This window comes from Cervus elaphus, chromosome 9, assembly GCF_910594005.1.
Source record: "Cervus elaphus chromosome 9, mCerEla1.1, whole genome shotgun sequence".
In the NCBI taxonomy this organism is placed as follows: domain Eukaryota; kingdom Metazoa; phylum Chordata; class Mammalia; order Artiodactyla; family Cervidae; genus Cervus; species Cervus elaphus.
In genome coordinates this window covers 52,186,571-52,763,286 of record NC_057823.1, presented here as the reverse complement: position 1 = coordinate 52,763,286, position 576,716 = coordinate 52,186,571, and the positions used below count along the sequence as shown (strand labels likewise).

At 47.9% G+C, this 576,716-nt stretch overlaps 6 protein-coding genes, 1 long non-coding RNA gene, 1 other non-coding gene and 2 pseudogenes across 19 annotated transcripts; 2 read left to right on the top strand and 8 right to left on the bottom strand.

The window, feature by feature from the left end:
• Positions 1-3,584: 3,584 nt before the first annotated feature.
• CYSTM1 (cysteine rich transmembrane module containing 1) lies at positions 3,585-59,398 on the bottom strand. The gene is made up of 3 exons (XM_043912950.1): positions 59,307-59,398; positions 34,604-34,828; positions 3,585-3,766 (listed from the first exon to the last, which is right to left on the bottom strand). Exons 2-3 carry the CDS (start codon positions 34,806-34,808, stop codon positions 3,657-3,659), a joined length of 315 nt encoding a protein of 104 aa, XP_043768885.1. The 5' UTR covers positions 34,809-34,828; positions 59,307-59,398; the 3' UTR covers positions 3,585-3,656.
• Positions 59,399-105,815: 46,417 nt separating this feature from the next.
• Positions 105,816-108,693, bottom strand: LOC122700226 (IgA inducing protein). The gene has a single exon (XM_043912951.1). It carries the CDS (start codon positions 106,153-106,155, stop codon positions 105,994-105,996), a length of 162 nt encoding a protein of 53 aa, XP_043768886.1. The 5' UTR covers positions 106,156-108,693; the 3' UTR covers positions 105,816-105,993.
• Positions 108,694-115,253: 6,560 nt separating this feature from the next.
• PURA (purine rich element binding protein A) lies at positions 115,254-127,358 on the bottom strand. 5 transcript variants are annotated; one of them, XM_043912949.1, is made up of 2 exons: positions 127,341-127,358; positions 115,254-120,662 (listed from the first exon to the last, which is right to left on the bottom strand). In XM_043912949.1, the coding sequence occupies exon 2, from the start codon at positions 120,516-120,518 to the stop codon at positions 119,550-119,552; it is 969 nt and encodes a 322-aa protein (XP_043768884.1). In that variant the 5' UTR covers positions 120,519-120,662; positions 127,341-127,358; the 3' UTR covers positions 115,254-119,549. The 5 variants fall into 5 exon arrangements, with proteins under 5 accessions (XP_043768884.1, XP_043768880.1, XP_043768881.1 ...); XM_043912945.1 differs by lacking the exon at positions 127,341-127,358 and adding an exon at positions 126,381-126,834; XM_043912946.1 differs by lacking the exon at positions 127,341-127,358 and adding an exon at positions 126,511-126,834.
• Positions 126,011-382,792, top strand: NRG2 (neuregulin 2). Of its 3 annotated transcripts, XM_043912941.1 has the most exons (12): positions 126,011-126,125; positions 194,263-195,045; positions 340,664-340,835; positions 348,242-348,360; positions 355,682-355,802; positions 362,284-362,342; positions 368,072-368,095; positions 371,968-372,070; positions 374,543-374,666; positions 375,015-375,142; positions 375,963-376,190; positions 380,841-382,792. In XM_043912941.1, the coding sequence occupies exons 2-12, from the start codon at positions 194,337-194,339 to the stop codon at positions 381,598-381,600; spliced, it is 2,547 nt and encodes an 848-aa protein (XP_043768876.1). In that variant the 5' UTR covers positions 126,011-126,125; positions 194,263-194,336; the 3' UTR covers positions 381,601-382,792. The 3 variants fall into 3 exon arrangements, with proteins under 3 accessions (XP_043768876.1, XP_043768878.1, XP_043768877.1); XM_043912943.1 differs by lacking the exon at positions 368,072-368,095; XM_043912942.1 differs by lacking the exons at positions 362,284-362,342; positions 368,072-368,095 and adding an exon at positions 361,843-361,919.
• LOC122700223 lies at positions 165,793-166,506 on the bottom strand (annotated as a pseudogene).
• Positions 167,260-167,364, bottom strand: LOC122701119. Its single transcript, XR_006342966.1, has one exon. It is a non-coding gene; the product is annotated as a U6 spliceosomal RNA (small nuclear RNA).
• Positions 345,243-346,382, bottom strand: LOC122699149 (annotated as a pseudogene).
• A 3,065-nt stretch (positions 382,793-385,857) lies between the features above and the next one.
• Positions 385,858-501,608, bottom strand: PSD2 (pleckstrin and Sec7 domain containing 2). Its single transcript, XM_043912944.1, has 17 exons — positions 501,305-501,608; positions 495,036-495,150; positions 436,908-437,046; positions 422,828-423,251; positions 418,997-419,467; positions 418,431-418,625; positions 415,554-415,634; positions 411,905-412,017; positions 410,933-410,991; positions 399,348-399,437; positions 398,197-398,240; positions 396,943-397,133; positions 396,700-396,770; positions 396,121-396,278; positions 394,941-395,085; positions 393,443-393,586; positions 385,858-388,025 (listed from the first exon to the last, which is right to left on the bottom strand). Exons 4-17 carry the CDS (start codon positions 423,199-423,201, stop codon positions 387,816-387,818), a joined length of 2,346 nt encoding a protein of 781 aa, XP_043768879.1. The 5' UTR covers positions 423,202-423,251; positions 436,908-437,046; positions 495,036-495,150; positions 501,305-501,608; the 3' UTR covers positions 385,858-387,815.
• LOC122700227 lies at positions 488,448-495,172 on the top strand. Its single transcript, XR_006342739.1, has 3 exons — positions 488,448-488,701; positions 492,601-492,724; positions 495,049-495,172. It is a non-coding gene; the product is annotated as an uncharacterized LOC122700227 (long non-coding RNA).
• A 23,562-nt stretch (positions 501,609-525,170) lies between the features above and the next one.
• CXXC5 (CXXC finger protein 5) lies at positions 525,171-560,098 on the bottom strand. Of its 6 annotated transcripts, none has more exons than XM_043912932.1 (3): positions 559,566-560,098; positions 527,769-528,838; positions 525,171-526,210 (listed from the first exon to the last, which is right to left on the bottom strand). In XM_043912932.1, the coding sequence occupies exons 2-3, from the start codon at positions 528,675-528,677 to the stop codon at positions 526,166-526,168; spliced, it is 954 nt and encodes a 317-aa protein (XP_043768867.1). In that variant the 5' UTR covers positions 528,678-528,838; positions 559,566-560,098; the 3' UTR covers positions 525,171-526,165. The 6 variants fall into 6 exon arrangements, with proteins under 6 accessions (XP_043768867.1, XP_043768868.1, XP_043768873.1 ...); XM_043912933.1 differs by lacking the exon at positions 559,566-560,098 and adding an exon at positions 559,403-559,521; XM_043912938.1 differs by lacking the exon at positions 559,566-560,098 and adding an exon at positions 558,419-558,437.
• Positions 560,099-576,716: the final 16,618 nt, after the last annotated feature.

The following is a 576,716-nucleotide window of genomic DNA, read 5'->3' as shown; positions in this document are numbered from 1 at the left end:
CTGAAAAAACAGTAGCAGCTTCTTAAAGTTAATACACACTTAATCATTTAAGCCAGAGATCATACTTCTTAGAGAAATGAGAACTTATGTTCACACAAAAACCTGCACATAAACTTATAATCACCTAAAAGTGGCAGCAACCCAAATGTCCTTCAATAGGTAAATGAATATAAACTGTTACCTCCAGACAATGGAATACTACACCCAGATCTTCAGAAAACCAGCAGTTACACACTGATTAATTCTGCTTACAAGGCAGTATCTTGGAAGGACATTCTAGGGCAGAGAACCCATTCAGCCCAAATCTCCCTTGGCCAAATGTGCTGGAAAATCCAGAACAACTAAGGTTCTCAGATGTATTCCTCAGGTCCCTGGGATTCTAGACAGAGGCAGGGGACGGCCCCTCCTTGCCTCAACTGCAGTTCCATAGTATCTATTCCACAGTGCAGTTACAGGGAGAGTTTCTTTTTTTTTTTTTTTGGAGAGTTTCTTATAAAACAGTTTATACTAGAAAAATCTGAACACTATCAGGCTGAAATGGTGGTTATGAAGGATCTATACTTGCTGCTGTTCAGAAGGACCTCCCCAGCATGGACAGTCACATGCTTGACAGTCTACGTGCTGGACCCTCGAACAGAGTCCATTTGGAGAGCAGGGTCTTCTCTGTCCAGAGGCTCAAAACCTGAGTGACATTAACTGACTCCCTTACTTGGTGTCTGACCCTTCTGGAACTTCTTGTTTTGTATGGTTCTCTCCAGTTTAGCAGAGTCTTTGAGCTTTCATGGCCCAGCTGGTTCTTTGCACTATGAGCTCATCTCTTACACACACACACATACACATGCACCCATGCACACTTGCCTTCCTTTGGACCTGTATTTTCGGTCCTAGCAATCTTGTCTCCTCCTCTGTTGATGTCCTTCACAGAACAGAAGCTGGAGGGAAGTCCGCCCACCCTCGGTGACAATAGTGTGGCCAAATCCAGTGCACATTTTGAGTTCGTACCTGACTTCCCAGCAATATTTGATGCTACTGATCATTCCCCTCTAATACAAATTTTCTCTGCTTTCAGGGCATCCCATTCTCTTGGTTTTCCATCTTTGATTCCTTTGCAGGCTCATCATCTACAGGTACAAGTCAGGTTTCCTTAAAGCTCAGCCCTACATTGCCACCTTCTCTTTTCCCTCCATATTTCTACCTGATGTGATCTCATTCACTCCCACAGTTCTAATTACTACCAATATGCCAGTACCTCTCACATTTCATCTCCAGCCCACCCTCTCCTCCAAGCTCCAGGTGTATTCACAGCTGCTTACCTGCCATCTCTACTTGAATGTCTGATAAGCACCTTAACACCTCAGTCTAACCCAACACATTCAGAGCCCAACATGATTTTCCTCCTCCTGACCAAATACAGTTCCTTTCCTTTGTTTCCAACCTCCACAAATATCATCACCAGGCAGTTAGTTCCAGTCAGAATCTCAGGAGTCATCCCCATTTCCTGTTTCTTCAGTCCCCATAGCCAGTCCCTCACCAAGTCTTGTTAATTTTACTTCCAAATATCTCAAGTACATTGATGTCACTCCATCATCACCATGTGAGTTTGTGCCTCAAGCCATTCTCTACATGGAAACCAAACGGAACTCTTAAAAATGCAAAGTTGATCATGTCATTCCTTAGCTTACAATCCTTTGATGGCTTCCCACTGCTCACAGGACAAAACCCCCAAATCCCTAAGTGGACTGTGGGCTCCTTGTTATGCTTCTGCCTGTTTTTTGTTTTTTAAATCTGTTCCCATCATTCCACTCTTCTCTGTCACACCAATTTCCTTTTCTAGTTTCTCAAATGATGCATGTTCTCTCCTGCCACTGGGCCTTTGCACCTGCTTTTCCTACTGTTTTGCTTATTAGCAGCTTTTCATCTTTCAGCACCTTCCCAGACTGTCCCATGTTTATATGTTTTCATGGCAACACATATCTTCATAATAAAGTAGAATGCCAATAATGCCTGTGGGATTATTTAATGTCTGCCTCCCTCCCTAGAGTGTAAGCCCCATGGGGGCAGGGATGGGGTCCAATCTATGTGGCTCATCACCTGACACACTGCAGACATTCGGCATCTACTGAACGTCAGTCCTTGTGGACAGAGGGTGGTTCCCTGGGAGTGTACTTGGGGCAGACTGAAGAACTGCGCCTCCCAGTTTAAAGTGCCCCCAAGGTGATGTGACAAAACTGGATTGAAAATCCAATCTGACCCCACTAGAGTGAAGAAATTATTTTCACCAAAAAAAGTAATATTAAAAAAAAAAAAAAGAGTCCATATATAATAGCAATTAAAACTGCAGTGCACCTGAGAAGACATCCAATTTTAAAACCAGCAAAAGATATAGGAAAGCTGTGTGAAGAAAATTACACAATTTTATCTAAGGACATAAAAGATGACCAAAAAAAAAAAAAAAAAGATTAAGAGGGGCTTCCCTGGTGGTATGGGGGATAAGAATCTGCAGTCCCTGGTCCGGGAGGATTCTGCATGCTGCAGGGCAGCTAGGCTGGACACCGCAACTGCTGAAGCCCGAGTGCCCTAAGCCTGTGCTCTGCAGCAGGAGAGGCTGCTGCGACGAGAAGCCTGCGCAGCAACCAGAGAGCAGCCCCCACCCGCCTCAACGAGAGCGAGCCCGAGCACAGCAACGAGACCCAGCTCAGCCATAAATAAATAATTTTTTAAAAATTTAGAGAAATCATGTTCCTGAAAGGAAGGCAGCACTCTAAATATGTCAACTCTCCCCCCAATTACACTAAGTCAAAGTCAAACATGGTAGTTTTCCATGACAGTGTGTGATTTTAGGATGACACACACTCATCCTAAAATCCTGATTAAACGAGTAAAAGGCCAAGAATATCCAAGAAAGTTCTAAAGAAGAAAAAGGGTATGTGTGTATACATGTCTCAGGAGGCAGGGAAGATGCTTATCACACCAGACTCCCCATTCTAGCCCATCTGTATGTGGGAACTTGGTATATGACAAATCTCATTTTAAATCAATGGGGAAAGGGTAACCTAATCAATGAATGGTGTTGGAACTATCAAAATAGAAAATCAGAACCCTATCCTACACCGTGATCAAAAACCAATTTAGGTAGACTAAAGACTATGTTAAAAAAAAGTTTTAGAAGAAAATATAGGCTTATCTTTGCATTGAAGCTTAAAACACACAAAGCATGAGGGAAAGATCGATAAACAACATTTAGGAACTGTCATACTAGAAAATACTATAAAAATACTATAAAAAGGTTAAGAGATGGGCAGAAAATATTTCCAAGCCTATAAAAGTGACAAATATTAGTGTGTGGAATTTTTAAAGTTTCCCTACTAATCAGTAAGAGAAGACAAACCAGTAGAAAAAATGGGCTAAGACTCTAACAAGCAATTCACAAGATTTGTAAAGACAAGTCAAAAACATATTTATGTTCAAGGTCACTAGTAAGCAGGGAAGGTAAAATAGCGAGATACCATTTCACACCTATCATAGATGCTAAAAGGTTGAAGTCTGTAGATGAGGAAATTTTTAATGAAAGAAAAACTGTCAACTGTGCAGCACTAGTTTTTTATTCCAGTAACAGAAGGTAGAGGGCCTGCAGGGGGCACTCGGGGCTCCGCTGCTCAGTCCAGGCTTTCCAGGAGGCAGCAGCAGCAGAGAGCAGCCCAGCAGGCGGCCAGAGCCGCCTGACACCCGCTGTCTTCCGTCTTCCTTTCCCGCTCCACCACGTACACTGGGGGCAGGGGAGGGGCGGGGAGAGAGAGACCCAGTCAGAGGCGACTGTGAGCCGCAGAGGCCTGTGCAGCTCAAGCACTTAGCACACTCGAGGAGCCGATTCGAGTCTCCCTCCCTCTCCAGGCCCGCAGCTCTGGGAAGGGAGAGCCACGCCCCACCCCGGTGTCACCACCTGCACATCAGGTAGTTTCCTGGATGTGTGAGTGGAGGTGACAGCTGCTTAGCAGCTGTCAGATCGCTGTTTCCTGCCACCGCCCCTTCCCCAAGCTGACCACGAAACACCACGCAGCACCTGCCTTGACAAGGTGATACAGTTTGTGGTGAGGCCCGCCCTGCAGCCAGATGTGGCAGGCACTGGCTGAAAGCTTTACACATTGTCTCATTTAATCCTCACAACAGCTCTGTTACTGTCATTGTAACTCTCAAACACTGTCTGCAGGAGTGTGAATAGAAGTCCTTGGAAAGAGAATGGGGGTGGGGGGAGAATGGGTGCTACATAGAATTTTGAACCAGAAAATCTGTATCTAGGGTTTTTCTATAGAAACAATTGTCTCATTGTTCAAAAATGTGTGTACATTGTGATTGCTGCTGTATCAAAATAACCCCAAGCTAGCAACAACCTTGATGTCTGTCACCTGGAGACTGACTAGGTAAGCTAATACATTCCATAGACTAGAGTACTAAACAGCCATTAAGAAGGAGATGGTTCTTCCATCCAGCCAATAAATAAAGCAAAGGACAAAAGCAAGGTATACAGCAGTGCGCTTGTTATGTTTGTACAATGAAAAGGATACACATACACAGACATACAGATATCTGAAAGAATATAAGAAACAAAGGTCAGAATGTGGAGGGGTAGGGGCTTTTACTCTGCTTTTGCATTTTATGTTTTTCTCAAATCCAGGCTTGTCCAGTTCTAAAGTCACACTCAAAGCTGCTGCTCCTCCATGCCACTGCTGGGGTCCCGTGGGCAGGAGGGAGGGCTGCCCAGGTTCAACTCAGCTTAGACCTCCTCTCGCTGCTGCCACTGTGCTAGCTCTGGGCTTTCTCTGGGGGCAGCTGGCATCAACTGATCGGGGTTCCCTGGTGGCGCTGGCCTCAGTCCCGGATGTCTTCCCCAGTGTCACGATTACCTACAGACCACCCTCGGCCCAGCTCCCCTAACGCGGTCCCAGTGATGTTGCTCCCTTCACAGCCCGGCCTGGTGGCCCCTACGTCCTGGAGTTTGACCCATCAGATTTGCCTTCAGTGCAATTCTGACTTCCCTCAGGCCTTGCTGACTCAGCCCCAGGCACACGCTTGGGTTTCTGCTGGGCCAACCTGGCAAGCAGCAGCTGGATCAGATCACCACCCCTCCCCGCAAGGAGCCTGGAGACCAGAGGGTCCTCACGCTGGTGCAATTCCTAAGGCTGAGCCCCATGAGCCAGAAACACCCACCCCCAAGCCAGGTCCCCAACAGCCCCACTTCCAGGTTCCTTTTGCACTCCTCTCTCCAGTGACAGGAGCTGGTGGCATTTCCCAAACCAACCCCAGCCTCTTCTCTTCCGCTCCTTCAGGTTTGGGCAGGAGGTAGTCAGGAGCCCACCTGAGCCCGGTCTGGCACAAAGGGCACTGAGGAGCAGGTACAGTCAGTCTAGCCTTGCAAGCCCCTGGGGAGCCCCTGATCTGCCAGGGGCCACCTTCAGGTCCCTCACCACCCCTCCTGGCTCCCCTCTCATTCACTGCTTTGAGTGCCAACATCAAGATCTTCTGCTCCCAGCACCTCAGCAGAGTCCCCATACAGACCCAGTCCCCCCACCAGCACAGACCTGCCCCCCCAGCACAGACCCAGCCCCCCCAGCACAGACCCCTGTCCCTCCAAAGCGGCCCCAGAAGTTCCAGTGTCTCTTCCTAGGAACCCGAGGTTCAACAGGAGTAGGGGGTGGGATAAGTAGGCAGTGGTTTCTCATCAGATTCTGGAGATGGGGAAGTTCAGAGAGGCGGGGAAGAAACTTCCCTATCAGATACGGGCTGCCCCAGTCCAGTCTCAATTCCCACACACACTGCTCCAATTTAGTGAGACCACAATTAGAATTTCAGAACAGAGATTTTTAATAAGATGTATCAAATTGGATTTAAATATAGGCTTATCTACTTGGCCATGTAACCTTGAGCAGGTGACAACCTCTCTTAGCCTCAGCTTCCTGTGCTGTAAAATAAGAGTGACATCAGTAATCTATACCCCACAGGGTTGCAGGGAAAATGAAGAGATTAGACATGCAAAACAGCACAGTGCCCAGCACATTGTCACTGTTCAATAAATGCTCATTGGTGTTATTACCGTATTAAAATGACTCTCAGGGAGACCCCTCCCTGGACTGACTGAAGGGGTGGCCTACACACAGGTACAGAGAAGGGGTTGGGGGCTCACCCCGACTCAGGGGAGAAGAAGCCTCAGAAGTAAGCCAGCGGCCAGGAGGCAGTTACAGGCTGTTCTGGGAGCCAAGGGCCTACAAGGTCAGCCAGTCCTTCACGGTGCAGAGCGTAATAGGTCCAGGCCGAGGGAGGGTGTGCCCAAAGCCCCAAGGAGGGGAGTGGCTGGACAGAGCCAGGCCCCCACCTCCGGTAGCCCCACAGCAGGACGGAAGACTGCCGGAGGGAGAGCTGCCAGCAATTCCAGGTCCTGCTCTCACCCCAACTTAGGTCCAAGTGTGCACACACACAAACACACTCTCTCTTACTCATTCCCTGTCACTTTTCCTTCGGCCTCAACCAACCACATGGCGTCAGAGCCCAAGTTCAGGGTTGGGGAGGTGTGACTCTGGGAAGTTTAGAGAGAGTGCAGGACAGGGAGCCTGGGACAGAAGAGGGACCTGGTTAGCAGGGGAATAAACAGGACAGCAGCACAAGGGCTGTGACCCAACGACCAGAGACAGACCTGCATCCTGACTGCCAGACCCGGGCACCCTGGGCTCTGTGGCACCGACCCAGCAGGAGAGCCCACAGTGGGTGTCCCAGGACCTCCCAGACCACCTGCCAGTCGTCCACCTTCCCATCCAGCCTGTGACGCCTGCGCAGAGATGCCAGCACCCCTCCCGGGTCCGGCTGTGCACCCCGTGAACAGCTTCCTCTCCTCCTCTCTCTGCCAGAGAACTGCTTGCCTGCCCCAGGGCAGAGAAGTGCCCCTGTCCTCCACATCAGCACCAGGAATAGCTGCCTGATCCATTTGCAGGCTCCTCCCAGGGTCAGGCCAGAGATCATGCTCAAGGTTGGGTTACTATGTGAAAGGCTCTCCCCTTCCACTCAACACACAGATCTTTCAGACCCTCTGAGAAGCATCTTATCTGCTGTTTGTTTGAAGGCAAACTCCTCCCTTCTTCCTCCAGCATCTAAGTGAAGTCGCTCAGTCATGTCCGACTCTGCGACCCCGTGGACTGTAGCCTACCAGGCTTCTCCGTCCATGGGATTTTCCAGGCAAGGATACTGGAGTGGGTTACCATTTCCTTCTCCAGGAGATCTTCCCAACCCAAGGATTGAATCCAGTCTCCCACCAGGGAAGTCCAGCACCTAAAACCAGAGCCAAATAAGGCAACCCTCAGGGGACTAGAATGGCCGCCTGGTACTCAGTGCATACCAAGGCCACCTGCTGGAGCAGGAGAATCGACGTCAGCCCTCCTCCTCCTCCTCCCCAAGGCTGACAGGACAGCACCCTGACCTGGGGCTCCGTGCCTCTCTGAGAAGCCTTCCCGACCTGATCCAGCCCAACCCAGATCTTTCTAACTCTGATCTGCTGCTATCACCCATCAGTAAATTCAGAAACCTTGGTCTGAGAAATACCAAGCAGAGACAGAGACAGGCCTGAGGGCAGTCCTCAGGTGAAAAGGGGAGGCTGTGTGTACAGCAGTCAGCCAGTGTCCAGAACAAAGCCCGGGGCTAAGAGCGAGGGCCTTTCCCTTTGTGGGCCAGCAGTGCGTTCTATTTACTTGAAGCACTGGAATAGATAAGAAAACAGGACCCTCAGAAACGGCTGGTTTATCCTCAGGGTTTCTAAGTGCGTAACTATTAAGAGACCATAAAGGTCCTCAAGTGCAGGGAGCAGGTCTTCTCCCAGTGCTCCCATGTCCACTTCCTAACTGGTCTGGCAAATACAGATGGGCACTGGCCAAATAAGTCTCTAGAGGTAGAGGGACCCACAACAGGACAGGTGAGTCCACTGAAAGCCTGTCATCCTGAGATGTGTCCACCTCACCAACACCGCGGGCCCTCAGGCTGGTCTAAGCTGGTATGGGGGAGACCACTTCCTGTGGCAACTCCAAATGCCAAGCTGTTTCAGAAAAGTATTTTATTTTCCTGGGGAAAAAAATGACATATAATTCAAATAATGCTAAATGTTGTGTAAGGAAACTGGATGAAATAAAAACAAGATGATGAGAACCAGCAGACCTGGGGGATAACACCATGCTGCTGGGAGTTGAAGACAAGTGACTTCAATACTCTCAGCTGCTGGGGGCTCAGGGTTTTGGGTCCCAAGACGGAGCCAGGGGTAGGGACAAGGCCAGAAGACCAGCCCAACTCGGGTGAGGAGGGGCGAAGTCAACAAGAGCCTGCACCCTTGGAACAAGCCAGCTGTGAGGAAGTGCACTGCCAAGGGCCAGTCACCGCAACTGAGTGACAAGGGGCCTCCACAATCACAAGAGAGGTGCCAGCCAAGTGTCGTCAATAAAAGGTAATACACAAAACTGAAATTTTAACACGTTGTGAAACCCTATCAAATATCAAAAGGAAGCCTGATGTTACGACTGACCAGTGGTGGTTGCATTAGAGTCTAAAATTAGACCATGAGTAAAGCTTCCTTTTGGCCTGTGAGCCCAGCCCTCAGTGGAGAAGGGTGAGTCATCAGAAACTGACCTTCAAAGACATCCTGCTCCTGTGCTTTACAACCCTTACTCAGAAGAACTGAAAGCAGGCGCTTGGACAGGTATTTGCACACCCATGTCCACAGCAGCATGTTTGCATTACCAAAAGGTGGAAGCCACCCAAGTATCCACTGGTGGACGAAAGGATAAACAAAACACAGTTTACACATACAATGGAATATTCTTCAGTCCAAGAAAGGAATTTTGACATATGACACAACATGTATTAAAGACATTTTGCTAAGTGAAATAAGCCAGTCACAGAAGGACAAATATTGTATGACTCCTGTTACATGAGGTACCTAGAGGAGTCAAATTCGTAGAAGACAGGAAGTAGGATGGTGGTTGCCAGCGGCTAGAGAGGGGATTTACTGTTTAGTAAGTAAGGAGTTCTAGTCTGGGATGATGAACCAAGTTTCGGAGACAGATGGTGGTAACGGTTGCACAACAATGTCAACAGGCTTACTGCCACCCAAACTGTACACTTAAGAGTGGTTCAAATGAGAAACCCTATAATCTTTCATTCCTCTGCTTATTTGGGAGGGTTCCAAGCATATCAACACCTGGGGAAAGGGATATGGATCAGAGCTTCCCTTCCCAGCAGGCAAAGCTCTGTGGGCTGGTGCCTCAGGGCTGTTCTGTCCCAGCAGCTGTGTTCACTCTCCTGGGCTCGTGGTGGATCCTGCCACCCCGCAAAGGAGGTCTGCTCTGCCAGCCAGGTGCCTGCCTGCCCTCTGGCCCGAAGACCCCTCCAGAACACTCCAGCCGGACCTCACAGACAGAGGATGTGCCAGAGGAGACAAAGACAGTCTGCTCAGGGTCCCTCCCAGCCCACACGCTCACTTCTCATTTCCCTGACATGGCCAACTTTGCAGGGGAGTCCGGGAATAAAGGACACCGGCCCTGACTCAGGCGGCTCACAGACAGCCCATGAACTAGCTGAGGAAGTGCAGGCTGGCAAGGCACTCTGGGGGCGGGGGGACACCACTAATCAACACAGAACCAGGACAAGGCCTTTCAGTGAGCCGAGGAGAGAGGAATGCCAACCCCACTCCTGCCCTGTCCTCGTTTTCCTTCCTTCACAAGAAAATTTAAAGAAACGCTGGCTTTGAGCGGCTCACTTACAAACAGGCGGCGTTGTAGACTGGCCCAGGTGTGTTTCAGCCCTGACCTCTCTTGACTGATAAGATCATCACAGCCTGAACTTCTAAGGAGGGAGTGGTGGTGATGGGGACTGACCGCAGGATCTGTTACTTCATACCCTGCTGAGCAGCAGGAAAGACGCTTAGAACCAGGCAATCAGGGGAACAAGCAATGAGAGAAAAGCTAAGAGGAGAACAGAAATAGACTCAGAACCCACAAACTCCCAACGTCACTGGCCCCTGAATATAAGAAAACAATTGCCATAATTTTGGATGCTAAACAGAAACTAGGAAAATTTTTTTTTTTTTTGGTTTCAGGCGCTAGGTCACAGGAAAAAATGGCAAGGTCTATCAGAGGCAAACTGGCACTTTGGACTCTTTTGTTGACTATGAGGGCTACTCCATTTCTTCTAAGGAATTCTTGCCCACAGTAGTAGATATTAATGGTCATCTGACTTAAATTCACCCATTCCAGTCCATTTTAGTTCACTGATTCCTAACATGTCAATGTTCAGTCTTGCCATCTCCTGTTTGCCCACTTCCAATTAACTTTGATTCATGGACCTAACATTCCAGGTTCCTATGCAATATTGCTCTTTACAGCATCAGACTTTACTTCTATCACCAGTCACATCCACAACTTGGCATTGTTTTTCCTTTGGCTCCGTCTCTTCATTCTTTCTGGAGTTATTTCTCCACTCCTCCAGAAGCATATTGGGCCTGGTGAGTTCATCTTTCAGTGTCGTATCTTTTTGCCTTTTCATACTGTTCATGGGGTTCTCAAGGCAAGAATAATGAAGTGGTTTGCCATTCCCTTCTCTAGTGGACCACGTTTTGTCAGAACTCTCCACCATGACCCATCCGTCTTGGGTGGCCCTATACAGCATGGCTCATAGTTTCATTGAGTTAGACAAGGCTGTGGTCCATGTGACCAGTTTGGTTAGTTTTCTGTGATTGTGGTTTTCATTCTGTCTGCCCTCTGATGGATAAGGATAAGAGGCTTATGGAAGCTTCCTGATGCGAGAGACTGACTGTGGGGGAAACTGGGTCTTGTTCTGATGGGTGGGACCATGTTCAGTAAGTCTTTAATGCAATTTTCTGTTGAAGGGCGGGGCTGTGTTCCCTCCCTATTTTTGACCTGAGACCAAACTATGGTGGAGGTAATGAAGATAATGGCGACCTCCTTCAAAAGGCCCCATGCAGGGACTGCTGCATTCAGTGTCCCGGACCTTGCAGCAGGCCACCTCCAACCCATGCATCTGCCAGAGACTCCTGGACACTTACAGGCAAGTCTAGGTCAGTCTCTTGTGGGGTCATTGCTCCTTTCTCCTGGGTCGGTACTTGGGTACAATCTCAAAAATGACAGAATGATCTCTGTTTGTTTCTAAGGCAAACCATTCAATATCACAGTAATCCAAGTCTATGCCCCGAACAGTAATGCTGAAGAAGCTGAAGTTGAATGGTTCTATGAAGACCCACAAGACCTTCTAGAACTAACACCCAAAAAAGATGTCCTTTTCATCATAGGGGACGGGAATGCAAAAGTAGGAAGTCAAGAGATACCTGGAGTAACAGGAAAATTTTACCTTGTAGTACAAAATGAAGCAGGGCAAAGGCTACTAGAATTTTGCCAAGAGAATGCACTGGTCATAGCAAACACCCTCTTCCAACAGGACAAAAGAAGACTCTACACATGGACATCACCAGATGGTCAACATTGAAATCAGATTGATTATACTCTTTGCAGCCAAAGATGGAGAAACTCTAAAAAGTCAGCAAAAATAAGACTGGGAGCTGACTATGGCTCAGATCATGAACTCCTTATTGCCAAATTCAGACTTAAATTGAAGAAGGTAGGGAAAACCACTAGACCATTTAAGCATGACCTAATAATCCTTTACGATTATAGAGTGGAAGTGATATATAGATTCATGGGATTAGATCTGATAGACAGAGTGCCTGAAGAATTATGGACAGAGGTTTGTGACACTGTACAGGAGGCAATGATCAAGACCATCCCCAAGAAAAAGAAATGCAAAAAGGAAAAATGGTTGTCTGAGGAGGCCTTACAAATAGCCAAGAAAAGTGAAGCGAAAGGCAAAGGAGAAAAGGAAAGATATAAGCATCTGAATGCAGAGTTCCAAAGAATAGTAAGGAGAGATAAGAAAGCTTTCCTCAGTGATCAATGCAAAAAAATAGAGGAAAACAACAGAATGGGAAAGACTAGAGATCTCTTCAAGAAAATTAGAGATACCAAGGGAACATTCTATGCAAAGATGGGCACAATAAAGGACAGAAATGGTATGGACCTAACAAAAGCAAAAGATATTAAGAAAAGGTGACAAGAAGAGATATACAAAAAAGATCTTCATGACCCAGATAACCATGATAGTGTGATGACTGGACTAGAGCCAGACATCCTGGAATGCGAAGTCAAGTGGGCCTTAGGAAGCATCACCATGAACAAAGCTAGTGGAGGTGATGGAATTCCAGTTGAGCTATTTCAAATCCTAAAAGATGATGCTGTGAAAGTGCTGCACTCAATATGCCAGCAAATTTGGAAAACTCAGCAGTGGCCACGGGACTGAAAAAGGTCAGTTTTCATTCCAATCCCAAAGAAAGGCAATGCCAAAGAATGCTCAAACTGCCACACAATTGCACTCATCTCACACACTAGTAAAGTAATGCTCAAAATTCTCCAAGCCAGGCTTCAACAGTACGTGAACTGAGAACTTCCAGATGTTTAAGCTGGATTTAGAAAAGGCAGAGGAACCAGAGATCAAATTGCCAACATCCGCTGGATCATTGAAAAAGCAAGAGAGTTCCAGAAAAACATCAACTCCTGCTTTATTGACTACGCCAAAGCTTTTGACTGTGTGGATCACAACAAACTGTGGAAAATTCTTAAAGAGATGGGAATACCAGACCACCTTACCTGCCTCCTGAGAAATCTGTATGCAGGTCAAGAAGCAACAGTTAGAACTGGACATGGAACAACAGACGGTTCCAAGTCGGGAAAGGAGTATGTCAAGGCTGTATACTGTCACCCTGCTTATGTAACTTATATGCAGAGTACATCATGCGAAATGCCAGGCTGGATGAAGCACAAGCTGAAATCAAGACTGGTGGGAGAAATATCAATAACCTCAGATATGCAGATGACACCACCCTTATGGCAGAAAGTGAAGAACTTAAGGGGCTCTTGATGAAAGTGAAAGAGGAGAGTGGAAAAGTTGGCTTAAAACTCAACATTCAGAAAACTAAGATCATGGCATCTGGTCCCATCACTTCATGGCAAATAGATGGGGAAACAGTGGAAACAGTGGTTGACTTTATTTTTGGGGGCTCCAAAACCACTGCAGATGGTGACTTTGGTCATGAAATTAAAAGACGCTTGCTCCTTGGAAGAAAAGCTATGATCAACCTAGACAGCATATTAAAAAGCAGAGTCATTACTTTGGCAACAAAGGTCCGTCTAGTCAAAGCTATGGTTTTTCCAGTGGTCATGTATGGATGTGAGAGTTGGAATATAAAGAAAGCTGAGCGCCAAAGAGTCTATGTTTTTGAACTGTCATGTTGGAGAAGACTCTTGAAAGTCCCCTGGACTGCAAGAAGATCAAACCAGTCCATCCTAAGGGAAATCAGTCCTTAGTGTTCATTGAAAGGACTGATGCTGAAGCTGAAACTCCAATACTTTGGCCACCTGATGCGAAGAACTGACTCTCTGGAAAAGATCCTGATGCTGTGAAAGATTGAAGGCAGAATAAGAAGGGGACAACAGAGGATGAGATGGTTGGATGGCATCACTGACTTGATGAACATGAGTTTGAGCAAGCTCCAGGAGTTGCTGATGGACAGGGAAGCCTGGTGTGCTGCAGTCCATGGGGTCGCAAAAAGTCGGACACAACTGAGTGACTGAACTGAACTGGCTCTTTGGAACAGGCCCAGATAGACAGAGATCAGCACAGAGGTCCTGCTGGGCCCTTCCCATTAGTGTCCAGGCACAGACGGGCACAGGCCCCTCTGCTATCGGCAATGTAAGTCTGACTCACATTGAGTACCGGCCTCAGGAGTCTCATTCAAATAGGTCTTGCTGCATTTTCTAACAAGGCAAACAGCACCCTATTGTTTTTTATCGAACACCAAGTGTGTCTTTATCTTATGTATACAGACCACAACTGGCTTCTGCAGGTACCAGGTTCCTACGTTATTGATTAACAGTCCTAGCAGATATATTTATGCAAAATGCCCCAGGTTGATTTCTTCCTCCTTGGTCAAGCTTAATTTGGCGACAGTAAAAATAGCTGTGTTTTCACCTGATGGCACCCCAGTGCAGAGGCCTGGTACACAGTGACCTCTAGGGCAGGGCGGGACAGGATGACCCCTCTCAGTGAGCACAGTGAGAAGGTGATTTCAGCAATGCAAACCTCACTTGTAACGACTGTCTCCTCAACAACCCTCTACTCCCTGAAGCACACCGCCACCCATTTCCCAGCAACAAAGGTCATCCTTGTAGATTTGGAAAGAACTGTGGGGGTGCCTGGGCCCCACTGAGTAATCCCCAACAGTTCCTCCCCAACAGCTCTGGAACTGCCACAACCCAGCACCCACCCAAAAGTCAACCAGGAAGGGTCCCGAAAACCGCCACCCCACCTGCTGAGATGCGCCATTCAGCCAGTGTGAGGCCAGAGGCGTCCCTGGTGGAGAAAGGGGGACGGGGGGAACCTGGCCTGTAGACAAGCTGCTTTCCATGGTCAACTCTACTATCAATATTAATAGTTCTAGCCAGCTTGTCATTGAAGCTAGATCCAAAAAGTCTCCAACATCGTGACCAACCACCTTTCCAGTGAAAAAGAAATAGGCTAATCCTTGCCATGAAAGGCTGAGGTGGGAAGCTAGGTGAGGTTAGCCCTGGTGAAGGAGCGGATACAAAGGGAGCCCCAATGTGTCAAGAGTGACGGAGGCAGCTGACTGCTCCCCATCTGCTGAGCGGGGTTCAGTTGCCCAAAGTGGTGGGTTTATTCACAGCCCTGCTGGTCTGGAGAACGCAAGGCCTCTCAGCAAACTCAGAAAGCCCAGCCCCCTCGGCCGAGGGACCCCTCCTGCTGCCCAGCTGTCGTCCTGAGTCAGGAGCACCCCTGAGGTCACCACACAAACAGACCCTGGCCTCCTAACAGCTCACCAAGGAACCCTGTGGAGATGAGGAAAGGCAGTTGTAGAGTTGGGTACCCCAGGATCCACTCTAAGTGCCACTTTGAAGGGTGACCACCTCTCCCAGCTTTGGTTTTCTCACTTGTGAGATGGGAATAATAACAGCACCTTGTCCCTCACTGGGTTCTTTGGGGGCTTAGTTAAGCCACACTAACTGCCTTGTATACAGCAGGCTCGAAGATTTTGTCAGCTGCTATCCTGAGACAGAGACCTGAAGGACAGAAGGTGCTGAGACAGTTGGAAGCGACACTGGCATTATGTAAAGCTGCTAGGAGAGCCTATAGACAGCTTCTCCTTCTACTTGATGAACTGAAGTTTTTGAAGAACAACCAAGTGATGTGGAAATCGGGTAAAAGAGGTGTCTATTTCCGTTAAGTATTCCCTAGACCCCCTCCTTGTGGATGCCAGGCTGCTGGGCAATGACCCAGGAAGGCAGGCGGCACAGCCGCCTAATGAGGCACAACCACTAGGGGTCCCTATGACCCTCCCACCCGCCACAGCAGCAGCTGGAGCTGGCCACCCCCAAGGATCCTCCTACCAGCCCCTCACCCTCCTGCCCCTTCTACTAGGCCCACAAAGTGGAAAGGTCCAGTCTAGGAATTCCTTTAGGTCTCCCAAGATGAAGTCTGGTGACCCTTAGCTCCCGATTCTACCTGGATAAAAATGCTGCACACGCCAACGTTACTAACCATGCCCCTAGTCTACTCCACAGACCTGAGGTACAGGAGACATGGAATGAATGAGTGAATGAATGGAGGAGCGAGTGAACAAAAGGTGTCTTGCATCGTTTACCTCAGTTGGAAAAGCTGTTTGCAGCCGGCCTCGCAAGTAAGCTCAGATACGGGCTCAGCTGGCTCCTCTCTGAGGCAATGGCAGAGTGCGACTAAGAAAAGATATGAAGATCCTGGCAGTTTGAAGTTCTGAGGGAAGGTGTCACTTTCACTTTGGTCAATTTAAGTCCTTCAAGAGATCCTGGCTCATCCTGAACTTCCCTGAAATGGTTGAGGGTATAGGGCCATCACTCTATCCCAGAAGGAATCCATGTGACTAGGAGGATATCTTGGGAATGAGTAAAGCAAGCACAGGCAGCTCAGGATCCCAGGCCTGGCTGGGCTGGGAAGAGTGGGCTCCACAGCCCCAGGATTCACCTTCTCCAGAGGGGGGACCCTCCTGAGAGCCTTTCCTTCAGATCCGTAGGCCTAGGGCACTGCGCCCATAGCTGTGAGGAATTCATGTTTACCCACGGCTGCCCGGGGTCCTGGATAGGGATTGGGGTGGAGGGGGGAATACCGATCCTTTATAAACTACCCATGATACACCTACTTTCAGAAGCAAAAATCCATTTTTACTCAAAAACAATCTCACCTGCTCTAAAATCCTCTAGGCTGTCAAGGTGTTCCAGGCTACCAAATGGACTTATTTCAGGGGTAAATGGAAAAGCTCAGAGGGAATCAAGACACTACCAAAAACAAAGTCTAATGGAAATTTTTTTTTCCCCCTAAGGAAAATGCAATTGAAAGGCACTAAAATCTTTCCTGGACCATTTCTGATTTGCAGTCTTGAATCAGGTATGTCCCTGAGAAAAAGAGTCTGATGCCTGGGATCCCAAGAACAAAGTTCTCCATGTCACCACACACACACAGGTATAACCTGTAGAGGAAAAGTGTGTGCATGTGCATGCACTTGTACGTGTGTTGGGGGCGAGGTTGGGGTGGGGTTGCCCTTCTCCAGCATCAGAAAACCTCTAGAGTCTAAAGACTGAGAAGGTGTAAGGGCAGTGGAGGGGGTGAGCCACCTTTTCCATCGCACCACAGATCTGGTGAGGAAAAAGCCACTGAGCCCAGCACTGGGACAAGGAGACAAGCGGTATTGGCGTCTCAAAACTAAAAGGGTTGGCGTCTACAGCCATACCACCCTGAACGCTCCTGATCTTCTCTACAAGGGTGGGCACCCTTGACAGCACACAGCAGCAAGCTTCCTGGTTGCAAGCTGATAAGGCTTCCCAGAAGAGTGGATAGGGAAGTGTGCATTTCCTGGAGGAGGAAGCCACTCCCTCAGGGAGCCAAGGCCAAGTGTGGAACAGCAGAAGGCCAGGGCAGGCTACTAATACTGCCACGATCCACTCGCCGAACGTTCTCGGTGGGTTTGAGACCAGCTCTCAGGGCAGGAGCTGGGCCCGCCTCATCCCTGTAGTGCCCCACCCCCAGCCCAATCCAGCCACTGCAGATCCGGGTTTACTGGCTCTGGGGCTAAGCCTAGCACACCGGAAATAGCCCATTTCAATAAAATGCACTTATTTCCCTTCACTTCTCTGTGGCTCGGTTTTCTCACCTGAAAAGTGGAGGCAATACCACCACCCACCTCTTGTTATAAAGATTAGATGACTAACTTGAAAAGCGGCACAGTGCCAGGCACGAAATAAGTGGATAATATATCGTGAGTATTACTGTTGCTGTAAAAAGATGAATGGCTAGAAGGAAAAGCACTTTGAGAGACTGGGTAGGGGCCAGGCATGAAGTCAGCATGGTGAGACTGACATCTGCATGGAGACCTCACTGAGAACCACTGCTCACAAGACTCCCACATTGTATGGGGCCAAGGTGCAGCTGAGGAGACACAGACTTGATGACTTTAAGAAGAAGGAAAAAAACCCAGAACACCCAACCACACTTTTATGCAGCGTTTACATCAGCTACACACAGATCTCCTGGACAGAGATGAACATAGTCAAATTTCAAAAGGGCTGCATCGTGAAGAACTAAACACAGACCAAAAAATTTATATGAAAATGTTAACTATTGTCTCTGGATAGCAAAAGTATGGATATATTACTTTTTATAATGAAAAGCTATTTCTGTAAATTAAAAATTTCTTTAAAAAACAAAGCTGTGTTTTTCTGTGTGAGAACCTAGTTGTACCCCAGGAGCAGTGGCCTGGGGTCTGGATAAGTGGCACCAGGGTTTGGAGAAAGTCACTCTTCTGGCCCCTGACCACACTGGGCTTGGTCCCCATACTCGTGTCAGTGTCTGCTGGGCTAAGCCCTCACCCACTAATGAGGATGCCAGTCCTTACCATCTTCAATGCCAGCATTTTAGTTATAACCATCCCATGCTGCATCTCACCTTTTAGAGAGTTTAAACTCTGGGGAGCCACAATATAAACAAAATATAGATTTTTCCCCTGTGGCTAACCACATTGACCGCGGGGAAGCAGGTGCCGGTGGGCACAGGGCCACGGCAGCATGGGTACAGCCAGAGCCTCAGGGCCTGTGCTTGGGCCTGGGCCGCCTCTCAGCAAGGCTAGTCTTACTTCTGTTTGGAAGGGTTCATCCTAAGGAAAGACCCCCGCCACTCTAGTGGCCTCACACTCATAGGGCGGTCCCAACACCCTGGTGCTGGCTCCAAACCCACCTGCACCTCCCAGTTTCCCTGGACACCTTTTACCCAAAGCAGCCTTCTTTTCCTTGCCCACCAAACCAATTTCCTCATTGCTTATACCAACCTAACTTAAAAGGCTTATGTGAGATGTGAAGGAAAGGCGTCTGTCAAGTTTCAAGACTGGATGAAAGCAGTATTAGAGCCAAGAATCCCGGCTGCACCTGGAGGGTGGGGGAGGCTGAGGAAACAGTGCAGCAGAGTTGTCTGGGGGTGGGCAGGACTTCAAACATCCGTCTCCTGGGCCAGCCGGGTCTGGCCAACCCAGCCACATGCACCTGACCAGCTGAGCAAACTGGATCTGCAAAGAGCAGCCGCCCTTTTATACTCCATTACCCCTGAGTGCTGGGTGGGCCAAGGCTTTTGAAAAAGCCAAAGTGTTTTGCATTAAGCACTTGACCAAAACAGACTGTGTCTCTATATCCAAAAAGAATTAAAAACCCAAGGCCATCTTTAGGAGTCTGTGGTCCCCCAGTGTCCTTGTGACCAGGCTGTCTTCATGTGACGCCAGGTCCCAGACCTTGGGCAGTCACTAGGGAGTGGGGGGACAGGTCATGGGACTTCATTTAGGCGTAGGCCTACCTAAGCAGATCTGTCAAGTTAAAGCCTGAGGTCACAAACAGGGGGACTGAGAATCAAAACTGGTGCCAAGAGCCCACTCACTAAAGACTAGTCTCATCTGCTTTTGTGAAGAGTTGCAACTGAATGTCCCAGACAGAAGAGGTGAGCCTGCCTCTTCATTGCTGTTAACAATGTATGTTATTGTTATGAACAATATACATTTTATATTTAAACTATTATATATATTAATATTTTCAAGTATTTCAAGGGCATTTTCTAATATAATGTAAATAAGCATGCAAGTTAAGAATACAATTTGAAACCAGACAGACCTGGGTTCTGGAGAAGGCAATGGCACCCCACTCCAGTACTCTTGCCTGGAAAACCCCATGGACGGAGGAGCCTGGTAGGTTGCAGTCCATGGGGTCGCTACAAGTGGGACATGACTGAGCGACTTCACTTTCACTTTTCACTTTCACACATTGGAGAAGGAAATGGCACCCACTCCAGTGTTCTTGCCTTGAGAATCCCAGCGACGGGGGAGCCTGGTGGGCTGCCATCTATGGGGTCACATAGGGTCGGACACGACTGAAGTGACTTAGCAGCAGCAGCAGACCTGGGTTCAGCTCAAGGCTCAGGCAGTTACTCTCTGACTTTAGGCCAGTTAAATTCACCTCTCTGAACCTATGTCCTCATCTCTGAAACAGGAAACTACCAGCACAGGACTGCTGTATGGATTAAATAAGACAATGTACACAAAACACCTAAACAAGACCTAATTAGAAACATTTACTTAGCGTTTGGCACTAACTTACACAAGGCATTTAACAACTGTTGGAGTGAGAGGTGAGATTCCAAGGAAAAGTGAAAGACAAAGTTATTAAAAAAAAATCCCAAAACTTTTACTCATTCATGGGAGGCTGAATGATACATGGAAGCATGTCAGGCTTTGGGTCAGATTCCCGGGGAACCATGGTCAAGACGTTATAGCCTCTCTAAGACTCAGGTTCCCCGAGTGTAAGGTCTGGGATAACTTACCCAGAAGGACTATAGAAAGAATCAAAGCCATGTCCATAAAGCTTCCAGCCCAGCATGGGGCGCCTCTCTAGGTGCTCAGTAGTCACCGAGGAGCACAGGCCTTGGGGTTAGACTGGTGGGTCTGAATCTCAGCTCTACAACCTCCTAGTTGCAGGACCACGAACAAGTTTCATGCTTTCTCTGCTTCAGTTCCTTCATCTATACCAGTGGTCCCCAGCTTTTAGGCACTGGGGACCAGTTCTGTGGAAGACAATTATTTTTCATGGATGGGGTGAGGAGGATGGTTTTGGGATGATTCTCATATTCTCATAAGCAGCCCAAAACCCTGATCCCCTGCAGGTTCAGTTCACAGTAGGGCCTGAACTCGAGAATCTAATGCTGCTGATCTGACAGGAGGTGGAGCTCAGGCAGTAACGTGAACAATGGGGAGTGGCTTTAAATACAGATGAAGCTTCACTCACTCACCCATTGCTCACCACCTACCGTGTGGCCCAGTTCCTAACAGACCACAGACTGGCACCAGTCTGTGGCCTGGGGGTTGGGGACCTCTGATCTGTATGATGGGGACGGTAAAAAACCTATTTCACAGGGTTGTTACAAGGACTAAAAGAGCTGACTCATTAAAAATGCCTGATATACCATAACCACTTGATAACTATTCATTCTTTTATTTAGCTTTTATTAATTATTCAACAATAATGAATATTAAATGTTCAAAAACTTAGACCACTGGCCTCAAACTCTTCTTGTCCTGCTAGTTTTAATCTAGGAATTGCTTTCACACACCCAGATTCTCCAGGCCCACCTGCAGAGAGGCTCAGAAACAAAGCTTGTCATGAGTGAATTCTTTATTTTTTTGGTCAGAATTGTTGTTGCTGTTATTCAGTCACCCAGTCATGTCTGACTCTTCGCAACCCCATGAATTGCAGCACACTAGGCCTCCCTGTCCCTTACCATCACCCAGAGTTTGCCCAAGTTCTCATTCATTGCATCAGGGATGCCGTCCAGCCATCTCATCCTCTGATGCCCTCTTCTTCTGCCCTCGATCTTTCCCAGCATCAGGGACTTTTCCAATGAGTCATCTGTATGCATCAGATGATGAGTGAATTCTTTAAAGCTCCAGGTTCCTGGAGGCTTTCTCCTGACCTGGCCACCAAAAAAAAAAGTCATGAATTTTTTAGCTGCTGATAAAGCTTATTAGGAAGGCCTTTTCCTCCACTGGACTCAAAAGCCCAACTTACAGTTTTCATATGAAGACTCTATAGAAGTGGTTCTCAAAGGCAAGTGATCTGAGCCCCTAAAGAACATCTGGTAATGTCTGGACAACACCGCTGACTGCCATAACTGAGCAGATACTACTGGCATACCGTGAGTAGAGGCCAGGGATGCTGCTAAACATACAATGCAGAGGACAGCTCTGTATTCCCCCCACCAAAATCATCCAACCCAAATACCAAGGTGCCAAGGGTGAGAAACCTGCCCTACAGGGAATCTGCTTATGAAAGTGGGGTGGAGGAGGGGGACAGGACACACAATGGAATCTATACTACAGTGGCTGCCAGCTGCAAACAACACGTGCATCTAAGCAAGAACTGCTGGGGAAATAAGAACACAAAAATGATTTGAGATAATGGGGTATCTGGACTATGAGTGGAAAAAAATTTTTTTCTATGAGAGTTGTTACTATGTTCAGGGACCAGACCACTCAGTGGGGGCAAAAATGACCCAAAGCTGCATCTCTCAGTTTTGACAGTTCACACACCCGTGACTCAGTACTCCAACAATGCTCCACAGTGAATATCCTGCTCAGAGCCCAGACCAACAAATGAATTACATGAGGGAGGGAAAAGTGGTGTAAATGATCTTTTCTGCAAATTCAAGTTCAAAGTTTAAGAACTTGACAAAGCTTACTCCAGAAACTCACCCTGTCCTCTCTCCTGCATATCTTCAAACTCCTCTTCATGTTTAATCACTCAACAAGTACTCACTGGGGAATCAAGGGGTCAATCAAATTATTCAAGGTCTCTGAAATCAGGACACTTTTGGACAGTGGTGGAGACCTTAATTCTCTAACTAGAGCCAAGGCTGTAAAATTACAAGCCTAGAGTGCACTATGAAGGGCAGAAAGCTGACCCAGGCTGCGCTGGGGAGTGAGGGTGAGGTTCCACTCAGTGTCACTGATGTGACACAAGAGTGAGATGGGAAGGGTTAGTAAGAGTTACTTGTGCTGTGTCAAGAGAGGTATGATTTTGCAAGCCATACAGAGGAAGGAAACACTATTTGCAAAAGCCATACGGGAGGAGAGGCCTAGGGAGGTTGAAAAAGTGAAAAAGAATCTGCTAGCAAGGCTAGAACACGAAGGACCTCTCAAAGGCCTTGGAAATGTTGGTCTTTATTCTAATAATAGGAAGGGAAAAGAAATGTTTAAACCCTTAACTTATATAGGTTCTACTCTGGCATGCTCAAGAGTTAGGTGAGGAATAGTTCTCCCCAAAACCTCTTTATCCTCAGGTAAATCAAAACCTCTGGACTATCACACAGAAACCCAGGCCAGCAGCAAAGCCTCAAACTAAATGGAAGCCAAGAGACCATGGCCAAAAGTAAGGAGCAGTTTTCTCTCCAAAGTAAGGATGAGCAAGCTGAAAGCCCAATGGGCCACGGTCCTGGCCCTCCCTGGATCAGGGAGAGGGGAGGTCTGCGGTGCTGAGAGAAATAGCTGGTGCCACAGCCCTTGTCAAGAGCCACAAATCCCCAGAGGACTCCATAAGCAGCCTACCTCCTCCTGGTTGAGGAGGTAAACATGTTCAGGCTGGATCAGACCACAGGCAACTGTCCCTTTTGCCCCATTTCTGTGCCTCTGTCTGGATAGGCCCTAGGGATTGATGCTTTCTGTAGCTCTTTCTGGAAGCCCTACTAACTACCAGCTACTGTGCTAGCTCTGGGAACCTTACTGTCTCCATCTCATACCCCTTCCTTGCTCCTCTTCCTCCTCCTCCTCCCTTTCTAGAGACCTTCCTCCTTGTGGTCACTGGGTCTGTCTCAGGTCACACACAGTGTTAGAATGATTGCTTGCCACTTACTAGCTCTGACCTTGGGCAAACTCTTCTTTAATAAGACCCACCTCATGGAACTGTCCCCCTAATTAAAAGCTGAAGGATATATAGTGTTCAGCACCAGGTCTGACCCACAGCAAAAACTCAGAGCCACTCCCAGGATTCTATACAGAGAAGATGAGAAGGGAGAGGAACCCAAGGTAAGGTCACAAGGAGGGTGCTGCAGAGACACCTGTACCGACAGAGGACATGGGGAGGGGACAGCTTGCCAGTCAACACATCCTTGGAATAAGTAGTGAACATGATGTACAGAAGTCCCTGCCTTCAAGCAACTTAAGTTCCAGCAGGAAGACAAGGCAGCCAAGGAACCTGTGAGCAATGTGCTGGGAAGGGAAAAGAGGTGGGCAGAGTGGGGAGAGAGTGCAGGCTAGGGTGTTACATTTGATGGGGTGGGGAGAGGGAAGGTCGTTGGAAGGCCTCTCTGACTAGGTGACAGCTGAGCAAGAATCAAGAGAACACAGGCCGGGTCGATTTCGGCAGAAAGAGAAAGGCAGAGGGGATGGCAATGGCAAATACCACAAATACCAAGGAGCGCTGGAGTGGTGCACAGTGGCAACCTGCCCACAGAGGGCCTGGCTCGTCACCTAAGGACTGGTTTTTACTCTGAGTGACAAAGGAAGCTTCTAGAGGGTCTGGGGCAGAAAGCAGACAGCAGGGGCAAGAGCAGGAGGAGGGAGACCAGTTATAAGGCAGATGACGTGACTCTGGAGTTGTGGGTCCCATGGCTGCCTCAGGCCAGTAAGGATTCTGAGGGGGAGATCAGGAATGACTCTCAGCAACTGGGATCCCCACCTTTCCCCTGAGGGCTTCCTGTCTTCAGCAGTCCCATCCACCCACAAGCAAAAATTCAGAAAAGTGGTGTGGGCCAAGGGAGGGTGCTGAGTCCTCCCTGCCTGTACACTGTATGGTATATGACTTTGTTTATGCTTCGCCTCAGTCCTGCAATCCTAGTATTACAGATAAGGAAGCAGAAACTCAGGGAACTGGAGAGACTCCACCTAGATTCCTGAGCCACTGTGGCTTTTGGTGGCTCCACGCAGAGTCCTTGCTGGGACATTCTGTCATCTGACACCTGGTGAAGAAAGAAGGTACTGAGCTGGACTTTATCTACACTGGAAAGGCTTCCTGGGGCAGTGAAAAATGCCTCATCAGAGTTTCTGATTAAAAAAAAAAAAAAGCATAAACGGCGCAAACAAGCCAGCTGTAATTTCTTAGCAGAGATTCTGGATCGTTCAACTCTTTCCCTGTTGTTTACCCCTGTGCTGAGTGAGAGAGCAGTGTCCGACACGAAGGGAGTGTGCAGGCAACCCAGGCCGCGCCACCAGCCTGCGCCGACTGAGGACTGGGGAAAGGCCGCTGAGGACTGGGGAAAGGCCAGCTGGTTGGCCAGTGACCCAGGTAGGGCTCTCCTGCCATAGGCACTCACCTTTTGCGTCTTCAAATCACAAAGAGCAAAAACTGGCACACTTTACAGGCTCAGATACCCCATGTAAAGGCCAATCAGCCTTCTGAACTCCATGGGGACATCCTAGGGACTCTGTTGAAGCAGAATGCATTTCATTTTACATCCATACATTGCCAAATGTCAGTCCTAACCCAGAAGAATATGAATAAAACCCCAGTATCTGGACCTACAAGAGTTAAACAGCAAGGAAAGAATCTCAAAGGAAAGGGGACCAGAAACAGAACATGAATTCACAAACATCTTTCAGACTGATGTTATTTCCATCCATTCAGCAGACATTTACTGAGCATATACCACGTGTCAGCACTGTTCTAGGTTCTGTGGAAACGGAGGCTGAGAGAAAAAGATCACCTTCATGAAGCTTACAAGGGGAAGCAGGCACACTAAAAGACCAGAGAGGGTAAGCAATCTATCCAGGTCCTGGCATTAATAAGGTGACTGGAATCCAGCTTTTATCACACTTGCCACCTCTCTACTAGGAAAGTGGTGCCTGTTATAACTACCAGGTTTCTGTGTGTGTCTCTGTGGCTGGGGGGCGAGGGGGAGGGAGGAGGCAGGGGGAGACAGGGGGAGAAATGGGCTGAGAAGAAGGTACTTTCCTCGGGTGTCTGAGGACTGCTGTGGAATTGGTGCTGCATTGCAGCAGCATGCAGTAAAGAGGAAATGCATTTAGCTTGGATTCAGGACTTATGTCCTCATCAAAACACAAGCATCCCAGCAAGTCACTAAACCTCTCTGTATTTCAGTATCTCTAAGGAAGAGGGCCTAGAGCCAGACATCCTGAAATGTGAAGTCAAGTAGGCCTTAGGAAGCTTCACTACAAACAAAGCTAGTGGAGGTGATGGAATTCCAGCTGAGCTATTTCAAATCCGAAAAGATGATGCTGTCAAAGTTCTGCACTCAATAAGTCAGCAAATTTGGAAAACTCAGCAGTGGCCACAGGCCTGGAAAAGGTCCATTTTCATTCCAATCCCAAAGAAAGGCAATGCCAAAGAATGCTCAAGCTACTGCACAATTGCACTCATCTCACACGCTAGTAATGTTCAAAACTCTCCAAGCAAGGCTTCAGCAATATGTGAACCGTGAACTTCCAGATGTTCAAGCTGGTTTTGGAAAAGGCAGAGGAACCAGAGATCAAATTGCCAACATTCACTGGATCACTGAAAAAGCAAGAGAGTTCCAGAAAAACATCTACTTCTGCTTTATTGACTATGCCAAAGCCTTTGACTGTGTGGATCACCACAAACTGTGGAAAATTCTGAAAAAGATGAGAATACCAGACTACCTGACCTGCCTCTTGAGAAATCTGTATGCAGGTCAAGAAGCAAGTTAGAACTGGACATGGAACAACAGACTGGTTCCAAATTGGGAAAGGAGTACGTTAAGGCTGTATATTGTTACCCTGCTTATTTAACTTATATGCAGAGTACATCACGAGAAATGCTGCATTGGATGAAGCACAAGCTGGAATCAAGATTTCTGGGAGAAATATCAATAACCTCAGATATGCAGATGACACCACCTTTATGGCAGAAAGTGAAGAAGAACTAAAGAGCCTCTTGATGAAAGTGAAAGAGGAGAGTGAAAAAGCTGGCTTAAAGCTCAACATTCAGAAAACTAAGATCATGGCATCCAGTCCCTCACTTCATGGCAAACAGACGGGGAAACAGTGGAAACAGTGGCTGACTTTATTTTGGGTGGCTCCAAAATCATTGCAGATAGTAACTGCAGCCATGAAATTAAAAGACACTTACTCCTTGGAAGGAAAGTTATGACCAACCTAGACAGCACATTAAAAAGCAGAGACATTACTTTGCCAACAAAGGTCCGTCTAGTTAAGGCTATGGTTTTTCCAGTAGTCATGTATGGATGTGAGAGTTGGACTATAAAGAAAGCTGAGCGCCGAAGAATTGATGCTTTTGACATGTTGGAGAAGACTCTTGAAGGTCCCTTGTACTGCAAGGAGATCCAACCAGTCCATCCTAAAGGAGATCAGTCCTGGGTGTTCATTGGTGGGACTGATGTTGAAGCTGAAACTCCAATACTTTGGCCACCTGATGCGAAGAGCTGACTCATTTGAAAAGACCTTGATGCTGGGAAAGATTGAGGGCAGGAGGAGAAGGGGATGAGAGAGGATGAGATGGTTGGATGGTATCACCGACTCAATGGACATGAGTTTGGGTAAACTCTGGGAGTTGGTGATGGACAGGGAGGCCTGATGTGCTGCAGTTAAAGGGGTCACAAAGAGTTTGACATGACTGAGTAACTGAACTGAACTGAACTGAAAAAAGAGGGCATTGACCGAACAAGGAATGGCAAATGGCCACATCCTACCTAACAAACAATTTAAGCCTTGTTCATAGCTGCTGCCTAGGACCCTTTGGTAAGGAGGCTCCTGAAGCCACATTTGGGCTGAGCAGATAGAGCTGGAATTGGTGAGTGACATCTCCCATGAGCTTGGGAGGGTGATCAGCTGGGCAACCCAACACTTACGATGATTTGAGGTATCCGAGTGGGAGCCATTTCAATTTTGGTGACAGAATTTAAAAACCTCTGACTTCATGACTTTCTAACCAATTCACAGAATTTTCCTTAAAAATCCATATGGCCTATTTTCTGACATAAGACTGGAGATGCTGCTGTGTTTAACTACCACCTTAAATAGTTTTGTTACTATGGCATAGTACCAAGAACCTAGAAAGACTTTTGTTATTTAGAATGCTTCACTGAACAAGAGCTCACCCAGCACCAGGACTTGGGGGTGGAGTTTCCTAAGATCTTCCCACTCATTTTGCATGTGGCTTTGTCACCCATCCATCAAGAGTAAAGTCTACCCACTCCCCCCCGCCACACACACACACATCGAAGTTTTTCTGCATAGGCCTGTGGCTTCTCTGACTGAGAGAGTGTGATGGAAGTGACGTGCTGAGACTTGTGAGCCCGGGGAAGTGAAAAAGCCAGGCTGATCGTTACTCTGAAGTTATATAAAGTTTGGGGAAATCTTAGTGAAAGGTACACAGAATTGCTTGTACTATTTCTGCAAAGCTTTTATAAAGTCCAGAATTTTTTCAAAATTAGAAGTTAAATGAAAAATTTTTTGTTTCTTTTTTTCTTTTTTTTAAAGGAAGGCCTTTTTGCACTCTGATGCCGAAGGAGCCCAGACCTCCTGAGGCTGTCACACTGTGGGGCCCCAGTCAGCCTCACTGAGAGGCCATGTGGAGGGAGCTGGAGGGGGAAAGGACACCAGATGCATTTGGGTTTTTTTGTTTGTTTCCTTTTTGCATTTGAAAGAACAGTTTCTTGTTATAATGAAGCAGAAGTATAACATTTCACTGAAACTGAAACAATTGACAGAATACTACAAAACTTAAAACTTTCATGGGAAATTAAAAAAAAAAACTTTCATGGGAAATAAAAGGGTCAGATCAAGCCAGGAGGAGTGGAAAAGCCCAAACCTGAACTGCATACAGATGAAAAGAGTAACTTCTCAGCACGTGCATCACCTGACCCCTCCCAGCAGTGAGACAGCCACAGTCATGCTCCCACCCGCCTCTCCCTTCCAAAGAATCTGCCAAACCAAATAGCTTCTTCCTCTGTGATGCAGGTGTAAGCCAAACCAACAGTATCCCTTTCAGTTTTAGTTCAGTTGCTCAGTCGTTTCCGACTCTTTGCAACCCCATGAATTGCAGCACGCCAGGCCTCCCTGTCCATCACCAACTCCCAGAGTTTACTCAAACTCATGTCCATTGAGTCAGTGATGCCATCCAGCCATCTCATCCTCTGTCGTCCCCTTCTCCTGCCCCTAATCCCTCCCAGCATCAGCGTCTTTTCCAATGAGTCAACTCTTCGCATGAATATCCCTTTGGACAGCTATAAATATGAAAGCCAAGAAGGAAAGTTTGTAAATCCCATTCAAGGGTAGAAAGTACACAGACTCAACCCAGCACCCTCTAGGTTATCCTCTATGTTCTAGCCGCAGTGAGCAGAAACAAATCTTTCTGGCCAAGTTCTGCCCAAATTATATAATTTTTAATGGCAAGATTTAGGGTAATTTACTACATAGTAATGTGTATTACTGCAGGGAGATCCAACCAGTCCATCCTAAAGGAAATCAGTCCTGAATATTCATTGGAAGGACTGATGCTGAAGCTGAAACTCCAATACTTTGGCCACCTGATGCAGAGAGCTGACTCACTGGAAAAGACCCTGATGCTGGGAAAGATTGAAGGCAGGAGGAGAAGGGGATGACAGATGATGAGATGGTTGGATGGCATCACCAATGCGAATGGACATGATTTTGAGTAGGCTCTGGGAGTTGGTAATAGACAGGGAAGCCTGGCGTGCTGCAGTCCGTGGGGTTGCAAAGAGTCAGACGAGACTGAGCAACTGAACTGACTGACTACGTAGTAATAGACATTCAAAACATATGTCAAACTTCCACCTGAGGGAAAAAGCCTTAAATTCTGGTTTGGTAAGACCTGGCTTTCCAAATGGGTCTTTGAACCCAATCCTTGGGCTGATACAGCTCCTTGCCTAAGTGCTTTTGTCTACTGAGGTGCTTTTTATACAGCATCCCTACTCTTATTTCAATAAGAAATCTCCTTGCATATCTAAGAATATTATAAGATTCTTCTCCTCCCTTTCTTTTTGTAGCAAGGTTTTTGCTCCCTGTGTTGCCTCTGTTCCCTCAGTGACCCTTTTTCCTGTCTGTCTGGTCACCATCTATCATTTGGGGCCTTTACTCAGGTCTCTGAAGATCCTCTGTTGTTCGTTAATATTTAAGGCTGAGATTCTATTACTTGCAGTCTTATGAGTTTTGACTAACACAAATGGTGGAAATCTAAACTAAAACAGTAAGAGCAAGGTTGACTGCAGTCAGTCATTTAAGAGGTTCTTTAGAGAACATGAAACCTAACTGAATTTGCTGAGAGGAAGTGCTTTGAAAGAAGTCTGATTGGAGTGCAGCTGAAGCACCTAGGAGTGGTAAGTTCTACGGAAGGTGTGGGATTCAGGAGGGAAAGTTTCATGGAGATGCTGATATTCTGTTTGATCTCTCTGTAGGTTTGGGCAGAATGAGAATGAGGAGCAGGGAGTGAAGGGAGCAACATGGCTGGTTAGAGGCCATCCTCAGTGGTGACATCCTTAACTCCAAGCCAAGGTAGTTACTGGATGAGACATCTGATAGTCTAATAAGGGGGTGGGTGTATTTTTCACATGGGAGGGATGTGAAAAGCAAAGATTGGAGTGTGGTGGACCAACTGCCAAGAAGGCCACCAACAGTTCCTCTCACCCTGTATTCACATGCTGTTTCTCATAGTGTGTGCCAGCTTAGTCGCTCAGTCACATTCAACTCTGAAATCCTATGGACTGTGGCCCGCCAGGTTCCTCTGTCCATGGGATTCTCCAGGCAAGAATAATGGAGTGGGTTGCCGTTCCCCTCCTCCAGGGGATCTTCCTGACCCAGGGATCGAACCCCTGTCTCGTGCGTCTCCTGCACTGCAGACCGATTCCTTACCACACTGAGCCACCTAGGAAGCCCCTGTTCCTTCTAGTGAGATGAAGTCTGTTTTACACCAATGTTTGTAACAGCCATTTATTTATTATTCATAATAGTTCAAAAGCAAACATCCATCAACTTACGAAAGGATGAACAAAATATGGAATACCCATACAATATTATTTGGCAAAGGAGCACTGATACTTGCTACAACGTGGATGAACCTTGAAAACATTACACTCAGTAAAAGAAGCCAGTCATAAAAGACTACATATTACATGATTCAAAGTTCAGCACAGACAAATCTACAGAGACAGAAAATAAATTAATGGAGGAGGAGATTTAAGGATATGGGAAGTAATTGCTAAAGGATCTCTCTTCAGGGCAATGAAAATGTTCTGGAATTAGTGGTGATGGTCACACAACTCTGTGACTACACCAAAACCCAGGGACTGTACACTTGAAGTAGGATAACTGTATGATATGCGAATTGTATCTAAACAAAAAAGCAGAAGTGGGGGGAGATGGCATCTATTTCCCCTCCTACTGAACCTGGCCAGCCTTTGAGCAACAGGATACAGGGGGAGGCAGTGCCAGTTCTGGGCCTCACTATTAAAAGCCTGGCAGCTGCTACTTTCACACTCTTGAAGGACAGGGAGATGTGCAGAGAGAGGCCTCATGGAGGTAAGCAAGGTCTTAGTCATGTGAGTGAGGTCGTCTTGGACATTTCAGTTCCAGCCAGGCTGACAGCTGAATTAAGTCATGCAAGTGACCCCAGGAGATATCCCCTAAAGCCAACTCACTGAACCATGAGAAATAAAAAATCACTGTTGTTTTAAGCCACTGAGTTTCAGAGTGATATGTTATACAATAGTAACTGAAACACAACTTCTCTGAGCCTCATTTTCCACTGTAACATGGGACTAATGCCAGAGGGTCATTGTGACAATCACGTGAAGCTAACGCCAATGCAAGAAATATTAACTATTATTATTATTATTACAAATCATTCCTGGATACCCTTGACATACTGCAGGTGTGCTCCCCAGGAAAGCCTCATTCTCACAAACACCTGCTCCTTCTAATCATGTGGTTTCCAAAAAGCTGGTTTGCTGAGGAAAACAAAGGCTTAAAAAAAAACATTATCTGAGGAAATGAAATTTCAACTATAAACAGAGTACCAAAGAAGGGTCTGCTTAGATCAGTCATCTACCCACCTTCTTGTACATTCAACACATCTTTATTCAATCCTTACTAATTACCAAACATCAATTAATAATAGCTAAGACCCCCTCCAGCTCAGCTGGTAAAGAATCTGCCTGCAATGCAGGAGACCTGGGTTCGATCCCTGGGTTGGGAAGATACCCTGGAGAAGGGAAAGGCTGCCCACCCCAATATTCTGGCCTGGAGACTCCCATGGACTATCCATGGGATCGCAAAGAGTTAGTCACTCACGACTGAGCGACCCTAGAATAATTTCCACCTAGGTGGCTGTTAACAGAATAGACTACACACTAGAACTTCAGCTGAAAGATGGCATATGCAGCAGTAGATACATCTAAAATCATCCTGCCAGAGAAAAAAAAAAAAACCCTTTAAATTTCTGCAGAGCGCTCAAATTCTCGTGCTTAGAATATAGGCCCAAAGAATGATTCTGACTGAGGATCCCAGGAGTAACAGAGAAATAAATGAAACGGGTTCCCTAAAGGTGCGTCCCTTAGTGAGGGGGGTCAGAGGGTCCCATTCACAGAATCTGGAACCCCCAGAACCCAGGCTGAGAGAAGGACTTCACCATCTGACATTGCCTGCCAAGTCTGGTGCAGAATGGGTATAGACAATTAACAATACCCAGGCTGATGTCAGTGAGAAACCCTGTAGAGAAGGATGTTCAACAGCTTTCAACTGCATTTATGAAATCATGACAAATTGATAACACTGAACTAAAAGAACCTTTTAATCCTAAGAACAATTAAGATCCTATTTTTCCCTCAAAAATGCTGACATAATATTAACACTTAAATGACACCAAAGGTAAGAAAGAGGGCCAAACCTATGAATATTTTCTGCATGAGGGAACAAGGTCCACCGAGCCCAGGAAGCACTTATTCTAGACAAGCTCTGGAACGTTCCAATCCGCTGAATGCTACTTAAAATCAGTACAAACAATACAGGCCCGGAAATACTTGGAAGGGCCTGTATTGCTTCACAAATCTTTCAGCCGTAGGCCAGAAGGGCTCTGGTGACAGATACAACCTGGGGAGGCACTGGACTGAGTCTACTGTATAATACAAATGCTGGGCTGACTTTTTTTTTTATTGACATATATACTAAAGTGCACAGATATTGTGAGGCTTGAAAAATGTTTATACCCAGATTAAGATAAAAAAATACTCCTAATACCCAGAAGGTTCCCTGTGCCCTTCCCAGTCAATAACAACCCCCACCCTAGCCCCCAACTCCAGAACCACAGGTTAGTTTGGCTTAGTCTTGAATTGCACATAAACAGGTCTTTTCAGACTGCCTTCTTTCATTCATCACAGGGTTACCTTATTTTGAAACAGAAACCAAGAAACTGAGCTTTATTTTAGGAAATCCCCCTCTGATGTCACAGACCTGGAGGCCAACTATTCTGATTATACTGGTTGTACTTCCTGACCTCCTCCAAGCACATGTTGTAACACTTCAAAACAGAAACAGTACCTTGTATTGTAAAAATTTTCCTTCAAAATAAACTAAATCTTTTAAAGGTATTCAAATCTATTCAACCTTAATATAGCCTCTGACTTAATACCATAAAAGTGTAATCTTTCCCATACTGAGCCCACAACTCTTAAACCTATTTTTCTTCCTTGGTATCTATCCATTCTAAAGAACCCTCAAATTCTGAAATAAAAAGAACTTTCAAATCTGTTACCACTTTCTATTAGTAAGGGGTTAAACTATAAAATTTAATCTTAGAGGTTAAACTATTAAACCTTCGGGGTTAAACTATAAATTAACCTCAGAAAATCTCTGAGGCACCTTAAGGTTCTAAAATTCAGACGAATGTGGCAGTTCAGAAAAGACAGGAGAGGGACAACAGCAATAAGATACAGACAGGTACAGAGTCCACAGTTAACCTGTCAGGATTCAGATCTGGGCTCTGCCATTTCTAGCTGGGTGGCCTTGGGCAAGTCATTACTACACTCTGTGCCTCAATCACTTCACTGTAAAATGGGAATAACCTCGTAAGACTGTTGTAAGGATTAAATGTGAATGTATATAAAGCTCTTAGGAAAGCACTTGGCACATAATAAGCACTCAGTAAAAATGAGCTATATTCAAAAGCTGAAAGCTCTAACAGAGCAACTATTCTGCAAACCAAAAGGTTACAGAACAGTCACAGTAGTCACCCAGACATGTAGCACAGTGCTTCTCAAGATGTTTCCTTCCTAACCCTTCACAGACTGCTACTTTTTGTAAAATGCAAGATTACAGGCTTGAATGTCACAGCAATGTCAAACTGTTTTCAAGGTTTTTAGATGTTTACTCTCACTTTCTGTATTTACCTCATGGCAGCCTGATAGCTGCTCACAGACTGGCCCTTGTCTCCAGAGTAAACTTTGAGAAGCACTGTTCTAGCACACAAGAAGGACTACAAGCCTGCTGACAACTCAGCTAGCAGGTTACACAGAATTATGAAACCATATTAGTGAAGAAAACCAACCCCAATAGCAGGGGCAAGAGGATGACTTGAGGGTCAACAAGTTGAGAGATAAAATAATCCCAACAGGCTAAACTTGGAAAACAAAATTGGCTGCCAGAGCAAGAATCCAACTGCTACTTTGCCCCCAACTCACTGCTTGAGGAGGTGCCCTCAGAAAACATGTCGGCCAGGAAGTCATCTGCCCCACAAGGGGTCAACAGATGTGAAGGAAGGAAGCAGAAATGATTCAACTCTCCTGAGTTAGAAGCCAACCTATGTCACCAAGCTTTGGGAATGTTAACCACAGCACGCAAAGGCCAGAGTTTCTCCTCTGCCAAAGAAAACACGCAAACATTTCCTTTGGTGACGTGGGACTGCACACATGTGCACCCAGGGACACACATACAGTCGTCCCTCAGTGTCTGTGAGGACTTACTTGTTCTAGGACCCACATAATACCAAAACCTGTGGTGCCTTGAGTGCATTATATATAAATACTTTATATGAAAGGTATTTACATATAACCTACACATGTCCTTCTATATACTTTAAATCATTTATAGATTATTTATAACACCCAACACAATGTAAATGTTGTTTAAATAGTTGTAAATACAACATGAATGTTATGGAAGTAGTTTCTAGAGTGCAGCAAACTCAAGTTCTACTTTTTGGAAATTTCCAGAATTTCTTTCCCCAAATATTTTCAATCTGGTGGTTGGCTGAATTCATGGGTGCGGAACCCACAGATACGGAGGGCCGACTGTACACCCACCCCACTCACATCACAGTACCTGTGGTTTTAGGAGGCTCCTGAGGTCCGCCCTGCCAGCCGTACTGTGGGTATCCTTGGTAGGGATACCCGCCCTGAGGAGGTGGGTAGGGTCCCCCTGGAGGTCCTGGAGGGTAGACTCCAGGCCCCATCGGTTGTGATGGATAAGGGGGATACGGGGCCGTCGGACCAGGGCCCGGATACGGCGGAGGGTTCCCTTGGTTCATCAGGGACCTGCAGAGTACACCTAGGAGACAAACAGTGAAAGTTATTTGTTTTTAACCTGAGGAAATCATTAGAAAAAAACTGTAATCATGAGACAATTTACAAATTGCCTTAGAGATATCCTAAACCTCTTGCACATTTTCAGCTCTGCCCACTTTGTTTTCTTCTCACCACTGGCAAACGTCTTATGTATCTGATTGCTTTTTGTCTGCCTGCCTCACTAGACGACAGGCTGTGACAGCAGCAATCAAGCCAAGCAGCCATGCCAGCAGTGAGTGACCAGGGATGGGGTAAGGGTTGCTCCTGCCTGGGCACGGGTGGCCTGGTTGCTCTCCCCAGGCCCCAAGCTCTGCGCAGCTGAGCAGTGTGCTCGGCTGTCACTGTGCCAAGGGTAGAGCTATTTACAGAGGATGCCAAGCATCTTCTCTAACCATCCAGGCTCCCAGGACTCTGGAGGGCTCACCAGGAACCCCCACTGTTTTATAGTTCCTGTTCTGGGTGTTTTGCTTCTGTGAGGGAGGCCATTTCCTCCCAGCCCCCAGAGCCTTTTATCCATTTTCTTGGTTAGGCCTGAAGTCTGGAGGAGGTCAGCATCTCCTTTCTATCACCTCTGTAGCCCCTGAAGTGCATGATCAAGGACTTCCTGATTAAAAGCATTACTGAGGAATGCAAAGTCCGTACACTCTGGATGAATCTGATACTGTCATCTTGCTGCCTTGCACTGTCACCCCTCTCCTGTGCTGATATGTAACGTTTTACCTATCTAAGTTAATAAAGGAAACAGTCTCATGCTCAAAATTTAATAATTTCACCATTAATTCTTCATAATATGCAATCAATAAATTCATAAATGACTCTATAAAAGAGAACAGCTTCTTATAAAGTAATAAATACTTATTACTTTAAGTAATAAATTACTTTTCTTACTTATACATAAAGTAAGGCTCCCTAAAAAATATGGATTAAAAGAGTGGACTTTGTTGTCTGCCCACACAACAACCATACCCCCCTTCATAATAAGTCAGATTTCCAGTTACTGATCCATTCTTTCCTCCTGCAGTTCATGTGCTTCATAGGAAGCTCATTCCTTACCAGCTCCAGGGTAAACCCAGTCTAACCTAAGCCAATTCAGGTCACCCTTTCCTCTTTTCCATCAAGACTGATTCAAGGAATTTAGGACTAAGCCAATCACAAATGGCAACCCTTGGCCACTCAGATTATTTCTAAAGTGGTTTGATCAGTTAAAATCTTAGGGCTCTCCAAACACGCTCCCAAAAACTTCCTTTTGCCCTAACATAAGCAAACACATAGTCCAGCAAGGACATGGGCTACAAATTGCTGACAGCCAATCTTCAGCCCTGAGGGGGTCACCAGCCTTAAGATGAAGCAGGTACTTCAGAAAGGTATAGCAGAAAGAAGGAAAGAAATGGAATTCCGGATGACTTTATAATAGCTCATAAATCAGACTGAAACCCAACCTAACCTAAGCTACCTCTGTAGAATTTCCAGTGCTAGGAGCCAATAGTAAGGTAAGCTAAGGAACCCCTGAGTGACGTTCAAGCAAGCAGACATTTATGTAGTGCTGACTATGCCTGGCACTGGTCTAAGTAGTGGGGTATATAAATGAACATGGTTCAAATCCTTCCCTGGACAATGGGTTAAAAAGAGAAACATAAGGACGGTGTTTTTTAGAAAAGGTGGTAAATAGACTATTGGGCTGGAGTAGGGGCTTAAACCCAGTGGGACAAGGTGCAAGTGAGGAGACTGTCATTTGAAGGAGCTGATAATAAACTTAAACTTTGTAATAAGGAGTCAGAATGGCTGGAAGCTCTCTCCTTTGACCACATCTGCCTTCTGTCTCCCATTCTTCTTTTTCCAGGGGCCTAACAGGGATTCAGAAAAGAACGGGAGTTCTTTCCCCTCTTTGCTCTCTGGCCTACACCAACATGGCATCATACTCTGACCTGGGAATGACTTTCCCTTTAACCTAAGGCAATGGCTGGTGGTGACTAACACTGCAAACATCATGTGAATCTGAGCATACTTTACTGCTGACTACTTATGCATTTCCTCTCTCCTACCTGGAAGGCTGTGGTAAACCTAGTGAGCCCTGGTTAATACAGAAATCAGTCTTATTAATCCCCTATGGTTATTCCATTAGTTATTTTTTAAGTCACAGATGTAGAACACAGTCATCATAACTATTCTTTCCTAAAATTCAGTGTGTGTGTGTATGGGGGGTGGGGTCAGTGGGTATCCTCTGAATTGACTTAATTCCATCAAAACTGTAGTTTAATAAGTTCTTTAATCCAACAAGACCCTGTAATAATGATTGTTCTTTCTCTGAAGACACTGCCCTTCTAAAAACAATGAGCAGTGAAAAGGAAAAGAGAACAAAGTATTTAGAAATATCACAACCCCTCACACCTCAATGTTTCATGACTTTTCTTGATTGATTTCTGTGTATGTATTCCTCACTATTCCTGGGACCCTCAAAACTCTCAAACAAATGTTGTCTTCCCCTTTCTCCCTCAATCATGTTTCCCCCTCGTTTTTAGTACACATCTTTCTCCTTCTGCCTGAGAAATTGCTTGATGTCTGGGGTTGGGGGGAACCTCATGTGCTACTCAGAGGCACTTATAAAGAGGATAAACCAAACAATGCTCTACTGTCATGACCCAGCCCTTCCGCACACTCCGTCCCTGTGTTCCCAGAACACAATCATCTTAGGGCAATACGATCTGGATTTTCAGTGTCCTCCAGGCAGGAAAAAAATTCCAGTAAGAGAACAGCAAAAATCACAGAAACTCCATCTATATTGAGAGCAAAGATTCCAGAGCTGGCATCTGAAAAGCGAGAGTTCACCCAGTGGGAATCAATTGTTCCCAAGCTTGCACAGAAGCAAACCCAAGAAAGATTCCCTCACATTAACACAGTCTAGTACAAACCATTTAACATAACCAAAATATAAATGAGCTTTAAATTTAAGGTATGATACAAAACTTTAAAACATGAATTTTTCCCTTATAAATTTGGTCGGGTGAAATGTAAGCACTGCTATAGAAGACTGTGTTATACTGAAGATCAAATGTAAACAGTGGAAACTGTAGCATTAAGGACAATTCACAGCTCCAAAAGAAGACAGCTCATATCAAGCAGCAGCCAGGATCAATTAAGACTGCATTGGGGACCTCCCTGGTGGTCCAGTGGTTAAGACTCTGTGCCTCCAACACAGAGGACATGGGTTCAATTCCTGGTCAGGGAACTAAGATCCCACATGCCTGCAGGGCCAAAAAAAAAAAAAAAAAAGACTGCATTGAATCCATCTGAAAAAGAATTCAGAGTAATGACAGTAAATATGATCCAAGGTCTTGGAAAAAGAATGGAGGCACAGATCAAGAAGATATAAGAACTGTTTAACAAAGAGGTAGAAAATCTAAAGAATAAACAGAGATGAACAATAACTGAAATGAAAAACACACTAGAAAAAATCAATAGCAGAATAAATGAGGCAGAAGGATTGGCAAGTGAGCTGGAAGATAGAACAGTGTACAGTATTGCCATGGAGTTGAATAAAGAAAAAATAATGGAAAAAAACAGAGGATGGTCTCAGAGACCTCTGGGACAACCCTAAACACAATTTGCATTACAGGGGTCCCAGAAGGAAAAAGAAAGGACCTGAAAAAAGCATTTGAAGAGATAATAGCTGAAAACTACCCTATTATGGGAAACGAAACAGTCACACCCAAGTCCATGAAGCATAGAGAGTCCCAGGCAGAATAAACCCAAGGAAGAACATGCTGAGAGACACAGTAATCAAACTGACAGAAAATATTAATATATTATTGACTGGGAGACTTCTGCAGAAACTAATGCCTGTGGCTGGCAATTTCTTATGTAAGTGAATACTGAAATGTTTCCAGTCAATAATGCTTGGATAACAAAAGATATATTAATATGTCTTCAGTCATTAAGTTGTTAAAAGCAACAAGGGGAAAGCAAGGGGGGAATACAAGGGGGAAGTTCTCTGTTGGTCCAGTGGTTAGGATATGGCACTTTCACTGCCATATCCCAAAGTTCAAAGTTCAATCCCCAAAGTAAAATCCCATAAGCTGCACAGTTGAGAAACAAAACCAAAAAAAGAAACCATATGGAAGAATTCCCCTAAGGTCATCAGCTGATTTTTCACACAAACTCTGCAGGCCAGAAGGGAGTGGCACACTATATTTAAAGTGATGAAAGGGAAAAACCTACAACCAAGAATACTCCACCCAGCTGGACTCTCATTCAAATTTGATGCAGAAATCAAAAGTTTTACAGTCAAGCAAGAGCTAAGAGAACTCAGCATGAGCAGACCAACTTTCCAACAAACGCTAAAGGAACTTCTCTAGGTGGAAAAGAAAAGGCCAAACTAGAAACAGGAAAATTATGAATGGAAAAGCTCACCAGCAAAGCAAACATATAGTAAAGGTAGGAAATCATACACATACAAATATGATATCAAAACCTGCAATCATAAGAAGAGGAAAGCACAATGCAGGATATTGAAAATGCATTTGAAATTAAAAGACCAGCAACTTAAAACAGTTTATATATAGACCACTGTATCAAAACTTCATGGAAACCACAAACCCAAAATCCACAATAGATGGAAAAAAAAAAAAAAAAACCCCACAAAGAAAAGAAATCCAAAACAACACTAAAGTTAGTTATCAAATCACAAGAGACAAGAACAAAAGAGGAAAAAAGACTTACAAAAACAAATCTAAAGCAATTAACAAAATGGCAATAAGAACATACATACTGATAATTACCTTAAATATAAATGGATTAAATGTTCCAACAGAAGACAGAGACTGTCTGTCTTAAAAAAGACAAGACCTATTTTTCTCTCCCTACAGAGAGACCCAATTCAGATCTAGGGATGCATACAGACTGAAAGTGAGGGAACGGAAATCTCCATGCAAATGGAAATCAAAAGAAATGTGGTGTGTCAATACCCAGAGCAGACAAAATAGACTTTAAAATGAAGACTGTTAAAGAGACAAAGAAGAACACTACATAATGATCAAGGGTTCAATTCAAGAACAAGATATAACAACTGTAAATATATATGCACCCAACATAGGAGCATCTCAACATTTAAGATAAATACTAACCACCATAAAAGGAGGAAATAACAGTAACACAATAATAGTGAGGGACTTAAAGACCCCATTTTCATCAAAGGACAGATCATACAGACAGAAAATTAAAAAGGAAACACAGGTCTTAAATGACACATTAGACTACAAGGACTTAACTGATATTTATAGAACATTCCATCCCCAAAACAGGTGGATACACATTCTTTTCAAGTGCACATGGTACATACTCCAGGAATGATCACATGTTGGGCCACAAAGCAAGTCTCAGTAAATTTAAGAAAATTTAAAATCATATTAAACATCTTATCCATGAGATTAGAAATGCTACGAGATTAGAAATCAATTACAGGGAAAAAACTGTAAAAAACACAGACACGTGGAAGCTAAACACTGTTACTAAACCCATGGATCACCAATGAAATCAAGGAGGAAATTAAAAAAAAAAATCTGTAGACAAACAACAGTGAAAACACAACAACCTAAAACCTATGGGATGCAACAAAGTAGTTCTAGAAGTAGAGAGAAGTTTGTAGCAATACAATCTTACCTCAGGAAACAAGAAAAATATCAACCAACCTAACCTGACATCTAAAGCAACTAGAGAAAGAACAACAAACAAAACCCAAAGTTAATAAAAGGAAAGAAATCATAAAGATTAGAGCAGAAATAAATGAAATAGACAGGGGAAAAAAAAACAATGTGAAACAATCAATGAAACTAAAATCTGGTTCTCTGAAAAGATAAAATTGATAAACCTTTAGTAAGATTCATCAGGAAAAAAGGGAGAGTGCTCAAAACAATAAAATTAGAAATGAAAAAGATGTTACAACTGACACCACAAAAATACAAACGCTCATAAGAGACTACTACATGCCAATGAAACTATATGCCAATAAAATGGACAACCTAGAAGAAATGGACAAATTCTTAGAAAGGTACAACCTTGCAGAACTGAACCAAGAAGAAACAGAAAGTATGAAAAGATCAACCACAAGTACTGAAACTATGATTTAAAACTTGCAACAAACAAAAGTCTAGGACCAGATGGCTTCACAGGCAAATTCTATCAAACATTTAGAGAAAATTGTACATCTATCCTTATGAAACCATTCCAAAAAAATTTCAGAGAAAGGAACACTCCTTAATTCATCCTATGAGGCCACCATCACCCTGCTACTAAAACCTGACAAAGATACTACAAAAATAGAAAATTAGAGGCCAGTATCACTGACGAACATAAATGCAAAAATACTCAACAAAATACTAGCAAATCAAATTCAACAATATATTAAAAAGCTCATACATCATAATCAAGTGGAATTTATCCTATGGATGCAAAGATTCTTTAATATACACAAACCAATCAATGTGATACACCATCAACAAACTGAAGAATAAATATCATATGATCATATCAATAGATGCAGAACAACTTTATGACAAAATTCAACATCCATTTATGATAAAACTCTCCAGAAAGTGGGCATAGAGGGAACTTACCTCAACATAATAAAGGCCATATATGACAAACCCACAGCTAACATCACACTCAATGGTGAAAAGCTGAAAGCATTTTCTCTAAGATCAGGAACAACAGAAGGATGTCCACTCTTGTCACTGTTACTCAACACAGTGTTGGAAGTCCTAGCCATGGCAATCAGAGGAGAAAAAGAAATAAAAGGAATTTAAACTGCAGAAGAAGTAAAATTTTCACTGTTTACAGATGGCATGATACTATACATAAAAAATCCTAAAGATGCTACTGGATAACTACTAGAGTTCATCAATGAACTTGGTAACATTGTAGGATACAAAATTAACACACAGCAATCTGTTGCATTTCTCTACACTAACAATGAAAGAGAAATTAAAGAAACAACCCCATTTTCCATTTCATCAAAAGAATGAAATACCTAGTAATAAACCTGCCTAAGGAGACAAAAGACCTATACCCTGAAAACCGTAAGACACTGATGAAAGAAATCGAAGATAACACAAACAGATGGAAAGAAATACCACATTCTTAGATTAGAAGAATCAATATTGTCAAAATGACTATAATATTCAAAGCAATCTACAGATTCAATGCAATCCCTATTAAATTACCAGCGGCATTTTTCACATAACTAGAACAAAACATTTAAAAATTTTTATGGAGACACAAAAGACTCTGAATAGTCAAAGCAATCTTGAGGAAGAAAAATGAAGTTGAAGGAGTTAGGTTTCCTGACTTCAGACTATACTACAAAGCTAGAGTCATAAAAACAATATGGTACTTGCACAAAAACAGAAATATAGACCAATGGAACAGGATAGAGAGCCCAGAAATAAATCTAAGCTACTATGGTCAATTAATCTATGACAAAGGAAACAAAAATATACAATGGAGGAAACAGAGCCTCTTCAATAAGTGGTCCTGGGAAAACTGGACAGCTACTTGTAAAACAATGAAATAAATTTTTTTAAACACCATACACAGAAATAAACTCAAAATAGATTAAAGACCTAAACATAAGACCAGATACTATAAACCTTAGAGGAAAACAGTCAGAATGCTCTATGACATAAAACACAGCAATGTCTTTTGCATCTGACTCTGAAAGTAATGGAAATAAAAACAAAAATAAACAAATAGGGCCTAATTAAACTCAAAAGCTTTTGCACAGAAAAGCAAACCATAAACAAAGTGAAAAGACAGCCCACAGAATGGGAGAAAATATTTGCCAATGATGTGACCAACAGGGATTAATCTCCAAAATATACAAACAACTCATGTACCTCAACATCAAAGAAACAAACAACCTAATCAAAAAACAGGCAGAAGACCTAAATAGACATTTTTCCAAAGAAGACATACAGATGGCCAACAGGCACATGAAAAGATGCTCAACACTGCTACTTATCAAAGAATGCAAATCAAAACTATATATCACCTCACATCAGTCAGCATGGTCATCATCTAAAAATCTATGAACAACAGATCCTGGAGAGGGTGTGGAGAAAAGGGAAGCTCCCCTACACTGTTGGTGGGAACGTACACTGGTGCGGCCACTATGGAGAACAGTACAAAGGTTCCTTAAAAAACTAAAAACAGAGCTACTATATGATTCAGCAATTCCACTCCTGGGCACATATCTGGAGAAAACCATGGTTTGAAAGGATTTGTTGTTGTTTAGTTACTAAGTCATGTCTGACTCTTGCAATCCCATGTCTTAATACATGCACCCATATGTTCACTGCAGCACTGTTTACAACAGCCAAGACATGGAAGCAACTTCAATGTCCATCAACAAATGAATAGATAAAGAAGATGTGGTACATACGTACAATGGAATATTACTCAACCATAAAAACAATAATGTCATTTGCAGCAACAAAGATGGACCCGGAGATTATCATAACTAAGTGAAGTAAGTCAGACAGACAAAGACAAATATCATATGATAATGCTTATATGCAGAATCTTAAAAAAAGATGATACAAATGAACTTATTTATAAAACAGAAACAGACTTACAGACTTAGAGAACAAATTTATGGTAACTGAAGGGGAAACATGAGTTTGGGATTGACATATACACACTATATTTAAAATAGATAACCAACAAGGGCCTACTGTATAGCACAGGGAACGCCACTCAACCTAAATGGGAAAAAAATCTGAAAAAGAACAGATACCTGTATATGAGTAACTGAATCACTTTGCTATACAACTGAAACTAACACAACAGTATAAATCAACTATAATCCAATTTAAAATAAAAACTTTTTAAAAAGACTGCGTTGAATAGTATCTGATGATCCCACTCAAGACATGCTCAAAGTCACAGGATTTTCACACATTCAACCATAAAATGAGAAGAGTAGAAACTATTCTTTCAGAAAGTGGCCCATGGAGATAACAAAGACCTCAGCAAAGTAGAGATGAAGGAAAGAACAGTTTTTCAAAGTTGTTATTTTTTAAATGACAAGATACCTGTCACTGACCTTGCAGGCAGTAGGGCGGAGAATGTTCCTCTGGAAAAACCGAGCAGCCCCAAGGGGAAAAATATATTGATAATGATACTCAAGAGTCCAAAGAAATGACTCACCCAGTCATTCCACAATAAAGTCCATGCACAGAGAACTTGCTAATCGACTTTTTATTGCCTCATAAATAAATGAATGAACAAGGATTATCAAGACATTTGCAGAAAGCCTGCAACATAAAAGAGCATAACAAAACAGAAAAAAGAAAAAGAAAGCAAACCCAAATGTCCAAAAAAACCAAAACAATAAATTATGGTGTATCTATATAATAGTTTCTTTGCACTTATTTTCAATTTGCTTTCTAAGCATGATATAATATTAAGTGTAAGAAAAATGCAATAGCACGATCCTGATTTTCTTTAAAATAAATATTAATAAATGGATCAATGTTACAGAATGACGTATTCTACAAGAGACCCACACAGTAGTCGCCTAATTTAATAGAAAGGTACCACTGCAACTCAGAAAGTAAAAATTAGTCTTTTCAATAAATAGTGCCAACTATTCTTATGGGAGAAAAAAAATGATCTCCATCCTTATAAACCATGAATAATTCACACTACACCATGGACTTTTATATAAAAGCTAAAGCAATCATACCTTTAGAACAAAGTTTATAATATATTCATGACTCAGGCAGTATTTACCTTATGACCTAGCAACTCTTCTCTTAGAAATATACTGAAGTAAAATGAGTGCATAAGCACACCAAAGATATATGCAAGAATCGTCAGTGACTTCCCTGGTAGTCCAGTGGTTAAGATTCTGCACCTCCAATACCTGGGTGCGGGTGCTATCTCTGGTCAGGGAACTAAAGATCCCCTATGCTGTGTGATACAGACAAAAAAATAAAAAAGGTCAAAGCAGCTTGATTTATTATAGCCCCAAACTGGAAACTATCCAAATGTTCATCAACAGCAGAACAGAAAGATTACAATATAGTCTATCAAATAGAAACTGCCCAGCAATAAGGGAAGAATGATAACTATCTGCAGCAACATGGATGAGTCAAACAGACAATGATCAATGAGAGAACCCAGACTTCATATTGCTAAGATTCCATTTATATGAGGTTGAAGAACAGCCAAAACGTATCTACAGATATTGACTGGAGGAGGCACAGGAGGTGACTTCTGGGATAATGGAGATGTTCCCCATCTTAAGCTGAGTCATGATTACATGGAATACTCCTGGAGTTGTACATAAGATTTTCATGCTTTAAGTGTACAGCAACAGTAGACATAAAATTTGGCTAGATGAAAAAAAAAAAACACACATTTATAGTGGTTTTCCCTGGGTGCTAGAATTACAGGCAATTGTTATTTATTCTGTATTTTAAAAAAATCCCACAGTCAGAAAAAAAATTGTTTTCTTAGTGCTTTTTGGTCTTTTCATGCTACCCACCTATTTCTTTTTTTTTTTTTAATAGCTAGAATGCCTCTGTAGACCTTCTGTCTCCTTCTAGTACTCTAATTTCCCTTCCTATTACTAAAAATTCTCCTTTATGGATAAACTACTTTATATCTGCTCATCACTGCTTTTTACAGTGATTTTTGTAATTGTGATTTTTTTTTTGGGCGGGGCAGTGGGGGTGGGGCGCGCTTCCCTGGTAGCTCAGTCGGTAAAGCATCTGCCTACAATGCAGGAGACCTGGGTTCAATCCCTGGGTCGGGAAGATCCTCTGGAGAAGGAAATGGCACCCCACTCCAGTGTTCTTGCCTGGAAAATACCATGGACTGAGGAGTCTGGTAGGCTACAGTCCATGGGGTCGCAAAGAGTCAGACACGACTGAGCAACTTCACTTTCACTTTTATACCACGAGGTATACAGGATCTTAGTTCCCAACCAGGGATCAAATCTGTGCCGCCTGCAGTATAAGCTCAGAGTCTTAACCACTGAACAGCCAGGGAAGTCCCATGATTCTTTTCTTCACAAGACACCACAGTTCCTTAAGCTGTTTAAATGTTTTCTTCTGCTTCAAACTGAGAAGTCACTTGGCTAAGTAACAAACTTGGGGATAAAAAAAATTTTTCTAGGTTACATAGAGACTTTCCCCACCTTGGAACTATTCTTATATTCAAAACCAGAAGTTATGCTTATCCCTCTCTCTTTATATATCCTTTTTGGGAATTTACAAAATTGCAAAGTTTGAAAACATGAAAGCTGATCTTATTCTAAAGACCTCCCCTGTGTCTTTTTTGAACTCCCTAATTAGCTGGCCTTTTAATAGGATCTTTGTGAATAGATTATTTTGTATTCTAGGTTCCTCAGGTTTTTTTTGATTCTCATACCCATAATTTTGGGTATGACTGTGCTAAAAAAAAAGCTTTAGAATTACTAGTTCTGTGCTGCTCTACCATCTCAGGTTTATAGTTTTCGTTAAATTTCAGTGTTGACATTTCAGTTGTTTATCCCATTCACAGTCATCTGGCCATTCTAAAAAAAGTAGAGGCAACGGGTCAGGGGAGTCAGATAAGGTTTCTAAGAAGAAGTGACGATCACACTGAGAATTAGGCAGAAAGAGGAATTCAGATTACTCAAACCTCACATTCTTGTCAGAGGTAACACTGGCAGAAAGAGGAATTCAGATTACTCAAAGCTCACATTCTTGTCAGAGGTAACACTCAAAAACAACCTTGCTAAGAGTAAACTTTCAGGATCATTGCAGCTTCTTTTTCTATTATTTTTATAACTTTTTCTAGTTATTCTTTATATCTTTTAATAGGATTCATGTAATTTTGTTTGCTTGGCAGATAACTATTGGCAAAACCGATCATTTGTTTATTCAACATTAAGTACTTACTACCTGAGAGGCCCAGTAATAAGGATATCAGAGGACGAATTCTAGCTGGCTTGCTCTTCCTCTTCAGTACCTCTGATAATAAAATTCTTTTCCTTTTGTTGGTTACTGCCTCAGACAGAAAAATCTGGAAGTTCACTAAATTTCAAGGGTATGGTGTGGGTGGTTTGGCTAAACAGACCAGACACTTTGCCTGGTTCAGAGGGCAGTTATCTCAAAGAGTTACTCCAGTTTACTGAAACTCAGGTACAAGTAGAGAATGACCCTGCCAACAGAGGAAGTGGGCCACATAGTGTGAACCTGCTGTGGGCCAAGAAAAGAAGCAACAACATCAAATCTGAACCCCAAAGCCACAAGAACAGGCATTCCATAGCCACATGCCTTCATCTAGGAAGAACCTACTCCTGACATGCAAGCTTCACACTGGGGCCCTGGGGAACAGCAACAGCAAGGGTTCAGGTCTACTAAATTTTTTTTTTTTGGCCTGCTGCATGGTTTGTGGGATCTTAGTTCCTGGACCAGGGATTGAACCTGTGGCCTCCTCAGTGAAAGCACAGAGTATTAATTAACCACTGGACCACCAGGGAATTCCCAGGATTCACTTCTAAAAGGTGGCAGTGACATTTACAATAACAGAGCAACACCAGGAGACTCTGACAGTTGATACTATGACATAGACAAGATCTTTGTTTTTATGACTTCCTCACTATGGGTAACACATTTGGCTGTGTTACCATTTCCTAAGTTGCTTTCTTTGGGGAACAGGGCGGGAAGGAGACAACCTGCTGTTTTATTCATTACTGTCTAAATACTGATTCTGGTATCAATCTCCAAATATTATTAACCACCCCTACTTCATTCACAATCTTTTGTTTGCCAGAGAGTTAACCAGGCCTGGAGCTGTCCTCACATAATCAATGAATGAATAAACCAGAGCATGCTTTTTGTATCAGCATTTTGGCTTGTGGCTTTAGAGTAGTAGCCTCTCAGTGGAATGCACAATGACACAGAGCTCAGAAATGGGCTCTTCACTGAACAAGGGCCTCAAAATGCACAAGGGAGGCAAAAAAATAATAGTGGATCATCCACCCCTGGAGGCCCTGTTCTGAAGTAATGAAGAATTTCACAGACTATCTTGTTTTCCCTTCTTACAAAGGCTATAAAAACTATTTATTGCTTATATAACTGAGTTACACATGAAACCAAAAAAATCTACAAACTATTTAGTAACATGGCTTGCTAAAGCCACTCAGGTAATTGCTTTAAACCACTATCCCCAACATTAAACTAACACAAAGATGTAAGCATTCTCCATTTGTCCTGATATATTAGATGAAGAACAATGAAGTCTGAAAAGTCATACACATGTTAATAATTCACAGTAGTTCAATATTATTTGAAAACATGGCCATAGCCAATCTCATCTCCCTCCAACAATAAACTTGCAGCCTTGGAGACTGTGAGAATCCAGAGAAGTTCCCCTAAACACAGGAAAACACATCATCTGCTAAAATCTCATTGCATAAAGCTTTCTATACAGAATCTCTGGCTGGATCCTAGGCCTGTCACTCTCTAAGGAATAAGATATATAACCTTTATTAAACAGTCCTCAAAAAAAAAAAAAAAAGCTTCCTGAATTATTCAACCATCAAAAAGAATGAAACAATGCTATTTGCAGCAACATGGATGGACCTAGAGATTACCATACTAAGTGAAGCAAATCAGAAGAGAAAGACAAATACCATATGCTATCACTTACATGTGGAATATAAAAGACAACACAAGTCAACATATCTACGAAACATAAACAGACTCACAGATACAGAGAACTGACTTGTGGTTGCCAATGAGGAGGGGGAGTAGGGGAGGAAAGGACTGGAAGTCTGGGATTAGCAGAGGCAAACTTTTATGTATGTGATGGATGAACAACAAGGTCCTACTAAACAGCACAGGGAACTATATTCAATATCCTGTGACAAATTATGAGGGAAAAGAATAGGAATAGAATACATATGTATGACCGAGTCAGTCTGCTGAACAGCAGAAATTGACACAGCATTGTAAATCAACTATACCTCAATAAAATTTAAAAAGAGAAATGCAAATGCAAAAACAACAAAAATTGCTATCTGAAAATATCTACCAACAGCTAAAATAGTGTATCCTGAACCATCCAGGCATCAGAATCCCATTCCTCTCTAATGTTTGGAGGAAACACCCTTTCTTTTACAGAGAATTCATTCTTTTTCCTTATAAATTCTTCAATAAAGACTGATTTTTAAGTGCAACTTCAAATAATAAAGTCTATTTTATGAACCAGAAGTTCCACCTTTAGGATTTATCCTACAGGTATAGACTAGTGCCAGTATGCCAAAAAAAAAAAAAAAGCCCACACAATTTTATACCACAAACACAAATATTTACTATAACATTTGTTTACAACTATATAACATATGATAGATAAAAGACATACAAATACATATACGATATTTGTTTGTTGTTGTTTAGTCACTAAGTCGTGTCCAACTCTTCTTCTGTCCATGATATTTCCCAGGCAAGAATACTGGAGTGGGTTGCCATTTCCTTCTCCAGGGGATCTTCTCCACCCAGGGACTGAACCTGCATCTCCTGCATTGGCAGGCAGATTCTTTGCCACCACAAACACAAATATTTATTATAACATTTACTTATAATAACTATATAACATATATATAAAATACATACACAGACATAAATGATATGTAACATCCTAAAGGTCCACCAATATGGGGACAGTTAAGCCATGGAATTTCCAAACCACAGAACTGCTATTTGACCCTTAAGAAGAATGAGGTAGAATTACATGCACTGATAATGGAAAAGTGCCAACACAGTGAAAAAAGCAAATTACAATACAAAGCATTCTTACTATCCCATTTGGGCTTAAAAATAAAGCTCTATTTCTAGACCTGAATAGGTTACAGTTATATTAGTGAATATAATTATTCATTAAACTGTACCTTTTTTGTCATACACACTTTTCTACACAGTTGGCCCTCTGTATCTGCAGGTTTCACAACCTTGGATTCAACCAACAGCAAATTAAAAATATTCAGAAAAAAAAAAATCTCAGAGAGTTCCAGAAAGGAAAACTTGAATGGCAACCATTTATAAAGCATTTACAATGTGTTAGGTATTACAAATAATCCAGAGATGATTTAAAGCATTCAGAGGATATGCATGCTGCTGCTGCTGCTGCTAAGTCGCTTCAGTCATGTCTGATTCTGTGTGACCCCCATAGACAGCAGTCCACCAGGCTCCCCCGTCCCTGGAATTCTCCAGGCAAGAATACTGGAGTGGGTTGCCATTTCCCCCTCCAATGCATGAAAGTGAAAAGTGAAAGTGAAGTCGCCCAGTCGTGTCCAACTCTTTCTCGACCCCATGGACTGCAGCCTACCAGGCTCCTCCGTCCATGGGATCTTCCAGGCAGAGTACTGGAGTGGGGTGCCATTGCCTTCTCTGGAGGATATGCATAGATTATATGCAAATACTATGTCATTTTATCTAAGAGATTTGAACATCCATATAATTTTGGTGAGAAGGTCTTGGAACTAGAGAGGTGACTATACATGCTAAAAAATGGAAATTATCTTTAGGTAAAGTCTATTTCATAGCTTTTAGGAGAACCCAGGTGGTGCAGTAGTAAAGAATCCTCCTGCCAATGCAGGAGACATAAGAGACTCAGGTTCAATCCCTGGGCCAGGAAAATCCCCTGGAAGAGGGAATCGCTACCCACTCCAGTATTCTTGTCTGGACAGTTCCATGGACAGAGGAACCTGGCAGGCTATAGCTCAGAAGGTAGCGAAGAGTCAGACACGACTGAGCAGGCACACAACCTATTTCTTAACTTATTGAGCAGGAAAGCCACGCTTCTTGGTGCTTCCAACAACTATCCAACTACTACTCAGAATATGTTTTGTTCCAGCTTCAGGGCAGGATCCACAGCTGCGAACAGACCCATAGATTCCAGGGGAACCTCACCAAGGGCTCCTTCTCCAGCCTTTATTAATCATGGATGGCTCTCTGCAGAAACCACAGGACACCTGAATGCAGGACAGACTACTGCCTTCAGCTTCTGGAAGGACTCCTCAAAGGTGGATCTCACTCAGCCCCTTGTCTGACAGCCCCCAAAACGTCAGCAATTCCCCCCACCTCTCACTATCCCCTTGGGAACGCCAATGTCCAGCTTCATCCGACCACAAGTTCAGGGACTCTGGTCAGTACCCAACTAATGCAGCTATCTGAAAGCCATGGGGAAGTGAAGACTGGCTCCTCCTCAGACAGTCTGGGATCTCTGAATTACATCTAGTCACTGGGATGTATAGGACGGCATTGTCACTCTGCAACTTCAAACAGCCAGTCCTCAAAGTGACAATGGACAGAAAATGAGTTCAGCAAGAGGGAGGGTAGAAGCGAAAGCAGCAGTGAACAGAAGGAAAAGTAAAAGGGAAGAAAGCCGTTAACAGAGAAAGTGAGTTGAGGAGATGAAAAGACAGGTTAGAGCAGGCAGAGAGAAAAAAGGGAGGAACCCTGCCCCCCGCCAACCTGAGAGGACACACCAGAAAGGCACAGGTCCATCCCTCCCAACAAGCTGACAAGGCCACTTCCCAGGCCAGGTCCCCCACCAGCACAGCCCCTGAAAGATGGCTCTGCCTTCCCCCCTCCCAGAGCATTAGACTAGGCTTTGTGGGAAAGTTGAAATCTTGATAGCTTAGAAAGAGGCCCCTACAGCTTCATGTGTTGGTAATTTAACTAAGCACTCCTGGTTCCTGCCGGCTACCAGGCTGGCCCTGGCTTGCTTCATCATTAAAGCAAGCTCTCCTGACCCTCTGCAGGAGCCGCAGCTCTGTCAGCACCGTAGGGCAGCCTCAAAGGACAAAAGTGAATTTCACTGCACACCAGCAAGTACCAGTCACACCTGCCACGTGGTCACCCCAAGGACCAGACAACCCAGGGCAGTGCACTCCTTCCTCCTTTCTTTTCTTCATTTTCATAGAATTTTTAAAATAGGCATTACAGACAAAAAAGGTTACACAAAACAGAGGCTAGATGCTAACTTCAGAGTTCTGTCATTAGTTACATCCACCAAGAGCAACTGTATGTTAATATATAGAAGCCAAGGAGACCAAAGGAGTATGAGGCAGTGACTGATTAATTAAAACCAAAACAAGAAAACCAAACTGCATCCACCCTGAGCAAAATTTTGAGTTTTCCAAGTGCACACTTGCACAGAAAGAGCAATAGAACACAGCATCAATAAAGTTACATCCTTGGCAGAGGGCCTAGAATTTACTGATGATATAGCATACAGGTTCACCACCACCCAGGCCTCCTTTTGGCAAACCTCCTGTCAAAACACCAGTGGTTTCAACTGACTGCATGCATTTCTCTTTAGTTCCTAGACCCTTCATTCTGCTGTCTTCCTGGTATCACAGAGCCACTTGGAGTTTCAGGAGGTGGGATTCAAGGGGCCCTCTCTGAAACTTGGCTACCCTCAAACCACCCCTATTACCTGTCTACTGCCACCTGAAAAAATTCACAGTGAGTCATATCTTTGGATGAAGGCAGTATTTTTCCAAGTGGGATATGTGGCACAGTTTGGGGAATGTGGACAATTTTAACAGTTATGCTTTTTAATATTTGCCTTCTATTTGTGTCAGATGATAGCTGTTTCCAATTTAAGTCAATCATAGTTTCCCCTTTAAATAACTTCTGGAGTCTTTTTTTAAATGGCACGCTTTAAAGAAAAAATGTTAACAGTACTGATGGCAAAGAGATAAGACAAAAATCACGCAGGTGGAATACAAATAAACTGTCCCACTCCAGTATTCTTGCCTGGAAAATCCCATGAACAGAGGAGCCTGGCAGGCTACAGGCCATGGGGTTGCAAAAGAGTCAGACTCGACAGAGTGACTAAACAGCAATAACAGCCATCACTGGTGTTTCTACTGCCACCATCACATATCAAGATTTGCCAAGGTTTAGTTCCACTAAGTCAGCAGAACCAGAAGGATGCAAAAACTGCATCAGGGATTGAAGAATCACAATCTTAGTGAGAGTGTTGCAGAAGAAAGGCTGGGGGTGGGGGAAGGAGGGACACGGGGTCTGGGGTCTATGGGAAGCTAGCAAGCATCAGGAAAGCAGTAAAAACAGGCTTAAAGATAAGGACTCATGAGCTAGGCACTTTCCTACAGAAGTCCAGTACCACATCTTGTACCCACATGATCCTACCCAAGGTCCCAAAGCTGAAAGCTCACAGGTGAAGTACTGAGGTCAGAAGCCAGGTACCATTTCCCAGGTCTTTTTCATCCCAAAGAACGTTGCAACTCAACAGCCCCCAGCCCTACTTTTTCGTGAACACTGGCCACGGGGTCAGATGGGTTTCAGTCGTGATCTACACTATTTTCCGGGCCAATTCTCTTGACACTAATGACTCTTTAGCACAAATCAGAGAAGTAATAAAGGGCATCTGTGAATAAGGCATTACTCTCTAATGAGTAAATTCAGGTAAATCAAACCCTCTTCTCACCATGATTACTAAGACTCCCTTATATCATTTACTTGCATCATCACAATAAACTGAATATCACAATAAAGCAGCTCAAACAAGTTTTTTGGCTTCCCAGTGCAGATAAAAGTTATGTATTCACTACACTATAGTCTGAGGGTGCAAAAGCATTACATCTAAAAAAACAATGTACACACCTTAATGTACCTCTGATGTTGGGAAAGACTGAAGGCAGGAGAAGGGGACAACAGAGGATGAGATGGTTGGATGGCATCATTGACTCATTGAACATGAGTTTGAGAAAGTTCTGAGAGTTGGTGATGGACAGGGAGGCTTGGCGTGCTGCAGTCCACGGGGTCACAAAGAGTTGGACACAACTGAGTGACTGAACTGAACGCACCCAATTTAAAAATATTTTAATGCTGAAAAATGCTAACAAACACCCAAGCATTCAGCAAACTGTAATCTCTTTGCTGGTGAAGGTTTGAAGTATTGTGAGAATTACTAAAATGTGACACAGACAAAGTGAACAACTGCTGTTGAAAAACGACATCGATAGATATAGGGTTGCCACAAACCTTCAATCTGTAATAATCGCAGTATATGCAAAGCACAACAGAGCAAAGTACAATAAAGTGAGCGAGGCCTATTGAGAAATGGAGTGCTTCCTGCCCCATTAGTAAACAGGGCTATCACCATCATTAACAATTCGATTGTAGCCCTCTACCGTGAGCCTGAGCCGGGCAGCCCCAAGGGAACTCAGGAAGGCGAATGCCTGCCATCCAGCCTCCCTCACACTACAGCCTCTTCCTACTGTGAGAGTAAGCCCTGACGAACTGAGGATATTCATTCACGTGACACTGGCCTGATAGCTGAGGTGTATATCAAAGGAATGATTTCAGTTAGCCCAGCTTCTCACATCTTCCACATACAGAAAATAGATAAATTCCTTAACTTGGGTTATCTGGTTTTCTTTAAATAACAATAACCTTTTGATGTTCAGACTACCTGCCTTTTGTTGCAAAATTTCTATATAACCTGGCTCCCCTTCTTATCTCCTTGGAGCAATTTTCTCAGGATTACTTCCGAAGCTGTCTTCTGGGCTTAAAAGTCCTCAAAATTCCCACAGAATAACACTCAACTTTAAGTTGTGAATGTTTTTTAAGTCGACACTATAATTGAAAGGTTCAGAAAAATAGACACTATCCCTTATTCTGGCAAAGATGTAAAGACTTGCTGCCCACAGAGACTGGATTCAAAGCATTTATCTCTCTTGCTTTAGAAGGGAGGGCCCATTCAGTTTCCCAGCTCTGATTCTGAGGCCCAAATAAGTACTAATATTCCACACACCACAGTGAAAGTCGCTCAGTCGTGTCCAACTCCTTGCAACCCCATGGACCTCACAGTCCATGGAATTCTCCAGGCCAGAATACTGTAGTGGGTAGCTGTTCCCTTCTCCAGGGGATCTTCCCAACCCAGGGATCGAACCCAGGTCTCCCACATTGCAGGCGGATTCTGCAATAATATTCCACATGTGCCTCTGAAAAACTACAAAAGTAGTCATTCTAAGTTCCCAAGATGGTGTGAACCTTTTTGGTCGGAGCCTGGAGGGTGAACTCATGCCCGATCCCCTTGCTTCTAAACTGCTGGGTTTTAATTGCTGACTCCCATTTTACAGGCAAGTCAATAAGTAGCCTTGGTCAAGTGTGAGGAGGTTGGAGGCCTAGAACACAGCTTTCGATTCAGCATGAGAAAAACCGGAAGCCTCTCCAGTCAGCAACTTCCCTCATGTGATAACTATGCCACAAGTCTAAGAGATGGATGTTGTAATTCTGTAGGGTCCCTAGATGCTTCTGCAAGCATCTGAATCCCTACCTGACCAAGGACTGGCAGAGAGACATAGTAGGAGAGGGGAATTTTAAAAGGTGACTATTTCACTCCTCATTCAATTTAGTGAGCATTATTGCTCTCTTCAGTCTCTGAAGAGCTTAATAACTAACTCCTTCTGGGTTGAAAGGATACTGGATCAAAAGCCCAAGAGGCTCCTAGGTTTACTCCAGGCACTCTAAACCAGCTGGATAAAATGTAAAACAGTCTGAACTTATTTACATATGAAATGCAAACATGAACTTACCCTTAGGCCTCCAGATAACACTATTGGTTTACTGGTGACCAAACCCAAATATACCAGGAAACAAATAAAAAAGCCTTAGGGTGCTCAATGAAGCTTTTATAAAAATTCAGAATGTCCACCTCTTTTTTTTATTTCATGGTATCTGAAAAAAAATACCATTCATCCAACAATTAAAATATTTGCTTTAGAGGAGCTCAAATTTCAATAAATGTCCTATGAATACTCCTTCAGAATCTCTGTGAAGAGAGCACTGCCCATTACCCCCATTTCAAGGGCGAGGAATGTTTCCAGCCAGGAAAGAAGGGCCTGCTGTTGAGTGACAAAGGCACAAGCCTAGAAGGTTCCATGGGGGTCTCTGGCTCATACCCTAGCCCTGCCTCTCATGTGGGCCCAGTTTCCCTTAAAGGAGGTTATTTCTGTTCTTCAACAGAACAACCAGCCCTGGTGTTTATCATAGCCTATGTTTAGGGAAACACTATTTTTTCTTCCTATCGAAGTCTTAAATTCTCTACCAGTGGGAAACTTGTGGAGGTAGCAAGGGTGAATGAAAGCGGAAAATTTCCCAAAACTCTTGGCCTACTTAATTGTCCTGACAACACATAGTTATGAAACCGTTGGGTGTCGTCCCAGGGGCCTCCAAAGAGCTCCCAGTCTTTTATGCCTCAGCACAGAAAAGAATTCAGCAAGAGGCAAAGTGACAAATGAGATTTACTAGAACAAGATGCTTGTAAGGTTTACAAGCAGGTAGGCAAGTGTTGCACTGCCCTGAGTACTCAGTGGATTACATTTTTATAATCAGAGAAAGAGAGGGGTGGGGGAGAAGATCTTTGTCTTTCTTGAGTAGTGTCACACTTCCATGATCAGTTCTTCCCTCAGGTAGAGCAGGCATGTTTCCTTGTCCCTGTTTGATCAGGCCAGGACTGTCAGAGCACTTTGGAAAAGTTATTCAGGTCTCAGTACAATGCGGGTGGGTCTTTCATTTTGAAAAGCCACCTTCCCATAAATGATTGTTTTTGTGTACACAGAGCACATCCTGAGGGTCATTAACTTGATGACACCACTGGGTAGGTTGTAGGCCTTATTCTCTACTATTGTTTTATTGCTTGGGGGGCACTGTGCAGTGAACATGTCTTAGGGGCCAAAGAGTATGTTTTAGGGATCATTAACTCACTGAGCTCACTGGGTAGGAGGTAGGTCTCACGCCACCACTGCTTTATTGTCTGGGGGCATGTCTTGTGCTTCTGTCGCATGGTTTTGTTGCTAAGCAGGTTAGATTTGATTTTATTGTTAAGCCAACCAATCTGGCTTTGATGCTAAGCGACTTGTTTTGCTTTATGAGTCAAGCAAGCGCACATGGTCTCAGAATCTTCCCATTATTTTCTTCAGTGATCATTAGTCTTACTGTAGTTTCCCAAAGCCCCCTGAAGTTCCCTATCTATAATTCCCTAACCAGGTTTCTAAGCTAACTATTTGCTTATCCTCGTGCTTGCTTGTGTGTGTGCTCAGTCCGACTCTTTTCGATCCCATGGATTGCGGCCACCAGGCTCCTCTGTCCATGGAATTTTCCAGGCAGGAATACCGAAGTGAGTTGCCATTTCCTACTCCAGGGGATTATCCTACTCTATCCCTATTAATTATCGTGTTTGGAGGGTGGGGGGACCGTTTACAAAGAAAGCATGATTATCTCGCCATTTCAAATATTTCCAAAGAGATTTACAAAGTTGATAACAATTTTTTAAAAATGTGGCCCAGAAATCTAGATTCTTAATATTATGGAGCTCCTGGAGAGCCCAATAAAAAACACTAACAAATCCTACCAATGAAAAAGCACACAAGGGGAAAAACTCTTCGGGTTAGTAGAAATATGCTGTAAACACACATTGCTCAATGCTCAAATGGCCTGTCTTAAGATGTCATTTACAGAGAATGTTGCTGCTGATCTGACTGGAAGTTCGCTTTCCCCAGGTGCCACCACTCTGGATTTGTCCTCCCTTGGGTGCTGTGCTGGTTTCTCCATTTATGCACAAAGCTTGCCAAGTTCTTGGCAATTCCCTCAACTGCCTTTTACTGTACAGGATCCCTGGAGGTTCAATTCTGTTTTCTGGAGTCAAACAAATACAAAACAAGTTGGTGAGAAGTTTCAGATATTTCACTTCCTCCAGAAAAAAGAAGTGTGTGGAAGATTCAATATAAAAGGGACAGCTGTTTGTTGTTGTTTTTTTTTTTAATTTTTTTCCCCACAGGATCAATAAATTTCAGAGTTGGAAAAAATTGTACATCACTCAATCATTCCTCTTCAATAATCAAAATGTCTTCTTCTCATTTCTCAAGAATTTAAGACAAAAATGGCCAATTAACACTTATGCAGCATTACCTGGAAAGCCCACAAACTCAAAGTAGTAGGTAGGAAGGGGGTAATCTGTTCTACAATTAACAAAGAGCATGGAACTCCTTTCAGCTTCCCCAATGCCCCCATATTCATGTTTTGGGCACTAATAATCCTTCAAGAACTTCTGTGCCATTAAATCTCCTATCAATCACTCAGACCTTGGGTTTCACCCTAGGTATAAGAGGTATTGTAGAACACTCTGAAACCTCTAAAGGGTAAGCGCTGTGGTCAATACAACCTCAATGCATATGGAGGAAGGCAAACCCCGTAAACAGTCATAACTGACCGGGTCAAATGAGATAAGAGAAGGCAGCTGGGTGCTTCTTTTCCCTAAGAAGGAATTTTTTTAAAAATCTAGGATAATTGGCACCTGGCTGCCTACGCCCCTATCCCTGTCTCCTACAAACATTTCCGAAGCAAGGTTTCCAGAATCCCAACAGATTATAGTTCCAGGCGTTGTCATCTCTTTTTTCAGGCTGTCACAACAGCCTCCTCAGTCTCCCCATACCAGTGTTCCCGCTACCGCAATCCAGCCGACGCTTCAACGGCTCCCACCCACAAACCCTCAGCTGAGTACTCAAAAGAGTTTTTCCAAATGGGCCCTAACTTAACTTTCCAAACTTCTCCTCCGCCCCCCAAACCGCCCTAGGACTCAATCCAGTAAAGTCTTTCCTTTATTTCCAGCTCAAGGTCTCTTTCCCAGAGGTCCCTTTTACCTCCCCCTACTCTTCCAACCCCCACAGCTGCCGGAGATTAGCCCCGTCCCTTGGGGCTCCGCTCAGATTTCACTCCCCCCAGCAGGTCTATTCACATTTCTATCAACCGCACTCAACAGGATTGAAACATCTTTTCTGAACACCTCTGGTCCCAGCTCCCGCCCGGCCTCGCTCCCCCAGCAGGCTCGGTTCTGATCACGGAGTGGGTCGCCCGCAGCGCTCTAGAAATCGCAGCTCAAGGCGGAGACGCGGACGCCTCCCGCAGACGTCCCTCGAGACCGGGTGTGGCGAGCCTAGCTCTCAGTCAGCCGACTCCTCTCTACGCGGAGCCCCTTAGTCCTCCGCCCAGAGGCCCCAGCAGGCAGTGCGGGATCTTCCCAGCCTCAGCCAGCCGCGCTGCGACCGGACCCGGAGGAGCAGCCGCGAAGCGCCGGGGTGTGTATCAGGCCGGCTGCAACCGCTCCGCCGGCTCCCGGCCTCTCCCCCAGCTCTGCGCGTTTCCCGGCCCGAGTCCGCCCGTCGCGCCCGGGAGCCCGTCGCTCTCCCAGCGCCCTCTGGGGAGCTCGGGGGTGCGCAAAAGCCCAGAAGGGCTCTGCCCGTGCCTAACCCCCTCCCTGGTCCCAGCTTGGCTGGGCCCGGGTCCACCGCGGGCCTCACCTCTCCTCTTTACGAACCCGCTGAGCACTGGTTCGGCCGGGACCCGCTGGAACCTGACGAGACCGCACAAGTGGCGCCGCACCTGCCAAGGAGCGAGTGAGGAGACTGGGCTCGCCTGACGTCACGACCTCCCCGAGAGCCGCGAATGCGGAGTCACCTGATCACCCTGGCAACGCGCGCGGGGCGGGGCGAGGCGGGGGGCGGCGTCACAGCGCGAGCCCCGCCCCCAGCAGCGAGGCCTGGAGGCGCCACCCGGAGCGCTCCCGAGCGGCTGGTGGAAACTTGAGGTCCGGCTCCGGCCGTCCGCCTCTGGCCTTCAAGTAGGCGTGGATAAGTGGCCATGGATCCCCGAGACTCCAAAAGGCAGCCACCTCAGGCTGGATCGGTGCTCCGAGACTCCAGATGTTACCCCCTCGCCGTCAAGGCAAGTGCCTGGCGTCAGGGCCTGTGTCCTCACCGAACCCGTAAGGGATTCAGTGCAAGGCGTGCTGCAGGCTTCGCTTGTGGGCTGCTTCTCTCCGCGTCTTCTCCTTCTAGAGCCAACTAGGTTCGAGGGTTTGCTTCGAGAACTGTACATGAGAGGACTAGGGCTGAGGCTGATAACTGGATTGCTCTCTGGCAACTTTACCCATAAGCCTCACAACAAGTAGTGCAGCCTTTGCTGGAGAATATAATAAGACTTCATTCACTCAGGATGAAGAACAGGCTGTAGCCCAGCCCAGTCCTCCTGTCCTGCAGCCCTCCTCTGCCAACAGAAAGAGAAAGCATTGAATCACTCCGAGAGCAAAGTTTAGCAGAAGCCTGAAAGTCCTAGTTGAAGTCCGATTTGTTTTCAGTTTAGAAATTGATTTTCCCTTCAGTTTCCTCCCCTAGCTCACTATGATGGTATGCCTACATCTCTGTGACTTTCCAGTCACTAGACATAGACCATCAGTTTTAAAATGAAAATGTAAGATCCTGTGGAGGTCCTGGTTTGAGATCCATTGCTTATTCTATCCCTTTACTTCTTTCTGAGTTCCATCTAAGTTTTACTCTCCTACTCCCTGCACCACTATGGAAGTTTTATGTATGTTGTCCTTCCTTCTTAGAGTATGGGATTTTAAACCAAAAAGTTATTTTATAAATAACTTCTAGTGAGCATCTTTGCCTGGCAATAGGTGCTTAAGGCACAATCCTTGAAGATTAAAAGTTTATGAGTGGTGCATCTCATATCCAAGTACCACCTGTACTGTTTACTTAATAGTTTTGTTTCAAGTGACACTTGTTTATTTTTATACATTTAAAAAAGAAACTAGCATATCAATGGGGGTGGGGGGTGGGAAGACAGCTGTGAAAGAGAAGAATCATGGCTCCAGACAGAATTGTACTAAAAGGAGAGAGATTTAAAACATGAGCCCAGGTTCCAAAGGGCAGAAATTAGGAGGCAGGAAGATGGTGGGAGCAGGGCAGGGGCAGCCAGACCTGGGGTGGCTGGTTGGTCTGAGGAGCGGAGCTCCAAGTGCAGGTTAGGGATGTGTGGGGGAAGAGCTGGGTTGGAATGAGGTTTGAGGGATGCAGTAGAGGGGAGAAGTCTGGGAGCGGAGAGAATGGAGAAGGAATCTAGAGAAAGGAGAAGGAGCAGTGGTTTCGGGAGGGACTACTGAAAGGAAGGGTGTGCTAACAGCATTAAGGAAAGGGAGATTACAAAAATGAGGACTGCAAGGAAGGAGGAGGAGTGAGAAGAACCGGATGGAGGCCCTACGGGAAAGCTCAGAGCCTCTGAGGCTGTAATGTGGGCAGAACAAGGTGAGATGAGGGTGGGGGCAGGACTAACTGCCTTGGAAGACAGGGCAGCTGGACATATAGGGCCATGCCGTGGGAGAAGAATGGTGTTTTCAGTAAGGTCCTTGGCCACTCCCATTTTACTGAGTTGTTTGGGGGTGATGGCAATAAGGAGTTCATGATCTGAGCCACAGTCAGCTCCCGGTCTTGTTTTTGCTGACTCTAGAGCTTCTCCATCTTTGGCTACAAATAATATAATCAATCTGATTCCGGTATTGACCATCTGGTGATGTCCATGTATAGAGTCTTCTCTTGTGTTGTTGGAAGAGGGTGTTTGCTATAACCAGTTCGTTCTCTTGGCAAAGCTCTGTTAGCATTTGCCTTGCTTCATTCTATACTCAAAGGCCAAATTTGCCTGTTACTCCAGGTATTTCTTGACTTCTGACTTTTGCATTCCAGTCCCCTATAATGAAAAGGACACCTTTTTTTGGGTGTTAGTTCTAGAAGGTCTTGTAGGTCTTCATAGAATCGTTCAACTTCAGCTTCTTCAGCATTACTGGTCAAGGCATAGACTTGGATTACTGTGATATTGAATGGTTTGCCTTGAAAACGAACAGAGATCATTTTGTCATTTTTGAGATTGCATCCAAGTACTGCATTTGTTGTACTTGACTCTTTTGTTGACTATGATGGTTATTCCATTTCTTCTAAGGGATTCTTGCCCACAGTAGTAGATATAATGGTCATCTTAGTTAAATTTACCCATTTCAGTCCATTTTAGTTTGCAGATTCCTAAAATGTTGATATTCACTCTTGCCATCTCCATACAGTCAGCAAAAACAAGACCAGGAGCTGACTGTGGCTTGGATCATAAACTCCTTATTGCCAAATTCAGACTTAAATTGAAGAAAGTAGGGAAAACCACTAGACCATTCAGGTATGACCTAAACCAAATCCCTTATGATTATACAGTGGAAGTGACAAATAGATTCAAGGGATTAGATCTGATAGACAGAGTGCCTGAAGAACTATGGACAGAGGTTCATGACACTGTACAGGAGGCAATGATCAAGACCATCCCCAAGAAAAAGAAACGCAAAAAGGAAAAATGGTTGTCTGAGAGGCCTTAAAATAGCTGTGAATAGAAGAGAAGCAAAAGGCAAAGGAGAAAAGAAAAGATATAACCATTTGAATGCAGAGTTCCGAAGAATAGCAAGGAGAGATAAGAAAGCCTTCCTCAGTGATCAGTGCAAAGAAATAGAGGAAAACAACAGAATGGGAAAGACTAGAGATCTCTTCAAGAATATTAGAGCTACCAAGGGAACATTTCATGCAAAGATGGGCACAATAAAGGACAGAAACGGTATGGACCTAACAGAAGTAGATGACATTAAGGAGAGGTGGCAAGAATACACAGAAGAACTATTAAAAAAAGATCTTTATGACCCAGATAATCACAGTGGTGTGATCACTCACCTAGAGCCAGACATCCTGGAATGAGAAGGCAAGTGGGCCTTAGGAAGCATCACTATGAACAAAGCTAGTGGAGGTGATGGAATTCCAGTTGAGCTATTTCAAATCCTAAAAGATGATGCTGTGAAAGTGCTACACCTCAATATGTCAGCAAATTTGGAAAACTCAGCAGTGGCCACAGGACTGCAAAAGGTCAGTTTTCATTTCAATCCCAAAGAAAGGCAAAGCCAAAGAACATTCAGAACTTTGCTCACATGCTAGCAAAGTAATGCTCAAAATTTTCCAAGCTAGGCTTCAACAGTACATGAACTGAGAATTTCCAGATGTTCAAGCTGGATTTAGAAAAGGCAGAGGAACCAGAGATCAAATTGCCAACATTCACTGGATCATAGAAAAAGCAAGAGAGTTCCAGAAAAACATCTACTCCTGCTTTATTGACTATGCCAAAGCCTTTGACTGTGTGGATCACCACAAACTGTGGAATATTCTTAAAGAGATGGGAATACCAGACCACCTGACCTGCCTCCTGAGAAATCTGTATGCAGGTCAAGAAGCAACAGTTAGAACTGGACATGGAACAACAGACTGGTTCTAAATTGGGAAAGGAATATATCAAGGCTGTATATTGTCACCCTGCTTATTTAACTTATATGCAGAGTACATCATGAGAAATGCTGGGCTGGAGGAAGCACAAGCTGGAATCAAGATTTCTGGGAGAAATTCAATAACCTCAGATATGCAGATGACACCACCCTTATGGCAGAAAGTGAAGAAGAACTAAAGAGCCTCTTGATGAAAGTGAAAGAGGAGAGTGGAAAAGTTGGCTTAAAACTCAACATTCAGAAAACTAAGATCATAGCATCTGGTCCCATCATCACATGGCAAATAGATGGGCAAACAGTGGAAACAGTGACAGACTATTTTGGGGGGCTCCAAAATCACTGCAGATGGTTGCCTGAAGCCATGAAATTAAAAGATGCTTGCCTCTTGGAAGAAAAGTTATGACCAACCTAGACAGCACATTAAAAAGCAGAGACATTACTTTGCCGACAAAGGTCTGTCTAGCCAAAGCTATGGTTTTTCCAGTAGTCATGTATAGATGTGAGAGTTGGACTATAAAGAAAGCTGAGCGCAGAAGAATTGATGCTTTTGAACTGTGGTGTTGGAGAAGACTCTTGAGAGTCCCTTGGACTGCAAGGAGATCCAACCAGTCCATCCTAAAGGAAATCAGTCCTGAATATTCATTGGAAGGACTGATGCTGAAGCGGAAACTCCAATCCTTTGGCCACCTGATGCAAAGAACTAACTCATTTGTAAAGGCTCTGATGCTGGGAAAGATTGAAGGCAGGAGGAGAAGGGGACGACAGAGGATGAGATGGTTGGATGGCATCACTGACTCAGTGGACATGAGTTTGGGTAAACTCTGGGAGTTGGTGATGGACAGGGAGGCCTGGTGTGCTGCAGTCCATGGGGTGGCAAAGAGTCGGACATGACTGAGTGAAATGAACTGAACTGAAGTGTTCCTAACTGTTCACTTTTCTTTATTATTGGTATTGGTTTTATTAAGGCATGAGAAGAAGAGTGTGGATTCACTACAAAAACTGTAGGAATCTACTGAAGCTCCTCAGAATGGAAAATGGGAATGGGAGGCAATATTATGTTTTTTTTTTTAGAATAGATTTTTATTTATTTTTAAATTTCTATTGGAGTGTAGTTGCTTTACAATGTTGTATCAGTTTCTACTGTATAGCAAAGTGGATCAGATATATGTACATATATCCCCTCCTTTTGGAGGATGTAGTGTTTTGTAAAGAATTGTTTGGAAGCAGCATCCAACATGGTCAGAAGGGAGAGTAGGGGCAAAAGTGCAGCCCCAAGAGCTAAGGAAGGGCTGACCAAGGACTAGAAACCACCCCTTCTGGAGAGGAGAAGGGCTGTCTTTTGCTCACTTGTGTGTGGCGATTGGAGTCTGGCAGGTAGAGGTGCACAGAAACCCTATTAAAATGAACATCTCTATACGCTGCACAGGTCAAATAATGTCTTTTTGGAGCTCACAGGCTCAGTGGCAAACACTGTGGAACTCCCCTCAGAACAGAGTTTTAAAGCACTGGGAAATCCACTAAGAGTTGGCCTCTGGCTTTTCTCCCATGGAAACAGACAAATGAACACAAGTGAAAGGAAAGCCAGTGAATGTGGCCAGCACATACACAAAAACCAGAAAAAAAACAAATCAGATTGTTTTCATGTTTGAGGATATTAAAGAAAGGGTAAAAAGCTTCACTTCTGTCTGCTAGCTCATTGGTCTGCCTGATTGTCACGGAATTTGAGGTCCATGTGAAGGAGGAAGGTGTCAGTTTGCTTTCGGTCATGCTTCAAGGTTTGGGGTTTCACCTGAGCAATGAGTTTCAGTTTTATGAATCTTTTTCCTGATTTACATTTTCAGATTCCAATTTGCTAGTCAGGATTGTCTCCATTGCAAGGAACTAAAATGCTCTTCAAGTCAGTTTAAGAGAGAGAGAGAATTTATTGGCTCTTGAAACGAGGAGTCTAGAGGCAAATCTGAACTTCAGGCATAGCCGGATCCAGGCACTCAGGCAGTATCACCAAGAACCTCCTCTCTTGCTCTATCCCTCGGCTCTCCTTTCTGTGCATTCTCTGAGAGTGCAGCCCCTCTGAGAGTGTTAGAAGCACATTCTCAAAACAGACAAAAGGCTTTCTCTTTCCCAGAGAACTTTTTACTAAGAAAAGTTCCAGGTTGGAGTCTTAACTGTTTACATCGGCTTGGGGTAAATTGCTTCTCTCTGAATGAGTGGTTGTGGCCAGGGGATGTAGCATCTTGGCTAGTTCGTGCTGTCATCTGGAACTGGGAGTAAGGCTAGCCATCTCTCAAATCCCACATTTGAAAGTGTGGAAAGAACAGCTTCCCCAGGAAAATGGAAGTTTAGTTACCAGAACTAGGAAGAACAGATGCCTAGCAAACAAAAAACACAGCTGACCCCTACAGGCCACTGATACCAAAACCACAAGCTTATTGAAAAGTTCTGTAGGCACATGTATTCAATAATATGAAATTCTAGTATTATTCCAGAAGGATAGCTTTGACTCTACTTGGGAGCCAACTTACCTTCTCCAGTATTTCCAGGAAAATTGCATCCACTGGGGGGCAAACTCCAGCGCTGAGAGGTTAAGCCTTGTTGAGATTATGGTATAGAACCCACCACTGGTTTTACCTAAGTGCACTCTCTTCTCTGGAAGGATTACTTCTGAGGAAAGTGCTTCAGAGAGTACTTCATGCTTTAAATCTGTTTGTACAGCACCTTGAGTTCTCAAGAAGCACCACATAAAGGCATGCAATTTTAATTGTGACTTTTCGAAGCACTGATTCCTAAAGTGGCCTGGCATTTAGATAATAATCTTAGAAACCCAGCCCTGGAGGAAAACACATTTTTCTCATAGGCTGTGACTCAATTGAGTATGAAGTTTTCATCAACTCTTAAGAATCTCCTTGATTTCTGATATTTTGAAAATAAGGGGGAAAAAAATCAGCACCTATAAATTTGAGATACTCAGCCTGTATGTCTATTTGCATTTATATTTATACAATGAACCAATGATTCATGAAGAAGGGAGCCACAGAGGATGAGATGGTTTGATGGCATCACTGAATCAGTGGACATGAGTTTGAGCAAACTCCAAGAGAGACAGTGAAGGACAGGGAAGCCTGGCATGCTGCAGTCCATGGGGTCGCCAAGAGTTGGATACGACTTAGCAACTAAACAATAACAAATGATGATTTAGCACTTGACATATGAAGAATATGAACTCAGGGAAAACATTAAATCCACATATTCATTCAGCACATGTATTAAGTACCAACCACGTGCCAGGGGCTGTTCTAAGCTCTGGAGATGTAGGAATATGCAAAACAAAATTTTCAAAATCCTTGCTTATATCAAACTTACGTTTTAGTAGGTGTGTCCATTCATATACAGCTTTGGATCTCCTCTGTGTCACTGACAGGAATTGTCATAATCACCAGTAAACATGCAGGACAAATTTTTTGTGAGTGCTTCCTCTAAGGCAAGGCTTTTGGCCAGTGCTCTGCGTATGTTTTCTCATTATTCTCTTCTTCCTAGGGATTAAAAACAGAATTCAGAGAGATGCACACACCTGTTTAAGAGGCCTTAGAAAGTAAGGGGTGGAGCCAAGATTGAAACTCATTTCTCCATTTCTGCCTTTTCTAAAATTATTTTATTTTTTACAGTTATATAATTTATTTATTTATTTTTGACCATGCCACAAGGTATGTGAGATCTTAGTTCCCCTACCAGGGATTGAACCTGAGCCCTTTGCATTAGAAGCACAGAGTCTTAACCACTGGACCACAGGAAAGTCCCTTCATATCTGCCTTTTAATTTGTACCCTTTCTTCGAGTGTGGAAAGCAGATGATGCGAAGTGGTGGGATTATGGCAAACTGGAGAACAAGCTCTGTGCAAAGGGAGCCACTATCTAGCCACTTGGCACAGGGGAGCTGGCCCAGTGTGGCCAAGTCTTGTGATTTTTTTCAAGAGAAGCTAGCAAACAGAATTTTGACATGAAAACCAGTTTTTAAAGAATGGTGAAAGCGAAACAAAATCTGAGCATTATTCAGGCCACAGGTCTGCCCCTTTATGAGAAAGCACCCCAAAATGAAAAGTGAGTAGAAAAATACAGCTCTCGGGGCTTGCACAAAGTAGTTGTCAGGTTGATTTGATAAGGCTAAGGTAAACAGGTGCCCCTGTTTACCAGTAAAGCAAAGTCCTTAATGAAAGTTAACAATGAAGGAGCAGCTAGAGTGTTCCTACCCACTAGCATGGAGGAGGTTGCAGTGAGCCATCTTAGGCTGGGTTGACAGGCCATGCTTATCTGAAAAGGAAAATTTAACTTCAGGGCGGGCTCCATGTTACATCTGAGGCCCTAATAATGATGATTATGCTGTCAGTGCACAAGACGCAGTTCAAAATAATTCTCCTCTGAAAAATTACATTCTGCTTGCTTCCTGGTACTTCCTTGTCTCCCCCTGCCCCAGGACTCCCGCGCTCAGCAAGCTTTTCCTTTTACCCACCCCTTTTGCCAGCGACTGGCAGTCACAGGACAGATGGTGGTCTCACCACTGGGGTGGTCTGAGACCAGAACAAGGCTGGTCACCTGTTGGTGGCAGCGCCTCTTCCTGTCCTGGCCTTTGGAGGGAGGGAGAGGAGAGCTTCCACATTTTAAAAAAACATTTGCACCACCAATAGGCTGAGACTCTCCAAGACAATAGTTTTGCTTAAAATGAGTAAAGGAATTCTCATCTGCTGGATCTTCACAAGATCAGAAAACCTCTGTTTACTACAAGGATTGTTTCAAAAAGGAAAGTAAGATCTGGCACATGAAAAATCCCCTTTCTATCCGTTCTCAAGATAGTAACTCTGCAGACATATGCCATCATAGCACAACAGTGCTGTCGTGCACTGGGGACAGATTCGCTGCTGCTGCTGAGGCTGCTGCTGCCACCGCCGCCTCCACCGCCTCCTTCTGTTGCCTGGATAAAGCCGAGGCATGTGGCACTGCTGTGAGATTCTTAGAAGATCAGGCAATTGTTCCTGGCTGGGGCCCTACAACTCACTTTGTGCTGCAAGTCTCTAAATCCTAGCTCTCCTGGGCCCTGGAAGCCTTGATTTTGGTTTTGGAAAACACACATAGTAAGTACTTAGACACTTTCTGAAAGGGATAGGAGAAGGAAAACTCCCCCCTTCCTTACTTGAAAGATCATTTAAGAGAAGTGACTTCTCCCACTCAGGGAGGCAGGGCAGTGCTATGAGTGTCCAAAGACCTGCATTCTAGCCCTGGTTCCCCTATATCCTTGTTTCAGAACCATTTATTAAATCTTTTCGGGCCTCAATTTCCTCATCTGTGGAGTGGAAATAATAATAGGCCCAGACACACAGGGCTGTCGCAAGGGTTAAATGGTGTGTGCAGTAGAAGCTGCTCTCTGCACAGAACACGTTCTCCGGGTCACGGGAGCCTCCATGTATCCCCACCATTGGCCCCCAGCATCCACACCCTAGGAGAGGGTACAAATTAAAAGGCATCTGCTTCACCTTGTCCCCACCACTAATTTTTCTGTGACTCCTTGGTCAGGTGATTAGGAGTTATACATGATGACCAGTGTCATTCTAGTGCAGTTCTTTTTTAAAAAAAAATTTATTGAAGTATAGTTAATTTGGGTTTTCCAGGAGGCATGAGTGGTAAAGAACTCACTTGCCAATGCAGGAGATGTGAGACAGGGGTTCGATCCCTGGGTTGGGAAGATCCCCTGGAGGAGGGCATGGCAACCCACTCCAGAATCCCATGGACAAAGGAGTCTGGCGGGTTACAGTCCATAGGGTTGCAAAGAGTCAGACACAACTGATGCACCTTAGCATAGTATACATAGCACACGTAGCACATAGTTACACAGTTTACAATGTTATGTTTAATTTCTTCTATATAGCAAACTGACCCATTATATATTCTTTTTTCACATTCTTTTTCATTATAGTTTATCACAGGATATTGAATCCCTGTGCTGTAGAGTAGGACCTTGTGGTTTACCTCTAGTGCAATTCTTTAGCTGCTGCAGGGGAGACCTTGGTACCAACTACACCCGGAGCCTTAGTTTAGTGTCACCTTTACCTGAATTTCTGGGCTGCTTTGGCCACAGGCCAGAGGAGAGTAAGCCTGTCTACCTCCTGCTCCAGGCCCCTCCCTGGAGAGGCCAAACTCGCAGTTCCGTGGGTGTGGAGTCCACCTGCATCAGAGGGAGGGGCACTGTGGCCACATGCAGCTTCCTCCGCTCCAGGCTAGACCCATTGCTTTTTTTTTTTTTTCCATATTTTAATTTTAAAAAAATATTTTAGTTTTTATTGACGATATGAACATAATATTTGGACATAGGTGAAAAATATATTGTTGAAATTCATTTCACCTGAGCTTTTTACTTTTAATTAAAATTGCATGTGTGATTTTCATTATATTTCTATTGGAGAGCACTATCCTAAAGTGTGGTGGATGAGCCTGTTCTGGGATTCCCTGGTGGCTCAGTAGTAGAGAATCAGCCTGCCAAGCAGGAGATGCAGGTTCGATCCCTGGGTCAGGAAGATCCCCTGGAGAAGGAAACAGCAACTCACTTCATTATTCTTGCCTGGGAAATCCCATGGACAGAGCAGCCCGGCATGCTACAGTCCATGGAAGACCCACTGCTTCTGAATCACTGGGGCCAGGGCCTAGGAATCTTCAAGTAACAAACCCTCTGAGGGAGCAGAGCCTATAAAAGTTAGCATTTATGGCCCTCTGGTCCCTCAAACTCTGCAGATGTTTTCCTCAACCTGTCTCTCCTCATGTGTCCTTAACTGGGCCATCGTCCTGCAGGGAAGCCAGGCCTTGAAGCTACAAACCTGAAGTCCCCAGAGTCTGGGATCGTCCCCATCACCTCATAGCAGAGTTTGGCCCTTCTCCCCTCCCCCTAGTCTCACTCCCCAGACCTGTTCAGGCCTTCCCCTTGATTTCACACCAGAACCAGTGGTCTTGCTCCCCACCTGTCTAATCTGGAGGTCTTGATCTGGAATGGACACCTGGCTCTAATATTCCCATATTTAAAATTCTCCAGGGGTTTCCCATCCTGTAGGATCCAGTCTATGAGGCAGTTAAAAGCCTTTCTCCTCAGCCTCATCTCTCTGGCCACTTCCCTAGGAGGAAAACTCCAGCTGGACTTATCTGATGCCCAGATCTTTGAATTTTCCATGGAGCTGCTTGCCTCTGGGCTACTACAGACACAGTACCCTTCACTGGAACACTCTTCTTTGCTACTCTTTCTTCAAGTCTGAGCTGAAATGTCACCTCCTCTGGTGAGAGGTTGCAAATAGAACATCTGTCACCTTCCCAGATGTTCTCAGGTAGTACTGACTACTCCCTCCTCTTCCCTATACATGCCCTCAAAATATCACCCATGATTCTGTATTGCCTTTATTTGCTTGTGTGTTTCTGCCCCTCTAGACCCATGAGGGATCTCCATTTTATTAATTTCAAATTCCAAACCTTTATCAGGGTTGATAAGTCCAGTATGATCTGGCTCACACCCACGTCTTCACCCTGACTCCTATCACTCTGCCCTAACCACTTCACCCTGTCACTCTGGCCTTTGAACTGTTTCCAAGATTACCAGACTGCTTCCTGTTCTGGGTCATTGTTCTTAAAGTGACCATTTTCTGGAATGGCCTCCCCTAGATCTTTCACGGCTGTCTCTCTTGAGTGCTCAGTCACTTTAGTCATGTCCAGCTCTTTGCGACCCCATGGACTGTTACCCAGCAGGCTCCTCTCTCCATGGGGATTCTCCAGGCAAGAATACTAGAGTGGATTGCCATGCCCTCCTCCAGGGGATCTTCCCAACTGAGGGATCGAACCCACGTCTCTTATGTCTCCTGCATCGGCAGGCAGGTTCTTTACCACTGGTGCCACCTGGGAAGCCCCATGACATCCAGATCTCCTTTCAAATGTCACCTCCTCAAGAATCACTTGAAAAAAAAAAATCACTTGGCCAACCAATCAAAGGTAACCTTCCCTCCCTCCATTGTCTCTTACACACTATAGTTTCTTTCCTTCATAGCACTTACCATAAGCTGTAGTTAATTCATTTTAAAAATCAGCCCTATTGGAGTACAATTTGCATATGATAAAATGCACATGTTCAAGGTATACAGTTATGTGAGTTTTGACAAATACCCAAATATTTACCACTCTACTCAAGATGTAGAATATTTCCATAATCTGTATAATTTTCCTGATTCCCCCTTCCAGTCAGTACGCCCCCTCCCCAGGGCCAGCCCCAGTCAATCTCTGCTCTGCTTTCTGTTCCCATAGCTTCATGTTGCTTGTTCTAGAACTGCATTTAAATGTAATCATCCAGGGGGTTCTCTGGTGGTCTAGTGGTTAGAATTCAGCACTTTCACTCCTGTGGCCCGGGTTCAATCCCTGGTCAGGGAACTGAGATCCCATAAGCCGGGCAGAGGTGACACCCCCTAGAAAGAGCAGTGTAAATGTTGTTATCCACCAGCATGTACTCTCCTGCCTGGCTTCTTTCACTTAGCATAATGTTCTGGAGGTCCATTCGTGTTGTAGCAGTTATCAGCATGTTTCTTTTTATTACTGAGTAGTAAGCTATTGTATAAATATATCTATTTGCTTGTTGATGGACACCTGGGCCATTTCCAGTTTTGGGCTATTACGAATAATGCTGCTTTGCCTTATAGACACAGGAAACAAACTTATGGTTACTGAAGGGGAAAGGAGTGGGGGAGGGAAAAATAAGGAGTTTAGGATTAGCAAATACAAACTATTACATATGAAACAGATAAACAACAAGGTCCTACTGTATAGCACAGGGAACTATAGTCAATATCTTGTAATAAAATATAATGGAAAAGAATCTGAAAAAGAATATATCTACATCTATCTGAATCCCTTTGCTGTATACCAGAAACTAAAATAACATTATAAATCAAGTTTATCTCAATTTTTAATTATCTAAATAAATAAATAAAGCTGCTTGGACAATTTGTGACAAGTCTTTGTGTAGACATACATTTCATTTTTTTCAGGTAAATACCTGTATTAGAGATTGCTGGGCATATGGTAAGTGTATATTTTACTTTATAAGATACTGCCACATTTCTTTCCAAAGTGATTTTCCATTTCACACTCCTGCCATGTTATGAGTTTCAGATGTTCTACATCTTTGACAACACTTGTCACTGGTCTTTTAAATTTTAGCCATCCTAATAGATGTATGGTGTTATCTCATTTGTATTTCCCTATCAGCTAATGACATTCGACAGCTTTTCATGTGTTTATGCAATTTGTGTCACTTCTTTTTAAAGTATTTGTTAAAATCTTTTGCCCATATTTTATTTTGGTCATCTTCTTAATATTGAGTTTTATTTCTTTATATGTTTTAGATATAAATTATTTGTCAAAAATATGATCACATAACTTTCTTCTAGTTGGCAACTTACCTTTTCATGTTCTTAATGCTGTCTTCCAACTCACTCCCCCTTTTATAATTAGTTCTTTCCATGATCTGAGAAATCTCTGCCTATCCCAAGGTCATGTAAATATGCTTTCTTCTACAAGTTTTAAAGTTTTCTTTTTAAAAAATTTGGTTCTTCGATCCATCTCAAGTATGTTGTGAAGTAGAGACTGAGAGTCACTCATTTCCATATGGATATTCAATTATTCCAGCACCATCTGCTGGAAAGTCTATCTCTTCACCTGTAGTTACTTAAATTTTAATTACTGAAATTTTCATTTAATTATTTGTCTCTCCCACTAGACTGTAAACTCCATATATTTGTTCTAACTGAATCTGGGCTCTTTACCATCACTGCTACCTCCTTGCAGGGAGAGGAAACAGAGTAAGGGTTTATTCGGCAGTTAATTTTAGACGTGATCCTGGGAACAGGAGTAGGGTGTGGGACAGGAAGGAAGGAAAGCAAGACATGTGCTATGGAGTTGGTGGCCACTGTGGGGCTCAATTCAGCAGGGACCTTCTGCAGAGGAGCACAGAGGGCACCTCAGAACTGTCTACTGAGCATCAGAGCAGTGAGCATACATCCACCAATACCAGTCCTATGGGTCCAGGGTTACCCCAGCAGAGCTAACTCGCCCACACTTCCAGACCATCATGCTTGAGTCCAGATACAAGCAAGAAGGCACAAGTTGTGGGGAGCAGCTAAGCCAACCTGCTCAAAGCTGGTTGCCATGGCTGAGTAAAAGGTGGGCCAGAAGGATGGGAGAAGCATCACAAGAGGTCTCCAATACACATTCATTCAACAAATATTTATTGTCTCTTCTGTGCCAAGCCCTGTGTTAAGCACTGGAGACAGTCATCAAAAAGCCAACAGGAGACAGACAGTAAACAGTTTGGTGACTGATACAACATTTTATCAAGTAAAGTACTATGAAGACAAATAAAACAGGGTAGGAGAACTGTGAGGCTGAGTGGCAGGATGAGGTTCCTTTGGACCATCAGGGAAGGCCTCTGAGAAGCTGATTTTAGACGGAGGGTAAATGGGGTGAGAAACAGAGCCACCTGATTATGGAGAGCAAGAACATTCCAGGCAGAAGAAGCTTAGGGTGTTAGAGAAACAACAGGGAAGTCACTGCGACTGGAGCTCAAGGCACAAAGGCCAGGAGAGAGGGTCTGGCAGGCCTCAGAAGTGAATCTGAACTTTATTTTGAGTGTGGTGTGAAGCCACTGGGGGTTTTAAGAAGGGTCATGGCATAGTCTTATTTACAGTTTAAAAGTTGTGTGGGCTACCAGGACACATGTATTAGAATGGCTGAAATTAAAACAAAACTGATAATGCCCAGTGGTGGCAGGAATGCAGGGTGACTGTAGCTCTCATACACTGCTGGTGGGAATGCAAAGTGGCAGAGCCAGTTGGCAAAAGAGTTCAGTCATTTCACATAAAGATAAACAAAGATAAACTTACAATTATCATGCAACCCAACAATCCTATTCTTAGGGATTTACTGGAGTGGAGTGAAGCTTATATTCACAAACCTGTTACACAGATGTTCACAGTAACTTGACTCATAATCACCAAAAAACTGGAAACAATTCAAATCCCCTTCAACTGGTAAAAGGCTAAAAGGTAGGAAGTCCATGTAAAAATACTACCTAGTAACAAAAAAGAATGAACTACTAATCATACATCCAACAACCTGGAAGAACCTCAAGAGCCTTATGCTTAGTGAAAAAACTCAATCTCAAAAGGTTACATATTGTATGATTTCATTTATACAACATTCTTAAAATAACAAAACTATAGAAATGGAGATCAGATTACTGGTTGCCAGGGGTCAGGGAGAAGGACCAGGGAGGCATGAGGTGGGAGTGTCACTACCAAGAGGGAGCCTGAGAGAGTTCTTCTATGATGATATAACAGTTATCCATCTCAAAGGGCTGTGGTAGTTACAGGAATCTCTACTCTGGATTTAAGTGCACAGAACTACACACACAGCTCCCCCAAACACAAATGAATGCGGGTTAAAAACTGGTTAAAACTGGGGAATTCCCTAGTCACCCAGTGGTTAGTACTTTTTGCTGCTTTCATTGCAAGAGTGAGGGTTCAATCCCTGATTGGGGAACTAAGATCCCATAAGCCATGTGGTGTAAGGTCTGTTGTCTAGTTAACAGTAATGTACCAATGCAAATGTCCTAGTTTTGACATTTTACTGCAGCACAATATAAGATGTCTGAGACTCTATTATTTTTACAGTGTCCTGTGAGTGTATATCTATTTCAAAACTAAAAGTTTAGAAATAAAAATCTAGCAAGTGCATAAAAAGACTATAAAAGGCTTTCTCTGAGATAGGGGAGATTTGCAAATGATGGAGAGTAGATGACATTTGGGAATGTATTGTCAACCTTCTTAGGTAAGATAATGTATGGTCAGTACTCATTCTTTTATGGGGGGAGTGGTTTGGCCACACCTTGGGGCTTGCAGGGATCTCAGTTCCCTGGCAAGGGATTGAACCCACAACCCCTGTAGTGGAAATGCAGAGTCTTAGCCACTGAACCACCAGGTAAGTCCCTCATCACTCATTCTTGGGTGATATATGTTGAAGTTTTAGAAATGAACTATTGGTGTCTACAACTTACTTTCAAATGGTTCAACAAATACATACCTATTACAGATGTCACTTTAAAATACAGCAAAATGCAAACAATTATTGAACTAGGTGGTACGTTTATAGGTATTCACTCTATTATTCTTTTAAATTTGTATTGAAAACATTTTATGATGAAAAGTTGAAAGAAGGAGAAAAGGGATGAATTGCTGATATGTGCAACAATATGGATGACTCTCAAAAGCATTGCAGTAAGTGAAAGAGGCACAAGGCTGCAAATTGCAAGATTCCATTCTGCAACTGGAAAAAAAGGCAAAACTATAAGGACAAAATCAGATCACTGGTTTCCAGTGGCTGGGCTTGGGGGAGAGGTCTTATCACTAAAGAACAGAAGAAAAATTTGGTGTGGGGGGGGCATATTCTATATTTTGATTGTGATGGTGATTATATGATTGTGTTTGTTGAAATTCGCAGATCTATACACTCAAAAAGGCAAAAATTAATGTGTGTAAATTATACCCTTCCAAAAGGGAAGTATCATGTGTAGAAGAACCATTAAAACACAAGCTACTGAAGATATAAATATAAGATATAACACCATAAAAATCCCAGAAGAGAACATAGGCAAAATATCCTCTGACATAAATCATACCAATGTTTTCTTAGGTCAGTCTCCCAAGGCAATAGCAAAAAAAATCAAATAGGACCTAATCAAACCATAAACAAAAAGACAACCTACAGACTGGGGGAAAATATTTGCAAATGATGTGACTGACAAGGGCTTAGTTTCCAAAATATACAAACAGCTTACACAGCTCAATATCAAAATAACAAACAACCCAATCAAAAAAGGGCAGAGGACCTAAATAGACATTTCTGCAAAGAAGACATATAGATGGCCAACAGGCACATGAAAAAATGTTCAACACTGCTAATTATCAGAGAAACGCAAATCAAAACTATCAGTCAGAATGGCCATCATTAAAAAGTCTACAGATAATAAATGCTGGTGAGGGTGTGGAGAAAAGGGAGCCCTCCTACACTGTTGATGGGAATGTAAACTGGTGCAGCCACTATGGAAAACAGTCCGGAGGTTACCCAAAAAACTAAAAATAGAGTTGCTATATGATCTAGCAATCCCACTCCTGGGCATACACCCAGACAAGACTATAATTAAAAAAGTTACATGCACCCCAATGTTCATAGCAGCACTACTTACAGTAGCCAAGACATGGAAACAGTCTAAATGTCCATTGATGATGAATGGATAGAGGAGATGGACTATTACTAAGCCATCAAAAAGAATGAGATAATGCCAGGTGCAGCAACATGGATGGACCTAAGGATTATTATACTAAGGAAAGTAAGTAAGAAAGAGAAAGTCAAATACCATATGGTATCACTTATATGTGGAGTCTAAAGTACACAAATCAACATGTCTACAAAACAAAAACAGACTCACAGGGAGAACAGACATGTGATTGCCTGTGGGCATGGGAAAGGAATGGACTGGGAGTTGAGGCTTAGGAGATGCAAACTATTACATATAGGGTGGATAAACAATAAGGTCCCATTGTATCACACAGGAAACCGTATTTAATATCCTGTGACAAACCATAATGGAAAAGAATATATATATAAATATGTGTGTGTGTGTATACACATATAACTGAGTTACTTTGCAGTACAGAATAAATTAACACAACATTTTAAACCAACAATACTTCAGTAAAATTATAAAAAATAAAATTACAATAAAACACAGGCTGTACTGTGCTTAGGCGCTCAGTCATGTCTGACTCTTTGCGACCACATGGACTGTAGGCTGCCAGGCCCGTCTGTCCATGGGAATTCTCCAGGCAAGATTAATGGAGTGGGTTGCCATGCCCTCCTCCAGGGGAACTTCCCAACCCAGGGATCAAACCCAGGTCTCCAGCATTGCAGGTGGATTCTCTACTGTCTGAGCCACCAGGGAAGCCCAAGAATACTGGAATGGGTAGCCTATCCCTTCTCCAGGGTATCTTCCCAACCCAGGAATTGAACTGGGGTCTCCTGCATCGCAGGCAGATTCTTTACCAGCTGAGCTACCAGGGAAGCCCAAAACACAACCTACTGGGGGGCAAAGATCTTATCTAAGTCTTGTTTGTTTTCCTGATAACACACCTGGCATCTAATAAGCACTGAATAAACATTAGTTCATATGTGCAGTAAGGTTTTTCCCCCAATAAAACCCCTATAGTCTGGGGACCCTCAGCTGTGTAGGCTCTGCTCTATGGCTCTATGAGTGATGTGGCCTTGTCTTACTCACATAGGTTTGATGTATTCCCTGCTGTATTCTTGGGAACAGTGAGGTCCTTCGGTCTCATGTATCCTGATGCTCTCTGGGGCCATCTGAGGGGCCAGCGACAGCCCCAGGAAGTGGCACTGCTTCAACAGAGACTCAGGAAAAGGTGTTTACCTTTCTCCTGAGACTTGTAAATCCAAACCAAGCTTCCTTCTCCATGTAGCAAAGACTAGCTCATTTTACATAGAAAAAAGAAGTTAGAAATTCTCCTTGCAAACATCAAATGCTAAGTAAACATGACACTTAGTCTTCCAACATAATAACATTGATAACTACTATCTGGCTTTCTCAGTGCCAAGTTCCTTCACAGGCTCTGTGTTATCCTCATAGGGCTTGAACGTGGTGGCTATTGTTAGCAGCCCCATTGCACAAGTGGGATAACTGAGACTCAGAGGTGAAATGAGTTGCCCTTGGCCACACCCTGGGGTGCTCTGACAACCAACTCTGTGCCTACTTACCTGCTTTACTACGTGGTCTTTCACGGAGCATTCCCACCCCCACCCCCTTTCAGCCACTAGCCCTACCCCTACCCAGGGAACAGCCTTTATGCACAAGCACTGTGGATCCAACAACACTGCATGGGACCTTGGGACTCTTCTCCTGACACAGAATGGAATGTTCTCTCTGCAGTGGGTGAGTGGTGGCATTTAGGTCAAATATGGAAGGCAAGGGGCGGGTGGGGGTGAAGGGAGGGGAAGGGAGGGGAGAACATGCAGAAAACACCAGATGCTCTCTCTAGGTTTAAAAAAACACAGGCATTAGGGAACACAGATTTTTATCAGGCTGTTGGGAGGGAGAGGGGGAGGGGAAGAGCAGGCTGTAGAGGAAGTCAGGGCTTCCATCCAGACCTTAGAACTGGGTCTGGGGCCCAGTGATAATAAGGATGGTGAATGATGACAATAGTCACAGATGCTGTGTGCCAGGTGCTAAGCTAAGCGCTCCACACGGGTGACCTCAGGTAACATTCTCAGTAACTCTTCAGACTTAACTACTATTATTTTCATTCCCATTTTTTCAGATTAGGAAACTGAGGCCTAGAAATCACACGAAATCACATATTTTCATACGTCAGGCTCACGTACATTCATTAAATCAGGTCAGGAAGGACACACATCACTCTAACAGTAGCAGTTACCTAAGGGGGGGCGCGGGGTAAGGGGGTGAGCATGACAACGGTGCGGAGCTTTAGCTTTTTAATTGTATCGTTTCATATTTTTTACAAGGGAATGTGTATCCCTGCGTGTGTGCTGAAAGAAAAAAAAAAAAAAGAAAGGAAGGAAGGAAAAAAGAAAGAGAAAAAGGTGGGCGGTATTAAAGACTGTGCCCAGGGATCCCGCCGCTCGTTCGAAGCCGGTTCTCCCAGACTGCAGATCGTAGCCCTTAACCGCTAGGCAGCACTGGTTTTCAAAGAAAGTCCCGAGTTCTTGCCCCCAAACTCCTGACAGGGAGTAGCGAGGAGGACTCGACTTCCGAGAGACGTCGGTCCCTTGGCCCACCCGCCCTCGCTGGGATTCCCCGCGGGACAGGACCAGTCGTGCGCCTCAGCCCCCGCGGGAGCCCAGCGCTCACCGTCCAGCCCCGGGGCCCGCCCACTGTCACCGAGCGGACTCCGGGCCAATCAGCCCCGGGTGATGCCACGCCGGGAGACGACAGCGGCAGGAAATCAAGGTCAAGGCCCCGGACACAATGGGGCCATTGTCGGTCTCTAGTCAGTTGACTTTCAAGCAGCAGTTCCCCATCCACCCTCGCTCCTTCCCCCGATCCCCGCCCCTTGCCAGGAAGTCACCCAAATCCACTGCCTCCTTTTCAGCCTCCGCCCGAAGGAAGCCGCATTCCGGATCCTACCCTAGACCCGGGAGGCCGGGCGGCCCCGTGCGGAGGCCTGCTATGCCCACCAGGTGGCGACAGAGCACCGCACTTCTGAGGGCGGGCAGCGAGGCCAGGGGCCGGCGCTCAAATCACCCATCAGGGAGAGGGGGCACCCAGCACTTCCTGTTTTAACCAAAAAACCCAGTCGCATTATGCTTTCCCTCACCTTTACTCTGAGGTCACCGGACCTGAAATTTCAAGGCCTCTTCTCTCAGCAAACGGCAAAATGGCCCGCAGACTACAGCACTTTTCCTTGATGGAGAGGAAAACCAAGTGGGAACCTCTTTACTCTGCACGTCACAGCAGGTGAAGCCTTTCCGATCTGGGTTATCAACTGGCTGATTGATTGATTGTTGTTGCTGTTTAGTTGCAAAGTCGTGTCCATACTTTGCGACCGCATGGACTGTAGCCCACCAGCCTTTTCTGTCCATGGGATTCTCCAGGTAAGATTACTGGAGTGGGTTGCCATTTCCGTGCCGTAATAGTAACCATCATCTCCAAAAGGCCTTGCTGCTCCGCACCGCAACCCGCCCCCCCCCATGTAAATTATGTCCCCCCTGTTGTTGTGCCTTAGAATTCGCTGTCGTTTTGCTTCTTGTCATGTTATCATAACTAGTAAAATTGGACACGTTTGTTTGATTCTTTTCCACGTGGGTATATGCTCCAGGAGAGCAGGTACCAGGTCCACTTTTGTTCACCAATGCATCCTTAGTGCCTAGTACAGGATCTGGCACACAGTGTCGCTCAGTCGTGTCCAACTCTTTGTGACCCCATGAACTGCAGCATGCCAGGCTTCCCTGTCCTTCGCCATCTCCCAGAGTTTGCTTAAACTCTGTCCATTGAGTCAGTGATGCCATCCAACCATCTCATCATCTGTCGTCCCCTTCTTGTCCTGCCTTCAATCTTTCCCAGCATCTGGGTCTTTTCCAGTGAGTCAGTTCTTTGCATCAGGTGGCCAAAGGATTGGAGTTTCAGCTTCAGCATGAGTCCTTCCAATGAATATTCAGGATTGATTTCCTTTAGGATTGACTGGTTTGATCTCCTTGCAGTCTGAGGGATTCTCAAGAATCTTCTCCAATACCACAGTTTGAAAGCATTTGTTCTCTGCACATAGTAGGTGTTCAATAAATATCTACCAACATAGGGCCTTTCCTGGTGACTCAGTAGTAAAGAATCTGCCTGCCAATGCAGGAGACATGGGCTCAATCCCTGGTTGGGGAAGATCTCGCATGCCAAGGAGCAAGTAAGCCCCCGTGCCACAACTACTGAGCCCGTGCGCTACAGCCCACCAGCTGCAACTACTGAGTCCACATGGGGCAACTCCTGTAGCCTGGAGTTGTATTCCAACAGGCTCCAATACACCCGGAGCCTGTATTCCGCAACAAGAGGAGCCACCTCAGTGAGAAGCCTGAGCACCACAACTAGAGAGCAGCCCCCAACTGCAGCAACTAGAGAAAAGCCTATGCAGCAACGTTAGGTCCTTTATGACAAGGTTCCACCAGTTTGGAGATAAGGAACCTGAGACCCAGAGAGGTAAAGTAACTTGCTCAGGGTTCCAGGATTCAAACCCAGATTTGATCTCAGAGCCTGTGCTCTTGGCAGGTGGGGGAAGTGGTCCCAGGTGCCCGAGGCATGATGGGGTCAGAGCAGGCAGAAAAGGAGAGGAGGGAAAGAATCCCCCAGGGCAGGTAGGTGCTGAGGCCTGAGGCCACCTACAGGGCCTGGCAGGCCAGCCTGAACCACAAATCTCCTCTCACAGCACCCCCAGGAGTTTGTGGCCCCCACTCACCCACATTGTCCCGTTGGGCTTGGGCCCCTCCTTCTCTCCTCTTCTCTCCAGAATTCAGTCATCTTGACTAACAAAAGTGACCATGGCTACCCTGACACGTGTGTGACGCCTGCTGGTCAGGCCAGGCCAGTCAGTGTGCTAAGTTGAGCTCAGGCCCCCTCCCATGTGCCAGGGTGCACAGGCTCTTCCACCCCAGCAGTAGAGCCATCCTGCTTCCTCCCCTGCTCTGCAAAGGTGGGCCAGGAGCTGTGGCAGAACTGAGCTTGAGGAAGAAGAGGTGAGAAGGGCTGCGGAGTGTAGAAGATGCTGCCCTGTGAGGCCTTGGGTTTAGGAGTGAGTGGGCATGGTGGGGAAGGGAAGAGGCAGTCCAGTTTTGCCCACCCTCCAGAGTCAATGACACCAAGTTTGAGTCCAGACACTGTCACTTATAAACTATATGACTTTGGAAAGCCATAACTTCTCTGAGCCTCAGTTGTCTCATCTGTAAAATGGGGTTATTAAGCTCACCTGAGGTTTATGGGGACTTCAAAAACTAATGCATGAAAAATGTGGGAGCACAGGGCAGACACCTAATCAGCTCTCCATACATGATCTCCTTTGCTGCTGCTGCCGTAGTTGCTGCTACTGTTATTGATGACAGCTTGGGGACAAGGCCACGCAAAGAGTTTGGCCAACCTCTGGAAGAGGGTCAGCCAGGTTGGCTGGGGGAAGCTTCCTCCTTGCCTGGTCCCGCTGATAATGACACCAGGTCCTCGGACCTGAAGGAGGAAGCTCAGAGGTCCTGGAAGGGAGAGTCCCCCTCCCCTTCCGCACCCCCTCCTCCCATCAAGTGGTGTCCTGCCAGCCTGTGAGATGGGATGGGGACCTCTTATCCTGAGGCAGCCTGGTGTCTCTTCCTTTCTTCTCACTGTTTCTCAAACTGTTGCCAGTGCCAGAGACCTACTTCCCTGTGCAGTGGGTGGTGGGACGGGGTAAGGTTGGGGTGGGGGGAGGGACAGGGGTCGAGTTCGTAGAAGGCTGAAGGAGCTGGGGGTGTGGATAGAGAAGATTCTCCAGTGTATAAAGAGGACGGGGCTGCTTCTACCTCAGGCTGAAATGAGGTAATTGTCCCCATACCCTTCCATCCCCTTAGCTCCTTTCCTAAGCATGATGCTGTTGGCAAAGTAAAAGAATGGAAGCTTTAATGAAGAAGTAAAAATGACTTTTTTCCAACAACAGAACCTCCAGTCCAGGTGGCCATCTGACACCCCATTTCCAGGGCTGGGGGCTGCTGCTCCCATACCCTAGCCTGTATCCTCACTCAACCTGAGACCAGGCGGGGCTTGGCCTTGCGAAGGCAGCTGTGCAGGCTTGGGCTCAGGCTGGGACTGAAATCCTGCCCTTCAGCCCGTTTCCTAAACACTGGCCTGAGTAGGGCCCATCGAGAGCCAGGATGGCTCTGGAGTCCCAATCCTCAGGCAGGGTCTTTCGGCCCCTCCAGCAGATGGGCCCCACCGGCTCTATTTCCATTCTCCTAACCTCCATCCCTACCCAGATCCCCCAGAATCTGGGGAGGGAAAACTCTGGGCCTCCTGGCTTCTGAGGGTCTGAATCCCTGAGGACCCGTCAGCACCCCTGGGAACTGGCCTGAGAGGACAGGTGAGCTCCCTAGGGAGACCGGCCCCCATGTGTGGAGCCTCTGGAGTTCATGATCTGATCTTTGATTAGGCTGGAATGTTCCCAGTCCGGTTCGCAGCAATGTCTAATGTCCAACAGGAGAGACTGTGGGAGGGTGTCTCTGGTTCCTCAGCTTGGAAACCCACAGTCCTGTTTTCAGGGTCTGTGACTTCTGGCCTGCCCACCCACCCTCTCCTCCTGCCTCTGCTCACCTCCCCCCATCCCCCTCCCCCCCATTTCTCAGCAGCCCTCAAAGGGCTTAGGCCTCCCTGGGCGTTGCTCTTGTGGTCCCCTCTGCCCCTACCTCCAGTCATCCCTCTGTCTCACTGATTTAACTTTTACTATTTCATTAGGACTCCCCTCCAGGAAGCCTTGCTGACACCTCCCCTCCCTGCTGACCCAGGCTGGGCTGGCTATCCCTCCACTCTGCCATATGCCTTGGAGTACTTGCCTTGGAAAGCGTCTGTCTCCTCTCACCTGCCCCAGGACAGGGACGCTGCCATTGCTGGACCTACATGTGGAAGGCCTCAACTGGAATTGACTAATGAGTGGCGGTCACCTTTAGGCCAAACACCTTATGTACAGAGAGAATGCCTCTCCCTTCTCTAACTCCTGGGGTTCAGGACCCCTTTCTCTTCTGCTAAACCCTCCCGACTGGCCCCCACTCCCATCACCACCTGATAAAGGCCATGGAGATGATGCGGCCGAGGAAATGACATGGGGCTACAGGGCAGCTGAAGGCCCCAGGTTTCCCAGCTGGAAAAGCCCTTGACCCTAGTCCCCTCTTCTGTAAAATGGATAATAGGATGGCTTTAAGGACTGAATGTGATAATCCCCATAAGAAGCCCCTTTCCCCTAACTGACTCTCTTTCCTGGAGGCCTTGATCTCCTCTGGAGAGGGGAGGGCGGATCTGCATTCTGGCACCCATCCTGTTTGCCGAAGTTGTACACCCCTCACCCCTGCCCTGTTCCCTCCCCAGGGCCACACTTTCCCAGACCACAGAAGCCAGGGCTGCTCCGGGACACGGAGAAAACTCCGGGGAGGGGCTTCAGTGGCAGGTTTCTGCCCACATATCTGTGTCTGGCTTTGGGTTCGGGGGGTACCTCTGGCTTCACAGGTGCATCCTTATTCCTAAGCCCACCTGCCTGCCAGGTGCCTGACTCTGGGAAGTCACCACCTAAGCATATCAGGGAGCACAGGCATCTGGGGAGCTCAGCCCTCAGGAACATGTGAGCTGCCACCTTCCTGCCCTGGCATGTAGAGCCCTCACTGCCCATCCTCAGGCCACCGTCCCCAAATCTGTGCAGGGGCAGGATGAACTTGACCGGGGTGGAGGCCAGCACGGCACCCACCCCTTCTCTCCAGTGCTTCTCCTTCCCCTAGCTCTGGGCTCTGGGGGATGGTCTGTAGAGGGGAAAGAAGGTGTCAACCCTGGAGGCACAGAGACCTCAGTTTTAATCCTAATTGGTTGTGTGTGAATTTGGCCAAAGACTTCATTTCTCTGGGCCTCAGTTTCCTAAGCTATAAAATGGGGGTGACAGTAGCAGTTCTTTCTGAAAAAGTCATAAAGATGAAATAATATAACCCACGTGGTTTGTCCAGCTCAAGAGTGCCCGTATCAAGTGAACAATACATAGTAATGTTACTCTTATTTTTACCTGTCCCTTGCTGTGTTCCCAGCTCTCCTCAGGATACCTTAATGCTGTCCAAACTAATGGAGTTGGAATTCACTCAACATTTATAATGCCTAAGGGACTTGCCTGGTGGTCTAGTGGCTAAGACTCCACGCTACAAATGCAGGGAGCCTGGTTTCGATCCCTGGTCGGGAACTAGACTGCTCATGTGGCAACTGAAGATTTCACATGCCTCGACTGAGACCCAGCACAGCCAAATAGATAAATATTTATAATACCTTAAAGAGGAGTTCAGTCAACTGAATGAGAGGAGAAAGGGGCCCACCAGCTTCTAAGGCCGGGGTGCTCTCCTTTTCTGCCCCAACTCCTGCCTGGAGCCCCAGTGACCCTGCTTCTGGCCTTAGCTCTTTCATGTCTAAAAGCTTTAGGAGCTCTTGCCTCACCTTCCTGATGTGAAAACTCAGGCAGGAGGGCAGCCGTGCAACTCGAGGCCCAAGTGCCCTGGCTGGGATGCGTGCCTGGCCAGGAAGCACTAACAAGGATCATACCTCTGTTTAATGCCTGCTTCCGGCTTTCCAGTGAGGACTCTAGGACTTTCCTCTCCACAGACACGACTCATGGGCAACGATACCAGCAGGGGAAGTGGCCTTTCTGTGCTGGGGTCTCAGGGGCGACCAAATCCAGCTATGGAGTTTTGTAGCCGCTGAGAAAGTGGAGTGGCCAGCAGATGGGAGGGAGGAGGCCGACAGCCCCACATCCCCAAAGACCTAGGCCACAGAGGGCAGCAGGTGTGTAGAGCACTCCCCTGGGTCCCAGGTTCTGGCCTCACCCTGTGGAGCACGCAGGGGCTAATATCCAGCACATCTGTAAAGACACAAGGAAGCAAATGCAGAGGCCACAGCTGCCTGTGGGTATAGGCCACCTCATCCACCCCAGGCTGCTGCCCGCTAACCCGTGGCAGCGGCATAGGTACTTGTGTGTCAGCTGAGGGAGCCTGGCACTCCCAGCAGGCCACCCTGGAGGTCTCTCTTGGTGACACCAAGAGGCCCGAGAGAGAGACTCTGCCCAAGGACTGAGGCTAGTTGGTGGAGCTCGGGAGGCTGGGACACAGCAGCTCTATAGCCTGAAACTCCGCCCTGCCACTGGCCTGGAAACTTCAGTCAGTGGCCACAAGGGGCACTGTGGCCTCCTGCCACCAACTGGCGGCAAAGGAAAAGTGCGTGGCATCCTCAGGGAGAGAGGCTGGCAGAATTCCTGGGTGTTGGGGGTGAGGGATAGGGTACAGGGAGGGGCCTTCTCCAAGCTATGGGGTCATGTTTCAGGAGGAAGATAAGCACCATACCAGGTTCTGCCGGGGTCTGTGTCCCGGTCAGTCCCCGCCCACTGCCCCTCCCCCTCAGATTGTATCCCTTCCCCCCACCCCTTCACAAGCATCCTGTGATTCTCTTTATCATGGCTTATAATTCTCTATTTGCCAGATGGCTTGATTAATGTCTGTATCCCTTATGGACTGTGGATCTACAAGGTGGCACTATTGGGATGGCCAGCTCTGTGCTTGTCTTCTTTGCTGTCTCCCTAGCAGTTGGCACAGGGCCTCATTCATTTGGTGAAAGAACGAGAATAACTCCTTCATCAGACATGGTGAGCTCTCTAAGGGCAGGAACGACTTCATTTATTTCTGTACCCCCAACCTCCGCCATGGTGCCTGGCACAAAGCAGGTACCCACTAAACTGTGGGATGGAAGACCCTCTGTGACTAAAGGTAGGCCAAGGGGAGCTTTGGCAGGTGTATTCCTGTCTACCTCTTCCCACTTGTGAGGTAGTGAGGACATGGCCTTCTCCTCTGGGTAGGTCTCCTGGGAACACAGGGCTCCCTGGCAGAGCTGGGCAGGGGGAAGGGTAGTGCTGACTTGAGAAGAAGACAGGATTTGAGGCCTTGGGCGGGCTGAACTAGGGGTGCTCTTCCAGCAGGTTGCTGCCTTCAGGCGAATGGGGAAACTGTGGGAGGCATACGTGGCAAGCACTCACCTCTGAGGAAGCTCAGAGAAGACAGAGTGGCAGCAGGGTAGGTGTCTGGGCCAAGGTCAGAGGCTGTGGTCAGGCAGATGGTTCACCTGACCCCATCCATCTCCAGCGCTTCTTGAGGTGGGGATGGGGCCAGGGCTCCCATAAATGCTGCTCTTCAGATGTGAGGCTCTGGACTGTAGGCCCCTCCTTGTCTCCACAGAGCAAGGAAGTCTCAGACACTGAATGACTAGGGGACCAGGGCTGGGATCTCACCTCGGGCATAGGGTGGCTCAGGGAGCCTTAGTGCTATGTCCTGGGAAGGTGTGGGGTCAGGGGACAGCGGGGCAGGGGAGGCTCCCTCAGGGCTGCAGAATCACCCAGGCTCTCTGACCATGGCTTGATTTCTGGACCACCTTTCATGTCCAGATGAACTGAGGAGGAGGCAGAGGGTCTCTTGGGACCCAGGTCCCAGATGCTAAGCAGATTTAGAGTCTGGAGTTTGCAGCCCAACCCCACATCCCAGAGCCTGAAAGCCACTTAAGACTACAGAGCTGGTCCCTCTTTGCCGACACACCGGTCAGGCCCTGTGAATTCCCAACTCCGGAGGGGAAGAGGCACGCACTCGCTCCAGATCCCCTCCCCCAGCGGTTTGTTTGAGCGTCCATCAAACCAGCACGAATACAGCCGGACGCAGATTTGAAAACAGAGCTCATGTGCAGCTTGAGACATAATTTAACCTTTAATTCTGATTTTCAGGGTCGCAAAACCCCCGAAACTGACCAAATCAAAGCAAAATTAAGTGTGTGTGATTGACTAGCGGCGAGTAGAGAGATACTGTTTCCAAGACTCTCGTTGAAACGAAACATAAATTTGACTTCCTTTTATTCAGTGGTAGAAATACTTACCTAGAATGGATGCAGGCTAGTGTGTGGGCACAAAGAGGATTTAAACACACACGTGTTTATCACCAACTCTGTCAGGCCCGACATGTTTTGATAAAGGCTGATTTGGCTTCCAAAGAACAGACTGTTTTTCTACGGAAACAGCATCTCATCGAGTTGGAAGATCCTCAGCAAAGCCAAGGCCAGGGCGCAGGTCCTGAGCCGTCGGGGTCTCCGCCGGCAGGCCTAGACTGACCGAAATGTGGTCCTAACCGGCTGATCCAGGAAGGAGCAGACATACGTAATTGTGAACCCACTATTTCGTTTTGTTTTCCTGAAGCCAACTGTGGCCCCTCAGTACACGCCCGGGCAGCGTGTACCGCGGGCCGGCTCGGGTCCGAGCGGGTGGAGGCCGGCTCCAACAGGTGCGGCACGGGTGCGCCCGGCCAACCTCCCGCGGAGCCTCTCCCTAGCACCCGCACCAGTACCGGCCCGGGCAGGACAGGAGCCCCAGGGCTTAGAGACCGGCCTGCGTACCGCCCGCGGCCGCTTCGCAGGGGTGGGGAGAAGGCGGGAGACCGAGATGCGTCCTCCCTCGCCCCCCTCCTTAAATTCTAGTGTCCTCCATTTGCTGCGCCCGGGGTGCGGCCTATTCAGTCGCCGGCCCCAAAATCGGGGCGGCTGCGAGCGCAGAGCCAGGGCTGCCAAGAGGGCGGAGGAGGGGCGGGAAGGGAGTGCGGCGAGTCTGCGGGGCAGTGCCCTGTGCGCATGGAGCTGAGCGCGCTGGCGACCCCGCCACCCATGCGGGCGCGCGGCGGCTGCGCCCCCGCCCAGGCCTGGGGCGCCCAGAAAGACCGAGCCAGCCCGAAGGCGCGGCTGGAAGTAGCGGCACGGCCCAGCCCGGCTGCGGCGGCAGGAAGCTGGGAGGTTCTGGTGGGCGCGAGTTCTCTGACCCGGCCTCTCCCGAGCGCTGCGTCGGCGCCCCGGGCGTCCCGAGAGCCGGCGGGCACCCTATTCGCCCCCTGGCGGCGCCGGGGACACGGCGGGCGCCGCCGCCGCTGCCACCGCCACCGCCGCGGAATGAGCTGTCCACAGTAGCACTGGGCGCCGCCCGAAGTCACGCAAGAATCTGTCGCAGGGCTGCGAGCCGGGAAGCAGGTAGCCCTTGGGAGGGATGGAGGGGTGGTGGAGGGATGGAGGCAACTATGAGGTCTGGGGTTTTTCCTGGGATCCACGTCCTCTACAACCCGCGTGCGCTTCTCCACCAGAGTGGTGGCTGACACCCAGGGACCTGACTTCCGATTGGTCCTCCCTCCTTTCACCCTTGAAATAAAAGCCTCCCTCTCATCCTCACCCGTTTTGGGAAAAGTTCCTCTGTCTTCCCTCCCGGAGTGAGCTGACAATGGGCGCCTCGGAGGCCCAACCACACCCAGACCTGCCATTCCTCCGACCTTGTGCGGAGAGCCCTGAAGCAGCGCTAGGTTCCAAGAGGATCAGCGTTCAGCGCAGTTGCGAGCGCTGGCCTAAGCTTTGTAGGAGGTAGAATTCCTTGCCTTCTGGGTGCTTCCAATCTCAGAGGACAAACACACTTGGGAGACTTTTGCCACAGCAAGTGACCTGGCAGCAGGAGCTTCAGGAGTGCACATCGTGGAGATGGGCTAGAGTGTGAACACTAGAGCCAGCAGAACTTGCCAAGTGGACAGAGTTTGGAAGAGCAGAGGGAGAGGGAGGGAAAGAGAGAAAGATGTTCCGAGTCCAGTGGAGTTGTGTGGAGGGCTGGTCTGGGAGCGCTGGGGAGCCGGGAGAAGCTCTGTCAGGGTGGGCTTCTGCTGGAAGCGTCAGCTTCTGCAGTGGGACACACAGGAGAAGGCAGCGCTGAGGCTAAGTGCCCTCTGGGGAGCAGCAGAGGAGCCTGCTCCGAGGTTCTGGCTGGGAAGACTGCCACCTGCACAGTTCTGAGTGGCTTCTTCAAGAGGCTGGGTCATACATTACAAAAATGAAGTCCTGGGTTGCACTCAGAGGTTTCTGTCCAGAAGGAGGAAGTCCAGGTTATGGACGGAAGAGGGAGCAGCTGTAGGCTAGGTCCAAAGGTGAAAAGAGTAAGAGAGTGAGGACGCAGGGGATGATGAAATAGCTCTGGGATAGGAAGGAAGCATCAGGCTGCGTCCTGGGAAGGAGGAAGCTGAAGGGTAGAAGCCCCTATGAGGGGCCAGCAGGGGGCGCAGGGACCCCAGAACCTCAGGCCCACCAGAGCCAAAGGGTAGTTGACAGTCTGGTTTTGTCAGTTTCTGCCCCATTGCACATTTCATTTTCCTTACCAACTGTCATCTCAGGTAATTCAGAAGAAGGCTTCCCACTCAGCTTCTGGCTTTGCACTGAAGATGTGGCAAACCCAGGATGAAACTTCTAAGCCTCACAGTGCCCTCCTTCCCAAATCTGTCTAGGTCTTCGAGCTGCTGGTATCTTGCCTCCGTCTCTGACTTAGAAAAGCTATCTTTCTGGCAGTGGAGACAGTCACTGGGTCATGTCTCAGTAATGTGGTCTTCCCACTTGGCCTCAGCATCCAGGAAGGCCAGCCTGGGGTTGGATTGCTTCATGGTAACCTCTCATCCTCACTCTGGGGCAGGCTCCGATACAGTCAGAGAGTCAAGCCTGGCAGACAGAGAGTGAAGAGCCCACAGACCCAGGCACTGGCTGTACCAGCACTTCCACAAGGCGGACTGAGACTGCCCAGATGTTGAACTGAGAGAGTTAGGAGCACGATGCCCCGGCCACCAGCTGCAAAGAGGGCTTTGGGAATGGGCTCCCCTGCAACCCCGTAGTCAGACAAGGGCAGCCCTCGAGGAGGGATAGGGAGAGGGCAACCGCTGTCACCAAATTCTGCCCTTGTGATCAGGGCACTCCACCAGCGAGGGCCCAAGGAAGCACCATTTGAAACAAAAGCCAGGGTCAAAAGTCTTCTGGTGGGACTTCCCTGGTGGTCCAGTGGTTAAGACTCTGTGCTTCCAATACAGGAGGCACAGGTTTGATACCTGGTTGGGGGACTAAGCTCCCACATGTCACTCAGCCAAAAAAAAAAAAAGTCTTCTGGATTAAGAGTGGAGTGGGGTTCTGGTGTGTGCAGAGATGGGGCAGGGCGGGCAGTGGGGACAGAAGGAGGGGAAGGGTCCTGACCCAGCAAGAACTGAAGAACTGCAAAGGCCAGTACTGCTCTTTTGCCCAGGACAGATTTCCTTCCCTTTGCTAATAAATCACAATTAAAGGAGCGCCTCCATTTATAAGTGCTCTGCTTGAATTCATCCAGGGTCAACCACTTGCAGTTTCCCCATATTCTAAAGAGGCCTGGTGAAAACAGGGAGAAGCCTGCACATTTCTTCATGGGCAGTATGGGGGTGGGGATGGGGGGTATGCCTGACGGTCTGTGTCCCAGGCTACTGTTACCCTCCTCTCCCTTGGAACATGCCCCGGAGGGGAACATGGTCCCCCAGCCACCTTTCCTTGCCAACTTGTTTTTAAAATTTACAAACACAGCCATCAATATCTAAGTCCCTACTACGTGCCAGGCACTGTAGCAAACACGTTCGATGCATGGCCTCATCTGCTCCTCACAGTAGCTTGGGGCCCCATCATCCCTACTCTTTCTTCACTGGTTCCGGTTCCCAGTCCCAGCCAGGCACAAGGGGTTGAAGTCTGTTCCCTATGCTGATATAGAGGACACAGTCCAGTCTTGGCGTCACTCACTGTGTGGTGGCTCAGTAAATATTAATTAACTTTGAGGACAAGCTGCACTTTGACTTACCTTTGGCTAATTAAATAAACCTGCCATGTAAATCAGCAGAGGGGACAGAGAGACAATAGGGTATTTTGAAGAGAAATTGGGCTGAGGGAAAGTAAGACTGTTGGCCTTCAAGTAGAAATTGATCTTGGTCTGCTCTGGCTCCCTTTGTCTTCTTTGAAGCTTGAGCCAGAGTGGTGGGATAAGGAATTACCCTTCTTAGCGAAAGCCTCCCCTCTGAAGTCCTGGAGAACTAGGAGGAATGAGGCAGGACGCACATGCACACTGGGCCCCCCATGCCTGCAACTTCAGGAGAGTTCTGTAAGGAACAAGGCAGAACCACCCAGCTCTCCCTCTCCCCTCCCATTCATCCTCATCTTGAGTTGTCATTCCCTGAGGTCCTGGGTTGGCTGCAGGTGACCTGGGGCTCAGGAAAGACAGGCTCTGAAAGCCCCTTCCAACTGTTCCTGGCAGTTTTAGATTGTTGGGGCTGGCAGGCGCCTTGCTGGGCTCTGCTTCCTTCTGCTTCTTCCTGAAGATAATGAGCCATGGCAATGACCCAGGCCCTCTGGAGGCCCAGATCCTCCTCTGACCAACTGGAAGACCTGGGGCAGGCCATTCAACCTCACCAGGCCTGGCCCTACTCCATTAAATAGGGAAATAGTCATGTCAGGCTCACAGGGGTCTGTGCACAAAGTAAGGGTTCAGTAAGTCGTAACTGCTTGATGATGATGATGACTGTCTCTGGTTCATAACAACCAACTGTATCCCTAATAATGCTGGTCTGTCTCGAGATGTAGTTGGAGTAGCTACTGCATTTGAGCCCTAAGCTGTCACTTTGAAGATGGATATTTTCTATGTGGAAAAAGAAAGAACAGCATCTCAAAATAATGTCATGAAGTTCACATGTAAGAATAGACAGAGATAAGGTAAGGGTGAGGGCAAGGGCAGAGTGAGTACAGAGACTGCTGAGAATGAATGTGGCAGTGTGGCAGGACACCCATGATTCTTCCCGTCCCATGTAAGCCGCTTCCTGCAGCCACGTTGGAGCCTTTGCCCCTCAGAGCCCTCACCCCTCCTTTCTCCCTGGGATAGTGTTGCCAACTCTTGAGGCCTGTGGCTCATAGCAGGCAGTCCCCCACACTGTCCTCTCCTAGAGAAAGCCACATGGGTCACCATGGTGGGCCACAGGAGCCCAGCAGAGTCCCCCAGAACTGCCAAGCAGGCACAAGACAAACATTTACATTCAACACACTGGAACGGGTCAGATGTGGTTCTCAAAAAGCTCAGACTTGCAAGCTTTGGAGAAGGCCCAGGTTTGGCTTCTTTTAACTCCTAAACAAATTCTTGTGGGATGTTGCAATTACTTGTGACAATCCTCTCCCTGCCTGGGACTTTGATTTCAGATTTAGACATGTAAAACTGGGTGGCTGGCTGGGCCTTGAGCAACTTGGGGGGTGTGGTGGGAGATGGCTACGGAAAATTCTTTGTAGCATCTTGTGTTTGGAAGCGAGATCTCTAGGAATCAGATACTGCACTTATGTTTGTGTTATAGAACTTTTCAGCCCCTGTGGCAGCTTTCCTGTCCCTGAAATCAGTTCACTCTGCTGTAGTGGCTCCTTCTGTCCCTTGGAATACAAATATCTAGAAATAATTTTCTCTAAGAGTCTTACGTGGGAGTGACTTTCCAACCACTGTGACAAATTCTGCAGTCCTTACGCTGAAGTCTTATCCCCTGGATAAGCGGCAGGTGAAGATGTGTCAAGGGGATATTTTAGTGCTAACTGGTGCTGACCTGGCCCAATGGCACCTGGAAGCAGGAGGAGGTGATGCAGAGACAGCCAAGTGGATGCAGAAATACAAGAGGAACATGGCTGGGCAAAGCGTGTCTGACAGTCGGGACTCTGTGGCCTTTCTTGGTGACCAGGTGCACATGCAAACTCTGGGCAAACTGCCTAGGTCTTTGTGTTGCCATTGTACCTGCCCTTAAAGCACATTCAGCTATTCTGGGGAATGAAGTGGGGCCCTAGACCCCAGTCAGGCTCCTGTTTTCCTACTTCCTGGCTATCACACCTGCTGTGAGAGCCCACAGAACTTTAGTTCTGGCCCTTTAGGCTTTCACACCGGCAACAAGACAGCTGGAAAAGGCTATTCCTGAAAGAGTTTTGAGCGGAAGGGCTAGGACCTCTTACTTCACCCCTAGGCCTCTGGCAGTCAGTCGAATCTAACAACCTGCCTCTTGAAGCTGTTGCACATGACAGAAATCAGGAGTCGCAAATGGCTGGGAATTCCTAGACCCTTTGTAAAGTTGAAGGTGGTGAGCAAAGTCACAGGCTGATATCTGCTGGCAAATCTGGGGAAACGGGCTCTTGCTTCTCGTGTAGGCAACAGGCACAGAATCACTAACACTGCTATATCCTCAGATACCTGTGAGCTCTCCTGCTAAGTTATCATCTTGTCTGGATGAAGCTTAAAAAGTACATGGAACAATGTGAAAGAGAGGAGGTCAGAATGAGGGGTGGTGTTTCAGGCCACCATGATTCTTGGGGAGATCTGGACTAAAGAAACAATTAATCAGTTCTACTCTAAAGAGTAGACAGCAAGACAAGAGGGGGATTCCAGGAATGGGATATAAAGGCAGAGGGTAAGAGAGATGGGACAATTCCCCTGAGTACTTTTGGGTCTTGAAAAGATAAAACTTGGAATTCCTGAGCAAAATCAAATATTCAACTGTTTCATCCATCTCTGAGTGGAAGAGGGAATGAATAAACTAGAACCATAGTACACTGCAACACAAGGCTCTGGTGGCTCAGGGCACTAGCCAATGGCCACTGAGGGACTGTGGGGGTCAGGAGAAGAGACAGTGTCTCCCCTGGAGGCCCTTAGGAACACATCTGAGACATTCTACTTCTGGATGAGAAGATTCAGTATCGTAAAGATATTGACTCTCTCCCAACTTAATTTGCATAATAAATAAAATCTCAACCAAAATTCCAATAGGACTTGTTAAAAGAAATCTGACAAACTGACAGGGAAGTACATTTGGAAAGAAAACATATGTAAGAATAACAAAAAACAGTGTTTGGAAAAAGAACAAAAGAGAAAAATACATTGTATCAAGACACACTCAAAGCTACAACTATTAAAATGGTGTACAGACTTTGTTATTTTGGGGCTCCAAAATCACTGCAGATGGTGACTGCAGCCATGAAATTAAAAGACGCTTGCTCCTTGGAAGAAAAGTTATGACCAACCTAGACAGCATATTAAAAAGCAGAGACATCACTTTGCCAACAAAGGTCTGTCTAATCAAAGCTGTGGTTTTTCCAGTAGTCACGTATGGATGTGAGAGTTGGACTATAAAGAAAGCTGAGCACCGAAGAACTGATGCCTCTAACTGTGGTATTGGAGAAGACTCTTGAGAGTCCCTTGGACTGCAAGGAGATCCAACCAGTCCATCCTAAAGGAGATCAGTCCTGAATAGTCATTGGAAGGACTGACGCTGAAGCGGAAACTCCAATCCTTTGGCCACCTGATGCGAAGAACTGACTCACTGCAAAAGACCCTGATGCTGGGAAAGATTGAAGGCAAGAGGAGAAGGAGACAACAGAGTAGGAGATGGTTGGATGGCATCACCGACTCAATGGACATGAGTTTGAGTAAACTCCAGGAGTTGGCAATGCACAGGGAGGCCTGGCGTGCTGTAGTCCATGGGGTCGCAAAGAGTTGGACACAACTGAGCGACTGAACTGAACTGAACTGTACAAGGAATATAAAAAGTTCAATGGGACAGAATAGAGAATCCAGACAGTCACATGAAGTCATAGGACATTTGAATATGAGAAGAGTAGTATTTTGAGTCACTGGTGAGAAGATGGCCTACAGGATAGATAATTCTGGGCAGCATGCCAGAATTTCCCTCTGCAAAAAAAAAGTTAGATCCCTAGCTCACACCATATATGAAAATAAATTCCACATAAAGTACTAACAGAGAAATACAACTATAAAAGAAATATAAGAAAATGTGAGAGAATACGTTTACTACCTAGGGATGGAGAAATGTTCTTTAAAAACCACAATATACAAAGCCATAAAGGAAAGGATAGGTAATTTGATCAAAATAAAAAGCTTCTGTAATAACCCAAGAAACTATTATGAGGTTAGAAGGACCAGTTGGCCTGGGCCGAGGGGTAGTTCATTCTGCCTGGGAGCAGACTGTGAGGCCGGATGACCTCGGAGGCCTTTTCTTTCCCTCACAATTCCTTCATGGAGGTCAGGGTTCAGGAGGAAGCAAACATCAGAGGGTAGCTGCTCCCACTGTCATCATCCTTAGAGCCCTACAATCAAGAGGCAACTAAAGTCATAGTTGTTCAGAACCGGTGCAAAACAAGTGGGTGAAGTGCATCAGGGTACAGGAGAGGAGCAGTGAAGCAAGATGGATGGAGAAGAAACACTTTTGCCGGTGCTGGGTGAGGAGGGGGAGGAAGCGCTGACCCTCTGTCAGACGGCATGACCCTCTGTCATACGGCATGGTCTCCAGACTGTAGGCCCACCTTTCAAAGAGGGGAATGTGGCTCAGGCAGCTCCTCCCAGGAACTCATTTTCCCTGCACAGAGAACCTTTTGGAAGAGCTTTTGGAGAAAATGTTGGCCTGTGTGGCCTTTAATACCTCCATCTGAACCCTCAGCTCTGTGGGGATCACAGCAGTCCTGAGGTGATGGCCCTGCCCAGAGCTCCAGTGGCAGTGAGGATGGAAGCACCCATGTTCTTGGGGGAGCTGGAGGACCTTACACAGTCTGATAACTCCAAATCAGAGGCCTATGTCCTGGAGACTTGACTCTTGTTTCATTGTCTGGAGAATATTCCAAAAGCCAAGTTGAGACTTGTCTCATGGAGCTTCTGTCAGTAAATCCACTTTACAGGGATCATGCTGTGCTCTTGGGGGAGTCCAGGGAACCACTGTGTTCAGTTACTTTCAGCTCGTACTTCCTACTTATGAACTGACTCTGAGCTCAGAGCGTGTTTGCCTGATTCAGGTAGGAAGACAGCCACATCTTAGGGAAACCCTTACTGCATTCTGAGGCCATCCAGGGAGCTGGGTTGAGCACATGGACTTGGGGTTGGAGAGGAGGGAGAAAATTCTGAGCAGGGAGAGAGATGCCATTTGTCAACAGGAAAAAGTAGCTGAAACAAGGAATGATGGGTATTGAGAAGAGCAGGAGATAGTACCAGGACTGGCCAGAACTGAAATAGACTCAGTGATGGAATCATAGTCCAAGAAGCAGCAATCTCAAAGGCCCCAAGTTGGCCTTCAGAGCTATTTTTCAGGATTTGTAGGGTAAGGGGTAAGAAGTAAATAAGCACAGCTGGGGATAAGACCGGGGCACTTGGCCTCTCATGAAAGGATGCCACAGGGAGTAAGAAGAAGCCACTGGCCCCAGGGAAATTAAAAAAATGGGACTATGGAACTTAGATTTATTGTCTCCAAAAGGAAGGCTACAAAGACAAAGCAATGTTAAAACTGTGGCTGAGTACCAACTATGTAACAAGCAGCCAAATTAGGGTCATGTAAAGAGACTCTGTAAGGAGACCCTGCTGTTAATACCACCAGCACACACCTAGCACAGTCACTCAATCCTGTTTCTCACCTCTGAGACAACATCAGACTAGTCCCCCCATGTGGCACAAAATACCACAGTTTAGAGTGCTTTGTAATACTGAAACCAAAATTCAGGGAAACAAGGGATATTTACCTAGCTCAAAACCCCCAACTTCCCAAATGGATAGAGCAGGCTCCAACCAGTCACCCCAGGTCCAATAAAGAGAATAACTATCTTTCCTCCAAGCCTCAGCAACCCCACTTGCAGGCCCTTTTCATTAACAGTTCTGCTGATCAGCCAAGCTGAAGGATGCAGCCTCCCAGAGACCCCCTAGAGGACGGTTCTATTTCTACTCTCAGATCAGGACCAGTGATTCTGAACCTATTTGGGCTCTGACTTCCCTTAAGAGTTTTGAAGAAAACTATGGATCCTCTTCTCAGAAAAATGTACCTTGCACATACAGGTATAAACTTGTGTAAAACTTTGGGAGCTTTGGTCTGGTGCTCCATGACAAACTAGAGGGGTGGGACGGAGTGGGAGGTGGGAGGGAGGTTCAAGAAGGAAGGAACATATGTATACCTATAGATGATCCATGTTGATGTATGGCAGAAACCAACACAACACTGTAATTACCCACCAATTAAAAATAAATATATTTTTAAAAACTTCAGGAGCTTTACAGACCCCCCAAAAGCCTCAGCATAAAAATGTCTGCCAAAGGCAAATCTCCTTTCCTTATGCAAGAGCTGTTCCCCAGGGCTGATTAACTGCTATCTTAGATGTCCAACAGGTGAATTAATATTCAGCATTGACCTCTAGTCATCCCATGCCCTTAGCAGATGGCAGATTCTCTGCTGTTGCCTGTAGCCAGAAGGAAGCAGAGCCCCTAGATGGAGACCTCATTTTGTTTTTCAAAAGAGCACTCTGCTCCACCATGGCCAAAAAACCTCAGACACTCCAGGCCTGGAACAGAGATAGTGAGAGGCAAACCAAAATGGAATCTGGTCTGGTACACAACTAGGCCTGTGAAGAGGGCACCAGAGACTGGATCTTTCTTGGGCTAGTAGGAGAAAGGAATGTAGGAAGGACCAAAGCCGAAACAGGAAGGGGTCAGAATGGGTTCCCCTCCTTTTAACTAAATGCAGACTAGCTGATCACCCTAGAAGAGGCGTCTACTCTTTCTCTGGCTCCTCTACCTGGGAACTCAGAGACCGCTGGAGGAAGTGTTCCTATCAACTACACAAGTTCTACATTTCTCTCCCTTTTGACCAGCAACCTCAACGAGGAAAAGGATGATGAAAGGATTTATTGAACACTACTCTGTGCTGTAATTTTTTCACATGAATTATTTCACTTAATCTTCCCGATGATCAGATGAAGCAGGCACTCTTATGCCATCTACAGATGAGGAACCTGAGACTAGGAGAGGCTGGGTAGAATTGCTGAAGCCACAAAGCTAGTGAGTGGCAGAGTCTGCATTTGTATCTAGATCTGATTTCAAAACTAACATTTTTAACCTCCACCTCCATGCTCCTTCCTCAAAGGCCAGAACTCAGACAAAGGCCCTGGAAATCCTCCAGAGTGACGGTCTATCTCCAAGTCTTTGCTTCCACTTCCCTGTCCTCTGCCCACCATGCAAGCAGCCTGGCTCTCATCAAGGACTCACTTTACGGCAAGTTGGTTGAAAACCATCGAACTCTCTCTCTCTTCTCTCTGTATGACTTTGCTATTTGAGTCCATATTCCATAGCCCTAAATTTATCTTGGAGCCTAAATTTATTTTAAACTCAGCTGAGCTCAGGAGCCTCATTTCCTCTTCAGGTTTAGAATGAAGGAGGGAGGTTCTTTTTCACTGCTGCTCTGGAATGCTATTGGGGGAGGGGTTCGTTGTCACAACTCTCATTTTAAAGATTGGGAGGATGGGACTTCCCTTGTGGTCTAGTGGTTAAGAATCTGCTTTCCAATACAGGGGACCTGGGTTTGATCCCTGGTCAGGGAACTAAGATCTCACATGCCTTGGGGCAACTAAGCCTACACTCCACAACTGGAGAGATGCAGGAATGCTGAAACAAAGAGCCCAAGGGCTGCAACTAAGATGTTACGCAGCCAATAATAAATTAATAAATCTTTTAAAAAATAAAGATCAGAGGGAGAGCCAAGGAATAGAGAATAGAAGAGCCAGGATTTGGTGAAATGTTACCAATGATGTTGGTGCTCTATGGAAGCCATAATTCTCTAGACACCTCCCAGCCTGTGGCACTGGGAAATAGGGAATATAACTCCTCAAAGAGCTAGTCTCCTCTACTCCCTCAGCTAGTGGATTCCAGGGAGAGTGAGTTCCCATATCATCAAGAAGCCCAGAAGAATGCTGCCCATCAAAAGCTTGGTGGCCAAGGGCCCCCCTAAGTGCATACTGAATGGCTGGAGCCCCAAACAACAGTGCTTTGAGGGGCAGCTGCGGGCACAGTGGGCATCAAGTGATCTTTTGAGGCCAGGGTTATTGCCCTTTCCCCAGAAGCTTACCTGGAGATGAAATACCTAGGGAGAGGACATGCTGAGGCCCATTCAGAGATGGGAGGTACATGAAGCTAGGGAGAGTTGGCAGTGGGCAGAGAAGAATCATCTCATATTCAGGGTCCCTGTCCTATGCCACCTGTGGGCCAAAGGTAAGATAAAACAAGATGACAGTACTTGCATTTAACATGGATAAGGAAGTCAGCCCCAGAAGCACTCTGGGCATCAGTGAAGTCCAGCTGCTTAGCTAAGGGATGTTTACTGAGTATCTGCTGGGCGCCAGACTTATCCAGGCCCTGGGAATGCCTTAGTTTTGCCCTCACAGCGTTAAGTCAAGTCTCTCAGTCGTGTTCGACTCTTTGCGACCCCGTGGACTGTAGCCCACCAGGCTCCTCCATCCATGGGATTCTCCAGGCAAGAATACTGGAGTGGGTTGCCATTTCCTTCTCCAGGGGATCTTTTCAACCCTAGGGATTGAACCCAGGTCTCCTGCATTGCAGGCAGACGCTTTAACCTCTGAGCCACCAGGAAAGCCCTCACAGTGTTAACTTCCCAGAAAAAGAAAAAACATTTTTGGACAGTGATAAGCACTAGGAAGAAAATGGAAATGGAGCTATGAGGGAGAGGGATTGGAAGGGGGCCTCCTTGAAAGAACATGAAGGCTGATACCTGTTTATGAAAAAGGGCCAATGTGAGAGGATCTGTAGGGAAGCATGTTCTGGGCAGAGGGCAGAGAAAGGCCGAAGACTCTTAGGTGGCAATGGGCTTCATGCATTTAAGGCATGGGAAGATGACCAGCTTGGCTTAAGAGAGATGAACATAGAGGTGAGAGGAAGTAGACAGAACTGGGGAGTCAGGTAGGGCCAGGTCATAAGGGCCTTGTAACCATATTTATGGGTGAGCTGCTGCCTGGAGAATGGACTGCAGGGCGCAAAAATGGCCACAAGGAGACCAGTGACGAAGCTGTTAGGTGAGAAAAGGGGTGACTATATACGATTTGTTGTCTAAACCAAGATACTTGTACAAGCGAACAGGGGTACCACAAACAATCAAACAGGGACAACAGGAATAACCAGGCCTCGGCACTGACAAAGCTCTAGCTGCAGTCATCTTCCCTAGCCGGGACTGTCACAGGAAGTGCCTAAGTTTTTAGCAGTTCTGTTCTGACACAGAGCTCCCAGCTCCAAGAGATGGAATCACTTTTCTGTTTGCCCAGGCCCTGGCCTGATGCCCCATGCCTGAGCATTTGGTTTTTGTCTAGAGGCCACGGGTTACAGTTGCAGCACAAATGAGGCAGGAAGCCCTTTCCCCTGTATTCTCTGGTGCGGGGGCTGCCCACTCTCAGCGACAACCAACAGGACAGGAATGAAAGAGCTAACAGGGAGTACGTGGCCACCTCTTCTTAAGGAGGTATGGAGAGGCTGGAAGCCAGAGAGGCATGGACAAGCTCTCAGTTCCAGAGCAGGGATTCTTAACTCCGACTTGAGGAGGTCTGTGAAGCAGGTGACAGGGTCCTAACCTCTCATCGGATTCTCAAACCAGAAACTCCAAGAGATAAAGAACCTTTGTTTTAGAGAGTAGGGGTTCTCACACTTCAGTGTGCATCAGAGTCTCCTGGAAGGCTTGCTACAACAGGGACTGCTGGTTTCAGGCAGGTTCTGATTCAGTTCTGTCTGAAGTGTGGACCAAGAATTTGCACTTCTAACAATTTCCAATGGGGTGCTAATGCTCTTGGGTGAGGGAACACACCATGAGAATCACTGCTTTAGAGGATACAAGAAACATGAGGGATTATGAGCGTCCCTTTTCAGACAAGAGTTCTAATAGATACCATAGCCCTCTAAACCAGCCCTAAGTCCCAAAGAATTTCATATTTTGTATTTGGAAGAAGCCTCTAGAGAGTGACCCTCAGGACCTTCCCTTAGAGCTCATGAAGCATCTGGGAAATAGCATTTTTAGAGGATGCTAAGTGCCTTCAGAAACGTTACAAGCCCAAGCAAAGCTCTAAGCTGGAAACTACATGGCTGGCCCTGGTGGATCCAATTACTGGGCCAATTATTGGCAAGTAGTGAGGCTTAGGGAATCTGGGCAGACCCAGATCCTCTCCGGGAAGCTGCCTCCTGTTCTCTTTTGAGCCTGTATCTGCAGCCAAATGGGCCCAGATAGGAGGTCAGCCATAAGGAAGACAGAGGGTGTCTGCTGGGGGGTATAACCTGGGGACAAGAAAGGAATCAACAGCTCCACTGGACAGAATGAAGGGCTCATTCACAGGGCTCCCTGATCAGGTCATTGTGATGAGGATGAGAAGAGGCAGGAATAGTACCCAGCTCTGTACTTTAAGCAAGAGCAGTGGAGAAAGGCCTGGAAGGGCCATTCACCATGTTTCCTCAGACCTTGTCTAAGTCACTCCCCCATGAAAGTGGAGGGGGAAATGAAAATGTAGATTCATTCATGAATCAACCTTCAGAACAGGAAGTGTGGCTTGTGAGCTATACAGAGAAATCTTCCTTTACTTCAGGGAACATTGGCTTTGCCCTCCAGCTGAATACATCCTGAGCTAAGGCACTGTCAGAGTCTGGGAGGCCCTAGGAGTTAGGGGAAGAGGAGGCACTAGAGTGACTGAGACCAAGGGTGTCCTTGGGCATCATCTGCCAGGACTTGTGATTTGAATTCTGACTGTGTAACCTGGGCATGTTACTTGATCTCTTTGTGTCTTAGTTTCCTCTTCTGTAAAATGGGGGTAATAATAGTGCCTGTTTCATAGGGTTGTGGTAAGAGTTAATGAAATAACCTAGACAAAACACTTACTTGCATAGTTTAAGCACTCAACATTGAGCTTTTTTTTAAGTGAGGGGCTTGGAAAAATTTAGGATGGTGGCAGTACATACTCACCCTCAGTGTCCCTGCCAGAGGCAGAAAGAGAAGGCCGGCCGAGCCTGGAGCGGCTGCCAGTCTCCCTGGGAGGCTGACAAAGAAATTCCTGCTTCCTGGGGAAGGTCTGAGTTGTGAGCTAAGCAAGCAGGGAGAGCAGGGTTCCTGGGATGGTGGGGTTAACTGGACAACTCTGCTGGCTGTGAGGTGGGGATATCCTGCTCTTTTAAACATTGCAACATTCAGTGAGCCTTTTTGTGACATTTTCTCACTGCCAACCTAAGTGCCAAATGGCCTGATTTGAACAAACCAAAATGAATGAAAATCAAAGCTGGTAGGAAAACGGGAACGACGTTATTGGAAACACTCCAGAGATTTGCGAAATTAAGGTAAAATCCCCATTTTCAGAGGGAAAAATCAGTGGTTCCTTCTCAAGTTCCTCAAGTGTGGGGGACGGTGCTGAAGTGAAATGAAAGCAGTAGTGCCTGTGCTGACCCTGAGGTTAGCTAGCAGACAAAGAGAGATCTCTCATTCCTCTGATCCCATAAGAGCAGAACCTCTTCCAAAACCCAGTACCCCAAATCAGAAAGTCCTGTCTGCTTAGAAAGAAACTCTTACTGGCACTAGGAACAGAGAGAGTTCTAAAAAAATCATGCAAAAGAGCCAAAGTAAATGACATACTACATGGTTAAATAGAAGTTAACATCCATTGGAGGTGGGGGTGGGAAGAGATTGCCAATTTTTTTTTTTTTTGAGATTGCCCATTTTATCGCTTTAGAAGAGAAAAGTGCTAAATAAAAATGGCTAACAGTTCTGTTGACCATGCTGGGCCCCTTTCCTCAGGGGCTCCCATGGGCCCACAAGCCTTGCCCTAGAGTTCAGACCCATCCCAAGTCTGGGATGTTCCCCCTGCAGCCCTGCAAGAGAACCTTAGCTCCACCTCTCCAAAGTTACCTCAGGGCATATTCCCTGAGGTCAGGGATTCCCATTTGGAATCTTTCAAAGATTAAGGCCATGGGACAGTTTGGAAGGGGCCTGGCTTCCGGCTTTTCACTCCCTTTTACCTTTACCACAAATTGTGGCTAGAGTTTCTACCACAATCTCCAATACTAACGAGTCCTCCTCTGGGACTCCCAGGAGTTTGTCTGACTCTCCACTGAGGTGAGGGGGAATCTTTAGGAAGTGCCCACCTGTCCTCTGCGTGCCGCCTAAATCAGAGGCACTGCCACCTGCCCTACCCGCGCAAAACAGAGGCCCCTCCACTTTACGTTTTCATACAGCACAGTGTCTGTGTTATTTTTACAGGAGTTGGTGGTTGTCAGGTGTGGAAGCTGGTGCAACAGCTGGCTAGCTGTGACTAGCTGTCTTCCAATAGCTAGTCTGCTCCTCTCTACAAAGGAGAGCCATTTCAGCAAGAAAAAATCCAAACGACAACAACAAAGCTTTCTTGGAATTTACTCAAGGAAGCCTGAAACTGTGTTACTGTGAACATGAGATATTTCAATGACCATGCATCAGTTTTTAGAATATAACTACTGTTACACATATGTATATATTTATTTATTTGGTTGTCTTTTTTTTTTTTTTGGCCATGCTGCACAGCATGCAGGAACGTATTAGGTTGGTGCAAACGTAACTGCGGTTTTTGCATTGTTGAAATTTGCCATTTCATACTGGAATACATTCTTAAATAAATGTGGTTATGTTGTACATCATTTTAATGTGCATTTCTCACTTCATCTTTTGGTAGTGACTTATTAATTGCTGTTTATTTTATATTTATTTGAGACTATGGAAATGGTAGACAAAAAGCAAATTTGAGTGATTTTCTTATTCGAGTTCAAAATGGGTCGTAAAGCAGCAGAGACAACTCACAGCATCAATGCATTTGGCCCAGGAACTGCTAACAAATGTACGGGGCAGTGGTAGTGCGAGAAGTTTTGCAAAGGAGACGAGAGCCTTGAAGATGAGGAGTGTAGCGGATGGCCTTCAGAAGCTGACAACAACCAACTGAGAGCAATCACTGAAGCTGAACCTTTTACAACTACATGAGAAATTGCCAAAGAACTCAATGTTGACCATTCTATGGTCATTAAGCATTTGAAGCAAATTGGAAAGGTGAAAAAGCCATAAGTGAGTGCCTCATGAGCTGACCGAAAATAAAAAAATCGTCGTTTTGAAGAGCTGTCTTCTCTTATTCTATGCAACAACAACAAGCCATTTCGCTATTGGATTGTGACAAGAAATGAAGAGTGGATTTTATATGACAACGAGCGACAACCAGCTCAGTGGTTGGACCAAGAAGATCCAAAGCACTTACCAAAGCCAAACGTGCACCAAAAAAGGTCAAGTCACTGTTCGGTGGTCTGCTGCCTGTCTGATCCACTAGTTTTCTGAATCCCAGAGAAACCATTATATCTGAGAAGTATGCTCAGCAAATTGATGAGATGCACAGAAAACTGCAACGCCTCCAGCCAGCATTGGTCAACAGAAAGGGCCCAATTCTTCTCAACAATGCCCGACCACATGTTGCACAACCAATGCTTCAAAAGTTGAATGAATTGGGATAAGAAGTTTTGCCTCATTCGCCATATTCACCTGACCTCTCACAAACCGACTACCACTTCTTCAAGAATCTTGACAACTTTTTGCAGGGAAATGCTTCCACAACCAGCAGGAGGCAGAAAATGCTTTCCAGGAGCTTGTCCAATCCCTAAGCATGGATTTTTACACTACACGAATAAGCAAACTTATTTCTCATTGGCAAAAATGTGTTAATTGTAATGGTTCCTATTTCGATTAATAAAGACGTGTTTGAGTCTAGTTATAATGATTTAAAATTCACACCTCAAAACCGCAATTACTTTTTTACTAACCAAAATAGCTCCCTGACCAGGGATTAAACACATGCTCCTTGCATTCGAAGCACAAAGAAAAAAATCTTTTATAGTGTGATTTTTGCAGGAACTTTGTTTCTGCAATCACTGGTTCCAAGCCTTCTCATATCCAGCCTAAAAGTAAATGAAAGCACCAGAAAAGATAAGTTGAGGAGAAAGCAGAAATCCAAACTTCCAACTCCATTTCTAAAGGTTGAAGAAAATACCATACAACTGAAGCCACTGCTGGTTTTTGAGTTAGAGGCCAAAACTGAGATAGCTCTTTTTGGTCAGATAATCTAATCTTCTCTGAAAAGGTCCCATTAAAACTATTCTGAAGGATCACTCCTGTGGCACATTTTTATTGGTAACTTCTTTCACTAGAAAAGCAGTTTCAAAAGGATCTTATTTTCAAGCACAACTGTTATTTTCTGCAGAGGATTCTCTTCATCTTTTGTCATGACTCTTTTGTAACCCAAACCAACTTCAAATTTAAACGACAAAAAACAAAAAACTTCCAGTGGAAAAGGGGCATAGTCTATGGGAAAAATTTTTCCTCCTCTTTATTCGAGATGGCTTGGTTAACCGTCCCACCACCAGAGAATTTTAAAAACTGACTTAAGCAGCAAGATAGGGAAGCCATTCACATAAAATCTAATTTGTTTTAAAATAAAATAGGAAAGCTTTCCAATGTGAGACAGCACACCTAATGCCTGCAGCAAATTAATTATCAGACAAATATACCTGCTACTGAACCCTTAAAATGGTTTTTGTCTATCAAAAAAAAAAAAAAAAACCCAAGAGCGACCATAACCACCCCCACCAAAGGCACTGAAACAAAAGACTGATCTGTTTATACAGTCACATGAAAAATAAACATCTTTATTTTTTTGCCTACTTTATTTCATTTTTTTTCAAATAAAATTTAAATCTGTACAAAGTATACTGTTACAGTATATATTTTTTAAGAATCAATGCCTAAAAGAATCACAATACTTCAATAAGCAGTACAGCAGACCTCGCTAGTTTCAGCTTTGATATTGAACAAACTCAAGCCGGCTGATGCACAACACATTTGCTTGGTTTCCACATGGTGAGTTCCCAGCACTGAGATGGGAGAACATGACAGCAAGTATGGTTATATTACAGCCCGACACACTGCGCTTCTTCATGTGATAATAACTGCACATATTTAATACAGAATGCTCAAATTTAGTTTTTAAATTGCATTTGCTTACTTCTTAGTTGGCAAAATTCAGCATTCTTAATGGGGTCCCCAAACAGTGCAAATTAATGATATTCTACTGTATAATTGGCACATCTCCAATAAGGATTAACTTGTAAACTCAAAGAATATTACAACTTTGTCCTAAATTTTAACTAATATACATCTGGTCCATTTAACCAAAGTCATTTTGGAAAGATATTAAAGAACAATTCTATTTCTGAAAGGATATTGTTTTGACCATTCTTTAGAGAAGATAAATTTTTAAATTGTCATTAAAATGTTTTACTATAAAAATTTTACAAACTTGATTAGAAATTTCAAGATTATGATTCACAGCGGACAAATACAAACTGTTCATATTCCAACAATACCTACTCTTAGGCTTCCAGAGCACAACCATGTCAGCTGTGTTAACTAAAATTTTGAACAGTGTACTAAATTTATAAGTGGTGCTGGGTCTAGCAAGTGTAAATACACAGTATATTTTAATGAAAAGAATTGTCTTCTTTATACTTTATTTGTTTTCCCATAAGGAAACATTAATGTTTACATTCTTTAATAAAGTTAATCTTACATCAGAATATAACTTAATACTGTCAGCAACAGGGACCACACACAGTAAATAAGAAGCACATTTAAAATAAGTCTGAATTCACATAGATTAACATTTGTTGGTTAATAAAATATTGACAGTATTACAATCTTACAATATTTACAGTAAGAAAAATCTAGAGTAATATATACCTTTCACAGCAGGATTCCTTTTTTTTTAAATTATTATTTCTTCCAGTTTGGGATTGTGTATACACAAAAAGCTCAAATAAAGCAACTCTGCAATATAATCTTAAAATAATGGCTACTGAGGGAAATTCTATCACAACCATTGAAAATAATGGTGACTTTTCACGGAGTCTGTGGCATCTGAGAACCTAGTTAATTAACCAAAGTCTTGCTCAAACCAGCCTCAGTTACCCAGATTAAAGCTGCAGAACTCCGGCCTTCCCTGACTGCTAAAAACCCAACAGATTTTCTCAACATGCTATAAGAAAAGAGGGAAAATAGGTTTCAGTTCACACCTCATGGCTGGAAGCCTCTGACCAGTGTACATTCCCAATTTATGCTAAAAAGAGGACCAACTTCATCCCTAAATCATCACAAGAGTTTACCCTCCTACTATAGGGCACTGTGATACCAAGCTCACTCACTCCTCAACCTTCCAGCATTAGGATAAGGCATGAACTTGGCCCATATAATACACACCAGCATCTTAAAGACTTGGGATCAGGGCAAAGAAATATACCAGTGCAGTCTGCACTGAGATCAACAGGGAAAATGGGAAGCGATGCACATTTCCAATTAGAATGGCAAGAAGACCCACATCCCTAAACTGGAATTTGGCCAGGGCATCAGAGTTAGCACCCCCTCTCTGAGTACCACAAGCGATTAGGATGTGTGCTCTGGGCCTCCTCCAAGAGAGAGCATCTACAGGAAGTAACACCATGTGGGACATTAGTTCAGTGATGACTCCCAAGAAAGCAGATACAATTGAATCTGGGGCTGTCCACAGCTCCTGAGGTCACTCATCAGAGCTGTGACCTGTCCCAAGCCTGCTTAACTTTAAGAGATCTGATGGGCACAGAGCACTCAGGGATACGGCTGCTGGCTACTTTGGACTCTAGATCTCACAGGTAATCAACAGGTATCTGAGATTGAATTAGCAAACTGTACCATAGCTCCTTAAACAGACACTGTCAGGTTTGAAATCATGTCAAGCATGAACCTTCACTGTCAGGTCAGAAATCAAAGTGGGAGTTTTCCCACATCAGCCAAGGTTATTTTGTCAAAACCTTAGAGGAGTTGGACAGTTTTTCATGTTGCAAGTGATTAGTTTACTTATTTAGTCCAGCTGGATTGGCAAACCAGACTGATTTATTTAGTTAGCTTTGTTTTTTTGATTCTTATGTATGTGTTAACCCAAAGCTGTTCTATTTGGGCTAAATACACTGACAGAGAAAATTCAAATGACAAAAGTTCTCAGCAAACTTTTGTGGCATTTTGTTTTTGGATGTCAATGCAAGATCTAAAGGTATTTCTACCCAACAAAGTCTGTTTAAGTTGTTTAATGTTATTTCCTTTTTGGTCCTATACAGAATGCTATGACTTCTATATAGGTCTGAATGCTGCTCCATGTAGATTCCTTCTGTATATCTAAAAATATATACTTTTCAGTAGTTCAATACATGGTTAATCTTCCCACAGAGGAAGATTTTTGTAATCACATGTTGCAAAGTAGAAAAACATCTCCTTTCTAAGAAAGGAAATACGTATACTTTCCTATTGTACACTTTTGAATAAGCCCAAAGGCATGCACCAAAAATCATTATTAAAACTAATACATGCACTAAAATGGTATACAGTTAGACTTAAATAAGGTGCTGCTTTTTCAATTTTTCAATTTGAAGAAGACATTTTGTCAGTTTGTTGACTCAAAGATCTCTCCCCACCCACCCCCCCCACTCCACGGCATCAAGAGAGAAAAATAAAAAGTATGCATAAACCTTTAAACTATTCTTTATAGGGGGAAAGGACAGATATATCAACTATCCTATTCATAAACTGGATTCCCAGTTTTAAATAAAACCAATATTTACTGGTAAAAATTGTCAAAGCTAACACATCCAAACAAATGTTACTAGTAAATAATGTTCTACATAGAGAATAATTTACTTTGGTTTTATGTACTTTCTCAAAAACAATACCGGTGTCCCATACGTCACCAAACTGATGTGTTCCAGCAAAGTTGTAAGGCAAATCTTTTTCTTCCCTAGTGACATCTTGTTTCCCAATAGACAAAACTAAAATCTTTTGGTGAGGAAGGGGTTAAGATAATGGCTAACCCCTTGGCATCCTGAGCATTGTGGTTTATCAAACTCTACCCTGCTAGAAGCTGTCAGGCACCCTGACCCCTGCCTTGAACCAGGAGTGGCTCCCATGTCTAGAGATGCCCTAACTCCTTAAAAATAGCTCTCAGAACTTTGCTTCTCTCTTCCTTCTGTCTGGTTGTTAGAATGTCTAACAAAGCTGTCTAGAATGTCACATTTTGCTAGTACGGGCCACCATCTAACAGTAATTCCAATCTGAAGTGTTTCAGGCCAATACTTAGTTCCTAATTTTATCGATTAATTGCATTAAAATTTTCTGTACGGAGTTTAGAGCAGAGATCCTTAACTTGGATTCCAGAAGATATGTGATGCCCCTGAGGTTGTATGCAAAATTAACTGTGTATGTGGTGTTTTCTTTCTGGGGAGAGAGTCTATCACTTTCATCTGATAATCAAAGGTATCTGTGACCCCAAAAAGGTGATACAAGGACTTAAGAGGGCTACCCGTAATTTGTTTGATACTAGGATTGGGAAATGGGGTCAAAAAAACTAAAAATGTCCTCAAAAAGGAGGGGGGCATATTGTTGATCTTTTCCCTTTATTCATATTTGGGAAATAAGTGCTTCAAAATAGAAAAAATAATTAAACTGATTAAACCCTATTTAAAAATAATCAAAGCCACTTTCTAAATTTTTTTTGTTTTCCATATATGATAAATTTAGTCTCCAAGAAAAGGTTTGGAGACTGAATATTTCTCTTTTCCCAAAGAAAATTCATAGATATTCTACTGATCATCATCCACATTTAACCCAAGACAACATAAAGCCTAAGACAACTATAACGATGTAAGCCTTTAAGTTACAGTTTTGAAAAAAGGATTATCTAGAGTCAAATACACATTTGTCAACATTCATTTCCCAAAATTGGTCCATATTTAGATAACTACCGGGCACATTTCCACTAGATAAACCTCAAGTCTGAACAATGGAAGTTTATAACTTTCTACCTCAATTAAAAACAAAGCCACAAAGTTCCACAATAGAGTCCAGCCATACACATTCACACTATGTCATAGAGAACTTTCTCATTTCAAATACACTACTGAATTTTCAACAGAATTTGCAAACTTAAGATCCAGAATAAATAGCAAAACGTGCTGAGAAGAGCATGTCGAGAATTAAAACACCACCCCCTGCCGCACCCCTTCCATCCAGAAACACACTCAGGCATTCCAAAAATAAACCAGCTCTGAAGAGAGGCCTCTAGCTTGTTGGTTTTAAGTATGAAGCTCCTAAAAGGCTATCGGAGAGGGAATATAAAATGAAATAATAATTTACAAAAAATAATTTCAGTCAAAACACATTTCTGTTCTATTGACAAAACTGTCATTTTTTTTTTTTTTTTTGCAATTCCAAACACTGTCACGCAATCTCACTAAGACAAAAAATATGTTCACAGGTACGCTTTTTGTTCTCCTACTCTTTCTAGAGTACATCTTGAGGTTATAAGGATGCCTCCAGTTAAAATAAAGTCTCTTATCCCTTGCCACCCCCCTCCTCAAAAAGTGAGTCAACCTTGAATTCCAAAAAGGAATATTCATCTAATATAGTTATTTCAACACCAGTTATATCACATAGACCATAAGGAAACTCCATGAGTGTTATGGAAAACTACATGAAAGAGGGAGCTGCCACTTGCCACCCACTTCACTTTCAGCTTTTTAAACCAATGCCCAGCTAGACTCAAATCTCATTCACTTCACTGAGAACAAATAAACTCCAAAACCAGGCCGTTTCAGGCTGGAAATTGGATCTCAAAGACATCACTCCATAGATATATATGTATGTATATATATTTTTTCTACCCTAACTTTCACTTTGTCTATTCAAATAGTTTAATAAAACTCACATTTACAAAGGATTTTATTGGCAAATAAAGGCCCATATTAAAAATTTTATCAAAACAAATTTTTGTTCTACATAGCTAACACTACGAAATATTTTCTTGGACTTATAAAGAATATTTAATTGCATATAAGTTTTGCTTTGGGTGGGATATTGAAAACGTAAGAAATTAGAAAAGACTAGAAACAAAAGTGAAAGTGACTAGTCTTAACTTTCAAAAAATCAAGTGCAAAGATAAATAGTGCAAATAATGAAAACTAGAAATTTTATAGGCAACTTTACAGTCTTTCCTGCTTTTGCACTTTTACGTATTGACAACTTTATAAACCCTAACAACTGTATGCAGCATGGAAATGGGCTATCATTTATCTCCATTGACTAGACTCAAGGAAGCCTTTCAAAGACTTGTCTCACAGTCATTTAAATCACTGGTTCTTGACACAGGTTTGGGAATTCACTTCTTTTTAAACAATTCCTAAGGGAGGGGTTATTTAAGAAGGCTCTATACTGACTTAAGTTATAGTATGTAACCATCATAATTTAAAATCTGACATACAATACTACTGGATGAAAATCATACCAACTGCCAACTCTACAAAATAAGTTAAAATAAAAATAATTGTTATTATTAATGTATTTGACATTTGTAAAAAAAATTAATTCCAAATACAAAATCAGAACCTCTTTTTTAAAAGTTATCTTTAAGAGGTCTTATCACTAAAATATACAGATTTGGGTAAAATGAAACATTAATCTGTCAAAATCACTGAGAATAAGTCCATACCAAACTAGAAAACAATTAATTCAAATATACTTGAATTGTGTAACTTTAAAAACAAGTATTATAGCAACTTTTCATCTTATCAAAATGTTACTGGGATACTGAGAACAGAAATCTGAACACAATCAGTTTCACCCTACAAAGGACATAAGAACTTCCAAGATATACCAGATTATATTATTAATATTTGCCACCAATGAACTCTTGGGAATTCTACAATTTTAAAGTAACATAGAAAGTGGAAAAATAAACAGAAACTTGAGTTTGAGGGCGGGTATGTTGCCTAATTTCAGAAATATATATTCTTGAGGGTCTCGTAAGGGCCACAATGTTAAATAGTTGCTAGGACTGCAAACAGAAAACAAATAGAAAAGACACCTAAGATTTCAATTCAGTGTTTTTAACCTGGTTTATTGTACTTCTAGAAATTCATGTGGAACAAAGGCTCAAGGTTCTATAAAGCAAGGCATAATATGGATCTTTGTGGACTGCAAAACTGAATAATTTGATCTAAAGAACATTTTGAAAAGCAAATGTAAACTACATTGTAACATGAGCCCAGGAGAATAGTCTGTATGATAAATATTTCTGATAGTTTAAAAATAAACATGAAAAAGTTTGAAACTTTTAAAATTTCTTCCCCTCTAAATAAGTCTCTAGCACCATCTGCCTTAACCAGAAAAGTTGCCATTCCACAATTGTGCTATTTATATTTGTCCAGAAAAGCAAACATCCTATACCTGAAAACAGATTTATATACTGCATCATCATCATCATCATAACGTAGACCAATAGCTCTCTCATAACCAACAAGGGACCCATTTTCTCTGAAAACTTCCTTAGTGACCATCAGCTTCATTGTCCTTAGCAAACAACTCTCATTTAAACTCTGTGTCTTTTCCTACCTCCAGTAAAAATTTCTCCCACTTTACCTCCAAACCATTCCCTTGTATACCTCTCACACTTCTATTCATAAACACATTTAAACAGCTCTCCCCCTTTCTGCTCTCAAATTTCCAAACCAGTAAGTCTCAGCTCCAAGAACTTACCTAAAATACACATACTTCTTACTTTCTTCAATTCATACATATCTTAACAATGTCAATGCTCTTCAAACTGCCAACTTAAGACTACAGGGAAGACAGCCGTCAGAAGAAACTGCGCAATTACCTCATAATACAGAAATCTTTCTGGGATCAGTTAGCTATGTTCTTTTCTAAGGCAGGAGTCAGCAATTTCTTTACTTCCTTCTTAAGGAGGTAAACTGGAGTGCCACTGGCAGGCCTATGGCAAGAAGTATAAAAGAGAGCAAAACAAGGAAAAAGGAGGATGGGAAAAAGAAAATTCCAGTGTATAGGGTAGGGAGGTAGGTCAAATGTCACCAACAACTACCTGCACTGGAACTGCCAATCCACTCCAGCTCAACGGGAGTTTGACTCATTCCCCAGCACGACTATTAGCTCATCAGCAGATGGCCATCACTGAGCTGGTCAATGTGAATACCTAAGTCACCTGTCCCGTAAGTTTGACTGCTACTTCGTAGTAAGAACATAAGTCCTCTTAGGATTTTTCTGTGTTAATCCAGTTTAGAGCAAAACACATGCTAACAAGAGTATTTCCAGGTTTCCCACAATTCTAGAATATAAAGGTTTGGTCCTTGAACTTGGAGGCTTCTTAAATTATTAAAGTGCACCCTAAATCAAGAAAATTAAACTCTTTAGCTTAAGTTTTTTCTAGGAAGTGTTATAAAAATTTATAAGCAAATTACTAATAACCACCAAAACAAAGTATATATTCATGAAAATGCAAAAATCTTGCAATTCCAAAATGAGTAAAATATTTCTGGTCCATAAGAAATAACTTTGTTTTACACAGAGGATCACCACCATGTTTCTACCTATCAAACAAGACAATTTTCCACAAAAGTAAAGCACATCAGGAAAAAAGAAAATAAATACCAAACACAATATGGGGACAAAATAAAAATGAGTAGCTGTGAAATTCTTTTTAAGAAAAATATTTCTAACAAGTAACCTTTGCCATATTCAACCTTCCTAAAGACATAAATGGCCTAGGACCATCCAACATCAAAACTTGGCAGTCAGTTTAGCAACTGAAAGGTAACAAATTGTTGGCTTGAAACCAATCATATATTTCACTTTTTACCTGGTTCTTGCATTATGAAATTCTGCCTGACTCATGCTAATGCTAATTTAGATGATCACCATAGTAATGAAATTTCTACTCTAAAAGGGCCTATCAAAGGGCCTAGGCCTTAAATTTGGGTTTTATTTTAGGAGCAAATAACTCTTCAAACATTAAAATCAGCTTTTCTTAAAAATTATTGCAAATTCTTTATATTAATGTTGCTGGGTAAAAATAGTGATTTTAATAGCAGTGATCACTTAAGTGTCACATAATTTCATTATGAATAGTCTAAATTTGGTTAACTTTCAATGAAAATAAATATTATGAGATTTAAAAGTAGATAAACTTTAACAAACAACTTTGCACAAATTACTTTAGTGAATTTATTCACTTAAGCAATTCTAATAAATTCTCTTTCCTATTCATTTCACTTTCATGGGGAAGCGTGCATATATAAATATATATTTACAAATCGTTGATATCCAATTTTAGGGATCATCAACTATAAATGTTATACTCAGTTATCACCAACCTTTTTCAAACTTAAGTGGCTAAAGATTCTCTTAGCATCCTTTTATATAGAAAGCAGGATCTCATTCTGATACTGAAAATGAAAAAAGTCATCAGATTTGGTATCTCACTTTTTATGGGGGAAAAAAATCTTAAAAGTACGTTGACATGTAAAATAAGACAAATCAAGGAGCTACGAAAGCCACCAGAACAATTTCAGAAATCTCCACTCTGAAATCATGTGGAAATGTGTGTATGTGTTAACATGAAAAATGAGTGGGAATACTGAAGACAGGGTGAACCATGTGTGGTGGTGGTTTAGTTGGTAAGTCATATCCGACTCTTGCAACCCCATGGACTGCAGCCTGCCAGGCTCCTCTGTCCATGGGATTCTCCAGGCAAGAATACTGGAGTGGGCTGACATTTCCTCCACCATGTGTGCGAGATAAAAATAATCATGCCCATGGTGGGGTCAATCATGGCTGGCAGAAAACCCAAAATATCATAAAAGAAAAAAGTGTTAGTTTAGAAAGTTTCAACATTGCTAAATAAAAAGTGTTAAAAGCACAGAAAAAACTGAATGAGACAACCCCCACAAACATCAAGTTTCATAGGAAAAAAGGTAGGAAAAAAGTGACCTATACACCTTTTTTAATATACCAAATCTTAACTGACTTAAAGATTATATAAAGTAGTTGGGTCATGGTACCCACCCATATTCTCATTATCAATGGACTTATCTTTTCCCCTCCCTTCCACCCAAATTTAGTTGTTTCCTGCAGAAAATGTACAGCATTCCTATAAGTATAAGAAATGAAAACAGTGAGTACAACTGATATAGATCCATTGACTTTTATTACAAATGTACTTGATCACTTGGCTTCAAAAAGTTTAAAATCAATACCCTATTTTCTGTATGCCAGTACAAAGCAAACTGTTTTACAAATTAAATACCTAAAAATTTGACAAAAATATTAAAATTTGATGAAAAACAATTATAAAAATCCTTAATCTCTCTCTTCAAAAAAGGAGGCAGTCTTCCCAGTCCTATTGTACAATATTAATAATATTCACCATTTTTAGAATAGGTAGCTAAATTATATTTTTTCTGTTAGCATACAAAACTCTTAGACTAATAGATTTTATTTGTATATGCTCCAGTTAAGTTTGTGAATGCCATCTGATTGCAATATAATCAACTATCTTTAATTGAGTCCTAATTTACACTTATTTAATAATTTGCATAGTTTAAAAGGGAAAAAGGTTATTCTATAACTAATTATCATAGGCTATTACAGTGCTATTTTTCAAGGCAACAAGTACTTGCTCCCAAATGAAATTATCTGTCTTCTTTAGGCAGGGGTTAAAATTACTAGCAGCTTTCTCCATCACCTGAAAAACCAAATTGGGATAGTTATCCATCTCTAGATGTGAAGACCTATAAAATACATTGATATATTTTTCACTTTGAGTCAAATTTCAACCCCTGCATGGGACAACTAGAAAGTGAGACTTGCAAGGTTTTTTATTTCCCTGTTGGTTTTGGTTTCTACTCTCCATGGCTTTTGAGAAGCTGGAAAAGTCTGTCTTTCTGACTCACATTGTCTTTTTTTCCATTTGGCAAATATTCATCTACCTCCAATCTGTATCTAGTGGAGGAAAAGCCAACATGGCTTTTCTTATGAACTTCCTTTGTTGTCAAAGGCATGTATAATGATTTCTACAGTTCTGGTTAGTTAACTTTAGCTCCCTCTGTGGCTGGATGACTGCTGCTTCCAACATCAGCATGATAAATAGGAGGCACAAATAAAAAGTAGCTTAAAAAAAGATTTGGTGACTTAAAAAAAAAAACCAAAAAAACGAACAATACCAAACACACACACTTATATGGGCATTTAAAATCTGGTGGCTGATCTCTGGATTAAATTACTTGACAATGTCTCTCATTTTAAAGAATGTAATGCATTTCAAGTGTTCTTTTATACTTAGGCAAATAGTATAGTTTAACCAAGCTCTTGGACCTTAATTGTAAGACAAAGCAGATCATTAAAAATAAGGCATACTTGTCATGAATTAACTTTTGTTTACATGTTTTTGGCACATTTGATCATACTGTCTTCTATGAATAACACATATGGTCAAATATACCATTTCCTTTTTTGTTTCAGCACAAACAGGGTTTACCAACTAGTAAAATAAAAACAAGGAAAAACTCCAACATAAAACACTGAGTTATAGAACCTTGGTAAAGTACCGAGCACCTGGGGGGAAGGGTGGAAAAAGGATGAAACAGGAGAAGGGAAAAGGGAAGGTTGGGGGTACTTGGGGAGGTAAAGTGAGATGCAAAAAAAAGAGCATCTTTACAGTCATTAGTCTTTTCTATGATCACGTTTTAAGTCTTAAAAGATCTGAATGTGGATTTCTTTTAAAATCCACTGACCATAAATCAGACACTGGTTTCAAAATCTTAGTAAGATTGTGTTTAACTGTTATAGTGTAAAGATAATTGCACAATACATGTGCTTCTTGATCCGGTAGGATTCCAAGCAGAATCTGAAGTCTATAGCTATGAAAGGCTTCACTTTAGGTAACTCGGACCCTAAAGAAAACCTCATGAAAGAACTCGCATCTCAAAGAAAGGACACTTTGCCTAAGTTTGCTGTGTTTTTGTTGACTTGCACTACTTATTGCTGGCTACTATGAAACACTGATCTAGGAGTACTCCAACAACCTGTAGTACAAGGCTTAACTTTAAGAAGCTATAGTAAACAAGAGACAAAATCAAAGCAATTCTCTTTCCTAACTAATAACAGCACAGAGAATGCAGTCTTTTCCATATCACAGTTAAAGTACAGTGAACAAAACAGCTCAACAAACCTTAAGACAAAAAAGTGCAGGTTATTAATGTTTACATGCAGTTGATAAGCATTCCAAATGTCACATTATGCACTGTAAAAGCTCAACTTTACTATGTGGAAATAAGAAAAATGCACCTTGGGGGAAGGGGAAAAGCAATTTAATCATTTCCAGTGATTTTGTAAGTAAAGAAACTCCTAACTATTGTACGGTCACCTCATATTAAACATTGTATGAATATTAAAAGCAAACAATTTAATGGGAAAATGCACAGTACAATGGAAATAGCTTGTTATTCAACACATACAGTAGATCTCAAAAACAAAGACAACACACTCAACCAGGGAGCTTAAAAATACCAAATCAAAACCCAAAGAACCAGCAGAAAGAAAAATCCTTCAAAAAGACAACTGTTTCACCTTCCTAGGCCAATGCTTTACAATGTGAGAAGCACTGATACCTTCCAGCTCCTACAGGTGGTGTCTTCTACATACAGCAGTTAGATCTACATGGCTGGATTTGCCAAGATAACAATTCTATCCCCAGAACCCTCTATGTCAGACAAGACCCCTTTTTTTTTTTAAAAAACCAAAATACTTTCTACAGAATTCCAAACCAAAATGTACTGTTTAAGGCATCTTTTTTTTTATAACATTTTCTCTTCACTCAAAGATGATAGTCATGCAGCAGTTTAATGATAAAAATATATTAATATTTTACTATACAGCAGCAAGAAGTTAGTTGTCAATTAAAAGCACACAAACATCTTTAAATGAAAACCTGTAAAAGACTATCGTTACAAACAATTTCAGTTTGGAGGACACCAGCTTGGTAAAGTGCTCTCCTAAGCTTTGCATTTTCATACCCTACACCTTGAATATATGAGTTATAGAACATACTTTTGATAGAAGGCTTGTACACTTGGGGAACACAAATACACTTAGCATATAATGTAGCCAGTAATAACTAGCACCACAGCTACATGGAAATCCTTTACATACACCAACTTGGCTTTCACTTTTAAAATGAAGCTCAGAATCCATGGCTCAGTAGGATAACTATAATTGTGTTGCTCTGCTTGTTAACAGGTCTACATAAGTTAATAGCACTGGCAAAAATCAAAGGATAGCTTCAGACCTCTTACAAGTTTAGGAGACAGTGCTAGTGACCACAAATAGACTCACTACCTGATGTCCAAGTACAGGTTCACTGGAAATTGCTGCACGTTAGTTAAGTTTTTAAAATCTTTCTACACATAATAAAAAAAATATATTATGAACGATACAAGTACATCTCATATACACAATAATGACAAAATGCCTACTCAAAGCAAACAGATGCAGAAAAATATTATGGGAGATTTCCTTTTCTTTCTTTCTCTTTTTTCTTTTACTATTTGAATAACTTTGGTTCCAACCGTAAAAATCACAACTTAGCAAATTTCATTTAAATGCCTTTTTTAATAATTTCTTCATGTTCACAGAAGTTTCACTGACCATTTTTATATGTTTAAGGTCCAGATGCAATGCATATTGTATAAAAGAGAGCACTTATTGTTTACCTTGCATGAATTAAACCTACGTACCTTTAACTCTACAAACTTCTGCATAACATTTAGACAAAGCTCAGACACACAGCATGCCTAGCCCTCATATATATACACATCTCTAATCACAGGTATATAGGGTGTCAAATATACTATAATAACCTCCATGTAAGGTTTGAAATTTGGTAACAAAATGAGAAAAACTAAAAATATTATTTTACGTGTTCTAAAATATCTCTTTTTTGTGCTAAAGTCAAATGTTAGCTCAACATGAAAAGGACTTTTATATAATTCAGCAATATTATAATCTTGACCATTTTGCAAACACTTTTAATAATAATAGCTTAAACGTGTACAAAAGTTCTTGGTTAATTAGGGAAATAAACACTCAGTTCTTTATATTTTTTAATCAAGTAGGAAACACAGTTCATATAATGTTATTACTTTTTGTATTTTTTTTTTGTTTTTTGTTTTTAGCAGCTGCTTACTGTTTTATATGGTGGATAAAGTGGACAACATCCAGCGATGGGTGGCAAGTCAAGAAGAGAAACTGTCAGTTGGTGGAGGTTCTGTGGGTGGTGCTCCCTTGGAGTTAACAGGTTTTTTTTTTTTTTTTTAACTTTTTTACTTTTTATTTTCTCTCTTTCTTTACAGTATAGTTTCTCTGTGTGTGGCTGTGTGTGTGTGTGTGTGTATGCATGTGTGTGTGGGTTTTTTCCATTCAGTTTGATCAATCTTCTTCCCCTTCTTCCTCACCCTGCAGCAGCAAGGTGGCAGCGGCTGTCTCCTCCTGCTGCTGCTGCTGCTGCTGGTGAAGCTGCTCACAGGCAGCTCGCTTCTCCCTCTGCTTCTCTTGAATCTTCTTCATCTCCTCCGAGTACTTGCAGAAGGTGTGTCCAAACTTGGCCCACACCTTGTAGGGCACGGTGATGGAGTTGCGGTAGGTGGGCTTCACCTCGCTCACTCGCATAAACACGCCGTACTTGTTGGAGCCCACATCGAAGAAGAAGCGCTTGTTGTCCACAGTCAAGGAGGTGCCCTCAGGCAGCTCAGCCGGCTCCTCCTCCACTCCGTAGTCGTCGATGAGCTTGGCCAGAGCGTCGCGGAACTCGATGAGCCCCTGTGCGGGCAGTGCAATGGTCTGGCCCTGCGTGGAGCCCAGGCCGGGCCCCCGGTTGACCGTCTGGCGGATGCGCAGGAAGCGGCCGCGCTGGTTCTCCTTGAGATCCATGTAGTACTTGCGGTTCTCGCGCACCAGGAACTCGCTCTTGAGCGCCCGGCGCGGCTCGTCCTGCGCCTGGGCCAGGTCGGGCGGCTGGCTGGGGCCCAGCTGCGCGTAGTGCTCGATGAAGTCGCCCAGGTAGTCGCGGAACTCCACGGCCACTGACATGGAGAGAGTAAGGCGGCTCTTGTTGCCGCCCGCGCCCACCTCAGCGATCTTTAGAAAGCGGCCCTTGGCGTTCTGCTTTACGTCCAGGTAGAAGCGCTTATTCTGGATGTCCACCCGCTTGGAGGCCAGCTCCTGCGTCTCGTGCTGCAGCCCCCCCGGGGCCCCGCCGCCGCCGCCGCCGCCACTGCCGCCGCCGCCGCCCCCGCCGCCACCACCGCCCCCGCCGGAGCCCGAGCCTGGGTGCCCCAGGGAGCCGCCCGAGCCCAGCGCCGCACCACCCTGCTCGCTGCCGCTGTCTCGGTCCGCCATGATGCTGCGCTCCGCCGCCGCGCCGCCGCCGCCTGCCGCTCCGCCCGCCGCCGCCTCAGTCGCCTCAGCCGCCGCTGCTTTCCCTCCCCGGCTCCGCCTGCTGCCGCCGCAACCCCCACAGCCAGTCAGCCACTCTCGCGAGATCTGCGGGAGAGACGAGACAGACGAGACCCGGTAACAGGGCACTGACTCCCCAGTACAGTAGCAGGGCGCCCTACTGTACGCGCCCACCCGCCCGCCGGCACGTGACCCGTGCCCCCTCCCTGCTGCCAGTCCCCCATCCGCCCGCCCGCCAGGCGGCGCCCACCCACCGGCCCTCACCCTACACCCCTGGCTGGGGGGTGGGGGGGATCAGGACGCGCCGCGTCGCAGCTGCTGCCGCCACGGCCGCCACCACTGTAGCTGTCGCTGTTGGCCAGACCCTGGGCAGCCTCGGCCCCGGGAGTTGGGGGACTAGGGGTAGGAAGGGGACTGCCATACTAAGCACAGGGAGCGGGCCTGAGCTCTGTTTTCCAGTGACCCCAAAGAGGATGTAGGAGGAGGGGCCTGCGTAACGCAGTCGAACTGCTGCAGAGGGGACACCGAGTCACGGCAACCCCCTCCTCTGCGGGCCCCATCCAGAACCAGATCCAAACCCAGACAGGCCCACCCGTCGTTTGGCTGGGCCGTCTCCTACCGCAGAGCCCTGGCCGCAGGGGCGGCCGAGGAAGAGAAGAGGTGGTGCGGCTTGTAACCCTTAGCTGCAAAAGGGGCTGCCAGGGATGAGGACGGGGCGCCGGCAGCAGTGGCGTGGAGCACCAGACACCTAGCCCGTCCCTCCCCTCTCCCTCCCCTCGCTCCCGCCGCTCCCCCTCCCCGCGCACGACAGCGGCTCTGGCCTCAGATGATCCCGCTCCCCCCTCCCCCCAACCGCAGCCCCGCACAGTCGGGCGGGCGGGCGGGCGCACTCACCGGTAGGGGGGAGCCGAGCAGAGGACGGCAGCCGCACCAGGGCCGGGGTGCCCGCAGTGCCTTTTTCCGTTGGCTCTGCCCTTCTCCCCAACCAACAATCAGAAAGAAACCCCGCACTCACCCCAAAACCTTCAAAGAGCCCCCTTTGGGACCAAGACTGCCTGCCTGCCTCCCCCTCCTCCTCCCGAGATTTGGGGAAGGGGGGCACCCAGTTCAGGGCTGAGCCCAGCCAGGGTTGCCGGCCAGCTCTGCGGATAAACCAGGCCCAGCCGAGCCTTCAGCCCCTAGCCCCACTCTTCCTCTCTGGAAGGACCCAGAATGAAGAAAACCAAGCAGGCTTTAGGAAATTCACGAGCTAAAAATGTCAGGAATTTCCTGGGAAACGCAGTTCCTTAAGGGATTCATTAACGCAGGTTCGCTCGCCCCTTTTACTCATCCTCCCAGAAACTCCTAAGTGTCAAGGAGATCCCCCATCTCTCAAAAAGTAAAACACTAAATGATCGCTGGTTTTTAGGAAGACAGCTAGGTTACCATTACCATTACCAATGACAGCTAAACCAGTGACAGCAAAAAGGGGTCTTCTCTGGTCTCAGGAAGGGGCTCAGAAATAGATTTCTCTCTTCCTAGATCTGAGGCATAATCTAGGGCCTATTTTCCTTCTCCCAGATAGACAGCTAATGCTTATACTCCCTCACTGCAGTCTGCAGTCCTAGCAGCTGTGGGAAAGCCAGGGCCTATCTCCAGGGCATCTCCTACCTGTGCTCCCAGATGCCCCCATCACCTTCTGCAGGGGGCTTACAGACCCCACAGCCCTATTCCTGGTTTTCTCAAGCATGGATTGCTGCCTCCATCCTGAGAAGAGTACGACCATCTCATCTGTAGGCTCCATTCCCATTGAACATCGCCCATCCCCTGCCCCCAAAAGTAAGGAGACTTGCCTCCCTCACTCTTAACCCCCAAGACATCTGAGTACCTGGCTGCCCAAGCTTCCTGGAAAAGAGAGGGGTAAAGAGGGGACTAATGATAAACAAACCCAGACCAGCCCAGGGTATAAGTCTTGTCAACGCCTGAGACGTTAAAGCTCCCTGATACATCCCTTCATCTCCTGGGCAAACCTGCCTGCTAAGTATTCCCAGCTTCCTTTTTCTCTTCCAAGGGCCCCATTCAACCCAGCAGTAGCTACTTCAGCTCTGGGCTGACGTTCACTACTTCCCGCTAAAGAGGAAGAAATAGGCAGAGCACTCGGACTTCGGAAAAGAAAACTGGGATAGTCCTGTGAACCAGTCTCAGAACTACCCACCTGTCCAGTTGTCCCTGAAATGGCTCTCTGAACAGGAGGCCCACTGTGAGAGACGAAATCACAGGTTTTGGGCCCCATAAAGAACTTCCCCCTAGTTTAGGGGCATCCTGTAGCACTGAGTAGTCCCCTTTCATTGCTGATTTTTCTGCGCTCCCGCCCCTGTCCCCAAGTCTGTCGGGAGGAGATATAGGAACAACTGGTGCACTGCCCACCACACAAAAATGCACGTGTGAAGAAGCGGCGGCTCCTCTAGGTTTGCATGGTAGCGATCAGGACCCTGGATAGACCCCGTCCCAAACAGGGTCGCAAAGGCAGCGTGGCATGGTCTCCGCACAGAGCTGGGCGGGGCATTACGCTCCCACCTGTAAGTTGAGACTACTACGACCTGGTTAAGACCGATCTAGAAGAGCCGCTATTCTTTCTCGTGATTTTACCTCGCACTGAACCGAGCGCTTGTCCCCTCTGGAGAGCTCAAAGCAGCAAAGGCCAGTGGGGCTGCGAGGAGAGAGCACGCGGCTGCCAGTGCTTGTCACTCTTCCATACTAAAAAATCGCTTCCCCCAGAACCAAAAAGTAGAGCTTGAAACTGCCCGCCTTCTTGAACCAATTCTGGGGTCTAAATTTCTTTCCCTGTCCCAAATGTTTACGTCCAGGGTTCTGAAGTGGTTTGAATTTGGGAATGCCCTTATTTTCTGGAAAAAAAAAAAAAAAATGATGCTCACCAGGAACTGATGTCTTAGTTTCCTAGTACAGAGGCAACTGATAAAGTTTTTAGACAAAACACAAGTTAAATATCATTTGCACGCATAAACTGGGAATTTTAAGCTCAAATCAGCTAACAACTGAGACCTGGAACTCTCCATATAAATATGTATTTATTTCATGCTTTTTATTATATATGTATAAAATTTTTCCATTATATATTAGCTTCTTGCCTAGTTTGTAAATGTATCTAAAAGCAACCAAGGTTAATAATGCCTTTCCCAAAATAATACAATGATAAATAGGATATTTAACACATTTTCACTACTCAAACAAGAGAGTTTATTTCAGGATAAGCCTGTGAGTGTGGACTTTTGGTCAGAATGGGAGAGGTGGGGAAAGGCGGCTTTCCTTAGGCTATAGAATACAGTACCCTTAAAAGGTTGTCTGAGAGAAAAGTCTTAAAACAAAGAGGTTAGAACCTTAAACAGAATTTCAAAGTTAGATTTGCATACTAACACAGAAAATCCATGAGCAAACTTGTGGATTTAAAAACACATCTAGCCATTTGTTAATTACCAAGACAACATGCTAACTTGGTAAATGAAAAGCCAATTCTAGTGTCTAGATGTTTGCATTGTTATTTTAAAACAAATAGTTGCAGAATTAAAATTATAGTTTCAATACAATGTAAGAAAGACACAGGGAAAACGAAATACATTAATATGCACAAAGTATCTGTGTTAATGAAAAAACCATAAAAAAATTCCCTTTCTCCTCAAAGTTTGCTTACATTTTTAAAACCTGATAAACATCTCTAGATTTAGTGTGCTCTCTTATTAACAATACACACACATTTTGAAGAGAATTGAGATTGCTTTATCTTTAATTACTCTATTTCTACATCTTTAACAAACTCTTAACAACAAAAAATTGTTTGCTAGAGAAATAGATACTAGGCTGAACAAGAAGGAAAAAAAAAACCCCTCATTTTCCTCAGACTGAACTACGGATGAGTCTGAAATAATCTAATTCTAAAAGTAAAAGTTAACACACATTTACAAAATAAACTTGGAGAGAGGGAATCTACCTCTGGGTAATAAACTCTTGATTATGGAGTTTCCAACAGAAACAATACACTCATTAATATTTCACAGAATCACATATTTCCCAAATAAAAAAGCAGCAAAACCATTAGTATTTGTGTTCTCAAGTGCTACTTAGGTTAAATGCCTGTTTTAAACCAGACAACAATTATCTTCAATACTCAAATCATTAAAACTAAACTGGAATGTTGTACTGCAACTGTTCAAAAGTGGAGGAATTACCCATTTCTTCTCATGGCTAGCTATCGGGAAAATTAAGGGAAACTATCAAATAAATCTTAACATTTTAACAACAACGACTAACAGTATTTCAACGATCATTTTTAAAAAGTCTATCCCCTTTCTACAGCTTACTTAATCTTTAAAACTATGCCTCTCCAATGCTATTTAAATGTTTAGGATTAAATATATGAACTAAACATTTAAAATCTGAAGAGAACAATCCATGTGATAGAATCCTCACGTTTCACAAAATGTTATTTTAAGCATTTGCAGAAGAATTAAATAAATGTAGCACACACTCTAAATTCGATAAAAGATTCAGAGAACCCGACATTTTATATACCCAAAAGATCCAAACAGAACCGATGCAAATGTCAATAACTCTCTTTCGTCTGATTCTTAAATAATTTTACTAGTACCCAAAGGAATGAAATCAGCAACTCTTTCCACACTCTAGTCAACACTCCAATTTCCAAAGCCGCAATTCGAAAACGTCAGTTTGGGCGGGGAGCAGTGAGGGTCTTGAAGTAATCAAAAAATTCCTTTTCCTCCTCTGACAGTCTACCAAAAGATGTCAAACCAAATTCAGCCTATTATAAAGCACTGGGGCTTCCCTTCCAAGGACACGGGACTCAAGCACAGACACCGCTGCAAAAAGCTGTCCCCAAACGCCTGGTCCGACCGAAACGTAAGGGGCCCAAACAAGAACGAAATTAGAAGCCTCAAGAGGGTCCCGCAGAGACAACGGAAATTAAAGTAGCATTTATTCAGGGGTAGACAGCAACGAACCAACGTTCTCCCAGCCGGACTCTTAGCCTTTCTCTATCCGAATTCAGGCTCAAGGCAGATATATTTGTGGGGGTCCCTTTCCCCATTGACATCTCAGCCGCTGCCGGGGCCTACCGTCGCTCAAACGGAAGACCCTCCAACTTCACATCCGTCCCTTTTGCCCTCGGACAAAAGCAGAGGAGACTATGGAGCTGACCTAGCTCTGTGGGGCAGCAAAAATGCCTTGTCCGGGCCACCCATCCCTGGGCCTGGCTTCATCTGCGCTGTCAGCACCAATGTATTCTTCTTTATTTTTGCAACGCATACTGGGCGGGTGTATGCATTGCGGGGGTGGGGTGGGGATTGAACAGAGAAAGGAGGGGTTGGTAGTGGAGCCTTGAACCCTCCTTCCTCTCCCCTCCAGCCAGGGGTGCTGTGCAGGGAGTGTCGGCCAGGTTTGGCGCACTGTCCCAGGCCCCAGGCTAAGGTGGCCAGGGGAAATGAGGCTTAGGAATTTCTAAGCAAACGGTACCACTGGTGGTCTCCAGCGCCTGCGGAGGTAGGATTGTTTTCTTTTTTTTAAAGGGGCGTGTGATTTTCTTTTTTTGGAGGTGGGAGTTCGTTCGTTCGTTCGTGCGCTCCGGAGGGAGGGGGGGCGCTTTGCTGCACTGCCAGGGTCCCCGGAGGGAGGGTGAGGGGATGTCTACAACGGTACAGTAATTATTCCTGGGGTATAAGAGGGCAATCAAGGGAACAAGGTGGGCGGCACCTCAAACTGTGGCAGTGGCAGCAGAGAAGGTCGCGAGGGGCTTACCCGGGCGGGCGGGCGCTGTCCTGCCGCAGGTGAGGGAGGGCGCGGGCTGGAGGGAGGGAGGGCGCGCGCGAGGCAGGCGCTAGGCAGGCGCGAGGAAAGGGGGAGGGGAGCAGGGCGCGCGCGCGCACACCTGTCCTGGACAGCGGCGCGAGCCGAGCTGCGCCTCACTCGGGCTCTGCCGGCTGAGGAGGGAGAAGGGCGGGCTGGCAGGCGGGGGCGGGACGCCGAGGGGAGGAGGAGGAGGCGGCTCGGATGGCTGGCTCGGCTCTCGCTCGTTCTCCCTCCCGCTGGCAAGTCCGGCTCACACCCTGCCTCTCCCGCTCACTCACAGCCCCCTTGACTCTCCCTCCTCCTCCTCCTTCCCCTGCGGGATCCGCTCGCTGCCGCCGCCGCCGCCGCCGCAGACGGCAAGTCGTGGCAGCCAGACGTCGGCGCGTAACCCGGCGCTCTGTGCGTGACTCCGGGCGACGTCAGCGCGCGCTCCCCGCTACCCACCATCTCCCCCCCCACCCTCCTCCCGTGGCTCGCGCCCTCCGCCCTCGCGTCCCTCCGTTTCAGTTGCCGCGGCGGCGGCCGCCGAGCGCGTTCCCTCCGCCCTCCATCTCGCGCGTGCGCGCGCCCTCCCAACCGTTGGCACGTCAACAGCCCACGGCCCAGGCCTTAAGGCGCGTCTGAGGAGGGGGCTCCCTGCGGCCTTTTTGCCCGCCCTTCCTCCAGCCACCGTCTGTAGCGCCCCCGGGAGGACTTCTCGGTTGTTGGGCTCTGAGGGCGGAAGCCAGGCTCAGGCGGGGACGGAACCCTGTAGGGCCTGCGTCAGCCCCAACTTAGGGCCCTCAGCGTCGTAGTCAGTGTCGCTACCACCCTGTCACCCGCGCCACCCCCCCCCCCCCCCAACTCTCCACCGTTCCGCCTGCATCTCTTAGGAGGCGACAGGCCTTTCATCTCCCGGGAGGGTCTCACCTTGGCCTTCAGACGCCAGCCGAGAGGGGCTGGAAAGGCAGGATTAGCAGAAAGAAGAAAGGGGCTAGACCAGGTTCAGGCTCTAGCCCCAGGAATCTTTGACAGGAAGCGTGGGGTTGCTGCCCAGCCTCCCACGCAGTGTAGGTGAAACTGGGCCCCTTTGAGGGACTGTGACTAAGGACAAAACCCTGATAAATAATATTTATGCGTCCTTCGGCCGAGAGGGAGAGAGTAAAACGGATGAGTTAATTTTCATAAATTGCTATGCTAGGGCTAAATGCAAAACTACAAAATGTCCTTCTAAAAGTTTTCTTGAAATCTTACCAGCTTTGACAGACTTTTGGTACAAGTTAACTTTTTCCTTCACTTTGTATGCTGTTACATCTCATTCTTGCAACACTGCGTACATAGAAGACGGATCAGTTGAAAATGATTGACTGCAAAAGAAGCAGAAAACAGCCTTACTTACGTCTTTATTATTTAAATAGCTCTCTGAAAAGTCAATCTGTGATTTAAGAAAACTTAGTCAATGTTTTAGCTTATTTGAGTATATTTTATTTTGAGGTAACTTTGCAATACACTGAGATACTCTTTTTATTAGGCAATAGATTTTTTATGTTTTGTTTTTAAGAGTAGGCTTCTAAACTCAGGACTTTTCCAAGAAACTTATCTAGCTCAGTCTTGGAGGCAAGTAGGAGAGAGGTGAAATTAACCCCATTTTATTGATGAGAAAATGGAGCTGCAGAAATATGTCAGTTGTTGAGAGTTGCAAGCAGTCTGTCACAGATGAAGGAAGGGAAGCACCATAGGCCTATTAACACCTGCTTTATCCACTAAACCAGAGATTTCTCAGTAGTTTACTTTTGGGTATCTTGTGATTGCCGCCGCCCGCCCCCCCGCCCCCCACTTATGTATTGTATTGTAGGCAGTACCTCATGTCTGAGAGAAACAAGTTTGGAGATATATTCCTGGAGACCCCAAATTACATATCACTAAAAAGTTTGAATTTGAAAACTTCTGCCATAGAAAATTACAACTCAACAATAATTTATTGTGGAACAAACTTCCATAGTAACAAAATAGCAAAATGTTTATTAATCCCTAGTTAGAAATGAGAAAATTTCTGCGACAGGCTTCAGAATGGTGGGTCATTTCCTTTGAATTGCTTCTTTATTCACCTCATCTTTAGGTGGCAGCACTACTATATAAATATGTTCAAAACTACAGTCTTCTGCAACTTGATATCCTAGAGTGTTTTGTTATAAGTGCTTCCAACTATATTGTGAAGATTAGAAGCTGGTGAAAATATGAAATCATAGCTGAGAATTAGAATACTTAGGAGGCTCCAGAGGAGGAAAAACAGGTTTTCGGAGAAATGAATAAAATATATGGAGTTACTAAAGGAAAAGATTATAAAGGTGTGTGGGGGGTTCTTAACTTATAAATTTATTTTTAGTTTTTAGCTATATGAGGAGAAAGTAGCATCTTTAAAGATCTCATATTGAAACAGCACAAGATAACCTTCCAAAGCAAACCATAGTTTCTTAATACTACATAGTTTTCAAGTATTTAGAAGTTTATAGTTGTGACTGGTATAGTTGCCAGTATTCACTATAATTATTAAATTCAGTTGCAATTTTCCTCACTAATTGCATTGCATCAAACTTACGAAGGTCCTGAATGGGACCTTGTTGTTGACCCTTGTGGAAAAGAATAACTCATCTTGGCCCCTTTTTTTGCTTCCTATATTTTTCATGTAAAAAAAAAAAAATTGCTCAAACTCAAAGTGAAAAGACAAACTAAAACAAGTGTAAAATAATAGTAATTTACAGATACTCTGTATCTTAATTTCTCCCATATTTTTTTGAGGGTAATGAATTGGGCTCTATGGGGGTTATTTGGATCAAGTGTTTCCTAAGTAGAACTTTGTTGTAGTTAATCTTGTATATTTACAATAGTTCTTCCTGTACCCCTATATCCAAGCAACAAAGCAAAATTGACTTTACATGCATTACAAAATTGACTGCATTAGATTTACAATTATAAATACAACCACCAAAAAATATAGAGATATGACCATTAGGAGTGGGAAATCAAATCATTTCTGAGTAGGTGTTGAAGTGTTAATAAAGTCTTTCTTGATGGCAGCTTCCATTTTTCTCAAATCAAACTTGGAGAAGGAGTCTCAAGCAAATTGGTAGAACTCAAACTCAGCAGTATTATGTTAAGATTTTTAAGCTCTCTTGCGCCAGCAAATCATGCAGCCTGGGGGCCTTAGCTCCAAACTTCTGCCAACTCCATTTTGGCAGTAAAGTGTTGTGTGGAACAAAGTTTGCACGTGTTTGGGGTGTGAAGTGGTTCCTCAGGCATTTATTGGTTTTATTCCAGTTTAGGGACTTGAAGACAAGGGTCAGAAGCATGAGGCTTGTATAGTTCATATGTGCCCTGAAACAGACTATGCTAGTGATCTTGAATTTTCATGTAAACAAGACTAGCTTTCTTTGTTGGTGCCTGAGTTATTGAAGTGGACCTTTTATGCCTTAAGTGCTCCCATGATATTCAACCAGTTCTCAGAAGCAGTTCTCAGGATTCTCTCTGTTGAGGGTATAGAACTGTGGAAAAATCACTCCTCATCCTCTTACCCACAATATCACTAAAATGTAGCCCACTAAATAATATGCAACTTGAGAGCAAAAGGGCCAGTAACTATTTAAGCTTGACCTCTTTGTCAAATTATATGTAATTAATCTTTTTTTGTATCAATTGTCTGACTTCGACTTTTTTACCTACCTCCTTCCATCATAGAGTCATTGGTTAACAACACCTGGTCCAGATATGTGTGCTAATTAATCTTATTTCAAAGGTCCCTTGTCCTGTTGGAAATGTATATAAACAATCTCAGTTTCTATTTTTTTTTCCAAGTAATTCTAATAGAAAAATCCTTGTGTAATCTGAGGTAACAGAATTTGAAAGCCTTTAAGAATACTGTTAGCGCTTCCCTGGTGGCTCAGATGTTAAAAGAGTATGGCTTCAATGCAGGAGACCTGGGTTCAGTTCCTGGTTGGGGAACTATGATCCCACGTAGCACAGGGCAACTAAGCCTGTATACCACAGCTAGAAGAGAAGCCTGTGCGGTGCAATGAAGAAACAGTGCAGCTACAAATAAAACAGAAATAATAAAATAGTAATTTTTAAAAAAGTAATTCCCAACTCTAATATATGAATGAAGTTGGAGTTGGAGAAGAAAGCTGGGCCTTTCTAAAGAGTGGATCTACTGGACTAGAATGTACCACTGAACTTTGTTGCACATTTTATGGTGACCCCAAAACTCCTTTGCTTGCTTACTTTAGGTTAGCAACATGTTGCCATTTTATTACATGGAGCAAGGCTGAATACATACATTCATGAGTAGGTATGTACATACGTCTGAGGCCAATTTAGGCCATTTTTACAACCCAGTCCAGTAGCACTTGGCAATTCGATGAAAATCAGTTGTGTTTATTTCTGTGGTGAATAAAATATGTCAAGGGGAAAATCTAAATACATCATGGGAAAAATACAGAGGGAGTTCTTTTAATACTGTGTGTTATATAGAGTTTTTGTCTTTCAAGTAGAACTTTTCTTCGTGTCTGCTTTCAGTTCAGTTCAGTCACTCAGTCGTGTCCGACTCTTTGTGACCCCATGAACCGCAGCACGCCAGGCCTTCCTGTCCATCACCAACTCCCGGAGTCCGCCCAAACCCATGTCCATTGAGTCGGTGATGCCATCCAACCATCTCATCCTCTGTCGTCCCCTTCTCCTGCCCTCAATCTTTCCCAGCATCAGGGTCTTTTCCAATGAATCAGCTCTTCACATCAGGTGGCCAAAGTATTGGAGTTTCAACTTCAACATCAGTCCTTCCAGTGAACACCCAGGACTGAGCTCCTTTAGGGTGGACTGGTTGGATCTCCTTGCAGTCCAAGGGAGTCTTCTTAAACACCACAGTTCAAAAGCATCAATTTTTCGGTGCTCAGCTTTCTTTACAGTCCAGCTCTCACACCCATACATGACCACTGGAAAAACCATAGCCTTGAGTAGACGGATCTTTGTTGGCAAAGTAATGTCTCTGCTTTTTAATATGCTGTCTAGGTCATAACTTTCCTTCCAAGGAGTAAGATCTTTTAATTTCATGGCTGCAATCACCATCTGCAGTGATTTTGGAGCCCAGAAAAATAAAGTCAGCCACTGTTTCCACTGTCTCCCCATCTATTTGCCATGAAGTGATGGGACCAGATGCCATGATCTTAGTTTTCTGAATGTTGAGCTTTAAGCCAACTTTTTCACTGTCCTTTCTTGTCTGCTTACTCAAAATTAATTGCTAACTGTAAATATAGTTGAATGACTAGTTTTTACTTTCTAGATATTGATAAATCAATTTTACTTGATAACTATGTGAATAAAGAAATGTTTTAATTACTATTTTAGAATCTCATTAATATACATATTACATAAGCATATTACAGCTAATGCTTAGTTTAGATGGCTTTTTTTTCCCTTTGAAATTCCTTTTGGAAAATAAATATTAGCTGCTACTTCAGAACTGGTTCTTGGAACCCACCACTATTTATCAATCAGCCTTATTTTCTTGAGTCATTTATTGAACAGTATCAGTGCCTATTTGCCAGACATTGTTTTAGGTGCTTGAACAAAACAAAATCCTTGCTCTCATAGAGTTTCCAGTCTAGCAAGACAAATAATGTAATAAACTCATATATCATATGGTGCTAAATAATAAGTGTTAAAAAGAAAAAAATACAAGTAAGAGGAAAGAGTTTTCTGTGTGATTGTGTATGATGTGTGTGTGCATGTCTTCCACTTGACATTTTAAATGGAGTGATCAAAGAAGTCTCTGAAAAGGTAACATATGATCAGAGATCTGAAGTAGTCATGGGAAGAGCTGGGGAGATGTTCCAGGTGTTATGTTCTAGGTGTTTATTTATGCCACATAAAGTCAGTCACTCAAGTATAATTCAGGTAACGTGTATAATCCAGGTATACTTCATATTAGGTATACATTTTTTTTCTAAAGAGAAAAAAGAAACTCATTAGGTTTTCAGAAAAGTTTTTCATTTAATCCCGGCATTGCTCTAGATTTCCCATGATTATTATTCCATTATTTAATACAATAAAGGCTTATGGCTCTTCAGACAAAGCTTCATAGTCCCTCCTTATCTTCAGTTCCAAAATCAAAAAACTTTTTTCTTAATTCATTTTGTGGCAAAAATGGATCTGAATTGACATGACTGTTTAAAGTCTTCATTAATTCCACTTGGTGTGCCTACTGGTACATTTCGTTATGGAAATATGTGTTTGATTAAGGTATGCTGTCCAGGACAATCTAAGTTAAGTAAAACATAGGTAGCATAATACCTTACATTCCTAAAATATGAAAGAAATTTAAATTCAGAAACACTTCTGGCCCCAAGGATTTGGGATAAAAGATTGTAGACCTGTATCACATTTCTTCTTAGTTCTCTGATTAAATATCAAATTGATGTTAGTCTTTACACATTTTTATTCAAAAGTACAGTGTTTATATAATGCTCTTATTATATGCCTAGCACTGTGTAAATACTCTCTATTATCTCATAAAATCCTCACAACAACCTTATGAGTAAGTTCTGTTATTCTCGTTTTATAGATGAGAAAATTGAGCTACACAGAAATTAAGAAACCTACTAAAAATCACACAGCTACTAAGTGACGCTTCCCTGGTAGCTCAGATGGTACAGAATCTGCCCGCAATGCAGGAAACCTGGATTCAATCCCTGGGTTGGGAAGATCCCCTGGAGGAGGATCTGGCAACCCACTCCAGTTTTCTAGCCTGGAGAATCCCTATGGACAGAGAAGCCTAGGGGTGCAGTCCACGGGGTCACAAAGAGTCGGACACAACTGAGCACCTAAGCACAGCACTAAGTGACAAAGCTAAGAACTGAACATAGACAATTTTCCTTTATAGTTTGCAATCTTTGCCACTAAACTAACTCTCCCTCTTTCTATCCTTTTCACCCTCCCTTCTTCCTTGGAGAAGTTTTGACCATAAGCCCTTTCTAAGAGCGTGGTTTCTCCCTTCTGCTCTAAAGTATCAGACATCACAACTTTACATTTTATTTATAAGCTAATATCTATCAATAACTTTTTTCATTTTATTTGCTCCTGCTATAATTTCAGCCATTTCTATTTTAAGTTGACATTGGAAATTTACTTATTCTCATTCTCATTCTGATAAGTTTCCAGATTAGCATTATCTTTCACCAGCCTTTTCACTTGAATATCTTTGGACAATTATGAGACACCTCCCTTATTATTGTGGTCTTGTCAGATGTCAGATCACATAAAAAGTTTGGATCTAGTTTATTGAGCAGTAGCATGTGCCAAATAAACCTCTGTTACTGCATTGTTAAGTTTCTCTCACTCAATGAATTACATAGCTTACTTCAGATCATTTTATTCTAGGCATTTTTTTTTCATTTATTTTTATTAGTTGGAGGCTAATTACTTTACAATATTGTAGTGGTTTTTGTCATACATTGACATGAATCAGCCATGGATTTACATGTATTCCCCATCCCGATCCCCCCTCCCACCTCCCTCTCCACCCGATTCCTCTGGGTATTCCCAGTGCACAGGCCCAAGCACTTGTCTCATGCATCCAGCCTGGGCTGGTGATCTGTTTCACCCTAGATAATATACGTGTTTCGATGCTGTTCTCTCGAAATGTCCCACCCTCACCTTCTTCCACAGAGTCCAGAATTCTGTTCTGTACATCTGTGTCTCTTTTTCTGTTTTGCATATAGGGTTATTGTTACCATCTTTCTAAATTCCATATATATGCATTAGTATCCTGTATTGGTCTTTATCTTTCTGGCTTACTTCACTCTGTATAATGGGCTCCAGTTTCATCCATCTCATTAGAACTGGTTCAAATGAATTCTTTTTAATGGCTGAGTAATATTCCGTGGTGTATGTGTACCACAGCTTCCTTATCCATTCGTCTGCTAATGGGCATCTAGGTTGCTTCCATGTCCTGGCTATTATAAATAGTGCTGTGATGAACTTTGGGGTGCACGTGTCTCTTTCAGACCTGGTTTCCTCAGTGTGTATGCCTAGAAGTGGGATTGCTGGGTCATATGGCAGTTCTAATTCCAGTTTTTTAAGAAATCTTCACACTGTTCTCCATAGCGGCTGTACTAGTTTGCATTCCAAGATTATGCTTTGGGGTTAGAATTATGTTTTCATTAGTTTGTCTCCAGATAAGTGTTCCTCCATAAGTAATTACAAACTCAATAGTTTCTGCTATTATTTATTTACTTATTATTTGTTGAGTACCTAAAGTCACAAGGTTGATTGAGTATATATCATGAAGTTGGGCAAAGACTCTATTATAGGTAGGGTCAATTTGAGTAAGATATTACATTGAACTTTCCAAGAATCTATTCTTGATTGTTCCAGAGAACCATTGTAAAACATTAAACAAATCACTTTAGTTGTTCTCTGTGAAAATTAATGTGTTGTCCTTAAATACAAAGATGAAGGTTCTGACACACACTATGTAAAGCATTATCTTCTGTGTAATGCTGATAGACATTCTGAGCCAAACACAATTTCTCTGGGGTCACTCAACAACTCATTGTATGCTAAGTTTAGGGGTGCAGTTCATGGCCACTAGATCTAAAAAGGAATTAAACCCATCAATTTTACCTCATTAGCATATTACTGAAGCAAATGAGCCAACAAGTCAGTTATTAAATTGCTGAGAAGGTAGAGAGACTGAATAAATATGTGTGTGTTGTTGAGACTGACTGTAAAGTACATCAGTTTATTATTTGAGAAACTGAGGGCTTTACCAAGGCTTACCTTGTGTAATTTTCTATCTGCTGAGGGATCCAAAAGATGAGATTTTTTTTTTAAGACCATGCCCTGGAGACACAGCTTTTCTCTACTTCAGTTCAGTTCAGTCGCTCAGTCGTGTCCGACTCTTTGCTTCCCCATGGACTGTAGCACGCCAGGCCCCCCTGTCCATCACCAACTCCCAGAGTTTACCCAAACTCATGTCCACTGAGTCAGTGATGCCATCCAACCATCTCATCCTCTGTCGTCCCCTTCTCCTCCTGCCTTCAATCTTTCCCAGCATCAGAGCCTTTACAAATGAGTTAGTTCTTTGCATCAGGTGGCCAAAGTATTGGAGTTTCAGCTTCAGCATCAGTCCTTCCAATGAATATTCAGGACTGATTTCCTTTAGGATGGACTGGTTGGATCTTCTTGCAGTCCAAGGGACTCTCAAGAGTCTTCTCCAACACCACAGTCCAAAAGCATCAATTCTTCTGCGCTCAGCTTTCTTTATAGTCCAACTCTCACATCTATGCATGACTACTGGAAAAACCATAGCTTTGGCTAGACAGACCTTTGTGGGCAAAGTAATGTCTCTGCTTTTTAATATGCTGTCTAGCTTGGTCATAACTTTTCTTCCAAGAGGCAAGCATCTTTTAATTTCATGGCTGCAGGCAACCATCTGCAGTGATTTTGGAGCCCCCCAAAATAGTCTGTCACTGTTTCCACTGTTTGCCCATCTATTTGCCATGTGATGATGGGACCAGATGCCATGATCTTAGTTTTCTGAATGTTGAGTTTTAAGCCAACTTTTTCACTCTCCTCTTTCACTTTCATCAAGAGGCTCTTTAGTTCTTCTTCACTTTCTGCCATAAGGGTCATCTGCATATCTGAGGTTATTGATATTTCTCCTGGCAATCTTGATTCCAGCTTGTGCTTCATCTAGCCCAGCATTTCTCATGATGTACTCTGCATATAAGTTAAATAAGCAGGGTGACAATATACAGCCTTAACATACTCCTTTTCCTATTTGGAACCAGTCTGTTGTTCCATGTCCAGTTCTAACTGTTGCTTCCTGACCTCCATACAGATTTCTCAAGAGGCAGGTCAGGTGGTCTGGTATTCCCATCTCTTTCAGAATTTTCCACAGTTTATTGTGATCCACACAGTCAAAGGCTTTGGCATAGTCAGTAAAGCAGGAATAGATGTTTTTCTGGAACTCGCTTGCTTTTTCTATGATCCAGCTTCTGCTGCTTCTGCTGCTGCTGCTGCTAAGTCGTGTCAGTCATGTCCGACTCTGTGCAACCCCATAGACGGCAGCCCACCAGTCTCCCCTGTCCCTGGGATTCTCCAGGCAAGAACACTGGAGTGGGTTGCCATTTCCTTCTCCAATGCATGAAAGTGAAAAGTGAAAGTGAAGTCGCTCAGTCTTGTCTGACTCTTAGCGACCCCATGGACTGCAGCCTACCAGGCTTCTCCGTCCATGGGTTTTCCAGGCAAGAGTACTGGAGTGGGTCTATGATCCAGCAGATGTTGGCAATTTGATCTCTGGTTCCTCTGCCTTTTCTAAATCCAGCTTCAACATCTAGAAGTTCACGGTTCATTGCTGAAGCCTGGCTTGGAGAATTTTGAACATTACTTTACTAGCGTGTGAGATGGGTGCAATTGTGCGGTAGTTTGAGTATTCTTTGGCATTGCCTTTCTTTGGGATTGGAATGAAAACTGACCTTTTTCAGTCCTGTGGCCACTGCTGAGTTTTCCAAATTTGCTGGCATATTGAGTGCAGCACTTTCACAGCATCATCTTCCAGGATTTGAAATAGCTCAACTGGAATTCCATCACCTCCACTAGCTTTGTTCGTAGTGATGCTTCCTAAGCCACACTTGACTTCACATTCCAGGATGTCTGGCTCTAGGTGAGTGATCACACCATCATGATTATCTGGATCGTGAAGATCTTTTTTGGGCTTCCTGGTGGCTCAGAGGGTAAAGAGTCTGCCTGCAATGTGGAAGACTGGGGTTTGATCCTGGGGTTGGGAAGATCCCCTGGAGACGGAAATGGCAACCCACTCCGGTATTCTTGCCTGGAGAATCCCCATGGACAGAGGAGCCTGGTAGGCTACAGTCCATAGGTCCCAAAGAGTTGGACACAACTGAATAAGTTTCTCCACTAGTTCTGCAATATTCCATATTCCTAGTGCCCAGTACAAAAATTTGAGGCATACCACTAATATTTACCAAGATGTAACAATGTTTTGGGGTAAAGATCTTAATATTTACAATTTATCTCAACTGTATGTAAACAAACTTTAATGAATTCATGTGATGAACTACTTTTTTAGCTCTTCTATTTCCCGTAATTTTTAGTTAGGTAAAACCTCCTCTTATCAGTGTAGTGGTCAAGAATGTCGGCTGAGTAATCATATCTCCTAGATTCAAAACTCTGCTTTCAAATTCCTAACTTTGTGACTGGCCAATTACTTAACCTCTATAGGCCCCAGTTTCCTCATTTATTAAATGAGGGTAATAATACCAACTGTCTCAAAGCTATATTGTATGGGTTAAATTAATTAATTCATAAAAAGCATTTGGAAGAGGATCTGGCGTACAGTAAGTATTCCACAAATGTGAACTCCCACCCACTGTAGCACCAACTCTTCTTGCCCTTCTCTCAAGGTCCAAGCCAAGTTCTCCATTTTTTTTTTTTCCTTCTGATTTCAGGCTCACGGGTGTTGGCCTGAGATTAAGGCTGTCCTCTTTCTCACTGCTACATTAGCCAACTACATTCTTCTTGAAAACCTCCAAGTATTCTTTCCTTTTCTAGGTTTTGGGCCATTTACTCTATCGAAACAACTCTTTACAGGTTCTGTAGAGAAGTATCTCTTCCATTTACACATTGTAAAGTTTTTTCTCTGATTACTAGAATATGAATTCCTTGAGAGTTCGGACTGTGTCTTAATTATCTCTATTATTTCCGTCCCTTCCCCTCCCTGCTACACAGTCTAAGTTAAAGAAAAGTGTCAAAAGAAAAAAAAAGAATTAACCCGTTTAGCTTTTGTATTTTTTTGTTCATTTTATCCTGAGTATTGTATTCTGAACCTCCAGTTTTCCTGCAAAATGCCTTGCTCCTTTTATCTCTGGAAGTTTTAATTTCACCTAGTGATGGTAGATTCCCATCTTGGATCATCATTTCCTGGCAGGTAAGAGATTCAATTTATCACACAATCCATTCATGCATTAAAAAAATTCCCATTTAATTCACTTAGAATTTAATTTCCCTTAAAATTTTTTTGGCTCCAGTTAGATTGATTTTTTAAAATTTAATTAATTAATTTATTTTTGGCTGTGCTAGGTCTTTGTTGTTGCTCATGGATTTTCTCTAACTGTGGTGAGCCAGGGCTACCACTCTTCATTGTGGTACGTGGGATTCTCACTGTAGTGACTTCTCTTGTTGCAGAGCACAGGCTCTGGGGCATTGGGCTTCAGTAGTTGTGGCACATGGGCTTACTTGCCGCGCGACTTGTGGATCCTCCTTGGGTTCATGGCCATCTCACCAGGGATGGAACTTGTGTCTCCTGCGTTAGCAGGCAGATTCTTCACCACCAAGTCATCAGGGAAGCCCTAGACTGATTACTGTCTTTAAAAATCTATCAGTATTTGTGAGGGGGTACTGTTTTGCAGAACTCTGTCTCATTCCTTATTTGAAGATAGGGCCATATCACCCTAAATTTCTTTCTTTTTCTTTTTTTGAATAAACTTGACATGTTACATTGTATAAGTTTAAGGTGTGCAACATGTTACTTTGATACATTTATATATTGTAATAATGATTGCCAAGGTAGCAGTAGTTATAACATTATATCATATAGTGCCTGTGTGGGTGCTAAATCGCTTCAGTCATGTCTGACTCTTTCTGACCCTATGAACTGTAACCCACCAGGCTCCTCTGTCCATGGGATTTTCCAGGCAAGAATACTGGAGCGGGTTGCCATTTCCTCCTCCAGTGGAACTTCCTGACCCAGGGATTGAACCTGTGGCTCCTACATTGCAGGCAGATTCTATCACTGAGCCACCAGGGAAGCCCATATAGTACAATAGTACTGTCTATATTCATTAGACTCTACTGTGCATTAGACTCTGTGGTTTGTTTACTACTCATTCAAGCTTGTACTCTTAAACACCACCACTCTCATCCCCATCCCTACGCCAACCCTGGTAACCGCCATTTTAACGCTCTTTTTTTTTTTTTACAGGTTTAACTTTTTTAGATTCTATGTGTAAGTGATATCATTACTCTCAGTTTCTTTACATGCAGAATATGATTCAGCTCTTACTTGGAAGAGATGAGGATAAATTAGATCATGCTAATAATTTTTTTTCTTTTAAATACATGCCAAAGATATATGTAACACTGGGAATTCCCTTGCCCTCCAGTGGTTAGGACTAGGTGATTTCACTGTGGAGGGCTTGTATTCAATCCCTGGTTGGGGAACTAAGATCCCACAAGCCACGACCATATATTGGCATGGCAATATAGGTACATGTATATAGTATATATATTGATATATATTAATGTATAATAATACATGTAACATATTTTAGGTATGAAGCTTAATCATATAATGAACTACTCAATCCAAGAACTAGAATGAACTGAAGTCGCTCAGTCGTGTCCGACTCTTTGCAAGCCCATGGACTGTAGCCCACCAGGCTCCTCCGTCCATGGAATTTTCCAGGCAAGAATACTGGAGTGGGTTACCATTTCCTTCTCCAGGGGATCTTCCCAATCCAAGGATCGAACCCAGGTCTCCCACATTGCAGGCAGACGCTTTAACCTCTGAGCCACCAGGGAAGCCCAAGAACTAGAATATCTCCCCATAAATTGTATCTACAATTGTGTTTCTCCTCTATCTCTTCCCCTTGCACTCAGAGGTAACCAGTATCCTAAACTTAGTGCTGATCATTCCATTGCTTTTTTTTTTTTTTTTTAGTTTTATCACAAATGTATATGTGCTGAAACAATACATTGGTTTGTATTTTTTGAGCTTTATGAAAGTGCACTCATTCAATATATAGTTTTCTGGGATTTGCCCTTTTAACTTAACATTTTGTTTCCAAGGTTCATTCATGTTGTTGTGTATAATGAATGTTGATTTTCAGTACCATGTAGCATTCTATTGTGTGAATATATCACAATTTATTTTTGTGTTGATACATAGCTGGCTTGTTTCTAGACTTTTAAATAATTATAAACATTGTTGCTATAAAAATTTTTATGTACACCTCATGGTCACACACACAAGTATTTTTCTTGGTCATATATCTAGAAGTAGGGTTGTTGGGCTGTAGAGTATGCAAATATTTACTGTTGTGAGATAATTACTGTCAAACAGTTTTCTACTTTTTCCAACATTTATAAGAATTCTTCAGTTCAGTTCAGTTTAGTTGCTCAGTTGTGTCTGACTCTTTGCGACCCGATGGACTGCAGCACACCAGGCCTCCCTGTCCGTCACCAACTCCTTGAGTTTACCCAAACTCATGTCCACTGAACTGGTGATGCCTTCCAACCATCTCATCCTCTGTCATCCCCTTCTCCTCCTGCCCTCAAACTTTCCCAGCATCAGGGTCTTTTCAAATGAGTCAGCTCTTCACATCAGGTGGCCAAAGTATTGGAGTTTCAGCTTCAACATCAGTCCTTCCAATGAACACCCAGGACTGATCTCCTTTAGGATGGACTGGTTGGATCTCCTTGCAGTCCAAGGGACTCTCAAGAGTCTTCTCCAACACCACAGTTCAAAAGCATCAATTCTTCAGTGCTCAGCCTTCTTTACAGTCCAACTCTCACATCCATACATGACCACTGGAAAAACCATAGCCTTGAGTAGACAGACCTTTGTTGGCAAAGTAATATCTCTGCTTTTCAATATGCTGTCTAGGTTGGTCATGACTTTTCTTCCAAGGAGTAAGTGTCTTTTAATTTCATGGCTGCAATCACCATCTGCAGTGATTTTGGAGCCCAAAAAAATAAAGTCCCTCACTGATTCCACTGTTTTCCCATCTATTTGCATGAAATGAAGGGGTGCCATGATCTTAGTTTTCTGAATGTTGAGCTTTAAGCCAACTTTTTCACTCTCTTCTTTCACTTTCATCATGAGGCTCTACTTACTGTTTAATATTTGGTATTATTACCCTTAATATTTTGCAGGTTTAGTGGCAGTAAAATGGTATATATCTACTTTTTATAGGATGGAAGAAAGTCATCTTTACCTAAAGCTTTTTAAACTTCTTCTTCCTTTTTATATTAAGAGCTTACAGCCTCATTTGACATTACTGTGCCTGGGAGTTCCTTTGAGAGAAAGTCATTTATTTGTGTGATAGTTTTCAAGGGTATAAAAACTGCTAACTGGATAGTTTGAATATTGCTTTTCAGTTGATCTAGTGTAGATACCAAATTATATACAAACTAATATTTCTTGTTAATACTCTGCAGAAATGGAAATATACAAAATTGTATTCTTTACTATTGACTCATCATAAATTAATCTAGTCTTGAATTTATACCTGTCTATAAAACTATTTTAAGTAAAAATCTCTGCAATGTGTTGATCTGGAATGTTTTCACTGAATGAAGTTTAGTGAAGATATCTTTGTATGTTTTCTTGTATTTTCAATTTACCAGAGATTCAATTTGCCCTCTTTTGACAAGGTTACATGATGCAATGCAAATTAATCTCTCAAAGAAATTTCAAAAATTCAAATGTTCATCTTACTACTGTTACCCACTGAATTGACCCACACACAATAACCAGGAAAACAAGTCCAAACAGATGGCACCCTAAAATGTGTTTGTGTTTTTTAATTGAAAAAGTCATCTTGTATATAAATGGTTTTCATCAGTAACTAAAAATACATGGAGATGGAAAAAGAATTCAAAACAAATGGCATATATATATATATATATATATATATATATAAATAAAATTATATATCATATATAATAATATATATATATAAAGAAGAACTTTTTATAGCTCCTCATGTTTATTATCTTTAAAAACAAATATCAAATAAAAATACCAGTTTGTCGTTTGTCTTTTTTTTTTTTGCCTTTGAATGAAAGGTTTTTGAAGGCAGGGACTGTGTGTTTGTTTTATGTTTCTTTATTATATCATTAAATATAGTGTCATATCTCAAAGGGAAACTTAGAAAATATTAATTGAATGCAAAAGTCCCATCTCTAGCTTTAATATTTGTTGACTGACAAAATAACTGAGTGAATATTCATGACCAAACCATGAGAAAGCTGCAGTTACTTTCTTTTTTATTGTACTATAGCTATTTTTGGAAATAATCATTCATCTGAGTGATTGCATTTATGTCAGGTGAGTGTTTTTCAACTTTATAGCTAATATTTTGTTTAGTCAAGTTGCTGTCAGTCATTTGTTTCTTTCAATGTTCTCTTTTAAAACCAAGTGTTAAACCTCCCTTCCCTATTCCCATAAGGCCAGATATTCACTTCCATACTGATCAAGGGACATCAGGTGCTGCTGAAATAAGAATGACTCCTGCCAAAGTTCCCTCTGAGTGGGGGAGAGGGGGTCCTTTATACCAAACCACGTAAGTGAGCCTTATGTTTGTTTTTGTTACCTTGTAAGTGGTGATATACAAGGCAAGGCTAGAGGTTTAAGCTTTTACTTCTAACATGGATTGCAACATGACAACATCCTCACTGCCATAGGCAGCCTTCAAGGAGGCCCTGATTCCTGCCTTCTGGTATTTATACCCTCTTCCCTGTTGTATGGGAGCTTCCCTAGTGGCTCAGATGGTAAAGAATCTGGCAGCAATGCGGGAGACCTGGGTTCAATCCCTGGGTTGAGAAGATCCCCTAGAAAAGGGAAAGGCTACCCACTCCAGTATTCTGCTTGGAGAATTCCATAGACAGAGGAGCCTGGCAGGCTACAATCGATGGGGTCACAAATAGATACAACTGGGTGACTAACACTTTTCTCATTGTATGAGGATTGTTCTGTCTGTAAACAGAATATGGCAGAAATAGTGGCATGTCACTTGCAAGATTAGCTGATAAAAGACTTCAAGGACCCAGGGAACACAGGCCAAGTTAGAATCTCAGCTAGTTCAAGAAGGAACTGAGGTTGGGACTTAGACCCTGAGCCAAGAAGGCCCAGGTCTTTCTTTCTTGGACCTAAAAAAGTGAGAGAGAAAAACCTGGACTTAACATAATTAGAAATAAGTAGGAATTTCACTGAAAGATAGTGAAACAAAGAGAGCATGTAATAAAAAAGAAATGAAATACTGATCCATGCTACAACATTGTTGAACCCTAAAAACAAGCTAAGTGAAAGAAGCCAGTCTCAAAAGACCACATATTGTATGATTCCATTTATATGTAATGTCCAGAATTGGCAAATCTATCAAGAAAAAAGTATTATGATAGTTGCCTAGACTGAAAAGGTTGGGAGTGGGGGAGTTTGGGGTGTGATGGCTTCGTTCGGGGTTTCTGTTAGAAGTGCTGAAAATGTTCTAACATTTATTGTGATGATTGTTGCAAATCTCTGTAAACATACAAGCCATTGGATTGTACACTTTGATTGTGTGAATTGTATGGCATATGATTACAGTTGACCCTTGAACAACACAGCAAGTTGTGGTGCTGACCTCTGCTCCTTCCCCACACTGGCCCCACCGACACAGTCAGAAACTTCTGTGTAACTTCACATGTATCTCAATAAAGTTGTATAGAAGAACTATACAAAAAGATCTTAATGACCTGGATAACCATAATGGTGTGATCACTCACCTAGAGCCAGACATCCTGGAATGTGAAGTCAAGTGGGCCTTAGGAAGCGTCACTATGAACAAAGCTAGTGGAGGTGATGGAATTCCAGTTGAGCCATTTCAAATCCTAAAAGATGATGCTGTGAAAGTGCACTCAGTATACCAGCAAATTTGGAAAACTTAGCAGTGGCCACAGGACTGGAAAAGGTCAGTTTTCATTCCAAGCCCAAAGAAGGGTGATGCCAAAAAATGTTCAAACTACCACATAATTGCACTCATTTCACATACTAGCAAAGAAATGCACAAAATCCTTCAAGCTAGGCTTCTGCAATATGTGAACTGTGAACTTCTAGATGTTGAAGCTGGATTTAGAAAAGGCAGAGGAACCAGAGATCAAATTGCCAACATCCGTTGGAGCATAGAAAAAGCAAGAGAATTCCATAAAAAATATCTATTTCTGCTTCATTGACTATGCTAAAGACTTTGACTGTGTACATCACAACAAACTGTGGAATTCTTAAAAAGATGGGAGTATCAGACTGCCTCACCTGCTTCCCGAGAAACCTGTATGCAGTTAAGAAACAACAGTTAGAACTGGACATGGAACAACAGACTGGTTCAAAATTGGGAAAGGAGTGTGTCAAGGCTGTATATTGTTACTCTGCTTGTTTAACTTACATGCAGAGTACATCATGCAAAATGCTGGGCTGGATGAATCACAAGCTGGAATCAAGACTGCTGGGAGAAATATCAGTAACCTCAGATACGCAGATGACAACACCCTTATGGCAGAAAGTGAACATGAATTAAAAAGCCTCTTGATGAAAGTGAAAGAGGAAAGTGAAAACTTGGCTTAAAACTCAACATTCAAAAAACTAAGATCATGACATCCAGCCCCATCACTTCATGGCAAATAGATGGGGAAACAATGGAAACAGTGACAGACTTTCTTTTCTTGGGCTCCAAAACCACTGCAGATGGTGACTGCAGCCATGAAACTAAAAGATGCTTACTCCTTGGAAGAAAGGCAATGACAAACCTGGATAGAGTATTAAAAAGCAGAGATACTACTTTGCTGACAAATGTCTGTCTAGTCAAAGCTATGGTTTTTCCAGTAGTCATGTATGGTTGTTAGAGCTGGACAATAAAAAAGGCTGAGTGTTGAAGAATTGATGCTTTTGAACTGTGGTGCTAGAGAAGATGCTTGAGAGTCTCTTGGACTGCAAGGAAATTGAAGCAGTCAATCCCAAAGGAAATCAGTCCTGAATATTCATTGGAAGGACTGATGCTTAAGCTGAAACTCCAATACTTTGATTGGTCACCTGATTCGAAGAGCCGACTCATTGGAAAAGACCCTGATGCTGGGAAATATTGAAGGCAGGAGAAGAAGGGGGTGACAGAGGATGAGATGGTTGGAAGGCATTACCGACTCAATGGACATGAATTTGAACAAACTTCAGGAGATGGTGAAAGACAGGGAAGCCTGACCTGCTGCAGTCTATGGGATCACAAAGAGTCAGACACGACTGAGCACCTGAACAATAACAAAAAGTTGTTTTTAAAAAAACCTGCACCTTCTCTCATGGACTTTGTCTCTCTTCTGTCACTTGTTCTGGAGGAAGCCAGTAGCTAAGTCTTGAAGACACTCAGATGCTCTACCTGTGGAAAGGCTTATGAGGTTGGTTTCCAGCCAACAGCCAGTGAGAAACTGAGACCTGCCAATAACTTTGTGAATAATCTTTGCTAATCCTATCGATGAAAAGTGGCATTTTTTTGAAGTTTTAATATGCAGTTTTCTATTATGAGTGATATTCAGTATATTTGTTTCTATATTATCTACCACACTATGAGATAAGTAGAAAGATAGTATAGAATTGCCTGGGTTCAAATCATGGCTAGATTTGGGCTTTGGACAAGAATCATAACTTATGTAAGCCTCAACAAAATGGGGATAATAATAATATTTACCTCATAGGACCCTAAGAGGTAAGGCATAAATTGTTTAATACATGCAAAACATTTAGAATTGTGCCCAGAACATAGTAAGTACTCAATTTTAACTTTTATTATTATTACTATGTATCTTCAAGTATCCAGTGAACATAGATGAAGATAGTCAAGGCCATATTTAAATCTTCTTGTGTTTTAAGTTCAATATTATTATTTTCCTATCTTTTAAGTAGGGTAATTGAGTCATAGAGAAGGAAATGTGATTTACTCAGCCATATAGAACTGTCAAGGAACCATGTGTGCTCAGTCGGTCAGTAGTGTCTGACTCTTTGCAACCCCATGGACTGTAGTATGCCAAGTTCCTCTGTTCATGGAATTTTCCAGGCAAGAATTCTGGAGTGGGTTGCCATTTCCTCCTCCAGGGGAACTCCCAACCCAGGGATCGATCCTGCATCTCCTGTGTCTCTTGTGTTGACATGGGGATTCTTTACTGCTGAGCCACATAGGAAGCCCATACAAAATTGTCAAGGAACCTCAAGTAAGGCTCAAATCTCTTAGTTTCCCCTCACCCCCTTCTTTTTTTACAGATAGGTTATTGGTATTATATTATTATTGATATACATTGGAAGCATGGATTGCATAATCAGGGGAGCGGTTTTAGATGCATCATACATGTGACTCTATATTTCTGCTACATTTCATTGGCTGTTAAGGTAGACAACTTTATCACTACTATATTCATTGAAAGCCCAGGTTATTTTGAACATATTATGAAGATGGACCATACTCTAAGAAATTCACTTGATTGAAGCCTAATTGATTTCTATGTCTAACTTGAACTAAGTAAAAGATAGGATTACACATTTGAGAAGTACTAAGTTCTAGCTACAACAGAAATACTTAGAGGGCAAGCAGTTTGGGTCCATAGTCTAAGAAGTCTGATTGTGATCTCATTTCTACTCCCATATGCTCAAACAAATTATTCTTATTGGTAATTTGCTCCATTGATATGAAAAAAATGACATTCACTAAATTACTTTTATCCTGTCCCACATCTGCTTTAAAAACTATTTTTCCCCAGTGGCCCATCATAGGGAAAATCTTAATTTCTAACCTTGTCACATAGGATCATTAGTAACTGGCCCCAACAGACCTAAATAATATAGGATTCTTTTATTGCATATGACAGAAAACCTAACTTAAAATGGCTCATGTTATGGAAACCTATTGGCCAACGTAACTGCAAAGACTATGGGTCTATTGGTTTCAGTCATGCTTTGATCCAGGACTGGGTAGTATCAATGGGACTTATTCCTTCTCTTCATCTCTCGGTTCTTTCTTCTGCTATATTGAATCATTTCCTGGCACAAAGTGCTCACCTTTCAGCAGCTCCAAGTTCATAGCATTGTTACTATTAGCAATTTCAGAAGAAAAGACCAGACCATGTGGTAAAAGTTTATTGCGTCTTATTTCCTATTCCTTAGTCACCTCTGCCATTTGAGAACTATGACATTCACTTAACACGTGACCAGTTCTAAGCCACATATTCACTCCTGAACTGTGCTGTGCTGATGCGCTCAGCTGTGGCTGACTCTTTGCGACTCCATGGACTGTAGCCCTCCAGGTTCCTCTGTTCATGGAATTTTCCAGGCAAGAATACTGGAGTGGGTTGCTACCCAAAATTCATCTAGACGGAAAAGAGGGAGAGAGTGATTTGCAAGAGGAAATTAGGGTCATAATACCAGAAGAAGTTTAAAAGGATGCAGAGCAGCAAAAACAGTTGTCTTCTCTTAAGACTTCCTAACTTATTTGTTGCTGTACTTCCCTCTATAAATCTCTGCTCATCTAGTTCAGTCTATTTATTTCTCCTGATACATCATGCACATTCTCATCTTTTCCACACAGAGGGTTGTGATCTGCTCCAATTAATCTCTAAGTACTACTCATTTTTTAAATTTCTCATGGAGTCTCTCGTGGATCTGTCGATCTTTCCCTCTTGAGAATTCATAGCTAGACCACTCAAGTAAGTATGCATGTGTGCGTGCTAAATAACTTCAGTTGCGTCTGACTCTTGTGACCCTATGGACCATAGCCTTCCAGGCTCCTCTGTCCATGGGGATTTTCCAGGCAAGAATACTGGAGTGGGTTGCCATTTCCTTCTCCAGGGGATATTCCTGACCCAAGGATCAAACCTGCAACTCTTATGTCTCCTGCATTGACAGGTGGGTTCTTTACCACTAGTGCTACCTGTGAAGCCCAAGTAAGTATATCAGGATGCAAATAAATCAGAATGATGTTGTCATAAGAATAATCTTCAGTTGTGTGTGTGTGTGTGTGTGTGTGTGTGTGTGTGAAATAAGGTGCAAACTCTGATAATGGTTAAGTTATGGAACTTGATTATGTATACACATTAGTCTGACATGCTACACGAGGTATAGTAACACATCACTGTTCTGAGGCATCATAGTTAAGAACTGCTAATTTCTACTACTCACCTGGTTTTTCCTAAGTCAGAGCTTTTGATTCATACTGTATTATTTTTCTAATGTATTCATTTTATATGATTTTAAAACATATCACAAACTGGAAAATATTACTATTACTGAAAACTTCACACCTATATTGCTTTTTAGCTTTTCACATGTCATATCTCAGTCCCAACCAGATTAGAAATTTCTTTGTGCTTTTGTCTGCATTGAATAGGCAGTTAATAAATATTTGTAAATGAATGAATTAAAAGACAAATTCATGATGGGGAATGCTACAAAAAATAGTTCTAGATAATTATAGTGGCAATTTAACAGATCTATTAAGGAAAAAAAGAAATCTTCCTATTATTAAACTTGCTGCACTTTGGTGTTCCCATAATGTTTTATTCACACTTTCATTATTGCACTTACAATGTTAGATTATAATTTATCTTTTTAAATAACTGTCTCCTAAACTCTGAGTAGTCAGAGCACAACATCTGAATCGTCTTCCTTTTTGTAATCTTGAGATGTAATAGGTGTCCAGTTAATACTTATGGAAAGAATAAATGACAAAATTTGAGATAAAAATACTATTTTTACAACCTGCTAAAAAGAATATATCTCCCTACTCCTTCAGTCTTTTAATATATTTTAACTTGATTTTCCTTAAAATCCATTTATAGTAGAAGCAATGGGTAAGTCTGGCTGGTTATTTTAGGCTAAGAGACACAGTTGACTATACTTTGATGAGGTAACTATACTCTGAGGTCTAGTCACCAATTGATATTTAGACAGTAGCAACCTGACCCGTTCTTGAGCAACGAAATAACATGGTAGTAGTAAAGAGATATTGCTCTGTCACTGAGGTTGTATAATTAGAAGACTCTTACATTAATTTGAGTATGAGGGCATAAGACCTGATGAAAGGTAATAGAAGTGATAGAGAAGAAAAGAGGAAACACATTCCATATATACATTTGTATTACTTTGATTTTGTTTTCTGATCTCAAAGCAATACTTTGATTTTAAACAAGAGTTCCAAGACTGTTCAATGGGGAAAAAATAATCCTTTTGGTAAATTGTAATGGAGCAACGGGATATCCACATGCAAAGGAATAAAGTTAGACCCCCTACCTCACAGCATATACAAAAATTAATTCAAAATGAATCAAATATAGGGATCATTATATTTAATAAAAGCTAAAACTATAAAACTTTTTGAGGAAAATATGTCAAACCTTCATGACTTTGGATGTGACAGTTTTTTCTTAATTATGATATCAAAAGCACAAGCAGTATAAGAAAAAATAGATAATTAGGCTTCATAAGAATGAAAATCTTTTGTGCATCAAAGGATATTATCGAAAGAGTGAAAAGACAACCCACAGAATGGAAAAATATTTGTAAATCATATATCTGATAAGGATTAGTATCCAGAATATATAAGGAACTCTTACAAATCAACAATAAAAAGACAGCTCAATTTAAAAATGGACCAAGAATTTGAATAGACATTTCTCCAAAGAACATATTCGAATGGTCAACATGAACCAACAAGATGCTCAGCATCATTAGTCATTCAGTTCTGTTTAATCACTCAGTCATGTCTGACTCTTTGCAACCCCATGGACTGCAGCATGCCAGGCTCCCCTGTCCATCACCAACTCCCAGAGCTTGTTCAAACTCATGTCCATTGAGTCAGTGAAGCCATATTAACAACCTCATCCTCTATCGTCCCTTTCTCCTCCTGCCTTCAATCTTTCCCAGCATCAGGGTCTTTTCCAATGAGTCGGCTCTTTGAATCAGGTGGCCAAAGGATTAGAGCGTCAGCTTCAGCGTCAGTCCTTCCAGTGAATATTCAGGATTGATTTCCTTTAGGGTTGACTGGTTTGATCTTGCAGTCCAAGAGACTCTCAAGAGTCTTCTCCAAACCACAGTTCAGAAGCATCATTTTTTGGTGCTCAGCTTTCTTTATGGCCAAACTCTTACATCCATACATGACTATTGGAAAAACCAAAGCTTTGACTAGACAGACCTTTGTCAGCGAAGTAATGTCTCTGCTTTTTAATATGCTGTCTAGGTTGGTCATTACTTTTTTTCTAAGGAGTGAGCATCTTTTAATTTCATGGCTGCAGTCACCATCTGCAGTGGTTTTGGAGCCCAAGAAAAGAAAGTCTGTCACTGTTTCCATTGTTTCCCCATCTATTTGCCATGAAGTGATGGGACTGGATGTCATGATCTTAGTTTTTTGAATGTTGAGTTTCAATCCAGGTTTTCACTTTCCTCTTTCACTTTCATCAAGAGGCTTTTTAATTCATGTTCACTTTCTGCCATGAGGGTGTTGTCATCTGCGTATCTGAGGTTACTGATATTTCTCCTGGCAATCTTGATTCCAGCTTGTGATTTATCCAGCCCAGCATTTTGTATGATGTGCTCTGCATATAAGTTAAATAAGCAGGGTGACAATATACAGCCTTGACATGCTCTGTGCTGTGCTAAGTCACTTCAGTCATGTCCGGCTCTTTGCGACCCCATGGGCTGTAGCCTCCCAGGCTCCTCTGTCCATGGAACTCTCTAGACAAGAATACTGGAGTGGGTAGCCATTTCATTTTCCAGGGGATCTTCCCAACCCAGGGATCAAACCTGCGTCTCTTACATCTTCTACACTGGCAGGTGGGTTTTTTACCACTAGCGCCACCTGGGAAGCCTTGACATACTCCTTTCCCAATTTTGAACCAGTCCGTTGTTCCACGTCCAGTTCTAACTGTTGCTTTTTAACCTGCATACAGATTTCTCAGGAGGCAGGTAAGGTGGTCTAGTATTCCCATCTCTTGAAGAATTTTCCACAGTTCGTTGTGATCCACACAGTCAAAAGCTTTGGCGTTGTCAATAAAGCAGAAGTAGATGTTTTTCTGGAGCTCTCTTGCTTTTTCTATGATCCAGTGAATGTTCGCAATTTGATCTTTGGTTCCTCTGCCTTTTATAAATCCAACTTGAACATCTGGAAGTTCTCATTCATGTACTGTTGAAGCCTAGCTTGGAAAATTTTGAGCATTTCTTTGCTAGCATGTGAGATGATTGAAATTGTGCGGTAGTCTGAATGTTCTTTGGCATTGCTTTCCTTTGGGATCGGAATGAAAACTGACCTTTTCCAGTCCTGTGGCCACTTTTCCAAATTTGCTGGCATATTGAGTGTAGCACTTTCACAGCATCATCTTTTAGGATTTGAAATGGCTCAACTGGAATTCCATTACCTCCACTAGCTTTGTTCACAGTGAAGCTTCCTAAGGCCCACTTGACTTCTCATTCCAGGATGTCTGGCTCTTAGTGAGTGGTCACACCATCGTGGTTATCTGGGTCATTACAATCTTTTTTGTATGGCACTTCTGTGTATTCTTGCCACCTCTTCTTAATATCTTCTGCTTCTGTTAGGTCCATACCATTTCTGTCCTTTATTGTGCCCATCTTTGTATGAAATGTTCCATTGGTAGCTCTAATTTTCTTGAAGAGATCTCTAATCTTTCCCATTCTATTGTTTTCCTCAATTTCTTTGCACTGATCACTTAGGAAGCCTTTCTTATCTCTCCTTGCTATTCTTTGGAACTCTGAATTCAGATGAATATATCTTTCCTTTTCTCTTTTGCCTTTTGCTTCTCTTCTTTTCTCAGCTATTTGTAAGGCCTCCTCAGGCAACCATTTTGCCTTTTTGCATTTCTTTTTCTTATGGGTGGTCTTGATCACCACCTCCTGTACAATGTCCCTAACCTCCATCCATAGTCCTTCAGGCACTCCGTCTATCAAATCTAATCCCTTGCATCCATTTGTCACTTTCAATCGTAAGGGATGTGATTTATGTCATACTTGAATGGTCTAGTGGTTTTCCCTACTTTCTTCAATTTCAGTCTGAATTTGGCAAAAAGGAATCATTTGGCATTAGTCATTAGGGAAATGAAAGTCAAAAACAAAATGAGATACCACTTCATACGTACTAGAATGGTCATTTTAACAACAATAAGAACAATAGAAAATAACAAGTGTTGATAAGGATGGGGAGAAATTTGAACTCTATACATTGCTGATGGGAATGCAAAATGGTATAGCACACTGTAGAAAACAGTTTGGCATTTCCTCAAAAAGTTAAATACAGAATTGCCACATGATCTGATAATTCCACTCCTGAATATACGGTGGACCTTTGACTAACACAGGGTTAAGCTACCATGGTCAACTTATACATGGATTTTTCCCCCCAATAAATATGTATTACAACATAACAGGAACCAAGATTGGTTGAATTGGGTGTGCAACCATGGATATGGAGGGACTGTAAAGATATATGTGAATCTTCACCTGCCTGTGTTATTCAAGAGTCGATTGTATGTCCAAAAGAATTGAAAACAGATGTTCCAGCAAAAACTTGTACAGAAATGTCCATAGCAGCCTAAAAGTAGAAACAACCCAAATGTGCACCAATGAATGACTTAATTAATTAAATGTGTTGGGGCCTCCCAGGTGGCGCTAGTGATAAAGAACCCTCTTGCCAATGCAGGAGATAGAAGAGACATGGGTTTAATCCCTGGGTTGGGAAGGTCCCCTAGAGAAGGAAATGGCAACCCACTCCAGTATTCTTGCCTGGAAAATCCTATGGACAGAGGAGCCTGGAGGGCTACAGTTCATAGGTTGCAAAGAGTTAGACAGGACTGAGATGACTTAGCATTAGCCATAGAAAGGAATAATATTCAGTCATATAAAAGGATTAAGTAATAATATATACTACAAATAGATGAAGCTTAAGAATGTTATGCTAAATGAAGGAAGCTAAGCACAAAGGGCCAAGTATTTCTATTTATATGAAATATCTAGAACAGGCAAATCTGAATACTGAGATATATCAGTCTGTATGGCCCAATAGAGTTAGAAAGCAGCTTAGTGGTTGCCAGGAACTGAGGGAAGAAGAGACCAGGAAATTACTGCTTAAAGGGGATGAGATTTTTGTTTGGGGTGATGAAAAACTAGATGGTCACGATGTTTGCACAACATTATAAATGTAATTGGTGGCAATAAATTGTAAACTTTAAAAGATTAAAATTGTAAATTGAATGTTGTATGTATTTTACCGCAATAAAAATGTAATGCCTTACTCTTTGGTCCAGAAATTTCAATTTTAGGAATCTACCCAGAAGAAATAATGGGATGGATGTGAAGATACAGTCAAAACAATGCTCATTGGTGAGTTATTTAGAATGTTAAAAAAAAAGTGGGACAGTCCAGAAGTAGAGTGTTGGCTTAGTATATTATAACATATCTTATTATGGAATATTATGCAGTTATAAAAATCATATTGGAGAATACTTTATGGACATGGAGAAATATTCTGGATAATATGTCAAACAAACAAAAACATAGATCACAGAGCAAATACAAGGATCATCTTTTTTGTAAGAAAAACACTGCAAAAGGACCAGAAAGTTATAAACCAAAAGGTTAACAATAGTTACTTTGGATATTGATGTTACAGGTAAATTTTGATAATGTTCTTTTATTTTTTTGTGTATTTTCTAAGTTTTCTACTCTGAAAATGGATAATTTTTGTAACTTGAAAGAATAAACAATGAATGCTATTTATAGCAAGAAAACTATACCAATATCCTTAAAAAAATCTTAAAAAAACTTTTTAAAGAAGAAAATAAAAATCATCTATAATCCCATTACTTAATGAGAAATTTTATATTTAGCATGTTTTCTTTTGCATGTGCTAGTGCTTACTTTCACACTCACTTTGTGTGTACGTGATATATATGAATTAGTAAATCCACATAAGTATAGAGTATGTTATTTACTTCAGTTACTACATATCAATAACTATAAATTAATATTTTATATAAAAGAACTATTCAGTTAAGTTCAGTTCAGTCACTCAGTCGTGTCCCACTCTTTGTGACCCCATGAACTGCAGCACACCAGGCCTCCCTGTCCATCACCAACTCCCGGAGTCCACCCAAACCCATGTCCATCGAGTTGGTGATGCCATCCAACCATCTCATCCTCTATTGTCCCCTTCTCCTCCTGCCTTCAATCTTTCCCAGCATCAGGGTCTTTTCAAATGAGTCAGATCTTCACATCAGGTAGCCAAAGTATTGGAGTTTCAGCTTCAGCATCAGTTCTTCCAATGAACACCCAGGACTGATCTCCTTTAGGATGGACTGGTTGGATCTCCTTGCAGTCCAAGGGACTCTCAAGAGTCTTCTCCAACACCACAGTTCAAAGGCATCAATTCCTTGGCACTTAGCTTTCTTTATAGTCCAACTCTCACATCCATACATGACTACTGGAAAAACCATAGCCTTGACTAGACGGACCTCTGTTGACAAAGTAATGTCTCTGCTTTTTAATATGCTGTCTAGCTTGGTCATAACTTTCCTTCCAAGGAGTAAGCATCTTTTAATTTCATGGCTGCAATCACCATCTGCAGTGATTTTGGAGCCCAAAAAAAATAAAATCTGACACTGTCTCCCCATCTATTTGCCACGAAGTGATGGGACCAGATGCCCTTTGATCTTAGTTTTCTGAATGTTAAGTTTTAAGCCAACTTTTTCACTCTCCTCTTTCACTTTCATCAAGAGGCTCTTTAGTTCTTCACTTTCTGCCATAAGGGTGCTGTCATCTGGATATCTGAGGTTATTGATATTTCTCCCAGCAATCTTGATTCCAGCTTGTGCTTCCTCCAGCCTAGCATTTCTCATGATGTACTCTGCATATAGGTTAAATAAGCAGGGTGACAATATACAGCCTTAACATACTCCTTTTCCTATTTGGAACCAGTCTGTTGTTCCATGTCCAGTTCTAACTGTTGCTTCCTGACCTCTATACAGGTTTCTCAAGAGGCAGGTCAGGTGGTCTGATATGCCCATCTCTTTCAGAATTTTCCACAGTTTATTGTGAAAAGAACTGTATGACCATTGTAAAAATTTAAATGGTTATTGAAGTACTTTATAAAAGTCTACTGTTCCCCTAGTCTTTCTCCAATCCTACGTTAAACAACTACCAATATTGATAGCATTCCATAAAATTTGATCATAAATATTATATATACATTATATATAAATCTATCTTATTCTTTGTAATAGCTGTCAGAGTTCTACACTGTGGGAATTTTTAAAAATTTATTTATTTTTAATTGAAGGATAATTGCTTTACAATATTGTATTGGTTTCTGTCATACAGCAGCATGAATCGGCCATAGGTATATATGTACCCTCCGTCTTGAACCTCCCTCCCACCTCCCACCCCTTCCCACCCCTCTAGGCTGTGAGTGTCCCGGTGTGAATTCCCTGAGTCGTACAGCAAATTCCCACTGGCTGTCTATTTTTACATATGGTAATGTTCCACATTGTATGAATTTACCATACTATGTCTCCTAATGATGGACATTTTTTTACTTTAACCAGTCTTTACTGGTAAAGGAGACTTTAACCAGTCTCCTAATGATGGACATTTGGTTACTTCCAATACTTTTTTTATTGGCTATTAGAACAATGGTAATGGAGCTGCTCTGTTCATATATATCTGCATGCTTATCATAGTATTTCTCCAGATGCATATGACATTTTAAAGGCAGAAATGATAAGACTTGTTGACAGGTTTGTTAAGAAGCCTGATTTTTTCAGTTCAATCAAGAGTTGAATTATGCATTAATTCATACACAACAAAATTTATAAAACTCTGAATTACAAACTAGGATGCCAATTTGGAAAGTTATAGTAAGAGGTATATCTGTTTGAAACTAGAAATCCATTCTCCAAAACACCCCTTCTCTTGATTATGAATCATCCAGTGACCAGAAAGTTGCTCCAAGAACTGAGTATTATACGATGACTGCAAAACTCCGCCCTTTAGCTAGGTACTTTTACTCATAGTGCTGAAAGCTCGTTGACATATTCTTACTTAACAGTTCTAACAGTTGTTAGAACTTAACAGTTCTAACAACAACTCTGTAATGAATTTATCCTTGTTTATCACGTCAGTTTTCATTATTTGGGATTCCCTCTCATTTTGAGACCAGTAGCCCTCTGTTCACTGGTTTGTTTCTTTAGATGAAACTCTGTGCAGTGTTCATATTAGGTGACTTTTTTCTTTTCCCTAGTTCTTTAAGTTCTCAAAGAGGCTGAGGCAAGATGAGGAGCATCACTCCTTCTTCCTTTTCTCCTTTTTAGTTGGTCTTCATGCATTTCATCTCAAATGGGGAAGTTCACTGACTGGAACCATCAGGCTTCCCACCCATTAAGCAGTGACCAGGGGGAGGAAAAGAGGGCAGTCTCAGCTTTTAGGGGCCTTTAGCTCAAATTTCTACAAGAATGGTAGAGGAAGAGGGTAGCCATTTCGGTCATGAATGATTGTATTCTCCTGGGCTAAGCCTATAAATATTAAACCCCAATTTTGTAGTGGTAAATGCCACCAAATTGAATTGCTTTTAAAACTACACATAACCCTGGCAAATATAATTTCAGCCCTTTTCTCACACTGCGGTATCCTTTTACTTACGCCATACTTTGACAGAGAAAGAATGGAACAAGCTTCATTTTGATTCATGAATGTTGTTTTTATTCTAAATGCCCCATGTGAGGGGAATGCAAATGGACACAAGATATATGCAAATTCACTTGCATACCCAGAGAAGGCAAATGAGGCTTAGTTCTTAGATTCCTTGATCAAGCTCCCTGGGTGAGAAGGGCTAAGGAAAGAGGTGTCTGTAAGTGAATTACAGAGAACGTCATGTTTGAGAAGGGAGAGGAGAGATGTTGGCTGCCATACAGCTCCCAGCATTCCAGAACCTGCATATAAAAGTGAGTGCAGCTGCCAAGGCAAGAGAAGGAGCTCAATGAAAGAACGGCCTTCACTGGCGTGAGGGCGCCCAGGGCACAGAATGCACACAGCAGGATAAAATGTAGTCTCCAACTTTTCTGCTTTAAGTCTTGACCCCAAATCCCTGCATATGTCTTTAAACCCCTGACTATCTCTTAATGCCTCATCCCTCTCTCTTTTAAAACCAAAGCCAAGACTAGGGTGCAGTGAGTAAGGCAAAACATATAAGAGGAGTCCCCAAAATCAGTAATCAAAATAAACAATGTTTTAGTATAGCATTTTTTAAAATTCAAAATTAATGCAAAATATCTATGTTGAACAAAATTCCAGATTTTAAATGAAGACAGAATGCTATTGACCACTTTTGTGACCCTGCCTTAATCACCCTGATGGGCATGATAAAGGACAGAAACAGTAAGACCTAACAGAGGCAGACTTAACATCCGGTCCCATCACTTCATGGCAAATAGATGGGGAAACAATGGAAACAGTGACAGACTTTCTTTTCTTGGGCTCCAAAATCACTGCAGATGGTGACTGCAGCCATGAAATTAAAAGGCGATTGCTCCTTGGAAGAAAAACTATGACAAACCTAGGCAGCATATTAAAAAGCAGAGTTATTACTTTGCCGACAAAGGTCTGTCTAGTCAAAGCTATGGTTTCTCCAGTAGTCATGTATGGATGTGAGAGTTGGACCATAAAAGAAAGCTGAATGCAGAAGAATTGATACTTTTGAACTGTGGTTTGGAGAAGACTCTTGAACGTCCCTTGGACTGCAAGGAGATCCAACCAGTCCATCCTAAAGGAAATCAATCCTGCATATTCATTGGAAGGACTGATGCTAAAGCTGACACTCCAATCCTTTGGCCATCTGCTCTTCGCATCAGGTGCGAAAAGCCGACTCATTGGAAAAGATCCTGATGCTGGGAAAGATTGAAGGCGGGAGGAGAAGGAGACAACAGAGGATGAGATGGTTGGATGGCTTCACCAACTCAGTGGACATGAGTTTGAGCAAGCTCTGGGGGTTGGTGATGGACAGGGAAGCCTGGTGTGCTGCAGTCCATGGGGTCTCAAGGAGTTGGACACGACTGAGTGACTGAACTGAACTGAACAGAGGCAGAAGAGATTAAGAAGTGGCAAGAATACACAGAAGAACTATACAAAAAAGGTCTCAATGACTGGGAAAACCATGATGTGTAATCACTTACATAGAGCCAGATATCCTGGAGTGTGAAGTCAAGCAGACCTTAGGAAGCTTTACTGCCTACTAATAAAGCTAGCAGAGGTAATGGGATTCCAGCTGATTTACTTCAAATCCTAAAAAATGATGCTTCGAAAGTGCTGCACTCAATATGTCAGCAAATTTGGGAAACTCAGCAGTGGCCACAGGACTGGAAAAGATCGGTTTTCATTCCAATTCCAAGGAAGGGCAATGCCAAAGAATCCTCAAACTACCAGACAAATGTGCTCATTTTGCATGCTAGTAATGGAGTACATCATGAGAAACGCTGGGCTGGAGGAAGCACAAGCTGGAATCAAGATTGCCAGGAGAAATATCAATAACCTCAGATATGCAGATGACAGCACCCTTATGTCAGAAAGTGAAGAGGAACTAAAAAGCCTCTTGATGAAAGTGAAAGAGGAGAGTGAAAAAGTTGGCTTAAAGCTCAACATTCAGAAAACTAAGATCATGGCATCCAGTCCCATCACTTTGTGGCAAATAGATGGGGAGACAGTGGAAACAGTGTCAGACTTTATTTTTTTGGGCTCCAAAATCACTGCAGATGGTGATTACAGCCATGAAATTAAAAGACACTTGCTCCTTGGAAGGAAAGTTATGACCAAGCTAGACAGCATATTAAAAAGCAGAGACATTACTTTGCCAACAAAGGTCCATCTAGTCAAGGCTATGGTTTTTCCAGTGGTCATGTATGGATGTGAGAGTTGGACTGTGAAGAAAGCTGAGCACCGAAAAATTGATGCTTTTGAACTGTGGTGTTGGAGAAGACTCTTGAGAGTCCCTTGGACTGCACGGAGATTCAGCCAGTCCATCCTAAAGGAGATCAGTCCTGGGTGTTCATTGGAAGGACTGATGCTGAAGCTGAAACTCCAATACTTTGGGCACCTCATGTGAAGAGTTGACTCATTGGAAAAGACCCTGATGCTGGGAGGGATTGGGGGCACGAGGAAAAGGGGACGACAGAGGATGAGATGGCTGTGTGGCATCACCGACTCAATGGACATGGGTTTGAATAAATCCCGGGAGTTGGTGATGGACAGGGAGGCCTGGCGTGCTGCGATTCATGGGGTCGCAAAGAGTCGGACACGACTGAGTGACTGAATTGAACTGAACTGAACGTAATGCTCAAAATCATTCAAGCTAAGTTTCAGCAGTACATGAACTTCCAGACGTTCAAGCTGGATTTAGAAAAGGCAGAGAAACCAGAGGTCAAGTTGTCAACATTCGTTGAATCATAGAGAAAGCAAGGGATTTCCAGAAAAACATCTACTTCTGCTTCATTGACTATGCTAAAGCCTTTGACTATGGATCACAACAAACTAGAAAATTTTTCAAGAGATGGGAACACCAGAGCACCTTACAGGTCTCCTGAGAAACATGTATGCAGGTCAAGAAATAACAGTTAGAATTGGACATGAAACAACAGACTGGTTCAAAATTGGGAAAGGAGTATGTCAAGGCTGTATATTGTTACCCTGTTTATTTAACTTTTATACAGAGTGAAAGTGAAAGTGGAAGTCGCTCAGTCATGTCTGACTCTCTGGTCCATGGAATTCTCTAGGCCAGAATACTGGAGTGGGTAGCCTTTCCCTTCTCCAGGGGATCTTCCCAACCCAGGGATTGAACCCAGGTCTCCAGCACTGCAGGCAGATTCTTTACCAGCTGAGCCACAAGGGAAGCCCAAGAATACTGGAGTGGGTAGCCTATCACTTCTCCAGCAGATCTTCCCGACCCAAGAATCGAACCGGGGTCTCCTGCATTGCAGGTGGATTCTTTACCAACTGAGTTAAGAGTACATCATGCAAAATGCCAGGCTGGATGAATCACAAGCTGGAATCAGGACTGCCAGGAGAAATACCAACAACCTCAGATATGAAGATGATACCACTCTAATGGCAGAAAGTTAATAGGAACTAAAGAGCTCTTCATGAGGGTGAAAAAGGGGAGTAAAAAAGCTGGCTTAAAGCTCAACATTCAAAACTAAGATCATGGCATCTGGTCCCATCACTTCATGGCAAATAGAAGGGGAAAAAAGCTCCAAAATCACTGTGGACTGTGACTGCAGTCATGAAATGAAAAGACGCTTGCTGTTCAGAAGGAAAGCTATGAAAAACCTAGACAGTGTATGAAAAAGCAGAGACATCACTTTGCTGACAAAGGTCCATATAGTCAACACTATGGTTTTTCCAGTAGTCATGTATATATGTGAGAGTTGGATCATAAAGAAGGCTGAGCACCAAAGAATTGATGCTTTTAAATTGTGGTGGTAGAGAAGACCCTTGAGAGTCCCTTGGATGGAAAGGAGGTCAAACCAGTCAATCCTAAAGGAAATTAACCCTGAATATTCATTGGAAGGACTGATGCTGAAGCTGAAAACTCCAATACTTTGGCCACCTTATGTGAAGAACTGACTCAATGGAAAAGACCCTAATTCTGGGAAAGATTGAAGCCAAAAGGAGAAGAGGATGAGATGGTTAGATAGCATCACTGACTCAGTGGACATGAATCTGAGGAAACTCCAGAAGACAGTGAAGGACAAGGAAGCCTGGTGTGCTGTAGTCCATGGGGTTGCAAAGAATCAGACATGGCTGAGTAACTGAATAACATCACCCCGAAACTGACCTTGGTTCCAATAAAACTTTATTGGCAAAGCAGGTGTCTAGTTGTAGTTTGCCAATTTGATTTTTTTAGATTATTGCATTAAAGTATTGTTTATCTCCATGATTGAATTTTCTGGCACCTCTTAAATCTGGTGCTCAAGGTGAGTGTCCCTCAGTCAGTCAGTTCAGTTGTTTAGTCGCGTCTGACTCTTTGCAACCCCATGGACTGCAGCACGCCAGGCCTCCCTGTCCATCACCGGAATTTACTCAAACTCATGTCCACTGAGTCAGTGATGTGATGTCATCCAACCATCTCATCCTCTGTTGTCCCCTTATCCTCCTGCCTTCAATGTTTCCCAGTAACAGGGTTTTTTCAAATGAGTCAGTTCTTCCCATCAGATGGCCAAAGTATTGGAATTTCAGCTTTAGCATGAATGAATGTTCAGGACTGATATCCTTTAGGGTGGACTTCTTGCAGTCCAAGGGACTCTCAAGAGTCTTCTCCAACACCACAGTTCAAAAGCATCAATTCTTCAGCACTCAGCTTTCTTTATGGCCCAACTATCATACCCATACCTGACTACTGGAAAAACCATAGCTTTGACTAGATGGACCTTTATTAGCAAAGTAATGTCTCTGCTTTTTAATATGCTGTCTAGCTTGGTCATAACTTTCCTTCCAAGGAGCAAGCGTCTTTTAATTTCATGGCTGCAGCCACCATCTGCAGTGATTTTGGAGCCCAAGAAAATAAAGTCTGTTACGGTTTCCACTGTTTCCCCATCTATTTGCCACAAAGTGATGGGACCAGATGCCATGATCTTTGTTTTCTGAATGTTAAGTTTTAAGCCAACTTTTTCATTCTCCTCTTTCACTTTCATCAAGAGGCTCTTTAGTTCTTCTTCACTTTCTGCCATTAGGGTGGTGTCATCTGCATATCTGAGGTTATTGATATTTCTCCTGGCAATCTTGATTCCAGCTTGTGCTTCCTCCAGCCCAGCGTTTCTCATGATGTACTCTGCATATAAGTTAAATAAACAGGCTGACAACACACAGCCTTGAGGTACTCCTTTCCCTATTTGGAAACAGTCTATTGTTCCATGTCCAGTTCTAACTGTTGCTTCCTGACCTGCATACAGATTTCTCAAGAGGCAGGTCAGGTGGTCTGGTATTTCCATCTCTTTAAAAATTTTTCACTGTTTGTTGTGATCCACACAATCAAAGGCTTTGGCATAGTCAATAAAGCAGAAGTAGATATTTTTCTGGAACTCCCTTACTTTTTCAGTGATCCGGTGGATGTTGGCAATTTGATCTCTGGTTCCTCTGCCTTTTCTAAATCCAGCTTGAACATCTGGAGGTTCACAGTTCACATACTGTTGAAGCCTGACTTGGATAATTTTGAGAATTACTTTACTAGTGTGTGAGATGAGTGCAATTGTGCGGTAGTTGAAGCATTCTTTGGCATTGCCTTTCTTTGGGATTGGAATGAAAACTGACCTTTTCTGGTCCTGTGGCCACTGCTGAGTTTTCCAAATTTGCTGACTTACTGAGTGCAGCACTTTCACAGCATCATCTTTTAGTGTCACTCACCCTGCTCTAGTTCTAGCCTTGTTTCAATCCCTCCTCTTCTTTTTAAACTTTATGACAGTTGTTTGCGAATAAGCTCTTTTCTGGACTTGGCTCAATATAATGAGACCTGGGAATATGCAGGATATACTGGTTTCTGCAGAGAGCTTTTCCTCACTCCACCTGCCTTCCTTACCTTCTTTCTCTGAAATCAGTTTCCCGGCAGAGCATTCTTGATTGTCCTTCCCTTTCCTCTTGTTTGCTTCATGTTTCTTTTTCTCAGCACCATCTCCTAAATTTCTTGATCTCAGCTTTCCAAGTTCTGTGCAAGTTCCAAGCACCTCAATTCTTGTACTAATTTTAGACAACTAGGATGAAAGAGAAGTTTGCTCTTCTTGTGAGAAATTTGCTTGTGCTTGAATCATGTCCATGCCCAGGGTAGACTAAGATGATTTTCTTAGAAGAATGGACAGTGTGTATATGCCATGACACCGGCATGTCAGACTATCCTTGAGATACTCTGTTTATAAAAGAAAAGTTATTACTTTTCTTTACTTTGGGTGGCCTTCACATTTATATTCCATTCTAGGTTTGTACAATAGACTGATATCATACTTAATTACAATAGAGTAACTGAAGCTAAGTCGCTTCATTTGTGTCCGAATCTTTACAATCCTGTGGACCCTATGTAGCCTGCCGGCCTTCTCTGTCCATGGGATTCTCCAGGCAAGAGTGGGTTGCAATGCCCTCCTCCAGGGGATCTTCCCGACACAGGGATTGAACTCACATCTCTTATGTCTCCTGCATTGACAGATGAGTTCTTTACTACTAGCGCCATCTGGGAAGCCCTGAGTAACATCATACATATTTTTAAATTATGTACATTAAAATACACACAATGAAAGAGAGGAGGAAAGAAGAGAGAGAGAGAAGAGAGAATTTACATTTTGAAGGTAAGGCTCAGCCATTCTTCTAAATGTGGATACATCCCAGAGGGAGCATGAGAAGGGAGAGGTGAATCTATTGTTTCCTTACAAAGCTGTGTCTATCAAAATGTACTTCATGAGGAATTTTAAGGCATTTTGGAGTAATTTGTCTGTGTTTAGTTTTTTCCTTATTGTTGATTTAGGAACTAACCCCCCATTAGAGACTATTCTACCAAAAGCAATGAATGATTGTTATTGTGTTTTGTCAGAGTGTTTTTCAATTGTTTAATGGATTTGCATTCTCTTTACCCAACCAAACTGACTGTCTTTGAAAGAAAATGTGAGGTCATAGTTATCACACAATATTTATTGCACTTAAACTTTTCTCCTTGGGGTTTGCAGCAGGGGTAGGTCAAGGCTGTGGGCTCTGTAGGTTGACTTTCCAGGTTCAAACTCTAACTCTGCCACTTGTTACTGTGTGACTTTGTGTAAGTTACTGCACTCAGTTGTTTTTTTTTTTTTTTCTCATTTGTAAGATGAATATAATGCTAAACCTAACCCCTTAGGGTTATTGGAAGGATTAAATGAAATAATGCAGATAATGTGCTTTGCCCAGCACCTGGTGTTTAGTAGGAATTCAGTAAATCTTAGCTGTGATGATAATAGGCTGGGATTGCATGACTGCATGGTGACCCTGCAGTTTGAGGAGTTGCCACTAAAAACAGTGACTTCTGACTATGGTGGTAAGATCCAGTCAGGCATGTGGTAGCATGTCATTCCAGTAAGTTATCCAGTACGTTATATCCAGTAAGTTATTGAGGTTTTTTCCCCCATAATATTATGTTTACTAAGTTTTCAGACCTGAACAATTTCTAAATCCTAAGGACCATGAAGAAAATACACTTGGAGCAAAATGGTATAAAATAAACTTAAGTAAAGTCTGGGTCCCTTTTTAATTTCCACTAACAGTAACTACATTTTAGTTCCTTGTCCTATTTCCAGGTGTTAATGAAAGATAACCTTCCATCATTAACAAACTTGCTTTGCATGTTTAAAATACTAGCCTTGGCACTGGTGCTCATAGGTCTTAGCTGCTTGGCAAAAAGACCATAAGAGCAGTTTCCTCCTATTTTCAGTTTTCTCATTCTCTTCCCTGGTGGGTGCTCAGTCCTCATTCTAGAATTTCTTAGGGGAAAAAAAAAAAACCTCATCACCCTTCTGATTATTTTATTTCTCTTCTCTTGGCAAAAACTTACAGGGAAAGATAAAAAAAGAATTGTGACCATATTGTGCACATACCCTTTTCTAATCAGGGGTTTCCTTGGTAGTTGGTTTTGCAGCCTCCAGCTGAGAAATTCCCCAGCTTCTACAACTCCTTTCTAATCATTGCTTAATATCATTAAAATTTGATTCTCTAGAGCAGAGGCTGGCAAACTATGGCCCACAACCCTGATGCCTGTGTTTGTAAATAAAGTTTTATTGGAACACAACCATGCACATTTGTTTACCTATTGTGTGTGGCTGCCCTCCTGCTATGACAGCAGAGTGGGGTAGTTGCCATGGAGACCAGATGGCTCAAAAGCCTAAAATATTGACTATCTGGCCCTTCCAGAGAAAGTTTGCAGACCCGCTGCTCTAGAGCATCTATAGCTTTCAGTTTGTATTAGTTATTTATCATCAAATAACAAATTACCCCCAAATTCAGCAGGTTAAGGCAAGAGATATTATTTCCCAGTATCTGTGGGTCAAGAATTCAGGAGTGGTTTTAACGGGGTGGTTCTGAGTCAGGGTTTCTCATTAAGTTTCAGTGAAGACATCAGCCAAGACTCCAGCGATCTGAAGGCTTGACTGGAGCTGAAGTCTCCACTTCCAAGAGGGTTTCCTCAGGTAGCCATTAGTAGAAGGCCCAGTTCCTTGCTAGTCGCTGGCAGGAGGTATCAGTTCCTTGCCATGTGGACCTCTGCACAGGGTTACTTGAGTGTCCTCACAACATAGCAATCGACTTTCTTCCAGCAATCTACTTTCTTCCAGCAAGTGATCTGAGGGCAAGGAGAAGACTGTAACATCTTTTATGATCAGGATTAGATCAGGACATCTTTTAGTGTCAGAATTCACACACCCTTATTTGCACATTATTCTATTTATTAGAAGAAAGTTACTAATTTCAGTCCATACTCAGAGGAGAATTAAGCTTCATCTTTTATTTTTAGTTATTTATTTTTTGGAGCTTTGAGGTATTTTATGATAAAAAGCTGGTACCCACGTACACAAATGAATAAGAACTTAAAATTCATCATACATTTACTTCATTTTCTAGCTTGAGCTTCTAGTAAATCTTTAGCTTCATTGATTTTGACTGCTATCTAAGGAGATCCTGTCTTGTCTGGGTGATTTAAATGCACAATTCATCGATGAGCATCTCTTATTTTTTTCTTTATTGGCAGTAGGACTTAAACCTAATATTAATACTGCTTCCCATTTTGTCACTTTGCATTCAAACCCATCTCTGTAATGGTCACTGGTGAAGGCAGACTTGGATAGACTGTGAAAAATCTGTTTTACCTGAGAGTCCACATGCCTCATGGCTTGCAAAGCATAACGACCTGCACAATGGTCAGTCTAACTGCTACCACTATACTGGCCATAGTTCCAGCTCAGCTCCCCTGCCCCCTCGGAGACTGTGGTTCATTCCAGCCAGAGGCCACAGCCACCAATTCCACACCTCTTTCAGAAAGCAACGCGGCCACCACCAGCAAGCACAAATTGCCCACACATGGGTGTCCCAGGGATTCAGCTTCATCTAGTAAAGGAAAATGTATCGAAGAATTTATGGACATATTTTAAAACCACCATCCTTAATTTCAATCCATTTTTTTCCTGTGAATCTTGGACTTTTTTAAAAATTTATTTTTAATTGGAGGATAATTGCTTTACAGTGTTGCATTGGTTTCTGCCGTACAATAACGTGAATCAACCATTAAGTACACATATGTCCCCTCCCTCTTGAACCTATCTCCCACTACCCCCATCCCTCTGGGTAGTCACAGAGCACCACCAACACCTTTTTTAAGGAGTTTGTTTTGTTTTTTTTTAGGCCTACAAGAGGATTAAACTTTTCCTGCAAAGGACCAGTTAGTAAATAGTTTTGGCTTTGTGGGCTATAAGATCTTTGTTGCAACTATTCAACTCTGTATAAGGAAAGTAACCTAGGACTTTCCCTGGTGGTCCAGTGGCTAAGACTCCACGCTCCCAATGCAGGGGGCCTGGGTTCCATCTCTTGTCAGAGAATTAGATCCCACATGCCACAACCAAGAGTTGGCACTCCACCACTCAAAATCCTGCATGCTGCAACAAAGATTCAAGATCCCCAGTGCTGCAACTAAGACCCGGCACTTCACTGCACCCAGGTAAATAAATAAACATTTTTTTAAAAAGGAAAGTAAACTAGACAATAGATAAATGAATGGGCATGTCTGTGTTCTAATTATATTTTATTTACAAAAATAGGCAAGGAGTTGGATTTGGCTGATGGGCTGTAGTTTGCCATACTCTGGTCCAGAAGATTCTTCTTCAAGAACACAAACCAAAAAGTTGACTCACATAGCAGACATTTTTTTTTTTCAGTTTATTCTTTTATTTTTAAAAAAATACGGAACACTTCATGAATTTGCATGTCATCCTTGCTCAGGGGGCCATGCTAATCTCTGTATCATTTCAATTTCAGTATATATGCTGCTGAAGTGAGCATGAAGACATACAATTTTAAGCTGGGGATCTGTGCATCTTGGACCCTTCTCAACCAAGTGATAAACTCCTCCAGGATAGGAATCATGACATATAGTTCTTTTTATTCTCCTTCAGCATTCAATAAGGTTCTGAGCATGTAGTTGCTATCTGATTAATAATTGTTTATCATTTAATGGATTCATAGTATTCTATTATATGACTATTCTATAATACTGAAGCAATTCTTACTCTTTGTTAGTACAAATACGCTGCAGTACATATGGTTCTGCATGCATGTTTGTACACACATATGAGTATATTCTAGGAGAGATTCCTAGAAGTATAATTAAGTCAAAGATCATGTGTACTCTTAATCTGACAAAAAGAATTTCAAATTAATGTTAGTGTGTAATTTATTTCATATAACAAATGCACAATACTTCAGAACAAAATAAAGATCTATAAGGTGCTTTGAACTTCATAGACTTGTATTTCCTGTGCGATCTTCACAGAAACCTGTTAAGCTCTTTCTATGCCAAGTATAGAATGCTGATGACCAATGAATCTATTGTTAGGTGGTGTTTATAGATGATAGAGCAGGCAGAAATGAAATGTTTCCTATTTTTATGTCTTCAGAGAAGCCTCATAGAACTTTTAGATTTCCCAGAACATAATAGTGAAATTGCCGCTAGCACTGCCCTTGCTACATCAAAATTCCTTTCCTGAAAGTCCTTCTTAAAACACAAATCTATTCAGGAGACAGTATATCCCCTCATCTCCCTATCACGTCAGTGTATCCTATGGAAAGGGCCAAAGGATTGGCCTTGCATCAATGGACCATGAAAGGATGACATTTTAAAAAGTCATTTTCAATTAAAAGAACTTGTTGAAGAGGAAAGGAAGGGACCAAATTGTATTGAGTGCTTACTAAGTATCAGATTATTTACTCATGTTTCCTGTTAAAGTGGATATTATTAATCTCTCTTTCAGAGATGAAGAAATATGTTCCAGAGGATCTATTGACTTTATTTTCCAGTCAAGTTTAATTTGAATTGAGATCTTTCTAACACCAAAGTTGTGTCCACTATATGATACTGCCTCCCACTATGCTCAGAGTGTATTGATATTCTCATGCTACAAACATACAAGACCTCAGACCACTGATTTCCTGAGCCTGGCCTTATGGCACGAATCAGCTTCAGGAAAATTTCAGCCTTTGCTCTGTCCAAGAATAAAGCAGGAGCTGTCCATCTGAAAGCAGACTGTTCAGCAGGTAAAGGGAAACCAGCAGAAAATAGGATAACCAGAAGTAATTACCTTGACCTAGAGTGGAGAGAAATGAATGACTTAATTTAGTCATATTGTCTGGTCATTATGCTAATTAGAGGAAATAAAAAAGAAAGAGAAGGCAAATGGAAAGGAAAAGAGTGGTGGTTAGGGGAATACCTGAGAGAAATAAACTGTTTGCAATTTATGATTCCAATGAGGTAAAACCAAAACCGAAATTTCTTTGCACTGCCTCTTTATGACTTTACTTTAGGGGGAAAATTATTTTACTGTATTTCACCTTCTCTACTCAATAAATATTAGAAACAAACTTTGCAATTTTATAACTACTTCTCTCCCTGTGCTTGGAGATTGTTCCTGGATTGTATTTCTTCCAAATACAGAATATAAATGAACATATATATTATAATACAATAAAATAGCTAGAGTCAAATTTCACTCATGTGGACTCTAAATTCAGAATTTATTTTTAAAAAATCAGTCATGGGTTGCATTGAAATTTGTGTTATTGGGAGTATAGATTTTTAAAAAGAGTGAAGTCATTGAAAAACACAAGTGGTGATAGTCAACTCATTTAAGAGAATTAATTGCCTGCAAATAATGTAACACCTATTGCATAATTACTGCTTCTGTCTGAATTTAGGCCAAAAAAAGTTGAATTTATTCAGTAAAGAAACCCTTGTTTATATGGCATTCCACAACTGAATTAACCCCTAAGGGGATACTATGAAAAGTGATTGTGAAATTTGCTTAGTCATGTCCGACTCTTTGTGACCCCATGGACTATACAGTCCATGGAATTCTCCAGGCCAGAATACTGGAGGGGGTAACCTTTCCCTTCTCCAGGGGATCTTCCCAAGCCAGGGATTGAACTCAGGTCTCCTGTATTGCAGGAAGATTCTTCACCACATGGGAAGCCCTCTACTACACAAACTTAGATTGACTTTTTGGGAATGTTGAAAGTAAGAGGTTAAAAAATACTTTTTGGAAGGAAGGGTTAAGCTAAAAGATTAGAGTCTAGAAATTGGAATCGACACGTAAGAGGTTTTTTGGTGACATCCAGAGGTTAGCTCTGGTAGTGTGGTGTGGATGGAAGCAAATTTTCAGGGATTTTCAGGAATGACTAAGTAGTAAGTAAATGGAGCATTCTATAGAACATACATTCCAAATATTTGGCAGGGGAATGAAGGAGAAAAAGGATAGTGATGATGGGGGATGGACAATAATGGCAAGTGAAGTGAAGTGAAGTCACTCAGTCGTGTCCGACTCTTTGCAACCCCATGTACTGTAGCTTCCCAGGCTCCTCTGTCCATGGGATTTCCCAGGTAAGAATACTGGTGTGGTTTGCCCTTTCCTTCTCCAGGAGATCTTCCCAGCCCAGGGATTGAACCCAGGTCTCCCGCATTGTAGACAGACGCTTTACTGTCTGAGCCACCAGGGAAGTAAATGGAGATTTTTGCAAAAAGTGGGAGATTTCTGCATGATGGTAGGCAGAAAAAGATTGTTCTAGAAAGGGATGGGATTAAAATACTGGGTAGAAATGAGGAAATTAATAAATTAGACTTTATAAGAGAGAAAATTCTGCTCTTTAAAAGACAGTCTAAGAAAACGAGAAGACAAGGCACACAGGAGGAAGAAACATTTGCAAATTGCAGATCTGATAAAGTACTGGTAAACTGAAGTCTTTAAGTAAAAGATTCACTAAACTCAATAACAAGAAAATAATCCAAAAAAGAAAAAAAATGGGTAAAAGATTTAAACAGACACTTTACAGGAGAAGATATACAGATGGCAAACAAGTACATGAAAAGATGCTCGAGACAGTTAGTCATAAGGAAAATGCAAACTAAAATGTCAATGAGACATCACTACAAATCCTAGTAGAATGGCTTAAAAAATAAATAAAATGAAACGAACTGATGTCAAATGCTGGTAGGGATTCAAAATAACTGGAACTCTCATACATTGGTTTTGGGAATGTAAAATGGTACAGCCACTCTGGTAATTTCCTATAAAGATAAACATGCATTTATTCTATGACATAACAGTCCCATTCTGAGGTATTTATTCAAAAGAAATGAAGACTTACATCCACAGAAAAACTCTATGGGAATATGAAATATATCAATATTAAAAAAATATATATATATATATAGCTGAATCACTTTTCTTTATACCTGAAACTAACACAGTATTGTAAACCAATTATACTTCTGTAAAAAAAAAAACCTCTAAGGAGATATTTATAGCAGTTTTGTCCTTATTTTACAAAAGCTGGAAACATGCCAAATGTCCATTAACGTGAAATAGATTGTGGTACACCTGTACAATGGATTCTGTTCAGCAATATAAAGGAACAAACTACTGATACATGCAGCACCATTATTATACTCAGTGAAAGAAGCCAGATTTGAAAGACTACATATTGTATGATTCCATTTATACATTTGGAAAAAGGGAAACTGTAGGGATGGAAATGCAATCAGCAGTGGCAAGGGGGCTGAGGTAGGGGAGGTAAAAAGCAGTGTGACAGAACTTTTCAGGGTGATAGAAATATGACATATCTTGATTGTCATAATTGTTACATGACAGCACAAATTTGCCAAAATTCGTAGAACCTTACATCACAAAAGGATGAATTTTACTATATATAAATTATATCTCAATCAACTTGAAAAACAAATTTAAATGGCTGGGTAGAGAATAGTTTCTGGGCGAAAGTAGCAATACTTGAGCTGCATGGTTTTTCTTGCTTTCAAGATTTGCATACATGTTTCCTTCACATAAGGAGCCTCCCTCTTTCCTTTTTTTCCTGAGTAACTCCTTATTCTCCTTTGCGTTTCAGTAAAGCATCACTTCCCCACCCCCAGAAAACCTTCCCTGACCCCAAGACTAGGTTAACTTTTCCTGTTGTGAGTTCCTAATAACATGCTTATCTAACCCCTGTGGTATGTAGTATATCATACTCTATTGCAATTGCTTATTTAATCGTTTCTCCCCCTTTGTGCTGTAGACTCTGACAGCAGAAATAGCATCCATCTTAGTTAATTATTGTGTCCTTATATTTAGTACAGAGCCAGGAAAAATGTTTATTGAATAATATAAAGCAGAAGGTTTGGAATGGCTCAAGGAGAAATTGAACACTAAATTGATAAGTGATGAAAAATATGTAAGTTACTCCCAAAATTATGTCTCCATTTCTGACCTCATACCTATGTTCTACTACCATAATTCAGATTGTCTATGTGATAGCTTCACAGAGATGACCCACTGTTATTTTAGCCTTAATATATATTTCTAAGCAGAAGTAATTTTCTCCCTCCTCAATTTCATTCAAATTAAATTATTCTCCCAATTATTCTATTTCTGTCAAGTGGTATCTCTATCTTATAGTCTTCCAAAAGGGAAACCTAATTACATTTAACATCTCCTTCTATTTGCCCTCTCATCTAATTTGATCTAAAAAGTGTTCAGTCCTTCTTTTGAAATAATTCTCATTCACATTTACATTTTTTTTTTACTCCCACTGCTGTTCTTATACAGTCAAATATAATCAGAGAGGTAGATACCAAGCAAGAAAACACATATTCAAATATGTAATTATGACCTGAGATAAGTACATAGAGGAAATATAAACAGGGATGTTACAGAGAATTATGGGATGGGGAGGGCCTAATCCATGTAGAGTGGCAAAAGAGCACTTCTTTGAGAAGATAACATTTAAGCCAAGAAGAAGGAGAGAGAGAGCGAGCCAGCAATAGGGAGAATAGAAAGGAGACCTTACTGAACTGAAGGAAAAGAACATAGATAGGATTTGAGGTACGGGAAGAAATTGGAGTTCAATGATAGCATGTTCCAGAAACTGAAATAAGATGATTATAGCTGGAGGGCAGTGAGCAAGGGGGAAGAGTGACGGATAGGAGGTTAGGGAAGCAGGCAGGGACCGATCATGTGAAGTGTTGGCACAGGATTTGGATATTATTCCTTCTAATGTGAAGCTACTGAAGAGTTTTTATCAAGAAGTAATGGTAAGCAAGAAAACTGTTAAACATGTGAGCATATCTATATAAGCACTTATCATAAATGACATTAACAATGATATTAAAGTCTAGATTGAGAGGATGTTAAAACTAAAATACTAGATAGCAACAGTGAGCAGAATAGGAGGAAAAGTCATTGGAGATAAAGTTTTAATAAATTAACTTTAGACTTTCTAATGTTCCTGTTAAAAACAGAATAATTACCAAAAGGATAGAAATATAAAGGCTCTAAATCAATAAAGGTAAAGAAAGAGAAATAAATAAAACTGGAACTATCCAATAAAAGGCATGCAAGGAGGAAAAAAAAGTTAAAATGCATTATAAATAAAAACACACCACAGAATTATAGAAATAAGTCTAAATATGTCAATAATTTAAGTTCAGTTCATATATACATTAATCTTGTCAGTTAAAATCAGAACTACTTATATTAGATAAGAAGGGAAAAAATCTAGCTGTATGTATTTGCCATAGACATAGCTAAAACATAAATGCATAGAAATGTTGAAAGCCAATGAGTGGAAAAAATACATGATGGGCAGATATTTCCCAAAAGAATGCTGCTGCTGCTGCTATTGCAGTGATATTAATGCCAGACAAAACAGACTTTAATGTAGAAAGTATTGTTAAGAATAAACTGATTTAAAAAGTAATAAAAAATAACTTACCAAGGAGATATAGCAATTCTGAATCTATATGTGAACTTACAATTTATCTTCAACAGATATAAAGCAAAAATATCATTGACAGAATTTTAAGAAATAAATTTTAAATTTCAGTGGGAGAGTTGTTTTTTTAAACTACATTTCCTACAGAACAGAAGTAGCAGACAAAATGTTAACAAGGATATAGAGGATATGAACAGCACCTAGCAAGAGTGAGTTCATAGATATAGCCAGAATCCTTTACCTAACAGATATTACATGTTCTTTTTAAGTACACAAGGAAAACTTACAACATTTAACTGCAAAGCCAGTCTTTGCTATTTCTGCAGAGAAATAGCAAAATAACTGACATCATATGGACTATATTCTTTTTTTACTATAACAAAACTAGAAAATCAATAACAAAAAGTCCCACAGCCCACAATAGAGTGACTTTTAGTTTCTGCCTTAAGCACATAGATAGATGGCAATAGTGCCATTACTGAGATGGGAAAGCCTGAAAGAGGAAAATGTTTTTAAGCTGGGTGGAAATGGGTCAGAGGAAAGATGAAATCAGTTCAGAGATGTCTGGCCAACCTAACACCTAGTGAGGTATTGGGACAGATGTACCTCAACTGATTCACCAGCCTTAGACTCAATGTGTTTGCTGTGACCACACTTCTTTTCAAAGAACCTGTTTCTATTTTGGGAATTCATAAATTTGAGTTCGAAATTTACCTAAAAATCTTGTCAATTAATTGGTTATACTGCCATCTAGTGGTATACTTTAGGATTAGCAGATGTGATTTTGTTTATTAGATGAACTCCCTTACACTTTAAAAAAAAGTTAAAGAAAGCAAGGATTGGTTTCCTTGTTCACAATATTGCCATTATCATGTCTATATTATGCATATTTTTCCATATCCCAAAATATCAGTATTACCTTTATATTAAACTATTAATATTGCAAAAGATTTCTCCCCAAACAAAAAAAGCTGAATACACAAAAATTACACAAAAGCTGGTATCTGTTGAGTGCTTACTATGTGTTAGGCACAACTGTAAGTTCTTTACATGAGCATATCATCTAATATTCACAGCCTCTGTAAATACTGTTATGTCTGACTTGAGGGAATTGAGGGATAGAAGGATAAGTAATTTAGTCAAATCTACATGGCTAGTAAAGCACAGAGCTGAGACTTGGATATAGGTAATATGGTTCTACAGCTCTTCAGCTTAACCATTATAAACATGGCTTAAACCAGGAAAAATTGAATATAGTCTAAATGCTTAACAATAAGGAAATAGCCCAGTATACTGTAGAGTGTCAGTTTGATAGAATGTTATGCAGACATTTAAAATGATAGATTAAAAGGTTATATAATAACATGGGAAACTATAATGTGAAAAGTCCAGCCAATGTTATGCATACAGTATGAGTTATACATCTATATGTGACACTCTAATATGTTTTTTATTTTATAAGTTTTAAAAAACTTATTTGGAAATAATTTCAAACTTATAAGAAGTTGCAAAAATTAAAGTAGTACAAGGAACATTCATATACTCTTTACAAAGAGTCACCTATTGTAATTTTATCTCCTTTGCTTTGTCATTTATTCTCTTTCTACACACACACACACACACACACGTTGTTGTTCACTTGCTAAGCTGTGTCTGAATCTTTGCAGTCTTATGGATTGCAGCACGCCAGGCCTCCCTGTCGCTCACCATCTCCGAGAATTTGTCCAAGTTCATTTCTATTGAGTCAGCGATGCTATCCAATCATCTCATCCTCTGCCACCTTCTTCTCCTTTTGCCTTCAACCTTTCCCAGCATCACAGTCTTTTCTAGTGAGTCGGCTGTTCCCATCAGGTGGCCAAAGTACTGAAGCTTCAGCTTCCGCATCAGTCCTTCCAATGAATATTCAAGGTTTGTTTCCTGTAGGATTGACGGGTTTGATCTCCTTGCTATCTAAGGAGGCAATTTTTTTCCTGAGCCATTTGAGGTAAGTTACACACATCATAGTTTTTGCCCTTAAATACTTCAGCATATATTTCTATAAAATAGGGCTTTGCTCTATAGATAATAACTTCATAAATTTACGCTGATGGAATACATTTATCTAATTTATGGTCTATGTTTCACATTTTAAAATTAATCTTATACTGTTCTTTATAGGTTTTTCTCCTCCTAGGACAGGTTCAATTTTAGGGTCAGTTTTTACGCAACAGTATTTAGCTGCCATGTCTCTTCATCTGCCTTAAATCTGGAACATTTCCCAGCTTTTCTTTGTCTTTTTTGACATTGACATTTTTCAAGAATATAACTCCTCCATGGCTCCATTAAAAAAAAAATTGAACGCCTTTTGTTTTCTGTTTGTCTGATGTTTCCTCATTATTATACACTTGGAGTAGGGATCCTGCATAGATGATGTTGTAACCTTCTCGGGATACTACAGCTGGAGGCACATGATGTCCTTCTGTCCCTCACAGGTAATACTCCATTAATTTTGACCAAGAAGTCAAGGTGGCACCCACTTTCTCCACTGTATAATTATCTTTTAAATTTTTTGCCTTGCAACTAATAAAAAGTAGAGGGTGGAGATAATTTAAGACCATGCAAATATCCTATTCTTCACCAAAAATTTCTCTTGGATTTAGCATCTATTGATGAATCTTGCTTGAATCTACCATGAACGTTGCCAGATGATGATTTTCCATCTAGCACCCTGTCCACATTTACCACTTGTCCCCCCAGGGCTGCATTATGACTTTCATGAGCCCTATGCTCTTTTGCCTTCATGGATCCCTCACTCCATAAAGATTTAATTTAATATATTTTACTACTGCGTTGGTATAAAAATATGATCCAAGCTGGATTTGTTGTTATTACTTTTATTTTTCTTTTGGTTTCTATTAAAAGAAACAACAACAACAAAAAAAACGGCCTTTAAAAGTATTATGGGATTTAGACACTTTGTCTAATGGATAAGTTGACTTTGGGCCCTCAGTAGTTTGCTCTAAGCAAGAGATTTCCCTCCTCCCCCATTTATTTATCTATCTATCTCCTAGTTCAATCCCTGGATTAGGAAGATACCCTAGAGTAAGAAATGGCATCTCACTCCAGTATTTTTGCCTGGAAGATCCCATGAACAGAGGAGCCTGGAGGGCTTCAGTCCTTGGGGTTGCAAAGAGTTGGACACGACTGAAGTGACTTAGCACACTCTCCTATCTATCTGTCTGTTGATATCTATCATCTGTCCATGATTGTGGACTCATGGATTGCTATTTTTTTCAGTGGTCTATAGTTCATTATTGTTTTTCTTAATTTGGTGCTCGAATTACCCCAAATTTGGTCCATGGGAACCTCTTCAATTTGGCCACCATGTCCTTGCAAAGTGTTCCCATAACCTTCTAGCACTTACTATCTGGCATAACAAGATGCTCCAATTGTATTAATACCTACATTCCCCCAGCCCTGGAATCAGTCGTTTCTCAAAGGAGTTCAGGTTCCTTTCAGTAGGGAATGGTATTAGAAACCAAAATCTGGGAACAGATTTTGTTCCCAAACATTTCTATCTGGTTGTATTTGTTTCTTTGGCTATTTTTTCCTTTGAACAGCCAGAGCTAGGAAATATAGGCATGTATATATATGTATAGGGCTTCCCAAGTGGCTCAGTGGTAAAGAATCCACCTCCTAATGCAGGGCTTGATCCTGCATTATTGTGTTTACTTAGTTTGGTGCTGAGTGGGTTCGATCCAGTCAGTGGGTTGGATCCCTGGGTCGGGAAGATTCCATGGAGAAAGGCATAGCAACCCACTCAAGTATTCTTCCTGGGAAATCCTGTGAACTTCCTGAGAAATCCTGAGAATTCCCTCCAGAAAAGCCTGGCAGGCTACTGTCCATAGGGTTGCGAAGAATCAGACACAACTGAGCATGTACACATGCACATATACACACCTATGTGTGTGTGTGTGTGTGTATCCAGGGAACAGACATAAACATGTATACACACATATTCATGTTTGTAATAATGAGTTCACACCAGTTTCTCTAATTCTAACATATATCCACAGGATTCTTGCCTTCCCTATTCTATACTTACATATCCCTTCTTCCACAGTGAGAAACTTGGTTCCCAACAATTTGTTTAATCTTAAATTACATCTAAAATAATTTCAGAATTGCTTTGCCTATACCACTATAATTAACAATCCTACTAAAAAGAATTCAAGATTTGTTTGCACTTTTCTCTCTCTTCCCTTCTTTAAAACTTAGGATATACTGTGTCCATAAGTTCCTTGCATTAGTTATTTGTAAAATTTTATTCCCATTTGGTGTGATTGAGGTATTCATTTGAAATAAATTGTGTTCATTTGTTTGACTGGCTTTTGGTTTTAGTTTTTCCTCCCTTCTCATTGATTTATTTTTGAGTATGTAGGATATTAACATGCTTTCAAAAGTCAAAACTATATAAAAATTTACTCTCAGAGAAGGGTGACTCCTTTCTATTTATTTCCCTCACTGTTATTACTTATAGGAAACACACTTTGTTGTTTTTTGGTTTATCTTTCATATGTTTCTTTTTGTGATGGTAATACATATTTTCTTGTTTTTCCCTTTTTTCTTACACAAAACATAGCATATTATATGTGCTCTTTTGCAGTTTGCTTTTTTTCATTTAATATCTCCTGGAAATCATTTCATGGAGATCTTGCTCATTCTTTACAGCTGCATTGTATGGGTACACTATCATTTATTCAAACAAGTTCCTTCACTTAGATATTTAAGGAGTTTCCAATATCTTGAAATTACAAATAATTGTATAATGTATAATCCTGTTCATGTGTGTTTTTATTAGAGGTGTGACTTCAGGATAAATTTCTGCAAATGGGATTGCTATGTTAAAGGGTTAATTTGCATGTAGTTTTGCCATATTCCCTCCAGCAATGTATAAGAGTATCTGTTTTATCGCAGCCAACAGAGTGCACTGTCAAGCTCTTGATTGTTTTGTGACTCAAATGAAAAATGATATCTCAATATGCTTTAATAATTAACTTTGCTCTTATTATGAATGAAATTGGATAGGTTTTTATATGTTTAAAAACTATATATCTCTTTGTGAATTGCCTATTCATGCATTTTGCACATTTATTCTACAGGAAATCTTCTGTGTTTTCATTGTTTAATACAGTAGCCTCTAGTCACGTATGGTACTTGAGCACTTGAAATGTGGCAAGGACAAATGAGGGACAAATTTTTTAATTTATTTGTTAATTTTCATTGCTTACAATGAAAATGCAAACCGCCACATGTGGGTAGTGGCTCCCCTGCTGGATAGCACAGCACAGAAGCTCACCTCCTTTTCTCTAGAAACTGAAAAAATGAAGCTGTAATATCATGATTTGCTAATGATCCTATCATTGACCTATATCTTTCAGTGTTTACTTGTAGTAATTTGATTAGTGTCTGTATCCTTCATCAGATCACAAGCTCCTCAGGGCAAGGGCCTGTGTTTTTTCTCACTTTTATGTTGTGCTTAGCACATAGTCCAATTGTTGTTGTTGTTGTTCAGTTGCTTAGTTGTGTCCGACTCTTGCGACCCTGTGGACTGCAGCACGCCAGGCTTCTCTGTCCATCACCAATTCCCAGAGGTAGATCAAACTCATGTTCATCAAGTTGGAGATGCCATCCAACCATCTCATCTTCTGTCGTTCCCTTCTCCATCTGCCTTCAATCTTTCCCAGCATCAGGGTCTTTTCTAATGAGTCAGTTCTTCGCATCAGGTGGCCAAAGTATTGCAGCTTCAGCTTCAGCATCAGTCCTTTCAATGAACACCCAGGGCTGATCTACTTTAGGATGGACTGGTTTGATCTCCTTGCTAGTCGAGTACCTAGAACATAATAGGTGCTCAGTTAACTGTATGAGCACATGAATGAATTAAAAAGTATGCTAACCTTTTGTATAAATGAGGACTCCACTGTCTACTTACTGTGTGCGTGTGTGTGTGCATGTGTGTGCTTAAAAGAGTGAGACAGAGAGAGAGACAGAGAGGTTTCCAGAGACAAATCTAAAGATATGGAGAGGATACCAAGACCAGGTTATTCAAGAGAAATGAAATTGCAAAATACTCTGTAATCAGAAAATTGACTTTATTAATAATAATATTCTTCAGTATTAGGTTGGTGCAAATGTAACTGCAGTTTTGCATTGTTGAGGTTTGCTATTTGATATGGGAATACATTCTTAAATAATGTGGCTATGTTATACATCATTTTAATGCACATTTCTTGCTTTACGTTTTTTTGCTAATGACATTCCTTGCTGCTTATTTTATAGTTATTTGAGACCATGGAAATGATGTTAGACAAAAAGCAAACTCAAGAGATTTTCTTACTTGAGTTTAAAATGGGTTGTAAAGCAGGGGAGACAACTCACAACATCAACAACGCATTTGGCCCAGGAACTGCTAATAATCACACAGTGCAGTGGTGGTTCAAGAAGTTTTGCAAAGGAGACGAGAGCCTTGAAGATGAGGAGCCTAGTGGCTGGCTTTTGGAAGTTGACAATGACTAACCAAGAGAATCATTGAAGCTAATCCTCTTACAACTACATGAGAAGTTGCTGAATATCTCAACATTGACCATTCTCTGGTCATTCAGCATTTGAAGTAAATTGGAAAGGTGAAAAAGCTCATTAAATGGGTGCCTCATGAGCTGACCAAAAATCAAAAGATCATCGTCTTGAAGTGTAATCTTCTTTTATTCTATACAACAACAACAAACCATTTCTCCATAGAATTGTGATGTGCAATGAAAAGTGGATTTTATACTGGGCAATGATCAGCTCAGTGGTTGACCTGAGAAGAAGTTCCAAAAGAAAGCACCAAGAAAATGATCAAGGTTACTGTTTAGTGGTCTGCTGCCCATCTGATCCACTACAGTTTTCTGAATCCCGGCAAGACCATTACATCTGAGAAGTACACTCAGTAAATGGATGAGATATACCAGAAACCTGCAATGCCTGCAGCTGGCATTGATCAACAGAAAGGGTCCAATTCCTCTCCATGACAACACTCAACTGCATATCACACAACCAATGCTTCAAAAGTTGAACAAATTGGGCTACAAAGTTTTGGCTCATCCGCCATATTCACCTGACCTCTTGCCAACCTACTACTGCTTCTTCAAGCATCTTGACAACTTTTTGCAGGGAAAACACTTCCACAACCAGCAGAAGGCAGAAAATGCTTTTCAAGACTTTGTCAAATCCTAAAGCACAGATTTTTATGCTATAAGAATAAACAAACATTTCTCATTGGCAATAATATGGTGATTTTAACGGTTCCTATTTTGATTAATAGAATGTGTTTGAGCCTAGTTATAATGATTTAAAATTCACAGTCAGAAGCCACAATTACGTTTGCACCAACCTAAAATACTCACTAAATGCCAGACAGTATTCTAAGCGCTTTTGTGAAGTGTTTTATATTATTCTCATAAAATGACTCTGTGGAATAAATACTATTATTATTCCCATTTTACAGATGGCATGGGGGAAAAGAGGAGTACCTTGCTCAAGGCCATACAGCTAGTAAGTAGTAGAGCAAGCATTAAATCTAAGCAATCTGACTTCAGAGCTTACCTTCTTAACCACAATGCTGTATTGCTTTCTGTTTGATTGTGTCCATCTGGTGACAGAAGCTTAATGACCTCAGATGTCTGCATCAGGCTCTTGTCTACATTTAAGCCTCAGTAAGCCACTGTCTCCTGGAGGTTTAGGTCTCTTTCCAGTGGTGCAGGTGGAGAGAGACTGGGATAAGAGGATATGAAAATCTACACAGGATCCCTTTTGTCCAAAAGCCAAATATTTCTGTCTCTAGGATTTTCTGCCTTGTACATAATAAAGGGAAAATAAAGTCTTTTCTTTGATAAAACAAAATACAAAATAATCAATCCTCCCCCCTTCTTCTCCAAACCTCTGGTCTGGTAAGAAAGATTAATGAAAGCGAAAAGTTACTATTGTCTTTTTATGAACTAACTAGTTTTATTCAGTTTTCCCTCTCCCCTCCCTTCATCTCTATCACATATTTAGTGCTCTGTTAGTTCAATTCAGTTCAGTCGCTCAGTGGTGTCTGACTCTTTGCGACCCCATGGACCACAGCATGCCAGGCTTCCCTGTCCATCACCAACTCCTGGAGCTTACTCAAAGTCATGTCCAATGAGTCAGTGATGCCATCCAACCATCTCATCCTCTGTCATCCCCTTCTCCTCCCACCTTCAATCTTTCCCAACATCAGGGTCTTTTCAAATGAATCAGTTCTTCACATCAGGTGGCCAAAGTATTGGAGTTTCAGCATCAGTCCTCCAAGAATATTCAGGACTGATTTCCTTTAGGATGGACTGGTTGGATCTCCTTGCAGTCCAAGGGACTCTCAAGAGTTTCTCCAACACCACAGTTCAGAAGCATTAATTCTTTGGTGTTCAGCTTTCTTTATAATCCAACTCTCACATCCATATATGACTACTGGAAAAGCCATAGCTTTGACTAGATGGACCTTTGTTAGCAAAGTAATGTCTCTGTTTTTTAATATTCTGCCTAGATTGGTCATAACTTTTCTTCCAAGGAGCAACTGTCTTTTAATTTCATGGCTGCAGTCATCATCTGCAGTGATTTTGAAGCCCCCCAAAATAAAGTCTGTCACTGTTTCCATTGTTTCCCCATCTACTTCCCCATCTTAGTGCTCTATACATGGTCCTATTTGGGCCTCCCTGATGGTTCAGTGGTAAAAAAATGCGCCTGCAATGCAGGAGATGTGTGTTTGATCTCTGGGTTGGGAAGATCCCTGGAGAAGGAAATGGCCACCCACTCTGGTATTCTTGCCAGGAAATTTCATGGACAGAGGAGCCCTCCAGGCTCCATTTGGTCTCAAGAATCTTAGTGACTAAACCACCATCTCCAGGTAGTCCTATTTAGTTGATATTCCTAATGTTGATATGTTTTTCTAACAGTTGTTTCTTTAATTGTTTCAGGTAAGGATATCTTATGTTCCTGTGCTAGTTCCACTCTGCTTGCCCCAGACCCATTCCCATTCCTAGATTCATTCTCCATCCTTCCCTATCCTGGCTTGAATGATGTAGCACTGACCTCTATGGGTTACATCACCTGGGTTCCCCTGCCCTCTGGCTTCAAATGGGTTGAGCAGAAGCTTGGCACAGGAGTGGGAAGAAGAGAGGAAGAAAGAGAGATCAGGATATTTCTTCTCCCTTCTTTCTCCCTCCTTTGGTCCTATGGTCTTGCAGTAGCTGCCTGACAGCCTCTTCTACATGGCTCCAGCATTCACTGGGCTCCCAGAACACTTTCTCTACCTTGCCCCTGCTTGTCTAGGCAGGGGAAGATTTTAGCAAATTCTTGTTCATCCCTGGTTGCCTCTACATACTTGCTATGTCCTGAACTGCCCACATCTTTGTAAATAGGCCTTTTAAAAAATTATTTTCAATGAACTCTTTTGAGTAGAATGTTATTTCTTGCTTGGGACCCTGCCTGATACATTTCATCTTTAAAAGTCTTTCAGAACTCTTAGAGGCATGGAAGAGGCCTTGACTTTCAAATAGGGATAAGATTAAATAGGCCTCAGGCAGACTGTCCTGCAAATTGGATCAGGAGATTTTATCCTTTGTTTCCGAGATTATTCTGGATAGAGAGACTCTGAATGTGACAAATGTGTGTAGCTTGTTACATGTTTCAGAGATGGTTCCTCAAACTCTTTTTACAGTTTGAATGAAATGACCTAGGATTATCCATTACCTTTGCCCTGCGACTCTGATCATCAAGAGACCTTGTGATTACTAAACTGGTTTCCCAGATAACTTGATCCAGGGAAAAGGATACCCTGGAGGGTGGACAACCAATAATCCAGACCCTGAAAAAAGTAGAGTCTTCACTTATATTAATCATGAAAAGAAAAAGAATATAGTTACCCACTTTTCCACTTCTACAACACACTATCTTTTTTCTTACTGGCTAGCATTTTGCATATATGTATCTTTTTTTGCTTATGGCTTCAGCTCTGTATTAAAATGAAATTGCCTATTACCCAGATCTATTTTAAAAAATCTACATCTCTACTCTGATATGTTATCCATATTCTATTCTATTGTAATAGCTTTTCTTGTTGTTGCTGTTTAGTTGCTAAGTTGTGTCTGACTCTTTGCAACCCCATGGACTGCAGCATGCCAGGCTTGCCTGTCGTTCATTATCTCCTGGAGTTTGCTCTAACTCATGTCCGTTATAATTGAACAATCACTTTTTCTGTCCAAGAGCAGCCCCTCTTTTTATGCTGTTATGTTCATCCTCTTTTGTCTTATGAAGGGCTTCCCTCTTCAGTTACCCCCTTTTCCCCCACAACAATTTCCTCCTTCTTACTGGAACATTCCTGTTAGTTTACAAGTATGCTCTAGCATCTCCTGGTTTAGAAAAACCCTCCCTCGACTCTACATCCTCCTCCAACTAGTGCTCCATTTTTTCTGCTTGTCTGCACAGCAGAACTTTTTGAAAAAGTTGTTTATACTGGCTGTCACCACTTCCTTACCTTTCACTGACTCCATTCTGGCTTCCTTCCAGGAAGCCATCACTCCACTGAAACAGCTTTAGTCAAGGTCATCAGTGACCTCCATGCTGTTGAATTCTTTGGCTCTTTCTCATCTTACTCAGACTCTTATAAACATTGGATACAGTTAACCAGTCTCTTAAAAAAGAAAAAAACAACTTTCTTCTCTTGACTTCCACGGCACCATTATCTCAGTCTTCTTTCCTGTCTCCTCCTCTGTTCAACCTCTAAATGTTGAGTTGCCCCAGGGCTAAGTTCTAAACTTGCACTATGCACATGTGGCTGTTGAGTACCTGAAATGTGACTACTGTGAAATGAGACATGCTATAAGCATAAAATACCCCCTAAGTTTCAAAGTTTGGCATGAAAATATATGTAAAATATCTAATAATTTTTAAATGAGTGCATGTTGAAATAATATTTTAGATATATTGGACTATTAAAATTAATTTTATCTGTTTCTTTTTACTTTTTTAATGTGGCTACTAGAAAACTCAAAAATTACATACTCGGATCACATATATTTTATTGGGCCATGCTCTTCTAGATCCTCTTCCCCTATCAACTTCCTCTTTTCATCATCTTATCTAGTGCCATAGCTTTAAATTCCATCTGTATGTTGACTCCCAAATTTAGACTTCTAACTCTGACCTCTCATTTGAAGTCCAGACTTACATATCAGCTGATAATTGAATTTCCATTTGACTGTCTAAAGGGATCTCAATATTAATATGTCAAAAATGAAATTTTCTCTTTTCTCCAGCCCTATTATATTCCCTGCTGTTTCGTGTCTCGATCAATGGTGCCACCATCTGTCCAGTTGTTCAAACCAAAAATTGAGTCATCTTTGATCACTCTATTTTGTGTACCCACTTCATCTAATCTTCCAACAAGTCTTTCTGGTTCCACCTTCAAATAAGTTTTGAGTTCCATCCATTTTTCTTCATCTTTACTGCCGCTACCCCAGTGTAAACCACTGTCATCTCCCACCCAGACCACTGCAACAGCTTCATAACTGCTCTAATTTGTTCCACTCTTTCCCCAATACAGTCTCTGCTTCATATCTCAGGATGATCTCTTTTAAATGTAAATCAGATCATGAAATACCTCTACTTAAGTTGTTCATGACTTCTTATTGTACTTAGAATAAAATCCAACCTACCATAGCTGGCAAAGCCCAGTATAAGTCTGATCCTTACTTATCTCTCTAACCTCATTCCATGCTACTCTTTCCCCTTCTTATAGCAATCTCCAACCTCATTGGCCTTCCTTCCAGACTTCGATCATGTCAAGTTGGCTATTGCCTCAGGCCCTTCCTCAAATGCTCTGCTCCCAGAATTTTGTGTGGCTGACTTCTCTCCATCCTAAAGTTCTCAGCTCAAATATTGCCTGCTTGGAGAGACCATCCTTGCAAGTGTATTCTGTCCTAGTCACTTTCAATCTAAGCATACCACAACTCTCTTTCTTCCTTCCTCTTTTTTTTTCTCTTACAGAAATATTTTCTGTATTTGTTTCCTTTCTAGTGTCTCTCTCCCTTGAAGAGTATAAGCTCTTTAAGAGCAGGAACCTCTTGGGTCTTATTTGTATCTGCATTCTCAGCATCTGGTATGAAGCTTGGTCCAGAGTAGACACGAAAAATAGTTTTAAGTGATATATTGCAAAATTAATATTTAATCAAATAGATTTTTGAAAAGAACTAATTAACAAAACTATTTGGGGGAATAAAAAGATTCCTTTTGGGGAGAAAAATATGGAATAATTTAGAAACTAAGGCATAACTTAAGGAGCTATGCCTTGGGTCTTAGTAGGTATTAATCCGTTAGTGTGATTGAGTTTTTCATGTTCAGAATATATCGAAGACCTAGCATTTGCAAAGTCTACTCTCTATGCCCTCAGAACTTGGAGAGCTGAGTGAACAGTGGGACACTGAGCCTGAGAGGCAAAGGGATGACATTAAAGAAGAGAAGTACAGGGGTCTAGGGAAGGCCTAGGTAGGTGCTAGCTCAACAGATAATAGATCCTGATTCTAATATTGCCTAGATCTTAACTCTAGCAGCAACAATGGGTATTATTTCTTTGCATCTAGGTCAGTATGCATAGTCAGTTTTCCATAAATACTTTTTGGTAGAATAAATAAATTTGTGAATTTTAAGGAAAACTCAGGAAAAGTGAAGTCTTAAAATTTCTGACCTTGGATGATATTGGAAGAGTCTGGGAAGCAAATGAAGAATGCACATGAACTAGAAATTATGAGGTAGAAACAAGGTTGAACTGAACACTCAAAGGTACACTAGCCTGAGGATTTGGGAGTAAGAGGCTAATTTCTTCTCATCCTGCTTCACGCCCCCAGAGTTGAATCAACCTGAGTTCCTGTTGACCTCAGGAGAGAGCTCCAAATACACAAATCAGGAAAACAGAGAGGAAAATCTTTGATTGTTAAACAGCAAAAACATTCAGTTTGAAAGACATCTTACTTTTTCTCAATCAAAATTAGAAAGGCTATGATGCAGAAAAGAAAACAAATGCTGGTGTGAATCACGAGCGTATTATCTGATCACAAATATACAGGATAGATATATCTGTGTCCAGATTGTGCTTATGCTGTGGTCTATTTTAGGGAGCTTCTGGATTTGAATCTAAAATTGATATCTGGAAAAGAGATAATAATTTGTGCTCACATAGCGCATTTCATTCAAAGGTCTCAAAGCACTTTGCAAAGAAATAAATATTATTATCCCAGATGGAACAATGCAGACAGAGGGGCTGCTGACCTCTTCAGCAAACTGGAGAGTGTAAACCCTTGGACTCCTGATGCAGTCCTAGGCTATAAATTATTGAATCATGTCCTCTCTTGATTGGGAGCTGGGACTACCAATGATGTGACTTTTAAATAAATAAATAAATAATTGTGGTAGAACATCAGGCTCTATGTTTAAGAATTTTAGCATGCGTTCAAAAATATGAAAATGAGTGGTTTTAAAACTTTTGAATTTGGGGTAAAGTACAGCTACTGAAAGTAAGAAAATGGTTATTCTAGTCTGACTAATACTAGTTAATGTGTGCTAAGCATTATTCTCGGGCTTCCCAGGGAGCGCAAGTGGTAAAGAACCTACCTGGCTAATGCAGGAGAATGTGGGTTCGATCCCTGGTTTGGGCAGATCCTCTGGAGGAAGTCATGGCAACCCCCTCCAATATTCTTCCCTGGAGAAGCCGTGGATGGAGGAGACTGGCGGGCTACAGCCCATAGAGTCAAAAAGAGTTGGACTCAACTGAAGCAACTTAGCATGCAAGCATTATTCTAAGTGTGCTACATATACTCTTTTATTTAATACTTGCAACAATTTCTTAATTGATGTATAATTGACATGTGACATTATATTAGCTTCAGGTGTACACCATAATTCGACATTTGTATACATTGAGAAATGATCACCACAATGTCTAGTTACCATCTGTCACCACACAAAGTTACAAAACATTTTTTCTTATGATGAGAACTGTTCAGATCTACTTTCCTAGCAATGTTTACATTTGCTATATGATTTTTTTGACTATAAGACTCACAGCAATGTTAATGAGGTAGGAACTATTATCACTTTAGGCATTTACCATTGAGACCCAGAGAAGTTAAGTAACTAGATCAACATGTCAGTTAAGTAAGTGGCATGAGATTTCCCTGGTAGTCCAGTGGTTAAAAATCCCCCTGCCAATGTAGGGGACACGGGTTCGATCCCTGGTCTGGGAGCTAAGATCCCAGATACTGTGGAGCAACTAAGCCTGTGCACCACAACTACTGAGCCGCAACTAGAGAAAGCTTGAGTGTGCAGCAGCGAAGACCCAGCACAGGCAAGAATTAATTTAAAAAGAAAGAAAAGTAAGTAGCAGGGTTGGGACTCGAATGTAGGCAGCCTGAGTCCACTGCCCATATAGTTAGCCAGTTACTCTGTGCCAGGTTGTTGTTCAGTCACCAAGTCGTATCCGACTTCTGCGACCCACAGACTGCAGCATGCAAGGCTTCCCTGTCCTTCACTGTTTCCCACAGTTTGCTCAAACTCATATCCATCGAGTCAGTGATGCTATCTATCCATCTCATCCTCTGTTGCCCTCTTCTCCTTTTGCCTTCAATCTTTCCCAGCATCACCGTCTTTTCCAATGTGTCGGCTCTTCGCATCAGGTGGCCAGAGTATTGGAGCTTCAGGTACTGTGCCAGATACTTGAAGCATTTTGCATGCACCATGTCACTGAATCCTCACAAAACCCCTAGAGGTATTATTATCCTGGTTTTATTTGGGGCGGACAGTAAGGAATAGAAAGGTGAAGTGACTTGCCCAAACTCCCAAGTATGGGTGGAGCCAGGATTTTGCAATAGGGTTTTAGGGCTGTTTCTGCCACTAACTGGGCTGTGTGACCTCGAGCAAATCAAAGAGTCCCCATAGTCTCTATGTCTTCCTCTGTGAAAGGGGGCCATCAGGCTACAATGACATTGATTCCTTCTCAATGCTAATATCCTCAGATTTTCAATATCTGTTTTCTATTTAGTCCCTTGTTTAGAAAATCCTTGGAGGAAAAGAAATGAACCACACAGAACCTGAAAGTGACTCTGGAAGCCAAATTTAGAAAACAGATCTCAAAAGGAGAAAAAAAGTTTACAAAATATCTTTATTTAAAAAATGAGACTGTCCTGCAAATTATTTGGCTTGATTTGTGGGCCCCAGTGACCCCAGAAAAGCCATACTCATCACCTTGACGGCCCAGTTCTCCTGGATGTACTAAGTCATGTAAACTGGTTCAGTGGCCCTTTCTGGCCACTGAATTGGCTAAAACTGGAAGAAATCCATCTCGTGTGGGAGGGATCTGGGAGAAGAAGCCAAATTTTTCATGTGGGTGTTCTATCTTGGATTCAGTATGTCTATACCATTCTGTCTACTTCTGTTTTTGTTCTCAGTGATTATTATGTAGTGACACAGCCCACTGCTACCATGAACCAGTTTTTTCACAAGTCTGTGGGGAGCCTGTATAGTGAACAGGTCTGCCTTCCATTTCTCTGTCTGGTTCTATTCAAAAGTATTAATTTGATCCATAGGAAACAAAATCATTCTCTCCAAAAGATACCTGAACTCCCATGTTCATTGCAGCATTATTCACAGTAGCCAAGGTACAGAAACAACTGAAGTGTCCATCAATGGGTGAATGGATAAATGTGATAAATATATATCACAAATATATATAATGGGAATATATATATAATGGAATATATATATATAATGGAATATTATTCAGCCTGAAAAAAGAAAGAAATCCTGCCATTTGTGACAACATGGATGAACATGGAGGGTACTATGCTAAGTAAAATAAGCCAGGCAGAGAAAGACAAATACTGCATGGCATAATTTATGTGTGAAATCTAAAACAAACAAACAAAAAAAACACATAGAAACAGAGAATAAAATGGTGGCTGCCAGGGGCTGAGGAGTGAGGGAAGACGGGGAGAGGTTGGCAGGGAAGAGTATAAACTTTCAGTTATAAAATGAATGTGCTCTTAGGATATAATGTATACCATGGTGACTATAGTTAATAATTATTCTATAGTTGAAATTTGCTAAGACAGTAGAACTTAATGTTCTCATAAAAAAAGGGGGGATATAAAAGGTGATGGAAATGCTAATTAACTAAATTGTAGGAATCCTTTCACAATGTATACATGTATCATAGTATCATATTGTACACTTTAAATATATGACAATTTTGTCAATTATACCAATAAAGAAAAATAGGTACAGAAGAAAAAACAAGAAAACTTCCCCCCCAAAAAAGCCTCAAAATGTGAGCTTGCATTTGTGAGAAACCTTGGCCCTATTGATAGCTTGTGATCCTGGGACAGTCACAGGTTCTCTCAGAGTCTCAGTTTTTCTCATTTTTTTTAAAAATGATGCTTAAACCATCTGCTCTCCAGTGTCATACATTTCAGATAGTCTGACATTGGTAGAAGTATTTTAGAGAGACTGGCAACCTCTCAGATGACAGTGAAAGGGAGGCTATAAGACTCCTTTCCTCAGAGAGACATGGTGGTGTTAAACACAAAGAAAGCCTGAATGGACATCCCAACACTGCTTACCACTTGGGCAAGTTATGAAACCTCTGTAAATCTCTTCAGTTTCTGAAATGCAAAGTCGTTGGGGCATGGCTTTAGGAAACACAAAGTTCCTAACATACAGGGGGCCATTTAAATTAAAAAAAATTTTTATTAAAAGATCATTTATTTGGCTGCACCATTTCTTAGTTGTGGCATATGGAATCTAGTTCCCTGAGCATGGATGGAACCTGGACCCCCTGCATTGGGAGCTCAGGGTCTTAGCCACTGGACCACCAGGGAAGTCCCACAGGGGGCATTTAAATATGGTAGCTATTATTATTTTGACAAGCAATTATTGAATTACACTGAAGAGCTAGCATGTTCAGAATATCAAGCTTTACTTTTGAGACTGTGTACCGATTTACTTTGATCCCTAAGGAAAAGCCAGAAGAGAATCGAGCTGTCCTAGCAAACCAGACACCCTGATCTTCTTTACTAGATGGCTGATGTTAACTCTGAAAGCTCACACACACCACACCTTGGGGAAATCTGGACAAGGACATCTCTTCATTTTAGAAATCTCTGCCTAGGTCTCCACCCTCTGTGGCTACAGGAATTCTAGTGGACTGTTGGGATCTCAGAACATTTTTGTATTCTAAAGAAGATAAGATTATAGTGCAATAATTCCCAATCCCCTTTTTAAAGCACCAGAATCTTATTTTAAAGTTAAAAAATTTTTCAAGAAATTCCATATAATAATAGTTCTATTTTCAGTAGCTTTTGATTGAGAAAATACATGACAAAAAAATCAGCACAACTAAAAAAGATTAGAAGATCCTCTCTCTAACATTTGTTGAAATAGGTGTTATATGAATGTGTTAAAAAATTCACAAGGTACAAAAGGGAACATCATGAAAAGTATTCTTCTTGCACACCATTCCTCCATTGCCCTTCTCCAGAAAAATACTACTGTTTCCATTTCTGCTGTGTCCACTCAAAGGTAATCTAGAACCTACAAATATTTATGTATTTATCTTTTATTAATGTTTTTTCAATTATTTGTCCTTTAAGACCAAATGATAGCATATCTTGCCACTTTTCTTCACCTGTTGCACTCTTCTGCATACTTAACCATGTCATGTTATACTTGAAAATGGATATGTGAAAAAAAAGAGATGAATATGTATTTTTATTCATCACACTGGCATCTAGTATTGCAAAATTTCATTGCACTTTAATATACAGAAAGTCCTAGTGAGCAATAACTAAATACCACATAGAGAGTCTCAGCTCTGAGATTACTTATACACTGGTATAAGTAAAATATCAATAACATTCAGCATTAATTTTGGCCCTTACTCTACACCAGACATTGTTCTAAGCACTTTACACTTATTATCTCACATAATCCACATCCTTCAAATCCTTCTAATCCCAGTTTAAATGTTATCTCCTCAGAGAAACCTTCCCTTATCCAAGTAGACCTATCCTCTCCCCCTATCCATCATTTCCTATCATCTCATCCTATTTTTTTTTTCAATCAGGACAGTTACCTATTCACCTGCTTGTTTAGCGTTGTCTCCCCAGATGGAGTGAGAGCTTTGGGAGTGGGGACAGTGTCAGTTCTGTTCACTGCAGTATTTCCACTGACCAGTCCTAGGCTTTGGTGCCTGGCACAGAAGAGACATTCTGCCAGATATTTATTGAATTAAGTACATAATGAACTAAAAACAATTTGTGAGGCAGACCTCAGTATGATCCCTATGATATGAATAAAGAAGCTAAGCCCTAGAGAGGGAAATAGAGTCAAGCCCAAATTAGTAATGTACAAAATTGGTATGAAACCCAGCACTGCTTGACCCAAGAACGCAAGCTCTTCGCTGGTCTACTCTGACTACTCTGGTCTCAGAAACAGAAGATTGAGTACAATCTTGGCTGTGTGTGATCTTGAGTAATCCCCTTTTCCTCCCTGGGATTCTCTTCCATTGAAAAAAATGAAAGGGTGGAGTTAGTAATCTTCCTTATAGCTATGATGGATGAAAACAGAAAAGGAGACACTGAAGGGGCCAACAAGATGGGCTTGATGCCTTTAAGAGAGCTGAGTTTCCATTCAATAATTCCTACCTTCCTTTCTTCTGAGGATTTGCTGATCTTCATTCTATGCCAGGCACTATGTTGGGGGCCCCTTTGGCATCCAAAGACTAATAGGATATAGTCCCTGCCATTAAGGTGCTCAGCCTGATGGGTCTAAAGCAGACCTATTAATAGCTGCTTGAAGTACAGTACAGGTCTTTGTCATAATAGTAATATGGACATGGCACTTGGTAATGCAGAAGAGGAAGGGATTAACTTCCTCTTTTGTGTGTGTATGGTGGTGGGGATGGTGGTACACACATAGGGAGGGAGGGATGAGGCATACTGCTGAGCTGGGCCTTGGAGCTAGAATAGTTTTCCAGGTGGACAAGGCAGAGGTGTGACTTCTTGGATACAAGAGACATCATGTCCAGAAGCACACCCAGAACCAGCACAATGTGCCGAGGATCGCTAGGGTAGAGGCTTGGCTCCCAGAGGATTGAGCTGACTTGTGTAGAAGGAACCCATGAAGAGCCATGCTGGAGAGTTTGGACTTTACTCCTGAGGGCAGTGGCATGGCCAAATCATATTTATATTTTATTTTTAGAAGATCACTCTGGCAGTGGTAGGACTGGAGGAGGGTGATGAGGTGAAAGGTGTGGAAACCAGTTAGAAGGCTTTGCGGTGGTCAGGTAAGAGATGAGGAACACCTGCACCTCACGTATTCACACAGTTGCAAAGGAACTAGATAAATTGTTTTTTTTTTTTTTAAGTAGGGGCTTTTTAAAAAGTAGGGATTTTTAAAAAGGTAGAGGCAAAGGATTTGAAGGTTGATTGGATGAGGGATAATAAAATGAGACTGAGGGTCTTATTGCGCCAGGTTGGCTGGCCAAGTATAAAATGGTTCCCTTAATAATTACATGGAATTTGGAGCTGAGTGGGAGAAATAATGATGTTGGCTTTGAGTATGTTAAATTTGGGATGTCTCTTAGCCAGGAGGAAAAGCTCTAGCTCCCTCCTCCCTTTCCAGAATAGCATTCCCAGCTCAAGTCAGACGTCCTCCGACCTTCAGCTGGTTTCCTGCAGTCCTCAGTCGAGGATAAGATTCTCCAAGACCTTACTGGAATTCCTGAGCTCCGTATCCTTCAAGGACATAAGCTGGGTATTAAAAACTCTCCGGATCCTTAATGATAGAGTGAGAAAGGATCCTTAACTTGCTTTTTAAAATCAGATGCTGGCCTCAGTGGAGCAAACTCTCCTGCCTCTTGTAAGCATCGATCTTTGAGAAAGAAACCATTTCCTGTGGGGTAGCTCTGGCCCTGACCATCTCTGGCTCTCACGTTGGCTCCCAAGAAGCCCCCACCTCCTTAGGGAGCAGCTTTAAGGAAAAAAAAAAAAAGAAGAAGAAGGTGATGAGCTTGTGTAGCATGCAGCCTGGTTCTGCCTGGCTGCTGGAGAAAGCCCAGAGACTTAGGGGCTGGACCCTCTCTTAACCACCACCTCTGGCTGGGTGGCCCCGACGCCTAGCCAAGACTCCATGTAGCCTCAACTCTTCCCCCAAATGACGGGGCTGGGATCCTCCCCAGCTGACTCGAACCTCCAGCCACTCACCAGGCGGTGGAGGACCAAGCCCGTGGGCTCAATTCGGGACTGGCCCCTAGGGTCCTGCCGGGGCAGGGAATACACAACCCAGTAGGCAGGCCAGTCACCCGGCCGTGGCTTCTCCCTGGCTCCCACAGCCGAAGTCTAAAGGCAGTGCACACCCTGTGTCCCACACCCACCTTCATAGGACGGTACCAAAATCTGCTACCTCTACTCCGCCCTCTGCTCACGCATTGCCCCCACTGTCGTGCCCATAAATCTCCAAAGCACAGGGTAGCACGATTCCTCCCGCTTCCCTGCGGGGCCTGAAGCTGGGCACTAAAGCAGTGCAGTCCCAAGCTTCCCCTGCAGAAGCCGCGCTCCCCACTCGGTTCGGGGGTAGAGGGGGCGCGAGAGAGCAAGTGGGAGGACGTCCCATCCTCCGCATCCTCCTCCCGGTCCCGGCGCGCAGGGTGGGAGCGCTGCGCCGCTCCGCGCTGCGCATCTCGGCCCGCTCGCCGCCTGCCCCCCTGCCCGAGCTGGGCCACCTCCCCGGGCCGCCGGTGGAGGGCTACTGGGCGCTAACGTTACGCTGTTTCCGGTTTTCCAGCGGGCTCTGGTTTCCCCTCCCAAGGCGGCGGCGGCGGCGGCGGAGCGGCGGAGCCCCCCAAATGGCCTGGCCAGATGCGGCAGGTTTGCTGCTTAGCGCTGCCGCCGCCGCCGCCGCCGCCAGTGGAGAAGGCTCGGTGCAGCAGCTACAGCGACAGCAGCAGCAGCGAGAGGAGCAGCAGCAGCAGCGGCAGCGGCAGCGGCGAGAGCGGCAAGAGCAGCAGCCGCCACATCAACAGCAGCAGCATCTCTCGTCCCGCTGCGCCCCCAAAGCCGCGGCCGCCGCAACAGCCGCAGCCCCGCAGCCCCGCAGCCCGGAGAGCCGCCGCCCGCTCGCGAGCCGCAGCCGCCGGAGGCATGAGGCGCGACCCGGCCCCCGGCTTCTCTATGCTGCTCTTCGGTGTGTCGCTTGCCTGCTACTCGCCTAGCCTCAAGTCGGTGCAGGACCAGGCGTACAAGGCGCCCGTGGTGGTGGAGGGCAAGGTACAGGGGCTGGCCCCGGCCGGCGGCGGCTCCAGCTCCAACAGCACCCGCGAGCCGCCCGCCTCGGGTCGGGTGGCGCTGGTGAAGGTGCTGGACAAGTGGCCGCTCCGGAGCGGGGGACTGCAGCGCGAGCAGGTGATCAGCGTGGGCTCCTGTGCGCCGCTCGAAAGGAACCAGCGCTACATCTTTTTCCTGGAGCCCACGGAGCAGCCCTTGGTCTTTAAGACAGCCTTTGCCCCTCTCAACACCAACGGCAAAAACCTCAAGAAAGAGGTGGGCAAGATCCTGTGCACTGACTGCGGTGAGTTGCCCCCTCTCTCGCTGGAGAAAGGGGGGAGGGGCGAGGTGGTGGAAGATGGGGGTGGGGCGGGAGGTATCTGCAGGTGCCCGGGCCTGGCAGCGCCCGGGGCCGCTGGTGAGGGGGAGGGGGGTGGCGGGAGAACGGGTGGTGGGGCCGCCGCTGGGCAGGGCGCTTGGCATGGTGGGTGAGGGGGTTGATGTTGGGGAGAAGGAAGATTAGGCTTGAAGTGTGCCAGGGCTGGGGGGCGGGGGGACGCGCTGGCCTGTGCCAGCAGGGATCTGCGGCTGATGTATGGCATGTGGGGCTGGAAAGCTGCCATCATAGCCCAGTAGCGGCAGGAAAAACGGAGAGGTCCGCGTGTTGCTGGCCCGAAGCTCAGTGAGTCAGGAGTGACCCTCGGAGGCCTTGCCCGCTCTGCTCCCAAGGGCCTGCCTTGCCCAGGCTGGCAGGGTCTGCAGGAGCAGCTGGGCAGACTCCCAGGCTGTGAAGGCCTCCGCTTACAAGTTCTCCTAGGGAATGATGGCCCCCGCCCCCTCCTTCCTCTCCGGGGCTTCGGGCTCAGCTCATCCACACCGCTGGCGCAGGCAGAGTTGGACTTTTTCTGCTACTGTTTTCTGTCCCCCATGTGGTTCAGGGTTTTGTTTTGTTTTGTTTTTTCCTCCATCGTGATTGCTTGTCTTTGCTGAGCTGGTTGCACAGCTCTTAACCTCCAGTACTAGTGAGCAGACAGCTCTTTTGGCCGTTTCTGGGAGATCTTCCTAGGTCTGACGGGTGAAATGGAGTAACTTCTCCTGAATGCTGTGAAGTTCAGCTCTGACATCTTACCACGCAGGATGTGTCGACTGCATATCTCATCTTCCTGATGTTGGGTGCTGCACAGGAATGCAGGTGATGAGAAACACATACTGAAGTCTGTCAATCTGTGCAGCTGGGAATGGAGTCTCCCATTTCAAAAGTCAAAGAAATGTCAGTTTAAAGATCTTTTCCTCCTTGCCCCTGAATCCAGTAATTACTTCTCAGGAAGCTATTTCAAACCAAATTGTCGCTGGAGTGGAGTGTTTGGTGTTAGCCTGTCTTGTGCTTATTCATATTGGGGTTACATTTTGTCCCAACTAAGGCTGAATTTGATGTTTGCAGTGTGTGTCTGAGCTGTGCAGTCACTGAACTGTGATAGATACCCTGGTCTGTCATAGAAGCTGGTATATTTACTAGTCTGCCAGCTGCTTCTGAATAGTGTAAATAATACTCTGAGTAGCAAAGAATGTGTAACAGCTCGGAGGAAGCTTTGCTGCCCTCATCTTTCTAGATCAATGCCTTTGACTTTTGGAAGCTTCCTTTCTACCGCATATCCCCCACCCCCTCCCTGCCCCTGTCCTTCAGGAGACAAATTTTAGTTTGTGGTGGGAGTATATCTAGGTATTATGTTAAACTGTGATCACTTTAATCAGAAGAATCTTGCAGTGTCTTAATAAGGAAGAAAGAAACTTTTGGTGATAACAGCAGTTTATCTCTCTGACATTGTTCTGAGGAATATTGTTGACTACTCTTTAATGTTGGTTTTATGCTCTGAAACATTTTATGATAAGTTGAGACCAGTTAAGAATTTCTAATTTTTTATTCTGTTAAGTGATTATTTTTTTCTGAGATTCCTTGGGGGAGCTGTGGAACTGTATTATGCAGCGAGAAATAGATAGTAAAAACATTTATTGAACCTTGTCCAAGGACAGCTTCTGTTTTGGTTTTCAGTGAGTTGCTCCTGAGTGTGCAGTGTGTGCATCACCACCTAATCCCCAGTCTGGTGCACAAAGCCCCAGCGGTCATCATCCCCTGTCTTGCTCCTCTGTTCCCCCTTCTTCCTTCAGTTATACCTTGTTTGTTTTAGTGAGTATTTAATAGCTTAATAGTTGAATGTGGAGATCATGAAAGACCTAGGGGTCAGAAATATAGCCCACTTTTAGGTTGTGATCATCTCGTAAACATAGCATGTGTAATGTAGTTCTCAGGAAGATAAATTTAGGGCTGCAAGCACTGCTAATGAGAAGGCCCTCACATCACAGATTATCAAGGGGCAGGAACATGTATGGGAGTAAACATATTAGAATACAAAAATTTTTGCTTTGAATTGATGGTAAATAGATACACATCAGTTTGGGGGGGGCTTTATCTAACGGGATTAGAAATTAAAGGACATTTTCTCGAAAAAACTTGTGGAACTGGTGATAATATGCTAGAAGAGTATAAACTGCATTTTCTTATTTTCTACAATGTTTTTAAAGAAAACATGCTAGTAATGGTATATTAAATAAGGAAGCAAATCTTTTTAACTAACCACAACACCTTCCTTGTGTTCAGCAGGAAATAACTAACAAATTCATTTTCTGTTTTCTATGTCTAAAGAAAGCCCTCTGGGCCAAAGGGTCATTGGGAACATTTTCTCCTTGGAGCAGATCTGCCCATTGCAAAATAGGGAAACTGGCACCTGGAAACTGTCCTGATGGCCGTTATATTGAGCAACTGTGGTTGCATTGTTACTCTGTTTAGCCAGTTTCAGCTCTGAACTGTCCGGGTTCTGGGAGGTATGATCCCTAGGGAGATCTTTCAGAAAGCTGTATTTTGGTGGGCCAGGAATTGGGGACAAGATGCCCTATGAAGAGATGAAGGTCTTTGTAAGTGGGTAATTTTACCACAACTATGAATGTTGACTTGAAGCCTGTGAAGTCCTCCTGGAATAGCAGTACTTGCTAGAGGCCTTTTTTATAGATCTAATGTGGATCATTCATCCTAAATTACTACCTCTGGTGGTAAAGAGTGGAGTAAAATCTTTGCATTTCTCAGAAGACTACATACATGGATGTGTTTTCTGTGCCTTCTGAGGGAAGGACAGGAAAAAGATTTGAAAAGGACTCTCATGGATTAGAAATTCTGTACTATGCTATAAAAGCATCCTGTTCTGCAAATAGTCCTGCATTTTTAATGATGGTTGCATGTATCTTGGCTTAATCACACCCTTTCTTGTTGCTCTCCTGTATGTATATGGCTTTTAAATTGTTTCATTATTGAATAGATGCAATAAATATAATTTTTTTTTAAAGAAAGATCATTCTTTGGGACTTTCTGATTTGGCTTTTTCTTCCAATGTATAGTGTACTTCGTTGTTAAAGATAGAAAAGGTGTATTCCTGGGGATCTTTATATTCTTTAGAATACTTTAAATTAATGTGGTACTCAGATTCACATGTTAGAGCAAGGTGGTCCACAAAATTCAGTATAGCAAAAGCAAGTGCATATTTTTAAAATGCTGTGTATTTAAAGAATCTTTTCTTCCCCAGCCAGCAGGAAACCCAGCTGTGCTACAGCTAGAAGATGGGAAAGTGAAAGTAGATTAGAAACTGACCAGTCCTAGTAGTGAGGACAGGCTTGGTTATATATTTAAGGGTAGAATTATCATTATAATGTCATTATTTCTTTCAATGGCTGCGTTTTTTAGCCGGTTGGGATTCTTGGGGCAGGAACCATATCTTATCTTTGAGGTCTTTCTCCTAGCTTTCCTGCCCTTCAGTGTTTGATACTGCCCCTGGTTTACAGAGGGATTCTCATTAAGTGTCTTTTGAATGGATGAAGTCAAGTGAAGTTCAAAAAGCAGTCCTCCAGATTAATACTTTTAAACCAGTCTTATTTCTCCTATCTGTGACGCCAAGTCTGATGCTGGAAAGCTGAGTTTGGTGATAAGCCCTTACCTGTCGCTATGGGAACCTGTTTTTCTGAAGGAGTTGTTATCAACTAGAGTACTTAACCACAATGTGCTTAATCATTATGCTGATTAGTGTTAATGGGATTTGTGGAGAATCTACATCTCGTTGGAGAAGACCCCCCCCCCCTTTTTTTAGAGGGCAGTTTATCACCTCCCGCAACTCCCATGTCTGAACAAAAATAACTATCAGCTTGAATTAACAAAAGATCTGGGAGCTACAGGGGGTGGTATATTAACTAAGTAGGTGACTAACTTCTTCTTGGTCCCACTGCTCTTAACTATCTTTTATTATCTGGGATATTTTAGTTTCATTTTCTAATAGCAAACATGTCATTAACTTTTCCCTTATAAGACTGTATATATATTTTGAATATGTAAAACCTTCATATGGTTCAAAATTTAAAAAGCACACAAGAATATGCAGTGAACAGTTTCCTTCTTACCCCTGTCCTCAGCTACTCAGATCTTAGGCAATTATTACATATTCTTTAAATGTGTATTTCCCTAAAAGCAAAATATTTTTCAAAGTAATCTCGTATTTTTTCTTAACAGATGGAGAATGTTAATTTTTTCATTAAGTCAATATTATGGTAAATTCTTCCCCAGTGGTTTATATATAACTTTTTTTTAAAACCTAATCCAAGATCTCAACCAGTATCCTGCCTTACAAATATAACCCTAGGGTAAGGAATAAAAATACCAACTTATTTTTCAGATACTTTGCCATTAAGAAGTTTTCCATGACGGTGCATTTTGGAGTGAGTCTTAATGGAGATGCCCAAAGGAGGATGCAAAGGTTTGTCACTGGGTTTTAGGGCAGCAGCCCTACTCACACAGCACTTGCTGCTGTTTACACTCTTGGTAGGTCATCTCACAATAGCACCCATGTGGGAAATCACATGATCCCATATATGGGAAGAGAAAACTCCACAGTGCCTGATTGCTTTAATTCTCATTTAGAAGCCAAAGACCTCAGTTGCTGACAAAGAATTTGATTTTGATCATATTCATGTACAGCTGGTAGGAATCCACAGGGAACTGGCCACTTGAATACAATTTTGAAGTATGTTAAAGGTAACTGACTTGAATGTAGTGTTAAATTTTCAGAGGATCAAAGAATTGCCATTTGGATAAGTAGGGTTAAAGCAAAGATGCAAACCTAAACAGTGGGCATTCTTAACCCTCTAAAGCCTATTGGCTTAGTGGCAAATGGCAGTTTTGAACATTGACTTGGAAAAGGAATGATGATCTCAGTATCAGTGAATTTTCCCCTGTGTAGTCGTTGACACTTGTTCTTGGGACTTTCTTTTCAGGATCTGAGGTGCTGTTAGTATAATTTACACCAAAAGTAAAAGGAATTTCCCTTCAAATTTTGAGTTTAGATGGATGTGTGTGAAATGGGGATTTTTGTCTTGTTTCCTGTGAATTAACCCTTCCCACTTACTTATTGGAATATGTACATTGAATTTCAAGAGATGCCATAGGGAACTCTTTAGAAAATTGGGACAGTAGATGAAATGAACATTGACAAGTTTGAAAAAATGACTGTCATGTGAAATTCAAGTAGACTCCTTTAAAAACAACAGTACACATGGATGATCTTAGTGAGCAGCGTTTCAAGCAAGCCTGTAGGAACTGAAGCAAACCTGGAGGATGATTAAAAGGCTTTAGTATGACATGAAAGAGGATGTGCTGTACCCAGACCAAGAGCTGGGTACCAGACCAATAAGCTGGGCAGCTTTTGCCAACCTGGGATCAAAAGACAGAGAGTCACACCGACTGAGAGCTTTTGCTGCTAATCAGCTGTGATGTTCTTGGTGATTATGAAATGGGGTTGAGTTAAGGAGCCTTCTTGCTCTGGCTAGTTGCTGCTGGCAGAATGTGGCATGCAAGCTCCATTCTACAGTAACATTCCCTTCCTGCTTTGTACATGCAGTGAGATCCAAACAGCTTCTCCAGGGACCTTCTCTGGGACAGAGCCTGTAGCTGTTCCCTGTGCCTCAGCTCAGAACCTGATTGTGCTGCTTGCCTCCTGGGGTGGGGCTGGAGGTGGTTAACATCCCATTTGCCCTTGCAGATGTTTCCAGAGTAGCAGAGGCACAGGTATCCTAGAGAGTTTCCTTATTCCACTCGCAACACTGACCCCCAAGATGTGATGTTCAGGTTTCTTTTTATTCTCTTTTCTGAAACAGAATCTTTAATGATTCTCTTTTTCCTTTGTTTCCTGCCTTGTACTTAGGACTTTGGCTTCCCCATCTCCTTCCCTCCCTCGTCTGTTTGTACAGACTGAGGATCTGTCTTTGTCCTTTAGGCTAGTATGTTTTACTTGGTCTTGATCTTGGTCCAACTAACAGAAGCCAAGCTGAACTAACATTACTTAGGATCGAATGAGAGTAAGGTTACCACATGGCTAAATACCTGGTCCAGCCCATGGGAAACTCAGGACATCATTAATTTGTGACAGTGGTGCAATTTGGTATCCTAGAGGTTGTATTATTACTAAACGAGCTTCCTTTCATTTCTATCTTTCAAGTGTTTGCTTCAACAAGTATTGGAATGTGTGCTCTGTGTAAAGAACTAGGTACTTTAGGGGAGCTGCATCAGACACAGTCCCTGTCACCAAGGAGCTTATAATCTAAAAGTACAAAGATGTAACAGTAATTCTATCTAGCATATGATAAATGCCATAAGATATACCAATGTAGTGCTTTTAGAAGGAAGGCAAGAGTCATAAAAGAAAGATCTGATTAGAGGATTAAAGTTTCTTTGAAAAGTAGTTTGAGATGGGATTTTAAGAGTCAAACAGATGAGGTGGAAGTGGTTTATGGATAGAGATGAACTGATTGATTACATCAATTCCTATAAACAGAATAGCATTCTCAGTAGCAGAGGGGCATGTTTGTAGTATACAAAATAACCAGGAAGAAAGGGACAAATGGGCAAAGGATCTAGAGAGGTAAATTAGGATGATATTTCCACCCACCTTGAGTGCTAGACTGATGAGTTTATTTGTAATTATGAAAGTAGTACTTGAAGGCTTAGGTTAAAAGCTCAGTAATATGTTGTAGTTTTCAGTTAATGAGTCTTTTACATATTTTGTTAAATTTATTCCTTAGTGCTTCATGTTTTCTGGATGCTTTTGTAAATAGCATTTTTGTTTGATTTTGTTTTCCACTTATTCATTGCTAGCATATAGAAAAACAATTTTAAAAATATTGACTTTGTATCCTGTGACCTTAATAAATTCACTTATTCATTTGAATAACCCTTTTTTTTAGAGGGGGGGTAGAATTACTAAGGATTTTTTTCTGTGTACGTGACTATATTGTCAGTGAAAAAAATAGACAGTTTTGCTTTTTCCTTTCTAATCTGTTTGCCTTTATTTCTTTTTCTTGCCTTATTCCACTGGCTGGAACTGCCGAGTATAATGTTGAATAAGTGCAATGAAAATGAACATCCTTGTCCTATTCTTTGGGGGGAAAACATTTATAGACTTTCACTATTAAGTATGATGTTAGCTGAAGGTTTTTCATAGATGCCCTTCTTTAAAAAAAGAAAAAGTCTGTTAAATATAGTGTAATGACTAAGAGTTTGTGCTCTACAGCCAAGTGAACCTGAGTTCAGAAACCATCTTCACCATTTTGTGACTGGGTGATGTTGGGCATATTACATTCTGTATCTTAGTTTTCTATAAATAGTGATCGTGATTGCTCATAATAGGATTGCTATGAGTATTAAATGAGATAATGCATGTAAAATAATTAATGCAGCACTTGCTCAATAAGTGTTATTAACAAAATCTTCTTAATTCAGACCAATGTGAGCAACTAGTAAGTGAAAATACTAAGTTCTGGAGGACTGGAGGCAGACAAGGGGAGAAATTTTTAGTGACAACTGTATTATGTCTGTGGTCTCATTGTAGGGAAGCCCATGAGAGTCCAAGATATGAATGCTGGTCCTATGGAGGTCCCAAGTAGGCTACAAATTTTAGTGTGTCCATGGGTCTATGTAGTCAATTTTTTGAGAAACCCATGGATAGAAACTGCTTTTCTCTGTTTCACCAATGGGAGGACTAAGACTCAAACTCCAAAATGACCCTTTCAAAATTTCATCATGCTTGTGGGGTCAACCAAAGGTTCACATTCAGGAGTCCTGCCAGGCTGCTCTTTTACTTCAGCAGGTCATATCTTACATTGTATTGTTGTTAGGAGGAGTTGCTGAAAGTCCCTGGAAAATGGCTGAAAGCGTCCTTTTTTCTTTCAAAGAAAGCAGGTCCCTGATTCATTCTGCTTTGATTTGGGGATTTCCAGAGTTGGGGATGGGTTCACACTGAATCATTCATGCTCTTTCTTTCCTTGTTTCTACACTGGGCTGGGCTGGGTCTGGTGGCTCTCTTGGGTCAGAAGGATACAGGTGTGGGCATGTAACAGGTGGCATTTGGGGAGCTTGTGGGGTTTAATTTTAATTAATTAATTGATATATGGCACCCATTGGAACCCATTGAAAGTATGAAGCTTTGCTCCTTAAATGTTTTAGAACAAAGACTCTGCTTTGGGTTCTTCCTCTAAATATCTGTTGGGTATTATTACCCCTCAGATCCTAGACTGGCCATACATTCTTGACCTCAAGAAGTATTGTTTTTTCTTATTCTTGGACTTTTAGTGTTTATGGCCTCTATCACTTATATGACACATCATTTAATGCTATGGACTGCTAATTATCTTGCTACGGGTCAGTGTCTTAGCTCCTTCTCCTGATAATAAGAACTTTGGGGCCTGAAACTTAAGATATGGTTTTGTAAATATTTGATTACTGGCTAATGCTAAGTAAGGGGGCAGTTAGACCTTTGCTTTAGATCACAAATCACTTTGTCCTTGACAGATTTTGAGATTCCTCAAATGTCAGCTCAGGCTAAGGGACTAGACTAACTATAGAAAACGTCTTCAGACATTTGGATCAAAGGCAGAATTTTGCTGCTCTGTTATGTTTCAGGGTTTTGTTTTGTTTTTCCCTTGATAGTCCATAGTTTCTTCATTTTCTTGTGAGTAATTCTCTGTTCGTGAGTTTTAGAATTATCTCTAGATGGTTTTCCTCATACATGTCAATATTTTTGCTTGTGTTTCATTCCTGTCTTTTAGTTAGTTTGCATTCTGCAAAACTCTTCAGTTTTACTTGCCATGTGAGCTTTTTGGATATTCCCTCTCCTGGTCTGTCACTGGAATGGCCAATTGGATTCTGTTACTCTGACTGGTTCGTGCTTCAGGCTGAACACCTTAAAGAAGTAAGAGGCATCTTACTGTAGTAAATTGAGATCACAAATTGGGAGTGGTTGTACCTCTTTGCCTTTAGGCAGCTTGGGGGCTTTTGGAAGCCAGTGCAAGTTCTTGGATCATTTTTTTTTCCTGAAAGTGTATGGAGTAGAAGCCCAGTGTTTCTTCACATCTCTCTTTTAGCAGGTTCATTCTTTCGCCATTTTCTTAAAATGAGGCATTTTCTGCCACATCTGCTTGGCTAAATTACTGGGTGGGGGTGGGAGGGTCCTGTCTAGAGCAAGTTCTTTTCCAGCTCAGGGCTCCTAAGGGTTCTCAGTCATCACTTTGTCGAAGGCTGTGGCCCTCGGCTTCCTCAAGTCAGAGTCCTTTTCACTAGTGCCTGTGGTCATACACATAATCTCAGTATATAGCTCCTCACCATATTGCTTAAGCCACTAATGAATTTCACAAGCACTACCCAGTTGATGGCTCTTCTCTGGAGTAACTTTATATGGCTTTAGAGAAGAGAGTTTATTTAGCAGTCAGGAGAGAACAAGTGGATTAAGTAGATGATCTGCTGTGTCTGAATTCCTGTTTCTGAGTGAGAAATAAAGTAACAGCAGGGCCACGTCCAGTGCACCTTTCCCGACATTGTCATTGGTTGATTGTATTTCAGAGAAAAATCATAATAATTTGAAAGAGAAGAATGTTTTTAAAAGGAAGAATAGAGTCTCACACCATGACATGACTCATTTATTACAGAGTGAAACCAAGGACCACAAATGAAGAGTTTCCTTCAAAGGACACTGGGGCTTCCAAAGGCAGCCTGTCTGCTCACTCATGAAGGGTTTCCTTTTCAGTCTGTTAGATGGGTTTCACTTCTGAGACCCTCTTACCTGGTGCTCTACCCCTCCCACCATATCCCATCCTTCTGTAGCCTTTCTACTTAGTCCTGTTGTCATACTTGCTATGTCATAAATGAAGTAGCCATCCCTCAGCCAAGAAGCAGAGAAGTTTCCAGAAATCTCTAGTACAAAGTTCCCAGTGTTTCCTTGGACTTTATGTCTGATGGACCTAGTGGGAAAATAGGAACAAGGCAAGAGATGGGTACCTGTGCAGGTGGAACTATACCTAACAACTTGGGCTAAATTTCTCTTAGGTTCAGTTCTTTTAGACAAAATATGGGGCTTTTCCAAGAAAAACTTCTCCCATATTTTTAGGTCTCATTTTCAAAAGAAAATGCTGTCTCCAAAAAGGCTAGTAGCGTTCACTGGCCTCTTAGTAACATTTAGATTAAATTGTCTTGGCCAAGTACTGACAATAAACCCTTTCAGATGGCACTTCTGGGGCTCGGCCCAAGTGATTCTGGTCAATACTGGGAAAATCCTAGGATGTGGAGCCTCGTAAAATACTTTGGACAGAGCAAGATTTAACCACATCTGAGAGACACTCCTTGCTGCTGGGAAAGAATGTAATTTGTCGGGTGAAGGGAGGCACATGGGTGGCCCTCAGGTTGGGAGTTTGCTGTCTTTGTTTCTTAGTAGGTTTCCACTGTTCATGGTTGGTACTCAGCTAACTGAGAGGGCATATGGGAGCTGGAACCGAGTCTGTTTCCCTTGGGAGTACTGTTTTCCCCTTGACCAGTTTTACCCCAGCTTCTACCTTTGCCCACACAGAAGACGGACTTGGTGCTTCTTTTGTGGTGTCACAGCCTCAGGGCCTCTGGTGAAGGGTCTGCACCAGGCCCAGAGCATGTTGTACAGAAGTAAGAATTAAAGCATTTGGTTTTACATTAGTTGTGTGAAGGGATCACTTGAAACTTTGTGCTGTATCTGGAAGAAAACATCAAGCTGATAAAGGGTCCCAGTGGGTTTGGACTTCCCTGGTGATGGATCCACCTGCCAATGTAGGGGATGGGGTAAAATACCCGGGTTGGGAAGATCCCCTGGAGTAGGAAATGGCAACCCACTCAAGTTTCTTCCCTGGAGAATTCCATGGATAGAGGAGCCTGGCAGGGTACAGTCCACGGGGTCGCAAAGAGTCAGACACAACTTAGTGACTTAGCATACATGCACACATGTCCAGTGGGTTTGATGGTCTTCACTGGGCCAAGGTCATGAACCATATTTTTTAAAGAAAGTACAAGAGTTTAATTTTCTCATCTCTGAAGTTAAATAACAGCCTCATAATTCCAGAGTAGGGGTGAGCATTGCCACTGAAAGGGGAAGAGTAGAAAGGGCTAGTAGTGCTGCTCTGTCTACATGAATGTGTGCTCATTTGTGTCTGACTGTTCAACCGGAAGGACTGAAGCTGATTTGTGGATCCTGCTGTGGTTCCTCCAGTATTTTGGAGATTTAATGTTTGGTTCTTTCCTCTCCCACTTCCTTCTCAGATCCTTCCATCACTGACTCTTTTTCTTTTCAGCATTTTGTAAAGGTTACATTTCCTAACAGATTGTCCTTGGTTCTCTTCTCAATTTACATAATCCATTTTGAAGTTTCAGCTCCATATAGTGTAGTGGTTAAGGCTGCATGTTTTGGAGCCAACTGTGAAGAGTGAATCTTGTCTTTATGACTTATTATCTATATATATGTGTTTGTGTGTGCTTACTCACTTAATCGTGTCCTACTCTTTGTGACCCCATGGACTATCGCCTGTGGAACCCCGCCAGGCTTCTCTGTTCATGAGGATTCTCCAGGCAAAAATACTGCAGTGGGTTGCTATGCCCTCCTCCAGGGGATCTTCCCAACCCAGGGATCAAACCTAGGTCTCCCGCATTGCAGGTGGATTCTTTACCATCTGACCCACAAGGGAAGCCCTTTATAACCTTAGGCAAATTGATTGACCATTTTGTGTCTCAGGTTCCTCAACTGTAAAGTGGGGCTAATTTTAACACCTATCTCATAGTATTGTGATAAGGATTCAGTGAGTTACTTTTACTTTAAAGTTTACTTTATGTAAAGTGCTTAGTTTGGTGGCTGCTTAGATTGAAAACATTCAATGCAGACAAGCTGCAATTACTATTATTGTCATGTTTATTGTTAGTTGAGAGAGAATGGCTTTGGATTCAGACTGATATTTCCTTCCCAGCAATGTGAATTTGGGAAAAGTCCCTTAATTTGTCCGTGTTCCAGTTTCCAACTGCCTGTGGCACGTTGTTTCAGTTATCCATTGCAGCATAACAAGCCAACCTAAAATATAGTGGCTTCAAATAACAATCTTTATTTGTTATTGTTACTCATAGTTCTGGGAATTGACTGGGCTCAGCTAGGAGGTTTAGTGTCTTTCATGTAGTTTTTGGTCAGATGGTAGCTGAGCAATCAAACAGTAGGTGAGACTGGGTCATTTCCCATTTTCCACTCTGACGTGTCTAGCAACTGATGCTGGCTGGTTCTCATCTGGGAGCTTAGCTGGGAATGGAGGCTAGGGACCCACCTTGCCTGGGTTTCCTCACAACACAGTGGCAAGGTCCATAAGTGAGCATCCCACGAGATTGCCAGGCAAAAGCTGTATTGTCGTTTATGATCTAGCCTCAGAAGTGACTAGTATCACTTCTACCACATTCTGTTTCTTGGAAGAGACTTTACCAAGGCTTGACCAGATACAAAGGGAGGAGAATTAGACTTTACCTCTTGATGGAAAGATTGTCAAAGAATTTGTGGACATGTTTTGAAACCATTACAGTCTGCCCTCTGGTCACAAATTATTTATATTCCTTGCACATAAAAAATATGCTCATCCTGGCCATTGCATTCACAGTCCATTGTTGTAGTATACTTACTTATTAAAACAAAACAAAACTCATCCTCACTGAGACCCTCCTCCCTCAAAAAGTCTCATCTATTTGGCATCAAGTTCAGGCTCAAGAGCCAGGGTCTCATCATCCAAATTAGATCTGGGTGCAGATGAGACTCCTTTCATGAGGTTCTTTGGGGACAGCAATTCAAATGCTATTCCTCTTGACCTGAAGACTGTCAACTAAAGAGATAAATCATCTGCCCTCCAATACAATGCTGGTATAGACACAGGATAACTGCTACAGATGCCTCCTTTTAAAAACTTGTAATACTTGAATGTTTTTAAATGACTTTATTTTTTACTTAAAATTTTGAAATTGAAAGTAAATTAATCTATAAGAAAATTACAAAAATATAAAGGATCCTCTTTCCTCAACTTCCCCAAATTAGACAGCTATAAAATGATAAAAACCAGAAAATTAGTACTATTGATGTAATATTATTAACTCATCTCTAGATCTTGTTGAAAAATTGCCAGTTGTCTTATTAATGGCCTTTACTTGATACAGGATCCAGTCTAGGATCCCACATCACATTTAGTTGTTATGTCTCCTTAGTCTTCTATCTGGGTAGATGTTCTCATTTAGAAAGAGCAGAACCAGCAGTCGTGGTCCTGAAATCCAGCCTGGCACACAAGTAGGGCTCAGTCCTGTTGCCTAGGGATGAGTGTCCACTGCTCTTGGATTTACCCAATGTGCTCATGGTGTTGCCCTCTAATTAATTATCCGTCCTTTTCCATAAAATGTGGTCTGTGTTTGCAGCTAGGCAGTTTTCTCAGTTCCATATTCTTTTAGGTGATATCTAGTCAAATGTGTCCACAAGAGGAGGAGACTTAGGAGAGGCACACAAAAAAACAAGTTTACTGTACTCATTGCTCCTAGAGATGGGGATCACTGCATGCCACACAGGGTCACAGGGGAAGTACCAAGTTTTGGTCAGGTGGCAGAAGACTGGAAAGAGAGCAAAACATTAGGTTGAAATTTATTGGGAGTTTCCTTGGAGAGTAGAAGTCAGGGCAGGGTGAACAGATTAGCATTGGCTAGTTTGAATGATTTTGTTGGGCTCTAAGTTATAGGGGTGGTCCTTGGTTTCCTGGTACCTGGCCCTGGGATGATTAAAGGGCGGATGAAGGAGGCAGGGCTCTGGGCTGGTTAGTTTACACATCAAAGGCATGCTCCTGGTTGAGTCCTTTGCTGTTTCTAAGAATTGGGTAGCCCTAGAAGGGGCAATCCCTCTCCAGCCGGAAATGGTTTTTTAAGATGTCAAAACATCATAATACATAGAAAATAAAAATTTGAACAGTACACTCAGCTTGATTCCTACTTGTAGATATTTTGGGGCCCAAAAGCTTTTCATTTTGCTCTGTTTGGTCCCTTTTAGTCCAAGCTGGTGGCATTCCTATAGTATACTTCTTTTTAAAAATCTGTGGTTTGCTTATGAATCTTTTCAAGTTTCCTTACATTAGACAAAAGCCATACCTACAAATCTTATCAAGAGAAGTTCTTCTCTACTGTGAGCTTCCTGTAGGCTGCTGCGGGACACTCTTCTTCAGGCTAAAGGAGTCACTGTTCTTTAATGGAAAGGGACTGGTCTCAGAAACAAGTCCCAGAGATTCTTTGAGGCATTGCCTTTGACCTTTCTGAGGTCTTAACAAAGGATACAATTCACATCTCAAATTAAGCTCATTATAGTCTCCTTACAATATCCTGTTCTGTCTAGGACACTCCTGTCTTAGATAACAACAATCCGTCTACTCTTCCAAGTCATTAGAAACTGCAAACTTGGGACTTCCCTGGCAGTCCAGTGGTTAATAGTTCACCTTTCAATGCAGAGGGTGTGGGTTTGGTCCCTGGTCGGGAAGCTAATATCCCATATGCCTCACAGCCAAAAAACCAAAATATAAAACAGAAGCAATATTATAACTAATTCAATAAGGACTTTAAAAATTGTCCTCATTAAAAAAAATCTTAAAAAAAAATGAATCCGCAAAATCATCTTTGGTTCCTTTCTATCCTCTGTGTATAACGCACTGTCAAGTGGTGACAATTTTTACTATTGCAGGTATCGTCAATCTAATTCTTTTCATTCAGGAGGCTCTAGTTGGGTACTTAAATCTCACTTAGGCTGCCACAGTGGCTGCTAAATGGAATTTCCAATTTTTAGAATCTCTGGTCTCTTCCATCTATTGATGGAATTTGTTTTCTAAAACAAAGTAATTCTCACTGTCCAACCCAGAAATCTTCAATAGCTTCCTATTATCTATAGAATAAGGAGAAAACTCCTTCCACAGTTAACCTCTACCTGCCATTAAGCCTTTAGCCCACTTTTCCACACTTACTCTTTGCTATAGCCAGAATGTACTATTTTGAAAATTTTGAACACCTCTTACATTTCTCTTCCTTGGTGCTTTTGCACATTTTGTTTTCTGGTGTGGTATGCTCTTCCTTTCCTTCTCTGTCAGTTGCTAACCTCCTGCTTCTTCAAGGTTGAGCTCAGGTCTCATTTCTGATCCCCTCAGTCCAAATGGACCATGGCATGTTTCTGCAGCAGTTCATACTCCTTCTGTGATCATAATAGCATAGGATAGCATAGGTCTGTCCTACTGCTTAGCGTAATTGGTTGGGGAAAGGGTATGTGTGTAAGGTCCTCTAGACAGTGAGCTTCTTGAGTACAATATGGAACTGTAACAAAGGCTTTATCTCACTTATTTTTTGGTGATTTATATAATTTACTGACTAATAACTGCTTGGTGACTTAAGAGAATGGATCTTACCTTGGGATTAGAACTGGCAATTAGGAATAAACATCTGGTGCATGGAAGGAGATTGGTCTAGGTATATAATATGTTAGTAGAGGTATGAACGTGGTAAACTGAGGCAGCCACTTCAAATGATAATGAGAGGGCTGGTTTAGTTACAAAGTGCTACGTTGGATTCATACACCATCATCGTTGCTGCTGTTTATAACAAAAAATATCAAATTTCTGATGAATGGATTGGAGTCCGGGTTTTATTAATCTCTATGGGAAGTATCTTAGGAAGATTATCCAGGGATAGAAGAATTTGACTGTTTTGTGTATCACTGTATCCTTATTGCCTTCATGGTTCTTGGCATGCTATAGGAGTTCAATAAATATTAATTGAGGGGGAAATGAGTGAAGAAATGATTTCTACTCCTATGTGATTCTAAGTACCTACATGTGCTATACCCAAGGAGCATGGCCAGGAGAGCTGGTTCAAAATTAGCTCAAGTTAAGAGAAGGCAAGTCATTTATCCAGGGTCCTCTTTGTACCCAGAGCTTTCTGCTTTGCCACAGAAAAGAAGGAGCTATTAGGACTTAAGGATGTAGACAGGGTGACTAGGGACAAGTGGGTGGCAGAATTTCAATCTGAAGCAAGCAGTCAAAAGTGACGGGAGCTTCTTTTAGGTGGTCAGGAGGAGAATCTGGGCGGTGTCCCTAGTTAAGGAAGAGGAGACTCTTCAGGCTTTGTCAGGTGTTTTTGTTGTTTTGTTTTCAAATGATGAGCATCGTTCCTGGAAATCAGCCTCCCCAGTTCAGTCTCAGCCCACAGCTTTCTGTATGACCTTGTGCAGGCTGTTCTTATGCCCTGGGCTTTGTTTTGAGCTGACAAATGGGGCTTTCTTCTTCAGCTGTGAGAAGTGGGGTGGAAAGAGTGTTTCAAGCCAACTGGGTAAGTCATGCCCTCAAAATAGAGCCTGTCTGGGTTTATAGTTTTCCTTTGAAAATTTTAGCAAATCCTGGGCTGCGGGACCGTATGGATGCCTGGAGTGTGAAATTGCTTTCTTAAAGCTGGACTTGCCCTATATTCCATTCTGAGTATCAAATGCAAACAGCCTCCCCAAGTCTATGATTGTGGTAATTAGATGGGAGGGGTTAGGGCAATTTAGGAAGATGATGAGGCCTGACCTCTTCCTGCCTTTGAAATCCACAAAGGAGAGAGAATGGGAAAAATGATGAATAGTTGATCAAAAAATGGGGAGTGTCCCTCCTAAATTAAGACAGCTGGCTCAGGGATGAAACTGTCTTACTCTGTTAATGGCCCTCAGGGCCAGATGCTAGGAAAACAGAAATTAAACTACAACTTTGGGCCACTGTCTCTAGACAGTGGGAGCAGGGCCACATCTTCTGTCTGCCCTTGCCCACCTGTGGATTTCTCAAGAGTCTTGAGGGAGGGGGGTTGTTGGGCTCTGGTGGCAGGATTCCAGGCCAGGAATAGATGCAGTTGACAGGGGTCTCAGGAATGCGGGTTTTGCATCTTCTTGAGCTTTGACTTGCCCTGGACACTCTGTGCCTTCCCATTTGTGGTGGGGCTGGCTCAAGGTGACCTCCCTCCATGCCATAGATCAGAGAGCTAGCCTGCTTGGTCTCTTCATATCCCCGAGAAACCGATTTTGCTATAGGGTGAAACATATGGCAGCCTAGATTACAGTGATTGTTGGCGTTTGTCAACAGAGAGAGCAGGCTTTTTGGCTATAGCAAATTCCCCAGGTCGGGTTGCCCACACCATCTGTGAACACAGCACATAGGATCAGCTGGATGGGTAAATGGTCCCACTCTTTTCCTCTCCCTGCCTCCCAAAGAAAGGGAGAGGCAAGTTCATCATCAAATGTTGGCTGATAGATCTGTATTTTTAGCTCCTCCATTGTTCTTTTCTTTGAAGGATGCTGGGGACGTCTAGTAGTCATGTATCTTGTTCTGGAGAGGTTTACAGTCTAGTTGGGAATATCAGATTTACATGAATCAATAACAAGTGATGTAAAGCAAAAGGTATATAATAATTACAAAAGGGGAAATAGATCGTAGAATTCAAAGATGATTCAATCAGATCAATGAGGGCTGAAATTTTCTAGGAATAGTGTTGGATCTAAAGGTTAATTTTTTTAATCAGCATTTTATTTTATTTTATTTATTTTTCACCACTAGGTCTTCCTTGCTTTGTGCAGGCTTTCTTTAGTTGTAGTGAGTGGGGGGCTACTCTGTTGTGGTAGCCACGCTTCTTGTTGCGGTGACTTCCCTTGTTGCAGAGCACAGGCTCTCGGCGTAGGCTTCAGTAGTTGCTGCACGTGAGATGAGTATTTGTGGTGCACAAGCTTGGTTGTTCTGTGGCATGCGGAATCTTCCCAGACCAGGAGCCAAACCCATGTCCCCTGCATTGGCAAGCAGACTCTTATCCACTCTGCCACCAGGGAAGTCCAGGGTTAAAGGTTAGTTTTGAAGAATGAATAGGTTTGGGGGATTTAGGAGGCTAAGGGAAAGGTTTCTAGGCCAAAAGAACAATATGAGCAGAGGCAGAGACAAGAAAGAAGTCTTTCCAGAACCATGAGGAGATTACTGTGATAGAGACATAGGAGAGATAAGATTAGTACAGGAGGGCAGGACTAGATTAAGGAGGGTCTCCAGAGACTGGCTGAGGAGTTTGGACTTGGGTCTGGAGGTGATATGGCGCCATTGTAGGTACTGGTGCAGAGATATGATATGAAGAGAGGAATGTTTGCAAATACTTTGTCTACACAATTCAGAGTGGACTGGATCTGGGGAGAGACACATGCTTGAGAGATCAAGGAGAGAATTATAGAGTCTTTGAAGCATGGAACCTGGGAGAAGAGGCAGGTAAATTATCCTGTTTCCTCCCAGACTCTGTGAGATGTGGTGAGGGACTGGGTAGCAGGCATAAAAGGGGTCAAGGTTTAATCTTGGAAAGCTGGGGAAAATCATAGTGCCATTAGCAAAAATGGAGAACTTGTGAGGAAAAGTAATTTTATGGAGGAAAATGATGAGTCTGGTAGTGATTTTATTTACTTAATGAACACTTATTTGACACTTATGATGTACTTGGCACTGTGCTAACCATTTTATAAATGTTAACTCATTTAGTTCTCATAATAGCCATATGAAATAAATACTGTTATTATCTTCTTTATTACAAAGGGGAAAACGCAAGCATAAAGAGAGCTGAACTAACTTGCCCAAGGTCATGAAGCTATAAATAAATGGCAGAGCCAGGATTTTGAATCCAGACCATTATTCTAGGCTTCCTCCAGTTTATGGGAGACCCAACTAGAAAATACAATAGACAATAGAAAGCCAAACATTTATTGGGTGCTTTCTTAGTGCAGAAGTCTTTGCAGGAAATGTAAAAATGAATGTGACATGGATATACCATCAAAGAGCTTGTAAAGTTCTAGTGAGGGAATGGCAGATGGTCAAATTGTTAAGGATACTAGATTCTGTGCTACAGGAGAGGGCAGCACATAAATAATAGGGAGGATAAATACATGTATCATAAATCCATATTTTTAGAGACATATCTGGTTAGAGACATGAGAAAAGACTCAAAGGAGAAGGAGCTTGGGCGATGGGTTGGACTTTGGTTGTTGGTGGTAGGGGAAGGAAGGTCTTTCCTGGTAGAGACAAAAGCTTGGATAAAGTCGTGGAAGAAAGAAAATTCAAAACATCTTTTGGGATCAGCACATGGCATAGGATGTAGCTCAGTAACTGTTTGACCTGAACTAGGATGGGAAGTGGTTCATTAGGTTGCAAAATAAAGCATGAGTTGGAGAAACAGTAGCAGAGAATGCTGACATTTCCTGGGTGGAGGTCTGGAGCCCAAGTGAGAGGATCAGACTGGAGAGGTTGAATCCCAGGTCCACAGCTGAGGGGTGCATAGCTGATGCTGGAAAAGTAGAGGACTCTTGGATGGAAAACTATAGGAAGGGAGGGGTGGAGGGCTGAGGAGAGAGCCCATTTGTTTTATGTGTACCTACATCTAGGCTATTCTTACTTGGGGATGAACCTAAATATTTCCTAAAATAAGGCCTGTTGGCTTGTGGGCTGTGGTTGTTCTTCTCCTAGATGGGGAGATCATTCTGACTTTGCTCAAGGGTCTCCCAGCCCCACGTCCCCCTGCTACCATGCCCTGGGCAGGGGTAAATAAAGTTGTTATGGTCTTTGTTCTCTAAGTAGATAAAGACAGGAGTCCTGGGACCCTTCTGCCTGGACTAAAGGAGAAATTGACAGGACATGAGACCACACTCATGTTATGGGTGCAGAGACGATTATCTCAGGGAATCCCTTGTGATGGGATACCTGAGTGGTGGAGATTGCTCTCTTAGATCAAGACATCATGGATGGTGACCCCCAGTGGAGAGTCAAAGCATGGTCCATTATAGTATTCCATACCCCTTAGGCCTTTAAAAAATTTTTTTATGTATTTTTGACTGCACTGGGTCTTCATTGCTTTGTGCAGGCTTTCTCTAGTTGAGGTGAACAGGGACTACTTTTTGTTGTGGTGCTCAGGCTTCTCACTGAGGTGACTTTTCATTGCAAAGCATGGGTTCTAGGCATGTGGGCTTAGTAGTTGCAGCTCACAGGCTCTGGAGCCTGGTAGTTTTGGCATATGGCCTTAGTTGCTCTGCAGCATATGAGATCTTCCTGGAACAGGAATTGAACTGGTGTCCCCTGCACTGCAAGGTGGATTCTTACCCACTGGACCACTAGGGAAGCCCCCCCTTAGGCCTTTAAGCATCTTTCTTAAGGCAAGTGTTGAGTAGAGATGGAACTTAAAAATACAGAAGTCAGATATTACTCTTTGACTTTTTCAGTGGACATGCAGGAATGGTCCTAACCTCAGACTTCACCTCATAACACAGAGCACATTCTTAGGAGAGAGATGTCGCTTTAAACTTCAGTTTGCCACTTACTAGATCTGTGACCTTAGGACAACTGAACTTTGGGCATCTGTTTTATTTTTAACTGAAAAAGAAGGTTAGTGATATTTGCTTTTCTTTCCTAGCAGGGATATTGTGAGGCTTAGAGGAAATAATGTCTGTGAAAGTGCTTTGAGGTTGCAAGGTACTATATCAGAGTGTGCTGTTATTATTACAATGACTAACCAGTTTGCTAACTCTTAAAGATTTATGCTCTGAGAGTGCCTTTTGCATAACCTCTTCATGGTCCCTCTGCCAAGGACTTACAGGGCAAGGCCACAAAGTGGGAGTATGATTTGCAACATAGACTATGTCCTCCGGCAGGTATATCCTGTTTCATTGGCTCTCTGATGCACTTCTCCCCACTCCATACATTAACATCTCTGAAATTTGGCAATGCCTTACAACTGATGGCATAGTAGATGTGATGAAACCAGCTAATTCTTTTCTGGGAACTAGGTGGACCACTTATACAATTTTTTTTTTCTGCATAAAAAACTATTTTCTCTCAACCTTTACTAGAGATCTTGCTAAAATACATTGGGACATTTTGCTGCCTCAGTAATTATAGAATGCTGTCTGTCCTTGAATATCTTATCATGTGTCATCATCTTTTCTCATTGCACAGATCTCTGCAAGCAAAAGTTTGGTTTGAATATATATGTCCTGATCTTAGGACCTATCCCGCCTGTTGATTAAAGAGAAAATCTCTAGTGACAATTTTGTTGTCATTTTCTGCTTCTACCTAGAAGTGGAAGGCAAGATGTGTTTTGGTTCATGGATACTTTATATTACCCTGGATTTGACTGTCTTGGACCCTGGGGTGTTAGAAGGTGGGGAGCTGGATCTCCTATCCCTGTCTTATAAACGTCTAACATAAACCCTTTAAGTGATAGGATGACCAGTACACTGTCTGTGAAGCTTCTCTTTAAAATAAATTCTATTCTTGTTTTCTTTTACCTTTTGAAAGCTCTTTGGACTCAATTGCAAATTCTAAGCTTCTTTATTAATACCAGTTCTTACTTCAATATCTTCTTGAGCATCTGAGTGTGGACTTTCCACCTTTTTTTTTCTTGGCTACATGGTGCAGCATGTGGGATCTTAGTTCCCCAACCAGGGGTCGAACCTGCACCTGCTGCAGTGGAAGCTTGAGTCTTAACCACTGGACCACCAGGGAAGTTCCTGGGCTTTCCATCTTTTAAGGTGAATGGCAAAGAGCCTTCTGAGCCACTTCCCCCACCCCCACCCCCCCTCAGCCTTGTCTTCTGCTATAGGTTCAGGGAATGTAGACTGAGAATGTGTGGTTATGAATGTAAATCCTCAGGTAAAGAAGGGTAAGGAAGAGGCATTAACATTTTCCAAGCAGACATGACTTCATCTGACTCTCACAACAACCTACAAAAGTGAACTTTCCCTTCCCTATGCTACATCTAGGAATGAAACACTGAGGTGTGTTCCAAGCTGGCCGCACTGGTTCTAAGTGATGATGCTTGTCTGAACCATGCCTTCTAGGCAGAGCCAGTCTGGAAACAAAGAAGAACGATAAGGGGATTACTTGCTCTTACTGATTACCTGGGCATTTTTTCCTGGCTGATGAGGAGACTCAAGACCTCACTGGATGGAGTTCTTTGAAGAATTCTGTTTTTCGTTTTGTTTTTTTTTTTCCCTGCCAAAACTTGGGAGCTTCCCTGATAGCTCAGTTGGTAAAGAATCTGCCCGCAGTGCAGGAGACCCCAGTTTGATTCCTGGGTTGGGAAGATCCACTGGAGAAGAGATAGGCTACCCACTCCAGTATTCTTGGGCTTCACTTGTGGCTCAGCTGGTGAAGAATCCACCTGCAATGCGGGGAGACCTGAGTTCGATCCCTGGGTTGGGAAAAGGGCTTCACAGGTGGCACAGTGGTAAAGAATCCACCTGCCAATGCAGGAAACTCAGGTTTGATCCTTGGGTTGCGAAGATCCCCTGAAGAAGGAAATGGCAACCCACTCCAGTATTCTTGCCTGGAAAATTCCGCGGACAGAAGAGCCTAGTGGGCTACAGTCCATGGGGTCACAAAGATTCAGACACAACTGAGCACTCATGCACAACCTTGGATGTAGGCTGGTGACCAAGGCCCCTGGCTGGAGCTGTGCTGTATTTCTCAGCCTCTGATTGGCCCTCTGGCCCCTGCTTCCAGAGGCTCCTGATTCAGGTCAGATGCTGCTTGGTGCCCTAGAAATAACCGGGTTTCTAGCCCAGCATGACTCCCCGGAGCCTCTGAACCTGCTAGGGCCATGTTTGCAGCATCTCTCCCCAAAGCTGTGTTTATTTCTATTATGTCATTTGCTTATTATAGACAGTCGGCTAAGTGTCAGTTATCACCTCCCCGTGATTCCCTGCCTTTTCTTCTCCTTCTGTCTTTTTCCCAGTGCTTTGGAGACTCTGGGTGACAGGGACTTAAGAGGCAGCATTCTTAAATAGGTTCCTGCTACAGTTCTTCGTGTGGAATTAAGCTTTTGTGTTGATTTTCCCTGAGGAAAGAGCTTTTGTTAGAAGCACTGGCACCGTAAACAAGTATTCTCTCTACGGTTCATGGAAGGAGTATCCAAAGGTTTGGAAAGACAGCAGATTGGGGGAGCAGGACCTGGATGGCAGGGGGGGGGGGGAGTGTTGGTTTTGATCTGTAGGGGTCAAGTGCTAACCAGGGATTTGGCAGCCTCTGTGTGTTGGATTTCTCCTTCCTGTGACCTTGATAAGCACTGGTCCTCTTAAATCTTTGTGTCCTAGTGCTGTTTCTGCACTTTGGGCTAAAAGATGCTGATTGAATTCTTGTCCTAGAGTCACAGTTATGGTTATGGGACAGTGAGCTGGAGAAACTCCTCTAGATTCCAGGCTTGGGGGAGTGGTAGGTTAGGTGCCTGGGCAGTAACATGGGAGGCAGCTCCCTAAGGACCACAGGGTGCAAAATAAGAGCTTAGTCTGCTAGGCAGCTGGGTAGCATCTGCCCCTTCCAAAGTCACTGCATGAAAGAATGGGGCTGTTTTTCCCTCTTAACACACCCATCTGATTCCTTGTCGACATGACTGGCACTTTGTGACGTCTCTTCTCCTTCACTGCTGTTTTCAGTCATGTCCCCAGGTTTGATGTGGTTATACCTGTGCCTTCTTGCAGAGATCCTATCACATCACCCGTGGACCTCAGGGCTGGAAGCAGCTCCCATTTGGCCTTGTTCTGACTTGTGAGCAGGGCAGAGGAGGCAGTGTGATTTGTATGAGGTGTCAAGACGGGGCCCACAGGGGTTGTTTGCTTCCTGTGATCTACACTGCTCATCGAGAGTATGAGGGCCTATAGACTTTGAGGTTTTCTCTGGAAAACATTAGCAGAGCTGACTTTATGACTGTGTGTTTGGAGGGATTAATATACACTGACCTTCATACTCTCTTTTCCTCTCCCCTTCCCTTCTTCTTCTTTTATTAATTGAATGATTCTTTGAATTCTATAGTGCTTTACACTTTTCAGAAGTTTCACACACATGATTTCATATAATCCTATAATAATTCTTTCCTCCCTATCCTTGTATTGTCCCTCCTCCCCTTCCCTCTCCCCACTGGTAACCAATATTTTGTTCTCTGTATCTGTGAGTCTGATTCTTTTTTGTTTTATTTTTTTAGATTCCACATAAAAAGTGATATAACAGAGTATTTATCTTTCTCTGTCTGACTTATTTCACTTAGCATAATGCCCTTCAAGTCCATCCATGTTGCTACAAATGGCAAAATTTTATTCTTTTTTTAATGCTCGAGTAATAGTCCATTATATGTATCTATATGTCTATATATCTAGTATTCCATTTTATACACACACACACACACACACACACACACACACACACACTCCACATCTTTATCCATTTATCTGCTGATGGACACTTACGTCGCTTCATACCTTGCCAGTTGTAAGTAATGCAGCTATGAACATTGTCCCCTTTCCTTCTGATGTACAGAGGAGCTGTCTTGTCATCTGAGGCCAGTCCTCCAGCTCTGCCCTATAGTCTAGCCCTTGTCACCTCCTCAGGCTCCTGATACTGTTGACTTTTCTTTCTCTTCACTGTCACTCCTCTGTCTTCTTTGCTGACTTTGCTGTCTTCTTTTCTATCCGTTTCTCAACATATTCAAGTACCTCCCCTCTTCAACTACAGCCTTTCATTCTCTCCTCTTTCACAGAGGCAAGAACAGTCTATATATTAATATCTTGTCTCTATTTCATGACCTCTCCTCTCACACCCCCTTTGGCTTCTTCCCCAATTCCCCCTCCATCAAAAATGTTCCAAGTTTATCTCTCAGCACTTTAATAGGATTAACTAATCCTGGCTTCTTGAAATATGTTGTTCCCTTGGCTACTGTGATGTCAAAATCTTAATTTTCCTCCTGTCTCTGGCCATTCCTTTGTAGTCTCTCTCTCTTTTTTTACTTTTATTTTTTATGTTTTAGCTCTTTCTTCTCTATTCAGTTTTTAAATGTGAGGTTTTCTCAAGTCTCCATTCTTGGTTTTCTTTCTTTCCTTTTTTGGGGGTGGGGTGCTGTGCTGGTCTTTGTTGCTTTGTGCTGGCTTTCTCTGATCGGGATGAACAGGGGCTATTCTCTAGCTGTGGAGCACAGGCTCTAGGGTGTAAAGGCTGCAATAGCTGCAGCTCATGGGCTTTAGTGCATGGGCTCAATAGTTGTGGCACACAGGCTTAGTTGCATTGCAGCGTGTGGGATCCTCCTGGACCAGGGATTGAGCCACTGTCCCCTCATTGCAAGGCAGATTCTTAACCACTGGACCACCAGGGAAGCCCTTATTTCTTTATGTCTCTTACACTGTCTCCATATTCTGTTTTTATGGCTTCACTTATTGTGTCTATGAGGACTCTCAAATTCACACCTTCAATTTTGTAGTTGGAGACCTTTGAACTCTAGATTTATATATTTACCTTCTTACTCATCTTCTCTACTTGGTATCTCAGAGCAGTCTTAAACTCAGCATGTCCCAAATTGAACTAATAGTATCACCCCCTTTCCAAACTTCGTCCTCTGATAGTGTTTCCTAACTTAACCACTTAGGTTGCATTTTGGTACTTTCTTCTTTATCACCTGCCCCTCACAGCTCCTCTCATCTTATCATGTTTTCCTCCTAAATCTCTCCTGAATTAAACTGTTTTTTCCACTGATATCCCCCATATCAAATACTGATCGTTTTTCACCTGTTTCACTGCAGTTGCTTCATTACTGGCTTTTTTGTGTTAACTTGTGCCCCTTAGAATTCGTTCTCCACATAGTGAGCTTTTTTTAAAAAAAAAAGAATTCTTTATTTTTAATTGAAGGATAATTGCTTTATAATAATGTGTTGGTTTCTGCTATACATCCACATGAATCAGCCATAGGTATACATATATCCCCTCCCTTGTGACCCTCCCTCCCACCTTCCACCCTATCCCACCCCTCTAGGTTATCACAGAGCTCCCTAAGTCACAGAGCAAATTCCCACTGGCTATCTATTTTATATATGGTGGTGTATGCTTTCATCCTGCTCTCTCCATCTGTCTGATCACATTTCACTCCACTGTTCCTACTCTGCTCCAGCCTGTTTCACTAACTTTAACATATTTTAAGACAACATCTAGGACTTCCCTGGTGATCCAGTGGTTAAGACTCCACACTTTCAATGCAAGGGATGTGGATTTGATCCCTGGTCAGGAACTAAGATCCTGCATGCTGTACCATATGGCAAAAAAACAATGATAATAATGAGTTTTTTAAAAAGTCATTAAAAACCATATTTCTCTTGTAAGGCCTTATGTAGGCTCACTTTTGCCTATATGGCCCATTGTGCTGGGCTTATTCATTCCTTCAACAATATTGAAGCTCCGCCTGTATATCAAGACTTCTTCTAGCCCATTTCTCTGCCCATCTGGTCCTCACTCTGCACTTGGGCCACACTGGCCTTGACAAGATACGACTCCTTCCTCAGGGCACCTGTATGTGCTCTTTTCTGTCTCACAAATGCCCTTTCTTTTCCTCTAGTTCATTCCTGTCTGCCTTGAGCTCAGCTCAGAAGTTACTTCCTTCAGGAAGATTTTCTGAAACCCCAGACTAGACATAACTCTGCTACATCTGCCAGCTCTAGCACCACCACAGTCACTTCCACTCTCTCAAATTTTTTCATGGCAGTGACTGAAACATCGTTGGAGGTCAAATATCTACTCCCTGCTAGACCATAGACTATTGAGGGCAGAGACTGTGTCTGTCATATTCACAGCTGTACACCCAGGTCTAAGCACAATGCCTGGCACATAGTTGGCACCAGGACTGTTTGGTTTTATGAGTAAATGACAGCTGAGCTGAGGATGAGGAGAGTAAGATGAATTTGCTCAGAGGTATATGCAGATAATGTCGTCCTGTCAAATGGTCAAATTAGAGTGGTTATTAATAGTTTAAACTTTTATAACAAGCAAATAGATTATCTGGCTCAAATTTTTAGTTTTAAATATGAGGAAACTAAGGCCCAGAGAGTGAACTCACTCACCCAAGGTCATAGAATGAGGCAGGAGCAGAATCCTCACTCCTCCCGCCTGACTTCCAGGTTGGCATCAGCTCTCCTTCAGCACCACCCCCTTCCTGCCTCCTCTGCCTCTGTGTTCTCCAGAGCAAGCAGGGCTCTGGAAGGTCGATTGCTTCCTTCTTGACTGGAGGGTGTGGCAGGTAGGAGCAGCCGACCCTACGATGGTATATAAGGAGTCATTTCACCCCCCTCCTCCCCGTGTTAGAAATGAATGATGGGTTGCAAAGGTATCTGAAGCTGATGCCAGCCTTCCCTATTGAGATGTGAGCCCTGAAAGGAGGAATACAAGGCATGTGTTTGTTGAAGTAACTTGATTTTCCAGTTTCTAGATTATCAGAATTTGGGACCTGGAAGCCTGACGTCGAAGGAGCCTGGTTTGCATCCATCACTTATGGACTCACAGTGCGCCCAACCTTCGTGAGTGGTCCAATGGTGATGTCTTAGTTAGGACCTACAAGGAAGCCCTTCTTCAGTAAGGTGGCCCTTCCTCTATCACATTTACTTGATCTCTTCATCCTAGTCATTGAGAATTATGTCCTGAAAGATGCAGAAGTGGAACACGCCAACCTGGGAGTGGCCATGGAAGAAATAGGATACTTAGCATATGAACCTCAGCATGCTGGCACCTCACATTTCCAGTCTCACCTCACTCATGTTCAGGTTTTTTTTTTAACCACCACTTATTGAATCTCCATTACTGTCCTGGGTAATGAGGAAACAAAGATGAATAAGTCATTTCTCTGCCCATGGAAAGCTCACAGCTTAGTGATAGATAGACCATTCATTTATTCATTCACTCATTTATTGAATATTTGGTAATCATCTATTATGCTCTAGGTATTATGCTGGGCTTATTCATTTATTCCTTCAACAATATCAGAATTCCCCCTGTATATCAAGACTTCTTCTAGGTGCTTGGAATATTGAACAAACAAAAGTCTGTGCCCTTGTGGAATTAGTTTTCTATTGGTTGAAACTAATAATGTGGAATGTACATAAAAAATAAGTAAATTAAGTAGTGTTTAGAAGTGGTATATACTATGAAAAGGAAAAAAGGATGGAAAGGGGTGAAAGGGGTACAGGGGGGTGTGGTTTACAATTTATACAGGATGGTTTTGACAGACCTAATTTACAAAGTGATGTGAGAGCAGAGACTTGAAGGAGGTGAGGAAGTTAAACATATGGTTAGCCTGGGGAGAGGAATTTCACACAGACGGAATTCCACCTCAGGTGGATGCATGCCTGGTGTGTTTGGGGAACAGCAAAAAGGCCCATATGTCTGAAATGGAATGAACTGAGGTTAGAGAAGCAATGGGTGTCAGATCATGTAGGGCCTCGTAGGCCATTGTGAAGATTTGGCTTTTTCTTTCTGTGAAAAAAAGGATCTACTGAAGTGTTTTGAGTAGAGGAATGTTATTATCTGACTTATATTTGAAAGGGATCACAAATTCTGTTGTGTTGAGAATAGACTTGCAGGAGCAAGGGTGATGAGAGAAATGAACAAGGAGGCCATTACAGACTAGGTAAGAGATGGTGGTGGCTTGAAGTATTGAAGAGGTAAAGGAGGAGGTGAGAAAAGGCTGGATTCTGGATATTTTAAAAAGATAGAGCCCAAAGGATTTCCTGATGGATAGCATATAGGGTGGGAGAGAAAAAGAGGAGTGAAAAATGATTCTAAGCTTTTAACCTGAGCAGTTGGAAATGTGATAATTGCCATTGAGTTGGAGAAGACTGTGGGTGGATCAACCTTTAGGAGGAGATAAGGTTTGGATCTTCTTCATGTGTTGAGTGGAGAGTCAGATTTGGGCAGGAGGTATAACTATGGGAATCATCTAATTATACAGGTAGTATTACTTCAGTTCAGATTAGTTGCTCAGTCATGTCAGACTCTTTGCGACCCCATGGACTGCAGCACGCCAGGCTCCCCTGTCCATCACCAACTCCCAGAGCTTACTCAAACTCATGTCCCTCGAGTCGGTGATGCCATCCAACCATCTCATCCTCTGTTGTCCCCTTCTTCTCCTGCCTTCAATCTTTCCCAGCATTAGGATCTTTCCAGTGAGGCAGTTCTTCACATCAGGTGGCCAAAGTATTGGAGCTTCAGCTTCAGCATCAGTCCTTCCTAAGAATATTCAGGACTGATTTCCTTTAGAATTGGCTGGTTTGATCTCCTTGCAGTCCAAGGGACTCTCAAGGGTCTTCTCCAACACCACAGTTCAAAAGCATCAATTCTTCAGCACTCAGTTTTCTTTATGGTCCAACTCTCACATCCATACATGACTACGGGAAAACCATAGTTTTGACTAGACAGACCTTTGTTGGCAAAGCAATGTCTCTGTTTTTAAATATGTTGTTTAGGTTGGTCATAGCTTTTCTTCCAAGGAGCAAGCATCTTTGAATTTCATGGCTGCAGTCACCATCTGCAGTGATTTTGGAGCCCAAGAAAAGATAGTTTGTCACTGTTTCCATTGTTTCCCCATCTATTTGCCACAAAGTGATGGGACAGGATGCCATGATCTTAGTTTTTTCAATGTTGAATTTTAAGCCAGCTTCTTCACTGTCCTCTTTCACTTTCATCAAGAGGCTCTTTAATTCCTGTTCACTTTCTGCCATAAAGATGGTGTCATCTGTATATCTGAGGTTACTTTTATTTCTCCCAGAAATCTTGATTCCAGCTTGTGCTTTATCCAGTCCAGCATTTTGCATAATGTACTCTGCATATAAGTTCAATAAGCAAGGTGACAGTTTGTAGCCTTGACATACTTCTTTCCTAATTTAGAACCAGTCTGTTGTTCCATGTCCAGTTCTAACTGTTGCTTCTTGTCCTGCATACAGATTTCTCAAGAGGCAGGTAAAGTGGTTTGGTATTTCCATCACTTTAAGAATTTTCCACAGTTTGTTGTAATCCACACAGTCAAAGGCTTTAGCAGAGTCAATAAAGCAGAAGTAAATGTTTTTCTGGAATTCTCTTGCTTTTTCTGTGATCCAACGGATGTTGGCAATTTGATCTCTGGTTCCCCTGCTTTTTCTAAATCCAGCTTGAACATCTGGAAGTTCTCAGTTCATGTACTGTTGAAGCCTAACTTGGAGCATTACTTTGCTAGTGTGTGAGATGAGTGCAATTGTGCATTGTCTTTCTTTGGGATTGGAATGAAAATTGACCTTTTCCAGTCTTGTGGCCACTGCTAAGTTTTCCAAATTTGCTGACATATTGAGTGCAGCACTTTCATAGCATCATCTTTTAGGCTTTGAAACAGCTCAGCTGGAATTCCATCACCTCCCCTAGCTTTGTTCATGGTGATGCTTCCTAAGGCCCACTTGACTTCACATTCCAGGATGTCTGGCTCTAGGTGAGTGATCATACCATCATGGTTATCTGGGTCATTAAGATCTTTTTTGTACAGTTCTGCTGTGTATTCTTTCCACCTCTTCTTAATATCTTCTGCCTCTGTTTTACCACTTCTGTCCTTTATTGTGCCCATCTTTACATGAGATGTTCCCTTAGTATCTCTAATTTTCTTGAAGAGATCTCTAGTCTTTCCCAATGAGATCACAGAGGAGTAAATATGGGTAGAGCAGAAAGGAAGAGCAAGGACCAAGGTGAGTCCTGAACACTACAGTGGTAAGACGTTAGGAGGAGGGGCTTCCCTGGCAGTCCAGTGGTTAAGACTCTGTGCTTCCACTGCAGAGGATGTGAGTTTGATCCCTGGCTGGGAACTAAGATCTCACATACCATGTGGTGTGGCAAAAAAAAAAAAAAAAAAGAAGAAGTGACGGGGAAGGAAGGAGTCAGCAAAGAAGACTGAGAAGTGACCAGTGAGACAGGAAGAAAGCCAAGTGAGTGTGGTGATCTTGAAGCCAAGAGAGGAAAATGCACCATGTTGGTGGGGAGAGACTGATTGCTTCCAATGCTACTGATCAGTCAATGAAGATGAGGAGTGAGAATTCACCATGGGGTTTGGCAATGTGCATGTCAACGAGGATCTTGACTAGCAGTTTTAGTGTAGTGATGGAGGTTAGAGCTTTATTTGAGTGGCTTTAACAGAAAATGAAAGAGAAGGAATTTATTGCAAATTCAGTGCAGGGGGAAACTGTAACAGGGAGGTAGCTGGTAGGGGGAGTGGAATCAGGAGGGTTTTTATTTTCTTATTTTATTGTGCTAAAAGCCACATAAAAATGATCATTTTAACCATTTTTCAGAGTACACTTAGTGGCGTAAATTATATTCACATGTAACCATCACCACCATCCATCTCCAGGACTTCTTCACCTTCTCAAAATGTTATTGTTTTTCTTTATTGTTGTTCTTTAATATGAGAGGAGTAACAGTATGTTTACCTACTTGTGGGAACAATTTGGGTGAGAGAGGAAAAGGAATGCTGTTGGAGTGTGAGATGAGATTGTTGGAATGATTTTCTGGAGTAGAGGAGGGGTAAGATCTGGTTCACAAATAGAAGGTTTGGCTCTAGGACCATGTATAGTTCATCTTTAGTAACAGCAGGAAAGGCAAAGTTAGTGTGGATGGATGATGATAGGTACATAAATGTGGTGGGAGTCTGGAAATCCTCTTCGGATTTTAGTTTTCTCAGTGAAGTAGAAAACAAAGTCATCAGCTGAGAGTGTGGGGGTGGAGTGTGAGAGGTTTAAGAAGAAAGGTGTGAAGCAGTCATCAAGGAGAGTAGGTGAGTGAATAGAATAAACTAGGGAGGGACAGTATTGTCAGGGATCTTCAAGGGCCTATCTCTGGTTCATGGCCATGAATGAAAGTGAGACCAGAGTAGGTGGCTGTGTGCTTTTCTTCAGCTGCCTTCAATTGCATGGGTGCAAGTGTATTTAACTACAAGTTAAGATAGGACTAGCATACACGCATGCATGAATGACAGAAAGGTGTCTTGCCCTCTAAGAGCTTGCAGTCCAGGCCAGGAGATCGAGGCAAAGGCCCTGACAGCACAAAGTGATAAGTGCTCTGAGTAGCAAAGTATAGGGAAAGGCATTGGCACAAATGGAAGATACCCAAACCCAGCCTGGAAAGTTGTTTCTTCCTGGAGGAAAAAGATATGAGCTGGGACTTCAAAGAACAAATGCAAATGAACCAGGTAAAGAGAGAGGGAAGAAGTATTCCAGAAAGTAGGAATAGTATGTGCAAAGTGATAAAGGTGAGACTGGGGTATGTTGGAGCAGTTTAAAGAAGATCAGTTACCCCAGGTGCCATGTGTAGTGATGAAAGATGAGTTTGGCAAGGTGGGTTGAATTCAATCATTATGTAGGGTCTTGAGGGCTATATTAAGAAGTTTGAATCGATCCCATGAGCAATGGGAGAGGTGGAGATGGACTAGGGGGTAGAAGAGAGTGTTAGGAATGCTTAATAAAGGAGTGACATTTGAGTTGGCCCTATATCAGCTGTCTATGACTATGTAACAAATTACTCCAAAATCTAGGCTTAAAACAAGACTTCTATTTCCTCACAACAAGCTTTCTGTTTTTGTGGGTCAGGAATCCAGCTGGGACTTGATGGAGTCCTCAGGGCTACAGACTTTCATCAGGTTACAACTAAGAGTCAGCCAGGGCTGCAGTCCTCTCAAGACTCAACAAGGGACTTTCAAGCTCACTCACATGGTCATTGACAGGCTTCAGGTACTCACTGGCTATTGGCCAGAGACATCCATTCCTGACCACATGGATCTCACCATAGGGGGGTTCATGACATGGTAGCTGACTTATACTCAAGCAAGCAAGGAAGAGAATAAGAGGGAGCAAACAAGATTGAAGACACAATCTTTCTATAACTCAGCCACAGAAGTGACATCTCATCTCTTTTGTTGGATTATATTTATCAGAAGTGAGTCTTTAGGCCCAGTCCATACTCAAAGGGAAGATATTGCTTAGGAGCAGGGAAATTAGGAGGCAAGATCTTTAGGAACCAACTCGGATGCTGCTTGCTTCCTGCAGTCCTGAAGGAGACTAAGGAGTTTGCCAGAAGAAATGAGGAATAACTGACTAGGAGAAGATAGTACAGAAGAACTTTAAGGGCAAGGAAGTAACATGGGCAATGATGTGAAGACCTGCAATGCACTATGTCCAGAGTGGTGGAAGATACTGCTGCTAAGATATAGACAGTGGCCCACCGGAAAGGGTCTTATGTGCTACTCTGAGAAGTTTGGTCTTTGCTCTTTGTCCCAAGAAAAAAGTCCCTTGAAGGATTTTGTATATATAGGAAAGTGACCTGATTGGTTTTTGGTCTCTGATGGCTATGTGTGGGACAAATGGGAATGGAGGGGGGGAGTTGGTGACAGAGAGCACCCTCCACTGGATAGAAGGGCCTGAACCAAGGCACTGTCAGTGGGCCTTGTGAGGTGGGGCCAGATTCCAAGGATATTGAGACAATAATTAACAAGTCTTGGAGAACCTCCTGGGAGAGCACCCATCCATTGGGTGCTTTAGGAGTTCTCCACCTAGAACACTGAGGGTTCTGGCTGCAACTAAGACACTGCCCCTTGTGAATGGGAGAGGGAAACAGCCCTGGCATACTTGGCCTTCACCTGTGAACTTAGGAACACATTCCTGGTTCTGTTTGATAACAGTAAAGGAGTTTTTAGTTCAGAGCATTTTTAAAAGTGCCTCCTGTGCATAGAATCCTATTTAGAGTGTTATGGGAAATCCAGAGTATAGGACTCTACTCTTGAAGAACCTTCAGCCTAGTTCTGGGAAAGAAACCTGGTCTAGATTTAGGCCACTGGCACTCTGAGGACACTTGCATTGTGAGGCAGGGCAGGTAAGGTGCCTCATGTGCCCCCATCCTGCCGCAGCAGCAGCACTCTGAGATATTGATTTCTCCACGGGTCTTTGACGAGTGGCGAATCCTCACAGTATAGCCAGGCTGCTGAGCTTCCACTCGTGTTGGTGAGGCAAAGGTTTTTCTCTTCCTCTTACCACTTTCCAGACCAGCCTCCCGGGACTTGTGGATCAGTCCAGTTTACCCCAAGAAGGTTCTGGGCTCCAAGGTGACATTCAGCTCCTGAAAGGGTGGAGAGACACGGTGGCACTAGTCCACAGGGCAGTGAACCACATGGCCCAGGGAGGTTTGTGGTGCCATCTAAGTTGCTTCTGGATGTGGGAGCTAGTTGCTCCTAAGAACCAGAAATAATGGCTACTGAATAGGTACCAGTGTTGTGTTATAATTTGGCACATTGTTATCTCACTTAGTCCTCACAATAACCCTAGGAAGGTGGTACTATTGCCATATTATCCCATTTTCATATGGGAAAGTGAGACTCAGAGAGGTTAAGTAATATGCTGAAGGAGAAGGAAATGGCAACCCACTCCAGTATTCTTGCCTGGAGAATTCCATGGACAGAGGAGCCTGGTGGGCTGCAGTCCATTGGGTCACAAAGAGTCAGACATGACTGAGTGACTAACACACACACTCACACACACACTCACACACACGCATGGTTAGTTAGAAGTAGAGGCAGGCCTGTCTGACTTCAGAGCCTGTATTCTAACCATATTATCCTCCTTCCCCTGTTTTCATGCTTTATTTATTTATTTTTTGAGCCCATTACTCTTGTCTCAGAACATATTCATTTGTCAGAAGATTGTTTTCCCTCCACTACTGGGGTAAATAGGCTTTTCTTTTTCCTTCTAGGTTTTAAGTTGGCATTTAAGTGCTGACCCATATGGGATTCATTGCAGTATATGTACATTTTGTTTGGTTTTAGTTGTGCTCCTTGGTCACAAGCCAGAGTTAGATTCTCCAAAGCGAATAGTTCAGGTAAAGATGAGCTTACCCTAGGAGAAGTTTGGGATTGCAAAGCAATCCATGAATCCAGGGCCTGACCTGGGCTGGACCTTAGACTCGATCAGACCCAAATGACTTGGTTTCCAGCATAAAATAGGTGCTCAATAAATATTTGTTGAATAGACAAAGCCAACAATTGTGTAGTCAACTATCAAGTGAAAGCAGCCAGAGACAACCCCAGTGGGAACAGAACCCTTTTGTTTTGGCTAAAATCAGGATATTTGAAGGATATGGCAGTAGCAACACTAGAGATTCACACCTGTTATGGGACCTCTCATGTGAAATGCCAGTAGTGAGTGATGCTTCCTCTGACAGGGCTGGTGTCTGTGGTCCTACAGCACTGGACTTCTTGGTGGCTGAGATGCTATTAAAGGAGAGAGAATGGGAGGTCTGGGATCAGCAGTTGACTCTGTCATAGCTGTGTGACTTGGGCTTGATCCTTAGATCCTCTGGGGCTTGTTGCCTGATCTGTAAAGGGATGGGGTGCATTGGCCAACATTTTTTCCAGCTCTTTTTTTTTTTTAATTTTTTATTAGAGTAGATTTACAAAGTTGTATCAGTTTCAGGTGTACAACAAAGTAAATCAGTTATACATATACATATATCCACTCTTTTTAAAAATTCTTTTCCCGTATGGAAAGAGTATTTACAGAGTATAAGTAGAGTTCCCTGTGCTCATTAGTTGTCTATTTTATGTATAGCAGTGTGTATATGTAAACCCCAGTCTCCCAATTTATCCCTCCACTCCTTGACACCCCTAACAGCCGTAAGTTTATTTTTTTATCTGCAGTCTTTCCAGCTCCCGAGTATGGGAATTGTAAGTTGGACCGAAGGGCACAGGAAACGCTGGCATGATGTCCCTGTCCCCTTGAAACCCGTGGAGCAGTCCAAGCGGGTGGCCCCTTTGATAGAGGAGAGAGTTTCCTGAGAGCAGAAAGAACCTCTCTCAGGGTTTGGTTGGGGCTCTTTCCATTTCTCCTTCTCTAAAGATACTTGGAAGGAAGGTAAGCCTGGCATGGTCACCCAGGACTCCTGAGGTCTCAGAAGTGAAAGTGCAGGGGAAGCATATGCAGACAGGCCTCCTGCCCCTCAGTCTGACTGGCGTCATGACATCAGGACGCCTCTCCTCCTCCCCGCAGTGGCCTGACTCTGGTAGTTGAACTCCGTCTGAAACGGTGTTCTCTTTGTGTCTGTTATGGCTCTTGTGTGAAATGAACAATTTATTTTTCTCCAGTTGGAAGAAGAAGGTTGCTTAATGTGAGTAATAAAGTCCTTGGTGCTTACACCCTGGGGCCTGTTAACTGCCAAGTCAGATCCTCTCTGAAACAGAAGGTACCGCAGCTCACACAGGATGTGAAGCAGGTGGAGGTTCCTGATGTACTTTTGAGCCACCTGAGCTCTTCCAAAGTCCAATGTGGGGAGGAGGGGGGCGGCGGGTATACATTTGTGGCTGCCTTCTCATAGAGCAGGGTTTCTACCAGTAGCCCTCTTGGCATTTTGAGCCAAATGTTACCCTGATATCCTTGTGTGAGAGAAGATGCTTAGCAGTGGTAGTGCCCCCTCCCTGAGTTAAAACAAACAAAAATGTCTCTAGACATGCCAACTGTCCCCTAGGGGGCAAAGTCGTCCCAGTTAAGAACCACTGTCCCCAAACTACCGCTGCACACATGCTGACAGCTTGTGAGATGAGCAAGGCTTTTGAGAACCAGAGACTTTATTTTTGGTTTCACTTCTGACTCACTGAAGAACCCAGGGCAAGTTAATGAGGTTCTCTGTAACTCTGTTTATTCACCTGCGAGATAGGGAGGGGCTGTTTTCCTTATTAGAATAGTAATATATGTTTGTTGGATAAAATTTAGAAGCAACAAAAAAGTATAAGGAAGAAAATTTAAAGGTTTGTCAGCATCCTGTACCACCTAGAGATAACTGCTATTAATAAAGGCATATATTCCCCCCTGCATTTTAAATTTGCATACCTGTCCTCTCCCATACCACTTACACACCAAGTCAGGATCATGCCCTAATATACAGCAAACTGTTCTTGAAAAAGTGAAGTCGCTCAGTCATGTTCAACTCTTTGCAACCCTATGTACTGTAGCCCACCAGGCTCCTCTGTCCATGGGGATTTTCCAGGCAAGAATACTGGAGTGGGTTGCCATTTCCTTCTCCAGGGTATCTTCCCCACCCAGGGATCAAACCTGGGTCTCCCACATTGCAGGCAGAATCTTTACCGTCTGAGCCACCAGGGAAGCCCATATACAGCAAATTGTTCTTGAAAAATATGATTTTTTAAAAATGGACAGAGAAGACCATCTTGTGGATGTCCTATATTTTATTTAATCCACTTTGTGCAATGTTTACTATAGCCAGTTTCTGGCTGGAGTTTATACTGGGATGGCAACCTTTGTGTGCAACTTTGATTTCTTTGGGGTAATTTCTAGAAGTGGAATTGCTGGGTCAAAGGGTGGGAACATTTTTAAGACTTTGGATACATGTTATTTAGTTATCTTTCAGAATGGTTGTGCCATTTCATGTCAGCAATGTATGAGACAACCAAATGGGGGCAGTGTTGGCCCTGTTGTGCTACTGCGGTGACTGTGTCTAGGGGAGCACCAGCTTCTAGTCCCTGACCACCTTTCTCTGGCCAGTGGAATTGAGGGTAGAGATCTCTGGTGAACTGCTACCTGGTGCTCATTAATGACAATTTCAGATATGTCGTCAGGTCCTTTGATGTTCACAGGAGGAGTTCTTATACATCAAAGAGAGGTATTTAAAGCTTTGGGGATCTTTCCTTTCAAATCCTTGATTTTGACCCTAGAGAGCACAAGGCCTGATAGATACTTTTTCGGAGAGACCCACTCAGTGATCCATTTCCTAGAGGATAGCAGGTTCATCTTATTTTACAGGTAGAATTGAGGAAAAGGTGACTGGAATTGTGGGGTGATATTTAATCTAGAGACATAATCTTTCTTTTTCAATTTTTAATTTTGAAGTAATTTTAGACTCGGAAAATCTACAAAAATAGGACAGAGTTCCTGCATCCCCCTCACCCAACTTCCTCTAATATTAACATCTTGCATAACCATAGTAAAATCATCAAGACTAGGAAATTAACACTGGCGCAGTACTATTAACTAAACTATAGACCTTATTTGAATTTCAGCAGTTTCCTACTCATGTCCCACCAACTTACCTAGGATCCCACATTGTATTTTGCTGTTATTGCTCTTCCATTCCCTCTATAATCTGTAACAGTTTTTCAGTCTTTCCTTGTCTTTCATGATCTTGACACTTTTGAAGAGTGTTGATCAGTTGTTTTGAAGAGTGAACCACAGTTTGGATTTGTCTAATGTTTTCTCATTACTGAAATGCGATTATGCCTTTTTGACAAAATTTCCACAGAAGTGAGGTTGTCTCCTTCCTACTACATCTTCCTGGTGATAACCTTGATCCCCTGGGTGTCTGCCCAACTGCTCCATTGTCAAGTTACTCTCTCTCTCTTTGTAATTAACAAATATCTTGGAATATATACTTTGAAACTATGTAAGCTTTTTCTCTTCTGACTTTTGAGGACTAGTCCTAGCATCCATTGGCGGATTCTATTTGCAACAATTGTTTGCCATGTATACCTGATGGTTTCTATTTCCTCTGTTCTTTCTGCATTTACTATTTGTAGAATATTATTTTGTATCTAATGTAGGGTAGAGTTACAGACATAATCTTTTTTTAATGTGCTTTTTTATTGTTTAAAAGTCACATAATATAAAGCATGCTATTTTAACCATATTTAACTGTACAGTTCAGTGGTGCTAAGTATATTCACTTGTTACGAAACTCTCACCATCACCCATTTCTCAAGTTTTTCACTTTCCTAAACTGAAACTCTGTCCCCATTGAAGACTATGTCTCTATTCCCCTTCCCCATCCCCTGGCCCCAGGCATCTATTAATACCAATGTACTTTCTGACTCTATGAATTTGACTATTCTAGGTACCTGGAATAAGTAGATTCAAACAGTATCTGACTGTACCTACTGTATATATTGGGGGGCTTTCCAGGTGGCTCAGTGGTGAAAAATCTGCCTGCCAAGCAGGAGACACAGGTTTTATCCCTTGGTTGGCAAGGTCCTCTGGAGGAGGAAATGGCAACCCAATCCAGTATTCTCGCTTGGGAAATCCCATGGACAGAGGAGCCTGGTGGTCTATAGTCCATGGAGTCACAAAAATAGGACACAACTTAGTGACTAAACAACAACTATATATTGGAATGCATTTTTAATGTTAACTTAATATATATATGTCCTACAAACAGACTGTACCATCTTCCCCCCCTGTGCTATACAGTAGGTTCTCACTAGTTATCTGTTTTCCACAAAGTAGTGTATATATGTCAATCCCAATCTCCCAATTTTCCCATCCCCTTAGTGTCCATATGTTTGTTCTCTTCGTCTATGTAGAGACATAATCCTGATGAAATATATTATTCCTTATTTTCTATTATTCTCTTTTTATTTGAGAGCAGTAACTCTTTTCAAAATATGATATATTTATCTTCTTAGGCCTCTATTAGTCCTATTTGTGCTCACAGAAAACTTGCAAAAATAGTACAAAAGGTTTCCATACACCCTTTACCCATCCTCCCCTAATAGTAACATGTTACATAACCATGGTATTATTATCAAAAGTAGGAAATTACCTAGTTTATATGAAGGCTATAAAAATAACTTGGCAAGAGATAATGGTAGCTTGGGTCAAGTGGATAATTGGGGAGGTGATGAGAAGTGGTTGGGTTTTGGATATATTTTGAAAGTAGTGTGTACCGAATTTGTAAAAGGATTGGATGTGGATTGAGAGAGGAGAGGGGGAGTGCAGGATGGCTCCACGATTTTTGACCTGAACAACTGGCCTTGCCATTGTGGAGGTTGGGAATGATTACCAGAGATAGTCAGGCAGTTTTATCCATTAACTAAGAAACTCTTCTTTTCTCATCACCTTCACAATTACCCACTTGATCCAAGCCACCATTATCTCTTGTTTTAATAGCCTTCAGATTGGTCTCTCTGCTTCCACACTCACCCCTCTTCAAACTATTGTAAACACAGCAGCCAGATTAACCCAAAGTAAAAACTAAGTTAGCCCATGTGGTTCTTCTGCACAAAGCCTCATCTGGCTTTCTTCCTCACCCAGTGTGAGATGACTAAAGGCCTCTTTGTACATTCTCTTCTGTTACCTCTCTGACCCCAGCTCTTACCATCTCCCCCCATTTTACCCTTCCTGGTCCTTGCCATCTTCTGAAACTGCCAGCTGTGTTCCTGCCTTTGGACCTTTGTAGGTATTGTTTGTTCTGTTTAATATTTGGGATATGCTTCACCTGTAACTGCACAGCTCGTTCCCTCACTGCCTTCATGTCATCAATGTTCCCTCCTCGGTGTGACCTCAGGGAGGACTTCCTGGGCCATCCTATCTAAAATTGCAACTCTCTTTACTTCTTATTCCCCTTGCCATTTTATTTTTCACCTCACCGCTTATTATTACCTAACAATATATTTGACTGACTTATAAATGTTGTCTGTCTTCTTCCACTAGAATTATGGATTCCAAGAAGACAAGGATTTTTGTCTTTTTTTGTTCTGTCACACATCTTGTATTTAAAATAGTGCCTGGAAATAGCAGATGCTCAAGAAATATTTGTGAAATGAATGAATATGTGCTTTTATCATTGAGCTGTGTATTTATCAATTGCTTGATGAGGTATACAAGGTACTATGTTTAGGCAGATAAAAAGAAATTTAAGATATGGCCTATATTTTTAAGTTGCTTATAATTTGGTTGGTAAAAGACACCCATGTGAGAAGATAACTAATTGTTTCATCACTATACACTGCAAGGTATGTTAAAATTTGTCACATAGAGGGCACAGTGGCAGGTACTAGGGACAAATGAATATGAAAGTACAGTTCCTTCTTTCAAGCTCTTCTAGGCTAATTGTGATGACACAAAGGAAAACAATCTATACCCAACTGGATGAGCGAATGCCCAACAATTGGTACAGATGCTGATGGGAGATCAGGTGGGAGGGGATCATCAGAGGGGCCAGAGGCGGCAGGGTTCACCTTAACACCTGGAGTCTGGGAAACCCAGGGAACTCTGAGAGGTCTGGTGTGGCTAGAACATGGGGTGTGAGGGTAGGGAAGAGGGAAGATGAGGCTGGCAAAGTGGATCACAGAGAGCTGGTGAAGGACCTTCAATCCTATTGAAGAGTTTGAACTGCATTCTGTAGGTGGGGAGGAAGCCCCTGAAAAGCTTCTGAAGAGTGGATTGAAGTGATCATGTGTGATGTTAGCTCAGACCTGATGATAGATCAGGAAGGACTGAAATCATAGAGTGGTTAGGAAGTTCCTATACTAATTCAGGTAAAAGATGACAAAGGCCTGAAGTACAAGAGGAGCTATGAAAAGGGAAAGAAGGTGATGGACTGGCGAGAGTGTGAAGGGAGAGTCAGTGCATCAAGGTGAGTAATTACTCTGAGGGTAGGAGAGGAGGGTTTGGTGAAGATAATGCTGTGGTTTCCAACTTGGGTGACTGGATGGTTCATAGAACAGAGAAAGGAGAATGTGGCCTGAGTTGAGTGGCAGGAGTAGGGAGGGTAGAGGTGACGGCAGAGATAGGTGGTCCCTGTTATTACCCTGGTAGGTCTGCCTTTGACCTCATTGAGTTCCCTGATGTCCACCTATAGAATATGAATAGTGGCAGGGCCAGGAGGGGTTGAGCCTGTCCCCAGGGCTGACTCCCGGAGCTTTAAGTCACAGCTACTCCTCTGCCCACTACCTGCAGCGTCGAGGAGCAGTGCAGATCAGGCCAATCCCGACAGTAGGGAGAAGGAGGTGTGGTGCCTGAGGAGCATCTCCAAGGGCCCAGAGGGGAGCCAACAGGAAGCAGAAAGGAGGCTTGCAGTGCCTGGGAGCCAAGTTCAGCTCAGCTCTATTTTGGGTGACAACATTTACAATGTTCCTTCACCCAGAATCATTCCGCCTGCCTGCCCGCCTTCAGTGTTTCCAGCTGATGGATTCTCACGCCTACTTAACAACTGGCTAGGTTCAGGGGCTCGCAAGCTCACTGAGTGCTGCCTTTCGGTCCCCTCACTGTTCAGCAGAGTGGCCAGGTTGCTAGGCTGGCTCCCTGCATGGCTCTTTAACAGGGGAAGCTGAAAGGGTGGTGCAGAACCTGGAAGCAAAGAGAGGTGGTGACGGGAAGTGTCAGAGTTCGGGCACAGAGGTGTGTAGGCAATTGACTTGTTTCTGTGCTTCACTTCCTCTGAAAGACCAAATTACTGAGGGAGAAAATGCCTGCTAATGATAATATTTTGTGTTTCCACATCTCATCTAAGAACCTCCAGACACAAGTTCTGCTGTTGTCCTAGCTAAATCTGTGGGCATTGATAGGTCATGTTTAAGGCCCTGCAGATATCATGTGGAAGGGACAAGTGTTATTCTTTTAAAATGAAAGACCTGAGTATTATACATTCATTGTAGAACATACACAAGAGTATAATGAAAAGAATAAAATAATCCCATTATTCAAAGGGAACTCTGGCCAATACATTAATATTGGTGTTTTTTTTTTTTTCTGCTCATGTATGTGTGTATTTTTCAGGGTGTGCATAGGCTTGTGTGTGTGTGCATGCATGTCATCTTTGCCCCGGCTCCCTCCCTCTGGGTGGGTTTAGAACAGAGCTGCATACTCCCTCTACTTCAAAGTGTTCTCACTCAGAGTGTATTTCCCATGTACTCTGGGTGGTTTCCCTCCTACGACTCTCCTCCTTTTTCAAAAATGAAATCATACTGCTTGTAAAAGACTGCTAATGTTTTTTTTTTTTAGGACGGGGTGATGTTCGGAGAAGCTCAGCATGGGACAGTGTGCAGTGGGGAAGGAGAAATTGCAGTGCTATAATAATCTTGCCCCCTGAACAATTCGATTCCAGAGAGCCACAGGGTACCAGGAGAGAACTTTCAGTCCCTTCTCTTTTTCCATGAGCCTTCCTGGATGGGGCAATGACAAGCTAGACTTGCCCTTGAGCTGAGTACCTGGCCGTGGTAGATGAGCAGAGAGCCATGGGCATTACCAAGAGAGCTTTTCAGAGTAATGGGGCATCTCTTGAAGAAAGATACCAAGTCACCATAGGCCTCTCTAACCAGCTTGTAAGCTGCAGATTCTCTGCTGATGTTTTTGGTTTGGGTTCACCTGAAAGCAGAATCTGATATGAGGACATGGGTACAGTTTATTCGAGAAGAAATCCCAGGAGGCAGGAATGAGGAGACAGCGTGCATGGGAATGAGGCAGGGGATGAGGGGGAGCTGATACGAGGGGGTAGCATTAAGGTGCCTTCTGTGGACAGTGGGGACTCATTTCTACCAGACTTCCTGAGAATTGCACAGAGTGCCCTGTGGAATTGTCTGCTGGCAAGATGCGAGCCTGGAGCTTTTATCCACTTGCTCCCACTCCCCATTGACTAAGCAGCATCCTCACGTGTCAGAAATGGCCCCATGGGGCTTTGTGCTTGAGGTGTGATCCTGTCTGCAGGGATGGGCCTGAACTCACACAGAACAGCTGTCCAATAATATCAGGTGGGCCAGGGAAAGTGATATGGGGCATCAGATAGAGGTTATGCTAGGACCTGCACATTTTAGAACCCTTCTTGGTATTGCTGATTTGAGCAAACTCATTCCCCTGTCTTAACTCCTCCTCATCTCTTCCTCTATTCCTACAATTCTCTGCTCTTATCCCATATTTCGAGTGGAAGTATGTTTCTTTGACTCTGGATGGTAGGTGTTTGTTTTCAGCCAACTCCCCAGTTCTGAAATCTTTAGCTCAAAATTGTGATTTAAGCCTGCTCAGGAGCAAGCATCGGGCCTCTTGAGAAGCAAGATTGTCTACCTCATGTGATTTTGAGTTCTGCACTTCTTGCTGCTTCACCGGTCGAGATAGACTCAAAGATGACAGGGTTGAGAAGAGGAGAGGCAGGTTTTCTTGAGCTGCAACCCCCTGACTGGGTAGGGTTCTGATTCGGATGTAGAGGTGATCTGGTGTGTCACTGGTCTGGGCTTGGTCTGCCAGGAGACCCCAGCACAGGCTTACCTGTGTGTGCCTGGGATGGAGCCATAGGTGGTCCGCCAGGGGTTTCTGGGCTTCTGGTTTGGTCTCAATATGTAAGTATTGACCACGCTAAAGGCTTTTCTGCGACCTCTGTGGTTTTTTTCAGAACAGTATTCTGATGTGTAAATTTTGGGGGGCTACATTAGGATTGGTCTCTCATTTTTCTAGTGTAGAAATTAGAGGCCTAGAGAGGTTAAATGACTCACTCAAAGCTGTGTCACTTGTCACTGGTGGCAGAGGGTGCTAAAGCCAGGCCTCCTGACTCCTGACTTCCAGTTCCTGACATTCCACCTCCCATCCCCACCCATCAGCCAAGGACACAGAAACAATATCCGCCTCCCACCCTGCCCCCTCACCTGTTTTGTTTTATCTCTAACTTCAGACCTCTGGCCAGGTTGTAGCATTATACAGAGAGGGCCCAGGCTTTCTTCCCAACATCCCTCACCACTCTTAGCTCAGGTCTAGGCAGAGAAGATGTTCAGCAAAAGTGTCCTGGTTTCCCTGGAGGGACAATGCTCAGAGTAGCTCAGTGCCAGGAAGGATTAACTTTAGCCTCTCCCCAGGTGGGACCCTGGCCCCTTCAGAGCAGACCTGTGTTTCTGTGTGGCAGACCTTGACTTGCAGGCAGCAGGCTTGGCAGTTCTTCATAAGCAAAGTTTATCTGCTTACTTTTCCTGGAAATTTGCTCCATCCTAGGGTGGTTTCTGGCTGAGGGAGGGCATCTTCTTTAGGACCACTAAGCCCGTGCTCTGGAGGCTGCCTTCATCTGTTTCTGCTCTGTGGCAGACACCACCCCGTATGGCCGAGTAGCTCTGCTGTGTCTGTCCTTCACCAGGGATTAGGGAGTGAGTGGTACCTTCCCTTAACTTCTGCAGGGGTCTGTTTTGTTGACCTTTGCTCACCCATTTCCTTCACCAAAGAGCCTGGGAAGTGCTGTTTGGAGACTGAGTCAGCTCACTGCACAACCCTTCAGGGCAGTGTTGCTAGACCATGTGTCTGATGGTCTTTAGAAGATCATTCCATTTATTCCCTCTGTTCTTTGAGTTGTCAGAAATTTGACTGTTTAGGGATAGGGAGTTGAAACAAGTCAAAGGCAGGGACTGAGCTCTAGCAGTGCCTTTGGAGGGGCAAAGGAAAGCTGCGGAGGTGGGGGGGATGCTTTTATGTTTTAGTTCTTCATTCCTCAAATTAATATTTGAGGGTTTTCCTACAGTTTCCCCTTGGGCTTTTAAATGAGAAAATTTAGCAAATATTTATTGGGTGCTAATCACATGTGACATTATTTTGGGACTTCAAAGTAGTCTCAGAGTGATCTCTGTCTTCAGGCAGCTTCTGGTATAATTGGAGAGACAGGGCACATGTGGTAGAGGCCAGGCCAGGCAGGTTTTTAGTTCCAAAGGAAGGGCATGCCTGCTAAGCAGATCAGAGTTCTCAGGAGGGAGAGAAAGCACTATGGATAGATCTGGTCAAGAGAAGCCTTCATGGAAGAAATTAGATTTGAGTCAGGTCCCTGAAGGGCATGAGATTTTCTTACAGTAGTTGTTATAGCAGTCTCCCTTCAAAATAGGTCTTTACTGCACATTATTTAACACGTTCCTCATCACCAATGTCAGAATCCTAAGGATGAGGTTGTTTAGTTCCTAGATGTTCATCAGAGCATTGTTTATAATGCCAAAGCTTTGAGACAACCTAAATATCCATCAATGGGACATGAGTTCACTAGCCTATGGCCTCCCATAGTCACCATATTGTGGAACAACCATGCAACCATCACACATCATTTTTGCAGAAATTCACTAATTGACATTAAAAAATATTCACAATAGATTGGTCAGTGACAAAAAATATATTAGGTTTCAAAATAGTATGTCCAGTAGGACAACTACAGATTTGTATTTGTTAACATAGTAACATGTTAGAACATGATGGTTTTGTTAGTATTTTGGCTTATCCATTTTCTGATTTTTGCTGCATATCCATTGACTATTCAGTAAAATAATTCCTGATGTTTTCCCTCTTGTTTCAATAAAAGAATTGGAAAGTTCTGTAACAATTTTGGGTGGACTGGTCCAGTGGAGTCACCTATCCTTTATTCTGTGGGGAAGATTGCCCTTAGTTCACTCTGGTCTTTGGTTCCTGGAAAGGTAAGTTATCTGGCAGAGATGGGAGGTACTGGGTAGCCTGCTCATTTCTGGACCAGACAGCAGTGCCTGAGAGAAAGCCTCTAAGTGCTCCTTCTAGTTGTGGGAACCTGCATATTCCCTCGGCATGCGGCAGCTAGAGCTAAACGGCTCCTGTTGGCATATGTGGGAGCCCTGTGTTTTCAACCCAGTCTTCTTCATACTTTGTATTCGAGTCAGGGCATCAGTGCTGCCCACTGTCTAGCTAATTACAGAGCTGGGAAGAAAAAGGTGTTTTTGAGATTCCAAACCTCTGAGCTTACAAGACCAGAGGGGATAGAATCCATCTTTTGCCAGTAGAGGTGGGAGATAGCATGTCTGTTCCCTGAAAAGCTCATTCTGATAACCTGTTTGGTCTGGATGCTGTGTCTGCAGTGGCTGTCATGTGAATGTCACATTCGGAGATTTGGGTGCTTGCATTTTCTTCCCTTCCAACAGGTTCAAGATTAATGTGTACAGTATTCTAATTTGAATGCTAATTAGTATTTTTAAAATACCCTTTTTATCACATCATTTCCCAAATCTAAAACCTTCCGTCTCTCCTCATTGCCTCTAGGCTCGAGTCCAGACTCCCCAGCCTGGCATCTAAGGCTTCCACATTCTAACCTACCCTTGCTCCACACCCTTATTCTCACTACTGGCCTCCTGTAACCCTTCACAGTTCATCAGAGCCCTTTCGTTTATTTTCTGGCCCCCAGTACCTTTGCGTGCAGACTCCTGTGTGTCCCCCTTCTCTGAATTGCCCTCTTCTTGTCACTTTTACTCTTCTTTCCCAGGCCAGCTCAGCTCTTTCCTACAGTGATCCCTCCTGGGCTAAATGCTTTACTGTCTGTACCACTGTATCTGGCATTTTTAAAAACTGGGGTAAAAACCATATAATAGAAAAATTACCACCTTAACCATTTTTTAAAAGGTGTTTTTGCTTCTATCTTATGTTTTGTTTTTTTGTCCACGAGACATGTGGGATCTTAGCTCCCCAACCAGGGATAGAACCTGCATCTCCTGTGTTAGAAGGTGAAGTCTTAATCACTGGACCACCAGGGAAGTTCCACCGTCTTAACCATTTTTAAGTGTGCAGCTCAGGAGCGTTAAGTCCACTCACATTGTTGTGTCACAGATCTCTAGAGTTTTTCATCTTGCAAAACTGAAACTCTATACACCATTTCGCTTTATTTGGCATTTTATCAAGGATCCTGTTGTGATATCATAAATGCTGAACCATTTGTTTCAAGTAACATTCAGTGATCTCCGGTGTTCCGGGTAAGTCCTCAGTAGGTTCTAGGGGAATCCGAAGCTAGAAGAGACACAGCTATCAAACACGAAGTGTTCACAGTTGTTGTGGAAGAAGAGTTTGCTGTGTCATTTTTGTATATCTCATCTCCTTAAATAGATGATCTGGGAGGCCTCTTCCTATGAACCACAACAATTTCTGTTTGGAGCAAGGCAGAATACTAAATAAATACTAAATAAATTTAGTCCCTGGCCTCCCTATGACACTCAGGATAAAGCTAGGCATCCATTTACCATGTGTTATTTGGTAATTGCATGTGCTGATGTAAATGTGTTCTTGAGCTATTTGAGGGGCCTGTATGTGCTCATAACTAGACTGTGAATTTTTTAAAAGAAAGAACCTTGTCTGTTCTTTCTTCATAACAAGGTTACTCTTATTATTGTGTTTTATAATAAACACAGTGTGTGCTTGTCAAAGAAATAAGAAAGCAGAGCAGAAAATACAGACAAGCAAAGGAACATGAGTACCAGTAATTGATGTAGTCTCACTCACCCAGACAGTAACTGCTGTTCACTCTGTGCTCTGTCCTTCCAGATATTTGACTCTTCAGACTCGGACACATATACGGATGCATTTTTAAACAAAAGTAAAATCCTGTCGTGGATACATACTCATTTTATTAGTGTAGTATGGTTTGAATATCTTTACCTGTCAACAGACAAATTTCTATAATATATTTTGATACAGCAAATGTTTATTAAAGACCTACACTGTGGCAAGTGCTTCCCTGGTGGCTCAGTGGTAAAGAATCTGCCTTCCAATGCAGGAGATGTGGATTCAATCCCTGGGTCAGGGAGATTCCCTAGAGAAGGAAGTGCATCCCGCTCCAGTATTCTTGCCTGGGAAATCCCATGGACAGAGGAGCCTGGTGGGTTATAGTCCATGGAATCATAAAAGAGTCAAACACGACATAGCAACTAAACAATAACAACACTGTGGCAGGCACCAATTTAGATGTTAGGAATAAAACAATGAGGAAAGCTTTCTTGAAGTTTACATTATGGGTTGGGATTAGAGGAGATGCTAATAAAATGAATGAATGAACAGAATAATTCCAGATGCTGACAAGGGTTATTAAGAACAAGTGATGTGAGGCTGTCTGGGGCACTACTTTAGATCAGATGGTCCAGGAAAGTCTCTTTGAAGAAGGAAGTGTTGGACTGAGATCTTAATGATGCTGAGAAGCTACCATGTAGAGATCATGAGGAAGAACATTTCAGAAAAAAAGAGCAGCTATAAAGGACCAAAGCTTGGGAATAAGCTTGGCATGTTTGAGAAACTATGAGAAGGTCACTGTGGCTAAAAGAGAGGGAAGAAGAGGGGAAAATTGTGTATTAAGTCAGAGGTGGGTATCAGTCAGTTCAGTTCAGTTCAGTCACTCAGTCGTGCCTGACTCTTTGCGACCCCATGAATCGCAGCACGCCAGGCCTCCCTGTCCATCACAAACTCCTGGAGTTTACTCAAACTCATGCCCATCGAGTCAGTGATACCATCCAGCCATCTCATCCTCTGTCGTCCCCTTCTCCTCCTGCCCCCAATCCCTCCAAGCATCAGGGTCTTTTCCAATGAGTCAACTCTTCGCATGAGGTGGCCAATAGATGAGACTTTTTATAGGGCCTTGTAAGACCTGGTCAAGACTTTGGATTTTATTCTAAGGTCAGTGAGAAGCTGTTGGAGGAAACTGGGATGATTAGATTTGTTTCAGGAAGATTGCGCTCCGTAAATGCAATTCACCTCATTAACAGATTGAAGAGAGATGAAATCCCCACCTCATTATCTCATTAGATTCAGAGAAAACTTTGATGAAAATCAACACCCAAAAGAGGAAAACATTATACAACAATCTAGTGTCTTCACCAAGTAGATTACAAGAGGGGAAAAAAGGAGATTCAAAAGGCATATTTAAGAATTAGGTAAATGCTTATCACTAAGTGAGAGAAGTCAATCTGAAAAGCCTCCATATTGCACAAATCCAACTATATGACATTCTGGAAAAAGCAAAACAATGGAAACAGTAGAAAGATCATTGTTTGCTAGGGGATGGAGCAGAGAAAAGAATGAATGGGGAGAGCATGGAGGATTTCTAGGGCAATTAAAGTTCTCTGTATGACACCACAGCAATGGATACTGTCGTTATTTTGGTATATTTGTTCAAATCCATAGAATGTACAACACCAAGAGTCAGCTATAATGTAAACTGTGGACTTCGGGTGATTATGATGTGTCAAAATATTATGATATGGCAACATATCCACCAGTTGTAACAAATGTACCACTCTTGTGGGGGTTGATAATATTGGGGGATGTCATACATGTATGGGGGCAGGGTATATGGGAAATCTCTGTACCTTCCCCTCAATTTTGCTGTGAACCGAAAAAGCTCTAAAAGAAAAAAAAAAGGTTTAAAAAAATACTTCTATTACTTTAAACTTAAAAAAAATTATTTTATCTATTGGAGTATAGTTGATGAACAATGTTGTATTAGTTTCAGATATACAGCAAAGTGATTCAGTTATACATATACATGTATCTATTCTTTTTCAAACTCTTTTCCCATTTAGGTTGTTATAAAAATATTGAGCAGAGCTTCCTATGCTATACAGTAGGTCTCTGCTGGTTATCTATTTTAAATACAGCAGTAAAATAAATAAATAAATAAATAAATACAGCAGTGTGTACGTGTCAATCCCAAACTCCCAAACTATCCCTCCTCCCCACCCTTCCCCACTGGCAACCACAAGTTTGTTTTCTAAATCTCTGAGTCTATTATGTAAATAAGTTCATTTGTATAATTTTTTAAAAGGAGTCTTAATTATATATATATATATAAAAGACAAACTAGGCAATACTAAACCATAGTGTTTAGAGATTCATTTTTGGGTGATAAAACTACCTCCCAAAATAAAGAGGTGATTACCAAAAAGTCAACAGAACAGTTACTGTTAGGTAGGATGAGAAAGGGGCTTATAAGGGAATGGACCCAAGTGAGGCTTCTGGGGTGGCTGGCTTTGTCTTCTTTCATGGATGTTGTTTAGAGAGCTGTTAGTGTCTTGCTCGCTCTCTCTGTTTCAGAACCAAGGAAAGACTTTGCTGAAGTGCTAGTCTTATAATAATTAAACTGTATATTTGTTTTGTACTGTTTTCTACATTTGTGTTATCTGTTAAAAAAAGTTCTAAAAATTCAATAACCATTCTTAATAAAATAGAATGAAAGGGAATTTCCTCACCAGATAAGAGTGACTATAAAAATACTAGAGCAAACAGTTTCTTTTTTCTTTTAATAGTAGGGGTTTGCAGTTTTATTTAGTTAGTTAGTTATTTGTGGCTGTGCTGGGTCCTCATTGCTGCATGGGCTTTTCTCTAGATGTGATGAGCAGGGGCTGCTCTTTAGTTATGTGAGCAGGTTTCTCACTGTGGTGGCTTCTCTTGCTGTGGAACATGAACTCTAGGGCTCAAGAGCTTCAGTAGCTGTAGCACATGGGCTCTAGAGCACAGGCTCAGTAGTTGTGACACACAGGCTTAGTGGCATGTGGGATCTTCCTGGATCAGGGATTGAACCTGTGTCTTATGCATTGGCAGGCAGATTTTTTACCACTGAGCCACCAGGAAAGCCTTAACAATTTAAGTGGGGAAGTGTTAGAAGTATTCACTTTAAAATCAGGATAGAAACAAAGGTTCCCTTTATCAGTAGTGCACAAATATAGGAAAAAGAAGTGAGAAGCATACAAATTAGAAAGGGAGAAACGAAATAGTCATTATGTGCATTATGTGTCATTTGTACAGAAAATCCCAAACAGTATACAAATTACTAGAAATAATAGAATTTAGCCAGTTAGCTTGATATAAGATTAACATGGAAAACTAATTTGTTTCATACACTAACAACAAGCTACAAAAGAGAGAAGAATTAAAAATGTGATTAGACAAAATGAAATACATAATAATTAATCTAACAAAAGGTGTACAAGTCTTCTACAGGAAAAAAAAAGTTGCAGTTTCATTAAGAGGGATTAAAAGGAGAACTAAATAAGTAGAGGGAGATATCATACTTATAGATAGGAAATTTTAATATCATAAAAATGTCAATCTTCCAGTTCTTCCCTATTTGATCTGCAGATTCAAATTAAAACCCCAACAGGGTTTTTCATGTTACTTTATAGGGTTTCTGAAATCCCCAAAAAAGAAAAGTGGGAGGGAAGATTTGCCTTGCCAGATATCAGGGCTTATTATGAAAATAAGATAACTAAGACAGTATGTGGTATTGGCACAAGGATACACAAATTGACCAAAACAACAGAGCTCAGAAGCAGGCTCAAATAGATATGGAACTTTGGTAGATGGTAGAAGTAGAGTGCCAAATCAGCAGGGAAATAAAGAAATATATAATAAATGGAGGTTGAAAATAATCATATGCTAAAAGGTAAAATTGAATCCCTTCCTCACACTATATAAAAACTGTTAACTCCAGATGGTTTAAGGATTGAAATGTAAAAAAAAAAACAAAAAAAACACAAAAAAAACCCTCCAACTTTAAAACTATTAGTAGAAAATATAGGTGATTGTCTTTTAGAATTTGAGAAGGGAAAGATTTTTAAATAAAACACAAAAATGTCAACTACAAAAGAAAAATAGATACATGTGACCATATTACTATTAAGAATTTTTATATATCAAAAAATATTTTAAAGAACGTGAAAAGATAATTTACAGACTGGGAATAGATTTTTGCAACACACACAATCATAAAAGGGTTAGTGTTAGAAATACATAAAAACAGAGACTTCCATGATGGTCCAGTGGCTAAAATACCATACTCCCGATGCAGGGAGTCTGGATTTGATCTCTGATCAGGGAACTAGATCCCACATGCTGCAACTAAGACCCGGCACAGCCAAATAATGAATAAGAAGTACATAAAAACAACTCCTAGAAAGTACGAAAAGCACTAACAACCCAAATGAAAAAAAGAGAAAAAAATGGATGAATGATGTAAAGCATTTCACAGAACAGGAAACACTTAAGATCCATAAAAATATGAAGAGATGTTCGACATCATCAGTCATCAGAGAAGTGCAAATTAAGACTGCAATTAGATCATTTTTAGCACCCATTTGATTGGTAAAATTTTTTAAGTTTTGTGATATTAAGTGTCAGAAAGGAGGCAGATCCACAGTCTCTTCAAAACTGCTGATGGGAGTGTAAACTAGTGAACAATTTGGAAAACAAAGTTTAACATTCACATATGCTAAAATGCCAACATTCTGCTCCTAGATACATATCTAAGAGAAACTCTTGCATGTATACAATAAGTGGACCAGAATGTTCAAGGCAGCATTATTTACAATAATAATAATTTAGGAAAAACCCCTAAATGCCCATTAATGAGAGACTAGGTCTATAAACACAATGGAATATTAGGCAGCAGTTTAAATTAATGAACTATCAGTTCAGTTTGGTTCAGTCGCTCAGCCGGGTCCGACTCTTAGTGACCCCGTGAATCGCAGCACGCCAGGCCTCCCTGTCCATCACCAACTCCTGGAGTCTACTCAAACCCATGTCCATCAAGTCAGTGATGCCATCCAACCATCTCATCCTCTGTCATCCCCTTCTTCTCCTGCCCCCAATCCCTCCCAGCATCAGGGTCTTTTCCAATGAGTCAACTCTTTGCATGAGGTGGCCAAAGTACTGGAGTTTCAGCTTCAGCATCAGTCTTTCCAATGAACACCCATAGTGACATTCAAAAGATAATGCATGTCACATGTTTTTTACGTTAAATTAAAAATAACTTTAATAAAATACACATATTTAGGAATTTTATAGATGCAATAACAATATATACAAAATTTTAAAAGGGAATGAAGATTCAGGATGACAGCTGTCTGGTATGGGAGAAGGAGATAGGATGGGTGGGAGCCAAATGGTTAGATGCAGGTGGTTGTCAAGATCCTAGCTTTTACATTAGGTGGTGGGTTTATGAGTGCTTATTATATTAAAACAAAAACAGTTACCTAGGTAGCCAATCATCAAGCTAGCCAGTCCTGGCTGCTGTGTGGTTGAAGGGGGTAAAAGTAGAAGCAAGGTGATCAGTTAGGAGGCTACAGAGTAGTCTGGAGGAAGGGGGTGCTTTGAACTCAGATAGTGGCAGGTGTGTTTGAAAATAATGGACAGAATCAGAACACATTTGGGAGGTAAGGGAGGACTTGCTGTACTGGCTTAGATGTGGGAAGTAAGGCTTAATCTATTCCATGAAGCTCCATCATTTATTTAACAATCTGCTCATGTAGTCTAGATTGTTTACAACTTTTTTTTGCCCCCAAACATGTCTAAAATGAACATCCTTGTAACTCAATCTTCATACATCTTGAATTAATTTCTTTTTTCATCTTGAATTAATTTCTTAAATTCAACTTCCAGAAGTGAAATTGTTATACCAAAGGATATGTGCATTTAATAAGGCTTTTGATACCTGTTGCCGAATTGCCTTCCTGAAAGGTTGTGCTGTTGTAGCTCCTGCTAGCAGTATGAAGTGCTACCCACCAGGGAGGGTTGTTCCATCCTTTCCTCCTTCAAGAGCTCTGTGTTCAGAAGGTCTCACTGCAGCTAAAGGCATGTGTATCTTCCTAGTAATTTCCCCAGGGATAATTTTTGTGTGTTTGTTTGGTCTCCCTTTGGCCAGGATCCTTACCATTCAGAGAGCATTACCTGCTTCCTGCAGTGGACATCCTTAGAGCTTTGGACTCCTGCAAGGGGTCCTTCTCTGGAGCATGCAGTCCAGGACGTGAGATGACTTCATCTCCCTCTCCTTGGGAAAGGCTCACAACATGTGGCTCAGAGAGATCCCTTCCCTTCTTTTCTGCAAGAGTCTTCCACTCAGACTCTGCCCATCCCCAACCCTTCAATACCCTTGAGGATTTCTAACAAATCTGGGAGTTTTTCTGACTCACTCAGGTAAAGCTTAAGCAGGGATGTAAAATAAATAATCAATTAATGACTAAAATTCATGTCCCCCCAGAGCCTCTGGAGCTGTGCTGTCCGATGCAGTAGCCATTGGATGCAATTTAAATTGGAATTTTAAATACTTAAAAATAAATGAAACTTTACCATTCAGAGTCTCAGTTACACTAATCACATTTCAGTCGCTCAGTAGCCACATGTGGCTATGACCACCATACTGGACAACACAAACATGGAACGTTTCCATAGCCACAGTAAGTTCTATTGGTTGGCACTGCTGAAGTTGGGTACTCAGGAAATGTTCCCAGCGGTCCTTTTAGGTGCAGGGTTGGGATGGTCAGTGAGAGTGGGTGAAAGTTATTGGTATCAACCAATATGAACTTGCTAGGTTTCTCTTTGCTGATCCAGAAATAGGTTCTTATCACATCTAGGTTCTTTTTACCTTTTCCTCACTGGCCCTGAACAAAGGACTCCAGTTCTCCTACCGTTATGCCTTAAGACCTGTGTTATGTGTATTTTATAAGAAAAACCTTGATGACCAGTTCATGACATTGACCAAACCAAGCCAAAGCCTTTTTCCTCCAGTGCAAAGTCCTAGAAGGGAAATCCCATGAGGGCTGTGCCTGATGTGCAAACAGCCTGAGGTTTCTCCAAGGTTTGCAGTGGTCCTAAGGAAGAATGTTGGACTGGAGCCAGAAATTCCTTCCTTTCTGTTACCTCAGTTTCTTCCTGTGCAGGATGGGGATGAAGCTGCACCCTAAGATGCAAGAAAGGAGTGCGTAGGGGTGATGAAGCTCCAGGTTCTATCTTTTTACTGCCCTAGAGCTGTGCACAACCTCTGCCCATGTCCATACCCTGCGTATGTCCAAACTCCGCTATAAGAAGCAGCCCTTCCTGATGGCCTAAATATAGGCCTGAGAGCCCCGAGTGCCACATTTGAGTCTTGGCTTGTGCACTGACTCATGATGTGACTCTATGTAAGTCACTTCCCCTCTCCTCCTAATGGGTCATCAGGAGTTGGGGGAGGATCATGGCCCTGAGTCACCTCCCAGAGAGGAGATAATTGGGGCTTGCTGAGGCAGAGAGGTGGCAGGCCGAAAGGAAAACAGAAGGAGCGAATCTAGCGAGAGCTCAGAGGAGGGCCCCAGTGTTCACATTGCCCAGGAGAGCTCTCTGCTGAGATCCAGAAGCCTGGGATCTGTTAGCTTCAGAAGGTCTGTACACTTCCTTGAATTATGAACGAGAGCATGTGGGTACAAGTCTGCATGCATTTTTCTGTGAGGGTCCATATTTTCATCATATTCTCAGAGTTAAGTTAATTGTCAAGAGGTTCTAAATCACAGCCTTCAGAGGTCTGACTGCTTGGCCCTATTGGGTGCTGAGGGGAGGAGCTGCCCTTCCTGCGTGGGGAGGAACAGTGAGGACCAGGCTTCCCCAGAGCTCAGGGGGCAGCTCTGCTGAGTGAAGCTCTTAGAACAACCCATGCAGAAGGGCCTGGCCAACAAGTAATTAATGAGCCTGTACCAATGACCCGGCACCGTCAGGCCCCTGGGGTGGAGTTGAAATGCTTTTTGGCTTATTTTCATCTCCATCTCCTACCCCTAAGGTCTGATCCTCCCAGATGTTTGTCCCCATATGAGGATTTTATCTATGTGTGCACACCCGAGAAGACAAGGCAGGAGTGCATGCACCCATGAAAACAGTCATCCGAGGAAGCCATCTGGGGAAGCAGAAAGGCTGTTAGGCTGTCTGAGGGCACCTGGGTCCTAATTCTGATATCGACCTTAAATCAGTCACTTTGTGACATTGGTTGTCAGTTGGCTTCTCTGTGCTTATTATGCCGTCTATAAAATGGGCTAACCTGGGGACTTCCCTGGCAGTCCAGCAGTTAAGATGCTGTACCTCCAGTGGGGCACGGGTTCCATCCCTGGTCAGGGAATTTAGATCCCACATGCCCCATAGCCAAAAAAAAGGAAAGGCTAACTTCCTCTGCCCTGACACTGACAGTGGCTGTTTTGAAAAATGAAAAGGGATTTAATATAAATTAGCATTTGTTGTGTTTTCTCATTTTAAAGCTAATATATGCTCATGGTAGGAAATATGGAAAACTCAGAAATATGTCATGAAAAAAAGAAAAATCATTCACAATTTCACTATGCTGAAATACATCCTCTTATGAAGTCTTAGTAATTTTCCTTCCAAGTCATTTTTCTATGTATGTATTTTTTCTTCCTTATTAGATCTTAATGTTCATATACTTTTATATACTGCTTTTCTCCCCCATTATCACAATGTGCTTATTTACCCAAGTCATTAATTATTCTTCAGAAACCTGATTTTTTAAAGGCTGATGTTTCATCATCTGAAAGAGCCAAACTTTATTTAACAAATCCCCAAGTATAGGCCACTTATAAACTGCTTCTAAATATTTCATTATTATAAAGAATACCATGTTGGGAGTTCCCTGGTGGCCTAGTGGTTATGATTCTGGGCTTTTGCTGCTGTGGTTTGGGTTCAACTCCTGGTCAGGGAACTGAGACCCTACAAGATGCATGGTGTAGCCAAAAAAATGAAAACGAACAAACAACAACAAAATGCTGTGTTGAACAATCTTAGTTAAATCATTGATTAAATTCTTAGATATTATATGTATATATTTATATATATAATGATACAACTGCAAGTCATTGATGAGAATGGATGAATACATTCATCATGAATGTATATCCTTATACACCCATTGCATTAGGCATTTCTGTATATATGAGGTGAATATTTCCATGATCATGGTGGGGAGATAGGGGTAGGGGTAGAATTTTGCAACAGAACTAGTGCCTACTTCTCTCTGTCTTTTAGAATTGTCTTATGCCAGAAAAACAAATCATTTATGGTAAGAAACTTTTCAGTATGAGAGGGCAGGGAGTTTAGGCAAACCATCATTTAAAAAGGAACAAACAAACAGGCTTTCGCCTAAGTGTTTGAAACTGTGGGTTCCAGTCCACGCCCTACATAAATTGTTAATAACACGAGCAGGTCACATTATTTCTGGGGCTTGGGGAGACAAAACCTATCTGATATGAAGGAATGTTGTGAAGATGTCATGAAATTGTGTGAACTCACTGAAGGCGTAACAGTGTAGGAAAGGTTATTTTACTGTCTTTTATAATGAGATGACGGGCTGGTGGGAGGAGGAAAAACAACAGAGAAAGAGAGGCAAAGAAGGCCAGTTCCTGAGGGACTGAGGGAAAAGTGAGGCTGGAAAGCTCACAGGGAGCATGTTCGAGGCCCGGCATAGGATCGCCCTGAGAAGGAGCAGCACTAGGATGGGCCAGGACCCCCTTTAGGCTGGGCCTTGCCCTGGGTCAGCTGAAAGCACTGATGCATCGCAAGAAACACGGACCCTCCTCATTTGTCCCTCGGTGCCTTGGGGTTCCACCCTCTGGAAGGCAGTTTTAGTGGCTTGTCTGGTGAAACTCACAGCCACCTTCTCTTTCAAATCTTAAGATAGGCTGGGTCCTGGGCTGTGGGAATGGGGCAGAGAGGACACTCTAATCTATCTGCTTACCTCAAGCACAGAATCTGGGAGAATCATCCTAGAATATCTTGGGTGAGATGGTTCCTCCCTGTCCGCAGGAATGTGCAACACTCCCCACCCTCATCAGCCAGATACCGAGTGTCATAAACAGAGGCGGTGGTCCTGAGCAGTTGGGCCAGTTAATCCCCCAGACGTCAGGGCCTGGCCTGGCAGAGATGGGAATGGGGCTGATAAAGCCTGATGAAGGGGAACCATGGGAGGACATGGATGCAGAGTGGATGGTATACACCCCTGTTAAGGCAGCTCATAAAAGTCACCCCTGGGTGTGGCTGCTTCTTAGCCAGCTGAGAATCTGTAGACAGAAGGACTGGTCTTTAAAGGCTGTCCTCCTAGCTCTCTGTCCTGGGGGAAAGCAGGCACCTTGTAGGGAGGTGGGAGGAAGGTAGAACCTCTGAACTGGAAAGAATTACCGGCATTCACTGAGCCCATCCTGAGCTGGGAGAGACACAGAAGCACATGATCCCAGCCCTCAAAGCGCTTTGACCCGGCTCTCCAGTGTTGGTCATCTGCCGGTCGTGGTGCCACTCGTCTGTGCTGGCTGACGACAATTTCTGGAAAGGCATCTAATGAGCAACTGGAGACGCTATGAACGCGCTCGGTCATGTGGTGCAGGCTAGGAGTGCTGTAGGAGTTCAGAAAAGGCAAAGATCTGCGTGGGCTGAAGGGATCAGAACAGGCTTCAGAGAGAGCAGGGCCAGGGCCCAGTGCTTGAAGGTTCAGATCTGTTGTAAAGAGGGAGGGAGGGAGGAAGAAGGGAGCAGTGTTAGTGGAGATGGGAGCGTGCCCGGATAGCGATGAAGCTGATGAGGCCGGTCTGCCTGGTACCCAGGCTTGTGTGGGGACACTTGGGGTTGGGGAGCAGTGGGAGGGTGGGGGAGGCAGCCAGATTGTAGATTGCTTGGAATTCTAGGCAGAGGAGTTTAGTCTTCGCTTTATAGCAAATAGAGAGTAGGAAGTACCCCGATTGTGAGGAAGTGTAAAAAGCCATGCCTTGCTGATTACTCCCACAGAAGTAATTCGTTTTGCCCTCATCAAGGCTTCCCAGCTCCCCCAAGCCATGGAAGCATCTTCTGAGAGCCGAGGTGTACTGGGCCTGCATGGCCTTGGGGGTGGCTGCAAGCCCCTCCTTCTCTAGCAGCACCTCTACAGATGGCTCCCTAAACTCTCTCCTGAACTCCTGGCTCAAGGTTGGCAGGCTAAGGTTTGTCAACATGGGGGGCAGAAGGGAGGGCAGACGTATTGGGTGCTTGCTTGGAGCTCAACTCTGTGCTGAGCAGATGGGAACTGGACCCATCCTCATGCAGAGCTTGACGAGTGGTTCCCTTTGGGCTTCCTGAAGCCTTTGGAGCTATAAGGAAGGCAGCATCCTGGGACCAGGACATCCTAGGTGAAGTTCTGGAAGTTCTGGGACCTGCCCCTTTACTACTTCCTTATTCTTTTGTTTTTAAACTTTTTGGCCCCACCGTGCCAAATGTGAGATCTTAGTGCCCTGACCAGGGATCGAACCTGTGCCCCCTGCAATGGAAACAGAGAAGTAGTGGACAATTAGGGACGTTCCACTACTTCCTTATTCTTTTTTAGATTTTTTTTAACCACCTTATTCTTTTTTTTAATTAATTAATTTATTTTAATTGGAGGCTAATTACTTTACAATATTGTAGTGGTTTTTGCCATACACTGACGTGAATCAGCCATGGGTGTACATGTGTTCCCCATCCTGAACCCCCCTCCCACCTCCCTCCCCATCCCATCCCTCTGGGTCATCCCAGTGCACCAGCCCTGAGCACCCTGTCTCATGCATCAAACCTGGACTGGCAATCAGTTTCATATATGATAACATACATGTTTCAATGCTATTCTCGCAGATCATCCCACCCTCACCTTCTCCCACCGAGTCCAAGAGACTGTTCTATACATCTGTGTCTCTTTTGCTGTCTCACATATAGGGTCATCGTTACCATCTTTCTAAATTCCATATATATGCGTTAGTATACTGTATTGGTATTTTTCTTTCTGACTTACTTCACTCTGTATAATAGGCTCCAGTTTCATCCACCTCATTAGAACTGATTCAAATGCATTCTTTTTAATGGCTGAGTAATATTCCATTGTGTATGTGTACCACAGCTTTCTTATCCATTCGTCTGCTGATGGACATCTAGGTTGCTTCCATGTCCTGACTATTATAAACAGTGCTGCGATGAACATTGGGGCACACGTGTCTTTTTCAGTTCTTAATCTCCTTATTCTTGAGGGACATGGTTTAGAAGCAGAACTTCAGTCAGGCTCTATCAGCTCCTGGACTCTCTGGATTGGTCCCCCTGTGTTCAGGGAAGGGGAAGGCCTCAGAGGCATGGCCGCAGGCATGCTGACCCTGGCCGGGTGGTGTGTGCTACAGCTCACGCAAGGGAGACGCTGAGCAGGGAGGGAAGCGGCTGCTGGAAACGCTGGCCCCCTCCTCCGTGGCTCTGTAGGTGGGTCGGCTACAGTTACCTGCCTTGAACTCTAGCTCTTGATGTGGGAAAAATGACTCAGGCCCCCTTCTGGGAAAGGGGGTTGTTGGAGGAACAGGACAGTTGGGGGTGGGGCCCAGGCCCCGTTCAGGCAGGGGCCAAGTTCGGACTGGCCCCATGGGTAGCACGCTCTCTCAGGCCACAGCGCCGGCGGGGAGCCCCGCCTGAACCCTGCTGCTTCTATTCCGGGCTCTCATTTCTAGATCAGTCACACCACAGGAAGCCCTTCTGTGCCCCACGGTGGGGAGCTGCTGCCACTGTTGATGCTCTTGCCAGCTCTTTGCAGCCACAGCTGCACCCGGGGAGCTGCGACTTAGTCTCCGTGCCACTCCTGCGCCCACGGAGAAGCCTCTGCAGAAGCCTCTCTGCACAACCAGGCTCCTCATAGTGGGTAATCAAGTAAGAGACGCATAGATTTCAGCCACTTGGGAAAAAAAAAATAGGGAGATTCCCTAGGGAAAAAGAGATGCCTGGTTTGGGATTGGGGCTGGATTTGGAGTGGTAGAGGGAAGGGACAGACAAAGAGACTGGGGGTGGATTCTGTATTGGAGCCAAATGATTATGGAGAGTGGTGTTGGTGTCAGGTGGAGTCCATCACATCTGAACAGATGGGTCTCTCCAAAGAGCTCCCCATCCTTTCCAGGCTATTCTTCCCCCGAGCTCAGTGGAGTTGGAGCACTAAAGAGCCTCTGGAGGGCTTGGACTCTCCTTGGAAGGCAGATGATCTGCCTGTTCCTCATCTTTTAAGGACATCTGCCTGGGAAGCGTGGGCATAGGAGTAGGGTGTCTGTCCCAGAGAAGACACCCTGAAACAGATGTGTACTGGGAGCGGATTTGAGCTCCTTCACCTAGACATTCTTGCGTGTCTAAGGGTTGGGCTCTTTATCCTAAGGACAGCCTCAAAGGGTGCAAAAAAGAGGTAGAAGGAAGGGAGAATTTGGGTATTTTGGTGATGCACTGAATATCCTGTGAATTAACAAGAGGAATCCCCCGGAAGAGTGGGGCTGAATAACTTTGGGACAATCGTTTGTCTTGATCTGAGGTGGAGCACCTGCCTGGAGTCAGGGGAAAGCTGGGCTGCCTCACCTGAGGTTCCTGGCCTGCAGAATGGCTGAGAGAATCTCATGGGCTGTCATCACCAAATTGATCTGCCTCCAGATGTTCGGGGAGGGAGGGGAACAAAGAGACAGTGATCCTCAGAAATGCCTTGAATGTGACCATATGGAGGGAATGTCCTCAGAATCTGATGGGCCTTAGGGTTTTGTTTTGTTTCTGGCTTTATCAAATTTCTTAGTTTCCACCAAAGTATTTTCAGATAGTCCCTCTGTTAGTTATCTATATCTCCATTAAAAAAAAAATGGCCTTAAAACTCAGTGGTTTAAAACAACAAACATTTGTTATCTCTCAGTTTCTGTGTTTTGAGAATCCAGGTGTGACTTAGTTGCGTGCTTCTGGCTCAAGGCATCTCCGGAGATTGCAGCGCAGCTGTCATCCAGTACTGCTTTCATCTCGAGGTCCAACTGGGACCAAAGGATCTTCTCAGCTCATTCACGTGTTACTGGCAGCTTTCAGAGGACCTGCTTCTTAGCTCCCTCATAGGAGCCTCTTCTCGGGGCTCCCTTACAGCGTGGCAGCCCGCTTTCCCCAGGACACACGATCCAAGAGGGAAGCCACAGTGTTTTCATACTCTCATCTCAGATACAACATCCTGTCATTTACCAATGCCTGTTTGTTAGAGGCGAGTCAGTAAATCTAGCCCACACCCAAGGAGAGAATATCACACAAGGGCATGAATACCAGGAGGTGGGGATTAGTAGAAACTGGCTGCCTCATCTCTCATTTCAGCCTTACAACCACTCCATGCTCTCAACAAGGAAAAATAGCCCCCAAGTGAGCAGGAAAAGGAGCTCTAGAGAGGGAGGGCATCTGCCCAGGATCACAGAGCTACCGAGTGGTAGATTAGAATTTGAATCTCGGTGTTTGTCTGACTTTGGATCTAGTGTGTTTCTCTGTTGCCTAGATGCCTGTCAGACCCACTGCCCACAGTTACGAGCTGGAGCAGACTTGAGTTGACTGGGTATTAGGGGCTTTGATGCTGGTAGATTTCCTGCTTGATTCTTTCTGAGCATTTGCAGATTCTCAGGGACATAGCTCACCATCATTCTCTTCTATAACAAGCACAACTTCTACTGTACTCCTTTTTATTTTTTTAAGTAAATCTTTAGAAGTTTTAGGTTTATAGAAAAGTTGTGAAGATAATGCCAGTGTACTTAGTTGCTCAGTCATGTCCGACTCTTTGTGACCCCATGGACTGGAGCCCACCAGGCATCTCTGTCCGTGGGGATTCTCCAGGCCAGAATACTGGAGTGAGTTGCCATTTCCTTCTCCAGGGGATCTTCCCGACCCAGGGATCAAACCCAGGTCTCCTGCATTGCAGGCAAATTCTTTACCAACTTAGCTAGGAGGGAAGCCCTAAGATAGGCCAGAGAGTTTCCATATATCCTAACCCAGTTTTTCCTTTTATTAAGTTCTTATATTAGTATGGTACATTCGTTAGAATTAATGAACCAATATTGACACATTATCATTAACTGAAGTCTATCTTTTATTCAGAATTCCTTAATACTCCTGTTCAATTGAGTCAGGCACTGGACTATGCATTATTTTAATTAATTCTCAAACCAATGCTATGAGGTTGGCACTATTATTATCTCTCTTTCCTTTTTTTTTTTTTTTTTTGGGACAGAAGAGGAAAGTGAGTCACAGAGATTAAGTAACTTGACAAGATCACAGAGCTGTACAGAAGCCAAGTAAACGTTTGAACTGTGGTCTCCCTCACCCCTATGTCATGCCCTCAACTATTTATGTATCTCTTCCTCTCTCTCATCCTCTGACTCCTGCTTCTAGGAAGGGAATTATACACATAAGCATGAACATCTGGCCTTGTTTGTAGGGCTTAAGTTTATGGGGAAGATAAGAGGATACCAGGAGACTGTGTTTTAGTAACTCTTCCTTTAGTCTCAGCTTTCTCATCTGTGGGCTGATAGGGGTTAGATTAATGACCCTGTGTCTTTGACTTTTAGTAACCCTGTGAATCTATCCAAAAGCTCTTGTCCAGAGGATCTGAAGGCTGCTGGTGGGAAAGCTGGAAAGGAGATGGGTTCTACTTCCCAAGCATGGAGTGCCACTGACATCAGTAGGTGTGATAGATCCATCACTGTATAAGACCCAGCCACCTGGCTATCCATGAAGTGAAGAGCCCAAGGCTCTGTGTTTGAGGTCATTGCCCTTAAATGGTCCAGGACCTTCAGGAATAAGGCCTCTAGGGAAGTCACTCTGAGTAATATTTTTTTCTGAAACATAAAAGTCATCTATTCTTTGAGGAGGACAAGCACTGCACTACACCAAGAATTTGTTCATAGACATGGTGGCTTGTCAGGACCCCAGAGGCAGTGTCTCCAAGTGGGGAAGAACATGGGCTTGACTGTCACATAGACCTGACCTGCCTCTTATGAGCTGGTGACCTTGGACAGGTCTCTCAATCTCTCTGTGTCTCCATTTCCATGTTTGTAACATGGGGAAAATAGAAGGATAGCTACCTCATGGTTGTTCTGAGGATGAAATGTAATAATTTATGTAAACATTAAACCCAAAATAAATACTTAGCAAATGGTAGTTATTTTTAGGATTTGTTTGAATAGTAGACCAACTTCAATTCCAGCTCTAAAAATGATTCTTTGACTCAGGTATGTTGCCCTATTGGAGTTCCAAGTAGCTTGAAGGTACCCATTACTGAGAAGCAGGGCAGCCCTAGGAGATGGAGGACTTTGCTCTAACATGTTGAGGTTGAGGTGGGAGTGTGTTGAGCTTCTCCATCTAGTTCCTTCTCCACCAGCTGCAAAGGAATCCTGTAGCTTTGGCAGGACAAACCTAGCCCAGTCCTGACTGCTCGAGCCCCAGATGGCCCTTGGGCTCTGGAGGGGCCCCTCCCCTGTGTAGTGAGATAAGGAGGACCTCCTACAGGGCTGCCCTGCAGGGCATCTCCTAGACCTGGCACCTGGCTCTGCGTGGGCCTCTTTGGCTCTTTGGGTGATTGACAGCAGGCCCTCCATGAGAGTAGGAGCAGGGCAGAAGGAGAGGCCTAGCTGTGCCACACAGATGGGTCAGCTCCTCTGGCAGGAGGCTCCTATCTGGGCCTCTCCCTAGCAGAATAGAGACAGAGGGGGCTCAGTGTGAGTTCTTGCAGTGCTAGGGAAGGTGTTTAGACTTTCCCAAAGGTCCTTTGTTTCTTTTCCCCTTACTTTTTTCCCCCCCCTTACTGGAAGGCATTGCATCAGAGAAGCTGGACTTGATTCGGATTCCAAGTCCACTGTTGCCTGGGGTTAGAATTGGCTGAGTGATGCCAAGAGATTTAAGAATGGGGAGGTTCAGGAACGTTACTGACATACAGGGTGGCCGGGACGTCCATACCTAGATGGTGCACATGATAAATACACATGTGTAACACACGTGTGAGGTGCTGGTGTATCCACGATCAAGAAACCTCTTTTCCAGAGGTGAGTTGGCTGCCAGCCCACTTAGGAGGCCCTTAGCCCACCTATAGACCAGGAAATGGGTTTTCCACATCCAGGGAACACTAACCACATCTGAGGAGTCTTCCGTGGGCCTGCCCCCTCTGGCTTTAGGCAGGAAGAGGCCTGGACTTGTGGCCTGGCAGCCCAGGCCCTCTAAGGGGAGGAGCACTCAGCTAGGGCTCATTCAGAGAGCCGCTGTCCCCAGCCGTGGTGCTGAGAGTAGATGGTCCTGAGGTCCGGACCAAGGATTAGGCCATTTCTGAGACTGGTGTGGAGAAGAGAAGTCGGGGGTGGTGACAGTTGGGGAAGAGGAGGAGGCTAGATTGTGAAATGTTTAATTTAGGCTCTTACTGACAGCAAAAAGTTATTGGTAAATTACTCTATGAAAAATGTATAATTATGACCCAGCTGAGTGTGGGGTTGCCTTGCTTCTGTCCCCAGCCCTTAGGGAGCCCTGATCTCTGCTCCCTCCCCACTTGCTGTTTTATGGTCAAGGTGGCTGTTCATGACCCTCAGATTTGTGTGCTACCAACCAAACCCAGAGCCCTTCTTTGCTGGCCCAGGGTCTGCTCCCCATCCTCTGGTGTGGAATAACCCATGTGGTTCATGCCTTTCAGAGGACCCAAAGATGAGCATGTCCTTACTTTGGGAATTCAGGGGAGGGGCAGAGGTAAAGGGGAAAGGCTGAGTCCTTGTGTTATAACCTTTGCAGCAGTTCTTTTGATGTGAAGGAACCCAAGTGAGGAATTGGTATGAAACGATTCGGGATGGGAGGTATATATTTCTGAGCCATGGCATCTTTCTCCTTAATGAAGCCTTTTTATCTCCCAGAGTGCTGAATATCTAGGAATTGCCAGGGGCTCCTGATTTTTCTCTTTTTTTTTTAATTAAAAATTACGCAGAAAGTGACAAAAAGAAGAAAATAAAAAGAAATACTCAAAATCTCACCAATATCAACAAAACTAAACATTTTGGAGTCAATTTCTCCAGACCTTATGCTATGTATAAAAAATTGTTCTAAAAATGGGATCATACGCTACCTGTTCATAATTTTCCTGTTTTTTTAATTTAAAAGTATATTAGACACATCTTTCCATGGCAATAGTTGTATTTTTGTGCCATTTTAAGAGGTCATATCATGTTTTGTTTTATAAATACAACTGTAATTTATTTTATTAGTTATTTATAATTAGAAATTAACTTTGCTTTCAGTTTTTTAATTTACATTTGTGCTTCTTGACAAAGTTTGAACTTCAAAGTTTTAGGATGAAACTGTAGTTATGTACATTTTAAGGCTTTTGATACCTCTTACTAAATTATAATTCAAAAAGATGATACCAGTTTACCTTTACCACCAGTATTTGAGTGCCCATTTCTGCATGCCCTCACCAATGTGCTTTTTCCATATTGATACTTAGAATTTTTGTTTTGTTTTAACTTCTTATTTTATGTTGGAGTACAGCCAATTAACAATGTTGTGATAGTTTCAGGTGCATGGCAGGGTGATTCAGCCATACATTTACGTGTATCCATTCTCCTCCAAACTCGCCTCCCATCCGGGTTGCCACGTATGCAGAGTTCCCCGTTGGCTATCCACTTTAAATAAATAGCAGTGTGCACACGTTGATCCCAAAGTCCCTGACTATTCCTTTCCCCTGGTAAACACAAACTCTTCCTCTAAGTCAGTGAGTCTGTTTCTGTTTTGTAAATAAGTTCTTTTGTATCATTTCTTGTTAAGTTCCACATATAAGGGATGTCATACAATGGAAGAATGTTATTTTACTTCTCTTCCTAAAGGCTGAACACTTTAATATGTTTATTAGCATTTTGTGTTTCATTTATGTCTTTGCCCAGTCTTCTGTTGAGGTATTTATCTTTTTACAAAATTCCTTTTATATCAAGAATATTACTTTTATTTTATTTGATAAACATTGCATATAGTTTTCCACTTTATTTGCCTTTAGTTTTGTGACATCTTTGATACAGAAGATTTACACTTTTTAAATATAGTAAGCATATCAGTATTTATTTTTGGACTGCCTTTTGATGAAGTTTAGAAAGACTTTTCTACTCCTATGTTACATAAACATCCACGTAAATGTTCTAGTGTTTTATTTAACATTTAAATCTTTTAACCATCCACAACTTATTTTTATGTATTATAAGCATGGTATTTTAAAAATTTAGTTAACTTGCTATCCCAGCAGAGTTACTAGACAATATAAAATGTCACTTTCATCCTTCATGTATTTATAATATTACTTTTTATATAAGCACTGGCACCCTTCATGAAGCTTTTGTTAGACATTGCAATTGTTTCTCACCTTTATAATATGTTCTATGGATCAATCTATTTTGATGCCTGATCCACAGCTTTTAAATTATTGTAGCTTTATAGTACATTTTAATATCTAACAATGCAATTTCCTTTTTTGTTCTTTTTTCTGTATTGACATTTTTCTTGTCTATACTTGTATGTTTATTCTTTCAGATGAATTTAAGAATCAGCTATGTTCTTGAGATTTTGATTGGAATGGTATTAAATTTAGAGATTAACTTGGGAAGATTTATATTGTAAAGTACTGCACTTTTCTATAAATTTGTATCTTTTGGTTTATTTCTTTCTTTTAGTATAATTAGAGTATAGCTTTCTATTGGTAGATCTTGTATGTTTTTACTGACTTTATTCCTATCATTTTATGTTTTCATGGACATTATTAATGGGATTTTTTTGTTGCTGTATTTTCTAGTCATGTTTTGTTCATATACAGGAAAGCACTTGATTTTTATACTTTGGTTTTATAACTAGAAGGGAAACATGCTATCTTCCAGTTTTTCCTTTGGTGCCAAAAGCATGTTTGACCTAATTTGAAGCTATTTAATTTCCTTCTGGATTGGGGCCATAGCTCCTCCCTGCCATCCCCGGTGGCGGTAGCATGGGGCTTGGGGAAAGAATGGCAGGCACAGTCTGCTCCCTGTCAGCTGCCTCCTAAGGATGGACGTGTTGTGGAACAGATGCCTGCCTAGCTCTTTTCCTACTCCAGGCCCAGTGATTTGGATGCTGGGAAACTTACCATCCAGGGAGGCAGGCGGAGAGATCACGGGGGATGTAGCGTGTTTAGATTAAATTAGGTGCCACCCCTGGGAGCTCTCAGGAAGCTGTATACGTGCCATACGCTTGGTGTCTGGGGTGGCTGAGACATCTGGGGATGTCCTTACTGTGGCCCCAAGACCGGGCTGGATCAACTTCTTTTCTCCCCATGTTAGAGAAACTGCAGTCAGGCAAATCTCAGGATGGTGGTGTTGTGGCTGTGTGCTCCTTCTAAGGAGGACAGAGATACAATAACCTTCAAAACTCCGGGGCCAAAAAATAAAAACTGGTTATGGAGACTGGGCTCACTGTTTAAGGCTGAAGCAAACACATTTGGAAAGATGTCAGGAGAGTAGGAGTCCCATGGAGACGAAGGAGTCAAATCAGGTTTTGCTCATTCTACTTTGGTTGAATGAACAGATTCACTCTGCAGTTTCTCTTTGCATTTTAGCACTTAGGGTTGCTTCCCAGTGATGCACAACCTCCCAACCTTTCCACCTTTCCACCAATCCCTGCCATCCCATCCCCACTTTTCCTTGCTCCTGCTGGGGTTGAAAGCTGGAGAAGAAGATGGCCCTGGAAGTATGCCAGAAAAGATTAGCCTAGCAGAGGGTAACAGGACTGGAAGAGTCAGGGAGAGACACGGATGGAGGGGGAGCAGGGGGCCCATGGACATGGATGTGAACATGGCGGGCTGGAATGGGATGTGGAACTTAGGACTCGGTGGTTGGTCTTATTCAGGGCAGGACCCAAATAAGCCTTGCCTGCGTTGTCTGGTGCCTCACTCTGAGTGTCCTTCCAGTCAACGTGGGGACATTGCTCTAGATTTGGTGGTCCTATGAAGGCCACCTCCCTATTATGTAGACTTTTATCAACCAAGTCCTAAAGGTTTGGCCATGTGCTCAGACCTTATCCAAACCAGGTCATTCCCTCTATTCCTATCCTTTTACCACTAGAACTAGATGGAAATCCATGTACTTTTACAAGTCTCCCAAAGAAGGAAACACCGCTGCCTTGGTTGGTATTTTATTCCAGTGTTTTGGGCTATCTTGTTCCCAGAATGTTCTATTTTACTGCTAGACCAGCCTTGCAATATAAAACCATTATCCCTTCAAATAACTTAAAGAATGTGGAAAACAGGCAGACACTCTTTTTTGGTAGAGCCCTTTAGGATATTGAAGGATTATTAAGTTTTCCTTTGAACTTTAGCCAGCACAGCTAAGTAAAAAGGATACTTCTTAAGGGAGGTGTGTACTGCCTTGTACGCAGTAAAATGATGTCAGTTGTTTTTAATGTTATTATTTATATCACTATTCTTAGGTCATGATAGCATACCTGATTTTTAGTATTATTTAATTTCACGTGTTAACTGAAGGTATACAGTTGTCCCAAAAAGGATAGAAAGGACACGTATGTCCCTCTCCCTTCCTGTTAGAGAGGTAAATGTGGGAAGCTAAAGGTCCTCATATGTCATTTGGGATGGGTCTAGAGGCTCATTAGACTAAACTCTAAAATTTTTGAAGGCAAGTGTGTGTCACCTCTGAAATCTCCATTGTCTAGCATAGGGTTGAATCAATGCATGCTTATAAAGAAAGAGAGAGAGAGGGAGAAGCCAGCGTGACACCTCAGCATTGGAAGCGACACTAACATCCCCTTCTAGCATCTCCACCATCTAGTGATCCTGCCATGCCTGTTCCCCTTAACCTCCACCCTCTAGTCTTATGTCTGTCCCTTTGAAGATAGCTCTCATTCCTTACTTCCTCTGCCAGATCCAGAACTAACTGCAGAACAGCTGTAGGAGGCTGTGTCAGAGTCTTCACAGGTCATTAAAAGTCAAGCATGTTAGTCCTGATCTTGGAGGGTTAAATCAGAATGATCCTTTCCCAGCATGGCCTCAGAGCCAGAGTCTGCTGGCGTCAGAGGCCTGTGACACAGCCTTTGAGCTCTGGCGAGTTCCCCTCCTCCTCCCCCGGTCAGTCCAGCAGCATGGGCTGATCATTTGCAACCATCACCGTGAGGCTGTATAGCACAATGGTCAGGGTGCAGGCTCTGCAGCCAGAATGCCTGGGTTTGCCCCTTGGCCTCAGTTAGTTATTTAACCTTTCTCTCTGTCAGCTTCCTCACTTGCCAAGTAGGATTAATACCCCCTGCCCCAACTCACAGGGGCTTAAATGAGTTACTTCATATAAAGCAGTGACCACAGTGGCTCACATATACTGATCACTAAGTAAATGTTAGCTGTTATTATCCTTATTAAAACTGTTAACTTTTGTTGCTCATGCTGTAGAGAGAATTCTGTATTAAATTCTGTTTTAGCCTTGCCCAAACCCTGTGACTATTTCTTAGTGTCTTTTGTTGTCATTCACCAGACTGTGAGTACCACTGGAGGAAGGGTCATTCCTCAACCATTTTTGTTGTCACAGTGCCTGCCATATATCAGGCACTGGAGGGATGTTTGTTTAAAAAATGAAAAACCCTGAGTTTCTATTTAGGCTCTGCCACCTAACAGTTGTGAAACTTTGAACAAATCCTTTAATTCCTTGGAACTTGAGTGTTTTCATGTGTAAGATGGGAATAAAAAAATATATCTCTCTGGGTTTTGTAAAGATTAAGGGAGATGATATATGTGAAAGTCTTTGGGTAAAAAGTCCTAGAGAGAAAAAAAAAATGCCTTGTTTGGATAAGGATAACAGAGCTTAAGCTCCCTGAGGGCCAGAATCAAGTCTGGTAATTTATTTCCCTGCATAATCGCCACAGTACCTTACATCTAGTAGGAGGAGATTCTAAAGTATTTGACGGACTAGATAGATGAATGGGCAGTTAGATGGGCGAATGAGCTAAACTGAATGATTGAGCGTATATAATTGTACTGTCTAATCTTTCACGTAAATGAGCTCTGCCTATTCTCAAATGACGTAAGGGCCAGGGTAACGCCCCAGAAGGCTGCGTCCTTCCTCCTCTAGCCTGGCACCGCAGGTTTCTACAGGGCTGAGTGATTCGAGGTGGTCAGCCCCATTTTGGGAGCCCCAGAACCCTCCCAGCTTTCCACCAGGTGGCAGGGCACTACCTGTCTGAGCACCGTCTCCAGCACCTTCCTCTTCTCTCCACCAGGTGGCGGGGCAGGCTGTGTCTCAGATGCCGCACTGCCCTCTGGAGGGGGCCCCTCCTCCTGGGCCAAGGCTACCTGGAGAGCCTAACCTGGCTGTCGGTGCTCCTGGAGGTCTCCGGCTTCCCTCCCGGTCTAGGGCTGGCGATGTTTCTGCTGCCACGTGGCGGTGGTGGAACCCAGCCCTTGGTGGCCCTGCTGTCTGAGTCCTGCAGGGACTTGCCCAGCAGGGAAGTTACCTTGTGGCTTACCGGAGTGGTGTCTAGGATGCGGCCTGCCAGGGTCAGGCCCTCAGTGCACTTAGTGGGATGGAGAGTCCCAGGTAGATGGTTGATGGTCGTTCCAGCTCAGGAGCCCCTCTCCTGCCCTTTGCAGCCTTCCTTCCTCCCTTCCAAGTCCCTGCAGGTCTTGGGACGAAGCTGCTCTTGTCTCGCTGCCCCTCCTCCCCCATCTCTGTTGATCTACCATGTTCCTCCTTTCACACAACTAGGAGAACAGCCAGGCCTGGGGATGGCTTGCAGAACTGGCTAAGGTATGTGTTCTGTGACCTCTTCTCTGTGGGTAGGTTGTTCAAATCTTGATGCCTGCGTGCTCAGTCGTGTCCAACTCTTTGTGACCCCATGGACTGTAGCCTGCCAGGCTTCTTTGTCCATGGGGTTTTCCAGGCAAGAATACTGGAGTGGGTTACCATTTCCTCCTCCAAGAGATCTTCCCCACTCAGGAATGGAGTATGTGTCTTCTGTGTCTCCTGCATTGGCAGGCAGATTCCTTTACCACTGAACCACTTGGGAAACCCTGTTCAAATCCTGGGCCTGCTCCTCTACTATTGAGGCTCCAGACCCCAACTCCCACTCACCCAGCACCTCTCAGCTGAGCCCAAGCCAGTAAAGTCCCTTTCTTTTTGTGTTCTGTCAACAGCTGCTTCTTGCTTTCATATCCTCCATTCTAACCCCTTCTCACACAGTCTAATAGACATGATCATTGGGGGCCCCACCTTGATGTTTTGTCGAGGTGGAAAGACCTGACAGGAGGCTGCCCCTACCCACTAGGAAACCACAAGGCATTTCCCTCAGCCTTGGGGATCCACATGGCCTCTTCTCCCCTCAATCAAGGTACTAGAAGGACTTCAGGGATCACGTGATCCAGTTCTCCTTTTATTGATAAGAAAATTGAGGCTCAACGTTGAAAAAATTTCCAGAGTTACACGACAGGTTGGTGTCTGGTCTCTGACTAGAGTCAGGCCTTCTACATCTCTGATGAGGCCTTGAGTTACCAGTCTCTCGTTATATGTGTTTCTGCTTCTCTCCACACTGGGTTACCAACTGTCTTCTTCCAGGCCCACCTCATACATGGCAGCGACATCTTCATCAGCTTTTGCTCTGACCTGTGGGAGGGCACATTTGGCCACCTGTGGCCTTTGTGGGCTGTGGGAGGTGGAAGGAAGGGCAGGGGCTGGTTCTTTAGGAGGGGACTCTCAGGGGAGGGGAGTGATGTATTCTGAGAATGCCTGAGTGGGTTTTCTCTTCCTCTGCCCACAAGAAACACTTTGCAGGCCTCTGCTTCAAGCCTGGGGCTGAGCAGATTGTGAGATTGGTGGCACTGGTCTCTGAAGGTACATGGGATCTAGGGAGGAGTGTGATTCTCAATAGCTCATGTGACTGCCATGGTACATGGCCCCAACATCACTCCGTGACCCTTCTTCCTCTCCAGGCTCTTCCTTTCACCCTGCTCCCATGGGCCATACAGCAGGCCATACAACCCCTCACACATGGTTCCCATGTGCCTGGCATTTCAGGTCTCCTGACGTCCCCCAGGGGTTACCTCTCAAAGCAAGGTGCAAGGGAGAATCTACTGACTGAGCCGCTGGGGAAGGCTGGGCACCCTGCACGACCTTGACTCCTCCAAAGCCTCTTTTTGAGCAGCTCTCATACTTTCCTGCCCAACCATTAGGGTTGGAGGGAGGACCACCCCCTATTTGCCTGGCCAACATGCTCTGTGCTTCCCTTTCTGAGGACTTAGGGAATTATCTACATTGCAAGCTTAGACTCTTTTCCTTTCCTGCTTACAGTCCTTCAGCAGCTTCCCCATCATTTTCCAGACCCTCCAGGATCTTGTCAGCCTGCTCTCCTGGCATTTCCTCACCATCACTAGCCACATGGAACTCCCTTCTCTCTCTGTTTAAACCACACTCTCTGTCCCTTCTGGACTCTCACACATACCAATCACTTTTTATGAATTCCTCTTCCTCGCCAACCCCAAGTGTTGCTGGCTAATTCATACCACTCCTTAGAGCTCATCTGAGATGTCTCTCCTCCAGGAAACCTTCCAGCTCCCAAAGATGGGGCTAGGGTCTCTGTTCTTACCTCTCTGATGGCCCCTGTCAGACTGAGTTGTTTCTTCCTGATCAGCCTTCCTTACCAAGGTAGCATTGTCTCCTTAAGGGGAGGGGCCAGGCTTCTTGAGGTGTTGTTTCTATTTTTTAATTCCATCAAGTATCGTCAGCTCCCACTGAGGTGCTTGGGATAGATCAGGTCCTGCCAAATTTGGAGGCTAAGCTGATGGGGTGGATGGAGGGAGCAGGAGGGCCTTTCTTGAAGCACTTCCTGCCATTTCTGATCTGGATTCTCTGAGTTTTTATATACTTCACTCCTGTGTTTCTGGGTGATGGAGCTCAATGGGCAGAGATTCTGTGGGCAGAGACCACTTATTCATTCAGTAAATATTCCTGAGTCCCTCCTGTGTGCCCAGCACTGGGCCGACACTGGAATGCAACAGTGAATAAGGCAGACAACATGGTCCCTAACCTCATGGAGCTTATATCCTAGTGGAAGAAACCAACAGTAAGGAAGCAAATATGAAAATAACACCATTACATAGTGTGATCTGTCCTAGAAAGGAAGCAAATGGGTTGATGTTGGTACTGTGACAGAATGAAAGGAGCGGCTGTGCCCACACCATCCTCTCTCCTGCTGGGGTAGCACGTGCTTTCTCTGCAGAGACCTTAAGCCCCACATTCTCACCTCTGCTGGATTTACTTCAGAGTCACATTCTCAGTAAAAGTCATCCTGATAAGCGCTCCTGGGAGCTTTCCGTTCTAGTGCTGACTACATCTGGAATGGAGGGATCTCCAGGGTGGGAAAGAGATGTGTCTGGGCAGAAAGGGCAGCCTCTGGCTTTCTGCAGCTGGGGAGGCCTTCAGGAGGACCCAGATTCCTCAACAGGAGTGGCAGGCTCCTTCTATCTGAGGTCTGGTGGCAGGAAATATTTACTTCCTGGTGATGCACTGGCACATCAGTGGGACTTGTGTGGGTGGCGTGGAAGCCATCTCCTCCCGTGGCAGGCGCCCGTGCTGCCCATGAAGACTGTATCACTCTGCTCCTTGACCTGGTCTGGACAGTACAGTGCCTCCAGCTCTCTTGGCAGCTGCGCTGGCCTGGGCTGCTTTCTCCTCTGAATAGCTATTTGCCATCTTGGAAGGCCATGTTCTGGGTGACCTCGTGTTGAAAGAGTTGGGGTGTCCCTCTGGGGTACCCTCCCCTGACCCAACCTGGAACACAGGAAGCTGTCTATATGTTCCCGTCTCCCCCACCCAGCTCCCCTCTGGGTCACTCATATTGGCTCCTGGAGGTCCTAGAGGGAAATGTTGGCAACTGGTATCCAGAGCAAGAGGGAATGGCTTTGGGGAGCTGGGTGGGGAGGCTGGAGGGCCCACCTGGCTCTGCGGGGTTAACAGGGTGCTGGCAGCTTCCTGCCCCAGGCGGTGCTGATTTGTGGTGTCTAGTGTCATATCACCTTGCATCAAGGCACCTTTGTTTCTCCTTCAGCTGGGAGTGTGGATTCCAGCTGCAGGTTAGAGGCTCCTGGTGGCCGGAGGCCAGAAGCTCTGCTCTCCCAGGGAGACACAGTGGTATCTCTTGACATTCAGCCACAAGCAATCCCTCCTAGTAGAAGTCTGGCCTCTATTAGCTCAGGGTAGACGGGCCATGCTTTGCGGTGGGGGCCACGGGGAGAGTTGGACAAGACCCTCCTCCCTCCCTGGGTTGGATGAGACCCAGCCAATCCATGAACTTCAGAGATGAATGGAGTTGGGAGGTGGGCTGAGAAAGAGAGGCCCGTGAACTTTGGGAAACCCTCTGATTCAAGGGTCTAGCTCCAGCCTCCTGTGTTCTCTGGGCCCGTCCACAAAGGCCTGTGCCGAGCGATCTGGTCCACACTCCCTGAGCGTGCATGTGACAATGTTTGTACTTAAGAGAAAGGCCATGTTTATGGCAGTGCTGGAAACATGTGACTGGGAGTGCATGTGCTCACGATTATGTGTCTTAGCCTCAGGGGGACTTGGGTCTCTTGAGGCTCTGAGTGCCTCTGTGAATAAGACCAGGCTGGGATGTGTGTTTATAATAGTCTGCCATTCTGGTGTGGGCATCCACGTGTGTGCGTGCATGTGTGTGTGTGACTAATCACACATCCTCTCCAGAGCTACTTCTCTAGGCCAGGAAGGGGGTATAGAGTAGAGCTCCAAGAGAGTAGGATACACGTCAAAAGGCCCAGCTGGGAGCTAGAACGTCTTACTTTCCAGTCCCTTTCCTTGGTCTCCTTCCTGTTCTCTCACCCTAGTCCTGTCCTGGAGGTTTCTGGAGGAAGAGAAGACCCTAAAAAGGCTTTTTGACCAATGGTCCTGCCAGACTTGGGGGCCAGGCATGGCTGGGCTTGTCCAAGAGTCAGAGAAGTGAGAACCTGGGCAGAGCACAGACAGAGATGTTACAGTTCCTGGAACAGAGGTCCCTTTTTTTCCCCTTGTTCTTTTTTCCTGGCTTGGAAATAATAGGTCTTCAATCTGAGATTAGGAGAAAAGGAAACAACCAGAAAAGGAACCAGTTTGAACAAAGACAAGTGACTGGACGTGAATAACTTCCCCCACCTCCCCCCGCCCCTGTTGCGATGCAGTGTTCTTACCTAGATGTGGTCTGTGTGCCGGGGTGGGGATAGGGCAGGGTGCAACGGGAGACATCCAAGTGCCCCTTCACCACCAGGCCTGGGTGGGGGCAGGACAGCAAATGTGGTATGAGAGGGCTCTGGCATCAGGCAGACCAGAGTCCAAGCCTGCCTCTGTTATTTACTATTCAAACTTCACCTCTCTGGGTCTCCATTTCCTCTTCCATAATCTATATGGTGGTTTGGGAACCAAGCGAGAAAATATATACACAGTGCTGGGCACAATGCCTGGCAATGATGAGCATAAATGGCACTTAAAGGCATAGGACTTGGTTTTTTCCATGTATCAGCATTCTGAGGGCGAAGATAAGGGATACAGGTCTAGCATCTGTGCTCAGTCGTGTCCAACTCTTTGTTGACCCCGTGGACTACAGTCTGCCAGGCTTTTCTATCTGTGGAGTTTTCTAGGCAAGAGCTCTGGACTGTCATTTCCTCCTCCAGAGGGTCTTCCCAGCCTAGGGATCGAACCCACATCTCTTGCATTGGCAGGTGGGTTCTTTACCACTGAACCACCTTGGAAGCCCACATAGGTCTTAGCTGTCTGCAGAGGTAACCCTCTGTATCAAAAGACCCCCAGCAGAGATGCCAACCTAGTTAAAATGAGGATGGATTTGCCCACAGGGGCGATGTCTATGCTTTATTCATACACGCAAGCACTTGTGTATGTATGTGCGTGTGTGTGTGTGTGTCTATGTGTGCATGTGTTGTGGGGCTTAGAAGGCAATGAGAATATGTGTTGCCCCAGCCCAGCAAAGGCTCTGAAGGCGGAAAAAGCACTATGGTAGATAAGGAGAGAAGGGACCCATGTTTTTATTTAACTTAGTTTAAAAATTTTTTAATCAAAGTATAATTAATTTACAATATTGTGTTAGTTTCTGGTGTAGAGCAAAGTGATTCAGTTATATATTTACACACACATATGCATATATATACAGTTATACAACTTGTACAGGTTATACAAGATATTGGGTAGAATTCCCTGTGCTAAAGAGTAGGTTCTTATTGTTTGCCTGTGTTATAGATAGTAGTGTGTATCTGTTAATCCCAAATTCCTAATTTATCCCCCCTGCTATGTTTTTAAGGTAAGAATATGCCCTAAGAATATCTCCAGACTACCCTGGGAGTGGCTCTACATGTACAGTGTCAGGTTGTGAAGTGAATTTAGGGGTGTTAGGAGATCTATTTCATGGAGGTCCTTGTGCTTGTCTGGAAATTATTGGTTCATTTGTTCATTTACTCACCATCCAATTATTTGATAGTTACTGAGCATGTAGCGTGTATGTCACATCACTTATGGGAGGCTTGGGCCCAGAGAGAAAAAAACGTTGAGATTGACTCTGAGCAAGAGAAACTGAGGTGAAGCCCAAATATAACCTTCAAGTTCAGAGAGCGCTCCATCTTGCCTGAACCAGAGAAGGTGTACATTGAAAACCTCAGCAGGAAGGATTCAGGCTAGATTTGAATTCAACAAATACTTGGCACTGATGTTAAAAAAAAAAAATTAAAAAGGCTTCCTGACATGGTTAAGCATGGTCAGAAGCCCCATTTGTTGGGATCCGGCCTGCCTGGGGAGAGTAGTGGAGTAGGTGACCTCTTGAGGACCCATCCACGCCCAGGCGTCTAGAATATTCCACTGGCTTGGTTGCTGACTTACTCTAAGACCTTGGGCAGATGACTCAGCACTAATGAACCTCAGTTTCCCTCTCTGTTAAACTGTGACAGGAGTGTTTCTTTATGGCTCCTCCCTGCCTTCCAAGGCTTGGGCAGGGAGAGGAGCCGACTTCCTTAACACTCCTTTGATTTCCGAAGAAGAGATCCCTATCTTTTAATTCCAGGGAGTTCCTGTGGAGACAGTCTGAGCTGACTTCCCTGGCTACACCCCTACCCTACCCCCCAGTCCATGCGCTTCCTTCACTGCCCAGGATCCCCAAAGCATAATCCGAGGGTCCCTCTCCCTCCCCCCCCAAACTGTGTGCCTTCTAGGAGCTGATTCTCCTGGAGATCCCAAGTGATTTCCCCCCCACCCACCCAATTTCTTGCTGGTGCCATTACCCCTGCCTAGAATCCTCTCTCTAGTTTTCTCCCAGTGGATCCCATTCTGTCCTGACTATTTCAAGCCTGCTGGTTTCTAATCCGCCCTTCTCCCATTGGAAGTTCAGTTTCCTCCCTTCTCCATCCTCCAGAACTTGCCTCCAGCATGATGTTCCTCTTTCGATGCTGGATTTGGCATAGCCCCAACTCGTGTCTGCCACATATGGTCTGCCACTGGGGCTTAGCAGCATAGGTAGAAGGGAGGACTATCAGGGGCTAGTCTTGGGAGTAACAGGAGCCTGAGGGAGCATGGTGAAGGGGAAAGGATGCTGGGGGTTCAAGGATTAATTCTTGGGGCCAGAGAGAGAGCTCGATTGGAAGAGGCATGCTGGTGGCCCTTGCTGCCTGTGCCTCCTGCCATTTGGCCATCCGTCTGTCCAGTGACATGTTGCTTTTTTGGATTCGTCAGGAAAGCAAGAGTTTTGATGAGGAGCACACACTTTGGGCAGCCAAGGGACATTTGTTCAGGGCTGCCTTGACCCCCCGTTACCCTGGGGTCCCCGTGGGCTGAGTTTTCATGTCCTCAGAGCAGTGCTCAGTTTAGGACAGAGGCAATTATACAGGCTTCCTGGACTGTGCTGGGCTGCTGCTCTTCTTTTAAGGGGCTGGAGATGGCCTGGTATCTGCTCTCTATGGCTTTCCCAAGCCCCCCTTTCAGTTCCAGTTCTCAGAAGGTACCAGGGGGCATCTGCCATTCTAGAAACTGAACTGGTGATGTGTAACAGGAGTGCTCGGCAGGGCCTTCTGGAGGGGGTCTTATTTACAAAAACCTCCCTTCCCTGGTCAGCCTCCCATTAGAAGCTTCCCAGGGGAGGGAGGGACCTGCAAAATCTGACCAGATGTGGAGGTCACAGAGAGAGTCCAGCTCTATGCTGAGCATCCCCTTCTGGGTCACTCACTGTCCCTGGGCTGGTGGGAGAGGGAGGGCCTGGCCTTGGGGAATGTCTTATTCTTCTGGCTCCAACAGCCTAAGACCACAGCTTCCACATGTTTCTAAACAGGCTTGACTGTCCTTTGGAGAGATGTGTCACACGCAGGGCAGGAGCCTGAGTCCTGGCAGGAGGGGAGGGGACGGGCGATGGGGTGAGGACTGCTGGGATTCTCAGGGAGACTAGACAGGAGGGGTTCAACCAGGGAGAGGAAGCCTGCAGGAAGCTAGATCACAGCAGATGCTCTAATACAGTAGGGCCTGTGAGGGCACCAGCCAGGGCCCCCCAACCCTATCACCCCAACCACAGACCCACTTGGCTCCCCCACAGGCAAGACCCAGAACCGTAAACAGCCTGAGTCAGAGCTGGGCAGCAGCTTATGAGCGTGTTGGTTCTGTCATTAGCTGTAATAGCAGCATCTCACCCCGATGCAAATGCCTTTTATCCAAGCCTCTCAAAGAACTTGAGAGAACAGCAAAGGGCTCTATTATCCCCAAATTACTAATGGAGAAACCAAGGCCCAGACGAGCCTAGCAACTTTTTCCAGGTTTGTGGAGGAGCTGGGAAGGGGCAGGTTCTATCCCTCTAGGAAGTGGGCTCTGGGTTCTTAAGGATCCACTTGTTTATTCTGTCTCCCATATGTGGCCAGTACTGAGCAGAGGACAACAATAATACTAGCTACAACTTACCTACCCTGTACTGGGAACCAGAGGATGGAGGAGCTAGAATTATTTTCCTTTACAGATGAGGAAACTGAATCATGGAGAAGTTGGGCAGCTTTCAGGTTCAGACAGTGGGAAAGTGACAGTGTCAGGATTTAAACCCCAGTAGTCTGGTGCCAGAGTTTCAATCTCAAAATCTGATTACCATTTTGGATCCTACTAAGGGCAGACCCTTCATGCCAAGTCAGAACTCCAGACTCAGCCCTGAGGAGAGGAGAAGGCAAAGAGGAGGAAATAGGTCTGGGGAATGACAGAGCTTTGGCCTGGACCTTGGTGAGAGGGGGGCTGTGGAAAGATTTCTGATTTGGAATAATTTATAGTGAATCAGAGCCTGGGATCCAGGGAAAGGGGTGCCACATCACCAACCCCTCCTCACTGTTTCCTCTATGCCAATTGTCCCCAGGAGCTTGGGAGCGAGTGGGGTCGGGGATCTGGAGCTACCTGGGACAGTGGCTAGCACAATCAGTGTATTCTTCATGACAGCCTCCCATCCCCATTTCTAAGACAGGAAAGAAGTCTCTGTCCCCACGCTCTCTCCTCTATAGTGCCCACCTTACTCTCAGTGACGTGTGGGGCCCAAGCAGAACCACAGATGGCTCCTTGTCCTGGCTTTCCCAAGGACCGGAGACCCTGCCCTGGTCTGCCCTGCAACATGGCTGGGGTGACAGCTAGGGAAAAGTTACCCTGGCTATCTGGTTCTGCTGTAGCTTGCTGTGGGGCCTAAATCAAGTCACTTCTGTCCTTTGATGGGCTTCAGTTTCCTCGCCTGTGAAATGGGAAAGTTAACCCAGTGCTGAGATCTTCCCCAGCACTCAGTTATGCGCCTGGCTTCTTGGTTCTTGGATGCCTAGAAGGGAAAGTCTCTTGAGAGATGCCTGGGTACTTCTCAGACCTGAGAGGCGGGTGAGTGGGTGAGGATAAGAGGGTGGCCAGGAAAAACTGGGAAATTGTGCTAGGCAAAGCCATTGGCCTTTTCTATTACATGCATCTCTTCAGCTATTTGTAACTTTCTGAAAAGTTCATGGTTTGGGGATTTTTTTTTTTTTTTTTGGTCATTTTTCCATATTTGGTCATGGCCTGGAGCAAGGATTTTTGGAAAGATAGAGTAAAAACCCCTTCAGCTGTTTGTAAGCATTGCAAACACCCACAAAAAAAAAAAAAAATATTCTTTTTCCATTTAGAAGAAACAACAACATAGTTATGTTTTCTTTTTCAGCTCAAATAACTCCCAAACAACTCCAAAGACTTCAAACTTGGCTAGTAATTAATCCTTAATGAAGGGGACTGTACAGTATGTGCTCTGCAAACTTTGGAAAAAAGTTTCAAATTCAGAAAGTCATTGATGCTTGGAAAAGCTCTGCATTCTTTTCCTGCTTGCTGGCCCCTTACCTCTCCACAGCAGCCCCCTCCCAAGAAAGCCAGGGTAGACCCCTCGTCTCAAACTGTAGCTCACGTTGGGTGATTCAGGAGTGAGGTGGCCATGCCTCCTACCTAAAAATGCAGTTTCCTTTCCCACCCTGGGTGGTCTTTGCCTAGTTCGCAGCCTGAGAGGCTGAGCCTGAGCAAAGTTGGAGTCAGGCCTTAGACTGCTTTGTAAGGTGAAATGATCCCATCTTTGGAAAGCTTATGTTTGAGGTCCTTGTCCCAGGAAACTTCCAGGAGACACTTTATAGTCCACAGCAATCACTGTCTCTGGAGTCCCAGGACCCACCAGGGGTCTGCATAGAAGTGGTGAAGCATCTAGAAGAGACGAGGGTCTCTCCCTTGGCTGAACAAGGGAACCCTCCCCTCTCAGGCTGCAGTCCCTGAGCTTCATCCAAGGGCTCTCTTCTGTCATCTGCCCCCTCTCCCAAATCCATCTTGGCTTCTTTCAAGCTCTTTTTAATCCCACTTGTTTCAACCTGGCAGAGGACATTTCATCCTTCCATTGCTCCTTCTCCCTCTGACATTTGCACATCAACACTGGCAGCTGTTGGCAGTGAGAGCCTCAACTCCAGGAAACAGGCCCTCTTCACTCTGCAGATCAAGACAGCGATTGGAGCTGAACCTGTTTAGGGGGTGGATTGCGGGTCGGTGGGGGGGCGGGGGGTGGGTAGGTGCCAGTGCCTAGAGACTTGAGGAAGCTGATGCCTGAGCTCTAAATCTACTAGATCCACTCCCTCTTCCTACGTGGCAGACCTCCCTTCTTTTTGACTTCCTTACCTGAATAACAAGGGCATGGGCTACATCTTCTCCCATGCCCCTTTCACAGCCAGGGATCTGACTTGACCTTGTGTTCTCAGGATTCTTTATGTGAATGTGCACACACATACGTATTTACATGTGCACATATGTGCACACACACACACACACACCATGTTTTTGACTGGGGGATGGTGACCAGCTAGTTCTCATCTCCACAGAACCAGAGAATAAACTGATTATGGGCAGACCAAAGCCAGACATGAGGAGCCACTCGGACAACCATGAGACTCTTGCAGCCCGGGCGATATGAGACCAAAGGAGGTGTGCAGGCAGGGGCATGGACGGAAAGACCTGGAGAAGGCCCTGCCAGCGGAGTGTGGAGGACAGACCCTGAGCTTCCCTACCAGTCAGTGCCAGGGTGTCGTTTTCTCCATCTGGCTCCACATCTGGAACCAGCCAGATGCTCATTGCAAAGAGCTGATGAGGCCTGCCCGGTTGCCTCAGGGAGAAGGCCTTTTGGTGACACTGTCTTCCAGACCCTGTCATCTTCTCCAGATGGCAGCCCACTTTTCAGCTGTGCTTCCCTGGACATACCCACTGGACTATGAAGCCGGGGAGGGGTTGGGGGCAGCTGCCTGGAGGGCCTTGCCTTAGACCCATGGTCCCCCACTGAGCTCACAGTGCATTTAAATTTCTTGCTGGGCAGCTGTTGCCCACCCGCCCCCGCGCCTTGCCCCATCACCATGTCTTCTGGAACTTTCACATCCTGCCGATTAGGATTTCAACACTTGTTGCCCAGCTGCTTGAGCTTTTCCATCTGACAGTTACATGACTGTTGCTCCCTGCTGATGGCCCTCGCCTGGTGAAAGCAGAGGGGATGTACATCAGGAGAGGCCACTTTTCTCCCCTTCTCCATCCCTGGGACCCAGCTCTGGACCATCCGGACCCTCAGATCCTTTTCCTCTGCTTCAGAGAGGAAGGAGCAGGAACCAGCAACCTGACATCTTTGGGAAGCCCATGCTGAGGACCATGGAGATGCTGGAGAGGCAGCAGCCAGATCCTGCCCTCAAGGAGCTTAGAATCTTGAGGGTGGGAGGAGCCGGTGAGGTCTGATAACCCTTAGAAGGAATTCTCAGTCACGAACTTTATGAATAGTGCTGCCTGGAAGTAAACCCATGGCTGATTCATGTCAATGTATAGCAAAAACCACTATAATATTGTAAAGTAATTAGCCTCCAACTAATAAAAATAATTGGGAAAAAAGAAAAAGAGAAAGAGAAGGGAGGGAGTACTTTGAGTTGGGAGTCAGGGAAGGCTTCCTGGAGGTGGTACTAAGTGGTCAGGACAGGGACAGCCCAGAACTGGCTAACCTGCTTCAGGTCCCCAAGTACTGCACCATGTATTGGGGGAAGGGCAGCTAGGCAGCTTCCAGGTCAACAGTGATTCCCACAAGCTGGAGAGAGAGAGAGAAGTGGACAGGGAGAGCACCATGGATGGAGTGGGAAAGTTGCTGAGAGGCACACATTTGTTTCTTGTTCTTGATTCTTCCCTGGTGGCTCAGTTGGTAAAGAATCTGCCTGCAATGCAGGAGACCTGGGTTCGATCCCTGGGTTGGGAAGATCCCCTGGAGAAGGGAATGGCTACTCACTCCAGTATTCTTGCCTGGAGAATTCCAAAAAAGGCCTGTGCAAAGGTGCCAGGTTGTAACCTCCTGGGAGACAATTCTGACAGACATGAAACAGTTAAAATAGTTGCAGGCACATATGGTAAGGGCCAAAGTGAGCAGCACAGCCCCTCCCATGATTCCCCGTTGCCCACAGGCCTCGGCCCCAGCGTCCTAGTTCAGCTTACACAGCCTTTCCAGATCTCACTCCTGCCAAACTTCTCTAGCCTCAGCTTTCACCGTTCCTCCTCACGGTCCATGCTTAACCCTACTGAGCTCACTGCACTTTCCAAACTCATCACCCTCTTCCTCCTCTCACCTCTTCCTCCCTCTCCCCTGCTAACTCCTATTCGGCTTACAGATGCCCATTTGTTTGTCACCTCCTCTGAGAAGCCTTCCCTGGTCTTCAGTGCTAGTCTTGCCTCTGGCCTCCCATAGTGCTGTGTGAGTAGGTAGTCCACCACTTGCAAATACATGCCTCTTTTAACAGCCTTTTGCTTATTTGGTTCCCTCCAGGCTGAAAACTCTTTGAGGGCAGGACAATAACTATCTTTGTCCCCATTTCTTCCCTGCTGCCTACCATGGGGTAGGATGCCCAACACATTCTTTGAACAGAAGTGAGTTGAGCTGGTAAATGCAAGGAGGGTGATAACAATCACAGGTGGGCAGGTCAGGGAGATGGTGCTCAGTAGAGAAGATTGATCTTGGAGTTTGGACTGGAAGGGGAATGAATAGAACAATATGAGTAGCAAACGTTTACTTTGCGCCAGGCTCTGTTCCAAACACTTTCTAATTTTATCCTTACAAAAACCCTGTGAGGTGGGCATTATTACTCTCCCAATTTTACAGATGAGTGGAATGTAAAAGGAGAATAATAATGAGTTGGTACAAACAAAAAGGCATTTGCTGCTAAGAAAACTGCGAGAGTAAAGATACAGAGGACTTGGCAGGAGACACGAGGGGACCTTTTCGAAGAGTAGCCGGTGTGGAGAGCTTGGTTCAGGAGCATGGGGGTGAGGATTGATGAGGTCCAGGGGAGCCAAATCTGAGAATTTTTATATCTGGGCTCAGAAGTTTGTCTTGATTTAGGCATTGGGAAGCCATTGCCACTTTCTCAGCGAGAGATTGGTGGGGTCAGATTTGGCCATGATGTTGATGAATGAATTAGGAGGAAGAAAACATGCAAGACGGCCAGGAGGGTGTTGGCATAACTCCCCTCCCTCCCTGCTCCTCCAGCCATTTTATTCTTCCCTCTCATCACTGCCCACAACAGCACTGACATGGTGGCCTGGGGACCCCAGGGCTGGACAGCAGCTGCAGGTTCCCTGGGCCCCTGCCTGTTCCACTCTGGCTTGACTGAAGCTGGCTGCTCAGGGCTGTGACCGTGACCTGGGATGGGCTGGACTTCTCCTCCACGGTCACTTTTGCTAATGAGAAGCAGTTGTGCTTGCCTCAAACACGTAGGAGGTAGAGAGAGAGAACCCAGGGCGGCCCCTCACTAGCTCTTGAGTGACTCCCACCCTCCCTGAGTCTTCTTCCTCATCAGCTTCCAGGTACCACCTCCCCTAACAGCCTATTGGACCACTGTCCAGGTAGACTTACCTGCCCTCAACTCTGCCCATTGTTTCTGTCTCTCTTGGGGTTTCCAGGCCAGGAAAGTTGCCTAGGGTGAAAGTTCCCCAAGTGCCTGCAAGCCCATGGCTAAAGACCCCTCTCACAGCCTACTCCTACTCTCTATGCCTTTTCCTTCTTTTTCTCGCTGTTGTCAGGTAAAGGGCTGGAGTCACAGGAGCACTGAGTTCCTCCTGGTTCTCACATGATTTTTCTCTTGCACTCTTCTTTTCTCCGTGTTTCCATCTCCACCTCAGCTTTTCAGGGCCCTGAGGCACTCCTTAGCTGCACAGGACAGGTTCTGTCCTCATCTCATCATCTAGCCAAATCCCTCTTATCTTTTGAAACACTGCATCCTCCAGGAAGCCTGCTGTGACCACCCCACCTTGTCATTGTTCCAGAACAGGCTGGCTGGGCCCAGGCCCAATGCCCCCAGGTGGCCAGGCAGCCTGGCCTGATATCCTGGCTTGTGTCTTTTGTGGCTTGTCTGGCTGGTTCACTCAGGGTGGGGGGTGGGGGGTGAGGGGGCGGAGTGCAGATGGGAGTGGGGACCATGGAGAGGGGAGGAGTAGACATTCATTCTAGTGCTTTCCCTGCTGGAAGCATCCAGAATACCTAGTTTCAGGAAGGCCAGGGAAAGAGGCCCAGAGCTGTTCTCTGGCTCGCTTCTTCCAGCACTTCCCAGACTCAGGCGCCCCCTTCCCCCAGATCCATTAACCCTTAAACCTCAGTTGCAAAGGCTCTTTGTGGCCTTGAGCCTTCAGTAGCTCTCACTGCAGGGTGGGAGATACACCTCCTGGCTCAACCCTCCACTCCTCCCCAGCTCCTGCATTGCTGGGGCCCAGGAGTAAGTGCGGTCCAGACTCTCTCTGCACTGGTCCCCTCCCCCAGAAAGTGTGTCAGAGGCCGCTGGGACTCTTAAGGCCTTGTTCTTTCTTCTTCTCTCTTTATTGAGGCCTTTTTTTTTTTTTTTTTTTTATGGCGATACCGTTGATGGTGCACATATTCCAGAGTAATATGTTCAGGATTAGGCCGCACAATGAGGTTATGACTCCCTCCTGTGCAGCCCCCACCCAGGGGAGCTTGCCCTACATCTGGCCGGCGTGCATCTGGCTCAGGCTCACAGCTGGCCAGATGTTGCATCCCTGTGAACCCCGGCCTGCAGTCTCGTCTGCTAGGGGCTGGAGCTGCACTCACACACACAGACACACGCATGCACACCCCAGCCCACCCCCTCTGTTCGGAGCACTGAAGCACTGAGGTCATCCAGGCTCTCTGCGGGGAGCTTAGAGCTCTGGGCCTTGGTGGATCATTTCTGCTGCTCCGTGGTAGGGCAGGCAGGCTGTTGGGACACATCTGCAGAGGTATGTAAATATCAGGTTCCCCGCTTCCAGCCCAGACAGGCTGGTGGGAAGGACCCACTAGAAACCAGGCTCTGAGTTTGGAGCTGACCCCCACCCTCCCCAGGGGCCAGCTGCTCTTAATGAGTTTCTTGTGCACTTACTTTGAGATGCCCCAGGTCTTAAACTCTCCCATCTCATGCAGAGACTTCCCTCTGCACCCACTCTTCGGCCACTCACACACCCACCCATCTCCTTCCCACCTTGTCTCATCTTCCTCTTTCCTGCCTTTGGTAATCCACAGCTTGTGGAGTGTGAAAGGTGCAGAGGCTGAGCTCCAGACCCTCAAATAATTGAGAGGTGACCTGCTAACTTTGTTTGCCCATTGGTATTGGCAGAGACCAAGCAGGGGGATCGGGGAGGGAAAGGAAACTGGCATTTATTGGGTGCCAAGTATGTGTCAGGCACTGAGCTAGGTGCTTTGAATATATTATCTTGGTTAATCCTTGCAACCACCCTGCAAGGTAGCTATTATTATCTTTGTTTTACACATGAGGAAAGCATGGCTCAGAAAGGTTAAATCTCTTGCCCAAGGTCACATGGCCTGGAAGAGGCAGAGCCAGAATTCTAAACCTTGTCTGTTTGACTACAAATTGTATGCCCTTATGCCGTGCTGTTTCCCTGGCAACTTAGCTGGTGAGTGCCTGTACGCATCCGCAGGTCCTCCTTCCTGGCCACTGTATTCTCTGGATCTTCCAGAGCCGAGACCCGGAGGCTGTGAGCTTTGGCCTCCCTGCCAGGCCAGGCAGGACTGATGGGGTAAGCCAGGGAGGGGTAGGGGGCACAGAGAGCGGGGTGCTGAGTTGAAGTTGCAGTGTTGTAACCAGTGACTTTTCTGCATGGTTGGTCAAGGGCACAGCCACCAAGGCCTCAGAAACAGAATTAGAAGTTGGGAAAACTGGGTGGCATAGGATGAAAGGCAGGCAGATGGGCCAAGGAGGCATCTGGGGAGAACTTGGGAGCTTTCCATGGCTACAGGGCAGAAGGAACCTCATCAGAGGGAGAGAAGGGAGCCGTGGAGCCCAGGCTGCTATTGTCACCTTATCATCCATCAACTCTCCAAGGACTCCCAGCAGATGGCACATTCCAGTGGCACTCCTGGAACCCCTCTTCCTGACCACAGGGTGTGGCATCCTTGAGAAGCAGCAGGGGGGTGAACAGGCACCCTCCAGCCTGGTCATGACCGACTAGGTCCCCATGGCAGTGCTAGTACTTACTTGGCCTCCCTGGGCTTAAAGAGCAGGAACAATGACCTCAACCTCACCTCACCTGATCCCAGTACATAGCCATAGACACACACAACCAGTTCCTTTTCTACCCACAGACACTCACAAACACTGTTCCGTATCTATGCCCCCATACAAAACTGTCACTGCGGAGATGAAACTAAAGCACCAAGAGGGTAAGTGACCAGTCCAAAATCACATAGCTGGCACATGTGTGTGTTTTCCTTCTCAGTGTGCATCCAGAGCTTGGCCCACCATAGTGAGGCAGCATGGGGCAGTAGGAATAGTACCTGTTGGGGGAATCATCCAGACTAGATTGAAAGTCCAGCAGTGCTTCTTCTCTGTGCTGTGACTCAACCTCTTGAAGCCACAATTTCCTCTTCAGTGAACTTCTAAGTTCACAGTGAGTATTAAAGACAGTGTAGCAGGTGTTCAACAAATGGGAGCTGCTACTGGCAGCAAAGGGCTTCCTTCATGGCTCAGTGGTAAAGAATCCACTTGCCAATGCAGGAGACATGGGTTTGATCCTTGGGTCAGGAAGATCCCCTGGGATAAGAAATGGCAACGCACTCCAGTATTCTTGGCTTGGCAATCCCATGGACAGAAGAGACTGGCAGGCTACAGTCCATTATATCACAAAAGAGTCAGACACAACTGAGTAACTAAACAACAAAAACAACTGGCATCAGTGGCTAGGATACTGTCTATGCTAGTAGGTAGAATGCAGCTAGGATGCTGGCTGGCATAGGGGCTGAAATGCTGGGCTGGAATGGTGGCAATGATCATCAAAGCGATGGTAACAATGATTTGAGAAGGGAACCTCTGTTTGGGGGACAAAAGTGGTCCATTCAGGTTAAGTCTCTCAGGAAGTCCAGAGAGGAGCTTCTTTACCTGCGTTGGAAAAAAAGGACTCTATATGTGAGAGCCCTGGGGTTGGATGTGATATGATAAGATGTCAGGTGCAGTGAGACTGTATAGACCCTGGTTCAGTTCTGGCTGTGGAGAGCTTTTCCCCAGGGAAGAAGTCAGCGTGAGTCTAGGCCTCTGCAGAAAGAATGGTCAGCCTGGGGATGGCCTAAACCACCTCTTCCCTGGATCCCTGGGAAAGAGCAGGTCACCACACAGCCTTAGGACTAGCACCTTTTCAAAGAGGTGGGACTGGAAAGGTGCTCTTAGGTTTCAGTGCAAGGACAGACTTCAGCTCTCTCAGCATCAGGAGAGGTCTACTTTGGAAGAAGCTAAATGTTCTCCAGATGGCACATTATACCCCAGAGTGTGGGGCAAGTCTTAGAACTTCTAGTGCTGCATTGCAGGTCCCCAGGGACGGGCAGACCCTTCAGCTCTCCCCTGGGGTGGGTCAGGAAGGTCCAACCAGTTGGGGATGAGCTGGTGTGGACCATCTGTGTCCCTGGCATTGGGAGTCTTTTCTCTGCTGTGTGGCTCACTCCAGCTGACCTTTGGAGGGGCAAGTTAGAAGTGTTGAAACAGCTTGACTCAAAGCAGCTTTACCCTGGGGAGCCAGAAATTCTTTTTCTACTAATAATCCTTTGAAATAATCCTTTTAATCAGGTTTTCTCTAGGAAGAGTCTGTGACACCACTCTCTTAACACATTTTCACTGGTCTCTTTGTTATAGACAGGCCTGTTCTAGCAGCAATTTGCCATTTAGACAGGGACAGGAGCCATGCAGAGAATGTAGCAATTCCAGCTGCCCTCTGGGAGACCTCACCCCCTAACCTGCCTTTGAAGGTATCTCTTACTTCCCTTTCCTGAATCTCCAAAATCAAGGTGGACAGGGCTTATATAGAGGAAGCTGGTGAATATGAACACCTACCCTGGCAAGAATACACAGAAGAACTGTACAAAAAATATCTTAATGATCCAGATAACCATGATGGTGTGATCACTCACCTAGAGCCAGACATCCTGGAGTGCAAAGTCAAGTGGGCCTTAGGAAGCATCAGTACAAACAAAGCTAGTGGAGTTTGATGGAATTCCCATTGAGCTATTTCAAATCCTAAAAAATGGTACTGTTAAAGGGTTGCACTCACTATGCCAGCAAATTTGGAAAACTCACCAGTGACCACAAGACTGGAAAAGGTAGTTTTCATTCCAATCCCATAGAAAGGCAATGCCAAAGAATGTTCAGACTACCACACAATTGCACTCATCACACACTAGCAAAGTAGCGCTCAAAATTCTCTAAGCTAGGCTACAACAGTACATGAACTGAGCACTTCAGATGTTCAAGCTAGATTTAGAAAAGGCAGAGGGACCAGAGATCAAATTGTCAACATTCACTGGATCATAGAAAAAACAAAGACTTTAGAAAAACATCTACTTCTGTTTCATTGACTTGGCTAAAGCCTTTGACTGTGTGGATCACAACAAACTGTGAAAATTCTTCAAGAGATGGAAATACCAGACCACCTTACTTGCCTCCTGAGAAATCTGTATGCAGGTCAAGAAGCAACAGTTAAAACCAGACATGGAACAATGGACTGGTTCCAAATTGAGAAAGGAGTGTATCAAGGCTGTATATTGTCAACTTGCTTATTTAACTTATATGCAGAGTGCATCATGCAAAATGCCAGACTAGATGAAGCACAAGCTGGAATAAAGATTGCAAGGAAAAATATCTATAAATTCAGATATACAGATGACACCACCCTTATGGCAGAAAGTGAAGAGGAACTAAAGAGCTTCTTGATGAAAGTGAAAGAGGAGAATGAAAAAGCTGGCTTAAAACTCAACATTCAAAAAACTAAAATCATGGCATCTGGTCCGATCACTTCATGGCAAATAGATGGGGAAACAATGGAAACAGTGACATACTTTATTTTCTTGGGCTCCAAAATCACTGCAGATGGTGACTGCAACCATGAAATTAAAAGATGCTTGCTCCTTGGGAGAAAAGCTGTGACAAACTGAGACAGCATATTAAAAAGCAGAGACATTACTGACAAAGGTCTGTATAGTCAAAGTTATGGTTTTTCCAGTAGTCATGTATGGATGTGAGAGTTGGACCATAAAGAAAGCTGAACACCAAGGAATTGATGCTTTTGAGCTGTGATGTTGGAGGACTCTTGAGAGTCCCTTGGACTGCAAGGAGATCGAACCAGTCCATCCTAAAAGAAATCAGTCCTGAATATTCATTGGAAGGACTGATGCTAAAGCTGAAGCTCCTCTACTTTGGCCACCTGATGCAAAAAACTGACTCATTTGAAAAGCCCCTGATGCTGGGAAAGATTGAAGGCCAGAGGAGAAGGGAACAACAGAGGATGAGATAGTTGGATGGCATCACCAACTCAATGGACATGAGTTTGAGCAAGCTCTGGGAGTTGGTGATGGATGGGGAAACCTGGCATGCTGCAGTTCACGGGGTCGCAAAGAGTCAGACATGACTGAGCAACTGAACTGAACTGACCCCTGGCAAGATACCCAGCAGGGTCTCACACGGAAGCAACCACCAATGTTAAAACCTGAGAGATGTGACCTTTGAGGCCTTGAGGAAAGTTCTTTGCCCCATATAGCAGCTATATGGGGGTCAATCCTTAGCCTAAAACATCCTTCTTATGTAAAACGTCAATTCCCTAGTTAAGATAAAACAGAGAAAAAAGAGATACCTTAAGACCCTAGTAAGACATAGGCTAACATGTTTGTAATATCTTTGTTGTTGTGTTGTTCAGTTGCTAAGTCATGTCCAGCTCTTTGGGAACCCTGTTGATAGAGACTTGACTGGTCTTGGGAGCCTCAGGGTGGTTGAGACTCAAAGACTTTGACAGTTAATGGGAAATGGCTACCCTTGATTGCTGAGCTTACCTGTCCTCAGGGAATCTTGACTCTAGCCTCTGTCTTATCCCTCTTGTCTAACCTGCAATTACATTCTAGAAATTCTCTCTCCTAAGAATCTCTCAATCCTACCAGTTCTCTTCATCCTCACAGTCACTATCCTTTCTCACCTGGAATTACTACAACAGCCTGCTACCTGGTCTAACATCCAGTCTTTCATCTATTCTTCAGGCTTTGGCCAGAGTAAATGGCCATTTAACATGCAAATATGACCTTATTATTATACTGTTGAAAACCATCCAGTAGCTTCCCACAGCACTCAGGATAAAGTCCAAAATCTTGGTATGCAGGTTTGCAATGAGGATTAGGGACAACATACAAGGTACCCAATAAATGGGAGCTCCTACTGGCAGCAATGGCCAGGATACTAGCTATGCTAGTAGCTAGAATGCAACTATGATGCTGGCTGCATAGGGGCTGAGATGATGGACCATAATGGTGGCAGTGAAAATCAAAGTGATGATAACAATGGTTTGTGAAGTGGACCTGTTTTGGAGACAAATATAGTACATTTAGGTTAGTTCTCTTAGGAAGTCCACAGCTGAACCTCTCTCCCACCATTGGAATGAAAGGGCTCTGTAGGTGGGAGCCCTGCGGTTGGGTGTGAGCAGCTGTCACGTGAAATGAGATTGTGTGGGCCCTGGTTCAATTCAGGTTGTTCAATTCCCCCAGGAAAGGAGCCTGCTGCCTGTTTTGGTATGGTCCAGTAAGCTAGATTTTGTACATTGGGTGGAGTGAGAGGGTAGGTAACAGTTTTACTGAGATGTAATTTACATACCACACAATTCACTCATGTAGAGTATACAGTTCAATTTTTTTTTTAAGTAAAAAAAATGTATCTGACTGTGTCGAGTCTTAGGTGCAGTACACAGGATCTTCCATTGTGGTACACAGACTCTAGGCGTGGAGCGGGCTTAGTTGCTCCACAGCATGTGGGATCTTAGTTCCCTGATCAGGGATCAAACCTGTGACCCTGCATTGCAAGATTCTTAACCACTAGACCACCAAGGAAGTCCCTCAATGATTTTTAATATATTCATGGAGTTGTACAACCATCACTGCTGTCAATTTTAGAGCATTTTTATCACTCTGAAAAAAAGTCCCCATACTCTTTAGCCACTTACCACCCCCTGCTGCTGCTAAGTCACTTCAGTCGTGTCCGACTCTATGTGACCCCATAGACGGCAGCCCACCAGGCTCCCCCGTCCCTGGGATTCTCCAGGCCAGAACACTGGAGTGGGTTGCCTTCTCCAATTTCCTTCTCCAATGCATGAAAGTGAAAAATGAAAGTGAAGTCGCTCAGTCATGTCCAACTCTTAGTGACCCCATGAACTGCAGCCTACCAGGCTCCTCCGTCCATGGGATTTTCCAGGCAAGAGTACTGGAGTGGGGTGCCATTGCCTTCTCTGACCCCCTAGCCATAGTCAATTATAAATCAGCCTTCTGTCACTATAGATTTGCCTTTCCTGGACATTTCATACACATGGTATATATGGAAGCACACATTATGCGGTCTTTTATGAACTTTTTTTCACTTAGCTTAATGTTCTCAAAGTTGATCCATGTTGTAACTATATCAATAGTTCATTACATTTTATTACCTAATAGTATTCCATTGTGTGTAAATTCTTTGTGACCCCATGGACTATAGTAGCTTGCCAGGCTCCTCTGTCCATGGAATTATCCAGGCAAGAATACTAGAGTGGGCAGCCATTCCCTTCTCCAGAGGAACTTCCCAACCCAGGGATCGAACTCAGGTCTCCTGCATTGCAGGCAGATTCTTTACCATCTGAGCCACCAAGGAAGCCCATATGTATATATATACCACATTATATTTATCCATTAATCAGTTGAAGGATATTTGGGTTATTTCTACTTTTGGTTGTTACGAACAATACTTCAATGAACATTTGTGTATAAGTTTTGTATGGACAGATGTTTTTATTTCTCTTGAGTGTATATTTATACACCTGGGAGAGGCATTGCTGGGCCATATGGTAACTCTGATTTTAACCTTTTGAGGAACTGCCGTACTGTTTTCTAAAGCAGTTGTACCATTTTACTTTCCCAGCAGCAGTATGAGAATTCCAATTTCTCTATATCTTCACCAACATTCGTTATTACCTGTCTTCTATTCTAACCATCCTAATGGATGTGAAGTAGTGTCTTATGTTTGTTTGCTTTTTAATGTAGAGCTCTTTATTAGATTAACTTGACACAAGTATTAACATAAATTATAACTCATTACATTTAAATTTGTGATCTGTAATAATGCAGGATTTCAAGAAATAAACACTTGGATACACGGCATCAATTCTTGACTGCTATCAATCGCTGCTAAATTTAAACTTTAACATTGAGCCTCTTAGCATCAAAGCTGCTCCCTAGAACATACACATGGACTTTGTTACTTCAGGACTTTAGTCTTAGGCCTCAGAAGTCCACAAGGACAGCAGAGGCTGCCACATGTAAATAAAGGATTGGTATTGATATTCCAAAAGTCTCCTTAACTTTCCCTGATGTACCTGTAGTTGGATTCTGCTTCTTTGAAACTCAAATTCAATTCATCCTTCCCCATTTTAAGCTGTCTTGTCACTTGTCAGTGATGACTTTTTCTAAAAAAATTGTGACTAAAAGCATACAACAAAACTTAACCATCTTAACCATTTTTAAGTGTATGGTTCAACTATAAATAGATTTACACAGGTCTGTTGTGAAACAGAACATTTTTATCTTGCAGATCTGAAACTCTATACATATTAAACAAGTTTCATTCCCCACCTCCCCCCAGCGCCTGGTAACCACTGTTCCACTTTATTTCTATGAATTTGGCTACTCTAGGTACCAATAAGTAGAATCATACAATATTGGTTTTGTTGTGACTGGCTCATTTTGCTTAGCAGAATGTCCTCAAGGTATCTATGTTATAGCATGTATCAGAATTTCCTTCCTTTTTAAGGCTGAATAATATTCCATTGTATGTATATACCACATTTTTATTTATCCATTAACCCATTGATGGATATTTGGGCTGCTTCCACCTCTTGATTATTATGAAAAGTGCTGCTCTGAACACGGGTATGCAAATACCACCAGAAGTAAGATTGTTGGATCAAATGGTAGTTCTACTTTCAATTTTTTGAGGAACCATCATACTGTTTTCCATGGTGGTTGCACCATTTTACCAACACTTGTTATCTTCTGTGTTGTTTTCTTGAATCGTAGTCATTGTAATGGTGTGAGGTGACATGTCATTGTGATTTTGATTTGCCTTTCTCTGATTATTAGTGATGCTGGGCATCTTTTCATATGCTTGTTGGCCAACATGTATATCATCTTTGGAGAAATGCTCATTCAATTTCTTTGTCCATTTTTTAATCAGGTTATTTGATTTTTTTTTTTTTTTTTTTTTTTTTGCTGTTGGGTTGTAAGGGCGCTCTGAATATTCTGGGTATTAATTCTTTAGAGTATATGATTTGCAAGTATTTTCTCCCATTCCATAGCTTGCCTTTTTATTTTATTAACTATGTCCTTAGATGCTCAGAAGTTTTAAAGTTTGGTGTAGTCCTGTTTGTCTCTTTTTGCTTTTGTTGCCTATGTCATACCAGGCATCTCATGATTCTGATTTGTATTGCCTTAATGGCTAAGGATTTGCATTTCCATAAGGGCTTCCCTGGAGAAGGCAATGGCAACCCACTCCAGTGGGTTTTCTTGCCTGGAAAATCCCATGGATGGAAGAGCCTGGTAGGCTGTAGTCCATGAGGTCACGAAGAGTCAGACATGACTGAGTGACTTCTCTTTCACTTTTCACTTTCATGCATTGGAGAAGGAAATGGCAACCCACTCCAGTGCTCTTGCCTGGAGAATCCCAGGGACCGGAGAGCCTGGTGGGCTGCAATCTATGGGGTCACACAGAGTCGGACACAACTGAAGTGACTTAGCAAGGGCTTCCCTGGTGGCTTGGATAGTAAAGAATCCGCCTGCAATGCAGGAAACTCAGGTTTGATCCCTGGGTTGGGAAGATCTCCTGGAGGAGGAAATGGCAACCCACTCCAGTATTCTTGCTGGAATAATCCCTTGACAGAGCAGCCTGACGGGCTACGTATAGTACATTGTGTTGCAAAGAGTTGGACACAACTGAGCAATTCACAATGGCTAATGATGTTGACCATCTCTTCACTTGCTTACTGGCAATTTGTATATCTTCTTTGGCAAAATGGCTATTCAAATCTTTTGCCCATTTAAAAAAATTCTAATTGGTTTTGCCTATTTTTTAATTAGGTTGTTTTTTGTTGTTGTTGAGTTGTCCTTTTGCCCATTTTAAAATAGTTTTTTTTTTAATTATTGAATTTTAAGCATTCTTTATGTATTTGGGGAGTATTGTCATCTTGACAATATTAAGCCTTCTGATTTATGAGCATAAGATGTATTTTGTTTTATTTAGATCTTCCTTACTTTATTTCAACAAAGTATTTTGTAATTTTGAGAGTTTGTTTTACACTTCATTTATTAAATTTTCCTTACATATTTTTTTGATGTTATTATAAATGAAATTGTTTTCTTAATTTCATTTTTTTATCATTCATTCAAATGTCTAGAAATACTATATATTTTATAATATATAACATAGAATGTTGATTACAATATGATATATATTTCATTATTCTTGCAAATATAAAGTGTATATTTCTTGTATAGTTTAACTTTGCTAAACTTGTTTATTCTAATAGTTTTGGATTTTTTTAGTGGATTCCTTAGGATTTTCTACATGTAGGATAATGTCATCTATAAATATAGTTTACTACTTCCTTTCCAATCTGGATACCTTTTATTTAATTTTCTTATCTACATATTTGCTGAAAAAATAAAAGAACAGTATTTGTGACATGTGAAAATTTTATGAAATTCAAATTTTAATACCCATGAAGTTTCTTTAGAATATATGGCCATGCCCACTTGTTACGTATAGCTGTTATTACACTTCAATGGCAGAGTTGAGTAACTGCAGTAAAGACCGTATATGATGCTGCCATCACTTTGCTCCATTATAAATCATAATTCACTTTTAACTTGTCAGTGTTTCAAGTGACATGTGTATCACTGTCCTGTGACATGTTACTTTTTATTACCAGTGCACATTCAGGTCAAAAAGAGAAAAGAACAGAAAAGTGAACTTTGAGTGTCATACTTCTGAGCCCACAGTAGACTGTGGATTATTTTGTTATCAGATTAAATAACAAATTATTTATTGTGCAATATTATAGCCAGGCTAAAAAGTATACAATATACATCAACATTACCAAACAACTTTTCATCGCAGTGTTTTCAATTCACAGGAGAGCAATGGTTAGAAAATTTAGAAAATTTAAAATGGAATATCTCATTACAGAATTCTTCACAAAAATAAAAAATGAAAATCAACCAAAGTATGTTTCCAAGTGGTTCATTTGTTAGCAAAGCAAGGAAAGCTGTTTACAAATGGTGAGTTAATTAAATTGGATTTGATTATAGCAACTGAAGGATGTGTCCGGAGAAAATAAACTCACTCAAAAACTATTAGCCTTTTGGCAAAAACAGTCATTCAGAGAGCTGAGGACATTAGGAGCAATGTAAATCGTAAACTAAAAGACAAGGCAAATGATTTCAAGTGGTTTTCCTTGGCTCTGGATGAGTTGACAGATGTTAATGATACTGGCCAGTTATTGTTTATTCAAGGAATGGATGCCAAGTTTGAAGTGACTGAAAATTAGCCTCTAAGTATAGTCTGCATAGAGCAACTATAGGTGAGAATAGTTGAGAAAACACTAATTTAGTACAATCTAAAGTGGAATCTGCTAAGATGTGTTATGAATATAACTAATGATGGCAAAAATATATGTAAAACAGAAATAACCTTACTTGGACAAACTTACAAAACTTTTAAAAATGTATAAGGTGTTTAAAGCATATCATTTTTCTTTGCATTATTTGTTGGCAGATACTTTGAGAAAAATATTTTAATCTATCATGTGTTGTTCAACCAGTAGTTGAACAACAATAAACTTTATAAACTTTATAGTTCTATTTATGTAGCTATAGATCTAGATATGATACATACATTCTTGGAAACTTAACTATTGATATTTCTGTAACTTTTTGTCAGATCTAAGAGCTGAATATATTAACTTCTCCTACTATATAGCACTTTGATGGCTTAACTGTAGTAAAGTTTTATTGTGATTTTTTTGAGCTCAGAGCTGAGACAGAAATTTTTCTGAATAAGAAAAATTGTTCTCTACTACTCAAACCCTGGATAGCTTTAGAATTTAACTTTTGCTGCAGACTTGATTTTTATTAATGAATTAAACCTAAGATTATAAGGCAAAAATAATGCCTATTTTTGAAATTTACATTGTGGTAAAATAATCTCAACTACAACTTATGTTGTTTGAATCACAAGTAATGTCAAGCTGCTTTATATACTTCCCACACTGTCAGAAGTTGAAATAAGAAATCAGGATCTCCATTCCCACAGACATTTGCAGTGAAGTATTTTCTGAGCTCAAACTATAGTTCCATCATGTTTTTTCCAACACTGATGCAAGTGCAAAGGAAATTTCCATATTTCAAAATTAATTTAAATGTGCAGTTGAGGAGCTTCCACCTAACTTTCAGTTGGAAGTGATTAATCTGCAATGTAATGACAGTCTAAAAGGCAAATATCAAGAGAAGAATCTGATAGAATTCTATAAATACCTTCCAAGTGATGAATATACTCAATTAAAATCACGTGCTCATGAACTGCTGGAGTATTTGTTAGTACTTACACTTGTGAAAAGACATTTTCAAAGATGAAATACATATAATCTCATTACAAATCAGTATTAATAGGTGAACATTTGCATTCAATTTCCATGATAGGGAACACTAACTTTGCATCCCAATTAAGCGAAATGTTATTCCGCCCCGCATTGAAAAATTTCCATTACTTTCATTAGTAGACCTGTTTTACAAAATGTTGTCCTCAATTATTATATTTTGTGATATTATTTTTTTCCATTCTCATATAAGTACCTACCATATATCCTGGATTTTGCCTCTTGGTTCACAAAGTCTAAAATATTTACTATATGGCTGTCTATGGAAAAAGTTTCCTGACCTCTAGGTTATATGATAAAAACCTGGCTGCTATCTGTTTACCTAATTCACATTCTTTCTTTTCTTGGGACCTTTGCACATGCTATTCCTTCTGCATGGAATGCTTTTCCTCTTCTTCCCCACTTCCATTGACTGACTCCTCATTGTACTTCAGTCTTAGCTTAGGTATAACTATTTTTTTTTAGGTATAACTTTTTAAAGAAAGTATTTTCCAACACTCCTCACCAATGTAAGTTAGCTATCCCTTCTGTGAAATTCCACAACATCCTATACCTCTCCTATATCAGTAATCTTTTTAAAAATGTACATGGCAGAAAGTCCAGGAATGCATGATAGATAATGACATCTGCCAATTCTTCTTTCAAGAGGCTATCGCTATTACATTTTCTTGTGTATCTTCTAGAGATATTTTTTGCCTATATGAGATATACATATATGTTCCTCCCTCCCACAAATGATAGCATACTATATACATATTTCTGCACCTAGTTTTGTTTTGTTTTTTTTCCCCACCTTCATTGAAGTGGAAACTTTAGAATTTATTCCATATGTATAGGGTAGAGTTGCCTCATGCTTTTTTAAAACTTGGGATAGAATTTACATACTAATAAACTACAGAATTTGCATACTAATAAAATTCCTAATTTTAAAGGTACAAGTCTATGAGTTTTGACAAATGTATATAGCCATGTAAAACACTGACACACTCAGAATATTTCCATTACCTCAAAAAGTTTCCTCATGCCCCTGGTAATCACTGATTTGCTTTCTTTTACTTCAGGGATTTTTTTTTTTTTTTTTTTTTGGTTTTTTTTTTTTTTTTTTTTTTTTTGGATTTTTTTCTTATAATTGATTTCTAGTCTCATACTGTTGTGGTCAGAAAAGATGCTTGATACAATTTCAATGTTCTTAAATTTATTTAGACTTGTTTTGTGGCCTAGCATGTGATCAGTTGTTGTTCACTGGAGTGTTCCATGAATGTTAATTAGGATTATTTTGGTTTTGTTCTAGTGGATAGTTATTTCCAGTGTTTTGCTGTTAAAATATTATTAATTCCTATAAATGAAAATTGCTTCATCAAAGTTTGAGTGTGTGTGCTAAGTTGCTTCAGTCATGTCCAACTCTTTGTGATCCTATGGACTGTAGCCCACCAAGCTGCTTTGTCCGTGGGATTCTCCAGGCAAGAATACTGGAGTGAGTTGCCATGCCCTCTTCCAGGGTATCTTCCTGACCCAGGGATTGAACCCATGTCTCCTGTGTCTCCTGCATTGGCAAGAAGGTTCTTTACCACTAGCACCACGTGGGAAGCCCTCATCAAAGGTTATGTGTATTTACATTTTTGGTTGAACCAAATGTCCCTCTATATAGGTTGCTTCCCTGGTGGCTCAGCAGTAAAGAATCTGCTTTGCCAATGCCTGCAATACAGGAGGCCTGGGTTTGATCCCTGGGTCAGGAAGATACCCTGGAGAAAAGAATGGCAACCTACTCCAGTATTCTTGCCTGGAAAATCCCAGGGACAGAGGAGCCTGGTGGGCTAGAATCCATGGGGTCACAAGAGTCAGACATGGCTTAGCAATCAAGCAACAACGACAATTTACATTCCACCAGCAATTTATGAAAGTTATCATAGCACCTATGACATGGCTTGCTTCATGCACAAGAATCATCATTCATAACTGTACTCCCAGCACCTGACACAAGGCCACAGACATTGTCTTCCCCTACCTTGTCAACCTTCACAATGACTTACTCACACTTGGCTCTTTGGACCAAGTTTAAACTTGGCTCCAGTATTTCCCCTATGGCATGGGAGTAGGGGAAGGCCATTTCTCTACTTCTTTCCTTCGTACCCTGTTCTCTAGGACCTACTCTCATCCCTCCTTCTCCAGATTGACTTCCCTGTTGACTGTGACCCTCAGAGATCTTATTAATCTCTGAACAGCTACATTAACATATATAACATTACATAGTTATACCCCACAATCTAATGCTTGGTTTGTTTGCTAATGTTCATGTAATTTATATTACTAACTAGATTAAAAACTCCTTCAGGTTTAGGATTATCTTTTCCCCCTCTATAATATCAGCAAATTGAGTTCCTTCTGCATATCAAGTCTTATCTTGGGTATTTTATATTATCATTTCATCTCATCTTTACAACAGCCTTATAAGGGTAAGTATTATTTTCCTCATTTTACCTATGAGGAAACAAGGCTCAGCAAGGTTAGATGGTGAATCCAAAGGTCTCAGCTAATGAGACTGAATCACTAGGCTGGCATTCAAACTTAGATCCATCTGACTCAAAGCCCATGTACCCTCAGCTTTTTTATTCTAGTTGAACTTGTGATCTCTTGCTTTTTGCTGGCCACTAGTCCAACTGTCACCATATGAAACAGAGTCAGATAAATCTGTTTGTTCTTGGATGGTATCTGGTGGCTCTTCATTCTCTGTAAACCTCTTGTCACTGTAGATAGAAGCCCATGGTCTGCTTGTCTGCTGTAGCATAGGCTACCCTTTTTATCAGGATCCACCCATGGGCTGCCGCTCCCAGAATATCTACTTGGTAGCCGACATGGCCTTTGTTGTCCCCTAATGGGTTTACTCTAGCCATCTTTGCCAGGTGGGGCCCTGAACAAGGCCAGCAGCAGACAATGAGTATATGGAAGCCAGTGAGGCATGCACTTCATCATCAGAAGCAGGAGTGTGTTCTGTAGAGATGGAAAGCAGACCTCCTGCCAAGAGAAGAAACACAAACCAAAGGGAACCTGTGTAAAAGTTTGAACTTAACTCTTACTCCTTTTCTGTCTCTGAGACCTGGAGGGGTTTGGTTCTCTTTGTTGAAACCTTTTTCAAACATACCCTACACATGGCAAAAACAGATCAAACACAAGCCATCTCTTTGCAGGGATTCTTTATGAAACATCTTGCTTTCAGTGCCTTATAGACATGGTCACCTCTGCACTGCCAAGTCAAGTCCTTTGGTTTACCCCAGGATCCACAAACTGGAAGTGAAAACTTTGTTTAAGATTCATTTACTTCCCTTTCCCCAGGGAAGGCATGAAACAGTGGATTTATAGAAAGAATACAATTTTGCTTTAAGCTGGTTCTTTGATTAGGTCTGAGAGGGAATAAATTCAGTTCTCACTTGGAGTGGGAAAATTTTTGGAAAGAGGGGGAGGATGCTCTGGGAAAATACTCTAATCCTGGCTTGTCCCACAAATAACCATGTTAACGTGTTGGTACAGAAACCCTTTCTGAAGCTGAAGGGGGTGTCTTGGATTAAGAACTATGTTGAAATGGCTCATACTGAGTGCCATCGTGTATTCAAACGAATGAGTGTGTCCCTGTTGGTGGTTTTTTGCCTTTGTCCTCAAGGTAGAATCATAATTGACTGGAATATGGAGGCGATTCTTTCACTAACAGAATTACCCAGCAGCTAATGGGAGGGAGGGTTGTTGTATGAGGGATTTATGAGATGCCAAGCCCTATCAGAAGAAGGAGTCTGAGAGCTGGAGGGGCCCTTGAGAAGTTATAGTATCTAATGTTTTGGTAAAGAGGAGAAGCAATCCTGCAGTTAAAAGTATTTCAAGAAAAATCTACAAGTAGCCTTTCCCAAGGGTGCCATTTCCTTGGAACTCAGATGGAAGTGTGGCTTCTCTGCTTGGCAGACCTACTGGAAGATGTGACCATAATTCACACCTTCCTTCTGAGGAACTCCTAGCCCAACCTGATCTCCATTCATTCTCCTGCCTTCCCCGGGAAGCAAGAAATTAAATTTTCATTCATCTGACAAGCACTAGGAACACGCACTGTGTTAGGAGCTGGGATGGCAGTGAAGAAGGAAAAAAGATCCCTGTGAGCTGAAGATGATATGATGGTCAAGTGAGGCCAGTGAGGCTACAGGAATCACTGTGGTGGAAGGCATGGCATGTTTCATTGGAGAGAAGCAATATCTGATCCAGTTCTTTAGGGATGGGTGGATTTAGAAATAAGAGTTGACATAAAGAGTCTAGGAGCCAGAGTAAGCATTCTTGGGAAGGAGTAGGGTGTGTTTGAGAACCAGGTGACCAGAGCAATGAGAAAAGACACAATATGGATGGAGGATTTGGACACTACTAAGAGTTGATGGAGAACTCAAAGGCCTTTGAACAGAGGGGTGACAAGATAAAAGCTATTTGGAAGGATTCATCCAGAAACTTTATGTGGGACTTTTTTGGAGGGAGGGAGGGGACTGAAGAGTCAGGATGATGAATAGAGTCTGGGGGACTGTGAAAGGCTTGACTGTGGTGGTAGTGATGAGAAAGCGTAGAGAGGAAGGGGCAGAAGGGTTAGACAAACATTGTGCTGGCAGAATTAGCCAGATACAGCCAGTGACTGAATGCGAGTTAGAGACAACTCCCGGAGGTCAGCGCCAGTACCCAAGAAAATTTGGAGTCAGGTAATAGAAGTCAGAGTTAGAGGAAGGAGGAGCAGGCTGAGGGAGGAGATATTAAGTCCCATTTGCAGTGTCTGGACTTCATCTTCCAATATGCCGCTGAAGTTAAGAACACAAGGTTGACCACCAGAAGAGCCAGCATTGAAAACACACTTGGGTTGTCCTCTGAGAAGCCACGGTTATTGCTGTGAGGGTTGTGAAAGTCCTTGGGAGGCGAGTGAGAAGTAAATGACCAATGCCCAGCCTGATACCTGGCCCAGAGCAGCTCTCATATCTTTGTGGAAGAGAGAAATAAATGAATAGATGAATGAGTCAAGGACAGAATCCTGAGAAGTACTCACATGTACTGAGTGAGAGAAAAAAGAATGGCTTATCATTGAAGGAGAGGGAGAAACAGCCTTCAGAGACCTGGGAGAACCAGGAGAAAGAGGAGCCCTGGGAAAGGAAGAAGCAGAGACTTTCAGGAAGGAGATGACCCACAGTGTTCATTGTTGCAAAAAGTGGAGATCCCAGGAAGCTGTCAAGACAGCTGGCTACATTGGTATGAACTGGGAAAGTCCCATAGCTCATGCCAGTGATGGGACTCAGGGTCCAGACATTCATGCCCATCTTGTTATCTTCCCTGTTTTGTCATGATGCCTGCTCCAGTCACAGGAATGTTGGGGGGTGAGTGATGGTGAGGGAGTTCCTCTTTGTCTCTTGCCTTTGGCCAGTGGTGGAGACTACAGAGCATGCAGTAGGGTGACAATATGAGAGTTGAGATGGCTTTTCCTAAGGCAAGGGGCAGAATAGGGACATAGCAACCCATCTTTGTGAAGACCACTTCTTGACCTCCCAGAGAGAGGATAGACAAAGCTGTGAGATGGTATCCATCCCTTCAAAGGTCGGTGGAGTAATTCTAGGGATGGTTTTCTTTGGATGTGAGATAAGGGGAGAGTGAGGTCAGAGAATATTCAAAACTTATCCTGTAGGTTTTGCCAGATTTATTTTCTATAACTTTTATTTTCCTGTCTGCTGTTTTCTTTAAGGAACAAACCCACAGCCTCTAAGCAGGAATCTTGAGGGCTTCAGATACAGAAGGGAGAGTAAAAGTGGGATGAGGGGAGGGAGGGCGAGTGTAGCTCCCTGGAACTCCCTGCAGTGAAGGCTCCAAATAGGATGGTACAACAGGGCAGGGTGAAGCGCCTGGGCCCAGAGTGAACCAAGAATAACCAGGGCGGGGAGGGAACAGGAGGAGAGGCCACTACCCTCACTTGCAAACTCTCCCAGTACAGTCTCCTGGATAGGCAGCTGTGACCCTTACCAGGTACCACTTCTTTTTATTAGGCTCTCCTTGGCTTCTTAGAACAGGGCTGTATGAGAATCTTGACTCTGTGCAAGACACAAAGGTTGGTGACATCCTAACATGGAGTTGTGGTAGAGGGGGCCAGCCCAGACCCTGAGCTCCATCCTCTCAGAAGCCAGGAAGCTTTTCTTCCTTCCATGGTCACAGAGGATGCTGTGTCCAACTGCCTGGAGAAAGTTCTGGATGGAACATGCTTGGCAGGTGAGCTCAGGTGATGTCATGGATGGGGCCCACTGTTTCCACTTTGATCAGACCTCCCAAGGAAGATGGAGAGGGAGTTCCATCCCTGGAGCAACTTACTGAGCATTCACTTATCACCTTTGGGCTGGAGGCAGCCTTGCCTGAGCCCAGAACCTGGAGGCTGACCACTTCTAGGCTAATGCAGTAAGGAAGAAAGTACAGTTAGATGGTTTTCCTCCCCAGACATACCTCTGCACAGGAGCCATGCTCATTCCTGCTCAGTGGTACACTTGATAAAAGCCATGGCCCTGTCCTCTAGACAGACTGCACAGGCAGGCGGCAGGATGCTAAGGCCAAAAGCCCAGCCCCATCACTTGTCACAGCCAACTTGGGGTCTGAGAAGCAGGAGGAAATCAGACAGGGGAAGCTACTTCGGAAGCTAATTGAGAGCCAGGCTTGTACAATCATATGTGACTCAACATGACCACACCTGTCCTGTGTGCGCTGCTCCCTGCAGAGGACTCATGCCCTAGTGCTGCCTCTGTAGTGTCATCCCTGGTGGGCACCAGTGCAGTTGTGCCCAACTCTTTTGTGACCCTGTAGCCCGCCAGGCTCTTCTGTCCATGGGATTTCCCAGGCAAGAATTCTGGAGTGGGTAGCCATTCCCTTCTCCAGGGGATCTTCCTGACCCAGGCCCTGACCCTGGGCCTCCTGTGTTGCAGGCAGATTCTCTACCATCTGAGCAGAGGCAACTGTTAAATGCAGAAAGCCAGTATGCCCACACCAGTGCATACTGACCCCAGCAGGGCAGCCAGAGCATGTGTGACATGGTACATTGTCACCTGGGACCCGGAGAAGTCACCCTGTTGTGGATGGTCGAGGTTCTTCTCTAAACTCTTCAGTCAGAAGAAAACTCTGACTGTCCCCACCCCCTGCTGCCATGTTAGGGGTGATGGGATGACTCAGGGGCCACAATGCCACATTTGCTGTGCCTGCTGGGTGTATGTGACAGGGGCTGAGGTGAAAGGAAACAAGGTGAAGGCACCTGGGGCTGCAAGGATGGGCCCTGCCAGCAGGCGGGTGCAGCCTCCTGTATCCATGGATGCCTGCTTAGAGGACCCTGTGGAGTGGATGCAGTTATGGGGCCTGCTGGGCTGTGGAGGCCAGACAGCTGAGGAAATATGGTACCATATTTCCTTCCTCATCCCTCAAGCTCTCGGCCACTGCAGAGCCCTCTCCAGGCCTCAGGAGCTTTACTGCAGACGTCTGCCTGCAGTCGCTGCCAGCACGCCATCTCCAAGGCTTGGATTAGCTGCAGGACCTTGGGCCTTTCCCCTCATGGGTTGGCTCACAGGCCTCAACTCCCAGTGGCACCGCCCACTCCAGGGGTCCAAATGACCTACACAGTAGGAGGACCTCTGGAGAGGCCGCTAGTCTGCATTGGAGCAGCAATCAAGAAAAAGTCACCAAGAACGAGAGGAGGCCTTGCCCGGCTGCTTGGCTGCAGGTTTCCCTTCCAGTAACCTTCAGAGTGGGCACAGACCCCACGCCCAGCCCCTGGGACCTGGAAGCCCCTGGGACCTGGAGCTTCAGCTCAGTTTCCCACCAGCATAGAAACTCTTGAGGACAGAGGTGGGTTCCCCCAGCCCAGCACAGTGGCAACAGCAGGAGAAGCCCTCATACAAAGAAGAGCCGAGTCTGTGAAGTGCAGGTGGTCACCCAATAGGTTCTTCAGTGTGGCATCACAAACACAGAACTTCCATTCTGTGGGGATTTTTCTACCTTGACACTAGTTTGTAGTCAGGATTTAGCTCCTGAGCAAGAAAACAAGAAAGGAGATGGACAGGCAGACAGTGGAAGTCATTGATGATGAACCAACAGATTATGCCATCCCTACCTTATCCCAATACCTTGGTTAACCTCACACCTTCCTTGAACTCGGGCTCTCCTCTTGTTTCTTGCCTCCCTGTGTCCTCCCTCTGGGCTGCTCCTAGTCCTGACATCTCCTACTGTCCAGGGACCCAAGAATCAGGCAAGCCCTGGGGCAGTGGTCACCGCCTCTTCTCAGGTCATTTTTACTCTTTTACCTCCTCCCTGCCCCCAAAGGTGTTAGCAACTCAGTGCAGTTGCCTTCCTCCAAGCCCTGACTCCGAGTGAGCCACTGTCTCTGTCCCAGAAGCAGCAGTGAAGAGACATCAGTGAGGCCCTGGAAAGGGAGGTGGCCGATGGAGTCTGTGCCAAGCCCCATCGGCCCAGGGAAGCCTTACGGAAAGATTCTTTCTGGAGGAAAGAGGAGATTAGCTGAGCCTCCCCAAAGAAGACAAGTAAAGAGAACACAGAAATATTTCCTTTAAAAGGGAGCAGGAGCAGATGGAAAGAGGGTTTATATTAATGAAATCTCCGGATATTAAGGATGAAATGAATGCCAGGGAAGGTTATTATCATTTCATTAGAACACAAAGGAAGAAACAAACACGTTATTATGTGAAACCAAGAAGTTATGAACAAGGGAATCCAGCAGGGAAGTTATTAGCTGGGTTAATTAAAACAGAACAAGATGGTTGAGTAATTCCTTCTGTAGGACACAACAAGGAAGGCATAATTCATCGCCCTCAAGAAAAAATATTCAGGGTTTTTTTCTTTTTCTCGTTTACCAGAAATTCTGCACTTTTGATATTGTCTTGCAAACCAAAAAGATGTATTCTTGTCAAAACCTAATTGATTTAGCACCAGGGCAATCAGGAGACATGGAGATCCCCAGAGATGGGGATGCTGGAGCCCAGGCATCCAGGGCCATTCCCCCATCCAAGATGTGAGGCCCCTCAAAGATGCTTTCAGTGCCTAACCTGCAGAGCTTTGGGAGGTGGCAGCAGAGATGGGACAAGGCTCACCCATCCATCCCAGTGATCCTGTCCCAGATCCTGACCTGGGGTGCTCATCTTTCTCTTCTCTGCTTCCCCTGGCCATCCTGAAGTTGGGAGCACTGGACCCAAGACATGCTCCCTGGACCTCTTGGTGCCCATCTTTTTGGCAAGCCCTGTGGGCAGCCTGCATGAGAGGGAAATGATCAACAGGACTGCCGCTGGAGCACAGAGACCTGGTCATAGAGGCCTGGGAACCACTAGTTTGTGTGGAGCTAACATATCTGAGCCACTGTCCCCTTTCAGGGAGCTTAGAGGTCCCACGTGTGGCTGTCCCTGGGAGGCCAAATGGATCCCATCAACCCTGAGAGTTTATAAATTACAAATGGGGCTCTGGGTTTGGCTGAGCCCTTGGAGGTTGATTCCTAAGGGCTTTTTCTTTAGTTAAGAACCAGAGAACCAGAGCTCCCAAGTTCTTTGGCACAGACACAGGACACTAGAGCTGGAAGAGACCTCACCGAGGGGCTAGTCCACCTAAACTCTCTGTTGAAGAGAAGAGTGGACCCCAGAGAGAGGGAGAGCCTGAGGCCCATCTGAAGCCACAGAGCTAACTAGTCGCTGAGCAAGACAGAGACCAAGGTTTCTCAGCAAGTCCTGGGAGCTCACTGCCACAGTATATTCCCTGTGCTCTTTCTATTTCATGGCTGTCTACCACAGACACACCTAGAAGACCTCTGAAGAACACAAGATTCATTTTACTGGGAGATCATGTGGCACAAATTGTTTCATAATTGTCTTTTGCTTTGTTGTTGTTAATAAATTTTATTTTTTTAAAGCAGTTTTAGGTGCACAGCAAAATTAAGCAGGAAGTATAGAGTTCCCTTATACTCTCATCCACACATCCACAGCCTCCCTCACTATCAACAGACATGTCCCACCACAACGGTCTACTTGTTGCAACCAGTGAAACTACACTGGTAACACTACTGTCACCCAAAGTCCATAGTTTGCATAAGGTTTCATTATTGTTGTTCATTTTGCGGGTTTTGATAAGTGTGTAATGACATGTATCCCTCATTGTGGCATCATAAAGAGTAGTTTCTCTGCCCCCAAATCCTATGTAGTCTGCCTATTCATCCCTTCCTTCCCCATATCCCCTGACGGTCACTGATCTTTTTTACTGTGTCTGTAGTTTTGCCTTTTCAGAATGTCATATAGTTGGAATAATACACTTACTAGCCTTTTCAGATTGATTTCTTTCACTTAGTAATAATGAATTTAAGGTTCTTCCATGTTTTTTCATGGTTTGGTAGGTCATTTCTATTTAACACCGGATAACATTCCATTATCTGGATGTAACACAGTTTATTAATCCATTCATCTACTGAAGGATTCTTGGTTGCTTCCAAGTTTTGGCTATTATGAATAAAGCTGCTATAAATATCCTTGTGCAGACTTTTTTGTGGACACAGGTATTCAGTTTACTTGGCTAAGAAACATGATTTCTGGGTCATATGGTAAGAGTAAGCTTCGTTTTATAAGAAACTGCCGAACTGTCTTCCAAAGTGGCTGTACTACTTTACATTTCCATCAGCAATGAATAAAAGAGTTCCTGTTGCTCCATATCCTTACTAGCATTTGGTGTTGTCAGGTTCTAGATTCTGGCCATTTTGGCCATAGGTGTGGAGTGGTACCTCATTGTTTTAATTTGCAGTTCCTCAATGATATATGATATTGAATATCTTTTCACATACTTGCTTGCCATCTGTATAACTTCTTGGGTAAAGTATCTGTTCATGTCTTTTGCCTATTTTTAAATCAAGGTGATTGTTTTCAAATTGTTGAGTTTTAATAGTTCTGTGGTTTTTTTGGATGATAGTACTTTACCAGATGTGTCTTTCGCAAATATTTTCTCCCAGTCTGTGGCTTGTCTTCTCATTCTCCTGACATTGTCTTTCACAGAGCAAAAGTTTTTAGTTGTTGTTTTTTAAATTAAGATATAATTGACATACAAGATTGTGTAAGTTTAAGAATTTCAGCAGTGTTGCTTTGACACATTTATGGTATAATTACCACCGTAGTTCTAGTTCACACCTCTATCACATCACATAATTATCATTTCTTTTTTGTGGTGGGAACATTCAGAGATTTTCAATTTTAATGGAAGTCTGGTTTATCAGTTATTTATTTCAAGGCTTGTGCCTTTGGTCTGCATCTTGAAAGTCATTGCCAAACCCAAGGTTGTCTGGATTTTCTCCTACGTTAGCTTCTAGGAATTCTATAGTTTTGCATTTTACATTTAGATCTCTAATTTATTTTGAGTTAATTGTTGTGAAGGATGTAATTTATTTTTTTGCATGTGGATGTTCAGTTTTTCCAGCACCGTTTATTGAGAAAACCATCTCTGCTCCATTGTATTGTCTTTGTTCTTTTTCTCAGACCAATTGACAATGTTTATGTGGGCTCTCTTTCATTGATCTATTTGTCTATTCTTTTGCAATACCACACTGTCTTGATTACTGTAGCTTTACAATAAATCTTGAAGTTAAGTAATCTTGATGCTCTAACTTTGTTCTTGTCTTTCAATGTTGAATTGGCTATTCTGGGTCTTTTGCCTCTCCATATAAACTTTAGAATCAGTCTGTCAGTATCCACAAAATAAGTTGCTAGGATTCTGATTGGATTGTGTTAAACATGTAGATCAATTTGTGGAGAACTGACATCCTGACAACATTGAGCCCTTCCTAACCATGAACATGGAGTCTCTCTCCATTTACTTAGTTCTTCTTTGATACCTTTCATCAGAGTATTATACATTTTGTACACATTTTGTTAGATGTATATCTATGTATTTCATTTAAGGGGGATGCTTATGTAAATGGTAATGCATTTTTAATTCCAAATTCCACTTGTTCATTGCTGGTACATAAAGTGACTGACTTTTGTATATTAACCTTGAATCCTACAACTATCCTATAACTTCTTTGTCATTTTCTTTTAAAGCAGAAACCTTCTCAGAGGATGGTAGCTAAACTTTTTTTAGTTTCATGTACTTTCTCTCCTTTGGAGTTTCCCATATGCTGTTTCCTCGTCCAAAACAATCTCCATTCCAGGTATACCTTCCTTCATACCTGATTAATGTCTTCAAGGTCCCAGAGAAGCCATGTTTTATGCTGGGAAGCCTTCTGTGACCCTATGTGCCTGGGTTAGCTCATCACCCTTCCCCCCACCTCCCTCCTTCGGTGGAAGATAGAATCCCTGCCCTCAAGAGACTTACAGTTTGCTTGGAAGACAAACCACAAAAATGATAATAATAATAATAGTAACAAACAAGCATTTAGCTCTGATATAAGGAGTTTACCTAGATTAACTCGTTTAATCCTCACAAATGTGAAGATTGAGAATTAGTGCCCAATATCCTCAGGAACTCTCCTCAGCCTATAAGATAGAATCCAGATACCTTAGGTTGGCATGTAAGCTTTCAACACTGGGGTCTCCATCTGCTTTTCCAAGCTAAGCTGGTTTGATCACTATGCCTTGCTACAGTCTGCATGTTCCTGCCTCCGAACCCTTGTGAATGTTGTTCTTCTCATTCAGAACATTCCCTACTCTCTTTGACTTGGGAGAACTTTGCCCATCCATCAAACCCAGCTGTAGTCTCATCCTTCCATGACCACTCCATCCTCCACGGTTCTATAGCACTTGTTTTCCAGATCACTCATTTTTATAATGAACTGAAGACAGTTTATAGGAAGAAAACTTATGGAACACTAGACAGGTAAATCCTTACTGCCCTCTGTAGTCTCTCTGATTTTGGTTGAGAGCCTTGCATATGTGTCTCTGATGTGGTCTCTGCCCTGTTCAATTGCTATATTTTATTTACAATCCTCGTACATTGACATAGCCAACTTATTTGTCATTGAAGTGGTTACCAAGTATTCTATGGTATACATTCATTGTTTCTCTTTTAGAGCCCTGTATTGTATATTTTGGGACTTCCCTGGTGGCTCAGACTGTAAAGCGTCTGCCTACAATGTGGGAGACCTGGGTTCAATCCCTGGTTTGGGAAGATTCCCTGGAGAAGGACATGGCAACCCACTCCAGTACTCTTGCCTGGAGAATCCCATGGATGGAGGATCCTGGTGGGCTACAGTCCATGAGGTCGCAAAAAGTCAGACACAACTGAGCAACTTCATTTTCACTCTCATTGTATACTTTAATTCAATTTTGTTTTCACAGATATTTGCATGTCAAGTATGTGCAAGAGAGACCACATCTCTTGTCTGTTATTGTGGTAATTGTGAACTCCTGAGACCAGCTTGTCTTCAGTATCACTGTCTTCCCCACTGTGCTTAGCTTGCTTGTACTAGATGCCCTGCTCAGTTGAATCCAGCCATCACGAAGCCAGGCATTTAGCCATGTAACACACCCCCCACCTCTACCCTGATACAAACTAAACCCATAAGGGCTGAGACATGGAACAAGAGAGTATCCAGTACCCTTCTCCAGATGCTTGTTTCTCTTAACATTGCATCTCTCATCTTGTCACCTCCCATGGTCCCTCCTCTCTCCAGAGTATCATTTAGTTACAGAGATTCAGGGAACCTTGAAGACCATTTTCTCAGGCAGCTAGCTAATGCATAGAAGCTAAACGTAAGGACCAGGTCCTGGCAAGTGCTTCTTGCTCTTAGTAACCCAGGGCCATGTGGTTGATCAGGGAGGTTTGGGGAAGGGAGGGTTAGTGGCCCCATGCCTGCCATTTCTCTCCCCTGTACATGACTTTGAATACAAGCTGGAAACACAGAACTGCTTGCTTAATCTGTACTCATCCTGTAGAAACCTGGCCTGGCTCCGCTGCCCCTGAAAGGTCATCATTTCAGAAACACATTGTGATTCCTTCCACAGGCTAACTTTAAGCAAAACTTTTATGTGAAAATTCTCTGAGGTAGATAAGCTGACAGACAGACACTGGTTGGTTAGATTGGTTATTTGCTTTACAAAATGATTCACAAAGCATTTCCTTCCAGTAACACAGTCCCATCAAGCACTGAAGTATGTGATTCATTGGCCAACTCTTCAAAACAATGATCTGTGACACTTCCTCCAGTCCCCTCCGTCCCTCCCCCAACTTGCCTTTTGTAAGTTTTCTTTTTTCCCTTCTAGCTATTTATTCAGTGTTTGCTACTGGTTGACCCACCCTCCTATCCTCTTATTCTCAGGAAATCTTTCTCCTCGCTCTTTTCCCATCCACTGTTTTGATCCTTCATGGCCTCTTACATTGGTGATTTCTTCCCAGCCTCTAAATATAGGTCTCTTCTCACAAGTGCCTGCTTCAGGCTTCCTCTTTTCTGTCTACACTTTCTCCCTAGAAGGCTTGCCTGCTTTAACGATACTTTTCAACAGAGACTCCTCAAACTCATCTTCAGCGCTAACCTCTTGAGCCCACTCTGGCGCTGCATTTTTGGATGTCTGCTAGGCATGTCCTGCTGGCAGCCTAAATCCAACCTGTCTAAGCAGATCAAGCAGCTCTTGCCCTGTGTCCGCACTCCCATCAGCATGATAGTCACTGATGTTCATAATCTCAGGGTTTGTCTTGGCTGCTCACTAACCCCGTCTTGGACCCTCAGTTTCCTCACCTGTTTTCTGGAGGTGGTAATGCCCTCTCTACCTCACCTAGAGGACAGACTAAAACAAGGTTTGTGGGAACATATTTCAAGCTGTAAAAGAGTACAGAGAAAAGGTGTAATCATAGTATTGTCCTCTTCAGCTTTTTGTGGGTCACTACAATCACTCTGTCACCTTGTATTACCATTTCCTTCACCTCTGTATCTCTCACCCATCCGTTTATCTCAGTTCTTAATATGACCACCAAAGTTTAAACCCAGTCACCCATTGCCTAGCCTAGTTCTGTATCATTTAATTCAGTGGTTCTCAGACTGCATGCAGCCCACATAACAATCAGTGAGAGGAAATGATGAAAAATGCAATTATAGTCTCTCTAACAAGGGCACTGGGACAACTGGCTATCCACATGGGGAAGAATGTATGTGCTCAGTCGCTCAGTCATGTCCAACTCTTGGCGACCCCATGGACCATAAGCCACCAAACTCCTCCCTCCATGGGATTTACTAGGCAAGAATACTGGAGTGGGTTGCCATTTTCTTCTCCAATTGGAAAGAATACCTTATACCATATATAAAAATTAGCATGAATCAAAGATAAAAATTTAAGACCTAAAAATACAAAACTCTTACAAGAAAAAATAGGCATAAATCTTTGTAACCTTGAATTAAGTAATGGTTTCTTTATTTAAAAAGGGGGGGTGGTACCCAAAGCACAAGCAACCAAAGAAAAAATGATACATTGGAATTCATCAAAATTACAACTTTGTACTTCAAAGACACCATCAAGAAAGTGAAAGACAACCCACTGTTAGGAGAAAATTTTTGCAAGTCATGTATCTGATAAGGGATGCAAATCTGATATGTAAAGAACTCTTACAACTCAATTATAAAAATATAAATGACCCAATTAAAAATAAGCACAGAATCTGAATAGACATTTCTCCAAAGAAGTTAAACAAATGGCCAATAAGCACCAGAAAAGATGCTCAATGTCATTATGTAACAGGGAAATGCAAATCAAAACCGCAAGGAAATAATGTAATGTTCCCATTGAAATGTGTAAGTAGGTGAGTTGTAAGATATATGAATTATATCTCAATGAAGCTACTTTAAAAAAAAATACATAGTGAGATACAGCTTCACACCTACTAGGATAGCTAACATCAAAAAGTCAGATAATAGCAAGTGTTGACAAAGAGAAATTGGACATTTCATAAATGCTGGTGAGCATGTACAATGGTAAAGATGCTTTAGAAAACAGTCTGGTATTTCCTCAAAAGGTTAGACAGAGCTACCATATGTCCCAGCAGTCCCACTCCCAGATACGTGTATACCCAAGAGAAATTAAAATATACATTCACACAAAAGCATATACACAAATGTTCATAGAAATACTATTCACAATAGCCAGAAAGTAGAAACACCCCCAAATGACCATCTTTCCTTCATTGATGACTACATTAAAAAGTGTAGTATATTTATACAATGGAATATTATTCAGTCATAAAAAAGAATGGAGTATGGATACATGCTACAGCATGTGTGAGCCTTGAAAAACAATATACTAGGTGAAAGAAGCCAGGTACAAAAGACCACATGTTGTATAATTCCATTTATATGAAATTTCTGGAATAGAAAGTTAATCAGTGATTGCCTGGCTTCAGAGGGTTTCAGAGGATGGGGGAGAGGGGTGCTAAAGAGTACAGGGTTTCTTTTGGGGGTAATGGAAGTGCTCTGATACTAATTGTAGTGATGGTTACACGATTCTGTGACTATACACCCCCCCCCCACCACAAACAGTGAAATTTGTACTTTAAATGGGTCGTTTGTATGGTATGTGAATTGTCTCAATTAACTTTTTAAAAAAATTTGTTTATTTACTTATTTTTGGCTGTGCTGTATCTTCATTGCGGCACAGGCCCCTATCCAGTTGCAGTGCCTGGGCTCCAGAGCACGCGGGCCTCAGCAGTTGCAGTTCACAGGCTCTGGAGCATGTGGGCCTCAGTTCACAGGCTCTGGAGCACAGGCTCAGTACTTGTGGCATGTGGGCTTAGCTGCTCCTCAGAGTGTAGACTCTTCCCGGACTAGGTTTTGAACCGATGTCTCCTGCTTTAGCAAGCGAATTCTTTACCACTGAGGCAATGGGGAAAGCCCTCAATTAACTTTTAAAAATATAGTTGTAAGGAAAAAAAAATCAATGATGCAGACAGGTTGCAGAAAACTCTAAATGCCAAGCTGAGGAGTGGTGACTGGATTCTCTAGGGCCAATTTTCTCAAAGTGTGTTTCATATGCCATCTGCATCAGAATAGCTACAAATACCAAGCCTGGCTCCACCCCCAAGACTGTAATTCAGAATGTACTGGATGGGATCAGTACTCCAGTTTGTAGGAAGCACCCCAGGGAGGCTGTAGCAGGTGGCCACAGCCCATTGTGGAAAAGTGTTGCTGTGACCCATCCTGCGGTCTCCAGACTCCTCCTGCTCCATTCTGCCCCACACATTGCTGCCAGATGAGCCTCTAAAAGGAGCACTGAGGTGGGGTCACCTCCTTGCTCTGAAACCCTTTATGTTCTCCCATTCCCTTGGCATGCGCTCCAATGGCTCTGGGCTGCCTGGTCCCCACCCACTTTTCTCAGCCTTCTCTCTCCTGACTCCCCATCTGTGTCTTTGATGTCAGCCACATTGGAATGGTCATCATTCTCTGATCCCACTCTGCCAGTTCCTGCTAGGTGCCTCTGTCCAGGCTGTCCCATGTTCCAGAAAAGTCTTTCCTATACTTCCATTACATCTTTGCAGTACAAACATTACCGTGAGTCTTTCATTTTAACTGGCCAATCATCTGAAATTCACCACATAACCTTTCATAAACTTTTAGGCTATGTCATTCTGCTGCCTGTCAATCAGATAACGACACTCGAAGTGCTATGAGGGACACGTGCAGATCCATCGGCACAGCCTGGCATGTGGGAGGAGCAAAGCCACCATGCAGGGAGCGTTGGAGCAGAGCCCCCAAGCATAGGATACAGGTCTGGAGGCAAGTTTGCTTGTGAGGAGCAAACTTCGGGTGGCAGACTCTGCTGAGGAGTTCAGTGTCCTCCCTGGTGACCCAGCCATCAGGGGCATGCGGGAGTCACTGTCATATGGATAGGACCTGGGGGGTCCTGGCCACCACCAAGCCCAGCAAGCCTTGGCAGCTCAGCTGGCATCAGCTGCTCCCAATAGCTGGAAACTGCTGGGTTGAATCCTCATCTCAACTGGTGACCTTGGGCAAAAAGTCCCCCCACCTTATTGTCCACCCAATCACCTCATCCCACAGCAGGAGAGAGAAGGCTGGAGAGCGAGTTCCAGTCTATTTGGTAACTAGCTCTTAAAAATAAAATGATTGTCAGATAATTATTTTACAGTGCAACAAGAGCCCCCTTGTAACCATTTCAGTAATTACATTAAGCCATTCTATTTGTGAGAAGCTAATAGGAAACAAACCATTAATTAGCATTTTGTCTTTCCTTCCACTGTCCCTTTCCCCTTGAGTTATTGGGGCCTCGCCCTGGGGCCAGAGAGTGGGAGTGCTACCCATGGGGGCGGAAAACATTAGGAGATACAAGGACCAACGCTGGCTGGGAGGGAGGCAGGGAGAGTGATGATAGGCATCGGCGTCTTTGTGACTGGTATAACAGCTCCAGGACCTACCCTGGCCTAGTGCCCACCTGAGTGCTGCCCCGGATGGCTCGGTCGTGGGGTCTGCTGTCGTGGGCCGGAGTAGAGCAGCCGCTGAGCAGCAAGCTGAGCCCAACGTGGGCATGTTCCCAGGGGCCTCGGAGCCTGTGGGTGGGGCGGGCACCTGGGCAAACAGAACTGAGAAACGGGCAGGAATGAATCAAGGACAGCTTAAATATGCAGAAATGCAACTCATACCTCTGGGCAAAAATAATCCCAAACAGAGTTATGTAATGATGGGAGGACTGTGCGAGGAGGGGTGAGGCTGCAAGGTGTAATATACATGGATTGGAGTGAATGAGGGAGAGAGACGGAGGATGAATCCATGGGAGGATCCTGGGGGATTTGACAGAAAAGCTCATGAAGCTGTTGTCTTTAGGGTGGGTGTGCGCATATGGACATGTGCGTTTTGGGGAGGGAGCATCATTCTCTGTGGATCCCTGGAAGGCAGCTAGAAGAAGGCAGCTTTAAGTGGGGTGGAGTTCCAGGCCCACGGTGGCCTCAAGGCCACTCCACATGTGTGGGGTCCCTGATTCTGAAGTGGTAGGGACAGGAAAATGGCCAGAGGGCCCAGGTAGGGTGGAGAGTGTGAAGTATCCTGGCTTCCCTTATACATCAGCATCTATCCTCCTATCCCCCACTCACATCCCACTTCCAATCCTTTCTGCTAATTGGAATCTTCCCCTTCCTTTATCGGAAGTGCCCCTTTGACTGACCACCCCAGGTCACACTGACTGTCCCCAAGGAAATTCCAGGAATTTGTCTGATCCTCTCACAGGAGACTATCCATGCTGCTGTCCTACGCTGTGATTTTTGTCTGTCTGTGAAAGTATTATCTTCCCTCCAGACTGCGAACCCCTAAGGCCAGGGGTTCTGTGTGGTCGCTTTGTGTTCTGTGGTGCCCAGCACCGTGCCCGTCACAGAGCAGGTGCGGAGCAAGCAACATCTGACTCCAGGGAGCAGACAGACACAAAGCAGCGGAGACTCAAAGGCTCTGGTGGAGACCCGCTTAGGCGGCCGAGCTTTTGAAGCCACTGGCCACAAGGTGAACCCCAGAGACTAGAGGCTGAGTGGGTGGTGTTGGACTGATTTGGGGGTCAGACTGTGTGTAAAATGACATAAAGGAAGCTCTTGGCTGGACATCATTCAGAACCCAGAACAATGTAGGTAATTAGACAAAGGCTTGTGGTAGGCACTTCACTGACCACAGTTTTCAGAAGCCACCGCCTCAGAGACGGTGGGAGAGGGAGTGAGATTCACCAGAAGCCTGGGCGTGACTGGGACAGGGTGTCAGAAACAGATTCGGGGGTGAGGATGGGTGCAAGAGGCTACTGAAGTCATCACTGACATCTTCCTCGTCATGGTTGTCATTGTCATGGTGGTGGGAGGAAGAGGGTGAGTCAGTGCTGTGGTCTGCAGGCTTAGGAAGACTGCACGGAATTCTGCGGCATCCAATGGCCAGGGCAGGTGCTCAGAGCTCCTGAGGCCATGCAGGTGCGCACTGGTTCCCATGGGGATCCCTATACACACCCAGGGGCTGGGCTTACAAGAGTAGAATTTTCCAGCAGCCAATGGTTGACCTTCTGAAGATAGGAGGGAGGCTGCTGTAGGGGCAAGGAATGAAGTTCCCAGAGATGGGAACATATCTGGAGACTTAGCTCTTCTCTGAATGTTTATTGCTAGAATGGCCCTTGGAGAGCATTTCAGCTTCCCTTCCACAGACAAGCAAACATTGAGGCCCAAAAGGAAAATATGGCTTTCCCAGGAGCCACCAGGAAAAAAACTGGTCAGGCTGAAAGGAGAACTCAGGTTTCCTGGCCTTCTCTTGATATCGCATCTACTTGGAATTTGTAGACCTTGCTTCTGAGTGAATTATGGTATTCACAGTCCCAGGGTGCTCCAAGAGTCAAGAAGAGCCTAGAAGTTTTCATGGTTTTTATGGTTAGTGTGAGGACTTCCATAAGCTGTGAACAGGGGCTCCGAGGAGAAGGAAAGGGGTGATTTGGGATAGGAAGAAGAAAGAGGACAGGGCCAGTGTTGGGTCTTCAGGATCCTTGAGACCCACCACAGCCACTGTGAAATTAGTGTCTGTGAAGCTGTCGTTTGGGAATCCCCAAGAGGGCTGAGTCTGACATGTAACCAGCACCCAGACCAGAGCAGGGAGGCTGGGCTGTGGTCCCAACAGCAGCTAGGTTTGGGGTGGCAGGGCTGGGCTGGGCAGGGCTAGGCTAGGCAGGGCTAAGAGAGAGAAGAGAATTTTTTGCCTCCAGGCTCATAAATGCCTATATTGGGCAAGGCCCCTTGTTTCCTTGGGTGGTGATGAGGATCCTCTCCAAATTTGCCAGCCTGGCTCAAATTGTCTCCCTCAAACTAGAAAGGAACTGCAACTTTCTAGATGAGCCCCTTCAGTCCTCAGGGGACTGGGAATAGACTCTGGCTCCTCCAGCCTGACCTCCCAGAGGGGACAGAGACATGTGAGCCTACTCTGTCTAAGAAGGCTGGCTCCTCGTTCATTATCCGTGCTGCACCAGAACAGGATCTGCAGGGTCAGGACAATTACTTCTGGGAGCACTTACTTTCATGGGTTGCTGATCCATGCAGTCATCATGTCCCCCAGATGGTGTAGACAGCAGCTAAGCCCTTGTGCGTGGTCTCCACAGTCCCCAGGCCAGCAAGTGAACCATTATGTCATTTTATAAATAAACTATGTACATTCACAGGCCTCGGTGTGTAAGTGCCAGTTATTATTATTGCTGTGTAATTACACAGTTAGCTTGAAGAAGGAGGCAAGCGGAAGGACTGAATCACCTCTCCACACACACACCCTGGGAAAGGTAGACAAGCTCCCCCATCTCACCCCTGGGAGAAGTGTGGCTCTGGGTCACATGAGATGAAGCACCGGAGTCTCCTAGGTGTTTCCAGGCAAACAGGCAGTTTGCCCCCAGGCTGTGCCCTGGAAGAGGCTGACAGTAGGAATCCAGGACCTCCTGACCTTCTGGCATGGGGCCTGATACCCGTACCCAAGGCTTTGTGCCCTCCCCCGACTCCCTCCCTGCAGCAGAACAGAGGGGCTATAGGCAACAACTCAGGGCTTCTGCCAGGCCAAGAGGACACAGAAGGAAAGGGCTGAGGGACAACATGCAGTTGGGAGAAGGGCCTGTGGACCAGTTACCTCCCTTCCCCATCATCACACTGGTGCCACTCACCTGTCTGCTCCCAGCCGCTCCCCTCTTGCTGGCAAGCATGGAACCCTTAGGTTCCTCACACGGGGGACCTCTCAAGATCTAGTCCAATCTCCTGCTTTCCAGATGGGAAGACAGGCCAGAGAGGGAAAGAGACCTGCCCAGGGGCACCCCAGCAGGTCCCCAGGGGACACTGGAAGTGGCAGCTGACTGGCCTCCCTGCAGCCCCATACTTCTTCATCATCTTGGTCACCCTCCCCCCGCCACCCCCCTCATCACTGGGCTGCTCCAGTTTCTTACTTCCTCTCTCCATCCTGCTCGGAGCCCTGCCCAGGCCTGCCTGTCGCCTCACCTCTCCCCTGGTTTACTCTCCCATTGCTGCCTCGTCTTTCTTCTCCCGGCCCCTGGAGCCAGGGGAGTCTCCCCACCCTCTCTTTGGCCAGTGCTTTCTTCCCTCTCCTGGGCCCTCTCAGCTTGTTCTGGGGCTGCTCCTGGGTTGGGCTTGCCCCTTTCCTTCCGCCTCCTCTCTCAAGAGGGGTTGAAAGCGAGGATGAACTCCTGGGCAGGGAGCATGAACTCTCTCCTGGCTTTGGGACTGGGTGGGCAGGAAGCGGCTTCTAAATGATGGGCATGGAAGCAGAGGTGCCCACCCAGAAGCCCCCACAGTCAGGCCCAGCTCAGGCTCTGGAACAGCTGACCTGTGGTCCCCCCAGGGGCTGAGGGCACGGGGACGGGTCACAAGGGCATGGTGGGAGGCGTGGCCTTGTACCTTGGCACCATTGGTGGCGTCCTTTGAGCCTAGGGAGCTGTGGAAAGGCTGGGCCCTTTACAAATGTCCTCATTTCTAGGTCAGAAATGAATTTCCTCATCCACTTAGTGGAATCTCTGTGAGAAAGGCCTGTGAGCCTTTTTTTTTTTTTTTCTGAGCAGAAACCAGCTCTTGTTCAGAACATCACAGTGTGAGAGGACTGGTTTGGAGCCTGGGTGGGATGGATGACTGATTTCAATCTCTCTGCAGTACCAGGGCTCAGAGGAGCTCATGTACGTCGGTGTAGATGTGAGTGTGTGTGCTGAGTTGTGGTTTAGTCGCTAAGTCGTGTCCAACTCTTTGCGACCCCATGGACTCTGGCCTGCCTGGCTTCTCTGCCCACAGGCTTTCCCAGACAAGAATACTTGAGTGGGTTACCATTTCCTACTCCAGGGGATCTTCCCAACCCAGGGGTCAAACTCACATCTCCTGAATTGGCAGGCGGATTCTTTACCACTGAGCCACCAGGGAAGCCCCAGTGTGGTGAGTACGCAGGCACAATTTGGAGGGGAATAGCCAGGGTTTACAGGGCTGAGTGTGGCTCCAGAGGCATTCTCACCTGCCAATGGAGTGCTTTTCTGCACTTGAGTCTCTTAATCCCTCCTTCTCCCAGGTTCTAGTGGTTTTCCCAGACTGGCAGTAGGGGTATAGTGGTGAGATCTGGGGGCACTTCTCCCCATTTTGTAGCCTGAGTCCCTGGTGATCTGGAAACTGACCTGCTCAGAGGAACCTAATCTCAGGGGCAAACTGAGCCCAAGTCCAGGTGTCCTAACCTTTAACCTAGGCCCTTTTGTCTAGACCATGCAGCTCCCTTCTCTTTGGCTGCCTAGTTCTCTGCAGGCTGTGAGAGAGTTGGAGGCATGAGTGAGCTTGTGTGTGAGAGAAGAAATCGGTTGTGGTTTACAGAGATGCTGAAGCTGCAGGCCCAGTGCAGCTTCTGAGAGAAGCACTCGCTGGGCTTGGTGGGCTGGGACTGGGCCCCCCGGCGTTCCTCAGGGCACGCCTGGCTCCAGCCAGGATCCCACTGTCTCCCAGAGTCATGGGGTAATGGGCTCGCCTCCAGGGTGACTGGGAAACTCTCCGGTCCTGCAAGGAGTGGCATATTGATCTGTTTCCTCCTCTGCCAGCCTCACTGGGTGGGGAGTGAGCAAGAGGAGCCTCGTGACTTTGAAGCACTAACATGGGGGTGGCTGAGAGTAAGGGTAGCTTCATCTTCTCCAAGGACTTTTAACTCCCATGCAAGTTTGGCTCAGGGCTGGCTCAGGGGTGCCCTTTCTAGGGCTGGAGGTGGCCCTAAGGAAATGCAGCAGGCTCTCTCTGGCCTGAGATCACTGGACAACCTGCCAAGCAGTGAGTCCAAGGGGAGGGGTCTCAGTCCCCACTGAGACCCCGCTTTAAGAGAACGCTACCGGTAATCCTTTTGGAGCCCCAAAGTCCAGGTGGAGGAAGGGGTAGTATTTTTTTCCCCCTTTTCACTCAAAGGCATTTTTGCACATGACTCAAACAAGTCTAAACTTTGCTGAACTTCAAAGTTTGCCCATGGCACAGCCTCAAAGTGGAGGGGGAAATGTTAAAAAGAAAAAAAAGTTTGTAAGCCAGTTAAACATTGTGTTGTTGCTCCTTAAAGGAATTGAATTAACTTGTTATGTTACTATTAGTGTCCCATTGTGAAACCAGGGTGGGGGAAAGGCTTCTTCTCTGGGTGATTGGTCTCTCGGCCCATCCCCAGGTTCGGCTCGCTCCCGCGTGAGGTTGTACTGGGCATTGCACAACCTGTGGTAAGAGGAAGGAGTTCCCATGGCAACAGGTCTGGCTCCCAGGGTCATGTTCAGGCTCCTGGCAGGAGCCCTGGTCCAGACAGAAGGTGTCGGGGAGTGGTGTTCCTTTGCAAAATAGAGATAATGATAGACTTACTTCATAGTGTTGTTGTGAAGGATTGAGTGAGTTGGTACTATAATTTAGCTATTCTTACTACTACTCCTTTCACTGCCTTTTCCCCCTGGGTCAAGCCCCCTGCCTCTTACCTAACCCTCACAATATTTAGAGCCTGACACCTAGTCTAGCTGGCTCTATATAATAAAGGTAGTTAATGGTTGACCTGCTTAACAGGTTCCCTTGTCTCCATTCCCTTCCCCTGTCCATCCATCCTGCACACTCCATTCAGATTAATTTCTCTCATTCCCATTATCTCAAAAAAATCTCTTTCTCAAAAAATTATCAGTGAATTCCTCTTATTTACAAAAACTTCAGCCTGGCAGTCAGGGCGCATCTCTGGCCCAAGCACAAGCAGAGTAGTGGAATGGGGAGGAGCACAGGCCCCTCTGAAAGGGGCTATGAGTCCTTGCTTTGCAGAGTCCCAGTCACATGACTTTGAATGAGTAATCTCACCATTCCTGGTCTTTGTTCCCTCTACTGTAAAGCAGGGATAATGACCGAACCTACCTCACTGGGAGCGTTGTGGAGATTACAAGGAATAACGTGCATAACGTACTGAGCGCTGTGAGCTCTGGCGTACAGTAGGTGTCCAGTAGTTTGCTGTATTCATGACTCGTCGCTCCCATAATTTTCTCACATCAACCTGGTCTGCTCACGGTGCCTAGAGACTGCTTCCCTTAGGTCTTTGCTGTGTCTCACCCATTGGAACCCCTCACCTGCACCCCATTGAAATCTCCCCACCTTGGAAGACCTTCTTCAAACCCCACTTCCCTCAGCAGCACACATGGATACCCCAGCCTGTGAAGAGTGCTCATGCCTCTTGCAGTTGCCGTGGCATTGCTGACTGTATCATGCATCCATACTGAGCCATGAGAGCTCTGGCTGCAGGCTCCCACTTGGAGCCACAGTGTCTTGCTGCTGCCTTTGGCCTTTGTTCACTAATGGGACGGGGTCACTCATCTGATCCCAGGGAGGTACCCACCTCTTCCCCTGTACTAGGTGCTCAGCTTCCAGCCCTACAGGAACCCGACTCTAGCTGGGGAGACAGGTAGAAACTGAAAACGATACAAAGTGATGTGTTCTTCCAGAGATACATAGAAAGCACTAGGAAGCAGAGAATTGAACGATTGCCCTCTCCCACCCCTCACAAACTGCGCTTAAAAACTTGGAAACAGACCATTGCTCTTAGGATAAACCCCAGTGCCATTACTGGGTCTGCAGTACCCTGTTTGATCTGATTCCTGCTTGCCTCCTCCCCAGGCTCCTTCTACATGTATGTCACCCCCACATTCCCCATGTACACACACACTTGCCTTACATGCAGATACACACACCCTATGCACACACTCCAATGCATACACCCATATACACACTCATACACACTCCTTAGCACACTGACTGTCTCTTGGTTTCTCAAAGGCACAAAAGCTCCTTCCTGCCCCACAACCAGTGGATGTACTGCTGCTTCTGCCAGGAATGCTCTTTCCCACCTCCCTTTAGTCCAGCCAACTCCACTCATTCCTTGAATCCCAGTTTAAATATTTCCTAGGGAAAGACTTCCCTCACTACAATCTGTTTCCTCTATCAACCAGTAGGTCAACATGTAGAAATATTTGTTGACCCAGTGTCTCCTCAGTATTTAACACAAATTTTAATTAATTCATTATTTGTGTAATTAGTTGTTTGTCCATCCTCACCAAGACTGTAATCTTCATGTAGGTAGGCCCATGTTTGGTTTGCTCACAGCCAATCTCCAGCACATCACCCTGGGCCTGAAACACAATAAGCCTTACTACATATTTGCTAAATGATTGAACAGAGAGGTTGGCCAGGCCAGGGCAGGCAGGGAGGAAGGGGGTAAGGTCATTCTTGGAAGAGAGATTAGCCCGTGCAAAGATATGGAGAGGAAACAATATGGTGTGTTTGACTTGTAAGTAAATGTGGCTGGGGTGCAGGATTAGAGGCTAGAAGGCTTTGAGCTGTGGCCCAATGGAATTGGGCTTTGGATATCAATCATGAGCTTAGGTTTAACCCAGAGGCAGTAGAGAGCGAAGTGATCTGGTTTGTGTTTTAGCAGGCTCACTCTGATGGCCTTGAGGAGGTCAGAACTGAAAGGGCAAGACTTTGAGAAAAGAGACCAGAGTCTGTGGGACAGAAGGAGAGAGTAAACTGAGTCAGTGACCAGGTGGCTGGGGAAGGATGGGTGAGAATGCCACCTTGGAAGCTGAATGAATGGGTCAGGGTTTAGAGCAGGAGTGAGTGGACTCTGGCTCTGCCCCAGACCCCTGGCTGCCCACCTGTCAGACAGCAGTGCTCCCTGAATTGAAGTGAGTGTTCCCTGCACCTCAGCTGGGATGTGGAAGGAAAGAGATCTCATACACTCGGTCTTCCCAGAGCTGGCCCCCTATGGGACAGGCTTGAGGTCCCAAGAGCCCTAGGACATCAGCCGTCTGCGTGGGCACCGCCTGCATCTTCTCTCTTTCTATGTCCACCCCCTCCCACTCCCCCCAACACCGCCCCCCCCCTCCCCATTTGGCCTCAAGGTCTGGTCAGGCCCCCAGGCAGCCCTGGAGCCTCAGAGTCTCTGGCCTTGACCCAGAGTCCTAGCCTGCTCCAGGCTCTCCTAAGGAGGACACTGTCCAGGGAAGCCTTGGGACCCTCTCCTAAGAGGCAGAGGACTGGCTGAGATGATCTTTGACTCGGATTCCAGTTGGGATGGCTGTAAGGGGACACCTCAGGCAGCGAGGCAAACCGCAGGCTCAGGCTTTCTGGGAGCCAGAAGAGGGAGAGCCTCTGCTCTGTAACCCTTTCAGCACCACGCCCAGGCAGGAGGCAGGACGCTGTCCTTTCTGACAGCACTCGTCCTTTGGCTTGGGAGAGGTGTGCTGCCAGGGAGGGGGGATTCCAGTGTTTGAATTCAGTGTCTCTGGCCTTGAAAAAAAAGAGCCAGCTGGTGCCGGCAGCCTGGGCTGTCAGTGTGTGTGGGAGGGGACGCTACCAGCCACCTGGGACACCCAGGTTTCTCTGACTGCAGCCTGCCCTGGCTGGGAGGCTCCTGGGCCACAGACCCCTGCAGCCAGGCACAAATGGTAGCTCCATAAAAGGTCTTCCCCCACGTTGGTGGTGTCCTGGGGGGTTACAACCAGACTTTCAGGGATGGGGAGGCACAGGCAAACTGCCCGTCGTAGGGTGGGCGAGCGGGCCGGTGGGGGGCACTGAAGCAGTAGAGACAGACTGCAAAAAGCAGGAGCTCTTCCGACTCCGCGGGGCTGGCCAGCGGGCTTCATTTCGGTCCCTTCCTGGGCCCTGCTCTTGCTGTCTTCCCCACCCCCATGCTGTCCTCAGCCTGGCCCTCGCTGGGGGATCTCTACTCCCCCTCCTCAATCCTGGCTCAGGCCCCCAGCCCAGCTCCAGCCCTCTCTCCTGGCGAGGAGGTCGTGGTGCTTCGTTTGGGCGCGGGTCCTGCCTCCCGCGGTGGGCCCCGGGAGGGGTCCAGGGCCAGACCCGGCCGCCCACAGCTCCCCCGCAGCCGGGGCGAGTGGGGAGGGGGGGATGAGGGCGTTGGGCGCGGGAGGGGAAGAGTTAAGGCTCGCCTCTCCCCTCCCCCGGAGGGTGTGACCGCCTATAAGAAAGGCGCCGCGCTCGGCACTGGGGCTGCAGGCGGCGGGGGCGCAGCGCGGCTGCGGAGAGCTCAGGCAGTCCCTGCCTCCCGCGCCTCGCACGCCTCGCATCTGTCCCACCGCCCGGGACCCCGGGGCAGAATGTCGGAGTCCAAGAGGAGGGGCCGAGGCCGAGACCCTAAGCACCGAGAGGGGAGGAAGCGGGAACGCAAGCAGGAACTCCTACCCGGGGAGGAAGGTAGGGCACTACCTCGGCGCGCCCAGACACCCAGTTTCCCTGGGAGAAACCTGCCGCCCGCTCACCCGCCCCCAGCGCCGCGCGGGTGAGTCCGGGACTGGACCAGCGGCCGCTGAGGTGACAGGCACCCTGCCCGCGTGCAAGCGGGTCTCTGCGGCTGGGCAGGCAAGGGACCGTGCGCCGGAACCGGTAGGTGCCTGGGAGCGCCTGTCCGCCGGCCGCCGCGTCTTGATGGAGGGGACGGGAAAGAGGCGAGACTCGCGCGGACCGGCCTGCAGGAGAGAAGCCCGCAGCTAGCAAAGTGGGGCTGGGAGCGATGGCCGAAAGACCGCGGACAGGCAGACGCTGAGGGGGCTGGCCCGGCTGCAGCGCTCAGGGAGCTGTCACTGCCTTCCCGTCCTCAAAGTGTGCTCAGGGCTAGCTCCCACCCATGTGCCACACCTCCAGGAGTTCTGCTCAGCCATTGGAGCAGGGGCAGCTGCGCCTGCCAGCTCTTGAGAAGGGATGCCCTGTCCTGCAGAGCCCCAGGGAATAGAGAGCCACTGCTTCTGTGACAGATATTTCCTTTAGATTTGGACCAGGCATCGGGCAGTTGTCCCCCTTTGGCCTTCAGGAGAGTGACTGCCTTGGTTTCTGGGAGGTGAGAAGGTGCTCTCAGCAGAGCCTGTGCTGAGACCCACTTTGGTGGCCTCCCTGGGCAGCTGCAGGGTGAAGGAGGGGTCCCCATTCAATGACTGGTCTTGGGCTTCTCCGGGCTGGGCTTAAGGTGTGCACGTCCTCCCCTCCAGGCCTAGGCCTGCATTATTGGGGCGCTGTTGGGAAACCTCGGATTCTTGCTTCTTTTATTTGGCTCTTCAGGCCAGCATTTTGTTAATGTCTACTTTGTTCTAGTCAGCAGGCCGGGCATATTCAAATGGTTCATTTCCATTGACTCCTCATAATGAGCCTGGGGGTGGGCGACCCTAGCCCCATTTTACAGAGGGAGCAACTGAGGCTTACTGAGGTTGGAGTCACAAAGTAAGTTCCAGAGATAGGTCTTGGGCTTCAAATCAGCATTCCTGAGCAATGATGCCCATTTTACTGGATCTCTGTCCCTCACTGGGGTTCCTGCCAGAGCTACAACATAAAAATGTCATCAAAAGAGCACTGGATTGGGAGATGGGAAGCTTCAACTGTGGTTGAGAATTTGGCCAAATTACTTTCCTTTTCTGAATTTCTGTGTAATGAGAGAGAAGGGGTAGCAAGGTAGCTTCTGAGGTCTCTTTATTGGGAAGAGTCTAGGAGTTAAATACTGCCTTTAGCCCAGTAGAGAGAAGAAACTAAGGGAAGTTAAAGCCCAGTCTGTGTTCTCTTCTTGAACAAACCCTCTTGGCCCATTTCTGCTGGACAGCTGTGTCTGGGAGTCCTCCGTAAGGTAATGGACATTGTGGGTCTGCCCTGATGGTACTAATGTGAAGCAGCTTAAGCTAGGTTCATGTTGTGTGGGATGAGCTCCCATCTGAGATCTAAAGGAATTCAGGGTGCCTATTTTCAGGATTAGAATTCATGGATTTGACTCACTGAGCCACCCTGCTTCTCCCCACCCTACTGTGCACATCCTAATGTGGGCATCTTGGAAGGCTGGCTACATAAGGGCAAGATCAGGGTTGCAGGAGCTGAGCTGGTAGCAAGCCACATGGGCTTCAGCAGGTGGGAATCAGTAGTGCCAGAAACCAAGCAGCTGCAGAGCATGGAGCATGCAAGCGTGGACCAAGCATTGGGGCAGAAGTAACAGAGGGTTATCAACAGGAGATGTCACAAGCCTCTCGATGATCTCTTCCAGCATCCTGTACTACCGTGAGAAAGTCTTTCTTGATGTCTAACTGTAATCTCTCCTGCTGTCTTTTCTTCTCTTGTTTCCTGCTTCCTGGTGGGTAGTTCTTCAGAAGGCTTCTTTCAAGAAATCGGCTGGTCAGCAGATACCAAGCAGACCCAAGGCCTGAGCTAGAGGAATTTTGGAGACCTAGGACACTCTGGAACAGGGAGATCTTGGGGGAGGGTCATGCTCTGAAACAAGATATCAGAAGAAACCATGTTGGCAAGAAGCAACAGTCTTAAATCCTTGCTATGTCACTGGGAAGGGTGGGGGTCTGATTTCCAACCCTGGAGGATTCGTGCTTAAGTCAACAGTGGTGTTCAGAGCTGGCGGCCTCCCTCACAACTGCCCTCCAGGCTCATCTGAGGCTGCAGGGTCCTCCTCTTTCATGTTTAGAGCTCCCCCGCCAGGGAGAACAGACACTGGGCGGCTGGAGAGGGGTCTTAGCCAGGGCAGGGCCACATTTGGTTGAAAGATTGGGAGGTAAAGATATGGAGAGTGTGAGCAAGTTATCCATTAAAATCAGCTTAGACAGGGGAGGATATCTGGAGGGTGGGAGGGAAAAAGGAGGGAACGTTAATTAATTGGCTCCCCTGTCCCTGACTACACGTCCCCCAGACCCATCTGCTCCTTGGCAAATAGCAAAAGGGGTTCCCCTGTACTCAACAGACCCAGGTCAGTGTGGGGAAATGGACTTTTCCTCTGTCTCAACTCAGGAGCATGGGAGGGGCTGAACTGCAGGTATAAGCGCTGCTCCATGACTCATTGAGAGATGGTGGGTCTGACGCCTGGTATCCCCACCTGGGACTGGGTTCCCCTCACCTCCCATCTTCCTTGATTCCCAGAGACTGGGGTAGGGGTGGCTGGTTAGTCTTGCCAGCCATGGCAGCAGTGTTTGTGGGGAGGGGTGGATAATAAATTCACTCCAGTCCCTGGGGCCCAGCCTCTGTGTGTCCCAGGTGCTGCTCTCTCTGGGCCTCAGGAGATGTGCTATGCTCTCAGCTCTCAAGTTCTCCAGGACAGAGCCTCAGCCCTCAGGCCCTGTGTCCCTGAGAATCCCGTGAGTGGGAGAGCTGTGGATTAGGATGGGAGGAGGGGGAAAGCTGGCCCCAAAGAAACTGATAACCCCTGAAAGTGCTGTGTTGTTTTGAAGAGTGACTTTGGAATTTGATTCTAAGTCACTGGCCTTTTTCATGTGCCCCCTGGAAGGCCAGTCAGGGTTTGATGGAAAGTGTCCTCTGTTGGCACTCCCGTGTGAACTGGACTCTGTGTCTGCCCACAGCAGGGCAGGGGGCAGGCTTTGGTCTTCAGAGGAGTATGAAGGTGGATTAGCATCACTAACTGAGCACTCCGGACACGGATCATTTGAGTGGGCGCAAAGAAATCCTTGCAAGGTCATTCTCTTTCATCTTTTCCATCTCCTGCCTTTGGTGAAGATAGCGCCCAGACTCCTAGGATAAACTCCAGTCTTTAGACTGTCCAGGGTCAGGTCAGAGGTGGTCATGTGCCTGCCTGTGTGCACGTGGCTAAGCCACATCTGGCAGTTGTTTCTGGCAGCTGCCGCCTCTGGCCTTGGCCCCTGACTGACCCCACTGTGCCGGGCACCTGGAGAGGTCCTCCCGGCCCTCTGGGCTCAGCCTGTGCCTCACGCTCCGCTCCGGCTCCCTGGCACCTCAGGGTTCATTAGGAACAAGAACAACAAGCAGAGAGTGACTTTGTACTGCCCAGCAGGCTTTCATCCTGAGAGCTCAAAGCACTTCACACACCAAGACTCATTAGTCCTCAGCCGAGGTCCCAGGTACCCAGTGATGGGGACGATGGGACGGAGAGCCCTGTCTTTTCCAGATAGGAGAGCAATGGGGCTGGGAGCAAACAGGGAGTCATCTATGGTGGGAAATCAGGTGGCCAGTAGGTCTGTGATAGAAGTAAAACTGGACTGAGGGCTTCAGGCTGCAAACAAAGGGGAGAGTCTCCCTTAAGAGACTATGAGCTGGGCCCTTCTTTCTCTCAGGCCCTCTGGTCTGTGTTCTCTTTGAGCTGCTGGAGAAGAAGCAGCAGCTTCTTGGGAATAGAAGGCCTTGGACTCGGATATTGATGAGGATCCCTAAGTGATCCCCACTTCTGCCCTTGGTGCTGGGTGCTCCAGGGCTGGCTGACATTAGGGTGGTGTCAAAGTGAGGATATATGGAGGAAAAGTGCTGGCCCAGCATGGGCAGGCCCTTGCCCTGGCCTTGGGGGTGGGGTCTCCAGTGGGGCTACCAGGCCTGGTCCTAGCCCCACTCAGCCTTCCAAGTCGGCTCTGCATTCAGACCCACAAGGCTGGCCTGATGGACAGTGGTATAGGGAAGAGATTTGTTTTGTTCTTGTGTTTTTTTTTAGTGCTGGCAGAGCACTGCCAAAACTTGAGGCCTGGGGCCCATCAGAACCATGGTCATTATGTTTTCCCACCGTGTTTGAGCCTGCAGCACAGCATTTATAACTTTGCAGAGGCTAGTGAAGCATATGCTCTCCATCTTCCTCCAGCCCAGGCCTGGCCTGCCACCCATCCATTCACCAATACCTCCAGGTCCTGGCCACGTGGCAACTATACAAATGGCATGTGCTCTCATTCCTGTAGTGTGTTCAGTTCTGCAAACATTCATGGAGCTCCTCCTATGTGAGTAAACCAGAACCCCTGCCCTCAGGAAGCTCAGACAGAGCTTTACACAAATGCTTGTGATTGGAACCAAGTGTAAAGCCAGAAATACATGCGGTGTATGATAAGGAAAGGGAGAGAGGGTGCAGGGAGGGCTTCACAGAGAAAGTGACATTTGAACTAAGCCTGGATGGTGAGCCGGAATTCACCAGGGTGAGAAAGGACCTTCCAAGAGGTAGGAATATTTCATGCCCAACTTGCTTACAGCTGGATGGTGGGAGAGGAGCAGGGAGAAAGGAGGCAGCTGTCATTTACTGAGCACTTACTACGTGTCAGTCCTGATTCTATGAAGTTTAGGTACTACTTTATCATCCCCACTTTACAGATGAGAAAACTGAGGCAGAGAGAGAGTCCATGACTTGCCTGTGTTCCAGCATGACTTAGTGGCAGCATGGGGTTGTAGGCTCAGGTCTGCCCCCTGCCCTGCCTTGCGATGCACAGTCCACCTGACTCGGGGCTCTTCCACAGTCTGGGCCCCCAAGAAAAACCAGTGAGGGGCATAGGTGGCTCTGTTTGTTGGTCCACTTGTTGGAGCAGGTCCTTCCTATCAAACAGCTGGTCAAATATTTACTTCCTGGGTTCTGGGGCGGGCTTGAAGGGTACAGAGATGAGCAGGTTGAGTCCCTGCCTTCACAGGGAGCTTGCAGTGTGACGGTGGCAGCAAGGCGTGAGCAGGAACAGGGGCGCACTGACCCAAGGGGCAGCCCAGGGCCCTGAGGTGGCACCGACAGTCAGGAGCTCCTGGGAAGCCTGAGGGTATTAATGTTGAGTAGTCCAGCCAGAAGCCAAGCCCAGGGTCCAGAGAGCCCAGTGGGATCTAGCATCAGTCTGGGCAGTTTTCAGGTCCTTTTTTTTTGCACCCCTTGTGCAAAAGGTGAATGTCTCAGTCCATGGGGACCTGGTGGAAAGCATAAACTTAGAACTTGCTAATAATGCAAATTCTTGGACCCCACCCCCTGACCTAAATCAAAAACTGTGGGGATGGGGGCCAGCATGTATGTTTCAGCAAGCCCTCTGGTTGGCTATGATGCATGCTGAAGCATGAGAACTGCTGGTTAAGCTGTGGCCCAACCTCCCAGGCCAGAGCCAGTCCCACAGTGCCTGTGCCAGGCACCATGCTGGGGGGCTGCGAGGGGAATGAGGAATGGGGTTGCCACCTTGTGGGCTGAGAAGGGAGCAACAGGGACTTCCCTGGTGGTCCAGTGGTCAAGACTCTGCACTCCCAAGGCAGAGGGCCTGGGGTTCGATCCCTGGTTGGGGAACTAGAGTCCACATGCCACAACTAAGACCTGGAATAGCCAAAGCAATAAATAATTTTAAAGAAGGGCACAACAGAGGGTATTTGGGAAATAAAGTGCAATCCCAAATATACACTGCTAAACATAGTGTATAAGAGAGAGAGACACCCGCAGAGTCAAACAGGTTTTCTGAGTGTTAGGCTGGTGAGTTCAGACTTCTCTGAAACAGCATGGAGCAAAGAGTTCTGAGCAGGAGACCGACCTGGTCTCCCAGAGCCGCTCTTGAGGCATGTCAGCCACCACCAGTTTGTAGAAGGAGTGGCAAGGGGAGGGGACACCCAGGGCTCCTTCCACTTCCCAGCCAGTCAGTCAGGACATGGGCATGGTGATGGTGGGTGGAGAGCACACAGGCTTTGTCTCCAGACAGCTCACCAGCTGGCAGCACTCTAGAAGGATTCTGGCTGGAGTTTGGGCCTCGCCAGAGGTCTGTGACTTCTGGCGCAGCTGGGCAAGGCTGGATCTGAGCTTGTGGGCTAGTCCCTTCCCTGTGCAAATGGGGAAACTGAGGCCCAGAGAAGTTTACAAACTAATGAGGTAAAGAGTTTGGCAGCTACCAGGCCAGAGAACTTCTTTGTTGGCTCAGACAGTAAAGAATCTACCCGCAATTCAGTAGACCTGGGTTTGATCTCTGGGATGGGAAGGTCTCCTGGAGGAGAACATGGCAATCCACTCCAGTATTCTTGCCTGGAGAATTCCATGGACAGAGGATCCTGGCAGGCTACAGTCCAGGGGATCACAACAAGCTGGACCTGACTGAGCAACTGAGCACAGACATAGACAGGCCAGAGACAGAACAACAGCTCCTGAGGCTCGGCTCCTTGCCCTGCCCACCATGCCTCCTGTCTCAGTTCCCCGAGGGCCACGTGGTCTCCTGCCCCGGCCAGCCTTTGAACCATTTGCCTAGAATACGGTCTCCCTCCTCTCGGTCGCCCTTCAGGCCCAGCACAGGCTTTGTTTCCTCTGCAGAGCCCTTCCTGGCCCTCAGGGTGAAGAGGGAGGTGTATGTCTGTGTCCCCACAGCTCCCAGTGGCCCCCCCATCACAGTGCCCCCACTCAGCTAGAATCCCCACCAGGGAGACTGTGTTACATGACCCTCAGCTCCTGAAGTGAGGACCTGGCACATGGTTGAGTGAACCCGTGAAGGAGGCTGTTAACAAGCTCTTTCACCCCTATACATGCACAGCTCTGGCACCTTCTCTGATTTGAGGAGGAGCAGTCTCATGGCAAGAGGCTGCCCTGACTGAGCCCCCTGCCCATGGCCACGGGCCCCTCAGCACTCAAGCAGCCTGGTGGCTGAGTGCGTAGTCTTTCAACGAGGCCCTGACTACGCCATCTGCTCTGTGGTCCTAGGGCAGGTCCCTGTTTTGGCCGAGGGGGAAGGCAAGGACCGAGCTGTGGAGGAGCATTGGGTGGGAAAGAGCCCTGGGATTAGCCATCAAAGGACTCCACCCTCCCAAGTGCTGGCAGCGGTCTTGATCTGGACCACTGTGAGACCTCATCTGTCACAGCCCAGCCTTACATCATTAATTCATCTGTTGGGCCAGTGATCAGTGAGCGAGTGCCTGCTTGGTGCCAGACACCAGGAATCTAGCTATGTTCCTACATGTCCCCTCCCCAAGGGCCCCATAGTCTAGAAAGATAAGAACCCAGGTTCCTCCAAGGTAGAAAGCCACCCTGTAGGGCAGAGAGTCTGTGCGAGGTGGAGGCTGGGTGGATTAGAGAAGGCGGTGGCATCTGAGGTGATCTCAAGGGATTTAGATTAAGAAGAACTGCCAGTTGTTGAGCTGTCTCTCTTTTCCAGGCACTGTGCTAAATTCTTGACATTCATTATCCCCATTCAATTCACACCACAATCTTAAGAGGTGGGTGAGATTATCTCTGTTTTACAGACAAGGAACTAAAGTCTCAGAGAGGTTAAGTAACTTGTCTAGTTATACAGGACACTGGGCAGACCAGAATGTAAGCCGAGACCAGTCTGACCTCCAGCCTCTGACACTCTCAGTGGTGCTTCTGTGGGGAAAGACATGGTGGGGGTGGGGGGCATGCACAGAGGGCATGGGGGCAGGCAGAATACAGAGCAAGTTCTTTTGGGGATCAGCCTGGAATATACAATTCCTACAGGGATGGGTTGGGGTCCATTCACTGACCGAGCAAGCTCCCTCTGAAGGCCCTGGCTTCCAGCCAAGGCAGACCAGCAGCCTCCCTTCTACAGACATCAAGGAGCCAAAGAAGGTTTCTGAGTGTTGGAGAGGCACGCAGAGGTGAATCTTCCCCATGTCCTCTGCTAGTGGAGTGGTGCTGGGGGCTGAGGAGCAGTGTCACCGGAACCCCAGACAATGGAGGGTTATGAGTGTGAGGCTTGGTGGAAGGTGATTGGTGTCCACCATTGGGGAAGGTCAAGAGAAACACAGAGTTGTCACAGATGACAAGGTGACTGAAAGAGGGAACCCAGGATAAAGAACAGTCTCTGGAGGAAAAAAATGGAGAAACTGGTTTTCCACATGCTGTGCATGAGCTAGTGACTGAAGATCCAGGCAGCATTTGTTTTAGGGTAAGTTCTTTCCAACCCCACTCTGTCTCACTAATCTGGACCACAAGGACTGCATCTCAGCTCTCCCAGACTCCAGAGGCAAAGACTCTCCAAGGATAACTTGCAGGGAGGGTGGCCAGGCCTTTGGCAACATGGGCCCCCCGCACCCACTGAGGCATCTACATTTGGTGCACATGTAGGCTTTACCTGTATGAGGCGAACTAAGACCTTTCCCCCAAAACCCAACATTTCTCTGATTTCCTGTATTTTTGTTTTATCTTAAGAATCCACATGAACTTGACATTGTACTCCATCATAGGTCTGTTTGTTTAATACAAAGATGCTGCTTTTCCTTACTAATGAGCTTGGCAAACCCTTCAGAAAGAGGCCCTGAGGTCATCGTGCGGCTTTGCATTGCAACCCAATTTGAGAAGCCAGTCTTGTCTGGTGTATAAAGTAACTCCCCTTTCTCCACTCCCACTTCATTTTCCCCTGACTTGGAGCCTCAGGAACAACTTTCTCCAGACAGGCTGATGAGGTGGGAAGTGCAGACCTGTCCCAGAGAGGAACAGGGCTCTGGGATCCCTTCCTCAGCTCTCTCTCTCTGCCTTCCTCAAGCAAGGGATGGCCTAGTCCCTTAGGCCTTCTCCAGAGGGTTCTCCGAGGCCAGGGCCCATCCTTTTCCAGTGAGGCGATTAAGCAGAGTTGGGCAATTGGTAAAGGCCTCCCCAGACTGTCATCTCTGCTTTGTCCCTCCCTCTGCCTCCATAAGTCAGAGAGATGGTAGTCTCTTCCATCCCTCCGTAGAGAGCGTTCTCTTACCCCAGCCTCTAAAACAGGCAGAGTGTGGTTTATAGATGAGTTAACTGAGACCCAGAAAGGCTAAACTCCTTACTCACAGGCAGACAGCTGGAGAATTGGGAGATGTGTGGTGTCTCCTCTGTTAGCATGGCCTCCTCTGTGCCAACTCTAGGTGTCTGGCCTGTGCCCTAAGTACTGGTAAGAACCAGGGACTCCGTACATCCATGCTGGGTAGCTGTGTACAACCCCAGCAAGTGGTGGCTCTGCTCTGTGAACATGTGCAGTCTCCCCAGACATAGGTGACGTCCCCCGCAGCCCCCCATCTCTGCAGCTCATGTCCCCACATCTCAGCCCTGGGCCTACGTGAGGAACTGCAGGGTATACCAGCCTGACTCCCAGGGCTGAGCATCCCTGTCTTAGGAGGGTCCCCAGGAGATGGCGTTTCTGTGAGGCTGCCAGGCTTCTGGGGGAGGGGGCTGGGGGCCGGGATGGACACAGTGTCAGCCCTGGTGGTCGGGCTGGGCCTGTTCTCGCCCTGACGTCACACTGTCAGGTTGGGTATCAGTGGGTGGGTACTTCTGGATGGGCAGATGAGGCTTTAAGGCAGGAACCGTCCTGTTGGTCTTGGAACTGCCAAGCCTCATGTCCTCCCCTTCTTACCCTCACTCATGGACCAGCATCTGCCTCCCCGCTCTAGCTTCATCCCCAGCCAGCCCTGGCCCCTCTTCTTCGCCTTACAGTTGAGGTGCCAGGCCCCTGGCCTGCCGAGCTAACAGCCTGTTGGGTCTGGTCTGGCTTTCACAGGCGCACCCAGGGAGGCTCTGCCCACTTCCAGTTCAGTGATGCCCGACAGCAGCGGCCCCATTCCCTTGCTCAGCACCATGTCCCTGATGGCTGGTAGGTGCCTGGTACATCACAGGGACTGAGGTAGACATTTGTTGAATGATGTGAGAAGAGGGCAGGCCAAGCCCAGGCACCAGGCTGGGCATGGTTGGCTGAGGAAAGATGGCTCAGGGAAAGCCAAAAGGCCCAGTGAGTCGCATTCCCCTTGTGAAGCCTGGCCTGTGGATACCAAATGGCTCTGCCATCGGCCCCGGCGAGAGATACCTGATGGCCTGTTTCAGTGCAGGCGCTCTGTGCTCCCTTAAACCAGCTGTGTTTTCAGTTGTTGTTGTTTCTTCTTTCTTCCTCATTTGAACTTGGAGTCTGTAATTAACCTCCCATAGGTCGCAGTCATTCTTTGGGTGGGAGAGGGGTGGGGAGGGGGCTGGCCCACAGTCCGCCAGCAGCAGGCCAGTGGGAGACTTTGATGCCAGGCAGGCTGGCCACATTGTCTCTAGGTGTTGCCCCACAAAGGGGACTGCTCAGCCTTAGTCATGAGGTGAGGATCATTAACCTTTTCAAGAGCCCGCTGCCCCTGCCCCCTGGTTGTCGGGAGGAAGGCCGGGCCAGGTCCTCCTGGCTGGGCTGCCTGGCCCTGTCCCGGGCGTCTGTCTTGCTCTCAGATCTCTGCAGGCTCCGCACCCACCGCCCACTGCCGAGAGGAATGAGGTCAAGCTGCTGGCAGCAGCGGTACTGCCTGGCCTTGGGGCTGGGATGTAGAAAAGGAGCACTCCTGGTAGTCCATACTGGTGTTATCTTCAGAACCTCAGTGAGGTTCTTTCTGGGGACTCCCTGTCATACAGATGTGGGCCAGACACCCTGGCTTGGCATCAGGTGATGAGAAATCAGAAGCCCCCACATAACCACGGCCCAACTGTGGCAACTGAGCTGTGCCTGCACGTTTTACAGGACCCCTCCTCAAGGGAGGTCTTTTTGTGGAGACCTGGGTCATCCTTGGGGCTTTCCAGGTGGTGCTAGTGGTAAAAAAAAAACAAAAAACAAAAACAGCCTGCCAATGCAGGAGACATGAGTTAGATCCCTGGGTCTGGAAGAGCCCTGGAGGAGGGAGTGGCAACCCACTCCAAAATTCTTGCCTGGAGAATCCCGTGGACAGAGGACTGGCAGGCTACAGTTCATAGGGTCGCAAAGAGTCGGACACAACTAAAGAGACTTATCATGCACCCATGGGTCATTCTTGAGAGACTTTCCTCTTGTTAGAAAACTGCCAGAGGAGCTCTCCCCATACCTCCACACCCTGAGAGCCCTAGTCCTGCTCTTTGGTTGTTGTTCAGCAGCTAAATTGTGTCTCTCTCCATCCCATTGACTGTAGCCTGCCAGGGTCCTCTGTCCATGGGATTCTCCAGGCAAAAATACTGGAGTGGGTTGCCATGCCCTTCTGCAGGGGGTCTTCTTGACTCAGGGATTGAACCAATGTCTCCTGTATTGATAGGCAGATTCTTTACCACTGAGCCACCTGGGAAGCCCAAGTCCTGCTGTTTAGGTGGTCTGTAAGTGGCAGGACTAGGAAGTGAACAAAGTGACCCCTCAAGGAGGATGGGAGCTCAGGGCTTGGTCTGCGGAGGAGACATTAGGGGCATGAAGGGCAGGCTAACTACCACCCAAGGACCACCTAGGCCATCAGCATGCTGCCCGCCCCTCCCCTGGGGAAGGCACAGCCCCGGGGAAGCAGGGTGTTGGGAATCTCCACTCCCTTCTTTTGAGCACAGATTTCCCTCTTGTTCTACCTAATGCCTCTCATCTGTCCACTTTCCTGCGTGCTAGGCCTTTGAGGATTTCCTCTCTTTGTGGGGAAATATTCACAGACTCTCAGGACTGTGACACCCCCTCCCTTTAGCCGCAAAGCTGAATTTATAGAGAAGTTTATGACAGTATTGTTAATATCAGCAGAACGTTGGAGACAAACAGATTCATCTGAACAATGAAATATTATGCAGCCTTAAAAATAATTTAGATCTGTATTTCTAGATTTGGGGATATGCCTTTATAATATGCTAACCAAGAAAACTGGGATATAAAATGTTTTCAAAAGAAAAATCTTGCATGAGGTATTTGGAAATGTTGTCAGTGGTTTTCTTTCTGATGGTAACTGAAAGGATCAAAATGTGCTTTTCTCTTCCCTTGTATTGTGTAATTTTTCTACAACAAAAATGTATTTCTTATGTAACAAAACAGTACCAGAGAGGGACAAGCTAAGCTCCTTGGTGGGTGGGAGCGGTTACTCCACAAGAGGCTAGGTCATTTCTGTCTGGCACACAGCACTCCATGAATGCAGTTGGGTTGCCTCAGCTTTTTTCCTGACAGATCCATTCCACCCCAGGAAGTCTCTGCTTGGTTCAGCTCTGACCCCGACACTCTAGAGACACAGTGCAGTGGTCCCCATACCACAAACTAGCATTGCCCTCTGGGCCCTGGGCCATAAAAGACATCCAAACAATACCAGACCCCACTCAGAGAGGGTGCCCAGGCCAAGGCTGGAGCTGGCCCCCTCATGTCTGATGCCCCGTGAGCTCCGTCTTCAGCCCTTCAAAGATCTGCTGTGTCCACAGCCTCTTAACCTTGTCCCAGGTGTCCGCAACATCTGGTACTGAATCCATGGGATGCAGTGGGAGAAGCAATGGCAGCTCAGGATTAGAACAAACTTAAAATGCAGAAAGGAAAGTAAGACCATGTCATTCCCCAGCCTGTAAGTTCTGATACCTTCCATCACATCTACAAAGCTGCAGGGCCATATTGGCCAGGTTGTCCACACTCCTCGTGGCAGAAAGCCTGACAGGGCTCCAGGCCCAGGAGTGAGGGTGCAGGGGTCCCCTGGGCATTGTTCCCAGTGCCACCTGCAGGGTGTGCTTCCTGAGCTGCCACCCGGCTCTCCAAGGGACTTGCCTGAAGCAAAAAAGTGCAGCCTGTTCTTATGGTCCTCTTCCTTTCAAAACACCCATCCTTGACTTTCAAAGAGCCATGAACTAAGATGTCTGAGAACAGGGACCAGGATTGGACTCTGCTAGAGAAGGAGACATAGTTCTCAGTATTTCAGAGGATGCTTGTGGGGAATCGTTAAGAGACAGAAAAGAAGATTCTTCATAAAGAACACAGCATGATTCAAATGTGTGGTTGTTTTTATTTTGTCATCCTTTAGAACAGTGCTAATAGGAATATAATATGATCTACATAGATAATTTAAAATTTTCTAGTAGGCACATAGGAAGTCGGGGGTGGGGAGACAAAACAAACTCAGACTTCTCATCCTCGCTCACACAGCTTCGTGTCAGTCACCAGGCCTACTCTCAAGGCTCCCCTGTCTTCCAGAATCTTTTAGCCACCTAGGCCTTTATTATCCCTTAAATTCACTAGGCTCATTCCCCCCTCAAAGCCTTTATCTGGGAGCTCCTTCTGGCCTCATGTTTCCTGAGATTGTTTGCTATTATATATTTTCCTCACTCTAATGCAGGCTCCATAAGAGCAGGAAGCTTATCTGCCTTGTTCACTACTGTACACTCAGGACCCAGGACAGTGCCTGGCATGTAATAGGGTAAATGAATGAATGAATGGGGAACAGGAGAACCAGATGGGGTTGTTCTGAAGTAAGAAGACTGTCAAGAAGCAACTGAATCACAGAAGGGTCTCACTAGATGGGGTGGCTCCTTACGATCTGAAATGCTGTCCTGGGTTTCCCACGGTGGCAGGGAACAACCTTGAAGCCCCCTGTTCCCTGGGTCCTCTGAGTTGGGGTCATGCCTGCTGTCTCTGGACCAGTCTCTGTGCCACCATCACTGCCACTGTGAAGCAGTAGGCACGGGCTCAGGGCACAGTACCGCACCGGGACTCCTGTCAGGAAGCACCGCCATTTCCCACCAGATAACCCCCCCATCCCCCACCCCGGCTCGCTCAGAGGAAGGGGGCCTGGGTCGGGAGGGGAGGGTCAGGGGGTTCCCTCACCTCAGGACTACAGGGACTATCAACAGTCTCCAAGCAAGGAAAGCAGGCACCTCAGAACCTGAGAAGAGCTCTCTGTGTCCTCGGTTCATGAGAAGGGGGTGGAGCCTAGTTGTGGGTGACCAGGTCACCAGGTGACCAAGAGGTTAGATCACTAGGTGCCAACCCAACCTTGGAGTCAAGCCAACTGTAAAGATGTGTTCATCTTGCAGCCAGACACTGAGCTCCACATTTATGTGCTTTTGCTTAGAGTATGTTACATATTTATTATGGACTTTTAAAACCTGCATACCTGGACCCCCTCTCACAGGTCCTGCTTCAGAATGTCCAGGAGAACGTCCCAGGCACTGACATACTTGTTAAAGCTTCCTATTTGGTTCTTGATAGCTCAGTTAGTAAAGAATCCGCCTGCAATGCAGGAAATCCCGATTCGATTCCTGGGTTGGGAAGATCTGCTGGAGAAGGGATAAGCTACCCACATCAGTATTCTTGGGCTTCCCTTGTAGCTCAGCTGGTAAAGAATCCACCTGCAATGCAGGAGACCTGGGTTCGATCCCTGGGTTGGGAAGATCCCCTGGAGAAGGGAAAGGCCACCCACTCCAGTGTTCTGGCCTGGAGAATTCCATGGACTGTACAGTCCATGGGGTCGCAAAGAGTCAAACACAACTGAGTGACTTTCACCACTACTACTATCATCTGGTTCTCATTAGCATCTAGGGTTGACAATTATTGATAAGGAGTGACTGGGGTCCCCAGAGCAAGCAGTAGGAGGATGGTGGGGTGTAGGCAAGGGGGAAGGGTGCTGAGGCAGGGCTTCAGTCACATTAGAATAATGAAGTTCCAGAAAGTCCCACAGATTGAAACACATAAAACCTCCACACACACAAAAAACCACACAAAACCTCAAAAAAAAAAAAAAAAAAAAAAACCCAAAACAATAAACTAGCATTTTAAAATGTAAAAAGCAGATAATTAGAGGAAAATATTGTAGCAAAAGGTGAACAGCCTTAATATTTATAAAGAACTCTTACAGATTAGTAAGAAGATGAGCACCAGATAGAAAAACAGTACAGACAAGAATAGGCAATTCAAAAAGAAGAAATACAATGAGCCAATACACTTAGCAAAAGCAGTCAGCTTCACCAGGGGGAGTCAAGAAAATGCAAATCAAACAACAAAGAGGCATCATCTTTTGCCTAGCTAATTGGCAGAGATTAAATACATGATAATACCTAGTGTTGGTAAGCGTGTGGAAAAAACAGGCACTGTCATTCACTGGTGGGAGAGCAAACTGGTGCAGCCTTTCCAGAACACAATTTGGCAACATGTAAAACTAAGGAAGATCGCACCCCTTTCTGACGCAGCAATTCCACTTTTAGGAAGATTGCCTTAGGAAATAATTGTGAATAATAATAACAGTAATAGCCAACCTTTCTTAAATGCTCTGTGCATGCCAGGCTTTACATGCCTTATCGCATATAATCCTCCTAGTCATCATCCCATGAGGTAGGAGCTGTTTTTATCACTTCTGAGGAAACTGAGGCCCAGAAGGATTAAGACAATGGCCTAAGGACTTCTAGTGGCTCAGATGGCAAAGAACTCGCCTGCTAATGCAAAAGATGCAGGTTCCATCCCTCAGTCCGGAAGATCCCCTGGAGAAGGAAATGGCCACCTACTCCAGTATTCTTGCCTGGGAAATCCCATGGACAGAGGAGCCTGGCAGGCTATAGTCCATGGGGTCGCAAAAGAGTCGGACCCGACTTAACAACTAAACAACGACAACAGAGGCATAGAACTAACAAGTTGCAAAGCCTGGATTTGACTTCAGGAAGTCTGAGTCAGGAGCCTCACTGCCCATACAGCAGAAAACACTGGATATGTATCAATACAAAGGATGATGAGCACTGAATATATACACTGGATAGAGCTGCAAGAATATTCCTCTGGGCTTGTTTGTGATGAGGTGTAGTGAGGCAGGGGAGACTGTATGTTAAATTCCCCCACAATAAGAACTGGTTACATTATGGTGTACCCATATAGGAGTATTATGTAACCTTGAAAATGATGCTACAGAAAAAAACTGTGTGTGAATCCTAGGGGGTTTTGTCTGTGCTTAAAAGATCTCTGAAAGGATATAAAAGGAGCTGATAGAATTGATTGCCTCCTAGAAAGGCAACTGTGTGGCCATGGTCAGAAATCAGAAGACTTGTTTAAGTCATACCATTTTTCACTCCTTGAATTTTAAATCATGTGAATGTAATATTTATTAAAATATTTATATACCTATAAAATACACCCACACACAAGTTAGGTTATGGAACTTATTCCAAATAACTTTACTTCCTTGAAATGCTACTAAGGGTTCCCCAAAAAGCTCCAGGACTCTTACTTGGGGAATCATACTGAAGCTGACGAAGAGACTGCTTTAATGTTTACCTGCAGGTTTCCCAAACTGAGTTGCTCATGGAACCATTTTCTTAATTAATATCTCTTATCCTCTCTCTGGAGATGAGTGCCTTGTAACTTGGGAATTATTTGTTATTATTTGGGAATTATTTGTTATTAATACTTAATGCCAAGGTGAAAGGCTTATAGTGTTTCATTAAATCAAAGAAATATGTTACCGGCACTGGTCCCACTTTGTTTAAAAATAGATGTGTAGGGGTGGTATGTGTGTGTTTTGCTTATGAGTTCTGGGATAATGGATGATTTTAGTTTCTTCTTTTATCCATTTGTGTTTCTTAAGTTTCAAAAATGAACAAAATCATTTCACATGCACCATTGTTTGAGTCTATGTACTGTATTTTTAAGGCTTTGGGATCCCTTTCTTTCCATGCACCCCATTCTCTGTGTGTGCATGCTTAGTAGCTTCAGTCATGTCCAACATTTTGCAACCCCAGGGACTGTAGCCTGGCAGACTCATCTGTCCATGAGATTCCCCAAGCAAAAATACTGGAGTGGGTTGCCATGCCCTCCTTCAGGGAATCTTCCCGACCCAAGGATCGAAACCACGTCTTCTGTGTCTCCTGCATTGCAGGCAGATTCTTCACTGCTGAGCCACCAGGAAAGCTCCCAGTCTCATCTACTCCCTACTGAAAGCAGCAGCCCGGGGTTAGGTTCACTGAGAGGCCCCCATCTATAGCCAGGCCCTCTCATCTGTCTTTATCCAGGGCCAGCTCAAGCTGTGGCTCTGAGGTGGCGGGGGACGGACCAATGGCCTACATGGGGTCTGTTTGTCACTAAACAGCTCTCTGGCCCCAGCAGACCCTACCTTCAACCAGGTTCCTCAAACAGAGATACTGAGGCTACGGAATCAGACACCAGCCAGCTGCAACCCTGACACATTGCGCATCCAGGCAACCTGGGCTTTGGTCCCAGCTCTGGGCTGCCTGGCTATGTGACCTTGGCCAAGTTTCTTAACCTGAATGTCATCATCACCCTTTGAGTCAGCATGACGCTTGCCTTACAGAGTTCAGTGACCAAATGAGAGCACACACAAAGGCACTGGTGTCCCGCCGAGGGCTGTCCCAGTGGAATTATTACACACCCCAGCAGGGAACATGGGCTTGCCATCACCTTCCTAAGAACAGAGTACTTTTTTCTTTTCTTTTTTTAATAGGTTGTTCCTTCTCCGAGAGGGAGGGGAGCAAGGAGATGAAACATGGGAGACTGGGGCATGTGGAAATAGAATGGTGCTCAAGACAAATAGGAGAAGCCTTTTAGCTTGACATATGCAGCCCTGCAGCCCTGGTTGTGCCCATGCCCCCAGTCTAGCCGGCCCCACCCCACACACAGCCATGCCACTTCACACATACAGGTCAGCTCACCTCACCGACCATTGCAATTCTGATAAACCACAGCCTGGACCACCTCCCTCCCTTCCAGCTCCCCCATCCTTTGGCTTTCAGCTGAGTTAGCTGTTCCCCAGGCTGCACCGGGGTCACACCTCTGGGCTTCAGCATCCCAAAGCCTCCATGATTGCTATGATGCCAGGTTCCAGCTCCTCTGCCAGACTGGACTTCCTGAGGGCAGGAGCTGTATCTGTCACTGTGGTCCACCTGTCTCTGGGTCCAGCATGGGCCTGCAGGTCTGGGACTAGAATTAGATCATGAGCACTGAAGTCCAGGAGACCTGAGTTTGAATTCCAGCTCCATCCCCTTGGGGAAGTGACTTCACTCTGAGCCTCAGTTTTCCCTATCTGTAAGTGGATTTCATCCTTGCAGTGAACTCACAGGGTTATTTTCATCAGTTAATGTGTATATAACTCTGAAAACCATTCCAGGCATGAAGGAAAACTCTCCATTGGTGGTACCCACACTGACAGCATCACAGACCCTTGGTGAAGACTTGTTGATTTGAACTAGGAAACGGCACCAGGAAGGGTGGTTCCCCAGGATCAAACCCCACCTCGCCCAGAACAGTGGCCCTTTCCCCACTGTGTATGCTTGGCACTGTCTCACCACCTCCACACTCACTCCTGCCTTGTACCCCTACAGCCACTCGGCCCAAGCTGAAGAAGATGAAGAGCCAGACGGGACAGGTGGGTGAGAAGCAATCGCTGAAGTGCGAGGCAGCAGCCGGTAACCCTCTGCCCTCCTACCGCTGGTTCAAGGACGGCAAGGAGCTCAACCGCAGCCGGGACATCCGCATCAAGTATGGCAATGGCAGGTGAGCAACATCCCTCCCTCCAGCCACCAGCCACCCTGCCTCCTTCCTGCACAGAACCAGTTCCCATCCCCCTTTTTTGTGGCTCCCAATTTCTCCTTCCAGCTCTGGCATTCTGCCCCAGTGTCTTGCAGACGGTAGCCACTTAATTAACATCCCTGGATGGTTGAAGGCCATTAGATTGTCAAAGTCAACTTTAGCTGTGAAGTCCTATCTTGTCCATAAAACTTTTCAAAGGACTCGCAGGGTCTGAAGCCCACCACTGGGCAGTCTTTGGTGAAGGACTCTGATCTATAATGTGTCTAGGAGGTCATAGGTGATGATACACCAGTTCCTCAGCTCAGCAAGCTGTCACTGAGCAGGGAGCCAGGTGAGGGGAGGGGCCCATGGCTTTGACTGGTGTCAGAGGAATCTTGGACAGCTCCCCCGTGACTTGGAAATTGTCTTCAGTCTTTGAGTCAAGGCTCCAGGGAAGAGAATCAAAAGGTCTAGGGTCTCTGGGCTGTGGAAGGTGGTCTCTCTTCCAACTTGGTCAGACAGCGGGCTGCAGGCACAGAGAAGCCAAGGATCCCAGGGCAGCCCCTCACCTCTCTCCTGCCTCTCACAACCCCTGAGGGGCTGTCAGAAGGCAGAACAAGCTTGGCCTCCGCTCTGCAGATTCTGAGGGCACAGTAGGCTTCTGTCTCTGGCTGAGGGGCGCCCCAGCCTTTCCTGCTCCTCCCCAGGGGCTGTCATTCCCTCCTCACCCCCCAAAATGCAAATAGTTTTAGAGGACCCTCCAACCTGTCCCACAACCAAAAGCAATGGAAAAAAATGTCTGGGCTCAAGCTGCTCCTGGTTTGCTGGGATGCCCTGGATGTACACATCCTACCCTCCTTAATGTCTGAACCTGTGAAGGGAAGGGGTCAGAGGTCTGGGCGATGCTTGCAGTTTTCTGACCCTCTTTCCATGAGCAGGGAGCAAAGACAGGACCTATCACCCTGGAAAGTGGTCCAGGCAGAAAATAGAAAGTGATTTAAGAAGGCTTGGGTTCAGATCAAAGGTTTACAGCTAAAAAAAAACACTGCTTCCTAAGGGAAATTGGGAGGGTTTCTGGGATGTCACCAGTCAATGGAGTTAGCAAGAAATTCAGGTTGCCCATCAAGTCACCTTCTGAGGCCCCCTCACCCCTTCCCACTGTCCCGCCATGCCTGGCTGCAAGCTGGAAAGAAGAGTGGACTGGCTTCCCAGGCTGTTGGGGCCCGTCTCCCTCCTGTTCTGTTTTTCTGGAAGGTGGCCTCCCCCCCACTTCCCTGAGACAGCAGAAGTCAGGAGAGGGGATGCTCCTTGCTGTCCACATTATGCTCAAACAGTCCACAATGTGGCCAATCTTCACCCTCATTCCTGATCCACACATGACCCTCACGCTCACCCACACCCTCCTGCACACGCACCCTCAGAGCCCTTGGGCCACCAACAAACTCCTCTCTTTGGTGAATTCTCCCTCTCTCTCTCAACAAACCACTAACACCGCTTCTCCTCTAAAAGCTCTCTCTCCACGTTGCCGTCTTCTCCTGTTCCTCCTCCCCCGACTGTTGCCCATATCACTCCTGCCCTTCACCACCGTGCGGAGGAAGTTTCTAGCCCACTGACTCCACACTGGCTCGTCCTCCACACCTCTGCTCTACGGGAACCTGCCCTGTAAACACAACCCCAACACTCTCTGCGGCTGCAGCTCTTGACAGACCCGGTGACCTCAGGCCCTCCCAGGGCCCCCCGGCTGCCAGGCCCCTCAGCAGCCGTTGGCCCTGCCACCTGCTTCCTTACCCCTGTGCTCCTCCTCCTCATCCTCTTGTGCCTCTGAACCCCTTCTCTCTGGCATCATGAATGCTGGAACTTTCCTGTGTGTGGGGCTTCGCTCTTCACCCAGATCTCTCCACCCATGGGTGAATTCACCCTCTCCTATCTTATGACCCCAAGCCTCCATCTCTAGTCTGATGGCTTTTTTTCCCTTTCCTGAGTTCCAAATCCATACTGCCAGCTAGATACCACCCCTGAGGTTCCCCATGCTTATCTGCTTTTGTTTTTGTTTTTTCACTTTTGTTTGCTTTTTCTTTTTTTTAGCAGTGTGTATTCCTGGGCCATACGTTTTTGTTTCTTCAGTTTCTTCTGGGATATCTTTTTCTTCCATGCAACCTCCTCTTCTGGTTTAGGAACAATCTGTTCTTTTCCAGTGAGGACCATCTCCGTGTGGCCGGGAGAGCTCATGTATGGGTTGATCTGACGGTGAGCTCTCTAAGTCCTGCCCCACAGGCTGGAGGCTTTGTTCACCTGGATGTGCTCAATGAGCAGAGAATCTACATCTAAGCCCTTAAGTTCAGCACTACTCTCTGCGTTTTTGAGCACGTGCAGTAAAAATTCAGTGCTCCTTTTGGGCCACTGACCCTGCGTCCAGCCCTGATGTTTGGCCTGTGCACACCTACCAACTCCACCACTGTAACAATGGAATGGCACATAGAGCTTCTTTAACGTGACATCCTTCTGATACTTGGTGGCTTCTCGGATATGCATACCCTTAACAGCCTGGGTGGCTTCACGAGTGTTCTTAAAATGAACACAAACATTGGAACTTCTTGATTTGCACGATTTTGTGGGAATTTCTGGGTCAAATGAATTGCAGACTATTTTTAGAGGTCACCTCCGCTGCTTACTGGAAAAGCCCCAGACATCTCTAATCCAGAACGCCCTGGTCTTGCCTCTCCCCCTGTCCTCTCTGGCCCTGCCTTGCCCCGCTGCACTTCCCTCTCGGCTGTGGCAAAACCAGACTGCCCGCTGCCCAGTACCTGCCCTCGTGCCGTCCCCTCCAGGTGGACACCACGTCTCAGAAAGGAGGCCTCCTTCTCCCCGCCCACTTCTGCTCTCCCTGCCTCCAGCCTCTTGTCCTCCACTGTCTCACTCTTGGCCATTCCCCACCTTTTCTAGGCCACAGGCCCCTTTGTGAATTCATTTCTGTTTCACATGTATGTGTGCTTAGCAGCAGTTGTGTGCCAGGCACTCTACCAGAGGCCGGAAATACACCAAGGATTGGAGCAGACATGGTCCCCACCTCCACGAAGTTTCTCTTCTAGCTTTTAGTGGAGGGTCTGATAAAGGCCTCTGCCCTTTCTTCAGAAAACGTGTGCCTGGTTTTGTTTGCAGTTCGAGAGGTCCACAGGTTCACTGACCCCATTGACTCTGACAGGGGATGGTCCTTCTAACAGGGCACATATCTGATCATTCATTCGTTTACTTGGTAGATCTTGAGAGTCGGCCATATGCCAGGGACAGCCTAGGCCGTGGGGCCCTTCTAATGCTCCCCTTCCTGGCCTGTAACTCACCGTCTCGCTGTTCTCCCGCTTGGTGCTTCTGACTGCTAGACTTGGGCCCAGACTGTTCCCTGTGCTGGCAGCACCCCCTCCTCTCACCTTGTCCTTCACAAAAATCTCCAAGGCCCAGCTTAAATGTCACACCCTCAGGGTCACCCTCCTGAGCGCCCCCAGCAAGCTCCCATATCTCCTCCCATGGTGCCTTAGACACAGCTTCGCGACATGGTGGGAGGCTGTTTCTCCCAGCGTGAGAGCCTCTGAGACCACCCCCAGACACACCCTGTCTCTTGTGTCGCCTGGCGGAGGTCATCTGCTTTCCAGTGTGAACTGACAAGGATCTTGCAGGATCTGCTCACCTCTCCTGGGTGCCGGGGATGTAGGATTGGGCAGGACACCTGTTGCATTGACCTTGCCTTCGAACAAGTGACTGTCCTGGTCAGGCCCTGGTGTCAGCAGACAGATAGGGCACCCAGTCCCCACACAAGGCCTGGATGTATCCTCTGGGTCTCCTCCTGGGTACTAAGGCCCCCTGACAGCCTGAGTATGCCCCCTGCCCCCTTCGTGTCAGGACCCTGTCCTCTTGGCCGTGTTTCAGAAACTGCCTGGTTTCACCCATCCTGCCCCCGGGCTGCTCCCTGCAGTGAGCCGATGGGCTGGAAGAGTGGGCCGTGATGGAGAGTGCCTTACTCCCTGTCATTTCCCATTCCCTCAGTGTGACTCGGAGGACCGCCGCTCTACACATACACTTCACCAGACTTGGGGGCTGGGGGCAGGAGTCTCCTTTCTGGCAAAGTCATCTTTCCTCTTCCCACACCACAGGGCACACTCTAGCCCTCCCAGAGCTCCATTCTGCCCAACCCACACTGTCTTAATATCACTCTGGGTCTATGGAGACACCCCTCCCACTAGGCTCCGCCTTTCTCTGGGGCAGTCCCGCTGAGGTGTCTCAGCCCAGCCTTCCTGTACCCGGAGAAGACAGCCCTCTTTCCCAGCCCTGGGCATGGAGCCCTTACCCGGCGGAACCATGTGTTCCCCTGTTTATGAGGGGCAGGCTAGAACAGGCCCCTCAGGCAGGCAGCAGGAGGTAGGCGCTGGGGAAAACGTGCGGACGGGTAGAGGCAGCCGCCCAGATCCCTGGTCCCTGCCAGCAGAAAACTGGCTGAGGAAGGTGAGGAGGGCGCCTATTACAGGGGCAGACCTGGGTCAGCCTAGCAAGGGGACACTGGGCCTGCCAGGAAGGTGGGAGGGGGGTCCTGAGTGCTTGGGGCTTCTGATGGAGCTAGGAGTGAGCACTCGAGAATGTGGTGGCCCTACTCCTTAGCTGCAGAGCCCCGCCCTTCAGCTCTGACCCCAGAACCTTTTGTGCCAGGCTGGGGCCACCTTCCTGGAACTGGGGCAATCATCACACAGCTGGTAAACCAAGATGCCTGCAATCAGCAAACCTGGGGCCCTGGTTTCTGTCCCCTAGCCTATTTCTGGTTCCTCAAAGGGGAGGGGCTCTCCCTACACCCCCGCCTTTCCACAGACGTCACACCCCTCCATGCGGGAAGCCCTTCCTTCTGGTTTTAGCTTCCATCCCTCCAGGTAACCGTGAGCCTGGCTCCATCTTATTCTGCATTTGATGTGGTGTAAGGGTCACTCCTTTGTATTCACTGTGAGTGGATGACAAGGAGGGTCCATCTCTGTGTCCTCTATACTTTTTTTTTTTTTTAACATCAAGGCAATTTATTAACACAATAATCTGAGGAGTCCTGTTCACAGATGGTGACCCCCCCTTCCTGTGGGTGCTGTTGGAGGGGGTGAGGGTGACTTCCTCAGTTCACCCAATCTTCATCCCTGGGGTAAGGGCTCTGAAGGGTGACTGGGCCCCCTGTCCAGGAGTCTTGTCCTGTTTCCTCCTGTGACCTGGAGTTTGATGTGAAGGGCAGTGATGCCCAGCTCCTTGCATCTCTGGGCTACATTCGGGAAACCCAACATGGCAGCCTAAGGAGAGAGCTCACCTCGGTCAGCCTTCACCTTCCTTTCCAGTTACACAGCAGATGGCTTCCTGGCCAGAAAGATCTGTGATGTGGACAGAAGTATCACTGAAGGGTGCAAAGATGTGGCACACACCAAACACGTTTTCTCCTTCAGCCACCTGAGGGTCGAGGCTGATGACCCATTTTTCCTTCTTTTCTTTCTTCTTGCGAGGTGCCATTTCCGTACGTCTTCTCCCCTATGCCTTCTTGACCCTGAGGACCCCAGGTGAGCCCCTGCCCTGCTCATCTAGTGTTAAGGAAGAGCTGGTGGCCAGGAAGCTGGAGAAGCCTGGTCCTGGGGCAGCTGGGCTCCATGGCATCTAATTAGGCAGGAGCCAGGAAGGAGATGTTGTTGTAGCCAGAGGGGCCTCCAGGGCTCTGTTTAATGAAGAGAAGAAACTCAAACTGACAGAAGAGGGTTGTAAGCAGACACAGGCCAAGGAGACAGAGACCAGCATGAGCCAGGAGGGGTGGAAGGGAGTCGGGCAGCTCTCACTGTATCATCGGTGTGGACATCACCACAGAAACGAGACCTTTTGATTATATAGGCTCGTGGAGGCTGGTTTGGGGGATCCAAGAGTTAGGAGGTCCAGGAAGAGCCCAGCATCAGGGGCTGAGGAGGAGCTCAGGAGACTGTTCCCCAAAGCACAGCACAGGGAAGGATGTGGGTCATTTTGCCGTCTTCCTCCGTCCCTGGTGCAGCTTCTCTGCTCACTGCCCTCCTTCCCCATCAGCTTCATGGCTCTGTTTCTCCAGCCCTGGTTTCAGGGCTGGCTCCCATTCTACCACTCTGCAACCCACTAGGCATGTTCTGGGAATCTGATTTTTTTTTTTAACTCAGGACTAAGAGGAGGAAGTTACATCATGTTAAGAAATTTTCATGCTACTTCTTGTTTCCCCCTGGGGTCCCCAGGGTTTTATCCGGAGCTCAGACTAGCCCCAAAGAGCACTGGGGCAGAGGGAGGGGTGAGAGGTATGAACAGATCCTGCAGAGCCCAGGCACCTGCGGGCAAGTGCAGGGAAGCCGACGGAAGGAAGGAAAGGTTTGGCATGGTCTTCAGAAAGAAGAGGACAGGCCAGGCCAGGTGCCCTGGAGTCACACACAGCACTGGAATCCCTGCCCAGGCCTGGCCCCATGGCTCTGGGCATGCAAGGCTGGGTGCGAAGCCCTCCACAGAGGCGTTAGCCTGAGCATCAAGCTCCAGGAGACAGTCCATGAGCCGCCTGGGGCGCACATCCTCACCAGCTCCAGCTCCTCATTCACCTCTGCCTTTGCTTTGCTGGCAGGCATTCTTAAACAAGTCCAGAAGCCCCTCAAGGACTCAGTTTTCCCATCAATCCTGCCTGGTCCTCCTCCAGATTAGCCATGAGAGTCAAGTCAGGCCTTGAAGATAAGACTTTTTTGTTCCCTGAGATATCCAAGCCCCCAGCACACAGAGGGCACTCAGTAAACATCTGTTGAGTAAATGAAGTGAAACCTTTTGAAGAGGCCACAGAGTGCCCCTTAGTGGCAGGGCTAGCATCAAGGCAGGGGAGAGCCACAGGTGAGGACTGGGAGGCTGGGCGCAGTTGCCCTGGAAACCTGATGGAGCATTGGCCTTTCTGGGTACCTGGGACAGGCCTTATCTATCCAGAGTGGTGGGGCTGCCACTTCTAAGGGAAGGCTGAGGTGGCTGTGAGTTAGTGGCTGCTCTGCTGGAAGAGGGTCAGGGAGACACGGCGGGCTGGAGAGAAGGGTGCTAAAGTCCTTGTGACTTCCCAAAGGATGCCAGTTTCCTGCCCTGGAAAAATGGTTACAAAGAAGGTCCAGTTCTGGAAAAGGGATGAATGCGAGGATCCATAGACTTAGAATTTGTGTTTCTCCTGAGCATGCAGGTCTCCCTCCCGCTCCAGAGACTGTGCATTCCACCCAGACCCCAGCACTGGCTGGTCTGCGGGAGCCTACTTCCCATCCACCTGCGCAGACACTGGCCATGCTGGGAGAGGTGACCGCTGGGTGACCGCCGGGGAGCTCACGTTCTCCCCATCTTATCCCCTCCCTAACCAGAAAGAACTCACGACTCCAGTTCAACAAGGTGAAGTTGGAGGACGCTGGGGAGTATGTCTGTGAGGCTGAGAACATCCTTGGGAAGGACACCGTCAGGGGCCGGCTCTTCGTCAACAGCGGTAGGTAGTCCCCCAACCAAGGGAAGGGTCCTAGAGGGGTCCTGTGGGGGGAGCCTATCACCCTGCCCCCAGCCCTGGAGAAGAGGCCCACACATGATCCATCTTGCACTTGACTCCCCTCCCTCCCGCTGCTGCCATATCAAGGCCCGAGATCTGAGCCGATTCAGGGAAACGCAGTCGAAGCATAAATGTTTAGCTTTGTTATCTGGACCTGGAAGAGCCGCCAGCTCTCATTTTAAATACCCTGAAAACTAAATATTTTGAAATCAAGAGGTAGGGGGTGGGAGAAGGATATTTTTAGAAGGCAATTATGGGAGGCTGGGCTGCCAGGAGTGGGGCTCCGGAGAGAGGCAGACCCAGGGTGTGTGTGAGCCGCCTGCCCACGGCTTTGCTGGGCGCCCGCGTGCAGGCAGCCCGCTCTGCGGGGCCACAGTGGGGAGGCCTGGGTGCCCTGGACCCCTGGGGGCAGCCTCTGCTCAGGGTTGGCCGGCCCCTCTCCCACAGGTCATCCCCTCCCTGGGAAATGTGCAAGGTCAGGAGTCCATGGCACCCTTAGCTGCCTCTCGCCACAAAGGCAGCCTCCCTGCTGGGCCAACCTCTGGTTGTTGCCCTTGACTGGAAAGTCACCAAGCCTATCTGTCCTCAGGCCGCACCCCCTCCACTCTCGCCCCTCCTCTGAGCCCCACAGCTCTTGTTCCTCCTCCTGACACCCGACCTGTAGGTACCACTTGTTACCTGGTTGTTGGGTTTGCTTCCAGTCCTGCCCATCACAGAATCCAATCCTCCATCTGCCTGCATCACCTGTGTCTCCACCACACAGCCTTCTGGTACTCCCCACACCCGGTGCAGTCTAACAACAACCCTGGCCTTGCACCTTCAGAGGAGAATCTGGCTCAGACCCGGTCTGCCCTGGGTTCTGAGGGATCCCCCGCTCTTCCCAGCCTCTCTGTTCCTCCACTTGCCAGTGGATTTCATAGGTCTGAGTCTCCAAGTCCCAGTCAGTCTTTTTTTTTGGATCTCTCGCTCACATCTTTTCTTTTCATTCCAACCCCACCTCGAGGGCACCTCTAGCCCAGGTTTCAGCCCTGCTCACCTGGGCCAGAGTAGTGGCCTCTGAAGGCGCTTTAACCCCATCATGCCCCCACCCTTGAAGCCACGGAACAAGAACTTGACCCCACAGCCCGGCTTACACAAATCTGACCCAAATGGTCTCTCCATATTCCCTCTGGAGCCCTGACTCAACCCCATGGTGTAGTTCATGGATTAGGAGATTGAAGCTGAGAGAGGTTACATATTCTGCCCAGAGTCAAGCAGGTAGACCTACAGGATGTGAAAGATGTTGGCAAACACAGAGCCCCCCAAGCTCCATGGGGCCATGTCTAGCCTGTTTACCCCTCCAGCCCCGTGGCCCACCACAGTACCAGACTCGAGTCACCACCTGGTAAACACAGAAGCACCACAGACCCTGCTTCAGGGCCTCTCCTGACTCCCCATAGCCCAGCCTGGGCATGGCGGTGGTAGGGGCACCCGCGCCCTCCTGCCCCTCCCAGCCTGTCTCAAGCCTGGGAAAATGGACCACGCTGGGGCCCGGCATCGTCCCCTGTAGCTAGAGTGGGCAGGCATTCTCAGATCCACTGGGGATTTGAGGTTTCCTATTTTACATTTTAAGACTTTCTTGGTTAGAACCGATAAGAACCCAACATAAAACGATGTTGAGGAATTTATTGGTTTTTAAAACTGAGAAGTCCAGAGGTAGGACTGACCTTAGACCCGACAGAATCCTGGACTTCAGAGCAGGGGTCGGGGCGCTCCCTCCCACCATGTGTTGGCCTCTTTTTCTCCTCCTGTAAAATGGGCTTCCCCCACGTTTAGGGAAAGGATTGAGAAGAGGAAGCCATGGCCTCAGACAGCTCCGGGTTTACATCATCCCAGCGCCACCCAGGGAAAAGAGATAGCTTGGTCTGTGTGTCTCCATTTACATTGTCACAGGGTTGGATTCTTGTTCTGTGCCCCACTCTGCCCAGCCATGCACTCCGTGGGGGTGGGATGCCATCCTGGCAGGCCCATGTGTGTGTGTGCAAAGGGGTGCTGAGGGGCCGAGTACCGTGAGTGACATCCCTGCTAGAACTACTTCGGAGGCGGGGGGTGGGGTGTGGAGGAAGAAGAAAGGCTGCCCTGCCATGAAGGAAACCACAGTAATGTCCTCTGTCTTGCACAGGGCTTGAGTCCTCAGGCGGGGCTCCATTGTGAGATCCTTCAGATAAGCTGCAGCCCCACCCCTCCTGTGGGCTTCTTTGAGCCCTGAGTAGCCTGGGTTCTGGGCAGGCAGGGATCAGACAGTGGAGCTTTGGGCTGGGTGCTCAGGGCTCTGTGCCTCTCGTCCCTCCAACAGGCAGGACGGCGGTGCAGCCGAGCTGTGGACAGAGTCCAGAGCTTTGGTCTCATTCCAGTTCTGTCATACAACCCTGAGTGAGTCGCTCCACCCCCCGAGTCTTCAGTTTTCCCATCTGAGTTTGAGCCAGATGATCTCTAAGCCCCTTCTCCCTAAAATTCTGGGATTCTCAGGGTTTTTTGTATCGAGGCTGACATCCTGTGCACCTAGCCACGGCCACCACCACACATGTATACCCTCACACCACATCTCTCCAGCTGCCCTTCAGTCCAGGCAGGCAAGAGCCTACCCTTGATGTGGGGAGGTGGACAGAGCCACTGGAGGGGGCCAGGAGGTCCCGTGGGGAACATTTACCAGATAGATATGCTCAGGCTCCTATTTACCCGTGGAACCTGGAAGACTTGCCGCAGCCCCACCCTGAGGAGGGGGTGGAGGGCGGGTAGCGGCAACTGTGCCTGCCCCCCTCTGACTCATTCCAGGGTGGGTTGGCTGGGCCCGCCTGGGCCCCAGGGAAGCCAGGGCTACAGGGGCGGGGCCGCCAGAAGAGGGCATGGGAGGGCCGCCAGGGAGCAGCATCTGCTCAAGGGGCATCGACACAGCCTTGAAAGATGAGGAGTTTTGTCCATGAGCAAGGGGTGGGAGGGCAGCAGTTGCAATAGCTGGCGGCAGGGAAAACATCTCCACAGCATGAGCTCCCTCCTGGCCCTTGTCTCCTCAGGACCGCAGTGTACTCACTCACCCCAGGACACTGAGGCCTAATAGAGATCTCCTGGGTTTACCTCCCCAGGTGTTTTCTTTAAATCCCCCCCAGCCCCTGGCAACCAGAATCTACTTTCTGCTTCCGTGGATTCACCTATTCTGGACATTTCACAGAAATATAATCATAGAATACGTGGCCTTTCAAGACTGGCTTTTTCCACTTAAAATAATGTTTTCAGGGTTCATCCATGTTGTAGCATGTATCAGTACTTCTTTCATTTTCGTGGCTGAATCGTATTCTGTTGCATGGGTCTACCACATTTTGTTTATATGTTCATCACCTGGGTTGTTGCCTCATTCTGGTCGTTTCCACATTTGGGCTGTTATGAACAATGCTGCTATAACATTTGTGTCCAAGTTTTTGTGTGGACATATATTTCAGTTCTCTTGGGTATATGCCTAGGAGTTGACTTGCTTGGTCATATGGTAACTATGTTTAATTTTTTGAGGAACTACCAGCTGTGTTTCAAAGTGGCTGCATCATTTAGCATTTCCACCAGCAAAGTAGGGGGGTTCCCATTTCCCCACATCTTCACCACCACTTGTTATTATCCATCCTTTTTTAATACAACCATCTGAGGAGGTGTGAAGTGGCACCTCTGTGGTTTTTATTTTCATTTCCCTAATGATTTTTCATGAATATTTGTATTTTCTAAGAGACAATGCTTGAATTAATGCTTTAGTGCTGATATCAGCAGCAGCCAAGGAGACCAGACTAGACCCTGGAATGGTAGTAGAATGTACCTTTCTCTAAAGAATCAGATGTCTTTATTTGCTTGGTAGAGATATTTGTCAGTATTTGTTAAGTACCTACTACATGCTAAGTGCTGTGCTAGACACTGGAGTTCGTTCACCAGTGAAGCAGACAGCCTCTGCCCATATGGAGCTTACCTTCTATTGGAGGTAGCTCAGTTGGTAAAGAATCCCCTGAAGTGCAGGAGACCCTGGTGATTTCTGGGTCAGGAAGATCTGCTGGGGAAGGGATAGGCTACCCACTCCAGTATTCTTGGGCTTCCCTTGTGGCTTAGTTGGTAAAGAATCTGCCTGCAATGCAGAAGACCTGGGTTCGGTCGCTGGGTTGGGAAGATCCCCTGGAGAAGGGAACAGCTGTCCACTCCAGTATTCTGGCCTGGAGCATTCCATGGACTATATAGGCCATGGGGTTACAAAGAGTTGGACATGACTGAGTGACTTGCACTGTCAGGCTTTAGACAACTAGTAATTGCACAACTAGTCCTTTAATTGTTAGAATAAATACTTTAAGTTACAAAACTAACAGAAAGAGTAAGGGAGGAGACCTGAGCAGCTTCTCTGAGACACTGATATTTTGAAAGTCCTGGACAAGGAGTCACTTGGCCTCTTAGAGGAGCTGAACTAAGCCAGTGGAGTCTGAATATACTGCAAGACAGGGACAAGACAAGAAGCAAGACAGGTGGTGAGGCCCAGATTAGACTTGGGGAGGGCTGAGTACAAAACCACTGGAGGGTTTTGATACTGGAAGCGACTGATCAATTTACATATTTTAAAGACCACTCTGGCAGCAGCCACAAAGCAGAAAGATTAGAGATGAAGGCAAGAGTGAGGACAGGAAGACCTACAAGGAGGCAACTGTGGCCATCCGAGAAAGAGACCACGGAGGCCTGGGGGGTAGAAGGGAGGCAGTAGTAAGATGTGGTAGAGCCCCGGGAGGTATGGAGGCAGGCAGGCCTCAGCAAGAGACAGCTGGGGGACCAAAAATCAGAGACTCCCTCCAAGCCTTTGGTTCATGCTGTTTAGTCACAGAGGTGAGCAAGGGTAGAGGAGCAAGTGGCAGGGCACAGGAGTGGGAGCTGTGTTTGGGGTAGCCTAGCACTGTCCCCAGGGTGGTGGCTAGGGAGTGGCCAGATTCTCTCACTTGAGGTCATGGGTCATCTTCACCTCCCCAAACATGGGAGAACACAGTGAAGAAAGATGAAGGGAGTGTGAGACATTGCCCTCGGAGCCTACGTGTGCTGGAAGAGCATGACTGCACATCTTCCATGTGGAAATCTTCCTGGCATGAACCTCCACCACCAGCACAGTTGGTGACTTGGGAGGGCCCTGCCATTACAGGGGTGGCCTCCAGGTACAACTTTCTGAGGTGCAAAGGCCTTTCCCCCACACCTTCTGCAACCAGTTCCCCCACTGCTCTCCCTTTTGCCTTTCCAGAGCCCCAGCCTAGTCCCTACTGTGGCACAGTTCTGAAAGCCCCAGGCCATAGATCCCAGCCAGGGCCCCATCTTCCTTCCTTCAGGAGTCAACCTCTGCCTCCCAAGTCCTGGGTGCATGCAGACGTGCATGGGGGCAGACCCAAGTGTGCAGCCGTGGTCCCACCACCATCCATGCTCCTGCCCAGCGTCAGGCAGGTTTTGCCACCCCTGACAACAGAGGGCATCAAGATGGCCTGAGGTTTCCCTGGCTTGGCCAGGGACCCGGAGAGGACCCGGGCCTGTGGTCCACATCATGTTTGCATCCATCTGTCAAGCCTTGGTGCTGATGTATTCTTCCAGGATGGACCAGGTGCCTGGTGAGAATATGCAGCCAGACATCAGGAGCCCTGAGGCCTTGTTACAACACACCCTGGACTCTGGAAGGCTCTTCTCTGCTCTTTCCTCACTTTTCCTTGGCAGTGCAATCAAAGGGCAGGGCAACCTTTAGGGTCCTCCCAGCAATGAGATTTTACAGCTCACAGGCGTGGTCATCTCAGCTGTTTCTCTTCTCTGTCCCTTTCTCTATTCCCTGGGTCTCACTGACCCAGAAGCATGTGGGTCCCAGACGAGTGTGGGGTTGCACAGAGGTGGGAGACGTCAGCAGGGGTGGGGCTCAAGAATGCCAGACCAGCAGGAGGCACGGTGTGCTGGGAAGGTGGGAGTTGGCCCTGCCCGCTGGGTTTTATCAGCGAGCTTCTCAGACATATACAGAGGCAGAGCTGTGTATACACTCCCGTTCCCGCGCTCCATCTGTCTCTCCACACGTCTAAACACTCAGGGCGCCAAGTGCTTGCCCTCCTCCTCCTCCTCTTGTCCCCCCACTTACTGCGGGGGATGGTGGAGACTCAGTAGCCCTGAGGAGACAGAACTGGCCAAGGTAGGATGGGCCACCTGTCAGGAGGCGGCTGTTGGGCGGGCAGGAGAGGCCCTCCCAGCCCCAGAGACTGTGGGGGCGGGGGACAGGAACCCATTGATGGCCAGTATGGATACACAGCCTGAGGGGTTAGCTAGCAGATAAAGACTGAAACTGGGGGCAAGAATTTCCACTTGAAACCAGGCTTCTGGGTGCCATCCCACTGAGGAGCCCTGCTTTTGGGATTTTCATTTTTCAGATGAATCTGATCCATCAGAGACGTGCAGTCTGGGTTAGCAGCCTTGAACCCAGGCTTGTTCTCACCTAGTTTCCACATCCCAGCTGTCCCCTAGCCCTATCCCCAGCGACCTAAAGTCCTGATTTATAGCCCAGGCTACCCAAGGCCTACCCTCTGGGGGCAGAAGTGGGGGAGCTGCCTGGCAAAAGCGGACATGTAGGCCCTGGATGCTTCTGGAGATATAGTGGCCTTTGTAGCATTTCTGGGAGGCTTGTCCCCACCCTGGGACAAAGGAAGAAGAGAGGGGATCTAGGGATCTCCCTACATCTCCCAAGATCTTAGAAAATTAGTGTCCAAAAAGGTGCCATTCTCCGCAAAGCCCAGTTTCCTCCATTCACACCCTGGTCCATGAGAGCCCCAGTGGTGCAGACGGATGTACATGTCTCGTCCCTGCACCCTGTGACTTGCCCCCCCACGTAAGACATGGTGCCTCATCCCACCTGCAGGGGTGCCCCCAGAAAGGCAGGCATGCGGGGAAGCCGTGGAGGTGGGCCCTTATTTCAGAAAACAGAGCAGTTTCTGCCAGCCTCTCCTCCCCTTCAAAAAAGAAAATCTTCCCAGCCTTTGGAGGTTTGCCTGGAGCGTGAGTGCACTGCGGTGCTGGATAGATGATCAGAGCTCACAGTAGCCTCCCCTTGGCCTTGTTTGGTGATTTGAGGGACTCCCAGCCATTACTAAAGTCTCCAATCATCCAGCTCTGAGATGGGCCATGAAGGACCATGAAGAAGGTGATTCCTGGGGCCCGGCAGTGGTCTCCGTGGGTCACCAGCACGTGTCTCTCATACCTCCAGTGAGCACCACTCTATCATCCTGGTCGGGACATGCTCGGAAGTGCAACGAGACAGCCAAGTCCTACTGTGTCAACGGAGGTGTCTGCTACTACATCGAGGGCATCAACCAGCTCTCCTGCAAGTAAGTGACCAGTGTGGGGGTGGTGGGCGTGGGGGCAGGAGCAGGGGGAGAGAGGCCGGGGCAGAAGTGGAGGGCTCTAGGAAAAAGTGGGCTTCAAGCCATTGATAAGGGGTTTCCCAGGGGGTGTAGTCAGGGAGGTTTGCCCCACTTCCTAGCCCTTTCCTGGAATTCAGGGAGATGTAAGCTCCAAAGGGCTCAGGGCTTCTGCAGTCCCAGTGTCCCAGGCCCCTACCCACCCAATCTTCCAGTGTCCCCGCTTTCACTGACACCTTCTAGGGAGATGGCGAGACCAGTCTCTGCCCTGGGCAGTGGGCACTGGATTCTCTCTCTCTCTCTCTTTCTTGCCCTTCCCATCTCTCAGCAACTTTCCAAACTTTATTCTGATGAACACTGCCCAGGTCGCATCTTCCCAGCAGTGAGAAGCCGACAGGGTCAGGCGGGACAACCGTCCCAGAGCCCATGCTAGCTGAGGTCTGCTCTGTTCTCCCTGCCAGCAGGAAGCCAATGCCCAGATATGCGCTGGCTGCTGCCCATGCCACTTCAGTCCCTAGTCCCTCTCTGGGGTGTGAGGGGCCACCAGCAAGGACATCACTCGGGTGTGGCCAAGTGGGCAAGGTCAGGGTTGAGGACAAAGCTCATGTTGGGACTCTGCCTCCCCAAGGGCTGCCTCTTAGGACCTCCCAGGAGCTGAGGACCGCTGCTCCCACCCTTAGCCAATAGGGCTGGTGGAAGCACAGTGATCAGGAAGGGCTTGTTGGGGCCCAACCAGGTCTTCTGGGAGCTGGCGCCCTCTGGCCCTTGACAGATCCTCTGGTGGGCGAGCCAGGAAAGGTAGGGGAGCTGGTGAGGGCAGCACGGGTTCTGGCCTGATCTGAGGAGCAGAGGGAGCTGTGCTTAGACACTCAGTCATGTCCGACTCTTTGCGACCGCATGGACTGTAGCCCTCCAGGCTCCTCTATCCATGGGGATTCTCCAGACAAGAATACTGGAGTGGGTTGCCATGCCCTCCTCTAGGGGATCTTTCCAACCCAGGGACTGAACCCAGGTCACCTGCATTGCAGGCAGATTCTTTACCCTCCAAGCCAGAGGAGCAGAGGGAGGGAGGCCTAGTTAGCAACTCCGGGTTTCAAAGCAGCCTTGGGCTCTAGTGAGGTGCCAGAGCTGCCCCATTCCCCATGGCATCTGGGTACAGGCCAGCAGGGCATTGATGAAAATTCAGGGGGAGGCATTTGCCAGCCCCACAGACAAGGTCCAGTCAGTGCTCCCAGCTCTCCTGCCTCTGGCCTCCAGCTCCCTCCTGATTATGACCTTGGCCAAAGGCAGCCCCATCTCACAGCGTGATAATGGGGGCCACGCCTCCTTCACACTCTCCCCTCAGTGGACGGCCAGGCACTCCCTGGGCTCCAGCCGGCCTCCTCTGCCAGCATTTGTCTTGGTCCACCTTCTACCTGCTGCCATCTACCTTCCAGCCTCCCCCATCCTGGATCTCAAGGGACAGTGCCCAAAGAAACAGCAGGTCCTCTGGGAAGTTCTCAGTCCAGACTCAGTCCCTCATCCTCTCTTTCTGCCTCTAGGACAGTGTCACAGACCCTGGGAACATTCTAGCCTTGAAAATGCTCTGAGCACTTAGGAATAGATCTATAGAAATGTGTTAAGAGTTCTGGAATACCATACAAAGATGGCCCAGCCCTGGACCCCCTCCTCTTATCTCCTACAACACACACACACCAGGCTTCTCATCTTCTCTAGCCCCTTGGACTCCCAGACCCTTGAAAGGACCCAGCATTGTCACTGATCAGCCCTGGCTCCAGACAGGAAAGATTGCAGCCAGCCAGGACAGGTGCTGGGGCTGGGGAGGGCTGGAGAGCCCAGGGCTCTAGTGCTAGAGCTTAGTGTGGAAAAGAGAACAATGAGCTATAGGGTTCCTGGGGACCCCTGCCAGCAAGGCTGTACCCCTAGGACCCTCTGGGTCCCACCCAGCTGAATCTGAGAGGAGCAGGGTGCAGGAGCCTGAGCCATTGTGAAGATGCTGTCCTATCCCCACCCCAACCAGGACAGCTGGATTTCACTGCTTAGAACCTGAGCTCGGTACCCAGAACTGCCACCTCCCCACCTTAACCCCAGCCAGGGCTCTTGGAACCAACTTCCCTGACTCCCTGGACTCCCAGGAGAGGGGAACCCCTGGTGGGGATGGCAATCAGGAGGGCAGGTCTTCAGAGCTGTGCTGGAGAAGGGCAGGGGGGAGGGGGGCAGGGCAGAACCCAGAGGCCATTCTGAGGGTGGGTGAGCCGGGAGGGAAGGGGGGCAGGCCTTTTGGGGTTCCTGATGACACCCTGAATGGAATGGATGAAATAAAAAGGAGAGAACTTAGGAAACGGAACTCACGTCGTACCATTTGTGCTGTTTGTTTACTTTTTTATTTTGATTTTTTTGCATTTCCGCTTAGCTTGGATAATGAAACTAAACTGGTCAGTTTCATTCCAGTTTTCGACAAAAATCAGTTTTCCTTCCTGGTTTTCTGACACTTGTTGTTGTGTATTGGTTCCGAGCCCTGCGGGGAGTGTTGGAAAGCGGGCACACTCCATCCCTCCTGTTTTTCTAGAATTCAGAGCCAAAAGAAACAGTGTCACTGATACTGAATTTTGTTTTAAAAAGGAAAACTTAGGGGTATTTGAAAACGGGGGTCCAAATCATGGTGACCGCCTCCTGTCTGGGCCAGACAGGGGCCTCTGCACTTCCTCTTGCTGCTTTCTCCTCTTCTCTCCGTGTTTTTATAGAGCACGGTTGGTGCGTGACTCTTGGGGACTGGTTCAGGGGATGATGACAGAACAAGACTCTCTTTCCAGCCCTGTGCACATACCAGTGGCATGCCTCTCCTTGCCATCAGCCCATCCCCCCATCCCCCGCTCCCATGTCCAGGTGATCCCTCATCCCATCCCCATCTGCCTGCTCATCCTCTCCACCTCCACCCCCCCACCCCGCCCCCCGCTCATGAGGCCAGAGACCTTTCACTCCCTCCAGTGCCCGGGGCACACCTTCACCCCTCATCCTCCTCTTCCCCTGGGTGAGGGCAGCACACATGGCATTATCCCCAGGCTACCAAAAGGAGAAACTGAGCCCCGGGAGGTGGGGTGGGAAACCAGGGAGGCAGAGTCCCAACCTCTGTCATCCCAGGTGCAGCCCGCGGGCTCTCCTCTCTGCCCCTCTCTCACCCCTGCTCTTCTCCAGCCCTGAGCACAGACCTTCCCGTAGTCAAGGATAATGGCGTGGGGCTAAGGGCCAGGAAGCCTGTACCCCATGTCCCTGAAATTCAGGGAGTCAATCCCTGAGTGGGAACTTACCCACTCCCAGCCAGCCATGCCAAGTTCAGCCCCTGCTCCTGGTTGTCAGGCTAATGTAGCCTGTTCCCTGTTACCAGGTTCTGGGAGCAGGGTGGCAAGGCTGTTGGCCACCCCCCAGAGCCTTCTCCAGGGATGCCTCCAGCCTCCCAGATGTGGCTCATCCTCAACAAGCAAGGCTAATGAAAGGAGCCAGGGTACTGCCCCGTGAGGTGCTCACCTGCCACTGCCTTCTCCTTTGTTCAGCCAGCAGGGAACACACTTTCCCAGGGAGGAAGGGTAGGACTATATTGCACAACTACAGAGGGCTTTTCTGTGTTGTAGACAGAGTCCACGGCACCACCTGGAGTTGTGCAACTCTGTGGCCATGAAAAATAGGGGGATACAGTCGGGGTAGTCCAGGCTGGGTATGGGGCCAGGAACATAGGGATGTACTTGATTATCCTCCATCTCCAAGAGCCACAGGAAAGCATCCTGGCTCTCCGAAATGGGAATAAATTCCCCTCTGTCCCCTCCTGCTCCTGCACTTCCCATTCTGTCTCTTACACACATGTGTGCACATGTGCACACACACACACAGGTTTCCCCGTCTCCAGAGCCGGGCTAATCTCAGACATTGGACACAGTCAAGCCTCTCTCTTATTCCTTTGAGGATTCCAAGAGTCATTTTGGCAACTTCCTGGGTCTATATCTTCCACCCCCAAAGGTGCTTCCACTTTGGGAAAAAATCACTTCTACGCCTCTCCTCCCATTCCCAAGTGGAATCAGTTTGTGAGAGCTGAGAAAGGAAAGCTAAGCCCAACGTGAGCTGGATGGAAAGCCTTAGCCACTGCCTCCATTCTCCTGGGCTGGGATGATTGGGGATGAGGGCAAGGGGGTCAGAAAAGAATGTACTGACAAAGTTGTAGCTTCCTCTTCCAAAGCACCCTGTTCAACAGGATGAGGGTGCATCAGCTTCCCTGGCAGGCTCCCCTCCTCCCTTCTCCAGACACCCCCTCCTCCACTACAGCTCTTTGGCCAGACATACCTGCGTACACACTGCCCCTACTATAAGGACTAGCCTCCTGCCTCACCTGAGGGAGATACCCTAAGGCCCACAGAGACTCCAGCTGTCTGCTCATCAACCGCTCCCAATCCTCCAGGCTAGATTGGAGGCCACAGGGTTTTTGTGAGGATCTTTACAGCCAATGGCCATCACCCCCTGTAAGTTCAAGGGGCTACTGATGGTTGGTATACACTAAAATGCTAAGAGATATATAGTACATTCACCTCTTGGGGGAGTTTACTGATGAACCTATTGATCTGTTACTAAGGGGATACTGGTGATGGGCTTACCTAATTTCCTAAATTAAAGAGGCAGAAGAGTATAGACCCATCTTTGAGTAGGGGGCTGGGGGTGGGGGGTCTTCTGGCCCTGTCTGTAAGCTTCCCTTAAGTACCTGGCCTTGCTGGGGTTCAGAAGAGTGTACAGGGCTGGACATGTCTCCCAGAAATCTGTAAGACAGGAAATCACTTGGAGGGAGAGAGGGAGAGAAGCAGCTAGGGAGCAGAAGGAAGTGGACCTTGGGAGTAAGGACAAGGTCAGGGAGATGGGAGTGGGTGGTTCTCTGTAGGAAGCAATGAGGGAGAATGAACTCCCTCCAGAGCCACGCAGTGACATAGGAGCAGGTTATGGGGAGAGGGCAGGTGTCCCAGGCAGCCAGTTGGCCCCTGATGTGGAAGAGGCTTTGGGGTCTCCAAGGAGCCTGCTTTAGTCCCCCTGCATCATGATTCTTGCCACCCAAGAACGGATGCCCCACACCCACCCTGGGCCCACCAACTTTGGGATGCTGGTAATTCAGGCTCCTCTCCACCTTCACTTGTCCCCCACTAAGCTTTCCCCACATATACTGTTCCAGAGCAGCCTTCCCCAAACTGCATGTTCACAAGAATTCCTCAGAAAAATGACTTCCAAGGTCAGATAAATTTGGAACAAACTGGAAAGTTCAGCTCTTTCCTCCTAAAAATTTCCTCATGGCCTTTTATATGCTAGCGTGCACCGCAACTCTACCAGGAAACCCAGCAATGGATTTCCTCAACTTGTTTGGCCACAGAACCCCTTTTTGAAAAAATAGATGAGACATCTCCGAGGCCCCTTTTGTTGTGGGCACACAACCTAGGAACAGCATTCCCATTCTCCTTTGAGCTTTCTGGAGGCTGCTTCATGGATGAGAAATCCTACCCAGGGCCCTGGAGAGAACCCTTTGGTGGGGCCTGGAAGGAATGGCTCCCCAGAACTTGGTATTCCAGAAAGCTCCCAGGCTCCCAACACTCCCCACCCCACACCCTACCTGATGACTGCCTGGCACCAAGGGGCTACAAGTCTGGCTTCATGGGGCCCCAGGCAGGTCAGAAGGGAAGTCTCAAGGACCATTAGGACCTTTAGGCAGTAAGTTCCCAATTTCCCCCACCCAGCTTCCCCAAACCATCTTTTCCCTACCCCCACTCCTGCTTCCCCACCACCTGAAGCCACATCTATTAGAGAGATTTTGAAGGAGACTTCTGAGCCCTCCACCCAGCCCCGACTCCAGCCCCTCCAGCAACGAGTGTGCCCCAGCGCTCGACTTGGTTTTCTCATTCATCACTGTGCACTTTGATTTCTAACCTAAGCCTCGCGGATGATGCCAGTTTGTTCTGTGATTTTTCCCCTTTTCCTTCTCCAGATGTCCAAACGGATTCTTCGGACAGAGATGTTTGGAGAAACTGCCTTTGCGATTGTACATGCCAGATCCTAAGCAAAGTATGTTTGAAGATACAAACACAAGTCCCTGCTCCTTAGAAAGCTTCTGGGTGCAGTCCCCCCCACTCCCCCCCGTTGTAGGACATAGGGCCAGGGGTGCTGGTTGTTTTGATCTTTGGCTGTTTTTGGTTTCCTTTTCGTATTTTTGGTTTGTTAGTTCTTTTGTTTTGCTTTTTCATTTTTGGCCTAATCCTTGGGTTTAAAGTTCAGGGCTGCAGGTAAGGGGCAGAGTGGTGAGGCCGGTACAAATGGTTAACAGTGGCAAGGAACCCAACTGGCATTGGCAGGAGCCCGTGCCGGGGTGTTGCAATGCCTGTGTCTTGCTATCCTGGCTCTCTCTTTCTGGTTTTCTTTCTTTTGGTAGGTGTCCTGTGGGATACACCGGGGACAGGTGTCAGCAGTTCGCAATGGTCAACTTCTCCAGTATGTCTCTTTCTTCTATTTCTTTCCTTCCCTGCTAACTGACAGTTCTTCCCCACCCCACCCCCCACCCCGTGGGAAGGATGGGGGCCTTGCTTTCAGAGATTGGGGGAGGGGGACGCGGGGGTGTCCTCTCAGTCCTCATCAGACACCTGTGCGTCTTACCGAACCAAACTTGGGCCTGCTCATCCAACATGCAGCAAAGCTAACCTACCAAACCAGGTTGAGGGGAAAGAAAGAATAGCGCTTGTTGCAAGGGCAGCAAGCAGAAGACACGAGCAACTCCAGGGAAGGGATTGGAAAGACTGTGGGCAGATGGGGTCACGAGACATGTGTCCAGCTCGTGCTCAGGCTCTCACTGGCTGGTGGCGAGGGAACAGGGTGACGCTTCAGGAATCTCAGTGATCAACCTTCTGGCTCCACTCAGCCTGGGGCCTGCGTGGGGGTGGTCATCACCTGCTGGGGGTTTTAGTATCTGAAAAACAACTCAAGGGTATACCAGAGGTCCCAGACTTTGTTTTATGGCTAAACTCGTATTATTTTGTCTTGTTTGATTGTTTTCCATGGTTTCTGCACTTTCTCACTTCTCTGATTAAATGTGCTCTCTGGAACTCGATGAGAAAGGCCTGGGAGGCTAAAGCCTTTCTACAAACAAGAGGCAGGGGTGACTGGGGGGTCATTCCTGGGGAAGGACCTACAGGACCCTGCTCAGTTTCATGCAGAGGGGACTGATACAGCGCCTGCCTCCTCTGCTTGGTCACAGTCACACTGGAGTCTTTTTGCAGCTGGGCAGAGCCAGGCTCGGGTCTCTTCTTCACCGGGGGTCAGGCAGCCTGGCCAGGATGGGAAGAAGCATTTGCAGAGCCCTTGCCTGCCTCTTGAGAGCCTGTTTGAGGCTGTCAGGCTGTCGAGGGGGTGGGGGGGGGGGGCGGGTGAAGCAGGGCTAGGCAGTGAGTGTGTGCTTGTGTGTTTGAGAGAGAAACAAGTTCTCAGAAAGCCTGCTTTTGGATCTGGGATCTGGCCAGAGTTTGTTTTGGTTTGATTTGGGGAGATGGGGGAGAATGGGGAAGAGGATTGAGGGAATACAGGCCCCAGGGCAGTGGTTTCCATGGAGACTAGAGACAGCCCTGCGACTAAATGTTGATGGAGGAGGAGGTTATTGTTTGTTGCTCAACATGGGCTTCCCTAGTGGCTCAGCAGTAAAGAATCCACCTGTAATGCAGGAGACGTGGGTTCAATCCCTGAGTTGGGAAGATCCACTGGAGAAGGAAATGGCAACCCACTCCAGTATTCTTGCCTGGGAAATCTCAAGGACAGAGGAGCCTGGCAGGCTACAGTCCATGGGGTCCCAAAGAGCTGGATATGACGTAGCAACTAAACAACCAAGATTGTTAAAACATAGAGGGAGTAAAGAATGGAGGAGTAACTGGCGACTCTCTCCAGGTCCTCTCTGGTTTGAGTCCCCATCCAGGACTTCATTCTCTTCCTCTCTTCCACTTCTGAAGGTGGAACTTTCTGGTTTGCACAGTGTGCTGAGAATAGTGTGAGCCCTGGAGCTTGGGGGATGAGGCCATGACTGTGGCGGGTTTTATCTGGGGCTGGGAGCAGTTCCTTCAAGTGCCGTCAGGTGGCGGTGGAGCAGAGCAGAAAGCCACAGACTGGCCGTGGACTCCATCTGGGGCCCAGCGGTCCATGGCCCCCATCCTCCAGAGTTCACTAGGCCCCTGATCAACCTGCCATCCACCTCCTCCTCTCCAGGGAGGACAGATGGGTCCCCTGAGGAATTCAAACTGGATTGATGGTGCCTGACATGAAGGGGCCGAGGGCAGGCCCCCTAAGAAAAGGGATTTGGGGCTCAGGGTAGAGAAAGGAACCTCCCCACCCTTCTCAGACCATATCACGAAAGCCTAGATGTATCCCCTTCACAAGAACCTGGAAGCCAAGATTTGAAGAGGAGCGTGGAGGTGCCAGGGAGGTGGGGGCTGGTCAGCCCAGATGATCAACTATCTTAATAGAGTGTTGGTGGCAGCTCTCTCCCCACGCCCCTCCCATTGGAAGCCAGGGAGGAAGGCCGTGGGGATAGGAACTGAGCCTGTGGGCACGTGGCCCAACAGAATTCTCCTGAGCCCAGGCTCCAGGACCAACTGCAGGGTCAGATCAGCCCTGTTGGAGGACTGCAAGTCAGGAGGGTAGAGCAGTCAGGCAGGGCTGAGGACCAGGAGAGAGACAGTGGAGGGCCTTTTCCTTCTCCCCCTTCGGCCCAGAGCCTCTCCCTAGCTTACGGGACTGTTCTGGACAGGGAGTCCCAGTGCATCCTGAATCAGAGCAGTGGAGCTTCCAGAACTCGGCCGCTGTCCAAGCTTCCCTACCAGCTGGGCGTCTTCAGCTTTCAGCTCAGGTCTCCTGGGAGGGTCAGCCGGGCCCCGGGAGCCTAGGAAAGAATCTGGAAATGCAGCCTTTCTGCCTGGTATTATTGGGATTCTTGCTGGCACCTTTTGGTAAAGGATTTATACTCTTCAAGCACTTCGCCCAGAGCACTTCATGCAGTGTCTATCAGATAATTGAGAAGGGAGCATAAAATGCTAACTTAAGTGTTCAGGCTTGGATTCAGAGGGACCTGAATAATATTGCCAGCAGCTAAGCTTACTGTTCTGGGGGCCTCATTTAACCTCTCTGATTTTCTCATCTGTAAAATGGGGATAATGGCATCTATGCCCTGAGGGTCGCTGTGAGGATGAAACGAAGGGAGACACACGACAGGCTTAGTTGAGGGCCTGCAGTTGTTGCTTGAACACAGCCAAGCTCTTCTCCCAGCTACTGCTGGCCTGGGGGTGAGGGCCCCCCAGAGGCTGACTCTCAGCACATCCTGAGCAAAGTGTCTGACCTTCCCCCTCTGTCCAGACAGCCTCTAGACCTACGGCCACAGTAACTTCCCCTTCTTCCCCTGACAGCTCCTGTACTTCCTAAGAATCAAAACTTGTGCACCTGGATACCCCTCACGTACAAGAGCACCAATCTGCACTCACACAAACACACGAGCACATGCCTGCACTCGCACGCCAACACACACGTGTGCTGACACCTGCTTACACAGACACACACACACGAGCACATGAGCACATGCTCTTGGGTCCACATCAGGACCTCCTCGTCCAGGAGCCTGTGACCATGTGTCTCAGGGCCTGTCCAGGATGGAGACTTTGCCTGTTGTCTGATCAGCCGGCCCTGCTGGGAGTTCAGCAGCAGGTGACCATGGTTACTGGTCAGTATGCAAATTTCTGTCCAGTGGGACCTGTCTGTGACTTGTGTCACTCTATGCTGGCTGAGTCGCAATCAGTGAATATGATGAGCAGAAGACTGTTTGGGTTTTTGTTTGGTTTTTGTTTTGCTGGGGCTGACATAGCTGCAGGCCCCTCAGAATCCACCCACGGGGCAAGGGAAGCGGGGCTGCCTTCTAGTGGCCAGCCAAGCCCTCAGTCACATAACCAGTCCTGCCAGCTACTGCTGTTGATCCAAGACAGTACTGGCCTTTGACTCAAAGGGGAGGCCAGTCAGGAGCCCCCAAAGCTGCTGCTGTACTGCTTGGTTCCCAGAGGAGTGATACAGGGGAAAACTCTTAAATGACTTTGGGAGCCCTGCTCACTTCTCCAGGTGGTCGTTGTCCTGAGGACTAGCCAGTCAGGCCTGCCCAAGGACTCAATGGGCAGGAATAGCCATGGCTTAGCCCCAAGAGATCACAGACCTGGCCTGTAGCCTCCTTTCTGCCTCCAAATTTGCTGTGTGACCTTGGGAAAGTGTCCTAGCACCACTGGCCCACAGCTGCCTCATCTAATACAAACACCACCACGAGTAGAGCCCAGACCGGCTCTGTGAACCATCGTTCTCTCAGCCTCTGGGGTGCTGTGGCCAAGTGGGCTCTTCTCTCTGGAGAGCCTGGGTGCATATCCAAATGCTGTGAGCTCTGTCGAGCTGCCTGGAGGGTCCCTAGGGCTACAGGATTAGCCGCTCAGTGAGAGCTGCCCCTGAGGACCCCTTGAGTCTGTCAAGTTTGTGCCGCTTGCTTAGCATAGCTGGCCAGCCCAGGGAGCCCCAAGAGAGGAGAGGACTTGCTGTGTTAAGAACTCCTACCTTCTACAGTACATGTAAAACCACAAAGAGGTCACCCTCAACCTCAAATTTAACAGGAGTGCCCAGGAGGGTTCATGTTTGGAAGAGCTGGGGTTCAGGCTTCAGGGGTGTGGTCGCTGCATGGAATCGAGGGGTCAGAGCCCCAGGATCTTCCTCAAGTCTCTCAGTCAGAGCTGTCCTGCTCTCTTGCCCTTTTCCAATGGCAGAGCCCTCTGGACTCCCTGTCAGGAAGCAGAGGAGAAATCCAGGGCTGGACACACGTGCCCATGCTCCCCTCCTCCACAGGAGATGAGATGAGAACCTCAGAACACAATTCCACCTCCTGGGCTCTGGGGGAGCTTGCTCTGCATGTGGGGAGGCCATGGAGAGGGCCCTGGCCCACCACCTTGCCCATATTCCTATCCCTGGCTACAGGCACCTTTGACACATGAGGAAACAGAAACTATGACTTGCTCCCCGCCCCACACACACAGCAAACTGGGGACAAAAGAGAGACTCGAAGCCCACACTCAGATGCCGGCTGCTACCGTAGAATGCTAGGTGCACTTTTCAAAAACATTGGGGAGATTTCTGGGCTCCCACCCCAGAGCCCGGTTCCGTTGGCCTGGACGATTCTGAAGCACAGCCGGGTTGCAGACCTTCCAGGGATCCCGTAGCCAGGCCTGATCCCCATTCAACAGATGAGAGACTGAGAGCCAGACAGGCAGGGAACTCTGGGGCCGCACAGCAGGTCAGTGCCAGAGCGGATTCCTGGGCAGGCCCTCTTACCTGAGCCTTCGATGTCCTGGGCGTCTACCTCGAAGGACCGTGAAATTGCACATTCACAACATGATCCCACTTCAAGGAGCACAACTGGCTGCCATGCAGGGGGCACAGGTGTTCTACAGGTGCACGCTTGTCTCTTTCTCCAAGTGAAGTTTGCTTTCCTAAGTGGTGAAAGTAGGCTGACACCCCAAGGCCTCACCCCTGCAAGTTTCTAGGATGTTGGGGGTGTCAGGTGGAGAAGTGATCTGCTCCCCTCCCCACTCCTGCTCCCCACAGACTCTGAGCCTCTATGCCAAGCTCCTAGTAGATGGGCAGGCCAGTGAGGCCCGAGGGGACAGAACAGGGACGAGGAGCCAGTCTGAGTACCCTCTGCGCTCATTCTGAACAGAAAAAAAGGACCCCGTGAATGAGCTCAAGCAGAGCAGGCTGTCCCCAGGAGGGGCTGACGCTGGAGTTGGGAGGGGGAGTATGGGGATGCCTCGGACCCCTGCCCCCCACTCACTTTCCTCCCCGGGGACATCTGCCAACTGACTTCTGCCCCTCCCCACCAGGTACTAACCCCACAGCTCATCTCTAAAGAACCCGCCCTGCCTGCTGAGCCTAACCCTTCTTCTCCCTACCCCCCAGCAAGGGCTCCTGGGGGCTGGGTGCCAGGGAAGGGGCTCAGGAGGCTGGGAGGGGACCCCACTAACCTGCTTTCACCTCACAGGCTGCTGCTGGTGTCTGAAGAGTCCTGACCAACGTTTCTCTCTCTCTCTCTCCCGCCCTTCCCCCATCTCTGTCTGTATCTCTCCCTCCATCCCTTCCCCCTCTGACCCTCCTCTCTCCCGCACTGCCAGAGCACCTTGGATTTGAACTAAAGGGTACGGAGCCTCTATGTATGGGTCAGCACCAACCACACAGTCCCTCTCCTCAGCCTCTGACACCATGTGTGCTGGATGTTGAGTTTCCTTTCCCCCAAAATGGAAAAGGGAGGATTTCAGAAATCCCCCCGTCCCTGCCAGGATATCCTATAGTAAACTACACTGATGGGGAGACGAGAAAAGCTTATGCATGGCAGGGTGCCCTGGGGTTCAGACTGTGCCCAGTTACAGCAGCGCCCCCTTGCCTGGGGCTGATCACCAGGGTACTCAGGGAAACAGGCCCTGTGAGCTGTATGCGGCCCAGTGGGTTGGCCAAAAAGCCAGGTCCCTCGGAAAGTGGGTGTCCAGAAGCCACAGAATCTTGCTTCGGAGAACTGTGCAGAGAGGCAGCCCTTTCAATTTAACTTTGATTCTCCTTCCTTTTCCCATTTCCATTTCCATTGCTTTTCATTCTGCACCGGGCTGGCAGCTGATAACACCTATTTGTCTTCGCCCCCTGCCTCGTGTTTGTCTGCCAGGCTTTGCCATCTGCTTGAGGCTGTTACTCCCATCATGATCTGTCTCCACGAGGGCACATGTGTTTGTCTATGGGCAGCACCAGCGAGGGTCTAGGGTGGGCTGGTACCTCCTGCCTCCCAGCTCAGAACCTTACCTCCCTCCCGTGACTGCCCTCTGGCCCCTGGAAGATGCCCTGGGCAGGAAGGGACTCTGAGGTCCATCTTCCCAGCTCTCTGGCTTTGTGCTGGGAGCCTCCACCCCGGTCCACACGTATAGCCTAAGAGAAGCAGGAGCTCAAGAGGGGTTGAGGCTTCGATGCAGTCAGAACTCAGATGTGTGCAGAGCTGGCAGTTATGAAAAAGCTGTTCTTATGGCAGGTTTGGGGAGGCCCCAGTTCCCCCAGCACCTAGCCACCGTCAGCTATTCTCAGAAGATGGAGCTGAAAGTCTATGTGTAAGAGTATGTCTGTCTGTCTATCTGCTGTGATGGGGTGGGGAGGAGAGGGGTCAAGTCTGTGGTGTCCATGTGATCCTGACAGGGGACATGGGTGAATCTGTAGGGGTGTGTGTCTGTGTTGTTATGGGGGGCTGACGTGTTTACACCTCGTTGGGTCTCTCAGTGCAGGGTGTGAGCACATGGAGAGGGGCAGTGGGTGCAGTCTTTGTTGTTAAGAGTTGAGCATGAGCAGTGGGTGTGGAGGCAAGTGTGAGCATCTATAATGTGACTGTCTGTAAAGGTGGTCTGTATATTCATTCAGTCACCAACTCAAAAACGTCTCCTGAGCCCCAGAGTTGGCCAGACCCTGGGGATCTAGCATGCAGAGTTGCTGCCAACAAGAACAAGCAAACAAGAAAGATATCAGATGGCAGTAAGCACTATACAGAAAATATCAGGTTAACCAAAAAGGTTGTTTGGATTTTTCCTTAAGATGTAATAGAAAAACCCAAAGGAACTTTTTGGCCAGCCTAATAAAAGGGAATGGGACAGCACCTAGCCAGGGTGGGGACTGACTCTAACTAAGTGATCAGAGAAAGTTTGTCCAGCGAGGTGATGTTTGGGCTAAAACTTGACAGAAAGTAGCCAGCCCTGCAAACAGTAGGTGGGGGTGGAGTGTTTATGGTGGGGACACAGCAAGTTAGGGATGACATGGATAGGCCTGCCTTGTTCAGTGGGTGGAAGGACTGCCAGTGACTCTGGGACACAGCAGATATGGGGGAGAGGACCACAGATGGCATTGAAAGGAAGGGACCGGGTGACCCTGCGTCTTGTGGGCCATGGTAAGGCTTTAGGTTGTATTTGAATTGCAGAGGGACGCCAGTGTGGGTTTTTAAGCATCCTTAAAATGATCTGCTTTATGATCATTATGAGGAGTAAAGTGATCTGCTTTATGATTGGAAATCAATGTGGCTTCGGGGCAGAGAATAGACTGGGTAAGGGGACAGGATGTGGAGGAATAGAAGCAAAGAAACCAGTCAGACGGTGGACAGCTGTCCAGGGAGAGATGGCATCATCTTGGACAAAGCTGGAAGCCCCGGAAGAGGTAAGAAGTGGTCAGATCCGGGATCTACTTGGGAGGTAGAGCTGAGGGGACCTGCTGATGGATCAGGTACCAGAGTGGGTGGGAAGATCAGAAACGAATGATTCTGAGGCTTAGAGCCTGTATAGCAGGAAAAGTGGTGCTGCCACCATAGAGATGGGAAGGGCAGAGGGCAGGTTGGGGGGTGGGCAGAGGGAGTCAGTGCATCTGCTTGGCCATGGCCCTTGGCTATAGGAATCTGGAGCTAGGGGAGAAGTTGGTACAAGAGAGAGAAATGTGAGATTCAGCGGCATACAGATGGTATCTCCAGTCTGAGTCTGAGTGAGATGCTGGAGGGCAAGAGGACAGGTAGGGAGAGGAAGACGCCTGAGCGCTCCGGGTCTTTCTGCCCTGAGGCCCACATGGAAGAGCTGGGAGCAGCAGCTGAGACAGAGGAGCCAGTGCAGGAGGAAGAGATCCAGGGGAGGACTAGCCGGGGACGTGAGCCCAGCTGGGGGAGTGCTGAGAGGGAAGCGAATGCACCAGAGGCCTGGCAGCAGGGGGTTGTTGGTGACCGTGACCAGAGTGATGGAGACAGAGGCCTGACTGGAGGACTGAGTGGTGGCCGGGGAGGAGAACCATAGGCAGGACGAGGACCACAGAGCCCAGAGGTGGGGATCTTGGGTAAAGGGCTGTTTGTTTTACGACTTTGCATGACTGTGTGTCCGTGGGCCTGCTCACGTGCACGGTGGATGTGCGTGAGTGTATCCCTGTATCCCTGTGAAGGGTCTGTGTGTCAGCCAGGCATAGTCCTCCAGGTATGTGTGTCTGGGCGTCTGTACCCAGTCTGTGCTGCTGGGTGTAATTTTCCACAGGAGATGCTGCAAGCCTGGGGGCCTAGGGACATTGCCCAGGGTTCTACCAAGTTGTTGGATCTGGTCCCCACTTATCCCAGTCCTGCTCGAAGGGAGCAATGTGAAAGGACCAGCCAGCAGGTCCAAGTGGGAGTGAGGGTGACCATGTTGTATGCTACCCCCTTTATCCTTCTCTTCCTCCAGGCTTCCTCTGTTCTAGAAGGGTAGGGGCTGCCCCACCAAAAAATGGAGGTAGAGGGGATGGTTGAGTCTTTTGTAAGGTTCTGAGGCCCAGCCTAGCTCAGCTCCTTCAGAAGAGCAGAGGTCACTCCTGAGCACAGGGGTGTCCCAGGGAGCTGTGCTGTCACTTGTGGGCTCCCCACAGGCAGAGACGGGGGCCAGAGTGGGCCAGGGCCACAACTCTGACCAGGCTGTAGGGATAAACCAAAGCCTTTCTCCCCATGCCCGCCTCTGCAGGCCTGGCCCACTCTGTCCCTGATCCTGGCACCCTTCCTAAAGCTAGGCTCTGGACCTGATGTCTAGATCAAGAACAAGTCCAAGAACAAGCTTGTTCTCTAGCCCTGAACAAGCCACTTTCGACCTTCCTCAGGAAGCCAAAGTGGCCAGGTCTCTGCCCAGGGCCTACATGTTCACCACTGTGAAGACCAGTTTCCCCAGCCTATCAAGGCTCTTGGCAGCCACCAGGCCATAGTGGGTTGCCCTCCCCTATGACCTTGGGACCTTCACCTTCATCCCACCTCCTCCATCCCCCTGCATTTTCCACTCATCGGGTAGAACACAGGGTTTGGGAAAGTGAACTCAGGGGTAGTCACTGGTGACCAGGTTCATGGGTGGGTGGAGTTCGGGAGAGCAGGAGGGAGGGAACTGGCTGGGGAGGGAAGAGATGGATGGGAGCCCGAGGTATGAGGGGTAGGGGAGGGTCTGCACCCCTGCCTCTGTGGGTCTGCCCCCTGCCTGCCCCCTCACACCCTCTACCCCTGCAGAAGCTGAGGAACTGTACCAGAAGAGGGTCCTGACCATCACTGGGATTTGCGTGGCTCTGCTGGTGGTGGGCATCGTCTGCGTGGTCGCCTACTGCAAGACCAAGTGAGTTGTCAGCACTCAGGCCAACAAGGGGCTGCTTCTGTGGGGACGGGCTCTCCTCTCCACTCCGCCATGCCTGGCCTGCCCCTTGCTCTTCCCCTCTGCCCCTTAGGGGCTTCTGCAGCTGGTGTGAGGCCAAAGGGCCAGGCCAAGAAGCAGGAGCAGAGGGTGGGAGAGACAGACCCCAGAGGACTGAACAAGAGTGGTCATAAGCACAGGCATTGGAAGAAGACAGACTTGGGTTCAAATCCAACTCTGCCATTTCCTGTAACCCTGTGGAAATTGATGAACCTCTCTGAGTCCTCATCTGTAAAATGGGCATGATTCTCGTATGTACCTCAGAGCATCCTGCAGGGAGCATCTGCCCTGTCAAATAGGCAGACACTGGGGCAGTGTGGGGGTGGGGAAGCACAGAGAGGAAGGCCCCTTCTCAGGGAAAAGAGCTCAAAGAGAGTTGCCTGGCCCCACCTAGGAGCAGTCCAGGCAAGACACCTTCCAACACAGAGAAGGAGGGGTTGGGGCACCCCTGAGTAGAGGAAAGGTGACGTCAGAACCTTGGAGCAAGGGGCAGAAATGGGGCTGGACAATTCAATTCTTGCTTTGCAGAACAAAGCAAGCTAAAAGACAAATGCCAGGGAGTATTGACTGTGTTCATGGAGTTTGAGCAGCCCAGGCTAGTTGGAGCAAAGGGCGGGGGTCAAGAAAACAAGGTGCATGAGTCTAAAAGAACAGCTGGAGCCTGAATGTCAAGCTAGGGAGCCTGGGTTTATCCTACAGATGGCAGGAAGCCATTGCAGGTTGTAAAGTGATGTAGTACAGAAAGAGTATTGTCACATCTGTTCTTATCTAGAAAGCAGGAATCTGGGCATGACCACCATTTGGGGGGCTGAGCCCTGGGGTCTTGGTTACTGCTGCCCCTATATATGAGATCAAAGGCTTGCCAACCTTGAGATTTAGGACTCAAGGAGCCCAGAGAGGAGACTGAGCCCACATAGGAAAACTGATGCCCAAAACTGGGCAGGGGGGTTGGGAAGCAAGCACCATGTTCTAACCTATACTACATTTACTCGTTTCAACAAACTTTAATTCAATGCCTGCTGAACAGACACTAGGCCCTGCAACCAGGCAAATGGCCAGGGCTCTAAGCAAGATGTTCGGGATTACGGGATATATTTCAGGGGTGCCTAACCTCAGCTGGAGGGCAGGAAGGATTTCCCTGAAAAAGGTGCATTTTAGCTGGGCCTCTGGGAGTTGGTGATGGACAGGGAGGCCTGGCATGCTGCGATTCATGGGGTTGCAAAGAATCGGACACAACTGAGCAACTGAACTGAACTGAAGTTAGCTCAACTCAGAAGTTAGCAGGTGAAGGGGCATAGAATGTGCTGCAATTAAATGCAAAGGCCCAGAGGCCAGAGAGGCACAGTGTCGGATCAGAAACAAGCCCTCCAAGGATGCAATGAGTGGGGGTGTGGAGAGATAGTGCTAGGGAGAGGGACAGGATGCTGAAGACCCATGAAGGGTTTGTAGCAGAAGAGTGACATGATTAGTCTTGACGATTACAAAACAGATATACTGAGCTCTTAACGTGTGCCAAAGGAAAGAGGCCCCACAGGTCTTGTTTCCCTGACAACAACATCCTGTTTTATTTTTTTTCATAGCACTTCGCTGAAAGTACTTGTTTATTTATTTTTATTATTTTTTATTTTTAATTTATTTTTATTATTATTAGGAGAGGCAGATGATGTGTTTATCATCTGCCTCTCCTACTGGCCTGCAAGCTCCATGAGGACAGAAACTATATCTGTCTTCTCTGCTCCAAAACTGCATCTTTGCTTTGTTCAGTCACTAAATCACCTCTGACTCCTTGCAACCTGCTGGACTGCAGCCTGCCAGGCTCCTCTGTCCTTGGGATTTCCCAGGCAAGAACACTGGAGTGGAATGCCATTTCCTCCTCCAGGGGATCTTCCCGACCCAGGGGTCAAACCCGCGTCTTCTGCATTGGCAGGCGAGTTCTGGCACATAGTAAAAACCCAATCAATACCAAATAAATGAATGAATGAGCAAGTGGGTCAGCACTGTGCTTGAATATCTTATCTACTCTTCATACTCAGTGGTCTTTGAAGTGGATAGATGATCAGTCCATTTTACAGATGAGGAAAGTGGAGCATGGAGAGTTTAAATAACTTGCCCAGAGTTACACAGCTAGAAAGTAGAGTTCTACTATCTCAGCAGAGCCAAAGCTCATTACCACTACACTCAGGTACTGCTGAATGCAGGCTGGTAGTGATGATGTAGGGGTTTATTGAAGGGGTCCTGGCTGAGGGCAGCCTGAGCCCAGGAAGAGCAGTAGCAGGAGATGCCATGGCAGTCCAGGGCACAGGTAGCCCAGTTCCCTGGAGTGACAGCTAGGGGAGTTCCTGCTTTGTGTGTGTCGTGGGGTATGGGGGTGCCAGGCTAATGCACCTTCTCCTGCAGGAAACAGCGGAAGCAGATGCATAACCACCTCCGACAGAACATGTGCCCTGCCCACCAGAACCGGAGCTTGGCCAACGGGCCCAGCCACCCCCGACTGGACCCTGAGGAGATCCAGATGGCAGACGTGAGTGGTGATCCCTGGCCCCACTCTGACCCCTTGCAGTAGAACCCGCCTTCTCATGCCCCCTGCAAGAATGGGTCAGGGAGGCAGCAGCCCATCCTGGGCTCAACCTTGCCTGCTAGCCTGGCCTCGCCTCCCCAGGATGACTTAGCCTTGCTTGGCCCACTTCCTCAAGGGAGATCAGGGGCTGGACTTCCAGGAGCCACTGCTGCCCTAACACCGAGTCGCATATCCAGTGGACCATCCCCCCCACCACCTGAAGCTTACCGTCTCATTTCCCCAAGCCCACCAGGAAGGAGGGCCAACTTGGTCATCTGTCACTAACTGCCCCCCTCAAACTCTCTGTTGCAGTATATCTCCAAGAATGTGCCCGCCACAGACCATGTCATCCGGAGGGAAACAGAGACCACCTTCTCTGGGAGCCACTCCTGTTCTCCTTCTCACCACTGCTCCACAGCCACGCCCACCTCCAGCCACAGGTGGGCACCACCACAGAGCCTTGCAGACTCCTGTATGCACACCCACAGGGCATGCACACACACATCATACACCTGCCTGGGGACACACACAAAACCCCAGCCAGGCTGGGCTCTGTATTAAGGGTCCTAGTGAGCCAGAGGATAGAGGTAGGGGGATTCAAGCCAGAACCCACCACCAAATGTCCATCCAGGTCAATAAACGGGATTCCCTTTTCTAGTCTAAACCAGCCCCAGAGGAGCAACAGCATCACTGTGCTCCCATCTAACATTTAGTTCTGTTTGGACGTCATCAGCACCACTTCATCTGGCAAAAAGTGCCTGGTCCCTCAAGTACCCACAGCTATTCAGTGTCCTCTCCTGGGGTTTCCACGTGAACCTAATCCACCTGAGCGTCCTCTCCAAAGGTAGGGAGGCCTGTCTACACAAGCACAAAGTCATACAGCTCTAAAAAGAACCCTTTCTTCCCTGGGGAGCGGGGCCCCTGTATATTGGCCACTGGGGCTGGGTGCTTGCGGCAGGTGTCCCGGGACCACAGTAGTGGAAGGGGTCACAGCCGAGGAGACCAAGGGGAGGTTGTTGCAGGGAGGAAAGGAAAGGGCTGTGTGCACTGCAGCCCACATCCACAGGCCTTCAGCTCTCCTCCTCCTCAGATTGGGCTTTAGCACTTACGATACTACACATCAGCTCAGAGTGGAGGACAGTGAGCTGAGGGAGACTGAGAGGAGTGAAGAACCAGGGCAGGGGTGGGCCTGGGACCACACGTGCTGGGCTGCCCTACCCCCTCCTGTCCCCTCATGTCACTCCCACCTGGCTTCTCCAGGCATGAGAGCCACACATGGAGCCTGGACCGTTCTGAGAGCCTGACCTCTGACTCCCAGTCGGGCATCGTGCTGTCATCAGTGGGTACCAGCAAGTGCAACAGCCCAGCGTGTGTGGAGGCCCGGGCACGGCGGGCAGCGGCCTACAGCCTGGAGGAGCGGCGCAGGGCTGCCGTGCCACCTTACCACGACTCCATAGACTCCCTGCGTGACTCCCCACACAGTGAGAGGTCAGTCCCCGTGACCTGCGCCCACCTCAACCGGAGAGATGGCACCACTGACCTGGGGCCGATCCTGTGGTCACCTCAGAAACACTCCAAAGAGCCTCATCCCCCTTTTTCAGATGGGCAAGCAAGGTCCCTGAAAAGTTCAATGTTCTGCTCAGGGTCATTAACATGTTAATGACAGGCTGGGACTCCAGCCAGTAGACCCTAGTGTGTTATGACTATTTAATTTAATTGTCCTACTAGGACACTTTTCAGAGTGGAAGAGAATGTTATTAATAATCGCACTGGAACATCAGGAACAAACAGGGGCTGTCCTGGACAAACCAGAACATATGGTTGCCCTATGCTGGTGTCACCTAGAGGCCCCATGTCCTAGGAGAAACAGACACCAAGATCAAACAGATGAGAGAGTGGGAGGAGAGACTGTCTGTGAGGAAACTGATCAGTGCAGGATGGGAATGAGCCAAGAATGCCTGAGGCCCTGGAAGCATCAGCGTCTAGGCCCCCATGGATCAAGATGCCATTGGGTTCCCAAGCAATGAATGCAGTGAGAACCAGGAAATCCCCGTCTTCCCTGACTCACAGGCAGGAGTCACAGGGGCCAGGCTGCATCTTGGTCAGCCCTCAGATGGCCTCTTGGCAAGTAGGATCTCTGGGAGGAGAGCAGAAAAAGGGGCATGGTACTAGGAACTCTTCAGATGGTAAAGAATCTGCCTGCAATGCAGACGTCCTGGGTCTGATCCCTGGGTAGGAGAGATCCCCTGGAGAAGGGAATGGCTACCTGCTCTAGTATTCTTACCTGGAGAATTCCATGGACAGAGAAACCTGGAGGGCTACAGTCCATGGGGTCGCAAAGAGTTGGACACAACTGAGTGACTAACACTTCCATTTTCACAAGGAACTCCAGGCTAGGGTGGAGAAGGCTCAACTCAGCCTATTCCATGCCAGCCACAGGCACAAACCACTAAAACTCCCAGCTGCCCATGAAAAGAGCTAAACACAGAACACCCCACTAGGTTAGAGAAAGCCAGTCTGACCACAGGCTCTGGGAAGTAACTAGGTTTCTCTAATACTAACCTTTCTAAGCCCAGTTCCACCACCTGTGTGACTTGGGGCAGGTTGATCACCTCTGTGCTTTGGTTTCCTCACCTGTAGAACAGTGAACATTAAACCTGTCTCATGGCTCTTAGGAAGGCTACCTAAGATCAAGCTCAAAGCTCTTTGTCTCATACCTGACATGGAGCTTGTGCTCACTAGGTGGAGCTGTGGTTATCAACAGTAACAAGAGCAATAGGACTCCTTGATGGGTGGAGGTAGAAAGGTGGGCAGGGACTTCTGGGCGAGGGGAACACCCTGAGCCCTTCCAGTAGAGGCAGTGAGGACAGAGCTGGTGAGTGAGGTACCTCGAGGTGTGGGGAGAGGGGAGCTGGGCATAAGCAGGCAGGCTGGGGCTAGATAGACAACCAGTGGCCCTGGGTGGGTAAGCATGAAGGGCCTCCTAAAGCAGAGATGTGTTCTGGGAAGTGCATAGGCTGAAGGAAAGATCCTGGGGTGGGAGCATGACAAAAGTGAACATCCAGTCCCAGGATGGAGTAGAGCAGGGTGGAGGGTTTGATCCGGGAGAAAGGGAATGGGTAAGACTTGATGGATGTACATGTGGAAAATGTGGGAGAGGGAGGACAGGGGAGTCAGATGATTCAGAAAGACAGTATAAGGACTTGAGGAAGCAGTTAGGTGCCCAGCTCTACCGTTAGAAAGAGAGGCAAGGAGGTGAGGTAGACAATGGCTGGGCAAGAGGCTGGTTTACCCAGAAAGGGAAATGTGGAGAAAGAAAAGGGACTGGTGCCTGGGACTCAGACTGGGAGATATTTGGAAGGGCAAACTTTTGAAGGAACTGGTGCTCTTTAGCTCCAAGCAGAAATGCTTCAGTGTGGTCTTTGTAACTGTGCTCTGCGCTGAGCTCCTACTTGAGGTGGGAACAGTCACTTTCCTGAGGCAGATTTTAGCTTCACCTTAAAAAGGAATATTTCCCCACTGTAGCCATCAGCCAAGGGATGAACTGTCCATGAGGGAAGGGGAGTCCAAGTCACAGGGATGACTGAATGCAGGGACTAGCCTGAGTAATCGGGCAGTATGAGTCCTGGTTTCTGCCTGTTGTTGTTCAGTCGCTCAATTGTGTCCAACTCTTTGCAACCCTATGAACTTCAGCACACCAGCCTTCCCGGTCCTTCACTATCTCCCAAAGTTTCCTCAAACTCATGTCTATTGAGTCGATGATGCCATCCAACCAACTCACCTTCTGTCTCCCCCTTCTCTTCCTGCCCTCAGTCTTTCCTAGCATCAGGGTCTTTTTCAGTGAGTCTGTTCTTCGAATCAGATGGCTGAAGTAAACTGGAGCTTCAGCATCAGTCCTTCCAATGAATATTCAGGATTGATATTTATGATTGACTGGTTTGATCTCCTTGCTGTCCAAGGGACTCTCAAGAGTCTTCTCCAGCACCACAGTTTGAAAGCATCAATTCTTTGGTGCTCAGCCTTCTTTATGGTCCAACTGTCACATCCATACATGACTACTGGAAAAATCATAGCTTTGACTAGACAGACCTTTGTTAGCAAAATGATGTCCCTGCTTTTTAATTCTCTGTCTAGGTTTGTCATAGCTTTTCTCCCAAGGAGCAAGCATTTTTTATTTTTCATGGCTGCAGTCACTGTCCATGGTGATTTTGGAACCTAAGAAAATAAAGTCTGTCACTGTTCCCATTGTTTCCCCATCTATTTGCCATGAAGTGATGGGACCGGATCGCATGATCTTAGTTTTTTAAATGTTGACTTTTAAGCCAGCTTTTTCACTCTCCTCTTTCACTCTCATCAAGAGATTCTTTAGTTCCTCTTCACTTTCTGCCATTAGGGTAGTATCATCTGCATATCTGAAGTTACTGATATTTCTCCCAGCAATCTTGATTCCAGCTTGTGATTCATCCAGCCCAGCATTTTGCATGATGTACTCTACATATAAGTTGAATAAACAGGGTGACAATATACAGCCGTGATGTACTCCTTTCCCAATTTGGAACCAGTCCATTGTTCCATGTCTGGTTCTGTTGCTTCTTGTGCTGCATACAGGTTTCTCAGGAGGCAGGTAAGATGGTCTGGTATTCCCGTCTCTTGAAGAATTTTCCACAGTTTGTTGCCATACACAGTCAAAGGCTTTAGCAGAGTCAATAAAACAGGACTAGAGTTTTTCTGGAATTCTCTTGCTTTTTCTGTGATCCAACAAATGTTGGCAATTTGATTTCTGGTTCCTCTGCCTTTTCTAAATCCAGCTTGCATATCTGGAAGTTCTCGGTTCACCTATTGTTGGAGCCTAGCTTGAAGAATTTTGAGCATTACCTTGCTAGCGTGTGAAATGAGCACAACTGTGCAGTAGTGTGAACATTCTTTGGCTTTTGCCCTTCTTTGAGATTAGAATGAAAACTGATCTTTTCCAGTCCTGTGGCCACTGCTGAGTTTTCCAAATTTGCTGGCATAATGAGTGCAGCACTTTCACAGCATCATCTTTTAGGATTTGAAATAGCTCAGCTGGAATTCCATCACCTCTGCTAGCTTTGTTCATAGTAATGCTTCCTGAGGCCCACTTGACTTCACATTCCAGGATGTCTGGCTGAGTGATGGTGAGTGATCACACCATCATGGTTATCCAGGTCACTGAGACCTTTTTTATACAGTTCTTCTGTGTATTCTTGCCACCTCTTCTTAATCTCTTCTACTTCTGTTAAGTCCTTACCATTTCTGTTCTTCATTGTGCCCATCTTTGCATGAAATTGCTCCCTTGATACCTCTAATTTTCTTGAAGAGATCTCTAGTCTTTCCCATTCTGTTATTTTCCTGTTTCTTTGCATTGTTCACGTAAGGAGGCTTTCTTATATCTCCTTGCTATTCTTTGGAACTCTGCCTTCAGCTACTGTATCTTTCCCTTTCTTGTTTCCTTTTCACTTCTCTTCTCAGCTATTTGTAAGGCCTCCTCAGACAACCAGTTTGCCTTCTTGCATTTCTTTTTCTTGGGGATGGTTATAGTCACCACTTCTTGTACAGTGTTACGAACCTCTGTCCATAGTTCTTTGGCACTCTATCAGATCTAATCCCTTGAATCTGTTACTTTCACTGTATAATCATAAGGGATTTGATTTAGGTCATACCTGAATGGCCTGGGTTCACATCCCAGCTTGACCACTTCCTGGCTGTGTGAACCTTGAGTAAGTCACTTAAATGTTTTTGAGTCTCAGTTACCTAAGGAGTACTATGGCATTAACAGAAGCCTCTTACGAGATTTACTGTATTAGATGACCTGGCACATATAAAATGCCCCAGCCTAAGCCTGATCCAAAGTAACCATTCAGGAACACTGGTGTCTGTGAACATCCCCACAACCAAGGACCACTGATTCCATATGTGTATGGAATCACCCAACAATGCTATGGAATGACCACTGTGTTTATTCCTGATTCACAGATAAGTAAACCAAGGATCAGAGAAACTAAGGAAATTGCTTAGGGTCACTGAGGAATACCAGCATAGCTCCTGCGGGAGGGATGCTTTGCGTCAGGGCTGCCCCATCCCCTGGCCACCAGCCCATGTCTCTGCCTCTCCCCACAGGTACGTGTCTGCCCTGACCACGCCCGCGCGCCTGTCTCCCGTGGACTTCCATTACTCGCTGGCCACGCAGGTGCCGACTTTTGAGATCACGTCCCCCAACTCGGCGCACGCCGTGTCGCTGCCTCCCGCCGCGCCCATCAATTATCGCCTGGCGGAGCAACAGCCGCTCCTGCGGCAACCGGCGCCCCCCGGCCCAGGACCGGGGCCTGGGCCCAGCGCGGACATGCAGCGCAGCTACGACAGCTACTACTACCCCGCAGCGGGGCCGGGGCCGCGGCGAGGGGCTTGCGCACTGGGCGGCAGCCTGGGAAGCCTGCCCGCCAGCCCCTTCCGCATCCCGGAGGACGACGAGTACGAGACCACGCAGGAGTGCGCGCCCCCGCCGCCGTCGCGGCCGCGCGCCCGCGGCGCGTCCCGAAGGACGTCGGCGGGGCCTCGGCGCTGGCGCCGCTCGCGCCTCAACGGGCTGGCGGCACAACGCGCACGCGCAGCGCGGGACTCGCTGTCGCTGAGCAGCGGCTCGGGAGGCGGCTCGGCCTCGGGCTCGGACGACGACGCGGACGGGGCGCTGGCTGCCGAGAGCACGCCTTTCCTCGGCCTGCGCGCGGCGCAGGACGCGCTGCGCTCGGACTCGCCGCCCCTGTGCCCGGCGGCCGACAGCAGGACTTACTACTCCCTGGACAGCCACAGCACGCGGGCCAGCAGCAGACACAGCCGCGGGCCGCCCCCACGGGGCAAGCAGGACTCGGGGCCCCTCTAGGGCCCCCGCCGCCCCCTCCGCCTCGCCCGCCCCACTGTCTTTAAGGAGAACAGAGACCGCCGACTGGAGAGAGAAAGGAGGAAAAAGAAATAAAAATATTTTTATTTTCTATAAAAGGAAAAAGGTATAACAAAATGTTTTATTTTCATTTTAGCAAAAATTGTCTTATAATACTAGCTAACGGCAAAGACGTTTTTATAGGGAAACTATTTATATGTAACATCCTGATTTACAGCTTCGGAAAAAAAAAAAAGAAACAACAACAAAAAAAAGAGAGATGGGCCAATTTTTTGACTCTTTAATAGAAACCTATATTGTGGTGCCTTTTGCTGTACGCTAATATGGAGCTCCTGGAGAGAAGTGTGGGTTGCAGGGTTGGGGGAATGTAGGATCCCAAGCTGGCTGGGGGCAGAGGTGGGGGGCGGTGAAAAGGAAGCAGAGAAGAGAGGCCACGTGTTTGGGTTCGGGTGGGGGCGAGGGTAGGGGGGTCCCAAGGAAGAAAGTGAGGTCTGGAGTAGCTTTTGCTCCCTCGTAAGATCTGGAGTTCTGGTCCCCCTTAGCTGTGGGTGGGGATCCTAGGCTTGGAACTAGAGTTGGGGTCAGGTAAAGTCCAGGGGGAGACTAAGGCCCAGCGACAGCAACCAGAATGGGGAGGGGGCCTCCCCGCTCCTCACAGCTGCTAAGGAGGGGGGCTCTGAGAAACAGGTCTTCCCAACAGCCTCTGCCGGGGAGGGGGCAGCTCTGCCTGGGCCCCAGTGTTCGCGGCTCCTCCTCCCCTGTGGCCTCCAGGACGCCCCTCCGTCCTCTGCAGCACCTTCGTTTACAGGTCGTCTTTTCTATTTTACGCCTGCATGTCCTTTGCATTTCAGATTCTTTAGATTGGATGCATGGTCACACTGGGACCGAGAAGAGCCACTCAACAGTGTATTTGATTCCCCTTTTAGCAATAAAGTAACACCATTTCCTTCTCACAGCTGGACTCCCATCCCCCAGCCCACCTATGACTTCCACTTCCTCTCCAGCCCTGACCTCCCCACCCCACAAAACTGGGTCCACTGCTAATTTGTCAAAAAGGTAATTGTTTAAAAAAAAAATCCTAAACAAATGGGAACCCTGCCCCTTGAAATGTCCAAACACCTGACTGTTGACACTTGAACATTTTTATATTATAAATAAAATCAGAAATAACTCATGTTTGACTGTGTGTGCCTAGCCCCTAGGTGAGGAGGGAAGACAGAGGATGAAGACCTGTGATAGAGATGGATGGCTTTTGGTGTGGAGGTTGGAGAGAGCCAGAGCAGTTCCTGGGAGGAAGTGTGTTAGTCACTCAGTGGTGTCTCACTCTTTTCGACCCCATGGACTGTAGCCGGCCAGACTCCTCTGTCCATGGGATTCTCCAGGCAAGAATACTGGAGTGGGTAGCCATTCTCTTCTCCAGGGGATCTTCCAGACCCAGGGATTGAACCCTGGCTTCCAGCATTGCAGGCAGATTCTTTAACATCTGAACCAGCAGTTGGGGGGAAAGAGACCCTCCCTTCAATCTCACTGGCTCCAACTCCCAGAATGGGATCCAACCCTCCTCCCTTTTCTGAGAACATTCACCAGGTGTCCCCCAACACCTCTCCCCTACCACCCCATGGCTGCTGGGGAACCTGGCTAAGGGGCTGATGGAGATTACTCTGCTTTGAGCTCAGCCTTAGAACGCTGGCCCAGTTCCTGCCCTGGAGCTCCAGGGGGCAGAATGAGGCAAGAGTTTCCAGGCCTAGGTGGGTGAGAAGGGAAGGGTTGTAAGGTTGGCACTGGAAGAGCTGAGGCAAGATGACCCTTGGGGCCTCAGGCATGTCACAGGCAAAGTCTGGACATGAAAATGGCATAATGGGTACCCTCAGCTGCCAGGAGGTGCTGGGGTTTTTTATATCCCCTCAAAGCCAGGGCTTGTCTAAACTTGCAGTCTCTGATGGAGAGTACATGATCTCAGGCATAGAGAAGGCAGATGGAGGTCCAGGGTGAGCCTTTTCTCCCTCATTGATTAATGTTACTACGTCAGTACCCAGCACTAGGAACCATTAGATTCCAACCAGACACAAAGGAGTCCGCTATCCAAAGAGTTCAGGTGGTTGCTGTGTGAGGGTGCACACAATGAGCCCAGAACTTGTGTTCAGAGACCTACCGATAGGAAGGATGGAGAGGCCTAGGGTTGAAACGGCTTGGGTATCAACAGGGCCTTAATTCACAAATTCCAGCTCTGCTGTGTGACTTCTCTAGGCTGCACTTTCCTCAGCTGGGAAATGGTGATGCTAATACCTACCTCAAAGCATTGCTGTAGAGATTATATAAAGCACCCAGGATTGCTTCTAGCATGTCATAAACGCCTATTAGTGGCAAATTTGATGATGGTGATGACCATATCCTGTGCTTTGCATTCTTGAGTCACACACAGAGTGGCAAAAACTGGATGAAGGGGAGATAATACAGAAAAGTAAAAAACTAGACATGTATTTATGTGGGGACACCGGGGTGGGGGGAGGACCTGTTACAAAGAAACAAAGAAAATTAATGAACTAAGTGCTATACAAACCTGCAAATCATTGACTTCTCCAGCCCCTATCTGATCTCATCCAGATCCTTGTGCTTTCTCTGAGTTTGCTATTGGCTTTAAAATATTCTGAGAGCCAGTCATATCTCTGTGTGATTTATGATCTGTATGAAAACCCAGAATAATTTTGAATGAACCTCTGGTGAGCCCATTGCCCTTTTCATGACCCAGTTTAATGTCCTTATTTGACCCTTCTGAGGGCCTGAGTCACCTACCTTCTAAATTTTCACTCAGAAACCACTTTCCTGACTCCAGTGAGCATACTGACCTCTTTATGACCCCAAGTAATTATGAATGACCTCTCTATGACCCCAACTAATTGTGACTGACCTCTCAGTGAACCCACTGCCCTGTTTATAACCCAGCTATGTGTCCTCATTTGACCTTTCTGAGGGCCTGAGTTACCTACCTTCTAAATTTTCACTCAGAAACCACTTTCCTGACTCCAGTGAGCACACTGACCTCTTTATGACCCCAAGTAATTATGAATGACCTCTCAGTGAACCCATTGACCTCTCTATGACCCCAACTAATTGTGACTGACCTCTCAGTGAACCCATTGCCCTGTTCATGACCCAGCTTCATGTCCTCATTTGACCTTTCTGAGGGCCCAAGTTACCTACCTTCTCAATGTTGACTCAGAAACCACTTCCCTGACTGAGTACACTGACCTATGACCCCAAGTAATTATGAATGACCTCTTGGTGAACCCACTGACCTCTCTATGACCTCAACTAATTATGAATGACCTCTCAATGAACCTATTGCCCTTTTCATGACCCAGCTTAGTACACTCGACCCTTCTGAGGGCCCTAAGTTTTACCTTCTAAATTTTTAATCAGAAACCACCTCCATGATTGCAGTAAATCCATCTTTCTCTATGTCACCCCAATTAATTCTGAATAACCTCTTGATAAACTCATTGACCTTCACATGATCCCACTTGGTACCTTCATTATCTGGTCTGAATTCTAAGATACCTGCTGAGAGTCTAAGGCAAGAATCTAATCAGTTTCCTTGACTCTTTATCCTATCAGCCACCTGTTCATTCACAGGTGTGAATGGAACCTAGGAGCAGGGGTGGCCAAAGAGGCCCCTTTTTCACTCTGCCTCTCCAGTTCCACTTTGGGGCATCTTTAAGTTATGGCCCACCAGGAAGAAGTATAGGCCTAAGAAGGGCCTTACTACTACCATCCTGTCCCCCAGGAGCACTTAGGACATTCAGGTGACTTCCTGAGTCAGTCTTCCCCACTCCTCCAATTCTTCTCTCGGCCAGGTCATTTTTGTGTTGTCTCCCCAGCCCTCCCAGAGTCCCAGATGGAAATGGTGACTGATCATCTCCCTCCCCATTAGACTGTGAGCCCCGTGTGGACAGGGATCTGGTCAATCCTTTTCTCACGATAGTATCCCCAGCACCCAGCACAATATGCAGCGCTGTTCATCTCACTGAATGAGTACGTGGAGGCTCAAGAGAGGCTGTCCTCAAGGGGCAGCCCCCAGGGGTCCCTGAGCCTGCAGCCACTTCCCAGGACCACCAGGTGGCGCATACCACTTATTGCATCTCACCTGCTGTCCAAGGCTCTGGATTTGGACAGTCCTGGAAAATGGACATATTAAGGGTAGAGGGAACATGTGGTCCATTGGAATGCAGAAAAAAAATATTAGAACTTTGCTTTAGATTTATTTTCATCTCATCTTTTTAAAATTTCTATTTTGTGTATGTTTTATAATGTACATAATATTTTAGTACAGTAGTACATGTATATAATTTACAATAAATAATTATACAATTAAGAAAGTGAACTAAAAGTTTTTCTTTAACTGATGGGAGGCACAACTAGTGCTCAGGGAAGCACACCTGTCTGCAGCGGACGGAGCCTGCTCCTCTGCTTTCACTCACCCACCCTCAAGAAGTGGAGGGTGGGAAGCAGACCCCAAACTCAAAGGATCTTTGAGACAGCATAGAGAAAAAGTACAGAGAGCTTTTTATGTTGCCACATTGCTCTTTCAATTTCACTTAAATGAACATTAACTTCCCCTCAGCAAAATGAAGGTGCCAGATGGTTTGGTTATAAAATACACTCAGCTGATCCAAATTAAATAATCTGGATTTAAATCACTACATCTCTCCACAGATTCACAGGTCCCTTGCATCAAACGTGAGTGGGCTTGTAAATGTCAGGTACTTAGTTTCAAGGTTGGCTTATCTTATTATCTAAATATATTACCACTGAGGTCAAACTGCTGGCCAAACTACAGTGATCTGTTTAAAAAATAGGATTTACTCATCACAGTTGCATTGAGGGTGCCATCACCCCCACCACTTGTCAGTCTGAGGAATGCAGGGCTTAAAACATGCTAGTCTGTGATCATCACATGGCAAATTATCCTTTCCAGACATGTCCTTAACTAGCATTTCTGAGTCACTCAAAGAGTGTAAGAAATATCAGCCTAACAATCAACAATTTGTCATTCCACATTTCCCCAAGACCAAGAATTAATGGCTTCCATAAGCTTCCCCCACCAAACATCTTTGGGTTTGTTGACAAGTGGCTATTTGCAAGGCAGAGTGTCTTTTATTCCTGTAGCAGTAGATCTGTACAAGAGGTCACCTCTGGGCCCAAGAGACCTGGCAGCACCAACATAAAGACCAAAATATAAGCAGGGCCACGGTCCCATCCCACTCATACCCCAGGACGCCTGTGGGACAGATGGGGCAGCACACACACACACTATTTATTCCAAAGCATTAACTGTAAGAGCAGTTTAAATCACAGGTCAGCCGGAAGAGGGGAAACAGGGAGAGAGGAGGTCACACTATCTCTATCTTCTCTTCCAGAGAGTCAGAGCCTCCAGGGGCCAAAGAGCAGCCCTCCTCACTAACAACTGTATCTGAGATAGGCTTTTCCATACCTCATTTCATCCTCTGATATCAGTTCCAAAACCTTCTCTAAAGGGGTAGTTTATATATGTATATAATTCTTATATATATACATTTATGTCCATATAAAAGAAAGCAGTAGTGGTCTTGATGGATGGAAGGTGAGGTGGACTTGAGTAGAGACAGCTTGGCACTGAGGGACAGGCCTGAGAGCTGGGTTATTGCCGGGCAAGGCAGGAGAACGGGGTGAAGTTCCCAACGCTGCTGAGTGGAGGGAGAAGAGGACAGTGCTGGTGGTCTGCAGACCTGCTGCTGGTCAACTCAGAGGAAGGAGGAGGGGTGGGAGTCCAAACTGAGACCTGGGGTTGAGACCTACCCTCAGAAACAAGGGAGATGAGGGGAGGAACTTGTGAGAAGAGGAGAGCCTGGGAAGCCAACCGCCCTGCTTCTCCAGTGAGATGGTGTCTAGAGCATGCACACAACTGGCCTACAAACTGAGGCTCCAGGGTGGAGAGGGAGGTGAGGGCTGGGGAGAGGCTCTCAGGCCCAGGGCAGCCCTAGGATACAAGATCGACACCATGAATAGCATCTCCATCTCCTTAGCCCGCAAGGCTCTCCACACCCCTCTGGCTGCCTAACAACTGTCTGGAGCTTGTCTGAGTGGCCCCTAGCTGGAATTGTGCTCACTGGCCCCTCCAGGGGCATTGCCTGACTCTGAGGCCTGCCCATCCTTGCCAGCTAAGTATCAGACCCAGTGGTATCCCTCGCGGCTTTGCTGCCAGTCACAGTTCCATGGCCCTGGCTGAGGGCAGGGCTTGAGTGTGTCTTGCGGAGTGAAGGGTCATCACCCTCCAGGGTGGCCATCCGGGCCTCGATCCGCTCCAGGTCATCAGAGCCCACTTTGATCTTCACAGCCAGGAGGTGGATATAGGTCTCATAACGGCTTTTCTGGGAAAAGAGCAGAGAAAGGCCAAAAACAAAGTCAAAAGATAAACAACAAATTGCAAAAAAAACAAAACATTTGTACCTTATACGACAAAAGACTCTCTCCTTGATATTTAGAGAGTTCTCACCAATCAGTAAAAGGAGATAAACAATTTTAAAAATGGGCAAAGGGCATGCACAGAAACTTAACTCATAATTTTAAAAATCAAAATTAATTGGCAATGACTTATTGGATATGATAGCAAAAGCATAGGCAATGAGAGTGAAAATAGACAAATGGGGTTTTATCAAAATTTAAAACACCTCTGTATCAAAGAACACAATCAATAGAATGAAAATGCAATCTACAGAATGGGAAAAATATTTGCAAATCATTAATCTAGTAAGGGTCTAGTATACAGAATATTAAAAGGGGGAAAAAAACTCCTAGAACTCAACAACAAAACACAGCCCAATTTCAAGATGTATAAAGGACTTGAATAGACATTTCACCACAGAAGATACACTAATGACCAATAAGTACAAAAAAGGATGCTCAGCATCATTTTGCTGCTGTTGTTCAGTTGCTAAGTCACGTCCAATTTTTACAACCCATGGACTGCAGCACACCAGGCTCCTCTGTCCTCTACAAACTTCTGGAGTTTACCCAAACTCATGTTCATTGAATCAATGATGCTATCTAACCATCTCATCCTCTGCCACCCCCTTCTCCTTTAGCCTTCCATCTTTCCCAGCATCAGAGTCTTTTTCAATGAGTCGGCCCTTCATATCTGGTGGCCAAAGTATTAGACTTCAGCTTCAGCAACAGTCCTTCCAGTGAATATCTGGGGTTGACTTCCTTTAAGATTGACTGGTTTGACCTCCTTGCAGTCCAAGGGACTTTCAAGAGTCTTCTCCAGCACCACAAGTCAAAAGCATCAATTCTTCAGCACTCAGCTTTCTTTATAGTCCAACTCTCAAATCCATACATGACTACTGGAAAAACCATAGCTTTGATTATACGGACTTTTGTCAGCAGAGTGATGTCTCTGCTTTTTAATATGCTGTCTAGGTTTGTCATGGCTTTAGCCAACATATTCAGTGATTTTGGAACCCAAGAAAATAAAATCTGTCACTGCTTCCACTTTTTCCCTTTCTATTTGCCATAAAGAGATGCAATTGAATGCCATGATCTTAGTGTTTTAAATGGTGAGTTTCAAGCCAGCTTTTTGACTCTTCTCTTTCATCCTCCTCAAGAAGCTCTTCAGTTCCTCTTCACTTTCTGCCATTAGAGTGGTAGAATATCTGAGGTATATGTATATATGCCAATATCTGAGGTTGTTGATATTTCTCCTGGAATTCTTGATTCCACCTTGTGATTCACCCAGCCTGGCATTTCACATGACGTACTCTGCATATAAGTTAAATAAGCAGGGTGACAATATACAGCCTTGACATACTCCTTTCCCAATGTGGAACCAGACAGTTCCATATCCGGTTCTAACTGTATCTTCTTGACTGGAATACAGTTTCTCAGGAGATAGGTAAGAATTTCCTCTATAAGAATTTTCCACAGTTTGCTGTGATCCACACAGTTTAACAAAGGTCCGTCTAATCAAGGCTATGGTTTTTCCAGTAGTCATGTATGGATGTGAGAGTTAGACTATAAAGAAAGCTGAGCACCGAAGAATTGATGCTTTTGAACGGTGGTGTTGGAGAAGACTCTTGAGGGTCCCTTGTTCAGTTGCTAAGTCACGAGATCCAACCAGTCCCTCCTAAAGGAGATCAGTCCTGGGTGTTCGTTGGAAGGACTGATGTTGAAGCTGAAACTCCAATATTTTGGCCACCTGATGAGAAGAGCTGACTCATTTGAAAAGACCCTGATGTTGGGAAAGATTGAAGGCAGGAAGAGAAGGGGGAAACAGAAGATGAGTTGGTTGGATGGCATCATTGACTCAACGGACGTGAGTTTGGGTAAACTCCGGGAGTTGGTGATGGACAGGGAGGCCTGGCATGCTGCAGTTCATGGGGTAGCAGAGTCGGACACGACTGAGCGACTGAACTGAACTGAACACGGTCTAAGGCTTTAGCATGGTCAATGAAGCAGAAGTAGATGTTTTTCTGGAACTCCCTTGCTTTCTCCATGATCCCGTAAATATTGACAATTTGATCTCTGGTTCCTCTGCCTCATCAAAATCCAGCTTGTATATTTGAAAATTCTCAGTTCACATACTGTTGAAGCCTAGCTTACAGAATTTTGAGCATAACCTTGCTAGCATGTGAAATGAGTGCAACTGTATGGTAGTTTGAACGTTTTTTGGCATTACCCTTCTTTGGGACTGGAATGAAAAATGACATTTTCCAGTCTTGTGGTTACTGCTGAGTTTTCCCAATTTGCTGACATATTGAGTGCAGCACCTTAACAACATCATCTTTTAGGATTTGAAATAGCTCAGCTGGAATTCTGTCATCTCCACCAGCTTTTTTCACAGTAATGCTTCCTAAGGCACACTGACATCACACTCCAGGATGTCTGACTCTAGGTGAGTGATCATACCATCATGGTTATCCAGCTCATTAAGACCTTTCTTGTATAGTTCTTCTGTATATTTTTGCCACCTCTTCTTAATCTCTTCTGCTTCCGTTAGGTCCTTACAATTTCTGTCCTTTATTGTGCCCATCTTTGCATGAAATATGTCACAACATGCATGAAATGTTTTCTTGGTATCTCTAATTTTCTTGAAGAGATCTCTAGTCTTTCCCATTCTATTATTTTCCTCTATTTCTTTGCATTGTTCATTTAAGAGGGTGTTCTTATCTCTCCTTGCTCCTCTCTGGAACTCTGCATTCAGTTGGGTGTATCTTTCCTTTTCTCCCTTGCCTTTCACTTATCTTTCCTCAGCTTTTTGTAAGGCCTCCTCAGACAATCACTTTGCCTTCTCACATTTCTTTTTTGGGGGGATGGCTTTGGTCACCACCTCCTGTACAGTGTTACGAACCTCTGTCCATAGTTCTTCAAGCACTCTGTGTACCAGATCTTATCCCTTGAATCTATTTGTCACCTCTACTGTATAATCATAAAGGATTTGATTTAGATCATACCTGAATGTCCTGGTAGTTTTCCCTACTTTCTTCAATTTAAGCCTGAACTTTGCAATAAGGAGTTCATGGTCTGAGCCTAGTCAGCACGAGGTTTTGTTCTTGCTGACTATATAGAGCTTCTCCATCAACATCATTATCCTTCAGGAAAATACAGACTGAAACCACAATGAGATTATCACCTCACATGCATTAAGTTAACCACTATCAAAAAAAAAAAACATAAAGTAACAAGTGTGTTGATAAAAATGTTGAAGAATTAAAATACAAGTACACAAAAAAAATTAAAAAAATAAAAAATAAAATAAAATAAAATAAAATACAAGTACACTATTGGTGGGAATGTAAATTGATACAGCTATTATGGAAAACAGTACAGTTATTCCTCGAAAACTGAAAGTAACATTACCATACAATTTAGCAATTCCACTTCCTTTTTTTTTTTTGCAATTCCACTTCTGGACATAAAAGCAGGAGTGAAAGCAGGATCTCAAAGAAACACTTGCACACCCATGTTCATGGCAGCATTATTAACAGTAGCCAAAAGATCAAAGCAACCCAAATGTGCAGCAGCCAATGAAAGGACAGACAAAACGTAGTATCCAAATACAACAGGAGAGCAAAAGGGAAAGAAATTCTGATACATGCTACAGTAGGGATGAAGCTTGAAGACCTTATGTCATGTGACACAGGCCAGTCACAAAAATATAAATTCTGTGGTTCCACTTGTATGAAGCACTTAGAGTAGTCACATTCATAGAGACAGAAAGTAGAACTGTGGTAGTCGAGGACTAGGGCCAGGAGGAAGGTGCTGAGGATTATGTTGTTCAATAGTTATAGAGTTTCAGTTTGGAAGATAAAGAAGTTCTAGAGATTAGTTGCCCAAGAATATGAAAAGACTTAACATTACTGAACTATAATACTTAAAATGTTCCTTAACCATTGATTACTTAACCTTAACCATGATAAATCTTAGCTATGCTTTTTAAATCACAATTGTTTTAAAAAATTTAAACCAATTTAAAACATCAATAAGATACCACTTGCTAAACCTATCAGATTAACGAAGACTATGTCCAGTGTTGATGAAGGTATGGAGGTGTGTTCATGAGCTATTAAAGGGACTGTAAATTGGTAAACAACTAGGAGGGAGGTTTGGCAGTGTCTGAGGTCTTGACTCAGAGCTTCGGGCCCTTGCTGCCGTCCTGGGAGAGGCAGGGACTAAGGGTCATAAGATTCTGTTCTCAACCAGCTCTGCCACAGAAACTGAAAAGCTCTTCATTTTGGACTCTACCTCCCCTACCATCCATCTGCCCTGCCACTTCACCCCCCAGTTAAGCCAGGCTGGGGGTGAGAAAGACCAGGGCTTTGGAGGCACAACCAGTTGCCTGGTTAGGATCCTGGCTCCTGCATTTAACTGTCTTGCCTCAGGCACATGATCCAATCTTTCCAAGCCTCAACTTCCCCATCTGTAAAATGAGGATAACAAACCCACATCATACAGTTGATATGAGGATTAAATCAGTCAACATAAGGGAAGTGAAGAGAATCATGCCTGGCAATCAGCATGGTTATTTTTTACCTTGCAGAAAGAGTGGATCTGAGAAGGCTTTCGAAAGCTATAAAGCATCATGTTTTTCCAAAAGGCAGGATTTATCTATCCGCTCTCCTCTACACCACAACAGAAAGTCAGCGTGGAAATCTAGAGACTGAGATGGGCGACTCCCTGCCCCTCCGCTCCAGGGACTTCCTCCTGGCTTGGTCTCGGCCTCTCTTGTATCTGTCTACCCCCATGTGCAAGTCAGTCCAAAATGGACAAGTGGTTCCTGCCTTCCTCCCGTCAGTCTGCCCTCATCCTTCATACAATGAAGGCAGAGCACTGTAGGGCAGAAGCAGGGTATGGGGCAGAGACACAACAGAAGAAAGGGAGAGCTCAGAAGGAGAGACCACGGTGCTCTGCTTGATAAACCCACTGAGAGAGGCACCTGAGATGTGGGGGGGGAGTCACATGGAGAAGGCTTGTGAGCTCTGTGGTTTGGTTGTAGAAGCTTCCCGAAAAGCTGGGCCTATGCGGAAATTGGAAGAGAGGCAGGGGCTTGAAGAAGGATGCAGAGGGCCAGGGAGGTCTCTGGTAGATAGAAGGTGAGGGCACAGTTGTCTGTGCTGCTGGGCTGTGCAGAGACTGGCCCACAGGTGACTGCAGTTCATGACCTCAGGGGAGCCCCCAAAGTGGAGTGCTCCCAAAGCAGGACTCCCTGACTGTGGAAAGATGTGGAAGGAGAAGCTGGCCTCTTCCTCCTGCCCCAGCCATGTCCTTCCAAATCCTCCTGTGATGGGCCCACCTCAAACGTGAGATAATGCTCCTTCAGCCGGTTCTCCTCAGCCTCCTTGGACTTGATGCCCCGCTCGACCGGGTGACACTTGTGCTCAGCCAGCTCTGCAGTCACCTGCCTCAGCTTATTCTCATGAGAGCGCAGCTGCTCCTCCTGCAAAGACAAGTCGTGGACGGTGAGGTCCCACCCTTGGGGGTCATAGGGGTGGGTCTCATCCAAAGGAGATCTGCTTCCCTAAGGGGAAACCGAGGCCTTGTCAGGGCCATCCAACACGCAGGGGCAGAGTCAGGTTTGCACCTGAATGAGTGCACCTCCACCGCCTTCCTTCGCCCCCTCCCACCATCAGCATCAGCTCCCCCCGGAGCCTCCCCAGCAGGCTCAGGAGATGCGAGGCCCTCACTTTCGTGTGTGCGCACTCCCTGACATAGACACACAATCACCGAGACTCAGCCCGGCTCCCCGGGCTTCATACGATGCACACAGCCTCTCATACTCATGTCCAGACACATCTGAGGGCCACAGACCCAGGATCACACCCAAAGACAGACAGAGACACTGTCACCACCAGACAAGTGAACAGGACACCCCCCGCCCCGCCAGAGGACAACCAGGCCCCTTTGTGCCTTATGGGCACTGGGCTGCATATGTGTATGTGTATGTGTGTGTACACACAAACATGCGTGTACTTGAATGGTAAGTGTGCCTGTGTGGGGAGCACCCAGAGTGCTGGCACAGCTGTGGACATAAGCAATAGCCCCAGGGGCTCCACAGAGAAGAGCCCAGACACTGGCCAATCAGGAAAAGGCCCTGACAGGATGGAAAGCATGGCGTTAACCCACTCTCCACCATGCAAGTGGTAGCCCAGCATTTATCCTCTCCTCTCAAAAAAATCCCTGAAAAATAGAGTACTGATGTGTGTGTGTGTGCACGTGTGCACTCAGTTGTGTCCAGCTCTTTGCAACCCCATGGACTGTAGCCCACCAGGTTCCTCTGCCCACAGGATTTTCCAGGCAAGACTACTGGAGTGGTTTGCCATTCCCTTCTCCAGGGGATCTTCCCAACCCAGGGATCAAAACCATGTCTCCTGCAGCTCCTGCAGTGGCAGGCAGATTCTTTACCACTGAGCCACCTGGAAAGCCCAGGAGATTTTTAAGGATTACAAAGAAACATGTAAGGGTAGATGAGGGAAGCAGCTAAATGAAGGTTTCTCCAAGTCTCGCCTGTCCCTCACTCCCCACAACACACACACTCACAACCATTCATGCCCAGACACACAGGACACCCACAGACCACACCACATCCAGAGGACACAGCACCATTGGCACACCCACACCACTGTGCGGGGTAAGACCTCAGTCTCCCCGTGTGTAAGTGGGGGTGTGGGTGGGGGGTGGAGGAGAGCATGTCTGCTCTTTCAGCTTGTCTCTCACCCCAGGACCAGGCACTGGGTAGGCACTCCTGAATGAGGGGCCGGGGGAGGTGGTGTCATTAGCCCAGGAGCTTGTACCTGGCAGAGGCGAGTGGTGCAGGAGGGCAGCAGAGGCCGACAGAACTTCTTCATGGAGCTGACAGCAGCGGGGAAGGAGGGCGCTGAGAAGATGGCAGCCACCAGGTTGATCCTCAGGATCCAGGACAGCATTTCCTCTTTGCTCCTGGGGACGGGAGGGGAGGGGAGGGCGCACCAGCTTCTCACAACAGGACTCCCTATCCCCCACCCAGCACCCAGCACCCAGCACAGAGAGAACACAAAGACCTCCATGTAGGTGGGCAAAGGGGTGAGGGAGGGTGGCAGGATGGGGGCTGATGGGCCTGGTCATGTCTGCATAGGGAGCTCCCTTCTGTCCCAGCTCCCAGACAAGACCTGGATTTCCGTGTGAAAATGAAGCTGCCCAGCCAGGTCCAGAGCTAACAGCCTGGAGCTAGTGAGTCTGAGACCAGCAGGGGAGGTCAGAGGCAGCTGGGCAACTGGTCACCCCGACTCTGCCCTCTCGGCCCTGCCCCACTGCCTGGCCTGGCACAGCCACTCCTATCCTCAGAGTTCACCTGCCAGTCTCCCCACTTTTAAGTTCATCTGACACATGAAACCCGAATCTCAAGTCACAGAAAGATGAGCTTCAGGGGCATAGAAAGAAGGCCTTATGGATAAACAATAGGGTGAGTCTTCTGCACCCATCACCCCAACTTTAAGTGGAGGATGATTTACAGAGTCCATCTGTCTTGTATTTAAAGACTTCAGTGAACATCAGAATCACCTTCAGGTCTTATTAAAACACAACCACTGGCCCACCTCCAGTGTTTCTGATTCAGGAGGTCCAAGGTGGGACCACAGAAACTGTATTTCTAACGAGTTTGGGGGCTATTTTTGACCACACTGGGCAGCATGCAGGATCTTAGTTCCCCGACAAGGAATCGAACCTGCGCCCCCTGCATTGGGAGCAGAGTCTTAACCACTCAACCACCAAGGAAGTCCCTCAACAAGTTTTCCAGGAGATGCTGAGGGATCACACTTGAGAAACACTGCTGTCAGGAGGGACCTGAGCTGTTGGTTTGTGCTAAGCGATTACATTTGCTCTCACAGCTGCTATGCCAGAGAAGCTAAGGGCGCCTCCCCTGAGATAGATGAGGCAAGGATGTGGGGCAGGTCCTGAGCCCAGGGTGGGAGCGAGGGGGCACCCACTCCTACTTACGGTGCCTGGAAGAGGAAGACCCTCCAGTCAGCTGTCTTCAGCTTGAGAACATTGGACTTCTTGCTGTAGTCAGAGGCCCTGGTGGCCAGAGCGTGGTGCACACGGATGGCATTCTTCAAGTCACCCTCGGACAGGGCTTTGTCAGGCCTGTACTCATCCTGGACAGGCCGGGTCAGGGGTAGGCAAGCCTCTGTCATCACCAGGCTCTGGTTTACTGACCCGTACCCCCACCCTCACTGTCCCTCCCTGTCATTCACCTTCTCTCTGTCCCTACACATCCCACCATCTTTCAGCTGCTGTCACTCTGATACCATGCCCACCCCAACAAGAATCACCATGCACTCCTCCCAGCACCCCAGTTGGCCCCAGAAGCTTGAACAGGCCTTACTCCTCTGAAACCCCCTTTAAAAGGCCCTTCTCTGAAACCACCAAAGCCCTCGGTGAGCCAAAGTCAGGTCCTTGATGTGGGAGGATCCAAGATCTGCCTAAGCCCTAGGCCTTTCCCAGGACCCTCTGGGCACCAGAAGGCAAAGGCTGAGTTGGCCCTTCCTGGGTAAAGATTCTGGGGGAATCTCTCACCTTCTGCAGGTACAGAATGGTCCCTTTGAGCACCGCGTAGAATTTCTTCCAGCCACGCCTCCCACGGGGTGCTAAGGAGGGGGGGCATGGGTAGTGTGGCCATAACACCCATCCCGGCATCTCCTCCCCTGTGTCCCCCTACATGTCTGCTGGCATGAGCATTCCCAGAGGAGCAGCCAAGGGGGTGCAGATCCTCTCTGGACTAGCATCCCTCCCCACGCCCCTTCCCCGCCTGACACCCACTCCTCTTGCCATCCATGTCGGCGTGAGTCTTCCGGGTCAGCACACCATGCTTGTAGGTAGTGGCGCTGAGAGCTTGTGGGACATCCAGGAAGGGGTTGCTACCATCCAAGATACGTGTCACCTTCTTTGTGCCTGTCCCAAACTTGTCATCCACCAGCTCAGACAGTGATTTCCTCAGCTCATCTTCATCACTAGGAAAGTACTAGGGCTGAGTACCACCTCCACAGAGGCCTCATCCCCATGCTGACATGCCCTCTCCCCACCAAACACTCCTCTGGAAGCCAGTTAGAGGTGAGGAACAGAGATAAGGGGGTTTCAATTCCAACCATAGATCCAGACCTTTGACCTGAGTCTCCAATTCTGACCTTCATCCTCTGAAATTTGATTTTTGGCCTCCAAGCTCCAATCTTCACCTTTGATCACAAAGTTGGAGACCTTACTACCTTCAGACTTAACCCCTGGTCTTCCCTCACCTCTCTGAAAGCCCAGCCCCAGGGAGAAGTAACCCATGGGCAGACTGCCCAAGTCCCAGGGACATGGTGAGGAACAGAAGGTCAGTAGATTAGGCCCCTAAAGTCTAGGTTCCCCAGTGGAGCCCTGGTAGAAAAATGCCAGCTCACCCCAGTTGGGTTGGGTTTCCTAACAATCCCTACCTGGGACCTTAGCATGGACCCCAAGAGCCAGGCTGCCCTGGGGAGTACAGCAGAGTGGGGTGGTAACTTTCCCCAGGAGCCTCTTATAGTCTCCCCAACCAGCAAGGTCACCACACCTCTTTCCAGATGGCTGGGTACCTCCAGGACTCACTGCCCTCTCAGGGGAAGAAGTTGGGGGCAGTCACCTCTCCCCATTGCCAAGAGCAGTCACCACTTCAATATGGTGATATTACTAGCATTGTAAAGAGACTCAGAGCTCATGCCTGTCTACCTCCCCAAGGGGAAAGATATATATCATCATTGAAAATAGAGGCAATATCCCCTGAACAGAAAACCTGTTGTGAACATCATGAAACTAAAGTCACAGTTTAATCTATTCCATAGCTGTAAAACTGCACACTATTTATCAAGACAGAAAATGAATCCAAAGGGGAACTCAACAGCAGGAGCTGGCCAGCTGGTCAGGGGTCACCAGGGCCCTGGGTGGGAGAAATCAGCACCATGGAGAGTAACCAGCATGACTTCCCAGTACCATCAGCCACTCCCTCGCCCGACTCCCAGTAATTCTCTCCCCGTATTTGTGCTCATGGGCACTACTCACATGGCCCATTCCAGTTTTTCATTCTTGATGGAGTTGTAAAGGGTCTAGGAGAGGGGGAAAGAGAGGAGTTCAAAGAAGAGTCAGAGTCCATCTACCTCTAGCGATGTGGAGGCAGTGATGGAGTACCTTTTCAGCCAGTGGGGCAAAGAGGGTGCTTGATTCACACTTATTCATTGGATGGGTGAATGAATGGGGGTGAGTGAGTATTGTTTAGATGATTGGATAGACTTGAGGATGAGTGGGTAGATGAGTTGGTAAGTATGTAAATGGGCTGAGAAATAGGGGGGTAAGTGTGTATAGAGGACTGTGTAGGAGAGTATGTGTGGGTGATGGATGAATGGGTAGGTGTAGGAACAGGTGAATGATTGAGTTGCAGGGTGGGTATGTGGATGGAAGGGTGGATATATGGGAGGATGGGTAGATGGATGGGTGAGTAGACGGGGAGTAGGTGGGTGAAGGGACTGGGATCATTTTATTTTACTTACAAGTACACTTTTAACTAGTTCTTCCTGACAGTGAAGAACATAATTATGGTAAGAAGGGCGATGAAGGCAATGTTTATTTTCTGACCTCCAGACTCACTATCCAATTGCCCACCTGATATCATCAGTTCCCTCTAACTCATCCTCTAAAACTGAACTCATCATCTATCCTCCCAAACATGCTCCTATTCCTCCAAGCTGGAAAACTGACCAAACTTGAAAAGCCAGAGTTTTTCAAAAGAAACTTTTCAAAAGTTTTCAAAATAAAACTAGATTCCTTGTGATTTTTAAGGAATGAGTGGGCTTTTCCCTGTGGTGATGATACTGATGATTGTGGTGAAAGTGGTGGTGGTGATAAGGGTGATAAGGTGAAGATGATGGCGGTGGCAACTGTGACAATGGGTGGCAGTGTTGAGCACTATCTTGACAGAAATAATGATAGTGGAGCACTAAAAACAAATCTCACAAAGCCTACCCTCTGCCTAACTCAAGGAACACAAACTAGTCATGTGTTGAGCTGGATGGTCTCTACCTCTGTCCCAAAGCCATCATTACCCTGACCCCAGAATGAAGAACTTGGACCATCAGGATTTAGTGGAGCAGAAACCTCTCTCCTCCCCACCCACCCCAAACACAGCTGGGAGCATGGGGACCGGTAGCAAGTTATACCTTTAGCAGGTCTTTGGCAAAGTCTTGGCCATCATTCAGTTGGTCCAAGTTGGCAATGAATTGCTGGCAGGACATCTTCTTGCCAATGTTCTGTAATGGAGGAATGGTTCTGCCTGAGAGTAGGGATGGAGCCTGGTATGGTCCCCACACCCTGCCCTGCCCGGCCAGAAGGGATGAGGCAGCATCAAGGGCAGTAATGAAAAAAGACTGCCTGAATTTCCCGTTGTCTCTCCATGAGTTTACAAAACTCTTTTTCACATTCAAGATTCTATTTGATCCTCAAGCATCATGAGAGGTTGGGGTTCTCCTCAAACCCAGATGAAGGAGTCAGGTTAGATGAAATAACAGCTGACATTTGCTGGGTGCCTAGCACGTTCCAGGTATTGTACTCAACATGCATTATCTTATTTCCTTCTCACAACAAGGAGAAGGTTAGGTGGGTGTTATTATTATCCCCACTTGAAGGTAAGGAAATTGAGGTGCAGGAAGGTGAAGTGATGTGCCCATGATCACACAGCAAGGAAGTAGAAGGGCTGAGTGTGTCTGACACCAAAGCCCGTGCTCTCACCCGCTACTCCATGGTTAACTCTCCCAAGGTCACAGCACCAGGACTTGAACCCAGGCCTCTTGACTCCTGAGCAGAAGCTCTGTGTATTCCGTCACAACTGTCTCGCCCTCTCACCTGTACAGAGGGGCGGCAAGACCTCCAAGAGGTAGGTGAACTGAGGGAGAGTTTGGTCTTAAGAGAATCAAAAATCAATTTCCACCAACACACATGGGTACCCCATGCTGAGCTGCGCTGGGACCAAGGGAACCTGAGCAGATGGTTTCACTCCAGGAGGCACAGACAGACAAAGAGCTAGAATGACTGTACCCCAAATTTCTGCCTTTTTTACCAGTGATTAGAAGAGGGGCTCCAGCCCCCCAAACCCAACATCTGATGTGCATACTTTCAGACTCTCCTTGCAGTGTCCATGTTTGAGGAAACACTGCTGGCACTTCACCAACTGAGAAGACAAAGTCCCTTGAACACTAGATATTTATTGGTGTAGGATTTGGTGGATTTAGGTTTGCTATAAGGCAGTGTTTCCCAAGATTCACCTACAGATGAGAACAGGAATTCCCCCGAAGGATTTCATAATCAAATAAGTTTATATGTTTCAAGCTTTCAGTGTGCTTCTGTGGTATCGAGAGTCTCCAAGGAGAGGATTACATGTAGTTTCTCAATTACTCCATTTTAGCAACAATTCTATTAATACCATGTGGGACATTCACACACCACAGGAAATAATTCAGAAAACAATGATAGAAAGTTTTATAAGTAGCTGATGAACAAGAATTTTCTATACCTTTTCCAAAGGGTTAAGGAGAAATGATCCTACAAATGCCTTAATATGTGTTTCATATGTCTATGTGTATATTTTACATGTACATCCATGTATGTATATATATATATGAATATAGTCATTTATGTGTACAGTCATAATTGAGTAACATGAGGGCACTGTTGATCACACTGTCTGAGTTCCACACACACACACTGAACATTCCCAAGCCATCAGTAAGGGGTGGGTGCAAAATCAAAAAATTACCAGGCAAGAGTTATAATCCTAATAATGACAGACTGTCTTACTGCAAATGAGCCTTCCCATCAGAAACAACTGCTGGTCAAAATATTAAAAAAAAAAAAATCTGTGCAAAGACATTGGAGAAATATAACAGCAATGAGGACTTCAAGGGCAAAGGTCCTACAAAGAAGAGAAACATGGAGAGGGGAGGCCGACAAGGAGCAGCTTTCCTCTTCAAAGCATCTGTCAGTTCTCAAGCAGTGGACAAAAGAGGAGCAACCGAGTGGTCAAAAGGACTAGAAAATGAAAATTGGAACTCAGGGCCCACCGAGGACAAGGGGCCCTGGGAAACACGCCAGTCACACTTCAAAACTTGAAATTAAGAAAGGAAGGAAATTCTTCAGACACAAGGAAAGTTATCCCAGATGGAAGCCTGGCAAAGCAGAAAGGAATGAAGAGCAACAAAAAGGGTAGCTAAATCTAAATGATTACTGACTGTGAAAAATAAAAATAATAAAGTTTTCTGGGGAATAAAATATAGAAAGAGATACAAACAGTTAAAAGGATGATAACAGTAGTATGTAAGTTGGGAAGACAAATAAATTAAGGCATTTTAAGGTTATTTCATTTTCTAGGACATGGTTAAAGTACTTTAATAAGTGAGAGATATATATTGCAAACCACAAAAAAGAATTCTAAAATAATTCACAACTAACAAGCTAACAGGGGAAAACAGTATTCTAAAAAAATACTTAAATAATCCAAAAGCAGGCAAGAAAGGAGAAAAAAATAAGCAATATAGACCAGATGAGTCAAAGAGAAAATGAAGAGTAACCTGATATGTTTGAATTCAAATATATTAGTAATTTATTAAATGATCAAATTAGGAGGGAGGTGGGAGGGGGGTTCAGGATGGGGAACACATGTAAATCCATGGCTGATCCATGTCAATGTATGGCAAAAACCACTACAATATTGTAAAGTAATTAGCTTCCAACTAATAAAAATAAATGAAAAAAAAAAAACTTTGGAGGGAAACAGGCAAAAAATAAAATAAAATACAAAATAAATGATCAAATTAAAAGGCAAAGATTAATAGACAGCTCTTAATATAAGGAGACAGAAATCTTGGGGAAAGGATAGAAAAGAAATGCATACAAATACTAGCAAAAGAACTCCAGTATAACTACACTAATAACTGACAAAATAGACTTGAAGGCAAGGAGCATTACTACAGAAACATTTCATAATAATAAAAGGGTCAATCTACCAGAAGATATAAACATTCTAAATTTGTATGTACCTAATAACATAGTTTCAAAGAGTAAAAGACAAAAATTGAACTAAAAAGAGAAAGACACTCACAGTCATGGTTAGAGATTTCAACACTGCTTTCTCAGTAACAAGAAGAACAAGAATCCTAAGCAATTAATTTGTTAATATCAATCAATTAATGCCAACCAATACCCTAAATAAAATAAGCAAATTCCTAGAAACACACAAACTACTAAAACTGGCTCAAATATAAAAAGGAAACCTAAATAAACCTAAAAAGAAGTAGACATTCACTCAGCAATCAAAAACCTCACAAAAGAAAAGCCCAAAACCAGATGGCTTCACTAGTGAAGCTTACCAAACATTTAAAGAAAAATTAATGCTAATACTTGGGACTTCCCTGGTGGCTCAGATGGTAAAGAATCTGTTTGCAATGCAGGAGACCCAGGTTTGATCCCTGGGTTGGGAAGGTCCCCTAGAAAAGGGAATGGCAACTCACTGCAGTATTCTTGCCTGGAGAATCCCATGGACAGGAGCCTGGCGGGTTACAGTTCATGGGGTCATAGAGTCAGACATGACTGAGCAACTTATGTTTAGCATTAATACTTCTTGGGGTTTCCCAGGTGGTGCAGGGGTAAAGAATCTGCCTGCCAATGCAGGAGACACAAGAGATGCAAGTTCAGTGCCTGAGTCAGGAATATTCCCTGGAGGAAGAAATGGTGACCCACTCCAGTATTCTTGCCTGAAGGACTCCATGAACAGAGGAGCCTGGCAGGCTACAGTCCATGGGATCACAGAGTCAGACATGACTGAGCAACTGAGCACACAATACTTCTTAAGCTTTGTCCAAAAACTGAAAAAGAGAGAACACTTCCTCACTCATTCTATAAAGCCAGCATTACTCTGATACAAAAAGCAGACAAAGAATTCACAAGAAAATAAAACTAAAGAACAGTATCCCCTATAAATATAAATGTAAAAACTCTCAATGAAATACTAGCAAATAGCAGCATAGTGAAAGGATTATATACCATGATCAAGTGGAATGTATCCCAGGAGTACAAGAGTAGTTCAACATATAAAAATCTATTAACATAATACACCACATTAATAGAATGAAGAGAGGGAGAAAACACAAGATCCCTGCAAAAAGGGAAAACTTTTTCTAACCATATATCTGATAAGAATATAGTAACTAGAATAAAGAACCTTTACAACTCAACGACAAAAACACAAACAGACCAATTAAAGAAAAGCAAAAGACACCGGTCAGATTGGGCATCATCAAAAAGTCTACAAACAATAAATGCTGGAGAGAGTGTGGAGAAAAGGGGATGCTCTTGCACTGTTGGTGGGAATGTAAATTGATACAGCCACTATGGAAGACAGTTTGGAGATTCCTTAAAAAAACTAGGAATAAAACCACCATATGACCCAGCAATCCCACTCCTAGGCATATACCTTGAGGAAACCGAAACTGAAAGAGATACATGTATTCCATTGTTCACTGCAGCACTATTTACAATAGCTAGAACATGGAAGCAACCTAGGTGTCCATTGACAGATGAATGGATAAAGAAGTTGTGGTACATATATACAATGGAATATTACTCAGCCATAAAAAGGAACATATGTGAGTCAGTTCTGATGAGGTGGATGAACCTAGAATCTATTTTACAGAGTGAAATGAGTCAGAAAGAGAAAGATAAATATTGTATTTATATACATAATCTAGAAAAATGGTACTGAAGAACTTATTTACAGGGCAGCAATGGAGAAACAGACATAGAGAATAGACTTATGGACATGGGGAGAAGAGAGGAGAGGGTGAGATGTATGGAAGGAGTAACATGGAAGCTTACATTACCATATGTAAAATAGATAGCCAACGGGAATTTGCTGTATGGCTCAGGAAACTCAGACAGGGGCTCTGTATCAACCTAGAGGGGTGGGATGGGGAGGGAGACGGGAGGGAGGTTCAAAAGGGAGGGGATATATGTACACCTATGGCTGATTCATGCTGAGGTTTGACAGAAAACAACAAAATTCTGTAAAGCAATTATCCTTCAATAAAAAAATAAATTAAAAAGGAAAAGTTAGATCTTTTTACAAAGATGAAAAAGTTCTGGAGATTTGTTGCACAACAATGTAAATAGATTTAATACTAGTAAACTACACATAAAAATGGCAATGATGGTAAATTTCATATTATGCATATTTTACCATGATTTTTAATATTTTACCACAATTTTAAATAATAATTATATATCCCTCCCAAAGTGGCAAAGTACTTGCATAGACATTTCACCAGAGAAGATACACAAATGGCCAGAAGCACATGAAAATATTCTCAATATCATTAGTCATTAGGGAGATGCAGATTAAAACCAAAATGAGTTACCACTTCATACTGACTAGAACAGCTATCACTAAAAAAGAAAAGAATGAAAATAAGTGTTGGCAAGGAGGTGAAGAAATTGAAACCCTTATACATTACTAGTGGGATTTCTAAACGTTCTGGCCACTAAGGAAGTTTCACAGTTCATCAAAAAGCTAAACATAGAATTACCATATGATGCAGCTGGTCTTCTCCTAGGAACTGAAAACAGGTACTCAAACAAAAACTTGTACACAAATGTTCAGAGGAACACTATTCACAATATCCAAAAGGTGGAAATAATCCAAATATTTGTTAAAAGACAAATGGATACACGAAATGTGGCATATCCATTCAATGGAACATTATTTGGCCATAAAAACAAATGAAATTATGGCACATGCTATAATATGGATGAGCTTTGTAAACATAACAGTAAGTGAAAGAAGCCAGATATGAAAGGCTATGTACTGTATGATTCCACTCACATTAAATATCCAGAAGAGGCAAGTCCATAGAGATAGAGAGCAAATGAGTGGTTGCCAGGGGCTGGAAGAAGTAGAGAATGGGAAGATTGCTAATGGGTACAAGGTCTCCTTTTGGGGTGATGAAAAGTTCTGAAACCAGAGAACGGTGATGGTTGCACACTGTGTGAATGTACTTAATTCCACTGAATTGCACAACTTAAACTGGTTAAAATGGTAAATTTATGTCTTATACATTTTACCGCAATAAAAAAATCATTAAGGATATAAAAAATTTTTACAACATAGTTAAAAGGCTTGACCTTATCAACACATATAGAACATTACAATAAACAACTGCAGAATACACTTTCAAGTCCATGAAACAGCTACTAAGATCAATCTCTCTCTGGATGAGAAAGTAAGACAATCAGTTGCAAAGAAGTAAAATCATACTGGGTAAATGAACAACAGCCACCAGGCCAAAAGATATATACCAGAAAGGGAAAAGAGACAGAAGAGAAGGGAAGGCAATGGGAGGGGAGAGGGAAAGAAAGGGAGGAAGGGAAAGGAGGAGGGAGGACAGAAAAAAAGGTGGAGAGAAAGAGAGACATGCCCAGAACACTCCAAAGCCAAACTGATGTGGATGATTTGGGACCTCCAAGTTCTCAGTTCCTCCCTTCCTCCCACCAATATTTGGATCAAAAGGGCCTCCAACCCTGACCTTGACCTGAAAATCTGTTCCCACAGCCTCTGTTTCCAATCAGAAAGGAATTATGATTGGGCAGGCCACAGCCCCATTCCAAGGCCTTCTCTGCAGGTCTAGTGTGACTTACCTGAGGTCAGAACAATCCCAGCCTGTCTTTAAGTCTTCCCCCCTCTCAAAGCAGAATGAAACAGGCCAAGCAGAAAGAAAGTAGATGTCATCCTTCAGAGCAAGGGACGGGACCAGTCAAAAGTCTCATGGGCAAGAAAACCCTCATTACTATTTGCAAATCGAGACTAAACCTGAGTTGTACTCTGTGCTCCTTCAAAGTTCTAATATATGAGGCTTGTTCACCATCTGAGAATGGGCAGGGCCTTCCCGCCGCTGCCGGTCTTCAGAATAGTATGCCGACCCGTGCATTTGTCCCTCAAGTCCTCCATCATCTGGCCCAACCCACCTCCCCAGCACTCCCACTGCTAAACCTCAAGCAGCCCAAGTGTGAGAAATATTAACGTTTTCTTGCAAAACAATTTATCTTTGTTTCAGCTTGGAGGTTCATAGCGCAGCTTCTCCCACCATCTCCTCCCCCCTCTCCTGGCCTCATCCTAGAGACCTCCCGCTCTCACCCCGACATTGACTCCATCAACCATGCTAGCGACTGCACATCCACAGTACATCTGTAATATCTCTCCTTGTCTCCATCTCCAAGTCTAACCCAAGCCCCCATCCTCTCTTGTCTGAAGGCTAAGCTCACCCTCCTCTGACATCCTTCCCTTCCAGTTCACCCTGTCATGAGGAATGAGCTTTCCTTACTCCCAGCTAAGGCCAATCTCCATCTATGCCCTGCTGTTCATCTCGAAGAAAGCTTCGATTTTCCCTTCTCTCTCCTGCATCATAGTTTCTCCTTGCCTGCCTAGTAGATCCTAATGGCATATACACAACACCCTAGTCAGATTTAAAACAGTCCCTCCTAAAAACAAATATTGTATTTTAACACATATTATGTGGAATCTAAAAAAATGGTACAGATGAACCTGTTTGCAGGGCAGGAACAGAGACATAGAGAACGGACATGTGGACACAGAGGGGGAAGGAAAGGGCAGGATGAATTGGGAGATTAGGATGATTGGGAGATTAGGAGATTAGTGTATTAACATACACTACTATGTGTAAAACAGACAGCTGCTGGGAATCTGCTGTGTAACACAGGGAGCTCAGCTCAGTATTCTGCGATGACCTTGATGGGTAGGATGGCGAAGGGAGGTTGGAGGGAGGACCAAGAGGGAAAGGATATATACATACATATAGCTGATTCACTTCATTATACAGCAGAAACTAACACAACATTGTCAAGAAATTACACTCCAACTTAAAAAAAAAAAAGTTCCTGCTAGACCCCTCCAACCGGTGGCTTACTTCAGGATCCCACTCAAAGCCAAATATTGCAAGAGAATTTTCCACAGCCTCCACTTCCTCACCTCCTATCCTCACCTCCACCCACTCCATCCTGGCATTTGGCCTCCCGACTCCACCTAAAGTACTTTTGTAAAGGGCTCCAATGACCTTGACCATCCAATGACAATGACCCACCAATGGCCATTCCAATCCCAAAGGCTGTTTTTCTGTATTTGTCTTTCTTGACCTCATGATAGCCTTTTATATAGTTGGCTACTTCTTTCTCCTTGAAACACTTTCTTCTCTTGGCTTCCGAGACACCACACACTCCTGGTTTTCCGCCCATCACCATGGCTGCTTCAAAGTGTCTCCTTCTGCTCTGCTTGATCTCTAAATAAGGCCATGAACCACAATGGGTCACCAACCTGCCTCTCTCCCTGAGGCACTCAGCCAGTCCCATGGTTTCCATTCCATTAGGACGACAGCGACCTTGTCACTGTCCACACCCCATCACTCTCTGGCATCCCAGATTCATTTATCCCACCACCTCCTTGGCAACACCCATGTTCATGTCCGATAGGCATCTCAAACACAGTATGTCAAAAATGGGGCTGGAGCCCCAGCTCTCCCACTCACCACACCTTCCACCCACCCACAGAATTTCCCTTCTCATCTCAGGAAATAGCACCCCCATCGAGCCAGATGTTGAAGCCATCCTTCCCCCTCTCCCTGATCAGCCCATCATCAAGTCCTGTCAGGCTCATCCTCTACTGATCTCTCTCATCTGTCCCTTCTACCCATGTTCACTGCCCTGTCAGCCCAAGCCACCATCACCTCCTTCCTGGATTCAACAGCCACTATGGAAACAGTTTTACTGTCCTCCAAAAGTTAAACGCAAAAATACCATTGGACCCAGCAATCCATTCCTTGGTATATACTCAAAAGAACTGAGAGCAGATTCTCAAACAAAAACTTATGCTAAGTAAAACAAGTCAGAAAGAGAAAGACAAATGCTATATGATATCACTTAGATGTGAAACCTAAAAAATACAACAAGCCGGAGAATAAAACAAAAAAAGAAGCAGACTCACAGATAGAATAAACGAGTGGTTACCAAGAAGGGGGAGGGGTAGGAAGATAAAAAGGTTATTATGGGATTACATGAAGTCATGCGTGGGAAACTTCGGAAAATTGTAAGCACTATAGAATTTAAACAATCTTTCATTCAGTTTAAAAATAATTTAAAAATTTTAAAAACCTGTATACCAACGTTCATAGCACTGTTCACAATAGCCAAAAGATGAAAACCAGTCCCACTGGTCCCTCTGCCTAGGAGACTTTGTCCCTGGTCTTTCCGTGACTGGCTCCTGCTGAGCCTGCAGGTTTCTGCCCCAATTGCACCTCCTCTGAAAGGCATTCCCTGAGGCCCAGTCCAGCCACCATCACACCCGCCTGTTGATTCCCTTCATAGACCTATCACTACTTGTAATCACTTGTTGACTTGTTTATTTTCTATCTCCTCTAACTAGAAGGTAGGCACCCTGAGGCAGGGGTTCTCTTTTCTTCTCATTTATGGAACGCAGAAGGTGTCGGGCCCTAGAGTCCGGCATTCCCAACTCCTCCACTAGGCTGTGCACATCTGCGAGTGTGCACCAACTCCCTCTGCCAGTCCCCATGCTGGCTCCCGCTCTGACCAAAGCCACTTCTGGGGGCCCTAGCAGGCCCCACATTCCTGAGATCCCCATCTTCCACCAGGAACTGAGTCTCTGTGGAACAACGGCAGCAGGAGAAGAGGGAGGGATGGGGTGAGCACAAGCAGGCATTGCCACTTCCGGGAAAGCTCCCAGTGACGGCAATGGCCTGGTCCTGGGCTAAACGCTCTACAATTGCTGTCTCCTTAAATTTCACAGGGGAACTGAGGTTCAGGGAAGTCAGTAACTCACGGGGAGCTGAGGTTCAGGAAAGGCAGTAACTCACCTCAACTCACACGCTGTCATGTGAGAAATAAAGAGGATTACAACTCAGAACTCTTGCTTTTGGTGTTTTGCAATACTGTCTTGAGAAAGAAACAGATCTTCAGTGTCTGTTGGCTGCGAGTATGAACAATCCTACTGCACCCACGTCTAATATATGAAGGTAGTAATGTTTCTCTTCAACTTCAGGCAGAAGGTGGAGCCATGGGCAGTTAGGGCCCACCAAGCTCAAGAATATTCTCAACTTGGGGTTCACTGACTGCTGCCCTTGTTAGCAGCTCTCAATCAAGGGAAGAGGCACCCGGGGCTTAACACAGCAGTGACCGGGTCCTGAGATGGCCCTCAGCCCTGCTGAGCATAGGGATGGGAAGAGCAATGTGTGCTTAAAGCTCCTTTTAGGGTAGGCCAGTGACACCTGCTCTCTGCAAACAGTAAGCAGTCTTGGAGGAGCATCAGCCCATTAGTGGGCATTAACTCTGGTGACATTTCCATGGAATCCACACGTCTTCTCTCCTGTTCCACACTCAGGCTGACAGCCCTGGCAGACAAAACCGAAGCTGTCACACAACTACTCTTCATGCCAAGGCCATCGAGGCTCTCACTCTCCCCAGGCCAGGCACCCAGTGTGCCCACGCCTGCTCAGGCTGCCATCAGGGCAGGTCCTTCATATTCTTAATCCTCTAGGAATCTGCAGGCTGGGCCTTCAGACTCTCCATCATTTAAATTCTAATATTAATGATGAATATGATGATGATGATTATGTAATAATATTATTCATAATAAATATCCTTACTAAGCGCCAGACCCTGACACTTGGTGCTACCTCTCCCAGCCCTCCCCAGGACACTATGGGGAAATCATCATTCACACCTCACAGGTGTAGAACCCGAGATTCAGAGTGCTGGAGTCTTGCCCCGGGTCACAGAGGTGCCACCTGGAGGCAAGAGTGGAATCTGAAGTTGGGTCTCTCCCAGCTCCTTCTTTCACTCTAAGTGTCCTGGACTTTCCTGGTTACCTCCAGAACCAGATGGAAGCGGAACCTGGTTACCTCTGGAACTGTTCTCATGGGCCTATTATTCCCATGAGTCACTGAAATATCCCCAATCCAGCAGAGGTGCTCTGACCACCCCAGGGTGAGCAATGACAGGGCGGTGATCAGTGAGGCCAGACGGGGTGATGGGGGACACAGAAGGGGAGGATGGAGATGGGGGGGTCCAAGCTCACAGGGCATGCAGACCACCAGCTACACTTACCACCTGAGGGAGGGCAAGAGAGCCCAGAGAGGGGGTCCCCGGAGCAGACAGAGGAAAGAAGAAGGAGTTATTGAGCCACAAGCAGCACTGAGATGCCCAGGCTCACAGCCTGGGGTACCCCCCCATCGCTTCTCCGTTTGCCTGGTGGGGGATGGAGGTGATGAAAATGCCTCTTGATGGCAACCTACCATTTGAGGGGAAGGGGCTGCCTGGGGCACGGCCCTTCAGCAGGGCTGCAGTCACGAGGGGTAGGAAGAGCAGGTGATCTTTTAGCAACGTCTGGCGCGGACACGGCTAGGGGCACATATCTTATTTGGCACATCCTAAATTCCTGTGTACTTCAGTTGTTCTTATGGCCCTGCTTGGGGGTGAGCACCTAGGCAGGTCTCAAGTGGATAAAACTAGAGTAAGGCCAAGTCTAGAAGCCAAGTGGCCTGACTCCCAGGTCTGCTAAAGAAACATGGGCCAGCAAGTGAGAGGTCTCAGGAAGGAGGCTGGAGAAAGGGCTGGCCCTCAGACAACCTGGGATGAGTCAATGAGAGAACACTAACCCGGTTCGGCCCCCCCAACTCACATGTCCGTGCAGGTCCGTGTTGAGCAGCATCAGGGCACAGGTGAGCGTGTGGATCCCATCTAAATCAGAGATAGAGGCACCCTCAGTGTGAGCACCTAGCTCTTTCTCAACCACAGCCACCCACTCATCTCCTGCCAAAGCCAGCCTTCAGTTCTTGGAAGAGGCCAGCCACCTGCCAACCACATGTCAGGGCCCAGGGCCTGCGTGATCCTCCATGCCCCACCCCTCTACAGCATCAGAGCCACTCCCCCACCCCAGGTCAGGAAACACTCTTCCCTTAGTGAGGGACCTGACCACCCTGGGTCTGTTCTAGCCCAGATTCCTGCCTCCTGTGGCCAAACTCACCTTGAATCTCATACCCAGGAAAGGCTCTGGGTCCCAGGCTATACCCCTTCCAAGGCCCATGTCTCCTCTAATAACCAGCCTAGCCCCCTAGTTCCTGGGATGCAGGTCCACCCATGGGACAAGAGGGTGCCGGATCCAGGACTCCCCCCACACCAGCGATCAGCGCTGTGACAGGGAACACAGAGAAGGAGGACACAGAGGACTGACTCAGGGCCCAGGGGGCCCAGGGGACCTTCACGCACAAGGACTGACACCAGGCCAGACAGTTGGGAGGTGCCTTTTCCAGCAGACCGTCCCCCTGCCACACGCCATCGTGCCTTCACTGTTGTTTCTCGAGCAGGACAGAAGTGGCAGGTGGATCAAGGGTAGGAAGAAGCCAGAGCCCAGCTGGGGGGCAGGGGTGTGTGGTGAGGCATCAGGGGCATGGGGTGAGGCATCAGGGGCATGGGGTGAGGCATCAGGGGCATGGGGTGAGGCATCAGGGGCACGGGATGAGGCATCAGGGACACAGGGTTAGGCGTCAGGGGCATAGGGTGAGGCGTCAGGGGCATGGGGTGAGGCGTCAGGGGTGTGGGGTGAGGCATCAGGGGTGCGGGGTGAGGTGTCGGGGCACCAGGTGAGGCGTACCTTCCGAAGTACTGTCATCAGGGTTACACTGGCAGTACCGGCGGGAGAAGTGCGTCAGGACCCGCTCACGCTCCTGCGTCTCCCCCATCAGTGGGAAGGCCTTCAGGAAAGTTCTGGAGGGCAATGCAAGGGTGCTGAAGGCCTCCCAGACCCCTGAGTTGTCCGAATCCTCACTCCAGGTAGGAGCCCCCACCCCACACACACACCACCCAAGCCTGCCTGAGGGGGCTGAGGCCCCAGAGCCCCAGCATCTGGGCCCAGGAAGAAATCCTGAGCCCCCCGACAGCCTCTGGAGTGGGGAGTTTCAACCCTCATCATCCTCCAGGGCCCTTTCGGAAGGAGACAGGGGGCAGATTGTGAAAAACAAAGGCTGACCAACACCTCAGTGCCAGCCTCCGCTCCACACCTCACTCCCTCCTCCACAGCTGGGCCCAGACCGTCCACACTGCTTCCCCCGGAGCACTCTCCCTCAGCCCTTCCACCCTTCCCAGATGCATAACCCTTCACATGATGGCCCCAGGCCCAACCACCCTAGCCCCCTCTATTCCCCAACCCCAAGTCTGAGCCTCCTCTGCTGAGCAGCTCTGAGTTCCCCTCAAGGCCAAAAGTCAAAGGTCACCAGCATTCAGGGGTCCCTGGCAGAGGATACCAAAACCAGAGGGGCCAGGAGATGGGCCTGGGGTCCCTCACCTGGGGCCTAGGCACACCCCTCCTTGGAAAGGAAAACAGGAGGCTGAGAGAGTTTGGGCCTCTATCTGTCCTGGGTTCATGAGACTAGCTTGTTCCCAATTTTGCTGCAGTTCCCTTGGCTTCTGTTATGCCCACTTTACTCTATCCTCTCTCAAACTACTTCTAAGGCACCCTGGGACCTGTGAGCCCCATTTTGGCCAGTCTTTACGTCCGGAGGTTTCCCAAAGCATGGAAAACTGTAAACCACTCTCTGATTCAATCCCAGTCAGTCAACAGCTATATAAAAACACTCCATCCACCTTCTGGTCCTTCTTTCTCTCTCTCTCCTGTTCCTCCTTTCTCTGTCTCTCCTTATCCCTGTTCTCTTCCTTGCATCCGGCCCCTCCCTCTTCTCCTCACACTCCACTAACACCATGCCCCAACCCAACCATAGCCTGTCCTACCTACGAGCCATTCATCCCAGCTTGGGCTCCCCAGCCCAAACACCCCTTCCTCGGAGGTCTTCACCAAGCTCCAACCACACTCTCAGGCCTTCCCCAGCATCAGCCTCACTGCTGCCCACCCCCTTCTCTCTCTGCCTCTTGGCATCCCCAGCTCTTCTGCTCTATCCTCTGTGCTTCTCACACCAATCATTCCTCGAGCCCTGTGGCCCAACTTCAGGCCTCATCCTCTCCCACCTGATCCTCTTCAGGAGCCTCTGGATCAAAGGCCACCAACACAGTGCTGCCACCACTGCCTCCCAAAACCCTGCTTTACACTCAGCAGCTGCTGTGGCTCCCCAGGGCCTGTGTAGTCGAGTCTTAATCTATTGGGCTGTATGTTCAAGGTCCTCCAGCCCAGCACCCAGGCCTCTGATCGCAAGCCGACCCACCAAACACCTTCCCCGCTAGATCATCCAGTGTGAACCTGACTCAGCTCAGGATAGAGCAGATTGCCAGCCGAAAAACACTTCCACTGAGAACAGTGAAAAATGCCAGACAGAATACATCTCTCTTAAGCTATTAGAAAACCGCTGATGCAACAGACACCAATGGGACCAAGATCCCATGAGGTAGAGAACTCAGGGAGGTGGGCCGATCTGCAGTTCTCCCCAGGGACACTGCCGATTACAGACACAGGGTTGAGGCAGAACATTCAGTGGCTTCACGGAGCTGGAGAGACTTCAGGGGCTATAAACATGTGACCAGTTTTCCCTGTGAGATATTTGCCAAGGTCTAAAGATGGAAGGGGCAGTATGCAGAAAAGCTAAGCAGAAAGCCTCTCTGCTTCTCAGAGAGATTTGGTTTTTGCACAGGCTTGCCGCATTTAGGAGACAAAACTGAAATTTAGGACCCACCAAAGGGAGATTCCCAGTGAACACACCAGGCTCCCAGTGGAAAGCCCTGAAGCCCTTGCCCTGTAATCGGGTTGAACTCTGAGCCTTACCAAACTTCAGAGCGGCTGTTCCCCAGCTCAGCCCTGGATAGACTGGGACTGTACCCGCCCTGTTCTCTAGCTGCCTAGACAAACAGAAGGTACACCCCCTGGAGGAACACATAATGATCTAGAGCTGCTGTAATTCTATGCACAGCATACAGCATCTAATAAAAAATTACTAAGCACACAGAGAAATAGGATACATGATGGAAAAGCAAGAGAAAAACAATAGAACCAGATACAGATGATTCAGATGACACAGATACCATGGTAAGCAGAAAAGGACTTTCAAATATTAACTGTGAATAATATGTTCCCAAAAAGAGAGGGAAAGATGGAGAAAGTAAGCAAAAATAAATGAAAGGATGAGGACTTCTCCCCCTAAAGAATTGTTGCAGTTGTTCAGTCGCTAAGTCATGTCCAATTCTTTGTGACCCCATGGACAGCAGCACGCCAGGTCTCCCTGCTCCTCACTCTCTCCTGGAGTTTGCCCAACTTCATGTCCATTGAATCGGTGACGGTGTCATATCTTTTTGCCTTTTTATACAGTCCATGGGGTTCTCGAGGCAAGAACACTGGAGTGGCTTGCCATTCCTTCCTCCAATGGACCACGTTTTGTCAGAACTCTCCACTATGACCTGGGCTTTCTTGGGTGGCCCTGCAAGCCATGGCTCATAGCTTCATCGAGTTACGTAAGCCCCTTCACCACGATAAGGCAGTGATTTAGAACCTACCAAAAAAAAGTTTTTTAACAAAATATAAACTCTAGATCTGAAAAATAAAACAATAGAAAGTAAAAACTCAATAAATGGGTTTAACAGCATATGCGACACAGAGGAAGAATAAGTGAATTGGAAGCAGGTCAATAGAAAAGATCCCAATGGAAACAGAGAAAATAAGGGGAAAATACGGTTTCTAAAAGTATGAGAGACACACGGGAGGTAAACAGATATAACACACAGGGACCACCCATCCCTCAGCTCAGAGTCTGAGTTTGCCATCCCCACCTGCGAGGGCTCTGGCCTGCGGTCTCCCTGCTGGCCCTGCTGCAGGTCCACTGACACCGGGCTTCATCCTCCCACTGCCTGCCCTCTGCTCCCTGGGCCTGCACCTGCCCTTCCTGAGGGCTACTCCCCGGGTCCAAACACCAATAGGACGTGAGATCAAACTGACCATGTCCAGTGTCATTTTGACCATGTCCTCCCTCAGTGGTCACGGGGAACTGGCCCACACTTTCTCCGCTTGTAAATGGGACAGTACCGCCCACCTCACAGGGGTGTCACTAAGGCGCCGTCAGCAGGGTGTGTCGAGGCTATGCCTCCTGAAGGGTCACCTCTGCACTCCCACCCTCACCTTGGCAGTGCCCCCCGTGAGCCAGCACTCAGTGGGCCTCTGCACTCTGCTGCTCTCAGGGCCCTTCCCCACAACGTCCCCAGAAGGCTCAAGAGGGCTTGCCCAAGGTTGCACCGCAAGCCCACACTAGGGCTGCCAGGAGGATCCATATGTATCGCCTGCGGGCACTGCCCAGCCCAGCCACACTGACCTGAGCGCTCGATCCAGAGTCAGGCCCGAGAAGTCAAAAAAGCTGAGGTACTCCCCAGCCACCAGCCTGCTGAACTCGTTGCTGCCAGGAGAGCAAGGGGTGTCCATTAGAAGCAGGGCACAGCAAACAGTGGGGGCACATGGGCAGTGGGCCCCTGGGGACCCTGACCCACCCACCCAGACCTGTCCATCCATCCCCCTGCTGCCTCCCTTGCTGGTCAATTGGACTCTGACAGTTCAACCTTGGGCCAGGGTGTGCTCGACTCTCTGCAACCCCATGGACTATATAGCCTGCCAGGTTTCTCTGTCCATGGTATTTTCCAGGTAAGAATACTGAAGTAGGTTTCCATTTTCTTCTCCAGTGGGCCAGGGTGTAAGAGGGTAAAAAAAAGGCTTCCTGGAGGAGCTGATGTCTCATCAGATACCTTCAGAACGGTAAGAGCCAGCCAGGTGAAAGGAGTAGGGTGTGGGGTGATACACTGTGTCCCCAGTAGAGGACACTGTCCAGGAAGCTACCAGCAGGAGCTAGAGAGCAGGAATGGGGGCAGCAAGAGATGAGGCAGGGATCCGGGCCTGGGCCAAGGCAAGGATGGAGACTTGATTTGGAAGAGTCTGAAGCAGGAGGTGAGTGAGAGGGTGAGATCTGTATTTGGAAAACTGCCTGCCGAGTGGAGACCCGCTGAGAGCTGTAGGAGGCTACGAGAGAGAAGGAAGCGGGTGGGGAGGAGGGTTGTTTCCGAGGGAGAAGCCACAAGACATGGGGAGGGATGGAGTCGGTGTGGGACATGATCAAGTGGCCCCTGGGGTGGTGCCCAGAGCCCAGGACAACGGGTGGGTCTGGAAGCACCCACATGAGAGTTGTCTGACCCTAACTGGTAAGAGTAGGAAGGGGGACACGCCAGTAGGAAGGGCTCAGACAGGCCAGCAGACCCAGCCCAGAGACCTGAGGAGAGCCCCTCTCAGGGTGGGCCGAAGAGACAGCCAGCCAGTGCAGGAGAAAGACAGTAGCCACAACGGCAGGGTGTGGTGTCCTGGAGGCCAAGAGAATTTCAAGACTGGAGGGATGAATTCTTGCCAAAAGAGAGAACATATTTCTACTTCAGTCCAATCAAGCCCCAAGCTCTCCCTCCCGTTTCATCGACAAATACGTGGCATCATCAAATGGTTTTGTTTTTTCAACAAATACATGGCATTACCAAAAGGAGGGGGCCTGGCAACTGTTGTTGGCCACCAGGGACCTAAGAAACATACTGGCCAAATGTAATCAAAGACCTTATTTGTGTGCTGATTTGAACAAACATTTTTGAGATAACCAGAGCAAATTAAACATTGACTGAATGTTAGAGATACTAAGGAATTTTGTCAGAAATTATGACTATCTAAAAAAAATCCTAATCAGTTAGAGACACATACTAAATATTTATGGATCATATGATAGAGTCTGAAATATGGTTTAAAATATTCCAGCAAGTGTGAGGGGAAGCTGTGGGGGGAAGAGATCAAACAAGAATAAAAAATGTTGAGAACTTTGAAGCTGAATAATGGTACAAGGAGGTTTAAGGTATTGCCTTCTCTGCTTTCGTGTGTGCTCGAAATTTTCATCATTGAAAGTTTAATTGAAGAAGAAGAAAGGAGTAGCGGGTGTGTCAAGGCTGTTGAAGGGGAGAGAGTCGAGGCCACTATATTCAGACACCAGGCTGCTACTGACTCTAGCAAGAGGAGCTTGCGTAGGGCAGTGGGGGATGGGGAAGAAGCCGACCTGGAGATGCTGAATGTGCAGAAGGGGAGGGGACAGAGGCCACCCAGAGCAGAAGACAGAATGTTGGCTGTGAAGAGGCAGAGGGAGAAAGTACATTTGAGGAAGGATTTTTGTTTCAGATGGGAGAGGGTTAAGCACAATTAAATCCTGATGGGAAAACTCATGAAGACAGAGTGGTTGAAAAGACAGCGGAGGGTGGGGATCAACTTTAGTGAAGGAGGATGTCATTAGGTTGGGGGGCTCTAGCCCAGTGGGAGAGGTGAGGGTGCAGGCGACGTGATTTGGGGGAAGGCCCAGGCAGGAGTGCTGTGGAGGCTATAGAGGGTGGAGGAGGCGGGAGTGGGGAGAAGGAGGGCATCCGCAGGACCTCTCTGTGGCCCAAGGCCCCGTCAACTCTAACTTGGGATCTAGAGTCTGGGCTGCCTCTCTTAGCCTGGGAGCAGCCCTCTCTGGAGGCCAGGCCTGCCTCTGTGCAACCTGAAGGCTTATGTGGGTGTGAGGGCCCCTCTGGAGAACAAGGCAAGGAGGACAAGGCAGGGGGATGTGCTGGTGGTCAGACATGCTCATGACACACCGACTGACTTCACAGCTGACTGTACCCCACCCCCCAGGACTTCAACCTGGCTACTTCCCTTCCCTGAATCCAAAGACCGGGGCTTGTATGTAGGCAGCTCCCCCTCTTCAGCTGGTCCCAACAGACAGTGAGTGGCGCTCAGTGAGGGTCAGGACCCCCTCCCCCAGCTCTGGGGTCCCAGGCGGTCCCTGTTCAGACCAGGTGCCCCTCCCTCCCTGGCCCCATTATTTCACCCACGAGACCCTGCCTGGCTACTCCGTCCTTGCTGCCTTCCACCACGGCCCCACCGCCACAAGCCACATGCCACTCCCCCAGCCCCGAGGGGCCCCCCAACCCTACCTCCCCTCCCTAGGAGCAGAGGCCCTCACCCAGGGAGCCCAGAAAGGAAACGGATTTAGGGCAAGGCCCAGAATGAGGACAGTGGCAGTTCTTGGGGACTGTTGGGAGCCCCCAGCACTAGGCACCCCTGAGGGAAATCACCACACCCCCTTGGGTTGACGAAGACATGGGGTTTGCTTGGGGTGGGGGATGGAGATGCAACTCACTTCTTGCCCAGCTGCCGGGCCACGTCACAGCGCTGAAAGCCCTCCAGGTGATAGAGCCGGCGCGCCAGCCGGTGGGCAGCCTCACTGACGCCCTGGCCCCCGTTGGCCAGTGGGTCTGTGCTGCCAGACTCCAGCCCCTCCGAGCTGCTCAGCTCTGAGTCCGAGTCCGACAGACCATCCTTCAGGCTGGGGTCGCTGAAGAGGAAAGGTGGGGTGGGGATGAGGGGTTCAGAGACCCTTGGGCAGGGGCTGGAAGGTCTCCCAAGACCAGGGAAAGAAGCTCCACTGCATCAGAACAGAATCAAGTTAGACTTCCAGAAAAACCCTCAGAGGAAACCATTAATGATCAGCTCCCTGACCCCACCCAGGCTGGAAAGACCAGAAGGGCAGGATGGAACCTCAGGCTGGGGGTGGGATGTCTGTGTGCAGAGGGTGGACGCAGAGACCTTGCAGAGGGCCTTTCACTCCGAGCCCTGGCTTATCCTGACTCACTTTGCCTCCTCTGGGTCTCGGTTTCCCCATCTGCTCCACAATTCTCTCAGCTCCCAGCCCGGGCCCTGCCTCACCTGGCCGAGTTCAGCAGCTTGTCTGTGTCCTCCTCCTCCTCCTCCTCCTCCTCATCCTCATCCTCCTCATCCCCGCGTGGGCCCAGGGGTCCGTCTTCATGGAAGCCGTTGGGCACCGCCGTGAGAGACAGGCGGCTCAGGACATTCTCGGAGCGGCTGCCGGAGATGGAGCGCCGCAGGGGGCTGCCGAGCGCCCCACCACCACCGGCTGCTCCCATGTCCGCCTCAGACCCCATGTCCCCAGTGCCCAAGCCCGCTCCCAGCTCAGGGCTGTCCCGGGCCCGCTGCTGGATGAGGGGCGTGAGAGGGGCCTCGAAGCTGACGCAGCTGTCGCTCTCGTCCGTGAGGCTCAGCACGTCCAGGGAGTCCAGGCTGCTGTACTGGGTGCCCCGCAGCAGCTCCGACTCCACAATCTTCTCAAACGTCGCGCTGAAGCCGTCTCGCACGTCTGGCTCTCCAGGGCCACCCGGCCTGTGGGATGCGGGGCCCAGTCACCGTCCTGCCAGATGGCCCCTTACAGGTGCTAGGATGGCACCAATCCATGTCTAGGCACTCCCTGGGTGTGGGGAGCCGGCAGGGATCAGGTCCTGTTTATTCTCTCAGCCAACCCTTACTAAGCACAGGTGCCAGACGCTGGGCTGCGTACTGGGGTACAGCTTGAAAGGACAGGCACGGCCCTGCCCCCCAGTGCCCACCAGGCCTGGCCCCCAGGAGGCATCATTCACCTAAATGAATGAGTGTGAGACTCTCGCTCCTGCGAGAGTCCAGGCCCAGGAAAGGGGCAGGGCTCCTCCTTCCAGGGTCCACATCACAGCTAGCGTCTCACTGGGTCATAATTTTGCTGTCCCCACAGCCTGGGTGGTTCTTAGCGTGGCTGCCCAGGCCTTGCTTTAATGTCACCTCCTCAGAGAGACTGAGGGAGGCAGGCCCAGACCACCCACCACAGTGGCCCCTCACTAATGTCTATCCTCAGGGTGCCCCTTTATCTCCTCCTAGCCCCTCTCAGCCTGTAGCCTTCTGTTTACTCCCCTATTGACACCTGTTTCCCCCACCACACACAAGGCCAGGGAGCACCCAGCACACAGGAGATCCTCTAAGCCTTCCCGAATGACGCGCTGGGTGAATGAGCAGATGCCTATCAGCCTGGAGGCCCACTCCGCTGCCTAAGCCCTGCCCTGTTCTGCCCCCCAGAGAGGCCCTTGTACCAGTGGTTCCTTCTGCTCAGAGCACCCTTCTCTCAGCAGCCTGCCTTCCGCATCCCTTTCTCATCCTGACTGCCCTATTTATAACTGGGACCTGTTCCCTCCCCCAACCCCTCTTTCTTACTTTTTTCCAAGGCACTTGCCCCTTTCCAACATACTATGTAATTATCTATTATTTTTATGATTTACTATCTGTCTCCTCACTAGACCATAAGCTCCATGAAAGTAGGAGTTTTTGTATATTCTGTTCACTGATGTATCCCCAGAACCTAAAATAAAGCAACACACATAGATGAAGCGAGGCCTCTTACCCACTGGGGAGATGCGCAAGTAAGCAGGGAAGTCAGGCAAGGAAGAGGACTAAAAGAGATCAAAATGGAGACAAGGAGAGAGAGAGAGAAAAGAAGAAAAATAAGAGAGACAAGAATGAGGCAGAAAAGAGATACAGAGAGCACAGAAAACAGAGACAGAATAAGAGAGACAGAGAGTGACAGATAAAGAGAGACAAAGAGAGAGATAGAAACAGCAAGAGGAAGAAACACAGCAAAAGAAAGAAGCAGGCTGAGCCCAGCCCATTTCAGATAAACTAGGGCCCACCATTTGCAAAGAAGCACACCCTGGTCCCCTGGAGGATCTGGCCATGTCCTGCTTATCCCCCAACCCCTGCGACCTCACAGAGACTGAATCATATTTGGAGGAAGAAGAAGAGGTCCAGCCCCTCAAGGCACTTCTTGGACATGCCCCCCCACCACCACGCCTGAGATTTGATTCCTGCATGCTTCCTGGAGAAATACTGACCTGAGAGTGAAAAGCTGAGACCACAGCCATCACCCACTCCAGTCCCATGGGAGTTGAGAGGGCGGCCTCGTTTAGAAAAGGAAGTAGGGGAAAGTGTCACACTGGGTCACAAGTAGGCTGCCCAGCAGGGGGCTGGGGTGGAAGCTGCCTCTACTGACCTCTGGGAGGATGGGAGGGAAGAGAAGGGCCACTGCCCTAGCCGCCAAAGCAGACACCACAAATCTGCCCAGCAGCTCTCTCTGCCAGGCCCGTACGGGGTCCTAGAACAATAAGACAGACTCCTGCGCTTGGGGGCTCATCCCATGTCAGAACCATGAATGGTTCCCCCACATACCCCACCCTCTCATGCACATGAGCACACTTGTGGGCAGTTTTGATAGGGGCTTGAAGACCATTAGGCCAGTCTCCAGACTCCCATCTGCCCCACCTTCAGCCAGCCTCCAAAACTATACCACCTAAACACAAGCAGCAGCTCCAAGCCCCAGCCCCCTGCCTGCACCTCACGAGGCCCCACACAACACTAGGCCCTGCCCAGGTGGAAAGCCTCATACAGCACACGCAGTACATGCAGGCATCTGACCCTGTCTTGGAGACCTAGACACACTCCAGCTCCATGCATCCACGTGCACACCCAAATGTGCCCCTAATGCACAGGCCAGGCACACCAACAGGTTCACACATTGTCATGCACGCATCAGTACACAGGCCAGGCATACACATGCATGTCCCCCACACACATGCTCACACACCTCCTACACACTTCCTGCCCTGAGCAGGGCCTACAGCAGTGTGTGCATTATAAGTCCCTTCAATCATGTCCGACTCTTTGCAACCCTATGGACCATAGCCCGCCAGGCTCCTCTGTCAATGGAATTCTCAAAGCAAGAATAATGGAGTGGGTTGCCATCCTCTACTCGAAGGGATCTTCCCCATCCAGGGATGGATCAAACCTGTCTCTCTTATGTCTCCTGCATTGGCAGGCTGGTTCTTTACCACTAGTGCCATCAGGGAAGCCCCTGCAGCGGGGCACACTAAACCTTCTATATGCTTTCTTTTCTCAGCTCACCCTGGGGGCTTCTAGACATTCCCCTGAACCATCCCTACCCTCCTTGTCCAACTGGCACCTCTAAGATGCCAAGCCTCTCCACCTGCAGCTGGAGATAATAGAAATGAAACTGTAACTTAGGAAGTAGGACTTACTCCGATAAGTAGGAGTTCCTCGTCGAACTCCCAGATGGCACTCAGGGAGGAGGAGCTGACAGAGATTAATCTACAAAGCCTACTCTCTTTAGATCAGTTGTGGAATTGGGAGATTCTCATCTCCAGGAAGCAGAGGGATGGGCCAGATGACCTCCCACATCGAGGCATTTTGGAACTCTGATGCCCAGCCTGGGATGGAGGGAGTGTGGCCCTCCAGCTCTACATAGAAAAAGCCCATGGTGGAAGGCGGGGTGAGGAAGGGATGGGCTGGGAGTTTGGGATGACAGATGTAAATCATTATATATAGAATGGACAAACAACAACATCCTATTGTATAGCACAGAGAGCTATAGTCAATATCTGTAATAAGCAATAATGGAAAAGAAAAAGAAAAGAAAAAAGTTTTTAAAAAAAGAAACAGCCCCTGGTGATTAGGGGCACTGAGAGTGGGGACACAACAGGCATGTTGGCCTTTGAAATATCTCTTATAGCTCTATCCTCCCAAAAGAGGGACATCAAATTCCCACTTCATGTATGAGGAAAAGAAGAACCAGAAAGGCTAAGTGGCAAGGCCCAGGCCATGCAGCACTGGAGCAAATGTGGTGACCCCCATTCTGAGACTCCCACTTACCCCAGTGGAGGATCCTCAGCGTCTGGACAGAGGCTCCTGGAGGCATTGTCCCCCTCGGCCAGCCCACCAGCCCTCCAGGGCCTGGGCTCTGTAGAGTCTTCCAGAATGTTTGAGTCTGGCCCCAGGGCTAGGCCATTGGTGAGGGAGAGGCCAAGGCTGAGGCCATGGAGGGCCATCTCCAGGCCTTTTGTATGCCCCTCGGTGCCTGCCAGGGTGCCCCTCATTGCATGCCCTGGGCTGGTGTGGCTACTGTTCAGGTCCTCACTGGACGCCATTCCATTCTGGACCCCAGGTTCCTCCTCAGGTTCCAGGCTGGGGTCCCAGGTGGCACCATCTTCCCCAGGCAGTGCAGACAGAAGCATATCCTCATCCATGGCAGCCACTGCTTCTCCCCCTGCTGGCTGCTCAAGGGACTCCTTTAGACCTGGCAGCAGATGGAGAGAGAAGGGGGTGGATCAGAAAGAACAGGTGCTGGGCGTTCAATGCCCAGTAGAACCAGCACCAGGCAGCCTGCCTGAGAACAAAGAGGTGGACCCAGATGATCTTCCCAGGACCTCTCAGCTAGAGTCTTGGAGGAGTCTGAGTCTCACTGCCTTGCTCAGGCCAGCCCCACTCACCTCTCCCCTGACCCCCAGCCACCACTGTGCTCCAGCCCTACCTTCCCTGTTACTTCTTATGTATCTCTGCTGTGTCCTTCAGAATTCACCACAACCTCTAAGGAAAATCTGGGCTGGGCGGGACTAGGGAAAGGTCCAAGACTCCCCCAAGACCACTTCATTTTCTGCTGGTGAGTGAGGGAACAAAACCCAAGGTCGACAGCAGGCAGCCACTTTGCCTCTTTCCATGTTCCCTCACCCTGGCTCCAAGAGCCAGAGAAGTGGTGCATGGAGAGCTCTGGATTAGGGTCTGCCTTTACAGTGAGAGTTAAGAAAGGAGGCAAGGACGTCAATCAGAGCAGAGGCCACCCCAGAGAAACCAAAGTGAGGCCGGGAGGAGGCTATCGCTATCCTGAGGCGCAGAACGAGGTGCTGTCCAGGGTGCTGAGCAGGGGCGGCGCCACCCGGGAGTCTCAACGGAGAGCCGGGCTTCCTCCACCCCGCAGCGCCCAACGCTCTGGGTGTGTGAGAGGGAAGTGGCGCGGGGACGGAGGGAGCTGGTTTCCTTCGACACCTGGCCCCCAGAGCTCACCCAGCCTTGAAGAGGGACTCGTGAGGAGGCTGCCATGGGGCCCTCCAGGGGAGCCCAACTCACTGTGTGACCTCGTGAGGGTTCAGGTTGGGACTCCTCACTGCTCCCCCCAGGCCAACACCCCCTTCCCTCTGCCTGCTCCGGGTCTATTTCTCCTCTGTAAAACGAGGAGACCCAGTTTACCTGCCACCTCCACCCCATCCCTTTTTAAACACATCAGAACCAGCTCAGTTTCCCAGAGGCTTCCTGCCCAATCTCAGGTGGGAGGGTGGAGTGATGGGCTGTGTGCCTCAGCCCTCTCTGTCTGTGGCCATTTCTGCCCCACCCCACCCCCAGTGACCTCTGCCAGGAAGGACACAGACCAGGCCCTCCCAAGAACTCCCTTCCTCCTCTCTTCGGGCCTCAGCTTCCCCCAGCACCCCCACTCTCCTCTGGAGAAGAGGTGCTGGGGGTTCAGGAAAGGCTGGAGGAGGAGAGTGACTGGTCGGCCTTCTGAGCTGCAGCAGAACAAGCTGTGGGTACAGCGACGGGGATTTAAGGAAGGCCCACACTTCCTACATTCACCTGGTCGTAAGTGTCACCTGGAGGAACTTGTTAAATACAGGCCCTCCCCCAGGCCTCCTGAATCAGAGTCTCTGGAGAATGGGTATAGTGACCTGTTACTCTTATCATACGGCAAATCTGGGAAACACTGTTTTAGACTCCAGGAGAAACTTCCCGCATAGAGATGAGCCTGGAGAGGAAGGTGAGTCTACTCTGGGGGCTCCTGAGCAAATGGAGGGAGGTTTGTCACCACAGGACCACTTAAGGTTCACGTGCTCCTTGGTTTTCAAACATGGAGTAGAAGAGAGCAGGGCTGATACAGGATCTGGGGCCTCAGCCCACCTACCCCTGAGTGTCACCTCCTAGAGTTTTGAAGATTGTATGAGCAAAAGATTTTCACTCTAAAAAAAGAAAACTTCCACAGACTTAAAAAAAAAAAAAAATGTGACAAGCCAGACTCCAGACTATCTGGGCCCTGATCCTAGGACGCTGGGGACCCCAAGGGGCTTGGCACTGAGTGAGGGATTCTTTCTGGTCTGCCCTAAATCCCTTGCTGCAGTTGCTATTTCAATCCATTCCCTCAGGTTGTGTGCTGAGGAGGGAGAACAGGTCATCTCCTCAGCTGAGACTCCTTGCAGGGAGGAAAGCATTTAGAAAGGAAAGAGGAGGGACGGCGAGGTCTATGGGCCTGATGCCTGAGTTCTGGTCCTCTGGTCTGCTTTCTAGCCCACAGGCATGGGTGAGCACTGGATCTGGGGCACAGAGCATCAGCCTAATTCCACCAGGATTCCTCAGGCTCCCATAGCCACACAGGGAGGCTGAGCCCGGCAGGGTGCAGTGCCTCCCCTTTGGCCAGGGCTCTGCCTGAGCTCCCAGTGAAGCCTGACATTTGAGAGCATAAGTGGCTTCCCCTGGTGCTCAGTCTACACCAGCCCCAAAGCCAGGGTTGTGGACAAATCAAGGACCTCTTGGGAGGCCCCAGCGTCACCCCCGACTCCCAGCAGCTGCCTCAGGCTGGCTCTAGCCCTACCTGCCCTGCCATGTCCTCCTGCAGCTGACAGCGTGATGGAGGTTCTGCCAACACTGGGCATGGGGCCGTGTCCTCAGCTTCTGGGGTGGACAGACAAGGGGCACATTGAGCTCCACTTTGGGCAGGGGCCCAGAGTCCCTGCCTGGGCTAAAGGCCAAATGAGCCCAGAAAGAGCTGAGCCAGGACCCCCCCCCCCCCGCTCTTGCTGGACCCAAGGAGAGGTGCATACAGGGGGGTCTTCCAAGCAGAATGTGAAACGATGCCCCAAATCCTTGCTCTGAATCACCATGTGCCCTGGGACTCATCACTGTCCCATCTGACCTTTATGACCTTTATGAACCCATCTGCAGAAGGGGTACATCACCTCCACTCTCCTTCCCCAGGGCTGGTGGGAGAACTTAAGGTCATGAGTGCTAAGAGGGCTGAGATCCAAGGAAGAACAAACACACTACAGAGGTCAAGGAGAAAGGCAGCTACAGCCTACTCTCTCTACTGCCGCATTTGACATATGGGAAGATTGAGGCATGGAACCAGGAAAGCCTTCGCCTGAGGTCACAGGTTGAGTAGCTGCCTCGAGCCTCAAGAGCAGCCTCTCTCTGCACCCGGATGGGCTGGGAGTACAGGATGAGCCCCCATTTCCCAGACCCTCCATTAGACCCTCCCACGAGATCATGGGCTCAAATCCTCCACCAGAAGCGTCTACCCAAAGCAGTGGCCCTGCCCACTTCCAGCCCTGCCAGCAAGAGCAGGGAATGGGGGGACAGCTGGGCCACAGGGCACCCATGCCAAGGAGATGCCTGCAAATGACAGGCTGGCAGTGGCTACATCCCCTGCCTCCTCCCTCAGCCAGAACCAGGCCCCACTCCAGGCGGTGGCTCTGTGGACTGCCCTTGGGATAACCTTGGGCTGAGCAGCCTCTTTTTCAGCACCAACCAAGATGGGACCCAGGATGGTAATGGAACTCTGGTTGGGCCAGGTCTCAGGTGTTCCTATGACAACCCTAGCCCCCTCTCCACTCCCCCCATGGCAGCTGGAGTGAGTTGTGAAAACACAAATTACATCACACCCCCTCCCTCACTGGTAACCCCATAGGCTCCCAACGCCAATCTGGCCGCCTCAGCATGGCCTAAAAAGGCTCTGCCTGAGCTGGTTCACGGCCCTCAGCCCATCCCCCACCCCAGCAGCCACACTGGCCTTCTTTCTGCTCCCTGAGCTCATTCCCACCTCAGGGCCTTTGCACCAGCTGTACCCTTGGCCTAGAATGCTCCTTCCCTAGATCTTTAAATGACTGCCTCTTCTGTCACTCAGGGCTTAACTCCAATGCTGTCTCTTCAGAGAGGTCCTCCCTGAGTATCTAGCACTCTTTCACATTTCTTCACAGAGCACTGTGTCTGCTAAGCACCACTTAGCAGACCTGAAACTCCATTTTCCATTTGTTTCCTTATTTTCTGCCCATCTCCCTCACTAGCTGGTGAGTTCAGTGAGGGTGGGGACTAGGTCACGTTCACTGCTGTCTCCCCCAGAGCCTAGAACAGGGCCTGGGAAACAGTGGTCACTTTTTAAATATTTGGCAAATGAAAACCTAGAGACTACCATCATCCCCCACTGTAGGCAGAGACTGAGAGAGGTTGAGGACCATGCTCAGGGTCACAAAGGTGGAAAGTGACAAGGCTGGTGTCTGCTTAGAATAATGACATGGGACTGTCAAAGGGATAACTTCATAAAGTGCCTTCCAGGCTGGGACCCAAGCCAGGGAGTGTGGAAAGCTCAAGAAAAGTGCTGGAGGGCCCAACATGTTCTATACGACAGAGGGCAGATGCAAAGGGGCAGGCGCCTGTGCACATGTCTGTGAGCAAGCACACGGTACAACATCTGTGGGCACAAACACACACACACACACACTGAGACACAAAAACACACGGAGGGAGGCAGCAGCCACTCAGAAGGTGGTCCCCCAGTGGGATGTGCGGTGGGATGAGGAGTCCACGGGCCTGTGGTAAGGTCTAGGGAAGTCAGACCTGCATCACTGGGCAGCTGGTGTTGAAACCATTCTGCTCTAGGAGAAGCCAGGGCAGGGAAGGGACGACCCAGTGCTTCAGGCTAGAGCAGGGGGTGGGGAAGACAGGCACCCACAGTGACCACAGCCACACCTGTGGCATCAGGCAGCTGAGTGGATTTGGGAGGAGACTGGGGAGTACAGGCCCTCTTACGAGAAATGAAAGAACATGAGGCAGAGCTAGGATAGGGGACCGGTGATGTGAGTACTACCCAGGACAAGCCAAATCTAAGAGTGGGTGGGATGTACAAGGCAGGGTATATATGGGGACTGGGAGCACAGAAAATCATCCTGGAATGTCAGTGTAGAGGCAACAGTGAGATCACAGCGTCCCAGAGAGCAGGGCTGGGAGCCAGGCACTCAGGTGTTGCCCTTCAGGGTCTAGGGGAGCTTGGGCAAAGGAAACCCTTTTCTGGCCTCATTTCCCTCTGTGCATCAGAGATTCCCAACCATTTCTAAGCCTGAGACCTCCTTGAGCCTCTGACGGAGCTCTGGATCTTGCTCCAGACAGACACAGGGTGCACAACATTTGTCTGTGTTTTGAGAGTCTCATGGACCCCTACAGCCCATCCACAGAAACCGGGCATGAACTCCAGCCTGGACCATCCCCAAGGGCCTTCCACCTCTGACACCATCCACTCAGAGTTTCATGAAGCCTACTTGCAAGAAAAGAAAAAAAAAGCTGGAAAACATTCATTCTCAGCTTTGTTCTCTGCCTCCTGGGAACCCAAGCTGAACACCCCCGGTGGCTCACTGCCCTTCCCCCAAATTTGTGTGACAGTAACTGACTCCCCAGCTCACCCAGATTTCAGCACATAAGCTGGAATCTTCACACACACATGCACACACCAGGACTGTTAAATAAGGTAATCAGTGAAAAGGGCAGGCATGCTTTAAGTGCTCAGAACAGACCTTGGCCAGCTGCACCCCATACCACTCACTGGGCCTGGGCCGGCCCAGCCCTGTGCACTCCGGGCCTCCAAAAGAACCTGCTGAGCTGCTGATAGCACAGGCACCAGGGAGGTGGGGCCCCTGGATCACACAGCTCACTGTGCTTCCCCATAACTTCTGCCAGCCGAGGAGTCTGGAGGCCTGGACCTTGCTGTCACCCCAAAGCTATGAGCACACTCCTAGGCATAGGTCAGCTGGGTGTGTGCTTCCTCCATGATCTACCTGCCCAGGGCAGGATAGGTGTCCAGGATAGGCATGTCTAGCCAGGAGCCTTGAGAACTGCCCTGCCTCCATTCCCCAAAGTGACCCTAATCCCTCTACTCACCTGGTCTTCTCAGCTTGGACCACCTTGTGCAGCAACAAGTGCCTCAGATGGGACAGTCCAGGAGGGTGGGTCAGTGCCCTAACCCTGCAGTCAGACAGACCTAGCTTCAAGTCCCACAAGCTGTGTGACCTCAGGACAGGTGTCCACCTCTCCGAGCCTCAGAACGCTCCTCAGCAACATGGGGGGTGGGGTGCTAACAGCATCCGCCTCTCAAGGTTGCAGTGAAGACAGAGGAGATGCTGTGGGTATGAGGCTCAGCTCAGAGTCGGGCACAAGTGCTCAGGGAGGGGCAGCAGCTACTGCTCTTCCAGAACCATCTCTCAGGTCTGCAGGGAAGCAAGCTGGCTGCCCATGCTGGGGGCGGAATGCACAGGAGAGCAGTCCAGGACACCCAAGGGTCCCAGCAGACATTTGCCCTGGGCAGCCTGTCAGAGCAGGTTCTGAGGCAGCGGCACCAGAGACTCAGCCTGACGGTGAAAGCAGAGGAATGGCTCCTGTGGGGACCAGGAGGGTGGGACAGAGAGGGTGCCCCTCCCTTTCCTGAGGCAGGTGAGGACCCTACAGTCCTGGCCCCAGGCCAGGCTCCCTCCAATCTTTCCAGCTCAAGGCACAAAAGCCACATCGGGTGCAGGGCAAGGGCCAGAGGCCTGGACCTTCCTTAAAAGGCACCCATCCCCTACAGGAGATGTCAATCTGGGATTAACCAGGAGCCCAGCACCACCCAGCTTTCCTCCTCTCAGCCTGGACCCTGGGGAACCAGCTTTGCCTTGAGTCATGGGGGTCTAAAAGGCCTCCTTTCCCATGGTCAGCAAGCAGAGGTTCCTAGGGCTAGTGTACATTTGCATCTTACTTTCATGTGCCCCACAGCTTGCTGGGACTTTAGGAGCCCATGGGCCCAGCTCTGCAAAGGTCATTCTTTGACATCCCCCAGCTTACTTCACTCTGCACCCTCCAGCCACTTGGCACCTCCATTTGCTTAGCATTTGCATACATCTGCATGCTGGTTGGAGAGCCCTCAACACTGATGAACTTCACAGCTCCTGCTGTCAAACCCCGAACCGTGTTTATAGGTGGTGACTTCACCCTCAGCCAACTTTCCCTGCAGGGCGAGCCCTCAGTTATGAGGCACAACAGAGGACAAGGCTGCTCTGGTTAAGTTGGCTGCTGCCTGTCTTCCTGGAACTTCAGTTGGCACCTGGGACTCTGCTTCTTGAGCCACGTTTGAGCCATGAGTCTGCAGACTGAGAGTTGAACCCCAAAAGCTACAGCGAACTGACCAAGTCCTCCCAACAAGTCCTGTCTTGGCTAAAAAGCCTGGGTCGGGGCAGACTCCAGGGGCTCAAACTCTGAGCAGCTTCCCATCAGTCTGATTCAGCCAGAAGAGATAACCAAGAAAGGTCATACTCCCTTCTCCATGCCCAATTTTCACTTACCCCACACCCTCCTGAGCCTCGTGTTGTTCTCTATCTACCCTGCCTCTTCTCTGCCTTCTGCCCTGAGACCTTCCTCCTCACCCTCTCCCAACCTCCTGATTATGTCACGCTACTTAACCCCTCCCTTGCCAAGTCCCCTCTTCCCCTCCTTCCCTCCTCTTCCCCTGTCCTCTCCTGTCTCTGCTTCAGGCTTCACACAGGGTCTGACAAAGGTTGTGGTCTCTTTGGGCCCAGTTGAGGGCAAGCAGCATGTGGTACAAAGCAAGCAAGTGTGAAAGGGTCTGTGCTGGGCCATTGCACGATCGCCTCTCTGTCCCCACCTCTGAAACTGACTCTCCTATTCAGCCATAGCCCACTGATGGGAGACCTGGGGACTGGTAAAAGCCTCACCTCTTGATGGACAGTCCACAAGGTAGGAGAGAAAAACAGGAGTCAGGAATGACACCAGTGTTTTGGAGACTGAGCACCTGGAAGGATGGAGGCATCATTCCTGAGATGGAGAAGACTGGATGGAGCAAGTTTAGGAAGGAAAATCAGGAGGAAAGGAGCTCAGTTTTGGACAAGTTGAGTTTGAGGTGTCCAGCAGACATGGCGGCCAAGAAGCTGAGTGAGCTATTGGAGTTCAGGAGAGAAGTCAAGATTTGGGATACAAATTTGGGAGCTGAGAGCACGTAGGCGGTGTGTAAAGCCACAGGACTGGATGAAGTCAGCTCAAGAGTGAATGCAAACGAGGAAGAGCAGCCACTCAAGGGCAGGCACTCCAATGTTATAATGTGGGAGCGAGAGAGAAGAAGACTGAGGAGCAGCCACGAGGTCAGAGGACAACAGGACAATGGATGTCCTGGAGGCCAAGGAATGCATTTCAGGGAAGAGGGAGAGATTGAAGGTGTCAGATGCTATAGATGAGGACTGAGGCCATTGCATGTAGCAACACGGAGGTCACTGGTGACCTTGAGAAGAGCAGTCAGTGGACAACCTTTCTGGGCCATTTTGCTGTAAAGGGGAGCACAGAGATGCAGGGATAGCTGGCTGAAGAAAACAAGTCATCTTTTAAGACAGGAGAAACAATAACAAGATATCTGCTGACGGAATGATCCAGTTGAGGGGGAACCTATAAAGCAGGAGGGGGCATTTGCTGGAGCAGTGTGGGCCCCCCACATTATAGGCCCCTCTACTCCACAAGGAGACAGGATCTCTTGCACAATAGAGGGTGTCCTAAACCAGGAGCAGGGACCCTTCACCCACAGGGATGAGGAAAGGCAGACCCATGGGTGCAGAGGCCCATGGATAGATGAACACAGCACCGGCAGTCCGAAGACTGCTTCTGCTTTCTCAAAGAAGTAGGAGGCAATGTCCTCTGCTTTGAGGGTGGACTGCAGGAGAGAGGCTAGGGCTGAAGGCAGAACAGAAAGAGTGAACTAGCCACCAGGTAGGGAGTGAGGGGATGGGCCTGGACCCATGTGGGACTGTGCGGCAGTGCTAAGGACCCACTTGAAGTTCATGGATTTGAACTAAAAGTGAGACCAGTCGGGCAGAGGATTTTCTTAGCCCTGTTCAGCAGCACAGAGGATGGAGGGCAGACCAGGAATTGGATTTAACCAGGGTGGGGGCTCTACCAAGCAAGTAGGAAGAAGCAAAATGAAGTAAGGGACTTGGGGGGCCTGCAAGGCAGTGTTCATCCTGACTTTCATAGTGGCAGCTGCCTCTCAGCCAGCCCTGTCCCCCCTCAAAGGCCCACCCCTGCTGGTGCCTGGGAGCCCCACTATCTACCCCCTACTGCGTGCTGTGTGTGGCCTTCCCTCCACCCTCATCCCAAATAAGCTCCTAAGAGGGTGGTCACAGGTGGCCACCAAGACCTGGGGAGCTCTCCACATGCTGTTTCTTTGACCTGGAAAATACCCCAAACCTCACACACTGAAAACAGCATTCTCTACAGCCTCCCCGAGCCATACTGTGACCGCTCCCCCACCAGACACCAGTCTCATCACTCTGCCTCTTAATCTCTCCTTACTCCATCCCTTCTCCACACCCCCATCCCAGCAGGGCCACCTCACGAATCCCTACCCCACCCCACCCCACCCCCCCATGCACTGCATGCTGCAGCCTCGGATCAGCGCACCAGCATCTTGTGTTGGACCACATCAGGGCCTCCTGCCGTCTTTATCACCATGCCGGCCCTGCCATCCACGCCACCCACTGCAGAGCGCCTCTCCAAGCACTCACATCTGCCTCCTCGCTCCACTCTTTAAAACCCTTCAGTAGCTCGTGGTGCCCTGGGGAAAGGGCCAGCTGTCAGCCCACATTCTAGGCCAGCGGCAGTTCAGGCCCCATCCCCTTTCTTCCTGTCATGCCCCCCAGGCTCTCTGCTGTCCCCCCAGCCTGTGCCCCTCGCTGCTTTCTCGGGGCTTCTTCCCCACTCTGACAGTACCTGCCCTGAGTTGCAGCTCATCCCATCTACACCCCTGAGGCTGTGAACTCCTTGAAGGCCCTGTCAGTATCTGCCTAAGCACCCTTCTCCAGAGTGTGGTCTGAATGCAGACAACCAGGTGGATGAAGCTTCTGGAGGTAGGGAAGAGGGAGGAACAGGACTGAAACAAAGGGACTCCTTAGCCAAGTGACCTAACTTAGCACCACTATTATAGCGCAGCTAATGACAAGTGCCTCCTGATGGGAGGCAACAAGAAGGACACGACATCACCTATGGGATATTCTTACCCCAAAACGCTTAACCTGAATCTACTCATGAGGAAGCAGTAAGACAGATCCAGAATGTGGGGCATTCTACATGAACACTGACCAGGGCTCTTTAAAACTGACAATGTCATAAGAGACTTAAAAAAAAAGACAATTGTTCTAGGTTAAAAGAGACTAAAGAGACATAACTAAATGCAAGCCATTCTTTATCAAAAAAATTTTTTTAACCTATAAAGGACATTACAGGGACAACTAGAGAGATTTGAATATGGAATTACATGAGATTAGATTGCATCATTAAAATTTCTTGGATATGATTCACAGTAGAGTCATTACATATTGGGCTTCCCTGGTGGCTCAGCAGTAAAGAATCCGCCTGCCAATGCAGGAGACACAGCTTCAGTCTCTGGGTCGGGAAGATCCCCTGGAGAAGGAAATGGCAACCCACTCCAGTATTCTTGCCTGGGAAATCCCATGGACAGAGGATCCTGGGGGCTACAGTCAATGGGGCCGCACAAGAGTTGGACAAAACTTAGCAACTAAACAACAACATTAAGTACTGTAGAAAAATGTCCTCATTTTAGGAAATTTATACTGAGTACTTCAAGCTGAAGTGCTATGATGTCTGCAACTTACTTTCAGAAGTTTTAGAGAGAGAGAAACAAATGTGGGCAAAATGTCAATAACTGACAAATGGAGGTCTCTAGGCAAAGGGTATGTATATATGGGTGTACATATATATATTCATACAGCGAGTGTCCACTGTATGATTATGTATGACAAGACAAAAAGTTACGGGGGAGGAAGGGAGTGTAGAGGGACACTCTAAAGAGGGAAGCTCAGGGCTGGCTGTGGAAGCACAGGGGTCACAGGAAAGGGCAGTTCTCATGCAGTAGCCCACACACTGGGCGCGGGCCCGGCCTGGATGCTAGAGTCACCCGGGCTAAGCAGACACAGTCCTGGAGCAACTCACCCCCTAAACGGGGTCAAACTAACATATGGACACACCAGTTTAGAAGGACAGGCCCTGTGGGAAACAACCAGGGCCCAGGGAGACCAGCAGGGCAGCCCTCAGCTGGGGCAAGGCTATCCGGAGCAGGGGCCCTAACCCACCTCTGCCTGAACCATAGCAAGGAGCTGGGTCTGGCCCAGGCCCACCCCCTAAAAAAACCCCCCAAGGGGCAACAGCCTGAGTGTATCCTCCCATGTGAGGAGCCAGGCTAAATATGGAGCCCAGACATAAGATGCCGCTCAAAACAGATTTTCCCGGAAAAGACCATCTGGCACAGAATGTCTACACCATCGTCTGTCGCGAGAGGCAGTGTCGTTCTCCTGCAAGCCAGCGTCGTCCGGGAAGGGAATGCCTCGATCCTGGCTCTCTAGAAGACCCCAGCTGAGCACCTCAGTTTTCTCCAAATTCACCTCCTCGCTCCAGAAGAGGTGTTCAGTCCCACCACCCTCTTAACTTGCATCTCCAAGGAAGAAGAGGAAGACTGGGGACAGAAGTCCCAGCTTCAAACAGTTCTCTGTGCCTGTGCTTAGCCATTTTTGACTCTTTGCAACCCCATGGACTGTAACCTGCCAGGCTACTCTGTCCATGGGATTTTCCAGGTAAGAATACTGGAGTAGGGTACCACTTCCCCATCCAGGGATCGAACCCGTGTCTTGTGTGTCGCCTGCCTTGCAGGCGGAATCCCTACCCACTGAGCCATCAGTTCCGCCCAAGTGCAAATCCTGATTCTATCACTTACTAACTAGGTGACTTACAAGCAACTTTTCCTGAGCTGACTCTTTGCAACCCCATGGACTATAGCTCACCAGGTGACTAAAGCTCATCAGGCTCTTCTGTCCATGGAATTCTCTAGGCAAGAATACTGGAGTGGGTAGCTTTTCCCTTCTCCAGGAGATCTTCCCAACCCAGGGATCAACCCAGGTCTCCTGAACTGCGGGCAGATTTTTTACCATCTGAGCCACCTGGGAAGCCCTCCTGAGCCTAAGTATCCACTAAACAGAAACAATGGGTGTACCTCCCTGTATACAAGAGTATTGAGCACCATGGCCATGCACAAGTATGGAAGCTGGGTGACATCATGTCCTCCCACCCCTCTCTCAGTCCTGTCACGAGCAGCAAGTCCTTCTTTCCAGGTAACTGCTCCACCCCCCACTTCAGGAAACACTCAGGGTCAGATCAGCTGGGGAGCACACACCCGTAGCTGTCAGACCAGGACGAGTAGCAAGGAGGGAAGCCCCTCAGGCTGCCATAGCGCACTCCTGGGACTACAAGTCGCAAGCCACCCAAGCACTGCGGCTTCAGTCCCTCCCTGCAAAGGCACCAGCAAGGGAGGCCTTCCAAGGGCTTTCCAGTCAACCTCCTCTCTTGAACTGGGCCACCACCCACCCACTCATCCCACTGTGTGGAACCCTCTGGTGCAGCCATGACCTGGGGACTTGCCCTGTTTCCACCAGGACCAAACTCTGCAGTGGCCCCATTCAAAAGGCATTGTCTCTCACCATAGGCTGGGGAAAGGGGGCTCTTGAGAGGGAAAGTGGGTGTGACATGAGAGATGTGAGGTGAATAAAGAGGGCAGCTGGCCCATTTTGCTGATTCAGAGATCACAGGTAAGAGAATTTGCAGTGTCGTTGGGAGGTGGTATTTCTAACCTCTCAAGGAAGAGGTGGAAAATGACTATATCTGCCCAGGGCAACAGACTAGGCTTGGAGGTAATCCCAATGCCCCTTCCCCACTCTCCTTCGAGCTGTCTGAGTATCCTCCATTAAGCAGCTCTTGTTTCCAAGGTCTGAAAGAAGGAGCTGGAGAACCCAGGAAAGTCCAAATGCCTCTCCCCAAGCCCAGGCTGCCCATTGACCCTGACCAAGCCCTGAGCCTGCTCCTTGCGCCTCATTCACCCACTCGAGTTCAGCCTGGTTTATCCTGAGCTTGCCAGGAATTCTCAGACCCACTTCCATTGTGGCTGATGCCCCCAGTTCTCTCCCAGGGCCCCCCACGATGGTCCTAAGATGAAGGGATGGGCTGAGGCAGCAGCCCCCTGGACCAGTGCAGAGACAATGCCCCCAGTTCTGACTCAGGGAGCCCCCAGGTCCTCCAGGGACAGCAAGAGTTAGAATACGTCCTTCTGGGGGGGGCCCGTCGGGCAGAGGGTCCCCACATCTGGACACCCTGCCCCACCCGCGACTCCGAGGACCCCTCCTTCCCTGCAGCTGCCATAGCCATTATGTGCCTCCTGGCTTTGCCCGCTGCTGCCTGCCACGCCCCCATACAAGCCTCTCTCCAGCGGCAGAGCTGGGAGCCGCTGAGGCCTGGCCGCCAAGCCAGGCTGTCAAAGTTGGGAAACTGGAAACAGAAATAAATCCTCAAAGCTGCTCCGTGGTAAAGGTAGCTGCCAGCAGGCCTGGCACCGAACACCCCAGGTCCCTGGCCACCAAGCTCCCACTGGCACCCCATCAAGGTACACATATACACTCGGATTAGACAAATGGGGAGGGGGCATCAGGGCACAATTGGGCTGCCCGCCCTAATCCTCCCTGCAGGCTGGCCTGGGGCTCTCTAGCGGTGCCCTCTCTTCCTGGCCCAGACTCTGCCATCCCGGGCTTCCTCTTTCGGCCCCATCTCCATGACAACCGTATCCTTCGGATGCTCCAGCCGCCACGGAATTGATCTCGAAATATAGCTTTGTTAGCAGACCCAGGCGGGCACGGAGGGCGGAGGGCGGCGCCACCACCCAGCATGCAGCCCCCCAACCCCAGCAGCCCCTCCCGGCCCCCAGCCCGGCTTCGGGAGGGGCGGGGTCCAGGAACACGCCGGCCCTGGGGACAAGGTGGCCCCGTGCGGCCCCACTCACCGCTCCTGCTCCGGGTCGCTGGGTCCAGCCTCTCACGGCGGGGCCATGAGGAGGCCGCCGTGGACCGGCCGTCCCGCTCCGCCACCGCCTGTCGGGGCTCCCGCGCTCACTGCTATCCCTTCAGGTGTCGGAGCCGCGGCTGTGGAGAAGCAGAGCAGAGAAGGGGGGGGACGGACGACAGGAGGGAGGGAAGGAAGGAGAGAAGGAGGGAGGGAGGAGCGGGAAGGGCGGGGAAGGGCGGGGGGGACTGCGGGCGGGGGGCGGGAGGAACGGATCCGCGAGGCAACAGCGGCCACCCAGGCCGCCCGCCCGCCTGCCCGGTTCTCTGCACTGAGGGCCGGATCGCGCAACCCGACCCGCCGCTGAGAAGAGGCGGCCAGACCCGCCAGACCCGTCCCGCACCAGCCCGCGCCGGCCCTTTAAGAAAGTGGGGGAGGGGAGCGCTGCGAGGTTCCGCCCCCCCCTCCGAGCCCAGGCAGCTCCGGCGGTCCTCTAACCCCCGGCCAGGCGGCCAGACCCTACCGGCCCGCTCAGCCGGACCTAGGGCCCCAGACCCTGAGCCCTCGGGATCCACCCTCCTCGAGGTGAAGGAGGGAGCGGGTCCTTGCCCTCCGCCGGGTCTGTGGTCTGACTCCTTGCCCTCCACACCCCCCAACACACACACACCCCCCCAACACACACACACACACACACACACACACACACACACACACACAGATGCCCGGGGAGACCCAAAGGACAGAGAGGAAGCAGGAGTGCAGGAACCACGGTGGACGATCCCAGAGAGAGGGAGGCTGAGCCCTTCCTACCTACCTCCAGACCCACTGGGACAGGCAGAGGGAGGAGAGACCTGGGGTATGGGGCTAAGAAGGGGGCTCCAGACAGAGCTGGAAGGAATGCAGTGAGGAGGGGTGCAGGAGAGAAGGACAAAGGGGAGAGATCGGGGTGGGGGGAAGCGAGGAGTGCAGAGTCCCAGTGCCAATCAGGAGCCCAGTGCTGCCCCACAGACGCTGCGAGTCACCACCGGGGAGCCCTCCCCCAGCCCAGGACCCTAGCTCTGAGGAGGTGGTTGACAGAATTGTGCTTGGGCTACACACTAAAAAGAACATGCTGGCTGTGAGCCTCCTACAGAGCAAGATTCCACCTCTCAGAGGGGTGATAAAGGGCCCCCCCCACAGGGATCTGGGGAGACCCGGAGCTGTGAGGAGGCAGGGAGGGTGAGCAGACCCCGTACCACGGAGAAGGGAGATCAGATTAGAGTCCAGTCCTACCGCAGGAAGCCACTATCCACCTCTCTCCTTCCACTCCAGCCCCCAAGGACTGTTCATTACACCCACCTCCTTCCCACCTCCACATCTTTGCAAGTATTCCACCTTCTGCTCCATCAAGCCTTGGTCCCGCTGAGCTCAACAAACTCCTACCCAGTGCTCAAATCCCTGCTTCCAGCAACTGGAGGCTCAGGGTCTGAGCTGCGATCAGTCTCCTCCTGCTTCATCTGGGCCACAGCCAGAGCTGAGGTTTCATCTATCCTGGTGACACTTCTGCTATTAACTGTGCATCTCTATTAAATGTGCATCACACATTTAGTGTGCCAGAGTCCGCACTAAATGCTTTCTACGTGTTAGAGTTCACCCTCAAAACAGTCCTACAACCTATTTTACAGATGAGAAAACTAAGATTCCAAAAGCAAAAGCCAGGAGGTCTGCTCCTATAGACACAGCTGAACAGTTGAGAGGGAAGCCTGGCATGCTGCAGTTCATGGAGTCACAAAGCGTCGGACTTGACGTCGCAACTGAACAACAGCAGCACGTTTATAGCGTCATTGGCCACTGTCTGGAGCACTGCACTGTGACGCTAGATGCTTCCTCTGTGACTCCCCATCTAACCCTCCCAGTGGTTTTGCAGTGTAGATATCACTACCTCTATTTCTCATGCAAAGAAACAGATGTTAAAAGAAAGTGAGAAACTTTCAGGAGAGAGTGAAGCACAGGGAAGCCCGGCGTGCTACAGTCCATGGGGTCACAAAGAGTCAGACACAACTGAGCGACTGAACAACTCACGGAATGGATTATTTCATCTCTGTCTACCTAGACAGACTCTGAGCCCCTTGAAGACAGGTCTGCCTTCTTCACAGTGTACCCTCAGCACCTCATACATGGTGTGGCTTATTAACTACATGTGAAAAGAGACAACAGAAGAAGGGTCCTGCTGTCTCTGCACTTGATCTGGGCCAGATTGGTACTAGAACCTAGTCCCTGGGCAGGATCTGCTCCCCAGCCTTCCAAACTCTGGGTGCCTGCTGCAGGGGGCATGAGCTGGCCAGACAGGAAACCCAGGTTCTGGTCTGGCCATGGCTGCTTCTTGGCTGCATGGCCACGGGCAGCTGTTATCCCCTCCCTGAGCCTCATTTTCCCATGTCCGGTGGGACTAGCTCAAAGGGTTCAAGGGACAGTCACAAGGCCCCAGGTAGGCTCTGAGTGAGAGAGCGCTTTGGGTGCCATGTGCATGGAGAAATGGTTACTGTTATTATTCCTTGTAGCCACTTTTACCTTGAAAGAGAACAAGGTCAACGTCCCCCCAACCAGCAGCCAAAATGCTCTGTATTCCCTGACATCCCTCTAGGAAGGAAGAATCAACAACTTCTCCCTCTCCTCCTGAGGGAGAGTCTCAGGAAGGCAGCTCCTAAAGGCTAGACGGGGCAGGAGACACAGTTCCCAGCCCACCCAGCCCACCACAGCCTCTGCCACTGCAAGGCCTCTACCTGACCTCCAGCCTCAGGGCCTCCTGCTCTTCCTCAGCCTGGACAAGGTGTGGCATCCAGGGAGAAGAAGAGGCCAGGACCTGAGACCTGCCAACTGTGGGGGAGGCATTCGGGTCTAGCCCTGGCTCAGAGAACACGTGAAACATCCAGTTCTCCCATCTGCCAGCTGGGAGACTGAGGCCTGGAGGAAAGGCTGGAAAGGAATTCCCCAAGCAATCCCAAGGGCACTCAGTGAGCACCTACTGTATGCCCAGCTGTGCTCCAATCCCACCCCCAAGACAGAGACTTCAGCCCACCAGTCAGCATCCTCTCCTGATACCTCCCACCTCAAATGTGACATTCTAGGACCCTGCTACATCCCAACCACTCCTAATGACCTCACTTTGTATATGTGGGTCCCCTGGCTTGGATGTCTTCCCCTTCATCCACTCTCACTTCATGGAGTCTGCTCATCCCTGCAGCCCCTTCCAGTCACTGTCCCCTTTTCTGCAGCCCACTACAGCAAAGCTCCTTAAAAAGCTGTGCATGCTCTCCAATTCCTCTACCATTCCCTCATGAGCACACTCCAAGGCAACGCTCATCCTCTCATCCACACTCACTCCACTGACACCACTCATCAAGGTCACCAGCACAGCTGCTGGGGACAGATGTCCAGGTTGGGCACTGCACAAGGCCCCCGCGGTGCAGAGGGGTGGACAGAGAGCTGAAATCCAGCCTGCTGTCCTCTCACCACGCTGGGTGCCTGCTACAAAGTTACATGTGGCCAAGAGACGCACCTTTTCCTTTCCACTAAGGGGTCTCCCTTTTGCATGCCTGCATAGCCGGGTCTCCCTGGAGGGGCCACCTTCTTCCCAGTATTTGTTCAAAGGGACTCAATAGTGGTCCTACGTGACCAGTACAATGCAAATCCAGAAGTCAATTCTCAAACCTTGTCTTAGATTATTGGCCGCATTTGACATAGTTGATCACCCCTTCTCCCAAAAATATGTTCTCCTCTTGTCTTTGAGGACCCACACTGCCCGGGTTCCCCTCCTCCTTCCTGGCTGTGCCTTCTTCTTTTCCTTGGGTGATTCCTTCTCCCCCACCACCTCCAAATGCCAGTGTGCCCCAGGGCTCAGGCCTCTGTCTTTTCCCCCTTGCACTACCATGCTGAGCCCACCTTGGCTTCAAGGCCCATCTAAACCTTGATGATTCTCACTGCATGATTCTCAAGCTCCAACCTTTTCCCCCTGAAGTCAGACCCACACACCCAACTGCTGGTCTGAAGGGTCCACTCGGATGTCCAAAGAGCAGCTCCAACTTATCCTAACCAAACCTTCCTCATTGCAGCCCATGTCACCCCATCCCTCCCTCAGCTCAGGCAGAAGACCTGGGAGTTATCTTTGCCTCTCCTTCTCTCAGCCCCCGCATCCAATCCCTCAACAAATCCCATGGGATTTATTTTCAAAGCAGTCTCAAAGCAGCCACTTGTTATCAGCTCTAATGCCACTGCCTGGCTCCATCCTCTCTCACCAGGATTATTACTATAACCTCCTACTTGGTCCCTTCCTTCTTCCACACAGCCCCACTATCAACATTCCCAACACTGCAGCTGAAGGGATCCTGGTCAGTGTAAGCTCATGTTATTCCTCTGCTCAAAATCCTCAAATGGCTCCCTTATCACTAAGACTCAAGCCAAGTCTTGCTGCAAGGTCCTACTACAATCTGCCCCCAGTCACCTCTCTAATCTCATACCTGTCCAGCCACACTGGCCTCCTGACTATTCCTCTAACATACCAGGCAGACTCTTACCTCAGGGCCTTTGCATGTGCTATTCCTGGTGCCTGAGACATCCTCCCCCAGGTAGCTGCATGACTCACACCTGACCCCCTTCAGCTCTCTGCTCAAATGTCACCTTCTCCAGTCATCCTATCTAAAATCCTACTCCCTCCCTTACCCACATTTCCCCTTTACCTTCTTCCCTTTCCTCCATAACACGCATTTGTATACTACATGTCTCCTTGCTTATTCTGCTTACTGTCTGTCTCCCTCCCACCACTACCATCACTGGACCATAAGCTCCAGGAGGGCAGGAACTTTGTTCTGTCACTTCTGTAACAGTGCCATCCTCATTCCTCATCATGGCACATGCTACACCATGCCATTACTGTCTGGACTGGATGGTCCAAGAGGGCATGGACCCTTCTCCCACCTCTTTGGGTTCCCAGCTCCTCCTGAGCCCAGGGCCAGAACGTGATAGCCACCAAAAAGGTGATAAAGCCCAAGAATGGATTCATGAGAGGTGATGGACAAACACACACATGGTCCATGGGACTCTCACAAGGCCCAAGGTAGGAAAGCTGTGCAGTGAGGAGCAGGCAAGGAGTCAGAATGGCCAGAGGTGGAATCCTGGGAGCCCCAGGTTCTTGTCTGTAGACCCCCAACATTACCTGCGATTCCTGGGTTAACTGGGAGGAAGTGGAATGTGAAAAGACCATCTCTCGTTGGCAGCCCCCCCCCCCCCCCGCTATGAAGCTAATGATTCATCCATTCATTCAACAAACATTTACTGGGCACCTACTGTGTGCCTGTATGCCAGGCCCTGGGAGGGTGAGGTACAGGGCCTAAATGAAGTTCTTCCCTCCACAGTTCACAGCCTAGCAGATGATTTCCCAGGGGAAATGTCTCTGTAGGTGGAGCTTCCTGGGGAAGGCAGCTTATCTGCTTCTCTCCATTTATCACAAGATGAAAACAAATTTTAGGTATGGATGTTACTAATCTCTTGCCTTCAATCTCACCCAGACTCTGAACTCCACAAAGGGCAGGAACTGTGTATCTTGTTATTACTGGATCCCCAGCATCTAGTAGGGGCCTGGAGTGTAGCCGGAGCTCAGTAAGTATTGAATGATGGGGACAAATGAATGAATAAATGAGTAGAATGAATAAATAAGCAGTAGAATAGGAGCAGGCCCCTGAAGAAGGGGAGGCTTGCAGCCAAGAGGAGAAGGCAGGGTGAGCAAGGTGAGGTGGAGAGAAGGTCCCCTGGAAGACAGCAGGGCCACGTGGAGGGGGAGGGAGACTGCTCAGGCTCTGAGAGCTGCCTGCCCCCCCCCGCACCGCCCCCAGCACACGTGGTCCTGCCGGCGCTGGCCCCGGGCCGGTGGACAAAGCCCCACAAGGAGTGCCAGGGACTCTCAGCGCCTAGAGACGGCCGGCCCAGGCCCCAGGCACAGGCAAAGCCCGGCCCAGAACTTTGTCTGAGGGCCTTTGTGGGCCTCTGGGAGCCAGTCCAAGGAGAATGCCGGGAACTGGCCAGGGTGGGATGGGGTGCACCCCCTGCTTCCGGAGGTCCAGCTGGCCATCCAGGCCTGGATTAATGGGGGGTTGGGAAAATAATCTCCTGCTCCCCAAATCCTTACCCTCTGGGGAGCTCACAACACCCCATTTCAGGAAGTGGGGGCTGCCAGGATGGAATGGCCAGTAGATCCCATCCAAGTCACTGAGGTCCAGGGGATGGGGCTCAGATGGGGCTCAGAGAGTTAGGGTTGAATCTGACCCTTCCCCTCACCCCACACGTTGCCCCAGGAAGGCAAGCCAGAAAGAAGAGGAAAAGGCTTTCCAAAGGGACATGTCAACTCCTGCCCGGGGAGGCACGGCTAACCGTGATGGTCCAAGGAGGGCGAGCTCCGGGCTAGAACGGGAGCAGAGCTGGGTCCACGAGGGGTCTCGGTCTCCCTCTGCTGGCCCGACTCAGAATTACCAGAGCGTCTCGCGTCATAGGGCCACGCACCGTTCTCGGTCCTCCGCGCCGGACAGCCTGGTTCCCCCTCTCTCTCACTCATCCAGAAAGGAAGCGAATAGAGGTCATATGGGTCATCCCTCTGCCTCGGCACCAGGCTCAGCCGCGCCCCCAAGGTCCAGTCTCAGGACCTCTGTAACCAGCCTCAGTCCTGGGATGCTTGCTCATTCTGAAAGTCCTTTACCTGCACCAACCTAAGTATTTCCTTAACTTGGTTCAGGTTGTCTCCGAAATCCATGCTCTTGCACAGTACGGATGGAAAACTGAGGCTCTACTGATTATCCTATGGTGATCCAGGCCCCTCTTTCTTGGAACTGAGCGGCGTGCTAGGCACTTCTCCCCAGCGCACTCGGGAAGGCAGGAATCTTACTGGTTGAGAAACGAGAGGCCGCCCCGCCCATCCCCTCTCGCAGCCCTTTCGACAACAGTTCAGGAATGGGTTCTTTTGAGGTCGGGGCGCCATCTGCTGGTGCTTAGAAGAATTGCGCCTGCACCACCATGCACAACCACGGGCTGAGACCTCGGGTAACAATTAACAGCAGATGACTTTTATTAAGACTGTTATGTGAGCCAGGTTCATGCTAAGTTCCTCGCATTATCTCATTTCACACATTATCTCATTTCACCCACACAGAAACCCTATGAGGTGGACATGATTCAGCCCATTTTACCCAGAAAGGCACTGAAGCTGGGAAAAATAAATGACCTAGGGCAAAACACACCTCTAGTGAAAAAAAGACCACACTCCACCCTCTGGTATGCACTTTTTCCCTGGTGTACTTTAATTGGGCTCTTCCTCCTGCACTTGAGGTGATGGGAAAGTGGCAGCTCTGAAATGAGCTCTATTAGGGAAGACCTCCCGCTTCCCACTTCCCTCCCCAACCTTGGGTGCAATCCATCTCAGCTTAGCTTGCAGCTCGTGTGGAGGGATTCCTCAGTCCTTCTCACCCCATAAGTGCCCATGTCCTTCTCTCCTGACAGTTTGAGAGCTCCTCTCTGGCTGGATCAAGGCAAATCGTTCCCATTTCCCCCTTTTCAGTACTGATCATTGGGTGCCCTCCATGTGTTAAACCCTTCTCACCTGGGATGGACCCCTGCTGACCCTACCCAGCCCCTTCCCCACCTCCTAGTTCAGGAGCTCAGGCAGGCACAGCGTCAGTGGCTGCAAGTGACAGAAACTGGCCTCAGTGAAATGGGGCTCAAATGAAAAGTCCAGGTGTAGTTCCAGCTGCAGGAAGTAACAAATCCAGGACCTAACAGTGACCGTTTCCACATCTGCAGCCCAGTGTGGTTCAGGCAGCTCTGAGCGCCTGTCTAGCTTTGAGGGAAGAAGCCTGCCCAATGCCAAGAATGTAAGCAAAAGTCTTAGGGTTCAGTCTCATTGCCCAGGCCAACGAAATATTCCCAGCCCTGAGCCAGTCACTATAGCCTAAGGAGCCACTGCCCGTCTTGGAGTGAGGAGTGGGATCAGCCCCAGGCAGTCTCTATGGACTGATGGTGGGAGGGGAAAGGTTCCAAAGGGAAACACGGGTTAGGAGTCACAGGACCCCTGCTGCTACACAGCAAACAGCCCTGATGTCCACAACACCTGGCCCTGCCAAAAGCCCACCTTTTCTTGACTCAAACCCATTTTTAGATTGCAGACCCCTTTCTAAATTATCCTACTTTCTTCCTTCCTTCATTCAACAAACTGTGGTTGCTGCTGCTAAGTCACTTCAGTTGGGTCCAACTCTGTGCAACCCCATAGACGTCAGCCCACCAGGCTCTCCGGTCCCTGGGATTCTCCAGGCAAGAGCACTGGAGTGGGTTGCCATTTCCTTCTCCAATGCTCGAAAGTGAAAAGTGAAAGTGAAGTCGCTTGGTCGTGTCCAACTCTTAGCAATCCCATGGACCGCAGCCTACCAAGCTCCTCCATCCGTGGGATTTTCCAGGCAAGAGTACTGGAGTGGAGTGCCATTGCCTTCTCCGACATATTCACTTCTGGCAAATCATATCAGTAAACAAAAGAGGGGAAAATCCTTGCCCCACTAAAAGCATTGCTAGTGGGGGGGGGGGGACAATAAACACAACAAGTAAGTGAAATTTATAATAGTATAGACAATGATGAGTCCTACAGGGAGAAATAGGGTGCTGCAGAAGGAATCAGGAGGGTGGACAGGGTGAGGGGTATTGAAACTTTAAATAGAGAACTGCTGTTAGACACCTTGAGAAGGTAAATTCAAGCAAAAACAAGAAAGAGGTAAAAAGAATTTTTCATGTAGCTATCTAGGGGAGGAGAGTCCCAAAGAACAAGAAGAGCCAGTGCAAAGGCCCTGAGGTTAGAGTGCCGGGCATACTCCTGGAACAGCTAGGAGCCAAGGGAACAAGGGGAGAGTGGAGATGAGACAGAGAAGGGGCTGGGAGACACAGGGCCTTGGAGGCCACTGTAAGGACTTTGATACTGAGTGACATAAGAAGCCTCCCAAGATTTAGAACAAAGAACTAACCTGATTTGATGTATATGTTTAAAGGATCCCTCTGGCCACTATGTTGGAGATAGACAGGAGGGGTCAGGGCTGAGCCTGGAGACCAGTGAGGCCACTGCAGAATTCCACGGTAGAGCTGGTGGGAACCCAGACCAGGGTGGTAGCAGTGGAGCTGGTAAAAAGTGGGCAGACTCTGGATATATTTTGAAGTTAAAGCCAAAGATGAGTTGAGGGATTGGGTGTGGGGCATCAGAGAAAAAAGGAGTCAAGACTGAACAAAATGTGAGCATCAGAACGACAGGAAGGATAAAGTTGCTGGGAACTAAGGTGGGGAAGTAAAGGCTTGAGGAGGACAGATGCGAGTTGCAACATCAGTTGGCCACCCAGGTGGAGCTGTCATATAGACAGAGAGATATGTCAGAAAGGTCTGGGCCAGAGATGGGCATTCGGGAAAAGTCATGAAGGCCGCCAAGGAGTGGGGTAGGGTATGTCAGAGGGCCAGGAACAGAGCCCTGAGAGCTTCCCATATGCAGAGGTGGATGGGGGAAGGGAGAGCACCAAAAAGGGGGACGGGGAAGGAACACCCCAAGAGGCAAAGGAAAAGCAGGAGAATGTGGGATCCCATCAGCAAATGAAGAAACCATATCAAGGAAGAACGAGATGGACCAAGTCAGGTGCTCCTGATAGATCACATGAGATGGGAACTGACCACTGGATTTAGCAAAACAGATGTCCCTGAGGACCTTGATGGGAGCCATCATTGTGAGGATGATCGAGGGGAACCTGATGAGAAAGGTATTATGAAATAAGAATTAACAAGCTTGACAGCAGCATTATTCATAAGCGCCAAAAGGTGGAAACAACCTGAGAACCCAACAGATGAAGGGAAAACAGAGTGTGGTAGAGACCTAGAGCTATGCCGCCAAGCTCTGTCCTCGGCCCTGGACTTCTCTGGTCCATAGGATTTTTGGCTTTGCTTTTTTTCTTTTTTGGGCACACTGTATGGCTTGTGGGATCTTCGTTTCCTAACCAGAGAGCGAACTCAGCCTCTCAAGCAGTGAAAGCACAGAGTCCTAACCAATAGGGAATTCCCTGGTTTTGCTTTTTAACCAATAATCTGGAAGACCTAGAAGCATGCTGAGTGTGCTAAGAGAAAATGGAAGATGGAGACAGATGCTGTCTGAAGCCAAAAAGGGGCAAAAGAGTGATTGGTTAAGACCATGATGTCTGGATCCAAACTACGTGGTTCTATTCCCAGCATTTATGACTGGGTCATCTTGGACAAGTTACTTAACCTGTGCCTCAATTTCATGATGTCTAAAATGGGGATAGGCCTTCCCTGGTGGCTCAGCAGTAAAGAATCTGCCTGCAGTGCAGGAGACATGGGTTCGATCCCTGGGTCAGGAAGATCCCCTGGAGAAAGAAGTGGTAACCTATTCCAGTAATCTTGCCTGGGAAATCCCATGGACAAAGGAACCTGGCAGGCTACAGTCCATGGGGTTGAAAGAGTCAGACGTAACTTCACAACTAAAACTACAACAACAAAATGAGGATAACAGCAGCTCCTCAGTAGGATTGTTCTTGGGCCTGAATGAGTTAGCTCAGCATCGGGAACAAGGTGGGGGCTTTCCTGATGGCTCAGACGGTCAAGAACCTGCCTGCAATGCAGGAGACCTGGATTCAACCCCTAGGTCAGGATGATCCCCTAGACAAGGGAACGGCTATCCACTCCAGTATCCTTGCCTGGAGAATTCCATGGACAGAGGAGGCTGATGTGCTACAGTCCCTGGGGTCACAGAGTCAAGCATGACTGAATGACCCACACTTTTCACTTTTTTTTCTGGCACATTGTGTGTGTGAGTTTGCTACTGTCATCATTATCAGGACTAGCTGGATGGTTAAGTGAAAACCAACAAAATGAAATTTAATGAGGACAAACGGAAAAGCCAACGTTCAAATTCCAACAAAGCAGTTGTACAAGTTCAAGGTCAGGAAGACCTAGCTGGGCAGCCATCCATTCACCTGTCCATGAGAAACAGACCAAAGTGTCCAGCTGATTGCCAAGGCAACAGCAGCCAAGCCTGTCATTGACCTTCAATGGAATTCACTGAGGTATAGCATCCAAAACCAAGGAGGTAACAAGCCCATTGTGTTTGAAGCCTCAAACTCGGTGGTGGTGATCATTCTTTGTTGGATGGAATGTAAAATGGTATAACCACTTTGTAAAACGTTTGAGTAGTTTCCTATAAGACTAAATACACACCTACCCTATGACCCAGCAATTCCACTCCTAGCTGCTCAAGAAAAATGAAAACATATGTTCACACAAAGACTTAGGCAAGAATCAGTTCAGTTCAGTCACTCAGTCGTATCCGACTCTTTGCGACCCCATGGACTGCAGCACGCCAGGCCTCCCTGTCTATCACCAACTCCTGGAGTTTACTCAAACTCATGTCCATTGAGTCGGTGACGCCATCCAACCATCTCATCCTCTGTTGTCCCCTTCTCCTCCCACCTTCAACCTTTCCCAGCATCAGGGGCTTTTCAAATGAGTCAGTTCTTCACACCAGGTGGCCAAAGTATTGGAGTTTCAGCTTCAGCATCAGTCCTTCCAATGAATATTCAGGACTGATTTCCTTTAGGATAGACTGGTTGAATCTCCTTGCTGTCCAAGGGACTCTTAAGAGTCTTCTCCAACACCACAGTTATAAAGCATCAATTCCTTGTCCCACAGCTTTCTTTATAATCCAATTCTCATATCCATACATGACTACTGGAAAAATCATAGCTTTGACTAGATGGACCTTTGTGGGCAAAGTAATATCTCTGTTTTTTAATATGCTGTCTAGGTTGGTCATAACTTTTCTTCCAAGGAGCAAGCGTCTTTTAATATCATGGCTGCAGTCACCATCTGGAGTGATTTTGGAGCCCAAGAAAATAAAGTCTATCACTGTTTCCCCATGAAGTGATGGGACCAGATGCCATGATCTTAGTTTTCTGAATGTTGAGTTTTAAGCCAACCTTTTCACTCTCTTTTTTCACTTTCATGAAAAGGCTCTTTAGTTCTTCATTTTCTGACATAAGGGTGGTGTCATCTGCATATCTGAGGTTATTGATGTTTCTCCCGGCAATCTTGATTCCAGCTGGTGCTTCATCCAGTCCAGTATTTCTCATGATGTACTCTGCATATAAGTTAAATAAGCAGGGTGACAATATACAGCCTCGACATACTCCTTTTCCTATTTGGAACCAGTCTGTTGTTCCATGTCCAGTTCTAACTGTTTCTTCTTGACCTGCATATAGATTTCTCAGGAGGGAGGTCAGGTGGTCTGGTATTCCCATCTTTTGAAGAATTTTCCAGTTTGTTGTGATTCACACAAAGGCTTTGGCATAGTCAATAAGGCAGATGTTTTTCTGGAACTCTTGCTTTTTCGATTATCCAATGGACGTTGGAAATTTGATCTCTGGCTCCTCTGCCTTTTCTAAATCCAGTTTGAACATCTGGAAGTTCATGGTTCACATACTGTTGAAGCATGGCTTGGAGAATTTTGAGCATTACTTTGCTAGTGTGTGAGATGAGTACAATTGTGTGGTAGTTTGAGCATTGTTTGGCATTGCCTTTCTTTGGGATTGGAATGAAAACTGACCTTTTCCAGTCCTGTAGCCACTGCTGAGTTTTCCAAATTTGCTGGCATATTGAGTGCAGCACTTTCACAGCATCATCTTTTAGGATTTTAAATAGCTCAACTGAAATTCCATCACCTCCACTAGCTTTGTTCGTAGTGATGCTTCCTAAGACCCACTTGACTTCGCATTCCAGGATGTCTGGCTCTAGGAGAGTGATCACACCATCGTGGTTATCTGGGTCATGAAGATCTTTTTTGTATAGTTCTTCTGTGTATTCTTACTACCTCTTGTTAATATTTTCTGCTTCTGTTTGGTCCATGCCATTTCTGTCCTTTATTGTGCCCATCTTTTCATGAAAAGTTCCCTTGGTATCTCTAATTTTCTTGAAGAGCTCTCTAGTCTTTCCCCTTCTATTGTTTTCCTCTATTTCCTTGCATTGATAACTGAAGAATCCTTTCTTATTTCCCCTTGCTATTCTTTGGAACTCTGCATTCAAATGGGTATATCTTACCTTTTCTCTTTTGCCTTTCACTTCTCTTTTCATCAATGTTTGTAAGGCCTCCTCAGACAATCATTTTGCCTTTTTGCATTTCTTTTTCTTGGGGATGGTCTTGATCACTGACTCCTGTACAATGTCATGAACCTCCATCCATAGTTCTTCAGGCATTCTGTCTATCAGATCTAATCCCTTGAATCTATTTGTGACTTCCACTGTATAGTCGTAAGGGATTTGATTTAGGTCATATCTGAATGGTCTCACGGTTTTCCCTACTTTCTTCAATTTAAGTCTGAATTTGGCAATAAGGAGTTCATGATCTGAGCCACAGTCAGCTCCTGGTCTTGTTTTTGCTGACTGTATAAAGCTTCTCCATCTTTGGCTGCAAAGAATATAATCAATCTGATTTCGGTATTGACCATCTGGTGATGTCCATGTGAAGAGTCTTCTCTTCTGTTGTTGAAAGAGGGTGTTTCCAAGTGCGTTCTCTTGGAAAAACTCTGTTAGCCTTTGCCCTGCTTCATTCTGGGCAAAGAATAGCAGCTTTATTTATAATGGCCTCAAACTGGAAACAGCCCAGGTGTCCATCAAGAGGCAAATGGATTAACCAACTGCTATATATCCATACAGTGGAATTCTACTCACAACAAAAAAGAACAAACTATTGCTAGATGCAATAACATGGATGAATCTCCACAACATGCTGAATTAAACAAGCCAGACACTCACAAAAAGTAGACACTATATGATTCCATAGCTAAGAAGATCCAGAATGGGCAGAACTAGGCTAGGAAACTTTCTGGAGGGATGGGAATATTCTATATCTTGATAGGAACCAGGGCATATAAGTCTATGCATTTGTCAAAACTCAACCAATGATATACTTAAGATTAGTGCACTTCATTGTGTTTCGCCTCAAAGAAGCATAGAACCATACACAAATATTGAACTCTAGTTAGTGACATGCATGTTGAAATGTTGGAGGGTGAAATGTACTGGTACCGGCAACTTACTTTGAAATATGCCCCCAAGATAAAATGAACTGATGGAGGGAGGAGAGATGCATAGATGATGAGAGAGCAAATATAGTATAATGTCCATTGTTAAATCTGAGTGGTGGCTATATGGGTGTCTGCTGTAAAAAAATTTCAACTATTCTGTATGTTTAAAATCTGAATAATAAAATTTGGGGGTAAAAGAAAACTGATGGTCAAGGTCTGGGGAAATGGACATATTCACACTGCTGTTACCCACTAGGAGCCAAAAGTGCTGCTACCTTCTGGAAACCAATTTGTCAACATGCATCAAAATGCTTCTCAGGTGGCTCAGTGGTGAAGAATCCACTTGCAGTGCAGGAGACTCAGGTTTGATCCCTGGGTTGGGAAGATCCCCTGGAGAGGGAAATGGCAACCCACTCCAGTATTCTTGCCAGGGAAATTGCATGGACAGAGGAGCCTGGCGGGCCACAGTCCGTGGTGCCCCAAAGAGTTGGACATGACTTAGTGACTAGAGCGCAGCAGCAGTAGCATCAAAAGCCTTAAAGATGTTTCTGCTCTTCAACCTAGTAGTTCCACTGCTAGGAATTTATCTTAAAAAAATAAAGATGGATGGGGGCAAAGATGTAGCTACAAGATTGCTCACTGCAACGTTAATTATGATGGTAAAAAGTCCTAAATATCCTAAAACAGGGCAGGGGTTAGAGAAATCACAGCATCTTTAAGTACTAGAGTATTGTGCAGCAATGAAAATGGTGCATCACAAACATCTGCTGAAGTGGAAAGGCATGCTCTCTACGTATATACTAGCTGAGAAGGAAAAGCAATTCTCTGGGGTTACCCTTCCCCTCACTAAAGGTTCCAGCCCATGACACAGGATACTCCACGCGTCATCCCAATCCCTGGAGTTCTTGGGGAGTTTTAATTTCTCATCACAGCTGGCTCTGGTTCCCTATTTCCAGGAAATTCTCCATTTCCCTCTGCGTCTTGCCTCCTGCAAGCGCGGTCCTACCTCCCCTGCCCTACCACTTGGGAACTCCCTAACTCCTTCACACTCCAGCGCCACCTGCTGGACTCAGCCTGACTTGGGCAAAGGCAGTGTTCAAGGGTGACTGTGGGAGGCTTTCCCCAGGGGTTCATGATTGCAGCCTTCATTCCCTCCCCCACTTTAAAGGGGGCTGCTGCCAGTGGAACCCCGGTTTGCCCCGCTCCCATGCTGCCTGCCTCAGGCTCAGGGAGGAGGAAAGTGATGGAGCGAATGGTGGTTGGGGACACAGCTCCAGAAACACTCTCCTACATCACAAGCATGGCCCCTAGAAACTGGAAATTCTTCTTTATTATCAGGATCTTTTCCTTCTCTTTGTTCCTTCCCTCAATCTTCCAGAGCAGAACTGTCTTCACAACCAAATGACCCATCAAGGTGTTAAGTTGAACAAACCTGCATTTCTGCCCTAAAAGGCCTCCTACAACCAGCTTTGACCTCCAACTTCATGAACACATGGACTGGCATCAGTCCAGAAGGAAATTCCTAAGGAGCTAAAAGGGGTTGTCTCTGGGTGACAGGATTGAGGGTGTTTTTCTTTTTGTGTATTTTCTAATTTCCCTACAACAAACACATATTTTCTTGTGAACTGAGAAAGAAGTGGTCACCACAGAAGGAGCCACTCCCACCCAGAATAACCCAGTGGAGAGCTGCTCAGAAGATGAAGGGCTGGAAAGGTTTTTATGGGGAGGCGGGACCACCTAAGCTGGAGAGAAGGCTGGCATAGGGGTGGGAGGACACAGAACTCTCTGCTTCCAGTTGGGCACCTGTCCCATGCTCCACAGGGTGAGCTAGTTCCAACCAGGAGACAGCACAATAAGGCCAGTTTGGATCCAGCAGAAGGAGCTATCCTACAATGGGACAGGCCGCCTTTTAAGGCAGTGAGTTTCCTGTCACATGAGGTGTGCAAGCAAGACGGCACCTGTCAGGAGAGTTAGACTTCTAGGCTGACTAAGAGAATGGACTAAGGGACTCTGAGGTCCCTTAAAGCAACTCAGAGGGCACTTTTAGCTTCCCTGTCCAAACAAAGTGTCAGGAGAGCTCTGCGGCCATTTCTAACACTGGTGGCAGAGGAGATGGTCAGGGAGGACTTTCTGGAGGAGGAGGCCAGATCACTGTCATTCTGGCCCCTCAATCACCACTTTGGGGGTATATATCTTACTGATTCCCCTGTCTGGGGTCCTCTAGCCCTTTCCAGATAAAAACACACAGGTCCTCAGCTGCTGCCTTACTGCATGACCCTCAACGACTCCCTGTTTTTCTCTGGGCCTCAGTCTGCCCCTCTGTTCAATGCTCTCAGTTTAAACCATCTGTATTTTTTTTCTCCAAGGATGGCCAAACGGCTTCAGTCACACACTTAGATGCAGGGAGAGGTCAGTGGTGGGTTTTCTTGAAGACCCTGGTTGTTTGCCAGCCTACAGCCCTTGGGACTTGGGCCTGATGCTTGGGTGAGATTCAACCAAGGGGGCAGGGGCTTCAGAGGCAGGCTAGGGGCTCAGCCCCTCATTACCGCCCCCCCCCCCCCCCACTGCTCCCCCAGTCCTCAGCCAAGGAGAAGGTCAGAAAGGGAAGTGATGTTATTATACGTTGTTTTTCCCATGGTGATGGGGGGCATACACCTGAGCTCATCCCAGGGCCCCTGAACCCCTCCTCCCCGGATGCCTCTAGGAGGGGCCTCAAGTCTGAGTCTCCCTCCCCAGGCTGTCCGGGCCCTGACCAAGAGGGAGCGTGCTCGCTGAGACAGGGAATATTGGGGTCAGGTATGGCCAAGAGACATCAACAAACCAGCACTCATCTGCCCATGAACGTGTTCAGGGTACGCAGTGGTTAGAGCACTGGTGCGCGGTCAGGCCGGCCTGGTCTGAATGCCCTGCTGAGTGACCTTGGCCAAGTGGCTCCACTTCTCTGGGCCTGAGGGTTTGTTGCTGAGGATGAAATGAAAGCCACTGGCATGGCGAGGAGCTCATGGCTGCCTTTAATTACTCACACAGTCACCTGGAAGCAGAAACAAGCCGCAGAGCCCTGCGGAGGTTCTCCCCAACCCTGTGCGCGACTCTGTACCCTCAGCACACACCGTTTCAGGGACACCCCTCACTCCCGTCGCCTCCTCGCCTCCGCTCCGCGTCCTCGGCTTCCCTCGTGTGGCCATTCTCGGTACTGCAGCAGCCTGCCCGGCTAACCCAGTGTATGTGGTCTCTTGCCGCCTTGCTGGTCTCAGGCAGACAAGCCTCTTGTCTCCCAACCTTCAAAGCCTAATCATTATACACAGAGGCAGGCCCCGACCCCTCGGTATGGCTCTGAATCCTTTTTGCTGGTTCCAGGCCGGTGGGAGGAGCCCAGGAAGCAACACTGCGCCCTGCTGACTGGGGCTGTCATTGTGGGCAGGAGGTAGGGGAACAGAGCACCTTCTTAAGAAAAGATCAGTAATGATTCAGGGCCTCTGGAGATGTACACACACACACGTGCACATGCACACCCACATGGCTCAGGCTGCCACATGCACACACACACACACACACACAGGCACACACCAGCCCTGTGCACACACACTGTCCCACTCACACACAATGACATCACCGCCCAATCAACCCCCTTTTCCATCCATCCACCCCTCTGTCCCCTGTGTTTCCCCTTGGCCCCCCTCCTGCCCACGATCTAAGGAAACCAATGCTTGCTGTAAATTGCAAATACAAACTCCTTTCCCTGGCCTAAAAGTCCTGGGTAACCTAGCCTACCCCTTAGACCACATCTCCCACCTCCATCCGCTTGCCCATTGCTCACTATTTCTCCAGCAAAAGCATACAGCACTCATTCACACATCAAGCCCATTCACCTACTGTTTTCTCTCCCCAAAATAATTTTCCCCCAGATCCTCCACTGGCTGCCTCCTTCCCTTCTGCCTTCAATTGAAATACCACCTTCATCCAGACCACCAGAGCTAAAAGGCTCCCTACCCTCCATTCTCTCCAAACACTCTTTCAAAATGTGTACCCTAATCATTAGAGAAATGTAAATCAAAGCCACAGTGAGTTACCACCTCACATTCATTAGGATGACTACTAAAAAAATAAAGCAGAATATAACAAGTGTTGGTGAAGATACGGAGAAATTCGGAACTCTTTTGCACTGTTAATGGGAATGTAAAAGGGTGCAGCCACCGAGGTAATAAATAACATGATGGTTCCTCAAAAAATTAAAAATAGAAGTAACATATGATCCTATCATTCCACCTCTAAGTATATACACGAAAGAATTGAAAGCAGGGTCTTGGAAAGATATGTGTACACCCATGTTCACAGAACCATTATTTACAATGGCCAAGCGGTGGAAGCAACCCAGGTGTTCATCAACAGAAGAATGGATAAACAAAGGACAATGTATATGTGCAATGGAATATTATTCAGCCATAAAAACGGAGGGAATTCTGATACATGCTACAAAATGGATGACTCTTGAGGACATTATGCTAAGCAAAATAAGCCAGTCACAAGAAGACAAATAGTGCATGATTCCACTTATTTGAGCTACGTATCGTAGGCAAATTCTTGGGGACAAAAAGGAAAATGGTGGTTGCCAGGGCTGGAGAGGGTGCAAGGAATGGGGAGTTTTTCAATGATACAGAGTTTCAGTTTTGAAGAATGAAAAGAGTTCTGGAGATAGATGATGGTGATGGTTACACAACAATGTGAAAAGACTCAATGTCACTGAACTGTATACTTAAAAATGGTTACAAACATTATATATATATATCTTACCACCAAGAAAAATAATAAATAAAAATATGTATCAAAACATTTGCTTGCTTAATCCTACCTCGCTCATTAAATTGTAAACTCCAGAAAAGCAGGGCTGCCTTTGTGGTGCATCTATCATGTGCTGCCAGTCACTGAGGACTTGCGGAATATGAAAGACGAGGCGCCCACCTGCCTGAGGTTCACCACCTGGCAGAGGGAGGAAAAAAGATGCTGAATAACCAAGTAAATAAAATTATCACCTATCAAGCGAAATGTAAGAGCAACTTCATGGAAGACAGCAGCTAGCACAGTCAGGCACACCATCCGGAAGAGGGGACATTTATGTGGGACCCAAGAAATGAGAGTCAGTCTTCAAGTATCTGAGAGACCAGAGCTGCAGAGAGAGGGAGCAGCAAGTGCAAAGGCCCTGAGGTGAGCACAAGCCTGGTATGCTAGAGGAACAGCAGAGAGAGGAGGGGAGGCAGGGTAAAGAGGAAAGGAGGCGGACCCAGGAGGGAAAGGGGATGGAGGGCATTCTTGGTGGCAGAGGAGGGAGGTCTCACCAAGTCACCAACCTCCTTTTCCACAACACATGAGCTTCTGTGAATGGTGGCTTCTAAGTGCCAAGCTCCACACTAAATGCTCTTTGTGCGTTAGCTCAGAGAATGTTCACAGCAGTCCTTGGGGGCAAGTGCAGTCATTATCCTGAGATATCAAGGAGGAGGGGTCAGAGAGCTTGGGTGAGTTGGTGAGACTAGAACAGAGGCAAACAGTGGCAAGGGAGTCTTGACTACCCCAGACAGCCTGCCCTCGGAGACCCAGTCTGAGGAGGCTCCTTCCTCGCCACCCCACTGCACTCCCACCCCCCACTCCCTCTGTAGGAGCCAGGTTGCTGGCTGATCCCTGCCACAGGGTTTCCCTTCCTCCCTTCACTGTCCCTCAAAAGCAAGCCAAGGAGGAAGAACCTATCTCTCTTGTTCACCCAGTTGGGGTGGTGCTGGGGAGGGGAGACAGCCCCCTACAGCTTCACAACAGCCTGTTTCTGAGGTCCCTCTGCAGGTCTCACCCTTGGGGAGCCCCGTCTTTAGGGGAAGGAGCCAGGAGTCCCCTGGGGCTTGCAGACTGGATGGTAGCATGATAATCAGTGAAGAGGCCCTCCCAGGCCAAGGATAGCATCATCTTCAGGCCTGAGGGGGCTGGCCTCCCCCGATGCCCTGCCCCAAACCCCTGACTGGGAAAGATCAGGACCCCCAGGAAGGGCTAAGTCTTCCCCCAGCTGGGAGGGATGTGATGGAAAAGGAGGCAGTTCCATCTCCTGCCTGCACCCCTGGGTTCAGGGAATGAAAAGCCTCACTCACCACACTGACCGCACCACAAAAGGACTGCCCAGGGCTGAGGCAGCCCCGGGTCCGCAACTTCATAGCTCCGACCATAAAACAGATGTGGAGGAGGTCTTTCACCCAGGGCAGGACCCATCAAAAAATGGAAATACAGAGCCCCTTCCTTGTCCAAAAAGGAAGGAGAAACTGCCTAATATTAATATACATAAAGCTTTTTCCTTTCCTGTGTGGTCTCTCAACTTGTTATGATAATTTTTATTTGCTATTTAATGTCATTCTAAGTAAAGAAAAATTAAAAATTTTAATGACTAGCATGACTTTTACCATTCACCTTTACCTTGTGCAATGCCAGTTTTAAAAGCAAATATAAGGACATTTCACTCAGGTGTAGAATCACCGAAATCACACAGTTTGCAATTTGTAGCTTGTGCATGCACATGTATTTTATTCTTCCCTGAGTGGCAGGAACACTGCACAAACTAAGTCAACTGTTTTTCTTTCACTCAGTTTGCACACATTCCACCAACACTCTCTCCTTTTGGCTCACTGATGAGGAAGGATGGAAAGGAAAGGGGGCTGAGGGCTGCTCCGTACTGCCCGTGCTGTGTCTTCATGGTCAGGGGAAGGTGCTGGCTTCTCCAGAGAAATAATTTCTAGGTAAGGAAGAAGCCCTGACAAAGAAATGGGAAAACCTGAGGAGTTACTCAGGGACTCAGAGGCTCCAGCCTGGCTGCTCTGAGAGCCGGTGAGCGACAGGGGCACAGGAGTGGGCGCCCTGAGTGCCCTCCACTGGGCCTTATTCCACTCTGACTGTGCCACCCTTGCCTATAACCTTCTGTGGCTCCCCAGTGCCCTCAGGATAAAATCCACAGCGCTACTGCTGAGCCCCAAGGCCCCACCTCCCCTCCTACCTCTGCTCCTGGCCACGCATTCTGCTGCCGCCATAGCACTGCTCACCCTGAACCCTGGGCTTAGGACCTGTTCTTCTTTCCCTCCACCTAGTACCCTTCTTCCCCACCAGACCCCTTCTTCTGGCTAACTCACACTCATCCTTTGAGTCTTGGCATGAATATCACCTCTGCCAAGAAGCCTTCCCTTGCCCCCAGGCCTGAGTCAGGCACCTCCCCTGGACCATCACAGGCCCTGTGCTCCTCACACCGTAGGTGCTTCATAATGGTTACTGAATGAATGCGAGTTCACAGGCCTCCGTCTGGACTATGCAGTCTCACAAGTCAGGCTGCCCAGCCAGGCAGGAAGGACCAGACAGGCATGACGCACCTACCAGGCCCCTGTGGCACTTCGCATTTTAGACTTCATTCTTTACTCCCCATCCTGCCCAGGAAGAGGGTGTTCTCATACCTGTGACACAGATGAGGAGACAGAGGGTGGGACTCACCCTCTTTTCTGGCCTCCCCCAGCCCCGCCACCTCCTCACCCACATCCAAGCCCCGGCCAGGGTGACCAAACCCACAGCCTCCCAGCCAGGCCAGTCCAGATGTCTTTTCTCAGCCAGCCCCAGAGAAAACTGACTCCCAGCTGGGGCCTGTTCCATCCTTTCTCTCCCTCCCCACCCCCTTCCTCCCCCTCCCCACTTCCTTCCTTCCTGCTCTTGGATATTCCCTTTGCAGGAAAGGCCCCAGGATCCAGGGCAAGGCCCCCAGGTCCAGCTGCCCAGGCCAGGACACATGCTTCCTCCATCAACTAGCCCCCTCTGCCCTCCCCGGGGGCCGGAAATCTGATCCAGGCCTAGGGAACATGGGAGCTCTGCACAGGGGACAGCCCAAGGTCATCTTGTCCCTCCCTCTGCCTCCAGCCAGAGCAGAGCCAGAGGAGCCCCGAAGCGCATCCTGGAGGCCTGAAGTCAGAGCACCAGGCCTGGTACGGGCTTGTCACTCTGCCTGTGAGTCGCTCATTACCAGAGCTCCTCTTCAGGAAGGCCCAGAGCTTCTGTCAACCGAGGGTATCAACCTCTAGGATCTCACATGCTGAGTCACTTGACACAGCGCTTGGCTCAGAGAAAGCTCTCAGCTGACAGCACCTCTGATCATTTTCTCCCCAACACCATCATCATCCTACTTAATCCTTATAACTATCCTGGGAAGTAGACAGAAGTTTTAAATCTTCATTTTATAAGTGAGGAAACTGAGGCTTAGGAAGAAAGAAATGACTTGCCGAAGCACCTTCAGAAAGTCTCAAAACTGAGCCCAAACCCAGACCAGACCAGTGGTCTTCATCACTTCACTGCTCAGCCACCCACTCCTCCACTCCTGCGGAAGTTGCTCCACATGCAGATGAGCTTTCCATGGATTTGTGGGGGAGAAAGTGGTCTCCCCACCCTGTTCCTCTGCCATCTTGGGACCCGCCCTCCCACCCATCCATTCTTGGTGATTCTGAAATAATTCTTTACCTGCTGGGTGCCTCAGTCTCCCCATCCACACAAGGAGGAAGAAGATGGAGAAGGCATCTATCTCTAAGGACCTATAAATCTAAGGGAACTCACTCACTAATCCATTGAGCAGAGGCTGTGTGTGTGCATGCTTTGCATGTCTGACTCTTTATGACCCAATAGACTGTAGCCCTCCAGGCTCCTCTGTCCACGGGATTTCTCAGGCAAGAATGCTACAATGCATTGTCATTTCCTCCTCCAGGGAATCTTTCTGACCCAGGGGATCAAACCTGCATCTCCTGCTTGGCAGGTGGATTCTGTACCACTGGCCGCCTGGGAACTCCCCATTGGAAGATACAAGATGTTTAAAAAAATTTTTTTAATTTGCCAGGCAAGAGTACTGGAGTGGGTTGCCATTTCCTTCTCCAGGGAATCTTCCTGTCCCAGGGATCAAACCTGGGTCTCCCGCATCGCAGGCAGACGCTTTACCATCTGAGCCACCAGGGAAGCCCTCCATTGGAAGATACAAAATGCTTAAAAAAAAAAAAAAAAAATGAGCTTGGCACTGTGCTTCTCACCAACTTCCTTCCCTTCCAGTGTGTCTACAGGGTTCTAGCAACAGCGCTGATGGGAGCTCTTTACATCCTTCGGCATCCAGTCTAGATAATTCCTCCACTGGGAAACCCTCCTTCTTCTGTCCTGTGTGTGTGTGTGTGCTCAGTCGTGTCCGACTTTTTGTGACCCCATGGAGCCCGCCAGGTTCCTCTGTCCATGGGATTTCCCCAGCAAGAATACTGGAGTAGGGTGCCATTTCTCACACCAGATGAGCAGTAGCTAGCTGAGTGCTGTCCTGATGCCAGACCAGAGTAGACTACAAAATGACAGATCTGATCCCAGATGGTCCTACAGACCAAGGTCACCCAAATCAAGGACAGACTATAGGAATCTAACTTGGGTCCTACCTGCTATAACTCCATCTATTTCCCCAATACACAGTAGAGAGAAAACCTCACAAAATGGGAGAAGGAAAGGGCACCCCGGTTCTGCCAAAGACTGGGGAACTAGTCCAGGCTGGTGGGCAGGGGACTGAGGGCTGGCAGGTTGGCAGACGCAGTAATGGCTTCATTCAGAAGTAGGTAGGTTGTTGGGGATCCCATGGCTAAGGGTTTAGGGCCCGGCAGGAGCTGCCAGGCCTGGAATAAAGCTGCCTCACCCTACCACCCTACCCCGGGCCCACCCACTCCCCAGGCTTTCTGCAGGCAGTGCACCCTGGATAAAACCCAAACTGCTGAATCCTTGAGTAGAGATCCATTTCTTAGCCAGTTCAGCACTCTCCCTCCCACCACCACCAGTCCCAAACTCCCTAGCCAATGCTCTCCCTTATCCCAGGCGCCAGTCCCTCTGACTTGCCACCAGAGAGGGGCCTGGATTGCCAATAACCCCAACCCTCCAACCACCAACCCTCCGCGTGCCAGCACCCAGACAGACCCAATAAACTTAAGATACTGGAAGTTTTTTGATGAAGAGAAGGAACGCACCGCCTTGTCCCCGTGCAGCAGCCCAGGGAGCAGTGCTGCTCCATGGCCACCAGAGGGCACGCGCCCCCTCCCAGAGCCATAAGCACGACGGCGGCGGCGGCGGCGGACCCAACAGAGGATAAGGGTAAGGGTGCGGTCACTCCCGAAAGAATTCCCTGAAATGCAGCCCCATCCTGGGCGCGGACTGAGGCTCGGAAGACAAAGGCCTGGGATGCAGCCCCTCGACCTCCAACCGGGCCGCGCCCCGCGCTTCGGTCTTTGGCTGACCAATCGCGCGCCCCCTCCTGGCCACCGACAGCACTGCAGTCTGGCGGAGCTTGGCTGGGGAGATAGAGTGGGGAGGGGCGCAGATAAGGAGGAAAGGGAGATTTAGCAGTAAGCAGACAGTGGTGCAGGTGGTGCATAGTGGGAGTTTACTGGGTTGTGATGGTTAGCACTGGGTGCATAGGAGTACTGTTAAGGTACTGATTGTAGGGTACTGGCTGGATACAAGGAGGGCACTAGGGGCCACTAGGCAGGTACCTGGAACAGTGGGTCGTCCCTGGGGGATATTGAGGGGCACCAAGACTAAACTGAAAGGAAGGCACCACATAGTTACTGGGTAGAAATGGGGGGGGGGGGGCTGAATGGATATTTGAAAATACTAAGTAAACATAGGGGGCTAGTGGATACCAACTGGTGGTATCAAATGGGTATTTGGAAATACTGGAAGGATTTACTGCCAGGATCCCAGAAAATATTCACCCTGGGAAGACACCAGGTGAGTACCAAAGACACTGGGTGGGACCTGAGCCCACAGTGGGAAGCGCTGAGTTTGTTTCTGCAGGGTACTGGGGATATGTGCATTGCTGGTGAGAAGTGGGGACACTGGTGGACACTGGGTGAGTACTGGAAGTCACTGGGCTTACACTCATACCCTGGACAGGATGGCACTTCCCCAGCAGTATCTCAGTGCCCCCGTTAAACAGCCTCTAGAGCCTGGATCATTGTACCACTTTCATAGCGTGGACTTTGATCAGAGATGTCCCTTGGCCAGTGAGTGTCTCCTGTTCTGACCAGAACCTGTTCCTGGTTTCCTGGCTAGAGTAGGGGAGGTGGGGAAATAGTGCACACGGACGCAGGACAGAACCCTCATGTTGTCTACCTTCCCCAGATGGAGAGGGAAGTAAAGACAGGTCAGCCCCTCATCTCTAGAAAAATAAGGAACCCCCTCCTCAATCCCTCCCACCAGGCTTCGGCCTCCTGGCCCAGCTTGCTGGCTGCTGGGCCGGGAGGGGCTGCCAGGCTCGGCCTCCTGCCCACTGCGGGGCGCCGGGGGAGGGCGGCGCGCGGCTCGAGATGCCGCGTTGCCATGGAGACACTGCCGCATCCTGACTGCTCCTGGCAACGGGGTCCCGCAGCCAGGCAGGCGCTCGGCGGGGACCCCAGGGAGCGGGCGCGCCAGGCTGCCCACGGCGCCGCCAGACCCCTGGGACACGGATACGAATCCCCCACCCACAGATAGCCCTCACTCGTCCTCCCACGTCTCACACATGTACCCGGGCGCCCCAGCTGCAGCAGCCCAGGCGGAACTGCAGCCCAAGCCCGCCCTGCAGCCCCTACTCATTAATTCAGCAAACATTTGCCGACCGTCTCAGTGCCAGGCGCGAGATGGCCACTGCGGCTGCTGCGACGAGTCACACGGGGACGCAGCGCCGCCACCCCTCCCTCCCCATTTCACAGCCCACAGAGGAAGCAGACACAGAAACACTGCGATCGATACTGTGACCCCAACAACAGCCACCCGCTGACTGCGCTAAGCCCTCCTCATGCAGCATCTCACCCCAACTGTAGGACCCTTGGAAAGCACTGTGAGAACCCTTTTTTACAGATAAGGAAACCGAGGCAAGGAGAACTTATTTATTCACCCAAGACCACATAGTATGGATCCCAACCACTTCCCCACAGGACCCCTGCCAGAAGTGTTCACATGGCACAGAGTGTTTCCCCACTCGGCTGGGGAGGTGGCAGGGAGAATTTTAGACTAGGAGGCCCAGGAGAAAACACAGATCTACAAGGCAGAGCAAGAGGAGGCATCCTCGGCCAAAATGACAACCAGAGCAAACACCTGGTGAATTTAGAGTGGCAGGCTGGGTGGGAGGGAGAGCAAGGGCTGAGTATGTGGTTAGAAAGCTGCTGGGAGGCTGATCTGAGAGGCTTGGGTATGCCAGGCCAAGGGGCCTAGACTCCATTCCTAGAGGAGGAGGAAGGTGTGAGCAAGGGTAGGCCGGTCACTGACTGTTGCTCTGGCAACCATGGTGGGGGGGGGGGAGGCTGGTCCAGAGTGGGGTGAAGCTGGAAGACTGGGGAGCAAGCTATGGTCATCACCCCACAAGGGAGAAGGATCCAGTCCCCTGGCAGTGGGGTCCAGCTAGGAAGCAGGACACCTCCTTCTTGCCTTCCCTCGCATATTCTTCTGCCCGAACCTGGAATCCAGGGAGTGACCCCCCCAGAGCGAAATGCATGATAATGTGGAGGCTTCAGGGAAAGCTAGCGCTTCAGGAGGGCAGCAAGTGAGAACATGTTTCAGAGTGACATGAGGAAAGACTAGGGCTAGAGCCCTGGAAGGACTTCCCAGAGGAATGGGTCTGAGTTTCTGAGAGAAGCCAGGGAATCCTTGAGAAGAAAAGAGCCCCTCACACACCAGAGCACGGAGCGGACAAGCTACCCCTCCTCCACGGCTGGTACTCCATGGTCCATCCGGCAGATCCCGTTGGGGCACCTCTCCGACAAGGCACAGTATCCAGCCCTAACCACCCCCTGCCAAGGTTAGCCTAATTTTTCCCTTCCATGGATTCAGGTCATTGCTCCCTGTCCTCTCTCCGAGGCGCCGAGGAATGTGACTAATTCCCTCCCTTCATTTACAGGTCCTGTTACCTGGGAGGTATTTATAGCTCGACGGCCTCCTCCCTCCCTCCCCAGCGACTCAGCCGCTCTCCCCCCAGGCCATCTCTCCCAACCTTTGCTCGCGTCTCTCCCGCCACCGCTCCACCACCTCCCTGCCAGCTTCCCCGCGCACCCCACCCCCACCTCCCTGCAAGAGAGGCAGCTCAGGTGGGAGGGGCCTGACCCCCCGCAGCCTGGCTTTTCTGACTCCTGTGCTGTCTGCAGGCAGTTGCCCCTCCCTTTTTGAACACTCCAAATAGGTAACTCAGGGGTCAGGCCAGGAGAGGGTGACAAGTGGCCAACTCTCCTGTGATCTCATCATGCAGTCTGATCCTTATACTAACAATAGATAATAATTATTAAGTGCTTATTATTATTACCTGTGGTCTCCAGATAAGGAAACAGGCTCAGAAAGACAAAATGACCCCCCTCCTTGGGTCTTTACAGTTGGGGGACTCCTGCATGGCCACCCTCAAGAGCCCCTCCTGGTGTGTGGAAATACTGGCCCCAAAAGGTCAGATGGATAGAGTGAGGACCGCGGGATGTTTAGAGAGGGTGCCTGAACAAAACGCACCTCACAGAGCCAGCATCAGGCCCCACAGGTCACAGGCCATGGCTGCTCTGCCCAAGGGCTGTCAGGGAATGGCGTCAGATGGAGGCCACTAGACTACAAGACATGGCCAGTCCCACCTGTGTCTCCTCCTCTAGGCAGGGGTCACTGAGAAGCTGCAAAGAAAGAGCACAGGTCTAGCCAAAGGCCAAGAAGGGAGCCCTCTGTCCACAGAGGACGAGTGAAGAGAAACTACAGCAGAAGGGAGGGAATTCAGACCCCACAAGGGACTTACAAGTATGCAAACATGGACCAGCCGCCCTTTTACACCCCCATTCTCACAACTGCCCCAGACCCCTTTTCACAGGTGGGAAGACTGAGGCCATGAGAGGTGAAGAGGCTGACTCAGCTTTCCCCAGATCTTCTGACCAGAAATTTCACAACACTGATGAAGTGGCTTTGTCAAGATTTCTGGGAGACAGGAGGAAATAAAGGTGGAGGCTGAGTTCATATCCCAACCTCGTACTCACAAGTTTGGTGACACAGAGCAAGTGACTTGGCCTTCTTGCGATTTACTTTCACCATCTGTAAAATGGGCTGATATCATACCTCACTCATGATCATGAGAACTCAAAGATGTGAAAAAGGCAGAGTATTAAGCAGGAGGCCCGGCACATGGCAGGAGCTCCACAAATGCTAGGCAAGTAATATTGTGGTTTGTATTTTCCCCAGCTTCCTTCTCTCTCAGATCTGAGCAAAGGAGCCACATCTCTTCCCTGAGCCTAGGCCAGCCTGAGGATAGGCACTGTGTTTCTACCATCAGCCTACCATAGGTCATCCTTGGGACCAGGAGATCCCCAGGCAGGCCACTATTGGGAATGAACATTCACTGTTGTTATCATCATTTTCATGGTCATTGCTATATCATTCTCTACAGCGGTAGCCCCATCAGCATTCACCTAGGCGTTTGGCTGTTGTTTAGGGAAGGCGTCCTCTCACTTGCCACAAAGGCACACCAAGGTTCCCACCAAGGCTGCTCATCTGGGGGCCCTTTCTGGGTCCAACAACCCCCACTGGATCCCTTCTTTACCACCCCCCCCACACACCATGGGGTGCCAGGAGCTGTCCTGCAAGAAGAAAGACCCTGCATCATTCTAATTCCCGCTTCAGGGAACAGCACTGGTGGCAGCCTAGCCAGTTCCTCCAAGGGAGACACGACCCGGGGAGGAGCCAAACCCCCAGAACTCTCCTAGCAGCCCCACCAAGGGCTGAGCTCTGTGGCACCAAAGGCCAGATTTGGAGGAGGGTGAAAGTAGAAAACGCAGCACTCTAGTAGTTGGACCCTGCAGAACAAGAAGTAGCAGTGGGAGGTATCCATCTGTGAGCACCCTGTATCCGGCTCCAGGCCAGGTCTCTACCACCCTGGAAGGGAGGGAGCCTCACCCAATTTATAGGTAAAGGCGACAGGCTTGGAGAGGTCCTGTCATCTACCAGCAGTCACACAGCACCTGGTAGGCAGGGGCAGGCCATGTCTGCTCAGAGGCCCACAAGCCCTGATTCTCACGTCCTGAGTGGACAGCCAGGCCCAGGGCTCAGGTGAGGAGAGCGGAAGCAGCCAGCAACCCTGTGCATGCCGGCAGATGGGGAGTGGGGCCGGGTACCCAGGAGACTGGGGGGAGAGGTCGCTGGACAGTGGAGGGGAGGCTCTCCAGACCAGTTCTTCAGCTAAGTGGTGCAGGGGTGCCCCCTGGGACTGACCGTCACCGGCTTTAGTCTTTTCAGCCTGACTCACCCCACGCTTGACGTGGAACCTTGGGCCAGGCCTGGCCTCTCTCAGTTTCCCCAGTCATGCCATCTCAAGACTCTGAGCCCCAGAGTACCCCCAAGCAGTTCTAAGTCAGGCCTCCCTGGGCACACCCACAGCACCCAGAGGCTGAGGGGCCCAGACTGGGGTCTGTGCCCAGGTGGCCATCTCATCCCCACCCATGGGCACACAGGGTCCTCGATGAAGAAACACAGTGTATACAAATAATTAAACAGAAGAATTGGAGTGATTAGGGCAGATGATTATTGTCAAATTATGATTTATCTTGTAGTGGAATTAGTATTCCCCCAAAGGGCCCGGCGTGGCGCGGCGCCCGCCACGGCCCGTGATTAATCGCCGTCTCCAGAAGGTCACCTCCAGCCACTGCAGATTAACTCAGTGGGGAAACTTCTTTCCGTAATTCAAGCTGTTGTTCCCACAACCTGTCATCCGCCGCAGAAAAGGACGATTTCGTCAGGGAGCCCAGGGCGGGGGCTGTCCGCTCCCCGAGCCCCTCCCGACTGCGGACATGATATATGGTGCGTCCCGACACGGGTGACCGCGAGGGGGGGCAGCGTCCGCCGTGGGGTGGGCAGCGGGAGGCAGGAGTAGGGGGAGCGTGGGGGGAACGCGGCGCCGCCAAGCAGAAGTAGGCTGTGAGGGGAGAGAGAGCGCGGGCGGTGGCAATTAGGAAGAAAATTGGATTTTTCAGCGTCCAGAGGCGGCTGGGATCTGCGGTGTGCGACGCAGGCACCCCCTTCCCCAACGCACCCAGCTTGGGTCAGGCAGGGACTCCCGGGGAAGGATGGGGGTCGGGGGGTGCGGGGGGTGGGGACGGACCTTCTGTGGGAAAAAAGGAGATGTAGAACCAACAGATGGCAAAAGAGAACCTGGTCAGGCCTGAGGTCGGGCCCTGCAGAGCCCCCCAGCGGAGAGCAGCTTTCCTGAGCTGAAAGCTAGAACCAAGATTCCATTTCCCCAGCGGCAGCCACTGCCAGAACCACAGGCTCACATCACCTGGGGCTGCAAGCCATGGCCGCTGGATCTGGGAGGACAGCTCAGGAGCTGTCTCCCTGTGCATGGAGAACAGTGGGCACAGAGCCCCACATCCCTGCCTCCTCACCCCAGCCTCTGCCCATGACTTAGTTCCCTGAGTGGAAGGGGCTGTGAAAGCACAAGTGCCTCCCCTCCTCTGCTTACCTTCCATCTAGGCCCGCCTGGCTGTGGCAGGGTGAGGGGGGTTGTCTTGTGCCCATGGTACAGATGAGAAGGCTGAAGTACGGTGACTTGCCGCTGCATTGCTGCCCTGGGTCCCTAGCACCCTCTCCTCCAAACTCCTTCAGGCTCCCCTCTTTCCGAGTCCAGCAGGATTCTCCAGTCCAGCACCCCGCTCATCCTCCCCATCTCCAGGAACATTCACTGTGTACTGCTCTTTCAGGCGTCCAGGCTCTGCATGTTTCTGAAGTGGGCTTCCTGCCCCCAGCCGTCATCTGGTAAACTTCATTCTTCTCAATCCAACTTATTTGTCCCTCCAAGCACAGAGGGTGTCCCCCCGGCCCACTAGGAGCCTGGCCCATGTGAGCAGAGCCCCTTGTGCAGGACTATGCTCTCACTGGCCACCCCCACCAGGATGGGCACTCTCTGTGGGCCTCTTATATCTATCGCCTCAGTGCCAGCACAGACCCAGTCCAAGGAGGTACTCAGGAAACCATCTGGAAGGCTCCAAGGGCTCAGGGGCCTCTACCCCCACCTCACCCCAACCAGTGCTTAGTAGAATCCAGACCTGAGGGTTAGGGGTAGAGAACAGAGGCGGGGACCCTTGCAGGCTGGCGCCCTCAAGGTCCAGAGGCCTATTTGTAGTTGAGGATAGAAACATGTATTATGTATACCGTGGTTTGCTCAGAACATTCTCTGGTCTGAGATATTTAGAGTTGTGAAGACCCAGCACTATCTGGGAGAGAAAATCTATTTCTCTCCTCAGGAGCGGGGGTAGGGGAACAGCTCGCCTCAGAATCATTGGGACTAAACGCTGGCATTTTCTCTGGGGAGAAGGGGGCTTTCCATCCCCTGCTGGGACTGTCCTGCAGAGAACTCCACCCCGCCTCCCCCAGTCTTTGGCTGATGGCAAAAATAATAAAAACTACCATTCCTATTACATCTTACTTTCAAAATACCCTTTGCTGCATTCACTCACTGACTCCTCAGAGACAAGCCAAAGAAACGTGTTAACCCCATTTTACAGAAGCAGACTGGGTGGAGGTAGCCTTCAGGTATCTAAGGCCGAGTGTTGTAAGCAAGAGAGGAGGTTGTGAGTCTGGGGAGGATGATACTGGTCCCACTCCCCACTCAGCCTGCTCTGTGGAATCACCGCCCCACTCAAGGAGCTTCCAGCCTTTACCCTGTCCTTCCCCAAGGCCCAGGTGGCCTAGGAGAAAGCTGGGGCAAGGACTCTCCCAGGGGAGGGGCCTCTTTCTGTGCCCTCTGGGTCTGGAAGCCTGGTTTAAATCCCAACCACAGCCCTCGCCAGCTGTGGATTCTTGGGCAGGTCACTTTACCTCTCTGTGCCTCTATTTGCTCGTCTATAAAATGAGTTTCAACCGTGTAGGGCTGTTGTGAGGATGAAACAAGGCAGGGACCTAGCCTGGGAAAGAGTAAGGGCTCAATAAATGTGAACTGTGCTGTCTTTGCTTGTTTTATCAATGTTCACTCTCTTACTAATGTCTTGTGGAGGAGGTGGAGGGAGCTGATAGGGTCCCCAGTTCCCAGAGGAGGAAACTGAGTCAGCAGGGCTTCCAGCAGGCAGAGGACACCATCAGATAAATTGTCCTGAAGGCCAGCTGAGACTCTGTTCCTCCCAAGAACCCTCCACTGCTCCGTGCCTCGGAATACCGCACAAACACCCACTGAGAACGATCTGCAGCTTCTTCTCTGTTCCCAGAACGCTGCTGATCCCTGCCTCCCAGCCTCAGTCCCTCTCCCTAGCACGCCATCTCTCAGCTAGCTCCACTTTTGTTACCAAAATCTTTCAAGGCTCCGCCTAAAGGCCAGCCCCACCCCAACCCCCAGCGCCCTCAAGGAACCACCTCTGAGCTCTAGCCCACCCGGGGCCCGGGGGCCGCGGACCACGTCGTCTCCCAGGTGGTTTTCTGAACCCACGCCCACCCCGACTCCGGCGGGGCTTCCCAGTCTGACCCTGGGCACTTGCGCCGGACACACGGTGGGTGCCCCGACCTCGAGGCCTGCGGGGGACACAAGCCGGTTCCCCCACCCAACTCCCTCCAGCGCCGCAGCCCCGTCTTTGATCCGGCTGCCTCAGCGCCCCAAACCTGATTGGCATCGAATTACGCCGCTCAGCGGAGGGAGATAATGGCGGGAGGCGCGGCAGACATGAAAGAGGAGGGGGGCGGGGGCGCAGCGGCAGTCCGGGCCGTTGTTAATGACCCAATAAAAAGGAAGAGGGGGGAGAAATAACCCTCCCTTCCATCCCCGCCCCCAAGACAGCGGCCGGTGCACACAAAGCCGCCGCCGACTCGGAAATTACCGCGGCTCAGCCCAGCGCAGCGTGACTGGAGGGGGGTGGGCTCACCTGGCGGGCGCGGGAGGGAGGACACACACAGTCACGCAGACGCGCACACAACCTCATCCTGCCTTTACTATTTTTATATTTTTCCACTGTGCCGTTTTTGTATTAATTGCAATTTTTGAAAAAAGAGCTCACGGAAAGAATTTTCTTGATTACTGAGAAATGTGGTGCCCACCTCAGTCGCAGCCCTGAAACAGGGTCACAGACCCCACCATTCAGTGACACGCACACACGGCGTCTCACAGGCACGCGGATACACTCCAGGCAGCCTCAACCACAGCCACACACACAGACCCTGACACACCATCACACACTCACACCTCAAGTCACTTGCAGAAACAGACACAGGGCTACATGGGAGCGCGCGCGCACACACACACCACACACATCCAGGGCATGAAGAAATGTTCACCTAGAGACACACCCAGAAACCAGGAAAGAGACACACACACTGAGACAAATGTGGAGAAAATACAGATACTGACAAACACACCACACAGGCCATGCAGAAAGACAGGTAAATTAACACATACTGAGATCTATAGACAAACAGCAACTCCCAAAGATACCCCCACACATAAACAGACCTGGGTCACAAAAGCACACACACTGACACAGGCATCCACACACAAATCTGCACCTCAGTAGTCTCTGAGACACACCCCATGTCCTCAAGGCCAGCCACTTCACACCCTCACTCACATGGGCTCAAGTGCATTCAAGCAAATTCTGGAGGGCCAAGGCCACGGCAGAGATGAAGTGGGGTCACTGGGCCACGGAGGCCAAAGAACATGGCAGTGGGGGAAGGACTGGGGATGCAGCTGCAGTGAGTCCATGAAGCTTGGGCAGATGGGTTTTAAAATGTCAGAGTATCAGTTATTTTTATCTCTGAAATAGGGTTCAACTTCTCTCCCAGGGGATTATGTGAGTCAATAGGCAATAAGCAGGTACTAAGTGTTGGCTGCCATTACCATGTGGACTCCCTTAGGGGCAGCCCAGACACTCCAGGGCACCTCTCTCCAACACACACACACACACCTTCTGCCAGGAAGGTCCCTCTTATCTGAGTCCCTCATGCTTTAAACTAAGCCCAATCCTGGGAATGGAGAGGGCTAGCCCCTCCAAGGAGCTTCTCCTGCTCCAAAAAAGAAAAAAAAGACAGCACCCTGAGCACCAGGGGATCTGGGGGCCAGATAGAACTCCATGGTGAGATCAGAGTCTGGGTTAGGCGTGCTTTGCTCTGCTGTCTGGTTTCAAATGCCAGCTCCCACCATGAACCAAGAGTATAACTTGGTCAATGACTTGGCCTCTTTGAACCTGAGTTGCCTTCACTGTCCAATGGGTTAACAGCATGAGCATCTAACACAGGAGGCCACTGGGAGGATGAAATTGCTCTCAGGCTGAGCTCATAGACCATGGCTGAGGCTGTTAGTCCACGTTGGGATCAGAGGTGAGGGGTCAGGGTGCATACTCCCCGCGCACACACCAGGACAAAGGCCCTCACTGCAGCTCTGTCTTACGTGGACAAGGGAACTTTATTAGCCAAACCTCCAGCCTAATTAACGCGATTAATCACAGACCCAGGCACACAGGCCATGCGGACAGCTGGGAGGGAGGGTCACAGTCAACTCAGTTACCCCAAAGGGTGGAGGGGCAGGAAACAAGATTCCCAGTGACCTCCCCTTCTCCCACCACCCTAAACCCAGGCTTTCCCAGTCCCTGTTGACCAGAACTCACCCCCCAGCCCGAACACACGGAGAAAGTCCCTTCTCATGTCTAAATTCAGTTTCTCTCGCTGCAGAGAAAGGAGGCACATGAGATGTGCAGTCCAAGTCCTGTCTGTCCCTAGACAGGGCAGGTTAGAAAGGCTGTGACTAGTCTCTGGGAGGCTGAACTGTGCAGTGCTGGGTTTGCTGGTGGTGAGTGGGTTGAGGCAAAAACTCTCAGTACCCAAAGTCTGGCCCCAGAGAAAGGCAAGAATGAAGAGAGGAGCTGGTGGCAAGGAGGGAGAGGTCTTTCCTTCTCCATCTTAGGGACCTGTGTGTGTGACCCCGCTGTAAGGACGCTGGGGCAGAAGTGGGGGAAGGCTCTGGCCAGGCCTGCAATAGGAGGGGGCAGCCCACTCAGGCAGGGGCGCTGCCGAGTTATAAATCACCCTCGACTCAATTAGAGCCTGTGAAAGGTTGTGCACACCCAGCAGAAAGCACTGCACTTGGCGGGCAGCCAGCTCCCTGCAGGGGGTGGGGGCGAGTGATCTGGTGTGTGCCTATGTGTGTGCCTGTGCATCGCTGTGCAAACATGCTTGCGTGTCTTTGTGCATGTGTCTGTATGTACCTGTCTGTTCTCCATATGCATGTGTCGGCGGGTAAGCACAGGGGCCTGGGGATTCTTGTGTGTGCAATATGCTTGCGTATCCTGTGTGTTTGTCATGGAGTGTGTATGAATGTACTTGTTTGTACCTAGAGGTGCTGTGTGTCCCCCTGTGTGTGGATGTTAGTGTGAATGTCTTCTTGCCCATGTATACCCACGTGTGAATGTTTCTGACTGTTACATGCATGGGCCTGATGAGAAGGACGTGAGCGTTTCCCAGAGCCAGGCTGGCCCAGCCTTGTCTTCCTCCACATCCAGAGGCAGGACTACCTCGATGTGTCTCTAGACCAAAACCACCTGTCCCTTTTTTACCCAAGCCACAGACAAAATCTTTGAGGTCCAGACACCCATGACCCCAGGAACACTTGAGGCCCTGAATCAGCACCCCCATGGGAGAGCTCTTCACAAGTACCATTACCCAGGAGTCAGTTTGGGACCCCTGACTCAGTTTGCCCCATCCACAATAGCATTTCTCTGTGGAAGTGGCAAGAGGATCTGAAATGCTAAGTCCTGGGCCTCCCTGGCCTGGAGAGCCTAGGCCCCAGATCCGACAGCCTGCCCTCCATAGGGGGTAGAATGCAAACCCACAATGGGTTCCGCTTCTCTCCTGCCCCAGACAACCAGGCTCCAGAGGGCTCAGTAGTTGTGGCGCACGGGCTTAGATGCTCCGGACAGGCGTGTGGAATCTTCCTGGACCACCAGGCTCCATAAGGGTTCCTCCTCCCTCAGCCTCTGGGGAGACCCCCTCTCCATGAACCGTGCTCTGCTCCCATTTACTGACCAGGTGCCAGGAGTGGAAGGTAGATGGGTGTCCCTCAGAGCAGCCTCCAGGAGGAAATTCACCATGTGCCGCACATCACCCTAGTCTTATGCAGGCTCGTGCAAGCTCCACATCTGGAACCATTTCAGGCAGCAGAAGCAAGGGACTGAGCTGCCCCTCCTTTGATGCTGGGGCTGTGGGGAAGGGTCGTGCCCTTTAGGGGGCTGAGGGTCAAAAAGCATGGATGGCACCCCTCCCGAGGATAGGAAAACGAAAGTGGGGGAGGTGGAAAGAGCAGGAATGGGCTGAGACCTGGAGAGGAACAGCAGCTCCAACCTGTAGGATGGGGTGGGGAGGGATGACTCCAGAAAGGATCCAGAAGATGATCAACATTTTAATCCTGGAGGAAAGGCCAGAGCCAAGCTTCACTTTTGCTAAGCTTCAGTTTCCCCATTAGTAAAATTGGACTATTACTTCCCACACAGGATTCTGGGGAGGATCCATGTGAAAGAATGTTTTAGTATGAGGCCTGTACATCAGTGATGCTCAGGATGGGGTAAGAGCTGCTATTATTGTAATAATCATTATTTCGTTTAGAACATAGCTTTCCCACCAAAGTTCTCCAACCAGCTGAGGAGATCGGGTGAGCATCACCAAATCAGTCAGGCTATGTAGAATCAGACACTGAACCCTTGGGAGGGGAGGATCCTGGAAGGCTGGACAATCGGGAAGAACCTCCCAGAGGAAGTAGCCTGGGGTTCATCCTTCAGAGATGGGAGAGTCAGTCAAAGCTGGAGCGGAAAGGAGAGGGCATCCTTGGGGGCAGATGGGCTTGAACAGCAAACTGGGACTGGAGACAGGAGGGAGTTCTACAGGACAGGTGGGCTTGATTGTGTGAGAGGCAGAGACAGGCCTGCTGGGGTGGAATGGGTATGGGAAGTGGCATGACTTAACCTGAGGAGATGAATGAAGAAAGGGGATCAGATCATCATTATACCCTCTTTGGAAGGACTTTCTACCCTGAGGCCTACCGCACCCCCACCTGCGTTGCATCCCAAAGAAGGCCTTAGGATCGAGACCACTGACACCCACCCCAACATATTCCCCCAGCCCAGGGCTGTGAGAAATCAGGTGGCTGCTCTCTCCTCTGTTTATTTATTCCCGTTTTTTTTTTTTTTCTGCTTTTCAGGAGACGATAATTATTCAGATCATCGCTGTGATTTACTCGGCAATCAGAGCCGCTCGATGCGGTGGCCGTGGAGCCGAGACAGACGGAGGATGAGGCCGGGGGCTCAGCGCCCCCCTCCCTGCATCCCCTCGGCCTTTGTTCTCTTTGAGGTCTGCACCCGCGCTGCCTGGAAGGCAGTGGAGGCGGCCACCCCGCGGACACAGCGCCAAGCTCGGAGTCTTGGGAAGCAGTGTGCACAAGTGTGTGCTTCCTGGGGAAGGGGGTGTGGAGGGCCTCCGTTGGATTCTCTGTTCCTTGGTGCTGGGCTGAGAACGGTGGAGCTCCTGCGTGCATGTTTGTGGTGGGGTGCGGGGCGGAGGGGTGGGGGGGTGGGAGTGTAGGATGCATGAACACTGAGGTCAAGTGTGTAATCGAAATGTGCACACCTGTGTGATCACCCAGGCCCAGGGTACATGTGTCCCTGCAGGCTTGTTCAGAAGTGCAATGGGCAGGTGCCCAAACATTTGTATATTAGGCACATGGCGGGAGGGGAGGAAGCTTGGGGTTCCTGTGCTGAAGCTAAGGTGATCATTGTTGGGACAGGGGGTGAGTTCTAGCGAGGTCACGAAGACAGAGCTAGGGGGTGGGGGATGGGGGTCGGGGAACAGTGATCTGCTCACACTCGAATCCCGAGTTCTCCTGGTCAGTGCTGGGTCCCCGGAGGTCAGGTGGACACAGGTGTGGTTGCACACGGGCGTGTGCACACACACGTGTACCCGCAGGCCTTCGCCCCCTCTTGCCCGCCTGCTGGCGCGGTGACGGTGACCTCATTACCGCCTCCGCAACGGCCCCTTGAAATCCCTGCGCCGTCGCATTTGGCTGCTCTAAGTGATGGGAACGGCCTGCGCTTCCTGATCAATCGCTTAAAATTCAGGGTCGGCTCGCTCGCGGGAGAGGGCTGCCTGCCAGCCCCACGCACCGCGCTCTGCCGCCTCCCCCCCACCACACTCCCTCCTTGCTTTGGGGTGGGGGGGCTGCGATACTGCCGTATTGGAAAACATCCCCGCGCTGGCTGGGGGGCCCGGTGGGGCCAGCGCTGGAAGCCGTTCCACTCGAGCAGATGGCTGTGAAACTTTGGCGGCGAGATAAATTGGGTCTGACGGCGTGAGGCCGGCTCACAGATGGGCGGGATTCTCACGCCGGCCCCCACGTCCGGCCCGGCCGCGGGCAGAGTCGGCGCCGCTCAGAGCCCCCTTTGGGTACCCGCCTGGCCAGCAAAAGCTTTTGGGGGCTAATAGCCTCTCTCGGCCGAAGGCGCCCTTCATCACATTCCTTCCGGCCCCAGATCTCCCCAGAGACAAGCCCAAAGGGAGGGGCAGCCCCCAGTCCCCGCCTGGTCACCTCCGCCAAGCTGGCAGCTGGGCTTTCCCCCTCCTCTGCCATCCGCAGAGGCCTGAAGCGTGAAGGTTAACAGCTGGGGGGGAGGCTGCGTCTCCCTCACTCACCCCCTCTCTGCTGCAGCCCCGCCCACCTGCCAGCCCGGGGGATGTCGTAAACAGGGCTGTGAGGTGTGCGGGTGGGGGGGGGGCCTGACGGGAGGGAGAGAAGAGAGAGCCAGACAAAGAGAGGAAGTGAAAATGAGCAAGAGGCGAGGAGAGGCCTAAGCAGAGACCGAGGGGCAGCTAGAGAGACAGGCAGAGAAAGAAATGGAGACGGAGATGTAGAGATAGACACCACAGAGACAGAAGTGAGGGAGGGACCTCAGAGCCAGGGAGGAGACACACAAAGAGAGTGGGGAGGAACGCGAAGGATAGGACGAGGGGATGAGATACAGGCAGGGACAGCCTCGACCTGCGAGCAATCGTTGCGGGTGGGGACAAGCGTAGGTTGGGGAGCAGGGTGCGGTCCCCGGCTACCCCCGCCCCCACCACGAGGGCATCAGCCCAGAATGAGATTGTCGCCTGCCCCACGCCGCGCCCTAGATCCCAACACCACTCCCCCGCCTCGGTTTCCCGGGGAGTGCCTGGGAAGGCGGGGTGCGGGTGGGAGGCGGGGAGCTGCACGGCCATCACTCTGCCGCGGAGCCTCTGTCGAGCCGACTCCCCGGCGCATCAGTCCAGTGGGCAGATATCGATCCGGCCCAGCCAAGCTCGATACCCGCGGCCTGCAGCCCTCTCTGCAGCTGTCCTACAAAGAAGAGGAGGGGGCATACTCGCCCGGCCGCCCCTGCCGGGATTCTGAGCCAGACTAAACCTCCAGGGTCCGGCGCACTCGCCCCTGCCTGACCCAAAGTGGCCCGACTCGGTGGGTCAGGCACCCTACAGCAGGAGAATGGCCCTGGTGACCCTCAGCCCCGCCTCCTCCAGGGCGCGAAAGGCTAAAGGGAAAAATCTTTGCTGAGTTGATGAAGTTGAAGTTTCGTAAAGGGCGTGAAGGAGACAGCCAATCAGCGAGACCTTATTTACATAGGCTCTCTGATTGGCTCTCACGGTGCCTCTTTAGAATGTTACTTTGAAACCTTAAGGAAAGAATGAGAAAAGTCTCACTTATGAGAGGGGGAAAGCTCAGACCCCTAAAGTTCAAGTAGGACCTCCCTAGGCCCAGCTCTGAGGGGACGTGGGGAGCTTAGATATGGGCTCACCCAACCCTCCGGACAGAGGATGCGGACGAGCAACTCGAGCCCAAAGGGTCAGAGAGAGAGACTGGCCAGGACCTGCCCCAGAGAGCCAGAAGTGTAGTCAGGTCATTTCAGACTGGAGACAGAGGGGCTAATCTGGCTTGCAGGTGAGGAGCTTGTGGTGCACAGAATGACAGGAACAGTGTGGGTGGTATCTCCAAGTTCTGCAAGCCCGCAAATAATGCAGCTTCAAGGGTAGGCCCAACTAGCTTCCCAATTGACTCTCCAGTCAACCTGATCTTGGGTCCTAGACAGCCACACATGAGCCCCTAGGAGCAGTGAGGAGCTGAAGCCTCAGGGGCCTGGAGGAGTGGGTTTGCTCTGTGCAGAGACTGGAACCAGGCCACCTGCACAGCCTAGCACTGCCTCTAGTCCACTTGCCTGGGTCCAGCAGGCCCTGAGTCATTGTAGGGAAGGGAGGAGAGGTCTGGACTTTGGTAGCTATGAGTAGAGACCAAGTTTCTGTCTTGAGGTCTCCACCCTGGCCTGCCCCCTTCCCGGCCCTCCCCCCACAATGCTGGGAAAAGGGTCCCCTGGGGATGTCATTTGCAAATCTGGCCCAACTTCCTGGCCCACACCCCTCCCTGGGGCCTAGCACTGATGACTCAGGCCTGAGGGGAGGGAAGGGTGTCCAAAGGCGAGGTTGGGGGACTAATGCTGAGTCTCTGGCTGAAGCGCTCTCTACCGTCCGCCTGTGGCAAATTAAGGGACAGGTGGGAGAATTCTCTCTAGTGGGGCTCTAACCTCACCCCAGTTCCTTCCCAGTGACACAGCCTGGAGACATAGCTCTGTCTTTCAACTCCAAACAGCCTGCAAGCAGGCTGAAGTCTATGTGAAAGAGGCTGTGCCTGAGTCCTTGTGTGCATGTAGCTTCTCCCGGGACAGGTCATACACACATCCCTGTGAGATCTTAGGCAGCAGCGTCAAATGCTGAGGCAACCACATTTTGTTTGCAGAAGACTCAGGCATCTCATAGTCCGGTGCCCTCCATCACTTGCCAAGCTCCAGGCCTCAGCCTGCTGATGCGCCAAACTTGCTGTGTGACTTTGGGCACAGCTCACACATTTCTGAGCCTCGGGCTCCTCTTTAAGTCCATGTTCTGAACACACCATTCCCAGTGTGGGCAGCTGCAGAGAAACCCTAGAAGCAGAGGCACAGTCCAAGAGGGGCCTGGGAGGGCCTTCTCAGAAGCCCAGCTGGTTCAGCCTGTGGTCCAGGAGTCCAGGGGGACAGAAGCAAGATTGCCAAGTCCCACGGTTCTCACCAGTTCTCAGAATCTCCTCTCTCCTCCTGCCTTCCTGCCTACCTCATAAATATCAGGAGGCTGGGCTGGGTCTAGGGCAGGAGTGGGGAACTGCATGTGTACTTGTGTATGTGGATACACACATGGGGAGGGTGTGAGAGGCCCTCCCCCTCCCCCCAACCGCTGCCGCCATTGCACTCTGAGAAGCTGAGATAATCCCTCGCCATCTGTCTTGTGTTGCTAACCCGCTCAGCCGGACAGCTGCCTGGGCCACAGCTCTGCAGGCTAGCGGGTGTGGGGCACTGGGGGAGCTAGCCAGCTCTGAGGACCTAGCAACAGAGACACTCAGGCCTCCCATCCGCCTGGCTCTAACAGACAGAGAAAGTGAGGCCAGAGCGGAAATGGGCAGGACTTGCTCCATTCCTGCTTCTGACCATGGGAAGGAGCAGAATGGAAAACGCTCGCTGATCTGGGGACTGACCCTCCCAGAATGGAGAGGGATGGACAGGATGACCAGCTGACTTATACTCCTCTGCACCCTCCACATGTACATGCACACGTATCTGCTGACGGGAGAGGTATAGTACGGACAAATCAGGCCTTTTGGGCCCAGAAAAAAGGAAAAGGTACCATCTCCCCAGACTCTGGAGGCCAGTGTCCAGGCCTTCAACTGGCCAAGTTCCCAGTGTCTGGAGGAAAACCCAGTCTCAGGATATTTGGTGGATAACACTTAATGTGCAGGTCCTGTACCCCAAGGTCTCATGACCATCAGAATCCCCACTGTTCTGATAAGAAAACTGAGGCTCAGAGAGAGAAGCAACTCATTCAGCTCACTCAAGTGAGTGGAAGAACTGGGACTTGGACCCAGGCATCAGGTTCCAGGAGCTCTGGCTCTGTCCCCCACAAAAATCAAGTCTCTCACCCTGCCTTGCCACCCCAACCTATAGCTCCCCCCGCCATGGGGCTGTGAGGTTCTGCCACAAAGCCAGGCAATCACACTGCCAGCAGCGTGGCCCCACTGCAGTCAGATACAGGCCATGCCAAACAAGGCCTGAGGAAGAAGGAAGCCAGGGAGCTTAAGGTGGCCCCCCATCTACCCCCTCCCTATCGGTCATCTCTCACCCCCCTCACGCAAATAGATACTTCTACAAACACACGCTCCAATATAGATTGTACATGCTCATCCAATCACACAAACAGGTACTCACACACAAACTTGCAGATAAACACAAGCACAATCACACATACATTGCTCATACACATAGAAAAACTCACAGATACAAACGTAAACTCAGTCACCCATAGCTTCACACCGGTACACAGACCTCTCCCATACTAAATGCCTCTCTCACACAGTCCATCCCCAACATCCATATACTGCAGGCTCCCGGTTCCTAAATCCCACCCCCACGGCCACCCCAGTACTCCAAATTCGTGCACATTAGACAATGAGGCTCCAGACAGGACCAGCATGCAGGTCGGGGTGGGGGTCAAGCAGAGGGAGGTCTGCTATGTCCTTCCAGCCCATGGGTGGCATCCATGGGCTGGGGCGTGGATGGGGCCCTCCAGCAAGAGTACCAATAGATTCCTGCCCCCTCCACAGCTCCCCCTTAAGACCTCTGGGGGCTGCCACCTAGCTATAGATGCAAGGGAACAGTCCCCCAGTCACAGCCACTGGGGTTCTCAGCTCACTCTGGCTCAGGGAGAGGAAAATGACCAGTGAGAGGGAATTGCTCTCCTCTGAGGGTCTCAGTTTGTCAGGAAATGAGGCAGACCAGGAACAGTTTAGCAGTGGGCTAAAGCCCCCATAGGGCATGGGATTCAGGTCCTGTCCATGATCTAACCACTACAATACTCTTCTTCCCAAACATTTGCCTCTTCCCATCTCTCCCACTGCATGCAATTATGAAGAGACCCTGGAAATAGAGGTGAGCTGACCCCGTCCTTCTCCAGGCTGGACTCTGACTCCAGCTCATTGTGTATTCTTGAGCCTGACTTCCCTGCACTTTAAGGAGGGCCCAGGCCTCCACATACACTCACACACAGTATAGCACACTCACACATACACTCACACACTTATCCTCACACTTACACACATTCATACAAAAACTCGTCCTCACCCTCACGGGTCCACACACACTCAACACTGTCATGGTCACATACACTTTTACACTCACACTTCAAACACTCCATAACCCTCCAACATTCACATGCTTGTACACGCTGTCACACACTCTTGTGCTTTCACACACTCCCGGTCACTCTCTGACACACACACTCACCCTATCACACTCACTACCCCACCTGAACAGACTGAAGTTTGGGGGAACCGAGGTCAGCAGAGCCCCAACAGAGGCTCAGAATGGGTGCTGACAGCCAGGCTTGCTGAGGAGGGGAAGAGTGGCCACAGAGGCCTGGAGTGAGAGTCCTAAATAATTCAGGGTGGTGGCTGATGCAGTGGCCAGGGGTGCTGTCAGCTCCAGGGAAAGCTTGCTGACTGGATTGTTCTGGGAAGATGAGGAGAATCAGCCCTGATTGGGGACTCACTGAATTTACAGAGGGCTTCTCATACCTGCTTTCACTTTTAATCCTTACTAGAAGCCTGCACATAGGTACTATAGTCCCATTATACAGATGAGGAAGGTGAGGCTCAGAGAAATTTGCTCAAGACTGTAAAATGGGGTTCCCAAGGCTCCTGCATGCAGGCACCTGCATCTCTCTCTCCCATGTGCACACACTCACACATGCGAAAAGAGGTTCGTATGGTCACTGTGCCCAGATAGAGATGAGAGACCCCAGCCATCTGAGAACAAAACTTTGGAGTGTGCTGCTGGGTCTGATTCCAGGAGGCCCCTTGGCTCAGGGCCTGCACATAGTAGGTGCTTAACTGCTGCCTCCCAAATGAGGGCATTGTGCCAGGGTAGCACACAGGACAAGTTACTAGACATCTCTGAGCTTCAGTTTCCTCATCTGTAAGATGGACATTAAGTGTACCAACTCTTGGGGGCTTGGTAAGGAATGACCAGGAAAACACATGTAAAGCAGTAAGCACAAGGTCTGGCCTACTGGAAGGGCTCTGCTTCACAGCTAAGATTGTGATACAGACACATTTCCCATAAAGGGGCAGCCACAAAGTCGTGGTCTGTGTACACGCAGTTCCCATTGCCTGGGACATCCTCTCCGCTCTCCCTTGCTGATGCCAACTATCTTCCATGTCTCCTCTTCAAGGTTGAGTGCATCTGCCACCTCCTTCAAGACAACAGCTGTGGTCTCCTGCCATATTCAGCACCTCTCACTGACCTCCCCAGCACCCTCCCTTGTACCCAGGTGGCTGGCCTTGTATGCTGAGAGTGGGTCCAGCCTGCCCCCCTCACAGCCTGCACACAGTAGGTACTCATGTGTTGCCTGCTGAACGGACAGCACTGCATCGTGTCAGCACATAGCAACCAGCAGTTAGGGTGCTTCTGCAGTTAAAATAAACTGCTGAGGTCATGGGTCTGTTTTCTCTGTAAAAACAAAAATACCCAACAGCTCGTGTCTGGTGAGACGCACAGCAGAAGACCAGGCATGACTGCTTCTCTGCCCAGAGGCCAAGCATCAGGCTCCCAGCCAGGTCCCCATCTGAAGGGGTGTCTGCCCAAGCCCCGGGGTACCAACCCTTAGAGACAGTTGGGATGTGACTGCTGTGCCCAGTGAGAAAGGTGGGTGCTCTGTCCCCAGAGCCCTGAGCTATGAGCAGATTATGGAACATCCTCCATATTTGATTCAAAATAAAAACCACAGTAAACCATAGACTCGAAACTTATATGTTGGCTGAAATTAAAATAGCTTCTTGCTACGTTTTCTGGTTTCAATATTCTGGATCTGCTCATGGAAGCTGAATCAGGCAATTTGTCTGTCCCTCTTGCTTTTGTTTCTGTTGTTGCCCCTGCTTTACTGAGATCTCAGCACATGCTTGGTCCCCTCTGGAGCAGACCCCAGACAGGTCTGGGGGTCCCGTGGCCCTGCACTCATGAGACTGATCCCCCCACCAGCCTCGCAGCACCCCCGGCCCCTCCCTCTTCCGGGGAACCTTGTGGCTGGGCCCGTGCCTGCGGCGAGTCTCACCCCAGTATTATTTTAGTCGCAGACAGACACGAGGCAGATGGTGACAACATCCCTTCCCCGCTCCCCACTGACGAGCTGTTGCCGCCCTGAAGCCTCAGGGTTCTTCTCCCTCAGGAATATTTCAATCCCAACTCGGTGGCTAAATGCGGCTGCTCTTGTGAGACGCGGGCACATCTGCTCCTCCTCCTCCCTACCCCTACCCATTTCCTGGGGCTGAGCAGAGAGCCCTGGGGGAGACCCTGCCTACTTCCAGTTCTGCCCTAGCCCCACAGCTGCCCTACTGTGCACCAGCCACCAAGTCCTGAGCATTGTACCCACTGGGGCTGGAGGGAACAATTATTGTGCCCACTTTACAGATGCAGAAGCTGAGGCTCACAATGAGCCTCATCTCAGTTGAGCCTCATCTCAGCAGAGCCCCATCTCAGTTCACATAGCCATAGAGGAAGTGTTCCCTTGGGTCACTGCACCCTGGAAACACAAGGTACACCCTCCAGTCCCTCTGCACACCTGAATCTCTACCTGACCACCTCTACGGACAGCCTCTGAGGACCACTCCAAGCACCTCACCTTCCCTGCAGAGCAACTAGGAGCTCACTATTTAGCTGCTGTACCCACTCTCCAGCATCAGCCAATAGCCCAGGGCACAAGGCTAGCCAAGCGTTGTCTGCCCATCCCCTTGCCCTGCTGGTCCTAGCTCAGTGAGCATGTAGGCTGCAATTGTGAACATCAAGGGCAGGAGGAGGGCGTCTCTGGCACAAGACAGGTCTGGTTTCCAATCTCAGCTTTGTCGTGACTTTGGGCAAATCACTTAACCCATTAGGATCTGGTTCTTCTTCTGTAACACGCACAGCAGTAGGCCCTCTCTCCTCTCTCTGATTCAGTGAGGCTACCTGCTATACTGCCAGCACCTAAAACAGGGCCTGGAATATGCTCAATAAACATTTGTTGAGTGAATGACATATGTAATGAACTTAGCATCAGGCCTGACTCAGTGGAGCTAGTCCTACCTGCAGCCCCAGCCCAACACAGTGTGGGTCCAATTCTGCCTCCATGGTCCACCATGAGCTGAAGTCGACCCCAAGAGCCAAACTGAGCCATGCCTTTGGCCCCTTCCCAATTCCCACAACAAAAAGTGCTTGGAGCCTTAGGAGGATGGGCCCAGGGCACTGGGCTACCACCACTAGGCTCAAGTGGCAGCAAGGTGCTGGCGGTGGGCCAAGCCTGTTTTGGTTCCCTCATACCTTCTTTCCACCCAGCCACCCTGACTAGCCAGGGGTGGCAAAGCTGGACAGCGGTTCTTTGATGGTTTGCAATGCTCTCTGGGCCAGTGGGGCTTCCCTGATCGCTCAGTTGTAAAGAATCTGCCTGCAATGCAGGAGATGCAGGAGACACGGATTCGATCCCTGGGAAGATTCCCCTGGAGGAGGAAATGGCAACCCACTCCAGTATTCTAGCATGGGAAAGCCCATGGACAGAGGAGCCTGGTGGGCTACAGTCCATGGGGTCAGACCTGACTGAGCACACATGCTCACTGAGCCAGTGAAGACATGTCCATTCCCAGTCAGACCTCCTGGCTATGGGCTCCCTAGCCCAGGACAGGCCCCACTCCCAAGCCCCAGTGCCTCAGCAGGCCTCCTTCTGGGACCGGGCCAAGATATATACTGACAAACCATCACACAAAAACACACTCCCACCACAGTGACACTCACGCCCCCAAAAGATATACAAAACTATATACTAAAATACACGCCACCCAACTAAAGGCGCAAAAACATACACACGACTCAGCATGGTAGGGTACACAAGCTCACATGCATCTGCGCTCCAGGGGACATCACATGCCACAGTCACAAACACACGTGGCAGAGGACACTCCCACACAGTCACTCAGCACAGCCACGCACACCCATACGGGCCCAGTACCCAGGAGCACAGCAGGGCAGAGAGGCCTGTCTTACGCAGAAACTGAGGTCTGTCTCCCCATCTCAGACCCGGCCAGGAGTTGAGCCCCAGCAGCACAGGGGGACATGCCGGAGCAGGAACACGGAGCCCCTGGAGGAGAAGAAGGGCGTGCCTGGCCCAGGGTGGAGGTGGGAGGCGATCCCTGTTCAGAGTCAATGCTGCAGCCCCCCACTTCCACAGCTCCCGGGCCCAGGCCCTGATCACCCACTGACAGGCCACCACGACCAACCTCTCTCTGCAGCTGTCACCTCTGCTCAGGTCACCTCCCATGCACGCATGACACAAGAAACCAGGCGAGGCTGGTCACTGTCACTACGACAGCTGATACAAAGGAAGAGAGAAGCTGTCGGCGCAGAAACCTGGGAGACACTTTTCACCAGGGGATTCTGGGCAGCAGACCACACTCTGCCAGTCATGGTCATGAAGGATGAGTCCATCTAAGTGGCCACATGTCGACCCACTCTAAGGGCACAGCCTTGAGGCCAGCTGGCATGGAAAGGCCTCCTGGTGAAGGCCCAGGGCCCCAACTCTGGCCCTGTCTGTCTCTGGGTTCATCTCATTCATCACTGGGCTTCCCCAGTGGCTTAGCAATAAAAAATCTCCCTGCCAACACAGGAGACGCAGGTTCGATCCCTGGGTTGGGGAGATCCCCCCTGGAGAAGGAAAAGACAACCCACTCCAGTATTCTTGCCAGGAGAATCCCATGGACAGAGGAGCCTGGCGGGTTACAGTCCATGGGGTCGCAAGAGTTGGACATGACTGCGCGACTAAACAACAGCCACTGCTTCCCCTGTCAACATGATTCTGTGGTGCCTAGTGCCTTGAGGCTGGCATTCGAGATCCTTAGTTATCTGGCCTCATTATGTGTTCTTTTCCCTAGGCCTCTGCCAGTGCTGTTCCTTCTACTAAGAATGTACTCCCTGGTTCCCACCCCCACCTTCTGCATTCTGGCCAACCATCAAATCAACACCACCTCCCCTAAGAAGTCTCCCCAATCCCTGCCAGGAAAAAAATTCTCATTTTGGTGCTGGAATGAGAGATGAGGACCCATGTGAGGCTCCTCTGGGGCTCAGTGTCCTAATCGGTGAAATATGTAAAACATGGCCCATCACCACCAAGAACAGAATGAGGCAGAATAACTCAGTACGCATGAGTGTGATCAGTTTTGCCCAGTCGTTTTCAACTCTTTGCAACCCCACAGACTGTAGCCCACCAGGATCCTCTGTCCATGAGATTATCCAGGCAAGAATACTAGAGTGCATTACCATTTCCTCCTCCAGGGGATCTTCTCAACCCAGGGATCAAACCTGCATCTCCTGTGTCTCCTGCATTGGCAGGTGGAATCTTTACCACTGAGCCACCTGGGAAGCCTATAACTTAGTACAGTGGTTCTCAAAGCAGGGCTCATAGAACCCTGGGAGTATCTAAGACCTTATTCGGGCTAGGTAAGGACAAAATTATTTTACCAATAATACTAAGGCTTTTTACTGTGCTGAGATTTGCAATGATGGTACAAAAATAATAGTGGGTAAAACTGTTCGTGCCTTAGCACAAATCAAGGCAGTGACACCAAACTGTGCTAGAAGTTATTGTATATATCACTGTCAGGAGCGTCCATTAAAAAAAAAAAAAGAAGCTAGTTTCACTTAAGAATGTCCTTGTTGAAGTGAAGCAGTAAAAAATTAGTGATTTTATTAAATCTCAACCTTGCATACAATCTAGTAAACACTGTGTGTGATGATTTGGGAAATTCACATAAAACAGTCTGTAACATACCAAAGTATGATTTCTACCTCAAAGGGAAGCAGTTCTGCAGTTGTTTGAGTTATGACCTGAACTAGCTGCTTTTTTATGGAATACCACTTTACTTTAAGGGCTTCCCTCATAACTCAGTTGGTAAAGAATCAGTCTGCAATGCAAAAGACCCTGGCTCAATTCCTGGGTTGGGAAGAAAGAAAGAAAGACGGAAAGAGAAAAAGACAAGAAAGACTGACAGACAAACTTTAGACTTGGCTATCCGGCAGATATACTCTCAAAAATAACCAAGTGAGCCTATCACTTCAACAAAAACAACTACAGCATTTATCGCCAATGATAAAATTCTATTAAGTGAAAATCTGAATTGGGAAATGCTTGTATAGGTCACCATGAGCTTGAGATCTTGCTGGTACATTTCTGATGAAATTGATGATGATATCAATATGACTATTTAATATTACATAATGAAATATATTAACATTTGAGAGATCTGCATAACTCAGTGAACTAATATTTTTTAAATGACCAATGCATAATGTTATAAAATTATGCATGGGCAAAAGAGCCATTCAAAGGACAAGACAGACAAATGAACTTTAATGAAACAGAATATAAAAGGCTCATTGATGGGATTTCAGATTCTTCATAGCAACTAACCTTTAAGAAACTATCACTTGTCAAGTTTTGGTGTAGTATCAAATTAGCTGCAAAGGCGAGGAAAATACTCATCACTTTCCAAACAGAAATCTGTGTGAGGCCAAGTTTTCCTCATACACTTCAACAAAACAACGGAAACATACCACAACAGATTGAAAGCAAAAACAGACGTGAGAATCCAACCCCAAGGGGGCCTTTTGTTCTATTAAGCCAGATATTAATGGAATTTGCAAAAATGTACAGATAACACCACTCCTCTTGCTAATTTTGCTTTGTTCCAGAAAATAAAGTTATTTTTCATAAAAGTATGTTGTCTATGTTAACCTGTAATAGAATTAGTATTATTATTAAGTGAATGATTACATGTTTTTAAATTTTGTTTTAATTTCTAATACGGGTAAGTCTTGATGAATATAACTCACATAAACAAAAGCTCTCCAGGGTCCCTAGTATCAAGCCTCTAAAGGAAAAGTAGAAGGGGGCAGCAGAGGATGAGATGGTTAGATAGCATCACCTACTCAATGGACATGAATTTGAGCAAGCTTCCAGAGACAGTGAAGGACAGGGGAGCCTGGCGTGCTGCAGTGCTCGGGGTCGCAGAGTCAGACACGACTTAGCCGATGAACAACGAAAAGGAGTCCTGAGAAAAAAAAGGTTGACAACTGTTGGTCTAGCGCTTCCACAGCAGGAAAGACTATAGGCAGACATGAAGAAACATCTAGCTCAGCAGACACAGGCAGGGACCAGAAGTGACCAGAGCAGGTTCCTCTGAAGAGGTCTCAGCCCCCAGTGACACGTCTAAGTGGGGTAGGGCTTGGAGCTGGCCAGGGCCATGTGACTGGCGGGGAGGGGGTCCCCGCAGAGGCTGACTTTGCTCTGCTGCCCCTGGGAGGGTGGTGGGTGTTTAGGGGGAGACCCCAAACACACAACAGACCTCCCCCGAAGCACAGGCTGAAACTCAGCCCGGGAGCCCTGGCCCTCCCCCAGACAGCCTCCATCCTTCCCCCAGCACCCGCGAAAAGGATCTGAGCCTTAAAATTATCGTCACCACTGAGCAGCAGACAATACAGAGGGGACATTATGTGCCGAGAGAGAGGCCTCGTTGTTGGCGCTAAGGGGAGAGACAGCAGTGCTCTGTTCTGAGCAGGCTGGGGGCTGCTCATGTGCTCCACCCCAGACCCTCACACCCTGAAGCATGTCCTCACCCCAATGCACACTCAGACTCACCCCGGGGTACCCATCGGGCCGCATGCTGCAGCACTCGGGAGCCTTAGGATGTGTCTGGCTCCCATCCCCCACCTTCCTGCCCACCTCCACCCACCGTCTACCTGCTCTATAGCTTCACTGCCAGCCCCACCTATATCCAGGTACTCCAACCAAGACCATGGGCGTCCTCACATGGGGAGCCCTGGCGGGGAGGGGGGGGCGGTGGAGACCCCAGGAGCCACACTGTGTAGACTCTGAGGACGCCCTGCCCTGCCCCGCCCCGCCTGGCTGGGATCACAGGGCACTGAAACCGGCAGCCGCCTAGGCTGGGCCAGACGTGCCTCGACCCGCAGAGACGCACAAAGGCTGCGTTGTTGCTTTGCCAAACCCTCCCGGCTCTGGAGTGGGAGGGAGGCACGGGGCAACTGGTGCCCCTACCCCCAGCTCCTGGGCTGGCCCTGGAGCAAGACTGGACTTTAACCTCTTAGGCCACCACGCCTGCTGGGGCTGGAGGGCAAAGGGAGGGCAATCCAGACCTCCTGATAAAAGCGATCCAAAATGGGGCTCCCCAGGCCCTGCGCCTAAACTCCACCCAAGGTCTTTTTGTTTTCCCAGAGTTGGGATCTCTCCAACCTTTGCACAGGTTGTGCCCTTGGGCCTGGAACGTCCCCCTCCCCCTGTCTAGGAAAGGGTTCATTTTCCTTTAGGATACTATTCAGAGAGCACCTCCTTCAAGAAGCCCTCCTGACCCCCGGGCTTCCCACCAGCCAAACGGGGAGTTCCAGATGCCCATAGGAGAATGCCCAGCACTGCCCACCCACGGCTGGGCTCACAGACACTGGCAGGACCAGCAGAGGACTAGGTAAGTGGGCACAGCAGGGACTCAGTCGCATCTCATGCCCCAAGACCACTCTGTGGTGGTGGAGGGAGGGAGGTGGAGTTACCAGCCCAAATCATACATCAGGACAGCCACCATCACCCCCACCAGGTGACACAGAAGGGAGGGCCTTGGAGGAAGCTGCTTTCCCACATCCATGTCCCTATTCTCTTTGCTGAGGACACTCTTTCTTACCCATATGCTTGCCAAGTCCTACTCACCCAAGTGGTACTTGTGTTTTTGTTTTTGTTTTTTTTTGGCTGCATGACTTGCGGGATCTTAGTTCCCTGACCAGGGATTAAACCCGTGCCCCTGAATTGAAAGCACAGTGTCCTAACCACTGGACTGCTGGGGTTTTTAGTTTTTATTTGACATTTACAGAATACATACTGTGTGGCAGGCACTGTCTTCAGAGATATTTACATGTATTAATTCACTGAATCCTCAGCAACATTAAAAAAAAACTCTTCCAAGGTCACACAGCTAGTTAAGTGGTGGAGCTGTGATTGGAATCTAGCAAGTTATTTCCATGAAGCCTTCCCTGGCCTCTCAGACCAGACCAGATTAAGGCCCTTGCTATGACCAATCCCCAACTTCAAATGTCTGAGATGGAATGAGCTGGCCATGAGTTTGGCTCCCCTGTCTTGACAGTGAGTCCCTGGAGGGGACTTGGTTGTCCAGCTCCTAACACAAACCTGGGCCTTGGGGACTCTCAAGAAACACTGTTGACTAAATAATCTTCAGTTCAGTTCAGTCCCTCAGTCGTGTCCGACTCTTTGCGACCCCATGAATTGCAGCACGTCAGGCCTCCCTGTCCATCACCAACTCCCGGAGTCCACCCAAACCCATGTCCATCGAGTTGGTGATGCCATCCAACCATCTCATCCTCCGTCATCCCCTTTTCCTCCTGCCCTCAATCTTTCCCAGTATCAGGGTCTTTTCCAATGAGTCAGCTCTTCACATCAGGTGGCCAAAGTATTAGAGTTTCAGCTTCAACATCAGTCCTTCCAATGAACACCCAGGACTGATCCCCTTTAGGATGGACTGGTTGGATTTCTCTCAAGTCTTCTCCAACACCACAGTTCAAAAGCATCAATTCTTCGGCGCTCAGCTTTCTTTATAGTCCAACTCTCACATGACCACTGGAAAAACCATAGCCTTGACTAGATGGACCTTTGTTGGCAAAGTAATGTCTCTACTTTTTAATATGCTGTCTAGGTTGGTCATAACTTTCCTTCCAAGGAGTAAGCATCTTTTATTTATTTATTTATTTTTTTTTTTTTTGAGTAAGCATCTTTTAATTTCATGGCTGCAATCACCATCTGCAATGATTTTGGAGCTCAGTAAGCATGGCTGGACTCCCAACACCCAAGGGGAGTGGAGGTAGGGGCTATCCAGACAGGCCCAAGGAGTTCTCTCTCCTCTCGAGGTCACACACCATCTACTTTGTCACTCATGATAAGACCTCTGTGGTCCCTGAATATATGGGGCTGTGGAAAACTGGGGAGGGTAGAGGGGCTGTCAGGCCCCTCAGGACACCTGGAGGCCCATCTGCTCCAAGGCCTCTGCACCCATCCAGGTAAAGTTCTCCTGAAATCCTCAGGCACCATGGACTAAAGAGGCAGAGTCTTCTTACAGTCCGCTGCCCCATTTCTCTCTTCTTATATCCAGTTTTCCAAACTATTGGGTCATTTCTCCAGCTCCCATTCAGAGTGGCCAAAATAAAGCTCAGACCCCACCAGTGGAGAGGGACACTGGGGTGCCCAGCAGACACACGAGACCACAGGCACCTCACGCTTCAGGGTTGCCCTCTGGACAGAGCCCCTTCCTCTGAGAAGCCCCGTTTCCAGCAGCTGCAGCCCCAAAAGGACACACAACGAAGCGCCCGCCTTGCATTGGCTGTGTCTCTGCTTATAAAGTATAATCAACTTCACTGCCCAGAGAAATAGCCCTAAGATGGAGCCACTGGAACGTCAATCTCAGTCTTCCCAACTCTGAAATCAGCCTGAAGAGAGGGTGGGAAAGGCTACATGTCTTTAGGGACAGAGGCACCTTTGGACCTCTGGGGGCAGTCCCTCCATCACCGCAAAGCAGAGTTTCCTGCCTGCCCCTGGATCAGGCCATCTTTCTATTATTGCTGTTCAGACCTCTTCCCCCTGCGAAAGTGACTGAAGACAACCCCTCCCTCTGTGAAAGGAGCTGGGGGTCTTCACCTACCTCTACCCTCCTGATCCCAGACACTAAAGGGTAGTTTACAGAGAATTTGTTTCATAACCAAAGGAGGGTAGCAGTGGGGGCATGGTTGGACAGAGGGAGCTCCCAAATTTCTCTTCAGGAAGGACTTCAGGCAGCAGTTTGTTTGCAAGGGAGCTGAGGGCTTTGCTTAAAACTGCTTGTGCAGCTGCTGTTTGTACTTAGACAATACATTACAGATCAATAAAAACAGCAAAATTCTCCAAAAGTGCTTTACATAAAATGAAAATGCCAATTGCCCATACCAAAAAAATTAATTACTGTTATGATGATCATGTCGGAGACTTTGCGGGTGCCAAGTCACTTCCCCCTCTTGTACCAGGCTGACCGTGAGGGCTGCCTGGACTGAATGAACCCACACTGCTTGGAAATGTAAATCTACCTCAACTTTAACTGAAAAAATATGCTCCGAGCCAGAAAGCCCTGGGCTGGATCCATGAGGGACAGAGATGTGAGGAAGCCCTAGATCTACCCTCTGGCTGAATACCGACTCACTGTGTGCCAGGCACATCGGACACCCTTTGCCATCTTTTGTGACCGCCTACAAGGGAACATTGAATCCCATTTTACAGATGAAGAAACTGAGGCTAGGAAAGGCTCTGTAACAACTGTTGCCATTTTTTCGGAGACATCCAGACCCCATGCTGAGTGTTTCTATTCATCATCTCTTGGCTCCACATTGTAGGCTCACTTTAACAAATGAAGAAACTGAGGTTCATAAAAGTTGTTGCCCTCCCAAGATCACAGAGCCAATATATGTGACAGACGTGGGGACTTCCCTGGCAGTCCAGTGGTTAAGACTCAGAGCTTTCACTGCCGAGGGATAGGGTTCAATCACTGATTAGGGAACTAAGATGCCGCAGGCCAGGCAGCACAGCCACACACAAAAAGAAAGAAAGAAATGAGACGTGAACCTGAATCCTGGTCTGTCACATTGCAATCCCTGGGCACATAAAATACGTGTGATAATGGCTCAGAGAGTAGGGCAAATAGAACTATGAGGCATAAAAGATAAAGGGCAGCCCCTTGCTTGTGGGAAAAAGCACATCAGAAGAAGAAGTTGAATAAAACCATGAGGACCGGTTAGTGAAAGTCATTCAGTCATGTCAATTCTTTGCAACTCCATGAACTGTAACCTGCCAGGATCCTCTGTCCTTGGAACTCTCCAAGCAAGAATACCAGAGTGGATTGCCATTCCCTTCTCCAAGTGATCTTCCCAACGCAGGGATCAAACCCAAGTCTCCAGAATTGCAGGAAGAAGAGTGGTTAGAGTCTCAACAAATAGACATAAGGAGGCAGGGGACTGCAGGCAGAGAGAACCACACATACAAAGGTGCTGGGGTGAGAACCTCTGGGGTAGGCGATCTGTGGAACACAGGATAATGGAAAGTGGATCAAGAGAAAATAAGAATAAGGATGTGGCTACCAGGAAGGCAGCGATGAGGAATGACTCAAGTTGTGAGTTTGAATCCTGGTTTTGCCACTAATTAGGCCTAAGACTTTCAAAAAGTCTCTTTCCTGCCCAAGTCTCAGTTTCCTTATCTGTAACAGGGGAGTAACAATAGTTGTTTAACAGCATCATTCTGAGCATTCAGACAGGTGCCACGCCCAACCTAAGGTTCTTATTACAGGCACTGGGGAGCCACAGAAGAACTCCTGACAGAGGGATTCAAGATCGGCTGTGAAGAGACTGACCCAGCTGCTCATACTGAACCACAAAGGAGCCCTTGGCTTTAGGAAGATCACTGACTCAGGGTGAGTTGCCCCACCCAACGTTTCTTTGACATCTCCCATTTTATCTTTAAAGAAGAGTCTTGTGAATTTCCCTATAAGCAATTCAGGCTTGTTTCTAATGTATTTAAATCATAATATTAAATTATTGATCTTCCCCCTAGTAAAAGATACAGTCCAAGAAGCAAAGCCATTCACTAGCTTGCCCCCAGCCACCCACACAGCCAAGTCCAGGCACAGCTGCTCAGGTGATGGCAGTCAGCGGCCCAGGATCATGAGGGGAATGCTTGTCTGGGGGTTGCTGGCCTTGACATCTACTGGTTCCTTCCCCTGAAATGCACTCTTCCTACCCCAGCCCCCAACAACACTAGATTTTCAGAAAATTTGCTTCACAACAGAAGGGTTACCCCCTTCTGAAACTCAAGTGTCAGCTTAACTGTATCCTCCTCAGAGAGGTCCTGCCTGACCATGCTGGGGAAGTTGGCCACATCACCCGACTTTTATGTTTTCCTGTCTGGTATTTTCTTATTTACCTATTACCTGTCTGTCTGTCTTACCCAGGCAGAAAGTCTGTCCCATGAAAGCAGGATTTCTGTCTTGCTCACTGTGTTCCCACCATAAAACAGAGCCTGGCACATAGCGGGTGCTCAGTAAATAAAAGCAGGGAGGGAGGGAGGGAAGAAAGAATTAACACAGAACAAAATCTGGGTTCTTGTCCCCAAGATTAGGAGGCTCCTGCAAGCCTCAGTCACCCCTTCTGTAGAAGGGACAGGGTTAGGGTCTCTAGCCAGGGACTACCATGGCCATATGAGGACCCCTCTGGTTCCTGTACTGCTGTCACTGGCCTGCCTCTGGAGCTGCCCTTCCCTTCCCCATCTCAGAGAGACAGAAATTAATTTCCCTTTGGCATAAACTGATTTTGATGAGCCCAGTCCCGGGCGATTCATCACAGACCTCTCGGGGAGCACTGCAGGGAATGGCGGGTGGCGGCATGACTTATGGGCCTCGCAGCCCCAGACGCCCAGCTGCTTCTGATGGCTCCGGACACCTCCAGCCCCCCTAAATCAGCTGCGACGGAGAGACCTGGAGAGCTGCCCGGCCTGTCCTCCCGCTCGGCGGGTGCCCCTGGCAGGCGCCTCCCAGGTCAGGGGGCACAGGCTGCGCGGAAGCCGGTGACTTCATCCAGGCTGACTCACCCCTAGCCAGCCTCTGGGGACTGGGGAGGGAGGCGGCAGCAGTCCTCACAAACTTGGAGCTTTGGGGAGGGGGATCCCCACCCTCTCTCCATCCCCAGGGGTTCCCCATACTGGGCTGTGCCCCTATCCCACGGCATACCACCATCCCAGAATCTACATTGATGTCCTGCAGACAGCCCAGGCTGAGTACTGGCCTGAAGAGGTCTAGGGCCCAGGCCCAATGCCCCTCATACCAGCCAGGTAAAATGGACCAAGCCAATAACCTCTGAGATTCAGTTTTTTCATCTGTAAAGTGGATATGGTGACCCTGGCTCCACCTACTGCTAGGAGGTACTGGGCGAATCCGATTGATGAAAGAGGGTCTTGAAGATAGGAGAGTACCTATCTAAGTGGAAGAGGGGATAGGAAGCAGGATAAGTGGGCCCCCATGCCCCAGAGACAATACCAGACCTCTTATCCTGGCCTGACATGTCCTGAGTCAATGGCCTACCCTTCCTCTACCCCTTCCCGCTCCAGCACCTTTAGCATCCTTAATATCCTAGGATACATTGTTCTTCTTCCACCTTTTAGGCCTCAAGGTTCTAGGCTGTACTCAGCCTAGAATTCTTCCCTGCCACTCTTCTTTGTCTGGCTAAATCCTGAACCCTTAAGTCCTCAGCTTAGACATTACTTCCTCTGAGAAGCCTTTCCTAGCACCTCATGTAGACCCTCAGGTAGACCTGTGCCTGTGTCCCAACAGTCTAGCCGTTCCCAAACATTAAGTTATCACCGGTGTCTCACATCTACCTCTTAGTCACTGCCCTTGTTCTCACCTGCAACCCTCTGTCTCAGCCGAGTGCTTGGTGTCTGGCAGGTGCTCACTGACGCGGGCTCATTTGAACTGAATTCCTGTGCCTACTCATGTCGGCCGGCAGGGCTGCCTGAAGCATTGGCCGCACAAACACACATGAGCACCACACACACCACACAGTGAGGGCCCGGGCCAACTGCTCATGCGGCTGTGGCTGCTGGGAGTTGATTCTTGGGAATCGGCACCCTTTCCTCAGCTGTCCCTGCCCTCAATCACAGCACCAGCAATTCAGGGGTGGGGAAGAGAACCGGAGAGGGCTTTTGTTCTGAAATAACCTGAAGATGCTTACCTGTGTCTAACAGAAGGAATATTCACATGGAGTCAGGAAATCTGAGTGACAACTCACCACCTTCTGACTTGCTTAGAAGACTGACCCCAACACTCTTGAGCTTCAGTATCCTCATCTGTAAAAGAATAATAATTCCCACCCTGCTGACCTCACAGGGCTGCCGTGAGGACCGAATTCAAAAGCGTGGAGGCAGATGCTTGGTTCATCTTGACAGAGGATACACTATCATCATCATCATCATTATCATGGACACACCTCAGCCACGGTCACCTAGACCAGCGTAGGGCTCAGAGTGTGGAGACCCCAAAATCAGTGCCATTGCCAGCCATGACAGTCTTACCCCAAGGTCCCCTCCTCAGACCCCATCCTCATATAATTGCAGGGCCTGCTGTGAAATTTTAAGAGCAGCATCAGACCATACCTTCATTCTCTAGTTGTGTGAGCTTCAGCAAGTCCACTTCACTGAACCTCAGTTTCATTTAACAATGGCAATGATGGAACTTCCCTGGTGACCCAGTAGCTGAGACCCGTGCTCCCAGTGCAGAAGGCCCAGGTTCGATCCCTGGTTGAGGAACTAGATCTCACATGCTACAACTAAGAGTTGGCATACCACAAGTAAAGACCCTAATGCTGTAACTAAAAGATCCCAAAGGCCACAGAGAAGATCAAAGATGCTGCGTGACCCAGTATGTGTGTGTGTGCTAAGTCGCTTCAGTCTTGTCCGACTCTTTGAGACTCCATGGACTGTAGCCTGCCAGGCTCCTCTGTCCATGGGATTTTCCAGGCAAAAATAGTGGAGTGGGCTGCCATGCCTCCTCCAGGGAATCTTTCCAACCTGGGGGCTGAGACCGCATCTCCTGCATTGCAGGCATCTTCTTTACCCACTGAGCCACCTGGGAAGCCCAAGACCCAACACAGTCGAATAAATATTTTTAAAATAGCAATGATGATGGTAACTGTCTTCTAGATATCTCAGAAGGATTAAATGGGATAACTGGGTTAAGAGGACACTTAGCACTCAGTCTGCAGCACAGTAAGTGTTAACAATAACTGTTACCCTTCACCATTACCATCATCATCCCCATAAACATTGTAGCTATGTGTGGGGTATGATACTCATGCTAATCCCAATCCTCCTCTACTATGTGTGTTAGTCACTCAGTCATGTCCAACCTTTGTGACCCCATAGACTGTAGCCTGCCAGGCTCCTCTGTCCATGTAATTCTCCAGGCAAGAATACTGGAGTGTGTTGCCATTCTCTTCTCCAGGGGATCTTCCCAACCCTGGGATCGAACCCAGGTCTCCTGCATTGCAGGCAGATTCTTTACTGTCTGAGCCACCAGGGAAGCCCATCTTCTACCATAGTAACTTCCAGGACCTTCACAACAAACTGTCATCCCCATTTCCTGGATGGACAAAGTGGGGCTCAGAAAAGCTAGGACTTTTCAGACTGAAAACTCCCTGAAGGCAGAGGCCATGTCTCCAAAGTGTGGGCTCCCCACAGAATTGAGGCCATGCCTCTCTCTTCAAACTTTTGTCTCCCTCACTGGCCTGGGGGCCAGGTCTCTTTTTTAGACCCTCCCCCAGGCAAGGTCAGAGGAGCAAGAAAGGGAGAGGTCCAGCCCCCCTGTCTTCTCACAGCAGAGGCAGAGGTTCAGGCTGTGGACAAAAGCCGGCCCAGGGCCTGCCTGTTCCTAGCTGCCCCAGCTGACACAGAGAAGCCTCATGACTGCCCCTTCTTCCCCAACTCAGGCTCCAGCTTCCCGCCTGACTGGGCTGAGCGCTTCAAAGCCAGCAGCCTCTGAAATGAGGCTGCAGCATCCAAACTGGCAGCTGGTGGGGGGAGTCAGGCAGCCCCCGTCCCCTGTGTGTATCTCTAGGCACTCCTGTCAATGTTGACTTGTCGGGCAGCGTTGGCCACCCAGGGTCCCGGGGGATGGCTCTAGGTGCCCATATCATGGCCAAAGGAGCATTAAAGCTACCAGCATGCCAGTGAGCCTGGGCTGCAAAAGGCCAACACCTTCATGCAACAGGCACTGGATGCCCATTTGCTGATGGGAGAGGGGAGCCACGGAGAGTGACTGCTAGGACACACACACGTGCTCACACTCTGCACCACACAGTAGGATGGTACTGTGGGCTCTGACATTCCAGACCCAGGATCAAATCCTGCTTCCCCTGTCTCCCAGATGTGTGACCTTGGGTAGCACTATGGGTTGAATTACTTTCCACCCCAAATTCCTATGTTGCTGTCCTTAACCCCAGTATCTGAGAATGTGAACTTACTTGGAGATAGGGCCTTTACAGAGATAATCAGGTTAAAATGTGGTCATTAGGGTGGGCCCTAATCCAATACGACTGATGTCTTTACAAGAAGGGGAAATAGGACACAGTCACACATAGAGGGAAGATGATACAAGAAACACGGAGAAGACTGTCACCTACAAGTCAAGGAGAAAGAGCTCGAACAGTTCCTTCCCTCACAGCCCACAAAAGGAGTCACCGATGCTTTGATTTTAGACTTCTAGTCTCCAGAACCTTCAGACAATACATTTCTGTTGTTTAAGCCACTCAGTGTGTGGTACTTTGTTAGGGCAGCCCTAGGAAACTAATACAAGTAGTGACTGTTGCTTGGAGCCTCAGTTCCCAATCCTAAACAGGAAATATAACAGTACTTGCCTCATAGGTTGTAGAGTGCTTTCCTGGTGACTCAGTGGTAAAGAATCTGCCTGCAGTGCAGAAGACGTGGGTTCAATCCCTGGGTTGGGAAGATCCCCTGAAGAAGGAAATGGCAACCCACTCCAGTATCCTTGCCTGGGGAATTCCATGGACAGATGAACCCAGTGAGTTAAAGTCCATAGGGTCACAACAGTCAGGCATGACTTCACAACTAAACTTCCAAGCACCAACCATATGTTACTACGAAGCTTCATTGAGATGCTACCTCTAAAGACAGCACTTAGCACAGGATTAGACTCTTAGCATGTACTCAATAAATGGTAATTGCTATTATTATTATGGTTATTGTTCACTCATACATTCCTGTGTACACTAACACATTTACTCATCTATTCCACATAATACTGTACTGTACACCTTCCAAATACCAGGCATGTGGGCCCTGAAGTAGAACAAATCCCTGTTCTCCAGGGTACCTGAAAACGACTGAAGATAGAACTATCCTCATGGAAAACAGACAATCCACATACACACAAGTTAGCTGATGGGAGAGCAAACGTTTAGGCATTCGCCTCTGTGTGCATTTGTCGTTGTTGTTTAGTTACTACATAACATCTGACTCTTTTGCAACACCTTGGACTGTAGCCCAGCAGGCTCCTCTGTCCATGGGATTTACCAGGCAAGAATACTGGAGTAGGTAGCCATTTCCTTCTCCAGGGGGTCTTCCTGACCCAGGGATTGAACCCAAGTCTCCTGCATCGGCAGGTCGATTCTTTACCACTGAACCACCAGGGAAGTCTCCATGTGTGCATCCAAGAGTGTTGATATGTGCATATATGCGTGCATAGGTGTTAATGTGTGCATTGAGTGCATCAGGATACTATGTGCACATGCATGTTAGTATCTGCGCATCTGGGAGCTCAACTGCATACCAGTGTGAATTCATGCAGAAGTATATGTGTGTGTTGCACATGTGATGCTTTAACATGTGTGTACATAAATGTTCATGGGTACATACATGTGGGGGATGAGAACATATGGGCACAGTGTGAGTCTGGATGAGTGAGCAAAGGCAGATGTTTAGGTAAGCATGTGTGAGAACTTTAGAGCCCAAAGCTGGTGCTCCACTATTTACAGTCTAAGAAGGTCTAAGAGGCCATCTCGGCCATCTGCCAGCTGGTCTCAAATAGACACACCCCTTCCCCACATCAGACTTCAATGCTCTTGTGCCCAGGGACAACCCCCTAGAACCCTCCCCTGGTTTTCAGGAAGTCCTTCCAGCACTCTAACCACAATCCCTGGGTGACACTTCAGAAACCAGTAGTCCAAAAACTCCCAAATGAAACAGCCATCAGTCCTGTGTTTCAAGCACATGTTGGTCCTATGTCCTCATTCAGGTCCGACTTGCCTTCCCAAAGAGGAAGGTGGGCTTCCCCACCCTCAAAGGTCTCTCCAATTTGAGTATCCTATTCCTGTCCCCAGAAGGCCCCACACCAACACTCCCTGGGTGGGGAGGAGGTACTAAATTTCCTGGCCTATTTCCCACCATCACAGGATCCGATGCTTGACAAAGAAGCATGGCTGGACATGGACCTGGGGTGGGGGTGAGCACTAACTAGGCCAGTGCCCACTGGGCATCTGGAATTGTTGGAACTGTGAGAGGACCAATACTTCCCAAGGGTGAAAAAGGACCAAAGTGTAGGCTTGTGGTGGGGAGACTCACAGATGAAACCACCCTCTGGGTGGACTGACTCTTAACCCATACACACTTTTCCCTGTCTAAGACTTGGTGAAGTCCTGAAGGACCAGACTTGGGGAATCAGCAACAGCTGGGCCAGAGTCTCTGCCCGTCAAAACTAGTATCTGAACCTCAGACTTGAGTTCTAGTTCTAATAGTGATAACAATAATAAAGGCTCACATTTATCACACCCGGACCTATGCTGACACTTTCAATGCACTGTTTCACTGAGGTCACACACTGTTTCAATGAGGTTAGGGACTATTACTGTTATCCCCATTTTACAATAGAGGAAAACACGGCACAGTTTAGCTCAACATGCAGCTGATTCATAGCAAAGTCAAGAGAGCTTGAGTCAAGAGTTACACTTTAACCATAGAACCCTTACCTCACAGACTGACCCTAGATGGTCCCTTCTCCTCTCTCCATTTCCCAGTCTATGCAGTAGGGCTGCTAATAGTCATGACCACCTAGCTCTGTGGGACTCCCAGCTCTGACTCCTTGGGTGAGGGGATCATGCCTCAGAGTGAGAGCTAGGGCCTCCCCCTAGGGTCTTGTAAAGCATGCAGATGACAGGACAACCAAAACCCACTGAATCAGACTCTCAACATACTGCAACCCCTCCCTCCCGACATCTGCAAGCTCACAAGGTCAAATCATCTGCTGTGCACCAAGGTTTGAGAATTTCTGGGGTGGTGGGATCCTTTGACAGGAAGGAAGGTAGTGGAAAGCTCCCCCCAACTCAAGCCCTGCTAGAAGGACTTCAAGTCACAAGGCTGAGGATGCTCTGGGGTCTGGCTTACCATTCCTTCCTCATCCAAAGGACAATTCCTCATCTAATGGGGAGACCAGTAAATTCTAGAGGTGTTGCCTATTATGGGGGTGGGGAGAAAGAAGAAGTGGGTTCTGCCCCTCAATCAGCTCTTCTTGACGTCCCTGAGACGGACAGACACAAGGGTCTGAATAGATGCCTCCTCCCCCAAAAAGAAAAAAAAAAAAACTTGAGTGAGATGGGACCAACCAGCATAGCTGAGGGAGGGGGACCCTGGGGGTACTGGAGTGGCAGGCAGTAAGGTGGGAACACGCACATACAAAAGCTGACCCCAGCCAGGCCTACTGGCCAGCCAGCTCATCCCCACCCCCCTGTGGCAGGCAGCTTGGCAGAGCTGAGCGCCAGCTTCTCCATCCAAACCCGAGTTCCCACCGAGCGTGCTTAATGCAGCGGCGGTGACATTTCTGCCGTCAGAGGCAAAAACAGGAACTCGGCCATTTTCTTGAAGGGCGCCCACAGTGCAGGCGGGGATGAAAGGAGGTGGGGTTTCAACTCCTGCATCCACCACCCTAACCACCCACTCTTGCCTCTGCCCAGTGCTCCAGCCAGGTCATAAAACTTGGGTCTCCAGACAGACTAGGAAGCTGCTACAGGATTCTGACCCTCTTGTAAAAGTGGGGAAACTGAGGCCATAACGCTGACGCTAGCCGATCTGGAAAAGGTAAAAGGAGGGATGGAGAAAAGCCCCGAGGAGAATGCCTTAAAAATGTTCAAGTGGGAGCACCAGTCTGAGGAGCCAAAGGGCTGAAGCCAGCAGGCCCCAATGACCAGCCTCAAAAGAGCGGACACACCTGGCCCCCCAACACTAGCGCGCCCTCGTGAGGGCGCTCGCGGCCTCTTTAATCCTCCAAGCAATGAGAGGGTTAAGCTTCCCCGCGTTACTTGCCGCAGTAAGTGGAAAGGAAAGAAGTGTCAACTCCGTTCTCACCACAGCGGGGCTGTCGGATGGCACCTCCCCCCGCCCCGCGCACCCGGCCCGGCCGGCTCCCCCGCCCTCCCCTCGGAGCGCGCGCACACACCTCCCACCGCTTTGCCCAAATTATTTTCGATCCCGGGAGACTCCGGATGCCAGACGCGCTCCGCAGCGGCGGCGGCGGCGGCCGCGCCTGATTCATTGCGCCAAAGCTGCAGATGCGACCTCCCGCCTGCGCCCTGTGCCCCGGCCCGCGCCGGGCTGCGTGCGCGCCTGGAGAGATTCGGGGGGGGGGGGGCGGCAATTTGTAGGCGCTCCCCCCTCAAGAGGCAAGCTCCGGCCCCCCGGGGCCAGGTCCCCAGTCCCCAGCTCCCCGGGCTGCACTAATTAGCTTCCTCGGGGGGCGCCACGCGGCGTGAGGGGCGGCAATTTCCCGGCTAGGCTGCGGGGGAAGCGTTCCCACCGCCTGGGAAGGTGAAATGGGAAACTCGATTCAAAGAGAGCTTTCCCCCCCCCCCCCCCCCCAACCCCTCCCGCCTAGCGCGGTAGAAAACGGGTTTGAAATTCCTCCTCTCTCTTTTTTTTTTTTATTTATAGTGCACCGTCTCCATGGAAACCGCGGAGGAGGTCACGGTAGCTGGGCCCCCTCGCGTCACCCCGAGCCTCGCCGGCTGCAGGCGCCGGGATTGCGGCCTCCCAGGCGCCTCGGCCCGCGTGGACTCTAGTCTGAGTTCCCCGCCCCCGCTCCACTCAGCCCGCGGCTCAGGCCATATGACTCTGCCGGGTCCTAACCGGGAAGGGCGCACCTGGGCACCAGTGCGCTAGGCTATGCCTCTGTCCCCAGGCTTTGGCACGCGGGAGTGCGCCAAGATACACGTGCCCAGCTCCAAGACTAGAACACGTGCAGCGAGACGCCACCAAGGGGCTCACGGAACTAGTGGATGCCCTGGGCGGTCGACCTATATAGGCGCACCACTCCAGACCTCTTGCTAAGACAAGACCACCCGTAAAGAACCTGGAGTCCCGCCTAGGTATCTTACTAGCTATGTGACTTCAGGCAAGTCGCAACCTCTCTGCGTCTCACCTTGCTCATCAGCAAAATGGAATTGTCGCGTGGCTTGAGACAAAAAAAAGTACGTTAAACGTTTAACACTATGTTTGGCACGTGGTTCTGAAAAATGGTAGCTGTCACTAGGGTTATTTTTTACAGACTGCAAAAGCCGAGGCCCAAAACGCATGGCTCAAGGGCGCGGTCAGCCCGAAGGCTGAGTTACATCTTAGGAGCTTTCCAGCATCTCAGCCTAGTCTCAGGCCGGAGGTTGAGGGGACGTGTGCCTGCTTTGCTGAGCCTGGGCCTGCCTGGGGGCGCGACGGGCGGGACCTCCTAGCCAGCCACATCCGCACCCGGAACCCTGGAGACGGGACTCCCCGCAGTGCGCGCCCCACCCCCCTCCTGCCCCAGCACTATTAGCAACGGGCCTGCCTGCCCTCCCTCCCAGGGCTGAGGCCGCACCTGCCCCACCGGATGGCCGCCCCGGGGCCAGGCCGTGCCCCCCACCGCGCACACTTCCTCCCGGACCCCCAGCGCCCCGTGGAGCACGCAGGGGGGAGGGGACCGGCCGCCCCCGCCCCGCCAGCTTCCCACAGCCCGAGCAGCCCGGAGCCGAGGAGGCAGGAAGTCTCAGAGCCGGGGCGTGGAGGCGGGGTAGGGGCAGGAAGTTGGGGGTGACTCTCCCAGAGACCCCAGACAGGCCCCGGCGTGGGAGCGGGGTGGGCGGGCGCGTAGGGATTAAGGGCGCGCCCCCACCCCCCGCCTCTGTAGCCTTAGGCCACGTGATCCCGGCCGGAGCGCCCCGCTGGGTGAGGGCGAAGGCCGCTACCTCTGGCGACCCCCAGCAGCGCGCACTAGGAGGGAGGGGCAGCCTTTGTCTACTTTGCCGCAGAGGCAGCCCCCCACAACCCCTCCCCCACGCGCCCGGCCGGGCCCTGCACAGCCCGGGTTTTCCATCCGGCCCGGCTCGGCTCGGCAGCTGTCAGGGGACCGAGCTGACCTTCGCGAGCAGGGAGTTTCAATTAGCCGCAGATCAGATAAGCGGGCGGGCCCGTCTCTCCGGGCACCGCGGGGGCGCAGCCCCGCCCCCGCCACGCCGCGCCAAACGCGCTCCAGATGGGAACAAAGATGGGGACGCAGCTCCACCTGCCTCCCCGGGGAGGGGGGAACTGGAGGCCCGGCCGGGAGGAGCTTCCCACCGGAGGAAGGGGTTGCGCACCCTCCCCAGCCCGTCTAGGATCTCGTTCGGGGCAGGGGTCTAGTCAAAACGATCCTTGCAACTCTCTTGCCTCCTGCACAGCGGAGAGGTGCCTGCCACGCTGACCTCATCTCCAGGCGGGCATCGTGCCCTCCCTCCCCCGAAGGAAGGCTTTTGCCATCTCTGATCTCATCCGGAGCTCTCCCTGGGAGGCAGAGAAAAGGAGACAAGAGCCCAACAAAGAAAGGAAACTGAGGTAGAGAAGGGCTGGACTTCTTGATCCAGGTCACACCAACCACAACATTCTTTCAGATGTTTATCGAGTGCCTACTAAGTACCAGGCGCAGTTTAGACTATGGGGACATCAGCCTCTTAGAGCTTACATTCTAATTCAGGGAGACAAACCATAATCAAGTAAACAAATAGTTGAAAAGAATCATTTAAGAGATTCTAAAGAGCCATAAAGATACTAAAACAGGTCATGTGAGACTGGATTTCAGGGAGGGGACCGTGTTATGGTAGTCAGGGAGGGCCTCTTTGAGGAGGTGACATCTGAACTGAAGCCTGAAAGACCAGAAGGAACCAGTAAAGCAAAGGAGAGCGTGTGGAGCATGCCACTGTGGACATGACTTTTGGTCCAAAGGGGAAGCAGACAGGATAGGGCTTTGCAGACCAGGTGAGGCATCAGGGTTATGAAAAGTGCGGTGGGAGCCTTTGGTGGGTTCTAAGCTGGGAGTGACATGGTCTGACTTACATTTTTAAAGATCCCTCTGGCTACTGTATAGATCAGAGGAAGGCAGAGGTATAGGAGAGACCAGAGAGGAGAAGGGAGGATGGGGCTGGAGGGGAAGAATGGGGGGTGGGGGATGGCTTTCTGTTGTAGTGATATATTTTGACTGATGAAGTGGATGTGGAGGTGAGGTGAAGCAACAACAGAAGCCTGGTGAGAAAGAGGCAGGCCTTGAACCTAGGTCAGCCTTTAGGAGCATGGAAGGGCTGCCCAGAGGTGAAGGTTAAAGCTATGGAGCAAGAATGCCAGGGTTCAAATGCTGGTACAGATATTTTCCAGCCGAGTGACCTTGGGCAGCGTCTTTATCAATATCACCAAGCATTTTTTAAAGAATAGGAGATTGTCATTGTAAGGTTTGAATATGATAACATCTGAAAAGTGTTTATCACAAAGCCTGGTAAATAGGTGCTCAATAAATTTGGGCTATCTTTATGGGCCTTTACTCCCCCCACACCCACACCCCACACCACCACCACCACCGCCACCTGCCTCTTTGTATCAGGACCATCCCCTGGCATTCCTACCCCACCTCTGGCCTTGCTTCCATTTGTTGAGAGTAGAAACTCCTGCTCTCATTCCCCCCACCCCACCTTTATTTGGAAGGAATTTGGGTGGGGAATTAATTGGAAAAGGACTAACCCAGTCGTTGTTCACTAAACTGACTGCTGGGATCCCTCATCTAGGACCCCAGCTTACCAATCCAGGTATCCCTCCAAGCCCCTCAGTGGTCTGCATATGGGCCTGCCCTCCATGCCTGCCGGTGGAGTTGAGAGCATTCAGTTTTCATTCATTCAATCAGATGAGTGACCCTCTGGGCAAGGCTGAGTTGGGGACAGAGAAAAGCAAACCCAGGCCCTGCCCTCAGGCAGATCCTGGGCTGACTCCACTGTGGTTAGTTAGGGAATGTTGTGCTCCAGGAGCTTAGAGCAGGACCTGAGAGGGTGGTGGAGGGGGCTCTGTTGGGAAAGCAGTTAGTACAGTCACAACTCCCATTTATGGAGCCTTTACCCAGAGCTAGTCACCGTACATGCAGGCATGTCATTCAGTCCTTACAACAACCCAATGAGGTCCATACTATTACTAGCCTTAATTTATGAGCAAATAAACAGAAACTTCCAGAGGTGAAGTGCCTTGCCCGAGATTACACAGCAATTAAGTGGTGGAGCTGAGATCAAACCCAGGTCTGGCTGAGGTCAGAACGGGAGAATTTAAACATTCTACTATCTGGTCTCAGATTCTATTAAATGCAAGGATATCTCTGATATCTCTGAAAGGCCTTCAGTCAAATTCCTGTGGTCATGGCTTTTGCCCTTACTTCACTCAACTTCCCTATGCCTGAGTCTTTATCTAAACCCTCAGGAACCCAGCCTGGTGCCAGGTAGACAGTAGTACTACCTGAACATAGCTTCCTCTTAACAAAGCAGTGTTGATGCCTGCCCTCACCACCACTCCCCGTGGATTCTTGGGCCCCTATATCCCATTTCAGAGCCTGTCAGTGCTGCTGACTGGAAAAAGAAAAGTTCTAGTTTGCATAATATTTGCATCTGCTTTGCATGCTGTTCATATAACATCAAAATACACAAAAGCCTGGTCCTGGTACCCTGTGCCCCCTGGTACCCTATTCTTGGCATTCTGTCCCCATCGCAAACTGCTGACCAGAACAAGGGGGTGAGGGTTCTGGGGAGTACTCATTTAGGGTCCACCTAACTTTATCTATTTCCAACATTGTGTGGACAGAGATGGGAAGAGTTCTGTCTACCCTCATCCTTCCCCCCGCCACATCCCTTCCTGGCGGAATTCTGGGTCAGGGCAGGGGAACCCGGGCCAGAAGGCAATGTTTGTGCAGAAGCGACACATACACACACACAGACACACTCACAAGGCAGTGTGGCAGGAAACATCTGGGGTCTGGGTGCTCAGCACCCCATGACAGAGGATGAGCAGAAGGGAAAAGAGGAGGCACTGCTGCTGTGGCGATGGCTGGGGCATCCTCATGTCCCCATCTCTCCTCTCACAGGGCCAGCCGGCCTCTCCCACAGCCAACCTCACACCTACAAACCCCTCTAACATGGCTGCTTGGGCTGGAGGGAGGTGGGGAGACGGACAAGAAGAAATAGAGACACCAGTGATGGGATGGTAGCAAGGACTGGAAAGAAGGAAACTGGCTCTGTGATCCTGGGAAAAGAGAGGGAGAGTCTGTGCCCAGCCTGGCTTCAGCCTGGGCTCTTAACCACTTCAGGAACTCTTAAGAGACCCGGTGTGGGGGCATAGGAGGAGAAAGCTGCTGTGATTGGCCGATGAGGTGTGACCCACATGAGTTAACAGAGGACATAACCTGTCCTGATTGGACTCAGACATCACTGTAATGATTGTCTAGGGGTCTGAAGGGCCATGAGGTGTCAACAATTGAGGACTGTGATTTGCAGAGTCATCCTGGAAGTCCACACATGCCCCTTTCCCGACTCCAGGTTGAGATTTAAGGGTTGGAGGCACCCGGAAGCTGAACAGGAACCAGAAACACAGGAACTCAGAATGGTGGGCTCACATGAGGTCCTTGGATGGCTGGGAGACAGGATACTGACTGAGGGGTGACACAGCAACTTGACAGGCCGTAGAAGACATGAAAGGTGGGTGCACACTGAAGGAAGAGGCTGCCACCCTGGCTTATAGTTCACGTCTTAACCCTGCCCTGGGATATACAACGTGCTAGGCCTGTAAAGGCCCCCAGTGCCCCATCATTTCCATACACTCACCCCCCCACACAGTATGTTGGGATCTGCCTCTGTGATGGACTGAATGTTTGTGTCCCCCTCAAATTCATATGTTTGAATGAATACTAACCCCCAATATAGTAGTATAAGGAAGTAGGAGCTTTGGGGGCAATTAGGTCATGAGGGTGGAATCTTCATCAAGGGGATTAGTGCCTTTATGAAAGGGAGCCCAGAGAGATCCCTTGCCCCTTCCACCATGTGATGACACAGTGAGAAGATGGTGTCTATGAACTAGGAAGCATGTCTTCACTGAACACCCAATTTGCCAGCACCTTGCTCTGGAACTTTCCAGTCTCCAGAACTGTGAGTAATAGAAGTTTAAGCCACCCAGTCTATGGTATTTTTGTTACAGCAGCCCAAGTGGACTTAGCCCCCATGCCCAGGAGAGGCTCCAGCTGAGCTCCCAGAAGATGCTGCCACCTGGTGTGGCCTCTCCCGAGCCCTGGCCTCTCACTGTGCATGTGCCTGACACTAGCCTATGCTCAGCTGAGACCTGCACAGTCATCCCCACAGCCCTTACACTTCTGGTATCACACAGCCCTGGGCCTAACTTCAGCTACCATAACTTGTAGTCACACAATCTCCTTGGACCTCAGTTTTCTCATCTCAGATGAAGACAATGCCAACTTTCAAAGATTCTTATAAGAATTAAGTTGGGTGAAGTCCTTAAGAGAAGACCTAAATTTCATTTATTTAATCATTCTCTCTTTGAGTGCCTTCCATGTACCAGGCATTGTTTTAGATACTGGGATTTCAGCAGTAAATCATAGAGATAAGGTCCCCAGTTCTCAGGGGTTTCCATTCTAGAGAGGGAGAGTAAATATAAACCACAAATATATGTTTCACATTATGACAAATGCTGTGAAAGTATAAATAGGATAATGTAATAGGGGGACATAACAGGACCACTGGATGTAGCAGTGGGTGGTTTTTGATAAGATGGTCAGGGACTTTGTCTCTGAGGTGTCATCTGAGCTGAGACCTGAATAGTGAGGAGTCAATCATGCTAAAAGGCCGAGCAAGGGTGTTCCAAGGAGCAGAAACAGCAAGTGCAAAGGCCCTGAGGCAGGAAGAGCTTGCCCTGTGGGGAGACTGGTATGACTAGAGCAAGGGGAACAGGTAAGGCAGAGGCATGGGCACTGGGGGTCCTCGAAGACCTTGGAAGGAGTCTGTCTTGAATTCCAAGGGCTTTAGCAAATCACTGGAGGTTTTCAGCAGGCATGCACTAGGAATTGATTTACACAGTAATTGCTCAATAAAGGCTGGCTGTTGTCATTATGAATAATAATAATAATATAAAGCCCAGAGAGGAATAGCAATACGCCCAAGGTCACAGAGTCCTGCATCCCACAGCCCCTTCTCCCTTTGATTGGCCTTGCTCCTCCCCTAGGGAGCCCTGTGGATCAGCCGGGAGCCTGGCGGGAAGGAGGTGAGGGCAGCCTCCCTCCCCTCATTCCCGCTCCTTCCCTCCGGCCATTTCCCGTGCTCCCGGCGCCTGCGCCCCAATTAGCCAGCGAGGCTGACGGCCTCGGCTCCGAATGACAGACACCTCCTGTCACCCCCTGACGGGCGAGGAGATTAACTCTGAGCGGCACCGGCTCCCAGGGACAACAACGGGAAGGGGGAGGGGATGACCAAGCCTCCCCCCCACCAAGAGCCCCCTGTGCCTTGGAAGGAAGCGGGGGCTGGAGAGGGCCCCAGCTCTCAGAGAAGAGCCTTAGTAAGCTGGGGGGGGACCGCCCCAGCCTGCTAATTGGCTGCCCCAGCCTCCACCTCTAGCTGCTCTGAGGGCAGGGACCTTGCCCTGCCTGGGGGGGCTTCACAGCTGAGCACTCAGTTCTGGGCACAGAGTGGGTGCCCAGTAAACATTTAATCACTGACTGTGCTAAGTACATTTTTTTTTTATGCAGACTCATTCAATCCTCAGGGCATCCCCATTTTAAAGAATAGAAAACGAGGCTCAGCAGTGGAGGGACTGGATCACACAGATGGCCTAAGATTTGCACTGAGGCTGCCTGATGCCAAAGCTAGTGTCTAACCACTGTAGTATATCACTTCTCTCCCTAGGAGGAGACTCAGCTCCTGCCACTTAGGAATTTACAATCCACTTTGGGGCAATGAGACACAAGCCCTGGGAAAGGGAATTAACACAGCAGTTCTGGGTATAGATGCTGAGTGCCAGGCTGGGGACAGAAGTTCCAGATAACATTCCTAAAAGAGTGGAGCCAGGAGAGATGGGTACAGAATGGAAGTGAGTTTTTTAGAGGAGGAAAGATGAGCTGGACCTCTAACACAGGCATGATTAGTTAGGAAAGGACAAGAGGAAGGTGTTCCAGGAAGACCACTGTGCAGGCAAAGGCTTGAAGGCAGCAGTGGGTAAGGCATGCATTAACTAGTCAGGACTTCAGGTTGTAAGTGACAGAAACCCAACACACACTGGCTTAAACAAAATTAGAACCTATTGGTTCATTCTGAGGATCAAGTATAAGAGTGTTTGGCTTCAAGAGCAAGGATCAGTTTCCCTTTTCTTGCTTCACTCATGGATAACTGTCCCCAAGGGGTAGCAGCCTCAAATTCCACAACATACTAGACAACACCTACCCCATAATTCCAACCAAAGCCCTGGGATTTAATCTGATTGGCCAGACCCTGAACTAATCCAGGGGTAGGTGGAGTCCCTCTAGAGCCCTAAGGGTGGAGGGGGAGGTCCCTGGAGTGGGGAGGCACTTGGGGCCAGTCAACACCAGGGTCCCCATTTCCAGGGCTAGATTTGGGTCCTGAATGACTCCTCCATGGGCAGCCTGAGGACCTCCACTCTCCCCAATTCCTACCTGGGTAGATGACATCTACCAGTCCAGCTCTGGCCAGGTAAGAAGGAGCTCCCGGAAGCCTCTTGATCTAGGACTGGAGGGGCCTTGAGACTTCCCCCTGTCCAAGCTTGCTCCGGGGCCTTGGATGTCTCTCCATGGGCCTGCCTGATCTCTCCATCCATCCTTCACCCTTAGCCTGGCTGTTTCCCCTAGAGTTTGTTTCATCAGCAGGGTCTTTAATTGCCTTTCACAAAGTCACCAGCTCTGACTGCCAAGAAGAGCAGTCTTGCAACAGGAAAGACTATAGCCAGGTTCCAGGAAGGACTTCTAGAGGGAGAGTGTTCCACCCTGTAGCAAGGGTTAGACATGACTGTCAGAGTTAGGAAGCCAGAGAACAGGGAACAGCTGGGTCAGCCCCCCAGGTTAGAGTGATAGCTGTAATAGCTCATCTTAGAGCTAATGACTCTGGAGGTAATGAGCTCCTTTCACCAGGAAGAGAGAGGGAGGCATCATACTTTGGCAGGCATGCTCAGGCTTGGGGTTTGGAGCATAGACTTGTAAGTCATACCAACAAAGATCTGAATTCTGGGTCAGCTGAGTGACTCTGGGCTTGCGTTCTCCAGTCTTGGTTTTCTCATCTGTAAAATGGGGATAATGGAAGGCCTGTCCTCATTCAAATGAGATGTTGCATCCAGGTGCTACCACCCCTCCTCACACAGACTCTGCCATAAAGGGGCAGCTAATATTCTTCTAGCTGTCCAAATCTGGCCCTTAGCCTGGGGCCACCAGCAACTCTTCCTGAGCCTCAGTTTCTCCGTTTGGACCTCCAGCCCTCTGACTCCTAGGATGGGTGACTTGGATGATCTCACTGAGGGGAGGACCCCTCCCACATCAGTCAATCCCTGTGGGTTGTGGGGGCCAGGAGGGAAGGCAGCAGGCAATGCCCAACCAACGATTTCACCAGGCTGGGCAGGCAGCGCCAGGCAGGCGGGAGCTGGTCAGGTTTTTAATTGAACGCGATGCAAATGAAATGTAAATACCATGCAAATAAGCTCTTGCCAGGAGGCTCTGGGCTGGGAGCAGAGGGAGAAGGGAGGGGACTGCTGAGCTGGGGCCCTCCCCTGTCCCCCTTTCTCTCTCTCCTGGGGCTGCCCACGCCCCTGCCCACCTCCTGGTGCTGCCCACCCAACCAGGCATTACATTCTGGGAACAGTGGGCATTGCATCCACCCCAAGCTCCCCTCCTGATCTACTCCTCTAACCCTGTGGCTCCTGATGGTGGTGATAGGATGCTCAAGGAGGAGCCAGGGAACTTGTGGATGGGGCTAGCCTGACACAGACAGTCACACGGAAAGATCCATGAAGACATACATGGGACACAACAGATAGAGACATGCAGAAACCCACCATCCCCTCTCAAGTTCCCTGCAGTACTGTGACCCACACAGACAGCCAATCACACATAAATATTCACAAATGTACTTTCAGTCACAAATACACACAAATAGACCCAATCACAGGGGCATGTGCATGCGCACACGCGCGCGCACACACACACAGTCTGCCCTGACACAGGGACCGCAGACTGAAGTCCCTGTGCTGGCCTGAGGTCAGGTCTGGGGGTGGGGGGACAGGCACCCTGTGTGGTCAAAGCCTGGTGGTCTGAATGAGGCCAGATGGGCTGCAGGGGGTGAGGGAATCCTTCCGGGTGGCCTGGGCCCTTTGCCCACCCCCATCCCAAACACATCACCATACCCCAGGGCTCATAATCACTAGACAACCCCAGGTGTTGGTCTGTCCCCAAGTCCTGAGGAACTGAGCCCCATCTCTATCCCCATGTGGTTCCATAGGCCCCTTGCCCTTAAGGAGCCAGCCATCTGGAAGGGGTTGGCTCAGGTGACAGGGCCTGATCTGCTAGGGCAGAAATCCATCCCCCTTGCCAAAGCACAGAGGACTGGGGGAAAGGCCGAGATGTCTGGACAGAACTCCATTCCACCCAGGATCCACATCTGGAGGTGGGTCCAGCCCCCACTCTGAAGTGACTCACGCCCCACATTTAACTCTCATTAGCGCCTCTGAGCCCAGATGGGAGGGACAACCAGCAGCTTCCCCCAGCAGACAGGGAGCTCTGGGTGGGCCACCCCTGCAGCCTCAGTTTCCCTTCAGGGGCCTGGCCCAGCAACAGGGGCTGTGTGGGAGAGCAGTGGCTCACAGTCTCCTTAGACTGAGCTGGGCCTGTCCTTTGCCCCATGGAATGGGGGACTGGGTGTGGCCTCTTCCAGGAACCCCAGCCCCAGTCCCCTGCCGGATGCCCCACAGACTCAGATAATCCCTCACCCAGACTGCAGAGCTTGAGGGGCAGGAAGGAGGGGCGGGGGCAGCTGGCCCTGGATCAGGCCAAACGCTCAAAAAAAATAAGTAAGTAAATAAAGCTCCCCTCTACCAGGGCCTTACACCTGGCGGGGTGAATGAATGGGACCAGAGAAGCAGGGACACGGCTAAAAGGACCCATGGCCCTTTAGGACCTCCTTCCTTCCCTCCCTTACTTCCCAGAATGGACCTTGCTCTTTGACCAACACCGCAGTGTTACTCCGTCAAGGTGCACTAGGCGCCCTGGGTGCTGCCCTCTGGGAAGCCAAGCTGAAGACCCCCCTCCTCCACTGGCCCGGGGGGCGCCGTTCAGCCTGCCTCCACCACACTCCCAACCCCCCTTCCCCTCTCCGTGGGAAGGAGGCAGCTGGGGCGGGGGTGGCCGCGGGAGCGTCTTGCCCGTGTGATCGTGCCGAGCCGGGAATTCGGGGCCATGTGGGAAAGACATTAGTGCCGGCCGCCCTGCCAGCCAGGAATGCGCCCCCCGCTCCGCAGCCGCCGCCTGCCTGGCCCAGAAACGGTGACTCACCCGCTCCGTGTTCGTGTTCCCACCCCCTCGTCGTGCACCCTCCACAGCCCACCGCCGGCCGGCCGCAGGCTTCCCAGCCACCCTGCCTTTGCTCCAGCTGGTCTTGCTACCTGCCTTGCCTACCCTCCAGGCTCCAGCAGTCTCATATTGCTGAGCCAGATCACACCTCCTGGGCAGACCTCAGACCCCCTCCCCTGGCCTGTCCTCTCCAGTCTCGCTCTAGAGACTAGCTTCTTTGGGACATAGCCCCTCAGGCTGTTTCCCTCACTCCAGGATGACTCACTCACCTCTGGGTCCCCACTGTCAAAGAGCCTGAAACACAGGGCAGGTGCAGAAAAGGGAAAGGAGTCGATGTAACGTGTTACCTTTGGGAAGCAGAGCAATGAGAAAGGAGTGGTCTTCCTCCAACCTTCCCCTCCAGTGACCTTGGAATAGTAAACAACGCCACCTACTTCCTAGGTTATGTGACCCTGGATCCCTTATTCCCCTTGTCTGAGCCTTACTTTCCTTCATCTAATACAGTAAGATTATAGTACACACCCAGCTTGCTAGCCAGGGTGGCCTGTGTGGAAGCTTTGGTCTGTAAGGTCCTCAGCTCAGGGTTTGTCTGCTGCTTGAGAGAGACCTAATCACCATGATGGTAGTGATGTCATTACTAGTAATCACAGTTATTTAATGAACACCTACTACTTGCCAGCCCTAGGCTGGTTACTTTCTAGAAGTTATCTCACATCACCCCTGCCTCAGTCCTGTGAGGGTAGGTCCTGTTATTCTTCTTTTACAAATAAGGAAACATTAAGGTTTGGTGAGGGGAAGGCACTGACTCAGGGACCCCGAGGCTCTGGTTACAGCACCCCTAGGACCCTCCAGTATCCCCTAGGTCCAGCTCTTCCAAAGACTGGACTGGGCTCCAGCTGGTAATCCCTTGCAGACGGTACCCTCATTGAAACCTCACAACCAGCCTCCCACCTCACCCAGGTCCACCTCTTGTAAATTTTAATAAGAAGTAATAGCACCAAGCAGTGGGCATAGGTTTCATTTTTAATTATCTAATTTACATTTAATTTTCCCCACCAACATGATGCAGTTTATTAATGTTTTACCTAAGAGCATCTATTTATGGGCTAAAAATATGTTTACAAAACTAATGGGCAACATTTCTCTTTTGGAGTCCCCTAGTTCAGACCCAGGGACTCCAGCTGGAGCCTTAGGTCCTGTGACCCAGCAACCAACAAAGATCTTGACACCGGAATAATTAATAAACAGGTGTCCCAGAACTCTCTCAGAGAATGCCCCTTCCCTTCCAGCCTCCAGAATGAAATGATGATTATTGAGCATTTACTCTGCCAGGCACTTTATGGGAATATCTCATTTAATTATTTCACCAACCCTTACAGACTGGTGCTGTTAAACACCTGTTCTACAGATGGACAAACCCAGGAAGAGGAAGTGTCCTACCCAAGGTCACTCAGGAAGAACCAGCATGGCAAACTTAGGGGTCTATGGCTTGAAGCCTACTCTCTGCACTGCAGGATTGAGTGACCCCCTCAGAAAACCCATGCACTGGTCCTACAGATACCAGCTCCAACCTTTGAGACCTTAGGGGAAGTGTGCCCTGTGGTTCTCAGGATGTCAGTGGAATTGGGTGCCAGGATGGAGCAGGGAGGAGTGGAACTCAATAACACAATTCTTATAGCGTGGACCCCTAGGGCTCGCTGAGATCTGGGTATAGCTTTCCAGGCCTCTCAGCGCCCAATGATTGTGACTTCCATGTAGGCTGCTGGAATTAGCAGGGGTACCCATCTTTCTTTTCCCCTTTGCTCCCCATATGAAAGAAACCAGGCTTTCTCTAAGGCAGAGTAGGGACTTCCCTGGTGGTCCAGTGGCTAAGACTCCACATTCTCATTGCAGGGGCCCCAAGTTCAATCCCTGGTCAGGGAACTAGATCCCACATGCTGCAACTAAGAGTTTGAATGCCACAACTAAAGATCCCGCATGCCACAACAAAGATCAAAGATCCTGCATGCTGCAACTAAGACCCAGCGCAGCCAAATAAATAAATAAAAATAAATATATTAATAATAAATAAATAAATAAATAAATATATTAATAAACAAAGTAGGGTAGATGAGCAAAAATTCTGGTTTCCAGAACTTCCCTGCTGATACAGTGGTTAAGATTCCACTTGAGAGGGCATGGGTTCAATCCCTGGTAAGGGAACTTCCACATGCCACGTGGTGTGGCCCAAAAAAAAAAAAAAATCTGGTGTTTAGGAGAGAAGGAAGAGTATGAAACCTAAATCCTGAGTCCAGGGCTGGTGGAGAGAAGACATAGTCTCAGGGCAGAAGGCTGGGGTAGGTACTCACTTTGACCTCAGCTCCTTGTGAGCAGTGTGAACCCTTGGCCTCAGCCAGAACTGCAGACAGGCAGCATGGCCAGACTGCAGGTGGAGATCCATGTGGACTCCTTCTCAATCCCAGTCATGCTCACAGAACCAGGAACTCCTCTGAGATTTGAGGGAGCTAACCCCTCCCCTACTACACAGGCACAGACCTCTTTTTCAGCAGATGTCTGGGAGGTCCCAGAAGCTCCACTTACTACTGCAGGACAAGAGTGGGCCACCCTGGAACCCAAAGGCCTGATTAAAACCCTTGAACCACACTTACCTTCTAGCCTCAGTGTGCTTATCCAGAAAAGGGAGGTAATGACCCAGTGCGTAGTTTGGGTTGCTGCCAGGGCCTCCATGGTAATGAAATGAGTTGGGGCAGCCAGGGCTTGACCATCTACTCCATTCTCAAGTCTCTCCTCTTCCTTATAGCACCTTCATTATATGGAAAGGGAAAGCAAGGCCCAGAGAAGTCAGAGGTCTACTGTAGATCACATAGCAAATTGGGAAGTGGAACCCAGATTTGAGTCTTGCACAGGGGTGGGACTTTAGGAAACTCCATGGATCATAGTGAGTTAAGCTGCACCTTGGCACCTGGTCCAGGCTGGGCGTATGTGTGTTGCTGGTTGGGGGGGGTGGGTGCGACGGACAGGGTGTCAGGGGAGCTGGCGCTGCCGCCTCCCTGGTATTTTTAGCCTCGAGAATGAGCTGAGCTCAGGGCTCTGAGCAACCACCAGCAGTGAGGGAAATGGGAAGGTCCCCGCCACCCCTCCCTACCATCACCAGTGTGGAGCCAGGTTTAGGTAGGGGGGGCAGCCTAGGAAAGAGCACAGAACCCAGGGGCTGGGAGCAATCAGGCCCTGAAACCCTGCACCCCAGCCCACCCCCATCTAGATCATCCTTCCAATGCACCCTTCCCATGGGGTGCATCATCACGCAGCCAAGCTGGCAAGGCCAGGCACCCTCATGTCATCCCCTGCTACCCTCAGCTTCCCCTGCTAGGAGCTCTGGGCCAGCTCCTTCCTGTGCAGCAGGTCAGAGCTATGAGGTTCCCATGACAACAGATGACAGCCACAGAGGCTGCTGGCCACAGGGTCAGGGGTGAGGGGGTGTGGGTGTTAGAGCAGAGGAAGGGAGGAAGCCCAGCACGGAGGTGGGAGAGGAAGCTGTATTGAAGCACCCCCAAATTATAGCTCCTTCTTGATGTCTAAACCCCTAGGAAAGGCCTAGAAATTTGGCTGATTGATGCTGGAAAGGAGTCCTTTGCATTGATTGGGAAGGCTAGACAAGGGGGCTGGTTATACCTTTGGTCGTGTGATCACAAAGCCAGCTACCAGGTTACAGCTTGGATGGAAATCCTAAACCCTTGCCTCTCAGCCCAGGACTCTGCTGCCTCAAGACTAAGGTTTGGGGGATAGGAGTTGGGACCCAGATGTCCCCAGGATGTGAACAGGTCCTGAAGCTCTCCAACCTGGCCATTCTGCAACTTGGGTTCCCCATCCTGTAATGAGTGGTCAAGGCCCCAGAACGGATAGGTCACTTCTGGCAAGCCCAGCCCTCTAGTTCCTAATTAAGGGCACGTTTCCTTTGGAAGGGGGCATGGTAGGTAGCATGATCATGTTCTCCTGCTGACTCCCCAGCCCAGCCCCAGGGACCCAGAATGAGGGTGGGATTTGCACTACAAACCTTGGTTGACTGAATGCCTCACTGCATTCAGTGAGTTAAGTTTCTTCAAAGGCTGTCCAGGTTCCAGAACCACATTGGCTCCCACTGTGCCTGAGACAAAATACAGTTCACTCATCCTGGAACTTGAGGTTGACACTGCAGTCCTGTGGCCTCCATGCAGTGTGGTCTCCTTACTGCTTGTATCTCTAAGTCTCCCAGGTAAGCACCACAGTCATTCAAGGCTCAGTTCTACTCACCCTTCCTCCAAGAAGCCTTCTTGTCTTTTCCCACCCACACAGATCTCTTGTTCACTGAGGGGTACAAGGCTTGAGAGATGACAAGGACATCACCCAAGATGTCTCATTCCATTCTCAGAGTATCTCTGGGAAGGGAAGCCAAGAGAGAGAAGCTTCTTGTAGAAGGGTATGCAGCCTGTGAATGTCAGCTTCGATGCAAGTCCCTTTTTCTCTTGGGGCCCCCTCTTGGCAGTCACCAGCCTGTGACTTTGCAGTTGGGATCCTCCAACTGAGATCCAGGTCTTTCTCCAACTCCTTGTATATACAGGGCCACCCTGTGTTCTCTGGGCTTCCCAGGTGGTGCAGTGGTAAAGAATCTGCCTGCCAATGCGGGAGACACAGGAGACTCAGGTTCGATCCCTGGGTCGGGAAGATCCTTTGGAGGAGGAAATGGCAACCCACTCCAGTATTCTTCCCTGAGAAATTCCCATGGACAGAGGAGCCTGGTGGGCTACAGTCCATAGGGTTGCAAAGAGTCAGACATGACTGAATGACTGAGCAGGCACGCACACACGCACCGCATGTTCTCTACCTCCACTTCAGCTATTTATTTCACATTATTGAGTACCTAACATGTTCCAGGTAGACAAGTCCATCCCTTTGGAGCTCACTTTCTAGCCGGGAAGACCAGCAAGTGAACAGAGGAGGGTTCACTCAGTGTGATCTCAGTAGGGCTGTGATGGGGGCATCCAGGGCAGGGGGTGCAGAGAAGAGAGTTCTCCAGCTGGACCTACAGAGTCAAGGTGGATGCCAAGCTCAGCATCCCTTAGGTTCTGCCTGCTTAGGAAACTGTACTCCCATACCTAACCTCAGTCCCATTGGCAGCAACCCCTGAAAGACAACTGGCTGAGAAAGACCAAAACCCAGGCTGTATCAGCCAGCAATCTCACTGTTTCTGCTGGGGCTCCCCTCCCTCCATTGTCTCCACAGACCCACCAAGATGGTCAGAGGGGCTGGCTGGACCACGGGCCCAGCAGGCCTAGAACCAACAGATCCATTGCACCCCTCTTTCAGCCCCCTACCCCTCAGCTCTGCTTTGGGGATCAGTGGGGTCTAGCGGGTGGTAGGTAGACAGGCAAGAGTCAGAGCCCCGCCTCCCTCAGCTGCTGAGCCAAGCTGGGAACAGAGGAGGGAAAGAGGCCCCAGGACTGCTGCTTGGTCCTCAGGATCCCCAAAGGCCACAAGGAAGGGAAGAGAAAATGAGAAAGAACTCAGTCTTGGCTTTCCAAATCCTCCCACTCGTCAGAGCCACGGGGGCTGCAGGAGGCAGGGCGGCTCCTGACACAGAATCCAGCGCCCCTCCTGGGGGTGGGGGTTGGAGCACTGGGCACCCTCGTGATGAGGCCGGCTGCAGGGCGATTAATCTTGTGAGGCCTGTGCGTCAGCCCCCCACTCTTCAGCCTCCCATGGTCAACCCCGCCCGCGCTGCCCCGGGAGTTAATCTCCGCTCGGGGGACTTCTCAGCCGCTGTCACGGCTGCATTAATTCTGAGGCAGAGGGAGGCAGGCAGGGGTGGCGGGGGGAGTGGATAGATTCCTTGGGAAGGTTTCGTGGTCAGCAGCTGGTGAGCAGGGGTCCCAAATAATGGGGCCTGTGTCCCCTTCAAGGCTCAGCCCTAGATGAGAGGAGAGGAGGGGTGTCCGTATTACTCCCCTCAGACCACCAGAGCCAGTGCACCCCCTAGCCTCTAACCCTCAGCCGCCAGCTGAGCCCCAAATGCAGTTTGCAGTTTTGACGGCAGATGTCTCTCCTATTATGATTTATCAAAATGTTTAAGGTAAATAATGCACACAGATTCATAGGAGAGGAGGGGGCGGTGGAAAGTGGGAGGGACTGAAGGGGCCAGGGGGCTTTGGAGCCAAGGGCTCAGAGCACCTGTCCCTTGTCCCCTGTCCTCAACCCTCCCCACTCACGCCCAAGGCTTGACCCCAGCCTGGCCCTGGGAAAAGAGGGCTGGGGTGACATCAAGCCTACCCAGCAGCCTACCAGAACCTGGCCCCGGGGGTCTGGGAGCCGGTGGACCTGTCTCGCTGGGGCCCCGCCAGGCCTGGGAGGCGGCCACCTGGGGGAAGTGGTTGAGCCAGCCTCAGCCTCACACCTCAGCCTCGTTTCCATGGCTTCACTGCTTCCTGGCTCCCCAGGGCTCCGTCGCCTTATCAACGGCAGCAGCGGGCACTGCCCTTGCCCTCACCCTCGCAGTCACTCCCCCCGGACCCTGGCAGCTGCCTGTGGATCCCACTGCAGCCGAGCCAACTCAGCCACAGGCGGTGCCCCTTCCTGGGCAGCCTCAGAGCTGGGTGAGCGGCTGGGAGGGTGATGGGGACAGGTCAGGGAGGGGCGGGTGTGTGGAAGCGCGGAGGCTTCTGTAGATTCAGGCTGCAGCCACTTCGGGCCCCCTATACCTGATCCTGTCATTCCAGGGGAGGGGTCTGTGATCCTGGGTTCCCTTCTCATCCCCCACCCTCACTCCACACTGTGCTCTTTGTTTCCAAACCTTCCTGGGCCTAAGAAGGTTTGGTTAGAGAACTTTACTGGGCTTTCTGATTTGAAAAGCAATATGTATTTACTGAAAAAAAAAAAAGGAAAAAAAATAGTCAAAAAGTGCAGAAAAGTTTAAGTAAGTAATGCCTGACCCTAATCCCGCATCTGGGCAGGATCACAGGCAGCATGTGGGGTGGGGGTGGGGGGTTCTTCCAGCCAAAGCCTGAAGCATCACCAGGTATTTACAGGCCAGCTTCTGAAAGCAGAGGAACCTGGCTTTGTGATATTGTGTATGTCTCTCTACTTCTACCTCTCTGAACCTCAACTTTCTGATCTAGAAAATGGGATAACTGATCATTGCTGTCCTCACAGGGTTGTGAGGATTGAGTGAACTGGTAAATGCAACGGACTAGCCCAATGCCTAGCACACAGGCAACAAGCGCTGCCTCTTGTGAGGCAGCGATGTCATCAGCACCTCTGACCAAGGGCAGAGATACAGAATATGCAGTTTCCAGTGGGCTGGGAAACGGGGGCTCTTTCTGGTACGTTTCCCCTCACCTGTGACTGGTACTTCAACTAGAGCTGGAAACACACAAGAGGAAAAACATGCCCAGAAAGAGGAGATAATGTGTTTATTCAGTCCACGGAAGGTTTCTGGTGCCAGTGACGCCTCACTGAGCTACAGACCACAGCCCTGAAGCCAGGCCATGTCACCCAGAGTGGTCAGCAGTGATGGGGGTGGCACTGGGACACTAGACATGGCCTGCAGGGGTTAAGAAAGCTCCTGAGGAGGTAGCACCTGAAAGGGGAGCAAGGCATCAGTCAGGGAGGAGAAGGTTGCAGGAAACAGACTACATCTGAGAGACCAGAGCCCTCAGCCCAAGCCCTGCCCCCAGCCCAGGCCAGGAGCCCTGGAGGACCTGGCGCCCCTCCCCTGGGCCCACCCCATCTTCACGCCCTGCTGCCTGGAATCTGAGGCAGCCCTTGTTCTCTGGCAGGAGGGGAATTTAATGCCGCTGAGGGATGGCAGGTCGACAGGCGAAGAGAGATGAAAGTGTCCGCTCTGGCAGCCGGGTCGGTGGCCTCGGGGGACCCTCCCATACCCCCTCTATCTTTCTCAGCCGTTCTCCACTCAGTATGGCAGGAGGAGCCCTCAAGGGGCCCTCGGGGGAGATGTGGACCTCGAGGGACAGGATTCCCTGCAGGGCTGTGTGAGCTTGGGGGGCAGCTGGGCCTCTCTGTGTCGCTTAACTGCCTGCAGGGTGCCTAGGCCAAGGTCTGTATTATTAACGTGTTGGTGGCTGCCTATCCCTCCCCCACCTTGGCTGTCATCAGCACTGCCTGTCAGTACAGGGTGGCGGGTGGGTGGGCAGTGGGGGGCCAGGGCCAAGCGAAGAGTGACCTCCATTCGTCCATCTCCGGCACCTGGGAGGGAGTGGGAGCTGGGGCTGCAATCGGGTCAGGCCGAACTGGCCTTGAATGCAGCAGAGCCGTGGGGCCGCCACCACCCCTCTGTGACAGCAGAGCTGGGCTGGCTCTGGGAGTGGAGGCTGGGGCCCCACGGCAGAATCTGCCTCCAGGCCCAGTTGGAGGTGCTATGGGTTTTGGCCCCGTGAGGTGACCTTGTTGCTTCGCAAAGCGCCCCACCAAGTGCCTCACCCTGTGGTCCCTGGTTATGTTGCCCTTGTTTCCTGGGAACAGAGAGGCAAGGGCATTTAGCCAAGGTCATCCACAAGGGCACACACACACATACACACATACACACCAGAACGTGGCTTTGACACATAGTGACCAAGAAGAGTATGTCTAGACTCAGACTCCTAGGCCCTGTCTTCTTTCCCATCCATGGTAAAGAGTGATCCTCCAGAGGCCTGGCGCAGGCATCTAGGAGTCCAAGTTCCAATCAGGTCCCTTTACCATTTTGCTCTGTGACTTGGGTGTGTCCGCAACTCTCTCTGGGCTTCAGTTGCTCATCTGTTAAATAGATAATCCCTATCCTGATGATTTTCTGGAGCCAAAGAAGCAAATTTATTGAACAAATTGAAACCATCCCAGATTGAAGACAGCCTCCAACTAGCCTTGGGCCAAGGAGAAGTACCCACACAGAGAGCCTAGTTCCTGGCCCACAGTCACCCAGTATATTACAGGGGCTGTCCTGCTTCCTTCTTCCTGCACAAGACAAGGACAGTAGGCTCACAGCGGGGGGTCAGAGGCCCAGTCTGGCATGCTGAGTCAGGTTCAGGCCATGAAACAGGGGCTCCAGTTTGAGTGGGGGATAAGGGCAGCAAGGGACTAGGTCAGGCCAAACCCCACTGCTGTGGGGGGGAGGGGGCGCCTGGCAGGCTCTGGGCAGGCTGGGGTGGGGAGAGGCCTTTGGCGGCCACAGAGAACAAAGAGGCTGGGGTTGCCAGGATATTCTGCAGAGCTGAAGCCGGCGGTGGTGGGGCTGGGAGAGGGGCTGTGGTGGCCGTGGGAACCATGCCTGCTGCCCCCACACCAGCTCCCCCACCCAGACTGGGCCTCAGGGCCAGGCTGGGGTAAGAGGGGCTGCCAGGGCCCTCGCTCTGTCCCCAGAGTGGCACGGCTGTCAGGGCAGAGACCCAGGAAATGCTGTAGACAAAGACACATGGCACATAACATGAGCATCACCGAGGCGAGCACAGGTGCACACTGACACACAGTGTCATGAGCACACACCCAGGCAGCGTCACAAGGTCACAGCACGATCACAGGCTGGCAGCACACACTCACACAGAATCCTGATACCAGTCCCAGGGCCGCACCCATGATGGCCACACAGATACAACATCGCAAACCGCAGAGAACCACCCAGAATCTTGTCTCAGGGTCATGAGTACCGTACAGTATATGTTGTATATTCAGAGCCACACATTCAGCTGTACAACCTGGTATCACACTGGGTCTGTTACAGGATTGAAATGTCACAGGACATCCCAAAGTGTGGGGCCGCTGACATCACATTCTAATCCATGGCCACATGAGGTCTCACATCAGTCTACCACACACTGCACAGACCCATTTTCATAATGTCTCAGTGTCACGTATAGCCACATTGCTGTGCAAGCCCTCACGTGGTTGTCAGGGCCTTGAAGCATCTCTTTCTCTCTCTCTCACACACACATACACACACACAGAGCTACATGGAGGCTGGTTTTATCTCCAGCTCCAGGTGCGCTCACTTCCAGCCTCTCCAACCACCCCCTGCCATCCAAGCAGGGGTACAGGGTACTTGAGGTAAAGCTCCCGGGTCACCAGGAGGTCAGGCTCCCAACTGTAGCATAAGGGAGCTGAGGGCACCCCCAGGGAGGGGAATTGGACATTCAGCTCCACAGGGGAGCCCGCCTCTAAGAACTTCTCTGTCAGATGGGAGAGCAGCAGGGGTGAGCCCACAACAGAAGTGAGAGATACAAGGAGAGACACAAGAGACACTTGGAGACTGAGGTGCATGGGAAGGTGACAAAACACAGAAAAAGGAGTCAGAAACAAGCAAAGACCACCAAGACACAGAGCCAGATAGAAACAGGCAGAGACAGGGAATCCCCTGGTGGACTGGGGGTCCCTCAGTGCTTCCATCACTGGGGCTGGGGTTCAGTCCCTGGTTGGGGAGCTATGACCTCCACAAGCTGCATAGTATGACCAAAAATAACATTAAAAAAAAACAGAAAGAGGCGGACATGCGGGAGCAGGGTCCAGGGCTGGGGCAGCAGCTAGGCCACTCTGGAGAGATGGGAGGTGGGGTGGCTGGGCTTTAGGGAGAATGCACCCCCTGAGGTGGGGGACATCTTGGTTAGATTTAGGTGCATAATAGTTTTAAAATAACAGCACCAGCTACTATTGACGGAGTGCTTACAAGGAGCCAGGCCCTTCCCTAGAGTGATATCATTTCATCCTCAGGCAACTTGATGGAGAATTGATTGTCCCCATTTCCCAGATGAGGTAACTGAGGTGTCATGTGTTCAACCTCACAGTCATCCCCACCCCTGCCTAGGCCTGCCCTCTCCACAAAACACAGCCCAAGAGGACGAAGTTGGAAGAGGTGCGGGGCCTCAGACTCCAGGTTTCTCTGTGATGGAGGGTGAGCCCAGGAGCTGGGCTGCAGGCTGGCACGCGAAAAGGGGACAGGATGGCTGAGTCACGGCATAACCCCCTCGGGGCTGGCACCAGAGCCATCCACCCCACACCTGTAGGCATGCCAACGAGGGCTGGCGGAGGCCATCTGCGGCCCATGCACTGCCAGCAGCCAGGCGGGGGCAGGCCAGGGCCTCCTGCCCGGGTGCCCCCTGCTGGCCAGGCTTCCCATCCCCACTCCCCCAAGGAGGACCCTCCCTGTCCCCAGAAGCTTCTGCAGGTGCTGCAGTTTGCCTTGTGCAGGGGGTGAGGGTGCCCTGGGCTATAACACCTCCCCCTGCTCCCCGCTGGACACCCCCCTTCGGCAGAGCCGCCTGGAGAGATCACAGGCAGCCACATGAAAGGGAATTTTTCCCAGGCAGAGATGAAGTTGAAAGCTGCCTCCCACCATCCCGCCTGCCCCTGCTGTGCCAGGCCAGGCTGCTGAGCTCCGGGTGCTCGGAGGGAGCTTGTGACACCTGGGGAGGGGTTGGGGGGTCAGAGCCCCCACCCAACTTGGCTGCTTTCTCTCTTCCCAGGAACAATAGCAGAGACATTCCCCCTACCTGACTGCCCACTTGGCTTCAGAAGTTGCCCCTTCCATCATCTGAAAAGCCCTCACCCACCTGAAGCCAGGCTCCAATGTTGTCAGGGAGTTCTTCCTTGAGTCTAGCTCCATCTCAGCCAGGCTCAAAGCTGCTGGGTGGGAAGAGCCCTCCTGGTCGAGTAGATGATGGTTGCATCCTGCACATACCAGCCTCTGTGATGTCCAGGGGTGGGGCATGCAGGGCAGCTGCCACCCCCTTCCTGTTCAGGCTGCCCTGGCCTAGACCATGTGGCGGTGGTGACTTCCCCAGACACCTGGCCTCAGAGGCCCCAGACAACCTTGTGCCAACAGTCTTTCTGGAGGGAGCGGGGAGAGGGGAGGGTGGGGTGGAGACAAGAGCCCAATCCTGGGACACCTCCAGGCCCCACTCCAGCAGCTCTGAAGGGGGGTATGTGGGGGTAGTTGGGGGGGGGTGTCTGTGTGTGTGCATGCCGGGCACAGCCAGGTCCCCATGAACCTGGGCTGAAACTGCCCCCTGCAGCTTCACTTTTCTAGATCCTTGCAAGGATGAAGAAATGAGAACCTGAACAGGCAGCTCAGGCCCCACCCCCAGCCAGAACTGCTGGCTACTCTACACTGATCGGACCTGGTGACTTGAAGTGAACAGAGAAGGTGGCCCCAGGTAAGTGATGGTCCCTGGCGGTCCAGGTTTCAGCAGGGGGCGGGGGGGCCCAATCAGGCAGGTGAGGTGCTCCAGTACCGGCCACTTCCGGATTTAAGAGCAGTTTCATCCTGTCCGCCAGGATGGCTGCTCTGGCTTGCCCCATTTCTGGATCCAGTGAAGACCTCACTTCCCGTCCTTCCTCCTTCCCAAGGTCGTCCCAGACAACCCCTGCCCAGCAACAGCCCCCAAGCCAGGCCCCAAAACCGGACAGCAAGAAGCCAGTGGTGTTTCGTGACACAAACATGCATTCGTTTTATTCACAAAACAGCCTGGTTTCCTAAAACAATACAAACAGCATGTTCATCAGCAGGAAGCTGGCCATGGGCAAGGGGGCCCAGGCCACAGGGGGCCCCTGGGCACCCGCCCCCACTGGCAGGGGGCCACGCAGAGAAGTCCTTTCTTCTGTTGCCATCAGTGAGGCCAGAAAAAAGGACTTATTTTCTCTAAGTTAAGTAGCCAGGATCAGAAATAGAGACATGGGCTCCCCAGATCTCAACGGATAAATGAACAGAACTTTCATTTTTGCAAAATCATCACTGTTAGGGGTGGGGGGGGCTCCCATTCTGGGGCCCGTGGGTGCCCCGGGGGTGGATGGGCTGCCCCCTCCCGCGCTGTGAGCACCTAGCAGCAGCTCCACACGCATGGATGGATACAGAGGGGCTTCGACACGGCGCCATCAACATTCTCTTTATAAACATGAGTGGATTCTCCAGGCAAACTATGCACTATTTCATGGTCGGAAAGAATCAAAGGAAGTTTAAATGAGGGTGGAGTTAAACTGTGCTAAATTACAGTAGTGCTTATTAGTAACTAGATTTCAAAAGGTTACAGAAAATTTACATTCTCTACACAAAAACTGCATCTCCTGCACAGACAACATCGACATCGACACAGGAAGGAAACTGATTGTCCATTCTTTGCCCAGGAAGTCTCGGTACTTTATAGATTCGTCTTTACCTCTTTTTTTTGTTGTTGTTGTTGCTGTTGTTCTTCCAAAAAAAGCAGTTAAATTTTTTTTCTTTTTTTCTTTTTTATACGAGGGACGTGGAGATGTTAAAACGACAACAAAAAATATATATATAAAAACAGGAATGAAATCTGTGAGAGAATATTTTTGGTTCTAAAGACGGGTGCATCCGTTTGTCTTCGCCCGAATCCCTTGCCGGAGACCGCACGAGCAGTGACATTGCACGCAGAGGGCAGCTTTGGGTTCGCGCCGCCGTCACTGAAACCACCGGAAGGCGGCTCCCGTCGGAAGCATCACCTTCTGGCGGGGGCGGGAGACAAAAACAAGGAGAGAGTTCAGTCAGGGTCCGGCTGGGCCTGGCGCAAAGACGTTCCCCCGTGGAGGGCCTCCTGGCGGAGGGATGGGCATGGAGTAAAAGCAGCCACCCCGTGGAGTTCCTGCCATCCGGGCCAGGCCAGAGCCGCCTGACCCACTGGCCACCGCAGGGCCTGGAGCACCCGGAGCACCCTGAGGCCGGCTGAGCCACTGTGCCCAGGAACCCTCCTTCCGGACAGGAAGACCCCTGTCCCTGGTCCAGGGGCCACAAGCGCCAGGTGGCCATGGTGCCTCTAGGAGTTGTGTTCACGTTTCTGTTGAATGAGCATGTACGCATGTGCACTGGACGCACACGAGGATGTGTGCCTTGAGCTATGCTACAGTGTGTAGTGTGTCTGGAGCTGTGGTGAGGTGAAAGGGTGCTTGCTGTGTTTATTAAGAGGCTGCGTCTATAATAAGGCTGTGTACAAGGCAGGATGTGTGTGTGTGTATCTGTCTGTCTCTACACAAGAGGAGAGTGGGTGCCTTTGTGTGCATCCAGGTATGTTCTCTGGGCAGGAGAGCAGACATATGAGGTTTAGAGCTGGGTGAGGTGAAGGGGATAGCCACGCTGGGGTGCCATTATCATTTTGCAACCATTTTGGACATATGCGTCAAGCCCATTTGCAGAGGGGCGGGGCAGGGCAGGGACAGCAGGCTGAAAAGATGCTTTTGTACCCAGGCCTGGCATCACAGTGAAGCTGTCATGGCTGGGGACATGAGGACAGGCCCTGCCACAAGGATGGAGAGAAGTCATCACAGGAACCTGTCTACTCAGAACCAATCCACAGTGGGCAAGCTTTGCCCGCATCCCAGGCTCAAGCCACCTCCAGGCCCATAGGAACCCTGGCCATTAACTATGCAGCCAGACTGAACTTGGGGCCTCCAGGCACCCCAAGTCTGTCAGTTAGATGCCTAGAGCTAGGGTCTTCCAGGCTTCAGAGCACAGCAGTCAGCACTGGACCTGCTCTATTCTTGGGTGGCCTTGGGGGGAAGGCTGGGCTCTGAAGGGGCAAACGGAGGGCTTATCCCTCTAACCCAGAAGATCTACAGGACAGAACCCCTCAAATGGGGCAGGGGAGTCTCCCAGAATCTTAGGTCACAAACTGGAAACTTTAGGACATGTCTGAAAGTCAGAGACTCAGGACCTGTGTGGGAATCTCAATACCTGACCCAGAACTCTGGATGGTGCTGAGGGGGTGGGAGGGGAGGTGGGTGTGTGGCATTCGGAGTCCTGGGGCCTGGAGGGAATGCTAGGCCCCCGTGTGAAATTACATGCTTGCCTAGGTTGCAGACTACAACCTAAGGGCATCTTGGGATGTGGCTCTAACTCTCTGGGCAGTGAACTGGTGTCTTGGAGCCTGGCCTAGAACTCCAGAGCCCAGGGACAGCTGGGCATCCCTGACACAGGCCCAAGCAGGAAAGGTGGGGATGGGGGTGGGGGTGGGTTTGGACTGCCAGACAGACCCAAGAGCCCACACACCTCCCTCTAAGGCGCCGTTACCTCCAGAGCAGCGGAAGGCTTCTTTTTGAGTTCCTCACATTTTCTGAATTTGCAAATCTGATGGCCAGTCTTTCGGTTCCTACAACTGCTGCACTGCTCGCAGTTGATGCGCCGCCGGCAGGGCGCACACATGCCGCAGCGTTTCCGCTTCTTCTTGCCCGAGCTGATGGCGGAGGCCAGCTCTCCCTGCATGGGGTACTCGGCCAGGCCGGCCATGTGCAGCGCGCTCTCAGCCAGGAACACGCCCGCGGGGGTCATGATGAAGAGGCCCGGGTTGATGGGAAAGGCGCCCAGGTAGGGGAAGTCGGACTGGCCGTTGAGGGCTTCAGCCCCCGCCACAGCCTCCATGTCGGGCAGGCCGGCGCCCGCCTCGCTCATCAGCGGTAGGTGCTCCTGCACCACACGCTTCAGCATCTCCGTGGACTGCGCAAACTGCTGCAGCGTCAGCTGTCCCTCGGCCGCCAGCTCCGTGGCGCGCTCCGCCTTGCTCAGCAGGCTGGCCACAGCACCGCTTTTGTGCTTTGAGGTAGAGTTGCTTTTGTCCACAGCCATGGCCGCCGCCAGGTCGTGCCCGTTGGCCAACAGGGAGGCGGCGGCTGCGGCTGCCTTTTCGGCTGACTCCCCGCCCATCATGCTCCCGCCGCCACTGCCGCCGCTGCCCCCAAACGAAGAGTAGTGGGAGAGGGGGCGGGAGCGGCGCAGGCTCTTGTTGAGGGGTTCACTGATGATGCCGCTCTTGTTCCGCCGCTCGGGGGGTGGGGCATCATCCGCCACCGAGGCTGGCGCAGCAGCGGCCACCGCCGCACTCTTGTCTGCCACTCCCGCCTTTGGGCCACCGCCACTACTGCCATTGGTGCCGCTGCTGCTGCTGCCGCCGGTGTCCTGGGGGCCACTGCTGAGGCTCGACATGGTGGGGCCGAGGCCCGGACCCCGCTGCCGGGGGAGCCTGCCAACTGCGGGGGGTCCACAGACAAGCACCGGGGTCCTGCTGCCCAGGACAGAGAGACCTGGTGGGAGTTGCCACTCAGCGCAGGTACATGGTCGGGTGTCCACGTGGAAGTGCTTTCACTCTGTCGGGACAAGAGGATACAGGGTCAGGGCAGTGGTAAACACCTCTGCCGCCACCAATGCATCGCCAATGGTAACCACCAGGGGCCTCACCAGGGCATTCATCAAGTGCCAGCCAAAGTTAGGAATTTCTCATTTGTACTATCTCAGTTAAGACTCATAAAAAACCTACAAACAGTGGCTAGGAATATTCTATCTGATAAGGTGGGGAAGACAAGGTTTGCGAAAACTGACTGTCCCATGGACACATGGCCACTCAGCAGCGCAGTAGAGGCTCAGCTGGGTCCCCCTGCTAGGGTCTGGGAAGACGTCACAGAAGCAGGCGGTCCTTCCTCTGGGGGGAAGTGGGGGTGGAGAGAGCGGGAGTGCTCCATTAACCTCAGAGGTTACGCTCTGCTTCCTAATCTTTCACTGACCCAATTATGGAGAAGAGGGGTGCACACAGAGCTTGGCAATACAGACCAAAGTATGGAAGCTGCCTCTGGATGATTTTTTTATATTTTTGAAGTCACTCAGTCATGTCCGACTCTTTGTGACTCCATGGACTGTAGCCCACCAGGCTTCTCCATCCATGGGGTTTTCCAGGCAAGAATACTGGAGTGGGTTGCCATTTCCTTCTCCAGGGGATCTTCCCCACCCAGGGATCGAACCCAGGTCTCCTGAATTGAAGGCAGACGCTTTACCCTCTGAGCCACCAGGGAAGTCTTCCTAATTGTGTGTTAAACCTTCAGTCGTGTTCGACTCTTTGCAACCCTGTGGACTGTAGCCTGCCAGGCTCCCCTGTCCACAGGATTCTCCAGGCAAGAATACTAGATTGGGTTGCCATTTCCTTCTCCAGGTGATCTTTCCAACTGAGGGATAGAACCTAGGTCTCCAGCATTGCAGGCAGATACCATCTGAGCCACCAGGAAAGCCCAAGATGCCTAATACACATTATCTCAAGGCTCTGTCAAGTCCTGCAGGTAAAGGTAAGTGACTTTGTTTCACACAGTTTGCCAAATAGAGCACAGAGCCCTTATTTGAAGGAGCACGTACCCTTCTGCTAGAGGGCAGGCAGCCCTGTGCCAGAGGACAAGCCTCCTCCTGTAAGAGTAGGGGGCCACCCTTGTGCACCCAGCAGCACATACTCCCCACTCCCTCTCAAGCCTTAGGACCCACTCTTGTCTCTAGGCAGGCCTCACTGCTGTTCCCCAGCCTGGCTCCCAGATGGGTCTGGAGGGAGCGCCCAGTGAGAACAGAGTGCAGAGTGGACTCTGGGCCAAAGGGACCTCTGACTGCTACAAGTTGGGACCAAGAGTTGGTGTGACCCTCTCAGAAATGGAGTCTGTTCCTTGGCCACATCCACGTGTGGGGGTGCCCCTTCCCAAGACAGAGCCTGTTCTGCTCAGGCCCCAAGACTAAGGCATGTAAGCAGCCAGGCTCCTTGGCCAGAGCTCTGGAAGAAACTGTTCCAGATGGAGCTGAGTGGTAGTTTCCTCATCAGCCCTGGCTCCCTAGCATCTGCCTGCTGCGGCCCAGCAACCCCCAAGAGAGGGGTGGGAGGACGGGGCCCCGCCACGAGCAGCTGGCGACTCAAGGGGGAGGCGCACATCTGGCCGGGCCTGTCCCGCCCTGGGCTTGGGGGTGGCGCACACTGCATCTCTGTCCCCAGGCAACCCCACCATCCCCCAGTCACAGAACTCAGCCTGTCCTGGGAGGTCATCCAGCCCAAGCCTGTGAACTGACAGAAGGGGAAATCGAGGCCCTGGGCAGGCAGGGCCCCTGGCCCAGGACTGCTAAGGAGTGGCCATGAGAAGCGAGTGCCGGCAAGGGAAAAGCTCCATTTTCCAGGGTGAGGCAAAGGGGAGGCATCAGCAGCCAGCCAGCCACTCTGCCTCCCCAGCAGGTACTGGCCCACCTAAGCTCTTTCGTAGTGAAGGCGGATGAGTGGTGAGGAAGAGCTGGGCAAGCTGGCAGATTCCACTAGGACAAACCCAGGATGGCCTGGCAAGGTGTCCAGACTGGGCCGGGGGGTGCCACAGGGGTCGGAGTCATAGTAAGAGAAAAGGGGGGGGAGTGAATATATGCATCCCAGGACAGCTATGCTCTATTCTACCCACTAAGACTCCAGCCCAGGCTGGCCGTTGGGCCCTTGTCATCAGAGATCAGGGCCCCTCCAGGTATCAGTGACCCCGGCTAGGTGTGGGGGACCATGATCACTGAGAGCAGGGCCAGTGACTATTATGGCCAGTCACCCAGCCCCTGCCCATCTGAGCTCAACTACCCTGCCCTGGACCACAGCCCCAGATGCAGGGTGAGGGAAAAGATAGTAGGAGGCAGGCGCCCGCGGGCTGGAGAGGTGGGGAGGGGAGCAGTCTGTGCCCCAGCCCCTCTGTGCGTCCCCCGCCTCTGAGGCCTGCAGGCTGGTGGCAGAAATCGATAGCTGCATTAACGCTGCTTTTGCTCCACTCCCTCCCTCCTTCCAGCTCCACGATCTGGCTCTGCGTGTGGGGCGGGCAGGTCAATTAGAAGTCAGCTCCCTCCGACACAGACACAGCCACACAGCCGGGCGTGTGTTCAGGCTAAGTCTCTCTCTGCTTTTGTCTCCATCCCGAGTCTCTCTTGCTGGGGACCTAATCTCATGTTCTGTTCGTCTCTGGCCCCCTCTTTGAATCTCTCCAATCTTTCATTTTTCTGTCCTTCCTCAGGGACTCTCCTCCCCCAGCCCACCGCCCCACCACCAGGCCTCCCCCCACCCACCAGGTCCTGGGACATGCTGAGCTCGGGCCCAGAGGACGTGATATGTCATGGAACAGGTGCTGCAGGCAGTAAACGCTGGTTTGTCAGCCTCAGAAAGTGAAGTTGGGAGTACGCAAGGACTGGCACACAGGGTAACTCTGTCCTGAAACCCTAGGGTGGGCAGATACCAACCTCTAGTCCCCATGGCCTGGTCCCCAACCAAGGCTGTCTCAGATCTGCCCCATACCTGGCCCATCTCCTTCAGGCCCTGGGAAAAGCTGATGCCCTTGTCCCAGCGGACCACTGACCACAGGGCTCACGGGCCCTACTCATGGAAGGGGAAGACGTAAGAGGAGACCTTCTCCCAGGCCCCAGCCTCTACTGCAAGGCACACAGCAACCCTCTCCCAGGCCAGAAAGGGCCTGGCAGTGCCCAGGCGGCAGGGGAGGAGCTGGGGCTGCGTTGAAGCGGAGCGGGAATGAGCGGGAGGGAAAGCTGGCGGGCAGGCGGGCGGCGGCGGGCGCATCCATCATCGGCCCTGCCAGGAACGCATCCAGCCCCCAAAAAGAAATACTGCGCCTGAGGAGGGACAACAAAGGGCTCCGTTTCATCAGCAATGCGGAGCCAGCGCCCCGCCGCCCCGCCAGCCGCGGTCAGCCCACAAAGGACCCCTTTGTCCATGCAGGAGCCGGGCCGGCCGGGAGCTGGGACCAGGGGCTGACGGGCGGGGACAGAGCCTGGGGGCGGGGGTGAGGGGGGAACCAGTCATGGAGCGCTGGGGGGCAGAGGGGGACGTGGGGCCAGAAGAGACAGGTGGTGGGGATAGAGAATCATGAGACACAGAACTCAAGGGGTGGGTCAGAGAAAGGGGCTGAGGGAGGACAGAGCAAAGGGTCAAGGTTAGAGCATCATGGGGAGCAGAGACTGGAACAGCTGGGTTCAGAGATGCAGGCTACCTGGCCCAGCCCAGAGATGAGAGGATCTGAGAGACATGGAGACAGAACCCTGAGGAGAATCCCAGACGTGAGGACCTGGGGACCAAGAGAAGGCAGTTGGACATGCCCCTGGGATAGGGAAGTGGAGGCAGAAGTGGGGGGGACCAGGTGAGCCCCGGCCCACTCTGGTCCAAGGCCTGGGAGGAAGAGACAGGAAGGACAGCTGGGGGTCAGGGGTTCCTGGCCTCAGGGCCGAACTGTGGGGCCCTACCTCCTAGGGGCTGGAGCTCACTGGCTGTCCTGGGAAGCGAGAGAGTGTCAAAGCTGGGGCCACGCCTCCCTCTACTCCCAGACAGGCCAGCCCCAGAAAATATGGGACACAGCCCCTCCCTGACCTGCTCTCGCCAAGTGACATGCAGGCTCCCTTATCTAAGGGACCCTATTTGGTAGCACTTAGCACCTACTGTGTCCCCGGCCCTGCACTCCCATGTTCTACATGTTCTCTCTCCCTTCTGACTCCTCCCCAGGACCCAAGGAACCAGAACTATGAACCAATTCCTGAGATGAAGAAATTGAGGTTGAGAGAGGTTCAGGCTGTTGGGCCAAAGTCATAGAGTGGTTCCCTGTAGGGGGAGAACTTGAACCCAGAGCCCAAGCGTTAAGTCACCCTGCTTTGTGATTGCTTTTGCTTTACCCGGGAAAGGTGACCCAGCCACCCCGAGGCTGCCCTCACCCCCTCCCCGCGGGTTGTTACCATGCTTGTCACCTTTACGTGGTTGGGGGCACGAGCTGTCACAGGCCCCAGGGGAGTGTCCCCACCGGGGAGCTTGGAGATATCCAAGCAGGAACAGGGAATGCTGGACTGGTGATGTCATAATGCCAGCTGGCAATGAGGTCACCAGAGGTGGTGGCAGAGCCCTCACTCCACCCTGTGCCAGGGGAGCCCAAATTGTCCTCAGCAGGGCTCTGTCCTGGGTCCTCCAGGCTACACAGCAATGGGCGGGGGGTGGGGCAGGAGGGCATGTGGGGTGGGATGGAGCTGTCTGCATGGAGACCTGCACACAGGTGGCCACGGTGAGATGTTCTTGACGCTGCACACAGCAGCAGTAGCAGCCCCATGCCCTGTGGTCCTGGGGAGATACAGACCAGACTGGCACTGCTCTGGAGGGTTACAAAGGAGCTGGGCCGATGGGCACATGAACCAACGTGACACGGGAGGGTGGGAAAAGGATCGAGCGGGACACCGGGACCTTTCTGGAGGAAGGGGCTGCTTAGCCTGTGAGTTAAGGATAAGGAGAGGTTACCAACGTGAACACAAGCTTGAAAGGGTTCCCAAGAAATGGGGAAGCAGGGGTGAGGTGTGGCTATGAGGTTGGCAGGGTTTCAACTGGGTGGGGCCTTGAGGTCAAGAGCAGGATTTTTTAAAACAGATTTACTGAGGTATAGTTAACATACTACAAAATTCACCCCTTCCAAAGTATATAATTCAATCATTTTTAGTGAATTTATGGAGTTGTGCAACTATCTCCTACTCCTCTGCTGGTTGGAACAGCCGTCCTGCCTGCTGAAGGAGGGCTTCCTGGAAGAGGCAGCATTATCTGGGCCTTCAGGATCCCAGGCATGGCCCATCAAAGCCCACCAGCATTGCAGACTTGCAAACCCTGGCTCATTGCACCCTTCCCCACACTTGTGTGTGCACTCTTGACATGTGTGCTACCCCCCCCTCACATCCCTCTAACCCACCTTGATGGGCTGGTGTTCCTGGTCTCCAATGGAGAGGGGGAGTTGGACAGACTGACTGATGGGCAGGCCAGTGGTGGTGGGGAGGGCAGACCACAGGCTATGGTGGTTGAACTGAGCTGAGCAACTGGGTGTGTGTGGGGGTTTCCATCTCTGATTTCCATGATTCAGCCTGGGGAGTTTCCAGAGGGAAAAAAAAAAAGCCCTACTCAGGCCTAAGGAGACACACACGGGGACACCAGTCCTGGAGGCCAGGAGAAATGCAGGCCTTACTGGAGGAACCAGGGCACACAGCCAGCTATGGATGGACACACACATACAAGGACACACTGACCACTGTTAGCACCCAGCAGATGGTCTGGAGTGGGCCACACCCTCAATGCCACTAGGGTCTCCCTAAGACTAACACCCCAAGACCAACTGCCAAGGACAGAATGGTGGTGGAGGCTGCAGTCCTATTTCCTTGACTCCACACTCCCTGGCCTTTTATGCCCCTTTTCTCAGGCAGGCTAAACCCCCTTCCCTAAGGACTGAAACATGCTGCTGAGAAAACCCAGGAGTATATGGGGTTCTGCCTGCCCTTACAGAGCTCCCAAAAGGAGTTGAAGGAGGAGATCAACCCATTTCATTGACAAAAACACTGAGGCCCCAGGCAGGAGGTATGCCCTGACCTGGGGCTCTAGGGAATGAGGTAAGGATCCTGGACACCTCTGATAAAGACAAGGCCTTCCTCAACAGGCACCTCCTTTGGGCCAGATTCCTTCTTTAGAAAGGTCATAGGAGCCAAAGGACTCTCCTTACTGTGTGACCATGGCATATGGCCTCTGAGCCAGTTTCCCCATCTGTAACATGGCACCATGAGGATAACAGCTAACACACATGGGGACCTTTCTATGTGCTAGACAGTGGACATGCCTTGTTTCATAGAATCCTCATACCCACTTTCTGAAGGAAGTACTATGACTGCCCCATTTAGAACAGACAGTTTGATAAGCAATTGTGAGAAAATGATTGCCTCTCTGTTTGGGAGCTCCTGGATCATAGACTAAGGTTTCCCAAAGTGGAGATGTCTGAGCTGACACTAGCCTGGGATCAGAGCCCACACACACTTTCTTAGGACCTCCCTCCTGGTGGGCCTCACCATAGGACAAGCCAGGGAAAGCCAACTCAGAGATATTTGGTCCCCACTGGGAGAGGGCATGTATCCACAGGACTGGCCAGGGCATGGAGTTGGCAGGTCCAGGTTTGTGGCTCCATCCTGTCCCTTCTTGCTGACTTTGACACCTTCCCCTGCACTCAGCCTCAGCTTGCATCTGTAAAATAGAGATCAGTGGTTCTTGCTCCTCACCCCAAGCTGCAGAAACCATGAGCCCAGAAGGGCCTGTGGGGAAAGAGGTGGAGAGATACAGAAAAAAAGACTCCAGATAGCAATCCGCCCTCCAAAGAGGAAGGCTCCAGGGGCCTAAACTGGCTCCTGATGAGATTTTTCAGATGGGGAAACTGAGCCTTGGAGAAAAGGGTTCTGAGCAGGCCATAGGGTTGGGACCGAGCTCCAGAGGATGTGAGGCTGACTGGGGTGAGGAGCATCCAGCCCCCTCCCTTTCCTATCTCCCCAGAGGAAATGATAATAGCAGACCTTAATAATGAGCACTTACTCTCTGCTACGTATTGTGCTAAGCATTTCACATGCATTTTCTCACTGAAATCTCTAACTCTTTAACTACTATTAACCCCATTTACAGATGAGACTCACCTGCCTAAGGTCACTAGGTCAATCAGCAGAAGAGTCAGGATTTGAAACCAGATCTCTGCGACTCCAGGGCCTGGCTCTCCAGCACTGCCCAAAAGCTCTGAGGCACGTTTTGGCTAGAGGGTGAGGTCCAGGGGCACCCTCAGCCTAGGGGAACCCTCTTGGTTTCTCATTGGTCCTGAGGGGGAAGGGGGTAGTTCTCAGGCTCTGAGCAAACCACTTTGGGACACTGTCACAGAGAAGTCTGCAGCTGTACCCTAAGGCCCAGGAAGACAGGGGAAGGGGCTGCGGGTGGGCCGGACGGGCCAGGCTGGGCCAGAGCTCCGGGCATTCCGGCGGCCTCCGCAGGAAGCAGAATGGGACGGAAACCGGCTCCTGCCTCCTCCCCCAGAATCCTGTGGGCAGCCTAGCCGGCCTGCACAGAGGCCCTCTTTGTGCCTGCCCCAACCCGCCACCCGCGGCTGGCCCAGGGTTTTGAGTTTCCTGGGGGGTGGGGGCCCCACCACTGCTAAACCTCCAGCTACCTCCCCCTCTCAGGGGCGGTCACAGTAGTCCGCAGCTGGAGGAGGAAGTGAGTGATGACCAGGGCTACCCCAGAGCCTGATGTGTGTCCACATCTCATTCCCCCAACACACCCTAATCGGGCTGGAGGTAGGCAAAGGGACCCAGAGACAGAGCCTGAGAGGCCACCCCCCTGAGCCTGCCCTCCCTGCCAGCTGTCACCAAGCCCATCCTGACCCATCCAGGACTCTCCCATCCCACTCCATCTCAGTGCACTTGTGCCCAGGCTGGTGGACATCCACGGAGGCTGGCCAGGTGGGTAGGGTGACCCATCTGTCAATCACCATTTCCTATTTTCCAGGAACTCCCTGGACACACAACATGCATCCAAGGGAAGGCCTAAAGCTCACTTCAGCATTTCAGGGGTCCAAAGCTCCTTGGGTGTTGCAACTGCTCAAGAACACCAGACTCCAAGGAGCACCCTCGAGTTGGAGTGGATATGGTGAGGAGCAGCACTAGGGCCAAGTATATCTGCATGTGTCCACCTGGGAGGTGTGTCAGAAACCTGTGCACATTGCATGCATGAGAATGTGTGTCTGGGGCTGTGCCCAGGTGTGTGTACACTCTGTTATTACTCTGTGATTTTGAGTACTGATACACAAGTGGGGCTTAGATACCAGTGGAGGTGGAGGTCTCTGTGTGACCTCCTGTGTGTAGGAGTGGAGTGTGGCTATCTGCATCTGTGGATGTATGTGTATGACTGAGTGTGCATGTGTCCAAGTAGAGTGGTTTATATGGTGGCTGGATATCTGTGGGTTCTCCTGGCCTGTCAAGTGTGTGTGTGCGCGCGCGCGCATATGCATGTAAGCACAGGTGTGCATGCGCTCACTGTGAGTTCTATCAGGACCTCTGAGGGGTTCTGAGATACGGGTCTGGGACTCAACGGGCATGGGGATGGCGCAGACAGGAACTCACGCCAGGTGAGGGGCCCCTATGGAAACAGGAAGTTGCCCACAGGAACACCTGGGCTGTGGTGGAGGTTGGGCTCCACCCAGGTTCAGTCTGTACCCCTGAGAAATCAACCCAAGGCTCCACTAGCCAAAAAGCTGTCCCAGCCTCGAGGGAGGCACCTGCCTCGTCTGCCGTTCAAGACCCAACAGCTCTGGTCAGCATCTAAACCCGTGTGCCTGGCCTGAGCGTGGAGAAAACTGGAAAACAAAAGCCCCCAGACCGCAGGCCCTCCCTGCAGAGGCGTGGGGGAGGCAGGCAAGAGGCGGGAGGCTCAGGAGGAGGGAGGGAGGTGTCGCCGCAGCCCCGGAACACAAAAATAATGAGGCGAGAGGGGCCGTGGGGCCGAGCCGGCTGGTTCCGGAGTCGCTATCTGACCTTGACAGATGCCACAGCTGGGCGCCTGGAGAGGAGCCGCCGCCACAGTGCTGCAGAACAGCCCCCCCGCAACCCGCCACCTCCCCCAGACTGGGTCGATGGAGGTTCAGGCAGGCCCCAGCCACAGGCAGCCACCCCACCAGGTGGGAGCTGGGGGACCTCAGAGTGTAACCCAGTCAGGCAGGGGGTAGGGGAAGGAGACGGAGGCAAAGAGAGTGAGTGGGGGCAGGACCACTGCAGGGCATGGGAGGAAGCAGTGGGGTCTCCGGAGGGCGCCCTGGCCCTCAGGTGTGGCTGTGTGTGTAGGAGAAAGACATAGAGCGTACTGTTGTGCTTGTGTAGCTATGAGGCTGAGTGTGGTTAAGAGAAGCAAGTTGTGAGTGTGGGTATGACAAAGATCATTGTGTGTGTGTGTGTCCTTGGGGTCACCAATTACTCCCCTGTCCTCTTCCAGAGCCACACCTGTCCTGGCAGGAGCCAGTCATGCTGGGGTCAGGGGTGGCGGGGTGCAAAGAGCCAAAAGCACTCTGATCTCCAGCTACCACCAAGTTCTGTCACTAGCAGACAGAGGAGAGGTGGCCCTGTGGTCGTCCTGGCCTCCTCTTTCTCACCCACAGGGGTGCTCCGGGCACAGAGATGGGCGTGGGGCTGGACGCCACCACTCTGGGGACAGCAGTGAGGGGCTGGGGTACAAGCTGCAGGAGGGGATGTTGGGCTGGAGGCGGATTAGCAATTCCGAGCACTGGCTACATAATTAAAAAATCATTACGGCAGGCAGGCGGGCAGAGCCATGTGAGCTCACGCTCAGAGCGGGTGGGGACATGGCCGTGGCACTCCCCCTCCCACCGCTTCCCGGAGGAAAAATCCCACCTGCTAATATAATTATGGAAAAACACAAGCATAGAAATTCGGTTTCAGCAAACAACGTGTCTGAGTGCCCAGGGCCTGCCTGGCCCTCAGCACAGTGGGCAGGCTGGTCACTGGTGCCCAAGGCTCCCAGCAGTAAGCTGGGTCCAGACCCCCACCTCCTCTGCCTCAGCAGCCCCCAAGAGCAGGGGTGGAGGTGTGTGGGGGACATGTAAAGCCCAGCTCCTCAAATTCCAAATCCAATAGAAAACTGGCCTGTGCTGATAGTTGACAAATGGGGAAACTGAGGCTAAGGAATCCGTGTAAGGTTATGGTGTTTGTGGCAAAGCTACTGCACCAATGGGCCACCCCAGGAACTCAATCCCCTCCCCTTCCCTGTAATCCTCCAGCTTCCCTATCTCATCGGTCATCCCCCGGCCCCCTCCACTCTCGCGGGAGAGGAGCAGCTCTCTCCCTGAGTTGGAACTGGACTGTTCAAGTCAGGTACTCCAGCACCGCCCAGCCCCTAACCACGCCGGGATCCCAGGGTGAGGGGGCGCGGGGAAGCCGAGGCTCCCAGTTCAGGGACAGGGCGTCCTGGGCTCGGCTGGGTTAAGCTAGGCCAGCAGGGCTGGCTCCCGCCCCAAGAACGGCGGCCAGCTCTGGGGCACAGGCCCCAGAACGGCAGGAACAGCCGCCATCACCTCGGGCCTGGAGCGGGAGGCGGCGGCGCGGGGAGGGCAGCCGGGCCTAATTAGTCTGCCTGGGACCCGGGCGGGCGCCGGGGCGGCAGACGCGGCCGCCGGAGCCGCGCAGGCACGTCCGCGCCCGGCCGGGAGGCGGCGAGGAGCCGGGAGGCCGCGCGCCCTGGGACGCGGTGGGACGGGCGGGCGGCCTGGGAAGGCCCGGGCTTGGGGAGATGCCGGCCCCGAACAGGCCTGCCTTCCCTCATTCTTCGGTGCCACCAGGCGCAGCAATTAGAGGCTTTCAAAGTTTGTCCTTAATTGGTTTCATTTTTGCCTCATAAATGATTCATGGCCCTGGAGGTCTGGGTGGGGGAGGAAGTGGCAGGGGGAATTTGGGAGCCAGGCCCCCTACCTGAGGCTGGAGAGGGGCCTGCAACCTTTGCCCAGTTGAAGACAGGGCCTGGGGAAGCCTCGGGCAGGTGGGATCCTCCAGCAAAAATAAAAAACCCCGGCCCTCTCCTCAGGGCACTGACTAATTAGCAACCGTGACTTCTCTGCAGACCAGAGCTCTGCAGTCAGGCCCAGAGCCACTGCAGCTGCTGGGGCCCTGGGAGGGTGAATAGTAATATAATGATAACAAAATAACAGTGTCAATAGTAATAATAAAATAAAGATGGTGAACACTTAAAGTTCTCACTTAAGCTTCAGACATGCAGTTAAGAACATCTCTTAACCACCCACCCTAAATCCCCAAGCACTATCAGGAAGAGGTCCCAGAATCCCCATTTTGCAGTTAAAGAAACTGAGACTTGGAGAGCTTAAGGTCTCTCCTCTGCCCCTCTGATGCCGAAACTCCTCACTCCTCAAGGTCTCAGCAGCTTGGGGCTTAGGGCTGGACACCTGGAACACTGCCAGTAAGTTAGGAGCTGCAGAAGACCCCAGAAAGGTCCAGTGACGCCATATCCACCTGGGCCAGGTTAGCTCTGCCCCTCACAAGGCTGTGTGACCTTGACTGAGCAATGTCCTCACATAGCCTTAACTGGCCCATCTGTCAAATAGGAAGGCAGCGGCCCTATGACTCCCACCCAGCGCTAACTTGTGCTGGGCGTGGGATCAGAGATGTCATGGATCCCATGCTCAGGGAGCTCCCAGTCTAAGAGAACATGGATGTACACACAGAGAGAAGGGCTTAGTAGAGTCTGCAGAGAACTCCGAGCGCTCAGTCAGTCACCTGCTGAGGGCTTCTTGGAGGTGAGGTAGGCAGAGGAAGCATCTCCCTTTTAAGCACGTTCCCCGGTGGCTCAGATGGTAAAGAATCCGCCATCAATGTAGGAGACCAGGGTTCGATCCCTGGGTCAGGAAGATCCTCTGGAGAAGAAAATGACAATCCACTCCAGTATTCTTGCCTAGAGAATTCCATGGACAGAGAAGCCCTGGCGGGCTATAGTCCATGGGGTCGCTAAGAGTCGGCCACAACTGAGCTAACACAACCCACAGAATGCTCAGGGAATGGGTGTGGCCTACTTAAACCCTTGGCTAGAGGTCAGACCTTGAAGAAATCTGAACTACAGACTACATCAGAAGGATATTCAATGCAAAATGCCCAGCTCAGTCTGTCCATGACAGTCCCTTTTATTCTGAACTATGAGAGGTGAGGTCTACACAATTATCTGCAAGGCCCACCTGGTCCCTGGGGACATCCCAGAGGTAAGGAAATGCACTCAACAAATTCAGGAGCAGATGCTATAAGGGGCTTCCCTGGTGGCTCAGTGGGTCAAGAATCCACCTTTGATGCATTAGACGTAGGAGACATGGGTTCAATCCATGGGTCTGTAAGATCCCTTGGAGGCGGGCCTGGCAACCCACCACCCCAGGAGAATCTCATGGACAGAAGAGCCTGGGAGGCTACAGTACGTAGGGTAGCAGAGAGTCGGACACAACTGAAGGGACAGAGTAAATGCTGTATGGACTGACTTCCCCTAGAGGCCCCAGGGCTCTGGGCCGCTAGCTGGTGCCTCTTGGGTACCTCATAGATACCACCTCCTCGTGCGTCCTCCAGCTCCTGTCTCAACCACTTGCACCAGATTTCCCTCCACAAACTCTGCCTTCTCAGGCCCTGGCACCTGCTCAATTCCATTGGCTCCCTGCTCTCCCATCCAGCCGGCCTCCACCAGGCAGCGAAACAGAGGCTTCAAGTGGTATACCTCCCACTGTCTCCTTCCTCATTGTGCCTCCCCACGGCCCTCTGAGTGGCATATGTGATCGTCCCTGTGTCCAAGGGAGGAAAATGAGGCTCTGAGCAGAAGCTAAGGGACGTACCCAAGGCCACACAGCTTAAGGAGACCCAGGCCCAAATCTCTTGAAAGCCCATGTTGCTCACCTTGCTGGCCTCCTACAGGTCACATTCCTGTCCTGAACCAGGACTGGCCACTTCTTGCCCCAAGCCTGACCCATCTTCTGTCTAGACAAAAACTGTACTGAATCCGCACTCCTCCAGACATAAGATCTTGGTCAGACCGTTGTGGTCAGGGGCCCTGCAGGGTGCCCAGGAGGTAGCAGGGGTCCCTACATACTCCGAGAGCCCTAGGGTATGGGGCCTCCTGCCTCAGCCCAGCTGGGTCATCCCAAAGATTGGGTGGGAAAAGTCCCAAGATACAAACACAGAGTACCACAAATGTCTGGAGAGGGGTATGGAGGAGGCACAATGATGTTAGGGTGGAGGGGGCTGGCCATGTTCTTTGGTCCTCTCTCGGGTACAGTCAACTTTAAGGCTCTTATCACACACTAGGGAGAGGGCTGCCTGTGGAAGAAGGGAAGAAGCCTAACCTTTATACTTCCGCTACTCCATTCTGCTGGAGAATATAGCTGAATGGCTTGGGCAAGTCATACCCTCTGAATCTTCAGTTGTTTCATCTGTACAGTGCATCCAAACTCTATGGAAAAACTTTGAGAACAGGTGTAGAGGTATTCCTTGAGAAAAGGGATTCAGAACTGGACAAAACACTCAGTGGTCTATGTTGGCTGGGGGCACTTGTATAGTAGAAGCTTGACAACTGCTTGGTGAACATTCAAACAAGTGGCTGAGTTCTCAGATTTCAGAGTGCCTCTTAGCAGGTCCAGGTGACACCCACCTCCCAGGTGTCCCCCATGAGCCAGGACACTGGTCTGCCCAGCCAGGTCACTGGGGTCCCTCTCCCCGGCCTGCCCATTTCAGGCGGGTCAGCACTGACATCAGCAGGACCGGCTGGGCGTGGAGCCCGCCACCTCCGGAACCGCCAATTAATTAACTTTTTCAAATTAATTTCCCAAGCAAAATTCCATAATTACATCTGTCTCCATCAGCCTGAGCCGGGCAGGCAAGACGACCCCGCAATGAGATGGAATGTGACCATACCAGGGGGTGATCATACTGGCCCCAGGAAGAGGTCAGAGGCACTGGAGGTTGAGTTTAACCATGGCAGGGCGATGGTCTGGGATCCTTACGGATGCTGAATGGAAGGGGAGGGGGCCAAGAAACCAGAGCCCCCCCCCACCCCCCGCAAGCAGTGGAGGGCTCAGGGACACCCATGCCTACCCAGCTCATCCTGCTGCCCCCACTCCCCACCCTGTGCCCCCAAACCACAATGGGTCTTGGCAGGGCCCAGTAGCAGCACAGGCACCGCAAGGCTGAGGAGGCCACGACTGCGGCGTTCTAATTTCCCAAAGGGGCTGAGATTAATTAGCTCACACACAGGCGCAGAGAGGGAGAGGAGAGTGGGAGCAGGGGCGGGTAGCGTCAGGCAAGGAGCTGGCTGGCACTCCCCCCACCCGCCCGGCAGGCAGTCAGGCGGCCTTGACAGCCTGGGTGCTCTGAAGGTCAGTGGCCAAGCCGGCTGAGCCAGCAGACTGGCATTGTCGCCTTCCCAGAAGCCCGGAGACCAAGACTGGGAGGGGCAGCAACCAGGAGGACAGCTGCGGAGGTGGGGGCGGGGCCACCACTGATGGCGTCCGTGCCAGGTGCTCTGTCCACACCCTCCTCTTTTATTCTCCCAGCAGCCCTAAGAGGTAGGCACCATGGCCTTCCCATTTCACAGATGAGAACACTGAGGCTCAGATCTGAGTTAAAATTCACTCAAGTTGTGGATGGTAGAAGTGGCCCATCTCCAGAGCCCACCTTGCTCCCTCCTGAATTCTGTGCTGACACAAGGTCTGCAGGAGCCCTGGGCCTGGGGGACCCGGAGACCAGCTGCAGAGTGTGGCTATCTGACTGTGGCTTACCTCTGTCTCAGAGCATGTGCTCGGCAGACTCTCAGTCATTTCAGAGATGCAGAAACTGAGAGCAGAAAGGGGAAGTGACTTGCCGCCACAAGGCACAGGGCCCCAAACCCAGACTTTCTGCCCCTCCATTTCAGGCCAGCACCAACTTCCAGCAAAACAAACCCAACTCGGTGACCTTCAGTGAGACCTGCCCCAGGGCCTCTTTAGCTAACCAGTACACTGATCGGGGTGGGGTGGTCACTGTCACCCCTGTGTACAGAAGAGAAGGATAGCTCCAGCTCAAGGGCACTTTCTTAACTTCTCCCTGCCAGGCTCCCCAGAGAGGAGAAAGGCGTCCCCAGGGAGGTGGGAGGGTAGGGATGGGAGAGGTGTATGATGCTGACCAGGCCCCTAAGCAGCTCTCACGAGCCTAGCAATTGACCTTCCCAGAACTTGTCTGCAAGAAGATCCCTGCAACCCTAGGGAGACTCAATCTGCTCCCTGGGCCACGCCTTGACTCCTACCCGACACCCAGTGAATCATGTCTCCACAGAAGCCAAGGGCAACAGGGCTTACCCTCCCTGGGCTTACAGGATCAGCAGTGCCAAGGTTCTCGGGTCCAAGATAACAGACGGCCCTAGAAGAGTCATAGGGCAGTGCCTAAGTGGGGAGGGGGCTGGCCCAACTAGGAATATTCTTCATCGTGTGAATTATGGGAGATGGGTAGGAGCCCCCCTGAGGCACAGGTCTACATGGGGTTTGGACCCAGGGTTCCCCTCCCACTCTGCAGCTTCAAGCTAGGAGACCTCAGACAAATGGCTTGACCTTGCTGAGTCCACTCCCTGATCTGTGAAATGCCCACCATGACAGTCCTACCCCCACCAGCGTCCTAGACAGGATGAATGCGAGGTTCTCAGTGCGGAGCCAACAGGCATAGGTGCTCAATAAATGAGAGCTGTGTGGTTATTTTTACCGTCATCCTCAGCCAACACCAGAATGAGTGAAAGCACTGCTCGAGCCAAGAATGTTGGGTAACCCAAGCTGTGGCCCCAGTTCTGCCACTGTTTGAGTCTGAGCCAATCCCTTAATGTCTCAGTTTCCCCAGCCTCAAGTAGAGCATCCCCTGTCCTGCCCTCTTACCTGCAGGAACCCCGGGAGTTGTGCACACGAAAGGGGTCTGAGGGCTACAGCGAGGGCAGCACTCAGCTGTGCTTTTCTGGCCACAGGAAGAGCCCACTTCTACTTCTTGCCAATGTTTCCTCCTATTTCCTTGTCCCCCTCCCCACCCAAGCCCGGCCTGTTCCATGTCCACGCTTCTTCAAGCTCCCACAGTCCCAACAGCCCTTCCATAGGTGTATTCCAAGCCCCTCACTGCCCTGCGAAGGCCACATTTGCCACCTGGAAGTCCCTGCCTGAGGCTAACTTGTGGCTTTGCTATCTGTTGGAGGTTAGGCGATAGAAAAAAAATCTGGGAACGATGGTTGGCTCTCTGTGTATCTAACCATGCTGTGAAGCCCCCAGGAGTGTGCACCCAAGGACTCCAGGTTCCTCTGTCCTGGGTCCCATCCATTCCCAACCATCCCCTTCCCAGTGACCCCAAGCTCAGCTTCCTCAATCCCAGACTCCATCATTCTCATCTAAGAACAGCCCTAGAGAAGGCTAAATCCACATTCTAATTAAGGAGTCTTTGGTGTGGGGTACCACTCCCAAAAAAATGCCAGCTTTGGTGGAGCAAACAGGTGGAGAGGAGGGCTGGACTCACCTGGAGATCCAAGTGAGACATGTTGCGAACCACACCCCACCATCTACTTCATCTACACCAGGTCTTGCAGTTTTAAGACAGAGATAAGGGTCATACCCATTTTACAGGTGGCTAAAGTGAGGTCAGAGAGGTTGGCAAACCAGATCATGATTACACAGCAGGCAGTGACCAAATCTGGTGTGGAGCCCAGGCCTGTCCAATTCTAGAGCTGATGGCTCAGGGGACATTCAGTTCTCCTGAATGGTCACTGCTGGTTGTCTTCTTCAGGTTGCCTGGTCCCCTCTTCTCCCCGACCACTGTCCAGGCCTTTATGGGGGAGCCATAAAGTGGGGCCAATCTCATTCCTCCCCAGTCTCTGTGGCCAGGAGGTGGGAGCCAACATCGGCCAGAGTTCACCTGCCTCTTCACTTCTGCTAGGCTGTCTCAATCCTGTGGGCCCAGAACGAGCTGCCCTCTGAGCGTTAGGAGACTGTGTCCAAAGTCCTTCGTGACCAATGAAGCCATCCCCATTGGACTCAATTCTTTCATCTGAAAAAGGATGCCTTTTTCCATGTGTGAAATATGGGTTATGCCCCCAGTTCTGCTCACTCAGGGAAGGCAAGCGCCAGCCCCAGTGGGCAGCAGAAGCACAGAGGCTCCCTGAGGGCATCCCCCTAACCCAGGAGCCGAGCCCTTCCTTGGACTCAGGCCAGGGACTAAAACTCGGGGTCGAAGTCTGAATTCTGAGTCTTAGGGTGCTGGCTGCAAGACAGGAGGCCAGGGTGACCAGGGAGGGTGGGCTGACAGACTCCTGAGGCGCTCAGCCCACTAGATCAAGGAAGTCTCATTCCTCCCCAGTCTGTGGCACCCCGCAATCTCTCAAGGACCCCGCTCCCTGAGTGGGGGGAGCAGCTGGACACTTGGCGCTCCCAGGAAAATCGATTCTCCATGGCTTTCCTTCTCCAGCCTTTCCTCTACTGAGCTCCCCCGTGTCCCTTCCCCATCAACCCCCAACCGGCTCTGCCTGGGCTAGAGTTCCCCATACTGGAGGGCAAGTGAGTTTAACACTTCCATGCCCGTGACTGGGGCCTCCTTCCCCAGGGGTGGGGAAACACCCCCCTTCCCGTGCCCACCCTGCAGAATTCAGCTGACTACACGGCCAAGGATGGGTCTCCTCTGTGTGAGCCTACACACACACCTTTCAGTGAATGGAGCCCCAACCTTGCTGGGAGCGCGCCTGTGTGCGCACCAGCCTCCGTGGGGTCAGTGCTCCGGGCCCAACTCTTCACACCATCTGGGTGAGAGCTGTGGCCGGAGAGCAACGGCCCGAGCCTGTGACAGGATGGAGCACACATACCATACCGCCTTACTGGAGTCGTGTATGGGGTCCATGTGTGACTGTGTTTGTCCATTCGTCTGCGTGTATGTGTCAGCATGTGTTGTGTGTTTGCCAGAGGCTGGGGCTGTGAGTGTGACAGCGAGTGTGCTTTCAGAGTGTCCACAACGACTGTGACTGGGCCCTGCCCGTGAGTGTCAGCCCTGCGTGCTGGGTCGTGTGCTGAGTGACTGTCTGTCCCAAGCGTGTGCCCCTGGGTGTGCCGCGTGGGATGTGCGTGAGTACGCGCTGCGTGCCAGGCCGCAGGGCCTCGCGGGGCTGCTGGGGATGGGGTGACTCATGTCTCCTGAGCTCATCCCGCCGCCAGCCCGCCCAGCTCACCCTGCTCGGCTGGGCTCATGGCCGCCAGCGCTGGGGGTTGGGGGGGGTGGGAGGGAGGCAGGCGCGGGCAGACGCGGCAGGGAGGCTGCTTGATAAATAACCTGCTGCTTCCCCAGGCCTCTGAGAAGGGAAGGCTGCATGGTGGGGAGCAGGGGGGAGCACGAGGGAGGCAGTCCTGGCCCCCCAGCTCCGGCGGCCCTGGCCCCCACAGCCCAGGCTACGGCTCCGGTTCCTGTTTCATCGAAACCTGAGCTGGGAAAAGCCTATCGGGTCATCTTGCCTGTCCCGCCGGCCGCCAGGCCCAGGCAAGCTGCCCCTCAGGGGACAAGCCCGCAGCCTGGCCGCCCAGCCAGTGGGTGGGTGGGTGGGGGGAGGATATTTCTGTCCAGACTAAATGCAGCTCGAGGCCTCTGTCTGCACCCCCCCCAACAGCTGCTCCCAGGGGCCCCCTGGCTCTGCAGGACTAAACTAAATATAGCCCCCCACCCCAGCAAACCCCCAATGTTCACCTCTTCCCATTGACCCCACCCACATGAGGGTAGGGAGAAGGCTGGAAAACCCGCTGTGTGACCCTAAGCCAGTGTATCCCTCTCTCTGGGCTCTCAGTTATGAAATATCAAGTATTACTCAGCTCTAGGCCCTGACCTGCCTAATAGGCCCTCTTGGAGAGAAGACGCAGGTGACTAAATTGGGGTCTTTGTCCAGGGAGGTAGGGGCTGAAATCCCCTCCTTCAAAATGACTCCAGCCTGTTTCAGCAAAAGAATATCAGGAGAAGCTCTCCCCAGCATTCCCAAGTACCTTTAGGCTTATAAACATGGTCCCCTTCATCCTGCTTGTTCCTTGCCCAGGCTGGGCAATACCAGGCTCCTCCAATCTGCCCCAGCCAGACCCTGGCCAGGAAACAAGTTGTGCCAGGCTTGGGGAGGGGGGAAGATGCGGGAGCATGACAGCTGCTATTTCCTGGAGGCCACAGTTGGGCACAACCCGGATTCCTGCCCAGCTCCACACTCCACCGGACAGCCTCTCCCAGGCTCTGGCCTTCAGCAGGGCACCCCTTCCCCAGTGTCAGCCCCGTCATCAGCCAGGGTCCCACCCCGTCCCTCTTGTCCCCTGCACTGGTACAGACAGGAAGGAGGTGCTGGATGCACCTTCTGGCCTGGGCTGGGAGAACGGTGGTCTCTGCAGGGTTCAACAGGCGGGGGAGGCAGCCCCAGCTTCCCCCCTCCTGCCTGCCTGCCCACCCGGCTGCTTCCCCCAGCCCCACACACACCGAATTCCCTACATGCCTGTCTGTCTCTGACAGCTCGCGCAAATACTTGGCTGCGCGGGCACCCGCTGTTCTGAGCCCGCTGCGCCTCCTCCCCTGCCTTCCCCGGGGGGCTCTGCAGACACAGCCAGGGACGGGAGGGGGGCCAGAGCCAAGAAGCCTGGTGGGCAGTAGGGGGAGTGAAGGCAGGAAGAATCAGTCTCAGTGCTCCATCCCCAGGCCTGGGGGAACTGAGGGACTTGGGAGGCCACTGTGAACCAGTCCTAGCTGGGCGGCAGCTGCCGACGCCCCCGCTGCCCCCCGGAACCTCCCAGGAGGACCTTCCGGAGGCCTCCCACTCGTCTCAGCCGATGAAACAGCATCTGCCACCCCCGCGGCGGCAGCTCAGGACAGGGCGGAGGGCACCGCAAGGCCCCTGGGGAAGGCTTTGAAATCTGGACTACGGCCCGGCCCCTCCTGAGAGCCCCAGCCCCCCACCAAAGGCCCAGCCCTGGAGCGTGGGGGGCTGCGTTCCAGCCCTCCTGCAGTGTGAGGGGTACACCCGCTCAGCTGCCAGGTCTGGGACGTCTCCATCAGACTGGCTGGGGGCCTTGTTTGCCCCCAACTCTCCTCCTTCCTGCTTGCCTCGCCTCCCTCCCCGGGGACCAGTGGAGGAAACACTTCCTGAGAACAGCTGGGATTTTCCGCTGGACATTGGCCTCGCCAGTCAGCCCCTTATCTGCTCCCCCCCAACCTCATTCCTTCTCCCAGAGTCACCCCTTCAGCCAAATCATACTCCCACCCCACCGCCAAGGATACCCCTCCTCTCCCTACCATCCTCCCACTTGCCTCAGCATCCCCAGTACCCAGCACATGTCCAGGCACAGAGCAGACAATGAATGAATGGCCACATGGAATGACATGCTCCATTTTGCAGATGGGTATACTGAGATCAGGAGCAAGCCCAGCTCCCATCCAGGCTCCTCCTGAATGGGAAGAATGGCCCTGGTGGCAGGGCCCTTCTCTATCATTTCCCACCTGGTACACTTTCTACCTCAGGAACCAATGCAGCCCTCCCAAGCTTCTCAGGCATCAGGGTGACCACACAGAACTTCTCAGTGCCCTGGGGCCAAATGCCCAGCTGACTATTTAGGACCACTGGCCCAACTCTCCCAAAGTGTAAGGGCGGGCTTTAAAAGAATCGCAACTGTACTGTCTTTGTGACTAGACTGTGGGGTGAAGCCTCCTCTCCCCATTGCACAGATGGGGCTGCAGAGGCCCCCAGGGGAGGGGGGAGCTGCAGGCGGCCGTGAATCAGAGGGGGAGCTGGGAAGCCGCCCGGCCCTGCCGGCTGTCGCTGGAAGCAACAGCCTGCATTTCCTCCTCACACTGGTGCCTCGGGAAGCGTGGGCAGCGGGCGGGCGGGCACTGCCGTGAGGACCCCTCCCGTGCCTGTAGGCTAGCTGCGTCCCCTCACTGCCTGCCTGGGCCCACACAGTCCACTCCCCGTGCTGGCGTGATTTATTTCCAGAGAGGGGCAGACCAGAGGCAGAACTGGGTTTCATGTCACTGGCGGGCACCACAGGGAAGCCCCTCCTCTCAGATTCTCAATGTTCCTAGCATCGAACAAGATTGAAACATGACCATTCATGCTTCCTTCCAGCAGGAAAGCCCACGGTTCTGTGATTCTAGGCTCTCAACATGACAAGAATCCTGACAAGAATCCCTCAGCTCCAAGCATTCTATGATTCTAGACTCCTGTGACTTAAGATTCCAGGCCACCGAGATCAGACACCGCCAGAAGAAAGGGGGCCAAGTCCACTCCTACCTGCTGCTGGGGGCCCAGCTAAGCAATTTTCTATTGAGCTCTGGGGGAGGCAGGTCAGGCAGGAAAGGAGCTGGGCTCTTCCATCAGGGTCACCAGGAACTGGACGTGAGGCTGTGGGGCAGGGCAGGGGTTATGGGGATCAAGCTGGTCTAGTCCTAGAGGACAGGCCACCACCTTGTGGCAAACACAGCCACGGATGCTGCAGCTGTCAGGAGGCCCAGACCTCGCCAGAGTGCAAGCGGGTAGGCAGGGCTTTGTCAGCTTGTGCCCCCACCCTGGAGCTCAGAGGGAGGAGGGGTGTCAGGTCAGGGCTGGTCTCCCTGCTTCTCAGGTTCCAAGCCAAGCTCCACGCTTCATCTTCCAGTCTTCACCACCCACTGCTTCCTCCTTCCCACTACAGTCCCTCACCTCTCAGGCTCCCAGGCCAGCCCCAGCCCAGGCCAGCTGGCAGCCAGCTAAGCTGAGGCAAGGTTCCCAAGCCCATTTGATAGATGGAAAAACTGAGGTTGGGGGAGAGAAGACGACATGACCTGCCCCAAGGACTCAGCCTTGGCAGCCTACTGGTCTCTGGATGCATCTCTCAGTCCCGCCCCTCAACCTTGCTTCCTAGAATCCTCTGCAGGACCAGTGTGTCTCCCCTGACCAGTCTCCTCACCAACGTAAGTACACCTCCCCCATCCTGGTTTCCTTTGAGAGCACTCAATTCCACAGCCAATCACCTGCTCATTCATTAATTCACCCAACTAGCCAATCAGCCCATCTTCCCACCAAATGCCAGGTCCCTTGCCAGGGGTCTGGGGGGCTCAAGAAGGAAAGAGAGCAAGGCCTGTACCCCGCAGGCATTGACGGAGTGCCTGTTGTGTGCTAGGCAGTGTGGATCGCCACACACAGCCCAACCCTGGCTGTCCTTGTGGTGTTCATGGCCCATCAAGGGCTCTGCTGCTGCTGCTGCTAAGTCACTTCAGTTGGGTCCGACTCTGTGCAACCCCATAGATGGCAGCCCACCAGGCTCCCCTGTCCCTGGAATTCTCCAGGCAAGAATACTGGAGTGGGTTGCCATTTCCTTCTCCAATGCATGAAAGTGAAAAATGAAAGGGAGGTCGCTCAGTCGTGACCCTTAGCGACCCCATGGACTGCAGCCTACCAGGCTCCTCCATCCATGGGATTTTCCAGGCAAGAGTACTGGAGTGGGGTGCCATTGCCTTCTCTAATCAAGGGCTCTACCAGGACCCAATCCCACTTGGAGTGGCAAGTTCCAAACTCTCCAGCCTCAGTTTCCTCATCTGTATATGGGGAAGCTAACAGCACCCACATCACTGGCCTACAGTGAGGAATGAACAAAGCGAAGGCTAGAAAGCTGTCCACACAGTGCTTGCCCTCAGTCAGGGCCTGGGACGGGTTAGCCGTTGTCTTCAGCATTGTTAAGACCTACTATGATTATTATAGTAATAACTGGGAGACAATGAGTGATCAGAGCAGCAGCTAAAGCTCTTCAAACACTTAGCTGGTGCCAGACACTGAGGGGACAGGAAGGAATCACTGCCACATACCCTTGCAAGCCTGGCAAGGAGCAAGAACAGTAACCTCCCATTAGCATCTGATGATCAAGGGACTCGATGGTTAGAAGCATGGCCCTGCCTCCATGGAAGGTCTACTCCAACATGCGTTCACGGGTGCCTGCCGCACACGTATGTGCAAGCTTTTAACCATGCACGTGAATACATGTCTACACAGGAAAGCTGGGAGGGCCAGCAGGGGAGATGGGAAGCGAGACAGCAGTGAAGGGAACACAACTGCTGACGCTGGCTCAGGCCTCCCAACCTAGCCCACCCGACCCTGGCCAGTGATCACAGCAGAGCTGAGGGGACTGTGGCAAGAGCAAGGACCGGGCCAGTGGGGAGAGGCATGAAAAGATGCTTTGCATAGTTCTGGCCACCAGATTACAGGCCTAGGCTAGGCCCCTAGGTGGGGGTGTGGGGGCTGCCAGGTGCTTGCAGTCCCACATGGATCAGGCCACTGCGCCCGCACTTCATGCCTGTCCCGGCATGGCATATGAGCGTTCCTGCTGGCAGACCGGGCGAGTCCGAGGAGGTCAGGGGAGGTCACGGTGAAGGGAGGGAACAGTGGGCCCAAGGGCCATGTGGGGTCTGCCGGACAGGGGAGGGTGGGCACAGGGCTCCCCCGGGGCCACCGGGCAGGCCTGGCTCTGCCCTGCTGGGGCCAGCAGCTGGAGGGAAGTAAATATAGCGCGGGGCGTCCCGGCCACATTCCTGGGAGGCCAGTGCGGCCCGCCTGCCCACTGCTCTAGGCAGAGCGCAGCAGCCAGGGCCCAGAACTGCCCCTGCCCTCTTCCCAAACAAACAGAAAAATAAATAAAACCAGCTCTCCTGACCAGCACAGCTGGGGGGATGGGGGCAGGAAGGGGTGGACAGGGTTGGGGGGTGCAGCCAGGCGCACCAGTTGCCGCTGTTTCTGTCCTGCTGGGGAGGAGGAGGAGGCCAACAAAAGAGAAAAATGGAGGGAAAGGGCAGAGGGACAGTCAGAGATGTGAGAGAGGGGGAGAGGACACACAGGAGAGACCGAGTTGTGACAGGCAGAGGTGTGTGTGGGGGGGGCAGGTCAAGAGGGATACAGATGGTATCAGGGCTGGGGGGGCGGTGCACAGGCAGCCCCGAGGTCAGTAATTCAGCAATTCAGTGACAGGGATACCCCAGGGTGGGCAGCAGGCAGACAAAGGGGGCCTGTGGGCTGGGGCAGGGGGCTGGCTCCAAAGGCCATGAAATATTAAAGACCTTAGGCCAATGAGTGACAGAGGTCATAGAAATAAGGAGACTAGCCAGGGAGATACAGGGACCCTGAAGCAGACCACCCCCTGTCCCCAGGCCCCCTCCACCACCTCCTGAGCCTAGTCAGCCTCCCCCAGCTCTCCTCCTGCCATGGCTGCTTCTGTCTTTCCATCCAGACGGAGGACGGAGGAGGACGACGGGTGAGGGTGGGAGGGGCCCGGGGGATTAGTGAGGGCAGGGGACCTCTGCGGTTCTCTCTTCCCTCTGGCTGATCTGTGTGCAGCCGGCCCTCCAGAGCTGCCAGCCACTCTAGTCAGAAGGCCAGGAGGCCTGTCAGCACAGCCACTGCCACAGGCACCTCCTGGGGAAGGAGGGGGTAGACATCCAGCTTCCCCTTCACAGAAAAAAAAAAAAAAAATCAGCCGCGCCACCACTTTCCACAGAGACCAGCGGGAGGGAAGGCCATGCCTCACAGCTCAGCTGAGCCAGCCAGTCAACAGGCGAGCAAGCCAGCAGGTCATCCCCCAGCCCTCCCACCCGCCCCCCCCCCCCCCGCCGCCCCAGGCCCCACCATCAACCCCATGACCTTGGCCAGTCCCCCTGTCCCCAAGCCTGTGTCTTCACCAGCCCCACCCCACCCCAGGCTTGGTGTGAGGAAAAGAAATAAGAGTACAAGTAACACCTTGAAAACCTGCAGGGGGGGCTAGGGCCAAGCATGCAGGTAATCCTGTGAGGTCAGGCCCATCGTGGGTCCCATCTCACAGATGGGGAAGAGAAACCCAGACAGGCAGAGTGACGTACCCAAGGTCACACACCTGGCAACTAGCAGAATAAAGACAGAAACGCTAACCATGAACCATGTGTTCTTTTCTTCCTTTTCACTGGGGGACAGGAAGTCCTCATCACCGTAAAAGCCAACTTTGAATGCTGACTGTGGGCTAGCTAGCCACTGATGGTGGGCACTGCACAGCCATCCCTGTGTCTGTGTGAAAATAGCCTTGTGAGGCAGGCACTCTTACACTCCCATTTTAGGGATAAGGAAACTGAGGATCACAGAACATATATGGACCAAAGGTCATACATATATCCAGCTTGGCAGTGACATGGCCAGGATTTGGAGCCAGGTCTGACTCCTGAGCCAGTGGTCAAATATACCTGTTTGGGTGAGGTCGAGGCTGGGAGTTAGGAGGGCCCAGTAGCGGGGGAGCTCAGTGATCCTATTGGTGCCTGAAACAGCCACCAGGAAAAGGTCAAAAACAAGGTCACAACTGCTAGACAAAGGGGTGGTCAGCAACTCCTCTGGGAACAAGGAGATGGGCAGAGTCTGTGGGGACCCACAGTGAGGACACTGTTTAGGGGCTTGACCAGAGTGATCTGCCTGGTCTACTTAGGGCCCAGGTACCAGATAACACAAGCCCCTCCCCCTAGCCTACTGAGGCTGGTCTATAAAGGGTCAGCAAAGCCTTGTCCTGTTGGCCCCCAGGGCTGCAACCAGCACCCAAGGGCCGGTGTGCTAGGAACTAATCACACCCCACCTCCAGAGCCCCCAGTACAGGCGGAAGAGGGGGCAAGATCCCCTCCCTCCCTCCCAGGCCCTGTGAGCCCAGAGGGAGGCCAGCATCAGAGGCAGGAAATGAAGAAGAATTTGCGATCTAATTGAGCTGGCGGGGGATTAGGCGGCAGAATGCAATTACAGGGGCTGGAGCAGGGCCAGGGGCACTGACACCCTGAGATGTGGCCTGGCCCAGGTGACTGGGCTGAGCCAGTCTCTGGTCAGAGACACCCTATGGGCAGTGGGGTGGGGAGAGGGAGACAGGTAGGCAAAGATTGGGGCCAGACCGCTCTTCAGCACACACAGGATTGCAGGGTTCCAGCTCCATGAAATACCCCAAATCAAGAAGTTTTCCTGAGAATTCTTCCCCAGGGAACAGCCCTATGCACTCTCTCACGGGGAGCAGGCAGAGAGGAACACACGTTCTCACAGGCTCCACTCATGCATATACACACATGTGTTCATGCTCTCAGGGAAGACCCACAGATCCATGTTCACTTGCATGGGGACAGGCTCCCAACCTGCAGACACACAGCAATGGCCCTTTGTTGCCGATGGCTCCACCAAAGAGGGGAGAAACACAAAACAAAACAAAAAAATACACCCATGACCTTAAAATCCTTTTATTCCTGTAATCACAGGCTGCCATTGCCGTGGATACGCGCTGTCACCCCGGCCCCAGCCTGTCTCCCTCCATGGCTTCCAAACTCCCAGCAGGCAGGCAGACGGGGAGGCTGCCCAGTTACTGCTGGGGAGGGCAGGGGAGGAGAAGGACTGGGTGGGAGAGGTTCAACACCACACATGTTCACAGACTCAGGGCCTCAACCAGGGAGGGAGAGACTCAGAAAAACAGATGGGCAGACAGAGATACAGAAAGAGCAAGGAACACAGACACCAGCTACCAAAGACATAGACCACTGTTAGCATAGCTCAGATATGCTCACTCCCAGAGTCACACTCTTTCCCAATTCAGTACCACTCAAGGAGTGATATAGTCCCAAATTTACAAGCGTCTATGAAACACACAGATATACACAAATCATGAACACACCCTCTCCAAAATTCTAGGCCCACACAACTCAGAATATACACATTCCTAGATTTACAGAGACAGACCCAACTTTCAGATATAGACTCTCAGGCTCACAGCACACAGGTATATATGTGCTATGCAGACACAACTCTTAGATCCATAAACACATGTCCTGATTCACAAATATGCACAGGCTTAGATTCCCAACACCCCAAGATTAAACAGACACACATTCAACACACAGAGTCACAGATATATCCATCTTGAGTCATTAGCCCACACACTGCCCAGATTCCCACATCCCATACCAACAGACTAGACCTACACAGCCTCACTGAGCAGCTGACACTGCCTTCGGCTTTAGGGGGCAAGTGGAATGGTTGGAGATTCCTGGGTCCTTGAGGGGGCAGTCCTTTCTCATTGCCTGCAGCCTGGGAGGTGGGCTCAAAGTTGGGGGGAATAAAGGGGGAAGTAAGAGAAAGCAAAAAAAAAAACTTGAGTGGGATATTCTTGTTGGGCAGTAGCGCGTGAGTAACTGGGGAGGCTTTTTGTGGTCTGGTGAGTTTCAGCTATGAGTGAGAGTTTAACTATTAATACACTTAATCAAGGGCATTTCACACACACACACACACCCTACAACCATACACAGAGGCTAGGATGGGACCAGGTGGTGGCGGGGTAAGAGAGAGAGAACCTCAGATAAAAAAGGGGAAAGCTCCCTTCAGGGGCCCAGGGGGCAGGTAAACAGGGCGGAGTTTCTGCCCTGGGCCTACCTCTAGGGGGGTGGGGGGTAGAGTCAATGATTCATTTCTAAAAGCCCAGAGGGTGGGGCTTGACACATAGTAGGTGCTCAATAAATATACAATGGGCCAATGAATGAAGAACTGAACCACAAATAAAGAGTGGGCAATAATAATAACAACAGTAATGATAAGTGAGCCCTGCCCCATCCTTGGCCAATTGAGACATGCTTCAGAACACCAAGCTGGGGAGCTGGCTTTGACTTCATGGTCACTCCAAAAGACAGGGGATCTAAGAAAGTAGGCCAGAGTCTGGCTCATCAGCATCCCAGCATCCCTCCACCCCATCCTTTACCCTGGAAAGTCAGCTGACCTCGGCCCAGCCTACACCCCTCTCTCCCAGAGAGATCCCCCCAATCTTCATTCTACTGTCCCATGAATAAGTAGGTGAGGTCCTAAAGAAAGCAGGGTGTTTAATTCCCATAGACTTGTTTCTTTATCCAGATGAAACCTGCCCCCCCCCCAATCTTATGAGCCTCAGCTTCTCATTTGCCAAATGGGTAGAAGCTGAAAAGAGGCAGCAAGAGTTGGGGGTCACAGTAGGAACCCACAGAACACAGGCTTAATCTGGCCTGGGCCCTGGATGCAGAATCCTCCCCTTCCCTTCCCCCACCCAGCCCAGCCCTGCCGGGTGGACATTCCAGGCCTCACGTGATAAAGACGAGGCCGCTGGCCCAGGGGTAAGTCAACAGGCTCTGTCGGGGGAGAGATAGGAGGCCCCGGCCAGGGTCACCTGCTGAGCCGGGAAAACAGCCGGGCCCAAATACACACATAAATAAGGCGCCAACAGACAGCCAGTCAGCCAAGGGTCCATCTTCTGCAGAGGAACCTCTGCCCCCACCTTGGAAAGGGAGATGGCATGGGAGAGGGAGGCTCCAGGCTAGCTCTTGCTTCCCTGGGAGAGCCCCAGGTTCCTGCCAGGACTGGAGGTGAGGGTGTGGGAGGGGTGGGCTTCTACCAAGGGCCCCAGGACTGAGAACTCAGAGGCCAACCTCCCTCAGCTGTTCCCACTCCTTCCCTGGGCAAAAATCACCCCCTCTCCCTCCTCCCCAAGGAGAGAGGACAATTTCCGTTCTGGGAAGGGGGTGACAGCTGCAGAGCGGGCCACTACCCGCCCCCCCCCCCGACCCCGCCAGCTCTTGCTTGAGTCTCATCCAGGGAAACTGCTAAATCAACACTACGCAGTAGTAGGTAGCACTGGCCTCAGTCTCCCCGCATCGCTCTCAAAAAGGCGTTTGGGAGGCGGCTTCGGGTCTCAGTCCCTGGTTTCCTAAAACGGTAGGCACCTAGGGTACGGGCTGGGGGGGGTCTTTCGGGAGGGGGGTTAGGGCAAGCTTCGGCCAGCACGCCCCCTAAAACCGTCTAATTGAAATGCTCTCACTTGCATGGAGAGCCTTCCCCCGGCCCCCGCCTCCCGCCCCCGCGGGCCGGGGCAGCTGAGGTGGCGCCGGGCGTTCAAATAGCGCTCCAAACAAGTCCGCAGCGACCGCGCACGCAGCCCCCGCCAGGCGGCCCCAGCGGAAAACTTGAAAGGGACTCTGTTTGCCGGCCGCCCCGGGGCGGCTCCGGCGGGGGCGAGGGCCGAACGAACGCACACGCCCCCTCCCCAGCGCTTCCTGCGCAAACGCGGGGAGGCGGGGGTGGCTGGGGGGCGGGGGGGGAGCCGGCCCACCCCAAAACCTCGGACTCGGTCGGAACAGCGGCTGCGGCGCAGGGAAAGGCGGAGGTCAAGAGGCTGGCTCGCCAGAACCCCCCGCCCCCAGCTTCAGCCCCTTCTGTCCGAAGACGCGACTCTCAGACCACCCAGGGTCCAGGGGGCAATGTAGGGCGCGGTTACCAACCCTTCAGACCCCCGTCGCAAGAGACAACAAGGGAGCAGGTCTTCCCGGATGAGTCCCTACAGAAACCCCAAATCTGCTGGTTCCTCCTTGCAGCCCGTGGCACCAGCCCAACTCCGCGCACCCCTTCCGATTCCTGAGGTGGGGGCACCGAAAAGCGATTTTGCTCCCTCATTGGGCGCTTCAGCTCTTCTGACAGGTCCCGGGAGGCGGCCCCCCATTTAAAAACCGGGGTCACTCACTTTCTGTGGATCCTACAAATAAACAAAGCCAGGCGCACCCCGCGCTCCCCGCCGGAAAGCAGCCCATTACGGGCGAGGACAACTTCCCCCAGCAAGAAAATTAACACATTCTTCTCGCGGCGGTTCGGCCCCTCGCTCTGGGGAAGCAAGGGGGGGGGGGGGCTCGGGGCCAAACTTCACGGGTAAATTTGGGGCCAGAGCAGCGAAGCAAGCGGCTGGGACACCCGCCTCCCACAGCTCCGCAGCTAGAAGAACACCCCCATTTTCCCTCCCTGGCTTTGCATGCTGCTTGGCCACGCGGGGCTCGGGAGACAGGCTGAAAGATTCCCTAAGGCTAGGGAGGAAGGGAGAGAGAGGCCGCGGGGAGCAGTGGTGGTCGGGGGTGATACTTTGACGGAAAAAAAAAAAAAAGGTCAAACTTGATCTGCCCGCCAGACACCCCGCGGGCAGCGGGGGCGAGGAGCCTGAGGGGAAATGTAGAAGTGGCCACCGCCCCCTCCAAAAGGAGGGGGAGACTCAGCCGCGCGTCGTCCAGGGCATTAAGAGCAGTGAGTGATGCCCCCAAAAGACAGTACTACGAATGGGGTCTGTTGGGGGGGAGTGCGCGCCGGAGATCTCCAATCAGCCGCCCCCGCAGACGGAGCGCGAGCCCAGCGCCGAGAGGTGAAGACACGGGCTCCCGCCGCCCCTGTGCCCTCAAGCTCGAGTACTTGGGGAGGGGACAGTACCCCGCAGGGAGAGCCCCGGCCCCAATCCAAGGCGCCCAAGCCTCCGTCCCCGACCCTAAAACCCCTCTTTTTGTCTGAACTCAGTGATCTGCGACCGAGCTGACTGCGGCTTGGGGAGGCTTGAGTATAGAAGAGGCCACTGAGCGATCACCGGAGCTAGGGCTCCTAGCCCCCGGGGCTCCGAGGCTCCGATTACGGGCGCCCCCCGCCACACCCAAACACGGACCCCTCTTTTCCCTTCCCTGGCTCTCCGCACCTGAACTTCGGGGGAGCCCGCGCCGCCAAACTTTCCGCAGACTTGCAGCGAACTCCGGCCCCGGCCGCGCACCGGGCCCCGGGGGAGGAGAGGGAGGTAGGCGGGGAAGGGGAGGGGGCCGGCCTCCGGGGGGGTCGGGGGAGGGCCGTGGCCCGACACCTACCGGCTCTCAGAGTCGTCCAAGCCGCCACTGCCGCCGCCGCCGCGAGGCCGAGGGGGAGGGGCGGGGCGGGGAGCTGCGCTCCGCTCTGGGCACCGCCGCCGCGGTGCGCTCCGCTCCAGCCGCGCCGCCCGCCGTGCCCGGGTCCGGAGCCGGAGTCACGCCGCCGCGGCTGGCCGGAGGCGGGGAGGGGGGGGAGCCTGCAGCACCTGCCCCTCCTCCCCCTCCCCGCGGCCCAAATTAAAAAACAACAAAAAGCAACTAATCACCCCCGAGCGTAGCGCGGAGCGGCTGGCTGAGGGCGCAGCGTGAGGCGCCCGGACTCAGCAGGCGGCGCGCATGGCTGGGCGCAGGGCTGGGCAGGGCTGGGACGCGGGGCCCGGCTTCGGGGAACAAGGTTCGGCTGCTCTTCTCTCTCGGCTCGGGCGCCTGCTTTCGCCGCCGCCTCTGCTGCCGCCTCTACATCCCCGCTCAGGCTCCGCCGCCGCGCGCCCGCCCGGGCAGGAGCTCTGAACGCTGCCCGGGGGCTGCCGGCAAAACCCGGACCGGACTCCAGGCTCCCTCCTCCTCTCCCCCCCACTCACCCCACTCCCCCCTCCCGCCGCCACCTCGGCTCCCCTCCCTCCTCCCTCCGCCTCCCTCCCGACGCAGCTCTGGCCACTTGGACGCCGCAGGCTCTGAGGCCGGAGCCGCAGCCACTGCGCCTCTAGCTCCCCGCGCTCTGAGGAGGTCGGCCCAGGCTCAGCTCTCCAGCGCGCCCGGTCTTAACCTCTTTTCCCGCAACTTTACAAAAAATAAGAGGACCTTACGCGTTCTGTGAGGAGTGCATGGGCTTGAAGACGCACCTTACGGGGAAATCCGCCATCCCTCTGCCCCTTCTAGCCAGCCAGCCGCGAAGCTACAAGGACCAGTAGGGAGGGTTTGGCCGCGCCTCTCTGCTCAGGTGCGCGTGGGGCCGGGTACTCGTAGCCGAGCACTCTTGGAACTAGCCGCGTGTTCAAAGATTCCACTCTTCCCAGAGCGCTTTCCCATACTCATTGGGCTCTGGGAGCCCATTTCTCCCAGGGAGAAAGGGGGCAGACGTCCCTGTTCCCATTACACAGATGAAGAAACTGATTCGAGAAAGGACATTTTGTTTGCTACGCCGCCCCCAACCAAAACACTGAGTCCTGAAGTTAAAGCGGCCACACAGTGGTGCTCTGAGACGGTGGCCTGTGAACTCTGAGTCTGAAACAGGGCCTAGCACAGAGCCATGCTCAACAGACACTGGCTGAAGGAATTAAAGCCCAGTGGATTCAGATTTGGCCCCGCACATCCTCACTGTCATTCACCGGCCCCTCCATCTGCCCTGCTTGGGCTAATCCTAAAGCTTCATGTGTCGACCTCTTGCCACTTCAGAGGCCCATAGCGCAAGCCCCAGGTCTTTCCCCAAGTGGAAACTTTCTAAAGTTCTGTGGAATTCGTGGGGGTGGCTTTGTGCTTCCTGCGCCAGAGAAAACACAGCCCCCAGAGGAGAGACCCTAGCAGGAAAGGGGCAGGGCGGTTGGGGAAGTCTACCTAGGGTTAAAAGATACAGCCTGGGGCCCAGATAGCTGGGAGTTAACTGTGGCAGCCCGGGTGCCTACAGTCACAGGAGTAGTCTAAGTGGAAGCAGTTCCCACCTCACTCTTCTCCTCCTTGGTGTTGCTTGCCTGGGTGTCACAGCAGCTGGGGCCTGGGTCTCACAGGAGCAGCCTGTGGATGCCCACCTTCCAAGCTTTCTAAATTTGGTTTTGGGACTTTGACCCAGCCAGGGGATAGGGGTGTGAGGGAGGTGTCAGAGGGCAGGGTTCATCTGGAATGTGTTTCCTGTCTACCTGCCCTGACCTCTAAGGCCACAGGGAGTGACCCTCTTGTGGACACCCCCTCCCTTCCTCAAATGCTGAGAAGTGTTCTCTCAACCGTGTGTCAAGGAATGGCTCCTAAGTTGGGGGGAGGCTTTAGCCTCTCCTCTCCAGCAATGTTCCTCAAAGCCACCCCAAACATACCACTTGAGGAAAGCAAGTTACTTGCTCTGAGAACATAGTTTGAAGACAAATGAATACGTCTAGATTACCACCCCTAAACTGCTTAAAGACAGACATTCTGGCCGACCCTGAGTGTCAGGTACTGTATTGGACACTCATCTGACTATATGAGGAAGAAGGAAGTGGCGTCTCACGCCAAGATGACCAAAGATCTCCAAACACTTAGCCCACCACGATCTACCTTTTCTGAGGAAGCTCAGGCTCAGACTGTGAGGGGGGACTTGTTCCCCAGGAGTCAGCAGCAGGCCTCAGAGGATTAGGACCCAAGAAATGAAACTTTGCCCTCAGGGAACTGCAGCCTAGGGGGGAGTGTGGAATCAGGCCCTGCACGCCTGAAAAAAACTTCATGCTGAAATTCATGGGGTGTGGGGGACAGTAGCTCCACCTTAGGGAATTACTACTAAATATCCACTATTTCCCCAAGGACGTCTGTCCACCCTCCCCAACTTGGCAAAGGCCAAGGGGCTGCAGGTTGCAATGGAAATGAGTCAAGTGATCCCAATGGTGACTTTCTCAGGGATGGGGTGTTATTGTATAAGTCTGGCCCAGTTTAGAGTCAACCTTGGAGTTTTCCCCTTCTCCTGGAAATTAAGAAGTGGAGGGAGACCCAGATCCTCACCTCTCCACCCCAGATAGGAACCAGAGAGGAGAGTGGCAGAACTGTCCACATGGAAAATGCAACATGCACAGGAAATGCCATGTGCAAACCATCTGCGTAGAACTCTATACCATAATGAGTGAGACAGGGGGGAGACACCCAGTAAGGATTGGGCAGGAGGTCTCTGGCCTTGGGGGTGACTATCCCCACCCTATGCCCCTTCCACAAGAAGTAAAGGGATTCCAAAAAGTATTCCTTCCAAAAAGTATTTGAATTTCACATTGCTATTCAATCAATCAGCTTAGATTTAGGAAGCAATTTCCATAAGTCTCCAGTACCTGTGGGGGAGAGAAGAACCATACAGCCACCTGCCCTGTCTTCTGGGTAGGATCCTGCTCTCCTGGTTCTGGTTAGAATATCCATAGCTGGCATTTACAAAGCCTTCACCCTGAGCAGGGCATTAAACTAAACAGTTAAGGCACCTTATCTCATTTAATCCTTACATCATCCCCAGTAGTGGTAGCGTCCCCAATTTTCAGATGAGGAAACTGACATGAGACAGGCACCAAAGTTGTTTTCCTAACCCCTGAGATTTGCTGGCCTAGTGAAGCTTCTCTGTCTGGGAGTCATCTTGGTCATCATCCTATAGTGAACTCCTCAGAGCCCACTGGGCTCAGCTGAAGCCCCTGCCCCAACTCAGTCTGGCTTCCCTAACTGGTCCTGTTCTTCCCTGCAATTCCTAAGCCCTGCTGACCAACACCATTCAACACTGGCGGTTCTTTCAGACACCCCAAAACTTCCCTTCAAGTTTGCATGTCTTTGCACAAATTGTTCCCTCTGCCCAGAAGGATCTTAATCAAGCTCACCTCCTGAAGTCCTCATTGAAGACCAAGAGCATGTTATCACTCCACTGGGAATCTTCTCTGACTTCTATTCCCTGCCTCAGTTTGGCTTCTCTACAGAGCCAGCACTAGCCTTTGTGCAAATCAGAAAAAGCTACCACTTTTTGGCAGGTATAGGTACCCCCATTTGGCAGCAGGTCATGAACTGTCTTCCAGTCTTCCTTGCTCCCTTTGCCAGCTGGCTTTTTTGTAGTGCATGTACTGAGCAATTGTACTCTGTGGCCTGGCTTTGGGGCCCCACATCTGTCCCCTCCTATGGCCACAGTGACCACACGGCACAGAAATAGCTTTTATTTGCTCATTTGTCTCCTGTCCCCTCACTACTGCCATCCACAAACATTTGTTGAGAGCAGGGGAGAGTCCCCTACCTGCTTTGGATCTGAAGCCTGGCACTAAGTAGGTACCAGTAATAAGGATTGTAGCCACCATTTTTCTGAGCACTTACTATGTGTTTTGCACCATACTAATTGCTTTCAGTGAATGTGCTTAATCCTAAGGCTCACACAGCTGTTTAAAGTTACAGAGTAGCAAAACCAGGATTTAAACCCATACCTTGTAGGAGGGATCTACCTTTTCCATTACTACCACTCACTTATCAGCTGATGTTAGTCATCGATTAAACATCCAATGGCTTGGAATGGCTGCCTGGAGAGAAGTGTGGGAGTTAAGGTTTCCAATTTAGATGGTCAATGCAGAGCCTGGCATACCCTTCTACTGAGGCTCCAGTTCCCTCATCTGTTATCACAGAAAATGAAAGCCAGGGCATTTGGAGTCTTGCCTCAGGGCAGGGTGCAGCATAGTCTTCTGTGGGGTCACGCTGGCGGTTACACCTCACCCAGAGCAGGGCTGGGGGTGCAAACATGGGCAGAAGAGAGATGCCTGACTGCCTAGGCATGGGCCCAGGCCTCTGGGATCTCAGGACTCACATACTGACCGTTGGTCCTTAGGTACCACTGCTGTACCCATGACCTCTGAAGGGACAAGAGAAGTGTGAAACTAGAAGGAAATTTCAGAAAAGCTAGGTCTGTTTCTTAGGAGGTCAAGGTCCAGTCCATCCCTAAGAAGTCAGTTTGGTGGCCCAGCCTGGCCCTGAGCTGTGCAAACAGAGTGGAAAAGGCCAGCAGAGGGGTTACTTCTCTGGTCCCAGAACAAAATGACTCTGGGGTGAGACTGGGAGGGAGAAGAGACGAGGCCAATACATGCACGTCACACACTTTGTAGTTCTGCTTGCCCAGGCACAGCTACACATGTGCCACACACAACCAGAAGTAGCCCGATACTCTGCCAGACCCAGGGAAATAGGGAACTCAGCCAAATGTGACTAGGGGAGAGGGGCAGGGACAGTTGGGGTTGTCATGCCCGTGACATTAACTCTCGACTTCTCTAGGCACAATCATGGTTCAGCTGTCTCTCCTATGGGAAGTGGGAAGGGACTGGGTGCACTCAGAGGCCAAAGCTGTGTGGTTCCATGGCCCTCAGAATCATGGGGAGAGGGAGGGATCCCGAGGTAACAGAATGGGGCCTTGGGGGACAGGAGGACACAGCATCCCAAATCTGGAGACGGTAGACCAGAACAAAGGGTGAGGGTGTGTGTGCCCTGGGCATCCGGAAGTCAGCCTGGCCAGAAAGTGCTCTACCCAAGATCTACAGGCTCTGGGCAGGGGTGGGGGGGTGATAGGGAGAAAACTTGGAGGAGGAAGAGGTGGGGCTCAGCCTCCCCTCACAGATCTAGCCCCAGAAGGCAGAGCATTGAGACTAAAAAACAGGACCCAGCCTCTTTCCCCAGACCAGACCTCCCCTACCAAGCCCTACTTTGTTCTTCCAGAGAATGGGGTGCTCAGGCAATTGCCTGGGGGTAAGCCCCGGATGAACTGCTCTTTGAACTGGCGGGACTGGTTCTGTGTCTAGTCGCCTGGGCTGTCACGGGGTTGCTTGCTTGCTTGCCTTGCCTGGCCTGGTAGGAGGGAGGCCTCAGGAAGGGGCCCCTCGTAAATCGTTAACTCCCAGAGCAGCCTCTGCTGCCATGTCCCCCAGCCCCACCCCCAGTTGTGACTCAGAAAGCCCACTGGAGGTAGAGGAAGAGGTTAGAGGTCAGAGCCAGAGGTCCCAGCACCTGGACAAATCCTTCCCCTGATTGGAGGGAGGTGGGGGGCGGGGAGTATATGGAGACAGTGTCTATGGCAAAGGCCCTTCTAACTTCAGAGCTTCTCACCCTAGTTTGCCCTCCAGCCTTCCCACTGTAGCCCTGACCTTTGTCTCTCAGGAGTCAGAAACTCTGGGTGGGCCTCATGGGACAGTCCCTGGGCAAGTCCCAACCCCACCAGACCCTTAATCTCAGAGAGATAACTATGCCAGTCCCACCACTTCACCCCAAGGGGTGTCACTAGTACTAGATAATGAGTGGTTGGGGAAAAGAATTAAATACTGTTCAGAACTGGGATAGGACCCTCGGCATTGTTCCAGCCCTGCTCCCTGGTGCTGGGGTTCCCTCAAGAGAAATAAAGGCTGCCTTTCTAAAGATATTATGCTAAACTCTTTATCTCCTTGGTAATTTATTTAGCCATCATATTCTCATTTTGCGAACAGGGAAACTGAGGCTCCCAGAGACGTGACTTACCAGGCTGTGACAGTTGTTCTGGAGTGGGGCCAGGATTTGAACCTGTTGTGTGTTCTCAAGTTGAACCCTTGAAGGGTTCTCTGTCTCCTTATTAAATTCTTAAACTACAGGTGAGGAGACATTCTAAAGGCAGAATAGGCTAGACAGTCCCCCCAGTGTAACGCTGCGTGTAGGGGGTCTGGTAGGGGAGTATATGTGGGCAGGAGACTGGCAATGCTCCCAACCTCTCTATAAGCCCCTCGGCCAGGGCAGCTCCCCCTCAGGTCACAAAGCCCCAGGTGCTATCACAGAAGAGGCTTGACTACTGCTTCCTGGACCCTTCAGGAAGAACTCTCCTGACCCAGACAGGCTAACAAGAGGATTGATGGCGCTACCACCCTTTTCACTAGGGAAACATCTCAGAAGCTAAGGAGACAGAAACAAGAAAAAAAAAATCAACTTTTAATCGAGATTGCAGATTCAGAAAAGATTCATAAGTGAAATGATTCCCCAAGGAAATATAAAAAGTTACTTACGACACGGCTAAATTGAGCACTCTTCAATCAAGGGCTGTTGAGAAATCATTAAGATATACAAGACGCTTTTTTAGATATATGTGATTTCTGTCAGGACAGCTGGCTAGTGCTCCACTTAGATCTGGCCTGCAGCTCTCTTGGCCTGCTGTGTCACCGCCTCAGACTCACAGATGAGGAAGAAGGGCAAAGTGATGAGAAACCATACCTGCTGGGCCCCAAGAGCTGCTGCCCAGAGGTTGTCACTGCCCCTGGGGGCCCAAAGACTCTAGCAGAGAGAGTGGAGCAGAGGGATTATGGTCAGAACTTTTTTAATATTTATTTATTTGTGCTGAGTCTTAGTTGCGGCATGCGAACTCTTAGTTGCAGTATACGGAATCTAATTCCCTGACCAGGGATCGAACCTGGGTTCCCTGCATTGGGAGCACAGAGTCTTAGTCACTGGACTGCCAGGGAAGTCCCTGGTTGGAACTTTTTATTGACTGAAGTAGCTTTTCCCCACTTTCCAAAAGCACCATGGGATGTGGCAGGGCTAGAACTACTTTCTTCAAAAAACTAGAGGGGACTCCCTGCTTCATAGCCCCTGACCCCTTGCCCTATTCCTTGGGGTGGCCTGAGGAAGTGGTCACTCTATGTGGACAGAGAAGGACCAGAATGTGCTCTCAGATCTATGTCTGAGAGCTCTGCCTTGGGGGAGGGGGCAGGTCAGGGAACACTGGGGGAGAGGACCACCCTAGGGAATTTTCAAGGATGATCACTGGCTTGGGAGAAGACATTTTGCCCTCTGTCGTAGCCACAGCCATTTCTTAGGAAGAAACAGAAGACTTCTTTGAGGTCCAACTCTCCTCTCTTGCAGCCTGTGGGGGTCCTTCTGCCCCTTGCTTCCTCATGCCTAGGACTTTCAGGATTGAGGCTAGGACATCATGGAGAGTCTCTGTGGAATACTCATCACCTTCCCCCTCCTGGGGACCAAAACTTGTGGGCTTTAGAAAAGGCAAGGCCTAACTCCATGCTCTGTCCAGTATCTGGCCCTCAGTTGGTGTCAAATATTTACTGAAGAGGAAGGAGGGCGTGAAGGCAATCTGTCCCATGGGGGTGGGTGTGGAGGAGAAAGGACAGGCAAGAGCCTGCTCAGGGGACTGAAGTGACAGTGCCTGGACCCCTTTTCTTAGGCCTACCTGCCTGGGTAGCCACCTCCTCCATTAAATCATCAGGGAAGGCAAGAAACCCGAGCCGGATGGTGGTGGCCACACTGCCTCGTGGGTGAACCTGAATCTGATCCCAGCCAGGCTGAGGCGCTATTTTAAACTCCAGCTCCAAGCTGCTGCCTCAGACCGCTTGGCTTGTCATCTCTGGTTACAAAGCCACTGCCCATCTCCCTGCCACTTCCTCCTCCCCACCCTAGAACCCCGCAGGCTCTAGGGTTCAATGTGTCTTGGGGCAACCCTACTCTCTGTAGGCCCTGGTCTGTCAACTAGCACCGATGCCTCTCTCCATCCCTTAGCTGAGCCCACTTAGGCACCCTCATCCCTCTACCCACACCAGGACCCATTGACCTTTATTCCGACTGAAAATTCTCCTGCGGGGTGCTTCTCCCAAGGAATAAGGGCACGCCCTGGCCAGAGAACCTGTAATCTTGTGCCCCAACTCTGCTGGGGTTAAATCACGCAAGCTAGGATAGGGCACATACTGCAGGAAGAAAGGAAGTAGGTTAGACATAAGTAGGGACTTCCGAGCAGTGAGACTGTGTTCTAGGAGATTTTTCCCTTTCCTCAGTGTCTGCCTGTCTGCTTGAGCAGGAGAAGGTAAATGACTTCAGAGGGAGTCGCCTCCCCAATCCTCTGGCTCAAGGACTTCAAGGACTTGTGGGTTGAGGGGACTCAGGTACCATTTAGCCAGCCCACACTGTATTCTTCTCTCCCTTTCCTAAAGGAGAGAGCTCAGCACTCAGGTGGTCCAGCTGTGCCCGCTGGACTTGTGTCCACAATCCTCCTACTCCAGGCAGTAGCCCCCACTGGCTCTCAGGCCTGCTAGACCTACTCCCAAACCAACATAGGCCTAGAGGGAGGCAGCAGAGACATTGCCAGGGCACCAGGGGAAGGGAGGAGGCTGATCATCCATGTTGGCTCCCTTCATCTCAAGCTGGCTGGACAGAAGGTCTCCCAGGCAGCCTGAGTATCCCCATGAACGCCCCCACTCCCCACCCCCACGCTATGTAGTCTCAGCAGTAAGGTGTTGGCACCAAGCCTGGTGTAGCTGAGCAGTGACGCCAAAAGCCCTGCCGTCTCAGGCAAGCTCGGTTCCCTCCAACCTAGCAGTTGGGGCCATGGGGAGGTGGGGGAAGGTGTCTCCCACCCTCCTGGGCCTGAGGCAGCTGGGGGCAGAGCCTTTCTGGAAACCTCCCTTATGCTCACTATTTAAGAGGATACATGGCATCCCCATGAGGTCCTAGCCACACCTTCCAACCAAGGGGGCTAGTCTTCAGGTTAGACCAGCAGTTCTCAACTTGAGCTGATTTTGCCTCCCAGGGGACACTGGGCACTATCTGGAGATATTTTTGGTTGTCACAACTGCCACTAAGCATCTTACAATGCAGAGGACAAAGAATCAAATGGCCCAAAATGTCACTAATGCTGAGGTTGAGAAACCCTGGGAAGAAGTCCCTGACTAATCTGGGAGTCTGGTAGGAGACAGGAGGCATCCTCCACACACACACACACACACACACACACACAAGGCTCATCATCTCTTACTCCCCACAGGCAGAGCAGAAAAGGTCCTTCTGCCATTCTGGGTTGACAGGCTCCTTGTGGCCTGAGGAATGTGGTAAGCCACCTGCCTACCCACCTACCCACCAGCCTCTGGGCTTGTTAGTAAAAGTGCCCATGGTGGGCGGGGGGGGGGGGGGGGGGGTGCATGGCAAAACTTCACCTGCCCAAGAGAGGGACTCTGGACACATCCTACCTACCAAGCAAGCTCTACAGAGCCCTCCCCTCAAGAGGATCTGGGCCTATAGAAAAGCCTAGGGGTTGCCCTACCCCTCCAGGCCCACCCCCAGGGGGCTGGCTCAGCCTGAGGCTGGCTGCAAGCTTTGGCCTCCTCCTCATCTCTCCACCCCCTCCCACTTCTATTTAGGAGGCAGCCACGGTGGCTCCGCTCCTGTCTCTGGTTTCCTAGGGAGCTCTGCTGAAGCAGCCCAGCCTCCGTGGGTCCATCTGTCAGGGAGGCTGTTCCGCCCCATCGATTGCTGTTCCCAGGGGGGCTGTGCTGCTCGAGGGACCCAATGTGGTGGCCAGATAGGCGGGAACCACACCGATAACAGGGGGTGGGGGCAGCTTGGCAGCAGGCAGAGCTGAGGGGGGCTGACACTTCAATGAGAAGAAACAAAGCTAGACAGGCATGAGAAATGCAGAAGGCCAGGGGCACCAAGGCAGGAGGCTGGCTGGAATGACCTCTGAAGCCAGCTGGCACTCTCAGGACTCGATTTTGCTTCTGGACACACCAAATTCCCACTTACAATGACAATAATAAATAACACATGTTGAGCGGTAACACTGTGTCCAGCACTGGACTGGGGGCTTTGCACACCTCTGCTTTCACCTGAGGTTCACACTCATCCAAAGCAGGTACTGTTCTATTCCTCCATGGGGAAGGAAGAGGACCAGAGAAGTTACAGCGCTTGTCAGCTGCCACACAGAGGTGTTGGAGCTACACTTGGAGGCGGGTCAGCCTGGCCAGTGGCTGTGCCCCAGCCCCAGACAACCCCAGGCTAGGGGAGGAGGCGTGTCTCGCCAGGCAAGAGGCCCTGCCCGCCCTCCCCTTGGAGCCGCCTCCTCCCCTGGGCTGTGACATCTGCCCCGCTTCCCAGCCCCAGACAGCTGCCCAAAGCCACGTCAGCACTTCCACGGGGGAGCCTGGAAACTGGCTCTGGCCCCCGGGCAAAGGGGGACCAGGAAGGCTGTGAGTCCCCGACCCCGACAGGGTGGCCTCGAAAGAACATGACCCACTCAGCCCGGCAGGCGCTGTGTCAGCATGACTTTGCATTGGGCTTTCCTGAGCCTCAGTTTCCCCTATTCAGACTGGGCGCTGAGGGGCAGAGACCCGAGTCGGGAAGGGTCTCAGAGGAGGATGCAGCAGCATTTTGGGTGAACAGGAGCAAACATTCCCTTGTAGCCAGAGCTCTGGGGGCGCCCCGGGCAGCCTGCGACCCCCACTGTCCACTTGGGGCCAGGTGGTCATTTGGCGAGGGTCAGAAGGGTGATGGGGAGGGTGGGGAGCTACGCCCGGCCCAGGCCCGAGCACTGGCTGGCTGGGGCCAGAGATAACCGGCGCCTCCCGGAAAATCATTAGCATCTGTTTGGGCCGAGGCAAAGTTGGCCCGCAGGCGCCTCCGCCCGCCGGAAACGGCCCTCACGCCCCCACCCGAGCACACTGGCTAAAGCAGCGTGCCCCCACCCTCCCAGGGGCCAGCTCAAACTGGTGTATCGACAACATCCACCCACCCAGGGAGGAGGGCCTGGGTGCAGGGCCGCAGGCCTGCAGGCCTGGCAGACGGAGGTGGGGGTGGGGTGGGGGCCGCTGGTCAGGCCTCGCCGTCGGGCGTCGTGGAGTGGTGTGGGCGGCGCGGTCCGCGCTCCGGGCGATCCAGGCCGGCTCTTAGTGGCGCCCGCACTGGCGGCAGCCCAGGGAGTGTGTGGAAATGACACCGCCAGGGCGGCGGAGATCCCCCCTCCTGACATTGGCTGGAAAGTGGAGCAGCTCGTCAGGGACAATCAATGGCGATCGATCGCTGCACGGCGCGGGCGGGCGGCGCGGGGGAGGGGCAGAGGGGCTGGCGGAGGTGGGGGCATCCGCGGCTGAGGTCAAATAACACGCAGACCCCAAAAGGGGCTCAGCGGCACATTGGGTCACATGGACACACAATCTGTACAGGGATGGGTCACTATGGGCCACAGCCCCCACCAAGGAAGCACACTCACCACATGGAGTTATTGCACACTACTACAGTGTCTGACACAAGTTACGGCAGGAGGTCAAGGGGTCAAACAAATGGTTCCCACGAGCACACACAAATAACAATACAGCCACAGTATCACACAACCAGTTCACACCACCACCACAACCGGTGATCCTACACTAGACACCCACAATTATCACCAAGACACAAAAGTCATACATTCCACTAGCTGGTCTCAACTACATGACAGAAGGGAGTCACATACTCTGGCTGCACAACAAAGTCACACAACAAAGCAAAAAAGTCACACAGCCACATTATATACTATCACCTCAAAGAACATTGTCAAATTGGGTCTTAAAACTAAGAAACAACAATGCCCCATATTGGCAACCCAAAAGGATAGAGCCTAGGTATACAACAGGGCCCCACACTGCCACAAGTTGCATTTCAGCAACTAAGACAACAGATGCAACTGAATCCCATCCCCCAATATGAATATAACATGGGAAGATAAACATTGTGGCACAGGCAAACCAGCATTAACTCTGAGGGTTCTTACAGAACCAATGAGCTACTTACTGCAGGTTAGACACTTAGTACAGGGCCAAGTACCTGGTAAGCATTCAAAACACAGTGGGTACTGGATTATTTTTAATGTCTGTATACTAATTAAGTCATATCAATATAATGATTATAACTACTTAATAACATCCCTCTCTCCAGATAGGTCCATCCCTCTCCAGAAATCTGATTCATCTCAGCAACAAAACTAGTTCAGCCATCACACACACCTGGGAAACACAATCCAAGCATCACAAACTCAAACTGCTGTACTCATTCAACATAGTGGTCACACATATCAATTCTCTTAGTACACTGCACACTGGCCACACACTCTGGGGCTTTGGTGGGGAAACCACCTCCAATCTCTCATCAGGTACAACTAGTACACAGTTACTGGCCCCATTTCCTGCCACTCTCACAAGGTTGAGACAACTGAGCGCCTCCCACCCAACAATGATACAGTTACAACAGGGTCCCAGAACCTCCCATACAAATTCTTTAAAGACCATGGCAATTCAGTCTCTCCATTGCTTCATTTCTCATATAGAAATAGAGGCATCAGCTCCAGAGCCCTATTACAAATCTAAATCAGGAAAGGGGACTGGCCCCAGATTGAAAAACCCAACCCCCAATCCCCAAACACCATTTCCCAGTGGTACAGGTATGTAGGAATAAGGCCAAGATCCTTCAACACACCCTAATAGGCCACTCCTGTGGTTCCAGTTGTAGGGCTAGCTGGGCTGGAGCCCTCATTTCCTCCAATTAAGGCCTGGGCCCTCCCAGGGGCTTCCAGTAATCACTTGCAGCCAGGGAGCGCCCCCTAAATGTTTCATCAGGAAAGACTTCAAACATTCTCCTCTGGCTGTGTAACTGACTAATCCCTGAACCTCTGTGCCTGGATCCCAAATCTTGCCAGTTGATCCAAGATTCCAATACCTGCTCCCCTTCCAGAGCAGGTATTTCCCTTCCTCCTGCACACATGTGCGCACGCGCACACACACACACAGGCACTCTCTAAGAGAGCTGCAGAACCACTAGGTAGCCTGTGACCTAGGACGGGGAAAGCAAGGACCCTGGGCTGTGGGCAGTGGCTACAATTACCTGTCATCCCTTATTCTCATCCTTCAGGTAGCATGGAGAAACAGTTGCAGGGGAGGTCTGGCCTCCTTCCACATCATCCCCACTCCCAGGTGGCTGGAGGCTGCTCTTCCCAGCATCCCATTCCAGGCTTTTATTCACTAGAAAGGGTAGCTGGACCCCTCGTTTGTCCCCCAAAAGAAACAGGGACACACAGGCTGGCCAGGCATGTCCATCTAAATGCCTACCTGTTTTTTAGATAAATTTTTGCAGGCCTTGCCCAAATGGGTATGTAAGGCATAGGTCTGAAAGGGGCCCAGACAACATGCCCCCAAGTCCCTGGGTTTCCTGGGAGATGGTCCTGCTCAAAATCCTCTGGCTTGTATAAGAGTCCAGCAAAGATGTGCAACTACCTAGGCCAACTTCCCTGAATCCAGGAGCATTCACACGCAGCCCCAAGCCTTTAATATGTTAAGGCTATTTTCCACCAAGCATTGCTATGGGCCAGGTTGGGTCAAGTGCTCATTTTCTAGATGAGAAAACCAAACAAAAGAGAGAGAAGTTTGTTGCCCAAGAATATACAACTGAAGTGTCATGGGCCTGTGATTCAAATCCGGATTTGACTTCTGTTTCTCAAAGGCTACACCGTTTAGGCTCACACCCATATGCATAAACACTAAGGAATGTCCATGCTCACAATTCTCTCACACTCTCACAAGTTCCTACACACATGAGCAGCCCCCTCCCGCACAAACACACACAAGCAGGCCTACACTCTCCCACGCCTGGGGCCTGTCAGCCACATTCTCCATGGCTCCCTCCCTCCAACAGGGACAGAGGCAGGCAGTAAGTCCACATTCCCAGGTTTCTGCCCTGACCCTGCCGCCCCCCCTTCCCCACTCAGAGCACACATTCCTCCTGCTACAGCCAGATAACCAGCCCCAGGGGGAGGCCTGGGAGAAAGCAAGGCATTCTGGGGGCCAGACTGCTGGCCCTACTCTGGGATGCTTAAGCCAGTTCTATTCCCTGGATCTAGCATGGTAGGAAGTCAGATGCTTTCCCTGCAGATAGCCCCCATCCTTTCAGCCACACCAGACCCAAGGCTTCCCTCTGTATTCCAGGGCTGAGAGCTTCACGCTCCAGGAGGACTCCAAGGGTCTCCCAACTCACCCTTTGGATGCAAAATCCCTTATACAGTTAGTAACTAAAGCAGGACCTAGGGAGCCCCCAGGACTCCTCTCTTTACCACCTTTTTTTTTTTTTCTTTACCACTCTTAAGAGTCTCTCAATAGGTAAAAGCATAGGTTCCATGCACCAAGAGCCCCTAGGCAGTTTTCCCCATCTGGGGGTAGTAGCAGTTAAATTCTCACAGCTCTGCCTGGGGTGCAGCCACTTGGCGGGCTCAGCAAATCTGGAGATATTTGCATACCCAGATGGCCAAGCCTGGAATTTCAAAGAATTCCCCAAGAAGAGGCAGCTGGCTTCCGGGTAGTGGCCCTGGAGGCTCACAGCTGTTGGGCTGGAAGACTGGGGAGTGTGGGGCCCCCAAACACAAGATAAGACTGAAAAGGACACGGGAATAACATTTCCCAGGTCTTATTACCAGTCCCAGCTCTGTTCCTCGTGTCCTCAGCCTCCATCCCTCATGTATGAAGTCATGTCCTGGTTGCCCAGAGTAAGTAGGCAGGCAAGACTAGTTGGCTAGTCATAGGGACTGCCTAATCTTTGGGGAAAGGTTAACGGTAGGCACCAGGCAGAGAAGGACTAGAAATATGGGGTCCCTTTGTTCACATAAAGTAACAGGTCTTTGTGCCCATGCAACCTAAAGCTAGGTGGCAAAGGCCCTGGCCTGGTCCCTACGAACCTGTCCACACACATGCACATGGCTACTATACCAATGCTGAGGGGAAACGGTGGCTTGATACTTCTGGCAGACCTTGGGCTAGAACACTAACCTGTTTCCTTACTGTGATTAAGGCTATGGTGGAGCGTAACTGAGCTAGGCACCGGCCACCCAGTTCTGGATAATCTGTAAACAAAGCCAAGCCCAAACAGGCCTCCCCAGCCCAACAAAAGCCCCTTCCAGGTTCTGTCCAAGCCGATTTACTGACCACCCACTTCATGATTGTTACAGCTATAGGTTACCACTGCCCTCTGCTGGCAACTCAGGTACTAGCATCCACTCAGACACAGCTCACTCTCTACCCAAGCAAAAGCCCCTTTCAGTCACCTCCTCCCAGTCACACCTCCTCCATCTGAGGGCACAGAAACTTAAACCTACCCAACTGTTAGTTAAAGTCAAAGGGTGACAGGAGACAGGATAAGCAGGGAAGAACCCAGGGATGGTGTTAAGAGGAGAAATCACAAAGGAATTCTGCCAAATTCTTCCCAAAATTTACACCCAAAACTTGAAGTATCCTTTCTATCCATTAGAAGTTAAAAACTTCTATCTATTAGAAGTTAAAAACAGTACCCACCCCATAACCTTTTACAATGCACTAGAACCTCCCCCTTACTCTTTGTCTTATGCCCTTTGTCCCCTCCAAAGAAGGGCCAGGCTTAGATGACCCAGAGCCATCCTTTGAGAAAGCTCAACTTCTCTGGCTAGGTTTCAGAAAGCCTTTGTTCCCCTGGTTCCTTCTGTTACACTGCAGCAGGTGACTGAAAGTCCTGGGCACCTTTGAAATGCCAGCTCCCAACTTTTACTTCAACACCCTGCAAGCAGCCACACCTTTCAAAGACAGCAGAGATGTAGAATGTAGGTAGAGGGGACACTGCCCAGAAGAACCAGTACTACCCCTCAATTAGCTGGAGGAAGATCCCATGCCCCTGCTGTCAGGGAGTTAACCTAGATTTGCTAACTCAAGCATGGAACATCTCTCACCCCTGAGCTGGCTCTGGAGCCCAATTATCAGGTTGTATTTGTGTACTGTTTCTAGAAACCTCCAAGTCAGATGGTCTAACCTCCAAGTCAGATTTTCCTATGGAAAATCAAGGGTGAAAAAGCTCACCAAACCCTCCCTACCCTTAACTCTTGTTCTCTAAGAGGCCCTACAATTTATGGTAGGGGAGTATCCTTTAAGAGTCAAGATTTATAAGTATTTAGGAAGAAATTCAAATAGGAGAACAAGTGTGTCAGGGCAAGAAGCGAGGTGCCTGGGAAAATGGCTGCTGTCTCCGCTCATGTCCTTGGAGAAGTCTGAAAAGGAACACAGCACACTGACTGAAGCGGGCACTGCTCTTCTCTAGACATCAGTCACCGGAGGCCTGATCTGGGCACTTAATAACTTTTTTCTTCACTTTTCCAAAAGTGATCAACCATTTGTTTTCAGTGTGCACTGTCAGGTTATCCGGAACCCCAGCCCTGGAAAAGGCCATTCTACTAACAACTCACACTGGACCATTATAAACAAACCAACCCCCACACAGCAGAAAACTATTAAACTGCTATTCTGGTGATAAGACCTTCATATAGTTCTTCATCTGATGAGAGGCAGTTTGAAGGCAGGCATCTGACATTTGCTCTGGTTAAGATGCAGCTCCACAAAAAATTCAAAGATGTAAAGCAATCACTTGTCACAGAAATGTCTGACTCTACCTCTTCTTTAACCAGCCCAGGTACAGGCACTGAGAAAAGGCAAAGCTGGCTGGTGACTGTGTTACACTGAAGCCAAAGGCCTTAAAAGTTGTATAGTTAACCTCAGTCTTTGAGTTTTTCCACTTATATTGATTAGGGTAAAATATGGCAATAATGGGGGAATGTATTTGTTTTGGGGTCACTCTAACAAAGTGATCCCATGGCCAGTTTTCATTATTTCTAAGCCCATCCCAGGAATTGGCCTGGAAATACTCAGAGGC

Bases quoted from the DNA above. Each gene is read 5' to 3' on its own strand.
- NRG2 (XM_043912941.1), top strand. From the start codon at position 194,337: ATGCGGCAGGTTTGCTGCTTAGCGCTGCCGCCGCCGCCGCCGCCGCCA. The intron at 362,343-368,071 runs GTATGTCTCTTT...CCGCACTGCCAG, and splicing joins CGCAATGGTCAACTTCTCCA to AGCACCTTGGATTTGAACTA. The intron at 368,096-371,967 runs GTACGGAGCCTC...CTACCCCTGCAG, and splicing joins CCTTGGATTTGAACTAAAGG to AAGCTGAGGAACTGTACCAG.
- CXXC5 (XM_043912932.1), bottom strand. From the start codon at position 528,677: ATGTCGAGCCTCAGCAGTGGCCCCCAGGACACCGGCGGCAGCAGCAGC. The intron at 526,211-527,768 runs GTAACGGCGCCT...CGCCCCCGCCAG, and splicing joins AGCCTTCCGCTGCTCTGGAG to AAGGTGATGCTTCCGACGGG.
- CYSTM1 (XM_043912950.1), bottom strand. From the start codon at position 34,808: ATGAACCAAGGGAACCCTCCGCCGTATCCGGGCCCTGGTCCGACGGCC. The intron at 3,767-34,603 runs GTACTGTGATGT...CCCTGCCCCCAG, and splicing joins GGAGCCTCCTAAAACCACAG to TGTACGTGGTGGAGCGGGAA.
- PURA (XM_043912949.1), bottom strand. From the start codon at position 120,518: ATGGCGGACCGAGACAGCGGCAGCGAGCAGGGTGGTGCGGCGCTGGGC.
- LOC122700226 (XM_043912951.1), bottom strand. From the start codon at position 106,155: ATGTGCAGTTATTATCACATGAAGAAGCGCAGTGTGTCGGGCTGTAAT.
- PSD2 (XM_043912944.1), bottom strand. From the start codon at position 423,201: ATGGATGAGGATATGCTTCTGTCTGCACTGCCTGGGGAAGATGGTGCC. The intron at 418,626-418,996 runs GTGAGGCAGGGC...TTTCCTCTTCAG, and splicing joins AAGCTGCTGAACTCGGCCAG to CGACCCCAGCCTGAAGGATG. The intron at 388,026-393,442 runs GTGGGCCCATCA...CTCTTTTCCCAG, and splicing joins AGCATTATCTCACGTTTGAG to AAAAGCCGTTATGAGACCTA.